At 43.9% G+C, this 525,175-nt stretch overlaps 11 protein-coding genes, 3 long non-coding RNA genes and 2 pseudogenes across 35 annotated transcripts; 5 read left to right on the top strand and 11 right to left on the bottom strand.

Moving 5' to 3' along the window:
* Window positions 1–120,192: 120,192 nt before the first annotated feature.
* Window positions 120,193–121,360, bottom strand: LOC146573345 (general transcription factor II-I repeat domain-containing protein 2A-like; annotated as a pseudogene).
* A 21,009-nt stretch (window positions 121,361–142,369) lies between these two features.
* Window positions 142,370–143,442, top strand: LOC146573346 (uncharacterized). Of its 2 annotated transcripts, none has more exons than XR_014892942.1 (3): window positions 142,370–142,389; window positions 142,763–142,873; window positions 143,323–143,442. It is a non-coding gene; the product is annotated as an uncharacterized LOC146573346 (long non-coding RNA). The 2 variants fall into 2 exon arrangements; XR_014892943.1 differs by lacking the exon at window positions 142,370–142,389 and adding an exon at window positions 142,398–142,656.
* A 9,911-nt stretch (window positions 143,443–153,353) lies between these two features.
* LOC146573347 (uncharacterized) lies at window positions 153,354–159,752 on the top strand. The gene is made up of 3 exons (XR_014892944.1): window positions 153,354–153,772; window positions 157,668–157,849; window positions 158,965–159,752. It is a non-coding gene; the product is annotated as an uncharacterized LOC146573347 (long non-coding RNA).
* A 50,859-nt stretch (window positions 159,753–210,611) lies between these two features.
* LOC146573348 (uncharacterized) lies at window positions 210,612–216,217 on the bottom strand. 2 transcript variants are annotated; one of them, XR_014892812.1, is made up of 3 exons: window positions 213,018–216,217; window positions 212,827–212,927; window positions 210,612–212,708 (listed from the first exon to the last, which is right to left on the bottom strand). It is a non-coding gene; the product is annotated as an uncharacterized LOC146573348 (long non-coding RNA). The 2 variants fall into 2 exon arrangements; XR_014892811.1 differs by having other exon boundaries at window positions 212,818–212,927.
* Window positions 216,218–216,253: 36 nt separating this feature from the next.
* neurl1aa (neuralized E3 ubiquitin protein ligase 1Aa) lies at window positions 216,254–284,357 on the top strand. Of its 3 annotated transcripts, none has more exons than XM_085278121.1 (6): window positions 216,254–216,388; window positions 254,312–254,562; window positions 254,822–255,143; window positions 268,265–268,993; window positions 279,940–280,089; window positions 281,025–284,357. In XM_085278121.1, exons 1-6 carry the CDS (start codon window positions 216,307–216,309, stop codon window positions 281,264–281,266), a joined length of 1,776 nt encoding a protein of 591 aa, XP_085134247.1. In that variant the 5' UTR covers window positions 216,254–216,306; the 3' UTR covers window positions 281,267–284,357. The 3 variants fall into 3 exon arrangements, with proteins under 3 accessions (XP_085134247.1, XP_085134248.1, XP_085134246.1); XM_085278122.1 differs by lacking the exon at window positions 216,254–216,388 and adding an exon at window positions 243,034–243,354; XM_085278120.1 differs by lacking the exon at window positions 216,254–216,388 and adding an exon at window positions 253,733–254,000.
* A 5,113-nt stretch (window positions 284,358–289,470) lies between these two features.
* sh3pxd2aa (SH3 and PX domains 2Aa) lies at window positions 289,471–388,381 on the bottom strand. Of its 6 annotated transcripts, XM_085278123.1 has the most exons (16): window positions 387,515–388,380; window positions 374,253–374,333; window positions 356,099–356,174; window positions 354,183–354,259; window positions 352,428–352,519; window positions 336,820–336,845; window positions 329,434–329,478; window positions 326,216–326,344; window positions 312,633–312,746; window positions 308,996–309,079; window positions 302,176–302,293; window positions 299,910–300,307; window positions 299,809–299,823; window positions 299,361–299,410; window positions 298,818–298,937; window positions 289,471–298,437 (listed from the first exon to the last, which is right to left on the bottom strand). In XM_085278123.1, the coding sequence occupies exons 1-16, from the start codon at window positions 387,608–387,610 to the stop codon at window positions 296,302–296,304; spliced, it is 3,657 nt and encodes a 1,218-aa protein (XP_085134249.1). In that variant the 5' UTR covers window positions 387,611–388,380; the 3' UTR covers window positions 289,471–296,301. The 6 variants fall into 6 exon arrangements, with proteins under 6 accessions (XP_085134249.1, XP_085134253.1, XP_085134251.1 ...); XM_085278127.1 differs by lacking the exon at window positions 308,996–309,079 and having other exon boundaries at window positions 387,515–388,381; XM_085278125.1 differs by lacking the exon at window positions 329,434–329,478.
* Window positions 388,382–388,704: 323 nt separating this feature from the next.
* On the bottom strand, window positions 388,705–397,378 carry stn1 (STN1 subunit of CST complex). 4 transcript variants are annotated; one of them, XM_085278130.1, is made up of 10 exons: window positions 397,152–397,378; window positions 394,301–394,396; window positions 394,101–394,178; window positions 393,761–393,931; window positions 393,429–393,540; window positions 392,586–392,736; window positions 391,332–391,409; window positions 390,483–390,605; window positions 390,336–390,408; window positions 388,705–389,956 (listed from the first exon to the last, which is right to left on the bottom strand). In XM_085278130.1, the coding sequence occupies exons 1-10, from the start codon at window positions 397,282–397,284 to the stop codon at window positions 389,799–389,801; spliced, it is 1,173 nt and encodes a 390-aa protein (XP_085134256.1). In that variant the 5' UTR covers window positions 397,285–397,378; the 3' UTR covers window positions 388,705–389,798. The 4 variants fall into 4 exon arrangements, with proteins under 4 accessions (XP_085134256.1, XP_085134255.1, XP_085134257.1 ...); XM_085278129.1 differs by having other exon boundaries at window positions 393,761–393,934; XM_085278132.1 differs by having other exon boundaries at window positions 389,825–389,956; window positions 390,256–390,408; window positions 393,761–393,934.
* Window positions 397,379–399,532: 2,154 nt separating this feature from the next.
* Window positions 399,533–420,906, top strand: LOC146573352 (STE20-like serine/threonine-protein kinase). 2 transcript variants are annotated; one of them, XM_085278144.1, is made up of 19 exons: window positions 399,533–399,842; window positions 399,947–400,455; window positions 401,913–402,077; window positions 406,079–406,127; window positions 406,385–406,534; window positions 408,118–408,190; window positions 408,301–408,495; window positions 408,737–408,818; window positions 409,532–409,663; window positions 410,086–410,835; window positions 410,914–411,044; window positions 411,186–411,309; window positions 412,354–412,533; window positions 415,437–415,566; window positions 416,400–416,524; window positions 417,752–417,943; window positions 418,023–418,148; window positions 418,227–418,340; window positions 419,043–420,906. In XM_085278144.1, the coding sequence occupies exons 2-19, from the start codon at window positions 400,306–400,308 to the stop codon at window positions 419,187–419,189; spliced, it is 3,015 nt and encodes a 1,004-aa protein (XP_085134270.1). In that variant the 5' UTR covers window positions 399,533–399,842; window positions 399,947–400,305; the 3' UTR covers window positions 419,190–420,906. The 2 variants fall into 2 exon arrangements, with proteins under 2 accessions (XP_085134270.1, XP_085134269.1); XM_085278143.1 differs by having other exon boundaries at window positions 399,533–400,455.
* Window positions 420,501–442,514, bottom strand: LOC146573353 (uncharacterized). Of its 8 annotated transcripts, none has more exons than XM_085278137.1 (56): window positions 442,379–442,514; window positions 439,352–439,434; window positions 439,178–439,245; window positions 438,959–439,000; window positions 437,107–437,541; window positions 435,941–435,988; window positions 435,810–435,863; window positions 435,654–435,701; window positions 435,425–435,568; window positions 434,986–435,075; window positions 434,021–434,095; window positions 433,856–433,930; window positions 433,684–433,722; window positions 433,415–433,573; window positions 433,196–433,267; window positions 433,077–433,121; window positions 431,540–431,671; window positions 431,164–431,454; window positions 431,030–431,080; window positions 430,929–430,955; window positions 430,827–430,853; window positions 430,687–430,749; window positions 430,495–430,599; window positions 430,358–430,420; window positions 430,198–430,233; window positions 430,054–430,107; window positions 429,384–429,455; window positions 428,741–428,803; window positions 428,589–428,660; window positions 428,433–428,459; window positions 428,312–428,347; window positions 427,985–428,020; window positions 427,774–427,890; window positions 427,636–427,689; window positions 427,461–427,544; window positions 427,322–427,372; window positions 427,140–427,202; window positions 426,993–427,052; window positions 426,865–426,891; window positions 426,740–426,790; window positions 426,566–426,628; window positions 426,383–426,421; window positions 425,754–425,870; window positions 424,700–424,831; window positions 424,523–424,618; window positions 424,298–424,423; window positions 424,136–424,219; window positions 423,860–424,006; window positions 423,630–423,770; window positions 423,340–423,474; window positions 423,121–423,258; window positions 422,495–422,641; window positions 422,279–422,413; window positions 422,124–422,204; window positions 421,971–422,024; window positions 420,501–421,183 (listed from the first exon to the last, which is right to left on the bottom strand). In XM_085278137.1, the coding sequence occupies exons 3-56, from the start codon at window positions 439,233–439,235 to the stop codon at window positions 421,134–421,136; spliced, it is 4,731 nt and encodes a 1,576-aa protein (XP_085134263.1). In that variant the 5' UTR covers window positions 439,236–439,245; window positions 439,352–439,434; window positions 442,379–442,514; the 3' UTR covers window positions 420,501–421,133. The 8 variants fall into 8 exon arrangements, with proteins under 8 accessions (XP_085134263.1, XP_085134267.1, XP_085134260.1 ...); XM_085278141.1 differs by having other exon boundaries at window positions 427,461–427,541; window positions 439,178–439,248; XM_085278134.1 differs by having other exon boundaries at window positions 439,178–439,248.
* A 4,347-nt stretch (window positions 442,515–446,861) lies between these two features.
* On the bottom strand, window positions 446,862–447,605 carry LOC146573354 (E3 ubiquitin-protein ligase TRIM68-like). The gene has a single exon (XM_085278749.1). It carries the CDS (start codon window positions 447,603–447,605, stop codon window positions 446,862–446,864), a length of 744 nt encoding a protein of 247 aa, XP_085134875.1.
* Window positions 447,606–449,548: 1,943 nt separating this feature from the next.
* LOC146573355 (uncharacterized) lies at window positions 449,549–455,070 on the bottom strand. The gene is made up of 7 exons (XM_085278750.1): window positions 454,940–455,070; window positions 453,145–453,202; window positions 452,677–452,750; window positions 452,329–452,414; window positions 452,126–452,241; window positions 450,882–450,917; window positions 449,549–450,543 (listed from the first exon to the last, which is right to left on the bottom strand). Exons 5-7 carry the CDS (start codon window positions 452,239–452,241, stop codon window positions 449,814–449,816), a joined length of 882 nt encoding a protein of 293 aa, XP_085134876.1. The 5' UTR covers window positions 452,329–452,414; window positions 452,677–452,750; window positions 453,145–453,202; window positions 454,940–455,070; the 3' UTR covers window positions 449,549–449,813.
* A 3,569-nt stretch (window positions 455,071–458,639) lies between these two features.
* On the bottom strand, window positions 458,640–460,392 carry LOC146573356 (zinc-binding protein A33-like; annotated as a pseudogene).
* Window positions 460,393–465,320: 4,928 nt separating this feature from the next.
* On the bottom strand, window positions 465,321–468,043 carry LOC146573357 (uncharacterized). The gene is made up of 4 exons (XM_085278529.1): window positions 467,920–468,043; window positions 467,058–467,191; window positions 466,749–466,784; window positions 465,321–466,041 (listed from the first exon to the last, which is right to left on the bottom strand). Exons 2-4 carry the CDS (start codon window positions 467,189–467,191, stop codon window positions 465,321–465,323), a joined length of 891 nt encoding a protein of 296 aa, XP_085134655.1. The 5' UTR covers window positions 467,920–468,043.
* An 8,010-nt stretch (window positions 468,044–476,053) lies between these two features.
* Window positions 476,054–478,797, top strand: LOC146573358 (uncharacterized). Its single transcript, XM_085278751.1, has 4 exons — window positions 476,054–476,185; window positions 477,631–477,951; window positions 478,049–478,145; window positions 478,410–478,797. Exons 1-3 carry the CDS (start codon window positions 476,158–476,160, stop codon window positions 478,141–478,143), a joined length of 444 nt encoding a protein of 147 aa, XP_085134877.1. The 5' UTR covers window positions 476,054–476,157; the 3' UTR covers window positions 478,144–478,145; window positions 478,410–478,797.
* A 7,592-nt stretch (window positions 478,798–486,389) lies between these two features.
* LOC146573359 (uncharacterized) lies at window positions 486,390–493,468 on the bottom strand. The gene is made up of 4 exons (XM_085278752.1): window positions 493,401–493,468; window positions 488,328–488,642; window positions 487,883–488,017; window positions 486,390–487,655 (listed from the first exon to the last, which is right to left on the bottom strand). The coding sequence occupies exons 1-4, from the start codon at window positions 493,453–493,455 to the stop codon at window positions 487,582–487,584; spliced, it is 579 nt and encodes a 192-aa protein (XP_085134878.1). The 5' UTR covers window positions 493,456–493,468; the 3' UTR covers window positions 486,390–487,581.
* Window positions 493,469–506,662: 13,194 nt separating this feature from the next.
* LOC146573360 (uncharacterized) lies at window positions 506,663–515,734 on the bottom strand. 2 transcript variants are annotated; one of them, XM_085278145.1, is made up of 5 exons: window positions 515,674–515,734; window positions 511,062–511,376; window positions 508,505–508,570; window positions 508,118–508,234; window positions 506,663–507,617 (listed from the first exon to the last, which is right to left on the bottom strand). In XM_085278145.1, the coding sequence occupies exons 1-5, from the start codon at window positions 515,729–515,731 to the stop codon at window positions 507,526–507,528; spliced, it is 648 nt and encodes a 215-aa protein (XP_085134271.1). In that variant the 5' UTR covers window positions 515,732–515,734; the 3' UTR covers window positions 506,663–507,525. The 2 variants fall into 2 exon arrangements, with proteins under 2 accessions (XP_085134271.1, XP_085134272.1); XM_085278146.1 differs by lacking the exon at window positions 515,674–515,734 and adding an exon at window positions 514,108–514,242.
* Window positions 515,735–525,175: the final 9,441 nt, after the last annotated feature.

The raw sequence follows: 525,175 nt of genomic DNA on the forward strand, positions 1-525,175 counted from the left end.
AAGAGGCAGGTCACCTTCACTCACTGCTTGGTTAATTCGGAGCAATGACTTCAGTGGTTTTTAAATTGAGACAATATGTAAGGTACTCGCATTTTATGGCTTTCTGTGCCATTCATACTTTTCTTTTATGAAAGCTGGCTCAGCACATGAATATGTACTGGATACTGTCCTGCCATGGATGCCATCTGCTCACTGAAAATGAAAATATCTCGCTTGTACATGAATTTGAAGGATTTTTGTGTGTTTGTTTTGTTGAATTTTTGTTTTTAACTTTTTTGCATTGAGGAAAAAATGATTCTCCGTCATTCAGGGAGCGTTTTATGTCTTTAAAAACCCTCCAAAGATTAAAGCTGATAAACAAGGTCCTGGCTTGCTGTTGGAGCTGTTCTATCAGCTGTTTGAGAAATGCTCTGGAAAATTCTTTTCATATAATCTTTTCATTGCAATACCACAAAAGCCCACAGTCACATCTACAGCATGCACAAAGTCTGCAGAGAGCTGGTAAAGACACTGGAGCATTCTCAGCTAATAAGCAGGATTTATTCCCGCAGGAGTTACTTGCTGTTCTCAGTACACGTCTGTTTTATCGTATGCATTGTTCAGTATTGTTCCCTCCAAATTATCCAAAATACTTTGACAGTGTGGCATTTTTGAGCTTTATGCTTTTTTTTGCTTCCTTGCCTAGTGTCAGACTGAGCTGTCATGGTGCTCATTATTACGCTACAGATGCTATAGATATTAAGATTCGCTTAGCTTATACTTTATACTGATCCAAACAGACAGTTGGCCTTGATTTTTTGTATAGATGAAGGCAAAAATGTATGTTCAGCTACATTTTATTACCTCAGGCCACCTGAGTTGGGCCTAGTTCCCCCCTGAGTCTATATACATGCTCAGCTAACTGATTTCTCACACGAACTATATATTTATCAAACATTTAGAACTTTTATATCAATCTCCTTTTTTTTAACTCTAGGCAAGAACCTGAATTTATGTATTTGGTAAAAGATCAGAAGGTAAAGTGTGTGTGAAGCACCGCCCTCCAGGCCACGTTCTCGACTCCTGCCTTACAAGGACTTTGTTAAACCGACCATCTCCGAAGAAAAGCTCCAAGCAGCTCCGATCAACTCTGTAACGGGGACCAGTTGCCAAGACTGAATTATTTCAGAGGGACATGTAATGAGATTTTAATGAAAGTGAATGAAACTTCTCATCTCTTCTGATGCTGCCATTCATCAATTACCATGGCTTACTAATGGAGTGGAAATTATTAATCCCTTTTAACAATAAATCAAATGGAATTTTTCAAATCAATCAAACATCCAAGTAAGATGTATTTTGTATCTTGAAGGAGCAAAAAGGAGCAGCGTCCATTTTATGTCCTAGAGAAGTGTCTTTGTGAACACACCGACGGGAGACCACCCTTTATGAAAAGCAAGTGTCCTTGAGAATGACACTCACGTCCTCTCTGAACCAGGGCTGCAGATCTGTAGCCGGTCCTTCTTTTTGTCCTCCCTGCAGCCAAGCAGCTAAAAATCTTCATCATCTAATTTAAAAAGCATTGAATGTCACTTTTTTAAGCATCTTTATGTACTGTAGGAGTTTGTGGGTGTAAACTAAACAAAATCTTTGAAAAATAAGACAGAAAATAGCGACACTCAGGTGTTCGTGCACTTTGAGGTTTATCGATCACATTTCAAGACTTTGCATTGGGCTGCTATTGTTAGGATGCCTGGGTCATTGACCCAGGGTTTTGAGTTTATTGTATTATTTATCATTTCTATTCTTTGGTTTCTTCGTTAGAGTTCTGTCTTATGGTTTATGTCTCTGTGTAATCCTTAGTTGCTTTATCCCCGTGTCCAGTCAGTGTCTGTCTGCCCTGATCCCATGTCTTTGTTCCCTCTGTTGCAGTGCCTGCATGTGAGTCTGTGTCTTTAGTTCAGTCTGTGTTATGTTTCCTGTTTTATTTTGAAGGTCCATGTCTGATGTTAATGTGTCTGGTTTTGCTTCCTTTGTCTCCTTAGGCCTGATTTGCCCCAGCTGTGTTTCCCTCCTGTTATTCATTCCCTGATTGCTCCCTCTGTGTATTTAAGCCCTGTGTTTCTCTGTTTCCGTGTTGTGATCTACCCTTATCTAGCTGTGTGGTCTGTCTGTGTGAGTGTATTTTCTATTCCTAGTTTTGTTGCCCTTCTGAGTTCAGCATTGAAGCTGTTTTGAGTTCACGTCTGTCTCCAGAGTCTGCATTTTGGGTCCTTCATATCACCACTCCTGCCTGCACACAGCCGTCATATAACAGCTATGCCCATGCTACTGTGTAACATTATAAAACACTGTTCATTTACATACCATGTTGCTGTAAATCATGTGCAAATAAAAACACCATGCATATTTCATTAAATGGATAAAATATATTTTACATAACACCGACTTCCTGTCTCTAGTATCTCATGTGATTACTGTCACAGTTAGACAGACGTATAGCTGCTAACGACACAAACTGGAAATTGACAGGAAAAAGTTAACAATTACAAATTGATCATTGATACAACATTAGAAAATAACAACAAGAACTCCAAAAGACCTGTTTGTATGTCTCAGGGTGTCGAGACACAGTTAAATACATGTGGCTGAATTGTAGCACTGGGGCTACATTGTTGAAATTATGAAGCCTGTTTGCACCACCAATGTTCAAGACTCATAAAATCAATGTATATATTCAACTTTCAAACAACAATCAAATATTCAGCGCTGATGGCTTTTTATAGTCTGTTTGATTTAATTCAAGGAAGAAGGCATCGAAATATGATTGTACTGTAATGACTGTGTGCTAGACAAGCACAGCTAGCCCTACTGTTTTTGTCAGCAATGTTCCCTCTAAGCTGTGCGCGTACTGGCACAGTCTCTGTGCACAGAAAAAAAATCTAACCTGAATTGAAATTAAAATGAAAACTTTAACAATTCTGTTTTGCAGTGTTAGTCAGTGACTGGCTGCTCCAGTATGGGATTAGAACGATGCCGCCTTATCCCACAGTCCAGCCAATGATGCGATTCACATTCGTATATAAGCAGCTGATCAACGTGGTTGACAGGCTATGACAGCGTCCTTATGTGCCGACACCGGTGTTTTAGCGAGCAAAGCAGCTGATGTGGAGTGAAGCCACGTTAATGACAACGTGTACAACCACTGGAGATGTGAGCAGGACAGACGGAACAACTGACGGACAAAGTGTGGACTTTATACCAGTTTTTAAACTGTGTTGATCGGCCACGTAAAACCAGAGTTATGATAAAAATATCTGCAATGTTTGTTTTTCTTCCTGAATACTGTCGTTGTTTATATTTACTGCGGGAAGAAACGGTAAAAACAGCGTTTTATAAGGAAAACAACACCAAAGAACCCCACCCTTTCCTATTGGTGGAAAAATGCACCATGTCGACCAATAAAAAAATTATATGGCAACATGGCCTTTAGTTGTTTAGGAAAAGGGAAGTTTTAGGAGTGACGGCGTGTTTGAGATGTGAGAGATTTGAGACGTTTAGGCAAATCTTGTGTAGTTAGTGTGTAGTCAGTGTGTAGTTAGTGTGTAGTTAGTGTGTAGTCAGTGTGTAGTTAGTGTGTAGTTAGTGTGTAGTGTAGTCAGTAGTTTTGTTGTGTGTCAGAACAATGAGGCGCCTGCTGAGTGTTACAGGTGTTACAGCAGTGATACATCTGCTGCTGTCAGGCCTGCAGGTATCAGGCTGTTGTTCTCCTTCATCTCATAGTGGACAGGAATTATTTTTTGGAGTGGCACAAATAATTTGTGTGGCATCAGATTTGATGCAGAACAGCTGATTGTTCTGTAAATAGTTTGAAATGTTTAATTAAAAAACGCCTTGGCTACATTTTTAGGTAAACAGCTGCAAATAACTTTGTTTGCATAACTCAGTTACTTTTTTGAAGAAGTAACTATATCATTAATTGCCCAGCATTGGTCATTATTTACTGTATTTTGCAGACAGAGTTACAGGACTCTCTCCCAGACCACAGACTCATAATACAAGTCAGAGCTTTATAAAAAAAAGAAAGAAAAAAAAAGAAAATAAAGTTGTGTTTTCAAAATTGGAGTTCAAGTTATTTTTACTTAACATACTACACCGGTCATGAACAAGATTGTTTTTAATTTTCATTTTATGTGGGCTAAAGCAGTTAATTAAAAGTAGTCTAACATAAACGCTGTAGTTTGATTATTTTAATAAACTGTAACTTGGATGGATTCGACGCTGGCGTGACCACAGTGCACACGTCTGCTGTTGCTCACAGTGGTCCAAGGGGACGCTCAGGGAGTTTGTGTGTTCGCTCAGACACGTGAAACATTAGAGGGAACATTGGTTGTCAGTGTGAAAAAGTTGCAATAATTCTCACACCTTTTTTGTAATCATGTTTTTTTTTAAAAAATACACTAATTTTGGTCCACTTTAATAAAACGCGGTGCCAGTGTTGAACTCTGATTTATATTCAGAATCATCAGCGGTGCATGCGCCCATCTGGGGAAATCTGATACGTGTGACTCACAGTAACCCACTGCAGCTCCCTTTCTTTTAGCCGTAACAGGAAGAATTAGATGTTGCTCAAGATAATCATACAAATGATCAGAACCAGGTAGAAACAGAATAAAAAACAGACATCCTGCTGATATTACAACTGAATGGATGCGTAATGCTGTTTGGTCTCTGTGGTACTTTTTAATGACATAGGGCATAAGAATAAAAAAACAGCAGGTTTAATATACAATCAGTTATTTATGTTTAAGATGAAAGAAATGTACTCGTGCTCATGTTAAGATTGTTAATCTTGTAAATAATTTATATCTTCATGAGAGATCTGTAACAATCAAATTCAGCAGATTGTAACTCATTAAGCTAAAGTTTGAACGGCAGCTTTCACACCAGAATACAAGATCCAGAGTTCGTTTGCACGGGCTGGTGTGAAAGCACCCTTCAGCACGTCTGTGGTTTTAGTGAAACAACTGACCCGAAACAATGTGGTGAAGGATTCATCTTCAGAAAGCGATCACTTAAATAAGGGAAATTTACATCTACATGAAAACTCTCCCTCAATACATTAGAAAGTGGGGGGAAGAAGTGCTTCATGTATAACAAAGTGACATAAATCCTCATTTCTGATGAGGACGTGATCCAGAGATCATGCAGTGACAATAATATTTTTAAAAAATGTCAATGTTGAGACTCTGTTGGGGTTCAGTTATGTCCAAAAGCAGTACAAAATCAGTGGTAGTGAGAAAATTGGACCCTATATGTACTTTATGAGGCACACCTGTTCAACTGCTCCTTCATGCAGAGCTATAATCAGCCAAAGTACATGACAGCAACTCAACGAATTTGACAAAGTTCACAGTGAGCAGCACAGCAGTGAAGAAAGCTGATTTAAGTGACTGAATGTTGGGGCTAGACAGGCTGTCCTGAGGATTTCAGAAACTGCTGATCTACTGGGATTTTCCCACACAGTCGTCTCTGGGGCTTACAGAGGATGGTAAGAAAAGGAGAAAACACACAGTTCTCTGTACAAACATGCTTTGTTGATGCCAGAGGTCAGAGGAGAATGGACAGACTGCTTTGACCTGATAGGAAGGCAACAGCAAGTCGAATAACCATTTGTTAAAAAACTGATAGGTAACATTTCTACTTCCAGCAAACACTTCAAAACCCTTTTTACAACAAGCCTCAGTCTTATTGATTGGGTGCTTTTCCCTACACCTAAGCACCTTGTCTAATATTTATAACTCCACATGATAAAAATAAATAAATAAATAAACATGAGAGCAGAAAAGTGCACATTTACCCGCTATCAGTTAAGGTTCTGATTTCCCATTGTTGGATCAACAATCCAATGCTGCTGATTCAGATGTGGACAACAGAAATTTGGCCTTGCACTTCAGCTTAACAGAGCTCATCTCAGGCACTTGGCCTAGCTGTCAGATCAGTCTTAAAGTGAGCCCCCACACTGCTTCAACACCTTTACCTGCTAAGAATAGGATCAAACGTGACCATCTAGGTGAACTAAAAGCAGTGACAAGGTTACTGTGGATGAATCTCGTCTTACAGCCTGGAGTCAACGGACGGCCAAAGAAAGATCAAGGAGGACATTTACATCAAATGTGCTGGTTACAGCCCATCATGCCAGCCTCAATGATTCTGACTTAAAAATACATTATTATTTACCGATTTATTAACCGTACCTCTGTCCTGTTTAAATATTTTTGGCATGCATTGTATTTTAATTTTACAATTCCTTTGAACAATATCAGAATTTTTCTGCCAGAAAATCACCTCAAATGCATAATCTGCAGGATAATTGATGTAATTGTTGCTGCCAGTTTGTGTTTTCATTTAAATTAGTTTTCCTGGAAAACCGTCGCACCCCCCCGCAAACTTTCAGGACTAACTTGTCAGGCTAGCAGGAACGTAAAGAAACAAATCAGTGCAGTTTCCAGCAGGGTCGTCCTTTGAAAGCCAAAGATTCAATCGGCTGTGACACGAGTGCTGAATTCTGCTTTATGCCGAGTAAGTGATGCTTCGATTCCTCACAGAGCGCGGTCGTCATAAAGACGGCGAGCGTATTTAAGAGAGCCGTTTGTCATGTTGATGTTCGCTATGTTGCCCTGCCCCAAGTCTGCTGAAGACTACAGAAGAAAAAATGTGTTTTGCTTAAAGTGCATTGGCTCGGCTGCTCCAGCTTCCCAGCCAAATTAGAGAGTTTCTTCTGTTGAACGAGAAAACTTTGGCTTCTTTCATCAGGTTGTTCATTTTGATGTTCATAACACTGACTGAAACTTGCATACATTTTAAATCCTGCTTGTGTGCACCATATTACAGAAAGCAGACAAACTGCACACTCTGTCATTAGATGCATGTGTTTCTAAAACCCACTGCCACAAATTAGAAAGTAACACCAAAGTGCGTCAGTGGGAATGTGTTTAGTGTTGTGGTGAGCTGTGAGTGGGGTTTGCCAGATATAGTGAAGCTAAGCTAAAGTTTTCCACAATGTGCCTCCTCTGCTCAGAGCATATTTTCACTTCAAGTCACTTTTCAACCTCCAAGAAGATTGTGCTGTCACTTTTATTCCAAGTGTTTCTATTGGGGCCTTCTACTATTAAGATCTGATTACTTAAACGCTGCTGAGAAAAGCAATTCCAAAACATATTTGTAAGACTATTTTCTGATCTGCCACGACCGCGGCTAACGTTCAATTGAAAAGCCATTTCAAACATTTCCATTTACTGTAGATTGTAAATTATATCATTAAGTAAGCTAAAATATGAGCTTCACAAAAACACTGTGACAATAACTTTAAGTGACCCCGTGGTCGTAAGCAAAGCAACTGATGAAATCGATGTTCAAATTAACTTTAAACGTCGATTTACAGTAAAGACTGAATTACATACACATGTACCGTGGTTTTGATAAATCAAGCTATTCTTTGGAAGATAATCTCATAGCCTCACACAAAACTAAAGTGTGTGTTTGCTATTATGTTTGCATGTGCTCGGCTGTACAGTATGACGCCTATGCACTCGATGCACACGGGGGACACAGTAAATACTCCAAAAACCTGGGGAATGGAAGTGCTGTCAGGGAACATGTGACATTTGGATGAGGCTCCAGTGGGTTTTCTCGCACATCCAGCTGAAAGGTCAAGCTATGATAGGGAGTCCTTGGACACGCAACTGTAATTGACCTTTGTCTTTGATAGTAGGGCATAGACTGACATATGCTTCTATAGGGGCATCATCCGCCTCTTTTACAATATAATTAGTCAAGTTGCTCGGGGAGTCATTAAGTAGCAAGCGCCAAGTGTAGAGGACAGAGTTCGTCAGAGGTGACTGGAGTAAAACACTGTGGTGGATTTTCTAACCAATAAAATGACTCGATTAAGAACAATATTGATCAAGTGAAAATAAAATATTGGTCATCCCTATTCGTGGGATTCTCCTTTTTGTGATAAAATAGCCGCTGTCTTACTTTTGCCATTGAATGTTGGTTAGTTTTCATGATGAAACGGTGGGCTCTGATTAAAGCAAGATAAACACAAATATGCAAATCAACCACAACATGAAAACCAGTCCTGTAAAGGCACCATTTTTAACCTTAGGGCAGACCTCAAAGTGGAAGCAAAGTGAAATGACAACTCAACTAGGAAATAATAGATCACGTAAAATCAGAGAGCACTGTTAGCGGATGCCGAGTTGCATAGTGTGCAGAGGTCTCCATCACTACAGACCTCCAAACTTCAGGTGGTGTGGAGATCCAGAAATTCTTTTATTGCTGCCATATAACCTGCATCATTATAACTGCATTAATAACATTCTTTACAGCATTATTCCATTTAATAACATTTCTCACAGTATTGATACTGCATTAAAGTTGTTGATTGAAGATGTCCATTTGAGGATCCTTCCATTATGTTAACTTTTATTACAAGTGCGGTTAGAAGTATTTTATACACATTGCATATCTGTGCTTATTAGGAGTTGATGTTTGGTTCATTAAGGGTCTTAAGCTTCACTGGCGTGACTGTCCAGGTGATCCATGCTGAGGGAAACTAGAACATAGAAGGATAACTGCAATGCATGCTTACAATACATATAATCTAGGAATGTGTCAGGCCTGAGGCCTTAACTCATTTGGTGTCTCACTATATTTTACTCTACTTGGCAACAGATGATCAATAATTAGCCCCAGAGACCCTGAGGGCTTGAAGTTTATTACCTTGTATGGACGGTGCTATAGAAAAGAGAAGTTCTATGTCTGCTTTTAGCTATTAAAGATGTACAAGATGTACGATTAACTGTGACTAATGTCTGGAACCTATTTTAATCTGCTGCTTTATAAGTAGCCACAACATGTATTTTGGTCAGAGGACATATGCTGATGTTTTCTCCTGTGTGTTAATAAACTCATCGTTTGATTGCACTTTTCTGGGGCCTCCGTGGTTTGTCTCACTGCTCTACATTGATCGATTTCGCGACAGTGGCCTTCAGATTATCTCAAAAACTGTGCAAAGAGAGCTTCATGGAAAGGGTTTCCATGGCCAAGCAGCTGCACCCAAGCCTTACATCACCAAGCACAGTGCAAAGCTTCAGATGCAGTGGTAGAAAGCACGCCACCAGTTATGTGTTTGAAGGCAGATGTGCAAACACCTTTGATAATATAGTGCATTTCTACACCCTGAGGAAGGCACAAGCCAGCATATGTTGGTGTATTTTCATGTCTTTAGCCCAGCAAAACGAAGGCTTTGCTTTAATTTTCCGACCCTATCGTCAGTGGCTTCACTTGGATGTTTCATGTCACATTTTGGGATATAATCTTTCCATTTATCATTTTGTAACTGTTCCCTTCCAGGTGGTTTGAGAGATACCAGTAACGTTCCTGTCACTCAGTTTCTATACTTGTGGCTTATTCCCCTCCTCTGTGAACTGCACTGCAGTACTGGGTAGTAGGAATGTTTCAGGAAGTCCTTTGGGTCCTGTAGGCTCTGTGGTATACTCTCCATGGACAGAATAGGACAGGGTGCAGCTAGCTCGTGCACAGGCTTGGTTGATTTGGTACCGGGGGACCTTTGAGGCTGAGTCAGTAGCTTGGACTCACTGTCATGCTCCTTGTCATCATTTTTAGGAGTCTCATTTTGCTGTAGGAAACCTGCTGCTGTTTGATGGAAGTGTATTTGGTCTTCAACAATACTCAGATGGATGCGATGTCTCAAAACATCCCAACAGCAGGACTGATGGTTTTTAAGCAGCAATGATTTGTGTCACAGTCTTCACCATTAGGTGATCCTTGTATTTCTCTTAACCACCACAGTTCAGTGATGTTATTAATATAACACTGACTTACAGTCTCTCGTTGTCCCAGTATCACATGATCTAGCACTACAAGCATCACTCTGTATTATTTACCTTTTGAAACCTGTAACCTAGCAACCTTTCATCAGGAATCAGCGTGGGTACACACACCAGTGAGTATCACTGCATTTCTGCTAAGTGAAAATGAATTGTAGCAACTTTGTCACATTGTGTTAGCTTTGGATATATGAATGAGCCACAGATTAGGCGTAGACATTGATTAATAAAAGGGTTTACATCCCTGCTTTAATGCAGTGTCAGTTAGAGTCTACCAGCTGTCAGTCATGTGATCTTTGAAAGGAAGCCGCCTGACACATCTGAAGATCAGCCACAGCTCAGAGGCAAGCACTATTCAGATCCTGCCTGGTGCCACATTGGAGGCAGTGACATCACAGCTGCAAGTGAACACAGAGATGAAGCGTTTCTGCGTGTTCGAAGAAAAGCAAGTCCTTCTAGAATTTACTTTTTCCAATGGTGGACATATTTTTAAGCAGATTTTACTATATCGCTATGTCAGCATGTTTCATGAATGCCAGCGAGTAAAATTTAAATATAACTAGTCTAAAGAAAAAGGATCTCCACATTTGTTAATAAGATTGGATGTGTGGCTACAGGAACAAACATTGTCCAGAACCAAACCAGATCTCGACACAAGCCGAGGACACCAGGGTAAAATTTCGACATGTTTATCACAGCCACAGGTGGTCAGAACAGTCGGTAAAGTTTTGCTTGAGAATTGTTTCGTTTCTCTTCTCTGAGTTTGGGGCAAACAAGGCTCCAAAGGATTTTTCCAAACAGGTTTTCTCCTTTCTACGTAGGCTTCTCTCCAAAAAACCAGATCCTCTCACTAAAAGTGAAACAAAACCCCAAACCACTACACTACCAGCCTGCCAGCAACATGGGGCGATCGTGGCTCAAGAGTTGGGAGTTCGCCTTGTAATTGGAAGGTTGCCGGTTCGAGCCCCGGCTCGGACAGTCTGGTCGTTGTGTCCTTGGGCAAGACACTTCACCTACCGCCTACTGGTGTTGGCCAGAGGGGCCGATGGCGCGATATGGCAGCCTCACTTCTGTCAGTCTGCCCCAGGGCAGCTGTGGCTACAACTGTAGCCTCCACCAGTGTGTGTGAATGGGTGGATGACTGGGTGTGTAAAGCGCTTTGGTGTCCCTAGGGGGGACTAGTAAAAGCGCTATACATTTACCATTTAAGGAAAATGACGTGGATACTCCAGCAACACTTAAAGTAATAGGAAAAAACTTTATTAAGTGACTAGCGCGTTTCAGCATATGGCCTTCATCAGGGTCCCTGATTGTGGAGTGGTTGCAGAAATATGTGTTGCTAGCAACTAAGGAAAACAACTCTTCAGCCTTAAGTAACCGGTCAGGAATTAGCAGCTCACCCACAGGTGGAAAATCACCAACAGCTTCCAGGTGTGCAGATCAGGGAGGCTTGTTTTACTGGTGTTTTGGCATCTTTGAGCCCATAGTAACCATGATGTTCAGTTATTTGTCACACTTCTCAACAGCTTCACCATCAGCTACAAACAGCATTTTATTAACCTGCTCAGCTAAATGGAAACTCAAAAATGACGTGCAGAAAGCTAACCTGGTTGAGTTTTTAGCAGCTAAAGAAAGCACACCTATTGTGAACCTATTGCATCACACTATGTAATAGTTTGATAGTTTGATGTAATGTATTCTTGTAGGGTCTACCTTACAATATAAAGCACCTTGAGGCGACTGTTGTTGTGATTTGGAGCTGTATAAATAAAATTGAATTAATATTACTATTGTATAGGGCTCTGTGCCAACATTTACAGGTCGTAGACACATATTTTATACAAATCCCACAATAGTAAATATTTGTGCATTTGAGGACCAGATTTTCTGGTCTAGAATAGAAAGTCCGATCAGAGTGGTACGGTGATGAATGTGTATTCCCTGCTACTGTACATAAACATCCAACAGCGACATGACATTTTTATGTCTGATTTAAGAGCGTCATTACGTACTCCTGCACTTTAAAATCTGTAAATGTGAAAATAAAAGTGAAAGTAAATAAATCTTCCTTCTTTAAGTATGTGACCCAGCAGAATGGAGTTATCTTTTTCTATTTTCTCTTCACCTAAATGCTCCACATCGTGTCTCTCTCTAGATCACTTATCACTGGATCAGTCTACTAATTGCTTGTTGTTTCTACTATCACATCAGGCACCCTAATTACTCGTATTGCTCTTGTGTGTTATTTTTCTTCTGGAAGACTGCAGGTGATAAATCTGCCCCTGAACAGTGTTGTTTTTTTGTGACTAATTGCAGCAGCCTTGAGCCATCACTGCAGCAAATGTCATCTGTTTTTTTTTTTTTGTTTTTGTTTTTTTTTTTGTTTTTTGGCCTGTCCCGTTTGGCTCTTTTGCATCAGAATTGTTGTCTAAAGGCAAAGAAAGATGCCCAACGGATTTACTTTACCAAACTGACCATCCCAGCCTTGCCGTAATGGTCCATTTGATTCACCTTTTATTGTTTATTTTATTTTCACTTACTGAATATGGGACAGACTTGACTGGGGGAAAGAAGGGGAGAAAGAAAGAGGGAAAGAGAAACAGCTGAGAAGAGGAACGGGGGAGAAGGGCAAAAGACAAAAACCAACAGAACGGGCAGAGAAAAAAAATGCATATATCAATCACCTGGATCACCTGCTGAGAAAGAAAAAAGAAAGCAAGCAGAAGAGAACAAGAGTAATAGAATAAACAACATCACAATGATATATGGGAATATGACAGTAAATACTAAATATTAAACATTATTGTGCAGCACATAAGATCAACAGAACACAGTGTGCTTTGAGGTAGGAGCCAAAAAGGGTGTAGTTTGTGGGTGTGATCACCCGTGTGTACACCTGTGAGCATGGACGCGCTTGTTTTTTGTTTTTTTAAAAGGTTCCTTCATGTAATGATCTGCTAGAGGGTGTGGGGGGGCCACAGCCCCGTCCTCCAGGGCATGAAGCAGGTGTGGAGGAGATCAAAACTCCAGACATCCAGAGGCCCCCAGAACACAAGAGACCAAGAAAGACCAACAGAGGGGCAGCCGCGCCACTGTCCCAGAAAGAGCTGAGGAGAGTCCCAGATGAGGGCTCACTCAGCAGCCGCGGAGCAGAAGCCAGGGGGAGTTGCAGTGACGCGCCCGTGAGCTCCGCCGGCAGCCAGCTGCGCCTGAGTGACCGAGCCCCAGGCCGAGAGGCCGGGGGCACCCCACCTCCGAAGTGGCCCGAGCGAGCACCAGGCTCCAGGCCCCGATAAGCGGCCGCCAAGGAGTGAGCCGGTGTGTACCTGGATGCCCATCCCCGGACACAAAGAACCACCAACGCACCGATGTCTGAGGGAGTCCGCCACTGGCAGGGGAAGTGGTAGTAGGGGGAGATAGGCCTCCAAACCTTGGAGGGCCTGAGGTGTCCCCAGAGAGGTGGCGCCTGACACCCAACCTGACATATAGACACAGACATACAGGCACACACAGATACAAACATCCATTCCCACCCTCATGCTCTCATATGCACTTACTCCACACTCAGCCAACGTGGAGACAGACATAAAGAGACGTTGTACACACAATCACACTCCCCAAGCGTACTCTACAAACCGGGTCTAGGTGCCCCCGCCCCTGGAGGGGGGAACTGCACCCAGACCCAGGTGGTGTTTCCCTTTTCCCTGCGGTGGGGGGAGGCAGACCGCCCCGACTCCGCAGCAGCAGGAAGGTCAAATGTCATCTGTTAAAGAGAAGCATGTAAGAACATTTAAAATAAAAAGAAGAATTTCAAAACTATAAGTTCAGCTTCTTTAGATTTAAAACCTCCCATTTGGAAGCAGGCGGCATGAGAGGCAGGGTGAATGGCTGCTCTATTGATTGCTGCTTTAATTCTAAATAGAGACTGACGGTTAAGGCAGCTACTGGATCCTCCGATGGCTGAGTCAGTGCCTTGTCGCTGTCACAGCTGTGCTTGCCTGTGGCAGGTTTGTTCCCCTATCAGTGGATAAGGATATCAATCTTCGCACCTCAGGGTCTTCAACAGGCAGCCGCTCTCCCAAACAAACAACTTTGCTGAATATAAACAGGGCATTTCAGGTAACTACCCTCCTACTTTAGGACCACTTTTGGTGCTGGAACAGGAGGGCAGTTCTTCGAACTTCAACAAAGCGATGTGTTCTGGCTGATTCATTTTAGAAGTTAGCCAGCATTTCTAGAATTATGATTCAGGAAGAAAGAAAAAATAAAACATGTTATGGCCTGTAACAGTTCTCTGTCATCCACGTCACTGTAGTCTAAGGAGCAGAAACTCCTAAACACAAAGTTAAAAACGTAGTGTATGCTGTGCTGTGCAGCGAGGAATGCCCAGACCTCTACATTGGAGAGACTTCATAAACGCATGGCACAACATAGAAGAGCCACTACCACGAGACAAGACTCAGCTGCACATTTGCATCTAAAGGTCAAAAGGTCAGTGTTTTGAGGATGCCAGTGTCCACCTTTTGGAAAGAGAAGACAGATGGTTTGAAACAGGAGTGAAAGCAGCATCTACGTCCACTGTTGAAAAAAAACAAAACAAAAAAAAAAAACTCAGTTTTGAGATCCTCCCCAGACGCCTTAACGTCCACTCACATCCTGGGCCCTTTAACCTCAGTGAATCACATGATAGGGAGGGGCTAGCTTTCACAGTGGGTCCACCCGGAACCTTGGCTGATTGTGACCCACACCTGTTTTCACACCATTATGTTGCCCTAAAAGGGGTCCAGGCAATGAGGGGGAAGTAACAAAATGTGTCCATCAGAAAAAGGAGACAGAGGCAAAATGGTTAAATTAAAGAGTTTTATTAAAGTTTCTATTAATAGCTCAACTATAAGAGAAGGGCAAGCCGCTATCACCATTTAAGGAAACAAACAAAAACTCAGGCATCAGTAAGTCAACTGAAAAGCAAAGAAGAGTTTAGTGACCAAACACACTCCTCTCCACCGAGCAGAAGCAAGCAATCACAAAATACAACTCACTAGCTGCAAACACCAACCATAGCTGCAACCACTCACATGGCACTCTGGCCCAGAGCTCACCTTTCTCTGGGCTTAAATACCTTTAATTGCTGATGGGAGTCAGCTGTACAATAGAAAGAGGTGGCACCTAAGGCAGGAGAGCTGGTAGGACACGCCCACATGGGCAACTTCAGGAGGCGGCCCTGCTAGGGCCGTAACAACACCTCGGCTCGTGTGATTAGGCAGAGGATTCTTCTCAGAAGCTTCTCGGATAAAACGTCTTCAAGAAGATAAAAGAAGTCGAGACGCTTTTCTCTCCAAGCTCCTTAGACTATGTTATGACAGAGGTACCCTCGCTGTGTTTCAGCAGGAAAGAAGAGCACTGATGTCCGGACCACTTTGGCTGTGTTGCATACTTTATTTAATAACCAGTTTAATAATCACAGGTTGAAGACCCAAATGCAGACTCCAGCAGAAAACATCAACAAAATCACAAGCCATTTATTGTAGTTCCAATCCAAACAGAAACACAGATAGCTCACAGAGATGGGTCAGCAGGAAGACAGCATGACTCAGCAGTGAACTGAGTGAGAGGGAAACACGAGAGACAGGATATTTACAAAATCAAACAGGAAGTAACATCACGTGGAAACAGAACACAATGTATGAGATAACTAAGGGGCAGTTAGAGAAACAGAAATGAAGGAAAATAATGAAATAAATTTTGATGAATAAGAAACATAACATAAACAATTCTAAACATAAATGGAAACCAGATTATAAAGCATGAACTAAGCTAAACATGGTCTTCAAAATAAAACAGAAACTAAGAAGCTCGAAGAAACACAACAGTGACAACCTTTACGGTGATCACAGAAAATAAAGACAACCTTAAAAATATAAGAAATTCTAACAGAGGAATGACAAAAGTGTCCTTTAGTGAGACTTTCCTCATATTTAAGGGAAGAAACAAAAAACTTACATCATTGTTTGTACAGGAGAACTTGATGATGATGACAATGATTTCTTGTACTGATTTACCAACTCAGACGTCCAATGATTTGCAGGAAAAGGAGTTCAGGTTTGAAGAAAACTTTTAATGTTAATGTGCTTTAATAACAGTTAATCAGGAGGACATCGTTAGTCATTTTCAGTGTTTTACTCATTACTGGCGCTGCACGGCCGTACCTCGTGGCCTCTGCCTCCACGCTTCAGTGCTTCTTAGTATAAAAACTATTAACTTTTTTCTACCAAAGTTTAGCTGGAACTAATGTCCAGTAGGAACCAATAACAAGCATTTTCATTTCAAAGACTGGTGCAAACTTACTATGTTTGGTTCTCAAATGTATTGAAATGCAGGCTGATTTTTATAAGAGACAGACGTCAAAGAGGCATCTTCATCCTGTTTGCCTTTTCACAGCAAGACATTAACGATCCTCTCACTTAGGTGTCGACGACCAAGACGTTTTAAAATTAACATACAGATAGATGTAGCTTGATAATGGCAGCCTCTTCCCTCTGTGTCATATCTATAAGCATGTTTTCAAGTTTGAATAACTGCAACTGTAAAAAATCCAGCAGATGCAACAGTTTGATTTTGCAATGGCAACCCTTCATATTTCTAAATTTATGCAGCACTAAATATTTCACAATACAATAAATACATGTACACATTTCATCACATCGCTGCATAAATAATCCACGGTACAATAAATTATAAAAAGTGACTGAAAATCTCAGTAATGAAGGACTGAGATGTGTTTTTCTGCATATTTTTATAAATGTTTGTGTGTACTTCCAAACCCAGGTCCCTGTAGACAAAGTGAGAGGAAAATGAGGACACACTGAGAAAACATGAAGATTCCATTAAAAGCCCAAATCATTTAACACTTTGAAACACTTCACACTTTAATACCAGAATTAGTCTGGCTACAATCTGCTGAATCTCAGCCACTGTGTTCCCCAAATTCAGTGCTCACTGACAACAATGGATCTTTTATGCCACTCAGTGTGGGGGGAAAGTATTGTTATATTTCACTATAAAAATAACATCCTGTATATCTGCATATACTTTAGTAATTATGACATTATATTCGCCTAATATTAGTTTTAGTTCTTCTTGTTACACTGAAACAGCTCTGATGTGTTCATGAATAGAATCTACAAGACCTTTGAAGCAGTGCTGCAGTATCAGGCACCGAACTGTAGTGTGTTAAGGTTCAAAATTGAGGAAGGAGAGTACACACCACCCATGGTCCAGAGGATCTTGGTCCAACAATGATTTTAATGAACACACGTGTGGGAAGACACTCTGTACGCAGACAGCCAGTAGTCCTCGACTTAATCAAAGCATGAACAGATATTTTATAGCATCAGGGTTTGATTTACTGACGCCCCTTCATGCGTCACAGATACATTTTATACATAGATCAGACTTTTAACCCAGAAGATCATCTTCTATTTTCATGGCTAGCCCTTCCTGTCTACCTTTCAGTTCTTGTCTTGTTCCTCTTTCTTGCCGAGACAACAAGGAACGGTTCCTCTTTTACCGAGACACTTTTGCAGTTACAACCAGACATGAGTAATCTCTCCTCTAAATAAATTTAACTCTATGTGTGTGTGTGTCACGACCTCACATGCTCTTTGTGTCACCTCTTCACCTACTGTCTGTGTCTCGTCCTCAAATGCTCTTTCTCAATTCACCTGTTGCACTTCTGACCTTTTACCAGACCAGAAGCTCACTGAGACTATGTGTATGTCTTCTACTAAATAAATGTTTTAACCAAGAACCTCTACTAAAACCTTAATATAAAATGATCTGATATATAAGTGTTTTGTAAGCATGTATTGCAATTCCTTCTATGTTCTAGTTTTCCCTCAGCATGGATCATCTAGACACTCTCACTAGATGAAGCTTAAGACCTTTAAAGAACCTGAACATCAACTCAAATAAGCACAGATATGCAATATGTATAAAATAGTTATAACTGCACCTGGAATACAAAGTTAATTTAATACCTGTATGCATAAAACCTTAAAGCCTTCTTAAAGCTATCTGTTACATTGTTAAAGCCTCGTCTTAGCCTGCTGCTCAAAATAACTTCCTGCTTTCACTTCTGCATACAACTTCCTGTCAGCCTGCAACTCAGTCTTTCTGAAAGAGACACTGTTTAACCCCTGAATGCAATATAAACTCCAGATTATATTATTAATGCAATGGTAATGATGACAATTATTTAACAATAGCAGTAAAATAATTTCCCTGCTCCACAAGTGCTATGAATAAAACGATTGAATAAAGCTGTATGCTCGTTAAAGAGTTGGCACTCCATGTGATAAGGGTCAAACGCTGTGCTATGACTGAATTGAATTATCGTGATTGACACATAGAAGTGCAGAGGGATTTGCAAACATGCTTGCACAAGTCAGGGTGATGTTTTCTGGGCCAAGGGAGTCCGAACAGAATGTCCCAAACTTAGATAATAAGTAGCTTCAGTAGGCTAACAATCAAGGCTAGACGAGGAAGGTGTTTTTCTGTCTTTTTCAGAAAGAGGAGCAGATACGAGACAAGGTCGGACATGAACGGAGAGAGGAGAAGATGCACATTAAATCTTTTAAATGATAGAAGTTCTCTTGTAGTTCCTTAAGGGGGAAAAAACGAACACGTCAGTAACAGCAGGTCCTTTAAATCTAGTCAGTTTTCTGGGTGGGTCCTCCTTGGATCTGAGAAATTGCAGCACATTGGATTGAGAGCCAAGTTTGAAGACAATACTTTGAAGTCTTAGTTGCCGACCAAGCACATACCTTGAAAGATCGTGTTTAGGTAGGTGTTATGTGTCAAAGTTGCATCTATACCACTGTTAAAAGCCTTCACTGTCATGTCTCCCCTTAGGAAATGATGCACACCTGCCCACATTATGTAAACGAAAACCTGATTCATTAGGTTCACCAGGCCACCTTCTTCTTTGGTGGTCCAGTTCAACTGTTCACATGTTCAGTTCCCAGTTTGCATCTATGCAGCCTAAGGCTGTGATGCTTTGTACTCTCACACCCATCACAGCATCAAAGCATTATGATGCCAGACAACTTGCATTAACGGGAGCCCACACAGTAGTTTTGTTTCCTTAGACTATTTCTGGTCTGAACCACCGCACACCAGGAACATGGCGTAAGAGGGTTAGGGTTAGAGACGCTCTGACCCAGCCACTTTGGCCATTGGGATTTTGGTCACTCGGTTTCTTGTGCCGTCCCATTTTTCCTTCATTTTTACGAACTGACGGTTCATTTAGTGCGTAATATATCCCAACACCCGAAACTAGCTGCTGAAATGACATAATCAATGTTTTTCTCTTCTCCTGTCAGTGATTTTAATGCTTGGCTGACTGGTTTAAAGCTTCACAGGCACACAAAGAGGCTCTCATTACTGTTTTATTATCACCTCCCGAAACATTCTCCACAGTACTGAATCAGTATTATGAAGCAAATCCAGAACAAACAGGAACAACTGAATATTCAAACTAATTCATAAACCTGAACAAACTGAATTTAGAGGTCAAGTTTCATAAAAAATGTTTGCAAAAATGTATCCATTTTCTAAATGAAAACAGAAAAACTGATAAATTCAAACAAAACAAAAACAACATTGTGTACAGAGTCAGCTACTGTGTGGCTGCACATGTTTCGTATAACCAACGTGTTCATTTTGTTCCACTGAAGCAAAAACACGGCTGTATAAGTGATTTTTTAGAAATTCTTCATGAAAAGTGACCTGATCAGACAAAAAATGTTACACTTGCTCCCAATTTATAAGAAAGGTTTCACGTCCGTAGATTTCTAAAGGACTGACGATGGCCACGATCAATACAGGGACACAAATGTGCCAGATGTTAGTCCTCACTACAAGCCAAACTCCAAAAGAGCCTGGTTGTATTTCTGTCTAATAATGCACCTCTAAAGTGCCCTTCCAGTGTCGAATCACACATAATCTCTGTAAAAGAAATACAAAGTACAAGAAGCCTCATTCGGCTGCTCTTATCTCTTCAAAAGGCACACCTGCTTCAATGCAGGGGCTTCAATAAAGTGAAGAAATAAGCGTGCACATTCTCACTGTTTGTAATTGGAAAGCAGTCTATATCATCGATTGCTGAGAGTTACAATAAGCACATTGTGGTTGAATCAAGAAAACAGAGGGAAAAAAAAAAAAAGAAAACAGAGGAAAGAGACCTGTTTTGTTCTGGAGTGCACACCGACTGCCAATCTCTCCATTATCTGACAAAAGATTTTTTAAAAGGCAGACACCTCACAAATATGAATCTATTCTGTTTTGTCAGTGAAGTTATAAAGGGCATCATTTCAGGTTACCCAGCACTCGTGGTACTGTATTGATCTCTTCATCTTTTCAAGTAATATGTTTTTGCTTGTTTTTTAAATCTGTTGACTTACTAATTACTTACACTAATTACTATTCTTTTGATATTGATTAAAAGGTGAAATAAATGACTGGTTGAACAATTCTTCAGTTTCTCTCGGCTTTAATTGTATCCAATTTGAACTCATTGTTTTCATGCACCAAGTTACAAACAGCCCCATCTGATACGTTAAATCATAGTTTGTAAGACGCTGCAAGGTAAAATATACTAAAGATCAAGGTAATATAATCCAGCTGCTGAGTGAACAGTCTATTGAAGCTCTATGAGAAATTTTAACAGTAATTTAGGAACTTATTGAAAAGAACTGACCCGACTCCAGGACTCTTTTTAATATAATTAATGATCTCACAGAGTGTCAATATGAACCTCTTCCAGGAGCTTTTTCATTGATAAAATTATTAACACCAGAACATCTCTTCTCTTGCCCAAGATACAAGAGAACTTCCCAGTCTACTATTCAACACAGTATCTATGGAGAGTCTCACTCTGGTGATTAATAAAACGAAGCCCTCTTCATGTGCAGTGTGAGATTCCTACACATTCAACTTGTAATTAATTCTTCCCTTTTGTCTGATGTTGAATCTGTTTATTTTTAAAAGGAAATTGTCCTTTTTGTTCGTCTTTCAACCCTTTAAGAGCAACCTTTTTAATTGCACGACCGTTGGAACAGTCAACACTTCTGTGCCTTTTCATTTCCAATTCTCCCTTTCCTTCTTAAGAGATTGAAGAGGCAAACTGCTTTATTTCAGGGCCTCTGAATAATTGATGTGTAATGCTGTTGTGAAGTGGAAAGCACCTCATAGTGGCTGCTTCAGCGAGCAGAGGAGACAGTGCACCGTTTCAAGCTTTCTCCTGTCTTAAAGAACATGGGGAAGGGGAGGGGAAGGAGAGGCGCAGGGAGAGGAAGGGGCAGACAAAAGAGAAAGACACCAAAATAAAAGGTAACAGAAATTCTCCCTCCATGGCCAGTGATTTCACTGACATGCCTGACAGTATCCTTCTGCAAGTTAGACATGAGTTGTGACAGAGAACAGAAAAAAATAGCAAAACAACTCCTTTCTTTCCACCCGAGTTCCTCTCGTGTTGTTGCCCCCTTCCCTTGACTAGATGTTCCCGGTGTGTAGATCTTGTTTAAATGCTTGGAGCAGTTTTAACTAGTAGGAAGCCCGAGTCAAAGAGCGAGATTCAAGCAGCAATCACTGCTGAGCTGAGGAGCCAAGGAACGAGAATTTCTATTTTTCCCTTTCTCATCATCCAATATTTTTCACAGGCCTGTTCGAGTGAAAGTCCCTGCCCTTTTTGACGAAAGGACAAAAACACTGGGTTCGTGGCAGCTGGTAAGACAGGCCTGCGTGTCTGCATGCGTGTGGGTGTGTGTGTATGAATGTGCAAAGAGTGTGCGACTCACTGATAATTGAAAGAAGCAGCCAATAGTGCTCTGAAATATTTTCCTCCTGTTCATACGCAAGTATAAATATTAATGGAAATATGGTGCCAACAAGCTTTTAAGGAAATGTACACTAAAGTGTGGCAGAGACCCCACTGAAATCTGGCAGACGATTCTTCATGTTTTTAGCCGATTCGAACAGATGATGACAGAAATGTGACACCGAGGACCTTCAAACAAACACATCTGATTGGACGTAACTGTCCTGCTAATGTAGTAACAATAACTAGCAATGCAGCGTTAGAACTGTTATCACTATAAATTAATATTGTTGTATATAATTACCTTTAAACGCACAAAGCAAAGAGTCAAGTATGATAAAAATATGTTCCAAGTGTCATGAATATCTAAGTATTTCTGGAGTATTGTTTTAGTCAACACTGGAAAAGGACTTTTCTGTATCCAGACACCAGTTGGTTGAAACGTTGCCGGGGGCTGGCTCCAAGGACTTAGTACCAGTGAGTACTAGTATCAGTTCCACTAGCCAGGGTCTAAACTGCTCCCTCTGTGATATGAGATGCGTCTTGCTACGTTTTCATACAGCTACACAGCAGGGGATAGTCACGCCAAGCTGAGGCGAGCCGCACCACTCTCAACCTACTGAGAAACAGCAACAGCCATGATCTCCTAATGACACCGACCGACGTTTAAACTGTGCTGGAGCCCAAAGAGAACTCTTATTCAAAGTCCATCTCATTTCCATGGCAAATATCACCAAATCTTTGGGTTGGGTTTGAGTTGGTCCTCAAAAATATTTTTATTTCAGCAAAATGACACAATTTGTCTGTCACAGAGTCAGCAAGCCAGAGGGGCTGGGCTAATTGCAGCTTTGTATGGCTCAACTGACTTACCACAGTGCAGAAGCATAGTATTATTCCATAGCAAATGATAATGTAGGCACAAAGCACAAAATGACATAAAATTGGACTTCATGCAAAATGACATAAAATTGGCCTCCTTGCAAAAGTGTATAGAGGTCTTCATTTTCATTATCACTGCCATTCATCCTTCCCATCAGAAGCTAGTAGCATGTAAAAAGGATGGGGAAAGATAGTAAAGCATAATTTAACAAAGTAACCTGGAAGCATATCTTCAACTTATTCCTCAAGACCCTCTCTCCCCCTTTTTAATGTGCTTCCTATCATCTGCACTACTATAGTGACACAAACACCCAACGTGCTAGTGATCAATAGAACATTTAGACAACCGATCACGTGTAGTGACAGGGTTGAAGGACTTGGTTGTTTTTGTTTTGTTTTTTGTTTTTTTCCTGTCCCATTTGGTTCTTTAGCCGTCAGAATTGTTGTCTGAAGACCAACAAGGAGACCCAACAGATTTACTTTGCCAAATGGATCATCATGGCCTTGCCGTATTGGTCCATTTGATCGACCTTTGTTGTTATTATTTATTTTATTTTCAGTTGTTACAGACGGGACAGACATGACTGAGGGACAGGAAAGGGAGAAAGAAAGATGAAGGAAAAGAAAAACAGGAGGGAAGAGGGACAGTGAGAAAGGAAACTTAAAAAGAGAAAGAAGGGAAATAAAATCTCCTGGATCAGCTGTAGAGAGAAAAAGAAAAGAAAACAAGCAAAACAACAGAGCAACATACTAAACACAACACCATCACGCTAATCTAGCTAAGTGTAAACAGCAGTAAATGCTAAATATTGAATGTTGTTTTGTAGCAAGCAGGACCGGCAGCGCACAATGTGCTGGGAAATAGCAGCCAATAGAGGTGTAGTTTATGTTTATGGACAGTGAACACCCGTGTGCACACCTGTGTGGATCAGCGCGCTTGTATTCAAAAGGTTTCCCCATGTAATGGTCTGCTAGAGGATGGAGAGAGCCATAGCCCCGTCCCCCAGGACATGAAGCAGGCATGGAGGAGATCCAGCCTCCAGACATCCAGAGGCCCCAGAGTGCGAATGCCCAAGGTGGACCACCGGAGGGGCATCCATGCCACCATCCTGGGAAGAGCTGAGGATCCCCAGACGAGGGGTCACCCAGTAGCCACGAAGCAGAAGCCAGAGGGGGCTGCGGTGGCGTGCCCGCTGGCTCTGCCGGCAGCCAGCTGTGCCAGAGTGAACCGAGCCCCCTTTGCCCCGAAAGAGGTCTGACCGAGCAACAGGCACCAGGCCCCACAAAGTAGTCACTGGGAGTGAGCTGGTACATACCTGAGTGCCCAGCCCCAAACACCAAGAACCACCAACGCACCGACCTCTGAGGGCATCAGTCACTGGCAGGGAGTGTGGTGGGGGGAGATAGGCCTTGGAGGGCCTGGGAGTTCCCAGAGAGGTGGAGTCTAAGACCCGACCTGACATATAGACACAGACAAACAGGCACACACAGACACAAACATGCATTCCCACCCTCATGCACACATATACAAATACTCAGCACTCGCCCAACGTAGGAATTGACATACATGGACACTGTACACACAATCACACTCCCCAAACAAACTCTATACCCCAGGTCCAGGTACCCTCGCCCCCAGAGGGGGAAATGCCACCTAGACCCAGGAGATGTTACCCTTTCCCCCGGGGTGGAGGCAAGCAGACCGCCCCAGGCTCCGCAGCAGCAGGGAAGCCCCACATCCCAGATCCCAATCAGACGGCCAATACCTCCTCCCAGCCCCCCCGCCCCGATGGCCAGCAGAGAACAGAGGTGTGTGAAGACCCCAAACCTCCCTCCTCCCGCTCATGTGTAGTGTTTCTGCGTGTTGTTCTAAGGTGCATTTAAAACACAGGAGAGCATGGTGCTGCTGCCAGAGAGCAGCAGGTGTTAGCACGGCCCCTCCCGAGAATCCTCAATGTCTACATGGATTTAAAATTGAGAGGTGGGCACCGGTGCCAGAGGAGGGGTTGAATACACAGACCGTCCACTGGACGCCGTTAACGTGCCCACCCTCAAGGCCCTATATGTATGTGTGTGTGTAATGGAGACCAGGGGTTCCATTACCTGGTTGGTATTGTTAATAATAAATTGTTGGATTGGGAATTTAAAAAGCGGTAATAAAGAAAACACATTAGTTCTTATGGAGTCTTTTATTAGGTTATTTGACATACGATTAAATTGACAGCTTGTAACAGAAAAGAGACAGTGGGACTGGCCGTCCTACCTGTGTCGGAGAAGAGCCAAAGTTAGAGCTGCTTGCAGTTAATCATTTATCAATAACCTAAACATATGTGAAATGAGAACTTGTAAAGGTACTCACCTGTCCTGGTTGCTTCTTGCAGGATGTGGAGCAAAAGAGTGAAAGCGGCTCAATCACCTGTTTAAGAGCTCTTGGAGCAGACCAGTGTGCCGGGTTAGGGAGTATGGATAAAGAGGGTTTTAATTTAGATAGAAATGAGTGAAGCTTATGTTATTGGTTTGTTTATAGTATGTGTTGGAAATATGTATATGTTTGTGATGTGCTTTAATGTTATGGTATGTTTGTTTGGGTGGAGGGTTATGTTTCATGTTGATTAGTTAAACCCCATACTTGGGCTATTCCGGATACTCACCTGAAAAGGTAGAGTATAAAAGGAAGCCATTTTGTTTAGTTGTGGTTAGTGTTTTGTGCTGTTATCATGCTCCTTCTTTAATAAAGTGCCAATCCATGGATGTCTTTTACTCCAGTCTCGCGTCATATTATTGGACAGAACCTATGACCGCCGGCCAAAACTGACAAGTGGTGTCAGGAGTGCTGCCTCTAATGAATGAGGTAAATATGATGACGAGAAGTGGAAAGAAGAATGACAGTAATGAAGTGGCAGAGGATGGTGAAGGTGCTACAGCTGATCCAGTGGCTAAAGCAGGAGCTAAACCTGGCGATAGACTGGATGAACTGACAGCTCTGGTGAAATCATTGATGCAGTCTCAAGCAACAAGAGACCAGAGAATGGACAGAGAATCAGCCCGACAAGAACAAAGATGGAAAAGTATGCAACATCAGTTTCAGCAAATGCAAGTTCAAGTAAAAGAAATGACAGAACAGCAGCAGGAACAAGAGGACAACCAAATCGAGGAGGGAAGTGAACCTGATGAGGGGCCTAGTCTGACTGGTCAGCAGATGTGGTCTCTGCCAAGACAGGAACCATTTCACCAGAGAGATCCCAAGTTGTTGCCACTCACTCCAGATGATGATATTGAGCATTTTCTCACTACTTTTGAGAGAATGGCTCAAGTTTGCCGTTGGCCGAGAGAAGAATGGGCTGTTCGACTCGTACCTCTGCTCACTGGAAAAGCACGTAGTGCTTATGTGCATATGGACATTGCTGATTCAGAACTCTATGATAAAGTAAAAGATGCCATTCTTGCTAAATACGAAATAACTGCTGACACATACAGAAGAAGGTTTCGAGCCCTGGATATGCACCCAGGTGAAACTCCAAGAGAACTTTATGTGCGATTAAAAGATATGTTTTACAAATGGGCGAAACCTGAAAAATTTACAGTGAAAGACATTTCGGAACTGATGATCTTGGAGCAGTTTCTGAGGATGGTCCACCCAGATCTGGAGGTGTGGATCAGGGAACGTGCCCCCAAATCTGCAGAGGAGGCTTCACAGCTAGCGGAAATCTTCATCTCTGCCAGAACAGGATCGAGAGGAACCACTTTGGCCAGGACAGCTTCATGACTGGACAAAGTAAGTCTGATGGGGGTGTAAGGAGTGGTGGTATAGGCCAGAGTAGAAGTTATCCTGGAAGCAGACATTTTGTTTCTGGTAAAAGTAACAACACTAAAAAGTCACATTCAGGTTCAAAATCAGATGTTAGATGTTATCACTGTAACCAGATAGGCCACACTCAGTATACCTGCCCAGCAACAACACAAAGTAGGCCATCCCTTTTGTGCTCAGCCCCCAGACCCACATTGCCAGGTCCTGATCATGAAGCAGTAAGAACAACACCTGTACTTGTTAATGGTCAGCGTGAAGAAGCACTCTTAGATACCGGGAGCTTTCAGTCAGTGGTTTTGGCTAGTTTAGTACCAAGAGAGCTATGGAGTGACACAAGGACTAAAATAAGCTGTGTACATGGTGATGAGAAGGATTATCCCATGGCTGAGGTGTATTTGACTGTAGGTGGCCAGACATTTCTCCTGCCAGTGGCTTTAGCACCCAGACTACCATATGCAGTGATATTGGGCTTAGATATACCTACACTGCTAGATTTGGTGTCTAATGAAGTTCCGGGACATTTGCATACAGTTCATGTAGATCAGGACCACAACGTACAGAAGCAAGACATTATTCTCCAGGCACAACCAGAAAGTGCAATCCCCAGTTTGATCACCACAAGAGCTCAGAGTGCAAATGACCCGTTAAAAGAGCTACCTTTCTATGATGAAGAATTAGAAGTAAGCCAGCAAAACCAGCTAAATCTCGAGTGCAAAGACGAAGAGAAAAATTTAGGGGTTCATCCAGGTTAGAGGGTGTAGACCAGAGCCCCAACCTCCCTCTGGAACTTGATATCCCACCAGATATCTCTTCACTTCAACGGGCAGACCCATCATTAAAATCCTGGTTTGATAAGGTGTCGGAGGTTGATGGACAGGTGCGAGGGACAGTAGATGTGTTGAGAAATGGTGTCCTTTATGAGTGTAAAGGCAAGACTGAAGCCATAGCATTACCACAGGCACTAAGAAACAAAGTCATGGAACTTGGTCATTCTGTACCTTGGGCAGGCCATCTTGGTTTTCAGAAATCTCTACATAGGATTGCAAGCCGTTTTGTCTGGCCTGGCATGTACACTCAACTACAGCAGTTTTGTAAGTCGTGTCAGATATGTCAGCTCACCCTAAATAAAGGAGTGGCCCGTGCCCATCTTCAGCCATTGCCTGTCATAGATACACCTTTCGAAAGAATAGGAATGGATGTAGTGGGGCCCCTTGAAAGAAGCTCATCAGGTAATCGTTACATCTTGGTCATTTGTGATTATGCCACTCGTTATCCTGAGGCTTTCCCCCTAAGATCAGTGAAAGCGAGACAGGTTGCCAATTGTCTCCTGCAGTTGTTTTCTAGAGTAGGTATAGCTAAAGAGGTCCTGACAGACTGTGGCACAAATTTCCAGTCTAAATTCCTACAGCAGGTATATAGATTACTTGGCATAAAAGGTATTAAAACCACCCCTTACCACCCCCAGTCAGATGGACTAGTAGAGCGTTTTAACCAGACACTAAAGAACATGCTGCGCAAATTTGTAACAGAGACTGGCTCAGACTGGGATCAGTGGCTGCCTTACTTGTTGTTTGCCTATCGCGAAGTGCCACAGGCCTCTACAGGATTTTCACCATTTGAACTGCTTTATGGCCGTCAAGTGAGAGGTCCACTCGACCTGCTGAAAGAACAATGGGAGAATCCAGAGCCTGATGGAGATAATGTAATAGCTTATGTGCTGAAAATGAGAGAGTGACTAGAACAAATGACAATACTGGCACAGCAAAACATGAAAGTGGCTCAAAACAAGCAGAAAACCTGGTATGATAGGAAGGCCAGGGAAAGGACGTTCCAACCAGGACAGCATGTGTTGCTGTTGCTTCCTACGACAGACAGCAAACTGCTAGCCAGGTGGCAAGGCCCCTACAAAATTACAAAACGTCTTGGCAATGTTAACTATGAGCTGTACATGCCTGACAGGAGGAAGAAACATCAGGTCTTCCATATTAACCTGTTAAAAGAATTCACGCAGCAGCAGCAGCAACCCATCTCGCAGCAGCAGCAAGTGCCAATGCAGTCCACGCAGCAGGTAAAACAGCATTGTCTTGTTCGGGTAGTCAAGGATGAAGAGGAGGGAGAACAGTTTTTTCCCACAGGCAAATCAGGGCCAAGTTTAGTGTCACTGACCCATCTTAAGCCCTCCCAGCAGGGAGATTTAAGGGCTCTTCTGGATCCGAATTTGTTCCAGGAAAAACCTGGTTTTACAAAACTGGTACAACACAAAGTTCACTTGAGGGATAATGCTCCACCCCGTAGAAAATTCTATAGGATTCCTGAACGCCTGGTTTCACAGCTGAAGAAAGAAATCGACCTAATGTTGTCACTTGGGATAATTGAAACATCAGCGAGTGAATGGTGCAGCCCAATTGTTCTGGTCCCAAAAAAGGATGGAACATTGAGGTTTTGCATTGACTTGAGATATCTCAACTCTGTCTCAAAGTTTGACCCCTATCCAATGCCTCGTATTGATGAGCTCTTGGAAAGGGTGGGGAGAAGTAAGTTCATTACCACTCTTGACCTAAGCAAGGGCTACTGGCAGGTGGCCCTAGCTCCAGAGGCAAAGGAACTGACAGCCTTCAAAACCCCGTTTGGGCTGTTTCAGTTCAGGGTGATGCCGTTTGGTCTCCAAGGGGCACCAGCAACGTTTCAGCGGCTGATGGACCAGGTCTTGAGGGATGTGTCAGACTTTGCTGCAGCATACCTAGATGATGTTGTGATATTTAGTCAGACCTGGGAGCAGCATGTGGCTCACCTGCGACGCGTTCTAAAGTTAATCAAATCTGCTGGTCTTACTATCAATCCTCACAAGTGTAAGATCGCACAGAGGCAGGTGGAGTACCTTGGATATGTGGTTGGACATGGACAGGTGAAGCCTCAGGTGGGGAAAATGGAGGCAATCCATGCATATCCAGTTCCTACAACCAAGAAGAAGGTGCGGGCATTTATAGGCTTAGTGGGCTGGTACAGTAAATTCATCCCCCACTTTGCAGAGAGGGCAGCACCTCTCACGGATTTGACAAAAGCGTCGGCGCCGAATAAGGTCAAGTGGACAAAAGACTGTGACAGAGCTTTCATTGACCTTAAGTCAGCCATCACAAGTGATTCTGTTCTACACAGCCCGGATTTTGCTCAGCCTTTCACACTGCAGACAGATGCTTCTGGAGTAGGCTTGGGGGCCGTGCTGCTGCAGGAGGTGGAGGGAGTGAGGCGCCCGGTTGTTTTCCTCAGCAGAAAGCTTCAGGACAGAGAGTCTAGATACACCGTGGAAAAGGAGTGTCTTGCTATGAAGTGGGCGGTGGAGTCACTGAGGTACTATCTTCTAGGCAGACATTTCACCCTGGAGACAGACCACCGTATGGAACGCCAGGACTGCCATAATGAATTAATTAAATACACCATTAAATAATTAATTAAATGTGTCAATAATTAATTAAAATTGGAATTAATTAATTAAATAAATAGTTATGACACATGTAATTAATTAATTATTGACACATTTAATTAATTATTTATGTATTTCACATTTTAATTAATTATTGACACATTTAATTAATTAATTATTGACACATTTAATTAATTATTTATGTATTTCACATTTTAATTAATTATTGACACATTTAATTAATTATTTAATGATATATTTATTTATTTCATTTTGGCAGTCCTGACGCCTGGCTCTCGTCATGAAATAATTTTATCTGTCAGCCTCACCCATCAAACTCAGGGGGCGGGGTTAACGCTGCCCATGCAGCTTCTCTAACATTTGATTGGTTGCCGTGCAAAGTAAGTCAAAACAGGTCGATCCTAGATAATCGATTGCTTGTGTAGACTTGGGGCAGCCAGTTATCCCAGAATGCAGATCAAATCACAGGCCGTTTTTCTGTCACCAGCTACACTTTTAACAGTGTTTTAGCCGCGAATGTCGCGACGTATGTCTGGTCAGGTTGTCAACATAGAACATGTTTGCAAAAGTGCTCAGATGTTTTCAGAGATTTCACTAGCTCTGCTAACAGTTAGCATGCAGAGCACACCGAGGGGGTACATTAACCGGTTTGTTTACATATTCCACTCTCCGTGTTCCACATGTTGCATTCGCAGATTCTCATTTTCACCGAACGATCGTCTCTTTCCGCCTGGTCTTGTGTCTCTGTGCTTCTGTAACATAAAGAACGAGCTGACATTTTTCTCACGAAACCAGCGATCAGCTCAACAGACCCTCAGTTTACCTGCATGCATCCTCCTCCTCATCTGTCAGCTGTTTAACACCTGCTGCTAATTCAAGAAACACGCCTACGTTACCTGGTGATAGTCACAGTTTAACTGCACAAGATAAGTAAATATAGTGTTTTCCCCGAGCGCAGAGCTGCTGGAGCTTGTTTCCTTACAGAGCACTTTATAGGCGAACAGCTTCATCAGCGGCTGATGTCCAATCACCGGCACACAGCTTTCAAACCTCAGCTGAGTTTTAGCTCTCAGTGGTTAAACGCTGGACTTCATTCACTCAGGTTCTGTCTGTCGGGTCACGTTTACTTCGCTGTTTTATTTACAACTGAGCAAATCGGTTTGGCTGAGGTTAAAGTTACGTTTCATAACTGCATAGTTTCACAGACGTTTAATGAACCACTGGCACATGTGTTAGACTGAACTATCATCTAAATATCATCTGTTTTTTAATAGTTATTCAACTGTATTCTAAGCACCAGCTGTCTGTTAGAATGTGATTTTTTTTCTCTCTCTGTTGGCAGAGGTATAAAAATGCGCAGGAAAATCTGACGTGCATGGCGAACTTCACCGACGATATTTAGGGAGGAATAAACACACATCAAACATAAATGAACCATTTGCCTGTCTCCATAATTGAGAGCATTTTCTCTTCTTATGTCAACACTCTCTCTCTCTCTCTCTCTCTCTCTCTCTCTCTCTTTTTTTTTTTTTTTTTTTTTCGGTCATGTTATGTTTACCTGTCAAAGGCTTGTTACAAACTATGAAACACATTGTGCAGACTTCTGGATGTTAGAAGAAAACGAATACTGCTCATGAATGAGACTAAAGGCAGGAAGGTGTCCTTTAAAACTAAACATGTTAATAGGACCTCCCTGTTTATATCATAGTTTATGATATAGCACGTGTATTTCAGTAATAGCCTGCTGAGGCCACTATACGTGCTGGCCTCATATCAAATGTGAAGGCAGACTGAGTCTATGTTTGACGTTTGTTTATATCTAATCTTCCTTTTCAAACATTTAAACAGCAGCGAGTCTGCAGCTGAGGGAATACAAATTCAAATTGTCGGAACAGGTTTGCTCGTTTCTTGGATTCATTTGGTGATTTATTAAATGTATAACTGTGTGGTGGGGCGTGGTCTGCGGTGCCGTGCAGGGAGGGCGGACGCACCTGCACGGCATCCTTAATCACGCCCGCCTAGTTAAAAACACGGGGACTGAAGGGTTTGGGGGTGTTGTGGTGTGGTGAGATGTAAATAAAGATGACTCTGAACGTTGCTCCGTGGTCCCGCCGTGTCTTATTCACGCCACATTGGTGCCGAAACCCAGGAGGCAGCACGGCGGGTCCATATCGGAGCCAGGGAATGGAGGAGCTGGCCCAGAGGGTGGCCGAAATGGCGGCCGCCCAGCGGGAGCAGGCGGCGGAGGTGCGTCGCCAGCAGGAAGAGCTGCAGGACCAGTCCGAGCGGCACCTGGAAAGGATTGGGGAGCTGGCGGCGCTGCTCTGGGCGCCACCCCCACAGGTGTGTCCCGAGGACAGTGAAGCGGTGGAGGAGCCGCGTGAGGCACCTCAGCAGCCGGAGGTGGCAGACGAGGCGCGCGGGGATCTGCGCCTGCCGGAGGAGGGGGAACAGCCAGGTGAAGGGCTGCTCCTGCCGGGAGTGGTGGATGAGCCGCTCAACCGGAGGCGGCAGACGAGGTGCGCGAGGGTCTGCGCCGGTTGGAGAAAGAGGAGCTGCACGAGGGGCTGCTCGAGCCGGGAGTGGCGGCGGAGGGAGCAGTAGTGACGGAGGAGTCGCGCTATGGGCTGCTCCAGCAGGGAGCGACAGCGGTGACGGAGGGGCCGCGCAAGGAGCTGGAGGTCCCAGTGCCAGGGGAGCTTGCTCGAGTGGAACTGGCGAGCGAGGCGGGCGCCACGCTTGAGATCGCCGTGCTCGCCAGAACGGCCTCACCACCACCAGAGGCCTGTACACGCCACACCTCTGCCCAGCCACCTGTGAGCTGGGGCTCACGCTTGTGCCGGCCGCGCCGGGTGCACCTGTCACGTGTCCGACTTCCGAACCAGCTTTGCCTGCGCCGCTGGATTCGCGGGCGGCCGCCTGAACTCGCACCTCCCCGTCGCTTGGCTGGGGCCTGGGGGTGCCAGCTGTCCGGGCTGATTCCCTCTCCCACTGGCGGTGGGGGAGTAGGTTCGGCCGGATGGCTCCCCGGCCTCAATCGGGCGATGGGGGTATGTGGTGGGGCGTGGTCTGCGGTGCCGTGCAGGGAGGGCGGACGCACCTGCACGGCATCCTTAATCACGCCCGCCTAGTTAAAAACACGGGGACTGAGGGGTTTGGGGGTGTTGTGGTGTGGTGAGATGTAAATAAAGATGACTCTGAACGTTGCTCCGTGGTCCCGCCGTGTCTTATTCACGCCACAAACTGTTATTCTAATCTGCTGCTGAGTCTCTTACACTTTTCTTTATGCTGTATATTTTCACGTCTCTGGAATAGTTGGCAGTTAGACAGCTGGGAAACTTTGTGTTAACTCATGGAGCTGAGGATATCGTGGATATGCTGACCTCGCTGCGTGGTGTACAGAGCGAGGTCAGCATGATTAATATTCACAATAAAAATATTAGCCGAACATCATGAAGTCTGTATGTGTTTCATAGTGTCGAACAACCTTTGTACAGTTAAAGCCAGCAGTTACTACATGACGGAAACACCAACGTTATCTCTTTTATGTGTTTATACACAGGTCACGCTGATTACTGAACAAAAACCCAAAGATCAGATGTTAAACAGATTTATTTGCTCTCTCTCCTCCTTAAACATGTTTTTAATGTTAGTTATAATTCAGAATTGGCGACTGAAACACGTAGGACACATAAGAACATCAGGAAATAAAACACCGATAAATATAACCTCAGTAAAAGAAGTCAGCGGGGGTTACTACAGCTGTGTACCGGGGCCTGCGCTTTGTGGTGGGATTGCTTGTGAGGCGAGCGGGTCTATCCCACGCTTTGCCGTGAGACTGGGACACATCTCCGAAATCATCGAAACACTTTTGCAAAGAGGCTGTATCTTGACAAACCGACCAGACACATGAAGATTAAACCACTACATTCTCGGCTAAAAAAATATTAAAACTGTATTTGGTAACACACAAACAGGGTTTTTCAAAGCTCAGTTCTGTTAGCTTCCACATGCCGGTTGTTGTGTGCTAGAAACAATGGCCACCAGGCCAAAGCAATGGTTTTGACTCGATCAGCGTTAACCCCGCCCCCTGAGTTTGATGGGTGAGGCTGACAGATAAAATTATTTCATGATGAGAGCCAGGCGTCAGGACTGCCAAAATGAAATAAATAAATATATCATTAAATAATTAATTAAATGCGTCAATAATTAATTAAATGTGTCAATAATTAATTAAAATGTGAAATACATAAATAATTAATTAAATATGTCAATAATTAATTAATTAAATGTGTCAATAATTAATTAAAACGTGAAATACATAAATAATTAATTAAATGTGTCAATAATTAATTAATTACATATATCATAACTATTTATTTAATTAATTAATTCCAATTTTAATTAATTATTGCCACATTTAATTAATTATTTAATGGTGTATTTAATTAATTCATTATGGCAGTCCTGGCGTTCCATACCACCGTGCCCTTCAGTGGCTGCACAAGATGAAGGAGACCAACATGCGTGTTGCGAGATGGTATTTGTCATTGCAACCCTATGATTTCACAGTGCGGTATCGTCCAGGCAAATCTAACTGTGTTGCAGACTGTCTTTCACGTATGTATGAAGATTGAAGTACAGTAGTCTAAGGAGAAGGGGGGAGGAAATGTAATGGAGACCAGGGGTTCCATTACCTGGTTGGTATTGTTAATAATAAATTGTTGGATTGGGAATTTAAAATGCGGTAATAAAGAAAACACATTAGTTCTTATGGAGTCTTTTATTAGGTTATTTGACATACGATTAAATTGACAGCTTGTAACAGAAAAGAGACAGTGGGACTGGCCGTCCTACCTGTGTCGGAGAAGAGCCAAAGTTAGAGCTGCTTGCAGTTAATCATTTATCAATAACCTAAACATATGTGAAATGAGAACTTGTAAAGGTACTCACCTGTCCTGGTTGCTTCTTGCAGGATGTGGAGCAAAAGAGTGAAAGCGGCTCAATCACCTGTTTAAGAGCTCTTGGAGCAGACCAGTGTGCCAGGTTAGGGAGTGTGGTTAAAGAGGGTTTTAATTTAGATAGAAATGAGTGAAGCTTATGTTATTGGTTTGTTTATAGTATGTGTTGGAAATATGTATATGTTTGTGATGTGCTTTAATGTTATGGTATGTTTGTTTGGGTGGAGGGTTATGTTTCATGTTGATTAGTTAACCCCCATACTTGGGCTATTCCGGATACTCACCTGAAAAGGTAGAGTATAAAAGGAAGCCATTTTGTTTAGTTGTGGTTAGTGTTTTGTGCTGTTGTCATGCTCCTTCTTTAATAAAGTGCCAATCCATGGATGTCTTTTACTCCAGTCTCGCGTCATATTATTGGACAGAACCTATGACCGCCGGCCAAAACTGACAGTGTGTTATGAAAGTGTAAGTAATGTGGATGTCTAAGTTGTGGAATAAAATTGAGGCACAGGTGGCCAGAAGGGGACAGAGGGGGGGGATGCCTCCCCTGCACCCTGGTGACACACCCGCACCCCAAGGCCCTACTTGTGTGGGTGGGTGTGTTGGAGCGGGAAGAGGGAGGCAGCCGGGGATGGGGAGGAAAAGAAGGGAGGAGCAAGATGCCCCTCCCTGGGGCCAGCTTCCCTGCTGACCCCAGTAGGCACCCCCATCCTTCGGCACCCACCAAGGCAAGGGAGCCCAGGCCCATCCAGGCCGGGGCCTACGGCAGCAGCACTGCCAAGCCCCAGAGGACCCGGGGCAGCCCACCTGACCCCACCGCAGAGGAAACTGTACCTACCCTAACATTCAATCATCTCCCAGACTACACAAGACAGTAGACACCCAGCTTAAGTTTATTCTCCACCTCTCCTATGACTCTCCCCCACCTGCAGAGTGGACTCCTGCAAGGATGGAATAAACTCCCTGTCAGTTGAAGAGCCCCCTAGTTAGGCCGATGCACCACAGGCCCCCTGTGCCAGGGCTGAGCCCCCGTGCACCCACCCGCCCACAACCTTGGCGACACACCAACAAGGACCTAAGCCCCCAAGGCCCAGCCAGAGCCCTAGCACGGAGGCGAAGCACCCCCAAATCCCAAGACCCCACGGCTGCCCCGGCCAGTAACCTACATCCAGCACAGACCCTCCCCCAGCCCTGCTGCACGCAGCCACAAGGAGAACACCCTCTAAGAGCAACCAGAGCCACTAACCAGGTTATGACCACAACCCCTGGGTTAAGCCCTCCAGGGATAACATCCCTAGGGATTCTCCAGACGCCCTAAACCCGTCCCAACCTCCACATCAACCACAATGGCGAAGGAGGGACCAAACCACGAAAATTTCTTTTTTACTATGGATTTAATTTATATATATTCTAAAAATCTTTTCTTGTTGATCCCATATTGCATAACTAGTCTGTGAAATGGAATAAAGTCTGTTCCTTCTAATATATGTTCTAAGTATTTAATTCCTTTACAGCTCCATTCTGGAGTTGAAGGACTTGTTACCATGAAGATTATTAAGAGAACATTAAAATTTAGTCTAAACTCTGCAGTTTAGTATATAAAGTTCGATGACTTTTAAGTGGGATGGACTCACTCCAGAGATTAACTTCAGAGGATCACATCTAAATTTGTCAGTAGCTCCACTCCTGACCAACCAGGTCATGAAGTCATTCAAATAAGATCCTGACAGACGCACAGGGCTTTAGATTAAAGTGGGAAAAAATAAAGACTGAAAGATACTTTTATTGATCAGCTGAATGATTCCACCAGTCGAGACTTTCCGTGCGTCACACTGAAACAGTGCAAACACAGCCAGAGTTGAGCACACTAACTACATAATGACATTTTAATTGCACAACAACTCTTTCATTTTCAAAATGATTTCTGGCTGTTGATGCGTCTTCATTCATATTTCATCGCTCCAGTTCAGAAAAACATGATGCAAGTTTGTGTTTATAATTAAAATTAAAATCTCTGTTGTCTTCTGTGATGGGTATAATCAAAAGTGTCAAAAAGTCTACACGACTATAAATACAACATTGCAATTGGGAAGACTTTTCTGGTGTTACCTACATTATGTCTTTCTTATCCTCTCCTCTTTGTTTCATTGTTTATTATTATTATTACTTTTATTGGGGGTGAGGTGCATCTGCATCACCTATTTATAACTATTATACCCTTGGTCTTCTATCCATCAATCCATCTAGTTTTTTTCCACTTTTCTGGGGCCGAGTTGCAGCAGCAATAGCCTAAACTGAAAAGCCCAGACCTCCTCCAACATATCCGGGGTCCAGCTGAGAGATGTAATCTCTTCAGCGTGTCCTGGGGCTGCACCGGGGCCTCCTTCTGGTGGAACATGCCCTAAACATGCGTGTCTCACCTCGACCAGTCAGATGGCCATCCCTTCCTGATCCTGGGTCTACCAGAGGTCTCTTCCTGTTAAAAGGGAGTTTTTCCTGGATCAACTGAAGGCTGTCATGGTCCTCGGTCAGTTGACCCATTGTTTTGGGTTTTTTAGACTTTCTACTATTGTTTATTTATTATTAGAGCCTACGGTTCTTTAATGTTCACATTACTCCTCTAACTGTATTTAGCTTTGTTTTCTGATCTAAACTGTGTCACAGTTTATTCCTGTGTTAAGTCTCTTGTATTAAGTTCGTTCATGTGTCTGTGTATTGCCTGTTTAGTTATCCCTTCCTGTTTTACTTTGATAGTTTATCTTCCTTGCCCTTCGTCTTTAGTTTTGCTTCCTTTGTCTTATCTCCTGTGATTTAGTTCACCTGTGTCTTGCTCGCCCCAGCTGTCTCCACTTCCCCTAATCACCCAGCTGTGCATATATTGTCTCAGTCTCACTTTCCAGCACACAATAGGCTCTGGTGGCCCTAGTATTCATTCATTCATTCATGTATGTTTGAGTAGGTTTCATTTTTCAGTTCTCCTTTGTATTTTGTGTTTCACTTGGCCTTCAGCCTGAATAAAAGGCTCACTTATAGTTCACCACCATCATGCATTTGTGTGTCTGCTTTTGGGTCCTCACTCTCCTCTCAATAATCTAGAAACCTGGAAGTAATAAATGCATGAACTAGTTTTTCACTGTAACTCTGAGACAGGATGTTTCTAATTTTAGAGTAATTGCGCACGTGCAAGAAAGCAGCACTATATATTTCTTTAATATACACACTGAAAGACAGAACCTTCTCACATTTTTTCATATTGGAAAAACATGTGAGAAGTTTAAATGTGGCTGAAGCGATGTGCAGTTATCATATAAAATATAAAAAGGTACCATCTCCTTGATTGTTGCAGCGTTATTTCTAATTACAAACCCCACCACTCTGCTGGTAAAGCCAGAATGAGCAGATGCAGCAGATGACCAGCCCTGGGATGTGTTTGGCTGATTTTAGGCTCAGTGAGGGGGCACAATGACAAGAAAGCCAGTTGCGATTGCTTTGTGACAGTGTTGGTCACACCATTGCAGTCTCTGCTGGTTACTTTTCAGCTAATCTTAGGTAAACATTACTGTAACAGTAACAAATGGAAGTGGAGCTGATTAGAATACTTCTCCTTATTTTACAGTAGGCCCTTGTTGTAAGGTTACTGACACTCAACAGAGAGAAAAAAATATTTTCCATCGAAGATTTTTTTTTCTTTTTACAGTTTGGAAAATAAACAGACAAAGCTGTCACTACATAGCAGCTACTTTTTTTTTTTTGCTTCAGCAGAAACTTGCATAATAGACTCATGTGGGATAATGACTAGATGTTAAATATTAGTCACTGCTGGTACAAATGTAGGAGGAGTAAGTGAACAGTTTCAGTGTTGACTTCCTTCCTGATATTGTTTTTCTTTAATAATACAGTTTAAGCGCCTAACTAGACGTCACAAGCCTGACATAATTAAGGATTTTCAGGAAGACAAAGACGGTAACTGATGTCAATGTTTTGCTTTTTCAAACTGTAACAGAGCACCGTGAGATACTGCAAACTGCTTTCCATCCAATCTGTAGCAAAAGCACAGCATCCAAAACAAATGTTTGACTGTGGCATTCATAGACCGAGGATGTGAAAATGTAATGAGCAACTGCTCATCCTTGGTGCTTTACAGACAATCTGCAGTGACAGAAAGTAAAGGAGCTCAAATTCTTTGAACAAATGTTGTGCGTCTGCCAGAAAAAGCTTTTTGTTCCTCTAGCATTTCCCTATTTTCATAGTGCACCGGCTCCTCTCTACTCCGTGTGTCGCTAAGCAGCTCTGGCTAATTATTGTGGTTAGGTAGGTGTCAAGTAGCACAGAAGATCGGCACGGCAGCATCTGCCTCACCTTCTTCAAGCAGTTTATGTAATTAGCTGTTTTGAATTGCACCTCTGATCTTCCTTTAATTTAGTTCACCTGGCTGTTTCCAGCAGGTCACTTTATAGTGGGACGACACCGAGTGACACCGAGTGGGTTCGGATACATTCCAAGTGAGTGCTGTAGATATTCCATCACATAAAAATATACTAGATCTCTATTATTCTTTTGTATGCAAATTTATTCTGGACTGGGAGCAACGTATTAACCAGTTTGCACAACTTTCCTTTCAATTTCCCCTCGAATTACTGATTTTATAATGGTCTTTGATAACAAACCTTGGTGAGAGTACACAGCAGGGATTTCATTGTGGTGGAAAAATTATGGATTCATTTTCATAGGCAGTTGAGGGATCACTCTTAATTATTTCAGCTTCTGCCCTTTGATCTGATTTCCACCCAGATCTCTCGGTGCCTCCGGTGTCTTTACACATCCAATGTATTTCATGTGTGTTTTTGGGCTTGTGTCTTTGTGAGGATAGGGTGTCCTAGTTAAATTGGAAAAAAGAAAAACTCTGAAACTGGTTGTTGGTAGTGAATTCAAGGACTACAGGTAAGGTCTTTCACTTCTTGTATTCTGGGCAAAGGTCAGGATTTCTCTTAATATTAAGGAAAGGCAAAGATTTGGTGTAATTTTAGAATTTAGATTCTCTACAACAGAAAATAAAAGTCTTTACAGTTTGTAAAACAGCTGTAACAGAACGGTGAACACAGGGGGTAAAAGAATCATTAGCGCCATGTTATCAATGCATATTTTTTTCTTTCAACACTATAAGGTGTAGCTGTTGTGTGGTTAGCACATTCTTTTGTTTGGGTTTTTTTTTTTATTGCAAAAATGCACACAAAAGTACTTTCATACTGATGTAGAAATATATGAGAATGGTCTGTGAGGCAACTGAGAGAAGGTGGTGTTATGTTCACCATTTTCCTTTCCCATTTGTTAAGAAAAGCCATAAATCAGTGGCTAATGACTGAGCTCTTACAGGACGTTGCTGTTTCTGCAATCAGCCTCAACTAAACACAATACCTGTTCTCTCTGACTACGACTCAAATCTAAGTCTGTGTTAGCTTCCAGCTAAAGTCCAGGCCATTCGTTTGGTTCATTCCAATCATGTTTAAACAATGTCCACGACTTTATAATGAAGTATGATGAAGCCTAAGTAATGAGGTGGCAGTGAAAGGCCCTTGTATAGCTTTTCCCAAGCCCTTTAACACAGAGCCTTGACCTTTTTAACTAGCAGAATTAATTGGGCTGGGCTAACCTTTTAGAGCCTAGCTGTGAAATAAAACCAGTGTTCCCGGGTCGCCTCATTATACCGTTCTAGCTTTAGAGTGTGAGTGCTCCTTTTCCCCTATAGTTTGAGGACACACAGCAGCCGGTCAGCAGCTCAGATGGGGAATAAATTTCAGGTCAGTCCAATGAAGTCCGACACCTTTAAGCCTGTTTCCTTTAGACTCTCCAGTTGAAGACTGGTCCTGTTCACTCTGTGAGAGGGAGTCATCAGTATGGTGCATGTAAATCATTTGCTGCAGTACAGTAAGTTTTTCCTTTTCAGAAAACATTAAATACAAGTCATGTTTTCCGTGTGCTTTCAGTTAAATAATTAAAGCATCATTAATTTATCCTGAATCTTCTGAAAGCACGAGGTGAGGTACATACTGCTCAGAGGTCAAAAGGGGAAGAGAATAATAAATCGCTTCAGGAATTTCTGAAATCTCATTTCAAACAGTCTCATGCTGGATGCAAACAGGCATCCTACACATAGACGGGAGTTCCTACCGTTACCATCAAACTTAAAACTACTTACACATTGCTGGAGGTAATTCTCTTGCATTCTCAGAGAGTGTTTCAGGCTCAAAACACATACTTTTTGTAATTAGTGATTTTTATGTACTGATGCTGTAAAACAGTCGACCAATAAGGGAACAGATTCTGTAGTAATTGTAACAGACTGTTACGGTGTAACGTCAGCCCCCGTCCAACAGGAACTCCCAAAGTGGATTCTTTCAGCTGTGTCGATATGATCAGTTATTCAGTTTTGTCAATAACTTGAGAATAGACCAGTATGACCCGAGCGCATGCACTCTGCTTAATCAGATGTCTGTAGCATTATAGTTAAAATGGTAGCTATAGAAACGGTTCCACATGTTCTGCCACCAGCTGGTGCCGACATGGTTTGAGACAAAGTGTATCCATGGTCGTGACTGCAGCTACGACATGACAAAGTTACACTTCTGTTGCTGTACTTTGGTAGATTATGTCTATAAAATAATAGTTTGGTGTAACATTAGGTGTGTATGAGTGTGAAGCCTTGACATTGTTGTGCTGAATGAGTGCTGTGTTGAAGCAAAGTATTTCTTCACTCCTGTGGTTCACTGGTAACACATTTGTCATGTTTCATAAAAGAACTGCAGGTCCTAACTGTGCTTGGCACTGTAAGACTTTCATGGGTAATGTTGAAGGGAACAGCGGAGAGCAGTTACAGTATGGAGCGACACAGCACCACAGATTCAACTACAAATGCAGCTGAGTCACAGCACTAACGCATCCACAGCTTTAGCAGTCTGGCCCGGAAGAGCAACTGCAGCTGTGCTCGCATACAGTCGCTGTGCACGGTTGCAGACTTCTGAAAGGAGTAATGAACGTGAAATGTGTCATGCAAAGTGCTGCATTCCCACTCATTCCTCTATCTGCATAGCCGTTCCCTATACCAGAGTTGGCTGCTTTAACTAGACTAAATCAACTCTGAAAAAAACATATAAGGGAATGAAAAATGTAGTGGAGGAGTGTGCAAACTAAAATGGTAGTAATGCAAAAGTATTTGCTTATTGTTACACGAGGCTCTGTCGTGCTGTTTGTGCTATAAAGATGTGTTATGAGCCAATAGCGTATGTCAGACACGGCTGTACATTTACAAGAGATTGTCTCCATCTTATTGACCGTTTTTGGAGCTGCAATCATTCAAATAGACTTCATATAAAGCTTGGTGAGTTTCATAGCTGATTACTTGAAAAACAGAAAGCTTGTATAGTAAGGTGCATGTACTGAAATATGTCAGCCAAAATATTTAAGTACAGTAATATAAATTTGTATTGAATTAGCAAAGCATGGAACATTAGAAAACTGTGCTGCAAATAATATGACTGTAAAAAATGAAGACGCCCTGAACAAGTCAGAGAAAATAAATTTGGGTTTTCCAGAAGTTAAGCTGGTTACACTTTGAAAGTGTTGGCTCATAGCGATTCCTTTTCATTCGGGAAACTATCGAAACTTTTCCAAAACCGTCGGCAGCAAACATTGTTGAGACTTCAATAAAATCCTCATTGAAAGTCTCAGGGGGAAAAAAAGAGTGATAAAATGAGGCCTGAAGAGACATTGTTTCTTTGGCCACTCAACATATCACACAGAGTAAAAGAAGTAAAATGTGTGCCTTGCCACCTGTCTAACACTTTGAATTGCATTAGATTGCTTTGCTCAGACAAAAGTGTAAAATATAATTTTAAATCAGCTTCCTGACGCTTTTGATTTCAGCGTCTCTGCAGGAAATTAGCCCACAGAGACATTTGAAGCACTGTATGCACATTTTCTCTAAATCCAGATTTCTGCAAAATTCAAATGACCCACTGTTAACAGCACCATGGTGTTAAACATGGGTTTGCAGGAATGCATTAGAAGAAAAGTGCACAAACAAGTGTGGAAGGAGCACCAGTCCCAGAAGTTTGGATGATATCAGGAGAATGTAACATAGATTTCATCAAACCCCACGTTTATATATGTCAATTAATCTTTTTTTTATGCTCATTAATAAGCCTAAATCAATTAAAAGGAACCCCACATTAAACATAACATAAAGTGGCAGTATTTTACATGATATACAAGGTATACAAGATGGTAATAACTTAGGATAGTTAACTGATATTTGTTTTTCCTTACATGTGTTCAGTCCTTTCTAACTCAAGTAATAATTAGTAAGAGCAAAACAGCTGAGCAACTGAGCAGAAAGGCAGGAGAAAGTTGCTCTGACTCGTTCGCATGAAAATGTGCCTCTCCAGCCAATAACCAAGAGGGTTGAACCATCAAGAGAAAGAGCAAGGATGAGAGAAGAAAAATCAGAAAGTAAATCTGGTTTTTAGCACCAGTTCACAGTGATCGTTGTCTCAAGGCTCAATTACAAGGCTCCACAACAGAAAAGAGAAAATGTGGCAGGATGCTTGTTTACATGAGTATGTGTTGTCCTGGAAGATGTTTAAACTACACAGTTAGTCCTTAAAGGTTCCTTTGGCATTAAAACATGCATTTAAAAAAAAAAAAAATATGAAATATGTGTTTTGCATCATCAAGGTGATATGTCACAGACACCGGTCTGATTCCATTTAGAGTCTTTGTATTCTGACTCTCGAGTCCTACTGCTTCACAAACAAATCATGTTATTCAAGAGTACAGAGTGGTTCCACCTCTCTGCTTTAAGATTGGGCTGAAAATTGTCCATTTTGATCAAATGTCTAGTTAGGGCTGGATCAGGTGACCCTGAGCTGTCCTGTAGTTATGCTGCTACAGGCTCAGCCTCACATATCACTCTACATTTAAACATCAGTAAATAATTCTAAACTCTGGCTCTCTCCAAATCAAATCAAATCAAATTCAAATTTTATTTGTCACGTACACAGTCATACACAGTCATACACAGTACGATATGCAGTGAAATGCTTAGACTATGAAGGCTATGAATAAGATAGGAAATAAATATGAAAAATTAAAAAGTGTAAATTTAACTAGGAAGGAATAAAATATAAAAAATTAAGGCTAAAAATGAAATAACTGTACAACACAAATTAGAATGAAGGGTACATTTAACTGGGAAAGAATAAGATAAAATATATAAATTAAAGTTGAAAATAAAATAACTGTACAACACAATACACAGTATAGAACTATATAAGAATGTATGAAGAAATATAAATAAATATATATTTAAACACACAATAACAGCAGCTGTACAAATATTAACTGGAAATGAAGAATATAGTGACCAGTGTTGTGCAATCCACATTATGTCTTGTGCCGATTTAGAAACGCTGAAAACTAACTTAAAAAACAAAGACAAAGAAAAAGTGGTCGGAGCAGTCGTGACGGCAGCCGACCTCACCGGCGCCATCTCCAGCGCATATCTTTGTCATATCTCCCCCCGTCACTCCATCCAAGTTTGGAAGATGGATGTCTTTTCCTGAGCCTGGTTCTGTCTGAGGTTTCTTCCTGTTGAAAGGGAGTCCCCGTGTTTTCGCACATGCTAAATCCCCCTTTAGCTCCTGGTCTGCACTGATTCAGTGACTGCATGGAAACCCAAACAGACCAAGCATTTTGTCCACTGAACATCTATTTTTATTTTTCACATGTCATTAAGTGCTAATCCACCAATGAATGGTTTGGTTTTGACTGGTTTTGGTTTTGGTGTGTACCGTCACGAATGTACAGTCAACACGTGAAAAATCGATCAAGTCATGAAGAATTCTAACCTAAAACGCACTTGGTTCAATTAAGATTCCAATTAATAAATCAATTACAAATGAATCCATTTGATCTATTTAACAAATTGTACTCTTGGTTTCAGATGTTTTTCGTTGGTTTATTTGCAGCTGCACTGACTCATAGTCTGGTTTATTTCAAGGTATCCATTACGGTAGTGGAAATTCAGAGTGGGTGGTACCTTTGAATTCTTGTTGGCATTTTATCTTTTCATCCAAGTTCATTTCCAGCCTGGGTTACAGAACCTGATTCACAAAGAGGAGCTGAAATCACAAACAACATGTTGAGGGCTTGTGTTGAAAATATTCTTGTTACTGTCAGTCAGAGTGTGTGTCTCTTAGCAAATTGCAGAACTATTAGCTTTTCTGTGTGACATCTTAAAAGGACAAATGCAACAACATCTTCTCAGTTCTTATTTTACAAGATATTTTCCCCCTAAGGCTTTTAGAAAGAAGTTTATTCCAGTGGCACAAAGTGTTAGCCACAAAGTTACCATTTGAAATATTTTCTCACAACTACCTTATGAACAGAAAAGACTGTTACACTTGACAAGAAGCAGTGAGGCAAAGAATAGATAAAACTATGTCAACTATGGAGTGAGTATTTCTTAAGAATTGTCAACTTTTGGTTTCCCTTTAAGTTTGTTGCTTATATAATACAATTGGAGGTTTTTGTTTTGTTGTTGCAGTTTGTCTTTATTCTAATCACCCACAGTCTGTAGCCACATGAACCCCATAACCTCTTTTTTACCTTTGTTTGTTCTTATGGCCCAGAACCATTAGGTTCCTGTAGACCACCACTCAGATCAGCAGACTTGCATGGCCCTTCTTCCACACTAAGTATTATTGAAGTAGAGTGATTATAAAAAACAAGTGCTAACCTCCCCAACTGAAGCAACAAAATCTGCAGTTCCTTTAACATTCACTGGAGGCTGGTTCCAAAACTCTGTCCAAGTCTTCAGAAGTTTATATGCATGGAAACAGTGTTACTTTAATTGAAAGGAAGGTTGTGTATAGGAAACGAATTACTGTGTGAAACAAAATAAAAAATGAAATGAAGTCAACATGCTTCCAGCCTGTTGCATGAATCATTTTTGTTTCCAGGGCCAATTAGACTGCAGCTGTGAGATATGTGGACAGTAACATCAGGAAGAAGGAGAACAGCAAAATAGAAAAGTCTGATCAACTGGAGAATGACGACTTTGAGTGAGGTGTCCGGAGGTGACACCGGACGAGTGTGTGCTCTGGGTTTGATGAAGGAAAAATCACGTTTGCAACTCTGTGTTTTAAAAGCCCAGAAACATGCAAAGTTCCTACAGTTTGAAATAAAAAGTGTATGTTCCAACATACAGGCACATAATCAACCATTCGATTCACTCCAGTATACACAATTCCATACATGCAAATAGATACTGTGTTTTAAAAATTAACCTATAAAAAATAAATCACTCTGCTGACCTGATAGGCTGAGGAAGGCTGTTCCAAAGTTTGGGTGCTACAAACTCAAAAGCACAATCGCCTCTGATTTGAAAGTAAGGTCTGAGGATTCTGCATGAGTGATAAGGTCTCAGGAGCTCTGATATATATGAAGTCTGTCCATGTAGGGCTTTATATGTTACTCATAAGTTTTTCAAGTGGATTCTGATATTAGCAGGAGTCGGTATTTGTGTGTTTCCACAGTTTAAGGGCTCAACTCGCTAATTAGGCTTTCTGATGATAGCTGATAACCACCCACTCCATGCTCTCAGTCACTTCTGACTCACAAGAATGAAGACTGAGAAGCGCAAAAAGTCACAAAACACCAAGTAAAAGTCAACAAACCAGTAGGTGATGCTATGTTTGCATTTTATCTATAGACAGCATGCACATGCAAAAACAATGTGGTTATAAATTATTTCTTATTCTGAATGATTACATCCGATTCCAAAAACCTTTCCTTTTCTGTTGTCTGTTTCTTGAATATTCCTACACTTTACACTTCCAGTCTGAAACTGTCAAAATAACAATCCCACAGTCGATCAAATCCCGAGTGAAATAAAATGCACACCGTTCATGACTTTCACCTGCTTCTGAATTATAGATGTCTGTGTAGCACCTGCCACTTAAGGTGACTCATCCAAATCACGCATGACTAATTGCTGATGAGTTTTAAGCCATGTGTAACCAGGCGCCGTACAGCAAGCACAGCACTTGCAGTATAAAATGACTGTGACCTTTTTAATCGTATTTAACGTTCACGGGTGAAAACTGACTTGTCACTTTAGCATCCTGATAATAGCATCGTTGTATTTTATGAATTGCAATAATTTACACATAAAGAAAAAAAACTTAAAGCATACTTTATTGGAGTTTTAACAGTTCTTTTGAAATTGTTCAACTGCATGCTTTTTTTTGACAGTTTCACTTGGGTGGCAATTTCCTCGTCCCTGGCAGCCGATGAAATGGCAGCCTGCATTAACAGTGTGATATTTAGTTCACAGGGTCTTAGCCAGGCTTATCCCTGCAGTGTCTGATGAGCTTCTTATTCCTACCAACCCACCCGGTAATATATATATTTATATGTTTGAGAGCAATTCCTGCTTCAAGAAGAGGACCGGTGAACGAGCTAAACCAGCAGCAACAGTATTAAACACAAACACGCATCAAGCTAAATATATCAGCTGAAAGTGGAACTTTAAGCTCCCAGAAAGTGGTTAATATTTGGTCGCTCAAGTTTTTCCACTGCGTATTACTTCATTGGCTGATTCATGCATGATTCATCCCAGAGCAGCAGTATTTATGGGCTGAATTAAACCTGACTGGGTAATTGCACAGTAGATATTATCTTGCTAAACAGAGAAAATACTCGCTATTTGCATTTTTTTTTAGGCATAATGAGTATTTGTCATTTGTAATTACATTGTCAAGTGGCACACTGATGCTCATGCTTTTGCTAAATTCCAAACGCTACACAAACTTTCGAATCAATCCACCTTCAAATTGTATGCCAGCTTTTGTCAGTACAATTCAGCTTGAAGAAAGAAAAAAAAGCCACACAATCCTACTTTATATGCTAAAGATTTACTCTAGGTAAGAATGCCTTATCTATATGCAAATTATAAGTTATCAACTTCAATAACTGTTGAACAAGGTGTCTCCAAACATGCCACTGCCTTCATTTGTCAGGCTGCCAGGGTGGCCCAGTTTTTAATGCAAAGCATTCAATCTTGAGGGAGATGGCAGCAAACACAGACAAATAGTCCACAGAAGGAGGAGCGGATAGTTAAGAGCACAGAACGCCAGTGATGATAATGAGTCTTGTTTGTGTTGCCCACTTCATCTTTATAGCAAATGATAAAACTAAGCTAGTCAAAAGCAAATGAAAAACACCTCTGTAATGCTAATTGAAACAATTTCCCTTTTAAGCAAAGGGAACTGTGCCGTTTTAGAGAAACAGAGAAAAGATGTCCTTGAGAGTTTCACGACACACAAAACTGTCCAACAAAGAGAAAAAAAGTGGCATCATTTCAAAATAATGTCTGACATTTTACATATTGGTGGTCTGCTTAATATCATACAGAAGTTACTTCCTGTGGCCTCGAGATGGCTCCTTTCATAAGGCTTATTACAGGCACACAAACACACAGGAAACAATATCACTGAGCTTGGATTCAGATATGGAAATCGTACTGATCTATTGGGCGGGCGCTGATACCGAACAGCGAGCGGGTGAGGGAGGAGGGGGGCAGGACAGCCAAGCAAACAGCCATCATTTACACACATTTCTTCCACACATCTATTTTCTTACTAACAATATAACTTTTCTGGACTTTTCAATTCATATCAAATCTGTTTAGTGTCTGTGTCTGTAGTGTGTGTTGTGGTTTCGCACCCCTGTTTAATTGATTTCACATTACTCTTAAGGCTTTGTGTGAGAACGTGTTTGTGCGCATGTCACGTCCGACTCGATGACCATCTGAGTGTTCCAGGCTGTTACGGCTGCCTCCAGAGCACACATGCTAAACTCGTTAATATTGCGTACTTTCACCTTTCCTGTTTTGTCCTTCAGTCCTAAAGATGATTCCCATTTTCATTTTAAGACATTTCAAACTTTTTGTCCAGGCCTTACACCCTATGCATATTCTCCTTAGTAATAGTAAAAGTTTAAAAATAAGTCTTTTATGAAAACTGACTAACACACAAACTTTTCATATTTGTTCAATTAGGCTAAACTAGAAGGTTTCAAACGAAGAGCTATTTGGGAGCCGAATCTCTGAAAAGAGCTCCAATCACTAGTTTGAAGCGGGTTGCAAAGGGGCTTGCAGAAGCAGCAGAACCTGCTGGCAGGCTAAAGCAAACTAATGTGACTTCTATGAGTTTGACATTTGGATGTGCAGATAAGTAAAATCCTGATTCCACTGAAGCTGTTTGATGAGGTCTTGTGTTGATAAGTCTGTTTGATTTAAGTACATTTCTTGCACGAGGTCCCAACTTGTTGGGTCGCCAGGGTTGTTTTTATTAATTGTCCTTTTATTCATATTTGGGGTCGATGGAATCCTTTGCAGCATCATTATTGCAGGATTTTTAGTGATGCTGCTATATTGTACTTTTAATATTTCAACTTAAAGTGCCGACACTTTCCCTTATTCAGATAAGAAAAGCTGGTTAAACATTTTAAATATGGAATAATAATGATTATTAAATCAAATATTTAAGTTATATTGTACACCCTGTGGGCATTACACCGCTTGCATTTGGTTTATTTCATGTGAAATGCTTCCTGCAGGTAGGGCACTGGGCAATCAGAGAGCTGCACACCAGACACAATTAGGACTCCTCTGAACCACGCCTTAATTCCATGCCCCGCCTCCCTGAACAGCCTGTTAATTGACCAGCAGTGAAGTCATTTTATTAGCACATAGAAAACAAATGTTAATCAAAGTGCTGCACAACGTCAGACATGTTAAAACTAATTAAGTCATTAAGAACCAATTAAACTGAAAAAAAAAAAACAATATAATTGTTTAAAACAATTACTAACAAATTAAATCATTAGAAGAAATTACAAAACAATTAAGCCAGCACATCGTTTGTTGATCATCAGGGCTGATTAATACTGTACACGTAAAATATGTGACGCAACCTGGAGTGGAACCGCTGTTTCCTGTTGGTGCTGCCACCAAAACTGTGTTCTGTACACCAACATAGGACTGTTCCCCAGTGTGAGGCACCAACATTTACTACACAGTACGTCTGATGCACCTTTCAAATAGCTTTTCTATCATTAACACTTGTGACAGTAGACTTTGTAGTCTGACAAAGCCACGTGAAGTTTCAGCAATAACATTAAGAAGTACTGCTTTCGACGAACAACCCGGTTTTAAAAAGATGGGCTCTATCTGTGAATAATGACAGTAACCCATAGGTGTGCGGCAAAAACTTTACCTGCTGAAGGTGGAAACCACCAACACACCAAGACCAGGAAACAAAGGAAGAAATCAGGAGCAGCTGGTGACACGTGACCTAAATATGAGCAAATGTCTCTGCTGAGCGTCGCTGGAACGCTCGCCGTGACAGGAAGAGCAAACAGCAAATTTTATCTGCTGAAGAGTTAAATGGTTTCACTGGTTACTGGTGTGGCTCCAACGTAGAAAAGCAGGGCTCTAAGCAATTGATTTAAAAACCTGAGCCTAAGACACAACACCTCTACGTCATGTTTAGATGTAGAAAGTCTCATCTGCTGAAGGCTTACATGCTTCAGATTCACTGGCTGATATTAAAAGTCGTGGAGTTCATTTTCAGATGCTGAACACCTCAGACTAACACACTTTAATCAGTTATTTCAAACATATGTAACTAATGTTACCAGTTTAAACTAACCGGTTTTAACTAACCAGTTGAAAATGACAATAAATATATAGCAGGCTGCTGTTGTAAATACAGAAAGACTCTTTTACTGCATTTGGTGGACTTGGAAATATTCAAAGTATTTGGGAAGAGATTAAATTAATGTGAGCAAATTCCACTGAATCTAAATCTGTTTCTTTTTTGTATCCAGATAATAATTATATAATAATCATAAAAAACGATTACAATTATTAAAATAATGAATAATAATGGAGGTTAATTAATTATAACCCAAATCAAGAAACATTACTAAACCTAATGGTTTTTTTAATGCTAAAATACTAAAATCATTGTTTTGGAAAGAAAATCTGAGTAAATGCTTCACCGTGGAACCAAATGAGGTTGAACATTTCCCTTGAAAGAAAAAATTAACATTTAGAGACAGAGAAACATCTGCAGTGATGTCAGGGCCCTATTTTAAAATCGGATCTTGTCGTAAACTTGGTGTAGAAAAGGTGTTTGCACTATTTAAATGTACAAAGGTTTTGTTTGCTGAGATGTTAAGCGCCTTGAAGAGCGGTTTTCTGAAAATTGGCATGCCACTATATTTGTAGGGACCAACGGCCACTTATGGGAACAAAGTGTCCGTCCCCACGAGTTTGAGGCATTTTTGAGGCTCAAAATGTGGTTTGAGTGTCAGGGTTACAGTTAGTTATGGTTAATTAACCCTAACCATCAAAGATGAAAGCCTGTTAGGTTTATATTGTTGATTGTCATTTATGGTTAGAAATATGTACTCATATATGATTAGAGTTCTATGGTTTTATAATCGATTGCATATTGATAGGATGTCTGATCCTTAGCAGTGTGCAAACACTCTGTGTGCCTCCCAGAGCACTCTGGCATGCACACACATCTTAAGGTCATGAGAGAGGTCGTACCTTCTCTTACTGATTTATGGTGTAGGAGGACACCTACTCTGTTTAAGTATAAGAGCCCTTGTTTAGGTGGACCGCTGGGCTCCTAGCACGCGCACCCACGCGCGCGCGCACACACACACACACACACACACACACACACACACACACACACACACACATTTTTTGCTGTTGTAGTAGAAATGTCTAGTTCCAGCGTTGGGTCTGTGCTACTAAGTCTGTGCTACACAGACCCAACAAGCATTATTTCATTAGATGTAAATGGTAAATGGCCTGTATTTGTATAGCGCTTTACTTAGATGTCCTCATTACGATACGAAAACGAGCATGTGTGTAAAAAAAAAAAAGAAGAAAGAAATCAAACAACAGCCTTACTGTTGGGTCTTTACCTTGTCATCTGGCCCTATATAAATAAATGAGAATTGCAGAGATTTCTTTAATGATGGTCGGATTGTAAACCTACAGTATCAGCATCCATTTGATTCATCGGTGTTGTCCTTTCTGCTGAAATATTAAAGCAATTTTCGGCTGCCTGTTATTAATCTAGTAAACACAAAAACAAAAGCATGATTGAATGGTGAGAAAATAGTGATCATGGAAATACTGTTTAATGTTTTAGCCCATATGCATTTGTGCCACTGTTGCGTTTCTGGATGCGTATATTCTCAGAGTCTCTGCTTTCCCTCGTCTTCTGAAGCCTCCCTTTTTAAAATCCTTTCACCTCGTCTTGGACATCCAGGTTCAGTGAGAAGCTGTAGCGACTGGGGCGCCAGCATACACCTGCTGAGAAGAGCCTGGCTCCCTATTCTTCCATCTGTCTGCCTGCAGAAATTCAATCCATAAAGGCAAATTGTCACAGAAATCCGAAAGGGAAGAGAGTCTCTTTTTTTCCAGCTGCTTTGAATTTCAGGGAGTTGCACATATCTAATTCACTTGGAGGCAAAATTGTTGAGATCCAACGAGTCTGAGGCAGATGATTTGAGCCTTAGAAGCCCTAAGAGCTCTAGTCCTTATCTGGTCCTCCTTCCCTCAGCAGACAGCAACTGTATGAACGTCTCCTCCAATCGTCTGTGCTGCAAACACTCTTATCGCTGCTCCGCCGCATACCTTCTCCCTCTGCTCTCAAAATTGAGCCACAATTCATTTAACTGCATGTTAACGGTTTCATCCCGAAATGTGATACGTGACATATCCATTTAGAAGAAAAGCTACTTGATATTTTTCCTATTAACACACAAGATCTCGTCCTCTAAATGTGTTTTTTTTCTACGTAAAGGTCACAGGATTGATGACGACATAAGCAAATGTTGCAAAACTAGCTATTCTCACCATAACCATAATTTGTAAGAGAACATCAACCACACAGTGTCACCATATCTGTTTACATCCCTTAAGATAATTATTGATACAGACGGACTTTTGCCATTACCTGGCTCTTCACAAATGTTGTAAGAGCCCATTTTCACAACAACAAAATCAATAACACTGGGAAGATAAATGCTTCAGAGCACTACAGCAGCTTAAACAATAATTGTGTTACAGTTGGCTTAAATTCCCTGCTTGCCTTCCACAAGGTTTATTAACAAAGGTAGAGTTTATCATGGTGTAGCACCCTGCAACAAATAAAACAAAGAGAGAAATGTGCTTGTGTGGCAGCACAGCACACTTTATCACCTTAATTGAGTGTATGCAGGCAGCTCGGGGCAACATTTCAAACACACACCTACACACATAGCTCAACACCGTTAAATGATATGAACTCAAACTGTAACTGCACATTTCTTGTTGCATGGAGGAATAATAGAAGAAATCTTGCATAAAATGTAGTTTAATGTTAAAACACCAATAATTAAATATTTCTCCGCCTGTGTATTTTGCTTCTCGTTTCTGCATTATGTGTGAAATAAATGCTACACTGTTCTAAATTACCCTCTTACTATAGTCTGCAGAAGACTGAGTGAAATGTTACAGTCAGCCGCGTGTCAGCCCTTCATAGAGTTCCATCCAGTTTTTAGCAGCTTATCAAATTTGGGATGGGTGTGTGGGTGGGCGGGGTTTGTGTCTTCACCTTTGGACCTAACCTAGTATGTGCCGCCAAACACCAGAGGATTAATGGCTTAATGTGGTTGAACAGTCATGAGCTTTAAAACTTTGTCACATTTATATCCAAATTTGACTGGTGAAAAGTTCTGTTTTACAGGATGCTGGAAAGATGACAAAGTTCAGGTGGAAGGTTTAGTCCTGCGCATGAACATGAAACATGAGGCAAACTCCCATTTCCTGGTTAAAGCAGAGAAGCTTTTGAACTTGTCTCTGCACCTGTGTGCTCGCTTCAGTGTGTTTTTCTGCAGTAATGTGGGTACCGATCTGGACTGATGACCTTCGCACACGCACATTTCCCTCAGCCATGTTTTCCCAGATCAGAAGGAGGAAGACAGGCTAAAATAGCTCGTAGTGTTTTAGAGCTTCTTTGAAAAAGTACAAGAACACAGCTCTGTTGTCAAGCTCCTATGATTTTAACAGCTAATAACTCCAAATAACATCTGACTCAACAAATGTAAGGAAATACCTTGATTCTGTCACAGCAAAGACGCAGAACAACCTAGTAGATTGCAGTGTTGTCACAATAATAAAAACAAATTTGAAAAACTTTTTATATTCAGAAGTGTGATCAAATAAGAGGAGAGGGAATTTCCAGTTTCCAATTTGTCAAAAAGGGAAACTAAATGAAGTTTTTTCCAGACAATACAGAGAAAAACTTGTTTCGTGATAAATAGGTGGTAACCTGCTATTGTCATGTGATGTGACAATGTAAAGAAAGAGGACCTAAATGCAGACCTGCGGAGAATTTGTTATGAAAACAGGGTGAACAGAAGAAGACAGAGTGAACTGAACTAGACTGAACTGAGAACACGAGAGGGATCGACAATGAACACACAACAAAGTGTGGGAAACTAAGGCCCCAAATACAGAGGATGATGATAATGATGATGATGTTTAGAAACAGGTGAGTACACGGCTGAACCAAATCTAACTAATGACACAGGAAGTGAAGCAGAACATAATGCAGGTAGGAAACACATGGAAAATAAACAGTGATGAACTGAAAACACGGAAAACGACCCAGGAACCCAAAAAACTATACAATATATTTTTCTTCTGGGAAATTATTGATGAGTGATGATTCTGATATTTCTTTTCATTTTCTATAGCATTCACCCTTTACCATCACCGCCAGTGTAACATCTGTGGCTCTCTATAGTGGATCAGCCTTGAGGGTCAAATGGCCACTTTCAGTTAAATGGATAAAAAAGGTCTAATGTGCTAACATAAAAGTGTTAGCTAAAACGAAATACAATAGGAAAGACAACGAGAAAGTGATGAACCCTCTCAGACTTAGAAAAAACGCAACTAAAAGCCAAGTACACATGAAGCCTCTCCATTCTCCAGTTCAGTCTACTGGGATTTCAACATGATTTCTCAGCAATAATCATAGAGCACTTAGCTTTAGCATTTTATTTCAGAAGTTTAACAATTACAGCTCCTTCTTGACAAAAGCTCTCAAACTGTAGATGGGATAAGAAGTGTGGCTTTGGCTGGGCTACTTACCACTCCACTTCTGTTGGCTTTTAGCTGTTTAAACATTATTATGGCGATCGTGGCTCAAGAGTTGGCAGTTCGTCTTGTAATCGGAAGGTTGCCAGTTAGAGCCCCGGCTTGGACAGTCTCGGTCGTTGAGTCCTTGGGCAAGACACTTCACCTACCGCCTACTGGTGGTGGCCAGAGGGGCCGATGGCGCGATATGGCAGCCTCGCTTCTGTCAGTCTGCCCCAGGGCAGCTGTGGCTACAACCGTAGCTTGCCTCCACCAGTGTATGAATGTGAGAGTGAATGAATAGTGGTATTGTAAAGCGCTTTGAGTGCCCCGAAAAGTGCTATATAAATGCAATCCATTATTATTATTATTATTATTATTATTATTATTATTATTATTATTATTATTATTATGTTTAAAGATGACCTCAGCTTACAGCTAAATACGGCTTGTGACAGTTCCACCAAAAACATGTAATGATGAACAGTATCTCCTGTTCGACAAGTTTAGTTCACTCTGGGTCCTTCCTGCAACACATACTGATCTTAGCATGATGCCAGTTACTAGGAACAGTTCAAAGTGATCCAAGCTTAGCTCTGTTTCATATTATTGTGTGACAGTGCTTCTGTTAACTCAGAAGTTTGCTGCTTTTATTTTTTAATTATTTCATTTACTAGTTCATTATTCAACTTTAAATTTAAAAAAAATTTTATGTGTACACTTTCACAGAACACTTTTTAAAAATCCCCCATTAATTAAACAAAATTTAATTAGTAATCAAATATTCAATTTAAGTTCAAACCAGTTTGGCTCAATTCAGTGTAATTGAGTTAAATTCAGTTCTAGATATAAAGCACCAATCCACAACAGTCACCCCAAGGCTCATTATACTCTACAGTAAAGACCCTCCAATGTTAGAAAGAAACAATCATACAACCCCCTATAAAGAAGTATTTGGCAAAAGTAGGAAGGAAAACCTCCAGCGAAACCGGATTCATTGAAGAGAGGTCATGTGAGTCCGGATTTCAAATGAATCAGAACTCTCTCTGAGTTTTTGATTGGTTAACAAGCTGGAGAGAAAGATTGCTGCCATCCCTCCTCCTCAGCCTGTGCTTTGAGGAATCTGACAATTAAGATGATTCTGGCTGAAATTCTGATAAATGATTAAATAGTTTAGTAATAGGAACTTGTTTAATAGTTCACATGTAATTGGAGTATTAATCGATTAAAGATTAAAAATGTAAACTACTCTTGGGTAGAGTTAAGAATGTTGTTATTCCAGCTTTGTGAATTTTTATATTTAACTTGTTTTTTGTTGTTTTTCGGTTCATGCTTGATGCTTATGGAGACCAGACAGTAGGGCTGCTCAATTAATCGAATTTTAATCACGATTACGATCTGGGCTTTCAACGATCAAAATGACTGAGCCGATTATTAGCCCCTCCCTCGTGCTTTAGTCTCACGCTGCTCCGTGTGGCAAATCGAGCGCACCTCTCTGCATTTCAAACACGTGTCACAACAATTAAGACATTTTCTTTTTTTCAGTACAGGTACTAGTTTTATTTTGTTGTATTTATCCGCGACGTGTTTTGGGGGTTTGGGGACATCACTCGGGCAGCTGACGATTTAAGAAGAACATGCAACTAACTACTAGTCCAACTGGAGGGGGAGGGGACATTGTTTTAGCAAAATTACATTCACCCCAACCTTTTTTGCGCCACGGACTGCCCAACAATGTTTTCATGGACCGGCCTTTAAGGTGTCGCGGATAAATACAACAAAATAAAACTAGTACCTGTACCGAAAAAAAGAAAATTTATTCATAACACATGTGAAAAGACCCAGGAAAACAGAGTAAACGATAAAAACGATAACAAAATAATGCTGAAAACCGATAAAAACCCTGAAAACTGTACATTTCACACCTGAGCCTCAACTCTCGTGGCCCGGTGCCAAACGACTCACGGACCGGTACCGGTCCGAGGCCCGGGGGTTGGGGACCGCTGATTAAGAGGACCCAAGGGAAGCTCGGAAAGCTAAGCAGAAGTTATTTGGAGAGGAGAGTGACTGCTGTTGGTTGAAGAGAGGTAAAAAAAACTTCAGTGATGTGGAAACATTATGGGTTTGCGGAGTCAGACGTGGATCAAGTAGACACAGTGTGTAAACTTTGCTACAGTGTCGAGGTTCAAGGTTCAAGGTTCTTTCAAGGTTCTTTATTATTTGTCACATGCATAGTTATACAAGTATAACACACAGTGAAATGTAGCCTGACACGCTCCTCGACATGTGCAAAAATTGGGGGGGGTGTAGAGGAAGAACATTATATATATATTTAAATATATATATATATATATATATATACAGGGCTCTAGAATGCGACCAAATTTTTCAGTGGTGCGACTAAAAATAAATATTTGGTCGCACAGGTGCGACCAACTGTTCCGGTAACAAAAAAAAAATCTCTGTAACTCTCCGTGTGGTCAACAACAGACACACATTATGCCCCTATCGTGGACTAAACCAATCAGAGATAGTCAGGGGCGGGACCTCTCTGATTGGCCGTGGTCCAGTTGAAAGTGCAGGTGGAAGAGAGAGGTGAGTAGCTTGAATAAAGCGATATCAATTCATTAACGGATTCCACACAAAGACCTAAACACGGAGCGGACCCAACACATCAGAATCAGCTTCGTCTTTCTCGGCTTTCTCACCCGACGGCCTGAACACGGACACGCTGTCGGAGCTTAGCGATTCTTCGGGTCCGCGCTGTGTTTACGTCTTTTTGCGCTGATTCTGAGCTGCAGGTTTTGTCTCTCCAACCAAAATTCACCGAGCCTGCAGCAAAAGAAGCAGCAAACTGCGCTTCACATTTGATCAATGTCGTCATGAATTCCCTCTGACTTTTGCTGTTTTGCTTCCACCACGATAAAAATCACACTTCCTGCACAGCTCTCTCTCTCTCTGTACTTCAGGAACAGTTTCCCGTCTCAAATCTGTTTTCTGCATTATTCATTCGCTTATTACCCACCAGTCTAGCGTTGTTTACAGCGCTTTTTCTTTTTTCACTTAAATGACCTCGGACAAGAAAGCCTAATTTCTGCTGTTCAATACTGAAGAAATTTTAATTTCTTAAAATTATGCAAAATTGCAGAATATTTTTAAGGTTATCTGCTATAAAAAGCCAGACCAGGAAAATCTCCTTCATGTTTTCCTGTGTTTTATTCTCAGTTACTTTCACACAAAGGCATCTGCTGTGATTTTCACAATTCTGATGAAGTCTCATGTGTATCAGTACTGATACATGATCAGAATTATAATATTTCTGACTGTCTGAGGCTAAATTGAATCAAATCAGGACTTTGAGAACCGGAATTGAATGGATTATAGAAATCAGTGATGATACTCAGCCCTAGTGAGCAGCCTAGGCCTGAGAGAAGTGGATGTACTGTAGCTGTGGGTAATAAGAAAAGATGAAAAGAACTATTGATAACTTTTTTGTTAAGTTAAGGCCTGATCTGTCTGAAATTCATAGCCAGTGCTCTGACACGGTGCCATCAATATTTGAATGCTGAAAAAGCACATTATATGCTGCAGTAAATGCACTGCCCAAGTGTCCCCTCTCCCCACGGCCTTTCAGCAGCAGACAGGTCGTCAGAGGAGGCCAAGATGATGATTAAGTTTTTAACATTTTCTACAATATTGACAAAGCACTTTAAGCACAAGTTTGTTAGTTAATAATTTAGAAATTAATATTGTCTGTATGGACTTCCCCCCCCAAAGAAAGTGCACATGTAAAACTGCGGTGTTAAGCGATGCGGTTGAAAAATTTGAGTGCGCCTAACTTTTGTGCCGGTACGCCTAAATTTTTAAAGTTAGGCGTACCGGTGCGCCCATGTCAAAAAGTTAGTCTAGAGCCCTGATATATATATATATATATATATATATCAAGCTCCCAGGCCTCTGGTAGAGGACCCGAGCTTGAAGGATAAACTGCCCACAGGGGCGTGCTGGGTGTTTTTTATATATATATATATATATATATATATATATATATATATATATCTACACACACACATATAGTATATACACACACATATAGTATATACACACACATATAGTATATACACTGGGTGAATGTGCAGTAGTAGCAGCAAGCAGGTGAATTCTGTACATTAATATGAATAGAGTGGTGTCGTAGCTGCACCACAGAGCAACACTGCAAAGTTCACTACACATAGATGTTTACATTTTTGTGATGGATTCCATCTCTGAATAAAACCAGATTTTCTCCCAAAAGTTTTCCTATTATCGATGAAGCACGTGTTTTGGGGGTTTGGGGACATCACTCGGGCAGCCGACGATTTAAGAAGAACATGCAACTAACTACTAGTCCAACTGGAGGGGGAGGGGACATTGTTTTAGCAAAACTACATTCAGCATTAATTTCAGTGATCGTGTTAAAGAGAGGACCATCAACCTATGAGCAAATACTAGGCAACCGTGAGGAGAAAGAACTCCCCTTTAACAGGAAAAGACCGAAATAGTTTCAGAAAGCGGCAGGAGAGAAAAGAAGGGCGGAGAGATGAACAAGAATGATTGGACAGTGATCACACACACGTGTGTGCGCCGCACAAGTCCATCTGAACTACACAAAGTAATCAAACTGAGTCCATGCCTCTAAGAGCTAAGTGTTCTGTCAGGAAAATACCGTGATGACTCTAAGATATCTATAAAAACGAATAATAGTAAAAGTATTTGATCGATATCTCTGAATACAACGTTAAACCGAAGGCCAATTGCGTTGTGAAGGGCTTTAAACGTAGTACATGTCTGAATGTGGTTTTCTGGTCTTGTTTTGTATTCCAGTCCCTGCCTTTAATTTAAGACAAGAAATCTTTACACCACCTGAGGTCATATGAGGACAGGTCATCAAGGAAAAGCTAGTATTGTCCATTAATAAAGCGATAAGAGCCTATTATTGTGTTTTCTCTTAATCTCTGTCAAACACACACACACACACAGTGATGCAAACAGGCACCTATTCATCAACAATCAAGGGCACGAAATCAATCTCAGTGTATAGCTCGAATGAGCTCACTACTCAGAGTAAAACGTTCATCCTGAGATGCTCACATGACAATGATTGTAGCGTAGGCAAAAAAACTCATTTCACCAGACATGTCTTCTTCATCGTGCGGAGAAAAGCCCTGCGGGACTCAAGGTTACCCTCAATCACTGGAAGAAATCATTAAGGCGGGACAGGGTGACAAATCTGCAGAGCCGGGTACCGTTTCCTCAGCATCACGGCCAATCTGTTTATCGGTATCCTAACGTTTTGCAGTGAACGGATGTTGTCATGGCGAGGCCAGCTTTTCCAGCCCTTTTCTCCTTGCACAATTGGCTGTTCAGCACATTTAGAACACATTAAAATATGCTCGGCAGCTCCCCTGATGTTGCCCTATTCTGCACCATGCGCACTGCTGTGTGGCATATCATAATAAGCTGATGTCCATCAAAGCTCTGAGCTCATATCTCTCAGTGCATTTGCAATATTCACAGTAAAAAAAAATTCACATCACGTTTAATAGTATGTAAATGCTAGATTGGGGGAAATTGGAAACTATTCTGTGAAAGACCTGAGTCAGTCTCCGCAGGTCTCAGGTGAGCATACTGGTCTGAACTGTGCAGCCTCTTCACTGAGCAGCTCTACTTAGCAATGCACAAGGAAAAAAAAAAAGAGTTAATTTTCAGACGTTTATTACATTCTTTAACTTGATCTTCTCTCTGGCATGAAATCTTTTGCAATTAACAAGTTATTTGTATTCCTTTATTGCCAACTTGACAGCTCCCTGAAGTCCATTTTCTCCAGAGAGCTGCAGCTACACTCTCTGCGATGCCTCCATTGATTACAGAGGCTGATAGGACTGTGCCTTTCGGGATAACAGCGGCGCGCTCGTCGTCCCCCCGGGTGCTGTCCACACTCTGCTCTCTGTCAAGTGGAAGGTTGCATGTAGCGTTTAAGGTGCGTGTATGTTTTTAAACAGCAAGTCTGACAGTATGAGGTTGAATAACCTGCACAAGGATAACCTGAGGTGGGAGAACGACTGCAGGACAGAGAAATAAGCGTGCAGCAGCCATCAACGTTGCTTGTGTCAGCGTCTCAAACAAATGCTTCCTTTCTCCTACTGCTTCATCTTTCTTCTCTTTCGCCACCCCCTTTCTTCCTTTGTGTCCACATTTTGTTTCTCTTTTATTCTATTTTACTCGTTGGCCCTCCCATGCTATTTTACCAGCTACATTAATGTCAAATGTGTAAATGTTGTGTGTCTTGTTGTGTAATTGCATGGTTCTGCACTGTTTGGTAACAAGGAGCAGCTCGTGCTTATTAAAGTAAAGTAAAACTTGGCAGATTCAGGTCAGCTTATGTGTTTATGATGAATCTGGGAAAGAACTCGTGCTGTTGGATGTCCAAATATACGAAGCACAACCTTGTATGTTCCAGTTAGTGATCTGTGCACACAAATGAAAGTTTCGGAATTTCTAAATTAATGACATCAGGTCACAATTGATTAATTTTTTTGGTGGTGAAATGCTGAATAGAGCTGTTATTGTTGTCAGCAAATTTTATTAGCTGGTTTGATTTGCTGCAGAACAGGAACGCAAGAATTTTGCATCATTTGTTGATTCCCACATCAAGAATATCAGCAAACTATGAAATTCTGAAAAGCTAGAGAACAGCTAATGATGGACCAAGGCTGAAATCAAAGTGCGTCTGTCCAAGATGAAACAAAAGTGCTTTAAACTCGAGATGAGATAAGTCAAAAATGTCCTTTTTGATTTGACTGCATTAAAGTAAATTCAGGTTGATTTTTGATCCGTTTTGCTTTCAGTCCTGCTGGAGTCGGAGCTCGTTTCTACTTTAAGTGTATTGGTAGTTGGTGATGGATCATATAAAAAAAAAAGGATAATTATGAATCCCACAGAGGGAAAATTTCACCACAATGTAGTACTTCCTTCAAAGTAATTGGACTAGCAGTAGCGAGCCACTGGTTTATATATTTTGTGTCTGGATAAATAGACCAAAAATTGACCATAGTGAAACACAAACAGTGCTTCCTGATTGTCTGATTTTTGTCCGATTCTTTAATCCAAACTTGAAAATGACCAAAGGCTGTTTTTCTCAAATGTTTTATGCAGGCACAGTGATTTCTAAAGGGGCGCCTATAGCCCTACGGTGCGTCTACTGCATGCAAACATGAGGCTTATATCATAGTGAAAGAATACTGGAGTATCGTGCTGCTGATATTTAGCACTGTGAGAAAGTTTCCACATTTCTTCTGTGACCACAAGCTTTTTCCGACACTATAAATGCAGCACTCGGCAATCAGTGGACTTCAAGGCCAGTTGAAACGACCCAAGTTAAAGCCGGATGTCCTGCACTTAGAATGTCCAAATGGCTCTGGTGGAACTAGTCAGCAACAGAAACCGATATTTTTTGTACATGTCTTGTCATGCTCAGAACTTACACTTCAAATATAACAAACGCTTGGATCTGTGTTCATTTATTACCTGCATCACAAATGAAAGCTGTTTGGGACAAAGTCAGACAAACAAGATAAAACTGAAGCACAGACACAGGATGAGAAACGCTACAGGTTACAAGCATATCTTCAGTTTTTATAGCTGTCTGGCACCTCTGCTTATCTGTTGGGTTGCCTCTTTATGCATTCCTCTCTCTCTGAGATTTCCTATAAATATTCCCGGAGTTTCCTTTCACTGTTGTGAGGCTGTAGACAGTTTAACCAGAATTTCACCAGTTACTTTAGCAATACAAGTAAAATATTAGCGTACATGAGATTATGATAAATGCCACAGTGACACATGTATGCATTAAAAATCTAAATGTAAGTCAGCAACCAGTCTTGGGTTCAGTATTAGAGAAAGGGAGGCCTCCTTACTTCCTCCCTTGCTGAAGGGATTTAGCAGCGCTTCAGTTGTTCTTCTCCGTAGTTGGTCCACTGCACAGCTCCATTTGTAGCATCAACTGTCTGAATGCACAGCTTGTTAGCGGCTCCAGGCCAGCGAGCTTGCTGCGGTGCAACGGAAACACAAGCAGGAAAGCAGCAGGCCCACCGGCACCACTGGCCCTGCCTTAATGGTCATCATAGCAGACAGGTCGGATGCTGGATGTGGGGAGAGAGAGAAAGAGGGAGAGATGAAATTGGGAGAGACGGGGAGACAAGAGATGAACACAGAAAGCAGAGATGGCAACAGCATGACGCATCTTTGATGATATTAAAAACAAAAATGAAAAAACAGACTTCCCGGGGCCCTCTGTCTATCAAAATACTCCCTTTGACAGAAAAGGCCAGGAGAACTGTCAAATTAATGTGGGCTCTGGGCTAAAGGGTGCTAAAGAAGAATGGGTAGTGTGAATTGTGAGGGTGAGGATTTTCTGCATAGAGCCAAAGTTGCTGTACCTGACTATCTCTAAGAAAAGTAAGACGGAGCATGACCCTGAGGTGCAAATATGAAATTGAAGTTCTGAAAGACACATGGGATTATGGGTTTAAAGAAGAGCAATTTAAGCCTCTATATGAAAAAGTTACTGAGTTGATCCAGCGAAGGTCACCCATTTTGGTCGTGCATTGTGCTGAATTCTTTCTAGCTACTCTAGCAGCATTGCTGCAGGTATTGCAGTATCAGTCGGATACGTACCAAAGTGAAGTATCAGCTAAGTCTGATGGACAGATTGCTTCCTCACTATGGCTAACTGCATGGGACCCTGCCAAAGGCTGCAGTAACACATTGTTACCATACCTCAGTGAGACCGAGGAGGTCCAGGAAGACAGAGCATCATACACAGAGAGGCAGTAGAGCATGACCTCACCTGGTCCCTGAACACTTCACACCTGGTGAAGAAAGCCCAACAAAGGCTCTTCTGGCCACTTGTGAACACTTACAGAAATCATCCTCTGTCTTAGTATGACAGCACGGTACAGCAGCTACACAGCACAAGACGGAAAGAACTTGTCCCGGGTGGTGAAAACAGCACAAGGGATTGTGGGAAGTCCACGTCCACAGCTGGACTCGTCTTATGCTGGATGGATCCAAAAAAGGGTCAGACGTATTGCTGCAGACCCCACCCACCCTGGCAGTGGACTGTTTATACTGCTCTGTTTTGAACAGCAGTACAGGAGACAGCTTCTTCCCCAGAGCTGTGAAATCATATCAATTCTGTGAGTTTTGCACATATTTATTCTGCACATCTGCACACAGAGATAGTGAGCACTCAGAGTGTCTCTCTCTTTTGTGTGTATGTATGTAGATAGATGTATGTGGTGTGTGTGTGTACAGTATATATATGTATGTAACAGGGTGAGCTGAGTGGCCCTTCTCTTCTACCAAACAACATTTTGTTGTGTGAACACATAATGACAAAAAGGATTCTTCTTCTTCTCAGGACTACTTGGGTGGATGTTAAACTGAGCAGATGGAAGAAATATAAATGGTTTTCACTAGTTTTCATCGCAGTCACATGTCCAGGTTTCTACCAAAGGAAGATTTCTCGGGTTTGGATATTGTACTGTTGGATTGCGTCCGTCTTATTCACTGAGAGACGGCAGTTCCTGTTTGAATCATTTGAATAAACACATAGTTTGGATTCCTCCTTTAGCTGATGCAGAGGTCATTTAAATGACTATGGTAAGTGGCTACGGATAATTAATGGATCCTGACCACCCTTTGCACAACTTACTGGACAAGCAGGTGAACATTTTCTCCGACATCAGCTTCATCTCTGTAGCCACAAGGACAGATAAAGAAAATCAAAGCATAATAACTAACTGTAAATGTGGTCATGCTAGTAATTGCAGTATCCAGACAGAAAAAGTTATTAAACACAAAACAATGTACTCCTGTGTAGAGCTGTCACAAAAGGAGAAACTAAGCAAAGAGGTGAAACACATTTTTGTACAGGCTGTTAAATTGCTTGTTTATTGTAGAGAGTATTTTCTTTTAACTTTAAAAAGAAAAAATGTTTGATTTCTTCTTGCACGTCTACAAAGGTGATATAGATGATTCTAAATAGACGACAAAGCTCCACAGCCCTTCTTTACTGTCTTTATGAGTCTGCAACAATGAATCGTTCACAATCTTCCACTGTGTTCGGTCTGGGAAGAGACCAAAAAACAAAAAATAAATAAATAAATCAAAATAGCATGTTCATAATGTTGTAATTAGCATAAAGTTACTCAGCCATGTAGAAGTCTAAACAGCGTGGCAGGAGAGAAGACACGCTGGGCACCAGTGTTTGTTTTCTGAGGAAGAGCGAGACAAAGACTAAAACAAACAGCATCTGTTAACAAAGGCAAACTGTATGACCCACTTAGAGCAGTGTTCCAAAGACAGAGGTCCGCTCCTCTATGTTCTGCTCACTTTGCACTTCAAAGTTGCTCTCTCATTACTCCTTTTTGAACCGGGCCGACTAGACGCTCCAATGACTCTCCCCTTTAGCCGCCATCCCCATCACGCCATCCGAGTCCAGATAGAACTAAATGCAGAGCGGGCATTTGCACTTTCTGCAGGGTTTTGGACATCTGCGTCAGGCTTTGAGTCCACTTTGAGCACGCTTTCTGGCTTAAGAAAGCTTTGATATCGCAAACAGCAGGCAAAGAGCCACAAGTAGCAGTTGTGTGCAGAGCAAGTCCACTGCTAAAGCTTTAAAATCACCAATTAGGATGGAAATGGAACCAGGACAGTTGCCACTGTGGTGCTAAACAGAAAATTGATAAACAACCCACCTGGAGATACTAGCAGCATTCAGGTGGGACTAACAACCAGAGAAACCTCAAACAAATTAGGTCCTATTTAAAGAGCGGTGACATGGCTGAGGTGTTGCTTTGTTGCTGCCTTTGTTGCTGAGATGAGAGAGAAACCTGAGGAGTCAGAGCAGGGGAGAGAGTGAGAAATGTAAAATGGAACAACTCCCTGGGGCATGAACATTCATATTAGCAAGAAACCTAAAAGGGATTGAAGAAATATAACAGCCATTAGCTGTGCAGAAAGTGGCTGACAATGAGAAAACCATTTTCCTTTAGTGTACGACCGTCCCTCAGAGTGGAAGGAGTCCTGTGGAGGAAAACAGTCCAGGGTCGTGGAGGCGTGTGTGTGTGTGTGCGGGTGTCATGGCGAGGTTACTAAATAAGCAGTCTTCGACACTGGTTAGCTTATTAAACACACTAAAATAGCCATGAAGCACAAGGCAGAAGGAGAAACAGTAATGGGCGGTTAGTTCCCCCGTAAATTATTGACTGCAGGGATTTTCAAGTACAGCTGACCTTCAAATTACATGTTTCGTTGCATGAGTATTGTGATTACTGCACATGCCCGACTACCTAAGCTGAGGATGGACACAGGTAATTATGAACAACCGAGTTTAGAATATACCAGCAAAATTATATGCAATTTACCAAGTGGAGATGGAGGAGTGGTTCTCAGTATGTGTCAAGCTAAACAAGACTGCAGAGCAGAACAAGAACTACTTTCACTGGCAGCAGTCAATAAAAATGAAGTTCAAGTCCTTCTGCCAGACAAGAAAGTCACCGGTGAGGCAGCTTAATGACCAAACAATGACCTGGCAAGGCTGCAAGAAAGGGAACCATGAGATGGGACAGCAAGATCAGGCTAGCATCGACCGAACCTCTGCTCTGCTTTGTGAATCCCTGGCCTGATTCAGATGATGGATTGGGGTTTTTTCCAAGTCATCTGGAATTGATTCCTCTTGGTGTCACAGTTAAAGGGGAAGAAGAATAAGTCTTAATGCCAGTACAAAATAAAAAGCACTGCAACACTGAGAGGATGTAAACTACAGGTAAGCAGTGCCTCCTGGGGAAACTAAAAGTCCTTGTTTTCTGTTTTCCTCTCCTACAGTCGGATCACATATTCCTGTTAAACTGAAAATGATGCTGTTATGACTTTAACTCAAAAATGACTCCATCCCTCATTCAGACAAATGTAAAATGGCATCAGATTTACATAATGAGATCCTGGAAGCTTGATTAATAATTAAAAGCCATAAAAGTCCAATCTTATGAAGTGCATGGTAACAGCTAAAAGTGCTACAACAGTCGCACTTTAGTTAACGGAGGGACTGAGGAACGATGCAAGCAACTCAAGGAATAAGCAGCATCCATGATGAAAGTTTGCTGTCTCCTGTCTGCATTTCAGTGCTCGTCAGAACATAAATAAAGTTTGATGATTTTCACCTTAAATAAAATTTAAAAGCTTTTTTGTCCCCCACACATTTTTTTTCACGTTGCACTTGCAGGGTTTGAAGACATTACAAATCTTGTTCTCCCACCAGAGCACTGATGCTCCCCTACAGCTGGACTGTGAAGAAGGACAAAGGTCTGGCACCACATCATTTAAATAGTAAATGGACTGATTGTTATACAGCGCTCTATACAGTTCATTCACCCATTCACACACTTTCTTCTATCCTTTGTAAGTGCTTTCTGTCTAACATCCACACACATTCATACTCGGATGGACGCATCGGAGATCAACTTGGGGTTAGTATCTTGCTCAAGGATATTTTGGCATGCAGACTGGGGGAGGCAGGGATCGAACCACCAACCTTCCGATCAGTAGATGACCTGCTCTACCTCCTTTTGCTTGGCCTGCTTTAAACTAACACATAAATTAATCTCCCCCGTAGGTGTGTTCCTGTTGGAATAAAGTTCGTCCTCTTCACTTCGACTCTGTGTTAAATGTGACCGTAAAATATCGACATAAGGAATATTACATATGGTAGTGACGTGTCTATTGTCTAGTGACTTTTGTCTCCCACGCTTAGGGATATTTTACTGTTGTTTTTGACTCCACTGGAGACAGGCATTTACAAAAACACCTGAAATTAGCGAATGAGGCCAGAAACTCATGAGCAGGCTCTTACTGAGGTCAGGGAAGCCAAGACAAGTTTGTTACAACTGCTTTATAATAATACCAGCTATCTGCACTGTAAAGTATTTTAGTAGTGTGTGTGTGTTAGCTAAATAACTGCTAGCAACAGCTACTTGGGGCCAGTCGACAACTCGCTGACCAGCTTGTTGTCTTTACCAGAAACACACTACTTACTAATGTCCAGAACAGACAGACAAACTTAGCCTCTAGTTTGTGATTATGCAGGAGCATGTAGAGCCAAACCATTTTCTGCAGGCATGGCAAAGGCCAAGCAAAGGTAAATCACTGAAGGGCAAGACAACATGACTCCAAGTCAATGCAAATGCTGCTCCATCTGTGCTGAATGTGTAAATAGGGAACTGAATGCTAACACCTTAGCTAAAACAATTTGAAAAGGTCATAATAGTTTTACATTTTTGGATGAACACACAAAAAATACATAAATATATAAAACACTAAATGTCAGGAAATCATACTTTATTTTGTTTTCTTCATAAGCAGTAGAAAGTGAGCCGCAGTACCAGCATGACCTCTGGCTGAGGAGTTGGTGTCTTTGACCTTTAGAGCTTCGGTGTCAGTCATCAGTAGGTTTCCATTTTAAACGGTAGGTTCTCACCATAGTAACGTGTGGAAGGGGCGAGGACAGTCTCTTCTTGTCTCTCTCTTGATCTCCAGATTGTGAGCAGCCAGGCAATTCCTTTGTGCTGACAGGCAACAGCAGTTCCTCAGAAGAGGAAGAATCACATTTTGTAATGAGCTATCGTCCCCAAATAGGCTCGGGAGCATGGAGAGAAGAGGTAGCAGCGTGGGAGCTGACGCATGGGATATAATGGGAATTAAAATACCCATCGTGCAAGGAGAACATCACAAGTATGATAATGCTTTGTTGCTTCTTTGATAATGCTTCTTTGCTTCAGCGTAGAGTAGAAACTGCAGACCTTTTTGCCTCATATTCAGTCAGTGCATTGTGAAAGAGTCGAGAATAATTAATTTCACACCTCTGACAAACGTCCTCCTAGACTCCCACATCTGAAATCTGATGTCAGGTCCTGCTTTGTCATTGCAACTGCGTTTTGTACTTAAATAACCCAGTTTACAAAAGCTTCGTAGCAAATAAAGCAGCCGAGTCAATTCAGAGGTAAGTAAAAAAACGAAAGCTTTAAATTAAGCATCCCAAATTCCCCCGGGGCGGTTTCTTATTCCGTTAGAAAAATGTCTGTTTATATAAATAAATAAATAAATAAGAGCCCACATGGGAACTGTTAAAATTCACTAATTAATTATTGGCAAATACTATGAGGACCACTGAAGTGGCATAATAATTTGTTGACGCTTCATATTATTTATTTGTTTTCACAAAAAACCCTGACTTGACTTGAAAATAGAAACTGTTTGCTGTGGCACACTTAACACGGAAAACTTCCCATAGTTTGATTGGAGGTTAGACTCGTTCCTGAGGGACTGTCAACTTAAATACTGCAAACTTAATGAAATAGATCTTTTTTATTTACAAGTTCACAGGGATGAACATGGAAACATGTCCAGCTACGGTATGACACCAGCTGGACAAGTGGCAGATTTTCTTTTAAACAAAAAATTTTCTTTTTTCATGAGTGTTCATGTTGAAGCCCGTAGAAGATGCAGCACAGGCACCTTACGGGTTAAGGACACAACGCAGGATTCGATTTGATGATAAAACCCTCTCGATAGGCACATTTGAAAGATTTCATTGACAGAGAAAACACAGAGAAAGTAGGTTCTTCCATCAACAATTTATTTTCGATCTGCAGGTCCTGACTGTTAATTATGACAATCTGAATTCATCCTTTCTCTCTAGTCAGGCAACAATTAATGTCTTTACAGAACGAGCAGAGTGAGTGCTTCGCTAAATACTGTAAATTATACAGAGTCTCCTTTCACCCCTCTTTAAAGTTGCTATTTTTGGCTCTACAAATAATGGATAGTGTGAGCTTGTGATGGCGGGGGCTGAGTGGCAAGGAGACCCAAGTTTTCTGCAATTTAGTTATTTAATATAAAAAAACAGCAAGTTACTATAAACATGTGGAACAAACAAAACTAGGGAAGAAAAAAAGGTAATAACCACGACCGAGATGACGGTAAATACAATCTAATTTTGGCTATGGATTAATCTTCAGCCAAAATGACATTGTTTGACTCCAGACACTGTTTGCGATGTCTACCACCACCTCCCAGCCTGGCAGGAAAAAGAAAAGTAGCAGAAACTCTTTCTTTACCCAATCGTGTATTTTTTCTTGCCTCCCACGATTGCTGACTGACAGTTCTCTCATTCCCCCTTTTTCCATCTGCTCTCTGTTCACCCTCCTCATCAGCCTCTCCATTACCCTTCTAGTCTCATCTCTTGTCCCTCAGGCTTGAGCTTTGATGTGCTGCTGGTGACAGTGTCAAGGTGGAGGATGTTAAGGTAGCTTTGAGTGCACCTCTATGTGTTTTCACCTGTTCCTGATGCCACAGGAAACTTCTCTGGTTTATTTCCATGTCTGAAAATCTCAATCCTTAAAAGAGAAGCGCCACAAAAAGCGAGATGAAACTCCTCTGTGTATCTGAGTGAACACAGCAGTGCTAATTTTCATCCCATGCCTCCCCCAGAGTCTCAGGGACATTTGTGTCTGTTCAGTGCCTTTTTATAGAGTCTGGAGTCAATTGTGACACAAATGGGCGCAGAGTGCTACAGGACTCGAGTCCTTAGGGTCACTTGAGGTATAGATCAAATGTAGATAAAGGTCTCTTTTGAGTAAATTGACTGGAAGGTATTATGACACATCAGTCTCCTTTAGTGAAGTCGCACCTCTCTTAAATTAGTCATACGGTTCAGAGGGAGACCTTTGACATCATTACAGCCCCAGCATCTGAATACTAATGTTCACACACAAACCTCAACAAGAAACTTAGAGGAAGACTTCAAACTCATCCTCTGTGGATGTGACAATTCCTCTTTAACATAATGCAAGTCTGGATTTTTTAAGTTCTCTTCCTGTCGCTATTATCTTCACTTTCTAGCAAGTCTAAGCATCAGTGTGTTTCAGGGTGAAGGTCGTCCATTTTCGCAGCTCATGCACATCAATCTGCTAATGACAGTTAGGAAATCAACTAAATCAAACGCAAATATTCAAACATCATTTGGCCGATCCGAGCAGGTAGCCTACAATGAAATCTGTTCAGATAGGGATCTGGCGTTGTCCGTGAAATCCACACTGATAAGACCATGAAATTAAATCATTTAACGATGTTGCACACTCCCTCTGTTTATCTTGATAATGGGTGCAAATTGACATTTCAAACTACATCAACTGTGTAAATCATAGCTCAAGATTGCATCTTACTCGCAGTGGAGCATTTATTGTGAGCAGAGGACAGAGCCCAGGAACGGGGGGAAAAAGACCATTAGGACAGTAATGCATTTGGTGGTGAAGGCAGTTCAATGGCAAGTTCACTTCTGCCTCATTTATTCTTTGGTTCTCACTCCGTCTACAAGTGTGTTCATATGTTTTGGTATTTCCTGTGATTCTGATGATGCTCGATGAGCGATCGCAGTTTGACACCCACTCTCGTTTAAAGGAGGCCAGGCGGGAGGCGTCGGGCAGAAGGCTGACAAGTCGGCAATAAAGTGCATGCAAATGAAGCCACAGGTTATTACATCTGCTGGTGTGTGCGTTAAGGTGTGGGCGTGTGTGTGATCCTGCCTCTTCGGTCATGTTTATGAGCCCGCTGTGCAAGCACAGCTGTAATGAGACTTGATCAAGCATGGCACGCGCAGTGTGGCGCCTCTGCATGGTCGCTCTGTCTGCCTGTCTTATCTCTCCAGGATCTCCACACTCACCCTGTCTGTCCCCCCTGACATCCTCACACATACAAACACAAAGCTGCAAAGGGAGTGACGCGCTACGGGAGATAGTGCCTACAAATCACACGCATGTTTTTGTAGCTCTTTCACTCCTTTTTTTCTTGCAAGGGTTTACTAGTACTGCTCAGACATCCAGATTATCGAGACTGATAAATACAAGACACTATTTGGATATCCTGTAAAATCTGTATGATAAATGTGCCAATTTGTGTAATAATGAGTGCATTTCTGTGCATCTGCAGCCATCTGTATGTATGAAAGTGTGATCTGGACTTCAAATGGTGACAAATATCAGTGTTTTTAGTATAACATGCAGGTGCTCTAAACAGGTTCCCTCAGTAACTTCAATTACCAGCATCCCCACTGACTCTCTTAGGCTTTACATAACTAACGTGAGCTGAAGCAAAATGAAGTGAACAACAGAGGGAAGCAAGTGGAAAAGCTCACAAAATGAAGCAACTCCCCAGTTTAATTGTATGGAAGTACACTTACACGCACACACGTGCACGTGCAGATGCCACAGTGCATCGAACCACTGGATCATTTCCCTCTCAGCTTGCTGTGGTCCAGCCATGACGTTTAAACAGTAGTAATCAAGCTGGCTCATCACATGAATGTCTTACTGCAGGGCTTTTACCCTACAAAATAAAGCGCCTCGAGGCAACTGTTGTTCTGATTTGGTGCCATATAAATAAAATCGCATCGAATCAAACTGAATGATGGATGAAAACAGGAAGTACGAGATCATTTACAGGGCAGAAAACACTTCTTAGGATAAATATTACACAGTCTTTGGAAATTAAACAACTGACCTGTGAATGTGTATCTGCACGTGTGTTTTATAACATAGATATAACATGTTGCTGTAAGTTTTGACATTTTAGGCATTGCTGTGAACAAAACTGGATCCATGAGAGACAGCCAGTGTTATGATTACCGTTACTGTGGTCACAGAGCAGTGTGAGAGCACCAGATACCAGAAGTCATATTTACATTAAAACTTTTAGACATTTTCCAGAAAAAATTTCATTCAAATTTAGAAGTAATTTAGTTCTTGAGTGATTTGCTGAAGGTGTTGTTGAAGGTAAACTCGCCTCTGTATGAAATCAGAACAACTCAAAGGGAAAAATAGCTTCTCAGTGACAAACATGTGAATCCAATTTAAATTATTTCAGCGATTAAAAGTAATAAATAAAGATAATTTCAGCTGAAAACCATTATTGGCCTTTTGCGCCTACATTGGTAAATAAAATGAGATTCATTGATTATTATATAATTGCATTTAATGACAGTAAATATTTTGTAACATCACTTTTGTTCTGGTTAATAAACAAACATAAAACAACAAACAAACAAACAAATACCCCCCCCCCACACACATACTCACGTCAGCAGCTACGATCCAAATCATGTTGAAGTGCACTCCATCACTGTATGAATATGATTGTGAAAAACAATAGAAAATTAGCACCTCTGAAATAATAAAGAAGTGAAATTAAAGAAACATTTATGATAACATGTTGAATTGTTTCAATGTGTGTAAAACTGTAAATAATCCACAGAATCCGGCTTCTTTTTCAAAACAGCAACCTAATGGATTCAAATGCTTTGAAGAGTTAAACACTATAAAAGATACATTACCAACTTAACCATCTGACGATCCTTTAAGGGGAAAATCTCATATGTTTTTTTATTGCTCTACAGGCCTTTGACACATCTATTTAATATAAAACCAAAACCCCACAATGAGTGAGACTCTCAACAAGCCCGGCTGCAAACATCAGGCAACAGCCACCCCGAGGCTTGAAGCTTAGATACTTTTTTTCCAATAAACATGTCAAAAACATTTTGGTAATGAAAAATATTCACAGCTGGTGTATCTTTAAAGTGAAAGAAAAAATAGTTCAACTTTAAATCTTTGTTTCTTCTTTTTTCTTTGCAAATATCCACAAAAAACTTTTTGGCCCAGTGCAGAAAAGAGCCTCCAGTGCAAAATCATGTTGACACTGTTGCTTTCGTCCAAGAAGGGGAAAAGTGAGATGGTGTAAATGGAGCATGTAAGGGTAAAGAGACAAATGGTCTCAGCAGAAACTGAGAGAAAAGCACTGCGAGAAAGCAGACGCACAAACGAGCGTGCCACAGGGGCACGGTGTGCGCATACGGCCAGCAGATATATAGTTCTTCACTCAAACAATGCCAGCCGGGTTATTTCTCACATTTACAGCCGCTGACGTAGTGTCCCAGTTTAGCACTAGATTACAGTATGGCCATATTTCTTCTATTGCTATGCAATTAGAGTTAGTTATATTAGAGTTTTGATATGACATTGGTGGTCCAGATGGCACACAGAGGTTCTTCTTAGGCGCGTGGCTTTGGATAAGGAACTCTGAGGAGGTAAAAGAGGCTGGATCATTGCATAGATGAGATTACAGAGGAGAAAGGGACTCATTTTCAACAGGAAAATGAAAAGTTATTGGATCCTCTGCTCACTGCCAGTGTGCTCTGGAGGAGTGTGGAGGTTCCTTTATTCCACAGACAGCGTGTCAATTTATCCAGATAGCTACACACAGTTCAGCAGTTTTACAGCCTAATAGTGACTGTGGATTATATTATCAGATTATTTACCTGGATGCTTTTACTTGTTGGAACGTGTTTATTAATCATGACCAACAAATTTTATTTATTCATTTAAAAATCACCTCAGTCTGTTTACATGGAAATTGTATGTGGACACATTTTCAAGAAAGTTAATTTACAAAATAAAATAATATGACCATGAATACTTCATATTATATCATATCTTATAAAACATTGCACATCATAATGACAGCAACACATATTTTTAATGATCATTATTATAAGTAATATTTCTTATCACCATCAAAGCTAACAGTCCTCAGAGATAAACAGAAGGTGGACTGATGAGTCTGATGTCACTTACAACTTGTCATTTACAGATTTTTGGGCAGCACCTCATCTAAAAGCAAACCCATGAAGGTCAGTGAGCGTGCTGAGCTGATAATCACAATCCATTCCCAAACTGCTTAAACCAAACTACAGAAGAGTGCAAACAGGAAAAGAACCCGGACAACTGTTCAGTTCAGAACTTTCAATTTCTAGTTTTTTAGTGATTATTATTGAAAAGTTGTAGCTGTCGTCTTTACTGTTAAGGCCTGTTGTATCATACACCAACACACCAAAGTGACGTCTGAATCCTGCTGCTTTTTCAATAGAAGTTTAAATTGCAGTGACCTCCTGAAATTGTCCCTTGCAGAAGAAGAAGAATGGAAATATTGGACACAGTTTGCATGAGAAAACCGTGCAGTTCTCATAGTCCTTACTCTTTACCATCAAAGCTTTCCACAGCTAAGCTGTAAAATGGTAAAGTTTCCCATCTGAACTGCGTCTCCACTTAAACCCAAACTCTATCATCCTGCGCTGTAACAATGTTACAGATAAACATTTGATTGCTACGTTGTTCCGAGGCTTGTGATGTTAACCTGCTATCAGCCCAGGAAACACTAATGTTGCTCCAGATGGCAGCTTATTGTATTCATTTGCAATAGATTGAATAATATTTTTTAAATGAGACCATCAGCTGTAGTCTAAAGTTCTGCCTGCACAGTTTGCCTGCAGTTCTCTGTGTAGGTTATGTGTGGGATTTGAACAGCCGGCACTGTTCTCCTCAGCTCCTGGAGTGCGACGGGGCCTCACTCCTATCTATCAAGTGGGTAATTAATTAGAATGGATCGATTTAGAGCCTCTCTGATAATGATCTCTCTTGGACATCTCACTTATTTAACTGAAAAGGAGGTAACGTGCACGCAGGGGGTGTCAATGTGTGGGAAATGTTAATCTCTTGCTTTGACAATGAGAAACATTGTTGAAGATGATTATGCAAATACATGCAATGGAGCACGCACACAAATACACACACTCACCAAACTCAATCAAGTCACACATCATGCACAGGTAGACCCAGTCCAAACCCAATCAGGAAACATCTGCGCGCGCACACACACACACACACACACACACACACACACACACACACACACACACACACACACGGGGGAACACAAACCCACTTATCCTGACTCGGTGCCCGACTGAAAAGGCAACTCTCCTTTTATATCCCTCAGGTGCTTTTTCTCAGTAAACACCCAGAACAAAGCGCCTTTGCGAGTGAACCAACCCCAATTACAATCACAAGACACATTTGTCATACAAACTTTGTGTACCATGAAATGTACCAGTTCAGCAAGAAGCCTCCTTTTATTTATGGTGCAGGAGAAATGCAGCAGTGTTGATGTATGGTTTGGTAATGAAAGAATTTGCAGAAAGTTTAAAGTTCAGCGCGTCCAAACCCAAACTAATGCAGTGAGTATATTCTGATTTCTCTGCCTTTGTGTAAATGCACACCTGCAAAACAGGCCTTTGTACTGCAGAGGAAGCTTTGTGATAGCAACCACCTTTTAGGACCTGGCAGCAGCGGGCAGTGACGAATAATATAGGTGGCGTGAATGGCAGCAAGCCCTCCCCACTGCCACTGGAGTGGATTGGATGGATGCCCTATATTTGACAAGCTTTGGCACCTAACTATGTGCGCCGTGGCTGGTGCCACTTGGCAGCCTGGCACACAGCGCCGGTAGTGTCTTTGAGTCTTTCTCCATCTTTTTTTCTTCTCTTTCTGCTGCTATTTCTGACTTTTCCAGCTTGGACGGAGATTGTGGCGGAACACTGGCAGTGTGGAGGGGGTGTCGTGAAGGTGACGAATGGCTCCAACTTTGGTGTGTCGCTGCATAAGACCACATTCCAAGCAAACAGAGCGGTTTGCCATGTGCCAGTTTCTTCCACTCAACTCTTCATTCTCAGTCAGCAGCCTGTTTGCCCTCTTTGCTTATTATCTGTGTAGAGCGGCAGCCCTCGACTGCAGGATCGTCTGTCAGTCAGCTAGTCAGCCAGTTAGTCAGTGTTATGAGTGAGTCAGTCAGTCAAGTGAGCTGGTTGTCAGATGTGCTCTTCTGGGATGAACGGCTGAGAAGGCCTTTGCCTGTCATGTGTCAGGTGCTGTCATCACAAACCGATGCTAATGACTCAGGGATGCGGTGGAATAGTGTGACATCGAGGTATCCTCCTGCCTTGTCTTGTTGCTCCGCTTCTCCCCTGACAAACGTTGACTGACAGATCATTTTATCAGTTTTTGAGCACGACAGCTGAAGGTTGACTACATTTTGAGATGTTAATGAATAGTCTGTAAATGGCCACCGTTTTTTTTTGCCTGCTGTCAGAATGTAAGTCATTATCACAGCAACACAGCAAAACAGCTGCGGCGTGACATGATTTATGAGCCGTGACTTTATAGTCAGTTGTAAAGCCTGTGACTTTTAGTGTATGTCACTGCTAAACTGTGATTTTCAAAAGAGGTTCAAAGAGTTCCCGTGTAAACACAGCGAGCAGAGGCAGCAGTTTGTCATACACCATTTATCATGTGTTTAATTCGAGCAAAGCAACTGAACTTTGCTAATCAAAGACATGATCTTCGCCGATTATGCCGGCGTACTTTATTGGGTTAATTAACCTTGTGTGTAATGTTATTTTTATAAACCCAAAGGAGTAAACAATTAGCTTAATCTCATTTGCCGTGGCTGCTTTTCCCTGTTTAGCATCTATGTTGTTGTTTTTTCTTCTCAAACTGGTTTAAAACTGCAGCGTCAGAACAAACCTGCTCCACAAACCCTTCAATACCACAAAATCAAATATGTTTTTTTCATTGTTCAGATTAATTTTTTGCCACATTGCTCCGCTCATTAGAACAGTTAAGAGGAGCGCAGCAGATTCCGATGACAGAAAAGTATTAGCCAAAAAACACCAAAGGTTCATCGTATATGTTCAGTTTTATTTACACAGCGCCAAATCACAACAACAGTCACATCAAAGCACTTTATACTAAAACATACAGAGGAAAACCCAACAATCATATGACCCCCTATGAGCAGCACTTTGGCGACAGTGGGAAGGAAAAACTCCCCTTTAACAGGAAGAAACCTCCAGCAGAACCAGGCTCAGGAAGGGGCGGGGCCATCTGCTGTGATTGGTTGGGGTGAGAGAAGGAAGACAGGATAAAGACATGCTGTGGAAGAGAGACAGAGGTTAATAACAGATATGATTCGATGCAGAGAGGTCTGTTAACACATAGTGAGTGAGAAAGGTGACTGGAAAGGAAAAACTCAATGCATCATGGGAATCCCCGGCAACCTACGTCTATTGCAGCATAACTAAGGGAGGATTCAGGGTCACCTGGTCCAGCCCTAACTATATGCTTTAGCAAAAATGTTCTCATTGTTTACAAGATTTTAATTTCTATCGGTTCCCTCAGTGACAGTTAAGGCTGACCAAGAATCACGTAAATCCCACAACATATTTAGTGTTAACTGCCTCTGTCAGTGCGCCCCAGGGCAGCTGTGGCTACAATGTAGCTTGCCATTGCCAGTGTGTGAATGTGTGTGTGAATGGGTGAATGACTGAATGTAGTGTAAAGCGCTTTGGGGTCCTTAGGGACTAAGTAAAGCGCTATATAAATGCAGGCCATTTACCATTAATTTCTTTTTTCTTTGTTGCACAGGTTATCTTGTGTTGTGTAACTGTGAGAGGACCCACAGCTACAGTTACACAGGACGTCTCTCAGGTTTATTTGGAGTTTCTGCCTTAGCCTTAAAAAACACTGCCACTCACATGTGAAACTGAAAAGCTTTAAAACTCCAACTTTTTTTAGCAAACTTTTAGTTCAGTTTTAAAAAGTTTCCATTAGCTGTTCGGTCTGCTTCCCAGCAAACGCTCTGTTTAAAAGAAAACTTTTATAAATGTTTCTATTCTGTAACAGTTACAGGTTTCTTTTAAATGCATTAGCAGTTGTGTTATTTGTTGTAATCAGTTTATTCTAATGTGCATTTTAACAATCTATTGAATGATCTATTTTTTTTTAGTAAAACTGGTAAAAAAAAAATCTTGTGAGGAAGATTAGATGAAAGTTATCATGAAGAAATTATTTATTTGCCATTACTGCTGTTGTTGACCCCTCCCTGCGATTCTAGGGGAGGGATCAAATTACTTTCTCCAGGATGTAATTGAGTAATGTAATGCACTACTTTGTTTAAAAAGTAATGAGCAATGTGTTCTACATTACTTCCTTTTGAGTAACAATTCAAACAGTGATTACCAGCCTGTTTCACAGAAGGGATGGTGGGATGGGATATGGTGCTGTGTGAATTAGCACCAACTTCAGTCATATGAAAACGAGAAGTTTATAAATTCTACAAGTTTTCAATTTTATAATCATAATCAGTGTTGGTCAAGTTACTTGGAAAAAGTAATCAGTAACTAATTACTGATTACTTCCCCAGAAAAGTAATCACATTACTTTACTGATTACTTATTTTCAAAAGTAATTAATTACATAGTTACTTAGTTACTTGTTAAAAACACGATTTACAACCTGAATAGGTAATAAAGCGATAGATCTTTCAGCCCAATTCTACTTTTTCTACATAATCCATCATACAAAATGTAATCAAATGGAAAAGTCTCTTTTTAAAACTTGTTTTATTAGTTTTAATCTTTTAACTTTATGCATCAAACAAAAATTTAATTATATGCACCATTCTCTGACTGGAAGAAATTAGTTTAATATTTAAACCTATCTTCTGCACATTCCAGCACATAAAATAAAATAGGTTTTGTATTTACACTCACTCTTTCAAATAGATGCAAGTAAAACACAGCAGAAAATAAATAAAGTCAAAGACTCAGCGGTCCTGTTGCTCTATTTTCACCTGTAAAGCAGGAGTGGGGTAGGCGGAGGTTTACCCTGGTGCAGGTGTGATGCAGCGGTCAGTGGAAGAATCCGTGAGTTTCTCTGTGAGTTTCCCATTACGTCGTAGCTACTCGGTGCTTGTTGGAAGTTTAGGGGTTTTTTCACTGTAAAAAGAAGTTTTCTTCCCACGCACAGCGGACACTAATGTTTTTGTCACTTTTTATGGAATCAAACTCAAAGTAAGGTCAGTACTTCCACGCTTTAAACGCTGCACGCTCATACTCTCTCCTGCACTCGATATGTGATCCACTGTTGATCTGCACACAGCTGTTGTCACTAACGGCGCACTCGCTTACGTCACTGTCATGAGACACTCGCAAAAAATCACGGTTTTAGTAACACAGTAACGCAGCATTCCTACGGGAAAGTAACGGTAATCGAATTACTGTTTTTGCAATAGTAATCCCTTACTTTACTCGTTACTTGAAAAAAGTAATCAGATTACAGTAACGCATTACTGCCCATCTCTGATCATAATGTATTTTTTTAAAGCTAAATATTTTAAAAGAGCACACTTTGTCTCTGAAATGATGATTATGTATAACAACACAAAACATATGATCCATGCCAACATACATTAACCAGCAGATTTACAGAAATGAACATTGATGTTAAAGCAGCAAACTCTATTCAGTTTACATCATGCCTCAGATTAAAACATTAGTTTAATGCTCTCCTGCTAGTTACTCTTACTTATGTGTACTGTAGTTCACAGACTATGGCAGACAGAACTTTGCATATTCAGTGAGACACCATACTGCGACATCACAGCATGTTATAAATTCTTCCTAGCCTCGTGATGCCCACACTTCGTGGGAGATGGACTAACTAAATTACACCTGTGAGGGTGAATGGAGAAAACCTTTTCTTTTTCTAAACTTCTCTAACAAAATTATTGTAATTACAAAAGCATTTCATAATTTCCACCTTTACAAAACTCTTACTGTGTGAAGTACTTAAGCCTCAGTTCCATGATGAGCATTTCTCAAAAGCAGGAAAACACTGCATTGGCTGAAACATGTCGGTTTCCCAGAATAAACGGCTTTGAAAGGAAGTAATTTATTTCAAATTGGTTTTCTGAGAGTAACACGTATTCATTTCACTTTAGAGCCGAGTCCTGACTGGCAGATAAGGCAGACAAATGTGGTTTTTGATTGGTTGGTTGTTTATTGTTTATGTACTTCTACAAACAAAGACAAGACTTAATGTCAACATTAAAGAACAAACAAACAAGCCATGATAGACTCCTATCTGTATCACCCTGCTGCTATTTATGGTTATCCAAGGTTGTATAGATGAACCTGTCTTATTTTTGACTATATAGACTTTCCTCATTTTTTAAAATCTAATTTCTACAAAAATTTGCTTTATTTGTGCCGATATGATAATTGTTATTTGCGGCGACTAGTGACTTTCAGACGTGGGAGTGGGATTTTCTCTCTGTGACACAAAAGTCGAGCAAAATACTAAAACTCCAACATTTCTTCTGTTATGGAATACATTTTCAATTCAATTTAATATTATTTATACAGCGCCAAATAACAACAGCAGTCGCCTCAAGGTACTTTATATTGTACAGCAGTTCTTACAATAATAGATACAGAGAAAAACCCAACAATCATATGAACCCCTCTGAGCAAGCACTTTGGCAACAGTTGGAAGGAAAAACTCCCTTTTAACAGGAAGAAACCTCCAGCAGAACCAGGCTCAGGGAGGGGCGGGGCCATCTGCTGTGATTGGTTGGGGAGAGAGAATGAATGAGAGTGAGAAAGAGAGAATGACGACAGGATAAAGACATGTCAAATTTAAGACTTTTTGTGGATTTTGGGTAGTCTTTGGTATCCATCTTTCATCTGTAACCTAGATATGTGCGATTCCTGCCCATCAGTCCAGACTTGAAATCGAAACAGAAAACACACTAACCTCTATTAGCTTTGACTGCTGTTAGCAAATTCAGCGGGCTGTCTTTTTTGGTGTAAAACTGAATTTAGCCTAGTAAATGCTACAAAGCGTGTGCTGCAGTTTAAGCCCCTGGCACACTTGCATTACCTCCACACGAGTCCACAGCTTTGGGGATTATTGCACTACATCTAGAGATGGTCAGACTCTATGCATTAACAAATAGGGATTACACAAAGGACAGATTGACTGGATAAACATATAAAACCTTCTCCATCACCTGTAACTGAAGTATATGTCATTTTTGAAAGTTTGAATGTGATTTTAGGTCTATCAGATTTTAGCTGAGGAACAGATCAGTGCTGAAGGGCCTCACAGACTTACGCTTGAATTCTGTGTCTCTGTGGAGACGAGTTGAAAGAGCTGTCTCTCCAGCACCAGCTGCTTGCACAACAACATAGTGCATATGTGTGTGTGACTGTGGAGATGTGTTCATAGGCAGCATTGTGATACATTTGTGTTTTATGACTTACAGGTGTTTGCATAAACAAAGTGTTCCCGCTTTTTCTTTGCACATATTCATGTTTGTGTGTATTTATGTTTAATCTAAAAATGTTATCCCGTATTCAGGATGGTAATGTTTTATGGGTCCGGGGTTCTTGGGGATCTGGGGTCTGCGGCCCTGTGCTCATGCTGGGGCGGACAGCCTCTGGTGGGGACAAACGCTTGCTGTCTCCGGTCCTGCGACAACCCTGCCCTTGGCTGTTGGAGCTCCAACTGGGGCTACCCTCTTCCCTCAGCTGAGGTGGATGCATCAGGATGTGTGGTCTCAGATCTTCATCTGTCTCGGGTCGCCCTCCATCCATCTCTGGCTCTCACGGGGTCTCTTATTTACACACACTTACACAGCAAAATTGTATATTTGTCTGTGTACCCCCCATCTATTGTGTCTTTTTGGTGCTGTGTATTATTTGAGTGTGCTTTGTTACAGAAGCAGCAGTTGGCGACCCAGCGTGTCTGTTTACTTCACCCTCGACTTTTACTTCCACTCCCATTCTTTTCCTCTTTTTTTTCCAATTTCTCTTCTCTCTTATCTTCAATCTGGCCTTTACGCCCTCTCTGCTCCAGCAATAATATCCACTAGACAATAATATGAATAATAAAAGTAAATGAATAAAGCAAAAACATTAACAAGAGGAGTCTACGGTGCCCCTACTGGGAAAGCAAACATGTCTGGCAATACAAAGCATTCAGACCTTAATCCTTCTACAACTGCTGGACAAGACAGGTTTAAAAAGAAATGTTTGCGATAAATAGCAATGAGTCATATATATTGCCTTGGAAGAATTTTGGCTCACTCTTCTTTTGAGAATTCTTTTAATTCAGCCACATTGGAGGGTTTTTAAGTGTGAATGTGCTGTTTAAGGTCATGGCAGGGTTTTTATCGGTTTTCAGCGTTATTTTATTATCGTTTTTATCGTTTACTCTGTTTTCCTGGGTCTTTTCACGTGTGTTATGAATAAATTTTCTTTTTTTCGGTACCGGTACTAGTTTTATTTTGTTGTATTTATCCGCGACACCTTAAAGGCCGGTCCGTGAAAATATTGTCGGGCATAAACCGGTCCGTGGCGCAAAAAAGGTTGGAGACCGCTGTTCCAGACCACCAAATTGCCAAATATTCTTCTTCCATGGAGGTCATTATATTTAATGATGATCATTTAATCAGTCTTATTTGATTAGCAGCACCTGGCTGCTATTTACCCTTTTAATTCCTACTGAAGTACTACTTAGCACAATACTCTGTAAAAAACTAACTTTCTTTTTCACATAAGTGTATATGAAAGCTGTACATAGCCACTATAATAATAATAATAATCATAATAATAAGTTAGGTACTTTGTCTTTTGAGATTTTATTTTTTTATTTTCAAGAAAGGACTGAATTGTGCTGTACCTTTAATCCTGTACAAACATGCCTCTCATCTAATACTCTCAATGCATTTGGTCAAAGAGCTAATGTAGTCTTGACCTAACCTGTAAAAATAATTCTAAGTCCTCAGCTGCCTCTATAGTCACATAATATCTATCAAATCAAACTGTATGCCAATAAGCAGCAAACCATCAGCACCACTGAGGCTTCATGTCCTCTGTTTAAATGGAAGGCAAACAGCAGACAGGCTCATTAACAGCACACTGCAGTCCAGTTTAATAGCTATAACAATGAATTGTCTTAATTGTACCGCCTGCTTAAGAGTAGACTATAATTAATAGCTTAATAATAAAGACTAGGAGATGCCTAGGAGACCTCATGCAAAAAAAAAAAAAAATCAATTCACTGGGTTTAAGTTTTGAGAATAAAAATTACAGCTCTGCTATAAATGGGGCTGGCAATAAGGGTAGAGAAAGTGTATCTATTAAATACTAAGTCCTTCACTTGTGACTGGCAGGGACACCAACTGCGAAGAGCACAACAGTTGTTGTGATGCAGGGCATATTTTCTCTCGTGTCGAGGGTTCTTTTGAAATGTCACCTACAGCAGTCTTTTAAGCAGCCAGTATGGACTTCATAACATTTGTGTCCAACTCAGGTGGTAGATGGAGTGTATTTGTGGATAAGGGCCGTAAGCAAAAACTCATCTGAGGACTGGTGTTTTGGATGCCATTTGCCTCTCTGTGCATGGGAAGAAAGGCTGCCTTTCTTGGCCTTTCTGAGATGCAAGAAACATGCCACATGGAATTAATGTTGGTGGGGCAACACCCTTGGTTCTCTTGTCCTTGCATAACAGAGCAGTACTTCTAGTGACAAGACAGAAAATAGCTTGCAATGATGTTTCAAACAGGCTGTCTAATACATTTATTTTAAACGAGTTAGATTCCCTGAGAGGTTCAGTACTCAACGAGGTTGGCAAGTGCGAGGGCTTCAGACAGAGCAATCTTTTCGATACATACTCGTACACCTCGAGGATGTTTACGCCAACAGAGATTGTTCCCACTGCAAAGAGAATGGATGGCAATCTTCTTTGGTCCCTAAACACCAGAGAGGTTTTCCAACTCTATTTTAAATCGACATGTTCTTTCAGGACAGTCTCAGTTTGAAGTTATTATACCGTCTATAATGTGTTTGATGCTTTTCTATCATTTACATCACTATAAAAAGAATATCTTTGGGTTTTGGACAACAAGAGCATGAATTAAATTAATATGCATAGCTACTAACTTTCTACTTAAGCCTGAGGGAAATACCTGGCATTTGCTGCTAAATATTTCACTAGTTTCACCCACTCTTCGATATTTGTGTCTCTGTACTGAGCAGAGAAAGTACAGTGGGGTTTGTAAGAGCTTTCTTAAAGATGGGGTAGCTTAACATCTTTAATGGAAAAACAGTGGGATAGCAAAGATTTCTCTCTTGTGTTAATTTCCTGAACTGTTCGCATTGACATTCTTCCTCAATAGATTGTGTTGTTTTGTCATTAAACTAAAGGAGGTAGTCACCTGAATGCAGAAGTTTTGTGAAGTTTGGAAGGCGTTTAAGGAAACTGTCTCAAGAGGAAAGTCTATTTTTAAAACACGGATAAACCAAAAGGAGCAATTTGTAGATCTTATATGTTCCTGCTGAATCTGATGTTCGACTGATGGACGGGCTTCTACAACATTCAGAGCCTTCAGGAGCTGAGGGTGATCATCCACCCCAGGGGCCAAGTCGTCCCCCTCTTCCCCAGACCCTGCTTCCATCCTGGAAGGCGTGACAGTGGCATTGAGGAGATCCTCAAAGTGTCCGCCTGACTGTATCCTCAGTTGAGTTCCCATCCCATCACCACTGTAAACACTGTAGAATGTCGCTTTGACCTCCTGAGTCGTTTGATATTTGCTGGAACCACTTTGAGGCAGACTGAAAGTCTTGTTCCATGGCGTCACCAAACTCCTCCCACATCCGAGGTTTTTGCATCAGCCACTGACAGAGCTGCACTCTGCTTGACCTTCTGCCACCTGTCAGCTGTTTATGGAGTCCCACAGGCTAACTACACTCAGGAAAATCCTTCGTAAACCTGAAGGTCTGAGGTGGGAATTGATGATCTTGAGGACTGGGCCTCTGCCAATTGTCCCCAGTGCATCCTCAGTATACGTTTAATGTGTCTGATGATCGTCTTCCTTCTCTCTTTACCCAGGTATCCAACAGAGAGCCTACATGGGCATATCTGGACTTTTAGGAGGACTTCCCGTCAATTGTTGGAGAAGTATGAAAGGTTATCAAGGAAGTTAGCAGACTACAGGAACACCTACGCTTCAATCTAAGAAGCGTACATATAGTGATTGGAATGAATGACTTTTTCATACATCTCATGCACCAGACTATCTTCACGACATGCATGTGCTTGGTTTGACTGAACTGGGCACACAGACACGGTTCTACTCATTCAGCTACGCTTGCCAAACATTAATTTGGCAAGAACAAGTTCTTTAGCTATAAGCCATGTCAGGCTGCGATACAGTGAAATTATATCCTAGGTGTTAAAAAAATTCTGGATGAAAAAATGGGATTCTGCCAGTTTATTTTTGAGAAGTAATTTGATAGCCAACTATTTTGTATTATGTAAGCATGATTATGGTAATCATGTAATTATTTTTCTAATACGACTGTTCATTGAATGTTACAATTTCAGTCCAAAAATGTCCATAACATCTCAAGTCCAAACTTTTATTTTTGTATTTGTTAAAGACAGACATGTTATTCATTAAAAAAAAAAAAATCGTTAAGAGGCACACCTACACATTTATGTGACACAAAGGTCAGCCAGGTGCTTATACTTGGACTAAATATATTTAATAAATGTAATTATATTTATTGTAAAAATAAACTCAAGGAAAAATGATGCAGTCTGGTTGAAGGTCAAAAATCTGAAACTATCTCTTTTTGGATCTGGTTACTGCAGGATTCGTTTATTGGAATTTTGCCCGTACTTGATCAGGTTTATCCAACTATAGTACACCATCACTTTCAAATATAGTGTCATCTGGTTTTGTTCAAGAGATCCTGGCATTTGTGTTGCAGAGCACCAACAACATATTGCCCAAGCAGGATTATTCCAATACATTCCAAATAAAAGTACTCACAAACAGCTCGAGGAACAGAACAACAGAACGAGCTGGTATATTAAGACTTATATTCAATTTATTTATACTCACTTCAGTTAAATGTTATTTATTCAGCACCAAATCACAACTACAGTCGCCTCAAGGAGCTTTATAATGTAAGGTAGACCCTACAATAATATATACAGAGAAAAACCCAACAATCATATGACCTCCTATGAGCACTTTGGCAACAGTGGGAAGGAAAAACTCCCTTTTAACAGGAAGAAACCTCCACCAGAACCAGGCTCAGGGAGGGGCGGGGCCATCTGCTGCGACCGGTTGGGGTGAGAGAAGGAAGACAGGATAAAGACATGCTGTGGAAGAGAGACAGAGATTAACAACAATCTACAACAACTTGGATATAAGCACAGACTCTTATTTTGAAGGCTTTGGGTTAGTGCATCTGTTTGTCAGGTACTAAGGTTTTCACACCTTGCTGATATATCACCTTCAAAGTGCTGTGAGCCTTTGCTTTACTTTTCCTACTCTTTTGATTTTCCCGGTGAAGGTGCTCTTTCACTCTGCTCGCTGTACTTTTGCCATTTGGTTGTAAATGTGTCATCAGGTTATTTAAGAGCACATTAAATGGTGTTGCAACAAATGTAGCAATGTTGTAACATTGCTACATTTTAAATAAGCTCTTTTACTTCTTTTCATGCACAGACTTGAAAATTAGGAGTGAAACATATGAACATTGTGCGTGACACAGAGCTGCTCATCTGCTCAAGTGTACTATTGAGGCTATGTTTGCTAGTGTGACATTATTCATGTTGTTACAGGCATGGGGAGTATACACAAGAGAAACTCTCTGAATGTGTTATGTCACCAATATTGAAAGTACCGTGTAGTTATGGGGGGAGCTAGTTTGTTGTTACTTTCCTCATAAAAAATACAAAATGTTTAACTAGTCTGTTTATATATTTGGTATTTTGTTTATTCTTTTTGTAATGTTACTTTATATAGTTTGCTTTCCTTTGTTTTGGAACTTTTCCCCTGGAAGCTGCTGAGAGCATACACATGAGACCTGCGCTGTGAATGTTTTATTCCTCCATCGCTGCGGATGCTGAGCGAATGTACAGCTGAAAAATTCGATGAATACCTCATTTCTCCAAAGTTGGTGTTTATGCAGATGGTAGAGACACTGATCGTAGACATTGTGAGTTTGTTTTTATCTTTTTAAAAAGAAAATGTGTTGTACTGTTCGGTAACAAACCCCCAACAATCACATGACCCTCTGTGAGCAAGCACACAGCAACAGTGGGAAGGAAAAACTCCTTTTTAACAGGAAGAAACCTCAGCAGAACCAGGCTCAGGGAGGGGCGGGGCCATCTGCTGCGAACAGTCGGGATTGAGGGGAGGGAGACTGGAGGAGAGCCAGAGATTAATAATAACTAATAATTGAATAACACGTGGTGTAGAGATGCTGCCAGTTATTTTACAATGATTTTCCATTTTTGATAATACATAACAGCTTGTGTTTTATGTTTGTGTATTTGGTGGCGTGCCTGCAGCCCATTGCAGCAGAACAATCTTCAAAGTCAACTTTGACATCATTTTGTCCACTGAAGTCACTTTAGTTACTGTGCTGACACAAAGTTACACATTTGCAGATCCATCAGGCACAGAGCAACACCAGCACTCGCTTGGAGTGATGTTTCGGTTCACGTGCCAGCGAGCGCCATGTTGGCTTTAACCAGTTCCTGTTTCTAAGGTCATTTAACATGGGTGTGTTTTTGTTTATGTAATGTTTAAAGACCAAAGCTTGTTTTTCTGCTGTTTGTTTGGTTGTTTGTTTTTTGCAAAACAAGTGGAGGAAATATTTCTCACGTCTCAAACCAAATCATGAGCTTTCTCCAAAAACAGTCTGGCTGGAAGCAAAACAGGAACTGAAAAATATGACATTTAGTTTGAGTTTCATATGTACAAATAAAGCAAAATAACATGAAAATTTGTAGTGTTCATCACTGTTACCATGGAGACTGCTTTTATCTCATTATGGCTCACATTGTCAAAGGTAACCCAGCCTGCAGTGTCACTCACTCTCTGATGTTAGATGGCAGTCATTGCAGACAGAGGGCAACATTCATCTTTATTCACTTCCTCGACTTCTTGCGCCGATGAACTGTTGCCAATCCATCACCTGCACATAGAAATCGTCCTCACAGCGAGTAAGATATTTCGTGGAGGGAACAGCTCAGCAGCATGTTGAGGGGCACAGGTTAAGGTCATATTATGTTTATTGTAAATCTAATCCCATGCCTCACAGCTCCCTGGGCATCAATGGAGATGAACAAGAAGAGCAAGAATAAGGGAAAATGCTGTTCCTTCACTGATGGACCCGGCGATGCGCTTCATGAGCACAGCCGACACAGAGGGAATGAAGCAGGAGAAAACAATGAGTCACCGTGTGGGGCCTAAATGAAAACCATCTGATCTTTAAAACAATACTGAGCTCAAGGTATGAAAACAAACAACTGTTTGTGTGACTGATTGCTGTGCTTTTGGTCTGGTTATAGTTTATTGTTTGAAGTTTAAATAGAATACAGCACCATGAAAAAGTCTTTTTCTTTATATTTTACAAAGAAATTTGCAGTGATTTACTGAAAAGTGCAAACATACATGCAACACACAGGGCAAAAACAGATTGTGTACAGTTCCTGAAATCAGCCTGAAGGCAGATGTTTAGTTTGATCAGCTCCAGCACCGCTGGCTGAAGTAGAGCCTCCAATATGTTTGTTTTTTACTGATGGCTGTAGTCACTCTCCTCTCTCCCGGCCTCCACCATACATACTGACAAACACTTGAACCTAAATGCAGCTATCCCTCCATCAGACCTGTTGCCACAGGTGTGCGCACACCTCAGCTCTTTCTTCATGTTTTCCTTCCTTAAGGATTGCTTCTCGACAGCCACCCTTCCACACTGAAGGCTCAGGTGTGTCCCTCAGGTGCTGTGTCATTCTTTACTGGATTTTTCCCTCTTTCTCAAGGACGTGACTTTCAGATACTGTCCATCTGCGGGAGATGTTTCCTATCGTTTTTACTTTTATTTCTTTAGTCATGCCACTTCTTCTTTTCTCTTCCATCTTTTTAGTTTCATCATTTTGAAGGACACACTTTACAGCACGCTGAGATATCGAAACATCCCCTGAACATGATCAGATAGACGCACTGGACTGAAAGTGAGTGAAAACGCAGCCGATGTCCAACAACAACACTTTGAAAGACCTCCTGAACCCAGAAAACTGTTGCTCATTCTAAAAGTGACAAGAAAGTCATCAAAATATAAAGAAATAAGACATGGATAAAGAGTTTAGAGGGGTTTTTTTAAGTAATAATTAAATAAAAATAAAATGGCTTTGAGCAGTGATAAACTACTTGAGGGAACAGGATGGTCCATCCTTAAATTTGTCTTAAAGAAGTTGAAATGGTGACAGGAATGTATTATTCAGTGGGGGACACGGAGGCACAAGAATGTGCTCAGGTTGACTCCAGTTTTACTTTAGTTTCCAGTAGAGATGGACTGATCCGATATTACGTATCGGTATCGGTCCGATACTGACCTAAATGACTGGATCGGATATCGGAGAAAAATAAAAAATGTAATCCGATCCATTAAATATCACGAAAGCACCTCACAAAACTTGCAACACGCCGTAACTCACCTCAGAACGTTAGCAGTCGGAGCAGTATGCATCATGTGATAGAGCGGCTGTGGCATGCGGGACCTGTGGTGGTCTGGATAGCATTTGGAGCTTCGCTAGCAACCTGGCATTTCATCTCCGACAAAGTTATCCCCGAGAGAAGTAAAGCAAGTGTGTAAGTCCATCTCTGAATGTTTGTAAAGCATTCCTGCGTTAAGCTTAACGAGCGACTGCCTCTCGCTCTCCGGCTGCTACTTCAATCGTGAAACTGCTTAATGATCAGCTGATCGGCTTTTCTGTCGCGAGTCCGTGTCTCTTGTTTGTTTTTGGCCCACTTTGCACCAGAAAGAGGAAACCAGCGGCTGAACAACAGCAGCACGTTTAAGCTTGATCAGCTGTTGTTAGAATTTATTTAATATTTCTTTCTACACCAGGATCTTTTTCTATGTAGCTGACGCTGGTAACTGTGCAGGGGCGGATCTAGCAAAGTTTAGCCAGCGGGGCTGATAGGGCATTAACAGGGAAAAGGGGGCACAAAGACATACTTTTCTTTCTTATTCTCATTTAAAATGTTGAGCTTTTAATAAATAATTATCTGACACACAAAGTTTTAATTTGATGTAAAATGAATAGAAGTCAATTACTGTATATAGTAACTATTAAGTCTAATATATATACCCTAGTAAGCTATAGTACTTTTTCCTTTGGGAAGGTACCATCTGTGCAGTCTGCAATTTTGTTGAAGAAAGATGTTGAATCTATTTAATATTTCTTGAAAAATAATTGATTTCTGTGCATTTTTTTCACACTGCATCAAATTAAGGTTGATTACGTCGATTAAGCATCATGAGGTGGAGTGTGAGGGGTGGTTCCCTATTTTTTATTTATTTATTTTTGTTGTTGCTGGGAGTTGGAACCCTATTAGTTAGGTTGCTTAATATTTCTGCTAAGTACTCTTTAAAATACCAGAATAGGGAGGATGGTGTAGGTTTAAGTTTATTAGATTGATCAGTATTGCTGAACTATGAAATATTTTTTTTGTATACAGGTATAACAGAATAGCTTTAGTGTAGTTGTTGTTTTAAACTTGAGTATGAACTTGCAGACTTGCAAAATGCAGCAAGATATTTAAAAAACAGTTTTGTTGATTAAAAAACACTATATCGGATTCATATCGGTATCGGCAGATATCCAAATTTATGATATCGGTATCGGTATCGGACATAAAAAAGTGGTATCGTGCCATCTCTAGTTTCCAGTAAAGGCTTATTTTTAGGTACATAACTGCCTGTTTCGGGACAGAAAAAGACCACGACTTCAGTCATGTAAAGACGTCCACATAAGATCAGTGACACACAGGAATAAAGATTTCGATTCATATGTAGCAGCCAGGTTAAGAAACTCGTTTGGGTAAACCCAAGTTTCATCTGTTGGGAGTCTTCTTCAGCCATGCCGAGGGAGCACTCTGTGGAAGAGACACCACAAAGGCCAGCTGGGATGAGCAGACTGACATAAGCCCGGCTGAATCTGATGCTTCAGACCTCTGTGGTGCAGTAATGGAGACAGTGCCCTGGTCTGGCGTAGTGTCCAGAAAGGAAGCGCTCTGAAATGGAAGCGTTGGCTTTTGGATACCATTAATTTGCAGTGACAGCTTGGCTTTCATCAGCCACAGTGCTGCATAAAAGAGGTCGACCTTAATGCTGCGCTCTTATTCTTCTTTTATGTTCCTGAAAAAAGCAGGGGAGGTAGCTGTCTCTCTTTACATATATTTGGTTAAACAGCAGCTGGCAGTCAGCTGTAATTATACACCTAAGCCGGTGCATTATTTATGTCACCTTTTAAAATCCATTAAAAGTCATTTGGTCTCCTCTAAAACCTGTCATTATCGATTGACTTTACTGTAATTGCTGCTTTAAGCCCTGAAAGATTTTCTGCCGGGTGATTAAGGAGGTAGCTATGGCTGCGTGCAGCGAACACACGCTAATCGAGCTACTGTAAAACTCGCTAGCCCGTGTAGTATTTCACCTGGTGGTCAGCGGCTGACGCAGAGGACTGGGTTCAGCCTGACTCGAGGTTTTACAACTTTGATAGATCAGACACACTGCAGTGTTACTCCTCAGTGGATGATTTACACTCTTAACAACATATCTGTTTCCATGGTAGCAGCTGCTAAACTTTAACTCTTTCTCGCACTTACAAGAAAAAAAAGGCCGATGTTTGAGTTGACTGTGCAGCACAAATTTGACCTTTATTGTCCGATAAGCACATGCTGGTGGTCCAACATGATTCTTTAATTCAGAAATACAATTAACAGCCTCTCTCTTACTCTCTTTATTTAAACACCCACAAACAGGCTTGAATGTGGAGAATAATCAATATTGGCCTTGCCAGAGATTCTGTCTCGATGATATGTCCAACATTTAATGTCATGAGCCATTAAAATGTTTCTCGGGAGCTTATTAATTTGAAGCCAAGTCCAGTGAGAGCCCACCCAGCAGTTCAGTGATCGAAAGCTAAGTGGCTTCTCAATTGCTTCAGTTTGAGTTTAAACTGCAAAATTATTGAGCCTGGATGAAATGCTGTGACTTCTGAGCATGAGTGAGGATGGTGATGGTAACAGAGCATCAGACTACAGAATGGTGTCTGCATGTGCAGATGGAATAAAAGCATGGCTGTTCACATCCACTGAAGACCAAAACAAAGAAATAGTTAAGAACTGAGCTTCTAGCCGTGGTTCCCCTGTGGCTTAATGTCAAAGCCAGCAGATATTTACTCTAAACTACAAATGTCAACCTCATAGTGGTGCTGGATGACAAGTTAGAGGACTACCGAGTAAATATGTCTAAAAACCCAGTGAGATTCACGAGGTGAGGTCATGAGAGTCACTGTGGACTGAAATGTTTGACTGAATGAACCTTGGCATCCTCAGTGGCCTGATGGTCTTAAAGGTTTCTGACTCGGTTTAAGCTCTTAATAGTCACCAGCTCACCTGCAACCTGACTAGAGTTATGTGTAGGACAGTTTTTTCTTATGGCCAGGTGCCAAAAAGGCCATTTTTTAAAAACAACTTTCGGTCATTGTGCAATATAAATAATTCTGTTTATAAATGTTTTCAGCCGACAGACACTATCTCTACTTTTAGGATTAGGCTTAAAACTTTCCTTTTTGCTGAAGCACATAGTTAGGGCTGGATTAGTTCTGTCGGAGGTTTCTTCCTGTTAAAAGGGAGTTTTTCCTTCCCACTGTCTCCAAAGTGCTTGCTCATAGGGGCTCATATGATTGTTGGGTTTTTCTCTGTATCTATTATTGTAGGGTCGACCTTACAATATAAAGGCACCTTGAGGCGACTGTTGTTGTGATTTGGTGCTGTATAAATAAATTTGAGTTCAATAGTTTTATTTGGGCGTTTATAAAACACGCACATTTAGGAAAAGGGGTGAAGGTTAACCTAACTCTAACCCTAAATAAGTTTCCAATGACCTGCTGGTTGTGGAAGTATCCAGAGGAAATAAATTCCTATCTTAACCTAGTTTATGGTCACCATGTTGGTCGTGTCACATGTTAACTATAATATCATCACAACCCCTTTGCCATTCATATCAACACTTGATGGTAAACCACACATGCTGATAGGTGCTGTCATTCATTTAAAAAACAAAAAGTACAGGTATTATAGTAGGAGCTGAAACACAATGTAAAGAAATCAAGATTTTTTTTTCCCGAGATCGTCATCTCCGTGTTTTGCAGCATCACCTTCTGTATAATCTAAGAATGTCCTGCACAGACATAATGCTGAACATCCCTTTAAAGACTGATACAGTTGTATTGTTGCGTCTTTAATCCGGCCTTTCCCACTTCTAAAAATCGAGAGGTGCACGACAGACAAAACAGCACCGACGCATGGCACACTCTGACAGTCCTAATGTGAGTTTTGGCGCGCATCAGCGAGCATAAACCAGGTGTTACCCAGAGCAGTAAAACGGATCCAAAACTCCATCATTTTAAACTCTGATTAAAACAGCGTTAAAAGAATAAACACTGAATAAAAACTGATACTGGGGCTTCTCATTTTACTTTGTATATGAACATTGCATCTGCTGTCCAGAGTATACTTCTTAAATTATCTTCCAGGTTTTGCGCTTTAGTGTATTTATCCAGCACTGATTTTGTGTTTTGCTCCCTGATGCCTGTGAGACTGATGCAGGCGTCCTCTCAACCATACAAAGTCACGGCACCCTGGTCAATAGCCAACAGAGGCTTTCAAGAAAAACTGCACACCACCACCACGTTCTTTATGATGCTCTTAAAGACATGAAGTCACACGCCTGCAGTCCTGGGAGCTGTTATCCATAAAGTCAGGTTCATTTATTGTAACATGATTAAATATTCAGGCCTGGCTGCACCATTCTTGTGATTGGTGTATTGAATATAAGACAATTTTGAGTGAAGCATTTCCCACCATCGATCCATGCATGTTTCTTGTTACTTTTAGCAGTAGCATAATAAACATAATACAATAAAATATAAAAATACTTCACACGTCCAAAAATGAATCGGAGAGAGAAACCTGAGACCAGGCTGGAAGTGGTGGCCATTGCTTTGCAAGCCAAAAATCTATGCACGGAAATGTGAAACCCCCACCTTAAACCACACCAGCACACACCCAGTCCACATCTAAATCTCACATAATCTATATTAGCATGCTTTCCCCATCATCCCTCACTCTCAGTTTGCCTTCGTACCGCTGCTCCAGTCCAAACAGCACAGCTCCACAACTGAGAATCAAACTGTGCTTTGTTTTAGGCAGTAAACACATTAGATGAAGTGTAATTGGGCACCAGTTCAGAGATGACAGCATATGTAGCAGCCACCTGAACAGAGGCCAGGCCAAGCCTGCGCTGGGGCTGGTCCAGTAGGGGTCTATACACCAGACTCCCATGGTAGCGGCAGATGGCTCAGAGGCTGACCAAGTATGGCGATTCAATCTGCTGCTATTATCCAAGGTGGGCCAACTTCCTCCCGCCAGCAGGTTTTCACTTTCATCCAAAACGAACGTCTCCTGTGTGTATCAGCTGTGATGTTGTACGGCACTGCTGTGGGTGGAGAGATATGAGGAATTGTGAGTCATGGTCCAAACTTGGGAATAACATCATGATTGCAAATGAGAATGGCACAAAGTAAATCTTGAAGTGATGAATGATGAAGAGCAGTTGGGAGCCTCGGGGACGAGATGAGATTTGTAATTCCTCCAGAAGATTTCTATATCTCTGTTTGAAAGGAACAAAGGAAATGGTATTATGATTAAATTATGTGTGAATATATGGTTTGTTGTGACGTGTGTTTTTGTGGGACGGCGAGTTTGTCTGTGAGTGTGCAGAGGCAATTATATGGCAAACAATTACTTTCCACAGGTTGAATAGTGGGCATCGTGGTAGTGCTAAAACAGAGACATAAATCAATATTTGGGCAAACAAGTAACACACAGCTCAGGCAAAGGTCAGGAAACACAGGGCGGAGGAGGTAAGCCTTTAATTTCAGAGCTTAAAATCTGATTAGTGTGGGCATTCTGAGGAGCCACCGATGATTCACGCTCTACACTGTAAAAACGATAACTAGCAATTGTTGATTTCACTAAAGTTTTTAAATTAAACTGACTTAGAAATAAAACTTTCCATTTACAACCTAAAAAAGCTTGTCTACCCAACAAATTTCTTTCATTGTTGTCCTAACTAAGATTTTCTAGACAGCATAACAAAGATTATCAACTTTTGAGCAGAGTTTCTGAGTCAAGTTGGGAACCAGTGGGAAACCCCGTAGATGACTGGCACATGTGGTCTGAACAAGTTTGAACTAAACCAAACGGACTTTCAACTGAGCCTGAGCAGACCTGAGCTGTGTGATAGTGGTTTACCATGTGTTCTAGACTAAAAACCTCCTAAGAAAATTTGAACCATCGTGGCTAGATTTGGATGTAAAATGCAATTTTTCGACCATTGAGGATTTTCACTTCTGCAGTTGGAGTGTATAATTCTTTTGGACAGGTGCTGGAGCTCCGACCATTTACCCTAGGAGGTAAGCTAACTACATGTGTTATTAAGATTTTCTACAAGCGCCTAGGCTGCATCCTCCTGAGGACCCGGGAGGATTGAACTAGTAAAACACTGAAAAAGGCCAACAATAGCATTTTTAAGTTATCTAAGTGACTTAATTGACCCCCCCCCCCCCCCCCCCCCTCCCCCTTGGCTAGCTATCGAGCTGGTGGGTAACAGACGTCTCCGAAAGCGTCGGAGCGCTTTTGCAAGTATATGTTGTCTTAATAAACTGAACAGATATTAGCAATTTACACAGCTACATTAACGCCTGAAAATATCTTAAAAGTTTATTTTGTGACCCAGAAAGAGTAATATTAAAACTAATTCCACAGGTAGAATTTGCACATGCGCAATAAGGATCGGGGAGTCCGATCCGTAACTTTTTTCTCTCGTTTTTTTTCTACATTATATTGAAATGTTTCAATATTGCAAACATTTTAAGAGATGCTTATTATAAGGAGGACTTATTTCTCGGACACATTTAGAGGAGTCCACTATGAATTTGGGCAGCCTTCGTCGCGCCGCTGTGTCGTAATCGGGCTACAAGCAGCCTCTGAAGGTTTTAGCTCAGAGTAGTGGCCAGCGCAAAAAGTAATGTTTAATGTTAAACACTCTGATATTTAGACAGACATCACTAAATGACGGTATCTCACGCTGGCTTTTTACAGCACTTCTGCCATGGTAAAACTTATTAGCTTATTACCCGTTTTGTAACCAGTTTCAATGTTATCTTTGCATGAAAACGTTATGTTAACCTTGACAACAAACTGGGCCAAGCACGCGTTGTCATGGAGACGCTTTCATGGGTCGGTGTAGGATATGTGCGCCAATTATATGACAGTGATATAAGTAACTTGCATATTGTCTAATATTGTTTTTTCACTTTTTCAATAGTCACCGTTTATCCGGTGCAGCACTGTTACTTTAAAGTAATGTTTAAAGCTGACTTGACAGTTTGTCAGCTGGTGTAAGATTGCCTAATGTACTGTAAGTTAATGTCACACGCAAATTAAAGTTGTACTTCATGCTCTGTATTATAAGATTGCTACATTTTCAGAGCTTTTTACATAATGGGAAAGGAGACAATATTTAAGGAATGATTGTGTGTTGTTGATGTATACTGTGTTACAGATAGTATTATTTTTTCTATAGTTATTGCATTTTTTTATCATAGTAACAAAAAATGTTTGAATTCAAGCTTGCATTTATGTTACATGTCATGTATGTTATCAATCATATACTTGATATAGTAGACAAGTGGTCATATGTAAGTTAATATGATTCCACATTTCAGTGTGAACATAATATGTATTTGCATATTGATACTGTTTTTTGTGGAGGGTGTTTCTATTCCTGTGCAAAATGTGTATTCATGAGAGATTTTTGAAGTAGGTTTTGCGGTTGATAACACAGTCAGGCATATAACATGGTGCAGACTGTACAAGGCAGCTACCCAGAAATTTTCTGTGCTGAATAAATGGCAATATTTTGGTTATTGTCTTGTTTAGATATCTGAAGAATTTCATCGGATCACAAGCAAAGACCTCCTGGGGACGTTCAATGCATCCCTCGACAAATTTGTGCCTGGCCTGCTGAAACTATACCGGTCTAAGAAGGGAGGTCTTGGTGAGGAGATGGAAGACCTTTTGGATAAACTTGATGAACAGGTAAGTGCTCCTTTACCTGACATTTTTAGAAGAGAGTATACCTTTGTCATAACAGAAAAAAATGTTGGCTTCAGCCAAAACACATCAATGGAAATGAATGTCATCAGTCATTACTTTGTTTTTATTTGGCGGTATTTTATTTAATTTGTAAAAAGAAAGTAAAATTGTTAAAATGGTGTTTTGTTTTTTTAAGTTTTACATGTTGCTGGGCCTGATCGTATTTTATTTTTACTATAAGAGTTCTAATTGCTATGAGATGTTTTTAAAAGATGATTTAATCCAAAATGGAAATGTCCACGTCCTCAGTGCAGTCCAGATGATTTTATGGTGAGGATTGCAGTTGTCATAACTCTTGCTGCTTTTTTTTCTGCTGAGGAGCACCTGGGCATTGTTAGTGGGTGTTCAACAGCAGAAAATATTTTTGTACAAAACTCATCACAAGGTTGGTTGGTGAAAGATATTGTGCCGGTAATTAAAGGAAAGTAAGCTTTTTCTTTTTAAAACCTCCATGAGTCAAATGAGCATCATGGTATAGAGGTTAAAGTTAAGATTTTTAGAAATGTATTTTGTCTTTAATTTTTCTTAGCTTTCAATAATTCATATTTTACTTTTCTTCTCTTCAGGACACTGACATTTTGGAACCAGTGTTGAACGGTGCATCAGTTGCCATCCTCACCATCCTGCAAGATGACGATGCCAATACTTCTATGCGAGAACATGCTGTTGTGTTGGAAGCCCATATGGAAAAGATATATATAAATCGTATAAAGTTTGTATCTGTCTTGTGTGAAACTTGTATGAAAAGCATATAAGTGTGAAAACAGATATAAGATCCCTTGAAAAATTATATAATGAAACTTGTATGTTATGGATACTTACTAAAACAATGTATGAAAGTAATGCGAAAGTGGCCACTTTCATGAGTAAATCATATAAGGCTTACATGATTTACTCATGAAAGTGGCCACTTTCATGAGTAAATCACATATAAGTTTTTACTATTTCTTTTCCATATGGGAGGGGACATCGTGCTACATAACATTCCAGACCTCTCTACTGCCTTGGCATACCTCTTTGGCCTTCTGTATGCCCTCAACATTGATTATCCAAAGCAGATGAGTTTACCTTTGAAGCAATTCAGGGCATCCTTTTTGAACTCGGTGGCTCTCGATGCTCACAGCGCATAAGGTCTCTAAAAACAAAGCTTTTGCTGTGACTGTTAATGGGGAAGCCAGACATGAGTTTAACTTGTTCTTAAACATGTTCAAGTGCATTGTAGAGTCATGTAAAAAAAAAAAAAAAACAGTAGTTCAACCCCTTTCCCTCTATATAATCGTTCACCTGTTACAAAGAGTCGCATATTTAGTGTTTGAACTGTTAAAATTAATTAGGAATAAGTGAAGGAAAGAGGGAGGAAAGGAAGAAGGGAGAAAGGAAGGAACAGTCAAAACAGAATGGTTCATTTTGACCTGGTCGGTCAATATGAAGTTGAAGTGGATAAGGGATTATTTGAAATGTAAATATTAGTCAGATGAATCTGTATTATTGAGAATCTATGGTGAAATTTTGTCTTGTAGGATTTTAAAAGATTTGTTATAGTGTTTTTCACTCCACCTGAAGCATGGAACTGGTATTTTACCTAATAGTTCGCTGTTCATTGATGGTAACATTTCTAATAACTTTTGACTTCTGTAGTTCATCATAGTAAGCCCATGTAAAATGTCAATGTCTGGGTACAAAGGCAATTGTTTGTTGCACTACCCTATTTAGTGTGCAATAGTTAAGTTAAGCTTTTACAGGACAGTCAGGGTGTGAACGTGAATGACTAAGCTGCTGGACACTTTTCTTTTTTCTGGACTCTGGAATTTTAATGTCTCTGCTGGGGTGCTCAAAGCACCCTAAAGAAACTAGCAACACATTTTTTTCTGTTTGTTTGCTTTTTTACAGAAATTCACCCCACTGCCCATGACCTTCTGAAATATGCTGAAAGCACTGTTGAAAAAAATAAATACGTTTTTACATAACATTCAGTTGTGCTTTGTTTTATTCTATATCTGTTTGAGTGTTTTTTCAAGTACGATAACAGCATACATTTTTCTTTATTAATATTGGTAAATTTTCAACTCACTGGAGTAAGAATTGTATGATTATTCAACAAGAATATCTGTGTTTGGTGAATTTAGGAATAAATGGCCTTGGAGGGAATAATTGTATGTTAATTCAACAGGAATATCTTTGTTTGGTGAAGGCAGAAATACATGGCATTGAAACCAGAATTTCTTTGTTAGACTTACAGGATTATCCTAATTAGGTGAACAAGTAGATCCAAGTTGGCAGAACATGAAAATATTAGTTAAGTCAACTACAGTTGGCAGAAGTTGAGAAAACTCAAAAATCTCTTGCATCATGTTGCCTTGAAATTTTAAGTTTTCTCAACTTTTTCTTTTTTACAGTGTAGCACGGCTCAACTGGACATCTTCAGCAGCACGTTTGCCTCAATACAGCTCATAATGACGGCCGGCCACATATCACTGTTTAATCTTCCATGGCACAGTTTCTATTAGCAGGCAGACAAATGATGGTAGGTTAGGAAAAAGAAGGTCAGGTGATACTCTGCTTCATTTATTGTCTGATTTTCTACCCGAGTCGCCCGTGTGACCGCTCATCAGATTTTATGATCTTCAGTATCGCCTGCCACATGTCAGGAACCTACTGTGGCAGCTGCTGATTGCCTGTAGTGAAGGTCACATGCAGCTCCAAATGCCAAAATGACGAACATGCACAGATCAGGAACACACGTCATTAGAGACGCAACACAACTGATACACACTGCATTTGGCGCAGTCCTTCCATCGTCTCAGTTTCTTGCATAGTTCAAGATCCTTTCCAGGGGGATGGATCACTTACCCAACTGAGCAACCACATTTTTTTCCTCGTTTTCACTTCCATTTCTTTTTTGTGTTCTCTTGGATAACCGTTCACTTTCTTCACCAACACAGGTTGCAAATTTCACATCTGCTGTTTCTCTGCCTGCAGGAAAAAATAAGGCAGACAAGGTGCACAAATGTTGTCAAGTATGTTTGGGTCCATTTAGTCCTGATTGCCTGTGGCCACTTATGTTAGCATACATGTTAGCTACATTCAGTCAGCTAATTAGCATCGTTGAACATGTTATCCTGCCTAAAAATATTTTTGTACAAACATTGAGACATTGGATCTTGATGGAAGGTCTTTTGTAAATAAAAATACTTACTTCATATTTGGATTGTATGAATCTGAGTGTACTTAAAAGGTGCAGCTATTACCTATTAGCAGATAGCATTAGTATTTGTCAGGCTGCAACACATGCGGCCAAGATACAATCAGAAATAAAAGCTGGGTGCATGCATATGCTAAAGAAGGGCGACCCCTGTTTTCTTAGGTACATTAGCAAAACATACAAAATATTGTGACTGTAAATACTTAAGCACGTATCAACTGTCTGATTATATATGAAGCTGTCACTCCCAATCGTTTCCACTTTGTTATAATACCACTAACAGCTGATTGCAGAATATTTAGTAACATGGAAGTGATTAAAATAGCTGAATTAAATTTTTTGGATGGGTGAGGGAATTCTCTTGGGCACGTACGTATATCAAATCAAATCAAATCACTTTTATTGTCACATCACATGTGCAGGCACACTGGCACAGCACATGCGAGTGAAATTCTTGTGTGCGAGCCCCACAAGCAACAGAGATGTGCAAACACAACAGCACAAACGAGCAAAATACAAGAATGGCCAACCTGAAACTAATAAATATATGTACAATATATAATAGTGTATGCATTTCTGGATGTGTATACTAAATATTTTCCTACGTGTGTGTGTGTGTGTGTGTGTGTGTGTGTGTGTGTATACACATTTTTACAAATTAAATAGTAAAAAAAAAATAAATAAATAATAATAATAATAATAATAATAATAATAATAAAATATATAAAATATACAGAGTTGAATATGTGCAAAACAAGTGGCATTTATATACAGTGTGGAGTGCATAATGTTGAAGTTCCAGTAGTGAAGCTGAGGTGTCTATGACGTGTTCAGCAGTCTGATGGCCTGGTGGAAGAAGCTGTCTCTCAGTCTGCTGGTACGGGACCGGATGCTGCAGAACCTCCTTCCTGATGGAAGCAGTCTGAACAGTTTATGGCTGGGGTGACTGGAGTCCTTGATGATCCTCCCCGCTTTCCTCAGGCAGCGCTTCCTGTAGATGTCTTGGAGGGAGGGAAGCTCACCTCCAATTATCCGTTCAGAGCACCGCACTACTCGCTGGAGAGCTTTGCAGTTGTAGGCGGTGCTGTTGCCATACCAGGTGGTGATGCATCCAGTGAGGATGCTCTCAATGGCACAGTGATAGAAGGTCCTGAGGATGCGGGGGCTCATGCCGAATCTTTTCAGTCTCCTGAGAAAGAAGAGGCGCTGCTGCGCCTTCTTCACTGTTTTGTTTGTGTGTACTGACCACGTAAGATCCTCAGCCAGATGTACTCCAAGGAACCGGAAGCTGCTCACTCTCCACAGCAGCGCCGTTGATGGTGATGGGGGTGTGTACTTCTCTGCACCTCCGGAAGTCCACTATCAACTCCTTTGTCTTTGCGACGTTGAGGGTGAGATGGTTGTCTTGACACCAGTGGGTCAGGGCGCTGACCTCCTCCCTGTAAGCCGTCTCATCACCGTTGGTGATAAGACCCACCACTGTAGTGTCGTCCGCAAACTTCACAATGATGTTGGAGCTGTTAGTGGCTGTGCAGTCGTAGGTGTAGAGTGAGTACAGGAGAGGGCTCAGTACACACCCCTGTGGAGCACCAGTGTTCAGTGTGATGGGGGATGAGGTGATGCTGCCCAGTCTGACCACTTGGCGTCTGTCAGACAGGAAGCTAAGGATCCAGCTGCAGAGGGAGCTGCTCAGTCCTAGATCCTGCAGTTTCCTGTCCAGCTTCGAGGGAACGATGGTATTGAATGCTGAGCTGTAATCTACAAACAGCATCCTCACATACGTGTCTCTCTTCTCCAGGTGTGACAGGGCAGTGTGTAGTGTCAGGGCTATGGCATCATCAGTGGACCTGTTGTGGCGGTATGCAAACTGTAGAGGGTCCAGTGAGTCGGGTAGTGCAGAGCAGATGAAGTCCCTGACCAGCTTCTCGAAGCATTTGCTTACGATGGGGGTCAGGGCTACAGGTCGCCAGTCGTTCAATGAGGAGATGGTGGAGGATTTGGGTACAGGGACGATGGTGGCCATTTTGAAGCAGGCTGGGACTACAGACAGAGAGAGGGAAAGGTTGAAGATGTGCGTGAACACTCCAGCCAGCTGAGCCGCGCATGACCTGAGGACGCGGCCGGGAATCCCGTCCGGACCAGTAGCTTTGCGTGCGTTCACCTTCCTGAAGCACTTCCGCACATCGTCCTCAGACACAGTGTGCGCACTGACGTCATCCGCGGTGCGCACACTGTCCGGTCTCATGGTGTTCGCTGTGTCGAATCTAGCGTAGAATACGTTTAGATCCTCACACAGAGAGGCCGTGGTCTGCGGTGTGCTGGTTTTCCCTCTAAAGTCTGTGATCGTGTTTAGTCCCTGCCACATACTCCGAGGGTTGTCAAACTGTTGCTCCACCCTGTCCCTGTACTCACGTTTGGCTGCTTTGATCGTCTTCCGGAGTTGGTAATGTGCGTGTTTGTAGTCCGATGTGTTCGCGGAGGCAAAGGCGGTGTTCCGTGCCGCGCGAACATCTCCGTTAATCCAGGGTTTTTGATTTGGGAAGGATTTGACTGTTCTGGATGGGACGACATCTTCCACGCATTTCCTGATAAATCCACAGACTGAGTCTGTGTATTCATCAATGTCTCTGGCGGCCACGTGAAACATTTCCCAGTCCGCGTGATCAAAACAGTCCCGCAGCGCAGACTCCGATTGGTCCGTCCAACAGTGCACCGCCCTCCGGGTTGGAGCTTCCTGTTTCAGCTTCTGCCTGTAGGCGGGCAGGAGCAGGATGGAGCAGTGATCTGATTGGCCGAATGGGGCGCGGGGGAGGGCTTTGTACGCATCCCGGAAAGAGGTGTAGCAGTGGTCGAGTAGCCGGTTTCCACGTGTTTTGAAAAGGATGTGTTGATGGAGTTTTGGTGAGACTTTCTTCAGGTTTCCCTTATTAAAGTCTCCGGCTGTGATAAACGCTGCCTCTGGGTGTGCGGTTTCCTCGCTGCTGATCGCGCTGTACAGTTCCCTGAGTGCACGGTCAGTGTCGGCTTGTGGGGGAATGTAAACAGCCGTAATAATCACTGCTGTAAATTCCCTCGGTAGCCAGAATGGCCGGCACTTAATCATCAGGTACTCCAGGTCCGGTGAGCAGAAGGATTTGACCGGGTGCACGTTCGCATAATCACACCAGCTGTTGTTGATCATGAAACACACACCACCGCCTCTGCTTTTCCCAGTAAGATCCTGTGACCTGTCGCGCGGTGCACAGAGAACCCCGGCAGTTGTATTGCGGAGTCCGGTACTTTGTCCGATAGCCAGGTTTCTGTGAGGCAGATCACGCAGCAGTCCCGCATCTCTCGCTGGAATGAGATCCGTGCCCGAAGCTCGCACAGCTTGTTCTCCAGAGACTGCATATTAGCCAGTAATAAACTGGGTAACGGTGGTCTGTAAGTGCGCCGTCTCAGTCGAACCAGAACGCCAGATCTTCTCCCTCTGAGTCGGCGTTTGCGGCCTCCAGGGCCAGAGAACAAAGGCGTCTCAGGTGAGATGAATGGGGGGTCTGCAAACGGAGCGTCCGTGTTGCAAAACTTGAACTCCGGAAAGTTATAAGAAAGACCGTCTTTTATGTCCAGTAAGGTTTGTCGGTCGTACACAAGGAGACAAGTGCTGCTCGTGAAAAAATAAAGGAAAAGTAAAATTAAACACAGAAGAAAGCCGTTGCTTGGGGGAGCTCGCGACGAGGCTGCCATACTCGGCGCCATCTTGAAAATCTAGCACAGATACATGATATATGATGATATATGATGATATATGAGCACAGATACAGACAAACCCCAGGTTGTGCTCAAGCCCCTCCTCTTTGGCCTTTTGTTCCATGACCAACATGATTTTGGCTTATGGCATCACTTTCCAAATGAAAAGCTGGTAATGCCCAGTTGTTAGGCCCCTCCTTCCCGTTTGTCACAGCTAGCTTTGCATGCTATTCAAGCACCCTGGGGAGCTGCTTTAACCAATAACAGCCAGATAAGTTGTTTCCACTGTGCTTGTCACCATCATGAAATTAAAATACCATCACATGTACTTTTTCATCATTTTCATTGCTTTAGGTAAAGTCTAAAATCTTTTGGATTATTATAAACTCACAAACACACACTGTGTCCGATAGAAACATACTAGTGAACCAGGTATCTGGCCCTGTGGGCACTCAGGGAGGAGCTTTCTCTGTGACTGGACTGTTCAGCGACACAAGACAGATTAAAGAATACGTTAGAGAGGGAGACATGAGCACCACGTAAGTCTGACCTCCTCAGTTTGCATGATGCCCTGACTACTCTGGAGAACTGCGCGCTAAATGAGCCGTGTTCATATTTTATGAATAAATGTTCCTCGTTCAGTTTTAGCTCCAAATTTGTGATGATATTAACCATCTGGACCAGACATTTCATTCTGCGACTGCAACATAAGAAACCGTTTTTGACATTCTCATATCCCTTATATGGATATTAAAAATAACATTTAGTTATGTCTCTATACTGATGTACAGTAATCGTCTCCCCTTCGGTCAGAGTACTGCAGATGCTGTCCTGGAACCCTTTATTATAGAAAACATTGTTAAAGGGAGAGTTTGACTGTAATGATGTGATTCTCTGTTCAATAATGGCAGCCTAGTCTATTAAAATTATAACCCCAGTGGTAACATCTGTATTAATGGAAAATTGTCACTGTCTTGCAGAAATAGCCCCACAGTGAGTTCCTGTGGACTGTGTGGATCTCTGTGGTCACCTTTGCTTTAACTGCGTTCAGCCTGTTTTAATTCTGCTAACTCGCACAAAGTTTCCTGCATGATTAACTACTCAGTGAACCTCTGTGTTTATGATTTATATGCACTTTCATGACAGTTTCTGGTCACTTTGCCAGTGTCAGTAGGCCTTGGTGTTTGTATGGACCTCAACCATCTGCAGGTATCTGTGGAACTACTTGGCCTGTTTTGATCAATGCTTTGATTCTTTTGCATTTTGTGCCTGGTGCACCATCACCTTTAGGTTCAGGGTTGATGTTATAGCGACATTATTTCTGGACAGGATGTAAAATGTTGCTCTTCACCTCCTTGGCTGATGCTGCAATCTGTTGCATATGCAGTTCATGTACAAATGGACCTCAAAACATTATACAAATCTTTCAGGAGTTAAAGTTTTAAAAAAGCCACACCAAAATATGACCCATATGTGTGTCTGTATAATTGTGCTTTTTTTTTTCCTATTCTCTGCCAACTAGATGGAAAAAACTGCTGCAAATCTTTCAATTAAAAGAAAAAAAAAAGACAATAACATTATTAGGGTGTTGTGTCAGAAACGTATTTTATCTATTGATCACATGTTTTAGTAATATTTCGTTTTAGTAATAATTTGGTAACTTTGTGTCAGTTAATTAATAAAATTCAGTTTCAACTTTATTGCGCACACAGTTGGGCGTTGTGAGACAGTTGGAGACCCCCAGTGGGGAATTCAACTGGTGGTGAACTCTTTTGTTCTTATATCTCTCAGGAATGGAGGAAGAGGCAGGGAGCAATCTTTAGGTGACACTGTTAGAGCAGCTGTACATTTAGCTAGGTGACACATTTTGTGACAAACTGCACAGACACAGAACACAATGTGTTTAGTCAGAAGCTGGAGCTTCTTAAAAAGTCACTCACTACACGCTACTTTAAAAAAAATGATGATAATAATGATAACAAATTAATTAAAAATGCTACTTTTCTCGTGTTCTGCTCTCCTGCAGCTACACAATGAAGGAGAATACTACTACCACAACTTTACATCTGCCTCATGAACACACCACACAGATGAGAAGGAAAGAAGGATGTTTGAAGGTGTAAGCAGGTTATGGGATTGTTTTCTTATTACTGAGAAAATAACTTCACTGAAAACAACAACCGGCTGCAGCACATGAAAAATGGCCCAGTTGACAGTAATATCTATGAACTAATAATCAGAATTAACTGCACATCTCCTGGACCCCAGCACACCTGATACTAGGGGCAAAAGGGGGAAGACCCCGTCTAATCGGCTGCAACAAGAATCTAAGTCCTGGCATGTGTGGTATCAACAGAAACCTCTGAATCTCAGGTAAAAGCTTATATAAACCATTTTTACAACTACAACAAACAGTTAACAGTTAATAGAGTAGTTACGTCATTTTATGAAATGTTGGTAAACAAACACAAAGGAGCCTCGTTAGCACGGCTAACCAAACAAACAATACACGGATTAAAAGCTGAGAGCTCACAGATTCCAGAACGGCACGTTTCGTCACACTCTGACCAAAATTCACCAAACCAGCTGCGAAACAAACCACAATATTTTGGATGATTGTAAACATTAATGTAAAATCGGGTTAGCATTTTCGTTCCTTCCATAACAAAGACATGTCCCACAATGCTTCAGAGCCGTTTCCCATTACAAATCACTATTTTCTTTCTGGTTAAGAACATTTGATTTGACCAGGGTGAGTGATTGGTGAAACTGACGTGAATGTGAGTCTATTTGCTCTAATGATTAAAAAGAGATGTCAATCATGCAAATTGGCCAATAGAAGCTGAAGTTACAGCCCCTCAGAGTTTAAAGGGAAAAGGCTTGAATTACACACAGGAAAAAAAGATCCAGTGTGCCTGAGAATTCCTCAAAACATTAAAAAAACAAAAAAAACAAAACGAGCATTTTTAGGCATATAAATAAAGTTTGATCATTTCTGCTCTTCAGTACTTAAGGAATTTCAAATCACGTATGGTGCCAAAAATGTGCCAAATGGCAAAACGCCAAGATATCTATTCAATAAAAGTGCTGTAATTTTTCACTGTTTCACTTCAGAAGCATAAATCTTTGCGCAGATAATGTTCATATGTTGATTACTAGTTTTCTGGAGTTAAATGTGAATGTGAATATTTTCAAAGTGGTTATATGCAAAAAAATATCAAAAAATAAATTGGGCAAGGAAAAAAATCTACTTCTGTGTTCCAGCCTCAGTAACATTGACACAGTAACATCAGCTGTAATATTTGTATATTGTATGTAATATATAAACCCAGGTACTGGAGGGGTCGGGTGCATTTTTGTCCCCTTGTGGGACAATAAAGAAATTGAATTGAATTGAATTGAATTGTGTGCCGGGTGGCGGCCAGGAGCGGAGGCCCTGGTGGACTGACCCCCGGCTGCCAAGACTGGCAATAGGGACATGGAATGTCACCTCTCTGGTGGGGAAGGAGCCTGAGTTAGTGCGTGAGGTTGAGAGGTACCGGCTAGATATAGTTGGGCTCACCTCTACACATGGCTTGGGCTCTGGAACCAGTCTCCTGGAGAGGGGCTGGACTCTGTCTCAGTCTGGAGTTGCCCCTGGTGAGAGGCGGCGGGCTGGGGTGGGTATTCTAATATCCCCTCGGCTTGCTACCGGTACGTTGGGGTTTTTCCCGGTGGACGAGAGGGTTTGTTCCCTGCGCCTTAGGGTCGGGGAACGGGTCCTGACTGTCATCTGCGCTTATGCGCCGAGTGGCAGTTAAGAGTACCCAGCCTTCTTAGAGTCCCTGGGGGGGGGGGGGGGGGGGGGGGGGTGCTGGAAGGTGCTCCACCTGGAGACTCTGTTGTCCTGCCGGGAGACTTCAATGCTCACGTGGGTAATGACAGCGAGACCTGTAGGGGCGTGATTGGGAGGAACGGCCTCCCTGATCTGAACCCGAGCGGTGCTTTGTTATTGGACTTCTGTGCTAATCACAGGTTGGCCATAACGAACACCTTGTTCGAACATAAGAGTGTCCATAAGTGCACGTGGCACCAGGACGCTCTAGGCCGTAGGTCGATGATCGATTTTGTAATCATATCAGCAGACCTGCGACCATATGTTCTGGACACTCGGGTAAAGAGAGGGGCTGAGCTGTCAACTGATCACCACCTGGTGGTGAGTTGGATCAGGTGGCGGGGGAGGACGCTGGACAGACCTGGTGCACCTAAACGCGTAGTGAGGGTGTGCTGGGAATGTCTAGCAGAGGCCCCAGTCCGCGAGATCTTCAACGCACACCTCTGGCAGAGCTTCAACAGCATTCCGAGGGAGACTGGGGACATTGAGTCCGAATGGACAATGTTCAGCGTCTCCATTGCCGAAGCTGCTGCATTGAGCTGTGGCCGCAAGGTGGTTGGTGCCTGCCGTGGTGGTAATCCCCGAACCAAATGGTGGACACCAGAGGTGAAGGGAGCCACCAGGCTGAAGAAGGAGTCCTATCGGGCTTGGTTAGCCTGTGGGACTCCGGCGGCAGCCGACAGGTATCGACAGGCCAAACGGAATGCGGCTCGGGCAGTGGCTGAAGCAAAAACTCGGGTGTGGGAGGAGTTTGGAGAGGCCATGGAAAAAGACTTTCGTACTGCCTCGAAGAGATTCTGGGAAACCGTCAGGCGTCTCAGGAGGGGAAAGCAGTGCTCTACCTGCACTGTGTATAGTGCTGGCGGAGCGCTGCTGACGTCGACTGAGAGAATTGTTAGGCGGTGGAAGGAATACTTCGAGGACCTCCTTAATCCCATTGACACGTCTTCCGAGGAGGAAGGAGAGTCTGGGGATGAGGGGAATGACCCGCCAATTTCCGGGGGCGAGGTCACTGAGGCAGTTAAACAACTCCTTGGTGGCAGAGCCCCTGGTGTTGATGAGGTCCGCCCCGAGTTCCTGAAGGCTCTGGACGTTGTAGGGCTGTCCTGCTTGACACGCCTCTGCAATGTTGCGTGGAGATCAGGGGCAGTACCTGTGGACTGGCAGACCGGGGTGGTGGTCACCATCTTTAAGAAGGGGGACCGGAGGGTGTGTTCCAACTACAGGGGGATCACACTCCCCAGCCTCCCTGGGAAAGTCTATGCCAGGGTGCTGGAAAGGAGAGTTCGTCCGTTAGTCGAACCTCGGATACAGGAGGAACAATGCGGTTTTCGTCCTGGTCGCGGAACACTGGACCAGCTCTTTATCCTCTCGAGGATACTTGAGGGTGCATGGGAGTTTGCCCAACCAGTCTACATGTGTTTTGTGGACTTGGAGAAGGCATTCGACCGTGTCCCTCGGGGTGTCCTGTGGGAGGTGTTGCGGGAATATGGGGTGTCTGGCCCATTGCTACGGGCCATTCGATCCCTATACAACCGTTGCAAGAGCTTGGTTCGCATTGCCGGCAATAAGTCGGACTCGTTCCTGGTGGGTGATGGGCTCCGCCAGGGCTGCCCTTTGTCTCCGGTTCTGTTCATAATTTTTATGGACAGGATTTCTAGGCGCAGCCAAGTGGCGGAGGGCTTTCGCTTTGGTGGCCTCAGAATCTCATCTCTGATTTTTGCGGATGATGTGGTTCTGTTGGCCTCATCGGGTGAGGGCCTCCAGCTCACACTGGAACGGTTCACAGCCGAGTGTGAAGCAGCAGGAATGAGGATCAGCACCTCCAAATCTGAGGCCATGGTTCTCAGCCGGAAAAGGGTGGAGTGCCCACTCTGGGTCGGGGATGAGTTCCTGCCCCAAGTGGAGGAGTTCAAGTATCTCAGGGTCTTGTTCGCGAGTGATGGGAGAAGGGAGCCGGAGATCGACAGACGGATTGGGGCTGCAGCTGCAGTAATGCGGACGCTGCACCGGTCCATCGTGGTGAAGAGGGAGCTGAGTGTAAAAGCCAAGCTCTCAATTTACCGGTCGATCTACGTCCCTAGATAAAGCGGATGAAGATGGATGGCTGGATGGATGGAGGCACTGGAGGGTGCTCCTCCTGGGGACTGGGAGACTTCAACGCTCACGTGGGCAATGACAGTGAGACCTGGAAGGGCGTGATTGGGAGGAACGGCCTGCAAACCACAGTTTGGCCATAACGAACACCATGTTCGAACATAAGAGTGTCCGTAAGTGCACATAGCACCAGGACGCTCTAGGCCGCAGGTCGATGATCGATTTTGTAATCGTATCACCAGACCTGAGGCCATATGTTTTGGACACTCGGGTAAAGAGAGGGGCTGAGCTGTCAACTGATCACCACCTGGTGGTGAGTTGGATCAGGTGGCGAGGGAGAACGCTGGACAGACCTGGTGCACCCAAACGTACAGTGAAGGTATGCTGGGAACGTCTAGCAGAGGCCTCGGTCCACGAGATCTTTAACGCACACCTCCGGCAGAGCTTCAACAGCATTCCGAGGGAGACTGGGGACATTGAGTCCGAATGGACCATGTTCAGCACCTCCATTGCCAAAGCCGCTGCACAGAGCTGCGGCCGCAAGGTAGTTGGTGGCTGCCGTGGTGGTAACCCCCGAACCAAATGGTTGACACCAGAGGTGAAGGGAGCCACCAAGCTGAAGGAGGAGTCCCACCGGTCTTGGTTAGCCTCAGGCCAAGCAGAATGCTGTGTGGGTGGTGGCGGAAGCAAAAGCTCTGGTGTGGGAGGAGTTCGGAGAGGCCATGGAAAAAGACTTTTGTACTGCCTCGAAGAGATTCTGGCAAACCATCAGGCGATTCAGGAGGGGAAAGCGGTGCTCTACCTGCACTGTGTTTAGTGCGGTGGAGCGCTGCTGACTTCAACTGAGAAAATCGTCAATTATTTACAAGTCAGTAATCAGAATTTGACATTATATAGTCCATACATATTTAACTATCTACAAGTTTACACTCATTTACAATATACACATAAAACAATTTAAGCTCATAAACCAAAACAACCACAAACTACAGTTTTACATAAACTAAGCACCCTGTGGTTAACACCCACTAAATCTCTGAGCTCTGTGGAAATAATCTCACAAAGCTCCGGTATGTCTGATGCCATTTGAGATGAAAAATAATAATTTTACAATCTTCTGGAAGTTTTACCACCACACATTACTTGAGTGACTGCAGGTGATCATGGAGGCAGATGTAGTTCAGAGGACAAAGCATGACAACTCTGGTGCTGTGGTCACAGGTGCAGGTAATTAAAGAAACTTTACAGTGTAAAGTTTACACTGTCTAAAGTTTACAGCTGCTGGGCTGTGCCAACACAGGCAGCCTTACACAGGCCCTTGATGGTATACGCTGGCACATGTTGCTGCAGACATGTCAGGCTAAAGACGCCACAAATGATCCTGTGATAACCAAAGCAGTTAGTTACAAAGCAAAACAGATTTATTTTATCCCAAAAAGTTGATTCTGTTCATCTGGACGTTTTCAGTGGGAGAAATGTTTCGTCACTCATCCAAGTGACTTCTTCAGTCTCAGCTGACTGCAGGTTTCCAGTCTTATAAACAGGACATTTGCACAATGACTGAAACCAGCCCACTGAATGAACAATGGGCTGTGAGTTCAGTTCCTTGGTCATTAATATGCAAATTGATTTATTTTATGTTCAGTTTTGGGGGAAAAGTTTCAATACACATTTTCTGGCGCTTTCTTCAAACTGGCATCAGCACCACAGTCTGACTAAATAAAGCGACGGTGAAACTCACTGCAGCTCAGTAGAATGGTTTTGGTTGGCACAAATGGACAGGCCCTACCTGTCAGCTCCCAGCGGGGCCGTGCTGGGCAGAATGGGAGCCAGTGCTGTACTGATTATCAGTTGCTGTTTAATTTAAAAATATTCTCTTTCATGAAGCCGAAAACAAAGACGTGAAAAGAGAAGGAGATTCCCAGTCCACCATGGAGCTGTTAGACACATATATGAAAACAGCGTCCTGTATTTAGGTCATTTTCCCTGCAATAACTCACTCAGAAATATTAAAATTAAAAGAAAAAAATAGGTAAGCCTTTAATGACAGATGGCAAATGTCCAGAAAGGTTGAGTACAAACAAGAACTAAACTAGACAAAAATAAAAGGAGAGCAACAAAACTCTGCACCCAGTGCTGATTGGATACAGGTGAAACCAGTTCCACGCAGGGGAAACTAATAAGGGTGCGGTAGGTGATCAAACAGGAGGGAAACTGAGAGAAGCCAAAACACCAGTGTATTAAGGGTGTATTAAGGCATGAAGTTATTTCTCTTATTATTATTCCTCCTGTCTGTGACCCTGGAGTCACTCTCAGTACATCACATTGAAGGACGCATCAATTCCTGAAATACACCTGAGGCGTGGAGATGAGGAGGACGCACAGGTGTACCCTTTGCAGAAGTGTTTTTAACTTTTTAAAACGAAGCTGTGGCACACAGCTGGAATATAAATATTATATATTATATAATATTTGTTTAGGTATTTAAGATGAAAAGCTGTGTGCTGAAACTTTCTGGCCTTCAGTGTTTCCATGCGCGTGCCGCTTACTGTGAAAACAATTAAAAATAGCCATGAGTCATGGAAACACCTAAAATCACAGAGCAGTAGTTGGGCCATAACACAACAATTTATGATGCAAGTGTGTCATACAGAGTATTTAATTTAATTGTTTTAAAATGCGCTCCAGAATGAGGATGGGTCATTTACTTAAAACTCGTCGGTTCACATCTCCACAATGACCAAAAATGAGGTGAGGCTCAGTCATTAGGCAAGGAGTATAAGACAACATTTATTTAAAGATCCTAAAATCATCTTTAAATAACTGAATTTGAAAAAGTCAAGGACGTAGAGAGTGAAAACGAAAGTATTACTTAGGAGCTTGGAAAGAAAAGCGTCTGGACTTCTTTAAGTTGCTTGAAGATGTTTCACCTCTCATCCAAGAAGCTGAGGTGAAATGCTTTTCTTTCCAAGTTCCTTAGACTACGATGACCTGGATGACTGAGAACCTTCACAGACGAGAGTATTACTTATTAGCAAAAACCCCATTTAAAAAAAACCCCACTAATTTTTAGGTCAACATTTATGCACCTCTTTGTTTTCCAACACAAAGCACAGAGACGTTGACCTGTATTTGAATGTGATCTAACAGTTCCTTCACACTCTAATAACTCATCTGTAGTTCGTTGTAATGGAAAAGGAAATCGACTGGAATTTAAATAGTGAACTGTTTGAACTTACCATTCAGACTACAAGCCACATTAAAACACACATTTATACACTGAGTCTGTACACGTGAAGCACTCACATCCACGGCCAATTTACAGCTACCTGTGGGTGACAGATGGAGACCCTGGAAGAAACCAACAGTCACAGGAACAACATGGAAACTCCCCACACAGGCACCAGCCAACCAGAAAATTTGAGCCAAAGGATTTGTAGTTGTAGATGCGTTGAACTCCCTAAATGCTTTGTGTTTAAGTATCGTAACATGTGTTTTGTCTCTTAGTTATATCAGTGACCACCAGAAAAATGAAGAAGAACCAAAAGTAGATTTAAATTGGAGAATAATGTTTGATGAGTTTGATGGTGAAGTGGAGCGTGAGAAGTTCTTGCATATTGCTGTGGGATCAGCACTAACCTGGGCATCATATGGACAACCCTCAGCTAACTTATAACCTTTGGGTGTAAAAGGATGCATGCCTACTGGAAGCCTTATGAAAACGTTCCTTTGGAGTTGGTATGCTGAGCTACAAGGAGACCCTGGGATACAGATGGAATTTAGTGGAGCAGGTAGACTCCCTTTCATTCTTTGGAATACCCTTCTTATCCTGCTACCACCATGACCTTGCAGACTCTCTGGACAAGCAGAAGACAATTGATGTTGATGAGGCAGCTGCCGCCCATAAAAGTCCACCTACTCACATTTCAGTGATCTGTTCATAGCTCGAATCTTGATGTCCACAAAGTACACGTTTGCATAACAGCACTGAGCTGTAGTCACTGTGCCACACTCACTAAATTAGTATGCATGTGGTGGTGTGAGCTAAGACTCAAAGGGATGCTAGCGACTGGTAAATAAAACACGAAAAGCTATCATAACAACGTGTGAAGGGTGTTGATGAAAATATTCAGACTTTGATGAATACATTTTTGGAAAGTCATTACAATGTTGAGTTCATTAAATCAGTTGTAAAACCTGTTTGTCTAACTTTATAGCACAACAAATTGGTTTTCAACATGTTTTTCTTTGGTTTTTTGGGGTTTTTTTCCAGTTATTGTGGAAATTAGTGTCACGGCTGTCACTAGCGTCCCCTGTTACACAATAGAACAGTGGAGCTGGGACGCAACGAGAAGGTCTTTAATCTAATTCTTTCTTTGACCATGACAGCCGTTTATTTACCTCAGTCAGAATACCAATGCTGTTTGTCACCAACGGCAGATAAAGGCTCAAATCATTGACAAACATCAGGAGAAGCATCTTGGATTTGACACCATATAACTAAAGGGACCGATGACGTGTTTGGCTTTTTCTTAAGGAAGTACCGGAGAAAGGCTGTCGTTTAAATGATTTCATTTACTTCAGCTGTTGAAATTACAAGTTTACAGCACCGGACCTCCATGTAAAATCAGCCGTCTGCTTTCACACAAATGATGACCCTCAGAGCAGGCCGTCCAGTTTTATACCCCAACAGTCACAATAAAACGTGTTTTTATCTCCTTCCGGAAGTGTCGTGGCGGTCCTGCTGTCTCCCTGCTGGATCTTCTCCTCTCTCCGTTCATGTCCAACCTCGCCTCGTATCTGCTCCTTTCCTGGTGTAACAGATGACACACCTCCCTGCCTAGCCTTGATTATTAATATTATCTCACTGATTCTATTTACTATCTAAGTTTGGGACTTTCAGTTCGGACTCCGCTGGCCCAGAAAGTATCCTCCTGACTGTTAACCAGTTATGTAAGCATGTTGCAAACCCTCTGCTTTCTACATGTCAGTCAATAATTCAATTCAGTCATAGAAGCTTGTCAATGAAGCTTTGACCCTCAAAACACGGAGCTCCAACTCTTTGATGAGCACATCGCAATGTTTATATAAAACTCATAAAAAAACAGCTATTTATAATCATTTTATTCCTAACACCAGCAAAGCTAATGATGGGGTATTAATTAGCTGCACTGTAAATGAAGATGCTGCCTCTTTAAATTTCAGAAATGCAGACTTGGCTTACTGGAGGCCTAAATGGTGCTTACTCCATATTAGCATTGCAACAGCCTGAATACAAGCTTGTTTAGTTAAAACATTACCAACAGTGCCGGAGGTCCACATTTAATTAAGCCCGGTAATAAATTATCAAAGCTTTCATCTGTGAATGTCTCCACCTCTGGGGATGGGGAGGATTTCTGCTCGACGCACCTTTAAAGTTATGTGCCGCATAGCGCTTCTCAACCTTTTCTGCACACCTGCAGTATTTTGTAATCACTCCACACTAAGCTAGCTCACACTAAGCTTTCGCCTGAGATGCTGCAGAGATGGAGAAAGTGCTCAAATGTTTTCATTGTTGGCCATTGTTCATCTGAATGTTTTCATGGCGTTTGAATGTTAAGCTTTAAAAAAAAGAAGAAGAGAGAGACTGAAGGGGGCATTTTTAGAAGCCAAATCTGGGCTGCAAGCATATCCAGTGTAATTCTTTATGGTCGAGCTCTTAATTGAGTAGAGAAGATGGTTGGGGCCAGATTACTCATTTAAGTGAACTGGCCCGAATTCTCAACTAGCCTGAAAAGCCCTCTCTGGGTTGGGCAATGGAGGCAAGCGGAGAGGCAGCGCTGCTGGACGTGGTAGCAGCGCTACTGTGAGGGTAACAGAAGGCAAGGACCAACACAGTGGGGGGGCATGCACTCCGGGGCTGATGGGAAATACTGCTGCCTTAATATGCAATGCAGGACTAGATCCACCCTGGGCTTGCTGATCCTCGAGTGCCATTTTTGTGCCAGTGGTCAGACACACTAGAATAACAAAGCATACAAAGCAAAAGAGCAAAAGACAGAAAGTGAGGCACAGGCATGGAAGGCTGGAGTGAGGTGGGGACAGAAAGAGGTAGAGAAAAAGGCAGGTAGTAACAAAAGTGGAAAACACAGCAGACTACCAGTGAGATAAAGGTCAAAGAGACAGAAAACAAGAATAAAAACTTATAAAAGTACGTGTCTGTGTGACAGTGTGAGAGGGCTGTTTTGACTCGGGGGAAGAAGTAAGGCGGAGGGAATGATAAAACAGACGGCAGACACAGGGAGAGATGAAAGCCGGTGCAGACCTTGAGCTTTCATTCGTCTCTCTGATGGTACTCTGGCGCTGTTGGAGCCTCTGGATGTCGCACAAAAATGTGCTTCAGCTTTGCACAGCCTTTCTTCTGCTTGGAGTGGAAGGCCCTCAAAACGAGACATAGTTAAAATGAGCTGGTGAGTCAGCACAACTGAGCAGTCTCTTCAAAACATGCTGCACCACCACCTGCAGAAACAAACTTTTCCTCTGTCTTTTTAAGGTTGAACCGGGGAGTGTGAAGCAGCAGACTACAAAAGATGTCGTTTTTATTCTTAATCTGAAAGAGTGCTCGGATTTTAGGCAGAAGAAGATAGAATCTGCTTTATTTCTGGAGATCATCCCTTTTAAAGTGGCAAGTGTTTCCAAAGAAGATTTCACCAGATCTTGGTCTAATACATGAAAACAACAGATACAACTAAAGACTTACTATTGTTGCAGATACATATTTGAAACAGCAATAGAGATCATTTCAAAACTCCCTGAAAAGCCTTCAGTTAATCCAAAATGCTGCAGCAAGAGAACTGACAGGGACTAGAAAGAGAGAGCGGATTCTCTTCATTGGTCCTTCTGCTTACATATAAGGTGTTGAATATTTAAGGAATATTAAGTGTCTTGCCCAAGGACACAACGACCAGGACAGAGAGCCCGGGGATCGAACCGGCAACCTTCCGGTTACAGATGAGCTTCCCAACCCCCTGAGCCACGATCGCCCCCTGATACATATTTCAAATAACTGTGGTTATTTGAAATATGATTTCCTTTTCACTTGTAAACAATTGAGCCCAAACCCAAGATTTCAACCCTCTGAGGTGTAACTTATCCTTATTTAGAGTATATTTTGGAGAAGGACATAAGTGATTTTTTTGGGGGGGGAAATGTGAACAGTTTTTGATCTCATCCAAATTGTCTGATTATTTTCTTTTTTCTGTAATTGCAAAGACTTTGGAATACAATGCACTAAATACAAAAATGATTATTCTGATTGCTTTTGGGTTAAACTTAGTGGGGCTGTGGAATTCGGGTCGTCATCATCAATACTACTTAAACCTTCGAGGGTTAAAGGGTCCTGAACCAAAGTCCATAAAGGTTTCTCACTTTAACTTCAAACTTCCACTACAGGTTTCCGCACTACACAGTGGGTGTTCTATTCATAACGAAAGCTCTTTTATAACTGCAGCTACATTTGAATGCACTCCCGGAACCATTTGCATCTACGATTTGAGTTTATACAAAGCAATTAAGAAGACGCCGTTGTCTAAACTCTTTGTATACGAATGCCAGATCAGCTTGTATATAGCTTGACAGGTCTGGAGCGCCTATAATTACAGTTGCTGAGCTGTGATTGGAGATGTGATGTTTGTGTGGTTTAGAGCGGAGTCAATTAACTGGTATCACCTGCGTGCTTACAAAGCCAGATGCCCTCCTTTAAAGTCTCGCTAACAATTAAAACATATCTCTGCATGTGATACATAGTGAGGACAGCCTACTAAATCAAAGCCACAGTATATTAAAAGTGTAATCAGGCACAGCATGGTGGGACTGCAGGCCTAGTTTGACCCCATCAAGACTTAATGAGGTCCGCCGAGTCGTTAACCTGCACATTTAAATAACATGCATCAATATTAATAGGTTATTAATGACTGAAAGCAATTATGTATACAGCGGACTGGGCAGAGAGCTGAGCAGAGACAGTAAGAGCAGAAGAGAGAGAGACAGTGATACTTTTAAGAGCATTGGGACGTGTGTGTGTGTGTGTGTGTGTGTGTGTGTGTGTGCGATGTTATGTGTGGTTATCAGTGGTGATGTATTGTAAACTCTCAAATAAAAGCCAGTGTTCAAATATTGGAGTTTCGAAATCATTGAGTCAGCAGGAAAGACCACAAAGGTTTTTATTAGAATGCACGTATGCTCTGGGTCCTACAACACCACTGCTTCTGTTGGCCTGCCTCTCTCACTGGGTCCTAGTTCTTGGTTGCTTCTGCCTCATCAATGGGTTGCCCTTCCCTTGCTTGGGCATTTAGTTTATCCCAAGAAGTCTTGCTTGGCCACATTGAAGGCGCCTGATTCTCCGACCTGCGAAATGTTTTCGTCAGGTTTAGTTTTAACATGTTCACTTTATTGTTTTGGGGGTTTTGGAGGTGGAGGGTGTTGTTTCAGGTATTTCTGCTTGTTCGTTACCACAGTTAGATTTCGGCTAGGACAGGGGTGGGCAAACTTTTTGATTCGTGGGCCACACTGAGTTCTAACATTTGACAAAGGGGCCGGAACAGGAGCAGATAGATGGCATGCTTTGAAAACATCACCTCATTGGGGGAAAAATACACATCTTGGGATTTGGAGAAAACATGTGCTTTAATTTCCAAATGAAGAAAAGTATTACAATAAAATCTCTGACTTCGAAATGAGTCTTTAAGCACTGAAAATCAAATAAATGACCATTTTATTTTAGAGCACTGAAAGTTCTGTTATCCTTCAGCATATCACCATCACTCTCCTGATGCAGATGTACTTGTCCTGTTCCTTTTATTCAGTTTGTTTCCCCGGTGCCAAAAGTCAACAACGACAAGTGCAAGGACGAAACGGTTGCAGCAAGTCAGTCTGTGAAGCGTTATCTGCGCGCACTGTTTATTTTAACAACTTGCCTATCACGTAGACACACACATTTTAATGGGAGCAGTGTTGTTGTTCTCCTTTTTTAGCCAGCGCATCAAAGTCTGGAGTTTTGTTGTGGAGGTTCTCAGGATGGGTCTGAGGTGTAGGTCTGTTAACTTGGATCTGTGGCTGGCTTTGTTGATGTTCATGACGCTGAAGGTCTGTTCACACACGAAGGTAGAGCCGAACAAAGCCAACATCATCTGCGCTCTTCGCCTTAGATTTGGAAACGCGGCATCATTGAGTGAAGCATAGAAGTCATTTAGTTTCAGAGAGCTGAACTTCTCTTTTAAGGCAGGGTCGGACTGAAGGTCGATGAGTTCGAGCTGAAGCTCCTCTGGAGCTGTTTCGGGGTCTTGTGACAGAGGAAAGGCCACCAATTGAAGTGACTTTTCAATTTTATCGAAATCCAAAAACCGACGGCAGAATTCTCCGTGCAGTGCATCCAGTGACTCACTGTATTTCTTTACTTTTGCTCCGGCCTCTTTCAGCGTGGCTAGTGTAGGAAAATGAGTGAATGACTTGTTCAAAATCTGCCTGGAGAATAAAGCCAGCTTGGATTTGAAGGCTTTCACATTTGTGTACATGTCATGCACAAGCTGCTCCTTCCCCTGCAGTTTCACGTTGAGCTCATTCAAGTGTGAAAATACGTCCGTAGCAAACGCAAAGTCACACATCCAGCTCTTGTTGCTCAGCTCAGGAAATTCATCTTCCCCTGCCGCTCCAAAAACACGCCAATCTCCTCTTTGAGCTCCCACACTCGTTGAAACACTTTGCCCAAACTCAACCAGCGGACATGTTAGTGATAAAGCAGGTCCTGGTGATCCGCATCAGTTTCCTCCAGGAACGCAATGAATTGAAGGTTCTGGAGTTGACGAGTTTCACCACAGGATTCACAACATGATTCAGCTGTAACACTGATTTACATAGAGATTCCTGGTGGAGGATGCAGTGGAGGAAAATGACATTCTGGTCAGGGTTTTCATTTTTCACTTTATTCTGGATTCTCCTCAGCAGGCCAACGTTTTTTCCCGTTAAATTCGGAGATCCATCTGTGGTGACGTTAACAAGCTTACTCCAGGGAAGCTTCATGTTTTCGATGGCAGCAGACACCCGTTCAAACAAGTCCTCTCCCCGTGTTTGTCCTTTCAGAGACTCCATTGTCAAAAACTCCTCCGTTATTTCAAAAGTTTCGTTGATTCCTCGGATAAAAATGAGGAGCTGAGCAGTGTCTTTGACATCGTTGCTTTCATCCAGTGCTAAAGAATAAAAACTTCGCCTTTTTGTTTAATCTGCTGGTGATGTCTTCATCTATTAGTTCTACACGGCGAGTCACTGTCCGCCGTGATAAACTGATTTTCTCAAATTTGTCTCCGGGCACAAAATACCTGCTGTCTCTACCATACATTCTTTTAAAAATGGTAAATGGCCTGCATTTGTATAGCGCTTCAGAAACATCAGAATTGCAGGGAAAATAAAACATTAACACGGTTAATTTATTAAATTTTTTCAAGTTTGGCGGGCCGAATCAAAACGTTTAACCGTGGCCGTAGTTTGCCCATGCCTGCACAACAGTATTGACATTATTGCACGCAGCCAGATCAATTCCTTTCTCTTATTTCACAGCTATAGCTTGATTCTTTATCTTCACTTTTCATATTACCACAGTAATATATTACATGCATGTTTTGAAAATCTCCTCGGTTGTACATGAAATTATTTTTAACCATGTAAAACAAATAAATGAATTTCTTTTTCCTTTCAACTCTCTTATCCATGAAATTGTGATTTATATTTATAACCAACAAGATAATAGATTTTTGAATTATCCTTCAAGTTTTGTTTTTTTTTTTAGATCATTTCGAACCAAAATCCAAGTTTGCTAAAAACAAATTCTAACTATCTAAATTCTATGTTTCTTTTCAAAATAAAAGAGTGGAAATACATTTATACAGATATAAAGAAAGCGAGAAAGAATAACAACAAAAGCAGTTTTCTCTACTGGGTTACAACTGTGATGGGATGCTACCTATGCAAGTCTGGCCCTGAAATTTCCTCCCTACTAAATATATAACACTCAACCGTTAGTCGTATTGTAACAAAATTGGAAATGAGGCAACTTACCCATGAAGTTGTAGGCCACGTATAATCGCATAGCTCAGGCCCTTTAGTGCCAGTGGGGAAAAAAAACTCTTCATGCTTCAGCATTCCAAGACATTATGATTAATTTCATGTTTCCATCTTTGTGGGAAGAGTTTGGGGATGGCTCCTTCCTGCTCCAACAAGACTGTGCAGCGCTGTACAAAATGTGGAAGAACTTGACTGGCCTGCACAGAGTCCTGACCTCAGGAGACAGCACCTTCTCGTACAACACCAGACTTCACAAATGCGCTTCTGGAAGAATTGTCAAAAATTTTCATAAACCCTGTGGAAAGCCTTCCCAGAAGAGTTGAAGCTGTTATAGCTGCATATTGTGGGCCGGTATCATATCAAATACTATGGATTTAGAATGTGATGGTATCATATCAAATACACTCAACAAAAATATAAACGCAACACCTTTGTTACTGCTCCCATTCCCCATGGGATGGACGTAGAGACCTAAAATTCATTCCAGATACACAATATAACCATCCCTCCCAAACAGTGGTCACAAATCAGTCCAAATGTGTGGTAGTGGGCACATCTGCTATATTGAGATAATCCATCCCACCTCACAGGTGTGCCACATCAGGATGCTGATCTGACATCATGAGTAGTGCACAGGTGTACCTCAGACTGCCCACAACAAAAGGCCACCCTGGAATGTGCAGTTTTTTGCGCTATTGGGGGTCTGGGGACCCAGAACCGGTCAGTATCTGGTGTGACCACCATTTGCCTCATGCAGTGCAACACATCGTCGCATGGAGTCTATCAGATTGTCAGTTGTGGCCTGTGGAATGTTGGTCCACTCCACTTCAATGGCTGTGCGAGGTTGTTGGATATTCGTGGGAACTGGTACACGCTGTCGTATACGCCGGTCAAGCACATCCCGAACATGCTCAATGGGTGACATGTCCGGTGAGTATGCTGGCCATGCAAGAACTGGGACATTCTCAGCTGCCATCTGCCCTGAACAATGTGAACCATGATTCATCCGTGAAGCGCACACCTCTCCAACGTGCCAGACGCCATCGAATGTGAGCATTTGCCCACACAAGTCTGTTACGGCGACGAGCTGGAGTCAGGTCAAGACCCCGATGAGGACGACGGGCATGCAGTTGAGCGTCCCTGAGACGGTTTCTGACAGTTTGTGCAGAAATTGTTTGGTTGTGCAAACCAATTGTTCCAGCAGCTGTCTGGGTGGCTGGTCTCAGACGATCTTGGAGGTGAACCTGCTGGATGTGGAGGTCCTGGGCTGGTGTGGTTACACGAGGTCTGCGGTTGTGAGGCCGGTTGGATGTGCTGCCATATTCTCTGAAACGCCTGTGGAGACGGCTTATGGTTGAGAAATGAACATTCAATGCACGGGCGACAGATCTGGTTGACATTCCTGCTGTCAGCATGCCAATTGCACGCTCCCTCATTGCTTGTGGCATCTGTGGCATTTTGCTGTGAGACAAAACTGCACATTCCAGGGTGGCCTTTTGTTGTGGGCAGTCTGAGGTACACCTGTGCACTACTCATGATGTCAGATCAGCATCCTGATGTGGCACACCTGTGAGGTGGGATGGATTATCTCAATATAGCAGATGTGCCCACTACCACACATTTGGACTGATTTGTGACCACTGTTTGGGAGGGATGGTTATATTGTGTATCTGGAATGAATTTTAGGTCTCTACGTCCATCCCATGGGGAATGGGAGCAGTAACAAAGGTGTTGCGCTTATATTTTTGTTGAGTGTACTAAGAATGTGATGGGACAGACGAGCGAATACTCTTGGTAATATAGTGTATTTTATGTTATTCGTAGTGAACTATTCACTTAATTTAAATGTAACTGTGTTACTTTTCCTTCTCTACTATGACCACAAATTCACAAAATATAATAACTGTGACACACCACTGCCACACTTCCTGTCTCCTGCACCCCACTCGAATGCTGTGACTGCTTCTCATCCCTTTGACAGCTGCCAGACTGTGGCAGGCTTCACTCCAGTTTACTCTTTCTAACTCTCCTTTGCCCACACATTTCAGATATTTTAATGTCTATGAAAGACGTTCCATTCCCCCCAGAATGACCAAACTCTAGTTAGATGTGCTACTTCAGTTAATACCACGGCTTTTCATGATTAGCCTTTATTTCCTGGCTAAAGATGAAAGCAGTCAGAGTGACTTCAGTGACTTTTTAATGAAAACCACATCAGTGACTCAGATGTGTTAACTGCAGATTTAGATTACTTCAGGAACTCTCGGGTGTACAGGTGCAGTCATTCCAAACTCAATAATAACCACGTTCTGCTTTATTGCACTTTATGTCAGGAGACGTATTGGTTACTTATTAACTTCATGATCTTCTATTTCCTCTAAACATCTCTACATGCTTTGAAACTGTAAACTTTTAGTATCATACCATTCCACAGATTTAACCTATAACTGTACTTAACCCGTTTAGCACTCACGTCTCAACATCCCCAGAGCCACTCAGTAAAAGCTCAACCACTCAACAAGACGTGGGCTTTTTAAATACAAGGTATATTTAAAAAAAAAAAAAAAGAAGAGGAAAATAAACTTTTGAAATCTCTGATTGTTTGGGTTCAGGAGAAAATGTTTGTTATGATGACAAAATCTGGTATTTCCATTTGTGAGTGTATTTTATTAGGATTCAACACATGAGCATCATCCGTCAATACCTATTAAGCAATTTTCTAATCCAACAAACATTATTTATAAAATAATAGCTCCCCCACTATAAGACAAACCCCCAATCTTGGACACTAAGTACAAGTGACGTTTAAGAGAATTTTTAACTGCAGCTGACTTGGTTTTTATCGACAGTGAGATTGAAAATCTCCAGTAAAAGTGTTTTGCTGACGGAAACTGTAATTTTGAGAATAAATGACAGCCTTTTGGCAGCATCTTAGCGAGCACAGTTGTTATTGAACCTGTTATAAGGATTCTCAGCTGCTGTTCCAACACAAATTTCGTACTGCAATACCAAATTTGCTCCAACAGAAATGAAGCAGAACAACTATCAGTCACGCCTTTCAGTCACAGTTGTACACGGCAGCCTCTTCATTGAACGTGCCACACTCTGCAGCTTTCAAGCTGAAACTTGAATCAACAAATATGTAGTCTATGAAAACTGTGGAGGTTGTAATCAGTCTTTACCAGCATAAACTTTCTTCTAAAATAAAGGACGTAGTGGACGTAAACACGGTTTTTCAAACTTAAAACCAAACTTTTCTGGTGTTACTTCATTACCTTTTCTCTGGTCTGTTTGAGAGTTGCCATATTTCTGAAAATCTATAACACAGCACGCATTGAGCGGAGCTTACTGATGTGCTTTAGGAGTTCCTGGACAGCAGCGGAGCTCTGTAGCTCAGACCAATACCCTAAATTGGTAGTAGATTGTATTTTGCTCTTCGTGGAATTGGTTTGCCACAGTGAAAATACAGAACGCCGAACAAAAAGGCAAACGCAGAGGAAATGTTGAGCCGTCATTAAATGAAATGGTGTTGAGTGAAAACAGCTGGGGGATCAGCGAGCGTCTATAAAAGGCTCGTCTCTTATAGCAGGTGTGGTTCTGTCTGCAGCTACTGTTTCAGAATTTGCTGATTCTGACGGCATCGCTGGATACACTGAGTGGTGTAGTTATATACACACATGAGTGGGGGGCAAACAGCAGTCAGCCCATTCACACGCAGGCCTTTCTCAGAAATGTTTATGCTAGCAGCAGTGAAAGCAGCCCATCTACTGGTCGTGTGCGTGCAGAGGTGAGTGACAGGGTTCAGATTAGCCTCACCCCACGAGGATCACGGCAGGGTGACACTTTTCACACGAGGTAGAAAGCAGCACAAAAATCCCAAAAGCTGGTTCTAAGAGAAGACTTAATCCTTTTATGTGAGCCCTCTTTTCATGTTGCGGGGGACAGATGTGTGCGCGAACACTCACTGTAAGCAAATGTTTATTTACAGGTTGCAAATCTGCAGCATCAAAGCTTAAAGATCTGAAAGTCCAAGAGAATAAATGTGAGTGTTACTTTATTTATATTACAGCACAGCTTCAAGCTGGAGTTACAAAGTGCTTCATAAACTAAAGGAACAACAGCAATATAATGTAAGACAGACAATAAAATTGGACACGTGCATAAAACCAATACCAACAAGTCTGACAGCAAAAGCAGCAGAGGGCTGACATACAAGGAGGAGACACTGTTTAATCAACTGTGTTTGTGATTCCACTCAGAGAGAGAGGCTGCACCAGAGGATGAAACAACAGCAAACACCTCCAGACTGACACACCGAGCCAAAACCCTGCGCTATGTGCTCCAAACAGATACTGGGCCCGTTCTTCGTACCTCGCTAAGTAAGTTAGCCGGATTTGACTGTTGACGATTTCGCGTGATCCTGGATCGTTCGGTTCTTCGAAGCCCATCCGGGACTTGCTGTCATAGCAACAGAGCCGTAAGCGTAAACCTGCTCGGGAGCAGGCTTACTTTATGTAAACAGGATTAGATCGCGGCCACGCAGGTATGTCCGCTTCATTTATACGAAAGCAACAGCGATATTTTACCACTGTTTCACCATAAATAAATAACATCAATGTAACTAAAGATAATGCAGCACCTGATCCTTTTATTGATGTCACACAGATACATACAGGTCATTTCCTAAAAAAGGGAAATGTACTATTAACATTCTATTACATGTATGTGATTATTACAGATGTAATTCATATTTCAGAGTAGTAATTGGAAATCACTTCATGTAATCAAGATGAGAGACCACGGCTATAAAAGCGAAGGTGGATTTGGGAAGCCTGTCGCAGCCATGTCCTGTCCGTATACGCGACCAACCCATTGAGGAAGGTGCAAGATTGATAAGGAGAGTCCTCAGAATTCAGCGTATATTGCGGGACAGACAGGATCCTTTAGCTCAGCGCGACAGTGTGCTCATAGAGAGATATCGATATTCCCGTGAGGGTATTATTCACTTAACCAACTTGTTGACGAGGGGGTGCAGGACCACCACCTGTCTTTTTTTGCGCTGCCCCTTTTCTTGGTTGCTGTTATAAACAAACAAACAGATTATTTCAGGGTCTCTTTCCAAGAGACGACAAGCAATATAAGTGATCAATATTACCATTCTGTAGAATATTCTTATATTTCACTTTCACTTGTTCCCATGTTCTAGTGGGTCCTGTTGTGGCTCTAATGTGAAAGAGGATATAATATAACATAATGTAATATAATATAATGTAATATAATATTGGATAATATAGTGTGATATGATAAATCTACCCTACCACCTACTGGTGTTGGCCAGAGGGGCCGATGGCGCGATATGGCAGCCTGGCTTCTGTCAGTCTGCCCCAGGGCAGCTGTGACAGCTACCAGTGTGTGAATGTGAGAGTGACTGAATAGTGGCATTGTAAAACGCTTTGGGTGCCTTGAAAAGCGCTATATAAACCCACTCCATTATTATTGTTATTATTAAATTACTTACGAGTTTAATTTGTCAGCAACTTTCTGCCAGCCCTCTCTCCTTGCTTTTGCAGCCTTTGCAGTGTTCCCTTGCGTTTTAATTAGACTCTGAAACTCCTAAAATCCCTCACTCAAGAGTTCTTGCTCTGCTGCCGAAAAATACCGAGCGCGCTCCTTCGACATTTTCGCCGACCAATCAAAGGGTTGCCGATCAATGTTTCTACTATCGATGCGTAGCCCCTGTTGGGCCACCCAGTGATCTCACATTACTTCATCCAGCTATACTAATCGTCAACAACAGGTGTGTTCGGGGAACCGGAATAGCGAGCTCAGAGTTAGCGCGATGATTTGATCTTGGATGTGTCATTTGATCTTGGATGTAGTAAGCGACGTACGAAGAACGGCCCCACTGTGTCTTTGTGACGAGGTCGACGACGTGATGGGGAAAGGCACTCAAATAAAATAAGCACTTATAAAGTCTGGAGTTTTAAATCATTACTTCAGATGATTTATCACTAAACAAGAAATGACCGACAGTGGGCAAAATGAAGATAAAACCAGGGCAACGCACGAAAAATAAAAGAAACAGCAGCACAATCTGGGGTCACAGTGCCATGTTGTGATTATGAAGTACGTCATCAGCTGCTCTCACAAAGACAACAAGCCTTTGACTGAAGGAACAAGATACAGGTGGAAGTTTCATGTCAATGCTGTGGCAGGCAGGATGAGGAGCCAAGTGCTGGACTCAAAAACAAAGGAATGAACTAAGAGAGGCAGCTTTATTTTGCTGTTCAAAAACTCAAATGCTAAATGCCAGAAAACTAAACTAGAAACAAGCAACTAAAATTAGGAACCTGGGAAAGTAGAACTAGGTATTACAAGGCACACGGCAGAAACAAGACGGAGGACTTAAATACACAGAGGATGGGAAACGGGAGGGAACACGGCTGGAAGTAATCAGACAAAGTGAGACAGGGAGGAAGCAAAACTGAATACGCTGAACACAGGATACCGAACTATCAAAATAAAACAGGAAATACACAGGCGGACTCAAGACACGTGAGCTTAACACAGTGACCGGGGTCAACGTGAATAACCACGGAGACGGAACTTGGCGTGCACGAGAGACGAGACAGGCTCCACATGGAGGCACAAAGAGGGAAACAGACTAAAAGAAACAAGAAAGTCAAACTAGAAATAAAAATGACTAAACTAAGAAAAACAAGGAAACTAAAACCATGAATAAGATGAAATCACGGTGTAATTTAAACCTGAACATGAGCCATGACAGAAAGTATCTGGATCTGTGCTCAATGATCCAGGTAAGGAAAGCTCAGAAAAGGCACAAGTAATACATCAGGGAACTCAAACAACCACACGGAAGAGACATGGAAAGCTGACCAGGACTCTGTAGGCCACTCCTTCAGTGATGATGTGCATCCTGGCTGGTTTGAGCAGGAAGTCAAGGAGGAAATTTACGTGAAAAGGGAGCATCTACTGCTGAATCGAGGAGGAGGTCTAAGGGTGCATCTGTCACCATCTTACAATGCTGTGATTGCAGCCGTTCCCCAACTCTCTGTGAATGTTACTCATGGCCATTGATCAACGGACATGACAGTTTGCATATCAATGATCATGAAACTAACATCTTGGCTTTTTTTAGGCAGTGAAACTAGTTTCATCATTATGGAGCTGTGCTCTTTATGAGGAAACCTGCAGTCCGCTGAGACTGTTTCCTCCACTGAAAACACTGCATCAGTGAACAGAAGCAACTTTCCTGGGCAGGTGAAACTAACTACAAACAGGTGAGGCAGTCACAAAGGACAAAGTAAAACAGTCGTGAAAAAAAAAAAAATGAAACAAACACTAACACAGAAATCACAGAAGACGTGATATCAGAGAGAGTGGAAGCGGCCCTGACAGAAAGATGAGAGCGGGAGGAACAGACACCAGGACTATCGTGGTCCCGGCACTCCCTCGTCCTCTTCCCCTCCTCCCCTGTTTCTCTTATTCTCCACTTTCTTTTCTCTCAGAAGATGAAGGCTGAGTCAAAATAACAAGAGGACCTGAGTCCCAACTTCTCTTTAAATGTAACTTGTTTTCTGTGTACTGCTGTGCCAATAAATATGCTCCACGATAAAACTAAAAATCACCTCGACTGACCTCGTAAAGATCAACAGTGTAATCTATCATTTCATTTGCTGTTGAGCCTCCAGAGTTTGAGCCTGCTGCAGGGAGCTTCCACCTTTTGACAGAATATAGACTGTTCACATGCTTCAACTCTACAACGAGGGTGGACAGTGCAGGATAGTCACACTACTGGGAAATACAGTATAACAAGTAGAAACAAGTCCTCCAAGGTGGTACTTATTAGTGCTGTGTTTTTCTACAGTCCTCCAGGTCACACGATGCAAGCGAGCATCTAAACTGACACAAACTCTCTGGCACAGAAAGTACTACACTCTGTTTGTCTTTTTTACTACTGTGGGAGAAGCGGTGCTCTGGAAACCACGTCGCTAACCAGGTTTCATTTACAGAAATCTGACCAGAACGGTTCTTTGCAAGTATTTGAAAATGCAATGCTTGTCTGAGGAAATGTATATGAAACAGCATCTGTGCATTTAATGCAGCATCTAAGAAACTCACAGCTGGCTCCTCTGTACAGCAGAACATTTCACAGAAACACCCTCCTGTGGGCATGCGAGCCAAAGATAGTAACAGAAAAATATATGTGCTATAAACAAAAGGAATCCTTAGCCTAATGTGACCATATTCTATCTTTTATAGTGTTCTCAGTCAGTGATTAAAAAATACTGATATAATATGCATGTTTTAGACTAGAACAAACACATCTAAAGAGAAATGAAGTTCAGGGAAATCCCACTTATTAACCTGGATTCTTAGATCCAGAGAGGAGAGTCCGTCCTTAGTGGAATCTTAGATTCAGGAGGAGATCTTAGTCACGGGACATTGGACCAGCTCTTTAAACTTTCAAGGATTTGTCTGCTCAACATGTTCTGGGCACATGAAGGCATCGGGGTACGTTGGATTATACAGTACTGGTCCAATTGCATTGCATTAGGTCAGAGTATTCCCTTTATCACTGATTTGGTCCAAACATTTACTGATCACATTCAGTGACATTCACAACACAGAGTTTGTAGCAGGCTCTAAGGATGGGTTGGTTTTATTGGGCACTGGTCTCCAACATATGATGACATGGTTTGCAGCAACATTAGTGGGACGAGAATTACCACCCCTGTCTGAGGCCGTAGTGCTCAATTATAAAAGGGTAGATTTCCCACCCAGAAGTGAGGATGAGTTGCTGTCTTAAGGATAAGATCTCTAATGTTTTGATTTTACTCCATTATGGACACGGACACCTGGAAACTAGTCCACGTGAACTGAGATGGATGTGTCGTTGGTGCCCAGAAAGTCCAAAATGCCACAGAGGGATGAAGACACCCAAGTGGACCCTCACACTCACCATCTGATCACAAAACTTACATCAGTCAGACCCAAGTGGGCTGTGGAAAGAGACTTCATGTTACCACTGGTAATGACTCTAAGCCAAACAATATAACATCAGAATGTTTTTTGTTTTTATTTCTCCCAGATCCTGACATTCAAAAACTGTTTTATCTATAAAAAGTGTCTTCTGCTCCTCTATCAAACAAAAGGGTTGGGATGAGGTTATCACTGAGTATCAGGTGAAAAAGACTCTAAAATACCTCTAAATGAGACTAACAAACAGACTGATGCAATTAAAGAGTAAGCCGAATGCAACGGCACAGCTTCACTGTATTGTCCACAATCTGTTGGCTGTGACTGAAAGAATTAAATCACAAATTTAAGCAGTGGAAATTTCTGGGCTCATCCTTGGAGACAATGTGAGGATGTCAGACATCGGCGAGGAGCTCGCAGCAGGGCAGAGCTCCTCGGCATCAAAGGGAGTAGGCAGAGGTGGTGCCTCCTGGAGGCCTCCTAGGTGCGGCGTTTCAGGCAGCCAGAACAGAGAGGACACCTGGAGGCGGACCCTGTGGAAGAGCTGGAGGCGGTGGCTGGGGAGAGGGAAGTTTGGCCATGTCTGCTTAGGCAGCTGCTCCTGCCCACTGGACCTGGATAAGTGGTAAAAAATGGATGATGGATGGCGTTTTTGTAGAATGTAACCGACACTCCCCTAATGCTGGTACATGCCTGGGTTTCTGCATGGGTTATTCGGGGTTCGTTATTCCATTTTTGTCTTGGGCCAAGTAGCACTGCCAACGACTATTTAATTGATCAAATGAATAAAATCAGTGGTTTGCCCTTGGCAGGTTCAATAAGTAATTAAAATTAAGCTAATGTAGGACTTTATTAGTAGCCTGTCAAGTAGTAATGTGAATTCTTTCTGAGCGGCATACCGCTGGCATTTTAGACCTGTTGAGTGCAGAGAATCACAATTATAAAAGATCGGATACATTTTGAAGAGACCACACTTTAACAAAGGCAGTGCATTTAATTTAATGGTCACAAGATGGTCTATAGCAGTCTGGTGTTGAGAAGAAGAGGACAGAGAGTCTTTGAAAATGCCATGAAAGCATAAATTTGTGCCTCCGTGTGGCGTTCTAGCTCCGTTGTGTCCAGATGCTAATTGTCACAATTACAACAATCAAAGCCGACGTGTTGTAACAGCTTTTTCCTGCACACATGAAAACAGTCAGTTTGTTTTTCACCTCAGAAGCAACCGTGTGGATGCTGAGCACAGAAAAAAGGACATATGGTCCTTGTAGATTTAGTGTCAGTTTTCCGAATGCACGCTTGTTTCTGGAACAGGGAGCAGAGAAAGCAGAGGCCTACTGGAATCCTTGCTATCATCATTTCCCCCCCCTGCTCTTGCCATCTTGATTGAGTCCACATAGTGCATAGAAACAAATGACTCTGACTCACTGGCTGCATACAGAGCCACTGCAGGAAAATGTTTTCAGAATCTGCTCATTTATCTCAGCCCACGGCACCACTGCCTCCTGGACATGAATTGAGAGGTTGTTTTAAAGTGAAAATCACCACACAAGTTAACAAAGATTTCAAAAACAGGAAGGCACGGAAGAGATTTGAGTACTGCTCCCAGACAGCATGTTATAGCTCCACGGTCACACAGCATTAATATGAACATATAGACCAAAGAGCCACACTGTGTGAGCGATTTGTCTATATTGGGGCGCTGAGGCAATTGCCAGATAAGTGACAGTGATCAATAAGTATGTTATCAAGTCAAGGATCCACCGTATGAATGGCATTGTTATCTGCCAGGAAAGAACAATATTCTCACTGGGTTATTCTGGGAACAATGACTTGCTCTTTATTGGAAGCTCATGAAAATCTAAGCTGTCAAACTGTCAAAAGCGAGCCAGCTTTCACTAATGTATTTCAAAACTGGCTAACTGCAGTGTACTGCTGCAAGAGAGAGACGGAGGGGAAAAAAGAGCAACTGAGAAAATTAAACCACTGCCAGGATATCGACTGGCACTTAGCAGGAGAAGAAAGCGAGCAAATGAAAAAATTTTATTGCTGCATTGTAAATGAGAGGGAAGCAAACAAATGCATTTTCAATATGAGAGAGGTAAATACAACGGGCAGACCATGATACCCTGAAGGACCTGATGGCAAACCAAAGCAATCACAATTATGGCTGTTTGTAATCAGCATAATGCATCTGGATGCCCCCACGCATCCAGCAGGGGGTGAGCGACACCTACAGGCTTCCGTTTTGATTGATAAGGCCGGACTCACAGTAACTGTGGCAACAGTTGCATTTCATGCATGATGACCAGGTCGATCTTTGTCCTTTAATAGTGTGCTAATGAGCGGACCCAGAGTCGGAGATGACAGACATGGATGAAGAAGAAGAAGAAGAATCATTAAGAATCGCTGGTGGACAGAAAATGACCATTCCTGCCGACTGAAATCATATTAATTCCACAAAGTGCTCACCCTTAGTGCATGTTGGTAGCCGAGGCCATCCGTCACACAGCTCCATTAACATTTTCCTGCTTAAAAATTTCCGCCACAGCTGTAGCAGCCCAAACCGCTGGAACACAGAGTTGGCCGGGCACCAGCCTGTGTGTGAGAAGCACAGAAGTAATATCACAGAAGCGATACCCGAGCTTTTAAAGAAGGGAGGAGCAGAGCAAATTAATTAGAGAAAGAAAGAAGAAACTACTTTGAATGCTACCATGACACACACATGCACACACACTATAGATTTTAATCCAAATTAAAGGCAAAAAGCAGCGTAATGTAGTGGCAGAAATCCTTGTCTATTCCCTTTGTAATTATCCTGTTCTATCCTGCATTAGTGTTGTAAATAATTATATACGGTGACTCCAATTTGGTTCAGTTTGTTATACAAAACACAAATATTCCGCAGCCATTAAACACACATTAAACTAGAGCCAGGTAATTACAGAGGTCTTCTCTGTGATCTTGAAGGAAAACAATGGCTTGTGTATCTGAATCTGCTGAAATATTTATTTGATTATGATATTTTCAGTCTGTCCAGCCTTCAGCATCTCAACAACGACATAACTTAGCATAAAAAGTATGAACATTTGTTCAATGGTCGATTATTTCTTTGTTGTAACAGAAAAAAAGAACAAGTTTCAGAATACATGTATCAACCAACAGCAGCTACGTAGTTGTAAGTGAATATGCTGTTGGAATTTCAATGATATTGAGGTTGTGGCTGACTGCAGCATTAGAAGCATTAGCCTTCTGGGGACAGACACTGCCACCCTCCCTCCACATCAAGTGACATCCAGCTGGGACATGATGCCTCTCAAACGGCAGCCTCGGATGCCGGTGGATACGGGAAGCATGAGGGACGATTCGCCACCAGGCTACATTGTCAAGTAGCTTAAATCATAAGCCACACGTGTTAAAGCCGCGGTGCTTCTTCAAGCTGTCATATTTTACTGGCGTGATTATTCAGACATGTATTGCATGTGTAATGTCAAATACTCCAGGGAGCTTGGCCACAGCTTGGATGCGAGTAGCTAGAAGAAATAGGTTGTACCAACCCTCTCTCCCACAAACTGTTTCTAGGAGACAAGAATTATTTTTCCAGCGATGTTCAGGTCCAGTATAATCAACGACCTTCTTTCTGAAATGAAGTACCGCATTCATGATCTGTATCTGAGTCCATTTGTAGTGCTCGAGTTAGTTTGATGTTGAGTAACCGCTCCTCATTTGTAAGGATGAAATGAACAACCTTGAGCTCTGTGCATGAGAGACACTTACGAGCTGAAAGTCACAGAAAGTCTTTGCCCATCACGAAACCAGAGAGAGGTAAAACAAAAATGGGTCGGCCAGTTTTCCATGAAACGAGTTTTTCTGTTTTAATATAGTCGCTTAGAAGCAAAATAATTTTGCCCAACATGCTGCAAAACTCTTGTTTGAAGAGTTCTACAAAGTGCTCCACCCATAAACATTAAAAATAGTACCTGATTTAAATTTTGGGCGGTGTCCCCTTTGTCTGTTGGCTTCGGACTTCCAGCTGTTATAAGATTACTGTGACGTCCCGTTCAGTGCACTTGGGCTTGAGACGATCCGCTGCACATTTTAGATGCCCGAGTGCGTCAAAACTTCACTTTGGAGTGGAGGACTTGGTGGCAACTGTCATATAAATGCTGCCTTCTTGTTATTTATGAGCCATATAGTTGTGCAATTTATCTTGGATGTGATTGGTCAAAGTCTACAGTGAAGGAAACCTCCATTTCTCTTCAGATCCCTTTGTTTCCCAGGTGATGTTTGCAGCCACGGTCCAAGATCTACAGAATAAATGTGTCAGAGGAATCTTACATCTTCTAGATTGATCTGGTTCTGTGACTTTTCCCATCTGAAGTTTGAATCAGTTATCTGATATGTTGTGATACCTCTTAAAGCCACATGAGAATGCCCCTATAGCAACACAGTCCAGTGCAGTTATTATGCAAAACGTTAAATAATTAAAGTCTGCCATCGTCTGCTCAGCAGGTAGTGTACAGAGTTAATGAATAGCTGCTGAATGTAATGAAGCATTTAGTGGCTGAATTGGCAGAAATAGTAGACAGAAACACACACACACACACACACACACACCTAAACAGCAGGTGTCCAGAAACTTGATTCAAACTAAATGACAGAGAGAAAGTCCAGTTATTGCATTAATCTGCAGTGCAGTGAAGTCCACTGCACATCTTAAAAATGTCGATATGGAGTTGGCCTACGCATTACTGACTGTTCACGTCACTTGAAAGACATAGCATAAAGCATTTTAGCATTTTCTTACAGATTTGCAAAAACGAATTGGAATTCATGAGTTTATCCCCTTCATCACAGGACTGGCGCTTTGTCTGCATAAGCACCGTTTTGCAATGATGTAAAAGATTTTACATATAAATGGTGAGAGGTGTGTTTACAAATAGTTTTTCATTTTCACTGTTTCCACTGTTGTCCTTCACAGCCAAACAGGCCATTCTTAAGTTAGCGTGAAAGGAAATTTAATCCTGAAGAAAGCACCCGTCCGCCTACAGCGCTGCATGGACTAATAACCACTGATTTATTTTCCCTGTGCAGTTTTTCTGTCTCTCCTCTTGTGAATTAATGATGAACCTCAAACCATCAAATGCAAGTGATCAAAAGAGGACGCAGAACATTTAAGCCTTAAAATACTCGTGCGTGTGTTTATTAATGTGTGTATTATAGCCTCTGTTTGATGCCATGAAAGTTCATAGAGAATAAGATATGAAAACATTCAAATGCAAACAATTTTTATTTGATGTCATAATCATCATCATGTATGACAGATAGATGAAAGAAGCAATGCCACTGATGTTGATGTGTTTCTAATGCGTAACCACTGCATCAGCTGCTGTACTGACAGACTCAAGGTGCCTGTTTTTTTACTACAACATTAACAACACTCACTATTCACTTAATGTACAGAACTCACCTGCTTGCTGCTTCTACTGCACATTCACCTAATGTATATACTATATATATAATGTTCTTCCTCTACCCCCCCCCCATTTTTGCACATGTCGAGGAGCGTGTCAGGTTATACTTGTATAACTATGCATGTGACAAATAAAGAACCTTGAATGCACTGTGCACATGATCAGCACGATTTGAATTTATTGAGTTGATGTTGAAGGTTGTTTACAAAACTCTTCATAATGTTAGAACTGGATGACAATGCCTGGTGTAACCTGTGTGTTCATGATGTACGTGGTGTAAGTGCTATTGTTTTTTTTATATTTATGATTTTCATCCATGTCTCCTGAAGTATTACGTGTGGACAAGATAAAACCTGATCTCATTAGCTATGCCAGGTCAGAAATGAACATGGAGCAGTGTCTTTTTTTAAACGCCACATTTGTGCTCCAGTTTTCTATTTTCAGCCAGATCACAACAACAGTTGCCTCAAGGTGCTTACTCTCAGTTCTTTTAGCATGCACATATGGGATTTTGGGACAGGGATATACCATCATCTGTGAACAGATCAGTATCCTTCACTGCCTTCTAATCTACACTGGAGCAAATGTAAAAGGTAAAGTTCAAAGTGGTCCCACAAAGGAGCATGAGGAGCTGTAACCTCCAAGCTGGAAGGAGTGGCACAACATAAAAGGCATGTCTCCAGAATATTGCAGTCCTAGGAACAGCTAGGATACTGTGCAGAACCCTCAAACTCTCCGAAGCCTCCGAATTTGAGTACCCAGCTTGAGGGACAAACAGATACAAACCCCTGGGCACCATGAGGCTCAGTGAGGAAGAGGGAGGGCATCCATACTGTATCAAGTTCTTTGTCTTCAGCTGCCTGAAGATTCTTGGAGTATCCATGGAGTATCACGACGATGCCCCCCTGAGATGAGCTACTCCAAGAATCTCCAGGCAGCTGAAGACAAAGAGCAGCAGGAGGATGAACTATAATGAACTACCATGTAAGAACAAGCCCCTGTGTGGTATGTATGTAGTGGCTGACATGAAGAATTCCTACCTGTGGCTAGAAAAGGACAGCACAGCGGCTCTGATCACGATAGTACAAGAACACGCTCTGAGCACCAGATCCACGGACGATCTGATTTCCTCGTGTCAGCGTTGTTCCCACATCATCATAATTAATGTTGTTCCAGGTTCAACATTGCAAGTGACCAATCACCTTCTTGTGACGTCATTCCTTTGCGACTTCGAAATACCCGCCTTCGAGTATTTCGAAATACAAGTGAAGAAGCGAGAAACCGCCGCCTGTCCGCCGAATTTGAAGTCAATTTAGGATACTTTTCTTTAATAAACGGTAAGCATTATACATATGTTCCTCACTTGGCTTGCTGTTTGTTTGCTAGCGATAGGCTACTTGACGACAGCATTAGCTAACCAGTGTTCTCTAGACCAGCGTTCCCCAACTTTTTGGGTGTTTCGTGGCCCGGGGGTTGGGTCAGGCAAAATTGCAGTAGCTTCCCTGATCATTTTACAAACATAAGTGAAGAGAATCTGGACTAAAAGGCCTAGACTTATGGTTGTGTGCTGAATCTATGACTCAAACTGGAAACATAATTAACTGGTCCATAGCTGTGAAACTGGACATGAGTTCTTGATTCTATGGAGATTAACAGTAATCCAGAAATTTACAAATTTGTCCTGGTACATCGCGTAAATGTTGTCCCTGGGACATCGCGTAAATGTTGTCCCTGAGACATCGCGTAAATGTTGTCCCTGAGACATCGCGTAGATGTTGTCCCTGGGACATCGTGTAGATGTTGTCCCTGGGACATCATGTTAAAGTTGCCAGAGACATACCATATGAAAGTTTAGCTTCTTTTAGCCCCTGTTTGTTTTATATTATTTTATATATATTTTTTTTTAATATTATATTTAATATTTACATTGTATTGCAAAAAACCCCAAAACAAGTTAAAATGAATTAATGAATATTGACTAATTAAACCTTCGTTATTTTTCCACCAGAAATGGACGACATAATTAGAAGAAGTGTTCTGAATGACGAAAAAAAAAGAACTGGAAAAGACACACAACTTTGTGTGCATGTGTCACAATGCCAGGAGGACCCATTCAGTGTTGTGTTAGAAAAATTGAACTCATTAACCCTTCATGGACATTATAAATGTTTAAATGTTGCCTCAGGTAAAGACAGGAAAAGAGACTATTACAATTTCAACTGCATCAGAGCTGGGAAAAAAAGTTGAAACAGCTACAGAGCAGTGGGCTGTAAGGCCTATGTTTCATTTAAAGTACTCAAATGTTGGAAAGACCACACAGTCATCGTGCAGCGTACATATGATAAGCATGATGGGCATGATCCTTCGGACCCAAAAGACGCACATTTCAACAATATTTCCAGTGATTTGAGGAGGAAGATTGAGGAACTGCTTTCCCTTGGAACTAAGCCAGCCATCATACTAACCGAATGTCATAAATGGGCCAAAGAACATGGACACAGAGATCTTCACAACAGAGAGCATTTTGTCACACCACGTGACATTGACAGTGTTAGAACCTGCATGATGAGGAAGAAGCACTTTAACTGTGGAGACAGTCAATGTGTACATACCTTACTTAATGGAAAACATCAAGAACATGTTCTCTTCTATCAACCATACACATCTGACCAAGAACTAATGATTGTTTTGCAGACACCTGTAATGAAATCAAACATGGAGAACTATGCAAAACAGTTAGTATTTGTTGACACCACGCACTGCGTTAACCAGTATTCATTTCCCTTATTCACACTTGTTGTAAGAGATGATCATGGGCATGGAGTCCCTGTGGCCTATGCTATTGTCAGCAACGAAAGTCAGAAAACCCTGGAAACTGTTCTTGGAATAGTTTGTGAGCATTTCCCAACTTCCCCGAGGTAAATAATACATTGACAGCTATTAATTTTGAAATAATTCCTTTTCAAAAAAGTTATAACATGCCAGAATCTAATGCTATAGCTGCAGCATGGGCTGCAAAAAACTTTCCTTTCCAGTTGTTAAAGTTATTCCTATAGGCTGTATGCAGTATTTTATACATCTACTTGTGAGTTGAAATGTTTAATTTGGCATTGAAGTGGTGCTTTGAGATAGCAAAAACATTTTCATACTGTTTAATCTCATTTAGTGTTTTCTTTTTTTCTGTAGAGCATTTATGGTTGACAAAGACTTTGCAGAAATAAATGCTTTGCAGAAGGTTTTTCCAGAGTCAGCTATCCTTCTATGCTGGTTAGAGATGGCACGATACCACTTTTTTATGTCCGATACCGATACCGATATCATAAATTTGAATATCTGCCGATACCGATATGAATCCGATATAGTGTTTTTTAATCAACAAAACTGTTTTTTAAATATCTTGCTGCATTTTGTATAAGTTCATACTCAAGTTTAAAACAACAACTACACTAAAGCTATTCTGTTATACCTGTATGCAAAAAAAAAATATTTCATAGTTCAGCAATACTGATCAATCTAATAAACTTTTTTTTTTTTTTTTAAATGACATCAGAAACAGCAGTATGCGACATTACGTGATGGCAGAGCTTCAGTTCATCCTTTGTCATTTTTTTTTTTTTTTTTTTTAATAAATAGGACAGGGGGAATGAATGAGAGAAAGAGGGGGAGAGAAAGAAAGAAAACCAAAGGGGAGAAGAGACGGTGAGAAGGGGGGGGAAGAGAGAGGAAAAAAAAAAAAAAAAAAAAAAAAAAAAAAAGAACTCCTGGGTCACCTGTATGGAGAAAAAAAAAAAAAAAAAAAAAAAACAAACAGAGGAGACAGCAAACAACAAAGAGCAACATAATAATAGAGAAAACAAAGCACCATCACAATAAACTAGCTAGCCATAGATATCAATATTTACTAAATAATAAACGATATTGTGCAGCACGCAAGATAGACAGCGCACAGTGTGCTTCGAGGTAGCAGCCAAGAAAGCTTTAGTCCGCGTCTGTGAATACCCATGTGTGCATACCTGTGTGGATCAGCATGCTTGCATTCCAAAGGTTTCTCCATGTAATGATCTGCTAGGGAGTGTGGGGGGGCCACAGCCCCGTCCTCCAGGGTGTGAAGCGGGTATGGAGGAGATCAAAACTCCAGACATCCAGAGGCCCCCAGAACACAAGAGACCATGGAAGACCAACAGAGGGGCAGCCGCGCCACTGTTCCAGTAAGAGCTGAGGAGAGTCCCAGATGAGGGCTCGCCCAGCAGCCGCGGAGCAGAAGTCAGGGGGAGTTGCAGTGACGCGCCCGTGAGCTCCGCCGGCCCCCAGCTGCGCCTGAGTGACCGAGCCCCAGGCCGAGAGGCCGGGGGCACCCCACCTCCAAAGGGGCCCGAGCGAGCCCCAGGCCCCAGGCCCCGACAAGCGGCCGCCAATCTAATAAACTTAAACCTACACCATCCTCCCTATTCTGGTATTTTAAAGAGTACTTAGCATAAATATTAAGCAACCTAACTAATAGGGCTCCAACTCCCAGCAACAACAAAAATAAATAAATAAAAAATAGGGAACCACCCCTCACGCGCCACCTCATGATGCTTAATCGACAATCAACCTTAATTTGATGCAGTGTGAAAAAAAATGCACAGAAATCAATTATTTTTCAAGAAATATTAAATAGATTCAACATCTTTCTTCAACAAAATTGCAGACTGCACAGATGGTACCTTCCCAAAGGAAAAAGTACTATAGCTTACTAGGGTATATACAGTATATATATATTAGACTTAATAGTTACTATATACAATAATGGACTTCTATTCATTTTGCATCAAATTAAAACTTTGGGTGTCAGATAATTATTTATTAAAAGCTAGACATTTTAAATGAGAATAAGAAAGAAAAGTATGTCTTTGTGCCCCCTTTTCCCTGTTCATGCCCTATCGGCCCCCCTGGCTAAACTTTGCTAGATCCGCCCCTGCACAGTTACCAGCGTCAGCTACATAGAAAAAGATCCTCGAGTAGAAAGTAATATTAAATAAATTCTAACAACAGCTGATCAAGCTTAAACGTGCTGCTGTTGTTCAGCCGCTGGTTTCCTCTTTCTGGTGCAAAGTGGGCCAAAAGCAAACTAGAGACACGACTGGCGACAGAAAAGCCGATCAGCTGATCGTTAAGCAGTTTCATGATTGAAGTAGCAGCAAGAAGAGGCAGTCGCTCCATATATCGTTTGTTAAGCTTAACGCAGGAATGCTTTACAAACATTCAGAGATGGACTTACACACTTGCTTTACTTCTCTCGGGATAACTTTGTCGGAGATGAAATGCCGGGTTGCTAGCGAAGCTCCACATGCTATCCAGACCACCGACAGGTCCTGCATGCCACAGCCGCTCTATCACGTGATGCATACTGCTCCAACATGCTAACGTTCTGAGGCGAGTTATGGCGTGTTGCAAGTTTTGTGAGGTGCTTTCGTGATATTTAATGGATCGGATTACATTTTTTATTTTTCTCCGATATCCGATCCAGTAATTTAGGTCAGTATCGGACCGATACCGATACGTAATATCGGATCGGTCCATCTCTAATGCTGGTACCATGTCTTGCAGGTAAACCACATTGTTTTCTTTTCACGTTGTCTAAGATGCACCTGAAACACATTTTTACAACAGGGTCCTGTTGTTATGATTTGCCTCATTGTGATATTCACCTACTCAGGTTAATGAATATAAAGGGATAAAATGTTGAGTGACTATGTCCATCCATTTAAGACCACAGTGCACTCATCTTCTGGTGGCTGCTTCCCAAAGCTCTTTTTGACATTTAAAAATATGTTTGCCTGGTTGATTTCTGTAATGCACAGGTCCTCTTGTCCAGTGAGTGACAAAGTTATTTTTGGACGTCAGCTTTCTTTTATGCTTTTTGTACAGTTGCTCCTCTGTCTCTCTCTCCAGATTAACTTTTTTTCTCTTACATTCACAGGCTGTTAATCGATGGCTTTCAAAATCAGAGTCCGGGGTCCATGGGCTTTCTAACACCCAAAAGAGAAATGAAATCATTTCTTTCTTTTGTAAGCTGAAAGCTTGCACATCTGTAAGTGTAATTTGTCTATTTCACATTTTGATTTCTTGATTACACTAAGAGCATAATAACTTTCAGTTGCTAAAAAAAAGTTACAGAGAGATACAAAATAGATTTTTGAAACAATTTCTAAAACTGGCTTCTTATCTTGCTTATCAAAACAAGTACTTAAGCTGTGCAGACCATCATTGTGTCACCCACTGTGCAGTAGAACTTGTGAGTGGGATTCTTTCACAGACAGATGCTGAAACCAAATATGCTTATAGGTTTAGTGTTCCTTCATAGCCATTGTAAGGGAAGAAATAATTGCTTCTTAATACAAAAACACGACATATTATTAATAACTTAAAATTCTTAATGTTATTCAATAAAAGGAAAAGGGCTTCAATACATAATATTAAAGATTTCAATAGGTCTGTTAAATGGATTGAAATATATTCTGTTGCATCCAATTCTCTTAGGAGGACGACTTTAAAGCCACATCAGCAGAGTTCTGCCAGACATTTAAGCAATACCCTTTGGTGTGCCAGTATTTTCAGAAGCACTGGGAAGGCATTGGCCACATGTGGTGTGACTACGGCTGTCGCTTCAGTCACGCTCGTTCTGAAACAAACAATGTGATTGAAAGGTATGATTTATTATTTTGACCTCATTCGATTGTATTGCTGAAAAAAAGATATTATGCTTTAATCCAAGAGGCTAAACTAAGTAGGTTCTTCATGTCATTGCCAGAACAGGTTTTAGGCAAATCCTTTAAATTCTAGCAGCGTTTTTTATGTTATCACAACAAAAAACAGAGTAGGTGGATTTGCCTAAATCAGCTAAACCGGCACAGAGCATTCCTTTATAAAAGACGTGTGCAATAGGTATTCCAATTTTTTAAAAAATAATACAGTCTTGATTAAAACTTTAAATTCCTTCAATTACAGTTACTAATCATTTCAAATAACTGTTTTTCAGATTTTTCCACCGCCTGAAATGCCAGTTTTTATCTGGCTACAAGAATAGGCATCTGGATGATCTGATTGAAGTGCTCCTAGGGAAGGCCGACGACTACTTCTCAGTCATAAAAACCCTGCAAGATGTGGGCCGCATGAAAAACAGGTTTGCTGACACCTTGTCTCAAGTTTCAGACTCTGCTTCAAGACTGATGGAAAGTGGTTGGGCTCTTAAAATTACAGTCAAGAACAGCCATGGAGTTAATGCATATCAAGTCCCATCTGAGTCAAGAGAAGACATGGTGTATGATGTCTGCCCTGTTGAGTCCTACTGCAACTGTACATATGGCTTACGAGGACTTCTTTGCAAGCATCTAGTGTTACTTGCAAAATTAGCAGAGGCTGACAATGACATCTATCCAAACATGGAAACAGACATTTCTACCTTGGCAAGAATTGCAGTGAAAGAAAAGCATTACTTTGTACACTGTGAGGACTTGAAAGTGATAAAAATGCCAAGTTTGTTTGGAAATCTGTGTTTTTTTGCATCGGCTGAAACACTTCAGTGCACTTGTTGTACGTTCTCTCACTATAACACATGTGCTTGCCTGAAGGTGGCTTGTAGCCATTTTAAACAAATGAAAAACTCTCTGAAAAGTCCTCTATCAACTTTGAATGATACTCCTGTAGTTGAAAGCACAGACAAAAAATGCACAGAAGATGCAGTTGGAAAACTAAATGCTGTTTTAGACACAGTTAAACAGTGGGCATTCATTCCAGAGGGTATTACTGCAATGATAGATGAACTGCATACAAATGTCTTAAAAACAAAACAAGTAGGCAAAAGTATATGCCAGTACGAAATAAAGACGACAGATAATGCACGCAAAATTAGGCCATTGTATTCTAGCAAGAAACGTTCGGCCAGCATCGACATTCCAACAGTCTGAAAATGAATGTGAACAGTCGATAACCACTGAAAGAGAGACATCCTCTGGAGAAAATGAAAACCTTTTGGAATACAAAACAAAAAAGAGAAGAGTTAAAGCTAAGTATATGCACAAGTAGACTTTTGTGTGACATTTCAAAGGGACTGCATCCATTACTTCTGTTTATTGAAACCTAAAGCTGAATAGCTGTCTTAACTTTCTGCCAAGGAACAGATGAAAAGAAATTGTTTGGTCTCTCAAGCAGTTATTTATGTGTGTTATTCATTACTTTGGCTTGGTTGCTGTTTTTGATACAAATTCATCTGTGCCCATTGTAATATTTTCACATGTTACTATTTTTATATTGCTATGCATTATAAATAAAGGATTACTTATTACTATTAAAGGTCTGCATTTGTAATTGTTGGTATTATTTATAAAATATGCGCTCTTAAGTTTTTTGCTCCATAAAACGATACCTGTCACTTTTTGGACATGGTAAATGACCTGCATTTGTATAGCGCTTTTCTAGTCCATAGGACCCCAAAGCGCTTTACACTACATTCAGTCATTCACCCATTCACACACACATTCACACACTGGCGATAGCAAGCTACACTGTAGCCACAGCTGCCCTGGGGCGCACTGACAGAGGCGAGGCTGCCGGACACAGGCGCCACCGGGCCCTCTGACCACCACCAGCTGATACAGACAGAGTATCAGCTGTTGAGAATCCTGGCTCATACAAAATAGAAGTAAACGGTTTCAACATCCAGCCTTTTTATGATTAAATACAAAGTGTAATAACAGAGTTATTGGGGTGTGATTTTGTTAATAGTTTTAAGTATAAGTTTAATAGTAATGAGTAAGAAAATATAGCCAGAATAATGGAATGAGACTAACACCTGACCTCACACTGAGATTTGGTATGAAGTGGCATGTTTGTGCTAATGCTGACATTGGGGCTCAGAGTTCCTCTGTGTGTATATATTTGTGAACGTTAACTTGGCTAATGTCCAAGGGTTTGACTGCTTTCCTGTTGGATTGTATCACAAAGAACAGGGATAAGAGCACCAGTGGCCGTGCACACCCTCATCTCTCTCCTTCACCCGATCATTAGTGTTGGAAACCGGCATTAGCTCAGAGTAGATTAGACTTCAGTATAGTGCAAGTGATTTGATTTTATGATTATTTGATTCAGTTTTTTCTGTGTTCAAGCTCAATTACTTTAATAAAATATGTTGAATTAAAACAAATAAACAAACAAATAAACTGTGGACATTACCCTTTTAAACCTTTCTGAAACAAGACAGGTAAAAACCAGTGTATAAAAGTTTACATAGGTATAAAAAGCTCTAACACTTTACTCCAGCCTGGCGTCCACACATGTGGACATCACATTTTGGGTTATTTAGACCAAAATACTAAATCTTGATCAACAAGTGCCTGATATACAGTTATGAGGACATTATACTGCAACTGTTCTATCGAAATTTCAAATTAATGTCCTCATATGTGGCTCTCGGGGCGATCGTGGCTCAAGAGTTGGGAGTTCACCTTGTAATCGGAAGGTTGCCGGTTCGAGCCCCAGCTTGGACAGCCTCGGTCGTTGTGTCCTTGGGCAAGACACTTCACCCGTTGCCTACTGGTGGTGGTCAGAGGGCCTGGTGGCGCCAGTGTCCGGCAGCCTCGCCTCTGTCAGTGCGCCCCAGGGTGGCTGTGGCTACAATGTAGCTTACCATCACCAGTGTGTGAATGTGTGCGTGAATGGGTGGATGACTGGATATGTAAAGCGCTTTGGGGTCCTTAGGGACTAGAAAAGCGCTATATAAATACAGGCCATTTACCATTTACCATTTGTCTCAGAAACAAAAATTAGGTAAAAAAACAAAACCTGGTAATTCTTTCTTTTTACATTCATCGGGTTCCAATCGGCCCAAATATCAAAGAGAAATTAAAAATGCATGCCATGGAAGATTTCGGGTCTTAGGGGGTTAAAATGACCAGACCCCTCCGGCATGTTTTCCAGGCCACTAAATTAAACCCAGTCAATTACCAATTGAACAGAATAAAAACCTACGAGGTCCACTAATAGTCCAAATCTTTAATAGAAAAGACAGGCAGAACTCAAACAAACAATAATCCAAACGAGGAGCATATATACACACTGGAAAGTAAATAATTATAAGTTATTAAATCAGACTAATTAAATACAGTAAAACTAATAAGGGAAGACGAACACACGGGAAATAAAAATAACAGTGTAAACATACCAAAACTCAAAATAAAACAGGAAAGCTACTACAAACCGAGTGTGACACAATTACATTCATATTGAAACATATGTGATAATTTTCTTTCTTTGTAGCATTTTTAAGATGTGTGTTAGAACAGTCATTATGCTGTTTGGATTAGGAACCAATCATTTTTGCCAAATAGTTAACACAAACTTAGAACAACAATGAACAATTTTCAAGATTCTGATTTACAGAACAAACAAAAGGTTTCATTATTTAAGAAACAAGATCAAGTTTTTCACACAGCAATGAAATGACAGAATCCAGTGCAGCGGGGCCAAAGGTGTGTGTCAGCAAACTGAAGGTTGAGGAATCAGTCAGCTCATGTTTAAGGTTGTGTTGGATTTTGAGAAGAGTCTGTCTGTTATTAGAAAGTAAGATTAACAATGTTACACCAATACGGGGAAATGACAAATAATACCAAAAAAGATACAACTTTCATATTGTTTTACTAACTTACTTTGTCATATCAGCACTTGAATGGTCGATGCCTTTACAGACCATGTCTGTTGTGACATCGCAGGCCAATCTTCCGGCAAACCCGAGGGCTAGCTCCCCAGCCTCCTCTTCACTCAGAACACTAAACACTGTTACTTTAGTTTTGGCCTTCTTAGGCCTGTCAAGAATCATTGCAGGCAGTTTGGCTTTACGGCCCTAAAAAAGAAAAAGTGCAAACACCAAAAGAGCAGAGAGAGACACACACACACGCGCACAAAGTTAAATGCTTTTGTTTACATGGTGTAATTGTGTATATGTTGCAGCAAATGCACAATTTCCAGCCACATTGTCACTTCATTGATACGAGTAACCCGGATTTATTTCAGGTGACATCAAAATCACGAAATGTATACCTACCCCAATCAAACCTCTGAAAACATGAACTGACATGTTCTCTGCGTTGATTCTGCGCTTGATCTCGTCTTCTGTTATTGTGTAGGTTTTCTTTTTTGAGCTTGGTACAGATAAGCGACCATGCACTCTGTAAACTGTACTAGTTCCTTCTGAATCAGTTTGGAATTCTGTATCTGCATCGATCCTGTCAACATCAGCAGCAGCAGCATTATCTGTACTCAGACTTGTGCCGTATACTTCTGCTTCTTTTTCGTTGTCTTCAGTCTGTGTACCTTCATTGCTGCCTTCTCTTTCCTTCTCTGTCTGCATGATCACTCTGCTCCAATAATATTGAAGTCCGAGCTCTGTGGAGGCCAATCCATTACTGATGCTGTTCCACTGTGTGCATTTTTACCCAAATATCCTTTCACCACGCTGGCAGTATCATTGGGATCATTGTTATGCTGAAAGATGAAACCGCTGCGATGCTTTACAAACGGCATTAGATGGTCAATTAAAAGATGAAGGTACTTTCCTGTGTTCACAGGCTGAAATGCAACTCTTAACCATGAAACAGCCTCCGCCATCAAACCTCACAAGCTTCTAGTTAGAGGTTAGGATTGGGGTACTAAGGAGGACTGATGATAACTATATTGCGCTGCTGCGTATTTCTTATACGATTTAACATCTTCTTTGCACATCTTTTCCACGCAGGTGTAATTCTGGCATCCTTTCCATTGCTAATTGTATTCATTGGGTACCTGTGCGCTGCCGGACCCCCGAATTACCCCAAAGGTATGAATAACGTATCCATCTATTATAAATTGGAAAGCACACCTAGCAGGAATTCAATTTCAAATCTTTACTCTGTACTGTGGGAGAAAACTTTACCCCAGCAGCACGCATGCATCATATTTCTTCCACAGAGCTGCAGCAATAAACAGCACTGCGTTGAGAATCTGGAGAGTAGCTCGGGCTGTTTAACTTAATGGGATTTGGTGGCAATAGGAATGTCTGCTCAGCAGCTCTGACTGATGGTGTCATCTCAGACGAGCCAGTCAGTTAAGTCAGTGCTGGGCTAAAAATAAGTAACTATTCAAAACCAGTCATAAACTGCACAGCACAGCAGTATAGTGCAGTACTGAATCAGTTACATCACTTAAACTGCAGTTTGTTGTGTTGATTTCCTACTTTGGTCGTAATAAAACTGCACAAAGGCATCCTCGACCATTCATACCAAGTGTAATCCAGCGTGCTGAGAGAGGATCGAGTGAGATGGAGTTTGTGTCCTTTGCATCCAGGCTCAATAAAGAGAAACATGATGAAGGACAGCACAGTGTGTGTGTGTGTGTGTGTGTGTGTGTGTGTGTGTGTGTGTGTGTGTGTGTGTGTTTGGCGGAATAAGGGGATGATAGGGCATCGTGTTCAATTTCTGCTATCTTTCTCTTTATTATTTTTCAAGAGGTAGCCAGAATAAGGCTCCACTCCGACACCTATTGCAACCGGCAAACTGTCAACTGGTTCGTGTCGATACAGGGATTTCATATTCTACTTTCCACCCACACTTGCATGCTCACTCACAAACTAGCAGTCGGCCTTGTGTCCTTATGTGCAACTGCTTTTTCTTCTAACGTTCTCACTGTGTATCCCACGTTTTCTGATCCTCGTTGACTGCATCAGCTCAGCAGTTCTCCCCGCACAGCCAAAAGTATCGTGGCAACAAATCTTGTGGCCTAATCTCACCTGGGCTCATATTAGAGCGGTCGCCGCTTATGTTTTCCAATCCCATCACCAAACACTCGTATGATTAAATTACTGAAGCAAATCGGCCAAGGCGGCGAGGATGGGTGGGCCCTCATTTCGGTTGCATTGTGCACCTAACTCCAGGGAGCTGGATTACTAGACAAAATTTGTCAATATCAATGTGCTTTGGATGGTGGGCAGAGGAAAATAAAAACTGACAAACAGAACAATAATTTTGGCAAAAGTAGATATAGTGGCATTGATGCAATCTGCTGCAAGTCTGGCAACGGCGTGTGCAAAGCTCTGAGCAAAGCTGGGCAAAGCTGCACGGGCTATATCAAGCTGTGCATGTGAAATGATAGTGGAGAAGGGTTCAGACCTGGACGAACACAGACATGACATTATAGGGATAAGATGGAAAAAATAGTTGTTGTACAATGAAAGTCGCAGCTTAAAGCCTGACTTTCCAAACAAAGTTAGGTTGCCATGTAAATCCCAACGGGACACTGACCCCGCCTCACCTTCTAGGAGCAGCTTCAGGGAAAAAACTATCGATTCCTGTTTTAAGGCCAGCGCCTCAGTCAAGGCCAAATGACAAAATCATTTCTTATATATTTTCCTTATTGATTACTCTGTGGCTGTGAAGCTGATCTAATCAATATTTTTATATTTAAAATTGATCAAATAACAATGTGTGATGCCAGACGGCTCACTTGCAGTGTCAAAACTACAGCATTGGCCACCAAACTGTTTCCCTCGGCTCCAACAAGAAGAGCACAAAGTAAAAGGAAAATGAACACAAACTGACGCAAAACTCAAAACTAACAGGAAGAGAGAGAAGAAGCACAGAAAGCAGAGATTTGTATAATAGCTGCACAAAAGTGGCTCCAAATGGAAGAAAAGATCAAATAAGATTAAAAATAAATACAAACTGGGGCAAAATAAGTAACAGAAACGTAAACATATCACAAAATGAACTGGGAAAAGAAAGAAAAGAAGTGAAACAAATTAACAAGAACTCGCGTGGCATCCTTTGATTTCAGTCTGTCACATCCTGCCTCGCTCGTCAAGTCGGGCTTGAAGTTTCACAAAAGGACATCACTAATCAATGGGTGGCATCACGGTGGCTACATCCATCCTCTACATGCAGACCTGGCTGAACCCATCGTAAACACTAAACTGAACATCTACCTAAAGAGAAATGCAAGTCACACACAAACAAACCAAAGGAGCAACAGCAAGACAAAGGACATGGAGCACAGAAATGTAAAAAAAAAAAGGTGCAAACGGACTACAGGAAGGAAATTTAGATCTTATTCCGAGACACAAAAATTCCATCCTGAGGAGCAAAACAACTAAACGGAACGCAGAGATTAATTTCTACTGTATCTCTAATGTGAAATGACACCCAAAAATGTCGTGATCCTGGGCCATGTTGGCCGAGCAGTCTTAGTTTTCATGTATTTTTGTATTTTGTTCTGTATTTAGGCCGCGGTTCCTGGGTTGCTCTGTTAAGTTGTTCCTTATTTGATTTGCCCTTGTGACCTTTACCCCCTGTGTGCCCCTCTGTGCATCTGTGAGCCCCCGTCTCCCCTCCTTGTGTTTTGTTCAATGTTTTCCCCAGCCCGTTACGTTTGTGCTCTCTCTCTCTCCTCCTGTCTGAAGCTCTGTGTACTTCCTGTTTTACTTTGACAGTCTGCCGTCAGTATGCGTCATGTTGTGTTACCAGTGTTGGGGAGTAACGGAATACATGTACCGCCGTTACGTATTTAAAATACAAAATATGAGTAACTGTATTCCGTTACAGTTACCGTTTAAAAAGGTGGTATTCAGAATACAGTTACTTTGTTGAAATAAATGGATTACACTGCGGTACTTTCCTGTTTCATATTGTCGCGGGTCAGGACTGTTTGGTTTTGTTTGACAGCTACGTGCTGTTGTTCCAGGCGGCAGCGTTACGGTTGCCATGGTTACAGGGCGACGCTCTCTCTCTCTCTGCGACTGTGTGTTTCCTGGGTGAGAGAGCGCCTTTTCGTTGTTGTTGTTGTTGTGCTAAGCTAACAGGCAGAATGCTACAAGCATAGCTCTAAAGAATGTAGCATCATGTTCAGTGTAGTCCGTGCTGCAGGGAGAATGCACTGCCATACACGTTATGTGTCTGTGAGCGAGGAGGGAGAAAAAGGCGAGTGGAAAGGTACGAGTTGTCATCGAGCAAAAACGGGAGCTGGAAGCATGTAAATATAATAATAACCACTGCAGCCAAGAAGAGAGCCTGACGAGCCCAGTTGTAAGTAAGCTATTAAGACTCGACTGTACACCGTGTTCGTGTTTTCCTCCGAAAACAACAAGTTCTGTTAGAGCAGTCTTTCAACGCCTCTCTCTGTCTCTCGCAAGAAAAGTTAACCCACACAACAAAGTAAAGCTATTTTTCGGCTACGAGCCGACAGGGACCCCGTATTAGTCAGAGGTCCCTTTACTACAGTTTGGAGTCGCGGACCTTCAGTAATAGTAATAAATCACACAGCAATAGGACATTCACGTAGTTGTAAAAAGCATGATAATATATTAAGTAATCCAAAGTATTCAGAATACGTTACTGTCACTGAGTAACGTAACGGAATACGTTACAGAATACATTTTGGGGCATGTATTCTGTAATGGAATACATTTTAACTCATTCACTGCCAGCCATTTTCAAATCAGGTAACTCCCCACTGCCAGGGTTTTTGAGCATTTTTACTCATTGTTGAAGAGCCACAGAAAACTGTGTGTTATGATCATATAAACGCTGAACCTACCAAAATGAAGAACAGACTCTCTTCTTTCATCCAAAAAAAAAAGCTTGTTTCTACCATTTTCCATTCTTTAGTAATCAGCTGTAGAAGAGAGGTGGGTTCCACCAAAAATGCCTGTTTTGACCAAAAAAAGGGAGAAAACGAGCTTTTCGTGAAAAATACATTTCAAGCAGAAAAGTGCCTTTGACACTAATATTTCTTGCTTTGTGACACCTCTAACATATAAAATAGTTTTTCACTTCTATAAAACAGAAATAACACTGAGAAAGGTTATGTTTTATCAAAACAATTTATTTACAAATATATCAAAAAATAAAATGTACATAGTGAAACATTTATTCACAATGAATAATTCACTTTTGTGTGGTAATCATTATAACACTTTCCGGGATGCAAGGGCACACAACAAGACTTGCACCACATTTTTGTCTCACTGCGCAATCCCTTACGTGCGCAAACCCCGCACCTCCTTGCAGGTCTACTTTTACTGCTGGTGGGCTTCAGTTTTTCAAGTTGCCCGAGGTTGTATTCTAGCCCCTCCCATTGAAAAACGTAATTGACGTCTATAGACGTCAATGGCAGTCAACGTAAGTTTTTCAATTGACGTCTATAGACGTCAATGGCAGTGAATGAGTTAAAAGTAACCTTCCCAACACTGTGGTCGTGTCCAAATTCATGGGCTGCATTCTCCTGAGGACCCGGCCTTCGCGGTCTACGTGGGCCGGGTCCTCAGAAGATCGGGTAGGCCGGAAGTAAACGGCCGTGAAATTGGACGGTCTAGCCTTCTGATTAGCGTCACCGCTGTCTCGGTGGAGTTTAATAAACTCGGCCGTCTGCTCCTTGCTGTCTAAAATATAACAGGACACTGGAGTAAACTCTCGGCCATCTCACACTTCTGTTTAATCAGTTTTCTGTTTGACGTTTAGTCAGCTGTTTAAAAACCAAGGAGGAACCCACCCGGGGGATTAATAAAGTTTTATTTTATCTAATCTAATAACTTTAATCTCAGCCAAACCGATTTACTCACGAACAAACAAAACACTGAAAAAAGCCCAACAATAACATTTTTAGGTTGTCTAAGTGACTTATATATTACGTTTGTCACGGCCGGGCGGGTTACACACAGTAATTCGGCGTGCCCGTGTGGCGTGCTGGCTAGACCCAAGCGCGGCGAAGGCTAGCGGTGGGTTTGGAGCAGGCACGCAGTTATTCTAGTAACGATCAGTGCACGAAGCGTGGCTTCGGAACGGTCGTTACCGACAGAGAGCGAGCGGAGCCGGGAAGAGAAAAAAGATTGAAGGGATAATCACTCACGGTTGCTGAATCAGGCGGAGACTGACGTCGGCAGAGAAGATAATGATGTCTGAGCGGCGAACAGGTGGGTGGCGTCTCTCTTTTAACCCCGGCCCCGTGATCAGCTGATCACAGCTGATCACCGGCTGACAACGTTTAACCCGAGCAGCGAAACTCCGCGGTGATCTGAAAATGATGTGCCGGGAGTTGTGCCATTCTCGGCCGCATCAGTAACCCTCGAGCTCCCGGCTAGCTATCGAGCTGGTGGGTAGCAGACGCCTCCGAAAACGTCGAAGCACTTTAGCAAAGATGCGATATCTTGATAAACCGAGCAGATATTTGAAGTTTACACAGCTACTTTCTCGCCTGAAAATATGTTAAAAGTTTATTTCGTGACCCAGAAAGATTAATAAGAGTAATTTTTAAAACTTAGTAGCGGCCGCCATTAGCCGGAAACTGGAGCTTGGCTGGGCCGCGCTATGAATTCTGGGATATGGTGGGCCACGAAGGACACACCCGACCCATCCTTCAAATTCGGAAAAAGGAGCACGCATTTGTCGGCTGCATTCGGAGGGGTCTACGAATTTGGACAGCCTTCGGCGCGTCGCTGTGACGTAATCGGTCTACAAATGCGGCCTCAGGAGAATGCAGCCCATGAATTTGGACACGACATGTGTGTTACTCCTGCCTGTCTCGTTACGAGTATCTGTGTCAGCTGTGTTCCCTGTGTGCTCCCACTTCCCTCGTTAACCCTCTGTGCATTTAGGTCCACGTCTCCCTCATCCTGTGTGTGAGTCTCCCTGTGGTTTCTGGTGAGCGGTACGTTTAGTTTTTTATAACTTGTTATCTGTTTTTCCAGCAATAAAGCTGTGCTTTTTGAGTTTATCCCCCGTGTCCCCGTGAGTTTGCGTTTGGGTCAGTTTCCTGCCTGCCACACAGCCGAATCATGACACAAAAAGGTGTAAAATACTCAGAAATAATCCAGTTAGTAAAAAGGAGAGAAACACTGTAAAGAGAACTCCACTAAATTGAAGAGTTTCATCCCCGCATCCATCCATTTTCTTAACTGTTTATGCAGTGGATGGGCTGGAACCTGTCCCAGCTGTCCTGAAGCAAAAGGCGACACACCCTCATCAGATCATCGGGTCATCACAAGGTTGATTTTCCAAAGGGTGGCTGGCCTCTCCCTTAGAGATGAGGTGAGGAGTTCGGCCATCCAGGAGGGGCTCAGAGATGGATGAGTGGGTGGGTAAGTTTACTTGAACTAAACTGGCAGAACAGGTTAAGAACATCGGGGTGAGACTGTGATGTTATAAAACTTACAACACATTTCTGTGCTGCATCTGAGGTTTCTACAAGCCTACTGCAGTGGCTTCACTAGTTCAATAGAATGAGTCAAATTTTAAACTATAACTATATATATGACAGAGTGCATCACTGTTTGTGAGATGGGTGAGTGTGCTCAGTGGCGTCTGAACCAGCATGGAGCCCTTACGCTCAGAAAAAAGCTCTTTGTAAGCCTGTTCTCAGATCTGAAGAATCAAGTTTGTCAGTAGTGAATCTTCAAAATCAACCAATCCCAAATCTGCGGGGGCTGCGAACGATGTTTAAAGCTGTTACCGACACGCACATAACCTTTTCCTTTTTACAGAGCACCTGTGTATTCTGCTGAGTCTGTGTGAGGGTCAGGAATCTTTTTTGGAGCTGTAGCTTTGAGTGTAGGTGAGCAAGTCCAAATGCTGGGCTTCCTATTGATTTTTTTTAGAACCATTTTTGCTCTAAAAGGAATTCACTGTAAAAGAAATGATTAGGACTCACCAAGTTCAGTCAGTTTCATTAATGTAGGCCACAATGCAAGGCACGAGGGGCTTTAGAATCTGCACAGCACACCGTGTGCCTTGAAACAGGTGAGAAGAATATTCAAATTAAACCATTTAATAGCAGAGCAGGACGTGGTGTGAATATGTCTATGGCTACTCTATTCTTTTAACAGCTACATAAACATATAGATAAAAAGTAATTTTGAGTATTTATCCATTTTCTTCCACTAATGCAAACCAGAGGTGAGCTCATCCCAACTGACAAGGGGCAGGTTACACCCCGGACAAGTCGGCAGTCCATCACAGTGCCGACCAACGGTGCATTTTCCAGAAGAGACACCTGAGAAATTGGGACAATAGAGCGCAACCATTTTTCTCATAACATGTTGCAGGCACAATTAAGTGGGGACATAAATCATGTACTTTTGAATCATGACGCTTCATTGTTCTTTTTGGTCCATTACTACACTGCTCCCGTCCTTTCATTATTTTAAGTTTGTGAGTGAATAGGATGCTGTGACTGATGTGTTTTGAAGAAGATCTTTTTTTGGTTCCTACCATCTCCCGAGGGAAGTGTTTGGCTCTTTAGCTGCTCAATGCTTCACCACATTCACCAGCTAGTTTCTGACCGTGTCTGTCTGCTGTTTCATGCTGAGCAGGTACAGTAATGAGGGTTCATGGAAGTTTTCTGTTGCCTGCAGCAGTCAAAAACAATGCTATTAGAGTGAATGGCAGTAAACCAAAAGAGTGAAGTTACAGACCAGACACCTAAACGGCGAGCCAATAATCTCTAGCCAGAGGGGAGTCTGAGATTTTGGTGATACATCTTTGCAGATTCATGCAAGTGATACCTTGTTTTTGCACTGTCAGTGATAGATCGTTACTATAAAAGTATTAAATATATCTTCTTTAAAGATCCTAGCAAACTGTTCGGGTGGTTTTTAATTCATTATTTCTTAAATAATGGAGGAAATCTGATGGAATTTCTAAATTCAGAGTTGAAGACAGATGTAAATGGAACTGTTTAAAATGAGAGAGGTGAGGCCGGGTAATGCGTTCGGGAGCTTACCACTCTGTAACTGTTCCCACTCTTCATCATTGTGCCTTCGGCTGAAACAGGGGTAAATGGATGAAATTGCAATTCAGACAGCAGTGGGTGCCCAATCAATTGCTTTTCAGATGCTTGTGTTACTGCCCAGGCATTTTAAACACTTGTCTGCGCCTCTGAGCTTTTTTCTTATGCAAGATGCTTCCACCAGACCAGCTCATCCTTTCAAATGATGCATTGATGTTGTCAAGACACCCATATGCTAACCAACTAAGTGGTAAACCAGGGATGTATATTCTTGCATTTAAAGTTAAAGGCAGCAGAGACTTTACAGTTGTATTCTGGAGAGAACAAATGGTGATAATTAGTAGGACGCTGGGGAAATACAGACAGAGGATCGAGCTATTGTCTGTCTTTCTATCATCTCAGAGTAATCAAGTTATACATCGCATTTGATCCTCTGTATCTGAGTATGTGCTCAATGCACCAAAAGCCTTACAAGACTTCACTGTGAAACAAAGTCCCCAGTCACTTCCTTCAACTAAATGATGACAAAGCAGAAGTTATTTCGTTTGGCTCCATTAAGATTGTAACAAGACACTTGGTCTTTATCCACATATGTTTAAACTGTAGTTAAAAATCTTGATGGTAAATGGTCTGTATTTGTATAGCGCTTTTACTAGTCCCCCCTAGGGACCCCAAAGCGCTTTACACACCCAGTCATCCACACATTCACACACTGGTGGAGGCTACAGTTGTAGCCACGGCTGCCCTGGGGCAGACTGACAGAAGCCAGGCTGCCATATCGCACCATCAGCCCTTCTGGCCAACACCAGTAGGCGGTGGGTGAAGTGTCTTGCCCAAGGACACAACGACCGAGACTGAACGAGCCGGGGCTCGAACCGGCAACCTTCCGATTACAAGGCGAACTCCCAACTCTTGAGCCACGATCGCCCCATTAACTATCAAATCAGTAATCCTTTAAAGGGCGGGATTTAGCATTGTTACATTAACGATGGTTTTGTCAACTTGAAAACAGTTTCCCTGCTTTTTATCAGCTTTTGGCTCCCTGCATGTTCAGACTGTTCAACTCCACTGTCTCTGATTTGCAGATGGCTTAAAATGCAGATCCTACACCTCGCGTACAAAGGAAAAGACAGCCCATCGCTCCTGCCTTAACTGAGCTGTGCTGACGACCTGTGAAATACCAAACCGTATCATGTGTTTTTAAAGCCCTCCGTGGATCAACTTCACGATATGTCACAGATCTCATAACTCCATAGTTTGCCTGCAGGTAACAACTTCTTTTTGTCCTCCTGTCTCAGGCTTTGTCTGCTCTTCCTCACAGTAAATGGACTGACTCTTATGTAGCCTTTCTTTAGTCTACCTGAGCACTCGCAGGGCTAGATACAACATGCCTCATTCACACAAGCACATTTCTCAGCTTTTTCTGTCCAAGTGCTTTCTATCTAACATTCACTCGCATCACATTCATACTCCGGCTGATGCATCAGAGAGCAACATGGGCTTAGTATCTTACACAAGGATGTTTGGCATGCAGACTGGAGCAGCCAGGGATCGAACCACTAACCTTCCGATTAGTAGTAGATGACCTGCTCCACATCCTGAGTATTATCATTGTAATTATTTGGCTTGTGTTTCTTTTGTTTTGGAGACTTGTGATTTTAAGCTGTGCTCTAACTATAAAGCACTTTGCTTCATCTCCTGGAGTGACTTGACTAAAGCTCAGTCATAATGGAGAGGGAGCTCCTCTAAGAATTTACACATGTAAGTGTAAGAGACATTTTAGCTAATCTCAGGTTGGATAATCTAAGAGTTAGTCTCTGTTAAGGTTAACATGGTTGCTATAATGCTGGCAGCCTTCTGCCTCAGAGATTATGCAATACACTACACTGAAAGCCAGAAGCTGGATTTGTTTTGTGCAGACGGCTCTCATAAAATTGTGTGGCAGGGGCATGCTGTGAATATGGCACCAAGCATGACAGGAGAAGAAAACTGCTCGCGATTGAACATTTCATTAGGTCAGACGGAAAGAAACAGGAGAAAGAAGTTATTTTGGCTGTGTGTGTGTGTGTGTGTGTGTGTGTGTGTGTGTGTGTGTGTGTGTGTGTGTGTGTGTGTGTGTGTGTGTGTGTGTTGCAAACTGATCTTATAATTTTTACTCTTTTTTTTCTGGTTTCTAAAAGTTCCTAAACTAAAAATAAATTTACCTTGACAGAAATTAAAATCACAGGTAGTTTAACACTTCTGGCTGATATCGATCTGTTCATTGCCGTTACTGAATGCTTTAATTAAAATAATTATATAATCCCCTTTTCAAAAAATGCTAGCCTATTTTATGTTTTGAATAAAAATGTTGCTTCACTCACGTGTTGTGCGGTTTCCCAGCCAGTTCATTCTGAGACCGCAGCATCATCGCCTGCGACTTCCACATCGTCGCCTGCAGCGTCTGGTCCTGCCGCTGTCTGGTCCCACCGCCGCTACATTGTCATCAGATCCTGTTCCACCTCGCCTCTGCCGGCTGCTTTCCAGGCCTCTAGTTGGCCGTCGAGGCTGGTCTCCTGAGAAAGTTCGTCGCCGCCGCTGGCTTCGGGGTCGGCCTCCGGACCTGCTCTGTTGCCGCTGCCGCCTTCCGCGTGGCCGGCCTCCTGATTTGTTTTGCCTGTGTCACCGCCACCGTTGCTATCAGCACGGCCGCCCCCTGAACTGTTTTGGCTCTTGTGTTGTTGACCTCCGGGTCGACCCCCTGAACTTTTCATGGACTCCTGTTGATCTAGTTTGGTTTTTAATCTGTTTTCCTGGGTTCTTGAACTTTGTGCTCCTTGTTTTTTGGTTGCTTCTGTTTGTTTTCATGGTTTGGTTTCTGTTTTTGTGCCAGCAATAAAGCTGAGGTTTTCAGTTACATTTCCATCTCAGAGTCCTGCATTTGGATCCACATCTCCACCTGCCCGCACACACAGAGCCCTGACTAATTCAATATCATTAGAATCATTTAAACCCTATATTTATCTGAAGGGTACTACAAAGATAATATTTTAAATGTGTAAATTAACAAACACTGTGATAGGACAAATGTAACTCTTGAATTTCTAAGCTTTTTGCCACATTGTGATCAGTGCGTCTGACATGTTTGCTGTTTTATTACTAAGTGTTGATACTAATTAACCTCAGTGATTAACTTTTATTATTTGTATTATTTACGCTAAATTAATTAATTAAAAATGAGCTTTTGAAAAATGAAACTTTTTTGATATGTTTGTGCTTCTTTTAGTTTGTTTTTTCTAAAAAAGAAAAGAGTCAGATGGACACTGAGACGTGATTCATGCTTAGTGCTCGCATCACTGTACTTACAAGTATCTACGTGCACACGCGTGCAGCTTGTGTTTCTGCATGTGTGACTGTGTTTATGTTTGCACATGTTTGTTTGCACATGCAAAAGCGTACAGGCTGCATCTGGCTGTCTACGTTTCACATTTCCATTCAGGCTGAGTGTAAGCAGGCTGGCTCCTAATGAGCCGATTACAGGGAGCAACATATGGTGTGTTCTGTATGGTTCTCCTGGCTCAGCCATTAGTGTTGATGAGAGCTGAGAGAGATGTGGAAATTGGGCGGGTCAGCTTAGTGAGAAGATTCAAATATGCGTCTGCATAGATGCACAAAGACGTTTCACAATGACACGATCTCTCTTGATGGAATGAACAAAGAAAAGAGATCTAGAAAGGTCCGCAGGGCTTTGAAACTTTTTCCATTTCATGTCATTATAAAATTCTAACAAGTCCACTTCAGATGGTGGCCAAATGCGCCACAACATTTAAAGAAACTGTTTTTAATTGATGAGAAAAAGCTTCTGGCAGATCAGACCGATGCATATTTAGGATGGAATAAAAGTACAAAAACACTCCAACTGAAAGACCCTGCTCATTAAGATTGACTCTTTCATACTGTTCTATAGAATAGATGCCTGTAACTGCATAATTAAAAAGTATGTCTGCTGTTGTATCAAGTTATCAAAGAAAAGCACCCTTTAGTTACTGGCCCCTGTTAACCAATCACACACTAAAATTATTTGTTAGTCTGTGAAACTTGCTTTGCTTTTCTGATGGTTAATTTACAATATTTTTATTAATACAAAAACAACAAACCCAATCCAAAAAAACAAAATTATGAAACATTGTGAAACATATAAATAAAAACAGAGTACATTTATGTGCAAATCTCATAAACCCATATTTTATTCACAATAGAATTCAAATAGTCCAGCAGCTGGTGCCTTCAGTTCCCAGACTTTTATAGACTGCTGTAAACAAAGAGGGATGCTACACAGTGGGACGCATGGCGCTAACACAACTGCTTTGAAATGTATTGCTGCCATTCAAGTTCATACATTTCCTCAGCTTAAACTGAGTTTGTTTTCTATTGTGAATTAAACATTTTTGCATTTTATTTTATTTACATGTTATACAGCATTGCAACTTTTTTTCAGAGTTGGTGTTGTACATCAGGTTCATCATGTGACAAAACCTCAGAGATCACTATGACACAGCACCTGCGGAGCATTTGTCATGAAATGCAGGATTTGGCAGATGGAATTCAAAACTTTAGCTTTATCAGCAGGGACAAAACGGTAAAAGGCAAAAAAAAAAAAAAAGGGAAGTTGTGCAGGAACAATCTGCAGGGAGACTAGACTGACAGAGACCTCACCATGCGGTAGATCCATGAGGGAGATACGGCAGAGTGGACACACCTGGGAATCTAACTAACGAGACAGAAGAAGCAAAACTAAACCTGACACACAAAAGATGAGGGACTATCAAAATAAAACAGGAAGTAACAAACATGGACACCTGACTGATTTCAGGGGGACATAAAAGGATGAAACACTGAGAGACGACTACAGCAACAGGAAGGGCAACAACCTTACCATATCACCCAAAAACTGTGTGAAAGCGACCGGATCAGAAACAAACTGCAGCATAAACAACAGGAAGAAGTCAGGCCTCCAAACTGCCCTACTACAGCCAATCACACAGTGCCCAAGATTTACAGTAAATTAAATCCATAAACCATTTTTTAAATTCTGAATCTGGATGTACCAAGCGTGAACATAACATCTCCCTTGAGCACCCAGTAAAACTTTGAAATATCTGAACTTTAATAATAAAATAATCCAAAATGAGAAGCCTTTTTATTAGTGCATAATTCAGGCTCATTGATTATTTATCGAAGTGACTGGGGACTGACTGCAGTCTGAAAGGTTATATAGCAAAAGCCTCCTGAAACATAATAAGCCAAAGTAGGAGGGACCATAAAGGGTTTTGATTTAAATGAAACTGCGACGGGTTTGAGCTGGATTTTCAAAAGAAGGGACTCTCTGTGTTTCTGTCGTGTCACCTTAGTGACAGTTCACACTCCTTTGTTCTTTCTGTGCTTTCTCCCATTACTAATCTTTTTTGTATTTCACCTCTTAAGTCTGTCTCTCTCTGCCTCTCAGCATCTGTCTTCCTTTAAATCATTTTTACTGCTCTGCCACCCCCATTATCCTATTTTGTCTGTGTCATTTGTATGAGAAGTGGAGCTCAGATTAATGGTCGTGTCTTGATGAATTTGTGGTAAAAAATTTAGATGTAAAAGTGAACTTGCAAAAGTTGCATAGCTTCCTGATTTGATTTAAAAGTGTTTCATTTTGATCATCTTATATTTCTTTATAATTTTCAAACGCTTTACAATTTTCACAAGCTGTGAACTAATTATAGGAGCAGAAAACCTGAACAGAGAAGAGAGACAGCTCCGATACTATATCTCTATCAATTTTAGGGGAGTATATATTTCATTTGCTGTCATTTATTTTGTTATTTGTTCATATATGTGTTCACTGAAAAAGTTATGCTTGTTCATTTAACTGAAGTTAAATTATTGGAAATGTCTCATCTCACCTCATCTGAATGTGACAGAAATATACTGAGGAAACAATTTCCATACATTTTACTTTGAAAACAGTACTGATGAATAAACATAGACCCAGAACTCATAGACACAGCAATGTAGGTCCTTATCTCGACTGTATCCCACTCCACTGAAATGAAAACATGCCATCCACACAGCAGGGATTCAGATTAAGGATCACTGGCAGTTCTCCCATAATGCATCACGTGAAACAAAAGACACAAAAAGCCCTCAGTCAGCTCCGTCCCACAGAACACCCGTCAGCTGCCTTTGACCCAACATGATTTTGATCATATTTGTCCCAGCGGTGTCGCTCTTCTGTAAACACAACAACCCCCAGTATAAAAAAGTATGAGTGGTGACAGTGGATACGATACATCCAGATACCAGACTGTGCAAGTCTCGTTCCTGTTGTGTAGAAAATTAATTATCTTAGAAGTTGTGAATTTATTTTCCATTAATACTTAATAACTATTCAATCACATGTTTTATATTTTTACAACAGAACGTGGTTAACACTGCTCCCCTATATCAGATCAAAGCTGCCTGGCTCAATGCGAGAGAACGTACGGTTACGTTGTAACCTTGGTTCTCTTAGTGAGAGACTATCTCTCCACCGTGAGGCCACTCGGAGACGCGTTCCGATCAAACGATCACCGGTGTCACATCTGCACAGCTGTTTTATACGTAAGCTGTGGGGCGTAGCCGGGCGTGCCGGAGTGTCTTAAAGAAATATCCACACGCCACGACCAAGGGGGTGGTACCCCGTACATATGGAATATGTAACCGTGTGGAGAGATAGTCTCGATATGCTAGAGAACCTCCTACCATCAACAGTACAGATACTGTCGTGTTCATAGGTGTTTGAAAAGTGATACAATTTTGGTAATTTTGCCTCTCTCTGCATGACTACTGTGGATTTTAATCAGTGTTTTGAAGTGATTCATGATTGAAGTGTCGATTTCAGCTTTGATTTGATGGGCTTAACAAGTAATGTATGAACTGGAATCACAGCCATTTTTGCACTTTTTAGTTTTCCATATTCAAAGTTTAAAAGTAATTGGACAAATCGTTGAGAAGCAGTTTCATGGCCTGGCTGATGCCTGCTCCCTGGTTCTTCTGTGACAAATTCAACTGATAAAAGGTGGAGTTTGTTTGTAGGACTTGCATTTGATAGCTTTTCAGTGGAATGGAATCAATATGAGGTCCAAAGAGGAAAAGTGTTAAAATGTAGCAGCTTGTTGATTTAGCCAAAGAACAATTGCAGTGACCAGCTCACCAACCAAAGGGCCTGAAAGACGACAGAAGACTTCTTCTTTCTTTTCTCTTCTTTTTGTCAGGAATCAAGTACAAAAACATTCAAATAATGAAAAGATGCACTGTGCAAGATTTAGCTTTTTTCTTCTTTTTCCTTTTTCTAGCTGCTTCCACCTGTGCTTGAACAATTCAACCAACAAATAGAAAACATGAAAAACACATCACGAATGAACAAATTATACTAATATACATGGAGCTGAAAATTCAACATAAGAGACCAAACAACCAGCTAAAATTATTTCAAAACCACAGACAGTATCTAAATCCAATATATAATTTACATATAATATAATTTATAAATATCAAATATATCTCAATTATATGTAAATTCTTTCACTGGTGGAGAAAAGCTTGTTCACATTATTGAGCCAAGTAAAGAAGACTACATGATGCAGGTGTATTACTCTCTACGATGAAGACACATCTTCATCAGTGGAACTGTGGAGGGTGCAAACCGCTGGTTACACTCAGGAATAGGAAAGATTGATTAGACTTTCACAGAACATTTAAAAATGCACAAATCTGAAAAGAAAATCTTTGGAAAGATGAAACAAAGATGAACTCGTGCCAGAACGATGGGAAGAGAAAAGTAGACTGAATAAGAGAAACAGCTCATGAGCCAAAGCACATCACATTATCCGTCTAACATGGTCACGTACAGCTGCCAGTTGAACAGGATCACTTGTGTTTACCGATGATGCTGGCAGAAGTGGCAACATGAATTGTGCAGAGCTATATTCTCTGATTCTCAGATTCAGCCGAATGCTGTAAAAGTAATTGAACAGCGTTTTGCCGTCATAATGAAAAATGACCCAAAGCATCCTGCAAAAGTAACCCAAGAGTTTCTCGAGGCAAAGCAAAGGGGTATTCTTCAATGGCCAGTCAGTCACCTGATCTCAACCCAGCAGAGCACTCCAGTTACTGAAGAAAAACGGCACAAATAAACAGAAGCTGAATACAGCTATGGTGAGGCCAGGACTGTGCTTTAGCAGCAATGGATAGTTGTTTACTGTCATGGTCTTGCACCTTGGTGCAATTAAAAATAAAAATTGTGGTTATTTCTCCTCACCTCAAGTACTAGAACTCTGGTGTTTTAACACACACAAACAGAAATCAGCTGATTGTAGCAAGTAGTTTAAAGAAATTTCAGAAACCACCTATGCAGCCCATTACCCTCCACACTGGAGAGAAATCACTGGAAAATGTTTGATGTCTTTGTTTCCCGTTTTGCAGGACTCTGAGAAAGAGTGCAGCCATTTCAACCTGATTATTGCTTATTGCATCAATCACGTTCAAAGGCTTAAAGAGATTTCCTGACAGTACAGCTTAGCATCTCTCCAGGAAAACAATGTCCAAGCTTGATGTCAGCCACCAAACCCCCATCATCTGCTGTCAGTGTTTCAAGTCAGGAGTCATTACTCTGTTAAACAGTGATCCACCCCCTGTAGAAAAGAGGGGAAACGAATAGCCTCATCAACACAATTATTTTTGTCTCTATTTTTTTAAAGCACCATGACAGCTGGGGATCAGTTGATGGAAATATTTTCGTCCGTTGCCAGCTTCAAAGAGGAAATCCCCAGTCAGTCTCGCTGCTGCAGAGACGAGTGCTGTCCGGACTGTTGGCACACAGCTGCAAACGTAGACGTCCCCTGAAGAAAGTCTATTAGTGAAATTAAACATCAAAATCAACAATTTTTTAATCACTAAGCTAAACCTATTGCACCTGTTTGTTCAGGGTCTGTTTGGTCACCTGTTGAACTCAGCATTCAGCGAGGCAAATGCTCCTTCCAGTGTCTCACAACAGGGGAAATTGAAAGCTGCATTCAGACAGCTGCATTTCACTTGATGCTGGGTTAGTAAGGTCGCAGAGGCCTTTAGGCTTCAGTGGGAGAGGCTGGCTCTGGGTTTAATGAGCTTGGAGCAGACCCAGACTTTTGGTGTCTTTCATCCTTGTAGCAGCCAGTGTAGCCAGTTAGCTCTCCAAAGCACCAACCCCACCTCACCCCCAGCAGCTGTCTTCTCCTTCTTCACATCTCTTTCTCTCCAAGCCGTACTGTCTCTGTACCTCTCTCGGTTTGTTTCTCTACCTGGTCGAGTTGTTTCTTCTGTCGGATCGGCTCAGCATCAGCTATGATTGTGTGCAGCTTTGCTCTCCTGCCTTCTGGCTGTCAATGCGCTGCCTTGTTTCCTCCTGCTTCTGCTTCATTAGCTCCAGTTGCCTTTGGTATCGGGACACAGAGGGAAAGAATAGTATAGCTGTTCACACGCAAATCCTGAATTTACACTACAGTTTTGTAAAAGTGCCAAACATAGAACAGAGGTTACCTCAAGGTTAGGAATGCATAATGGAGTAAGGTTAGAATCACCAGACCAAATGATCTGTTTGTAAATAATAATAAAAAAATCTATGTATTGACGAGACCTCGCAAAAGGCACAGATGTTGACAGATGTGGTAGTTGGTACAAAGAGTCAATATGCACAATTGTGATTTTGATTTTGCTGGTTTGTTTGATTCATAAATAAATTCCTGTAACATAAGTTAGACTATAAAGAACAAATCTGAAAGAAGTGAAGTAAGACTGAAAAATATGAGATTGATGATGTGGGATCAAAGAGCAGGAGAGAAAAGTGAGGTAATTTTCCTCAGTCTAATAAGCCCCAACCCCTGTCTCTTCATTCATCTTAAGGGGGCAGTGAGGGCAGCCTGGTGGGGAGACAATGCCGTACTGATGTAGTTGAAAGAGCTAAAGATCTTTGTTAGTGCCCAGATCAGGTGTCCCGGAGGCTGGCTTTGCTCCCAGAGTGGGTTCTCCCTTGTACTCTGACCCGCTTACAATGGGTGGTTAGTGGGATGTGCAGCGACTCAAAGTCAAACACATTTTCTTTCCTTATCTCTTTACATGGTTTTCTTCTGTATCTGTTTATTGGCACCTGACTGGAGAATTAGAGGCAACAGCTGTTTATGAAAATCAACCAACTCCTACTATAAAACAACAATATTGAAAAGAATTCCCATGATGCACTGAGTGTGTTTATACACCTCTCTGCATTTAATTATTACTTGTTATTAATCTCTGTCTCTCCTCCACAGCGTGTCTTTATCCTGTCTTCCTTCTCTCACCAATCACAGCAGATGGCCCCGCCCCTCCCTGAGCCTGGTTGTGCTGGAGGTTTCTTCCTGTTAAAAGGGAGTTTTTCCTTCCCACTGTCGCCAGTGGGGGTTTTTTCTCTGTATGTATTATTGTAGGGTCTACCTTATAATATAAAGCACCTCGAGGTGACTGTTGTTGTGATTTGGAGCTGTGTAAATAAAATTAAATTGAATATTGAAGATTTTCTATCAGTTCAATTAAGACGTCCTACACTTGAACGTAAACCAGAACACTGCATGCATTTATGGCATGACTTGGTATTTTTAAAAGCAGTGATGTTTGTATGAGTCCAACATTTTGTTTTGTTTGTTTGCTTTTTGTATGGAGCCCAGTGAAGTTAGTTTAAAAAGCATGTGAGGCAATCCAGATTTATTCTGCAGAATAACATACATCCAAAGTCACAACGAACTGGCAAATGCCACAGGAAGAACAAGAAGAACAGATGGTCTGTGCCCCTACAGCCCTGATCTCAACATCATGGACTCAGTATGAAATCACATAAAGAGAGAAGACGCTGAGAAAGACTAAATCTAAAACTGCGGCATATTCTCCATCCTGCCAGACAAATACCAGGGATTGTTTTCGTCTTAGCAAAAAAAAAAAAGATTAGACTTGCCTGAAACTTTTGTAGAGTACATTCTCATCCAAGGATATCAAATACTGCCCTGCCCCTTCAAGAGAAAGCAGCAGTGACTCTACTTCCAGCTCCCTCCAGAGCTCCATCTGTAGGGCTGAGCTCAGCCAGCAGATGGAGGATTCTCCAGCAACTTGTAGTCACAACTTCTTTTTTTCTCCATGTCCAGAAGTGACTGTTTGAATGTAGATCAAATGATAAATTGAATGTTTGGCCTTAGCTCTGTCTGTGGAAAAACAGCCCAGCACAATCCCTGCATTGATTGCGATGCTACAACAAACCAGCTTCATTGGAGCAACAACTATGCTGACCCAGAGGGAAAGTACAAAGATACAGAAGAAAAAGACGAATTGGGAACCAACCACCACCTCTGATAGTCACTTAATCAACTGTATAATGTTGACATAATGGAATTAGCTTGGCTGTAGCCATGTAGTCCTGACTTATCATTTTCTTATGATGCTGGGGAAATTTAATGGGGATGAAGAGGGAAACGAAACACAGCTTATGGCCTCGTGACTGGTGGAGGGCTTTATGATTAGCACCTCATAACAACTGAAACATATGCAGCTTCTACACTTTAGCCAAAGAACACCGTGATCTTCTGTAGATAATGAAAGCAGAGAGCAGGAAAGGAAAAGCCTTTTCCTCTCATATCTCCAGCGGAAAGGTTTGGCAAAGAGCAGCCTCACACTTCAAAGAGCTAGAGTTGAATCCTTCATTGAGATGGACTAACCAAAACATCTTTGGAGCCGAGCATCTATAGTGCATTCACTGTGTGTTGGTTGACAACACAGCGTGCACACTAAAAAGAATAGCAGGTGGCCACTGAGAGATAGAGACGTCTAATTATGTGTAACTGAACACATGGCTTTAAGGAATAGTAAAGGAGCACACGCTGCAACAACCAACAAAAACATCATTATTCTGTTGTTAAATTAAGCAAGACGGTGAGGAATTTAATTGTGTCTATGCACCTAATATCACACGAATATGTATCATAATTTAAAATCAGTAAATATAAAAAGCATTTCAGAGGGTTTGATGAGTTTTTTGGATTTATTCATAACAAACTCAGAGAAAAGCAGAGTCCTTTCAGCCTCTTTCATACAGGTTATCAAGCGAACAGAGAAAATCAAAATAACAAGACTGACTACAAAAAGGAAGACAGATGAAAGAGGGCATAAAGTCAAGCATGTAAGATCTATTCTAGCTGCATACATTAGAATGAGAGACGGTGTGAAAAGAATGAAATAGCACAAATCCTTTTTAGGGCAGCAAAATGTCAAAGTTTACAGTCTGGTTTATCAGAGCACAGTAAATATACTCCAAAGTGACAGGGTGGTACACGGGTGCTGGGAAGCTTTGGAGACCACACACGTGAAACCTGTGGGAAAATGAACTCGGCACAGTGGTGAGGAAACGACCAGTTTTCACAAGGAAAACCTGCTGATGGTGATGCTTTTTGACAGGATGAAAAGTCAGAGCGTGCTGGAAATTCAGCAGCGCTGGTTAAAGAGAGTAAAGAGGGTAGGAAGGGAATATGACAGGATTTTTTCCCCCATTTCCGCTGGGTGTGGAAGAATGAGACAGAATTTGTTAGCGTCTTCAGAAAGACCTATTGACATCCTGTCACAGGACTGGTAGAAGGGTAATTGTTAAATTGAGAGTAAATGTGAGAGGCTGACAAGAGCAGGAGCTGACACCTGACAAATTGGTAGAGAGGATCTGAGAAGACAGATCATCCGTCTTTAATGGTAAGTCAGGAAGACGGTGGTCTTTTTGTAGAGGGCCTTTTATAAAACATGCAGATGCTTGTGCAATTCAAATAGTAACACGTGCACTTCTTTTAACTCTCCAACACATGTTTCGTAAAGTGCCACCTCACTCCCAGCCAAACGTAAAGCTGATGACAGGAGATAACGGTGTGTTTGCTCTTGTAGAACAATACAGGAAAAGAGGGGAAATAGCGAGTCAGTGGAGCACAAAACTCTTCCTTTGCGATCAGCTCTTGTGATAAGCCATTTCTTTTATTCTCTTTCCTGCTTCTTTCCTTCCCTCCATGTCAAACCAAGTCAGCCAACCTTGTCTCACCAATCTCAGCTAAGAAACGAAAAAATGTCTTTAAGTTGAGAGCAAGGTGAGAAATGTGAAAAATGATTCAGGGTTATCTGTCAGGAGGTAAAAGCCTTTTAGAGGAATTCTAATGTGCTTTATAGAAATCAAGTGAAATTATGGCTAACGATTATCATTTATATATGTGATTATTTAATTATTATTTCATATTTAATATTATCTGTCTTTATATCCTAACCTTGATTAATCAGCTTTAGTTATACTAACAATTAATTAATATTTGGTCAATTTCATGTTCATTGTTTTTAGCAGCTTTACTTTCACTGGATTATGGCAGCTTTCAGTAAAAGGAAAAAGATAAAAACATACTGCAAACAGCAGAAAGACAAACCAAGCAGGTCACTATTAAACAAAGTCACTCATCCACCCACCCATCCACCCATCCTTCCATCCATCCTCTACGACTAAAACATTTCCCTAAGCAGCCAGTGGAGACCAAAAATAGCCAAAAGAGCTGGATATCTCACGGGGCGACCGTGGCGCAGGAGGTTGGGAAGCGCATCTGTAACCGGAAGGTCGCTGGTTTGATCCCCGGGCTCTCTGTCCTGGTCGTTGTGTCCTTGGGCAAGACGCTTTACCCTACCGCCTACTGGTGTTGGCGCGATATGGCAGCCTCGCTTCTGTCAGTCTGCCCCAGGGCAGCTGTGGCTACAACTGTAGCTGCCTCCACCAGTGTGTGAGAGTGAATGAATAGTGGCATTGTAAAGCGCTTTGGGTGCCTTGAAAAGCGCTATATAAATCCAATCCATTATTATTATATCATATCCATCCTATGGCAGTCGTGGTCAGAGATGGGCAGTAACGCGTTACTTGTAACGCGTTACTGTAATCTGATTACTTTTTTCAAGTAACGAGTAAAGTAAGGGATTACTATTGCAAAATCGGTAATTAGATTACCGTTACTTTCCCGTAGGAACGCTGCGTTACTGCGTTACTAAAACCGTGATTTTTTTTGCGAGAATGTCTCATGACAGTGACGTAAGCAAGTGCGACGTTGGTGACAGCAGCTGTGTGCAGATCAACAATGGATAATATATCGAGTGCGGGAGAGAGTATGAGCGTGCAGCGTTTAAAGTGTGGAAGTACTGACCTTACTTTGAGTTTGATTCCATAAAAAGTGACAAAAACATTAGTGTCCGCTGTGCGTGGGAAGAAAACTTCTTTTTACAGCGAAAAAAACCCCTAAACTTCCGAGCAAGCACCGAGTAGCTACGACGTAATGGGAAACTCACAGAGACACTCGCGCGGATTCTTCAACTGACCTCAGCACACCTGCACCAGGGTAACCCTCCGCCTACCCTGCTCCTGCTTTACAGGTGAAAATAGAGCAAAAGGACCGCTGAGTCTTTGACTTTATTTATTTTCTGCTGTGTTTTACTTGCATCTGTTTGAAAGAGTGAGTGAAAACACAAAAAATATTTTATTTTATGTGCTGGAATGTGCAGAAAATAGGTTTAAATGTTAAACTAATTTCTTCCAGTCAGAGAATGTTGCATATAATTAAATGTTTTGCTTGATGCATAAAGTTAAAAGATTAAAACTGATAAAACAAGTTAAAAAAAGAGACTTTTCCATTTGATTACATTTTGTATGATGGATTATGTAGAAAAAGTAGAATTGGGCTGAAAGATCTATCACTTTATCACCTCTTCAGGTTGTAAATCGTGTTTTTAAAAAGTAACTAAGTAACTAAGTAACTAAGTAATTAATTACTTTTGAAAATAAGTAATCAGTAAAGTAACGGGATTACTTTTTGGGGGGAGTAATCAGTAATTAGTTACTGATTACTTTTTTCAAGTAACTTGACCAACACTGGTCGTGGTTGTGATTGTATCGTGTCTTGCACCTGGACTGTGTATTTCTCAGAAGGACACAAACAGGTCTCAGAGTACTGCTGCTGCATTTCTGCAGCAGTCACAGTGAATGCAAACATAACTCAGCAGCACACCTTTTATTGATTTCCAAGTCTCACTAATCAATACTTTCCTCCATAAACAATAAGATGATTATATGTCATGCGAGAGTTCTCTCACAGATCATGTTTATCTCAGCTTTTCATGCTCATTCAGTTTTCTAAATCTTTTGAGGTCACTTGGACTAAAACATCTTGTTGACATTAAGAAGAGTTCATGGTTGACTCAATGACTGCAAGGTTCTCAAGTCCTGTAGCTGCAAAGCAAGCCCAAATCACCACCCGTCAGAAACGGTGCAGTCGCTGTGCTGCAACCATTTTCTCCAAACGCGTCGCTGTGTTTTACAGCCAGACGTCTCCTCCTCTTTGGTTTCATCAAAGGACATTGTTCCAGGAGTCTCGCAACATTGCAAATTTAAGCCATGCTGTTATTTTTAGAGGCTTTCTCCATACTTGTTCAATCTTTTTCTAAGTTCACTGTTGTGAACATAACTTCACAGGCTGACTGAGGCCAGAGTCTGAGACAGAGCTCTTGTTTTTCTGTTGGGGTTTTTTAACAGTTTCTGAGCAGTGCACAGTGAGACCTTGAGGTGGATTTAGTGGGATGTCCACGCCTGTAAATACTGCCAACTGTCTTTAATGTTTTTCAATGTGATTATTGTGAATAATCTTTCTGACTGTAGAACGATGGACTATCTGGAGTCCTCCCCTCCGAGTTCCTCTCTGATTTCTTTCCTGCTCCATGCGCTCATGAATACTCCAGACCAGCAAACTAACCAAACTTCTGCTTTTGTAGAGGTGCTCACACTGGTGATCACTTAATCGAGTTGGTTAGCAGCACCTGCCTTTAACTCATTTAATTCCCATTAATTCCTAAGGTGCACTCAATGTTTCACACACAGAAAATAAGATGAACAAAGATGAAACCGTGTGATGTGTCATATCTTGCTCTGCATCTGATGTTGCACTTATAATTCTAAGACACATATTTGTGGTTGGGTAACTGATTTTTTTAAAAGCTCCGCAGACCTTTAAAATAGCAAGATGACACAAACATGTCCCTAATGGTCAACATTTCAGTCATGTTAACAAGCCTGGAGAATATATCGAAGAGAAGGCTCCCGCACAACAGCTACTGCTTTTTCACCGCTGCTCTCAGACCCTAATCAGGCAAATGGTTTTTACCCTTTTGATCTTGTATTTTACACTACTAAAAAACCATTGAGTGACCAGATGTATTGAAGCATTAAGTCAGCAGACAATATCTTGATGGAGCCAAATTTCATTACAGTTGTGCATTAAAGTGAAGCACTGCTGAGAACGGCCTAAGTGGCTTCATGGGAAGGTGTTCTGAGCAAAGACAGGCAAGTAAATGTGAAATCATTTAAGTGAGAATGAGAAATGGAGAGAAAAAAGCAGATATTAAAGTGAGCGTGTCAGTTTAAAGCCTGATTAGCTCGGCTTGTGTGTAAAAGGTTCAAGAAATACACATGAGACAAAACGCCAGGTTGATAATACCAAGAGAACACAGCTGTAAGATGATGTGATGGGAATGTTTTTATTCTGAGTTTTCTGGACATTTGAAGGCTTTGATCTCTGATCATCCTCCTCTTCCTGGTGAATCAGCATTGGACCAACGTTCACACCGTCTGAACGGAGTCCCAGATCCACACGCACCCATTAGCAGGACCATAAATTACACGTAAATGTGCTGCGATCATCTCGTTGTGGTTTGAACTTTCTTTACGTTTGGTTTGGGCCAAACATATTTCGGTCTCTGTCAACATGGTAAACCAGCTCTGATTTTCCAGCTCTGATCTAGCAGTGCTACGTTCTCCCCACTCGTACACCACCCAAGAAAGAGCCAAAACTAAATGCTATGCAGCCATTTATTGACTTTGGCAGTGAGCAATGACACCATAACAAACAAACATCTAAAGGTCCCTAAGCTTCCCTATCAAAAACAATTTGCTTACCTAACGTTTAAAAAACAGAAGAAAAGCGAGTTCAACAGAAAAGGTTTCTCACAACTACAAGGCTGCAGTGGACAATGTATACAGTGAAAGGGTGACTACTTTACAAAGGTAATGTTAAAACCAACTTTTCTGATTTGATGAATTTCTCTGTGTTTCATTTTTTATCCACTTTGCTGTAGCAGTCGCCTTATCCCAACTATCCCAACTATTGAAAGTGCTGCTACATACAGATCTGAGGTCACTGCTGCTAAAGGAGGTTAATTAATAAAACTTTGTCTATTAGTTCAGTGAGACTGTGTTTGTCCATAATTGTGACTTTGATTGAAGTCAAAGTAGAAGTGGAATGATAGATTTATTTTTCTTCATGTACATTTGCTGAACAAAAATCTATTTTAAAATTTTCTGCACGTCCCTGTAACTGATGATAAAAAATAACAGTGTGTGTTTGTTAACTGTTAGAACATTTCTGTGATAATCGTTTTTCAGCACATTGGACAAATACTGATCCTGTTCCTCAACACATAACACGTTTAGACAGAGCTATGCTAAGAACATAGAATCAAATCAAGCAACAGCACATCTAAAATATACACTTCATTCGCTAAAAATCTGAAATCATATCAAATCAATGACGCGCACCAACATGTTCAACTTAAATAATAGAAACAAGTTCAGTGTGTAACAGTATTTGAGCCAGGTGATCGCTTTAAACCAAACGATTCTCAGCTCTTGAAAAGACAAAATTAAATCGATTCTCCAAGGCTGAGCCTCGGGGACTTACCAAAAAGTGCATTGTAATAGATAATGCTGCTACTGAGAATTTCTCAATTATAAATACTTGGCAAAATACTTACGTAGCCTTGTCAAAAAAACTTGACAAGAAGCTTGTCTGCTTGTATAGAAGCAAGAAATCTTTTCTCATGAGGCGCTGATGGCTTCATTTCATTCAGGTGTGCTATTAAGGTGTGCAAAGAGCTCGTATTCACAGTGACATGCTGCTGGCATTAGAACACTAATTGTCATGCAGCCGTTATTAATGTCAAAATGTCTGCTCTGTCAAAGGTCTATTGTGTGAATATTACATCAGACTTTCTCTCGGTTCCTGATAATTGAGTTACATTTTATTTCTATCAGCCACATGACTAAAATATGCTGATTCTTATAATCCCCAAGGTACAAATTCTTTTGTTGTTGTTGTTGTTGTTGTTTTAATTACCCCTAAAGTTAGTGCAGTAATAGTCTTACTCTGCTGATTGCACTGTTGTTTCTAAATAACGTCATTGTAAGAACACTCATAAAGGTTTCCTGTAATCTCTGTTGATGTAATCCTCTTTGACTCTGTCAGAAACACACTTAAGTGACTTGAATCACTGCCTGCTTGTCATGTTTAATGAACCTGACATCATTATTTAGGCTGTCGTGTAAATGTCTGCTTATGAATGGAATAATAAAACCCAATCTTCTACAGGGCCACCAACCGGTCGTCACACATCGCGCTGCACACTTAATTCAGAAAGCCCAGTGTGTGGTGGGTTTGATGGTGCTGGCTCTTCAGAGGCTGATGGTTAGTGAGTAAAATGCCTGAGGCGAGCCTAACTGAACACTTTATCCCTACTCTTCCTGAGAGGCAGGAGAGATAACAGTACAGCAGGAAGCTACCATGCTTATCAGTTCCTGAGGGCACAGTAGTCCATGGGGTTGAAGGCTAGCTGCTGACCTCCCGTGGTTCACGCTGCTGATGTGTGTGAGTAGGACTCTGCTCTAAAGCCTGCTGGGTTAACCCTGAAGGGTGGACATAAGTATGCCAGGGAAGTCAAAATCACAGAGAACATGTTGAAGAGGTCCTTGTGTGGTAGCTGAGAAGGTACCGGCAACTTCAGGACTTAGTGCATATTAGCAAGACTCAGTTGTCAGATGTTTAGATGTGTTCAGTGTCAGTGCTTTACATTATAGTAACGTGATCTGCTACAAGAACCTAAAGCCAAAAGATCCAAAACACAAACCACATCTTCATGTTTCAGACTTTAAGTAAACAACAGACTTGAACCCACATAAATGGCAACAGACAAATACAATTTGGCATCATAGCCCAACAGCAGAAGGCAACATCGTGGCTCAAGAGTTGGGAGTTCGCCTTGTAATCGGAAGGTTGCCGGTTCGAGCCCCGGCTTGGACGGTCTCGGTCGTTGTGTCCTTGGGCAAGACACTTCACCCGTTGCCTACTGGTGGTGGTCAGAGGGCCTGGTGGCGCCAGTGTCCGGCAGCCTCGCCTCTGTCAGTGCGCCCCAGGGTGGCTGTGGCTACAATGTAGCTGCCATCACCAGTGTGTGAATGTGTGGATGACTGGTTGTGTAAAGTGCTTTGGGGTCCTTAGGGACTAGAAAAGCGCTATAAAAATACAGGCCATTTACCATTCACTTTACTTGGTAATAAGCCACAGATTTGGTGGCTAAACACAAACAGTAGTCAGTCACCAGCATATAATAACCACCTGTCAGCCTCGTCAGTTAGCTTAGCAGCTTCACTTTTTCCATGATAAAAATCTGTCGTCCATTTGATACTCAGAAGATTAACTCGTCCACATATTGTTTGACGTCGCCTCATTTACATCTAATTAAATGACTGAAATCTCCGCCGTATCCACAATAGTGTTGCGTTACATGGGGAGATATTAAAAGTAACTGACTCCTGCCTGCCTGCTGGGTGTAAAGCTCTTATGTCCTGACAGTAAAGATCTACACGCTTATTTGATTGTTGCATTTAAAGCGTCTTTAAATCCAACTTTATATAAAACAACACTCAGACACATTAACCACTGCAAGAACACGCTAGGTTTGGGTTGTTTAGCAGAACTCAGGAGACTGTAGAATGTGAACATCGAGCCACAGTTAGTGTTCCTCACCACTGGGAAAACAAAGATAAAGAAAGTCTTCAAACTGATCTTGAGCGTTGACTTAGTACAAGCTGGATGAAATCATAGAGCTCAGTCAGTGCTCTCTGTACTTAGATGGTAGCACAGCAGGTTTGTTATTGATCACTTTATCTTTCAGCTCTGACTCTGAACGCAGACAGTTTGAAATCAAAGTTCTCCAAGTTTAGTAAGAAGTTCAGAAGGAGTCCCGAGAAACACTGCTGTGTTGCCGATTTCCAAAACCACAACCATGCTCTACCAGCACGCGTTGCATACTGTGAGTGGTCAGCCACCCGCAGCTCCAATGCTGCATGCAGGTCTTTAACAGATCTCTGTAGACATCTGCAGGAAACAGAAACACACATGCAGCCTATTCACTGGTCAGCACAGAGATTCAATCAGTCGCGCCAAAGGAAGCGCAAATTAGTGTTGAGCTGTAAACAAGCAAACCCAACAATGCAAAGCTTGTTTCTTGAAATCTGATAAACACAGGAGAGGCAGCTGAAGGAGAATTAAAGTTTTCTATGGTCAAATTGGAGGAAAAGTGTAATAAATACACCAGCGTATGTCAAAATTACAGTTTTCAAACCTCACGGAAAAAAAGAGAATCTGGTTTAGCATTGAGGAAAAAGGTACCACTGTAGCCAGGAAGTGATGAAGGAGGGGAAAAGAAGGCAGAATTTAAGGAGACGGGATGAAGAAAATGACCTTGACCCTGTTAGAAGTACAAAGACAAAGTCGCTCACATGAGAGTGACAGAGTCGGTTCATTGACACTCATGTTTCTGAGGAGGTAAATGATAAGGCCAGGTGAAGGGAATTGTAGCATGGATTAAAATGAATGGCAGCAATGCCCATAATAACCTAATTACACTTTACTGTTCCCCAGGTCTGGGATATACTTCCTAATCTAAGGAACTACCCCTCTGTGACATGGACTATCAATTACTTGCAGAACTGCATATGCAAACACTGCAGTAAAAGAAGCAGTGCACTCTCACTGCATATTTCAGCTCTTACCTTACATGCAGACTTTTATTCGATGCTCTAGGATAGTTTTTTTTATTTAAGCTAAATTTAGTACATTGCTTTAATTCCTTAAATGAAGTCACATTAGTAAACCTACTGCACACCATATCTGTCTAATCTGAACAGTCTGCACTCATTGCTGGTCAAATATCACTGCTAGTCTACTTTACATATTTTTTAATGAATATGTGGAATCTAGCACATAGTTACAGTCATGCATGTATTTCTGTTAAAAAACAAGATTTTTGGCTTAAATGTAAAGAAATGATTCCTTCTTTGTTATGGTCCTCAGTGCTGTGTGCCACAATGCAGAAAAGCTACCAAAGTTGATTAATAGTGTCACATTTCATGGTGTTACTGAGAGATACACCTGCACCGTCACTTGACCTATCGATCCATGTTCACCAAAGCTTCGTCAGAAATGGTCTTGGTGGAAGCGTGGCCGTCGACAAAACATTCTTAAGGAAAGGAAACGTCTATATTGCCCAGGCAACTTCTTGCAGCTGTGTGAAATAAAAACTCTGTTGTCGAACTGGTGTGTAAAACAGCCATCAGTCTACAAGGTTTCATGTCAGTGGGATGTGTAAAACCCATTTTCAGGTATTTTTTTCAGCTTTTCCTCAACCTGTTGAGTAATTTTGGTGCTTGTTCGGATGTTGTTCCTGGGATCTGCTGGAGCCACGCACCCAGTTTGGGGCTCAATGAACTGAGTGCTCTGATTATCACGGGGACCACTTTACCTTCACCATCTACATCTTCTCGAGCTCCTCTCTCAGCCCTTCTTATTCTCGACCTTCTCGTGTTTCTTCTTCCTGATGTTCCTGTCATTTGGTAGAGCTACTTCTGTCGCTACAGTTGTCCTCTGCTTGTCCACCACTACTATCTCCAGTTGGTTAGTCATCACCAGTTTGTCTCACTTTGTCTGTCCATATTTGGAAGTGCCACAGATCTTAGCTCGGTCATCCTCTACCACCTTAGGGACTGTGTCCCGCTTTGTCCCATTTAGCTATTCACTAAGCACACGTGTCCACACGGCTTGTCTCATCCTGGATAGTGGTTCTGACACTCACCAGTGCCCGGCTTTCTTCCTTCCATTTAGCACACAGTCTAGACTTGGGGTGAAACCCTCCAAGCGTGGTGAGGAGCTTCCTCATTTTGAGGTCGGTGACTTCTTTCTCCTCCTTTGGCCAGCTTATTATCCCAGCAGGGTTCCTGATTACTGGCATGGAATAGGTGCTGATTGCCCAGATCTTGTTCTTCCAATTCAGCTGACTCCTCAGGACTTACCTTACTTTGCAGGTATTTGCTGGTTGGGGCTTTCCTAGCAGCCTCTTGATGGTTCCCATTTGCTTTTGGGATTCCAGTGTACTTGTAGCTGTCTTCGTTATCTCCAGTGTTGAATTTTTGTGGGTTTGTTGTTTGTTTGTTTGTTTCAAAAAAGCCAACATGAGATACATAATCCGATTACTTTTTTCAAGTAACGAGTAAAGTAAAGGATTACTATTGCAAAAACAGTAATTAGATTACCGTTACTTTCCCGTAGGAACGCTGCGTTACTGCGTTACTAAAACCGTGATTTTTTTTGCGAGAATGTCTCATGACAGTGACGTAAGCGAGTGCGACGTTCGTGACAACAGCTGTGTGCAGATCAACAATGGATCATATATCGAGGGTGTGGGAGAGAGTATGAGCGTGCAGCGTTTAAAGCGTGGAAGTACTGACCTTACTTTGAGTTTGATTCCATAAAAAGTGACAAAAACATTAGTGTCCGCTGTGCGTGGGAAGAAAACTTCTTTTTACAGCGAAAAAAACCCCTGCGCAACAACGTAATGGGAAACTCACAGAGAAACTTACGGATCCTTCCACTGACCGTGGCACACCTGCACCAGGGTAACCCTCCGCCTACCCCACTCCTGCTTTACAAGTGAAAATAGAGCAACAGCACCGCTGAGTCTTTGACTTTATTTATTTTCTGCTGTGTTTTACTTGCATCTATTTGAAAGACTGAGTGTAAACACAAAAAATATTTTATTTTATGAGCTGGAATGTGCAGAAAATAGGTTTAAATGTTAAACTAATTTCTTCCAGTCAGAGAATGTTGCAGATAATTAAATTTTTCCTTGATGCATAAAGTTAAAAGATTAAAACTAATAAAACAAGTTTTAAAAAGAGACTTTTCCATTTGATTACATTCTGTATGATGGATTATGTAGAAAAAGTAGAATTGGGCTGAAAGATCTATCGCTTTATCACCTATTCAGGTGTTTTTAAAAAGTAACTAAGTAATTAGTTACTTTTGAAAATAAGTAATCAGTAAAGTAACGGGATTACCTTTTTGGGGGAAGTAATCAGTAATTAGTTACTGATTACTTCCCCCAAGTAACTTGGCCAACACTGCATACCACAGTCTCCTGAGTCACCACCAAGGTGACTCATCCCACCACACCTCCATGTGAAGAATGCAAACATCTGTATTTCAGTAACCGCAGGATATAAGCCACCACTGCCATTTAATGAGGTGATAACAGCCTAGTGCTTCTACCAGACAGCTCGATGGGCTGATAACACCTCATAATCATCATTTAATGGGCTGATGGCATCCAAGCAGGTGGAAATTTTGCAACAATGTTTGCAGTAAAAAAAGAAAAAAATGGATGAAAGTTGATACAACAAGCTTGCAGCACAGTTTAACATTAACAGTTTTAACATTGTCTGTCGAGTTCCTCTAACACGTTTTTAAAAGTTTACCATCTATCGTGTGTTATACAAACTGAACACAAAAAAGTCTTTTCTTTGTTGCTAATTTTATTATGTTGTCAGTTTTAACTGCTTTTGAACTTTAGTCTGTTATTTTATCCTTGTTCTTCAATGATGCTTTAAAAAGTCTAAAATAATTACACACAAATAATTGTGGCTTTTATTCATCATGTTAGCAAGTACTTTCAATTAGGGCTCAATGAGCAATAAAGCTCTCCCATGCCCTTTGTTTCTCATGAATGTACAATTGCTTCTAGCAGAGAAAATCTTTTTTTTGCTCTGTTTTGTTTTTTTCACATAACAGCACCGAGTAACAATAAGTGATAAGCTCCAAAAACATCCTTTCCTACACAGGAAGTGCGCTTCTAAGTGTCAGTTAATTTCTTAATGTGACTGGTGTTTTGAAGCTAATCCATCTGTAAATTATGGATGCACATGATTAAGCCTTAAGATGTGGTACGGCAAATTACTTGGCTCTCCTCTTTAAATTCTAATAATCTAAATTCTATTCTGCTGGTTGTTTAGATGCCTGTTTAGAGAGCGTCACAGCACAGCGTTGTGTATATGTAGGTTTGTGTCACGTTCGTGTCGTCCAACCCTTATGATTACTTTTGATGCCGAAACATTGGTTTATTGATACTGTAGCCTATATGTTGGATGTCTGTAAAAGAAAAGGCGTAATGGGCAGGAAGAGCTCAACAATTTAATCTGATTCAATTGAATGGCGCTTTATATTTTAAGGCAAAGATACGGTGGCCCTGAGAGGCCAAACGGACTGCAACTTCAGAAAACACCTGCAAAAAGAAAAACGCTGCAAAAAGAAAAACACTGCAAAAGCACACAAACACAATGGAAATGTTTCTGGGGAGACAATAACCCGACGGACCAGTTGCACGAACCAAAACATGTATGTATATTCCAGATATCTGTAGTATTATTAGAATCCTATTATAACAGCACATTTACCTCTCCTTCACTTCTTTGAAGTGTCGCCCAGTCCCAGCGCACTTGTTAGCATGTTTTGGTTCGTGCAACTGGTCCGTCGGGTTATTGTCTCCCCAGAAACATTTCCATTGTGTTTTTTTCCTATTTCCGTTGTGTTTTGTGTACTTTTTCAGCGTTTTTATTTTTTCTTTTTGCAGCGTTTTTCTTTTGGCAGCGTTTTTCTTTTGGCAGCGTTTTTCTTTTGGCAGCGTTTTTCTTTTTGCAGCGTTTTTCTTTTTGCAGGTGTTTTCTGAAGTTGCAGTCCGTTTGGCCTCCCAGGGCCACCGTACAAAGACCCTGCAGTAATGCTAAGAAAACAGAGAAGATATAAGCTGTCCTGTAACACAGTTCCTTGATCATAACCACTCTTCTTAACCTGTGGCACGGCTACTCAGCTTTATCACGGTAAATGTGGCAATCTGGCGATAAATATTCTGGAGATTTCCTGCAATGAGCCAACATTGGCAAACCTACCCTGACATTTTCAAGCGGCTTATTTCCCACAAATCTGCTGCAAACATTTTGCTTTAAATGTGTCCACACGGGATACTGTTTGGTTATGAATTGAGAGTATCAGTCTAATTAACTTCTCGGGCACTGTGCTGCTTATCAAAGAGGTTTTGATTAGAGTTTTAATGTGTTAAAACTGCAACTGTGACAACTGTGTGCTAATGAGTTTGACTGTACAGCACTGGGCCCGCTCTCCTCACAGGGAATACCGGGCTCGGACAGAGCACAAGCCCCAGCCAAGGAATGGCGTTACTAATTAATTTATACTGTAACTGCCTACGCTTCTGCGAGCCTTTTGATGGAGAGCATGGTTATTCCTTTTGCACTTTCTCTTTCAGTGGTCTCAGTTGCAGCACCCCTCTATCACTAAATGAATGACATTAAACACTGAATTCACAGAACACCTCTTGATACTGTGACTGGTGCTGTGTCACTTCTTCCATTTGGACGGGAACTCATTTTGTTGGTTGGAGACACTCAGTAATATGCTCAGTCAGACACATCATAATTGCATTTTTATGATCGTGGCCTGCTGTTTGACACCAAAACAGAGCAAACAAGAAACAAAATATAGCAGAAACAGACAAAGACAAACAAACGTGCACACAAACAAACACGCTTTTGTGATTTTGTTTTGTTTGTTTTTCATGTCTCATTCTGTCTCTCTGGTAAGCCTGAGAGAGGTGGAGTCAGCTAGCCATGAACATCAGGACTACACTCACCCCGAAAACCTTCCGGTGCACCCCACTACATCCATCTGTTCAGACCTCTGGTGCTGGCCAGGCCCACAAAGTCTCCCCTCATCCGTTGGAACAGTTGGAAACACACACCTTCCTGTCTGGCTGTGTGGTTGCTATGTCTCTCCTGTTCTCGCTCACGCACACACCCACACACACGCAAACATGCACCAACACACACACACTCATTTAGGGCCATACTATGAATATTTATGGTGCTGTGTTTTAGAAAAGAAGGCACTGGATTGACACGTGTGAATGTGCACATATCATGATTAATATGAAGGATGAACACCATCCCAGACATTTTTGAAATTATGGAAAGCTGCTCCCATAGAGGCCAAGTGTTACAGTGTTATATGGTTCATCTGCAGCAAATGAGCACTAAACCATAATTATTTCGGAATCCATAATACACAACACACCCACACTGTAGCCCATTTATTCGTACATTATAATGGCCAGAGGGACTAGAATGACTGGTCTGCTTTTACAACCCCAAAAACCACTATTCATTCAAGCCAAGAGATACGCCTGTAATGAGGTATTTTAAAGAAATAGCTCAATTGCAATATAAATACAGTTGTTAAATAAAGTAATAGTTTTAAAGTTCAATACCAAACTGTACGTGAACTGCATAATCATTGGCAACAGGTCTGGTATAGTGATGAATCCTAAGAGAGCTCAGGCTGTGTTGAAGCATAAAGGTGGTCATAACAAATATTGAATTTCAAGTTAATAAAAAATATATAAATTCTGTTTCTGCCTTTATTCTGTATTTCCATGTATGTTTGCTTGTTTCAATGCTGCACCTAGTTCCTATTTTCCTTAAAAAAATATACATATATATAAAATGATGGAAGACTCAAGACTTTTGCACATTACTTGAATCTTTGAGTCCTTTTGACCAGATTTACTGGTCCAAATGATGTGTGAGGGTGCATAGGAGTTTGCTCAACCAGTCTACATGTGTTTTGTGGACTTGGAGAAGGTTTCCAACTGTGTCCATTGGAGTGTCCTGTCGGAGGTGCTTCGGGAGCATGGAGTGTCTGGCCTGTTGCCATAAGCCATTCGATCCTTTACAATACAACCATTGCAAGGAATTGGTCCACATAGTGGTGGAAGGCTTCCACTTGGGAGGTCTCAGAATCTCGTCTTTGCTTTTTGCAGGTGATGTGGTTCTGTTAGCTTCATCAGGTGGTGGCCTCCAGCTCGCACTGGAGCGGTTCGCAGCCGAGTGTGAAGCACCAGGAATGAGAATCAGCACCTCCACATCTGAGCCCATGGTCCTCAACAAGAAAAGATGGAGTGCCCACTCTGTGTCACAGTTACTGCCCTCACCTATGGTCAAGAGCTTTGCGTAATGACCAAAAGAACAGATAGCTGATACAAGCACCGGAAATGAGCTTTCTCTGAAGGATGGCTGGCCTCTCTCTTAGAAAGGGTGAGGCTTTTGCCCATCCAGGAGTGGCTCAGAGTAGAGCCGCTATTCTTCCACATCAAAACAGGACATGGTGGAGAGGTTATACCTCTCAGCTGGCCTTGGAACGTCTTGGGGTTCCCTCGGATAAGCTGAAGGACGTGGCTAGGGAGAGGGAGGTCTGGTCTTCTCTGCTTAGGCTGCTGCCCTTGTGATCCGGCTCCAGATAAGCAGAAGGAGATGGATGGATGGAATCTAGTCTGTCTTCTCCTTAAAGTGTAACACATTTAAGGTGAGCCAAAGTGATGCATCAGAGTTTAAAGTCCTGCCTCACTGTGGTTTTACAAAATAGCCCCCCCCCCCCCCCTCCCCCAAAAGAGAATCTTACATAGGCCTCAAAAAAGGCAGAAACGGCCCTGTGGACTTTTGTATTATACACTGAACTCTCGGATGTTGCTGCTCGTATTGCTCGCATTGACTGTTCACAAACTCAAACAACAACAAGTGCAGTTCATTTATCAGCAGCAGGTGTCATTAACAACATGGGTTTCGTATTTTTCATAAACCTTACCAAAAAACAACACAGAGAACTTTTTATATGAGAAACACAAGCTTACACCAACAAGGCAGTGCCGTCTGAGAAGGCTGATCCAATATAAAGCCCAGAAACAGCTGGGTGCTGAAGTTGTCTTTGTATGGAAAACGGGATTGACGAGGCAAGAACAAGTGAACTGACCTGAAAGGTTAAAGTGATTCTTCTCTGCAAACGCACTGATTCATATAGATGGTTTTAAACTCCTCAACTTCTCCTAATTGCTTTCCTCCCCACTAGGCACACATAAATTTTGCAGCATTTTAAGAAAACAAAACAGCCTCCAGCCCTGTTCGCAATTCTCAGAGGCTGTTTGCTCCTCAACACGACTGTCTTTTGAGCTACTCTCAGAGCAATCAAGTTTACTGTGTTCACTTCATTTTGGAGGATTTGCATCGTAGCGTCTTCATCATTCATCAGTTCCACCTGCTCTTGTGTCTACCGTGATAATATTTCACATGTGAAAATCTTTAGTTTCTTGCAGCACTGACAGAAAATACAAGGGATTGCTCAAATGCTTCTTCCAGACACTAAACCAAGGCACAATGTACATTTCAAATTCCTTTAATTTTAAATATGTTTATATTGTCTATCCTGTAAAATAGTCAGATGTCTATTCATATTAATGTACAGACTTCACCTGCTTGCTGCTACTGCTGCACATTCACCCAATGTATACACTATATATATATATATATATATATATATATATATATATATATATATATATATATATATATAATGTTCTTCCTCTACCCCCCCCCCCCCCTCCCAATTTTTGCACATGTCGAGGAGCGTGTCAGACTACATTTCACTGTGTGTTATACTTGTATAACTATGCATGTGACAAATAAAGAACCTTGAACCTTGAAATGCGGTGGCTAGGCTCAGGTGTTAGAGCAGGTTGTCGGTGGACTGATCCCCTGCTCCTCCAGTCTGTATGTCAAAGTATCATTGTGCAAGGTGCTGTGTGTGTGTGTGTGTGTGTGTGTGTGTGTGTGTGTGTGTGTGAGACTGGCTGAATGGGACTTATAGCAGAAAGTGCTCAACTTAAGTACAAAGGCGCTATATAATTACCAACCCATTTAGCATAAAGTCCAGATCCATCCTCTGAAACATGAATCTCAGACAGTGGAAATCCAGCTCGTTCTTCAGACATTGCTCTCCGTCTCATTTGCTGCTTCAGACTGTGAAGAGTACATATATTATCAACCAGGAGCTGTAACTATCACCTACTCAGATTATACACAGAACAGGTCCTTGGTACTATTTGTTCTTACTTGATGCCTGTCTTCAGACTTCAAATTAAAAAAAACAGCATCTCAAATATCATCTGAAATTCCTGACGTGTTCTGTAAACAGGGATCAAACTTGATCTTAGATCTGGATCAGTTCCAGAATCCTAATATTTTTCCAATGATCGAATCGAAGACTGAGTTTAAACTCAGATCCAATGAATAGACATCCTGTTAGCATTGAGACTGAGTCAGGCAGGTGCTCAGACGGTGTTGTGTCTGCAGATGCATCATCATCGTCATCACTCTCCAATATAATGTTTGGCCCTTGATGACAGATGCACTTTTTATTTAAAGGTTATTTATGAACAGTGTTGGTCAAGTTACTTGAAAAAAGTAATCAGTAACTAATTACTGATTACTTCCCCAAAACACTAATCCCATTACTTTACTGATTACATATTTTCAAAAGTAATTAATTACTTAGTTACTTAGTTACTTTTTAAAAACACGATTTACAACCTGAAGAGGTGATAAAGTGATAGATCTTTCAGCCCAATTCTACTTTTTCTACATAATCCATCATACAAAATGTAATCAAATGGAAAAGTCTCTTTTTAAAACTTGTTTTATTAGTTTTAATCTTTTAACTTTATGCATCAAGCAAATATTTAATTATATGCAACATTCTCTGAGTTGAATAAATTAGTTTAACATTTAAACCTATTTTCTGCACATTCCAGCTCATAAAATAAAATATTTTTTGTGTTTACACTCAGTCTTTCAAATAGATGCAAGTAAAACACAGCAGAAAATAAATAAAGTCAAAGACTCAGCGGTCCTGTTGCTCTATTTTCACCTGTAAAGCAGGAGTGGGGTAGGCGGAGGTTTACCCTGGTGCAGGTGTGCAGCGGTCAGTGGAAGAATCCGCGAGTTTCTCTGTGAGTTTCCCATTACGTCGTAGCTACTCGGTGCTTGTTGGAAGTTTAGGGGTTTTTTCGCTGTAAAAAGAAGTTTTCTTCCCACGCACAGCGGACACTAATGTTTTTGTCACTTTTTATGGAATCAAACTCAAAGTAAGGTCAGTACTTCCACGCTTTAAACGCTGCACGCTCATACTCTCTCTGCACTCGATATATGATCCATTGTTGATCTGCACACAGCTGTTGTCACAAACGTCGCACTCGCTTACGTCACTGTCATGAGACATTCGCAAAAACATCATGGTTTTAGTAACGCAGTAACGCAGCGTTCCTACGGGAAGGTAACGGTAATCTAATTACCGTTTTTGCAATAGTAATCCCTTACTTTACTCATTACTTGAAAAAAGTAATCAGATTACAGCAACGCGTTACTGCCCATCTCTGTTTATGAAACCATTCTCCGTTCAGATTAAGTACTTGTACTGCCCTTTGTATTTTTAATTTTCTGTATCTTAAAAGTGTTGCACAGCACTTTCCATGTGTAGTGGATTTCACAGCTGACTGTGTGGCTCCAACATTATTTCCTGAGTCCATCAGCTGCTTTTCTTAAATATCTTTTTTTATTTTCAGGAATTTCTTTAAAATCAAAACAGATCTTTTTGACAGCTTCTGCCAATAAAAGTGGACACAGGTGCTGCACTTTAAGCACAGTTGGTGTAAATTCTGACTAAAACACTGAATACACTTCAATCCACAGCAAGCAGGATATTTCTCAACAAATGTCTTATTCACTGCAGTCTCAGTAAATGCTTACTCAAAGCAGCAGCGCCCATCATAACCTCCACACGCCCCAAATCTTTCCAGAATCAGAGTGCGTGAGTCAGTCATTGCCATGAAGTTACAGTTTTTATTATGCAGAAGTAAAAATGGCCGAGTTCTGTAAATCTCCTCTGCTGAGGATACACATTTTGTCTAAAAGCCTCTTACCTGTAGGTCTTACAGTTATGGAGCTGCTGAGCTGTTTTTCTCTCAAGGTGTAAATTAAAAAGAAAAACTAGATATTTAGCAAATAAGCTGCAGATCGTTTATGGAAAAACTCTCATCATTTTTCATAAAGCACTCCCTGACAGGAGCCACCATAAGATCAGGGCTGACTGACAAGATTTCCTCGGTGCTTCATTTCATGTTGAGTTGCATCTTTCAAAACAAGCTTCAACTCGTGGACCTCAAAACAATCTATCCTCACAGATTTACTCATGGCCTGTTTCGGGGCAGGAAAATGGAGTGCCATAAGCACCTGAGACACTCTGGAAAGGTTCAACTTCTCTCAGTGTGTCAAACATAAATGCAGTGAGTTTCATGCTCACGTGTCATATTTCGCAGCTTTTAGACTATTGAGCTTAGTAACTTTGACTTGTGTGTATTGTCCAAGTCACAAAGAGAAGGAGCTCTTGTAAACTGTGTAAGCATCAGTATGTTTGGGCTTGGTGTCACAGTCTGACGCTGCAGACCGAGTTAAATAGTGGTGTGGACCAACATGCCAGTGCACGAGAGGCAGGACTGAGCTTAACAAAAGCAAGCCTTTATAAACGATGACATAACCAGGGAGAGAGCTCGCCAGTAAGCCTGCACTGGGAGAACTAAATGCATTAAAACTGAAAGAACCGAGAAACACAGGAGAGGTTAGCAGACAATCCCACAATGATCAGAGGGAGACAAAGGACGAAAACACACGGAAGGATAAGGAGGGAAGTGGAAACACACGGGGAACACAGGCGACACAAAGCAAAACTAAACACACCAAACATGGAACACAAGACTGTCACAATAAAACAGGAAACATGGAATGAAACACAAGGAGAGGAACACGGGGGCAGAAAAGGCAAACAGGACACAAGGACACAGATATACAGCAAACACACAGAGAGGGACAAAGCAGACAAAGACTCAAGGAGAACCTAATAAACAAATAGCTGAACTGATCATAAGTAAACTCACACACTCAGTAAACTAAATGAAATTAAGAATACATAAGACACAAAAACACAAAAAACTCAAAGAGCTGGGTCAGAAGACCCAGAACCATGATGCTTAGTGTGTAATTCCAGCAGCAAAGATGCTCCGCTGAGTCACAGAGTTACATTTGTTCTACTCAATGGCTCAAAAAGCCACTCGAGAAACTGCAGTTTGTGATATTTCTGCAATGGTGGCATTTAGGATCAGCCATACTGGAGTCAGTATGTCATACAAGGCGTTAAAGCACCGTGAAAGACAGTGAACAAGAGAGGACTCAAGCTGAGAGAAGCGTGGGGTGGGGTCAGGCCAGGGTACACTGGCACTCTCATGAAATAATTACAGCCTGTGGTCTAAAAGCTGTGAAAAAATGTGACAAGGTCGCCACACTTGTCAGTTGAGGACACTCAAAAAATTGGAAGTTGAGCATCAGCCGTCTTTGCAAAGTATCAAAGAAACATAAAAAGATGATGAAACCAAAAAGGGAATCAAAAAAGAAGCTGAAATAGATTCTGTATCAGAACTCTTCCTGTGATATCGCATTTTGTGACATGAAAGCCTCTCACAATCAAACCTTCCTGGGGTTTTTTCCTCAACAGTCGGTGCAGTGCATTAATATTGGCAGCTCACAAAGGTCCATTTGGACTACAACAGCGCTTTAATGGGGATCAAATGGAACAAGCTCAAACAAACAAACATTAGGAGTTAATGAGCTTGGCTGCACAATATAAACGACCTGCATGAGGCTGCCATGTCCTTCGTCGTGCACGTGCTGGCTGCAGCGACAAACTGAGCTTGTAAACTAGAAACAACGTGTGCGGGTGAAAGCGTGAAGGAGTGAGCAGGTGAGCTTTTGAGAATCGCGTGAGTCATCTGTATCACGGTATTCAAACAGGTGAAGGCTGTGTTAGGCAGAGCTGCAACACCCATGCAATACTACTGCACACAAGACGCAAAACGAGTCCTGGAACAGAAACGTTCTGAATGCATTATCGATGGATGATGTGTCTATTATTTTGTGGTTTAAGTCTTAATTACTGCCCACCATGAGCACCAGGGACGCCCGCTCTGAATCCACTACTGTATCTAAAAGCAGTTTCTCATCAGTTTCATCATTTATTCGAATAACGAATTATGTTTCCTTATTTAAATGTTCCAAGAGAGTCCGAGCTTCTGAGCACTGTTAACATGAATAAAAGCCGATTTTTTTCTTTGCAGGAAATAAAATTCCCTGAAAACATTTTTTCCTCTCAACTTAAAGCTGGCTGAGTCAGTGTTTTTGTGTATTTGCATTCATATGGGATGACACTCTTGTTATTAGACGTCTGTAGCCTGTTCCTCATCCGTGCTGCAGGCGTAACACAAATTAAGATCAAAAGATGTGATACAAAGGGTAATGTGTTTCTTTGAAACTGTGTCTCACTCTAATCATGTTATCCATCAGACAAAGATGACATTATTTAGTTAAGGCCATGGGGCTCAAACCATATCGACTTGTGGATAAATATTCTGTAGGACGATCCTGCAGAGAGTCTGGCCAAAATTCTCCCTGCTGTTGTCATAATACTGTTCAGCCAATGCATTGCCAGTCTTCCATCTTTTTATCCAGTGGTTCTTTCCTGAAAACATGTTTGAAATAGGAGAGTCATAGCTCCGTCATTTGTCCTTCCTGCGTCTTTGTTGACTTATTTCTTCTTGTTGCTCATCATGGTTGATAAGATGCATCTGCAGCACCACATTTCTTATTGTCCAACTACAGCTGACCATGGGGAACGTTAAACTATGTGTAAGCCTTCGATTGGTTGGCCTAGAAATGGACTTAGATTTGAAGACCTCATCACTGCATTACCCGTTCTCCTTTTCATTTCCACCTGCCCTCATTATTAATCCCAGCAGATTCTTCACTGTTTCCATCCCCATCTATGTGAAACATGGTGCCTCTGCATTTTTCACTTTTCAGGATTTTGGTTTTAGACATTTTAAGTAGCAGTCCCGTGTTATGGCTTTCTCGTTTAACAGTCCTCAGCAGGATCTTCATGCCTTTGGAGATGCTTGTTGCCAAAGTGGTGTTGTCAGCACGACATACTTTTTGTTTTTTTATTTGCTTTAACTGAGTAACTTGGGTCACCATGCTGACCTGGGTAGCAAGGTTTGGTAAACATGTTTTCCTTTATTTGTCACTGAAATATTCAAACTATTTTAAGAAAGTATTGTTTAAAAATGCAAGGAGAATTCTTGGTCTAACAGGAAAGGTCCGGAAAGGCTTCTGTGATCTCACAATGAAGAATCATTTTATTAAGCCTTAATTTGCCTCCTACAGAATAAGCTTGCCTGATTCTACATACAGGAACTAAGACGTAAGACCAGCTATTACCGACGTATGTGTGTGCCATAGTGGAAAAAACATACATGAACCCCTTCAGAGGAGATTCCTGATGGGCACAAATAACCAATGATGTTCTATGAACTTAAAAGTTCACATACAAGGTCTTAAATAATCAGGCCCCATCTTATCTTAATGACCTTGTAGTACCATATCACCCTATTAGAGCACTTTGCTCTCGCTCTGCAGGCCTACTTGTTGTTCCTAGAGTATTTAAAAGTAGAATGGGAGGCAGAGCCTTCAGTTTTCAGGCCCCTCTTCTGTGGAACCAGCTTCCAGTTTGGATTCAGGAGACAGACACCATCTCTACTTTTAAGATTAGGCTTCAAACTTTCCTGTTTGCTAAAGCATATAGTTAGGGCTGGACCAGGTGACCCTGAATCCTCCCTTAGTTATGCTGCAATAGACGTAGGCTGCCGGGGATTCCCATGATGCATTGAGTTTTTCCTTTCCAGTCACGTTTCTCACTCACTATGTGTTAACAGACCTCTCTGCATTGAATCATATCTGTTATTAATCTCTGTCTCTCTTCCACAGCATGTCTTTATCCTGTCTTCCTTCTCTCACCCCCAACCGGTCGCAGCAGATGGCCCCGCCCCTCCCTGAGCCTGGTTCTGTCAGAGGTTTCTTCCTGTTAAAAGGAAGAAAGTGCTTGCTCATAGGGGGTCATATGATTGATGGGTTTTTCTCTGTATCTATGAAGCGCCTTGAGGTGACGTTTGTTGTGATTTGGCGATATATAAATAAAATTGAATTGAATTGAATTGAAAAGAATTTTTATTCACCAAGAAAAATCGGACCCGATTAAAGCATGTCTGATATTGTTTTATATGCACTGAAAGCCTCCTGCAGCTTGCTGCACTCTGCACGTCTCCTTTCTGCACTTCTTTCTGGCTGTGGAATTAAAAAATATTATTACTTCTATAATGATCAGTTACATTTACCACTGGCTAAAAATGATGAAGCATGCTACTTTTAGTAAGAGGAGCAATAAAACCTTATGAAAACATCTCACTGAAAATAAAACTGTGTTATTAGTAAATTCCACATAAAGTATCAAAAGTACTTACACTGCCAAAAAATGTTCCCCATCACCATTATATGGAATAATATTACTGCTGCAGATGTGGGCGGAGGTCGTTTTCAATGCTTTCTATTCTCTGTAATCTACAGCAAAGCATCATGTGAAGTCATATGATTGTAGTGTCTGTGCTGTGAGGACAACACATTTCTAAACAGCTGTTAATGAGCAAAGAAACAAAGGTTTTTTTAAAAAGTATAACAAATACAGCACTGAATTTAAAACTAGAAAGCTGAACAGCTGAATTAAAAACCATGAGTTCTGTGTGACATCGTTCAATCCAATTCAGTTTTATTTATATGCCGCCAAATCACAGCAATAGTTGTGTCAAGGTGCTTTATATTGCAAAACAGGAAAAACAAAGAAAACCCCACCAATCAGCTCATCTCCTAGGATCAAGCGCTTCGGCCACAGTGAGAAGGAAAAACTCCCTTTTAACAGGAAGAAACCTTCAGCGGAGCCAGGCTCAGGGAGCAATGGCCATCTGCCATGACTGGTTGGGGGTGAAGGGTGGGAAACAGGACAAAAAACATGCTGTGGAAGAGAGCCAGAGATTAACAGTGACCAATGATTAAATGCAGAGAGGCATATAAACACACAGAGTGATTGAAAAAGTGACTGAAATAAACAAAAAGGAAAAAAAAACTTCCCATAGCCATATATACTTTCTGTATTCTAGGATGCAGCAAGGTACTATAGATGTGCAAAGGTCTGTACGGGCTAGCAACTAGCAATGAAATGAATGTATTCATTCTGCATGTTCTCCAGTAGACCAGAAGACGGATCCTGGATTTTTCTTGGTGTGAAAACAAATCCAATCACAGGAAAAAACTACAACTTCATTTACTCTGGTCTGAATCAGGTGATGAGGTGATGAAGTAGGTATGAAAACATTGATGGGGCCTGATTATTCAAGATCTTGCAGGATTTTGAATTCAATTCTGGATTTAACAGGAAGCCAATGAAGGGAAGTCAACACAGGAGAAATCTGCTCTCTTTCTAGTCCCTGTCAGGACTCTTGCTGCAGCATTTTGGATTAGCTGAAGGCTTTTCAGGGAGTTTTTTGGACATCCTGATAATAATGAATTACAGTCGTCCAGCCTGGAAGTAATAAATGCATGAACTAGTTTTTCAGCATCACTCTGAGACAGGATATTTCTAACTTTAGAGATGTTGCACAAATGGAAGAACGCAGTCTTACATATTTGTTTAATATGTGCGTTGAAGGACATGTCCTGGTCAAAAATGACTCCAAGGTTCCTCACAGTGTTACTGGAGGCCAAGGTAATGCCATCTGCTTAGCAGTGAAAATGTATGTTAATACTATTACTATTGTAATGAAACAGCCGGGGAAGCATGTATAATGTAAATAGGACTGGTCCTAGCACAGAACTCTGTGGAACTCCATAATTAATAATTACATGAACAAATTGGAGTCTAAGGAGTCTGAACTGTCAACAGGGGGATTGAAATGAATTAGATTAATTAAGATGAAAAATGAAGGTGGTGTCTGGTTAATATTAAAATGCAGTTGGAGTCTTCACCTGAAAGCAGACATTGTAGGAGCTGACATCTCGTCTTCATATTTAAACCTTTCTTTACTAACATGCTAAATTAGTTATTAAAATATTCTTCATACTACATATGAACTCATCTGCATCATGCTGGCCAAGAGAAAAGTCATTTCTGACGATGATAAGTCACAGAGGGCTCAGTCATTTGCTCCTGCTAGCTCTGTTTTTACAGAAACAAAGACCCGCAGCTTATCTACAACACAAACAACCTGAAAAAGCTGTTGGTATCTCACCTTTATAAACTCAAGCCAAAGATAATGGCTTATAGAAGTGCCGTCCAAACAGTGGCCCTGTACAGGTTTCAACATGTCGTAGTCAGTGTATAATGGAGACGTAGCTTTTAGGTTGAAAAAATGAAGCTGAAAGCGGATAAAACCCTGTATTCTATTTAAAGGCCACCAGAGGGCGATAGCTTTGGTTGCAGAAACACCTCCAAGTCTATAGAAGTCTGTGGAACTTTGTGACTTTGCATTTGTAAAGTGCACTGCTGGGTTTTTGGGCTTGGGGATTTGTTTTGCGTCTTATCAAATTAAAGTAGCTGATTCTGAATTTTGACCAATCTGCAGCCTCAGCAGGAAAACAGACAAAGTCAAATTGACTGACATCAAATTCCCCCTATCCTACTGTTCCATGTGAATAATGCTTGTTGTGCCAGATGCACAGGTGTCTCTAATTATATCCTCACTCAGTTCTGGCTTTTGGCAGAATTCTTCAAGCGGCTACCATCAGTCCAACAACACACAATTAGCTCAGCTAGCTCTAAATAAATAAACATAGAAAGCATCAGTTTACATGTGTAGCAACATCAGTAAAAACTGCCGACGTGTACATTTGAGCAATCACCCAAACCTAAAGTGGTTTTATGCTCAAATGATCCTCTGTGAGAATCAGACACGTGTTACTGCAAAGATATTCAGTAGAAAACAGTGGGACTGTCACGCCTCATTACAAACAGATTCTTTTAACCAAACTTTTTAAAATTCATAATTCTCTTTTTCTCTCAATAAATCTGGAGGGAAGCTACAACTTGAAAATCATGCAACCGTGCTACACCAGTGTCAACGTCACAGCTCCTCTCCCCACTGCACGAGCGAAAGGTGTGAATAAAGGCCACGTTAGCATCCATGGCCAGTTTCAATTTGTACCAGATCAATACAGGCTTCACACCAGCTATCTCGTTCTGGGGTTTTTTTTTTCATTTAATGCCTTTCTTTCTGTCCAGCACAATGCAAGATAAGAAACATCAAATTACATTCCTCCATCCTCTCCAAATCAGTTGTATTATACTGCTGGCTGTGTGTAGGTCTGCTAATCCAATCACAGAGTGTCAAAGCTCCTTTCACCCCGCTCCAAGATAAAATGTACAAGTCAAATGATTTTATACACGGCAGATTTATGAATGAAGCAATCGTGGAACAGTTCCTTATTGTTAGCAAGAAACACTCCCGAGCAACGTTGAGTGCAGTGGACAAGTTGTGAGAGTCTTTTCTATCGTGAGCTGTGACTTGATACCAAAGTGTGCACTTAAATCCAAGGACATTTCTGTAAAAGCAGCTGCTGTGGATACCAAGTGAGATGAAAAATCAATTTTTAATATTTTCTCGGGCTCAGCTCGGGCGCACGGCTTGTCTGCAAACTGAATAAGGTTAGTTTTCATTCAAAGAAGATCAATCTTCTTTATGAAATAGTTGTTATTGTTCAGCAGCTTCGGCAAAAAGAAGGAGGCTGAACAGCCATTTCCGTTTCACCTCACAGGTGACCGCTTCAAGCTATAAAGAAACAGGAATTAATGCTGCTGAGAGGTGATTGATTAAAGGAGGAACATGGGATTAAAATCAATAGCTGCACTGCAATGCTCAAGTAGATTTTTATTGTTTTAACTATTTTGACTGATTTATCGAGCAGAGTTTTGTGCACCAAAGGCAGATTTTGGGGAAACAGAAGGAAATATACATGAATGTTTGAGTGTTTCAGTGGCGCCGGGAGCAAGGCGCATTCAGAAAACCATTACTCGGAGGCTGGTTTCTAAATCCTGTGCAGATCTTTATGACAGCATTTATTGTGGCAGCTTAGGGTCGTAGATGTGATTCACCATCCTCAGCAAGACACCGCTTTAATGGCCGACGTGGGAAAACATCCATCCAGTTTAAAAGTTCAAATTAAAATGTAGTGTTGAGATTTTTGGGTGTTTTTAACACGAGACAAAAGTGACAGCTTGAAACCGAACAGAGGTTTGCAGTGTAATGCACAGTGACATAAGCAGAAGGCAGAGTATGAAGAAGAGACAGTGAACAAAATCAAAGTGGAAGTTTGACAGGAAGCCGAGGAGAAAATCGACTTCTGATACCACATTTGGAGAACTGGTGCGAAAAGGAGAAAAAAATTACAGCATTGAAATGAATTTCCGTACAAAGAAAATGGAAATGCTGAAACCCAGAGTGTGAGTAATACTGTGTTAAAAATAGGGAAAGCATACTTTGAGCCTTTTTCCTCGTCTCCACAGAGATGAGATCGGCTTTAGAAAGAGTAACTGCTGGCGTGTTTTTTGTTTTGCTCCACACTGACAAGAAGCAGTAGAAGAGGATAATAAGGTGCGGCAACGCTCCTCCTAATATAATAATTAATCAGTGTACTTTAACAAGAGTACAGTCCCCATTAGCGCCTCCTGAGCGGCACTGCGTCACGAGAGATTAATGTACACGCTTAGGGTGGTAAAGCTGCCTGACACGAGTGCACCGCTACAAAGCTTTTCTGCAGGCGGCTGCTTTGAAGAGCGCTGCTTCAAAAATGTTTTCCACTGTTTCAGAGAGACCGAGATGTCCTCCAGTGGAAGGTGGTGATGGTGTGGGGGGGGTGACAACTGGAAATGCATCCAGGGTCTGTACTGTACGGCCACTACAGCTCCTCTAGTGTCTGTTTGCAGACGTAGCTGCGTGTCAACCGATAATCTCGACAAAATGCCAACAAACAGCCACGAGTCCCTGATGATAAATCGCCGTATTTAAATCTAGTTGCTTCCTCGCTCGTTTTTTTTCTGCCTCATCAACAACACGTGTAAGTGTTTTATGTTCGACGCCCTACATGTTGCAATTTATGGAGCACATCATTAGAGCGTATGTCTGTGAGTGCATTGAATTCTAATGTGTGTGTGTGTGTGTGTGTGTGTGTGTGTGTGTGTGTGTGTGTGTGTGTGTGTGTGCGCGTGCGTCCGTCTGGGCGCTGAATTGTAAACTAAATTCATAAATCCTAAAAACCATTCCTTACAGCTGCTGAATGTGATAAATAACACATCTAATAAAAACTCTTTCTAATAAAAATCCTCTCATAAAATGAAAATTAATGTGTGCAGCAGGCTCACGCACACATTCAGAAAAGCATTTAAACTTGCACAGGTACAGCTCGTGTACAGTTTCTGACAGCAGCAGTGATTTAAAGTGAAACTGTCCTTTGCCTTTCTTCTGCTACTTTAGTGCCAGATGGAGGGTTTCAGACATATGGATCAATATTCAGAAGTACAGGCAAAAACAGAGACACATATACAAAACAATCTGGTGTGCTTCTTTAATTGACACAGTGTTCCTGTAACTGAGTCCCATTTCATCCAACAAATGTCGTAACTTATTTACTTTTTCACATGAGTTTGCTGTGAACTATCTTTAGCTCTAAGATTGTATGATTCCTCGGGTGCATGATGGTTTCCCAGCTGCTGACCTGCAAACGACGCACATCCACTGCTCGACTTTCTATTTTTCCTCCTTCTGCAGCATGACGTGTCTGCTGATGTCCTGAAGCTTTGCTCTGAACTTATGCATGCATAAAACCTCTGAAGTCCCAAAAAAGAAACAAAACAACATCAACTGCAGAAACCTAATGTCATATAGCGGTTAATGCTAATGTTAATTTATTTACCCCCTACTCTTTATGTCCTTTCACGACCAGCCCTGTAGCACAGTTGCAAACGACTGTCTATTAGTTTATGAATGTTGGTAATGTTGCTGTGGTTGTAATTTGTGTTTCAGTATCTAGATAGATAAAGACAGCTTGAGAGGACTGCGCTCTTCAGGACAGACGTCTCAGATGTTGTTCCTGGGATGTTGTTTGAGGGTCACTGCACCTGCTCCCATTACTACCTGGACCACCGTTACCTTCACCCTCCACATCTTCTCCAGCTCCTCTCTCAGTTCTTGGTATTTCTCGAGCTTCTTGTGTTCTGTCTTCCTGATGTTGCTATCACTTGGCATAAGTGCGTCTATCACTATGTCTTCCTCTGCTTGTCCTATCATGGCCTCGGGACTTCCAGGCCATACTCGGCACAGATGTTTCTGTATACTATGGCAGCCACTTGGTTATGGCTCCATTCCTGGGGCCCGTTCTTCGTACCTCGCTAAGTGAGTTAGCTGGATTAGATTGTTGACGATTTCGCGTGATCCTGGATCGTTCGGTTCCCCGAAGCCCATCCGGGACTTGCTGTCATAGCAACAGAGCCGTAAGCGTAAACCTGCTGGGGAGCAGGTTTACTTTATGTAAACAGGATTAGATCGCGGCCACGCAGGTATGCCCGCGTCATTCATACGAAAGCAACAGCGATATTCCACCACTGTTTCACCATAAATAAATAACATCAATGTAACTAAAGATAATGCAGCACCTGATCCTTTTATTGATTTCACACAGGTCATTTCCTAAAAAAGGGAAATGTACTATTAACATTCTATTACATGTATGTGATTATTACAGATGTAATTCATATTTCAGAGTAGTAATTGTAAATTACTTCGTGTAATCAAGATGAGAGACCACGGCTATAAAAGCGAAGGTGGATTTGGGAAGCCTGTCGCAGTCATATCCTGTCCGTTTACGCGAGCCACCCATTGAGGAAGGTGCAAGATTGATAAGGAGAGTCCTCAGAATTCAGCGTATATTGCGGGACAGACAGGATCCTTTATCTCAGCGCGACAGTGTGCTCATAGAGAGATATCGATATTCCCGTGAGGGTATTATTCACTTAACCAACTTGTTGACGAGGGGGTGCAGGACCACCACCTGTCTTTTTTTGCTCTGCCCTTTTCTTGGTTGCTGTTATGAACAAACAAACAGATTATTCCAGGGTCTCTTTCCAAGAGACGACAAGCAATATAAGTGATCAATATTACCATTCTGTAGAATATTCTTATATTTCACTTTTACTTGTTCCCATGTTCTAGTGGGTCCTGTTGTGGCTCTAATGTGAAAGAGGATATAATGTAATATAATATAATATAATATGATGTAATATAATATTGGATAATATGGTGTGATATGATAAATCTACCCTACCGCCTACTGGTGTTGGCCAGAGGGGCCGATGGCGCGATATGGCAGCCTGGCTTCTGTCAGTCTGCCCCAGGGCAGCTGTGGCTACAACCGTAGCTGCTTCCACCAGTGTGTGAATGTGAGAGTGACTGAATAGTGGCATTGTAAAGCGCTTTGGGTGCCTTGAAAAGCGCTATATAAATCCACTCCATTATTATTGTTATTATTAAATCACTTACGAGTTTAATTTGTCAGCAACTTCCTGCCAGCCCTCTCTCCTTGCTTTTGCAGCCTTTGCAGTGTTCCCTTGCGTTTTAATTAAACTCTGAAACTCCTGAAATCCCTCACTCAAGAGTTCTTGCTCTGCTGCCAAAAAATACCGAGCGCGCTCCTTCGACATTTTCGCCGACCAATCAAAGGGTTGCCGATCAATGTTTCTACTATCGATGCGTAGCCCCTGTTGGGCCACCCAGTGATCTCACATTACTTCATCCAGCTATACTAATCGTCAACAACAGGTGTGTTCGGGGAACCGGAATAGCGAGCTCAGAGTTAGCGCGATGATTTGGTCTTGGATGTTTCATTTGATCTTGGATGTAGTAAGCGACGTACGAAGCACAGGGCCCTGGTCTGTATCCGTAGCCAGTCTTATCAGTGATCTCACTGAGGGAGTTCAGGCCTATCCAGAACAGCAGTGGGGACTCCCTGGTAAATCCTGCCCTTGATGCTGTGTTATTGGCTTGAAGTTGACTTCCAGTGTTGAGTTCCTGATAAAGGCTCTTAGGGTCCTGTTGATCTTGTACAGTTCTAGGCACTCGAGGATCCATGTGTGGGCCATCGAGTCATAGGCCTTCTTGTAGTCAATCCAGGCAGTGCACAGGTTGGTCAGTCTGGTCTTGGAATCTGCTCCGAACTGCTCTGTCTGTCAGTAGCTGGTGTTGAGCTTCTCTGGTATTCCTGCCAATTCCTTTCTGTGTCGCACTCGTGGTTCATGTATTGAGCCACGTGCCTGTTCATCTTAGCTGCTATGATGCCTGACAGGAGCTTCCATGTGGTACAGAGAAAGGTTATTGGCTGGTAGTTGGATGGGAAGGTCGCTGCTGGGGATCATTAGGAGCCTTCAGTTAGCCATTCCAGGTGCGTCTCTATAGCTGCTGGTTCATATTATATATGGAATAAGTAACCACTGAGGAGATTACATCCAGCCACATCCTTTTTAAGTCTTTTTCCCTCCTGCCTGCAGACAGCAGTTGGTAATACAACATCACTTCTTCTTTAAGTCTTTTATAGATTTTTCAGCACCTGAAAGATTGTCGGCAATCTTTCAGTCAGTTTATCTTTTCTAAATTGTGGCGCTGTTACAATGTGATGAATCAAAATTTGTGCTTTTCAAGTGTCTTGGCTGTTGCATATAACTTAATGAAGCCTGGACTTCACAATGCTTCTGCATTTACATTAATGACCACTTGGCATACATTTAACCCCTGACACAGAAAATAAGACCATGTGGATCACATTCAACGCTGAAACCAAACACTGATGTATAGTGACCCACGATGCTAATCCAACAATATAGTAACTTTATTACCAAGAATTTAGGGCTCAGGACAGGTGTCGTGGTTTGTGAGATGGTCTTTAATCATTTTTATTAGTAGTAGTTTCAGTTCATTATTCTATTTGGTGTCATTTGCTAGTGGTATTCCAGTAGTGATGGACAGCTTTTATGGAGCTGAGTAATTTGTTAATAGATGTTTTTTTTCCTTTTCCTTTATATTTTGTTTCTTTGATGGCGTGTACTGAAAGCTCCTTTCATACCTTATATCTGCATATTTCTCTTTTAGCTCTTTTAGAAGTTATGTAAAGGAATCTGTATGCTATCTGTTAGTGGATTCTTTAACCACCTGAACTTTGAGCTCCAGTACATCTTATATTTATACAGTTTTAGTTACTCAAAGTACGCCCAAATGAAGGCAATTTAAAAACATCTTGTCTTTAAAGAAAATATAAGATGAGCTTTAACAAGACAAGTTGATGAGTCCCTGTCAGACATGATAGCTCATGCTCCAAAATAAATAATACCCAGTAACAGCATCCAAATATCGATATTAGTTCCTTTTAAACTTCATCAAAGGCCAAATTTGTTTGAGAAGAGAAGTCAGGCTCTCATTGGCTCAGCACTTTTCTACAGGATAACGCTCTTCCTCGCTGCACCTCTTAGTAAGCCAGAGTGTGGCGCAATGGTGCCCAAGTCAATTAAATATGAATGGGCACTCATCTCCTTATACACAACAACGATACAATATTTAGCGCACGATGATTTGTGTCAGGAGTACTCTCCTTTCCCTTGCATCTTACATCGAGAGCCTTGAAGAGCAATTAGGACCCTTTTTCACAAAGAGAAGAGATGGCTGGGACTTTAAAGAGCGGTGATTTAGAAGTAGCAATACTCCAGATCAAAGCCAGCCCGTCAGAGCCTCTTAGAAACCATTTTTGGGGCTCCAGCTTGTGTCTTGTCAATGAAACGTAGGCCACTGGTCCGTACTTATGTAGCAGCTGTACATCTCTATATTTGTTGCTCTATTAGTGGAAATCAAGGAGCTGCAAAGTTGAGGAACAGAAAGACGCTCTGCTTTATTAGGGTGAAAATTAAAGGGATAAATATGCAGAGCCTTGCATTCAATTAAAACAGATTTTGTAAGGTAGAGGGATAGCACTTAAAAAATCCAGGGTGGAAATCAGTGAAAGTATTCTGAAACATCGAAGCGAACTAGACTTGACGAACTGCAGAGAGAGCTTTACTGATTGGCTCTTTCCTGGTCCGTAGCCAAACCAGTTGCTGCTGCACTCTGTGTGCACATTAGAGATTTTCAGTGTTTCAACTTCTTGGTGGTGAGCATATGTATGTGTTATTGCAGAAAAGCATTAGGTAGATGTTGGCTTACTGTATCCAACAATTAATACATCATAATAACTATAATGAGCTTCCTCCAAAGGGTGGCTGGCCTCTTTCTTAGAGATAGGGTGAGAAGCTCGACCATCCGGGTGGGGGCTCAGAGTAGAGCCGCTGCTCCTCCACATCAAAAGGAGTCAGTTGAGTTGGTTCAAGCATCTGACAAGGATGCCTCCTGGGTGAGGTGTTCTAGGCATGTCCCACCGGGAGGAGGCCCCGGGGCAGACCCAGGACACGCTGGAGGGATTATATCTCTCGGCTGGCCTGGGAACGCCTTGGTGTTCCCCTGGATAAGCTGGAGAAGAGAGGGAGGCCTGGGCCCCAGATAAGCAGAAGAAGATGATGGGTGGATGGATGGATGGAAGGATGGATGCATGGATGGATGAATGCATGGATGGATGGATGAATGCATGGATGGATGGATGGATTATTACTATAATTACCCAGTCTTCCATCACTGTGGGCAGATGACCAATTGATGCCGATCATGTTGTAGAGTTTTTGATGTCACACACTGGGTTTGGACTCCATTTGTGAAGACTTTTCAATACTATGTTGGATTTTGGAACCAGTAGTAACCGTGCTTGGATGAGACGGTGGAGCTCTAAGTTAACATGTTGCTAGCATGTTCAGCTAGCAACATGTAAGACTGTTATCAGAGCTGCAGGTTTTGTCATTTCAGCAAAGACTTCATTTTTAGCCTCAGCGGGTCGGTCGTTACTCTTAATTGAGTCGTTAATGAAGCCACAGCAACAGAAACTGAATATGCAGAAGTGTTTGGGTTTTTCATGAAGATAAAAAAAAAATTTATAAACATTATTTTGTGGCAAAGTCACCAAATGTTTTCAACAGTGTTTATGAGACTGGACTGATGACTACAAATGCCGTTTTTATCTTTTTGGTGATCTTTGGAATTAAAAATATGATCTCCTCTCTTATTTCATTGGATAGGGCCGCATCATTATTCAGCCTGCCATTGTGTTCATGTTTACCATTTGGATGGATTTGGATGAGAAAGTACTTGCTGTCCCATCAGCATTAGCATTAGCATAACTGTGTTTTTGTCAGACTGTTTAAAAAGGAAAAACTTATTGAATTGCTTTCTGTGGTTTTGGAGAGAAGCCTGAATCTGATGACTCATGTCACCCGTGGACTGAGGGAAGGTGAAGGAGGCCATCTATGGTCACTGTGCACAACCAACATCCCAGGAGAAAACTTCACTATGGGGAACACGCCTGGGGCAAATTTTTTCTGAAAGGAGTCACCTAAAAGAAGTTTAATTTATTGTGGCAACCAAAAAATGCAGGTTGATATTACAGACTGTATGACTTTTCTTTTTGCTAAAGGTTTCCAGTTATATCAAAGTCTCAAAAAGTGGCCTTTGGATCCTTTACTCCTTTAGTCTTGACAACTGTATTGGCTCAGTCACTGGTTTTTGAACATATTGAGTTTGTTTTGGTAAATCATAGTAATAAATTAAGAAAGGAGGATCATCATTCACTCATGACTTATGATTGACATATGATTAGCCTTAGAGCCTGAGGTGTCCTCTGGTTCTCAGCCAAATCCTCCTCCCGCTGTCTGTGCAGGTTCTCGGTCATCCAGGTCATAGTAGTCTAAGGAGGTTGGACAGAAAGAGACCGGACTCGACCAAATGCTGGACAGTCTCAGGTATTTAAACCCTAGTGGGAGTGTCCCTCAACGAGGGTTGTCGACCCACTGTTGGTCATCTGCCTGATCACATGAGCCAAGGTGTGAAAAAGGGATGGGTCATCATCACCAGAGGCTTCAGGTGAAACCATTGTGAGACCTGTCTTCTCTGTCCAAAATGCGAACACTTGCATCCTCAAAGAGTGACCTTTGACCCTTAGGTGCACCTGTTCTGTCGAGGTGGCTCTTCTATGCTGTGCCATGCATTTATGGAGCGGCTGTTTGGTTTCTCCAATGCAGAGGACTGAGCACTCCTTGCTGCATTATGTTGTGTTGCTTAGTAAGATAGTGAACGCTCCCCTCAGTGGTCACATCCAGTTTCAAAACACAAAGACGGCAAAAACGCTTCGCGACTGGCCTTCACTGAGTAATGGGCGAGGTCTTTGTGCACATGTCCACCTTTTATACTGTCCATACTTGATGTTATACTCTTCCAGCAGCATTTGCTCTAATCTGGTGTCTCTATAGTGAATGCTTTCACAGGAACGTGAAGCCACTAGCAAAGTTCAAATTTGCTCAGAAATTCTAAGCATAGAAACGGCTATCAGCGAGCAACAACACGACACAACGTGCAGCGTACAGCACTGGTGCAGATGTGTGTAGCAGTCACAGCAGCGCTGGTTATGGAAAAATATGCTGTCACTGCCATTGCTTGTATTGTTGTGGAGGCAGAAATCTCTGGAGGGGAGGAGGAGAGGGAGGAGCAGGGGGAGGAGCGGGGGTCAAACAAGTGACCCTTCATTAAAAACTGTTATGTGGAACTCTTTGAGCATTGTGCAGCGCATGCACTGACACAGAATAAGCCCATTTACAGAGGCTTTGCTGGATAATTAAATTCTATAGGTGTTCCACAGCGAGCTGCTGGACAATATGAAATCTGACGCATGACGTTGTGCGTGAAATAACATGCCAGGTATGTGCTATTGCAGTGCATCGCTTACATCACAGAGCTGCGGGACTCGTGACCTTTACGATGAAACGAGAACGGTCTTCATACGAGTTCAAACCGGAGGAGATAAATAGAAGTGACAGGCTTATATACCTCACACCACTAACTTCAGCAGCCTGCGGAGGGGCTCGTAGCTTATTCAAAATGTCTTCCGGGCCAGTTTCTCCGTGAGCCTCGGCTTTCGCTTCAGGGAGTTCTCCGGCTCTCCACGGAGACGGTGACAGGGAATATGTATTGTAGCCAAAACAATTTCCCATGTGACATTTTGATAACTGCTATTTTTCATGCACGACGAGGAGCCTGCCGTTTAATTTAGTAGCGGGATGCGGGCTACCAAGTCTAAAAGTAAGCTAACCGAGCCTGTTATTTCTGTGTCTAACAGAAACCGATGAGCATGTGTAAGAGAAGCAATACCGAGGGGGGAGAAGTGACAGAGCGCTCTTTAAAAAGTAAACAGTCGGGAGCAAAAGCAAAGCAGGACAAAAACAAAGCGATCTGAAATATGACAGCTAGATAGATCAACATTAGGGGACAGAGGGGAGGCGAGAAACAGGAAAACACGAGCGAGCCGTCACGTCGTCAAAAGCAACAGAGACCGGTGAACATTGCTAAGTGCATACAGTGTCAGAAAGCATGAGCATCCGGGCTGTCATCAGAAATGGGCATTTCGTGTTCTCCCTTTGGTCTCTGTGCAGCGGCTTGTGGCTGTTGACCTCCCCGTCAGATCCTGGGCTCTCATCCATCACCTCAGGCGGACATATTAATGTGGCAGCATGTTTTAGCCCGTCCGTACAACATCAGATGGGCTGAATCCTACTTAAAAACTTAAAAACATTAAAATGTTGCCAAATGGATTTAAAGACCTCTTCCATGTTTCTTCTGGAGCTACCTGACGTACAGTGTGATAGAAGAGATGAAAATGATAAATAATATTAATAATATTAATATTAATATTAATATATTAATAATATTAATGATAAATAATGAACGGAATAAGCTCGCAGTCGCTCTCCTGCATTACAGTTATGCAACTTTGAACACAAAAATAAACAGCTGGGCTCCCACACTACGACTGGATTTCAGCTGAGAGTCATGTAAACAGAATCCGATGTCCGTGTAAAAACACCCACTGCTTTTTATGCTCTCACTTAATGATGTATTTTAATCTTGATTTTTGATGTTTTTTTGTCAAGGCTCCTCCAGATGATGTCATCGAGGGGCTGATGATGTGACCTTTTCAAGCACTACTGCCACATCTGTCTCCCGAGTATCCTCCCGGTGTATAAGCCGTCCGTATCATCACTTTGTTGGATTCATTTTTCTTTGTTCAGAGTTTCATGTTGTGAGAAGCTTAGAGTCGTGTCAGCGAGGGATGAACAAGGAACACAGAGGTGTGTGTGTGTGTGTGTGTGTGTGTGTGTGTGTGTGTGTGTGTGTGTGTGTGTGTGTGTGTGTGTGTGTGTGTGTGTGTGTGTGTGTGTGTGTGTGTGTGTGTTGCACCTCTTCACCTCTATTTCTTCAGTCTGGTGATGTGGGTCTGTGCATGTCCTCCAGCTGCACCTCCATGCGTGCCTGCATGTCTCTTTCTTTGGATGGTTCTTGTCTTTGTCAGCTTGGTATTCACTTCTAACCGACACCTGTATGAGGGACAGAGGCGTCACAGAAAGCAGTGGATTACAGATTTTACTCGTGTTCGGGTTGTTGCCCTATTTTCTTTGCCCATTTTCAGGAGGAAGCTGGAGGAAGACGCGGATCACAACGGTCTGAGAAATGTAATAGCCTTTTTTTTGGTTTCTGTGTATCGCCCCCTCTGCTCACCTCCCCTACCTCCTCGTATACGCTCCCTCATCTTCCTCATCCTCCCTTTTTAATAAATTACTACCTCGACTTCACAGGAAATGACAACTATCCTGCAGCAGCTTGAGCGAAATCAGGATGCACATCATGTGCGAGCACATCAAAAGCACACTACGCCGGCATCCTGCTCCTCCGCCACACAACAGACATTAAGGGCGCTCGGTTGTGGAGCTTTCCGATGGCTGATGTATCCAAATCAAATTTAAGCTAAATGGCAGATTTTCAGGCTCAAGATTAGAAATGATCTCTCATCTCCAAGCAGTGGCATACATGTGTTTGAGCAGATGTTGCTGTGTTGTCTGGCTTCTTTGCATGATGAAACGTGTCCAAGCAGTGCCCCCTTGTGGTCGCATGTGACAGCATCGTCCTCTGAGAAATTATTAAAAAGCTTTAGATGTGTTTCTTTTTAAAAGGAGGGGAAAGAAATGTGATTTGGAAACCTTTAAATATCTCTATTTAAAATAGAGGGCAGATTTGCAGAGGTCTGCCTTTTGTCATTTTGTCTTTTCTAAACTGATTAATACTTTTGAGTGAAAAAAGTGAAATCACTGAATGTGGGGGTGTTTTGGGGGGTGAGGGCAGGGGTCACTTCCACTTCAGCTAAGCATGAATCATGCTCTACGGAGCAGTTATTTTAGAGCTGTCTGTGTTGCAGGTGCACAGTGTGGATTCAGTCAGGGCTCTGAATGCCAAAGCAAACGTCTTTCCTTTCACCATCCCATCGCCTCAGGCTCCAGGAGGCTTTTTTCGATTGAGGTGAGTCTAGATTTTCCCAAAGAGAAATAACGCTATCGGCCACCTTTCTAAAAAGGTCAAATATGATTCAGTTCCTGCCTAGCTGAGGGCTAAAGAAGAGGCAGCACCTGAAAAAGCAATACTGGACTCTGAGGACTGCTTAGTTCTTTCTGCTGGCAGAACCCCCGTGCACACCGAGGAGCACTTTCAGATGAGAGCTCTGTGTGCATCTTTTATCTGCACAGTGTGAACCCACTATTAGATCTGTTACCCGTGCTCCTCTTTCTCTCGCACACAAACACACACATGTCCACGCACACACACACACATGCACTCAGAGAGAGTACCGGATGCCCAGGGGAGACACTCTGCTGCTCAGGTGTGTAAGTGTGTTGGCGGTGGAGAGTTTACCTTCAGGTCATTTCCTGACATTCCAGAGAGTTGCTCATTGGTCGATGCCAGCCGCATGCTCTGGCGTTCTCATTTGTTGGATTTTTTTGGGGTGGGTGTTAATTCAAGTTCTGTCAGATGTAGGGGAGGGCCGAGGTGCGGTGGAGGAACTAAACAAAACCAGAGGAGGTGTCTAAATGGCAGATTTGTACAACTGGTGAAGCACTGGAGAAAGAACAGGGCCAAACAAGACGTGAATTCAATTAGGTTTGTTTAACCGTTCAAGTGCGAGCTCAGCAACGGTCGCTTGCAAAATGTCACTACTTCAAGCTATGGCAAACCACAAATGTCAACAAAAACAATCGACTGTGGCAGCCAAAGGATAGAGGCAGCAGCTGAGCGTTTATCACTCTGTAAGCCAGCGACACATCCGATTGGCACGGTGGGTAAACTTGGCTCTGCTGCACCTCGACACAACGATGGGGAACAGCCGGGGAAGAAGCAATCAGTGGCAAAATGGAGAAGACTGGGCAAGATTGGGAGACAGATGGAGAGCAGCGTATACGTCTGGTCGCAGTCTGATCAGAGTTTTATCTCTAGTTAGCTTGAGGTGCAGCTTCCTGCAGTCATGATTTCACTTTTTATGTCGACATGTTACCAAAAGAAACATTTCAAAATAAATTAAATATTTAAAAGCATCTGAAATATGACTGCAGTACAAAACCTGTTGATTGCAGGTAGACTGTATATAAACATGAACACATTTGCCATGTTGACACACATTTGTGAGGTCATTGCCATCTTGGTTTTGGAGCCACTGATGACTATTTGTGTTCTATCATCAAGTCATCAACTAACGCCAACGTTTGGTTAGTAACCAGTGCAGTTCATCAGTGGTTACATATAAATACAAAAGCAGAATTTCTCTCACCAAAACTGAAACTGCTCACACAGTAGCAGTTTCTCGTCTACAACATGGGCCTGTCCTAAACCACATCCTGCTTTATCCTCTTTGACTCCTAATTGGACCACAGTTCCCAAAAATGAATGTCATGACATATTTACTCAAATTTGAGTCTTGACTTGTGTCCCAGCCCGAGAGAGTCCTGGGCTCTTTTCCGTTCTTCTCTCTAACCAGGTCGCCCCCTGCTGGCCGTTAGAAAGCATGGCTTCGGCTTTCTTACCCAGAATGCCCACACATCCTTTTTTTTGTACAGTCTGTGTGCACTTTTAGTTGTTGTGAAGAGGCGAATGAGCAATGGAGACCAAACCATTTCTTTTTCTTTGCTTTTTTTTGCACCAGCAGGCTGTAAACATGTTTATTTCTGCTCTCGAGTTGGTCCTTTTAAAATGAGAGTCAGTGGCGAATAACTGGCTTTTGGAGCCAGCCTCAAGCTGAAAGTTTGCAACATGTAGTTTTGGCACGTTGGTGTTGGCTTCGTCTTTCTGAGGAGGTCCTGACGTATCCAGGAGCTGCATTTCCAGACACTCGGGGCATATGTCCGTTATTCTGTCTCTGGCTCAAGTTACTGTCATTCCTGCCAGAGAACATTGTTCCCAAATGTCCACCGCTGAGATGATGAGTAAAGTGTTATCATGACTGAAGGACGAGCAATGATGCGCAGGCTTCACATTTTAGGGTCATTTAAGGTAAAGTTTGAGATTTCCTGCTTTGGGCTGTAAATGAAATGAATTCAGCTTGAATCAGATCCCCATTGAACAACATTATAATAACAGAAAAGTCCCTTTAAAGGAGGATCCTGAGAGTCCAGCTGTGACCTTTTGTGTCTGACAGAGTTCAGCAGCCTGTTTCCCTCCAGAGCAAACTGCCATGTTACTGTGTGCGTGGTGAAATAAGCTTCCCTGTGATTGCACGTCAGACCTCCTGGGTCACTGTGTTTGTGAGTGGACACTTGTAAGCTTGTGGCCTCTCGTCCCTCTTCTTTGTTCACCTTTAGCTCCATCTCTGTCCGCTCCAGCCTCCTGTAGTCCTCCCAGGCCCTCTCGTGCTTACAACGACTGCCAGCAGGGCCTCCACGCCAACTTTGCGGCTGCCTCACCTCCTTCTCCGGCTGCTCCTTTAACTCGGTGTGTCTGGAGATTGAACAGACATGGAGGTCCAGCAAAAGCTGAATTTGGAAACACTAGAACGGGAAAAGATGAAAAGCCAGCGTGCTTCACGTCAGCTGTCTGTTATGTATGCTGTGATGGCCGGTACAGCACCATCCTGCTGGGACTCTTTACCTGACGGCAATTTCTCTAAAGCAAAGTTCGGTTTATTTGTGCCGGCGTTCAGAAGTTAGTCATGTCCAAAGCAACATTTCCCGTATTGATTTTCGGCTTTTGTTTTGCAGAAAGCCCCGTGGCCCCTTTCTTTTATCTCCTTCCTCGAAAAACACAATGAAAGTCAGGTAAAAGGGTTTTTTAGCTAGAGGTGAAAATATGAGCAGAAAATGTGACTGCATGTCTGATTCACTGTATCTAACATGTAGTTGTGAAGTCAGGCTTCTGCCAGTGCGCAGTGATGATAAAAGGCCCAGAGACGAAAGCTTTGAAGCTTTTTCCTCCACAAACTTGCAGAGTCTGTGAAAATGCACAGCGTCGCTCTTATTCTCACCTCGCTCTTTAGGTTTTCTGACTTTTGAATAAAGGGGAACTCTTGCCTCAAGGGATGCGACTCAAGTTGATGTCAGCTGGTTCTGGGTGTCAAAAATGAGCGACTAAGCAACATTAGCAGCATTTAAGAACACACAGAGCCATCCTGGATGTGAAGCATAGGCAACGCTTGATAAAGGTGAGGGGACGGTGACTAAACCAGGTGTGACGTCTGGCTCTGTTGCGTCACGAGTCCAAACATGCAGCAGTGCAAATTCATTCAATCTCAGCCTCAATAATGTGAAACTGCAGCTGAAGTAGAGCACTAACATCGTGGATTATGGAAACATCATTTCATTTATTTATTTATTTATTTCACACTTGGTACAACAGTTCAAACAAACCAACCACACTTTCTATCAAAAAGCACTACAACCATGTGTGAAAAGGAGCAGGAAGAAGAAAATGTTCTCATTAAACCCCGCCCCCTATCTACAATCCAACTTATATTACAAGTGGGCACCAAAAATCAGGGAACAAACTAACATTAACATTTCTCTCCGGTCCTAACCCAAACCAAACAACAAATTTACAATCAGAATATACCACTCCACATAGTAACAAGGAGAAAATACAATTAAAAAACAAATAAAACAAAAAATTATAATGGATCCATTTTCAATGAACTCCAATTTCATTCACATTCTTCATATTGAGTTATCGTTTTAAGCATGTAACACTTTTTAAAACAATGTAAATTTATACAACTCTTTAAATTATAATGAAGAGACTTCCACAGTCGTATACTCCTAACCGTTGGACTCATTAATCTCTGTGTAGTTCTAGCTAACTGATGCTTAAAATAAAATTTCCTTCTGCTATCTTCTCCCCTGAACACAATAAAATACTCTTTGTAACTTAAAGGGCAAAATATTATTTTTAGCCTTAAACATAATTAATAGTGTGCGTAGTTTCACTAAATCTCCTAATTTTAATAATTTTGATTTTATAAATAATTTATTTGTATGTTCTCTATATTTAACATTATAAATCATTGGTATCACTTTCTTCTGTAATAAGTTTAGAGGTTTTATAGTATTCTCATATGTATTCCCCCAGACTTCAACACAGTAACTAAAATATGAGAAAAACAATGAAAAATATACAATGCACATTGTTTTATAGTCTAATAAATCTCTTACATTTCCCAAAATATAAATGTTTTTAACCATCTTCTTTCTAATATACTCAATATGTGATTTCCATGTCAAATTTTCATCTACTATTACAGATGATCAAAAGCTTTTGTTAAACACAGACTTTATTTAAAAAATCTTAGAAGTAAGAACTAGACGTGCAAACATCTCTTTTGTCGTCTGGTGCCACTTTATTGCCTTTTTGTAAAGGTTCTCAAGTGTGACGCGAACCTTAGCTAGAGTCAGTGCTAACAGGGTGGTCTCAGTGCCAACGTGCTCGGTCAGCATCTGTTAGCGCCACATTTGAACCTGCTGGGAGACCTTTTAGCATATTTGTTAGTCCAGTGGGTGATTAGACGAACTTCAAACAGACCATCAGAAACACATCAGCGTGTTCTCTGTTCTCTCATCCAGTCAGAAATCAAACTTTTCCTTCTGAAATCCAACCCCTGATCCTCGCTTCAAGTTTCATTCCCAAAGCAAAATTAGGCCAAAATTAAGTCTGAAACCACCAGTGGACAAATTCCTGTGTGAAAGTCGAACCATCATGAAACCATCCAGTCTTTCGTCCACACCATCTTTCTTCCGCCAAGCTTTCCTCTTTACAGGAAATGGTAGAACTGTTTAACAGGAACAACATCGAGCTTAAAGCAATATTTAAACTGAAATCAGAAGCAGTTTTTTAGTATTTAGTCAACTTAAAAATTAAGCGATTCATCCATTTTCCTAACTGCTTATCCAACTCAAGGACGTAGGGCTGCTGGAGTCTGACGTCTGTGATTCCTCACTGCTGCTGAATGAGCTGCCCTATCAGACCACAGCACAGAAAATGGCACAGGCTCATAAAATATCCACAGCATGGTGTCACACTCATACAGACCCAGAGCTTCGGCTGAGCTGACCGTGGATCTTCAAGCAGAGTTTTTCGTCCTGTAGCAGTTTTACTGCCCGGTGTTTAAATCCCTGTTTGGTTTCCACTCTGGTGGAAAGAGAAATATTCGGGATGTGAATCTTCTGAAGGTCACCAAAAAGTCTTGTTTGATTGATTCTTGTTGAGCTGAACGTGGTTCTTTTTACATTCATCCACAACATTGTCCTTCCAGTTAGTAGATAAACAGCTGATCCACAGCGACACACAGTGTGGACGGTAGCGTTAACGCGTGACAGGACGGTCAGCTGGTGCTTTGATGTTGCTCGCCATGATCATCGTCTTCCTCAGCTGAGTGGTGCAGTCCAGTTCTGTAAGATTCAGACTGTTTTTACAACCCAGTAATTGCAAAAGCAGATGTATTGGAGTGTCACAATGACTGAGTGATTACAACCATCATGATTTAGAATGAGCTGCTACTTTTTGTACTTGTGCCAGGGTCTTTTTGGAGGCAGCAGCTGGTGGCATTGCACTTCCTCCTCAGCTTCAGGGCGAGGTAGTTGCGCCAGCAGGTGGTTCTTCTTCTTTGCCTGTAATCAACAGGACCAACAAAAGCACCTGTAGTAACGAATACTTTGTGTAAACTGTGTTATAACAGTAAGGGAGCAATAAGCACTTACGCAGGTCATCTCAGGCCACACAGAATGGACGTCTGTGGCTGTCTTATCCTTATGCAGGGAGAATGATTCACTGGCACTGGATCTGCATAGAATCACAAACTGTCACAGACACAAATCTCAGGCTTCCTGAAAGTGAAACCTTGCACAACTGAAATTACGATGTACAGGCAAGTGGCTGCTCCATCCTTGTACGGTCAAGTACAGCACTTTTCCTCTCCTCTCAAACAAAACCCTTAAAGGACAACTATTTAGCAAGTTTCAGGCTCCGCCAGTAAAAACACCTTCAGAGGCGTTCGCCAATTAGGCCTGCAGCAACTGTCACCTCCAGGCTCTATAGAGTAAAAACCTCAAGATATTAAAGAGAAGTCAAGTTTATTTATTTATAGAGCACATTTCCAAACAGTCCATGCTGCACAAAGTGCTTAACAATGTAAAATGCAACTAAAATAAATGTAATGCACAACAATGACGCAGTAAAATATAGAAAAACAAATAAGTCAATAAAAAAAACAAATCAACAACTAAGGCTGTTAAAACCAAAATGTTTACATCAATGTGTGTTAAAAACGTGTCTCATCGTGAGAGAAGCACGATGGGCAAACACTTAGCAACTGTGGGGAGGAAGAGCTGCCTTTTCAACAGGAAGAAGTCTCTGGCAGAACCGGGTTCATGAAGGGGAGACGTCTAATATGATTTGCTGAGGTTGAGGGGAAAGAGAAGAGAAAACAGAAAGACTGTGAATATTAAACAACAAACTACAGAAGAGACGTTAACATCATGCAGCAGTCAGGCCTAACTGTAAACTTTGGTAAAGAAGGAAAGTTTCCTTTTCTACTTTTAGAAAGTTCATGAACCACACGCCTGCAGTCTGTGTTAGGATGCCTGGGTCGTTGACCCAGGGTTTTTGAGTTTATTATATTATTTATCATTTCTAATCTTTGGTTTCTTAGAGTTCTGTCTTATGGTTTATGTCTCTGTGTTCTCTAGTTGCTCTGTTTCCCCTGTCAGCTGTAGCCCCTTGTCAAGTTCGCGTCTCTGTGTTATGTTTCCTGTTTTACTTTGAAAGTCTGTCTCATGTAAATGTATCTGGTTTTGCTTCCTTTGTCTCGTTAGGCCTGATTTGCCCCAGCTGTGTTTCCCTCCTGTTATTCATTCCCTGATTGCTCACTCTGTGTATTTAAGCCCTGTGTTTCTCTGTGTCCGTGTTGTGATCTACGCTCATCTTGCTGTGTGGGCTGTACGGTTGCCAGTTCAGGTTATTTGTTGTCTTCAGTTTATCCTAGTTTTGCTAGTTCTCTGTTTGCCATCTAGCAATAAATCTGAGTTTAAGTTCACCTTTTGTCTAAGACTGTCTGCACTTTGGGTCCTCCTACTACCACTCCTGCATGCACACAGCCCTCACACGACAGTCTGAGAGCCATCAGACACGATGGAGCCTCATCCACAGAGGTCCAAAAGTGCACCGTTGACTTCAGCAAAAACAGAAATGCAGTCATGTAAAAATACTACAAACTCCTGTTTAGATTTCAGTGAAGATCTTTATATCGGAGGGTCTTTACCTTACAGTATGAGGCGCCTCGAGCCAAATGTTTTTGGGGATTTGGCTCTTTATAAATGAAACGGATGTGATGTGAAGGTACAGAGCTGCAAAATGTACTTTAAGCATATCAGTGCTAACAGCTGACCTGACCTGGCGACCTCCCTGGACAATTATTATTTTATTTATTTATCTATTAAGTCATTCCTTCTTTTGCTAATACCTTTCTTGCACTTTAAAAAAAAAGCCACTTTAAAGTTGTGTTGTGCTTGGTGCCGACATGGCAGTTTCAATGTACTATTGTACTAGATATGACTGTGCAATGACAACAGAGAGTTATCTTATTACAAATAAAATGCCCCCTGATACAATATGATACATTAATGTTAAAGCAATGCTGCTGTGGCTAACCGGGATGCTGAACTGCAGGCAATTTAATCTTCGGGGGTTCATTTAACATGAAAGTGAAAAAATGTGAAATGTTTGCTTTTGGGGAAAGGAAGCAGTCATTAAAACTAAAGCATGTGAGACATTTACAGGAGAAACTTCTCTTTGCTGGACCCGCTAACGACTCAGTAAACTCTAACAAGCAACTGACAACTGCACTGGCTTTTTTAATGCGCAGGGGTTTACACAGTTATTCAATTCTGATTTTAAAAAGCTGCAGTGGAGTCAGATTGCACTCTGAAAGAGAGGAATATTGTACAAAATGGAAAACCTGAGGAGCAGCGTGTTCCCCAAGCAGATGAATATGTACTAAAAACTCTGTGGATAAAAGCAGTTTGCAGTTTTAACTTTAAAAGTTAAAAAAAGACACGTCTCAAAAAATTGGTAAAGGTCAAATAATTTATCGGAGGGCGGCGCTGGGTGTCAGTCTAATGAATCATTCCGCGTTTCTTTTTACTGTGAAGTTCTTCCACTAATCAGCCGAGCCAAACTGAAATTACTGACTCCCTCTGACCTCACACTCCCTTGAATTCTTCTCTAATGATAATTAATGACACCGATCGGTTGTTTGATTGGGGCCAAAACACGTGAGCTCCTGTCGGGGCTTTGGATCAAATCTGGAAGAGGATTGGAAAGCAAAGCCAGGCTGTCATTGGCTCCTTTTGTTTTTTGCTGTTTGTTGTTGGTTTACACTAGAGGGCAGCTTGATACTGTCCATGCGCCGTAATAAGGCGCTCGCTGTGCACATGTGGTTTGCACTTAGTCCATATTTTAGACGGACAGCAGAGGAGACTGTCAGATTCTAGCTAGGCCCACACACCTGCTCTTTTATTATTTTTCTATCATTTTCTTTCTTTTGTCGTCGCGCAAAATCCCCCTTTTTATATAAGAACACTGACAGAATCGTGGCAAATCCGATTTTACTGAGAACCACAGCGCGTATAGCATTTTAAATGCTCTACATGACAGCTTTTTCTTTTTTTATTATTATTAAAAACAAAGTCATAAAATGATCTGAGCACTGGTGGGGGTGGGGGGGAGTTTGAGCTCGCTGAAGAGGATTATTCAGCCGCTGATGACAAGCCAAAAGCTCCATTCAGGATTCAGATCATCTCCTCCTCCTCACCATCATCATCATCATCATCCTCACCGCTGCCCCGCCGGCTCCACACACCTGTGCTCCTGCCGCCTCTTCCGCTTTGGTCGCCGGTGATGACCGGAGGACGTCGTTTAAACAATAAAAAATCGCTTCTGTGCTCAACAAGCTGCCAGCATCAGTCCAACCGGCCGCGGTGAATTCCTGTCATGGGCAATAATGTTTCGGGCATCTCGACGCTGCACAGAGGTCAACAGCAGGGCTTCCACAGACTCCGGAACTCTCAGAAAGGTGAGTTACCTGAACACGCTTCATAGTTGACGAGTTTACGTCACTGCACTGAAACTGTTGGTAAAGCTGATGGGACGCGTGCAGAGTTTCTCCTGCTGCTCCGGGATCAGCTGAGTGGTGGTGCTGAAGAACAGCTCCCGGCTGCAGGAGGCGGGCCTGCTGTCTGGTCGTGCTGGTTGATGCCGGGAGGTGCATGTGCACATTTGTGGGGGCAGACACGTCAGCACTAAAAACATGAAGCTCGAGGAATTCTTAATACTTCTGTAACATTGCCCAGCCAGGGATGCCTCAGTGTGCTTGCTTTTTCCCTTCTTCTGTAACGACAGCTGTAGCTATGTGAACCACGAGGCCAAGCAAACACTCGGGATGTTCGGATCTCAGCCGTGCAAAAGTCCGATATTAGGAGTTGTTCCGCGTTTGATCTTAACATAATGGGACATGTTCTGATGTCACCTCGAAATTATAAAAACATCTGGTAAAGAAAAGTAAAGTCGGGATGAATTTATCAGTGATGGATCGAGAGGTTACTTCCCCAAATAAAACACACAGAGGTGTCCTGGTCTGAGACAGAACAGCCCTCGTGCTGCTCTCACCACAGAAAAAGGAACTAAATAAAGAACTGAAACGTTGGCTGCTGTAAATTTCTCAAAGGTGAGAGCACTGTTACCAAAATGCAGACAAAGAAGTCATAAATCGTGAGGGTGAATAATTTACAGCAGTCTAAAGGTTTGCAAACATTTAGTGTATTTAAGCTGAAATACAAAAGGCTTCATCTCCTGTACGGGTTTTTATTACTGTGCAATCCTGTAGTGAAGTGAAACAAACCGCACAAACATCAGGATGTTTTTTCTGTTAGTGTCATTTCTTGTCATTTTAGCTATGTAAATGTTATACATATTATATTTTATAGTATTTAAAGTAACAAAAATGAAATACTCTGTCATTCAGTTTCAGCTGCAGCATTTTAATTCTACTGTTTTCTAGTTTCATGTATTTGGTTTTACAGCATTACATTAAAATTAAAATATTTTTTGCATGGCACGTTAGTAATATTTTTTAGGAAAGTTCACTTAAAGATTTGAGAACGCTCACCTGTAGTATGAAGCCTTCTGCAGTGAAGGCTGAATATGTACGTAAACATGCAGTCGTACGGTTGCGTGTGATTTTCTGAAGCCTCTGCTCTCTCAGTGGCTCCATGTCTCTGCTGGTGTCTGGATTCAAACATCTCTTTAGATTTGGTAAAGTATTCCACTCAGCGTCCCATCTCCGCTGAAACTTCTTTGCTTGCAGACCGTGTTAGCTAGCTTGTTAACTTGCAGGTGCGGCTGTCTGTTTAGTTTGGGCTGCACGTTGGTGTGCAGACCACAGCTTCAACCAGATTCAACAAAGTTTACTAGAAGCTGAAGCGATGTGTGGGCTGGGTTACACGTTTAAAAGGCCCAGATTTGGCTCAGGAGCTTGAATGTTGTCACATGCAGACAAGAAGCGTAATTATTTTTCAAGTTATCTTTATAGTTTCCTTTGTTGTGTTGAGTAAAGAGAGAAAATTGTATTTTTCGGTATATATTGTATGGTAACTGGTTTGCTTTGCATGTTTTATTCACAGTATTTATAAGAACAGACCTTATAAACTAAGCTAAAGAATAAGCTGTGTTTGGTGCAACCAAAATGATATTCCCTGCAGACTGCCTCCTTTTTCCAGGGCCCACTGGACTGCGTCCCACGTGTCCAATCATGCAAATTACAAAACGGCCCACCTCCACGCTGCTACATCTGGATTACAGAGGGGGAAGTGGTGGGCCTGGGGGAGCGGTTTAAAATGAAGCTGTCTGCAGGATAATCACCATAAGTACACACTTTGCCCTTCCACGTTCTCCCTCTATCCGCAGCACGCGTTCCGAGCGGTTATTCTCACATCACAGGAACGAGTGAGTCAGGCGAGGGGAGGCGAGGCGGCGCATCAGAGAAGAACAGGGACAATTATTCAGCCAGGTTGCCTTGACAACCACCCATAACATGTGCAATAGTTCCCATGGTGATGGATTCCAGAGTGCGTTATCAGCGGGAGTTGATGGCTGATTGGGATAAGAACCAGACGACGTCACCGGCAGCCGCTCGGTGATGAAAGGATGTGTTTGTGCTCTGCGTCCCGGTTTATTAGGCTGCTGCTGGGACGGCGCGCAGTGATTAGTTGGATGTGGAACAGAGATATTCGCAGATCAGAGTGGGGCTGAGACGGTGTGTAGCCTGTTATGTTGGCTATTACCCACAGCCTGCACAACTCAAACACACACTCGCTTCTTCAGCAGAGACGTAAAATCATTGGTTTTAACTGATAGAGAGACCTCTCAGAGAACTGCTGACTCAGCTTTGGAGCAGTGACCCATTTCTCTGTCAAATGAATTAAAGTACTACAGAAGTACTTCATATCAAAATACTTGTTTAAATTTAATTATTTGGCAGGTTTTTGGCCTATTTACAGCCTGACACAAACATAATGTTAGAAAGTAGGAATGGCTGCATATTCACAGTCATAGCACACAAACAGCAAAGAAATCTGCAAACAAATGTAGCTGCAGAAGACAAGCAGTGCCATAATGTGTGCGTCTTTCTAGAAATCTAGTTCTGCTACACAAAGACAGAAGCAGATGTGGGGAAATCGCATGCGCCACAACAAGACGTAGAGTTCTTTCTCGTAGTTAAACAACCGTTTAGTTCCAACCCTTTCTCTCTTTCTCATCTTTTTTTAGAGCCAAACTCCACATCACTCAGAACGTCATGCCCGGTGAAGTCAACAGTGTCTAATACACACAAACTTTCAATTCAGTGTTATTTACACAGCGCCAAACCACAGGAACAGTCGCCTCAAGGTCCTTTATATTGTAAGGTAGACCCTACAATTATACATACAGAGAAAAACCCAAATGACCCCCTATGAGCAGCACTTTGGTGACAGTGAGAAGGAAAAACTCCCTTTTAACAGGAAGAAAGCTCCAGCAGAACCAGGCTCAGGGAGGGGCGGGATGACTGGTTGGGGTGACAACCAGTGCAACTAACTGAATTTGCTTTCACAAGAGTAAATTATTTTGTGTCCTTTTTACTCCGTAAGGACTCGTTATCAGTGAAAGAAGGCAGCAGAGCAAATCATCCACTTTCAGTGTTATTAAATGGCAGCTACACAGTAAGATGTACAGAGCCCAGAGACCAAACACAGCTAAGATATATGTGACAAAGTTATACTTTGCACTGCGTGTGCAAACAAGATACTGCAGCATTTGCTAATATTAAATAAGACATAATGTTGACTTTGATAACTCTAAGGTATGCAAACTGACAAATGAGCGTGCAGCTTCACAGTCACATCTCCCCCCACCTCTCACATCCAGTTTCAAAACACCAAAATGATGATTCCTCATCGTAGGGCTTCGTATGCTTTTGGGTGGCTGTAGCTGAAGAGGTAAGGCAGGTTGCCCTAGCATTGGGCAACAGCCTAACCCCAACTTGCTCTCCCGTGCATCAATAGAGCGTGAATATTAGATAGAAAGCCCATAAGCACAGAAAAAAGTGAATGAGGCCTGTATAAACCACTATAAGTGCTCGAGTAGAGTAGAAACGCTTTATAAAAACCAGTCTCTCATATCAGTGATGATCCTCTACATCAGAGTTTGACAAAGAAGTTGATGTTTACACCCTCAGGAAGTTGGAGGTCCAAGGCGAAATCACAGAACTACAGAAACAAGTAGTTTAGGTTTCACATTTTTATGCACAAAGTCACAAAAATGTATCCTTCTCTTGTGCACACAGATGAGCAGTTTGTAAGCTCAGCGTGATGAAATGTGTCCTCTTTATAGATTTTTCTTCTTTGGCTTCTGCAGAAAGTTCAGAGTGCTGCAGGTGCTTTTCACTTAGAACTTTGGGGCAACAATAACGGGACACAAAATGCGTTTGCAGACAGAGTTTTATTGGCTGTCGTGTTTACTGGGTTGTGACACGGCCCATGTAGAGACAGGAGGGAGGAGCTAAACAGTCTGAGCTGTACATCATCACTTTTTCATTAGCACAGGCTGATTTAGTTTCCACCACATGATATTACTGCGAGGGCACCACAAGGGCATGTTGTTACCTCACACACACACTGACCAACACAAACACACAGATGACTGGTTCACATAGTACTTTTCTGTTTTTATAGCGTGTACTGCTGATAGCGGACGTTGTGTTTATCTCAAACCTAAACTGAAGTCTGGGCTGTTGTATAATTTTTATCTGTGCAGCATGCGACACATTGCATCCTCAGCATCTCTGCCTGGTCAGGAGTGGAAACTTATTCAGGGATCTAGTGGAGCCCGTGGCTCGATGGGTTAGGGCTGTTTGGGCCATGAAAGGGGTCAGGTGGTTTTAATGTTATGCCTGATCAGCATCAGTTCAGTTAGAGTGTTTCTGTGGAACTCCATGATGGTTACCAGACCAGGAAGACTGTTTTACCTGAAGTCTTTTGAGCAATATTTATTTTAGCAACAACATGTGTGTCAAGAATCAAGAATTGAGCTACTTGAGTCATACATTAGTGTTAACATAGTAAAACAGCAAAAACTACACAGAAATTTAACTAAGATACTACTTTTGCACGTAGGTCACGGCACCTGAAGGTCAAATTCTGTTTTTTTTGCAGCACAAGATCAATAACCGAGTAACCAAAGCAGATGATCCACTAACTTGTTAACAGTTATCCTCCATAATGTTGGCAGGCCTGTTTTGAAATAGAACGAGCAGCAAACTGCCCTCCAGCTGGAATCTTTCATACCCACTGGAGACCATAAAGCATCATCATGTGATGTTTTTATGGCTTTTATAACTGCTCTGGGTTTTTCTCTTGCTATTCTCTGGCTTTAGTTGTTTTGTGCCTGATTGTGGGCTTGATTTTCTGAAAAGGAATGCTTTGTGGTCTGAAGGCTCTCCGGGGAAAAGAAACCCTTTTACTGTCTAAATGAAAGTGCCTGATTAAATAAAACGTATAATTAGCTTTGTGCTAAATACCCTCTGTTTGCTGATATGTGCTACAGGTGCTACAGAAGTAGAACATGTTGTAACTCCTAGTTTGGTGGTATTTTTTTTGACATATTGGAAATTAATGAGCTCCAGAGTTCGTGTGTAATAGGAAACTGTTAGTCATCTGAACTTAGGACAAAGCCTAATCAGAATTAAGTGCACTTGGTCTCTGGGGAGTGGTCATTAAATGAAATGATCCTGTGTGAGTTTTGAAATTAGTGAACCATATTTCACACGGGGCACAGTTGAGTGGAGTCAGAAGACACTAATAATATAGCCAAGGAAATATTCAGGAAACAGTTTTCTCTGTTTCTTTTTGCAGCCGTGACCTCTCTGCTGCCTTTTTGGTGATGTTTGACCTTTCTTATGCAACGTGGCGTCTTGCCTGGAGTGTTTCTGAACATCCTTAACACCTGCCTAAATAAGAAGCGCCGCTACGGAGAGGTGATACAGGCGCTTGACTCCTGGGAGGACTGGAGCTCCTCGGGCACTGTAATGCAGCTTTCACACTTAGTAAATAAAACAACAACAAAAACCGACAGCCAACCCAGACAGTTGCTGTGCTGGATGAGCTCATCAGGTTAGACCATGTGTCATACTTATATAAGACAAGGAGCTATTTCAAGATAGTTATTAATGCATTTGGTAATGGTGATGCATCGGTTTACTCTTGAAAAATGCAACAATCTGTTATGTTAAATGCGCCCGTGTCACAAATATGAGGTGAAATTGATAAAATGCTCAATTTTTTATTTCTAGCACAGTGAATCTGTGATGAATGTATTCGTCTAATGGCTTTGTGGTTACTTTATTTTGCAAACAGGACCGAATATCAGAGTTCTCTGTTAATCACAGATACCGGAAATGTGTCGAAAGCGTGCAAATGCATCATTTTGTCCCCTGTTATGATGGGAATACTTCCTGCTTGTGAGCACAGTAACAGATTTATGTTTTAATGGATCTTTACGGTGGAGAAGAGCAGCTCGCCGAGCTCCGCAGACTCCAAATGGAATAATTAAGCCTGCTTCATCTGTGCTCGTGTACATGTACAGTGTGTTCTCTGAGAGCCTGTTAAATCATGTAGCGTTCAGAATAGTGTGTTTTTCTGATGCAGGAAACAGTATGTTAAATTTAGGTCAGTGATTCATACTTTAGTGTTAGTTAACCCTTTCCAAGCACAAAAGATCCTGCAGCCGGACCAGACTGTGGGCGAGCGCAGCTCACTCAGTGAAGAGCTCGTCTGTTTTGTTTAAAACTGATGCAGAGCTGCTGAGATTTAATTCTGATGCATCAGAGATGCAGTCGAAAGCTTTCAGAACAGCATAAATAAACGCCGAGCTACCCAGTTATGTCTGAGGAGCTATTAATTCTTATACATGCAGTTCTGATTAGAGGGAAATATAAACGGATTTCATTTCATATTGTGGCCTGATCAGGAGGAGAGCGGCACCTTCAGCAGAGTTCTGACAAAAACCAAACCAAGAAGTCACTGCGACGATGTTTACTATAATAATAGTCAGCACTAGCTGGGTAGCCAAATGTATTTCTTAGACTTAGATGTGGAATGCTGTTGTTAAAGATAATCACGATTTTCCATCAGTGTAAGAAAAGAAGCAGAGAGAGTGAGCGATGTAACAAACCAAAGTAGATCTTTGATTAGCATCTTCAGCACTAACAGCCCAGAGACTGTGTATAAAAGATGGACAGAACCACCATGACTTTGATTATGGTTTCTGTAATCCATCAGGTTGGTTAGCATTCATAAACTGAATGTGTGCATCACACAGACACCTGTCTACTAAAGCAACAGATTTGGATAGCACAGACTTTGACAGTCTGCAGCTCAGAGCGCTCTAAAATGGGCCAACACTGCAAACCAAAGTGATCCAAGAGGGTTAGCAAAGTGAATTAGCAGGGAGCTGCTACAGCTCATGCACAGCACTGCTAATTTTAGGCCTTGTCCTCCTCCTGTTACTACTGCATTTCAAACGAATCCGTTCTCAGAAGCCTAAATAATAATTTTCTCCCACACATGAGTGCTTTATTAAGACTTGTGTCTTCCAGCACTAACTTTCATGTGCCACCTTTCTTCTTGCTTTGTTGTAGCTCCTCCATGAAACCAACACTTACTGCACTGACTCTCTTTCACGACACATTACAATAGCCAATCAGATGTGTCCCCATAATAGAGTATAAACTGTTTAAACTAGTGCTTTCCTAGCAGCACCCCTACGTTACATCTGTCCTTTTTACTACAAGTAAATGTTTACTTTTTAGTCCCTCATTCAATGTCATTGAGTGAAATAAATCACACTGTGATTTTCCCCAGTCAGTCCTGTAACATACAGGACACTGGTCACGTCAAAGTGTCCCTATAGTGGTCCATGTGGTGAAATAGATCCAGTGCAGCTTCTTTAATGGTATTGATGTTTATCTTTGTGCTCCTGGCATCAATTATAAAAACCATCTGACTCCAGTCCAGCGGTTCTTCCACTGCCTGGCTAACATAGTTGGCTTCGTCACTTCCCCATAAGGTCTCATGTGCATCGTGTCCCCGCAGAAAACACAGCTTTCTACATTTCTGCTTCTAGTTCCACCAGTTTATTGATTTGCATGTATCATAGAAGTTTATGATAGCCAGCTTTTCCACAACCACCTCCCACCCCACCTTCCCTGTCCCGTCTCATTGCCACATACCCACTCATGATTAAATTTAAACAGGGTGTTAGCCGTGACTCCTGCATACATATTAAATGAACCACTTGAAGTACCGACCAATGACAATCAAGTGTGTTGTGTTCCAGTGTAGGATTAACAATATTGTTAATACAATTAACACCTTCTTTGAATTCCCCTCACCTCACCCGTCTGCTAAGAAGGGTCAGGTAGGTAGAAGTCATGGATTTGTATGCTTTCCGTCTTGGACTTGAAATTAGCATTCATGTCTCCTGCTATGAAGGTCACTATCCTTCTTTTCTCTTTCAGCAGCTTAAAGCAGCTTTCATGGCACTGGCAGTTGCAGTTGTTTGTCCTTCCCCACACCCCTTTCTCCTGTCCAGCCATCCAGACAACCTCAGCACAGCCTTGCTGCACTGAATCCTGGCAGCCAACATTGTGCTGACCTCCAGAGTTACAGGATTTGGGTTTGTGTTCGTGTCATCCAGCACATCTTGTTCATATTCTCTTGCCTTTCACGAGCTAGCAGTGTGCACAAATGCCCTGCAACTAAAGCACCTTTGTGGTGAACAGATTTCGTCACAATGAACCTTTTAAATCTCTCAAAAAGGTTATTTTGGAGTTTTCTCCCTCAGCACTGTTTCTGTATATTTCTTTCTTGGGCCTTTTTGTTATTCCTTTTGCACCCTTGCCAGTTTTCACAGCCTCTGGTTTTCAACCAGCTCCATCATGCTAATGCTAACGGGCACTCCTGTAACCACCCCTTTACTGCCACTGGGTCTCTGTACTCTAGCTTTCACAGCTCTTCAGATTTTGTCTTTTTACACACTTGTAATATTTCCTGCCTTTTCCACCTGGGTATCTGTGTTACACCCAATCAGCAGGTTTCCATCCACTAACACACTAGCATGCTTGTGTTGTGAGTCGTTTTCTTTATTCCACCATCACTCTCAAATATCACCACCACGTGAAGGGAATTCATCGTAGACCTCGTTACCTCACCCTCACAGTCTTGCTCTCTGATCCTTCCATGTGAGCCTCTGTCCTCCTCCTCTCACCAGGCCTAAGACCTCCTTTCACCATCTGCTGCCTTTCATTTCCTTCCCCCTCTTCCTCAATCAGATCTGTGTTTTTGCATCCATCCTCATCAACATCTCTCTCCACCACGTAGCATATTACTACCAGACTGTTCGCCGACACTTCCACGTTAAACTCCTTACTCAGCTCACCGAATGCCAAGTTCACACTTCACAATCCAAAGTCTGTTAATCCTTTCAAACAAACTCTCACAAAAATCTCTCTTTTATACTTTACCCTTAGCAGTATGATCATCCTTGTATCAGTTAACATGGGAATCTATGGGGCCTTAGGTGTGAAGCCAGCCCCAAGAGGCCATTAGAGGAACTGCATGTTTTGGCTCTTGACACATGGCTGCAGCTTTGGTACAACATGATCGACAGCTGTGAGCATGACCAAGAAAAAAATGAAAAAGGAAGGATTAAGCTTTTAATGAAACAAACAAGAATCAGATGGAAACAAAAGTAAATGGCCAATAAAATAAAAGGTAAAGACTCTATTATTGCAGGGGCTTTATCCTACAATATAATTAAGTGGTTTTTGCAATAAAAATAACATTTTAGGATAATTGTGCATTCTCATGCATCACTGATAATGGTGTGTTGGATCAAATATTGTCATTGAAACAGAACACAAATTAATTCTGTGATGAGGCTCTGCAGTGTGGAGCCACATTAGGCCAACACTCCTCTCCGAGACCACCAAGCCAATTCCAAATTACTTTCCTCCATGGCCATGGATCAAAAAGAAGCATATCAGCTACACAAATAGTTTTGATTGCACAATTTAAAAGAAGAAGAAGAAGAAGTTGGGATGGAAGTCATAAATGTGGAAGTAAATGCCAGCAAAATGCCAAGTCAATCAGCATGTGAAGTGATGCTTTGCTTTTTCTTGCATGCTAGCAGTGAGAACATTGTGACAGGAAGGTGATTATTTTCAAATTAAAACGGGCGAACAACATCTCATTTAAAATTCATTTCACACATTGTAGCATGCAGGGAAACACCAATATGCATCTACAGTCTGATCACTGTAATAAGAAAAATGAGTGCAATTCCGTAAAAATAACATCTGACTCAATGTTTGCAGCCACTTTTTATAGTGTGTATGCAATTAAGATACAATTACCTTGAGGTATTTGTTTAACTGAAACGACCTCGTCGTTTTTCTGAGAAGCCGTTGATACGACTTAGTGCACTTTAACTTAGCATCAAAGTCCTGTTAGCATAAATGTGATTAGTCTGTACCATTAAAACTTCATCCAGATAACATGATGACAAAGTTCAGCTTGTGATGAACGGCTGTTCTGGTAACGCGCTCTAGAAATCTTTGGAAAAGGAAAAATGCCCAGGACAATTTGATTTCTTCTTTTTACACATAAAAAATGTGAAAACTACATTTGTGTGCTTTCTGTTGGGTCTTTTTTTATTCGTAGGTGTTTAAACTTCAGCTTACTACCTGCATTTAGAAAAATAACCATTTATCTGTCAATATCAAATTTATTTCTATAGCACACAAAAGCACACAGGGAGGTAATAACTTATTCAAAGTTAGGGGCATGACTTCCAAAAATAATAACTTTGTTATGGTGAGAATATTCAGTGTTAACAGCCTTTAACATCGTGTAGACAGTCAAACAGAGGCTGCAGTGAGACAGGGAGATCCCGTTTCAAGGGGAAGTAAATTTGGATGTCATCAGCATAACAATGAAAGGGGATGTTGTATTCCCTGAAAATAGATCCCAAAGGCAGCATGTTTAAGGAGAACAGAGTTGGACCCAAAACAGCCCCCTGTGGAACACCACAACAGGAAGAGTATTTCTCATTAGCTACAGAGAAAGACCTCTCTGATAAATATGATTTAAACCATGATAAAACTGAGCCTTTAAGACCAACAATGTGTTCAAGTCTCAATAAAAGTATTTTATGATCAACTGTGTCAAAGGCTGCAGTCAAATCTAAAAGGACTAAAACAACCGAACAACCTGAGTCGACGGTTAAAGAAGATCATTAGAAACTCTTAAAAGTGCCGTCTCAGCACAGTGACGAGATTTAAAACCAGACTGGAAAACCTCACAGACGTGGGTCTAAAAAGGCGTGAAGGTGCTTGAAAGCAACTTTTTCCAAAATGTTAGACATAAACCATGTTTATTGATAAACACGCTTCAAACCTCATATATTCATATAATAATTGTAACATATTTGTGGCTTTTACTCAGCTTCCCCTTCTATAAACTCTGTGGAGTTGCTGAACACGCACAGTGGACTGTTTGTTCCCATATCACAGAACGATGCCATTAAAACGCATCTGCTGGTGTGTGTAAAAGCAGGCAATGTTCCTGTATTTATGGAGACGACTCATATTTTGTGCCTGGACAATAGTTACAAGCCATGTGACTATAAACGTAATTGTGTCCCGCTTGTAATTCACGTGGGAAAATTCAGGTGCTTTCTTGCTTTCGGTGCCAAAAGGACGTCTCTAAATCTACTGTAAATAACTGAAATGAATACATCTTTAATGTTATTGCTGTGCGAATGGCGAGATGGGAGCACTTTATTCCACTGATGGTGGCGATATAAGTAAGTACTCATATGTGAATACATTTCATTCAAGTCTGAAGTGGCGCACGCGACTTCATTTGCCGTTCATCGCCTCTTTAACGGCGTGCGCTGCTATTAAAACACACACACACAGATGCTGCGTTCCAATCATTTTATATGCGTGCACAAAGAGGGATCTCCCCACGGCCTGCTGCTCTGCAGAGCTGCTCTAGTGTATCTGATGGGATAATCTGCGTGTTGTGCTGCGGCCCATGTGAGGGAGGGATTACATATTTATTTGGGGAGTTTTCATCCCGCCTTTACCATCTGTCACCAGTAGTGTGGCCGTGGGACATTTACCACAGCTTTATAGTGGAATGATAGGATAAGAGTGGGTGAGTGGGAGAGATTGTGCACGGGTGGTTGTGTGTGACTCAGAGAGAAAGGGAGGAAGTAACCACCTGCACATTCAGAAGCACCAAAATCCCCCGTGTCATCTAAAAAAAGCAAAAGTTGGGGGCTTTTCAGTGAAGTCCAGCAGCAGCACTGGGACTTTTTCCCATGCTCTGAAGGGCGGTCTCCTCATAGTTCCTCTTTTAGTCCCAGGGTGATTAAGAGCCAACTCAGTGCTGATGTCATAATCCACGTCCTGTCACATACATTACAGCTGCAACCTGATGGGTGGTCAGTTCACTTGGCCAGTGTGTGTGTGTGTGTGTTACACTGCATTTGATTCATGAGTTGAGATCCTGAAATAGTCAGCTTATAGTTCAGTAATCAACCTGAGACTGACCTCAGGAGGATCAGCACAGACCTGCCCCCCTCTACATCAACAGTGACCGTGTGCAGAGGGTCCCAGCCTGCAGACTCCTGAGCACTTTCACCTCTCGTGACCAATCCTGGACTGCAAACACCTCAGTGGTCACCAAGCAGGCGTAGTAGCAGCTTCACTTCCTGGGAGAATAACCTGGGTCAAAAGCTGCAGGTGACCTTTTACCGCTCCTCCACAGAGAGCGTGCTGACACATCGTATCACGGTTTGGTGCAGGAGCTGCACTGAAGCAGAGAGGAGGAGGCAGCAGGTCATCGGCACGGCTCAGGCGATCGTCGGCTTCTCTCCGGCCTCCCTGCAGGACTCAGTCGCCTCACATTTCCTCACTATAAAGGACCCATCACGTCCTGCCTCTGACAGGGATGTGCACAAAAAGACTCACAAACACTCGCACTACCACCTCCTCTTCCTCTGCCCGCACGGCCAAGTGCATGTATTTAGCAGTTTTTAAATATAGTACTTTTTAAAAGCTCTGCATACTTTCACATAGGAAATATTTTTCTGACCGTTTCCTTATTTGCATATCTGACGGTACAAAATCAACATTTACTTCAGCTTTTACAACCAAAAACTGCAGCACACAAATACTGGATTTGCTCTCCTCAAGTATTTTTATTTGTTTTGGTCATTTGTTTGATGCACTTGCCTTTTTCTTGTGTTCCTGATGTTCATGTTCTCCTGATGTGTGTCTTTGTCTCTGTCTGCTCCGTTTTTTGTTTTGCTGTATCTGCAAGAAATTTATTTATTTATAAATCCAAAACAATGAGCTGAAAAATCCTAAAATGCTCTGCATGCCAATATGTCTGATATTTTAATGTTAACATATTAAGCTGCAGATTGATTCATAGTCATTCTTGTCTGTAAGTCTGAAGCTGGGGACATAACTGTTTCCCACCTGAGGACATGATGCCTGCAGTTCCTCTCACACAGCATCTCTCTGTACGTGTCTCCGCTCATATTCAGTCCTGACCAACAGCTTCCCCGTGGGTCCAATGTGCAGCTTGGTTTCCTGTAAGGACGAGCTGCAGGAAAGCAATAAATAAATAAATACCATAAGACTGCTGGAACAGCCAAAAACCAAGTGCATCGCTCAGGGATTTGTACTGGTGTATCAACACTTTGTCTTAATGAGACAACAACAACAGCAAAGTTCTTCCTGGTTTTCAGAGTTTCTCTGATTTCAGACTTAATGAAATGTGTCTGTATTTCATTAACTACTCTTTCACATGTTGTGTGTAATTACCTGCTGAATGGTGATTACATTAATCAGTTGTTGATTAATTTCATTAATTTTTCTATTATCACTTTAAAGAAACAGTTTTTTTCCTGCTACAAATGTGCAGTGTCTTTGTTCTCCACACGGCCTCCTTCTGTTAACCCCTGGAGGATCTTAGAAAAATGCATACACTATTGGTCTTAGAGCCACAAATCGACCCAAGGCCCTCCAGGGGTTAATATTAAGCAGGAACTTTATGTCTCTGCTGCACATTTTCAAGATGGCTTGAATCAAAATGTGTTAATTCTCTGGCTTGTTTTTGTCTTAGAGAAGGAAATCGTTGGATTCAGGACACAGAAACTTTTTTTAAGATTCAAACTTTCCTTTGACAGAGCTTATCATCAGGGTTGGATCAGGTGACCCTGAAGCATCCTTTAGTTATGCTGCTAAAAGCTCAGGCTCCTCTGGGACTTCTTCTTCTCTGCTCACCTCTTTTCACTGCTTCACTGCTGCATGACATTAAATTGTATCTTCTCAGCTTCATAGTCTGAATTTCGTCTTGTCTCCCTGTGCTCTCCTTGCACTCCTCTCTCTCCCATCACCCCGAGGCTGTCCCTTCCCGAGTCGGCTTCTGCGAAAGTTTCTTCCTGTTAAAAGAGAGTTCCTTCCTTGTCATGGTGCCTTGGTTTGGGGCCAGGGTTTCTCTAGTTTGGATAAGTCTTTCTATCCTATATTGTTTGCTTGTAGTCTTGCCTTTAGTTCTTAGTTTAGCTCTTTGACTATGTTAGTTGTTAGGTTGTGTATTTTCTGCTTCCTGGTGTTTCTCTGTCTGTTTCACTTTGATAGCCCTTCATCCCGTGTGTGTTTTGTTCACTTTTGCTTCCCCTGTCTCCTGTCACCCGTGTGCATATATTGTCTTTGTCCCCGTGTGTTCCATCGTCCTGTGTTTCAGCCTAGTTCATGAGTTCCTGGTTGAGTTCTGTCTATGTGAGTTTTCAGTCCTGCACTTGGGTCGTGACACCTACGCCTTCCTACCATTGCCTGGCTCTTTGCAGTCGTCTGCATCGTATGTTACACTAAAAGCCCCTCCAGGTGACTGTTGCTTGATTTGGTGTAAATCAAAATAAGCTGAACTGATCTGCATGCTGAACATTGCAGTGGTTTTTCATTTCCACCTTTTATTGTTTTCTGTGACTAAAGATAATTCACAGGTAGAATCATGTAACTGGTTATTTGGTTGTGTAATGATAATAATAATAATTTTTAAATAAATGTCTCTTCTTCTTCCTTGTTTGTAATCACAGAGATGCTCTTTGATTAGGACTGGCATGTAATTTAAGTCACGCTCAGACCTCACCGGCGAGGGCTGGCCCGTTGCGTGGCCCCTTCAGAAGAAACAGGCCCCCAGATTGTGTTTTTAATGACTCGGGTGTATGTTTGGAGCTTCAGCTTTAAAACTAAATGCCGTAATAATACCTCTGGTTTGCAGCTGTTACTGAAGCTCGATTTATCTAAATGATAAAAAAAATAAAGTATTCTGGTTTATTTCCAGTATTATGCAGAGAGTTTTGCTTTTGCTTTTTTGCCTTGCATACTCGTCTTGCTTGTACTGTGACAACAGGGAAACAGAAAGGCGCTCATGACCCAGCTGTTCTGGGAAAATTTGTATAATAGCAAAGAGAAAGCTGCAGTAAAGTTCTTAACCAGCCTGCAGGGTTTCTTTACTCATTTATCTTTATTGTAATGCAGTTGAATGACTCATGAAATTGTTAATATTAAAAACCACACAGTGAAGAATCTTTAAAAGAATTCTGGCTTTCATTTTTGTTATTGCAGAAATTTTCTATAATTATTGGTTTTGTCGCCGGGCTAAAGACTTCCAGCTGCTCAAATTTAACGTCTAGAGGAATATCAGATCATAAATTCAGTTCTGAGAACTCAAGCGCTGACTCAGTACCCAGGCTGGGCTCGGTCCATGTTTTAGTTTGTTCTCTGTAAATTCTGTGTATTCATTGGCCGTAGCATCTCGTTTCATTACCACAGGTCCAAACACAGAGTGCGCGCTGGTATCGTTTGCTCGCAACATTAACAGCCTGTAAATTGGTCTCATTTGTTTTAAATAATCTTACTTTACATTTGTTTCAAATCATTTTTACAGCAATACTATTAGTGTTATTACTAGCAATAATATGAGCGCAAACAAAATTCAGTGAGAATCCGTATGATTCGCTGCACCTGTCATAATGTTATACCTGCTCAGTGATTGTAATCATAATTGTTATTAATATTAATACTGTGAATTATTAAGTATTTTTTTAAATGCTGTCATTATTGAATCTTGTTGTAAACCTGTGGTGCTCACACAGGCGGCAGCTGCAATATGCTAACAAATTAGCATGTCAGCATCGATGCTAGCTCTTGGCTTGATTGTTCTGGTGAGGCTGTCAACACTGTGCATACTCAGAATTATAAAAGGAGAAGTTGAGCAATGCTTTTATTAAAACAGGAACTCCTTGAAACAAATTGTAGCTTTATGCATATTTTTAATAAGTTCACAAATAATCACAGCTATGATTTGCAGCTTATTATCGCTCACACTGCTGCTACATATATACTGCAGCTGTGTTCAGAAACCCACCCAAGCACATTTTAATATGACTAAATTATCAGTGCATAGCTATAACCTCCAAATCTCCCTCTCATCTTCAGCATGTATGTTTTCAGCATTGCTTACTTTCTAAAAAGGATTGTTTTTCATGTGCTGTTAATTAAATCTTCTTTCCCACTCCCTGTGAATCCTCCACAGGTCATATTTGAAACCTGAGCATGTTTTCCTCAGACTCACTGTAGCACATCCACTTTCGTTTTTCCATGACTTTGAGATTCTTCTCTACCCTCAAGCTTCCAAATCTTGCCTGGATCCTGTGACTCCTCTTTCCATCCAGGCTCAGGCAAAGCGAGATATCTTCATGCGTTTTTCTTTCTTCCTGGAAAGAAAGTGATACTCAGGTCTGAGCTGTGGGAACAAGAAGAAAACATGGCCTTAAAAAAAGGAGCTCAATCTGCTTATCTCTGTTATGGTCCCACATGAGAAGAGGAACAGATTAGCCCCAGGTAATATCTTTGGTGGCCTCTCCAGTGTCTAATTAAAAGGCTATCATTTTAGTGAGTACATATAAAGCAGTGATTGAGGTGATTTTCCCTCAGAGCTGTGTCTGCTCTGTGGGACGGTCACAACACTTTCAACAACTCTGTCTTCTTTTGATCTGATTTCTGCTCAGCCCAGCTGCTGGAGGATCTAAAGAGCAGGAGAAAAGCCTAGAGAGAGCATACTTACGCAGGTTATAAATGTGGCAAATGAGAGGAATGATAAAGCGGGAGCAACGTAAATGGATAAAAGAAAGCCCCCGTAATCTGTCTCAGTGTCAGGAAGTATAATTTTCCAAACATGACATGAGCCAGCGAATGCCAAGAGGGATACACTGTGCTGATTCACAAAGGGTATGGTTTGGGAAACCACAAAACCAGCAGGCGCACTGATTGATGGCGCCGAAAATCCATGCAAACGGATTCATATGTTTCCTTATGCGGCAGCTGCCCCGTATTAATCTAATGTAATTAACAATAAACACCCCGTCATGATCGGAATTGCAATTTAAAAGTCTCGGGGATCTGCTCTGCGAGGAATTACAACCACATGTCCTCCTGCCTGTGAGCGAGCTGCAGGGAACACAGAGATTGCTCATGAAGTCTTATCATCTTGTTTTTCAGGGGAGGAGCTTTAGCCTTAGTAGAGAAATGAGATAGACTGGTGCATCACATGTTGCCTTTCCGTTTTTTACTTTCATGCAGAATATCTGGCTACTGGGAGAAAGGGCAACCCTCACATCGGGAAATTCCAGCTTTCTCTATGTCACTCAGTCCAGGAAGTCAAATATGAAGCGTGCGATCTGCACAGATGTTCTGAAAGACTCAGTTTTAGCACGGAATAAGGAGGCATTCCAGCGTTCCAGCGTTACCGATCTTCCTGACTCCAGCAGTCAAGCCTTTTTCCTTTAATTTGTCAGATGTCCATAAGTAGTACTGTACAAAACAAGTTATATTGTATTAAATTAAATTACCGGATTATTAATAATTCAGCTCTTTTGACAGCTTCAGCAATGCCCCACTGAAATCCATCACTCCTCACCAGCACATTCTGGGGCAGCGTTATCAGGCAAAGTATTTTCAGATCCTCGGCACCTGAGACAATAAGGCATTTCTCTGCAACCATCCAGCCCAAGGCCGAGCAGCTCTGAGATATTAAAGCAGAGTGACAGATCTAATTATCACCTCCCCACTTCTTCTGCTCCAACTCTGATGAAAAGTACTACATTACAGCAGACACCCTATGCCCTCAAACTAACTTTCACCTTTGTTAATAACTAAGAGTGTAGTTATCTGGAATACCTGCTGAGGGCATGTCTCAGAATAGAGAGAAAGAGATTTGCAACAAGGCTGAATTTATGAAAGGAAGACTGTCATTATTCCAGCTCTTGCTGCAGTGACTGTGCAAATGCCCCCTATCTCTCACCTTTCCCCCCCGTCTGCTTTCGCATTTCTCATTTTGTCTTTTCACAGAGATCTAGACGGTGTCACAGCTCTGTGAAGTTTCCACTCCTCTCTTTTATCGTATCCTGTTCCTGAACGCTCTAAGGGCTCCGCTGATATCCCATATGAGACTGCGCTGAATGGGAGGTTTTGTTTGCACACACGTGCTGTGCAGCAGACAATGCCGGCTGCAGGAGAGCCACTCTGCTGACCTCTCTGCTTCTTGGCATCTGCTGCCAGATTCCCTTTCAGTCCTGTACAAATCACTTAGAAAGAGGCAGCGAGCTCTGTTTTGCTGGCAGGATGTTATGGTGCACAGCTCGCACCACTAAACTGCTGTTTTGTTTTGTTGTCTCCCCACACCGCTACTGTTGATGGAAACTGTGTCGAGCTGGGCTAATGGGCTGTGGGTGTGTTTGTGTGTGTCCCCGTGCACTTACATATGCATTCCCGGTAAGAAATGCGCAATTCCTTTCGAGTAGTGGTTGCCGTGGAAACCTTGGTCAGGTCTGGTCTCCAGCTGCCATTAAACAGTGAAGCGTGCTGGGACATGTGGCAATGGGGGCTGGTTAATCATCAGCCACTATATCAGATCTGTGGCCACGTTAGTGCTGATGGTTGCACCACGAACACTTTATTAAAAAAAAGAAATACATTTGCTTCAGATGTCAGAATTAAAATGGTGCCCAGTGCAAATGTACTGTAGTTGGCGTGCAGGGTGCCACACACCATCACCTAAATGCTTAACTAAATAAGAAACTATTAATGATTTTAACAATGATTTAAAAAACCCTGTTATGAATAGTCAAAATTTACTCCTATAACAAAAAGTTTCTTCTAAACCGGCAGTTTTCAAGTGACCACGTGAAGTCACTGGATAGTTGATGGATGGATGGATGGATGGATGGATGGATGGATGGATGGATGGATGATATATGGATAGCTGATGGATGGATGGATGGACAGTGTTGGGGAGTAACGGAATACATGTACCGCCGTTACGTATTTAAAATACAAAATATGAGTAACTGTATTCCGTTACAGTTACCGTTTAAAAAGGTGGTATTCAGAATACAGTTACTTTGTTGAAATAAATGGATTACACTGCGGTACTTTCCTGTTTCATTTTGTCGCAGGTCAGGACTGTTTGGGTTTGTTTGACAGCTACGTGCTGTTGTTCCAGGCGGCAGCGTTGCGGTTGCCATGGTTACAGGGTAATGCTCTCGCTCTGCGTGTTTCCTGGGTGAGAGAGCGCCTTTTTGTTGTTGCTGTTGTGCTAAGCTAATAGGCAGAATGCAGAATGTAGCATCATGGGCAGTGTAGTCCGTGTTGCAGGGAGAATGGACTGCCATACTCGTTATGGGTCTGTGAGCAAGGAGGGAGAAAAAGGGGAGTGGAAAGGTACGAGTTGTCATCGAGCAGAAACAGGAGCTGGAAGCATGTAAATATAATAATAACCACTGCAGCCAAGAAGAGAGCCTGACGAGCCCAGTTGTAAGTAAGCTATTAAGACTCGACTGTACACCGTGTTCCTGTTTTCCTCCGAAACAATAAGTTCCGTTGGAGCAGCCTTTCAACGCCTCTCTCTGTCTCTCCCAAGAAAAGTTGACCCACACAACAAAGTAAAGCTAGTTTTCGGCTACGAGCCGACACGGAACCAACGTATTAGTCAGAGGTCCCTTTACTACGGTTCGGAGTCGCGGACCTTCAGTAATAGTAATAAATCACACAGCAATAGGACATTCATGTTGTTGTAAACAGCATGATAATATGTTAAGTAATCCAAAGTATTCAGAATACGTTACTGTCATTGAGTAACGTAACGGAATACGTTACAGAATACATTTTGGGGCATGTATTCTGTAATCTGTAATGGAATACATTTTAAAAGTAACCTTCCCAACACTGTGGATAGTTGATGGATGGATGATGGATGGATGATGGATGGATGGATTTTGGTGAAGGTTAAAGTTAGCTCACGCTCTGCTTGGCCTCACTTCTGCTGTAAAAATCAGTTATTAAACTAAAAGGTTTTGTGGTCTTTGTGCCTTTTGGAGCATTTTTAATGAAACTATTGAGAAATAATGTCTCCTGCTGTGTGCTGCTGCCTGTGCTTCAGGAAAAGTTCTGGTATTTTAATAGACTAATAAGTACATTTGTGTGTTTGCATGGTATCCCTACACTTTATGGATCTTTAAAACAGCACCAGTCCCCGGTGCACTTACACACAGTTAATCTAACTACAGCAGGTAGCTTGAGCCAACTATGCTGAAGAACGTGAATACATGCAGAGCTTGTGCATGTATTCGTGCTATCTCTTCATGTCAGTTTGACTGCACGAGGTTCAGATCAGGGGCTGTATTCACAAACATTCAGGGAGCTCTTGCAGAGTTCTCCTAATGTAGACATATAAACTATAAACATTTATAGAAAGGAGTCCTCACTTAAGAGTGATTTAGGAAGCTCTCAGAGTAACTCTGAGCAAGAAGTGAACAAAACCTTTTACCTCAGCGAGGCGATGCGGCTGACCCGATTAACAAGAATACATTTTTGCCAGTTTTCAAGTAATTCAGCCTCGTAATCACATTCATTTCTGGCATCATTGCATTGGATGGGAGATGTAAGCGTATCTTTAATGAGATCGGCTACAAACATTATCCCCGCACCATCTAATCTGCTGTTTCATTAACTCACTGTCATTCGGAGGTATTTCCTCTACCTTTTGTCTCTCCACTATTTTCTCCTGCTTAATAAAGCAAAGGAAACTCTTAAGCCTCTAAAAAGGCACTCCTTCCTACTGATAGCAGTTTTTCCACAATCTAGTATAAACTTCAAATGTTAATTCTTATAAAACATCATAAATCTAAAGCTGCATACACAACACAAATAGTTTGCTTTGACGTGGCAACCAGAGACCACGCAAAGTTGATAGCATTCTGCAGTTTCAAGCAACTACACCTGAAATATCCACCAGCAACAGGAAGTGGGCGGGGCCCAAGATAAACTTTTCTCAACTTCCAGGTGAGCGACTGAAGCAGTTACCCATGCGACTGAAAAGTACAAGTGATAGACATTTGACCTGGTAGTAAATACATTAAAAAGTTACCTAGGCCGGACCGGAGCAAACGACCAGCCGTCAGCTTTGACCAGTGAATCATTTCCAGTCTGCTTAAGACTTTTTTCCAGATTCTGCCCCAAGCAGCAGCTCTTTGTAATGGGAAGCTTTAAGAATGTGGCCCCAGGGCTCTGAGCGGGCCACACCATCTGTCACAGGACTCCTCGTTCTTTGTAACTCGGGCTGTATGTTTGAATTTGATACAACCTCCAAACAAATGAACACCCACAAACAACGTCTATATGCATGCCAGTCTGTTAATAACAGACACAGCAGTACAATCAATGAAGCCCTTTGTTGGGGAGCTATGACCTTTCCACAGCTGTCCTTGAATTTCACATGTGAGGCTTCCACAATGTATTCAATATCATATGTAGATTTTATACAGGCATTGGTAGATACCTGTCAAATAGCTCTCAGCAGGTTGTAGTTCTCCCGACTCTTTTTGGCTAGAACTTGGACGTTGGAGTCCTTCCTGTATTTATTGTAAGGAAGTCCTTAGTACATTAACCAGAAATCCTTTAATTTCTGGTTAATGTACGCAGAAAGAAGGCGAAAAGCAAGAAACTAGAGAAAGAGACCTTAATTCGGGTCCATCCTGCTCTTGATTATCTCAGCAGTGTGTTTCGGTGTAGCTAAAGTCATAATGATGCTGCTCTTTACATATTTTTCTGTTTTTGTTATGAGAGAAACAAACAAATTCAATCGAGGCTTTTTTTCACTCCATTTAATCCTGTTGAGGTGCAGAGTAAAAAATAACAAACCTTTATTTTATATCTACCATTTCTTCAAGAAACAATAACCAAAAAGCATATTAGTCAGTGTGGACATCTTACATTTAAAAGGGGTGATCATCTGAACATTTGAAGCAACAAACATAATGCCACAAAGCAGCTGTTACGCATCCAAAGCTGAAATATGGGCATCACCATATGTTGTATCCCATTCTGAAATCTCAAGTTTTGGTAGCCATAAAACATCTAGGATTATTACACCAAACCTGATGAGATCTGGATCTGGTTTAGAAATGAAGGGTGTTGGTTTCTGGTCTTTTGTCCTCTAAATGGGACCAGAATTAACCAGTTCAGTATCTTGTTATATTAAATAAAACCTGAAACTAGCAAGAGAGAGCATAAACATATGTGATAAGTGTTTACTGAGGCGTCAAATCAAGTGAGAGATTGGGTTGTTTTCTCATGAATTTACATCTAATTGTACTTTTTTTGGCAACCAGAGGAGCTGCCCCCTGCTGGTCATAAGACAGAATGCAGGTTTAAAACGCTTTAATTTTAAACCATCTGTGGTATTAATGTTCATAAACAATGTCATTGGTGGCTTCTGAAGATGCTGACTCTGCACTTCTAAAAGTGAAAACATCCAGCACAGAATCAGGAACACATGAAGACGAGTAATCCATCCAAGTACCCGTTTTCTTGTTTCACTTTAGAATCATCCTGTTTCTGAGTTATTTAAAAAACAGACCAAACCTAAACAGAACAGAAGTGTTAATAAGGCCCGAAGAATTCATGAGGTTCACATGAAACATGCCTCTCATCAGATAGGCCGTAAATATCAGCTGTAGCTGTACGCACACACCCATCTGATGCCGACTAAAGTGCAGCGAACCGTGAATCGCCACATAGTCCAAGTTATGTAATGCAAGTTTATGTACAGACTCTCAAAGATGCACCTCGACCCTGTTGCAGACAGGACTGTGGGCCAAAGGAGGCTTTCTTTCTAAAGGTTAAGGCTGACAGAGCAGTGACTGCAGGAAGAAAGAGTTACTGTACAAAGGAAGGATGTTCTAGCAATGCATTCGTGTACAGCAGCGGTGTCAAACAAGGTGAGGAAGTGCACTTTTCTGCAGGCCTTTCCTCTGGTGTGTATCTGCGAGGTTACACGAAGCGCTGGTCTGACGTTTCTTCCTAAAACTCATCTGGCCAACTTCCAGTCGCCGCTCTTTTCACAGCCATGTCCCTTGCGTGACAAATAGCTGTTATACCTTAGCGCGATGATGTCATCCCTTGGGACTTTTAAAACTCAGCAGACTTGTGGGTGTTACTTTTATTGCTGGGTTTGCAGGGATATTTGTAAGATAGAGGAAATGTGTTTTCTCTTAACTTGCTGTCCTGAGCCACAGACACCACTTATCTGAGTGAAATACAGTCATTTTCTGTCCCCTGATCTGTTTTATAACTATCGATTTAGCTCAGAGATTTTTTTTTCTCTCTGTTGAAAGAAGTCTTTCTTTAGCTGAGTTCTTCTTTAAAATCCAGATTTTTGCAATTGTCAGCAGAGGTGATACTTGAAACCAAATGTGGTTGGCCTCTCATTGTGCTGCGAATACTCTCCAGCAACTGTCTTTACCTCAAATGTGCACACCATGTGTGCGTCTCCAGCATCTCATTTAGAAAACTAAACCTTGAGGTTGAGGTCCTGATTTTATTTTGATGAACCGCCCAGGCAGGCCTTAGTATTTGTTATGGTTACGTGGTGGTAATCATTAAAAATGATGGGGAAACGGGGACATGTAAATATTATTACCTGCGTGATTTAGAGAGTAATCTTTAAACATAAACAACAACGTACAGCATTTTGCTGACAGTTGTTTAATGCTCAGCGAGCCAAAAGGATCATCTGTGTCATGTCTTTGCAACTTACTGGGAAAAAGTTGGTTTAAAAGTTGTTGTTTTTTTCTTGATAAAATTATAGATTTCTCACAAAGAACAGTGTCAAATAAATGCTGCTTACAAACTCCAGCGATGTTTTAACACAGTTCATTTACATATAAACTGTTATGTGTTTAAAAAGTGTTTCTTCTAACTCAGGCTGGAAATGAGTTTTCCTCCACTGTCCTTAATTCTGACATCGAGCTTGAGCATTTAAAAGGAGAATAAATCTTTATATTTAATTAAACTGCAAATCCACAATGATAATTGTGACATTAAGCATAGCGAGTGCTTAATATTTCACTCGTGCTATACAGCTAGTAGGCTACCTGAATGCATCACTTAATGTAATTTAATATTTCACAGAGAAATAAAATGTTTTAATTAATGTTTAACATGATGGAAATTCACTGATTCTGTACTGGTGTAAAGGAAGTAAACACTCTTCTGGTTCTTTTGATTAATACCAAACTTCACCGTTCTGAGGAAGCTTGTTTCCTCTGAACGGTTTCTGAGCTCAGCCTCTGAGAGGGTGAAAAAGAGCAGACCAACGACTCCCCCAAATCAAAGGGGACCAGTTAAGGTGGTCTGGGCTTCTGACTAGAGTGCCTCCTGGATATCTGAGTGAGGGGTTTTGGACATGTCACACCCAGGACAGGAGAGATTACAACTCTCGACTGACCTGCAAACACCTTGTTGTTCCTCCAGAAGAGCAGGCAGAAGAGGCTGGGAGCGGGAAGGTCTAAGCATCTCTCCCTACACTGCCTCCCGTGTGACCCAGGCATAGACATGCAATAGAAAATGGATTGACAGGCAGCGTGTTTGAGTTAATCAGGGCCAAATGATTTTGATGAAGAATGCAAACAGCTGATACCGGTGGTCTGTGTACTAAAGGTGTTGTTGGAGCTTGGACCGTGGTTATTTCCACCTCAGAAGCTTCCTCGATTTCAGTCTGTAACAGCTCTGCAAATACGAGGCCAAACTGAGCAGCCTCGAGCTCTGTGGATCAGAAGGCTGGCTGAAGTCTTCACTGCCGTGCTAAAAATGGCAAATGGTTGTCTTTTAATTACAGATACAGCCGCCTCCGGGGTGGAAAGTGTTAATGAACAAAATCCAAGATACCCTTGAATGATGAATTCCTGGCATTCACCCATTAGACTCCGGTTCATATATCTCATTTCTCTCACCCTGTCCTGCCATTATCTAAACGCCTGCAGCTTCAGGCCCAGAGTAAACACTGAGTCTGGGACTGAGGGCTGCGAGGTCACCGTGGATAGGTGATGACAGCTGAAGTCAGAGGACTGACTCTTGAGGGGTCACCCAGTCTGTCTGCCAGGGGCCTGAGGCACATAAGGAAGCATGGAAGGTGAAAGACTGAGTGCTGAGAGTAAAGAATGTGGCCACTTGCTCTGTGAGCCTCTGGACCCAAACTTAGCCTCAGACGTGTATCGCTTTCTTATTTTTAAACTATGAAATGTGGAACGATAGGCCATAGGCTACTCCTCTTATCTAGTTCATTTATTTAATTACTAAACCTGTCAGACAGTAACATCTTGCAGTGCATGGCCTAATATGGTGAATTAAGAGTGGAGATTATATCATTTAATAGGAAGGCACGGCACACCCTCTTAGAGGTTGGGACTGCAAACTTTATCACAGATTTAGCCAAAGAACATATGCTGCATAACTTACTACACACCAATCAGGCATAACATTGTGACCACCTGCCTAGTACTGTGTTGGCCCCCGTTTTGTTGCCATAACAGTCCTGACCCATCAAAGCATGGACGAGACCCCTGAAGGTGTGCCGTGGTATCTGCAACAAGATGTTACCAACGGATCCTTCAAGTCCCCTAAATTGTGAGGTGAGGCCAGCACATCCCAGCACATCCCACAGATGCTCGATTGGACTGAACTCATTGCTGTGCTCCTCAAACCATTCCTGAACCATTATCCTGCTGAACGAGGCCACAGCCATCAGGGAGTACCGTTTCCATGAAGGAGCCTACATGGTCTGGAACAATGCCTAGGTAGATGGTACGTGTCATTGTAACGCCCACATGTGTGGCAGGACCCAAGGTTTCCCAGCAGAACATTGCGTAACACAACTTCCCCAATCATCGTTAGAAATCCAGACTTCCTGCACTTCTGCTAAACATCGTTACTCAATGTATTGAAGTCTCTCCAAAATTCCTAAACATGAATAGAAACTTCTGTTCTTTAGTCTCACATTAACTCTCTTACTGGTAGCTGAGGACAATCGTGGCACACCTGAGTGGAGACTACATTCACCATCTGGGAAGTGACCCAGTCTGATGTGTAGTATCTCCAGGTGTGTGGGTTTGGTGGATCGTGGGTCAAAGAGGGTTAGGATTACTGATATGTTACTCATACAGCACATGAAGACTTTGTAGCTGATTAGACATCTGCACACATAAGCAGGAGCGGGTGCTGGACCCAAACAGTCCAAAAACGAGCTTTTCCCAGAGGTGAACACGTGGTCTGACATCATTAACGGTTTATGCAAAATATTACCTGACATTTTTTAACCTTATCACATACACAATAGCTCAGCCTGTGTTTGTCAGGGTCTACTTCCTGTTTAATCCTTGCCCCACCCACACTTTCCTCGTCACACCAATGGGGATGTGTAAATGTCATTATGCGGTTAAGATGGATTTCTTTTCATTGTTTGTTTGTTTGTTTTTAAAGGAAACTTTTCTCCTTCATCAGCTGAGGAAATAAACCCTGTGTGGTCACACTGTGCCCTCGCGCCTTACCTCCCGCTCACCCTTATATCCCCCCATGTTTTATTCCAGCCTCGTGGCCCATCAATGGCAGCTCCGTGCGGCAGTGACAGCGTTAAAACCGCTCATGTCCGAGTCTCCACCTTCTATGTAAATGACAGCGTGAGTGAGTGGGACCCGAGGCGGAGAGCTCTTACTGAATGAGGCTGACGGGGACGGGGGGAGTTGCCTTCACGGACGTGTGTGTGTGCGCTCACAATAATAAGGAGGTGTGGGTCCGCTCTCTGCTGTTTGCATGTACCCGGAGCAGAGCAGCGATAGGCTACCTTTTGGATGCAATCATGTCACGAGCGCTGGGCTGTGCCACGAGAGCATCTGAATAATCCACACCGGCCATACGCGCACGGCAGAAGACTGAAGCGATGGGTGGCCAGATAACGCGAAATGCCTTTTACGGTAAGGAGCAAACATTTGTCATATCTGAGATGTTTCGGCGCCTTTGTTCAGGTCTTTGGCTGTGAGCTGCTCACGCTCTGTTATCAGGTACCAGCCTATTCTTTGCTCACAGTTACGTCACTCCTGTAATTAGAATAGGGGTCTCGAGACGCGCAGCTGTGTCTTCTGATTACGACGTAACAACCAGGATGTCCCCGGCTCCTCGCGCATTGACCTGCGCCCTGTATAGCAGTAAATTGCAGGGAGGTGTTTGCACTGGGAGCAGCTTAGCTGGAGGAGAGGAAAGTTGTGGGGTTTCCCCTCATTACTAAACAGAGCGTGCAGCTGTGCCTGAGAAATCAATGAATTGATTTTTTTTTCTTTTGTATTGTCCTGTATGCCATCACTAAGGTCCCACCAGGGGCGTGTCCAAAGGATGGGGCATGGGGTGGCACCAGGCCCCATAGATGGTATCTCTATGGGGGGGCAAATTTGGCAAATATTGTAGCTTGTGCTCCATACTGTCCACTTAAAGCTTTACTTCTTAGCTTCCAGATTGTAAAACATAATTCTGCATTATTTTGAATTCTGTGTACTGTTACCAGTGCCTGAAGTACTTTAGTAATAGTACAAACGTATCCAAATACACTCGAAGCAGGTGTGCAAATACTTGTTTTCTACACACTGTTTGTATCTGATCAGATATTTGGGTTTCTCGTGCTCCACGTGCCACACTATTCCAAATATCCTGCACAGACCCCCCGGGGGCAAAGCATCCATCTGACAGGGCGGTTGCTGGCTATAAGCAAAACGCACAGGCCGGCTGAATTTCAAAGATGTGTTTTGGTGGTGTAGTGTTCTCTCCACGAGACCCCAGGGACCTTTTGTTCTGTTAATAAACAGTGGAGCTTCTGTATAGGTTCATACTCTGAATGTAGGCCAGCTTCAGTGCTTGTGTGGTGTCAGGCAGAGTTTTTAACAACAATAAGATGACAGTAACCCACCCATCCACGTCCCCACACCCCCTCCTTTCTACAACAGCAAGAAATGAGGAAGTGAGCCGTGCCAGCAGTGTGATGAGGAATTCGTTCCTCGTCTTTGCACAATTATTATTAGCATGGTGTGTCGTGTTTGGGTGTGTGTGTGTATATATACCTATGTGTTACTATGGGGGTTAAGCTGTGTCCCTGATCCTGCAGCCTCTTCTGGTTTTGACCACCTGATCGTTCTAATTAAAGCCCTGAGATTAATCCAATTACTTAAAGAGGGACAAGCTAAGACAGCAGGAAGAGCTCCTTTTCTCTGGGATCAAGGTCAAACGCCTCCGAAAATTAGAACACGGCGTTTTTCTTGTTGTGCGATCAGAATGCAGTCTTACCTGGTATTGGTGTTAGTCTCTAGCAAGGCTGTCATCAGGACTCACAAAGAGGCCCAACTTATTATTTTTACTAACACAGCCTGTTAAAGGAAAACACGTCATTATATTTGTCCATAAAATTCAGTTTTGTGAATTTTAAATCACTTATTGAAAAGTTTTGTGTATTTCTTCAGTGTGAAGTTTGAATGCAAAATTAAATCTCTCGACATGTTTTACTAATAAAACGGACTCAGAGCATGGCTGCTCTTTTGTGCATTACAACATTGTTCTGTGTGTTGATGGCAACAAAATATACAAAATGGTAATCAACTGTAAATTAGAAACAACTCGAATAAAACAGCATGTCAGTTTTCATATGGGAGAGGTTTGTTTTGATAGGGTGGCTTTTGTTTGCTTTAGGCTTTACATGCACCAGGTTTGCATAACATTTTGGTAAAAACCACGTCTAACCCAAATTTACAGATATAGTCGTGGAATTTGGAATCTGAATATAGTTATTATCAAATATGTAAGTCGAACAAATGTTCTGCTGTAAACATAAGGCTGTTTCGTGGCTCACGTGTGTGATGTTCTTGCAGAAATGTGAGCTAAGTCACGTCTTATAAAGCTCGCAGTCTCCTCTTCATGGTTGATGTTAGAAAACTCTCCAACAGAACTTTTCCCTAGCAAACGTTTGGACCCATGGAAAGCGTTCGTGTGATTTCATGTGCCAGGGCTCTGGGACTATTCAGTGTTTGAACTTTACTCAGAACTCGTTTGACATTACGTCTAGTTTTCTTTTGTTCAAAGATGCCTGTACAGATTAAAACTGTTCTTAACAATAAATACTGAATTCTCTGATGTTTTAAGAAGGATACTGAGTGATTTTATTCCTGGATCTCATCACTTTAAACGACCATGGAGCAGTTCTGACAGTTGTGCAGAGTCCTGCACACAAACTGCTTTCACAGTGCATCTGAAATAATTTAACTGTAATAATGACCAAAGCTGTTACTCGGTATTTTATGGTCTTACCTTCAACTGCAGACTTTAGTTTTGTCATCTTTTTTCACTGTAACTGCTTTTTCTCGTCTGCAGTCACGCCTGCCTTTGTTTTGCCAACAGCGACGATGTTTGCTGTCCTCGATGTTCCTCATAGTTGAGTTAAAACTGCAAATTGCTTGCTAGTAAGAACCTGCAGGTACAGCAGTGTTTGAGTGAGTACAGGAGGCAAGCATATGATAACTGGGAGTGATTCATAACCTCAGCTTTAATCACAGACTGTACAGAAAAAGGTTGCCATCATAGCCACTGCGACATCCTGTTTCGAGACCTCCATTTCAGCTGTTTTGCCACCACCATCTTGGTTTTTGGAGGTAGAAGTCTCCACGTGTGAAGGAGCAGCTGATGCTAGCTTTCATCCACACAAACACAGGTTACACCTTACAAATAACAATAAAAAATAGAGTTTTAGTCACCAGAACCACATCGAAAGCCATCATTTTGTCTGATAACTCAGTTAAAATGCTGTAAAATTCACAAACGTGGTCCTGAAGTGCATGGCAGTGAGTTTTTGAAGTGTCTGTGAGGCCCAACAGAGCTCGCAGCTACAGCTGTGTGTGTGTGTCAGCGTTCCTCTAATGGTGGAACTGTTGAGAGGGGGGGAAATTAGCTAAAGTTAGAATTTTAATGTGGGAGTCTTTGTGGTGGCTTCATCTTTCAGCCTCAGAGGCCGACACTTAGTCATGACAGGCAAGTTAAGGCCGGTCCAAAGCATTATGGGTACCCCCCCCCCCCCCAATCAAAGTATAACTGTTTCCATGACAACCCACAGCCATTGATAGAAAGTGCTTCTTTCTAAATTTGAAAAAGCAGGCATTAATTTCTGAACCTTTGCTGTGATGTTTTCTTCTGCATGTGAGCCTTTTTGGAAAATGTGCCTGTTTAAAAAAGAAAGTTAAAATCGTTGCTCTGCGTCTCTCACTGTTTACGTGTTTGCACGAGCACAGCGAGAGCTGCTGGGGAACAGATTATGCTTTCTAAAATTGAATCTCTGCAGGCTGCTGTTCTCAGGTGTGAAGCACCAGAGCACATCCAAACAGCGTTTGCTGAGTCGGTTGCGTAATTGAGTCTGCCGAGTGTGTGGGAGCTCCACTTCTGTGCTCCCGATTGACTGAAAGTGGGCCACTGTCTGCGGCTGATTCGACGCAGCGTCTGGTTGCATTCGAGCTGAATTGGATTCTGTATCCGAATGCAAAGAGAAGCTATATCACAAAGTAAAGATTCGTAACTTTGTCGAATTGGACTGGGGCTCGGTAATGTCACGGGATCTGCCTCAGGTTATTGAACGCACCAGCAGCCTCTGTTTTGTTTTTTTCTTTTTGTGTGTAGGAGAGTATAGTGACAGGAACGTATGTCTCTGGGTCAGGTGGCATTGTTGAGAGCGTGCATCAGTGTCGCACACATAGCTGTTGCTTCCTCTAACTTAAAGCATCAGCTCTCGTGACAGGTCACCTTCAAGGCAGCGCCCACACGATGACTTCCAGTCAGTACTGAATAGCATCTCGCATGCTTCAGTCAATACACGCTGCATGTCATTACGCCTCTCCACCAGCCTGCTCTCTTTCTCTAACAGAGAGGCATCGTGGGACAGCATTGTGCTCCGCTGTGCGCAGCCTTGTGATATTATTATTTATTGATTACTGTTGTGTAATCCCTTCCGTGAAGAGAATGTGGTAAGACTAGTGGGCCGTAGTGGATGACGTCAGTCAGACTTCATCCTATCCACGTCTCACCTTTCACTACCAGGCCGTCCCAGTGTGAATTATTTAGGCGTCGCTCTGCAGCAGGTTAAGCTCTGAGCTGTTGAGCACATTTCATTTGGTAGTTATGTTATGATCATTTGTAGCTTCTCATTTGCAGGTGACTTTATTCCGTTTAATGTAATTTCAAATTTAATCCGTTTTGTTTCTGTCCAATCTGCTGGCCATTATAAAGACATGACTGTGGACTCGGTGGGGAATGAATATTTCATATAGTTTTTGTTCACTCGCTCTTTTTTTATTTTTTTTATTTTATGAAACCTGTCCTGTCAATTCAGTTCAGTTTTTTTATACATTTATACAAATCACAAGGGGTCCAGTAGTTGCACTTTCTATTTCCTTCAGTGGAAACCAGTTTGGATGCACATTTTCTTGTTTAAAAACATCGTTATTTGCTTCAGGTTGGCTTTCTAAGTGGACCAGTTGTAAACTGTTTCAGTGGTGGTTTTAAATAATGAGATAAGAGTCTGAACTGTAGAAGTAATCCCTGTGGCCCAAGAGCTCAAAACTCACTGATTTCAGGCCTTTTTTAAAACATGCGGTCGTCTAAAGCACCAACTGCTGGCTATGAGAGCAGAAGACCTGGCTGTGTGCCGTTTCTGTTACTTCTGTTTGCAAGGGGGAGCTAATCAGAAGAAAGTTAGCTTAAAGCCAGGGGGAAGGTCTTCTTTCAGAGAGTGTAACATGTGAAGGGGTCATGGAAAGCTACCTTTGCACAAGGTTGAAAACATGGAGTTCCTCTGTAGCATAAAAATCTGCCAAACTGATACTGAAGCCAATCAGTATTTCAGTTAAAAAGGAGAACTGGTGGTGAGTTACATTATTGTATTACAGTTTGTTGAGCCGCTTGGAAAGCAAGTAAGCTGTTAGAAATGTGCTTGGACTTTTGAGTGACCAACATTTTTTGATTGGTGCTATAAAACTCAGGCAATATTTGACAGGATTAGTATTATGGGGCTTTCAGACATAATGCAGCAAGCTCTCAGAAAGGCATTCTTTCCAAACTCCTTCGAATGAGGTCTCTCTCCCACTTTGTCCTGAACATTCGTCAGGAACCCTCGACGTTACATTTTAACCCTCTGTGCGTCTCTTGGACGTCGTCAATGTCAAAGGTAGGCTGGTGGACTCAGTGGACGTCCCTCAGAGAAAGACCCTGGGAGCAAAGTCAAAGTCATCATCTTTGCAGGAGTTGTTGATGAAAATGAAGAAGGAGCTCTTAGATGGAAGAAGTTAAACTTCTAGCATGTGGTTTGTGTCGGGAAAGGGTGCATTTCACCCAAACCTAGATCGTTTTTTCTTGTAATCTAGCAGTGTTTGTGCCTAAACCTTATAAAACATCAGCTAAAAAAAAGAGACGTGGAAAAATAGCAGTCCAGCCTGGTGTGGTGTGTGTGCCGTGGAAACTGAACTTGTTGTTTTATCAGCTTCTTCTGATACTTGTTTCTTAATTTGATAAGAATCAATCAAGTTGTTATTAGTAGACTTCATTAAGATAAAAGGTTTTTTTCTCTAACAAAAGTGAAAATACGATTGCCACTGATGGTAATCGTTGCTCAGTGTTTAGCGGTCAGTAGTATAGCTAAAGGAGGGAAAAAAGCCTACCTGAGCTAATCCAAAGTAAATTGTTTTTTGGACGGGATCACCTGACACTGATCTGAGCAGTCACAGACCAACAGATCTCTCACGATGTTCCTTAACAACATTTCTGATCTTTTGGTCGCCACCAGCGATGCAGTGACTTCCTGGTACCTGCCCTCAGGTAGAGTAGCAGCCACAGCTACCGTAGCAGTCGGTGCCTGTTGAGTTTTATATGATCTGACTGCATCTGTCACACATGTGTGCAACTTTGGAGATGAGTAATAAGAGGAAACGTAACACTTTGGGTGACTCTGTAAGAGGCACAGCATGTTGTTCTTGTACCTGTACTGTAACGCGTAAAGCCTTCTTGCCGAAATGATAATGCATGTGATTAATTGTCGCCGTTATCGTGTGATTCATTTCACTGTTGCAGTTACATTAGACTGAAATGGCATTTTGTCATGAGTCAGTGCGATTAAATGCATCATCCAGACACTGCTATGTAAACATCATTAAGAAGTTGTTTGTCATTGCCCTCCAGGCTTGTTGGCAGTGTTTTAAATGACGCTGTCAGCTGATCTACAGAGAGAAACATCTGAAAAAGAAGCAAAGGAGAAGCGTTTTCCACCTGTGAAGTTTTGGTAAAGATGAAATGGATTTTATTTATCCGCCCTGTGTTGGTAATGTTTGCAGTTATCCCGAGAGAACGAGCTGAAGCTAAACAGTCCGCTTTGTGTTTTCTTAACAAATGATTCTGGTGAGTGATCCAAAGTACACCAGTATATTAATGCTCATTTACTTCTAATAGGTGCATAAATAAACTGTGATAAGCTTGAGTGGAAATGTAAACCTGTAAGGATCTGGTGTTTGACGTTACACCCTACACCAGTCTGCATGTTTGTTATTCCCATGTTCCCACATTGCTTAAAGGCTTGATGGGCTATCGTAAAGTCACAAAAGTAACTCTGTGTGCGAGGTTGTGTTTTCTCTAATGTTTCCCAGGATGAGCTTCAAGCTGGACTTCACATGGCAACAAGTGCAGAGAGTGGGTTGGTATGTGGGCTACCTGTGCTTTGAATGATACAGCCTCATCGTGTTTCCATGGTGCTAAAATTGGGCGTATCAGTGGAGATCTGGGTCAATGACATGTGCAAACACCGGTCAGGGTTTGTTTTAGTCCCCCTTGGAGATGGGTCTGAGGCTTTGGACACAAAGTGTGTATCACAGCAGAAAAGTGATTCTGCACACACTGCTAATGCAATATGTTGCCTTTGTATATGAAGCAGTATAGCCTGGATATTAGTCTTCATCATTTTATGCAGTGCATGGTTCAAAATCTCTGCACAGCTGAATGAACGGCCGAGGTTCCAGCGAGTGGCGGGTTATATGGCACAATACAGCTCAGCTGTTACCTCACAGGAACATTTCATTTGAAGAACAGCTTTTGCGGGTGTTCCACAGAACAAGGAAGTGATGTACCCACTAGACACGGAGCAAATATTTGAATAGTGTTCTGGACACATAAAATTCGATTAGCATGGGAAACTGCTTGAGTTGAACAAAAAACCTCTCGTCATCCACCTGAATGAAATGATGAGACCGCAGAGATGTTCATTGCAGTATGACGGTATTATCTGTCTGTGTACTGTGACGAGCGATCGGACCTGTCACACATGTGCTGTCATTAGTGGGATAAACAACCCTCTGCACTCCTGGGCAGAGGAATACAAGCTTTTCACCCTGTTTGTTCATAATAAGACATCCTTGACCTTTGGCAAAATGGCTCCTATGAGGCTTTTAAAACAACCTCTTCACTGATAACAAAAGTATAAAGCTGTGTGCACAAGAACGGGTTTAGCGGAGGCAGCTGTTAGACTGTAGTCAACAAGAGTTATTTACATTGAGGGGTCACATCTCGGGCTCTGAGGACATGAGCATACTCCAGGATTTGTGTTCCTGAGGTAATTGGACGACTGAGACGGGCTGCTCGAGGCAGCTTTGTTTTTCTGATAGCTTCAACAAACAGCAAGCCTTAAACAAAGCCCACTAAGTGGGGAAATAGTCGATATTTGGTCAAAAGTAAATTCAAAGCTTAAGCCATATAGTCTGAGTGCAGTGGCCAATGTTGGGGGGGGGGGGCTTCTGCAAAGAAGCTATCTGAACAGCAGGCGACTGGTATCCAAATCAAGTAGGACTAGCAGTAAGTTATCATGCATTTCAGCATTTTTAAGTGGAGCTGGTACAAGAAACATTTTTTTAGCCAGCTGCAACCTTAAGACTTTCTATAGTGAAGGCAATATTTATGCTGCTGCTGTGTTTAAAGCAGTGCCATCACTGTGTTTCATGAACTATCTAAGAATTGCATTAAAGTACATATCCTGAGTATGTTGATAGGTTACCCACACACGCATCCATCCATGCTTCATTCATTTCAGGATTACAGGGGAGGATATACCCTGGACAGGTTATCAGTGTCTTGCAGGGCTAGCACTCAGAGACAGACAACCATTTGCACTCACATTCACACCTATGGGCAGTTTAGGGTCACCAGTTAACCTTGCCGTACCGACTGCATGTCTTTGGGCTGTGGGAGGAAGCCAGAGTACCTGCAGAGAACCCACAAACATGGGTGTGCAAGCTCCACACAGAAATACTCTGGCCAGGTGGTGGATTTAAACCCAGGACCTTCTTGCTGTGAACCAACAGTGTTAACCACCGCAACACTCCGGCCTACCTGAGTTTGCTCTTCTGCAGCAGCAGCAGAAGCAGCTTAAATACTATGGCCTGTATGGGATTTGCCAATTGGATGTATAGACGTTTATCAGCTGAGACATCAGCCGATGTGGGCTGGCACTGAGATGAGCTGATCTGCCAGGATTACAGCTGAGCTTGACTTCATGATGCTGCCTAAACGAGTGCTGCGCATGTTACCTTGGAGAGGAAGAAGTACCACGAAGAGGAGAGATACTTGGATACCGTGTAGTCTTGATATTCGCTCAGAAGTTAAACCAGCTGTGAATTCAGCGTTTCCAAAACGTAACCGTTGACCCACAGATACCTGAAATGGATGCTTTTTTTCTGTGTTCACTAGTACTCCTGTTTGTTTGACTGGAAAAACACAACCAAGCAAGACTATAAATATAACTTTATTGTGTCTCAATAAACAAAAGGCATCTGTTGTAAGCTCACTGATGGCTGCCGAGTGAGCCGATCAAGACCTTTAGATACCACGGGTTGCTAAGGAACATGAATTCACACGTAGCCCCTTCTCTCTGCAGCAGCTGTGCCTCTTTAGAGCCCGCTAATTCATTCAGCTCAAACTGCCCAGGACCACGTGAACCACATTCAACAGCCGCTCCTCTGTAGCACTGCCTAAGACAAAAGGCCTCAGCCGTCTTAAGTTCGGGGCCAGATAGAATAGCAGACATGCTGTGTAAAACTGTAGTATTATTACAAGATAAACACAGACAAACACAAAGACGGACTACAAAGCGTGCTGTTGTCTTTGACTAAATATGTGGACTTATCAGGACTCTGCAGGACATCTGCTGCTGCCCTTGAGTTGGCTTTCATTGTTTCAGGGTCTGGTCAAATCAGGCAGGCCTCTGTAAAACTGAATGTTAATCATATAATTCTGGCAATTTTTGTAATGAGGCACCTGCCACAGTTTCTTTTCATATTCAAACGCTGTAATAGAGGCAGAATCACACTGTACATTTAATGTAGTGGACTGATGGACGACAGTTTCTTTCTCCTATCAATATGTACGTAGCCAGGCATTTCTGTGTTGAAACATTTTCAGCACAGCTGACTGGAGTTTGGTGGGGAAAAACTGAAACATTCAGCATAAACATCAGGATTTGCTGATGTTTATTGTGATGTATCAATCGCTCAGACCTGAGGAGATGGAATTTCTTTCTAGATGGCAAATCATACCCGGAGAAATCTATGAAAGAAGAGACAGCCAGACCAATTTCTCTGCTGACAGTAGCTCGAGTAGTCCATAATGCAACACAGCTATGAAACATGTAGTGCTTTGAGTCTGCAATAGGACTCTCAATAGATCTCTTATCTTACAATCACAGTTGGTATTGCTTTGAATTATTGCTGTGAGAGGATACAAGTGCAGTCTTTGTAGATACAGCTGGTCAGGTGAGGAAAACGCTAATCGCTAACTGATGTAAGCGGGGGCCTGACAAGCCGAGGGAAAGCGGGTACATCAGGAAGATGGATTATACCCCATAACCACAAAATACTGGAATGTTTAAACACAAATACAGAAACTTCTGGAAGGCATTTAGCATCTCAGAATGGTAACGTATTGAATATCAGATCAGTCGAATTTTGAGGATTCTCTCCTTCAAAGCTAAAAACTTCCTCTCAGCTCAGCTGCAGAATACTAATTTAGTCATTCTAACCTGGCGGTTAGTGGCCGTGGAAAATCTGTGAAAATTGCTCAAGTGCATGTTTCTAGTAGCTGCTCAAGTGCTGCGGTCACACTCCTCTCACTCGGACTCCATTCAGGCACTTCTGCTGCCCATGCATTTAATTATCAAGTCAGTCATGCCTTCCTCTGCGAGTCTTCTTCACCACCGGAAAGCAGCCATCGAACTGCCGGGTTTTGGGTTGAAGTGCATGACCAAGCGCGATATGTGATATTTAGTCTTGCTAGAAACTTGCAATTGACCTGTTTGGTTGGTTATTGGACTGCAAGAATTATACCATAACGTCAGTGTTAATTGGGTCAAATAATGTATATGCAATATGTTCAAACAGCATCATACTTCACACGGCTTCTACTGAGAATTTGTGGTCACAGATGTCCAACAGAGCGTCTCACGGCCAACGCGGACCATGTAATGCAGCCATTAGATTTCAGAATGGCTGTTTGTCTGGGAACAGCTCATTTTGTGAGTAACTAAAGAGCATCATTTGTCTTGGACATGTGTTTTTGAAAGTTTTCAGCCTGCAGGCCCAGTGTGATTATTGCTGATTAGCTTATTACTCTTCTACTCACAGATAATCAACAAAGAACCAAATCCTAGATGATATTTCCTTATCTGATGTCATTTTGTGTGATAACATTTTGAATTACAAACATCAGATGCTAACTGCATTGCTGGAACCTAACCTCCTGCTCCTAATTAGGACGTTTATTTGGTTTGTTTTCAATGAAATTCATGGCTTTGTTCTGCTCTTTTGTCTCTCGTTGCCTTATTAGACTCCCTTGGTGGCCCATTCCCGTCCACGTCACATCGATGTCACCACAAACCCAAGAGGTGCCTGCCTATCCACTGTGGCAGTGTCGGTGGGCCTCTCCCCATCAGCCCACTTCTATTCCATCCAAACGCCAAGGGGTCCCAAATTGTCATGGACCTTGCCCAGAAGACAGCAAAGAGGCAGGCCAGTTTCTGCAATGCCATCACCTTCAGCAACCGGCCCATCACGCTCTATGAGCAAGTCCGCCTCAAGGTACATTTTTCACAGAGTGGAGCACTTTTCCTCTCGAGTGTCTGAGAGCTTTTAAACTGTCAAAACTGTTGTCTTAGTTTTATCTTAGCTTGACAGTTAAAAGGTTTTGTCCCCCAGTGTAAACTCAAATTCGCTGTCTGTGTTGGATAGACGTGATGCAGTTATTGATTTAAAGCCTCAAAAAGCAGACGTTTCTATTCATGGAAACATTTTTATAATTTGATATTTTTCACGTACCAACAAGTTTTCTTCTTTGCAGATTACCAAAAAGCAGTGCTGCTGGAGTGGGGCTCTGCGTCTGGGCTTCACCGCTAAAGACCCCTCCAGAATAAACCCAGACAACCTTCCCAAGTACGCTTGTCCTGACCTGGTGTCTCAGAGTGGCTTCTGGGCCAAGGCGCTGCCCGAGGAATTTGCCAACGAGGGCAACGTCATCGCCTTTTGGGTGGACAAGAAAGGGAGAGTCTTCTACCGCATTAACGAGTCTAGTCCCATGCTGTTCTTCAGCGGGGTCCGCACGGCCGAGCCCCTCTGGGCCCTCATTGATGTTTACGGCCTGACCCGCGGCGTGCAGCTGCTAGGTAAGAACATGGTGGAGGGAATGAGGCGTGTCTTGATGGGCTTGGTGTGCATATCATCCAATAACAAAGTAAATAACTGTTTATAAAAGATCAAACCACCCTGCCATGTAGAAGGGCTCTGTGTCAGAATATTTAAATATAGTTAATAGAATTCAAACATGGCGCTTTTACCTTAGTCCGTCTTTATTTAGTCAAGATTTACCAAACTAATTGGAAAATGGTGGGTGTTCAATAAGAGCGCCCAGCTGCCTTTGTCCACCGGTCCCCACAGGCAGCTTAATCCAGCCCCAGTGCTGCGTTTCATGAGTAATTAGCTTTTGTCCTTCTAGAATAACCTTGAAGAAAAGTTCTTTCACAGCTGATCACCAAAAATCTTCAATTCAGAGTCTTTAATTTGTACATCTTAGCCCTGCATGCATCAACATCCAAGATAAGGATTGGAGAATGGTACCAATACATATTGCTTTAGATGTCATACACAGTCAGGTGAATGTGTTGGGAGCAATACGGAGACCCACCAACCTTCTGATTGGTGGATGACACACCTGTATCTACCTTAGCCACGGTCACCTTCTTTTCTCGTCACTTTGAAAAACCTCTAAAGTGATAAGAAAGTAACCGGGTGTAAAGACAACCTTTCATGTTGGTGTTTTTACTTTTAACATCACTGCTGTTGAAAAAGTGAGTTCTCCTTTTGTTTACTGTATGTCTACAGGTTACTCACCCCGCTGCTGTGTGCAGTAAAGCCTTCGGCCAGCCTCAGAAATATTTGGCCCACATGTTTACACCAGAGCAGCGGAGGCACACTGTTGTGCATTATCCAGCTATGCTACGTAGCTTAGCATGCATACCCTGCGTACATAGCACAGGATAGTATGGCCGTGGCTTTGATGTGGGAACTTGTGTGCTCGTTCTTGTTTTCCCCTTCAGAGCGGATGCTGTTGTAAAAATACACCAGGGGTCACATGTCCCATGTTTGATTGTATTTGTGCTGGTTGACAATATCTCCTCCAGGCTGGCAGCGGCGGATGTGTAGTGTCCCGAGCATGAGGGGAATCCATATTCTTTGTTTTCTCTGTTTTTACACCATAATTGCTAAAAGTCTCGTTGCCGTTTGCAACATTTTTCCTACTCAGTCGGTGTTTGCAGGGAGGAAAAATGGTTATTAATGGTTGTTTCATTTTAAAGGAACATTCAAAAAAGGGTTCATGCACATCAAATGCACAAGCTGAGCTTAGCACCCGGAGCTTTAGGGTGATTAAACTCTCTGTCGAACATCTTTCTGAGATGCCTGACCCTCGAAGACACTGCTTCAAGCACCGTTTTAATCAGAAACTGGTCCTCTCCCCTTAAGCCTTCTGCTTAAGTCATCCTTACTGTCTTTTTACTGTCAGGCCATGTGCAGGGCTGCCTACAGAGTGAGTCTCAGGGGGCCTACAGACTGACATCTGCCCTCATAAACGGGGGCCTGTTCAGAGGGGGGGGCACTACCAAAGGCTGAGAGAGAGAAATGCATCACCCAGACCAGACACCATCTTTGTGATGGTGAAAGGCCAATTGTGTCAGCTCTGTGCATCACGTTTCTGTGCGTTTCAGGAACCTTTTTACTGCACAGGCCACATCCGAGGCTTTATTTATGGAGCAGCTACAGTAGTAGCTGTAGTCCTCGCCACTCTAATCGCTGTCTTGGATCAATTTGGTCTGGCAGTTGTGTACATTTTATCTTTAAGCCCCTTTTTTTATTTTAATTTGTGATGTTCACAGTTGTAACCAAGCTACAGCGCACCTGCCAGAGTCCCCTCTCAGATCAATAACATTTATTTTCTCTCCACGTCCGTCTCTAACAGCACTGCGTGAGATTATTCACTGTGCCTGCTTGGAAATGCTGTAATCCTCGCTACATAAAGAATGAATTAAAATTCTGTGGTGGATTAACTGTACAGCTTGTTTATGCAGCGCAACAGTTTCATAACGTACAGCAGCCTGTGGTCGTGTGTTCATTCAGTGGGGACAGTGATTCAAACGCACTGAAAAGCCTCCAGTATCTCTCCAAATCACCCATTCTGCCTGTCTTCATAGCACTTTACATGCTTCTTCTTCCAGCTGTTTCATTACGCTGCACAGTTACTGGCACCCAGTTTATTTAATGACTCTGATGCATTTACTGACTGTCAGTTCATATTTGGAGGGCTGTTTTCCTTTATTGAACGCTTACCTTAGGCAGGTGCTTTGCTTTATTGTGACTAATGGTAAAACAAGTGCAAGGCTGGTCTTGTCTCAGGTGCTCCCAGGTTGTTGCTCTGCAGCTCAGTGCTCTCACCTGCCGTTCTTACAGCCCACAGACAATTAATATTAGCTGCTCCGTTTAATAAGTGGCTACATGCGTGCCTGACATCATCAGGGATCTGGGACAGTATCCCAGATCTGCTCCAGGGCATCACTGGCTCTTGGACAGTCTGAGGTGCTACCTGGTGGTGATGGATGGACTGAAACATCCCAGAGGAGTTCTGTTGGATTTAGGTCAGGTGTGAGGACCAGTCAATGGTATCAGTTCCTTCATCCTCCAGGAGCTGCCTGCATACTCTCGTCATGTGGGGCTGCGCATTGTGGAGCACCGAGGGAAACCCAGGGCCCCCTGCGTAGGGCCTGACGATGAGTCTAAAAATGTCGTCCCTGCCCGTAGGTTAACATTGTATGCCTCCACAGACCATGGGCATGCTGAATGATGTTACAGGCAGGCTTATGCAGACTCTTTCCCGTTGGCCACATGTTCTTAGGGTGAACCTGCTCTCACCTGTGAAAAGCACAGGGCTGCCAATTCTGGTATTTTATCGTAAATGACAATTCAGGATGCCAGGTGTTGAACACAGCGTCCACTAATGGACTTCGGCCCCTCGGCCGCCTTCATGAGGTCTTTTTCTGATGATGTGGTCAGAGCCATTCACACCAGCAGCCTGCTGGAGGTCATTTTGTAGCTCTGGCAGTGCTCATAATGTTCCTCTTTGCACAAAGGAGCAGATGCTGTGTCTGCTGATGGGTTAAGGGCCTGTCTCCATGCTCCTGAGACTCTACTGGGGGGCACAGCAAGCCTGCTGCTGATGTGCCATCCCGGAGGAGCTGTAGGGTCCTGGTATCACCACATGGACTCTAGGCAAATGCAAAACTAGTGATAAGAGAGTCAGGAAAGATGAGAAGGGGAAAAGTGCCCGTGAAATCCACCTGGAAAATCATCCTGTGTCATTGTTGCCCCTCTAGGGAACCTGACTGAACTTCAGCTCAAACTGATTTACAGCCCGTGCTGCTACTTCATAAAATACCAGATCAATAGCTTGATGCTCTGATGAAAGTGTTGCTTTAATTATTGGAGCAGAGTGTGCGTATCGTCCTGTTTCCTCTGTCACGCAGACACTTCTCTGTCCTGAGACCGCTGTGCTTCTCTTTGGGAGCAGTTCAGTAACATAAGTGTAAAACTCTGACTTTATGTTCAATCTGGCAAAACACTGCGATGTGAGTTTGTTATTAAAATTAAACGAGGTCATCTGACCTAATGTTAATACAAAACATCTTTTCTCTATTTTCAGTCAGTGAGATTTTAGAGAAGCTTAATCGTCATAATTTGATCCCACTGTTAGAAAAACGTTTCTTTTACCACGTCCAGGCCAGCGTGTCGAGCAGCCTCAGTGGGCTGCGAGTTGTCGTTTGTTCACCACCTCGAGGCTGTTCTGAGGTCGGCTCAGGATCGGAGGATGACCTCAGGTGACATTTAGGATGACTTTGATGTAGAACGATTGAAATGGGAACCGTGTCATACGATAGTCTGCCCCGCAGTAATCACCACGAGGGCGACACCACACACGAAGAGTCCGGGGGGGGCGATTTAGTGCTTTCACGCCTCCACGAGCGCGACGAGAGCAATTTTAAGATTTTCACCTGTCACCTTCCATGAAGCTGGGCCATAAAAATGATGGAGCGACTCCACTACGTGTACACACACGCAGCTTTGTTATACACGTGATTTCTTTTCACGTCAGTCTGCTTTGCCAGGAAAGTTTGGAGCCTTCGCAGCATACAAACATCTCTGTATTTTAGGCTCCTGCTGCAGAGAAAGGTGTCAGATATAGTTACTTCTCCGCTTAGAAGCCTGGGGTAGCGAGTGATTGACTGCACCTGGCTCGAACGGGGCAAACACAATATTGTGGAGGTTTTCCAGGATAATCTTTTGGGCAGACCGAAGCCGTCCCCACAGGCTTGAAATCCAACGAGCCACAAAGGCAGTTTAATATACACTGATTTCCCGGTTCCTAGGGTTAGCCGTCACTCTCGTACGCACGCACACACACACAGCAGGACTTTACTTGACATCGGGAAGGAGGTTGAGTATCTGAGTAATTCCAGCTGTTGTGAAGCCAGCAGGACTCAGATTGTATGAGTCAGTCACTGTGGAGCTTTAATCAAGACGGGCCCTCTGTGGGACTTCCCTGAAGGACGAGAGAGAATAAAGTCTGATTGCAAAGCCTCAAGGCCGCTAACACCTCTCGACCGGGCTGACTCAGAGTAGGTGTTGGCCAATCTAGCTGTCACCCCAAAGAAGCACAGCAGTTAATTTAGTTCATACAAAACATGGGAGAGAGGAATGGAGGAAAGCTGTAGTTACACTCTCCAAAGAGCCTCTGATATCTGCAGTGTTTTCAGCTTTCCTCAAGTGATGGATTGAATTACGGGGTAGCTTTGGACTGGAGAATGAGGTCCCACTGAGCCAACAGGAAGCAAAAACACTTGCTGTCACTCAAAACACTTGCAGTTATGAAGGTGGCGCCGATTTTAAACTCTAAACCATGAAACGTGGGGCAGTGGCGTGCTGAAAGCCGCACGCTCCTCTCGCTTACGTAACCTCGTGTTATTCTGCAGGACGACTCCGCAGAGACCGCAGAGCTGTGCTTTTGTACAAAGATGACAGATGTGCACGAGGTGTAAAGAAGTGCAGCGAGAGTAAAACAATGTGCGAAGCTTTGACGGATGAAGGCGCAGCAGGAGCGGCTCTTTGTTTACGTCTTTCACGAGATGTGTCAGAGCTAGCTTATCTCTGACAGCGTGTCGGCGTGCGAGGCGGGGTCGTCCCGTTCTGAACCGTTCGCAACACGACAGCCTCGGTGAGGCTAAAGTGAGCGATGCCACCTCTGATAGAAACTGCATCGCTCATGTGCTCCCGGGTAGCTTTGCAGCAGGTTTGCTTCGGAAAGCAGGTGGAAGAAGGTTTCCCTTGACTGATGTTAAAAATGTTGGAAATGGTGATAAGGCACAATATTTGTCTTTTTTCTTTGGAGCTGTCAAAATAAAATGCAGCTCGCATCTGGCAGCGTTTAACACTGACGTCCGACACCTGATTAGTCACTGCAAAACACGGATAAACTTCAGACGCTGTCGTCAACTTTACTCAAGACTTCTGAGAAGTAATGTGACATTAAAGAGTTTCCCTGCAAACTGGCGTAATGAACATGCTGGTAGTTTTACTGTTTCAGTCTGTTTGATATCAGTGGGCTAAAAACAGCTTTCACCACTTTCCAGATATCTCGTGTTGTGATCTCTGCTGTTTTAGCTCTATTGCATTGCTCTAATGATATCATCTGACAACATTACCCTGTGCCGTCAAATCTCTAATGTTTCATTAACTTGCTGTCATTCAGCAGTAGAAGAATATTTCTTGTTTTTTCTTCGGAAACTCTCGAGCCTTTTACCAGAAACCTCCCTGCTCCTCGTCCTGGTCGTCTTCTTAGAATTTGGTCCCTAGAAGAAGTTTATGAAAGCGGGGCTAGATTCTTGGCTTTGCATGAGGGTCTGTTTGTCACAGTGGGAAGAAAGTGGGACTCACCGAGTGAGTCTATAAAGAAGACAGTCTGGTTTCTTTTGCCAAAGCCACACACACTATCTGCAGTGAAAAACGTTCTATACATCGAATGACGAGATGAGACCGCCGCGTGATGAGACGTGACAAATCTTAATTATTAAAGTCCAAAAGTGTGTTCAGAGAATAATAAACACTCTTTTCTTTCGGACACAGCGACCGAGTCTGATCTCCTCTGTCTCCCTCCGTACTGTACTCTGGCACCGACGCAGGAACTCCGCCAACTTCTGGAGTGACAGGAGTCTATTAGCTGTGTTTGAGTTCTGCGGCGCGGGTTCCCCTACTTCTGGGAGAAACCGACTGCTTTCAGTGAAATGATGATTTGATTGCTGCGAGCACTTGACTGGCGCTGGTGTTTGACTTGGCAGGATTCAGCCTCCCAGTTAATAGCGGCACTTACAAATCCTGACGCTTCACACAGGCCCTCCAATAAAAATACACAAAGCAGAAAAGATGGTGTAAATCTGCTCTTTTTCTCTTCTCATTTAGGAAATGTAGTGGGTTCAGTGTTGTAAAGACCTCAAGACACCAAGCAAAGCAAATTTAGCAACGCTGTGTTTCTTGGCTAAACCGAGCTGCGTATAATTCATGATGGCTGTTGGTGAGAGAGTTCAAAGGCTAAGAAGAGTAAACAGGATTTGTATGATTTGGCATTTACGATTCGTTTCAAATGAGCGTGCTTTGGCTGAGTCGGGCTCTCTGTAAGCGCTGAGCGGTCCAGCAGAGAACTTTTAACAGGGGTAAAGTAGCGGTGACTCATCGAGATTCATGTCGACTGATTCTTCTCAACTCTGGGTAAAATCGGACCAAACAAAGTTCAGATCGCGATGCTCAGTGGAGACGCTGCCAGAGTCTCAGTCGCCCTCCGAGTCTTTTGGGGAATCGGTATCTTAATCGAGCGTAGTGTTACTTTGGGCTCGGCTCGCTCTTCCACACATCTCACAGTGGGTGTACTGTTTAAGCAGTTACGGCACATCTGCAAGCCACCTTGGAGCCCACCACTCCCCCACTTCCTTTTCCTGCAGCTGCTGTTTAGCTTCTCTTTCACCTCCAGGTTTGGTTTGAAAAGCACAGTTTCCAACAGTAAACAGGAGTTTAAACCCTGTAACGATCCCCCAGAGGAGGCTTTAATGCTTGAACGGTAACCCTGTGAGGTAAACTAGGATCGCTTGGATAGTTTTCACACTGTTATGTCAAATTTGTCTCTATTTTAAGTTCACTGACTTCATCAGTGTCACAGGTGTTGTCAGTGATATCTTTTCTTTGCTACTGCTTTTCCATATATTTACCATTTAGTTAATTAGCAATGAAAATCATTGTTATTCCAAAATAACTGATATAAGTCACTGTTTTTTATCTGAGTGCTGATGTTTCTCGTTTTGTTCTCCATGTTTAGATGTTCCTACATTTCCTTTAATGTTGTCATTGTAACAAAATGAGTCGGAATAATCTATACATATATTTAAAAGTAGGATTTGTGTATTTGGTCTGTGAAAAGGTGTTTTAAGCCCTGACCAAACAGTTTGGGTGCCTAAATCTAAATGGAGAGTAAAAATGACAGTAAGTTGAAATATAATCCAAAAATAATGGTGACTGAAAATGAACCTTAAACATTTTTAAATATGCATTTTAAAAGGAAAGAGAACACTACAAACAGCCGACGACGGGAACCCGAGTTTCCTCTCAGAATGGATGTGAACAAATTTAGGACAAAGTGGAAAAACTCAAAGGACAAATGTCCCAGCATTTAGACAGAGCCTGGACTGTCAGCTGATTTAAAGTGTTAGATTTTTAAACATGCCAAAAGAAGGAAATGCACCAATAAAACAAAAAACAGGTCTAAGAATAGACAACCCGTAAATTTTAAGAGCTGTGGACCTCGTCAGGGTTTCACAGAATACAAGAAGCATAAAGTAAACCTTTAAACTCATAGAGGAAGTGACCCCGACAGACATTTATGTTTTGTGTGGCTGGAAACGACGTGTGAACGAGTTGTGAGTCTAAACATTAGCTGAAAGACACTAAAAGTAAGCAGAGCTATGCATGAATCCTGTGAGCTGGTCTGAAAGAAGCACCTTTCACATTAGACGGTTCATTTTCCAACAGTGATGAATGCACTCTCCTCCATATGTGTGCAAGCAGAGTGCTGGATGTTTGTGGAGGGGCTGTCGGTCTCCTCGCAGTAATAATTAGCCTTTCTCCGTGTGCGAGCACGGGAATAAAACTGGGGGGCTTTATTATAAGAACCTTATGATGGAGGTTATTAGCGCCGAGGTCTTGGCATGCCGATTGGCAGAGACACGGCGGCACATGCTGAATTCTGCCGATGACCTAAGGGACGGGGCTTTTGTGACTTACCGGGCATTTTGCCCGGCTCTTTGTTATGGCCATGTGTTGCCCTGAGAGCATGCTGCTCTTTCGAAAAGCCCCGGGTTCAAAGCCTCCCAGCCCGATTGGGGACTGGGGATTGGGCCAGTGCCAGGGAATAAAGAACTCCCAAACATCTAGCACAAAGACCCCTCTGACTCCATCCCTCCCTTCTACTGTCCCTCTCTTGCTCTTGTTTTATATTCTGCTCGCTCTCTCGCTTGGCCAGTCGGTCTGCGTTGTTTTAATCCCCAGGTCGGTCACTGCCGAGCTCCACGCTGCCTCTTTCTGTGTTGTCTCCCTCACTCCGCTTTATCTATTCATAACAAAAGCTTCCCGGATATCCAGCTATACCTTCCAGCCCTCTTAGCTGATCCCAGCTGGACAGTTCCCTTCACATCTGCAGACACCCTCCCCGAGTCCTCTTCTCTCGCTTTCAAATCTCTTCAGGATCCTTCTTTTCATTGTCTTTCCGAGTTCCAGCTCTCCCTCTCAGTCTCTCCATCTCTGCTGACATCAGATGAAACCCTCCACAGACTGTGGATAAAGATAAGCCCTGTGAGATAGACTGTGTGCGTGAGAGAGAGTAAATCCTCCACCTCCAGCCCCCCACACCCTCTCTCCAACACCGGCTCAAACCCCTGGCACGTTCCTTCTGCTCAGGCTAGCAAAGCCGCTAAGCCAGCCTCTCCCTCTATCCGCCTCCCCATGCGCAGCATTAGCTAACCTGCTTTGTGGCTATTCGCTAATTAAAAACATTTACGGTGCTAGCCTGCGCGGGCCAAAACGGGCACGCTGCCATTCTCCACTGACCCGCCCACCCCGCCGATTCCCGTCTATGCACTCGCGATAGATCAGCCCAACAGGTGCTACGTTTGGTTTGCAGCTCACTCAGAAGTGAAGAATCAGGTGATTCTGCTTCATTTCTCCAGCTCCTCCAGGCTCACAGTCAGCAGCTGCAGTGTTAGAGAGACGTGAGCGCACACACTCACACAAATGCAGTGTTTAATGCAAAGTGAAGAAAATGTGGCATCGGCCAATAGGAGAGCATCTGTGAGTGGCGGCTTTGAAAGGGACCAATAGGACAAAAGGCCTGTATCGACTAAAAACGCAGGTGCACCATGATTAGCGGGCAGCAGCTGGTGAGGTCGCAAACGGACACGGGCACACAAACGCATGCTGGGCACACACACACACACACACACACACACACACACACACACACACACACACACAGTAAATGTTCTGCAGTCCTTTCAGAGCTCTCTCTGTCCTCCCAAGCTAACAACGAGCATTAGGAGCACATGCGGTACGGCGTTGCTCCGTCTCTCCGGCCTTTGATGAATAAAAAAGCAGAGAGAAGAATACACTGTGCCCAATCTGGTATGAGTTTGAAATGACTGCTCTTTGAAAAGTGAGGGAGGAAGGGGAAGAGAGTGAGACGTAAAAGGGAACATAAACCTTGAGAGGAGCTTCACAGGGGAAAAGCTGATAAAAGATGAGTTTTTTAGAGAAATAAATTTCCCGTGTATATGGGTTAATGTTCACACATTCTGCATTTGCATCAGCGCGACACTGAAGGTGCGAGAGAGGGAGATGATGTGCGGCTCTTTGGAAGCCTCCATCAATTCCTTTCTACACAAATCCAGCACCGTCACGGGCAGCACCACCCCCTCCTTTGCCGGCTTTGCTCCTCTCGCTGTTATCCTCCCTCGAGGCATGCCATCATCAGCTCCAGTCCCGGAAGTCTTGCAACAAAGTCTGTCCCATCGTAATCCAATTTGCGACAGATTGATGGGCAGCAGATAACTGCAAGAGGCACGCAATTTGGTTTGGTGATGTCATTCACATCCCCCACTGAGTCAGAGCGACCGGGCGGCATGCCTAAAAGGAGAGGCTTTCCCTCATCATCAGTGAGTGAAATGTAAGGCTTCATCAAGGAGTCTTTGCTTCATTAAAGGTCTCCCTTCAGCAAATGAAGCTCCAAGGAAACTGCATAAAATCCAGAAATGGACTACGTGGCTGATTGAGCTGTTCAATTAAAACCCAACATCCCAACATCCACACGTCGTCAGGCCGTTCATTTGCACAGAATCTCCTCTAAGCCCTGGTTTTCATGGAGGCTGAGAGTCCATCAGTGTGGGATTGATAGCTGAGAAAGTAGATGAAATTCAAGCTAGTCATCTACAGCTAGCCTCGGGGACTCTGGGGAAACTGCTGCACGCTTCTGAGCAGAGGTGTTTAATGGTTGATTAGCAGTCTTTGGGAGTCGCCCTGTGCACCAAAGGCACTGTCCTCTCCGTTTTATCCCTCGCTGAGAAATCAATTAGCACGATTACAAGGCCTTAGTCCCATTAAACATTAATCACAGGGCGTCACGGTCTGAGTTAGCAGCTAGCTTTAATCGACGACTGACACGACGGTCTCGGCTTTACAGCGCACGATCTCATCAGACGGCATTTCAGCGATGATGCAGAAAATCAGACGTGTAACTCTCAGAGGATGGAGCGCCGAGCAGACTGCTGTCATCTCCACTTCACTCCAACATATCACAGACTGATATTTGATGCCAGTCAGCGTCTCTGTAGATGAGTGAGATATCCTCTTAGGTGATCGTTTTATTAAGGTGTGACGGTGGAGCTTGGATCAGGGAATGAGGAAAACTCTGAAATGTGTCAGTGATTATCCAAAACAACAGATTCAAATGAAAGTCAAAGGAGGTAGAAGACGGACGAATTCTGCTTCCACCTTTTTATTTGGACAATATCCAGAGTATGCAATGATGCCGTGATCCAGTCGTCTGAATCTTGGTCGCTGACCTGAAAACTGATCTGAAAATCTCATCTGTGCCAGCAGCAGTAGAGTTTAAAGGTCAGTGACTGATGGGGATGAGTCGGTTTACTCCAGCAGCATCGGCTGTATGAAACAGAGGCGCGCAGCCTGAACAGTGGAGCCAATGCGATGGTTTCACCCTGTCAGCAGAGGGCAGGTTTTCTGGGTGTGGAGGCACAAAAATGATCTCTTACTTCATTCATGACCTCATTAAACACTTTTCTGATCTCTGCTCTCTGTTGTGAATCTGATGTGTTTTTAACATTTAGAATGAAATAGACCTTCAAATGGAGCGAGACTGTGGAGGGTAACCTCAATGCTCCAGTTTCCAGTAGGAAAAACCAACTGGTGATGTCCATCTTCCATGTACACTGGGCCTGATCAACCTGAAGGATAGATCTGCTTTTTAGACTTGTTTACATCCAGTTTCCATTTTTATTGGGACAAAATTCCAGTAAAGTGGAGGACAAGGATGAGACCAGCTTTGAGACTGAGAGGTTTTGTGCTGGCACTTTCACACAGAGTCCGCTGTAGGACGTAAAGGACATAAAGACACCGTTTCTATCCTTGACAGCATGTTGAGTCTCATCCCTAGTTCTGTGTGTTGTATGTCACGGTACCTTAGACTGCTTTTAACTGCCGGTGTTACGCTTCTGTATGAACAGTTGTAAATCTGAAACCTGATTCAATCAGTTAAATTAATTCCACAATTTGAAGCTAATCTCAAATTTACTCGGTCCTGATGATGGAGGCTTCCTGCTTCGGGCGGCCCTGTCAATGGGACTGTCCTGACTCTGTCTCCTTTTTGGCTTGTGTCCCTGTCAGCTGTGGGATCATAAGAAGCTTGGCTGTTCTGGTTTCCCCGCTGCAGCTCACAGTTAGCAGCCCGTCCTGCGGCCCTGGTAATTAGGGCTAAGAGGTTTATCTGAAGTCAGAGCTCTCAGGTCCTGGACAGATAGAGCTGACCAGGACTCGAGACTCTCCAGAGACCGTCGGTGGCTGTTTCTCATCCTTGGACCTCCTGCACCTCCCCAGCCCACTGTTTTAATAAGTGCCTCTTGTTTTGACTGAGGGTCTCTCAGTATCATCTAAGAGGAACAGGAGGTCATTTTCTTTTTTTCTTTTTTCGTCTTGGTCTCGTTTGGCGTTCAGCTCTGCAAATACATCTCACACAAACCCAAGCTTGAGGAGCTGGGCGCTGTCAGCGTGTTGGGCTAATTTTACCCCTACCACCAGGCCAGGAGGGGCGAGGTGGGAGGGCGAGGTGGGAGGGCACATTAAGGATGTTATTTTAAGCAGCTGAGTCAGCGCATAGGATGGGAAGCAACCTGAGAGTTTATCAGAGGTGTGCGTTTGTCTGTATGTGGCCACTACACTGCTATTAAAGACATGTATTGGTATATATTAATAGATGTCTGTGGAGTGATACTGTACTATGGAGTGCAAGGAATGCAGCCAGCACACACCCCAACACACACACACTTGTTTTCATATCTTAGTGAGGGCATCTCATTGACATAATGCTTTCCCGAACCCCCTAACCATAACCATAACCCTGACAAGAAAACCACATTTTGAGCCTTAATAATTTTGGGGGGGATTTTGGTCCCCACATAGATATGTAAACATGCTGACTGACACACACACACACACACACACACACACACACACACACACACACACACACACACACACACAGCCTCCTTGCTCTCTGACACCGTGCAGATGCAGGAGCGACCCACTACTGTCTTTAATTCCTTTAAACACACTTCCCGACACTCTGCCTCAGCACCGAGTAATCACCCCTACCTTGCTACCAGCTCATGCTAGTGAAATGAAATTGCTCTTTTATTATCGTTATCATGTTGTCAGACCAGCTGCAGATTCAGCCCTTCTCTTAGTGCTGTTCAGACTTGGTGAGCTGCAAACTTCATTCCCGCAGGCTTTAGGAAAATTGCTAATCAGAGCAAAACTCAGCAGTGCTGATTTAAACCGCTGTCCTCTCCTCCTCCTCTTCCAGACAGCGAGATTGTTCCTGCAGACTGCCTGCGTCCACGCTCCTTCACCACGGTGCGCTCCTCCTCTCTGCGGCGTGAAGCGGACGACTCGCGCCTGTCCGTCAGCCTGTGCGACCTCAACCTGCAGCAGGAGGACGGTGGCCCAGCCCACAGCCGCTCCCACCGCCACACCCTCCACCTGGCCTCCACCTCCTCCTCCTCCAGCTGCCCCATCCCGCAGAACTCCCTCAATTCCCAGCAGTCCTCCCTCCTACCGTCCACCCTGGAGAGCGACCTCCACTTCCACCAGCTGCGCGGCGCCCACATTAAGACGCTGGACGAGCAGACGGTGGCGCGATCCGAGCACGCGCGTGAAGAGCGCACGCTGGTCTTCACGAACCGGCCACTGCGCATCGGCGAGACAGTGTTCATCAAAGTCACCAAGTCGAGCCCGGCGCGCTCGGGCTCTCTGTCTTACGGTGTGACGTCCTGCGACCCGGCGGTGCTGCGCCCCAGCGACTTACCCTACAATCCCGAGGCCCTGGTGGACAGGAAGGAGTTCTGGGCGGTGTGCCGTGTGCCGACGCCTCTACAGAGCAGTGACATCCTGGGCTTCTTGGTCAACCAGGAGGGGGAGGTCATCCTCAGCCACAACGGCGCCAACGTGGGCATGCAGGTGTGCGTGGACAACTCCCGCCCGCTGTGGATGTTCTTCGGCTTGCATGGTGCAGTGACACAGCTGAGGATTCTGGGTAGGTTACCATAATAACAAAGGTTAAACTACTTTTAGGCCCCTGGCATTTTGTGTGATTGTAGGTCTTTATCTTATAATGTAAAGCAAATGAAAGTTACACATCAGAGGAACAAACTGCTCCATTATAACAGATATTATTGGACTTCTCCAAAGGACTGAACAGCTCTAAGACGGTGATGCTGAACTGTGAGCCTTTAGTTGCCACCCGGCTTGTGACCAGTTTCACTAAAAGAGGCAGAGGCCCAGGTTTGAGCGCCTCGGGCTGTTTTCCGAGTGTTGTTCCCCAGATGTTGTCTCCACCCTCTCCTGATCAAAGTAAAGCTGAATTATTTATCACGCAGGTTTGCTGTCAGTCCTTGTCCTGGTTTCATTGAACATAGCATTTGTTCAGGTGAGAAATCAAGCTCAGCCACGGTCCCACATCAGCTGATGGCTCAGCTGATTATCCTTCTACACATCCAGTTAGCGAGACTTCAGCTGCCTACATTTGCAGCACATCTGTGAGGTGCTTTGTACTGAAGCCCACCTCACGTGTTCCCTCACGTTTGTAGCTGCTGCTGCTTCCCCACCTTTGGGTTGCCACCCAGCGAATGAACATCAAGACAAATAACATTCTCAGAAAGTATTTAAGAGGGTCCAGAACTCTTAGAAAGGCTCCTCAGTTCAGGTCTTGCATAAGGACTGCTTCACAACACTGGTCCCTGCATCTGAAAAAGGTGACCAAGCGTCTGTTTGCTGGTCCTTTTGTTTTTTTCAGACCCTCTGACGTGTGAACATACGTGTTTGCTGTGACAGGAAACAGAGTCCGTAAGAAACTACGTCACAGAGCACTAACAGGTAATCTCACTGATCACCTGTCCCAAAAAACCTTTAAACTCTGGCCTGCGTTCAGAACCACAGTAGCACAACATCGGTGAAAGGTGTGCTGCCAGCAGAGCAGTCGAACACTGAACACGAATCAACCTTCGATGTAGGAATCAGTCAAATATATGGAAGCTCCTGTCTGCGTTTCCTCTGCCAAATGAGAGGTTCGGCTGATTGTTGGTACTTTAACTGTGGATTTTCTGCTCTGGATTACATTTTCTTACTGGCGCTCGTAGCAGAACGCTTTAAAACGAAGCTAATATATTGTGAACGCAGCATCAAGAGCTTTGATACGAAACTCAGATATTTAGGACGTGTACACTCCTAATGATCTCACCATGTTCTCTTTGGAGTTTCTTTGAGTTTTTATTATTTAACAGGGGACAGTGTTGTTAATGAGGAGATGAGAACGGGCCAGATTTTAGCAACACAACAAACGTGCAACACAACAAAAGAAAAAGTTACAATGCTCCAAGATTTATTCCTCCATTATACGTCAGGATGTCCAAATGTGGCGAGGCACCCCACGGTCCCCCCCTAGTGGTGGCCCTGGTGCCAATCGGTCAGTTTTTATTTTTTAATTTATTATTTTAAGACATATCTGCAAGTGTCACTAGTGCTCCGCCTCCTGTATGTGGAGCAACGAGCACCTTTTGTCTTTGACTGTACGCTCTATTCTCCGTGGAAGAGTAATTGATGGTGAGAATAGCCATCCATTTAGCTCAGCGATGTGTCCGGAGGTCAAGAACTTACAGATCAGTGTATTGATCTTAATTTGTCTCGGCTCCCCACTTCCTCCCTGGGGTCCAAATCTATTTGTGTTAAGTGTTGAACGCTCTGACAGTGAGGCGGCTGAGGAAAACAACTTCTCAGTCACGGTCATGACTCTTTATTCACCAGAGGGTCAAGAGTTAGCGAGAGCGCTCTATTACTCTTGTTTGTCACAATATTTATAGCAGACGTCCCATAAAGCAGGAAGACTCTAAACACAGTCATAGGATTAGCGAGAGGAGTAGACTCTCAGAGGAGACGAAAAACAGGAAGAGAGCGAGCAAAGGTGGAAAAGTGGCCACGAGAGGCTTCGGTGTGACCGAGACGACGTGAGGTCTCAGCAGGCCGGACACTTCGCCTGTGCGTCAGGGCACCGGAGGTTTGTTTATGGGTTGATAATGACAGGAAAGTGTGTGCACTTCACTTTGCCCTGCCAAACATATACTGCCTGTCCTACAGGTGCGTGTGCGTGTGAACGCCGTCTGCTATTAATGCAGCGGTTAAGAGGCGTGGCAGCCCAAACAGCTACGACCTTTCAGAGGTGTCACGAGTGTTTGTGTGGAGGAAGAGCATCTATAAATACCTGCTGCTTTTCTTCACCAGCAGCGGAAGAGGAAGCCGAGGTTAAAAGAAGTTAGAGGGGAATAACCTGCACTTTAACCAGCTCATCATCAAAAGCCTCTTTGAAATCTCAGTTCTGCATGTTCGCTAATGTGGCCCTCTGTTAGCCTGACCCAGAGTAACGGTGACAGCTACGTCGATACGAATCACAGCGAGCTTCAGTGAAGCTCTGTGTAGAAAGCCCCTTTCCTTCCAGCTGATTGGCTGTTAGGCTCTTGTTTTTCATTCCAAACACATCTAAATGTCTCCTTTGTATCGGCTCTTATTACACCAGGAGGTCACAGATTTTACTGTTAAATTACATTTTGACTACGACTATCTGCACCGCAGGCCATCTGGTTGGTCTGTGTGGACTTCCAATAATCGTTTACTGAAAACGGAAAGCCTTGGCAGCGCATCAAAACAGGAAGCTCAGAACAATGAAAGCGGTCCAAGGCGCGTTTTCTTATCGAGGCCCATCTCGGAAGTCCCGCCGAGGTGCGAATCATCTTTACTTTCCAGCTGCTTTGAATTAGGAAATGCCTCTTATCTCAAAGTTGTAACGGCCTGATTTATTGCTCTGTGTTTACTGGAGAGCAATTTAGCTCTCAGTTGAAGCTGAATTCAAACCACGCCTGCTAGAGGGAGAGACGTGTCCCAGCGGGCTCCTCGTCTTCGGGACGGCGGGATCAAACAGTCGTCGCTTCAAACAAAGCGTGAAGTAAAGGACCTTTTGTGAAAGCGACAGCTGTAGTCAAACAGGCACACGAGTATATGTGAGGTGAGCTGAGAGAGCTCAGACGGGGTAATGACACCGAGGATGAAATCTATACTGAATCAGTTCTGTTAGCCTTAACGACAGGAGGCTTTTAGAAGTTTCTCATTACAGTTTGAAGAACGCCGTGTTTAACTGTATATGTGCATCAGTGTGTGTCTCTCTCTGTCAGAAGATTTCCATATCAGTCTTGATATTTAAAGGTGCTCTGTGGAATTTCCTCAGAAACGAGGCTGTGTACATTCAGCACTGTTCACAGAAGCCCACAGTGGACATTCTCATCGTCTTGAATGCACACTTCCTCACGGTTCCTCGTGCGTTGAGCAGAGGTTGAATCATGCTCGAGGATTTTAAATCATGCACGTGTGCTAGCTAGTAGTTTAGGTGTGCTAGTAGTTTAGCTAGCACATCTGGGGCGATCGTGGCTCAAGAGTTGGGAGGGCCCCTTGTAATCGGAAGGTTGCCAGTTCGAGCCCCAGCTTGGACAGTGTTGGTCGTTGTGTCCTTGGGCAAGACACTTCACCCGTTGCCTACTGGTGGTAGTCAGAGGGCCCAGTGGCGCCAGTGTCCGGAAGCCTCGCCTCTGTCAGTGCGCCCCAGGGTGGCTGTGGCTACAATGTAGCTGCCATCACCAGTGTGTGAATGCGTGTCTGAATGGGTGGATGACTGGATGTGTAAAGCGCTTTGGGGTCCTTAGGGACTAAGTAAAGCGCTATACAAATACAGACCATTTATCATTTACGTTTCCTGACATGGCTAAATCTATGTCAGAAATCTTTATTCTATCAAAGGTATATTTGTGCAAATGTGCATGAATCAGTGAGCCACTTAATGACAACCTCTGCTCATGCGTTGACCAGAGGCTGAGTCATCCGCAAGGATTTTAAATCATGCACATTTGCTAGCTAGCAGTTTAGCTAGCACACGTTTCGTGACATGGCTAAATCTATGTCAGAATTCTGCCAAAGGTAAATGTGTGCAAATGTGCATGAATCAGTGAGCCACTTGATGAAACATTTGCTTATAGTCCTGCTAGCGGTCTTTAATAATGTGCCTTGCTATTTTGAGAACCAAAGTGTCAAGTCTGGGCACATGCAGTGCGTTATAGGTGTCTAAATGGTGTACGGAAGCAAATTTTTTTTTTTTACTATTGAAATTTATGCACTACACAAGTATGCTAGTGTCGACATGCTAGTGCCAGCACTGAGACACAATCTTGGAATGCTGAATTAAAACAAAGTTAAGTCGATTTTGTCAGGCTCACAGGCTCAAATTCAATTCAATTTTATTTATATGGCGCCAATTCACAGCAACAGTCACCTCTAGGTTTTTTATATTGAAAGGTAAAGACCATATAGAAAGACAGAGAAAACCCCACAATCAGAGCAAGCAGTTGGTGACAGCGGGACAAAAAAACTCCCTTTTAACAGGAAGAAACCTTGGGCAGAACCAGGCTCAGGGTTGGGCTGATGGGAGGAAATGAGTCTCGTGTTCCACCTACACTAATGTGTGCACACACAAACATGATTGTTGTGTTAGAACAATTTACACATTAGTGTTTCCAGATTGTTCCAGAATCTTCATCCTGTTTTGACTGAACACGAACATCTGACCGAATTATTATTTCACGGTTGAAGTGTCGTCTCATGAAATAAACACGAGTTCTGTTTAATGACCACAGCTGTGATGTAATTAGATATGAACGCTTATGTGCGGAGTCATGGAAAAACATATTACCCGCAGTCAGGCGCTGTTTCGGTTCCAGCTAATTGACGAGAAAATGGTTATCACAAATTCATCTTAATCAGTCTCAACATTATTTTGATCCATGCTAGCGTTTAACATTGTTGACCTCAGAGAACTTTACCTGCACGCAGAACCTGACGCTACCTGGTTTCCTCATGTTTTGCAAAAACTACTTGGAGGATTTAGCCGTGCAGCTGATTTTGAAAACCCCGTGTTTGTCATTTTCCGGTGAGAAAAATGTGGTTTTGCTCTGAATCGAGGGCTGACAGGGAGAGAAACGCCTGTCGAGACATTAAACACTAAATCAAAGCAGTTCACTGAGTGATGGCCGAATTCCACGTTGGTGCTTTACTCTCTACTTAACCGTCTGGGTTTGCAAAGACACACCATCTGCAGGTTGACTTGATACTCAGTATTTTTCTGTCCAATCACTTATTAGTGTGTTTCCACAGAAAAGAGCTGAAAACTTGAGCAGCTGAACTTGGAGAGAGAGACGGGCGGCGAGGGGACCTTGTGCCTCGTGGCGTGGAAATGGGACACCCATCCAGTGACCCACTTCGCATGTATTATAGATTCCATTAAAATGTCAACGCGCTCGCGCTCAACTGAAGCGTCTCACCGCCCACATCCTCGCAGCTGCCACGCTCCCCTTCTCCTCCTCTTCTCATCTTCTGTCGGCCCAGCTGCTCCTTCCCTGACTTTCAGATCTTTGTTTTTTGTTTCCTCATCGTCGCTTCTTCTCCTCACTTTTTAAAGTGGGCAGAGTGTGACCCTAACACAGAAAGAGTGATATGCTCATTATGTTATAGATAAATACCCCTTTGTTTGTGTCTTTATTAACATAGAGACTTCAAATAAAAATGTTCTTTAAAGGAAACCGGGCAGAGGAGTTTCCTGCAGTGGGCTCAGACGGGCTCTTCTCAGGCTGCAGGTACGATTACCCATCAGCCAAAGGTTAAGCAGCCCGTTAGACTCGAATCCTCCCTGTAAAGCACGTTCACTGAGAATGCAGCGCACATGCATACTTAAAGATGAACATTTCTGTCAGCTCCTCTGGATTTTGACAGCTGGACAGTCTGAAGATTGTGTTTACAGAGATTTCAGCGATAAGATGGAGCTATGAGAGGGAGGCGGACAGACTTTTAACAAGATTTGATTTATTTCACACTCCTGGAAAACTGCAGCGGCCGTTCTTCACACCTCGGCGTCTCACTTTTGTTCCTAATGTTCTTTGTTTTTATTATTCATTCGTGCTGCTCTGACAGAACTTTTGCAGAGAAATTCAAACTCCTAACCAAGCTGCTCCTAATGATCACTTTTAATACCTGGAGTGTTTTCTAAAATTTATTTTAGACCTGCATCTAATCATGCACACAGATACATGCATTCATACATATGCATGGGTGCTCACACACTCCGCTCTGTGCTTGATGTGGAGATAAACAACTCCGGGATGTACGACTGTGTCGTCCCTCCAAAATAGCTCCTTTGTCTCTTAAGATAATATCTCCTCCACAGATAGAAAGAGACTATTAACATTTCATGCAGCGGGGTAAGCCGTGACCTTAAACTGGTATCTACCGAGCTGCTCTCCTCTCATCTGATCCAAACACACGCACTAAAAAACATCCGAGCCTAAGTGAGCATTTGTCCCGATAGCAGCTCAGAACAAGAGCTTCTCTGCAATTAAATGAAGGCCCACCCATTTTGAAGTGCTTTAGCAGAGGAAACGTTCGTGTAAACTGTTTCTCTCTGTTCCGCTCTTTCTCTTGATTGCTTTTTTTCTGTCTATAAACATGCCTGCAGAGTTTAACTCCTTCCCTCCCTTCAGAGGGAACTTAAGCCCTAAACCTTCGCCCTCCTCTGCAGGCCTCATCCCTCCCCTCGCACGCCCTGCGTGCCTTCCGTGCTTTGACAGCGAGAGGATCTGTCCACAGATGCTCCGATATGAGCTAAAGACGGACGGTTGATTGATTGGATGTAGACTACAGCAGAGACGTGGCCACAGAAAGCCGCCCCGCCTCTCACAGCTGTTCGCGCCGGACGCTTTAATCTATCGGCGAGCATGCAGGATCAGGGCTGGGCACCGCAGATCCTGCCTCAGCTACCCTGGGTGGGAGTTGCCCGCCTGCCAGAGGGATTAACAGGGAGAGAGGGAGGATTCGGCCCCGCGGAGGAACCGCTCATGCCGCAGGGTGATCAGGCTCAAATAATCTGATGAAGGGTGGAACCTGACGAGTGCAGGAGCACCTCATAGGCCGAGCGGCACTCGCAGCGTGAGGGTTTGATTCTGAGGTCTGGACACATTTTACATTTTAGCTGCTCATCCTGTCACAGAGGATGTTCATGTGAAGGTCAAACAGCGCCTGGCTGCGTGTGTGCACGTCTCATGCTTCTTGAAATGATTTTCATCATAACATGCATAACCTTCTCCCCCATGTTGGACCGAGTATAACCACCATAAACAGCTCAGATGAAGCCTGTATAACAGCCCATGAAGCAGCAGGAAGGCTTGACCTGCATTTTTAAACATTAGAAGAAGCCTTTAATAAAGATTTGTCCCACTGACTAAAGACAGATGAACGTTGCTACCTTGAGGTCACCCAGTTTGGCACTGGGCTGTCACCAATTGTTTTGTTTTCTAAAGAATAGAAGTGACTCAGACGGCGCTGAATAGGCTCAGCGACATCCACCCGTGCTAACGTGCCGTAACAGTCAGGCTCCTAACGCTTGTTTTATGGTACCATGGTTGTGTTTGCATGCGTATTAGCCTGCACAGAGCGGTTTTCAATCTATGCAAACATCCTGTGCAAACCTCCAAATATCTGATAGTGGGTAGCTCGAATACACACAGGTGAAACGGCTGGAAAACGTAGTGACAAAGTTCACCAGGAACGGAAGAAGCACTAAAAAATCTCAATAAATACGCTACGGAGAGCTCTGCAGGTGGCTGCAGGGGACACTTTCACTGTTTTCAGCTCTTGGTTTCTAGCAGAGGCTCAGATCAGCTGTACCGCATACTTTGAACACGGCCTCCATCTGGTGGCACATGCTCTCTGCAGGTAATCGGGCTGTCCACCGCTCCCTACACTCAATACATTTGTCATTTAACAAAAAAATAAGGAGTGGACGAGTGTCTCAGGCTGTAAATGTGTTTATTTCTGCTGCAGAGTTGGATAGTTTAACTCACTGCTGGAGCCTCAAGTGGCAAAGCTTAAGAACTGCAGTTTTTGGTCCCAGAGAAGTGAAGGAGGAATCTGCACAATGTCTTGTGCAGCTTTTGTGTTGATCCTGTACACGAATCGAGCATTCTGCTAAGATAAGGAGTGTGACCACTGCCCGAGGCCTCCCCTTAGAAACAAATGTGTTCACTCAAGCTGCTAAATATGGTCTGCTACAGCGTGTTACGCACTGTACATACAGTGCAAAAACACTCGTGCAAATTCCACAGGAGCACCGGGGCAGCGGCTGCTATGCAAACAGAAGAGAGTCCTTGTGTAAACCCAACCCTGCCAACGTCACCTCAGACAGATCGTCCTGCAGACACGTGCAGCACAGTCATTCCTTTTACCTGATGCAGAAGGAACCACGGCTGCAAGACGGGCGTGGTGTGGAAATGAGACGGTTCATATGCTACAGCTAGTTTGGACCAGCTGCACGTCAGAAAACGCTTGATTATCAGAGAACGATCAAACATATCAAACACTGGGTTTCAGGATGACACATCTCATGATATTTGAGCTAAAAAGCTTTTCTTGTAGCTTGTAAAATATTCTTGCTATGAAGGTTAAATTTAGCATAGCTTCATTAAATACGCTAAAATGATTGTACATAAGCAGCTGGTTGTTGGGGGGCGACATTCTGATGATTGGACTGGCTCCAAAGTGAAGTAGGTCTGCGTGTGGCGGCGTGTCGGGGCATTGGTTGGATTGATCAGGCCGCCGGTGCAGATGGCAGCAGAGCGATGCCCGCTGGGACGTGCGTTAGTGGCGGGCTGTCATCGTGATGTTTGCTCAGCGCTGACGGCGCAACAGATGACTCTGGTTTCACTTTTTTCTGTCCGCTGTCCAGGAGAACACCGTGAACCGTTCCCCACTGAGACTCACTGCAGTGGAGTGATGCTTAAAACAAAGACGTGCTGAAATGCTATCGTTACATATCTTTGCACACAGCAGCTGACTTGTGATGCAGTTGTTAGTATGCTATATTCTGACAGTAAGCTTCAGACGAGGTAATTAAAGTAATCTGCATTGACGTTGAAGCAGCAAAGCATTTGATGGGAATTCTTTGAGGGCGATTACTTGCTTGCTCTGCGAGAATGCTCATTTGCATCATAATTTGCACTCTTTAGTGTCATTGCATTTATTGTGACGCTGCACTATTAGTTATTTTAAACGACAAAGGAACCCACATGAATTCTCTTCCAAGACAAATGACTCTGTTTCCTGTCCAAGGAAACAGCGCTGCGGTGCTTTGTCTCTTGTTGTTTTTGAACAGATGCCCAAAGACCCCAAAAGCGTTTCAGTGGTCGTTCTCAGGTCTCGCCAACTTTTTATTAGTTTAAGTTCTTGAAAAACTCCCAGTGCACTCAGAAAGGAATCAGGTCGACTCAGATCTCAGTTTGGACGTTGAGCTCAGGATCAAGAAAGTAATGCAAACCATACAGCAACATATTAATGACGAACCTTGATTTGCGGATGAATCATTCCGAACTTTGGTCCGTTTTCAGGATATTCACAGCTTCACATGCTCTATATTTAGTTGCCTGTTTGCCCTGAAGGACTCTCACACAATGAGAAACAAAATCCTCCAGTCTGATGAAATAAAGATTGAACTCTTTATCCTGAATGCCAAGCATCAGGAAACTAAGCACCGCTTATGACCAGGCCAATGCCGTCCCTAAAGTGAAGCATGGCGGTGGCAGCATCATGCTGTGGGGATGTTTCTCAGTAGCTGGGACAGCAGTCGGGCGCAAAGGAAAGATGAATGCAGAGACATCCTTGATGATAACCTGCTTCAGGGTACTCCGGACCTCAGACCAGGGCAAAGGTTCCAACACGACAACGACCCTGATGAACAACCTTTAATTTGCCCAGACTTGTACCCGACTGAATATCTGTGCAGGGATCTGAAAACAGCTGCGCAGAGATGCTCAACATCCAACCTGATGGAGCTGACAGGTTCTACAATGAAGCCGCCCCAAAATTGGTTAGCCTAGCTCGTAGCATCATACTCACCTGAGGCTGTAATTTTGGAAAAATGCAGTAACGTGGAAAGAGTGAAGTGCTGTGAATATTTATGAATGCACTGAATTTACTGCAGAGTAAAATAACGATCAGACCATCAGGCTGCTGTGGCTAAGAGGCTGGAGTCTGGTCTCCTTAGCTAGCTGCTAATATCACCTGTGCTCTTTTTTTGAATGAAAGTAACGTCTAAAGAGCCAAAATAAGGAGCTAAAATCAGTTTAAAGAGACAGGCCGGTGTCTGGAAGTGGTTTTCTGTGGATGTAAGAGTCATTCCACACAGATTTTACTGGAACATGTAGCACAGCTTCAAGCACACCTGCACCTCATCTGTCCATCCGTGAGTCACCAGCATTCCGAAATGTGTTCCCTAACCTTGCACTAGGAATTTCCACTTGTTTCCTTCAGCCAGGATGCAGATACAGGAAGATGCCTACTATTTTTTTCAAACCTCTTTTTCTCAAGAGGAAACGACGGAGCATCTCTTTTCTCCGATGTTGAATATGTTTGTACTTTTAAAATGCAAATTGGAGTCGTCTCTCTGTGCGTTCGAGCGCTGCCCGTTTAGTGGGAAAGAAGCTCATCCTGCTCTCATTGTCTGTACTCCTGTACATGAAGATGAAACAAAAGCAAAACACAGAAAGGTAGAAATGAAGCGCAGTCGTGCATGAGAAGATAATTTGATGTAGTGTCTTTGGTTCTTTTATCTCTGGTGCAAAAATCTGCTTTTGTTTGAGTTATTTGATGTGCAGTGTACTAATCCAGTCTTTCTGACGTCTGGGCTGCTTTTTCTTCCTGTGTTTACATCACTGCTGGTGTCACTCTGTCGTCTGATGATCACGACAGACAGCAGCATCGTGTTGAAAAGACAAATTCTAGTGTTTTTGCTGTAACTGGCTGCTAAATTCACTCATCCAACACCCTGGCTGTATTTTCTCCGACCAGGCTCCACGCATCTCGGGGATCCGCGGGCCACGTCGAATCCCAGCTCGCCCTCCTCCTCTCCGCACACCCCCAGCGCCCTGGGAAGTGGCATCTCTGATCCGGTCCTGAACGGAGGTCTGTGCTCAGCCGCTTACTGCAGCTCAGCAGGGGGTACGTATACCCAGACAGGAAACTGCAACTGTAGAAGTAGACAATCAATCACCCCTCAGGGGACTCTGGGGAAGCCATTATAGGGTAGTGAGCAGATGTCATCCTGTAGTAGTTTGGAACAATGGCCAGCACTTCATGGTTCTGCTGCTGCAGCTGGAAGTAGGCAAATGTTTTCGGCACGTGTTCTTATGTCACGTAACTCCGTTTATGTAAATGGGACAGATGCAATGTGTTCCTGTACCCACGGGGGGGGGGGGGTCGTTTTTAAAAATCTTTTAGCTTCATACTCAAAGTCAGAAGCTGCAAAGATTTTTATGTAGAGCATCTTTAGGAAGTGATGACTGGCACACCACTGGGGAGGATTTTGAGACAGCAATTTAGCCTCTGTGATCCATAAATCTTAGACCAACCAAAATTCAGCAAATGTTCTTTTCTTCAGCAAGAAAAGCAAACGTTTTGGAAGTTAAGGTCAAAAGCCAGGAGGTTAAAGCACTAACTAAAGTAAAGCCAGCACACAGCAGTGAATGAGTCTGGCATAAAGACAGAACTGCAAAGTTCATCGTAGGCTTGAACAACCGCGCATCTCTAGCTGCTAATCCCAACATAACCAGCAGCTTCTCTGTTTCACCCCGTGTGGATCTGCCCATTAATTCAGTTCGATTATAGGTTCATATTGTGAGCCAACAATCATACGACTGCCTGTGAGTAATTGCTTTGGCGCCAGTAGGAAGGTAGGAAAACTGAGACAGGACCACGCTCGGGGAGGGGCGGGGCCATCTGCTGCGACCGGTTGCTCGAGGGGATGAAGATGAGATAAAAGACATGCTGTGATTGTGTATAAACACACAGTGTAGTTTCCCTGTATGACATCAGGTTATTTGATGCATTGGGGTATCGAACACCTGTTTAGCATCGTCTTTGTGTCTTTGCAACAGGAACAACTCCGAATTCTCCGGCCAGCCTCCCCAAGTCCCCCACGTTCCCGTCCGGCCGCGGGCCGTGGTCCGACGAGTGCTCCATCTGCTACGAGAACACCGTGGACACGGTCATCTACGCCTGTGGGCACATGTGCTTGTGCTACACCTGCGGCCTCAAACTCAAGAAGATGTCCAACGCCTGCTGCCCCATCTGCAGGAGGCAGATTAAAGACATTATCAAGACCTATCGCAGCACGTAAGGGAACGGGCGACAGGACGACCTCAGCAAAACCCAGGGTTACAAAAAGAAAGGTTTAGGTTCAGGGAACATGAACTCTGGTACTCTGATTTGGTATTTTCATACAAATATTGGTGGCTGGTTTTCTCACGTGACCTTTTCCAGAGTTAATGCCACTTCAGTGGGGAGGTCTCTCTGTCTTTAGAGTCACAGCCTTCGACAGGAAGTTCGTCCAAACTCTATTCTTGCCAGAAGTGTTTGCTTTCTCCGGGGCTCGTGGAAGACTTTGAAAGAAGAGGGGAAAAAACCAAACCGGCTTCAAAATTCTTTGATTTGTTGAACCGTGTCGTAAGATTTAGGAACTATCGCCCATTTGCGCCAAAGCAGATGAGTCCCTCTGGGTCTGAATGCTCAATAGATCTTTTCGAGGATGACCGAAGCTCCGAAATATGCCGTCAACGCGATTTACGACTTAAATGGTCTCAGAAAACGCACACCCGCTGCAGGTAATCATCTCAGTATGTCACAACTTGTGTCTGTGTGTTACTGAGAACTGGAAGCTCAGTCTGCATCACAGTGCTGAAGTGATGGACGTCTGTTAGTGTTGTGGTGATTATCAGTGAGTGACGTGTCTAGCGACGCAAGCCGGTGCTGAGTATTTTAAGTAGGATTGTAAGACCTCTTGTACTCGTATAATCTAATGTACCTTTCTGGTAGTTTTACTGCAAACGTTGGTGGTAGCTATATTGTTGTTCTAGCTAGCTGCTTGCTCTGCAATGTGGTTTGTTGCACTGAAATCTGCATCATCCTCTCAGAAAAGCCCCAAAACTGACCGAGAGGACCAAGACCCTCATTGGCTGAAACAATCTACAAGCCATAGACTGTATATAAAAGAGGGACGTAGCCAGGTTACTGTGTGAAATTCAGTTTTGAAGCCTCGGCGTCAGCGTTTTCAGCTTTGTTTTTAACTTTAAAAATTGAGCAGAGTGGGGGAAACCAGAGTACACGCGCTCATTCACTGATGATTTGTCAATCGTGAACTGGACCCGCCCTCATGTATAGTATGCTGTTTTGTTTTAGCCCATATGGTGCCTTTTGCACTGACATAAAACTACTGAGAACATAAATTCATCAGGATTTTAATCTGCCGCCCCTGTTGTGCCAGGTTTAAGTCGCTTCTGCAGTGGCTTTACTTTAACACCTGCACGCTACATGCATCTTTTTATATACAGTCTATGCTGCCAACCTGCCTCCAGCAGACTCGGCAGCTCTGAATTCTTGAAAGGAAACAGGAAGTGGGAAATAAACAGCAATTTGGATACTCCTCAGGGCCTGCTATCTTTTTAAGAACCATCCTCCCAAACTGTACCTATATAACCCTGCCTAATACACTGTGAGTGCTCACGACAAATTGACAAGTCCTCACAAACAGCTCCCATAACACCACGTAAAAAAAAAAATCAAAGGATTGTTGCCATGGTTTCCTGCCTTATCTCACAGAAGGTTCGCTCGTAGATGGACCGCGTTCTGTGCTTCCCCCAAACCCCCGATGATTTACCAAATAATGCTGTTGTGTGGCACAGACTGTCACAAAATGTTCACTCAGAGGAGAAAAAGCACACATTCAAACTATTTTTCTAATAGAAATGCACAACATTTCCAGTATTTGATTATTAAAATGTATACTACGCTTTGTGACACCAGCAGCAGAGACATTCTACAGAAATCTCTTCAGGGGAAAAGAAAAAGCTCCGATTTTAAGTATTTGTATCATTTCTGTCCCCTAACTTGAGTATAAAACGTCTTCGTCCCCTTCAGATTTCACAGATGAGCTTTGTCCTCGCAGGAAGCTGAGAGGCTGTTTTTAGATTTTGTAGATAATCATCAAACGGGGATCAGACCTATGCTGCTACGGTGTTTGCCAGCCGACGGTGACGCTGCACACGTCCTTCCTCCCACGTCAGTTTGATTACGCTACTGCTTGAAGTGTTAATTCACATTTGAATGTTAACTTATGTATTTAGAGAGATTTTTATTGATGTGCTTGAATTGGGGTAAAAACCAACAAAAAAACTTTTGTGTTCTTTTAAAGTTTGTTTGGATCGATAATCACGCGTTTTCTTTTTTCTTCACCTCGTTTATCCAAAACTGCGAGAATCTAAATTTGTGTCCGGCAGCGAGCAGGTCGAGTTAGTCGCACCTCGCAGCAGAGACGTCGCAGTACACAATCAAACCCCGACCGCCGTGAGGTGCGACGCGCCAGCTCCTGCTTTTATTGCGCTCCCTGATCGTCACGTGTTCTTTTGAGTGATTTCTCTTCCTGTGCGCGCGCCCGTGTCCACGACCCAACAGCCCGTCTGTATCTTTAGCTCGTTCGGGCTGTGTGGTCTCAAAGCCATCGCTGTGGTGATGATGATGATGTCACTTTATAAAGCTACTGATTGTAATCTTGTACGTCTGAGATTCAGCCGTGACATTTTTTTCTTTGTGCAGAGACTTTGACCAAATCCAGAAATGATCACTGATCTATTTTTTTAAGATATAAGTCTATAGATGCAACCCCCCCCCCCCCCCAATTAAATTCATTGATTTGTATTTGATTTTTGGACCACATTGATAAATGCCACAAAAGATTTTCTTCTATAAATAGTTTTTTGAGCACCTTTAATTTAATATTTCGTTGTTGTTGTTTTTCCACACGCCCCACAGGATGTCCCTGATCCTCTAATGTATTATTTATTGGTCCAGCACCGACGCGTGGACGTTTCCTGCTTTCTCTCGTGTTTGCTGCCTCCTCTGGCTCCTCTGTGTCCGCAGCGCATTTACTTTCTGTAAATCTTTTTATCATGCATGAGTTTTCCGTTCACCCAGCGTGAACATCGGGACCAACAGCGGATGAGCATCGGAGTGGAACGCTGTCAGTGCTCGTGTAGACTGGAACCAGTGGCTAGAAAAACGCAGTTTGGCTGTTGTTGTGACAGCAGCTGAAAGTGCAAACCTGTGTTTTCTTTTTTCCTTTTGATTTGAAGCTACAAGTGTTCATTTGTGAGCTCTGTCCAGTGTGAGTCGGACGATTGTGGTTAATAAACTTTCCAGATGTGTTTGAGCAGAAATTCGTCTCATCTTTATTTAATCATGTGACGTGATTTTTCTTACACGAAGAGACAAAATCAGTGTGTGTGTGAGGTCCTTCGACTTAAAGCTGAAACCATTTAGCATTTCAAGCTCTTTACACACAGCTGAGCAAACCAGAGCGTTAATAAAGATGCAATGGATAAGAAGCTTGCAAACAATGACACGTGTAATCGTGAAGCTTTTAAAGCAGGATTAAAATGCTATAGAAAAAGTGTTCCGGTTTACAAAGCCAGCAAGAAGCATCAGCTGGTTCTTGGCTGCCAAATGCTTCTCTCAGCACAAGTCAGAATATTGGAAACGATTAATTCTGCATATACAGGGCTCTAGACTAACTTTTTGCCATGGGCGTACCGGTACGCCTAACTTTAAAAAGTTGGGCGCACACAAATTTTATAATAATTGATATAATATAATGTGTTTTTCTGGATACACTGTGCTTTTTCAGCATTCAAAGATTGATGACACTGTGTCAGAGCACTGGCTATGAATTTCAGAAGGATCAGGCCTTAACAGAAAAGTTAGCAATAGTTCTTTTCCTATTACAGCTACATCCACTTCTGTCCTGCCTAGGCTGCTCACTAGGGCTGCGTATCATCACTGATTTCTATAATCCATTCGATTCCGGTTTTCAAAGTCCCGATTCGACTCAACTTGGCCTCAGACAGTCAGAAATATTATAATTCTGATCATTTATCAGCACTGACTTCATCAGAATTGTGAACATCACAGCAGATGCCTTTGTGTGAAGGTAACTGAGAATAAAACACAGAAAAACATGAAGGAGATTTTCCTGGTCTGGCTTTTTATAGCAGAAAACCTTAAAAATATTCTACAATGTTCTGCATATAAAGTTTAAATTTCTTCAGTATTGAACAACAGAAAAAATAGGCTTTCTTGTCCGAGGTCATTTAAGTGAAAAAGAAAAAGCGCTGTAAACAACGGTAGACTGGTGGGTAATAAGCCAATGAATAATACAGAAAACAGAGATTGGAGACGGAAACTGTTCTTGAACTACAGAGAGAGAGAGAGAGAGAGCTAGCTGTGCATGAAGTGTGATTTTAATAGTCGTGGAAGCAAAACAGCAAAATTCATGACGACATTGATCAAATGTGAAGCGCAGTTTGCTGCTTCTTTTGCTGCTGGCTCGGTGAATTTTGGTTGGAGAGACAAAACCTGCAGCTCAGAATCAGCGCAAAAAGACGTAATCACAGCGCGGACCGGACGCATCAGGATCGCTGAGCTCCGACAGCGTGTCCGTCTGCGGGCCGTCGGGTGAGAAAGCCGAGAAAGACAAAGCTGATTCTGATGCGTCGGTCTGTGTTTACGTCTTTGTGTGGAGTCCGTGTACCTGCTCTCATCTGCTGTTTGGTTGTTGTTGAAATGGTTTTGTGAGCTTTAATCTGAGAATCTGGCGTTTCTGGCAAAACACAGTAATATTTAAAAGTCAGGATTTAATGAATTGATATCGCTTTATTCAAGCTACTCACCTCCCACTTCCACCTGCACTTTCAACTGGACCACGGCCAATCAGAGAGGTCCCGCCCCTGACTATCTCTGATTGGTTTAGTCCACGATAGGGGCAAAATGTGTCTGTTGTTGACCACAGGGAAGGTTGCAGATTTTTTTTTTTTTTTTTGCTACCCGAACATTTGGTCGCACAGGTGCAACCAAATATATATATATATATTTTTTTAGTCGCACCACTGAAAAATTTGGTCGCATTTGCGACCAAATTGGTGGCACTCTAGAGCCCTGTTATATATTAAAAATGTTTTGGTGTTGAAACTGAAATGGTCCTTTATGGAACTGAAAAATAAGAACATATTTTTGGAGGTAACTAATAAGTTATGTGTGCTAAAGCTAAACTGATCTTTGGCTAACGTGCTAGCAAACAGTAAAACTTGGCCAGTTAAATTTTATTTATACAGAGGAAGCATTTTGGCGACAGTGGGAAGGAAAAACTCCCTTTTAATAGGAAGAAATGTCCGGCTGAACCAGGCTCAGGGAGGGGCGGGGCCATCTGCTGCGACCAGTGCAGAGCGGTCATAGTGAGTGAAGAAGAGAGGGGCCTGAAAACTGAAGGCTCTGCCTCCCATTCTACTTTTAAATACTCTAGGAACAACAAGTAGGCCTGCAGAGCGAGAGCGAAGTGCTCTAATAGGGTGATATGGTACTACAAGGTCATTAAGATAAGATGGGGCCTGATTATTCAATACTGTGATTATTTTGCCAAATCAGGTGGATTTTGCATGCTGAGCATTAAAAGTGGCGTTGAAATGAAAAGCAATGCAACGTGGAGATGATCTGGTTTACTTTAGCCAACAGCCTCAGCAGTTTTCATTAACATCTGGGGATAAAACCTGTGTCAACATGCCGAGGCTACAGATTAAAAGCACGCTCGTGCTCCGTGAGCATTTCCCTTCTCAGATGGGAAAATAAAAGACTGATTTCCCTGCATTACTACAGCACCGATGACAACTCTGTTTGGGCCCTTTTAATCATCTTTTAGCCAGCAGTCCTTTCCTTGTAGTTCTTTTGCAGTCAAATAATAACAAGAAAGTAGGAATAAGGAAACTCAAGTATTACTACAGCTCTATATGTGCCGGAGGATGCTGTGGGATGAGGTCCAAAGCTCCAGAGAAAGTTGGAGGTAACACCGGACTTTCTAAGTGGAGTTTTAGTAGTGTTTGTGAACACTTGACCTTTGACACATCCTGCCTCATGGCTTGGCCTCGGGCACAGATGTTGGTGCCGTGTTCCCCTCGGCTCTCGGAGGGCTAAGCCGGTTACCGGCCCAGCGCTCTGTGGATTCGTGTTCCTTGGCCTCTGCCTCGGGCCCAGCTGCTGGGGAGCTTCACGGCGACAGGCTGGGGATTCAGCAAATCTACTTTAAAACTCGAGTTGTTCCACCAAAACGACTGCACTATAAATTCATGAAGCACCTCATCCAGATGTATTGCTCAGAGCTGCCAGATAGCATCTGTCTGCATCCGATTCACAGACATCTCCGCATAATAGAAGCGAGTCGGGAATATAAAGAAGATGAGTGATAATGTCATGAAAAGAATAAACCAGACGAGCACTTTTAATACTGATCGTTGTTCAATGGAGCATTCATAACTCCGTCAGAGATCATCGTCTGTCGATGTTAACATCCAGCATTATTAGGTTTAATGTAGAGAATGGCTAAAAAGGCCTGATCATAATAGAACTTCATTTCAAGACTCAATCTCAGCATAAATACTGAGTTTGAATCTGCAGCTTTATTCATATGAAAATGTCTGAGGCGAGGCCGGACCAACAGAGCCATCTAGTGGAGATGTTTGGGAAGTGTGTTCAGCAAACGTGGGCTATTCTAGAACAGGGGTGGGGAACTCCAGGCCTCCAGGGCCGGTGTCCTGCAGGTTTTAGAGCTCACCCTGGGTCAACACACCTGAATCACATGATTAGTTCGTTTCCAGGCCTCTGGAGAACTTTAAATCAGCTGTGTTGGATCTAAAACCTGCAGGACACCGGCCCTCGAGCTCCCCACCTCTGGACTAGAAGAATCACTTCAGGTAAAAACTGTGACAAGTTGCATCACCTTGACAAATTAGGTCAAGTGATAACATCTGCTGAAGACGACAATGGAGTCTATAAAAGGTGAGTAAATAGATCCTAACATCTAGATTTATACATTTAAATGTTTTAATGAAAGTGTCCACGAAGGATTTTAGTTTAAGCGTACAAAAGATGATTTTTACATGACTAATAAACTGAATTATCACCCGACTGCAGTACCTCTTAAATTTAAGGCCTCTAGACTTTCCAGATGTCAGCGCTGATGCGTCTCTGGGTAACTTCCTGGAGGATCTGTCGGAGCATTTTGATGTTTTTCTGGCTTTTGGCGAGTTTGTGGCCACAATCAGGCTACGCGGCTTTGTTTGGTACTGTTTGTACTTTGGTGAAACACAGTCTGTGCTGCCCAGGAATGCGATTCTTTACAGAACAATGGAAACTCCAAGTTTTGTTTTTTTTTACCATCCAGTTTTATGAAATATGTGCACGAAGCAGTGGAAACAGGTCCAATTAAAGCATGGCGAGACATAACAGAGGAGGCTGGATCCCAGGTGTGTAATTTAAAAACCAACCAGCTGGATTATTTTTCTAAATGATACACCTCTCTGCAGCACTGAGACTTTTTCCACATTAGCTCAGCTGCAAATTTACAACTGGAACAAATCAAGAGTGTGGAGGTCACGGGTTCCCAAATATGTAGCATACATGTTCATACATGCACATGTATGTATGTATGTTTATGTAAATATTTGAACTCATATCTCCAGCTTGCTGCTCTGCAAAGTGTCAAAAAAAACCCCAAAATACATAAATCAGCACAGCTTTTTATGCAATTTGTCTTTTACCCAGAATGCATTGAGGGGTGGATCCGAAACCCCCCGGGGACCCTGCTAAGACGCTACTATATGTGAGTAACACGAGCCTGGTGGGCATGAGAAAGACCGCAGGGTTAAGGCTTGACTTGTCAGGAGGAAGGTTCCCCTATTAAAAACGGCGCGTGGTGTAGCCAGCGTGAGGAAGCTCGCTTATTACAATGTAACAGCTGACAGTGAGCAGTAACGTATGAGGGGAGAGATCTGAACTTTCTATTTCATGTTCCTGAGTGACGGCCTGACCTGCACTTCCTGCTGAACACCTGTGTTCTCCTATAAGAGGTGCAGATTTGCGACACAGAGGTGTGAGCATATATTTCACATTCCCTTGGACAGAAGTGATAAATCTCTCCGAGCACACGTTTGGATGCAGGAGAACAAAAATTTGTGTCTCCGCTCTTTAGCGAGGAACTGAGGCTGCGAGCGCTCGTTCGTCTTCATTCGCCGCTCTCAGCCTCCTCACAACTCTCGCTATATATAACCAGCTGCATCGTTCTGCTCCTGCACATCTAAACTCACTTAATCTGGCCTGCACAATAAGGCGAATGGAGATAAATGTCTCAATCAGTAATATTGCTGTCACAAACTCTGTAGAGGGGAGGGGGGGGGGTCTGCTGCTGCTTATCTGTGGAAACACGTGAGACAAATGAACAGGAGGCGGTTTAAAACAACAAAGATTATACATTTAATATTGTTTCTCTTTTGGGCAATGCGAGATACAATGTAAACATGTACAAGATACAAAAAAAGGAACAAGACTCGTCAAAATGAGACCGTAGATAAGAAAATGTCCTGTTTTCACAAGTAATGCACATGTGCAGAAGGTCTCCAATCAGGAAGGGATCTGGACTGTGTTTGCTCTCATTAGTGTGTGTGTGTGTGTGTGTGTGTGTGTGTGTGTGTGTGTGTGTGTGGGGGGGGGTCTTGAATAAAGCTGCATTTGGCTCTTCATGGCATATCTTTTGAAAACAAGGACTCTGCAGGGCTTAAAGCTGCAGTGCACGACTTTGTTATAAATCCAAGACGTCACAGCGCACTCATTAAAGGTACTTGTTGTAAATTCCTGCGAGTAAATACAATTTAAAACCTTCCAAAATTAACCACAATGAAATGTGGGGAAAACGAGGGCGGCGTGTCCCTCCACGGGGTGGTGCAGCGTATGGAACACAATGGTGGTCTAGTGGGAGGCCAACAGCAGCAATGAAACAGCAGCAAACATCTGGAAACATCTCAACTCGCGCGCTGTTAAATGCTGCCCCCTGGTGGTGACACATTTAGTTACAGTTGAAGAGAGCAGTTACAAAAAGGACCTTTAAGCCTTTACGCACAAAGTAAAATCTTTGTCGTTTGCAACTTTTCCTTCTGTCAGTGTGCAGTTACTCTCACTGCCAGAAGGGGGCGACTAAAGTCATGCGCTACAGTTTGAACCTGCTTAAAAACATGGCAATAAAAGCAGAAAGAAAAGAGAGAGTGAAAGAGTAGCACCTCCTTTGGTCCAACTCGAGGCCTGTAGTTGTTACTGACGTGCTGGTAACGAACTGTTTTTGTCAGAATCAAGAGATCGCGAGATCGCGAGCTCCACGGGCGCTTTGTTTTGGCACACTGCTTTCCACAGCAGGGTGGGGACAGATTCTACTCTACAAATGCACCGGTGAGTTAAAGAAAAACAGGCACCGCCTTTGCCATTAAAATACTACTTCAGCTGTCACTCAGCATCAGTCACTTGTGACAGCTCGCCTCGGCCACAGCGCTGGGCGCCGTCTCCCACGCAGGAAGCCACGGCGTTCTTTATTGGGAAGCCATTAGTGCTGAAATACTATCAGACTGGCTGAGGTTAATTAAGACACACTGTTGTGCTAACTGGAAACGGGGATTCAAACGGAGACAAAGAAAGCGCCGCCGAGGCACAGCGGCGCGCCTCCTTCCTCGACACAGCCTCCTCCTCTGGAGCTCCTGCTGATGCCTGCTGGCATCTCAAACGGCTGCGACTGCATGAGGAAGTTTTCAGAGTGACATAAATAATCTGCATCGCCTGATTTTCTGCACTTCTGTTTTACCTGCTTGAGAATGAGCCCTCAGCATCCGCGGCTCATCTCTGCTCTCATGCTCTAACAAGCAACCAGACGTTAATTAAAAACCTACAAAGCCCCCCTTACATGCACCTCACCTGCTCCCACACACTTACTGAAACTTTCCTATCCAACCTGCCTTCATCCCCTCCACCATCGCTCTGCCTGCCGCCGACTTCTGAAACTTTTTTATGTCTTTCGTTTACAGCTTGAAGGCATTTCATTAGAAGCCAGCGAGCCCTTCAAATCCCGCCTCACCCTTTTTACAACATTCAATTATTTTCTCAACAAAAACACGAGAGAATAAAGCAAAACATGAAGCCTTTGTCTTATTCTGAAAACTGTTTTCCACCAGCCGGCTCAGCTCTCACCCTCGGGGCTGCGTGAGATGTGAGCAGCAGGAGCTCATATCAGAGGTGGGACCAGTTCTGAAGTTCACCTGGAGACGGGCGGGGAGGCCGAGAGAAGCTGCTGCACCATCAAGTCGTTTCTCACAGACTTTGGAAACTTCAAGCGGCTCAATTAAAACTGTGTTTGACGTAATGAGACTTCACAGCTCGGCTCAGGAGAGGAGCTCATTAGGTGTGAGGTTTCTAGAAAGGTTAGAAGGAGTTTGATAAAACGGGCTTCCTGTTGAAGACATCATTGTTCATCTCCCTCCAATCAAAGCAGAGCTCCTCTCACCTCCCAGCCGCCTCGTCTCCTCGGATCCGCTATCTGATCCGTCGTCTGTCTGCCTGCATCCTACAAACCCCTCCTTGACCTCCGACTTCTCTTTTCTCCAACACACCTGCAAACGATCCATCTCATCACGCACATACACACACTCCACCCTGTCGGGCATCTTTGTGATCTCAGCGGCTCGGCTGTGTCGAGGAAGGAGACGGAGGTGAATCAAAAACACAAAACTGGAAAGGCGCCCGGGAGGCGCTGTCCGTTTGTTAGAATAAAAAGAGAGAGCGAGGAATCAGACGGCCAAGCGGAGCCGTCTCGCTCCGCTGACCTCCGGGAAGATGATGGAAAACTCGAGCGTTTCCTGTAAGACTCCCGGAAACCGTGTTGGCGTGGACACGCCTGCTGAGCTCTGCAGGTGAAAGGCATAAAGTAGCGGACGGTAACCGAGCTGTTATTAAAGAGCGAAACTCCAACGTATTATACTCTGACTATTTTCACTTTGCTGCTGAGAGTGAAAGCAGACTGACAGCACTGATGAAACGCTGGAAAAGCAGGAAGTGAGGGACAGGGCTGGGCCACATCATCCCGTTCACGGTAATACCGGTATAACGTTGGGCAACGATAAGAAAATATGGCGATAGAACGTGGGTAACACGCGCATGCGCAGTGCCTGTTTTCATACGCACATGGCGGAAAAAGCACGGCGGCGACGGAGAGAGGAGGGCGAAAGCGGATCGTTGAATGAAACAGTTGAACCAGAACTGGTTTATAAAAATGCTGCAACTCCAGTGGTGGAACTGGTTTAGCACAGTACTGCGCTTCAACATAATGTTACCGTGTCGTGTGTATAACCTCTTTTTAAGTTCTGTGGATGTTATACATGGTTGTGCTGAGGATCTGTCGGCCAGTTTCCACTGGAAACGCCTTTTGGTTAAACTGTCAGCGAGGAGTTTGCACTGTGACATGTTTATGTAGCTTTAATGCAGATGAAAAACAGCTGCTTGTTTAAGTGAAAACACATTATTAGTGCAAAAAACCATCAAAGTTGTGGAGTTGTGAAGTATTTTGTCTCGCGTCAATTATATCGCCAGTTATCGTTATTGCAAATTTTCAAATATATATCGTGATAAATATTTTTGGCGATTTAGCCCTGATGAGGGATTTAAAGGGACTATTTCTTGTCCAGTGACCTGCTGAGAAATTTCATCTTCAGCAAACAAATGCTGATCTGGGAGTTTCGGAGCTGTCAGCTTTGAGCTCTTTCAGTTTTTGTGTTTCTTCGTCTAAAAGTCAGAAACCCAACGTGAGCGGAGGCAACGGGCTGAAAACAGACGGCTCACAGACGGGCGTGTCTGTTCGGCGGTCAGCAGTGACAGTAAGAAGGTTTCAGAACTGGCTTCCAGCTTTGACTGAAAACGAGTTTCAGAAATCTGCGAATTTAAACGTGGAGTTAAACACAAAGTCAGCCGACCCCCAAAAAGGACCGGGCTCTGCGCGTCGGCCTCTGCGAACAGCACGATCTCTCTGCAAAGACAGCGTGGGGGGAAAAACAGGATTTTCTCTTTTTGGTGTTTATCCTGGAAGTTGATGGATTGAACTGAAACGGCCTGAAGGAGCGTTCGTCTCCCCGGTGTTTTGTTTACCGCCGAGACGCTGGCGTCGACGTCACTTTGCCAGCCGGCGGTCCCAAAGGTCAACATCGCCGCAGTGATCGCTGACGAAAAGGCCCGACTTGGTCTGACAGCCGTGGGGGTAAATGTCAAAAGAGGCATCCAAGCAGGTGGGCAGAGGACACAGTCCAGAGGGAGAGGAGGAAGAAAACAACAACACAGAAACAATCAAAGAATTCCATTCAGGCACAAACGTGACAGCTGAGGGCCCCCGACGATGACGATGATGATGGTGGGCCAGCGACTCTACGTCTGTGACGAAGATCCCAGATGGCTGTAATGTCACTACAGAATGGGTCAGCTGACGGAGGTCGCGGGAGCAGACATCCTCGTGTTAGTTCATCACGTCGCTGCTCTGACGTCAGGACCTCGCACACCTGCTCTCTGAAAACAGACTTAAACATGACACACTGGAAAAGACGGCAAAAGCCTCGTGACCGGCAGCCTGACCGGGAACATCTACTCCCGGCCCACTATGACCTTCCTCCTTTCGCTGAAGCGTTTTTGTCTTTTTTCTTCTTCTTTTTTTTAATCTATTGCACATTTCCTCGTGGGTTCAGAACGAAAGAAAAAAAGAGGAAATAAGAAAAACGAAGTAAAAGCATGAATAAAGATGCTACACAGCTAAACGCAGGCTCGACACAGAACGATTCCCTTACAAGTAAGTTCAGCTCAATCAAACAAAGCGATATGCAATAATAATAATAATAATAATAATGAATGTGCTGGAGCGAAATGTTCAGAGTGATTCGACACATTTACATAATGCCTTCGTCTCAAAGGATGGGGCCTGTCAGCACCCAGACGGTTACTGGTTTTATTTATAGGTCCATACATCAGTGATTTTATTACCATCACAGGACACGCTGATGGTTTCTGTTTGAATGAGGGGAACTGTGGAAATAATAATACTATTCATTATAAATATGCTTTTATCAGGCATTATGTAAAGCACAATAAAGATGAAGGAAGTGCCCATGATTTGCTAAAGCTGCAGCAAACAGCATCGAGAAAAAAAAAAAAATCACTTTTCAGAAACTAAATTCTTGCCCAATGCGAAACAAAATGTGCAATAAAACAGTTTTAGCTGCACTAAGATTAAAAACAAAACAGTTTTTGTGGAGACTCACTGACCAGCAGCGCATTTCTTATTGCACTGAGGTAGGACTGCAGGAAAGCCTCAAAGTCACGTTGTAGTACCTTTCAATTACCACAAGAGGTCTCCAATTTGACCAAATCTCCTGCCACTGAGAGCAGAACTCATCCTCCTGTTTGGAAAATATGAAATAATTACAAAAAAACATTCAATAAATAACATGCTGAGTTTTTACTGCATCTTTACATTAATGCACCATAAAAGCAGTTTTTAAAGTGCACTAACTCACAAAACAGAACCACTTCGTTCCTCGTTATTGTCGGCGTGCGATCACAGAGAGACCACAAAAACACAAATATGGTTTTGTTAAAATAGATAACTGCGATCTAGCAGGTACTGCACTTTGTTTAGTACTATGATACTGTCCAGCAGGAACATAATGAGAAGTTTGTGTTCGTTAGAAAATGTATTTCAGCAGTCTTGAACATCAGCCATCAGAATTTTGAACTTTGACTCCTTTTGGAAGAATTATTTCTACCGTCACATTTCAAACAGTCGCTAATAACAATAAAATAGCTACTCTAGTCTCTGTTTAAATCCCAATACTGCACAGCAATATCTGATATTACAATTAACTGTTCACTTCCTTCAAGTGCTTCCAGATACTGATAGAAACCTCGTTTTAGGCAGTTTGGTGAAAGTGTGTTACCATTTGTACCGTAAGTAAACGGTAAAATCCCCAAAACTGCCAATGAAGTGATATCTCTCTTTGGTTCGATCACATTTTGGCCTCTAATCTATTCAAATAAATCCCTGGATTAAAGTTATTTCACTACGTTTCCAGTATGCTTGCAATTCATCACCTCGATAGCTGCATTATGACAACACAATATACACAAAATCATTAGTTCCTGGAGCTAAAAGCTGTGCAATGAGGTTATCCTTACGCTTGTATGAGGTCTCATTGTTCCGTTGCTTGTTCTGTATTTTTCAAGTTTCACAGGTTTGTTGGTTTTTTTAAATAAATGTGTTCTCCCAGATGACTACATCCAGGAAAAATGACACTAAGATATTTCTGTGGTATCTTTGATAGAAACAGTTTACAGAAACCGAGCGTCAGCCGTCTATTCTGCCAGAGTCGAGCTTTGGCTCGTCCAATTCAAGGCTGTCGGTGGAAAACAGATGTCACAAGAAAGCAGAAATAATTCTCTAAGGAAGACTTGCATCAGCACGAGACACGTTAACAGAAACAAACTAAAGAGAAGTTGTGATGATGAGATTCAACTATCGTCTTTGTTTGATGACTTTGTGGCTTAAAACAAATAAATCTTCTGGGAACTTGAGTCCCTTCACTCGTGCTTTTCTTTCTTTATCGAACTGAAGACGTCTAAATCCAAACTTTGCGCTTCGAACTCGTAACTTTGTATAGAAACGCTCTCGGTGGTGTTCATAGGACTATGGCACTCTGTAAAGATTTGGTTGATTTACTGGTTTGCCATCCACCATTTAGAACCTTCGTTCAGGTGACCAAATACAAAAGGCACTTATTGGCCATCGTAGTCAGTGATGGGCAGGATGAGCGTAGCCACTACTCTTCTCCGCTTCTGTGTTACATGACACAAACCTCTTTAAGAGGTCATCGCTCCCAGTTAGACCAGTTTACGTGTCAGACACAGCATCCACCTTGAACTTCCTCAACCAGTGTGGCCAATTCCATGTTTCTGTCTCTGCTTCCAGGTAAAATATTGAAAATCTTCCCACTCCTTTCGTATAAATTTTAGTAAACCAGCACTAAAAGTGTCCTTTTTTATCAGATTAAAACATCTTTCTCCTTACACAGTCTGACCGTATGTCAATTTTCAAGGACATATTGCTTAAGGGAGATTGCGGGTAACATTCTCAAGGAGTGATGCCGCCGCCCATGGGCCTAGAGCGGGGAATGGGGGCTGGGGGTGGGCGTGGCTACGGATGTAGGCTTGCCTTTATTTTTTCCGCTCAAGGTAGTTAGAGGGGACCCAGCCTTTGCGGGGAACCAGGCTGTCCTGCACCTGGCAGTACCACCACCCATTGGGGTTTCTCTCCAACACCTCCAGACAGGTTCCCTCTGTGAACCCCATGGTCTCCTCGTCGCCACGGTAATCGGCAATGGACACATACACATCCCTGCCAAGGTTGTTGTGGATCAGCTGGCTCTTCTCCAAGGGCTTGGGTCTGACCGTGGACACGGGGATACCGTTGCGTTGGTTAACTCTGCTCAGGGCGTCTTGGACATTGCTTGTGCTGAACGCGCTCCCCGAAGACAGACTGGAGCGTTCGGCAGGCCTCGTTTGGCTTTCAACAACTACGTGTGGCCGCACGGTGCTGAATGAGGCATTTCGGCGAACTCCAAGAGTGGCAGAACCAGAACCATAGTGATCGCTCCTGCCCAGCGACTCGTTCCTTCTCAAGGACCCTGTTGTGTAGTGCGTGTCCTTGGCTGGCTGCGTAGTGGTGACAAATACAGACTGAGGCCTCACCGCCACCTGGCGTACCCCGTTCCTCATCCTCACCCCTCCATTAACCATCCCAGATGGCTTCGAGAAGCCGCCGGGAGGCTTGGAAGGAATCGGTGGGGAGTTCCTCCTCAAGCCTTGATGCTGCTGCGTCAGGCCCTGAATATTAATGTTATTGAGGGCCAAAACATGCTGCTCATTCTTCTCCAGGCTGTTGGACTTACTCCCACCACTCCCGTGTCCGTCTAAGCCACCACCGTCGCCCATTTGTCTGACAGGTTCCAGGTAGTATGAGGGAGCCCAGCCTTCTTCGGAGCTCCAACGGATGTACCACCAACCACTCTCCTGTTTCTCCAAAACCTCGACCTCAGCCCCAGCTGGAAAACTGATCTCAGAGTCCTGGACTTTCTTATAGGCGTCCACGGAGCGGTAGAGATTGGGGCCCTCCACATCGGAGTCACCACGGCTTCCTTTGGAGTAAACAGAGGAGAGATCTGAGGTACTGCGTGAACACACCGAGTCCTCTGATGATATAACAGAAGCTGTTTCAGAGTCCTCCCCGCGAGAAGGTTTGAGGCTATGTCTAAACTGACTCGTAGGCCTCAGCTGTCGTCTCAGAGAGGTGATGTCCATCCTCTCTGGACTCTGGGGCTCTGATTTGGTCAAAAGGGGCTTAGGTCTGACGGAAGGCTTGGGCCTGGTGGAGGGGCTCTGGCCTATTCTCTGCTCCACCTCCCGGTTGAAGACAGGGCCTTTCTTGGAGCCTCTGCTCAATTCATCTGATGACGAGTGAGGGCTGTTATCCTGGGATCTGAAGCTGATATCTATGTGTCTGCCCAGGGTCTGGCTTCTCCGACTCATCTCTGGTGTCATGGTTTTCATGGGCCTGCCAGGTAGAGGCGAAGATCCGGAGGGTTTTCTTGGGACTGTGGAGGAATGGTAGCTCCGTGGGGAGTTAGGCTCACTGGAACCTTTAGTCAGGGTTCTTTCAACACCGCCGCTCGGCCTGAAGCCATCATTCTCATAGATACACTCCTCCTTAGCAACCTCCTCTACAGACCTGAAGGAGGTTCTTCGATGGGCGAAAACTGGAGACGCCTTGCAGACAGGAAGGGACGCCTTGCAGGAAGGAGGGGAGGCCTTGCAAACGGGAGGGGAGGCTTTGCAAACGGGAGGGGAGGCTTTGCAGGAAGGAGGGGAGGCCTTGCAGGAAGGAGGGGAGGCCTTGCAAACGGGAGGGGAGGCCTTGCAGGATGGAGGGGAGCTGCTGTACTTGTCGCTGACCACACTGTTGATCTTCACATCGCGGGAACGCTCGTCCTTCAGGGGATCCGGTTCAGGCTCACCTTCGCATCCGACTGCAGGAATATCATATTCAGGTTCTTCGTACACAGCCCTGCTAGGCACCTCTGTGGTTTTGGAGGAAGAGTTAGCAGAAGGCGGAGCCTCCTCAGATTCTTGTTTTTTGACAGGTGGAGCTGGAGGAGGGACTTTGGGGCGGGTCAGTGTGCTGGACCTACGACTGAGGTTGGGCTTTTTGCGCTTGTCGATGTAGGAGCAGGGGGCCCAGCCCTCCATCTCCCCAATCTGCACGTACCACCAGCCTCCAGGATTCTTCTCTATTACCTGCACAACAAGGAGTAAAGAGTTACTGGAACAAATACTCACTTATATATATATATATATGTATTTGCTACATACTAGTGATTAAAGACTGAGTAATACTGTAATAAGATCAATGATGCATCTGTTACTGCAGTCGTTAAAAGAATCACCTCAGTATAACTTAATAAAAAAACCCTGAAGGAATCTCTGTCATTATCTCCACCCTCATCCTGAATCCTGCACAGTGAATTCTGTCTACGTCATCACTTTCACACACAGTATCCAAGGTCGTCTCCTTTGTGCCTCAGCTTTCCTGCCTATCGGGGGAGCACTCAGTCTGCATACGTATTCAACAGGCCCCGTCTCATCTGAGCGACAGCACTGTAGATCTGGCCTCTTACATCAGCCTTTTGTCCTCCACGGAAACTGATGCCATCAGAGATCGAGGACTGGAAATCTGCTATAGTGTAATACTCTGCTTCCACAGCAGGGGGCTCTGGTGGCTTGGGTAACTGGAAGCCCTGTACAGCAAAGAGAGAGAGAAGTGAGCCGCTCACGTTGAGCCATCCTGTATCTGACACACATAAAACATAAGATGTGATTTATGACTGCATGCAATCATGATATATAAATATGAGGGTAAATGTAAGGTGTGCACGTGCGATACCGGGACAATCGCAGACATGCTGAAAATGTGTAAATGTGCCTCAATGGTTGCTATGCAACTCCTGCAGTAGTCTGAGAGCCAATTAGATTTTTTCTCTTTTTATATTATTTATTGGTATTTATCCTTGCACTGAAAGATTTTGCAGCTGTCTTCTTAAACACAAGAAGAGTCTCGACTGTGATCACGTGTACTTCAGCAGAAGCATGGCAACATCAGTGAGCACGCAGGAAAGGCGCTCTGGGTTTGTCAGTAAGCAGAAGCCAAACTGGAGTCTTACCAAGTTGGCGTCTCTTCTGGGGGGAGGTTTTTGCCGCAGATTAGGAGACCCTGATTAAAAATAATAAGATTTTATTAAGAATAATTCAGAAAAACGACCAAAGTAAAAGGTTGACACTCGCTGTAACAAACAAACACCAAACATTTAGTTCTAAGATGAATTATGTCACACTGGAAAGGACAACATATTTAAAGACAAGCAAAAGTAAGATTTGAAAGACTAATTTTGTCCTGGCTTTGGACGCCATGTGTGGAGCATCGGCTTGTTAAAAAATGGGCTCGTCCCAAAGGATGGATGGGTGGAGCCGAGCGATGTCTTAGTAACCACAAACTGACCACAGGTTCTTAGTTTGTGAGTGAAACCGAGGCCGAAACACACACCGAGCATGTTATCACATCAAAGGTTAGTGTGACAGAGCGCGGTTAGATGCAGCAGCCGTGTAGCTTACCTACGGCGCCGAATCCTGCACAAATGGAAAGGGGCACGTCTTAATGTTGCATTCAAGCTTTAGGCTGAACTTTAACCTTTACACACAACACGTTCTCTCACCGATTTCCACTCTGTGCGGTGCCACTCTTGCAACAGCCGGGGAGCCCGGCTCGCCTCTCGCTTTATTCTCATTCAGGGCGGCGCTCGCCGCTATTCCGAGACACGGGCTGTTGGTGTCCCGGCCCGCGCTCAGCCTGCGGCCTGTCGCGGCGTTGATTTCGGAGGGCATCGGCAGGCTGATCTCGCTCTTGGAGAAGTGGCGTTCCGGCGTGGTTCCGCCCTCTCCGTCTGTCTGGATGTCCTTCTCGCTAACAGACTTCTTTTGCAGCAGGTTGCTGATCTCCATGATGTTTCCGATGATCTCCACGGGGCCCGTCAGCGTCTTCTTCCGTGGGGAGAAATCCTCTTTAATCTTCTTCAAGTAGGAGGCCGGGGCCCAGCCCTCTTTCCCTAAATACCTGCAGCCCAAACACATAAAGACAGAACGTTTAATATGACATCGAGTTTATGTTCCCTTCATTATTATGATTGAACTCAGGATCAGGTAAAGCTGCCCTTTCCATACAGCACAGAGCAGGAAGTAGACTGTGCCAGGAGTGACCTGCTGTCCCACTGCAAAATCTCAGGTTTCACTCTTATTAGTTTCCCCTGACCCTCCCTGATCCTGGTTCTCTTCCTGCTAAAAGGGAGTTCTTTCTTCCTGCTATTGCCAGGTTCTTGCTCACAGGTGGAGGGAGCGCTCTCTTTATTTAATATTGCAATTTTCCAACATAAAGCACTTTGAGCCTGCATTCGGGAGTGAATTCCACAGCATGTCTTTATCCTGTCTTCCTTCTCTCACCCCAACCAATCACAGCAGATGGCCCCGCCCCTCCCTGAGCCTGGTTCTGCCGGAGGTTTCTTCCTGTTAAAAGGGAGTTCTTCCTTCCCACTGTCGCCAAAGTGCTGCTCATATGATTGTTGGGTTCTTCTCTGTATGTATTATTGTAGGGTCTACCTTACAATATAAAGCAGCTTGAGGTGACTGCTGTTGTGATTTGGCGCTGTGTAAATAAAACTGAAATTAATTGAATTCATTTAGACTTTAGATCATGATGTTATTTTTTAACACTGATTGAATCTCTCGCTGAAGCCATTTTTTAAAACTCCAGCTGACATCCAGGTCTTCCCTCTCCATCACTGCTCTGCTCCCAACAATGAGCCAGCATTCAGTACACCTTGGTACATACATGTGTGTGTGTGTGTGTGCTACTGTTTCCTACTGCAGCTGTGTAGTAACAGTAGTGTAATGAGCTCAGCATGGGAGCTTCATTTAGCGCATTTTAATACACTCAGAAAAAAACGTGTGATTTGAGTAATGACTGAATGTATCGCAGCAGAGCTTTAATGCACTCGAGTACCATCCTAACTTAGTGCATGATGCCACTATGAGCTATACGTACAGTTAATAAATAACTGAAAAATTCCACAATTTCGAGTGTTTAAAAATGCATGAAATCACACCGAGTCAGATCCTGTGTGTTGCAATAAAGGCACAATTTTAATTCTGGTGATGTGAGTAGCCAAAGGCAAGTAAAGAGAATGCATAATAGATGCAAAGAGATGCTGCTTCCCCACATTTAAGCAGACATTGTTATGCTAAACGAGTAATTTCAGAGTGCTTAGTGAAACAATAAGTAATGCTCCAAATGAAACTCCGAGTCATTTCCCCGGCACAGAAGAGACGCGACTGTTCCCTGTTTTCCGTTTCACGACTCCCAACTGCGACCACAAGGAGTCCCCGTAACTAAAAAAGCTTCATGCATGGACTTTGCTGTTTAAAGAAGGGCCCACTGAGAGCAGCGTGACTCAGACATGCATCTGCAGGATTATTTTCTGTTGGACACGGTGCTCAGAAATGACTCTGTGTGCACTGCAGGGAGTGCCAAAGAGCGAACAAGCTGTTAGGAAAGCAGTCAGTGTACATGACAAGTGCACACACGGCAGCTCGCGTACGCGCCTCAAACAGGAGCTCTGGATCCATGTTTGTGTACGCGTTGGTATGTGAGGCTCCACAAGGCGTCATGTGATAGTAATCAGCTGTGCAGCGGAGCGCCCGGGGACTCGAGGAACTGAACAACTGTGAGGAAATACACACCGGCTGAGTAAACGACACACACACGTGCAAACACGCAGGCGGCCCTGACGCCACCATATGTTAACGCTTTCTTCTCGGCGCCATTATGCAAATGAGAGCTCCAGGAAATTGTTGCTCTGATCGCCGAGACAACGACGAGCAACAGCCTCGCGGTGAAATGTGCGGGTTCGGCGTGCACCGTTTACCCACCTGATGTACCACCAGCCCTCCAGGTTCTTTTGGATGACCTCCACGGTGACCCCTTTCTCAAAGCTCACCTCGTCTTTTCCTTGGCTGGTGTACGGCTGGATCGTCACATATTTCTCCTCTGCGGGGGTAAAGGAGAGAGGAAACAAGATCATTGAAAAGTCTCACACTGCTGTAGATTACACCATCTCAGAGGGAGAAAACGGTCAGTGTGACCCACTTTAGACACCATTTGCACACCAACAGAAACACGAACCTCTCGTCTTTGACCTGCACATAAATAGCAAACGGCGCCCTCTACAGGCGGAACCTTTAGGCCTCGCTCAGGCTACATGAACCCAGATTCAGAATCATTACCACGCAGCTCTCAAAGAGAGAAGATCCAGAAGCAGCAGCTGGTGCTGATGGTGGTCACGAGGCTGCTGCACGTCTGATGCATGAATACAAATGGCAGCTGTTGTAACGCAGATCACGGTTTCCTAATAATTACAGAATTACAGTATTTTACTACAATTAAAACCCTGTTAGGATAAACCTAAGTAAACCTACGTCACAGCCTTTCCTGTTTCACCCAGCACGAGCGCTCCCTTTAAAGCTCACGTCTTTGGTCCACTAATGTGCAGCAGAGTGGAATTACTGACCCAGAACCTGCACTCAAAAACACACTGGGTGTGGAGGTGAGCACTTGTTATTCTCTGTCCATCTGCAAGAGTCAGATCTGAGGCATCTGATAAATGTTGTTATGGTCGTCTCGAGCCGAGCGTGTGCATCAGTTTGTTGTCTCTAATTCTTTCATCTGGAAGAAAAGATGAAAGATTCAATTAATCTCATCTGTGTTTGTTTTTTCGTGAGCTGTACACGTGCGTCCGTCTCCGAATTCACGCGTTGCTGGCGTCACAGAGCCGCGAGCCGAGTGGGCGGGACTGTAAATCAGTGCTGCAAACAACAGCGCGGTGATAAACCTCAGGGACGCCCCACCCCTGCCGTCAGCAGCTGATCCACCACCACCGACAGGTCGAGACACCCTGACCTGGCTTTGTGTCAGGATGAATCAACGTGAGGAGATGTGCTGTAATTGAATTTGAGTCAAGGTCTCCAGTGAAGCTGTGTCAGCAGGGTGTGAGAGCGACTGTTCTCCCATTAGCAAATTGCATCCTGAGAGAACATAAATCTCCTGTGATCAGTCTTTGTTTTTGTCCTTTGCTAAATCAAACTACATCTGAAGCGTCTGCATGGAGCTCTAGCTCAGGAACGCATTAGCAGCCGGGGACGGGGGGGTGGGGGCTCCATTCGGTGGAATAACCCAAGTTTTCCACACTTTTCTCTGCTTCACTCAGCTTTCTGCAGCTCCTGGTAGCAGACCCAAACCATCTGGTTGCCAGGCAGCATAAAGCGCCTAGGACGTTGGGCCGCAGTCGAGAGCGGCGGTGGACGAAAAAGCCACGAGAGCTGAAGTCTGACATGACTACAGTGAGCACTGCTCCAGCTTTAATGCTGAGACTGTTTCTGATGGTGGAAAAAAGGCGACCGGTCCAGGAGTCTTTAGCCTGTTTGCAGCCAGGAGCACTCGCTGCCGTGAAACTCGTCTGTGACCTCACGTCATCGGGACGACTTTTTCAGCCAGTAAACCTCAGCAGGCTCGTTCTCTGCCTCCGTTACTAAATATGTTGCAGGACAGATCAAAAACATCTTTGTAGCGGATCGATGTTGATTCAATTCTCATATTTTTGGGCCGTATGCTGGGAACAGGTCGTGTGCCTCTCATATAAAACCTGCTGTTCCCATCGCTCTGATGTTTTTGTGGTTACTCCAGTTCATGTAGGGTGACAGACGGGGTTTACGGGGTCAACTGTGTTGACCACAGGTCGCCCCGTCATGTCAAATTAGCAATGCTAATGCCCTGTAAACACCTGAAAGCTCGGGATTCACTGATAACACAGATCTTCACAGTCGCTGACAAACTGACTTCTGGAGTCCTGTTACACCACAAAAGCTGCTTCCATCAGGGCCCTTGATTAACAGCTGAACGGAGGCTACGTCCACACTAATGCGCCTGATGGTGGTTGGGAAAGCCCGCCCCTGAAGGTAAACGCAGCGTTTCACAGCAGTAGAGCTCCAACATGCCCTGCTCGCACACTATCCTCCACAGTTCAAGCAACAACTTTCTAACCAGCGTCGCACCAGCAGCCTCACTGTGTGTCTGGGACTTTCACATTTTACTTTCACCACCCAGAAACGTTTTAATGGAGGCACGGTGTGTACCAACATCACAAAATTGGAACGACACCACCGAGCAATAAAAGCTAAAAAGCTAAGGTGTCTTAAACAGCAGGAATTAGAGAGCAGCTTGGTTCTCTGGTGGCGACAGCTAGTCGAGTGACTCATCCACGCTGCAGAGGTCTGTGTGATTAAAAGCAGGCTACAGATTGGGCCGCTGCCCCACTTTCACACTTTCCATTGGATCGTTGGGTCGTTCTGGGAGACGCAGCTGTAGTCAGGCGACATTCCCGCGGACATGGCCGACCCGTATGGTCACATTCCATGAACGAAGTGGTAAACCTTTAATATTTCTACATTAGCCACTACGGCTGGTGACAAAGAGGTCCCCACTCTGAATTCATAACCAGCTGAGTGGGAGATGTGAATGAGTAATGCCCCCCTGCTTCTCAACCACATTTCAGATAAGATAAAACTTTATTAATCCCTCAGGTGGGTTCCTCTGTTTCCAAGAGCACAGCAAGTTACAGAACATGAGCAGAATATTATATATACACATATATATAAATACAGAGACGTGTGTAAATAAAATATACGAAAGGGATAAATAGAATAAATAGGAACAAGAATACAAGGGAACTGCACGTTTCAAGTATTGAAGTCTATTGCACTGTTGGATATTAACAAAAAGTATTGCACAGTGAAGTGAAGAGGCACTACAGCTTAGTTGTTCCCCCCTCCTCTGTCCTCCTGTCTCCCCTCCCTCTCCCCTCCAGAGAGGAGTTATGGCCGTGTGCAGAGGATGCCCAGCATTGTTCATAATGTCCATCAGTTTCTTTAATGTCCTTTTCTCTGCCACTGTCACCAGAGTGTCCAGCTTCATGCCGACCACAGAGCTAGCCCTCCTGATCAGTTTCTCCAGCCTGGATGAGTCCTTCTTTGCTGTGCTGCTCCCCCAGCACACCACAGCATAGAAAAGTACTCCAGCAACCACCGACTGGTAAAACATCCTCAGGAGCTTCCTGCAGATGTTAAAAGACCTCAGCCTCCTGAGGAAGTACAGTCGGCTTTGGGCTTTTTTATACAGGTGCTCTGTGTTGCATGACCAGTCCAGGTTGTTGTCCACCCACAGCCCGAGGTACTTGTACGTGTTGACCACCTCCACCTTTCTCTAACGTGGCCGTGACGTACAACTCCATCTCCATCATACTGCTCTCATTTACAGCCCGCTTTAGGTCAACTTCAACACTTCCATCAGGAGCCCACTCTGTAGATCAGCCGGGTCGGATTAACCATTAATCAGTGCTCTGCTGCCTGCTGGTCCAGGACTGAGTGGACGCAGCGCTTCAGTCGGGGAATGTAAAGAGAAACAAAGATGGTTCTTAGAGGTTTTCCCTTGTTTTCTGGGCTCGGGACGAGCTTCCGTAAACACGGCACAGCTACAAGGCGACAAACCGACAGTCTGGATTAGAAAGCGCCGGCTCGCTCCTCAGCAAAGAGACGCTTGTTTGTTTCTCTCACGTTTCAGCATTTACGCAAAAATGACTCGACAAAACCACAAGTATCCAAAAATTCAAACTGAAATGTGAAAGTCATAAACAGCCTTTCAAAGCTAATGAAGCAACAACACTGTTACGCAACCATTTACATGACGGGGCTCGGCGGCCGTCGAGGTCGCGGCGCTCGTGCTGCGGGTGCCGAGCGCTTCATTATCTAAATCTGTTTAATGCGGTCCAATTATTTTGCTTCTCAGCGAGAGCCGGGGAGCGTTCCACGTCTGAGGGAGCAAGATTTGAGATTTTACTGTCAGAGCTGACTCATGGCCACCCAATATGCTGCAGATACTGGGCCACTTGTTGTTTTTGTGTTAGTTGTTCACCGATGCAGATTACGTGAAAGGAGAGCTGCAGCTACAGCTGTGTGATTAAAAACACTGTATTAGTGTATCGAGCAGCAGACCGAGCCTGACAAAAGGACTCGTGTTAGAACAGCCTGAGCTTCTAACTCACAGGGATTACAAACACCGAGCGCCCTACTTGACTTAATCGTTCACTTTGGCCACGTTTAACACAAACATCCACATCCAGGAAATAAAGAAGAACACAACAGCTCCCACTTAATGCTGCTGAGACAGGACCACACATCAAAGAGTCATTTTATCTTAAACAGTCTCCAAATTATTAACCTCTAACATCTCATTTACCCTGAACTGTTGCACAGATCTTTGTGGCCACACAGAAATGATAAATGGCCTGTATTTGTATAGCTTTACTAGTCCCTAAGGACCCCAAAGCGCTTTACACACCCAGTCATCCACCCATTCACACACACATTCACACACTGGTGATGGCAGCTACATTGTAGCCACAGCCACCCTGGGGCGCACGGACAGAGGCGAGGCTGCCGGACACTGGCGCCACCGGGCCCTCTGACCACCACCAGTAGGCAACGGGTGAAGTGTCTTGCCCAAGGACACAACGACCGAGACTGTCCAAGCCGGGGCTCAAACCGGCAACCTTCCGATTACAAGGCGAACTCCCAACTCTTGAGCCACGATCGCCCCTACAGAGACACACAGGGACACACAGAGACACACAGGGACACACAGGGACACACAGAGACACACAGGGACACACAGAGACACACAGGGACACACAGGGTCACACAGAGACACACAGGGTCACACAGGGTCACACAGAGACACACAGGGTCACACAGGGTCACACAGGGACACACAGGGACACACAGGGTCACACAGGGTCACACAGAGACACACAGAGACACACAGGGGCACACAGGGTCACACAGAGACACACAGGGACACACAGGGTCACACACAGGGTCACACAGAGACACACAGGGACACACAGAGACACACAGAGACACACAGGGACACACAGGGACACACAGAGACACACAGAGACACACAGGGTCACACAGAGACACACAGAGACACACAGGGTCACACAGAGACACACAGGGACACACAGGGACACACAGAGACACACAGGGTCACACAGGGTCACACAGAGACACACAGGGTCACACAGAGACACACAGGGTCACACAGGGTCACACAGGGTCACACAGAGACACACAGGGACACACAGGGTCACACAGAGACACACAGGGTCACACAGAGACACACAGGGTCACACAGGGTCACACAGAGACACACAGGGTCACACAGAGACACACAGGGACACACAGAGACACACAGGGTCACACAGGGTCACACACAGGGTCACACAGGGTCACACAGAGACACACAGGGACACACAGGGACACACAGGGACACACAGAGACACACAGGGTCACACAGAGACACACAGAGACACACAGAGACACACAGGGTCACACAGAGACACACAGGGACACACAGAGACACACAGGGACACACAGGGTCACACAGAGACACACAGGGTCACACAGGGTCACACACAGGGTCACACAGGGTCACACAGAGTCACACAGAGACACACAGGGTCACACAGGGACACACAGAGACACACAGGGTCACACAGAGACACACAGAGACACACAGGGACACACAGGGTCACACAGAGACACACAGGGACACACAGAGACACACAGGGTCACACAGGGTCACACAGAGACACACAGAGACACACAGAGACACACAGGGTCACACAGAGACACACAGGGACACACAGAGACACACAGGGTCACACAGGGTCACACAGAGACACACAGAGACACACAGGGACACACAGGGTCACACAGGGTCACACAGGGACACACAGGGACACACAGAGACACACAGGGTCACACAGAGACACACAGAGACACACAGGGACACACAGAGACACACAGGGTCACACAGGGTCACACAGAGACACACAGAGACACACAGGGTCACACAGGGACACACAGAGACACACAGGGACACACAGGGACACACAGAGACACACAGGGAGACACAGGGACACACAGGGACACACAGGGTCACACAGAGACACACAGAGACACACAGAGACACACAGGGTCACACAGAGACACACAGGGACACACAGGGACACACAGGGTCACACAGGGACACACAGGGACACACAGGGAGACACAGAGACACACAGGGAGACACAGGGTCACACAGGGACACACACAGGGTCACACAGAGACACACAGGGAGACACAGAGACACACAGGGACACACAGGGACACACAGGGTCACACAGGGTCACACAGAGACACACAGGGACACACAGAGACACACAGGGACACACAGGGTCACACAGAGACACACAGGGAGACACAGGGTCACACAGAGACACACAGGGACACACAGAGACACACAGGGACACACAGGGAGACACAGGGACACACAGGGAGACACAGGGACACACAGAGACACACAGGGTCACACAGGGACACACAGGGTCATACAGGGACACACAAGATCAGATGGGGTCACCAGAGAAACATGCATCTGATGACAAAAACTGCAAAATGTAAAAGTCCTGTGTGTGTGTCTCTGTTTGTGTGTGTCTTTCTGTGTGTGTGTGTCTCTGTGTGTGTGTCTGTCTGTGCGTGTGTGTGTGTCTCTGTGTGTCTGTCTCTGTGTGTGTTTGTGTGTTTTCATGTTCACCTCTGCTCTGCTGGCGGTTAACTATACCGCCGAGGGTCCAGCGGCGGTCCAGCCTCTTCAGGTGGGCTTTGCGTCTCTTAGTAACTGATGAGGGGGAGGGGGGGCGGAGCAGCAACCAAAAGACAAAACAGACGAGTTAGTGTAAGAAGCACGTTTTAGCAAAATGAGCTGTTAGTCATCATGAACACGTTCAAACTGCTTCTCTTACAGGAAGTGTGTCTGTGAGTTTTAAAGACTGGGTGAGAAACGAAGCGGGACGAGTCATTTCAGCCATCAAATCCTCTGCAGTACCACGGAAACGAAATGAGGGGAGCAGGTGGACTGCTTGGTGCAAACTGACTGTGTTGGACTTAAGAGGACAGTAATTGTATTTTGCCTGGAACAGCAGACCATGGCATGGCTGGAGGAACCAGCGTGTAAGCTACAAACCCCACCACACTGATTATCAGGGACCAGTGTGACCAGCACGCTACATGCTGTTTGTTAGCACCAGCTGATAATTTAGCACTCTTCCAAATGTGGACACGTCCGCCTTAACAAATCAGCAAAGCCGGGAACACAGCGGTGTCGCGTTCAGGCTCCGATGTCATCGTCAGAGCTAATAAGCTCCTGCTTGCTGTTCCAACAAACACAATGCAGCTTATTTTAGGAGCATCCCAGAAGCTCTGCTCCACATCGCTTAAAATAGCACCGGCTCGATTTCCTGCAGGATCCATACCAAGCTACACGGCGCAGCTATCAGAGGCTCAAATCTGAAACAAGTTCACTGAAGTGCTTCTGACGTCCAGTGTGACCTGCGGCGGTGCAGATGCACACCACGTTTAATCCTGCTAACACTGACGCTTCAAAAGCCGATAAGGACGTCACCGTGGTTACGTTCATGGTTATTATGCCGTCTGCGGTTATCGCACACACGAGAACACCAATCACAGACACAGCTCCAGGATCTCCGAGGGCCTCGACACATTATGCGGCTGCCGTGTGTTGAACTCTTAACCTCGAAGCTTGTACGACGAAGCAGCGATCAAACATCGTGAGCCAGTTTCCTGTTCTGCTGCCTCCTGAGGGAAAAATATTAATGACGGGAAGGATGGAGGGAAACAGCAGTTGTCCTCCGTCTTTCTTTTGCCTGCAGTAATTTCATTTCTTCTCCGTCTTCTGTCCTCGCTCATCTCTCCATCGCTCCTCTGACTCTGCTCCTTGTCACTCGCTGTCCCTTTTGATTCCTCTCCGGCGCTCCTTCCATCCCACCGAGCGCCATCCCGCTCCCGTTGACCTCTTAATTGATATATTGGCTTAAAGGAAGGGACACAGGGAAATGTTATTTGGAGGTAATTTCAGCAGGGCTGGGCGCGCCTGTCGGTTCCTCCCTAGCGAGCTGAGCTGTCAGTGGAATTAGGTTACCGACCACGCGGAGATAATGAGACGTAAGAGACGATGGGAAGCAGGAAGGGAGAGATCAGGAATGAGAAGTGACAATGTGTGCAAACACAAAGACACCAGGCCTAATGGGAAAATGGGACTGACGGAGGATGAGGGGGAAGAGAGTGCATGTGTAGCTGTGAGCTTTGTGCAGTTAATGTCAGCCTCAGATGCCAGCTGATGCCAACTCTGGTTTATTTGAGGCTTTTTAACAGAGTATTCTTACGCAATGTTGCTCCTGTAATCCGGTTCCTCTACCTGGTGTTCAGTCACTTACTCTGGAACCACAAAAGGCTTTAAACAACTTTCTACATGCCTGAGATACGTGGCTGTATTGATAGATCTGCTCTGACTGGCATCATATCGAGGCACAAGTAAAGGAAAGAACTGCAGCCTGAAGATTGGGGCTCACAGTGTTGCACCTCTAAAATAATCGAATGAGATTAAAAGACAGAAAAGAAACATAAAATGAGAAATAACGCAAATAAAATTAGTCTGAACTGATTCTGGTTTAAAAATAGAATAAAATTGGGTTTTCAAATGTTGTGGAGGGGAGGTTCCCGGTTTAGGATCAGTCACAGCAAAGGACCTCGGGACAGCTCGGACAGCGAACTCGTGCAATGCCGGACAAAAGCCAGTTCAAAAAGTGACAGTAACGATGCTAGTATGGAAATATGTGGTCTCGCTTTCGAGTGCTGGTTAGTAACAGTGCTGCAGCGCTTTGGACCTGCTGCAGTCGGCTCACTGATAACAGACTGACACCAGAGTAAAGATGAAACGAAGGCATGGACAGCTCTCTCAAGGAATAGCTTCACTTTTGTGAGCAGCTGGAAATGAAAGAAACGAGCTGTGATGACATCATTGATCTGTTTGTCAAAGTACGCTGTATATGACAGAAAATGTAACACACACACACACACACACACACACACACACACACACACACACACACACACACACACACACACACACACACAGGCCTCCTCTAAGGGCTTTTAGAGGCTTACCAACCAACACCTGCTGCTGTCCGACATCCAAGGAAGCCAATCGAGGTGTTTCAGAGGTCACATTAAAACCAAAAGAAATAAAAATGACCAACGATAAAAACAATAATGATGATGATGGTCGAGCTACCGTGAATGTGAGCGGAGCTGTTTCTAGCTGAGGTTCCAGCAGATGAACAGGTGACCAGATCATTCAGATGCTTCGCCCTCTCTTCCTGTTTTTGTTAAAATTCTAGCTCCACTTTTCTCAACTGAAAGTGTCCAGTAGTAAATTTAGCGAGGCCAATGAAAAGAGCGCAGCGGTCAACCTGCACGAAGTCAGAGCACGAGCCTCGTGCGTGCCGTTTCATTCAGTGATGTAACATCCATTCAGTTCAGCTGAATAAATCAGACGTCAGAATCAACGGGCAAAGCTACAAAGATATAATAAGCCTAACGTATTCCCGAGAGCTGGGTGTTGGTGTTCGGGAATCTGCAGCAGATGTCAAACAAGTTCTGAGCACAACTCAAAAACAAACAGAAACACCATTAACAACACATGCATCCAATCAACAGGCAGCAAACACTCCGGCACGTCACAATGTAACAAAACAACACTAAATCTTTGTTACGGGCGCTGCCACCTCCTCAAAAGGAGCAGCGAGTAACAGCAACTGAGCTGTTTGTGTTTGTTTGCCCACTGAAGCATGGAGCCCAGCATGTGTCGCAACAGAGACGGAAAAGTGTTTGCAGGAGGATCCAGCGGGATTCTACATCCCATAAACTGCTACATGCGTCTGCAAATAAACTGCACGCATGCGTCTGTGCGTTTGCACGCTCCAGATCTCAGAGGGGGGGGGGATGACACAGTGAGGAAATGCTCCGTCCCAGCAGGCAGACTAAACATTCAGGAGGAAAGGGTCGCAACAAAACGAGAGCCGTGGCGTCCCGGGGGAGCTGGAAGGAATTTTCTGTGGTGCCAAAATATTGCAACCCCGTTGGCTGCAGTCTGGTACCATTTCACCGTGCTGCTGCCGCCACTGTGGTCTCCAAGGTTCCCAATGTGTGACTGGAAATGTGTTTGTGTGTTCAGCACTAACTTGTGGATGATGTGATGAGAATGAACACAGAAGGAAACTAGAAAGGATGGGCTGCCCCCTGCACACGCAGACTGACGTTTATGTCTTTAAGTTTTATGAATGTAACAACGCCGTGTTTGTGTCAGCACTAACCTTCGACAGTCCTGGATGTTCCCAGATCCAAATCGTCTCTGGTTCCATTTTGCGAGTCGAGGTATGTGGCCGGGACCCAGCCCTGCTCCTCCGCTGTGCTGACGAACCACCAACCTGAGGAGAACACATTAGTGCTGTCAGTTAAGCCTGACGGATGTCGGTGAGCACACCAGCTCGGGGGCAATTTGCACCAAAAAAGAGACGTTACTGGATACAGCCCACGTAGGGGTGGGAGAACAGCACGTCTAATAGGCTGCTCCTGTCTGTGTGAGTGTCAAAGGGACATTTAAAGGGAGCTCGTGGCAGCTCAGAGTTTCACCTTCCTGGAAAGTGGTGTTCATTACTAAACCAGACACTGAAAGACACAGAAGTGCTGGGAGTGCTGGGAGTGCTGGGGCGAGGAGGAACTCATCACCGGTGGTTTAAAACAGCACTCGGTGACGCTGCTGAAGATCAACCTGCTAGGACGTGTTGGGCTTTTAAAGACACTGCTACCCTTCACTGACTCACAGTCAAACATGCTGTGCTGCTGTTGTTTTGCAGTCGCCTGTAGTCCATGTTTGGTCCATGCTGGTTCCTCCAACTGATGATTCAACCACACAAACAATGACAAACATCTTGAGGTCTTACATAATGTTTCATACTGTACAGCACAGTCAGAGTTCCTGGGTTATGAGCTAGGACACCGCGGTGTGCACCTCCCGAGTTCCCCTTTGTTCCTGCAGCTGCTGTTTAGCTTCTCTTTCACCTCCAGGTTTGGTTTGAAAAGCAGGATTTCCAACAGTAAACAGGAGTTTAAACCCGGTGACCATCCCCCAGAGGAGGCTTTAACCCTGTGAGGTAAACTTGGATCACAGGTTCACTGTGTGATAGAAAAGTCAAGCTTCGTATGAGATGAGCTGTTACTTTCGTGTTGCGCACCGGTGCCAGAGGAACTTTACTTTCTTCGTGGCTTGTTAGCGTCTACGATGCCGCTCGAGCTGACTGCCACGAGCTAGCTTGTAGCCTTCGCTCCGTTTTGGTGTTTACAAACAAACGCTGGACAGGATTTCACTGGGAAAGTTTTTGGGGGTTTTCCAATTTATATTTGGAAGACTTTGTGAAATATTTCAGGTGAAACAAAAAGCTGCTTTTGGTCCTGATAAATCAGGAGTTACTGGATTCAGCGTTTGTGAACTGGGAACATTGGTGCCAAATTTTGTGCCAATCAGGCCTTTGTGGGCGTGTACATATGTGGTAAACAACAAAAGCCAACACAATTCATCACCAATGCCTCCGTGAAGTTCACCACATTTACCCAACTTCACTTAAAGCCACAGCAGAAACGTCACAAACTTACAGACCCTGGTTGGTCCATCTGCACAGGAGGACAGCCTCCTCCAAGAACGAGGTCAGAAACTTGATTATCTACGTTTAACTCGCTTTCCTTCTGAGGCTTGAAAGGCTTCCACTCACAAATGGTCTAAATCATGGCGTAACATCACCCGTGGCGTTCCCCTCTTCACCCACACCCTGTGGCTGCACAGCAGAGATCACGTCTTGATTGCTACTGGCAAAGGAGAAGTTTGTGGTCACATCTACGTTACGCTGCTACAGCGCTCGCTGAGCTGACTTGACACAATTGCAGAAACACATGACACATTGGGTGGCGACCAAAACCAAAAGAACCCAATCCATTTACATAGATCACAGTCTGACAGCTAGCATGCGTCTGTAAGCAAAGGCTGTCGTCAGGCTGTAGTGACGACATCGACAGCACCAAAGCCCCGTTAGCCATAAAAAGCGAGGAGACGTGGCTTCGTTAGTGTGCTGCATGGCTGCAACCCAACGTGTGACACATTCTTCCAGCCTATACAGGGATGATATGACGGCAAGAGTGAGGTCATACGTGACAGCATTTCACTCCTTACTGTGGAAAGTACAACAATAGTGTGGATGTCCTGGGTCTGTCTGGTCTAATGTGAGTGTGCGCATGCAGTGGAAGTGATAATGTAAAAGCAGTGGTTAGCAGTGGTTATAAAGGAGCTAATAGCAACAAACTGTTTTTCTTTTCCCAAACGAGTCCAGCAATTAAGTCATCGCTGCTCCGCTGTATTTACAGCCATATGGCTCAGCTCTCTAATGCGGTTGGAGAAGCCTGGGTGAATCAATTCATCACGCCCTTTTTTTTATTACCCGGCACGATACCAATCACAATAATACGTGTTATGAATGATGCGGAAAATATGAACGCAACATAGAGCTGTATCATAGGGAAAGTAGCAGTAATGGCAATGAGAGGTAGGTGGTAGAAGTGAAGAAGTGTGTTCGCAGCAACAGAGAGTGAGCATTGGTTTCAACTTCACAGCTCTGATAGGAAGTAATAGTCACAGCTAGAATTCAAATCATTTCAACGATTAAACTGAGCCTACAGTCACATCATTTGGACTAATGGAAAAACACGTCGCCACTGCCGGGAAAATCCACTCTTAGTTGTAGAGTTATGACAAAAATAATGCATTTTCCTCCACTTCAGGCTAAATGGGATTAAGTCATGATAAAGATACAGTCTTCTGGAAATTACTGGGTTACCTTATGTCATATTTTAGCAGTAAAATAAATTAATATTAGACCACATTATACTCACAGCTTTTCTTTTATGCAGACAACAGGAAGCACGGTGACAGAATCAATACCCAGTGCAGCACTTTGAATTTAAATGATCGTCTCACGTAACAGAGCAGACATGATGCTGTTTAAGTCAGAACAGCATGAATGGATGGAGGAGCAGCAGAAGCTAATGGGGGTTGCAAAGCGACTTGCAGGAAATGAGTCCAGGTTAAAGGTCAACCTGCTCGATTTTGATAAATATACACCAGCGGTGCCCAACCCCCGGGCCACGGACCTGTACCGGGCCGCGAGAGTTGAGGCTCGGGTGTGAAGTTTATGGTAGCTCCAGTGTAGCTCATCCAGCCGGAGCTTCCTCGCAGTCACACTGGCTGTTTGTTGATGCTCTGACTCCTGCAAACACACAGCAGTGCAGTGTGACTTTGGGAGAGGTCGGAGTTGACAGGGCTTGATATGAGGAGCAATCGCTTTCATATGTAATCCTATTAAATAAATCTGATACCATATATGGTCAGTGTTGCAAAACCTTGGGATGATTAAGATTTAAAATTTGAATTTAAATATGACTTTCTTTGTTTGATGTATTCAAACAAAGAAAGTCCATTTTAGTGTCATGTTGTGCGTTTTATTTTCTCTTTCGCTGTAGTGTGAAAGGTCCACCTAGCAGAAAGAATAGCTTGGGCCATATGAAACGCATTAGGCCTTTCATAGGCTGATTCATTGCGACTTTTAAAAAGCTGAAGAAGAATTGGAGCCACCTGTACCTGCTGGAAAAACAGAATCATAAATCTCCCACGCCAGCAGAAGAGACCGAGGTGACTGTTTGCCATCAACGGTGGCATGTGTGAGCGCCCCAGCTGACGCATATCACATCCTACCTCCAGTAACTGAAGCCAACAGAAGCAGGAGTTTGAACAGAGACAGAAAAAGCAGGCGGCTGAACACTAAAACTAATCAAACACCTGCCAGATAAGACGCAAGAGCTTTGCAACATGAACATCTCTGCAGCACATCTCAGTCCGCAGAGACGATGGAAGGCTCGACTGATGCCAGAACCACGAGGACTGCAGGAGCCAAATGTGGGGAATTAAAAGCATGAAAAGTTTCCTCCAGACCGCTAAATAATAAAAACTGGCCCAGTGAAGAAAGCCAGACGCCACCACTCTTTAGCAGCACCGCTGATCAAAGCTGATGTTAGAACGTTTATTCGAGGTTTTAAAGAGAAAACAAAGAAAAATGAAAACTACAGCGTAGATATGAACAGGCTGGGAGAGTTCTGGGGTTCTTCAGCCCGTCTCACACATGCACATCAATACAAAACATCTCAAAGGGCAGAAACACACGCGGCAGGCCCGGCCTCCATCGTGTGCACACATGCTATCATAAGGCAAGCTTTTGACAGGGCCCAGTTCGCTAATAAATCCAGCTCAGGAGAAAGTGGGCACAGTAAAAACAGATAAATGAGGACCAGAAACACTGCTGCCCGCCCACACACACACACACACACACACACTCTGCAATCACAAAGTGCTGAACAGCCTGCAGACAGAGCACGGGAAACAACACAGAGACACAGATGTGACTATAAGACACCAAATGAGAGAGACTGGGACAAAAACAGACAGTTGGCATCGCGGTAAACCTGAGCGCGTGAGAGCCGCCTGTGGACAGATTAGTTTTCACTGAAAATCTGTCTCGTAGGAGGAGATCTGGACCAGAGATCAGCAGCCAGACGGAGAAACTGTTCTCAGAGTCAGTTAAAGCAAACTAGAACTTGTCCCAGCATATGTGTGGACTAAACTGTCCACGTCTGTGTGTGGAGGGCCGAAACACTCGAGAAGGGCTAAATGCTCCTGGATCCTCCAAGCATCCCACCCTCTGTGACACCTAAAGAGTAAAGTACTGGCAGCTACTTTAGAATGGAAATACTTCAAAGTAGGGCTAAAGTGGATTCAGGTGAGGATGCACACTGTGGAAAATTATCTCCTGAAAGTCGTTCCTGATGCTGCACAGAGCTGTACAAAGAAAGCTTTCAGGAAAAGTCGAGTTAAATATTCAGAGAGGTCAGCGGTGCAGGATGCAGAGTCTAAGTGGTCAGAACACGATTTCTTCCAGTTTGGAGACAAAGTCATGGATGTTCATGCCAACGCACAAGACCAGCCACTGAAAATGATCCCCAGACATCTACTTGTGGAAGCGATAATGCAAAATTTGTTCGTCTTCTCTAGCATTAATCCAACGTTTATTGTGACACGTGCTTTCTGCTTGTCCGTCACTGCGTGAAGGATGCAGGTGGTGACATTTTAACTTGAATTTAACCTTGGAGAAGAGGATGAAGCCACGGCTGCAACAGTGTTGGCGTGAGCTATGAGTGCTGTGAGTTCAGAATAAACACGGCTGAGGTCGGCATGTCGGACTCTTCGGGATGCTTCAGTCGAACTCTGTGTGACAGTCTGACCCTCCGACTCGATGACTAATCATGTCCTGGTTGTGCTCCTGACCTGACGCGCTGCCTTTGGGCTCGGACACGGCACAGGTTCTTTCATTAAAGACTTTCATGAACAGGGATGATCTTCAGCAGAAATGTGGGTCAGGTTTACCCACGAACACTGAGCGAGTGTGAAGTCCAGAGTTAAACTGCTGAAATGCACGAGCAAGCGCTCAGAGCAGGAAACCCAGGCCTAGCAGGTGGTTATTATTCTTTCTATGCGTCAGAACTTTTGTTTGCACCTTCAATAAATAGATTCATTTCTCGTTTCTGGAGAGACACGGAGCTGTCGCCCTCTTCTTAAATCTGCCTACTGTACAGGGATTCAGGGATTGTGTCACCAATGAGCAGAGCAATCCCAGAGCTCCCCGAGTCCTCTCGACAGCTGTAGCGTGTGCCGTCTCTTTACCCGAACAGTAAAATAGAACCCGTGCAGCAGCCGCGCTCTCGTTTCTGCGCCCACTTACACGCTCCTGAGCGTCTGTCTGACAAACTACACCCAACTGTTCTGGGGATTTATGAAGCGTTCAGAAACTAATGACTAATATTCACATAGATAGATTGTGCTGCCACATTTATACACAGACACAGCACAAAGCATAAATATGGAGACAGCAGAGGGGCAGTAATTGGCGTCTCTTACAGCGCTGGGCTCTAATTGGAGCTTCTAACTACACCAAACCTTGGCAGGCAATAATTGCCTTTTTTCCCCACAGAGGGAAAGTGGAGGTCACAGTGAACATAGTGGAACAGTAACCAGGACGAGCCGGCTTATCAGTGACTGAAACAGGCCTGGGGGGGGGGGGGGGGTGCTTTGGAGGAACAGGAGATACACAAAGTTCTTAAGAGCAAACGCGATAAAAAGAAGACAGAGGTGAGGAACAGAGCCAGAGCGGGAGGAGGAAAGTGAGATTAAAAGGGTGGTGTGGGCAAAGACTGACCGAGGGAAGACAAAGGAGGGGAGCAGATGTTTGGCTGGAGCTTCAAAGCTCGAGTGTTTCATGCTAATTCCCCTCCAAAAACAGCACCTCACACTTTCCTCTCACGTTCTCATTTTCTGGACCGCTGAACGCTCATCAGCTTCTACAGGGAGGTCTTTTATTAATGTGATATGCAGGGGTTACCTACGAGATGACTGTCATTTTTGTTCGTTCCCTTCAGCTTCTAATTGGGAACAGATCCCCTGGAGAGCGGCGAGGACTGGAACGCAGTGCTGCTTTTCAGCACTGAACTACTTGCTTATCTTTCTGCAGAGTTAGCAGGAGGAGAGATTCAAAGAATAGGAGAACAACAATTCTCGCTGCCTCAAACCAGCTGCACAATTAGCCACAGTGTTATCTTTACCGTGAACTGCAGCAGCTTCATAAATGAGATTAGCCTGAAGCAGTGCTTTTCTACCAGAGATTTTCATCATCATCATCCAAAAATATCCTTTTGATCCGGTCGACATGCTAAATGTTGGTGACTGAATGTTTCCAACTGAAACCCAGACCGTCCTCAGTTAAACCTGTGTACCTACACAAAGCTGGGATTCCACAGACTGAACTTTGTGAAGCTATAAAAGTCGTTAAAGAGAGAAGAAGAGTGAAGAGAAGAGCAGTGCCAAGAATCATCAGTGTTAATACCTGCTGCTTTATCCAAAAACTCTGAAATGCAGCACGAAACATTTCTGTAACAAGCGTCTGATCAGTATCCTTAAAACTTCCTTTAGTTCAAGCGCCAACAGTGAGCTCAAGCTACACACAGCATTTAGCATTCAGCACATAAAATACATTTGATTTTGGTTTTAGGGTCATTTTTTTGTGGTTTGTTACTGATTGGGATAATAAAGCGTTCTGAAAGTGTAACAGCTCTAATTTGGCTCCTTCATTCGGCCCCTTTATAAACTGCCAAGATGCGACTCAACATCGAACAGCTCAATAGACTTGACCAAAATCACTGCCTGCTGGAAACATGCAGCTACTTCTACCTCTGCTGCTTGGTGGCAAAACTACTGCAGTAAGTACTGCCTGTAAAACTAGAGCTTCTGAAAGCCCAGCCACACAGGCAGAGAGCCCCTTCATCGACAGCTAACTGTTTCTAGTTTTTTATGTATAATTTTAGCTAGCTAATTTAACTGTTTATCCAGCATGTTTAGGCCAAAAATGTCATGTTTGTCCATCCTGCTAGCTAGCAACCCAACTGCTACACATAGGGTTAGGGTTTGGTTAGCTAAAAAACAAAAACATACCTTGTTGAAAGCTATAGCTAGCTTTCAACTGGGACCGAAGGCTATAGCTAGCTTTCAACTGATTAGCCATACTTTTAACATGCTATTTTTAATTATCTATGCTTTTGTCTAGCCTGGTTAAGCCACCCTGTCATTATACAACCTGCAGAAGTGTCCCAGCATTCAGTAGGCCAGTGTTTCCTCACTCGCCAGCTTCTTATTTAATTCTGTATGAAAGGTTTTTTTAACCTGAAACGTTTTTCCTTGTTTCACGGAGTTACTTGATTACTCGGCCTACTATTGTCTGTTCCAAGAACAACATTAAGGTTATCATGATAACTTTTGAAAGTCAGCTTACACTGGAGTAAAATCCTTCCAGAAACTTCCCCTCCACCCATCTCACTAATGACTTAGCACAGTACATTTAATAGACTGAAACTTTGCTATGGAAATAACTACAACCTACTTTCCCAATCTACAGGCTTACATCATTCATCCAGCTCTCAAACCTTCACGGGATTAATGTTTCATATTCAAAGCATAGATTTCACATGGTGTGTCACTTTAAAGCACTTCAAAGCTAGTCTCAAAAAGAGTTTATAAAAGGGCACCCAATCCTCTTAGTGACAAATGTCAAGGTTCTGGTCTTTACTGATGAGCAACGGTGGAAGCATTACATCCCAGTTTGAGGCTCATGTTACCTCCTGGAAGTTTTCATAAAACTTGGGGGTCTTGTGACTGAGCCGACTTGTTACAAGTGAAAGGGGATAGCTGGCAGCAGGAACTTCAATAACCATTTTTGGTCAAACATCACGATCAGTGGAGTGAGGCTAAACCTCTGCACTGATCATGTGTGTTAGCATGTGTTCACCTCCACCCCCTGAAGGTGGCCAGCTTCAAGTACAGCAGCTCCTCTCAGCTTCCAGTATCCCCAGCCTCTCTGAGCTCGACTCTAAGAAGTGACTGAAGCACTTTAGCGCCTTTTTACTGCCTGAGGGTGAAGCTAGCTAATGCAGCCAAGCTAGGGTGTAGTGAGATGATAGCACACCATCTTCTGGATAAACCACCTTGTTTAATGCTGGCTGTCAGTATTAATGCTCGCCCGCAGCGTGCTGTCCGAAACAGCCTTTTTCTGATCCAGAACATCCTCCGAGTTAGCCTTGGCACATCTTAATGAACAACATAATCTACAACTGAAGGCCTAAAGCAACGGACATGTCAAGCTAGGTTAAATACAGAATGTTTAAGAGGCTTTCATAAAGTTTTTATTTCACAATGGTACATTCAATATTTCCAGCGTAACATTATTGGATATATTTACTGTGTCTTTCCTGTACTTTCAGTGGGGTTATTGATGCAGCTCTGAAAGCTGCGTTTCTTTTATAATTGCTCATAAATCTAAACCACAGTTGTGAGTAAACATACAGTATCCTTATTCAAGGAGCAGAGCCTTCAGGGGCAGGTGGAGCGCCATTCTGGCAACTGCAGGAGAAGAAGAAATTAAATCCATTCAGAGACATTTTTCATCCAGCAGTCCGGTGCAAATTAATAAATTATTGCACAGCCGAAAGTTAAGACTTGCCCCGAGTTAACAGGAGCGTTTAATGTAAATGATCTAATGCTGAGGTTTCACTCAGTGTGTTAGCTCATGGCTCTCTCTTTATGAACCTCACTGAGGACAGGGCTTTGGAAAGGCGTCATGGGCTAGTCTAAGTGCTGCCATTCTTACCAGCTCCCCTGGGTACACGGAAAGGTGTGGTGGGAAAATGGTGCCAAAACTTCTGGCGTTGACTCTCCGTCCAACAGAATTTTAGCAGCTGACAATAATTCAACATAACTAAGATGTGGCATCAGTATTTCCATGTAGACTTCAGCTTTATGACAGAAACTGCTGTAACTTTCTTAAACGGAGGATTAGTATTATCTGGGAACACAGCAGGACGTCATACTCTATGAGGTGCTGAGTCAAGACCAGAGAAAAAGAAGCAAAGCTGTCTAATCTCTTAAAATCAACTGTGACAAAATGTTCTTGAACCCTGGCAGTAAGCAAGGCCAAGATATTTGGGCAAATGGCTTCTCCGGCTGGTGGGGCTTGGGCGGCACACTAACCCAAAGAATCCTGTTTGCAGTTTAGAGTCAAGGTCCTGCTGGTACATCCATTAGTCTCGGATGATGAAACAGGGGGAAGAGGGGTGTTTTTCTCCATATACTCTCTGTCTGCCCACAGAGAGGAAGGCTAGTCGCTGCGATTCAGAATTCACTGTCAAAGATCTCAGAAGGTGACGAATTAATCTTCTGAACACTCTTTATCTTTATTCTGTACAATTTTCACATCATTTCTGAACTTGTTGGACATTAGACCTTAAAGAAATTAGAAAATGAAAGAAGAATGGGAGGGATTACACGAAGCAACGGTCATGTTTAAGACCCTACGCCAACATGTAGCTGGATTTGGGTAAAAAAAATGTGAATCCATCATTGAAATCAAGTCCATGATCTAGAACAGCCTGATGCAGAAACCTGGTATTTAGAAGACATAAAGTCAGCCCTGAAACCAACAGATCCAAGCATAATTTAACCAGAAACAATTAACCTGTGGAGTCATAAAAAGTCTGCCAAGCAGGGACTCGTTTTGTAGAGGTGCCTGGAGGAAAGCTGTTTGTTGGTCTACCATTACGGACCAGACTGAACTGTGGTCTCCTCAAAATGGACCATAATGACTGCTGTGTTCTCATTAGCCTCCTCCTGTGGTTTTAAATGAAACTCGTTGACTCTTTGTATCTGCTGGACTGACGGAGTCTGCTACAGACGTCCACAGCACCAGTGGACGGATCCTCAGTTCTTTAGCAATGCTTTGAACTGTTGTCACGGGCAACAATAAATGTCCAAACTCCAACTCTGCTGTGAAATGTCTCAGCGTCGTGATGAAATGTAATCAATTCCATGTTGTTTCCCTAGTTTCATATAAAATGCAGATAAACAGACTGCAGGGATGTTTGTCACTAGATCTGGCAAATCTAGGCAATCCTCGACTTCTCTTCTAGCCCCATGACGCAAGATCGACACATCTATGACTTACAAGTTGTGACATTCACAAGGTTTTTACGTCGGTTTACGCTGACGTTGAGGTCAAAGTCACTGAGATTCAAACTCGTTTGAGAATTTTAGTAGATACACTTTGGCATCAGTTTGAAGCTCCTGTGTCTCCTCGTTCTTGAGTTATCACATTGACAAACTTAGGTGCCCACACCATCCATGCTGGGAGACAGCATACCCCGTCAGCCTTTTGGTGGCAGCAGGTGGCTAAAACACTGCCACAGCGAGCATGTCAATATGCTCGCTGAGTAAAAACTACATTTTTGCATTACAAGGTCTTTTTGAGATAAGAAGATACCTGCTTAATCTCCATGGCAAAGTCCAGGAGAGTGGAACAGGATGCCAGAGGCACTTGAGTACACCATGACAGTGACTCTCTGGGACTGCTGTGGCAGGACGAGCTGGTGTTTCGATCATCCTCATCAAATTCCCTGAGATCCCTCCAGGCCACACATGCTTCATCATAACCAACAGGGACCAGGAGAGTGGGCCAGGGACCAGGAGAGTGGGCCAGGGACCAGGAGAGTGGGCCAGGGACCAGGAGAGTGGGTCAGGGACCAGGAGAGTGGAACAGGGACCACTTTTTTTGATCAAGCACCAGCTATAACGCAGGTCTGTGACTAATTAAAAACACCAGCCTTCCCTCTCTGTCCCTTCACATCACTGCCTCCTCTTACTCCGACACATCATATAATTTAACTCGTCACATATGCAGATTTATTTTCTCCAGCTGGAACATTGCCTCTCCAGACACTGAATGGTTCCCATGTCCAGACCAGAGGGAGAGATCCCGGATGGTGGCCCAGACCGATTCTGGTTCGCCCCATCCCCCTGATGCTTCATAAATCTATTTTTACTAGATTAGCAGCTCCTAAATTGTAAGATACTTGTTCAGTGATACACAAAGCGAGCTGCATGCACACCACCTCACAGAGCTCATGACTTAACCAGTTTCCAGTCTGATGACGGAGCTTGTCGACACTGCAGTGAAACAGCTGGGTCTTGACTTGTAAGGCCAATAGCTTCTCATAGAGGCAAAAATAAACGACATCCGGCTCCACGGTTGAACCCGTAATTATGTCAGGTCAAGCCTGCAGACACTTGAAAAACCCGACTGAACTCTTCTCTGCTGGAATAAATAAAAGCAAATGCATAACAACATGTGTGTCGAGTGTGCAGAGAAAAGAAAATGTGCATGTGAATGAAAAAGATCAGGCACACAAAAGGATTTCAACATTTCCTGGAGAGGATCAGAGGATAAAATACCACTCCACTCCACGCATTAAAAGAAAATAAGCTGTAACTAACAGCCCCAGTGTCAGTGTCTTTGCATTGAAGACAGAACATAGCACATCGGACCAGGAGGCTGCAGGAAAGCCTTGAAAAGCAGGAAGGGGGTTGTGGGATATTATTCGAGCTCTCAGATGTGTTTGCCTTGGCATAGTCTCCAAGTGATGTCACCATCATCATCATCACCGTTGCTCCACTTCCTTGGCTCAGCAGATGACGACAGCGCACACATCCAGCTCTGAGACGAGAGTTCCCGAGAGCTCAGAAGCCGCTCCTATCGCTCCGAGTTCTGCATCCACGCTGCTTTTAAACACGCCTGGTGAGCAGCTGCTGTCAGGCCTCATGCACAGAAACAGGATCACAGGGAGAAACTACTGTGCAACTTGAGCCAACATGAATATTCATGACATAAAACGTTCAGCGATGCGTGCGCCTAACACCAAACGGTGCCTGCGATCAAAGTTATATCAGAAGAGTCGAGAGTTTCTAAGAACACTTGACATTAATAACTGGTTTTTATTCTTGTTACAGTTTCAGCTTTGAACGATTATGAAAACAAAAACAAACTATATGAGTCCTTTTTTCTTTCATATGCATCAAGTGAGCGAGGAGTCAAGGAGCCATTGGTGATAAAAAGGAACGACCATCGCTGACCTACAAGTCTGCGGTGCGCTCGTTATGCAAATGAGCTCTTTGGAAGGTTGGAGGAACCTGAAGAAGTCATTTGGATGATGATGAAATGTTTCACCCACCTCTAAACTCTAAACCGTTCATTTACTCAAAAACTTTTAGAAAAAGTCATAAAAAGTTTGATCAGGTGAGATTTTCACCGCACGCCACCCACGTATGGACCAGCTGTACGACCTGGAAACATCGAGTCGCTGCAGGGGTTGTACAGTCAGCTGAGCCCGTGTCCCACCACACGCTCACCTTTTCCAGCATTACTTGCTTTCATGTATTTACATTATCTTTCAAGTTCAAAGGAATGTCATGTTTTCAAAAAGTAAAACTGTTTTCGTCCTACACGATATTTCATAACATCATAAACAAAGCTGCAGTTCTCTCGTCTTCCTCATCGAGACAGGACCAGCTTCCCATGCGACGCCTTCGCTCTCTCTAAACTTCCCATAAAAAATCGTCTCATTTATGCTGATGTGTTCAAACTGCAAACAAACAAAACGCCAAATAAACAAAGATGTGAAAAATGTTGAGCTGCAGCCTAAACGGACTCAATAGTGCACGTAATCACAGATGTGCGAGCTCCGGATATCTCGAAGAGTATGGACTCATGTGTAATCAGAGTACAGATAAGAGCTGAGAGACGCAGCGACGTGCTGTGTCTGTGCCAGAGTTTCTGCTGTGAGTTGTGCAAGCTGCTGGCTGTCAGTGGCTGTTAGCACGGAAAATCAGATCCAGCTCCGAGGTCGCTAAACAGAATTCCAACGGGGGAAAGGCAAGGTAGAGCGTGGAGCGTCTGCTGATGAAGCAAACTCTGTCGAGGTGGTGTGTGTGCACACATATGATTACTGGACATTCCTGTCCACAAACCCGACTTCTCAGAGCCAAACAGCACCTCCAGGTGGTGCCAAGCCCAGCCAGGAGACGCAGGAGGCAGCCGTGTGTACATGACGGGGTTTTAAAAGGAGGAAACATAATCAAGAGGACAGGAGACAGCATCCAGAGAGGCGCTGAGTGAGCGTGGTTTTGTGTGTTTATGCCACTGTACAAACAGGAAGAATCAAACTACATGTCAAGCAGTTCAAAGCGTGTGCAGAAAACGCACTTTTCCTTTGTTTTCAACACAACACCTGTGAGCTACGATGTTTGGTTGTAGATCTAAGTCAGCACTTGATGCTCGGCATGTAAACTGAGAGCAAAAAAACATCCACTCACCGCTTTCGCTCTTCTCGATCACGTCCACCGTCTCGCCGGCCTTCAGGCTGATCTCAGAGTTCTCCTGCCGCTCGTAGTTGGCCACGGCTACGTACTGCTCCAGCACCATGGGCTCCGAGCTGTCAATCCCTGAGGGGAAGAAACAGGCCGTCAGCCACCTGCCCGCCGTGGCACCCCGCGAACGCCCGCCGCAACCAACCGCGCTGCCGCCGCGCGCCCGGTACGTCTCCATCGGCCGAACCCCGCTCCCCGCCGCTGTGCGTCCCTGCCCAATCAGAATGCGACCACACGACTTGGCTGCATAGTCCCAAACGTCTGGCCATACAGCTGAGTCGACCCTTGGCCCGCAGCGAACGACCGAGGAGCATCGGAAGGAGTCAAAACACAAGCGAAGAAGCGAAGGGAGAAGTTTGTAGGCGCTCCATCTGACATCTACAGAGGATCCATGACCTGAGGCAAACTCCCAAATCCAAAAAGGAAAGAGAGAGAAAAAAGGGGGGAAAGAAAAAGGAGAAACAGCAGAGCTGCTAACGGTCTGAAGGGAAGACTGGGGAACGAATGAGTGGAGGAATGGTGAAGTTTCCCTGTGGAAAATCAACAGTGCGGTTGAGAGGAAAGGCCTCCCCTCCGCCGCCTCTGGGAGCCAGCCGTTGGACGGGGGAGTCTGAGGGGGGGGTGAGCACACCAATCATAGCAGTCGGCACTGCTGGCCTTAAATAGAAACATATGAGGCGACTAGAGAGAGAGAAACAGAGGAGGAGGCTGGGTCCATGTTTACGTGAAACAAAAGAAGAAAGAGTTGCAGTTGGGTTAACCCGCTCTGTTTTCTCCCTCCGCTCCAGTGTTTAACCTCTTAGACGCCAGCGCTTTGCTGAAGTCACATGCTGCCTATCAGAAACGCTTATTTGCCTGTTTGGCCACAGGGAGGTGACCCCATGCAGACTCAGATGAACTTGACTAGCAATTACTCCACATCCTGTTGTTCACAGAGACGCTTTAGCGAGAGTTTCAGGAACCGAACGTTAATGCAGGAAGTAAAAATAAACAGTTGCTGTGGGGCCAAAACGCTATAAAACACACACTTTCCAAACTGGTCCAATAACCGGACCCTTTGAGGTCATTACTGGTGATCGGGGGCGATCGTGGCTCAAGAGTTGGGAGTTCGCCTTGTAATCGGAAGGTTGCCGGTTCGAGCCCCGGCTCGGACAGTCTCGGTCGTTGTGTCCTTGGGCAAGACACTTCACCCGTTGCCTACTGGTGGTGGTCAGAGGGCCCGGTGGCGCCAGTGTCCGGCAGCCTCGCCTCTGTCAGTGCGCCCCAGGGTGGCTGTGGCTACAATGTAGCTGCCATCACCAGTGTGTGAATGGGTGGATGACTGGGTGTGTAAAGCGCTTTGGGGTCCTTAGGGACTAGAAAAGCGCTATATAAATACAGGCCTGAACTCCAAAACCCTCGATTTCACTAGATTTTAGCGAACAAAATGAAAAATTCGTCCATTTCTGCCACATGTGTGATTTGTGGTTCAGCAGCTCCTCTGGGAGGAGATGAGACACGAGCCAGTCGAGAGACGTCATCGGGGTCTGTCCCGGGGTCTCTGGACACCGCTTCTACATCTCAAAGGTGACATCAATGTGGAACAGACTCAAACTCCTCTTCTTTATAATGACCACCAGGGGGCGATACCATTGATCTGCTGAGCCTATGGTCACGTATTTGGGATCATATTGAATAAAAAACTTAATTAATCCTGACATTGGCAAACAGCTTGTGATTGAAACCGGATGTGCTGAGTGCCCCCCCCCTCACGTCTGGTTTTAAAACCCCACGATGACGATTCTGAAAAGACTCACGTTGAGTCTTCAAACCGAGACTTCAGAAACCAGTGGATGGTATCACACCAGCTAGATCCACCTATAATCCGTCTATAGCAGGAGTGGGACCTCCAGGCCTCGAGGGCCGGTGTCCTGCAGGTTTTAGATATCACCCTGAATCAAATGATTAGTTCCTTAGCAGGCCTCTGAAGAACTTCAGGACATGTTGAGGAGGTCATTTAGCGATTTAAATCAGCTGTGTTGGATCAAGGACACATCTAAACCTGCAGGACACCGGCCCTCGAGGCCTGGAGGTCCCCACCCCTGGTTTATGTGTCCTCCCAGGAGTCCAGGAGGCAGTCAGATGATGGAGTAGCGACGCTGCTCGCTGCCTGTCCTGAACAGCCGAACTCCTCACCCTATCTCTGGGGGAGAGTCTGGACACCCCACTGTTAAGGTTAACTGTCTTTAGTCCTGCAGTACACAGAATGCAGCTAGCATTGAAGCATCTTGGAAAATGTTAGGCATTTAGTGCTTTAGTACGCCTCAAACACAGTTAAGCATCTTCGCATGTGAAGCAGGACTGGCATCGAACACCTTGGAATGCTCATAAATTTACTTCACCACTGGGTGAGGGCGGGAATTCCACTTTAGCATCTCCTCCAGCAGGATTAATGTGTGAGTGAGTAAGCAGCGTACGTGGAGGACGCAGTCAAAGCCAGCCTGAAGTAATAAAGCAGCACAGATCCAGCTATTTGAAAGCTTTACGCTGCGGTAATGGCAACCACGCCTTGCTGAGCAATAAAGACCGCTTTCCTTCTTCTTTGATATTCCAGAACCGATTGCAAAACATTCCTTGTCTAAGTTAATAATGTTTGAGAAAGTTTTACAATTACTTTTTGTCCCAAAGCAGCACTTTGACAGTTTTAAGGAACAACTTTTGATATCTGAGCCTCGGATACGTGAAGCTACACGAAGCTACGCGCTTGTATACTGTCAGGAGAAATGCTCTCAGCTGGAACATCAGCTGTTCTTCTTTGGTCGCCCTCACTCATCATTCCTGCACTCCCACAGTTAACGGAGCTCAGCGGCAGCGATCAAAACAAATGTGAAAGATCAGACTTGACACCTTATTTCACACCAATGCACTTCATGCACCACATGCAGGCCTGAAGTCCACATTCTGCAGCCAGCTGCTTTATGGCTCCAGCAGCTCTATCCACCCGGAGATGGATGAGAACGCTGCAGACAGAGAAGCTGAATTTAAGCGGATGGGTTGGGGGAAAGAGGGGGGAGCATGCAAAGCAGATGTTGAGAGAAAGCTGAAGTGCGAAAAGAAATAAACCGAAAACCTAAAAGGGATGCAGCTAGCATGTCGCGCGAGCACAGCAGCGCATGCATATCTACCTGAGGCCTCTTTCCTCGGGCTGTCTGTAAAGCCGTACATCCACACTGCAGACGAGGAGAAGGAAGGAAAGAAGCAGAGAGAGATTATTCAGTTTGACGGCATGCAGAAGCAAAACTATGTTGCAGCACGCCGCTCTCACACCCACTGAACACGAAATAAAACGTGGCACAGATAAGATCCTTTCACATTTAGCACCGGATCCAGGAATGACACACCAGCTCCACTTCTCGCTACACCCATCCCACCCCCGTTTCATCTTTCTCCATTTCTTCCATCGCTGTGTGAGGAATGTCTGAGGGGCGTGAGCCACTTCTAAAGACGCTCCCGTCTCCACACCGAAAACACCAGCAGCCCCAAACCAGGAAATTAAACGCAATGCATCAGAGGAGACGGGGAGGTGCGAGCATGACACAGCGACTACACTGTGATGACTTAAAGCGTCGTCTCGAACCAGACCAAACTCAAAGAAGCACGTCAAAGTCATAGCAAGGATCAAAGCGTGGAGGCGCCTCCACAACACTAGAAATGACGCAGCTTATTTAACCCAACGGCAGAGGCCTAAATGCATCTACAGCACCTCATCTGAAGCGTCTCGTAGTTCTGGAAACAGCGACTGTGCGGCTGAGACGCAGCCCTAACCCGACCCCAGCGGATCGCTGGTGACCCGGCCGGTGGCAGTCTTCTGTTTCGGGGCCAAATCGGTGAAAATGTTTCATTTGAACACTAAAGAATAAACACGAGGATAAACTTATGTATGTGGAGCGTTGCAGTATAAATAAGCTGAATATCAAACAGGGTAAACGAGTCTGACGAAACAGTGTTTCTATCAAAGCTGTGGAAACGAGCATCAAACGAGCATTTCTGACAGGTTTACACTCCAATAAAACGGCAGACAGTGAGTGTGGAGCGCACTACAGGGAGTCGTTCAGGACACCAGCACACATACGAGAAGTGAATACTCCAACCACATCATCTGTTTTCTGCAGCACACAATGCTGACGGCAGCAGGCGGCTGAGCAGGTTCTCAGACTTCTGTAAGATGGGAAAAGCTTAAAGCCAGAAGTGTTAAATATCTAAACTGGAACAAAAACGAAGCCAAACAGAAAAAAGGTTTGTGCGCATGTTTTCTGAGCGAACAGCAGTTCAAAGATGATCAGAAGCAGGTCTTTATCAAATAAAGCACAGCAGAGTCCACATTCAAATTCAGCACTGAGGTAAACGGACGCTCTGATTCGCGGCTGTACTGGGCGCCGTCCCTGTCGTGAGGCCGCGGCTCTCCTCCGTGGACTCACGTGAGATAATAAAAGCTAAATCCCCTCTCGTCGTCCTCCTGAGCCTCGGGAGCTCCGGTGGATTGAAGTTAGCCCCACAGGGTGGGATACGGCTGGTCCCAGGTCAGCCAGGGTCAAACCCTACACACTGACAGTCTACCGTTATTATTCCCCACCCGCCGCTCTCAGAGCCGCTCGCAACATCTGAATGATATTAGCTCTGCTCTCCACCCTAACCCTCTCCCCCTTCAAACAAACACGCACACGGACACTTAATTCTTTTCAGGCTTGGAAGATGATGCCACACACCAGCCGACCCGGCAGCGTTTCCTCTGTAATTTTCCTGCATTTCTGACCCCAAACGTCTACATTACCCAGCAATTAAGCGTCAGAAGTGACGTCTCTGAGGTACTTTTCTCTGTGCTTGGACTGGAGGGGCCTATCAGCTGTGTCCAGTTTTTCTGTCAACAAGTTGATGATAAGTACAAAAGTTGATTTTGCTGACAGTACAGCACATCCTGACAAATCAGTCCATCAACAAGATGAACGCGTTGCCTGAGGACTGTAAGGACTACGACATCCAGCATGAGTGCATATCTGTACGACTTTTCTGAAGCACCACAGGAAGCAAGAACGCTTTGATTTGAAATCTCAATATGATGCATTTAAATTCCCCCAAAATCAGCGTCTGATTTGCTGCTGATGTTTGTAGTGTCCATGAAACTATCAGAGAGATTTTCAACCAATTTATAAGAAAATGGACTGAAAACATGATCTGCCACAAGAGTAAAAACAGGAAATAATCTTATAATGAATGGTGAAGTTCATCTGGACGTAGTGTTTTCGCTGCTGTGCTGTGATCGCCGTCGTGTAGCTGACAGACAGACGGCTTCACATCTGTGTCATACTTTGGTAAACAGAAGTGTTCAGCATCTACTGAGCGACTGCTCGGTGCCCAAACCATCATCCCTCCACCACCGTGCCACTGACAGCTGGTGTGAGGAGTTTCTCTGACCTTGGACCTGAATGCTTCAGACCAGCAAACTACCAAAACCGCCGCGATCGTCACGCTTCTTCACCATCAGTCAACCAAACACGTCTGAGTAGCAGCACCTGCTGAAAGCTGCACGTGGCGTCAACACCGACGCTAGCTCTGAGAGTCTGCACAGTGGTACCTTGTGCTAAGTGCTAATGTCAGTTAGCCATTGATGTGACAATGCTAGCAGCTACAATGGTTGGCATGCGCACCGCTGCAGTTTAGCATGCTAACGTTTGCATTTCAACATCAGAAGAAAGCACAAGGAAAGCTACAGCTACATTCCCACACAGCACAACTGAATACAAGAATGTGTAAGCGATTAATGTCTCAGTCAGTCATTATCTAATCAGGAGGTCCAAGCTTTGGGGTCAGACACAGAGCATGAACCTAACTGCACACAGCTGGGACCCACTGGTGCTGAACTGGTGCTGAACAGAGTGGGGAGCAGGCTGAGCCTGTCGGGGGGAGACGGAGCCAAAGACACTTATAATAGAATATTTAATTTGGGTGGAGTACGCGAGCATTTTCTCTGCACTTTTAAATATTTATCAGATAAGCAAAGTCCATTAATCCCCATTAAAAATGTCAAAGTGAAGCTCCAGCCTTACCTCTGAAAGGTCATTACACAGCCAGCCAACACTGCGCTACCACAGAAGGATACACCATCACCCCGTCACCAAGACAAAAGGGACCAGTAACAAATCACAGAAACCAGCATCGATTCAGCGCTCGTGAAAAAGCACAGCGGCCGACGGGGACACTAACAATGTCAAACCGCGGGCAAAACCTAACTCGCATTGATGCCACGTTTAGCGAGGAGAGACGCCGAGTCTGACTGCGACGCAAACATCAGAGACAAACGACATTTGTGTGCAAACAACACGAGGAGGAGACGCGTGAAGGTCAAACTCCAGTGAAACCCCCCCGATCTCAGCGAGGAGCTCAAATCACATCTGCCCACAAAGGACGCCGTCGCTTCAGTCCAACCTCTCCCCAATCCAGCCCGGCTCGCCTCCATCTCAAACATCACCTCCTCCAATTTTAAATGAGCGCTCCTCTGGGACGAACTCGCGCCGCTCCGTATTACTGCAAAGCCTCGTGGATGCAGCTCGAGAAGACAATGATCATTTTCAGCTGAAGTCGACCCAGCACTGCTGACATCATGCTTCAAACAGGTGCTCAGAGTGACGTTAGAGGAGGAGTCAGCAAAAACAAGAGTTTTATCGTTACAAAGTGGCAGCTGATGGAGCATGAAAGTGTGTGTGTGTGTGTGTGTGTGTGTGTGTGTGTGTGTGTGTGTGTGTGTGTGTGTGTGTGTGCGCGCTGACAGAGGAGCTCCTGATGTGCAAACAGCAGCCTGAGGTGGACAGCTTACATGCAAACTGCTCAACACTGACTGTAAAACTGCTAAATGACTTTGTACAGCTTGTAACACACACACACACACACACACACACACACACACACACACACACACACACACACACACACACGTCTGAAATCTTATCTGTTGCGCCACGTAAACAAACACGCTCCTGCCGCACAGCTGCGCCTCCCTCCTCCGCCCGCTCCTCTCACACGGAGGAGTACGAGCCGCGCTCCCCTCAAACTGACGATGTTTAACTCACACGTGTCCGCCTGACGTCCGAGAGACCTGCAAACGACCGCGTCAGCGACAAACGCTGACTGTTCATCACGTCTATGGCGTCTGGCCTTCATCGTGGGGGATTACGTGCGCTAAACAAGCGACACAACTTCCATCTCATCTGTTGTGAATTTGTGTAGTTACACAATCAGTTTACGTCTGTTGTGAGAAACATCTTGTGTTTTTGCGAAAAGTGTTTTGATTCGGGGGAAGTGACGGATGCACCGCCACCAACGGTTTGTTTCAAATTAACAGGACGGCTGTTGGCAGATGCAACCAACATCATCTCTGCGCACAGCAAACAAAGGAAGGCCAAACACAATAATGTGGCAACAGACTAAACCTGCCTATGATTTCACAATGTGAAGGCCAGAGAATAATAACCAGCACTCAGACTGGTTTCCTGTAAGCCTCACGACGCACAAACCCTCCATCACAGATGAGCATCTGCAGCTGTCACCAGTGATCAGCTGTTCTCTTTCCATTATGTTCTTTCATCTTATAAACGATTAAACAACAATGATAAGAAACCAATTTTTACTTTTGCCAACACAAAGCTGTGCTTTATGTCTCGTTTGTGGAATAAATGAAGGACTAGTTCTTCATTTTTATGTCCTGTGTTGTTGGAAGAGGAAAACTGAAAGCATCAGCAGATCGTCCGTGTCGTCTGCGCAGCACAGCGACAGCCAGGGTCTCCTAATCAGGCTAATTAGTGCAGACGACAGAAAACAGGAGTTACTGCAGACGCCTGGTGTTGGTGGAGAACTGTCAGGTCAGAGATTTGTTCAATATGACATTTAGTGAGCCGAACAGCCCTGCAGGAGTCAGACATGAAAAACCAGGGAAGAAAAAACTGAGCTGAACACGTCTGAGCCGGAGTTTGATTAATGACTTGATTAATAATAATAATAATAAAATAAGCAACCGTTCAAAAAGTAAAGTGTTAAATTAGCCAAAGGTATCGACTAATACTATAGGCATGAATATATTGTTAGCTAATAATCAACAAAATGTGTTAAGCTGAAGGTATAGCTAGCTGTTAAACTGTTAGCCAGCAGTCGGGAGTACAATGCTAACAGTAAGCTAACATTAGCAGTGTCCCAATTCCTAGGCCGCATCCTCCTGTGGCCCCGGCCTCCGCAGTCTACGTGGGCCGTGAAACTGGACGGTCTAGCCTTCTTGTCCCTCTACTCAGGAACAAATGAAACACTGAAAAAAGCCAAACAATAACATTTTTAAATTATCTAAGTGACTCATATGTTACGCTAAACCTGAGTAGGGAAAGAGCGCGGGGCGGGGGGGGGGGCTGTTATCGTCGGCTCGAGTGACTCTTGACCTCCCGGTCAGCTATCGAGCGGGTGGGTAACAGGCGTCTCCGAAAACATTGGACCAATCTTGCAAGTATGTGATGTCTTGACAAACAGAAGTTTGCACAGCTACAGTCTCGCCTGAAAATATCTTAAAAGTTTATTTTGTGACCCAGAAAGATTAATAAGAGTAATATTTAAACTGAGTAGCTGCCATTGTTGGAAACTGGAGTTGGCTGGGCCACGCTATGAATTCTGGGATATGGTGGGCCACGAAGGACACACCCGACCCATCCTTCAAATCTTCGTCGCGTCGTAATCGGCCTCAGGAGGACGCAGCCTACGTTTTGGCACAGAGCTGTTGATGGACGCTAAAACAGTTAGCTGACCATAATTCATTATTAAATCAATAATGTGAAATTATTTCAAAGGACATGTGAGTCACAAAGACGCTGTTCTGCAGTGTGGATGTGAAAGGTTAAAGGTCATGCTGGATGTTAGCTGTGATGAGCTTTAATGGTCACGTTTAAACCAAACTGGACCGTCCCTTCAAACTTCAACAAGGAAGTACGGAGAAGACGATGATGACTTGCAGTATGAAGAAGAATGAACAGTGAGACTAACAGCTGTGACTGTAAATGTTGGTAAATGAACAGGAGCAACCAGGATGGATTGTGGGGGTTTCTCTGTGCGTACAGCAGATAGTGAACGGTTTGAACGCTCGACAGCTAAACGGTTTAATCAGCTTTGCGTAACTCACCACCTCTGCGTGTAAACTCTGACATGTTTGGTATATAAGGACTCGAACTGGTTCTGCCATTTCCAGGTCTCTGCCAGAACCAAACCACAGAAGAAGTGTGTTGCCTTTCCTTCGTTAACAGATACTGTTCCTTTACTTTGCACTTACTGAAATGTTTCAGACGTTTTGTAATCTCTCTGAAATTTAAAGTAGAAGTTCAGACACCCTGTTGCAACACTGACTGACTTCATGATACTTGAGGTCGTGCTGCAGCAGAGACGAGTGGGTCAGTGGGCTGCCGTCCAACCGGGCAGCATCCCAAAGACTACATCGGCAGACGCAGATGTTACAGGAGCCGCCTGCCTCAGAGCCTGCAGTGAAAAATCACAAGCTGCTTTTCCGCAGAAGCAATCAGCCTCCGAGAAATCAAATCACTGCGAGGTACGTGGACGTAACTGAATAATAACCCGTCTCTCGCAGCTCTGTGCTTTCAGGCCAAAAATAAACTCACGATCATTTGCCAGAGTGTTCTTCTCAGAGGAAATCACCTATCACAACCTTCAAGCTGCTTGGAAATCAAGACATCAAGTAGGCCAAGAGAACCATAGTCTCCGATATCCACAGCCTACTTCCTGCATTTTCCCTTCAATAATTCATAAGGAGGCATTTCTACAGCCTTAAACATGCAGGGTTCCCATAGATGAGGGACTCACATGTACCAGTCTTTTGTTAAGCAGCTATTCTGTAGCTAATACCTTCTTAATGAGGCTAAAGCTCGTTCACAGTCACGGTTTTACAGTCAGATGGTTGTTTTCTGCTTATTAGCCCAGCCATGACATTTATTACTGAATGCTATTAACCTTATTCTGTTACAACCATGTGTGACAGCCAATGATCAGGTTGATCTCCGTACCTTCAGACGCACCTGTGCTGACAAAGACACATCCCTTCATCTTCATGTTGAATTATTAAGGAAACTAGACGTGTGTCACCCAGAATGCTTTGCCTGCCACTTCGACTGAAGACTCGGGGAAACAATCCAGTCGTTCTGATCGCATCAGATCTCTAACGACTTTATTCTGACGTGCCAAAAAGCTACTAGATATTTCTGAACCCCACCCTGGGCTGTGAGGCAAATCTGCAGCCAGAAGGAAACAGCCTGACAGCTGTTTGAACCCAGCCCAAAGCACAGAGCGGGGCTAGTTTACAAACCACACACTGACATCACATGAGCGGCAGACAATCCGCAGTCCTGTTTAAGACTCGTACGTGACACAACCCCCCCCACCCCCCTGGATGTGGATCTCAAGGAGCAACAAGTGGAAAGAGAAGGAAGGTTAAAGTCAACTTTAGGAAGAGCTATGAAGAAAAACGTTGGACTTACCCGACTTGCGCTTGGAGCCATAGTCCCTGAGAGAGAAGCAACACAAGAGGGACATGGTTAGTGATCGGGCAGCTCGGGCCACAGCACGGCACACGGTCACCACATGTGTATCTGCAGAAGCTGGCGGCAGCACTCATGCACGGACGCACACATGCAATCTGCTGTAGCGCGCTAACGAACGCGTGTGTTCGAGGGCGAGAGAGCGCGAGACAGAGCGAAGGATGGAGAGAGAGGGAGGGACGACTTTGGCCAGCTGCCTGCACTCCCCGCAACAGACACAAATCAGTCATGTGACTCCAAAGCGGCACCACCATCCTCCTCCTCCTCATCCTCCTCCTCGTCCTCCCTGTCAGAGAAGGAGGAGACCTCTCCCCACTTTTCAAAGCAGGAGGATCAGTTGAAGATGCCTTGCTTAAAGGACTCTAATGGGATTATGCGACAAGCCTAAGCTATAAATCGGCAGTCACAGATTTGTATGCGAGGTTCGCCGAGCAGAGCGCGTCTGCTTCTGTCCTTAATCAATAGCGACTTTTGGACTGAGGCAGCGTGGTGATTGGGTGAAAACAGACAGATGAAGGCAGAATGAGCTATTTATAGAAACACAGGCCTGATCAAAACCTGTCCATCCACGCTTCCCATCACCCCTCCTTTCCTTCCTTCCTTCCTCCCAGGCTTCTTTTTCTTTTTTGTTAGAATTCCAACTTTTGCTGAGGACAAATAAAACCCTCATCTACTCTCAAATTCAGCCACGTCATCCCTGCTACAGTTCAGCTGGAAATCAAAGACAGGCAGTAGAACTACTGCATGGTGCTGCAGCAAAGAGACGAATCCCACTAAAACCTGCGCTGAAGTATCAGCTGACAGAAAACCACAAAGCTGACTTATACCTGCGCCTGGTCTAACCACGTTCAGGGTTATTAAAGTAAAAAGCATTTTAAGAAATAAATAAATGAAAAGTAGGACTGAACAAAGACAAACTTATGCACTGCATTCATTATTTCATAAACAAGTAACTCAGCAGTGCCTGCAGCAGACAGGAGCCAAAGCTTTGAGTGTTTTTGGAGCGTTGGTAAGTAAGTAGAATTTATTTATTAAGCGCTTTTCACAGACAGTCACAAAGTGCTTTACTTTGAGTTTCCTTGAAACTCTTCAAGGAATTTTAAGAAGTTTCATCAATTTGTGTTGCATGTTTAATCATGCAGCCCAGCGCTCCCCAACCTTTGTTGCTCCACCGACGGTTTAATGTCAGACAATATTTTCATGGACCGGCCTTTAAGGTGTCGCGGATAAATACAACAAAATAAAATGATACGACCGAGACAGAAACTGTGGTATTCTGTAAATATAATATAAACATGAAATCAATGTGTAACTGTGTAACTTTATTAGCAGCGTCCTCCTGAAATGCACCAACAACACTGAGAGTAACATCCTCCTCTCTGGCTCTCTGATCGCTATGGTAACGCATAAACATTTCTTTCAAAATAAGACACACAACTACAACACGGGAAAAGACCCGGGGAAACAGAGTTAACAATAAAAACCCTGAAAACCATAAATTGCACACCTGAGCATCAGCTCTGGCGGACCGGAACCAAACCACTCACGGCCCGGGCCATGAGTCGCTTGGTTCCGGGCCGTGAGTCGTTTGGTTCCGGGCCGTGAGTCGCTTGGTTCCGGGCCGTGAGCCGTTTGGTTCCGGGCCATGGTTGGTTTGGTTCCGGGCCGTGAGCCGTTTGGTTCCGGGCCATGGTTGGTTTGGTTCCGGGCCGTGAGTCGCTTGGTTCCGGTCCGTGAGCCGTTTGGTTCCGGGCCATGGTTGGTTTGGTTCCGGGCCGTGAGTCGTTTGGTTCCGGGCCGTGAGTCACTTGGTTCCGGGCCGTGAGCCGGTTTGGTTCCGGGCCGTGAGTCGCTTGGTTCCGGGCCGTGAGTCGTTTGGTTCCGGGCCATGGTTGGTTTGGTTCCGGGCCGTGAGCCGTTTGGTTCCGGGCCGTGAGCCGTTTGGTTCCGGGCCATGGTTGGTTTGGTTCCGGGCCGTGAGTCGTTTGGTTCCGGGCCGTGAGTCGTTTGGTTCCGGGCCATGGTTGGTTTGGTTCCGGGCCGTGAGTCGTTTGGTTCCGGGCCGTGAGTCGTTTGGTTCCGGGCCATGGTTGGTTTGGTTCCGGGCCGTGAGTCGTTTGGTTCCGGTCCGTGAGCCGTTTGGTTCCGGGCCATGGTTGGTTTGGTTCCGGGCCGTGAGTCGTTTGGTTCCGGGCCGTGAGTCGTTTGGTTCCGGGCCATGGTTGGTTTGGTTCCGGGCCGTGAGTCGTTTGGTTCCGGGCCGTGAGTCGTTTGGTTCCGGGCCATGGTTGGTTTGGTTCCGGGCCGTGAGTCACTTGGTTCCGGGCCGTGAGTCACTTGGTTCCGGGCCGTGAGCAGTTTGGTTCCGGGCTGTGGTTCGGGGCTTGGGGACGGCTGATTTAGGCACCTCGTGTGAGGCTCTTTAGTAAGCAGCTAATGTCCAGCAGATTTCTTCTGTCCATAAAAACTCTTCGGCACCTACAAACCAAGTCTCACCAAGTTTTGGCCAACTTGGCTCAAGAGCTGGTGTTTACCCCACTGGTGCCAAACCAGTGACTCAAAGCAGCGTTTTCACTCATCAGGTGAGACGACGTTTGCTTATGTTACAACACGTTGTGTTCACAGACACACAGCTCAACTGAACCTTGATTACAGCTCAAGAAGTCTTGAAGTCATAACCGTCACTGCACTGGACCATCTTCCAGTATTGACCAGTATACGGCGCTCAGCTGGTGCAGATTTTGGTCCCAGTATGTTGTGCATAAGTGCATGTGGGCACATGTGTGGTCTTTACATGTATGCACACACAAATGAACGACTCTCAGGTTCAGCTGCAGCTCTGAGATGTCCTTTACTTGGACAGGTGGCGTGGGCGGTCCCTGTGACACTTCATTAATGAGGGGCTTCATCTGGTCATGTAGCACGGCTGATTACACTGACGAGGGCAGAAGCAGCCCGGGGCAGGGGGGCCGGTGTGGCCGGCAGTGGAGGCGATGCCCGTCACTGCACGAGGTTAATGAGCACCTTCTCTCGGCTGCACTCGGGTCCCGGCTGGACACATCAGGCACAAACGCCTGGTTGAAGAAGCAGCTCCTGATTCGTCGTGTCACTGCGCTCTCTTCTCTCCATCCCTTCCTCCAGTCCCCTGTGATCTGATGAGCTGTATCTGCCTCTTTGTGACCGCCCGCAGCACATGAATAAAGCCTTTATCTCCACCAAGATCGCTGCGTGCTAGCAACCAGAATATGCTTCATTGTCACCAAAGTGGGACACAGAGTGAGCAAGGACTTGACCCCTCATCTCATCCCATCCATCTCGGGCTACACGGGACACACGACCTCTAAAACACGGGGAGCGGATATCGTTTCTGCCAGTGGCCAACCAGTTAGAGTGTCTGGATGGGTCTAAGTGGAAAGTATGCCTCGGAATGACCGAGCCTCAGTGCGGGCAGGATATCTGCCAAGATGTTTGCCCTTTTCACTCAGGATTTTCCGTCGTGGCTTTGAAAGATGCCGATATCCTCTGTTGGGGTGCGAGGGAATGTTTTACATTTCCAGGGAATGTTAAGTGCCGTGTTCATATTTCCATATGCACGGTGCTCTTCTTTTAGCCACCTAATCTGCAGCGGTTTAAAATAACCTTTATTTTTATTCCCAAGTCTTACATCATTCTCACACATGCCCTGCGGCCCTGCAGCCATGCAGCCATGCACTTCTCTGGACGTTACTCAACAGAGGTGCACGTGAGAACGTAAATGTCTGATGCAGGGTTGGACGTTAAATGTTTTTAAGCCAGGGTGAGGTTAACAGGTCTCCCTTTGTACTGAAAGGCCAAACTCACACAGGAACTGTGTGGCAAAATCCAAACGGCCCAGTATGTAAAAGGATCACCTTTCCATCAGCCACAAGCTTCATACACATGCTGGATGCCTGCTGGGTTAATTGAACAAGCTAACGGTAAACGATCTCCACCGAGTGGCAGCACAATAGCTGCAAGTGTGAGACCTGGAAATGGCTGGTTGTAACTTATGGAGGAGGTGAGGACAGGGCCAGTGAATGAGGGTTTTTCCTCGAGGAAAACAGCAGCAGAATGAAAAGTACTTTGCTTTAGCGAGCTCCCTGGGAGCCTGTTAAGCTATTCACGCTGTGCACAGTTCGAAAGGCAAATACAACCTTGAAACGCTCTAAACAACAAGTTCCAATCAGGAGAGAAGCTGCGACGTGAGCGAGTCCTGGTCCAGCTGTAGACGTTCGCACAGGCCTCTTAAACCATCAGATCCTAACAGAGTAACTGCTGACAGCATGTCTGTTCACAGCCGTCAAAATAAAGGTGAGCTGGTATCATGTGTGAGCTTTCAGACCTGCATGAAACAGCTCAACAGGCACATTACTCCAAATACAAACTGATTAGCACTACTGACACAGAGCAGTTAATTACAGCAGCAGAACATCAACTACTGTGAAGAGAGAGAGTCTGCAGCAGAATCAGAGAAAGAGTCTTTTTGGCTGAACAGCTAACATTTAACACTAAACCAGGACGTGCCAGCGGGAGTGCTGCTGGCTAGTTTTGCTTTATTTATCGAGGTATGGATCTGGAGGCATCTGTAAAGTGTTAGGCCACAAACGAGGGGAAGAGCACCAAGAGACGCTGGGAGAACAGAAACACAGGCTCCAGAGCTTAGCCAGTGACCAGAGTCCCGGGGCTGAAATCAAACACTTCCTGGAGCAGCCAGCTCTCTACTCACATCTACTGGAGGTGAGAAGAGGAGGAAGCAGGAGGTGAGAGGTCATGTGTACAAGCAGTGCTGGGAGAAAATGCTCATCTGGTCCCTGTGACAGAGTTCACAGAGGTTGTTGATGAGCTTTCAGAGATTCTGTAACAAACTATCTGTGATGACAGATCATTGAGCGCACAGATGTTCACGGCGATCAGTCATGCATCATTAAAAATGGATGTTGTTTTGATAGCAGCGGTGTTTTCGCGACAGTCAAAATAAATGACGGCGTTCAGTGTGAAAGGTAAGCAGAGAGAGAACAGAAACATCAGCACACTGCCCAGAAGTCACAGGACAGCGCGAGCACTTCAGGGAACTTCTTATCATTTCCAGAGCTTTGAGCGCTCAGCATCGACTGTCGAAACAAAACAGACGTGTAAAAAACGCCGCGAGCCGTGTGGCACGCGGTCAGCTGACTGAGAGGTTCAGTCCAGGGTGAAAGATTTGCTGAATATTCGATTTTTTCCGCTCGAATTCTCAACAACAGGCTGGTTTCAGGGCGTTAAAGAAAACCATCATGACTAAAGGAGCTAAACAAATACTACGTCTTTAGCACCGCGACCTCGTGTTATGAAAGGAATTACACGTACGAGCAGCTCCAGCGCAGTGAGGTCAGAGGTCACAGGTGCCTGGTATCTGCTTGTAAGTCTTGTCCTAAAGCTGCTGTTTGATTTTCAGCGGCTTCAGTTTACAAAAGAAACTTTTTAGTGGATGAGAAACGATGGATTTCCTAATTAGAGCGTATGAGTGGGGCTGGCAGATAGAGGGCTAATCGATGTGTTTACCACTATTAGCATAATGGATGCGACTTAATGATTCTCATTGGCCTCCTGCTAGGCTGCCCTGCACCACCAGTAAATAAACACTTCCCCAGATTATCGCCTCAGCCCCTCGCTGCTTCCCTCCCCGCCGAGGTCATCGCTAAGCCTCGTCAAATCCAGACCTCAGCTCCAACCTCCCGCCCGTGAGCCCGCCTACTCTAAGCCCCCCGAGGACCCCCTCATTACTCTCGGGGCCACAACAAGACTGAGGCTCACTCTGGGCATTAGCTGTCCAGATGGGTTTGGAGGAATCAATTAACCGCTTTGTACGCGGGAGCGCCGTCACACTTGGCGAGCACAGAAGAGATGCACGTAGTGGCATGGAGCAGGCAGCTGAAGGCTCAAGCACTCAGTTTGGTTCCTCCTGATCCTCTCCACCGCACGCGTCTCAGTGACTTATCGGGAAAACAGAAAAATCATTTACTCAAAAGTGTTTCCTTTATTATCCGTCGATGAATTTTCCATCATTTTTTCCAAGTTGACACCATCTCATGTTTGATTTTGTCCTGTAACGTTACCATGTAATAATATGGTAAAAGCAGCAGACAGGTGAGGACTGCACATGGAAGAAAAATGAACGAGTGAATGAAATATGAGACTCGAGGTCAGTGTTTCAGCCTGAGGTTCACATGTTGGATCTTAAAAACCCCTCAACACGCTCTGCAGAGCGATTCAGCGCTCAGCCTCAGCAGCAAGCTCAGAAATCATGACCTGGATCATGAGGGTCAGAGGTCAGGGGTCGTCACAGGAACATCGAGCTGCTCGGACACGGCCTCGTCGCCTTCACCTTTAACATTTCTGTGTCCATCTCCTGAGACGGCACACACCTGTGATGCTAAGGACACGCCCACTTTATCATCGACTTGTGTTTAACATTTTCTGTGCGCCATCATTTCTGCTCAGGCTGCTTTCATTATTTATTTTATGATTCTGATGAATCACGATTCATAAGCAACGCCTGAAGTTCACCAGCAGCACATTTTTACTTTTTGCTCACTTTCCCATATTTCAGTGACCACTGTGGGTTTGTGTGTCCACCCAGGGCTTCACAGAATTCAGTTATTGAATGAAGTTTAAATGGAAACCTGTACCAACAGCTCTTTGTGATTCAGGCTGGACTGCAGAATCATTTTAATCTGGAGATGAGCTCAGCCTGTGACTCCGGACGTTCCTCTGAGGGAACAGAGACCGACCTTTTAACCCCGCTGACCTCAATAAAAGAAGAATGTCATGAACATGGTGTGAACCAGCATGTTGGATGTGAGGCCGTCTCCTGTCGGTGATAGAGCCGACCTTCTGCGTTACACCAACATGTCATCGCCCACAACTATTCCCAACGAGCCCCATCACCAGGGGTAACGCTGCCGCTTAAGCAGCCCCCTGTTGGGAGCCCGAAAACTGACCAATCACACGAGTTCATGCCTTATCCAGCAATAATCTGATAATCTTGCAGCATCTCTTCCCCGCCAGACACAAGCCAAGGTCAAAGCCTATTGGTATTCACAGAGAGGGCTGCGAGGGGCACGATGATCGATGACAGCATCACCACGGCCTATAGGAGGGCGGCGGGCGATGCCTTCACCGTGGCTCAAATACAGCATGCGCATAATAACAGAGTGATTTGTCAACGTTATGGTCCGCAGAGGACGGATTCTCCATTTAAGCTGATAGTTATACGATTACCAACCGTGAGCCCCGACAGATAAAACAAATCGCTGCCCGCGGCCATGCAAATTGACTCGATAAAAATGCAAGATCTGCGAGAAAAACGCCAAGTAAGAGAAGAGGAAATAAAATATGTCTCAGAAAAAAGGGGAAAACAGACGGAGAGGAGGGCAGGAAGCTTTGGCCGGCCGAGAAATTCCACACGGTGGAAATATATCTCACACAGAGAGAGGCTCGGCTACGAGGCCAGACGCTTGATACGTTTATACATGAAGCCCGGGGAGGCGTGGGCTCCACCGGGTGGGTTTGTGATGCAGAGTACGCCACCGTGTGGCCAGTTTTTAGGGAGTAGTGAACGACTCTGAGATTACTGTCCTAAAGGCCGCTCACACATTTAAACACTAAACCAAAAGTGACGTCAGCCCTGCCGGCGCTCAAACCGCCACGATCTACAGCATCAGGGCTCCTCAGGTGGACTCTTCTGTTCTTCGTGACTCTGAGCTGAGCTGTAGTGCAAAAACTTTCCTGTCACATGAAGAAAAATCTGATTTTCTACCTCAGTAATCATCATTTAGCATCGTTAGCACACAGACTGGAAACCAGAGCAGAGGCGTCAGTCTGATGTTCGGAGGAGTTAAGCCGTTGCCTGTGTGTGAAAAACGTGTAGTTGTAAAAATGATGTGTTGGAGACATAAAAGCTCCAAAGACAAAGCCTTTGCTTTGATATCGGGCTTTTGCATCACAGGAGAGAAACATGTTTGCGGTTTTCCCTTTCAGGGCATTTCGACGCATCAAAAAGCAAACAAAAAAGAAGAGCGGCGATCCAACTAAAGCTCCATTAAAACTTCAAAAAGGAGCAGCTGATGATTGCAGGAGAGTGACATCAGCTCAGAGTGACCGCGCTGCAGTACGCTCCTCTGCAGGCAGGGGTCGACGTTGCTTAGACGCTCACACGCGGAGAGCGTGACGGCGGGCTTCGCTCGGGGTCTCCGCTCTTTTTGGAGCTTTGATTGATGGCGCTGGTTCCTGCGCCGCCCTGCCAGGCATGCGGCTCCTTTTCTAATCAGATCACAGGATTCCATCTTTCATAGCAGAAGCACAACGACTACAGTTAAGGCAATGAGCTTTTATGAAGGACCAATAAAGAATAAGACGTCACGAGCGGATCCATAACGTCCCTCCTTCCTCCTTTCTGACCTGCTCTCCTCCTCCCCCCGAGGGACATCCCCCTTTCCTTTCCTGCTCTCCTTCCTCATTTTCCAGGAAATGATAAAGTGCACACATTTCATCACCAGGGTAGCTTCAGCTGCCGCGGCCCGCTCTATTCATCACACTCTCGTGCAGTCAGGCCCTCCCAAAGCTATTACGGTAGGAAGCTCCCTCCCCCGGCTGACAGCGCCCAGCGAGTAAGTGTGCGAGTGCTCGTGAGTCAGACGCTGCATCTGGGTGAACGAGTGCATCCGTGAAGGGTGACGGCGGGAAAGAAACCGAGCCGAGAGCAGACGAGAGGCGCGCTGACGTAGCTGCAAACGTGCAGGAAATTCAGCCGTGGAGAAGAAAACCCTCTCTGATGATGCTGCGTGTCTTTTTGTGTGAGGTGCACGAGGTCACCGTTTCTGGCACGGATCAATAAATACGCACGCTCAGCTGACCGCTCCTCGCCACTCTGACACACTTTAACCCCCGTCAACCCTGATACTGAAGCAGCTTATCCATCACGGGTGAGTGAGCACATCGCCTGCCTGCTGCTCACAGCAGACGGGACACTGGGAGGACGAGAGGACGGAGACGCATGCTTCCTGGATGGCAGAAAGACTGCAGGACGAGGACACAGCTCTGCTTAAACATAAACATGGTTTCGGATCCATCCATTAATCTGCTTTCTGCTACCCACCCAGGACATGGGAGCAGAGATGTCCACACCTCGCTCTCCCCAGTCACCTCCTCCAGGTCTGAGATTCATGTCCTGGATCTGTCCTCTGGTCTCCTTCCAGTAAACTGACAGCTCCGCCTCTCTGGTTACTGCAACAGGCCAGCGTGGCATCCATCTCTGCCGTCACTTGAGAACAAGACCTGAACATACTACACCTCCATCACTCCACCCTGCACCCAGCTGAGATTCCTTCTCATCTGCGTCGCTTCAAACAGACCAGTGAACGACCTCGACGCAAGCTAACGAACCAACACGATCCACAAGACCGCCGACACTCTGGACCCTCGGCCACGTCTAGAGATATCGTCCAAACTTCTTCAAAGCCCCTCACAGGATGCTGTCACTCAGTATCTGAGCAGTTTTCATCATGATGCTCCAAACCTGTCGGCCCATATGTGATCGAAAACCTGACAAACTCGCTCAGATACACAGTGTCTACCAAACAGGTCCAGCAGCACAGAAGTCTAATAATCAGCTCCAAGCTCAGTCTGATCAAAAGTATTCTGATGATGAGCGAAACATCAGGTCCTTTCATCAGTGTTGGGGAACAGTTCCCCACAGCGGGGCCCGTGCACCCGTCAGCTTCCCTCCTCGTTCTTTTCTCTGCGGCTGGAAGCTGATGAGAAACTGTCGTCATTCACTTTCTTTCCAATTAGCACTCGGGTACCAAATTATGTCGACTCATCAAAACGCCGCCTCGTTACGCGGGGTGAGAGGAAAAGTGGGGAAGGAGATAAACACACGTGCGGGCGTTCAGAGTGTTCAGAGATTAGTGGCGCCTTCTGGCAGCGTGTCGAGCATTTTAAGAAGCACCAGGCAGCGAGGACGTCTGCACGCCAACCGTATTTCACAGCTTGGATAAAAGCAGAGAGCAGCATCTACAACCAAGAGAGAGCGCCGTTATACAGTTTCCTGTGACATCACAGAATTAGTCACCGCACTCACCTCCACAGCGAGGACATTTATAGCTACACTGACACATCTATATAACATGAAGTGCACTTATATTTGAATTTTATAGAAAATAAACTTTAGATCTCCAGTTCCATGGATGCTTCGCTTGTTTAGGTCAACATTTTCAGTAGTTATCCTATCACGCGCAAATTCTTGACAAAAGGCTAAAATAACTCTCGGCTGTAACGCTAACGCTCTCGTCAGCAGCCGGGGAAGCAGCGGTGCTGATGCTGCTCAGTGGAGAATCCTCCGCTTAATCCACATCAATATTTTAGGCCTATTAACAAACAGTTCAAGACCTCTCATATTTGGATTAAATAGGTCATGAAAAATGAAGCATCAAAGCTGGCTGGTCCAGTGATTTGAAACATTTAACATTTTTTGGCTACAATTTCTGAAATATTATAAAACTGCTCAAAAATTCTGCTTTAAAGAAATAAATGTGTGAAAGTGACAGGAAGTAGACGAGCAGACTAAAGTCTGGACAAACTCAAAGCCTTTTCGGTCCTGTTGTTGTTTTTGTGTGAGTGATCAGAGGAAAGCCGAACTGAGCAATAACACAACAAACAGATGATTCAGATTCCTCCGAGCAGCCATCGTTGACCTTCACCGCAGGTTTGCAGTGTCTGAAATCTGACCATCACCACAGGAGCCAATAGTTACCGTGGGCTTTCCTGCACTCTCTGCTGTAATGAGCTGGTTTTGCAAACTGCTCAGGTACTGCTGGAATCCATTTCATAGCGAGAAGCAACAGCCCATCTTTAACTTAAGACATGAAGGTCCCAAAAAACTCAACGACTTTAAACGTTTCTTCAAGTTCAGCTGCAAAAAGCATCAAACCCTTCATTACATCGTCTCAGCTGCTGCTAGGAAACCACTACTGTACACACCTGTAGGACCTGCTCAGGTATCACACCTGAACCTTCGACTCCTAAGAGCCCCAGTGTGAGAGTTTTAGTTGAGAGTGTTGGTGGTTTATTCCTGCTGCTTGTTATTTAATACTCGATAGTCTGCAGAGGTGCTACCATATAAAAATGGATGAGGCCACCTTGCTCCACCAGGCAGCCTCGCCTTCGATCAGCTGAGGATGTTTGGGTCCTGCTGGACTACAGATTGGCAGAAAAGTTGCCAACAGGTGCCCAGAAGTCCCAATTTTAAACGTATGTGTTTAAATTAGTTTGAAAACCTTTAAAATGTGACTTTATGTCCCAGAGTCTGTGACTCCTGTTGAACAGATCTGAAATAACCAGACGGTACTTTTGTGTCATGCAGTGAGTCACTGTATCCCTACACATTCGTATTTACAGGCAGGCAGGGGGCAGGTACAAAGAAATATCCACTAGTAAAGCGCTGCCCCCTGCTGGTGAGGTTTCCGTTTAATTCTGCAGATGCTTCCTTGGAAAACGGCTGGAAAAGCTCCGGGCGACGACAGAGTGAAGCAGGCAGTGAAAACAAAGAGTGTCCAAAGCTGATCTAAAAACCTGACTCGTGAAAGTGCACACACACACACACACACACACGCACACACACACACACACACGCACACACACACGCACACACACGCACACACACACGCACACACACGCACACACACGCACACACACGCACGCGCACGCGCACACGCGCACGCGCGCGCGCGCACACACACACGCACAGCAGGGTGTGTTCACACGGCTGCTCGGCCGCCTTTCTTCTTCTTCCACAGCACTCACTGTGGCACACAAACACACACATCCAATCATGGCTTGGAATCAATGGCCGCTCTGGTTGCCAAACACCCCCTCCCCCCATGGTTTATTTTCATTTAGCAGATGCATTATGGGTAGGGAATGAAAGGAGCCCATCCAATTTAGCCGAGACACAAGTCGAGTGGTCTGGATCACGACGTCTAACTAACCGAGCAGAGCTATTTGTTAAAGCAGACGGCGGGCGCTTCACCCTCCTGAGTATTTCCTCCTGTTATTAAGGCGGCGCGAGCGCCTGCAGGGACACCGAGCAGCCAGGAGAGGTTGGAGCTCCATTTGATCCAAATCTACCCGAAGTGCAGCGCTTCCTCACATCCTGCGAGCTCCGTCGTTCCACAGCCACATTCAAGAAATTTCATGCATAAACCTTAAATGAGCGTGTGTTTCCATTTAGATTCACTGATTTATAGCTGGTTTCAATCTGAGCGTGATCAATGAATATAAATGAGACTTTGCTTTTTTCACTGGAAAATGAGTTCAAATGTGGGTTTCGTTGCCCTGACGCTGGGCACATTGATTGTTTTTAAATATTAATGTATTGATTTGGCTTTCTTCTTATGAAATACCCAAATTAAATGGTTACTTATAAATAAATGGTAAATGGCCTGTATTTATATAGCGCTTTACTAGTCCCTAAGGACCCCAAAGCGCTTTACATATCCAGTCATCCACCCATCCACACACACATTCACACACTGGTGATGGCAGCTACATTGTAGCCACAGCCACCCTGGGGCGCACTGACAGAGGCGAGGCTGCCGGACACTGGCGCCACCGGGCCCTCTGACCACCACCAGTAGGCAACGGGTGAAGTGTCTTGCCCAAGGACACAACGACCGAGACTGTCCAAGCCGGGGCTCGAACCGGCAACCTTCCAATTACAAGGCAAACTCCCAACTCTTGAGCCACGATCGCCCCGAATTGGTAAAAGGCAGGGAGATTAGAAAGAGAGCCCTCTGTAAGGATGAACAGCTGGTTGTTACAATTAAATTCCCCTTTAACTTCATCTTGTGATGAAATAAAAGGGAAACTGTGCTGTGATGTTCTTCTCTGATGGGAAATGCATTTCCTTTTAATTTACAGCTGTGAAAGCAGGAAAGAAAAGTGCTTTTCAGATTTTTGTCCTAGCTACGCTTCCTGTAAACACAGAGCTGCCATAAAAATCACATTTTCATTTTAAAGTCCAACCGAATCTCCATGCAGAGCAACAAAGCAGGTGTTTCTTTCTTTTATCCTCAGCTCTAACAGCCATGTGGCTTTTTTAAAAGACATCACTGACCATGTTGGAGGAGGCTGGACTGCTATGCTATTAGCTAGCTCCAATAATAATAACAAATCCTGTTAATTAGTGTTCTGTAACATCCAATTCAAATCCTTGAATTTCACTCACCAATACTGAAGCACAGGTTTCTGTAAAGGTCTGTCACTATAGTAACCTCGCAGCAGCCATATTATTGGTCACATGGTGTTATTAAAATGCTCCAAAAGGCTCCAACAGCACAAACACGTGAACTGGTCCAGTTCAGGGACCCAGTTAGCTGAGGTGTAGCTTAGCAGAGAGCTAGCAGCTACACCTGTCACTCAGTGGGACTACAACAACTTTAAGTCTTAACAAAATACAGACAAGTTAGTCAAAATAATAAACATAATCATCTATATGGTTGCTATGAAGGGGGAAATCTATACATGGAGTCTATGAAGACTGACTCACTTTTAGAGCTGACCTCCAAGTGGCCACTGGAGGAACTGCAGCTGTTCACCCCTGCTGCTCGTCTGACTGTAGCTCTGCTCAGTGGCAGCAGTAGGTTTGAAATGCACGCTACGTAAGCAAAGGTTTGCAGCACGCCTGTGCTCCCCTTAACCATGGCGTTCCTCAGGGGTCAACCTTTGTACCCCCGTTCATTCTGTGTGCACAGACTTTGCCTGGTGCTCTTTGTTAGTCGGTGTTTCGCACATCCTTGAAAGTCCTTTAACAACTTTCATGCGCTGCTTCTTGTTTTGGCATCCGTTCAGTTTCAGACGAGCTAAATTAAGTATTCAAAGTAATTCTGCATACCGCTGTGTGTAACAGATGGAGGATAACAGGCTGCGTGTGATGAGGCCAGTGCTTGCACACATTATTGATGCTCCACATGTATGACTTCATCTCCCACATACTCTGGCAACAAGATTAATGGGATTTCTTAATGCACTGGGCATACAGGAGAGAGGAGGAGGAGCAGAAGTCAAATGAGAAAAACGGGAGAGATGAGAACGCAGGTGTGACAGAGTGTGGACGGCGAGGGGACCAAAGCTGAGCGAAGAACGACTGTGTCGGCGCCGTTGTTTGTAACCTTGAGCCGTCTCGTCAATTAAGCACACTTGAATTTACGAGGGTGAGTTAGACACAAAGAGTTAGAGGAGGAGGAGGAAAATGAGCGAGGAGAGACGCTCCGTTACTGGCAAACACAGGAAAGCAAGAGGTCAGTGAGCAAGGCGTGCAGAGAAGAGGAGCCTGGATGGAGCAGGAGCGGCACACAGGAGCACATTACCAGTGAATACTGTGATACTGACATTTGAGGTTTGGAGAGGAGAGTGTTCTCTAATTAACAACTACCCAAAGGGGCCATCTCCTGCTATGAAACCAGTCATTCTCCTCCTCCCACACTCACATCCATCAACTGCTCTCCCTACAACAGCCCTCCCTCCCTCTCCGCCTGGCCTGCTAGGAGGTTTTAACGAACTCAGTGAGAAAGAGCCGAACTGGGAATAGACTAGAAAGCGAGAACAGAGAGAGGCAATGAGCTGAGCCAGTGAGTGCTGGGAGTACTGGAACATCTGAGCTGAACATTATCAATCAACACACGAGATTTAGCATCATGTTTGCATGCAATGCAATTAGTGCCAGCAATTTACAGTGTCTGCATGCACGTGTGTGTGCGTGTGTGTGTACTGCATAGACTAATCCAGGCTGGAGGCAGAGCAAACAAGCTGCTTTTCCTGTGGCGGCATCTCGGCTGTAAACCTGTGCAATCTAATCAACATGCTACGCTCAACTTCCTGTGTGGATTTGTAGTTTATTTGACCAAGAAACAGTAAAAACTTCCTGTTTCACACGAGTGTTTCTACGACAAACTACACGCTAATTAGCATGACCATCTAAATGATTTTAGCTTCCTTTGCCATGAAGTGTGTACAGTTAGCTACATGCTAATGCAGCGGATGGTTATCAAAATGTTGCTAATTAAACGACACATTTTCACTTTGCCAACAAAGTTAGTTATTCAGCTGCTTTAATAACACATTTAGCTTAGTGACAAACAATGGAATTGTCATACAGTAAAGCTAGCAAACAGTAGCTGATGTTAGCTACGCTCAGCTAACAGTGGCGCCACACATGACACCAGCTGGTCATGTGATTAAACCCCTGAAACATGGAGCAGCTGTGGATTTAAATGCTTTTACATTCGACTCTTCACCTTTGAGAGGAAGAGCGACACTTCAAGTTTCTATAATGCTGATGTCATAGCCCTCCTTTAAAAGTGATGCCAATCTAAGCCACACCCACTTTCACCTGGAAGGGTGTGTCAAGCTGATTCAGCTACAGAAATTAGCCAGCGGATTAGCCTATACAGAACCTGTGTGTGCGGTGTTTGTCCACAGTGTGCTTCACTCACTCCACGGGGGGGTTGACGTCCTCAGCCTTCGTCTCGAAGAAGCGCAGCACCTCTTCGCTCTGAGAAATCTGAGGAGGGAGTCGCACCAGCGCCTGCAGAGAGAGTGACAGTGAGCGCCTCTCTGAAGATGCTCCACAGTTTCATCCTCAGACTCTACCTGAGCTTGAAAATAAGTTTATTATATTAAACCATGACCTGTATAGAAACGATTAATGAAGAATCATACAGGAGAGACTTCAAAGCAAACCCTGATTCCTCCTTTCTCAGCTCTAAACGGGACAATAAATTACAAAACGCACATTATGTTGTATTCAGCAAGACTTGAAAACAGTGCTCGAGCTAATAAACTCATCAGAATAATGAGTAGAGTTAGAATCATCGGCATTCAGAGCCAGCGCCCCCTGCTGGTCAGTAGAGACACTGCAGGTCTAAGGCACCAGCTCTCAGACATACAGCAGATTGTTGGACTTCAATCTCTATAAAGCGGAAATATAGCAGAGTTATGTGCAGCTTGTATTTCTCCCACTGAGTGCTATAAATAAAAATAACATCAGTTTAAATTTAGATCTCTGTTTCTGGAGCAACTGTTTTATATTTACTCAATATAAGCTGAATGATGCAGACTACTGCATGTGTGTGCTTGGCTACACATCTGCAGAACACAAACACACAATCAATCACTGTTCATACACAGAAGCAGCCCGCAGTCAGAGACAGGATCACATGTCAGTCTAAATATCTATATTTAATGATGGGACTGGCTCCAGCTGCAGGAGTGACTCTCGTACAGCTCGGCGTGCTGGACCGTGAAATATACACAACATATGTACGGCGTAGGCTTTTTATTTAAATTGCCACAGTCTGAGCTGCCTTCATGTTTCATTCATCCGATCCTATATTATCCACAGTAGAGGCCACGTGCACCCGCAGCCGGCCGGGTTTCCACCCTGCAGGCTCCGGGGAGCCCATCCTTGGAGAATAATTTCTCTTCCTCTGTGTTTGCCTCATAAACAGGATGCAGGAAGTAAACAGTTCGGCGTGCTGGCTGAAAAACACCAGCTCGCTGTAGCAACTGTAAACACTGGAGCGCTTTAGGTTATTTGGATAATGAAAAGGCTTTTGTGTGAACCTTCGCCTGTGCTGAGCTGAGGACCAGCTTCACTTCACATGTGTGGAACTGCTTCTTAAACTAGTCCCAATTACTGAGCTAATGCTGTGGGTAACCCTGCCTGACACAGGCGAGGAATACTGCTGCATAATTATGCGTGAGACAAACATCAGAGCCTGAATCTCCCTTCTGCTCGTGCAGCTTTGAGCCAAGAGGAAGGAAGGAAGGAAGAGGGGGAGGGCACGATGGAGGATTAAAAAAACTAATAAGAGTGGGAACAGGAAGTGATAAGGAAAGTCACTCTGGAGCTGCAGGACTACAAACGCTCGTCGCTTTTATGTTGATTTTGTTGCTGGAAACAAAACCAGCAAACAAGGGGAGGAGGTCGTTAGCGAGATGGACTTTAAAATAATTGAGGTCAGTTTAACCCTGGAGAACCCACGGGGTCAAATTTAACCCCGTGGGTTGCCTAGAAAACCAATGGGGTCGGCTCTGACCCAGTGGGTTCTCCAGGGTTAAGGTGTGCAAGTTTTATGCACCCCCCCCCCCGAACAGCGTGTGAAAGACAGCACGGATCGTGACCCTTGACCCCTGACAGGCTCGGGGATGCCCCCCCACAGACAGACGAGAAGCTGAGGGACGTTTACCCTGCAGTAGTCATCGATGAAACGCAGCCGCTTCATGGCCACGTCTCGCACATGACTCCTCCGGAACAGGATTTTGCCTGGAAGGGGAGGAAAGGGGACAAAAAATAATAAGGATGGAGGTGACGGCCAACAGACGAAAGGAGAGTAAATACTGGAGACATGCACAGCATCCCTAAAAATACACATTTAGCTGATTCTGCAGAGCAGCCAAAGCTTCCTGTAATACTCAGACCTGTCAGGAGATGTCAGTAATGAATGACATCTCAGGCCCACACTCCAGCTGTGTCACCCCCCCACCCCGGCAGGCCCGGGGTCGTGCACTCTGTTGTGTGAGGAACCCTGGAATTACTGTTTAAAGGGGAATCCTCCAGCACAGACTTTAGTCCCATTTTCCCCGTGAGTTACAAAAACAGTGCAACGTTGGAGCTGGAGCAGCACTAATGTGATGTTACAGCAACAACAGCAACGAGGCTTCAGTCAACACTGTGACGCACACACACACACACACACACACACACACACACACACACACACACACACACACACACACACACACACACACACACACAGTAAAGAGAAGCAGACATTTTCAAATGCTAAATGCTGCATGAAGACATGCAGTGATACCAGAATATAAATGCAAAGATCATACAGTAACTTTCACTCAGTCGCACTTTTGTAAAGGATCCTTTTCAGTTGATCCCAGACAAATGAGCCAGAGGCCACAACAACATGACTGTTTCACTGCAGCCTGAAAAGTTTGACCTTAAACACCATCTAACTGCACATATTCTCTCTACAGAACCTGAAGCCTCCATGTTACCGTCTCTGGTCCTGTGCAGGTGTTTGAGCTTGAGCTGCCTCTGAGCCAACGAGGAGCTCAGCACACATTAAACAGCCGCTCACTGACCAATCGGCTCAGGGAAACAGCGTGATCATTAGAGAAGATCTCAGAGCTCAGTGTGGCGACAGGAGAATGGTTTGAAGCTAAGTGGACCTTATATGTTGAACGTATCCACAGTCCCTGCTGTGGGGCCGTGAGCCTCCTCTTGAATATAAACTAATTTAAACCCACTCACCGTGTGGGCTCCCAAACACTCTTGTTTTTACATTTATTTAATAATCTAATCTTTTTTGGCGCTTTTTGGCTTCCATACACAAAACAGTAGAAAAACTGCACGCCTGGTGATTTTTTTTTTTTTTATTGCTGAGCTCTGAAACTTAAACGTTGTCCTGCAACTTCAGACTGAAAGAGTCCATTAAGAGTCCGAGCTGAGCGTGCATCCGCAGACAGTCGGTTATGTTTGCATGTGGCGCCACTGGCTTTCTAGCAAAGTGGGAGGTTTGTGTTTGGTGGGTTTCTAGATTGGTTTTGTTTGTGAGTGTGAGGATGAGGAGGGTTGGGGGGGGGCTATAAAGCTGATGCTGGGACCACGTGTTGGCCGCGGAGCTTAAACAGAGCGGTTACCAAAATAAACTGCTGTGAACACACAGAAGCCTTTTACTGCCTGAGCACACACAGAGCTGGAGAATCTACATGGAGGACACACACAGGCGGACACACACAGGCAGCATCGTGCCCACCGCTGCAGGTCACCATCAACCTGAATGTGACGGGTGTGTGTGTGTGTGCGTGTTGTCGATCTCTCACACACAGACACGCGAGCACAGCATAATCCAGTGATCACATTCATGCACGATCATAATGTGACTCAGACACTCTCCACATCCAAAAATGAACATCACACAGACGCACAGGCACGAAAACACAGCTGAGATTTGAAAGTCACAGATAATGCCTCATCAGCAGTAACACACACACACACAGACACACACAGACGCCCTGCGAGTGCCAGTCATACATTATTAATATGGGAGCCTGTTCAGATAACGAGAGCTCAGGAGCAGGCTATCACCTGGGAGAAATGGGATGATCCTCTTCTTCGGGTCTTTTTGCCCTCCCTCAATTGGGAACTTGTCGAGTATCTGCATCTGTGGAAACACGAGGAGAGGAAACGGCTTTAGTTTTATGTTCGGCTCAGCTTCACGTTTTAGGAATCATCTGCGTCTCTCCTGGGCGCGAGATAAGAAAGATCGATATCAATCTCGTGTGTCATGTCGAGTATAAACCTGAAGCCGGGAGGCAATTAGCTTAGCATAAACACAGCTAGCCAAGCTCTTTAGCTCAAATATATTCCTGAGAGCAGCTTCAGAGATCATTTTCACCGACACTGAGAAAAACCAAAGATAAACGACCCTGCATGAAATCATTCCAGGATGGCATTCCTTAAAAGCAAAACGTCTTAGACGTCAGCTTGTGTGCACGTTACTTTTTTGGCTCTAGTTATAGAGACATAAACTGTTTCCTTATTTGTGAGCAACATTCAAAAATGTTTGACTGTCATTAATTATTTATATAGAAAAATGGGTTAGGCTCAGCCTCAGGCCTCTGCAGCAGTAAATCTTTAGCCGTGTGTTCATACAAGTAGAAATGCACATGATCTGCTGTGCATGTGTGGATGTAAAGACAAAACACCATGCAGGAGGAACACTGGGGGATAAAGAGTAACGCAAAACTGAACTTAAAGATTTAGATCAGTTATCCAAGACAATGACACACGATCAGAAAGAAAGTGGAGAGGCAGCTGATTTATTGTCACAAAGTTAATATTTATTAATCAAAGAAATCAACGAGGTGCTCACTCCTGTGTGCACACTCAGTCTCTCAAACACCATACAGTTGGGAAATGATGCAATGCTGTCACAGCAGCCACAAAAAGGTAAACGCTATAAACCAACCCTGGACATGAATTCAATTCACTTTTATTTATAATAAATGTATTTATTTGTATTCCAACAGCAGTTGCTTCAAGGTGCTTTTTGTTGTAAGGTGAAGACCCTCCAATCATATTACAGCAACATACAAGCAAGCAGTTGGCAACAGTGGTGAGAAAAAACTCCTTTTTAAAAGGAAGATATGAAGGTGAGCTAAAGTGCAGATGTAGGTTAAGACCTGACGCTGCCAAGTTTCTGTTTTGTTTCTATGCTATGCTAACCTAAGCTAACATAAACACCCACAGCACAGGGTGGAGCCTATCCCAGCTACCACAGGGCTGGTAACCAATCAGGTTTAAGAAAAGAAAAAGACCAGCAGCAGTTAGCTTAGCATCACCACAGTAGTGTCTGTTCAACACATTAAGCATCTCTTTGTATCTGGTTAGCTGCTGGAACATGTTAGCAGCAAACTTATTGCTGATACCAAACTTCCTCCTCTGAGTCTCCCAAACAAAAAGAATGAAGGTAACTCTTAAATATGAAGTAAGAGAGTCTCAGTCAAAACAGTAACTACCTTTTAATCTACTAAAAACGCTTCTTTACCATCACAAAACGGTTTTTCTGCTCAGGGGTGATTGTGCATCATATCGAGCGTCACACCTCAGTCCCAAAGCTGCACGCTGGTATCAATAAAAAAAACAAGTCCAGTGAGCCGGGGGTTCACGGGGGTCAAACCAGCATGAACGACATGAAGACGGCGAGAGAAGTGCTGACACCAGAGCAGGAGGTGCAGAGAGAGGGAGCGTGCAGAGCGAAGCATTAAGACAAAGAAAAAACAAAAACAGGAGAAAGCCAAGAGAAAGAGGAGAACACAGCAGATTCCTGCTCTTTTCCACTCTTCAAATAGATCAATCAAGATTAGAGAGAAAGCAAAAACAGCAGAGGGCAGATGCAGAGGGTGAGGAGGCTGCACAGCACTGCAGCAAACATCCTACAGAATCAGAGACGGAAGGAGCATGTGTGCACGTGTGTGTGTGCATGTGTGTGTGTGCACGGAGCATGTGTGCACATGTGTGTGTGCATGTGTGTGTGCACGGAGCATGTGTGCACGTGTGTGTGCACGGAGCATGTGTGCACATGTGTGTGTGCATGTGTGTGTGTGCACGGAGCATGTGTGCACGTGTGTGTAGGGGGCTGAAGTCCATAAAGACGTATAACAGGCGATGGGAGCTGTCGGCCGTGTCTGTGTGTGATGGCTGAAAGCTGTAAGAGACCTCGGGGAACCGAGCGAGCAAACAGCCGGGTGGGTCTGGATGCAAGAAGATACCCAGAAAACACTCGCACTAATCCCCAGCGCCCACTCCGGAAACATCCGTCGCCTGATCCCATTTCCCCCGTCCATCTGTCAGTCTGCCTCCACCTTTTCATTGAATTCCTGTCTTATTTTTCCCACTCATCCAATGACCATACCCAACTCTTTTCCTGTAACGCTGCCACGGCACTAAACGGTTTGGATCCTGCTCACAGGATCTGTGTCCGTGACACACGGATGGATGATGGACGGCCCCCAAACATTTCACCGATGCTGAACTCGCAGGTTTGAAGTGTGACTGTGCCACCGTTTCCACTTTCTTAATGAAGGCAAAGTTGTAAGGTGCTCACCTGCGTGCAGGTGCGACACACTGAGAGGACAGACGTAACCGTAAGGCTCGTCATGTCAGCTTTCCTTCTCAGTTCAACAAACTAATTACACCCCCACCCTCCTTTTCAAACTCTGCCGGTGCAGCCTGAACTGATCCACTCGGATCAAGGTCAGCTCATTACTCGAGACACTCTCCGGCTGGTCGAAGCTTGTCCTGAAATACACGTTTTCCTGTCGCCGCTGACAGATTCCTGGCAGGAGAGAGCGTGCTCACGACCTGCCGGGAGTTACAGGATCACCGAGGGAGAGAGAATGGTGAGAACAGGTGGGACGGCGGGGATCAGGTGACACAGCCACGGGCGCAACTGCTCTTTTACATGGATGCATGCACACAGGCTGCACGTGCACGGCCTGCGAGCGTGCACGTTTGCAGCACGATAGCAGACGATCAGGAGTCCAGGTGGTAAAATTCCACTCTGAGGATGCCAAAAGAGAAAGGAAAGAAAGAAACACATCCACGCCAAACCATCGCTCCACTTCTCAGACTCCACTGTCTCCTTGGTAACCAGCAGAGAGAGAGTGTGAAGAAGAGTTGTGAAGAGATGTGATTGGATGATGCGGTGCAGCTCTGGACCACTGGTGTAAATGTTGGGAGTCAGGTAAAAAAAAAAAAAAGATTCTTCTTCGTCTCCCCTCAGAGTGAATCCAGGATGCGATGATGTAATGCTTACTGTCCGGCTCGCGCTGACGCTCGTCTTATTTCCACATTACCACATGAGCTAAAAGCATAAACGTGATCAGAGTGTAGGTACTGAGAGGAAGGTGGTCTGTAGTCCTGAGACGGCCTCGGGACTACGATTCAGCAGCTCTGGGTTTAGAGTCCAAAACAAAACCTTGAAAATGAAGCAGCACAAAAATAGCAGCCGAGCTCCTTCAGCGACGACATGATGACAACAACAACAACAACAACAACAACAATCTTTATTTATAGAGCACATTTAAAAGCCTTGGGCATACCAAAGTGCTTTACATAAAACAATAAAAAATAAAACAGTTCACACATTAACATCAAATACATAAAGGTAACGAATTATGTTCACAGATAAAGCCACCAATAAGAGTAAACTGCAGCACATAGGTTATAGCAAGGTAAGACTGTACCACCATGATAAAAGACACCAATAATGGAAAGAAAGCAGAGAATTTAATACAATAGGTCAATAGGTCACTGCAAGCAAGCCAGCATTTAACTGGTAGAAAAGGCAAGTTTAAAAAGATATGTTTTTAGCCGTGATTTAAAAGAATGAATAGAATCAGACGCTCAGATGCCAATCGGGAGATTGTTCCACAGCTCCGGTGCAACTAGAGCAAACGATCGATCACCTCTAGATTTCAGTCGAGATCTGGGCTGAACCAGCAGCAACTGTGAGGATGACCTTAAAGCCCTAGCAGGAGCATATGGGTTTAAAAGTTCCTTAAGATAGCTGGTGCAGTGTTATTGGTAATTTTAAAAGTAAACAACAAAATTTTAAATTGAATACGATATTTGACAGGCAACCAGTGCAGATCAGCGAGGACAGGAGTAATGTGGGCAAACTTCTTGGTTTTAGTTAGAATGCGTGCTGCAGCATTCTGAACTGTCTGTAATCTCTGTAAAAGGGAAGAGTGGAGACCACAATAAAGTGAATTACAGTAATCAAGCCTTGACGTTACAAAGGCGTGGATGAGCTTTTCTAGGTCTTTATACGGGATATAGCGCCTGGCCTTAGAAATAAGGCGAAGCTGGTAAAAACTGGATCTGACAACAGCAGACACTTGTTTATCAAGTGTAAATGACATGAGTGGGGTCAGCCCCACTTTATACAGAAAGCCTTTATCAATGACTCTGCTTGTGTTTCCCATCATGACTTTAACGTCAGGCGTTCTAAAAGACATTTCATACATCTATGTGAAAAGACAGACTCCTGCCTTCCAAACCCAACAATGCTGAACGGCTTTACCAATGTTTGTGTGTGTGAGGGTGTGGCTACTTCTCATACCACGACGAGCATGTAGGCCATGGAGGAAGACTCTGTACTGACACAGGAAAACACTGGACAAAGCACATCGGCTGGAGCAGGGGTGGGGACCTCCAGGCCTCGAGGGCCGGTGTCCTGCAGGTTTAGATGCGTCCTTGATCCAACACAGCTGATTTAAACGGCTAAATGACCTCCTCAGCATGTCTTGAAGTTCTCCAGAGGTCTGGTAATGAACTAATCATGTGAGTCAGGTGTGTTGACCCAGGGTGAGATCTAAAACCTAATCACTGATGGTCACAGCCACAATATTAGACATGTTTAACTAACACACGTGAACGCTGACGGCTCATGCTGTGCGTGAGTGAAAGTAAACCGTCCACCATTAATGACACCGGACTACACCTGTGGGTAAGTGAAATATCCACTGAGTTATTTTGCCTCTTTTTAGGATGACGGCAAACAGAACGCATATAGAAAACTAACATTTATCATCAACAGTCTCTAATAATCAGGAGAGTCTGTGTGCGCTGATTGCACGAGAATTTCCACCAATCAGGGACCCACAGGGCTGACACGTGCAATGGCTGAATTCATAAAAACATGAAGGCAGTTTGAATTTTGTAGAGCCGCAAACATCGCTGTCCATCTTTGATTTCCACACAGTCACTGAGGAAGTGTAGCTTATTAAACTTTGCCTATAAAAGGAGAATTCAGTCCTCTTCCCCCAATTCTGTTCTACAGCTAACAAACAGAGTCAGAAAATCGAGATATTTAGAAACATATTTGGATGCACTTCAGCCTCTGTGGCTGGCATAGAGACGCAGGACTGGACTCTTCTCGAAAATGAACTGGGCAGTGATGAAAAGGCTCCAGTAATACATTTGTTTCACCATGATTCAACTGTTTATTCATTCATGTAGCCGACTAAAGAAAAAAATCATATAATGTGCTCCATCATTTTGTGACTAAAACAGAGACAAAGCAGGAAGATGTAACTGTAACCAGCAGAGGTCGCTCATCTTATCCACATGAAACCTGAAGATGTCTGTCTCTGAAAACATGGAAACATCCACCTTCAAGAGAACGTTCCAGCTCAGCGTTTGGTCCACGTAGCTTTAGCAGCGACACAGTTATTATAAGAGCGCTTTAGTCTCAGTTCAGCTTCACTGAGGAACGACGGGGCTCAGAGACTAACAGCAGCTCTGCTTCATGCACATGTGCTAAGAATAGAGCCGCTCTGTAAGGAGCTGTGAGAGTCACTTGGCACAAACTTGGGGGATGCCACAGCGCCATTACAGCCAACTGATGCCTCACTTCCTGTTGTGGGTTTACCCCGAGCTCTGCAGGAGTGGAACAGAGTGGAATGGAAACACACACGAACTTCTGGAACAACTCATGACTGTCCTGACAAAGCAACCATGTGATCTGCTGAGTGAGGCCGCAGGCTCGAGCATGCTTCTCCTCACTGGCGAGCGCACGATAAGGTCGCTGCTCTCGCTGTCGTGTCAGTATGCAAACATCCCGTCACAGACAAAGTCAACATGCCGGCGCTCGCTTTTACACCCCGGAGCTGTCAGATTCCTTCTGCTCATTCCCAGATTTTATAACTCGGACGCTACCAGAGAAGCTCGCCATGACTCACAGTTCAAAATAATCCTTATGTACATGAATGCAACACTTTGTTTGTTTAACTGTTTGAAACAAGCTCCTCCTTCTTCAAGCCAACCCTCTTCTGATTGGCTGCCCCTCCCAAACAGAAGCGAGCAGTGTGTAACCTGAGCTTTTGGGTCAAATGTCGACCTCATTAATTGAAAATCTGGACGTGTTTAATAAAAAGATTCACCATTATGACAGAAAACAAGGAGAAACCTGGCGGGTCTCCATTAGAGAGCCTCCTGAAATCTTTATTTCATCACAGCTCGAATCCAACGAGCAGAAACTAATGGAGCACATGAATCAAGCATGAGCATGCATTAGCACCCAGCAGTGTTCAGTTTCAGAGAGGCAGATGTCTCCGATTGTGGAGGGAAGGCGTTCCTTTCCAACCACAATCACTCACAGTTGTGTCTCTAAACTTAGACCGGCACCCTGGCAGCAGATCCGGACAGATCGCTGCCCGCAGTGGGCGCATTAGATCAGGTCGGAACATGATATGCTGGATTCCTGAACGCTTTAAGCAGCGAATGCATGCGTGGGAGTAAGGCGGGGGGCTTGGATTTGTCTCAGAGTTGAGGCTCTGTTCATGAATATGTCGACGCCGCAGGGTGTTTAACCCCACGTGGCGAGCCGGGCTCCCCTCGCTTTCAGTACGACAACAGGTGCAGGCGTGTGTTGATGTTCGTCCATCTGCAGTCGCTCTGTCATCACTGCCCAACCCCGGGCTGCAGGGCCCGCTGTGAGCTTTGGAACAAGGCTCGAGAAATGGACTCTGACCGGGAAACTCCCTCACTGGAATGAGATCCTGTTTTCTCTAGAGGATGAACCGGAATTCCAGCTTATCTCAACTCCTTGTGGCATCTGCAGTCACACAAATACTCACAATCAGACCAACAGGAAGACCTCTAATCTTTGCAACATTAAAGGGCTTCAGACAGCATCTTTCTGCCTCTTCTGTAGTCTCACATGAGCACCAAGCATCGTGTCTCTAATAACGCTGATATAAAAATGTTAGCTTTGAGTCATATTCCTGCACGCTGCGCTGAAGCATGTTTGCAGTTTTAGGAAGCTGTGCGAGGTGTAACGTCTGCAGGTCCCTCACCAAGCTTAGGTAGCATACAGACTAAGTTTCTATGAGTTTTTAGCAATTAATCAACATCAGCTCAATTCAGTTTTATCTTATTAGCACCCAGCGCTGAGAGACACGCCAACAATCAGCGTTTGGCGACAGAGTCACTCTGAGAGCAGATGTTTCTAATTTTAGCATCATCCTGTCGATGATTGGAAGCGGTCCTACATTTGTTTAATGCACGTGTTGAAGGACATATCCCAGTCGCCGAGGTTCCTCCCAGTGTTCCTGGAAGCCGGGGTAAAGCCACCCAGAGTCGGGATGTAGGGCCAAATATAATCAGCTGTCAGCTTTGTCAGAATCCAGAGGAAGAGGACAGCCCACTGAGGTTTAAAGCTTTCATCTCTGCAGTTTTAATCAGCCAGGAGTTTGTCTGGTCATGTGACCTCCGAGCTGTGGAGACGTCGTGTAACTGGTTCATATATCAGTGCTTCCCTTTTTAAAATCACTGAATGCCGGTATCGGCCTAAAAACATCGGCTATCCGTCAGACTCCAGTAGTTACTGGTTTAGCTGGTTTTAAAGATCAGCAGGTGAACGTGCGGCCACAAATTCCGACTGAAACTTTTATTCGGCGCACTTTACTCTGAAGATGAAGTGGGTAATATCATCCGAGCACTCGTGAGCTGGACTGCCAGTTGTGTCAACTCTGTGCTGGAGGAGAAGCTTGGCAGAAAAATGCGGTTTGTGAGGCACTCGAACAATCCGCACGCCTCTCCGTGTCGAACTCAAGAGTTCGGCACGAGTAGCGGTGTTAAGGTTCAGAGAAGTGGGTGCTTCGCTCACAAACGGCCATTAAAAATACATTAATCACAGACATAAAACAGCATTTGCTGTGAAAACCTCTGAAGACCGAGTCGGTGCGCCGAGTGCGAAGGAGAATGAAAAGAAGCTGTTTGCTTTCCCCCTCACAGGGTTTATTTTACCGGCGTTTGAGCTGCGACGACTTGACGTTTAATCCATAATAAAAAGCAGTTTTGAAGGGCAAAATTAATCAGAGTGACTATTTTATCCTGCGAGCTCTGCCCTTTATTTGCACCCAGCAGTTTAACCTCCTTTCACATTTAATAGAGGCACCGGCTAAATGCTCCAGTGGCATTTTCAGGCCAGTCATCGCTTCAGCAGCCTGGCTGAGTCCTGCGGAGTAAACCAACAATATCTTTGCTCTTTAGAGCAGCTGCAGCCTCGGTCCAGGGCGAAGAACATGGGCGTGTTTAGTTTGGGTTAAGAAAGTAGGCCAGCCAGCTTACAGTTACACTACAGGCAGAGAGGAGAGGCCCTCACCTGAGCCAGAGTTCAGCGCTAATAAAGCAGCTGAGGACCTAATTTAGCCGTGCTGGCGGTCTCCAGAGTTTCCGTGCTGACAGCCAGGACCGACCTCGGGCGGCGTGGCTAAACCTCATTCTCCTCCCTACGGGGTGAATCGGTGTGTGTTGGTTCTCAGTGCACTCCATGGCTGAGGGTGGGGATGGTATATGAGACGTGAGGTTTGGAATACAACCACGAGTGGGCTGAGAGAAGCAGGAGGCAGAAAATACTGGAAACCAAGTGGGAGAAACCAGAAAAATGTGGATTCGAATTAGCCGTCCCTGATTGGTGCCAAGTTATTTATACACAAGGAACTCGTGGAGAGGATAAAAGAGTTTTATGTGAAATCAAACTTTGTGTTTTACACATTCGTGGACTTGGTGCCGTGAACTAATACCAACCCTGCTGCTAATGTCCACCAGTGGTCACGCACAGCACGCCAACGGAAAACAAATCTCACTGAGACCAGGATTATAACTGTGCTTGTAAAACCAGTTGCTCCCATTCATGAGAACTGGGCAAGGTTTCATATCGTTTGCATAATTTTTGTGGTGTTGAGTAATAGTTGGAGGTTTTTTGAAGGTCTGTCACGGTTTTCTCTGGACTTTGGCTGCTTTTTCACTCAGTGAGTCCTCGAACCATAAAAAGGCTCCAACTCAGAAGATCAACCAACGAGTCTACACACAAAGCTGGCAAAGGTTTAATTCTATCTTTAGGCTCTTTGTTACGAGAAGCCAAAAACACATCATTCATTTCCATTTCTTTAGCTGAAACTATGAAAAATGCCAAAGATAACACAGTCTGACAGGCATAAAATAGCATTTCTGCAGAAGCACGGTGACTGCAGAAGTGCTATTAGCTGCAAACTTGGTCTCAGCACGGTGTGCAGCGTGTCCATACAGAACAGAACAAGTGACAGAGCTACAAAAAACTACAGCACATGAATAATATCTAAAAATCACATCATAAAGAAAACAGAGACCTGACGACTGATCTGTTCCTTCAGCTGATCCATCTACTGCTCACTGAAGCCTCAACAGAAATGTCTGCGTGGCTTGGACACAGAGAGCAAAGGCTGAAGTATGAAACTTACACAAGAACTGAGGGAGCAATCAACATGTAAGGAGGGTCGTGAGCGAGGTACAGCAGCAGCTGCCTGCAGACATCGCTGAAACACGGTGGAGGCTCGGACACGGTGCAGGGCTGCACTTCAGCCAGAGGTGCTGGAGAGCTCGTTAAAGTTGAAGGAATCATGAACCTGAGAAAATACCATCAGATTCTGATCCAGCATAAAATTCATCACGATGATCCCAAACACACATACTAGTCACGGATCAGCTTCGTCAGAGCCCAGACTTCAGCATCATGAAGCAGTGACGGATCATCGTGACAGAGAACAGAACAAGAAGGCAGAAACATCCAAAGAACGTCAGTCCAAAACTGTTCCTGAACTACTCCTAACTATTCCTTCCACGGCGTCCTCAGAAACTTCCAGCTGTGCTGCAGAATAAAGGCGTTCAAACCAAATATCGACTTCCAAGCATGTTAGAGTTGGACAAACTCTGTTTTTGCCTCTAACAGTGGATTTTCATATATATTTCAAACTGACGAGACGTGCGCCGAGTTGGCGAAAGCGCTCGACCCCGAGAGTTTGGAAGCTGCGCTGGATCGGCTGGGGAGGAGATAGGAGGGTGCACAGGTGGTGAAGGTTGAAGCCAGGGAGGCGTTTTTGCAGAGAGCCAGAGACGGGTGAAGAAAACAGATGTGCAGGCAGAGACGCAGATCGACAAGTCGCAGGAAGTTGATGTGAACGAGGAGTGTGAGGCAAACGAAAAAGGGAGACGACGGCGTGAGAGATTTTCTGTTATCTCTGTGCTCCTCTACCTCCACCTCTCCCACGTGTCCTATCCTGCCTGCTGTTTACTCAGTCCTTGTTTATTAAGCTACAGGCAGCGAGATAAAGCTGTGCTGGGACCGGCCACCGATACTGCAGATAAGGAGCACTGTGAGAACTTCAGTCCTGGATTCAGCACAAGTTTGTGTTTGGAATGACTGATGGGAGACGTTCCAGGCGCTAGCAGAGCGTAGATGGCGTCAGATTAAGGAAGCACGCTCGATTTACTTTCAAATACACAGGATTGGGCTGAGGTTTCCTTTAGCACCTCTGTCAGTGCGCCCCAGGGCAGCTGTGGCTACAATGTAGCTGCCATCACCAGTGTGTGAATGTGTGTGTGACTGAATGTAGTGTAAAGCGCTTTGGGGTCCTTAGGGACTAGAAAAGCGCTATATAAATACAGGCCATTTACCATTTTTACCATTTAGCACGTTTATAGCATTAAAGGGCAAACAGCAGACTGTGTCGGGCATATTTGAGCCCACATTTTAAAACTAAAAAGAGCGAATCTTAGTAACAACTGAGGAGGCCTGATGTCACTAATTTGCAGGACACACTGTGTGGCACATGGATGCACATTCCTGCTATGAGCTCCTGAGTAAATGAGAGACTGAGCACAGTCCTCGGTTAATGAGTCGTGAGTGATAAATCGTTAGCGTATGAATCCTGAATAATCTCCTTTCTGACTCTTGGAATTATCATAATTTACAAATGTGCTTAATGTTTTATTCAGTGCGACTTTAAACGGGCGCATAAACTCCACTGCTCTGTGACGCCGCAGGACCGCAGGTACTGCCCCCTGGTGGCCATTAAGAAGAACGTGATGTTAAGTCATGCTAACGGCATCTCCAGGCTGCAAAGTGTTATTAGTGACGTTTTGACCACGAGTGGTGCATCGTTTTTATGCGTGGGCCTAGTTTATCACAAAGAGCAGTCCTGCGCCAGCCTTGCTGGGCCTCGTGCTCACTGGTTCAACCTTAAATAAGATCTCAGTCTCTTAGTTTGGCTCACAGTTCCACTCATATCTCTTCTGGGGAATCGTCCACTATCACAGCGATTTGAAGTGTAGATGTTATCGTGCCGTCCTTTGGCCCCGGTGACGCTACTGCCAGTCGCTCCGCTTCCTCGCTGCATTTATTACTGATTGGACGGGAGCCGAGTCCAACCCACCAATCAGTGGGTCCTCCTAGTTGCTGCCCTATTTAAGCCCAACAGGGCTGTGACTCAGGGTGGGCTGTGATTTAATGTGAGCAGTGCACCTTCTGCCTGTGATTCAGTTCATAAATGCTACAGGCAGACACTGGGAGGATGTGTTCTGCTAACAGGCAGATACTGGGAGCAGTTACTCGCTGCTGCCTGAGGCTGGGCCGGGTTTAGACACACACTGCACACACACCAGGAGCAAAGGCAGTGGTGCTTTCTTCCTGGCGAGGAGTCAGCAGGTTGTAGTTTAGTCATCCTGTGAGCTGGTTGCTTTACTTCCTGTCTTTGATTTAGCAGCACTCTCAGGCCCTTCAGTTTGTCCCCTTCTTGCTTGTGGACATTAAACATCGCCACCAAAACCAACAACATCTGGTTGCACGTCGGTTCTCTCTCCCCCAACTCAGCTGGGACCCGTTCCTGCAAACATTCCCACCATCTGGTTCCTGAAGCGAAGCGGCTTCCCGGCAGCGCGTGAAAGATGCATCTATCCATCTTCTAGATGATCTCTCTGGGATGCATCTTCAGTGATCTGCGGTGGTGGGGTCACGGGGGGGTTAGTGTCTTTAAACATTAGACCCAGCCGGGATTAATCAAGCCCCGGCTTGCATCCCACCAGCAACCAACCACAGATCAAGTCGCCTCACAGACTGAGGCCCTGATTGGCTCAGTCGTTGGAGGATTTTGCAGAATGGCGTTCCTGCAAAGCCTCTCTGAGCACTTTCCAGTCTCCTTCCACCAGCTCCTGGTTCTTCTTGCTTGGGCACCAAGTCCCAGATTGTTTGAACACACTCGTTGCTTCAGATGGGCCAAACCGTCTTCCTCCACGTCTCAGTCTCACCAGTAGCCGGAGTCATGTTTTATACTTCATGTGTTTATTTTTCACCCCACTGCTGATAACATGTTGTTCAGTCACTGAACAGTGAAAGCTGCTCTGTGCTCAACAATATCCGGACATACAGAGAACGCCACCCGCCCTCTCTGAACAACAGACGCCGCAGGAGTGTAAAATAAATACTGTGTGATTCACCAAACGGTGAACAGAGGCTCGTCATTCTTGGGCAGAAATGTAATGAAATAGCAAAAAGAACCTTGAGCAACTTCTTTGTTCAAAGCTCAGCGTGAAGCTGCCGGAGCTCTCCCGAGTTCTCATCGAGTCTCCTTCCGAGCTCAGCGGCAGAGAAGAAACACAAACCTGACCAGCTGAGCGTGGAGGAGAGAGAGGAAAGAAAAGCAGAGTGAGACAGCCGACTGTCAGCTACCACATACATCGCAGGTAACAGGCAGCAAAGGAAACAGAGGAAGCACACTGTGGGAACGTGCAGAGGCCTTTATCTGCAGGCTGCCTGCGTATCTAATCAAATATTGCAAACCGCTGCACAGAAACACAAAACTACTGTAAAAACAGAGCTTTACGTCTGCACTGACCCCTGAGTCGAACCACAAAATGGCATGAAAACAGAATAAGTGACAGACGTGCAGCCATCAACTCCCAGCATGCACTTCATGCTGCCAGTGTCTGGGAGCGAGAGCAATCAGAAGCGAGTGAGGACACAGAAACAGTTAACCGGCTGTTTGCTGGTGACGACACACAGACGCTGGCGTTGGGAGGATTTGTGCTCATTATAAAGGCTACTTCACGTTGCCTTCAGCTTAACCACGCGGAGCATTTCTGCTCAGCACGGACGCTTCGTGTTTCAGGTCGACTGTCGCGCTTCCTTCTGCCGCCTCTCTCGCTCCTTGAAACACTTCCAGTCACACTGCTGACTTTTTCAAGCCACGGAAACGTCCCACAAACAAATGAACTGTGCTCATTCATCCTAAATTTAGCCCCTCTCCCGACCGCTTCGCTGTGACTGTGGGAAACGCTGCATACTCCCCCCCTCTGCTCTGGGTCCAGTGAGGACCCGGCCTGTAGCCGTCTTCTCAACTGCTTGATTGTAACTCAGAGGGACACGTCCAGTGTTTGGCGTGTAGGTGTCCTTCCTTTGCCTCTCTCTTTTCTCTCAGGCGCACACGCCCATAAATAAAATAAAGCAGCCTCGACCTGAAACAATGGGCTGAGTTACAGTTCGTCCACAAAGCACCTCAAGGACAACGAGGCTGAGCTAGCGCTCTGTCCATTCAGCAGTTTGTCCTCGAGGATGGCATACCGATAACGCCTCGCGGTCTAGACACACGTTTCCATCAAACGGCCCACATAGAGGTTAGAGATTCACGAGTCAGTGACCTTCTTTGTAAGCGATTTGACCACAGCGACTGTGTAATTTGCTGTGCTGAATATATACGCGCTGCCGTTTTACCAGAAACCTGCTGCTAGCATCTGTTAAGCTGCTTCCAGCCTTGAGACTCAGCAACTAATAAAAGGGATTTTTGGAAAGCCGTAGCATGAAAACCTCCCTGAGCCGCACATTCAGTAGCTGTAGGGAAGCTCGTGCGAGTGCGGACTCGGACGAAGAAGAAAAAGAGTGCTTGTGAAGGCGCGTGCCGACAGAGTACAAATGAAGAGCCTCGTAAAGGCGTGAGTCAGAGGCCTCCTTTCACATGGAGAGCCACGCCACAGCTTTAAATAGACAAACTTCAGCAGAGGCCCAAGGACACCCGGAGCGCCATCACCCGCTCCTCACGGCTTCCTGGAATACAAAAGGCCGCTTTGTAAAAAGTGACCTCGAAGAAACGCAGATGATCAGAATACTCATGTCTTCCGTCTGCATCACTGCGTCAGTACCGTCACTTACCGTTAAAGCTTTTGTTCCAGCTCTCCACTGCTTCATCACCTCGTCATCATCATTCCACCTTTCCTCCCGGGACCGCTGGCTGACCCGGGCTGCTCCCTGTCCCGGTTTCCTGATGATTAACTCGGGCACTTCTGCCAGAGCTGCTCACGAGTCAGGTCTGAGTCAAAACCACATCCGTGCAGCCAGCAAGAGCCAGTCAGTGAGGAGGACTGGTGCACATGTATGTGCTTATGCTTCAGGTATGTGTGCTGGAGGCTTCAAAGTGAACGCATGTGGCATCACAGCCCTGCGCCCGACCAGGACGAGTGGAAACACTGTCAATGACTCTGCCACCAAGCAGAGCCCAGCGAGCTGTGAAACACAAAGTTTAGCCCAACTATTTATGACGACTTGGGGTTTTAGTCGTCCTGATGAATGTGAGCTGGTCGAAGCTGAGGCGTCGGCGTCTGCAACAGCAACAAGCTTCACCGGGACATCGAGCAATCATACTGAAGGAGATGCGAGCTGCTACTTTCAAGATGACGGAGCTTCTCCATCTCTGAGAGTCGGCCCAGACACCACTGGGAGGATGCTGGTTTGACAGCCCACATCAGCCCTGCTCTTTTACTGGTTGGACACCAATCACAGCATTAATCAGTTTGGCAAACTGGTTCCAGATAGTGAGGGCAGCTAGATTAAAATGCTATGGCAAATCAATAGTGACGTCTGTGACTTCCATCAGCAGCAGTTTATCTTTGACTCTTTTCATTATTTAAACATAAACGCCATCGAGTGAAATGTTGGGAAACGCCAAGCTCCAGCCAGAAGAAAAACACCATCCAATAAAGTGACACTGGATGGACGAGGTGGCAGACGGAGGTAAAACCTTTTCTCTAAAGAGTGTGGGATCCAACACACTCCTAACAGAGTGCAGAAAAAATGGTTCCCTCCAGGGCAATTCTGGCAACACTTTGCACTAATATATTCGTTCTATTATCCGTAAATGACTTCCTTTTTCACAGAGGGACACAAAATAGCACGAATATGGCTCCTATTATTTTTACCTTAACACATTCTCTGCACTGTGCAGACAGAAGCGCTTTGAAACCGAAGGATTTGTGAACTTCAGATTCAGTTTTCTCAGAGTTTTTGGCTACATTCAAACCACTCTCCATGTGTCTAATATCAAAGCAGGTGAGCTTCACTGCCCGTGCATTCAGCACAACATAAAGAGCCTGTTTCCGTGACTCATCCTATACAAAGTCAGTCAAAGCAACATCTGTGGTCCCTCTCATTTGGATGGCAGCCTGGAAGCGGGGCCAGTGTTTCCAGGAACACAGCCCGGTCTGGTTATTACTAGGAAACTGTCTTGGAATCCCAGCGGTGTTTGCCAAGGATTTGGTTAAACTGCTCTCCGGCAGTTTTCAGAGCTCCAGTCTGTGTTTTTCTCCCTTACGGTTACAGCAAGGCGGCTTAAAAGCAGCGGGGACCCCGCAGCAGATAAATGTTTGGACAGGAGAGGCTCCAGGTCTCACTGGAAACAATGAGATCAAAAAAGCTCCATCAAAGCCACCGAGAGAGATCAAAGTCCGGCAGGGAGAACTTCACTCTGAGTGCAAACACCGACAGAGACGAGGATTAGAAAGCTGGCCTGTCACTGCTGCCAGCGGTGGTTTTATTCATGAATGTCACCGTGGAAATGGAAACATCAGGAGGGGAGCCGTGCTGGAGCTGATGCACTGCAGTGTGATTTAAAGACGGCATCTGGTAAATGTTTGAAATATTTACCAGAAGATTCTTCACAACAGAGCTGACTGAGAAGCAGCCAAACTCTGTTGACACGACTTTATTTGACTCAATGAAGGAACCGAGTTAGACGACCTTTGCCCCCGTGACATCTCACATACCTAACAAAATCAATCGTGCTGCTGCTGACGGAGTCATTTTGTACAAAGCTATCCAGGAACCATTAAGGCTCATTAGTTTCCTCCCAGGCAATTTGAGGACCTCGCTGTTGTAGAAGGCGAGGTGAATATTAGAGGCATGAATCACCAAACACCACATCAGTACAAAATGATTATCACTAATAACTGTTTTAGAAAATAGGAAAACTTCTCTCACTGTCACTAAGACCTGATATAAATGCTGCCATAAGAAGGAGCCAGTCTGCCATCAGTCTGCCATCAGTCTGCCATCAGTCTGCCATCAGTCTGCCATCAGTCTGCCATCAGTCTGCCATCAGTCTGCCATCAGTCTGCATTCAGTCTGCATTCAGTCTGCATTCAGTCTGCATTCAGTCTGCCAATCTACTGCTGAATGACGCCAAGTTAGAAATTAATGCAATCTGTTTCTGATATTTCAGCAATTAGCTGTGATAAATCCACAGTCCACTCACATCCCCACAGGTACAATCGCCACAAATGTGCCGTCTGAGGCTACTTATGGCATTTGTGGACATTTAAGAACCAGAAAGGACCACGTTTTTAAAAAGGTGCGTATTTGCACCACATCTTGCACAATCTGTGATCTCTGTGTTTGGCAAAATACACAAAGACATTGGATAAATATTATTTTCACTGTTAGAGTTGCAGGTTTAATCACAGACTGTAACTAGTTTTGCCACCAAACCAAAAAAACTGTCACCAGAGGTTCGAGTACAAACCACAAAGGTGTGAATAAGTCCACCTACACAAAGTAGTGCCTCAGAGGGCCGCTGTTCAACCACTACAATGAGGAACTTTGTTCTTTCTGAGTGTATGAAGCATTCATACTGTTCTGTGTTTATTACTCTACCTCTCTCTTTATTCCAGTTTGGGACTAATCAGCTGCAGTAGGGGTGAGGGTCCATTTTTCACTGGTCATCAATGGGACCTTTCAGAAAGGACTTTTCCTCTGCTGATTGAAACATCGTTCCCTGCTGGACGAGCACACTGGAGCTATTGAGATGTGCTCCCTGTAACTCTCACACTGTGGCTCTGTTATATTTACTAGTTATTGGTAGACCCCTGGTGCACTCTACATATGGTATCAGCTTGCAGTAGGGCAAAGGTGCGAGGGGGCTGAAGGAGTGCACATAAACATTCTCCCAGTATGGAAGAGTCCATGTGAAAGATACAGGAAAGGTTTTCATTCCCACTCCTGCCTCATTCCAAAATAAATAGTCCCAAAGAGACACCGCAACAACATTTTAAACAAGGGAGTAAAGCGTCTGAGCCAAGACAGCAAAGCAGAAAAAAGCCTCCTCCGTACGAGGCTCTATTTAAAGAAGCCACCAATCAGAGCAGCGCGTAGCATCTAACGACAAGCCACTGCAAAGCCTGGTACATTAAATTTGACTTCCATGTGGCTTTCTTGCTTGTACCATAAAAAAGGCCTGTCAGCTCCCTGACGTTTTGAGGCCAAGCCAGCGACGAGACGAGAAAGGAAGAAGAGCGGGAGGAGAGAGAGGTGCAGGCTGAGGCATACAAGCCACGTCTCCCCCGCTCCCCCGCCAATTACTAACTCACACATCGATTCATTGAGGCGGCGAGGTGTGGCGAACACGGCCAGAGACACGGCAGCAGCAGCAAACGGGTGCCAGGTTTACACATTAATCTATACAAAACAATGCTGCAAGTTCACACGCTCGACCTGCTGAAGAATACACCAGCGAGCGGCGGCAGCGTCGGGGACTTCAATCCAAGCACGGCCCACACAGGGCAGCAGAGCGGGGCGAGGCTGATGGGGGATTACCTGTAGGTCAAAGAATTTGCTGTATCTTCTGTAGATGATGTGGGAGGTGTTGTCCGAGTAGGTGACATTGATGAGATACACCTGCAAAGACAAAGAAGGCAAAGTTAAAACTGCAGCTTGGTTTAATCTTTTAAATCCAGAAGACTTGTTCAACACTTCCACCTGAAACAAAAGCGCACAAGCTTGGACTGCGAAAGTCACAAACGCAGCACATGTGACAGAAACGAAGCACCACATAGATGCACACATAGATGCACACATAGATGCACACACAGATGCACACACAGATGCACACAGATGCACCTACGGTGGTAGGTTCTTTCTCGAGTTGCACAAGGTTGGGTTTCAATGCAACAACAACAGCCCGGCTGAGGGCTGATAGAGGGACACTTGGTAATGGTGATGGTTTCTGTCTGTCCAGCTGCTCTGCTGGAAACAAACTCGCAATCGTTCGCCTAAAGCACTGATGCATCACAGTAGCTGACGGTCATAAAACCGCCATCCAGCCACAGGATGGACGGTGACATCATCCCTCTTTTCCCCGCACACTGACCTGGCGGCCTTTACCCTGCCAGATGAAGCCACGCTGCAGCCCTGAGAGGCCTGATAAGTTTGAGATAGAGTCCATTTATCTGTCAAGAGGAGCTAAGTGATGCTGCCATCATCTCTAATCTAATGAAACATAGATAACCAAGGTAACGGATCCAGAGGCCAGGAAATTTTCATCAGAGACGTTAAGAGCAGGTGGGATCTCTCAATTGCTGTTATAAAGGCGCTCAGAGAAGACCTGGATGTGAAATTACTCGAGTGGATAAGCTGTTACGTAACAGACTGCAAGCTCGAGCTGCCGTGGGCACAATCGAAGATGGTCAATAAAACAACGTTTTTTCCCGCATAAAGGAGTTTTTGGCGCAGCCCAAAGAGGTTTTAGTCGGCCCCGAGAAAAAAGGTTAAAACAACGCCACCGCCAAAATGACAGGAAGTGAGAATAAATATTAAAATTATCTCTGAATGTTTTTATTAGCAATTTATGTGAAACAGCTGTTCACCAAGCAACACGCAAGGCTGCACAAAGTGCTTCCTGTTCTGTGTAGGCCGAATATGAAACACGCTAAATGCAAATACAGAAATGCTGAGGACACATATTCAGGATGGATGGAAATACAGTGGACAGCAAGTCAGACACAAACCTTCATTACAAATGTTTCCTTAACAGAAAAAAGGCTCATTTTTACATAAAAGTTCACCTTCGTGGTTAAAAGTGACTTTGATTCTTCAAAACTGAAAGTCTTCCACAGCTTGTAGATGCACAGTCTGATTCTCAAAGATGCTCTTTTTGTACCCGATCGTGTGACATGTTACCAGTTAACTTGATTTGTTTCTTTTTAGTTCAGGTTCAGTTTCCAGTCGTCGCCCCATCACGACGTTTTTGAGACATCAAATTAAAAATGTGCTCTTTTTTTCCATGAAACATTAAAACGTCTCAGTTCAAACGTGCGTTTAGACGTTGACATGTTTTCTGTGTCGTAGTGGGAAAAAAGTATTGGTTTTATTTAAGGTTTGTAACTTTTTTTGGAATTTCAGTTTGTAGTTCTTGTTACGTTTAGACACTTAAAGTATTTTGGCTGTGGGAGGAACCCCCGGTCATCCTCGTGGTCGTCATCTCTGGACTTTAGTTCTTGCAGGTTTGAGGCAACTAAAGCTGCTGAAGTCAAGGTAACGATGGTAACTATGATGAAGAGACACTGACGTTTATCGTGGTTTCAAATCTAGGATGAAGGTTTTTCCCTCTGCTGTTGCCAGAGACGATCCAAACTTCACTTGTGGTGCTGCTGCTGTACTTATAAGCTACATACAAGTAAAACAGCACTGTCACCCAGCCAAAGCATTTCAGTAAAGTGGCCTAGACGCAGCGCAAACAACTGCCTTTGCCTCACGTATAGCATCAAACAGGCGGTGTGCGTTTCCCCGGTGAGCCATTGCTGCTCTTTGTTTCAGCAGATGCCATCTTTTGGGACTGATCTTACGCCGTCACTCCAACCCTCCGTACCTGCCAAGAGTCTCAAGAGCAGCGGCGAGATGAATGAGGTTGAGTCAAAAGCCTCAACGTTGACGCAGGAAGGGCAACAGCCCGAACAAAGGAACTTCCACAACAAAGGCGGAGGGTTAAAAGGCCTCGCCGCTGCGGTACGTTCACTCTCGTGCAAACACGGCTGCTGGCATGCAGAAGCTGCAACTGTCACACGACAAACGTGCACGGTGGGGTGTCGCCACAGTGATTAGCTCTGGCATTTACTGCTATGAAAATGTGCTCCCGGGGTCACGCTGAGTCCCAAAAATGGCTCCAGCCACCGTCAGCAACATCCAAGTGTCTGTGTGACTTCTGTAGCGTAACAAGCATTTGTGAGAAGAAGCAAAGAGCTCGTTTTACTGCTCCTTAATATCAAAGAAAAGAGTTTCTGAAACTAAATCAGCTGCTGGTTGAGGTGTCCTCGGGTAACACGAGGCCTCGTCCCTTCAAAGCTTCATGTAATCATAAATAAGGAAGCAGAAACACAAACGTGCTCTTGGCAGCTCACATCAGACTTGGCCTGAGGGAGGATGGAGGTTCTGCCCCCGGCTCTTCTCACAGCTTATTTTTGCTGAATGACGATTATTTTTAAGCAGTTTATAACAGCAGTGCCATCACTGTGTTTAAGCCGGTGCGATTCAAATATCTGTACCACTGTTAGATTCATCAGAGTCACTGTGCTCAGTAACAGCTGAGCAGCACGATGAAGACGACGAGACGTCTAAATAACTACGGCATCGCTGTCTATGCGATTACCTACAGAGTGACGCGATGCTGAACCTGGATGACGGGGTCACCAAAGAAGATCGCTTCATTCCCGTGGCTCAGATTCAGCCATGATAAAGACCATAAAAACAACATTCAGACTTCTGACCCTCCCGTCTTTAAACTTTGAGACTCATCAGACCAGGCAAAGGTTTCTGATTTAGAGGAGTCTGCGTGAAGCTTGGTCTCAGTTTCCTGTTCTTATCTGCTGTGCTGTTCAGAGATACCGTAGCTGTAACTAGCAGTCATTTGAGTTGCTGATCGTCGTTTTTTTCTCCATCCTGACTTTCTGTTTGATCTTCAGCAGGTCAGCTCGACCTACACGCCTAAAGACATGAAGTCGTTGCCATTAATGAAGTTTCTACGAACTCAAATCTGATTCCAGGCGTACTGAAAGGTTTAAGTTTAATTAAGATGAAATGCGATTCCTCCACGACCTTTTCTAACTCAAATTACTTTGAAACTTCCAGGGAAAAAAAAAGAGTTCCACGTTCCTCTAGGCTACAAAAGACATTTTTCCCATGAACTTTGCATAATTTGGGGATGTTTTCCACAACTGTCTAATATGTAGGACACAGCTGGACACGGTCTGCTGTGGACGCATTCCCACTGTTGAGTGGGTTAAGTAAGGGAGCTGCCCTGTCCTCCATCAGTGCAGGTCGATGTCACGCCGACGGGCTTGTCAGGCTGTAGTGTGGAGGTTAAAGATGGGCTGACATCAGTCAGGTAAGTCCTAGAAAAACAGCTCATGATAGAGTTTGGACTTTTCTCTGTTTCCAGAGTTGAAAACTGCAGCGCTGGCATGCTGATGTCATGCTGATGTCATGCTGATGTCATGCTGATGTCATGCTGATGTCATGCTGACGTCAGACAGAACCATGTGACGAGGATCAGCCTGGATGATCGAGTGTGGGAGCAAACTGTGTGCGTAAAGCGAGTCTTTGTCATGTCTCTGCAGCAGTACTTCGACATGAAGCAGCCAACACAGACTTGGATCTAACAGCACGCAGCAGTGCAATTTTACCAAGTGGCTGTGTGTATATGAGTGCTCTATAAACTCCTCTGACCTTAATGGCATGCCAGACTATCATCCTCCCATCATGCATCTGGACCACTTAATTCGACTCGGATGAAAATCCGTGCTGAGCTTAAGTGTAAGACGTGAGCCAGGCGGGAGGACGTGGACTCAGTGAAAGGATCCAAACCCCAGAAGCAGATGGGCATGTGATGGCAACCGCAGTGAAAAACACAACCGACGAGGTCCCGGGTCTGCTCGAGCCCAAAATATCACGCTTTAACCGAACGCCCTCCCACTCCCTGGAATAAACTGCACACGCTCGGCCCCGCCGCTGCCGCCTCTCAGGATAAATCTAGCAGCAAACATCGTCTGATTGGCTGCTAATTACATTTGTATCATTTCTGTTTGCATTTTACATGGTAGCTGCATTTTCCAGACACTCATGCAACTAAAATAAGGCGAGCTGAGATGACTCAGAGCTCGAGTCCGCCCAGTCGTGAGAGCATAAATGCCCCGAATCAACTGTTTGATTGACTCACTCAAATGTCAGTTAGGAAATAATCTGTCTGCCTGTTAAATAAATGCAAATCTGCAAATTAACTCGCATACATTTTTCATCACCACAGACAGGGAGCTAAAAAAGCTGCGATTGCTGCACAGCAGCAGGACCAGGCATTGCTGCAAGGCCAAAACCGAGGCTGAGATTTGTGTGAGGAGGCCACATTAAAACATCTGCGTGATCTCGGGGTTTCTGACAGTGAGCTGAGAATAACCAGGCCTGCATCTGGAAACAGGAAGGAGTTTGACGCTAAAACCACGAGATTAGGAAACAATGAGATGAGACTGACGTGAGAAACAGCCCACAGCTGCTACAGAATAGGAGAAATACATAGGATATATATGTAAGAATAGAAGCTTCTCATCAGGCGCCACAGCACTGACGTGTTCGTCCTTCAAACCAGTCAGAAAAAAAGATTCACAAAGAGCGTGAACAACAACGCGGGGAAAAAAACTCCCAAAAAACAAGGCCTGGGAGGGAAGCACGTCCCAGATAGGAAGAAAAGCACTCACACATCTGCTAATCCCACAGAGGGAGAGCTGCTTGAAAACAAAAGTTTTATTCATGCTCTGAAGCAACGACAGAAACACGAGTTCTTACGACTGAACAAATTGGACCTCTGATTATTTCATCGTGTTCGTCTGAACCGGTTATGAATATTCACGCCGAGCTTACAGCTCGCTTTATTTCCCCCCGCCTCGCCTCTGTAGAGCGCTCCTCTAATTACCAGGACGTTAAAATAATTCATCGACAATCGCAGATCACGGAGAACGTATAAAAACACAAAAACAAAACTTACAGCGTCGGAGAAGAGCCAGGACCCAGCCTCGCCGTTTCCAGGACAAGAAGGCAAAGGAGCCGAGCTCTTGGTGGGGCCCTGAATGTGGGCCCAGCCACTAAATGCGCTGAACCCCGCCTAAACTATATTTAAAGGAACTTATAAAACAGACGGGCGGCATGCTTTCAGACCATCAAAGAAAAAAATCGAGCTGGAAAAAGTCAAGTCTTTCCACATGGAGCTGGTCTAAATATACTCGAGTCTAATAGGGTCACTTAGTCGAGAGGTTAGCAACTGACGGTAAAGCTTTAAAGCTGTTTGCTGACAAAAATGTCAAAGCAGCGACGCGAACTGTAGGACAGGCTCATTCTCGAGCCTCTGGAAACCCCTCCACAGATGCAGCCAAAGCTGTGGCCTTTAGCAGCCATGCAGCAGGACGCCGCAGCGATGCTTCGAAACTGTCAGCGAGCCGCTTTGAAGGGGCCCGGTCACGCCTCGCGTGCCCGAGCTGCGGCCGCAGGGAGTGTCTGCTCAGCAGGTAAAGTCCTGTGCAGCTTTGAAGCCTCCTTCATACAATTGCACAATACACAAGAACAATTCTCAAGTTATTCCATATTAGATTCCAGCGAAGTGAAAAAGCAGACAAGGTCGTGCGCTCAAATAAATCACTCTGCCAACGCCGCTTCAAAGGCGGGCTCTGCCCGGCGGATTCCCGGCTATTGAATTTTAGCTGGTCTGAGTCTGAACATCGGCGCTCGTGTGAGAAACCCAGAGCAACGTTAGACGGCTGACAGCACCACAACACAAGTTGCAGACTTCACAACCTGTGCAGCCTGACGGGCAGAGACACGTGAGGTCAAACTAAAAGCAGGGACAGCACGGAGCGAGCCGCTGTTTCCACGGAAGATCACCGAGCCTTCATTTGAGGCCTGAAGAGATTCAGCACATCAACAGGAAACCGTAAGACGAAGAACAGACAGAGCAGCACGAGTCCAATCATGTTCCTCCTCTCCCTGCTTTGGGCTTCCTGAGACGCCAGTGGCACAGGGCTGTAGAGCGTCTGCAGGCGCTGGAGGTAACCTGTGAGGAGCACGTCTCTGCAGAGCCCACGTAAGAGGCCGCCATCACTGCTCAGCTTTATGCTTGTGCAGACGCAGTACTGTCACGTCCTGGTGTTTTATATCATATATATGTGTTTTATATTACAACTATTCTTCCTCATACTGACGATTGTTATTTGCTTCCTGATAAATTCAAAAACAGCAGAGAAATAGGAGCAGGAAACACACAGCATGTCTTTATCCTGTCTTCCTTCTCTCACCCCAACCAATCACAGCAGATGGCCCCGCCCCTCCCTCAGCCTGGTTCTGCTGGAGGTTTCTTCCTGTTAAAAGGGAGTTTTTCCTTCCCACTGTCGCCAGAGTGCTGCTCATAGGGGGTCATATGATTGTTGGGTGATATTGTAGGCTCTACTGTACAATATAAAGCTCCTTGAGGCGACTGCTGTTGTGATTTGAAGCTGTATAAATAAAACTGAATTGAGGAGGAGCCAAACGTTACTGAACAGGCCAATCACAGTAGTGATTCCCAGGGATGTGCACGTCAGACTACCAGCACACCTGCGCTTTAATCTGACAGGTGATGTCTGTTGGCTTTGTCTGCAGCTTCCTGCTGATAGCTGCTAACCGCTGCCTCTGGAAACCAAACTGATGGGAGTTTATCTTCCAACTGCCGGCTACAGCAACAGTCTAAGTCACTGGATTAACTGTTTAAACTGACGTATTCGTGTGACTGAGTCTAACTGCTGCTGTACTGTAGCTGATTGCGCTCAAATATTCCTCGTAAATCATCCTTGTGCTTTGGGAGAGAAGCAGCATCTAATTCTAATAATGTTTTAACCAGTTTCCCTGACTATCTGTTAATCTCATGAAAAGAGCTGCAAGCCAACTCCATCTCCCTCCATCACTCCGCCTGCTCGCTCACATAAGATGCAACCGTTTCCCAAACAACAAAACCAAAGCCAGCACCGTGCAGGCCACACATGATGTCCACACGCACGCCATCTCTTATCAGCTCCAGTTATGACGTCATCGCCAGGAGGTGTTCACACACGTGCCTTCACCAAAAACACAGTCGTCGTTCTTTCCTCGATCATCAAACGCACGAAAACGACCTGAGGTCCTGGTGATATCAGCACGGCATGACGGCGCCCGCCTCAAACGCGCTGACACCAGCCGCCGCCCGCTGCTCATCAACCTCTCCCGAAACAAAAAGCAGGCGGCCTCGTAAACCGTCGTCTTCCCAGTTAGAGGCGAGTCTGGAAAAAGGCGCTCTTTTTACTGAGATATCAGCCTGTGTTTGATAGGCCAATAAACATGCGAGTGTGGACGGCCCTCTGAAGAGATGTTTTACGGCGCCAAATAACAGCGTCTTCCAGCCTGGGCCTCGGCGCAGCGCAGGAGTCTCTGGAAAATGAAACGTTATGGGACTGGGACTTGTAGGGAAACAGAAGCTTAAAGTAAACATGGCCGTGCCCGGCCTGCTTTCTCTTTTATCACCTCCTCCTGCTGCAAGTACACAAACCCTTTAAAAAAAGTGTGTGTTTGATTCGTGTTTGCGACTCAGCGGTCCAGTTTCCCCTCTGACAAAAGCCAGGCTGTAATCCCCCCCTCCCCTCCCACAGGATAAGCATTTCCAGCTGGTTTCACAAACATTACAAATGGGATTCAGTGTTTGCCACAGATTGTGTCTTCCTCTCGTCTTCTCCGCTTCCCTCTCGCCCCGCCTCCCACTTTTCTCTCCTCACAGTGACTCGCCTCGTCCCTTGAGACCGGGTAGCTAGGGAAACTAGGCCACAGACTAACCGGCTGAGACCGTGGAGCTCCAAACACAGTACGGCTCTGAGAAGAAGCTCCTCTTACGCCTTCACTGCACACACGAGTGGCCTGGATCGCGCTCAGCAAGCCTTCCTATAGAGCAGGACCGATTTGGGAAGCTCGTGTTACACGACTAATCCACTCTAAGGGAGAAAGAGCCCGCGCTGCACTGAAACCGTGTCTATATTATCAACAGTAGACCATTAATTCAGTGTCTCCGAGCACCTGCCTGTGGGTGTATTTTCAATTAGCCTGCTAAGAATAATTATTTGCTTTCCGTGTGTGTTTTTGAGGAATAATTTGACGTTCTGAGGAGTGCATTTATTCGCTTTCCTGCCGAGAGCGAGCTTAGAAGACTGATCTCCTGTCTGTGTATTAAGTATGGAGCTGGAGGCGCACAGAGATCAGCTTAGCTCCAGTTATTTTCATGCTAATGAGCACAAACACTGCAGACAGGAGCAACCGGCCAGCCGAGCTCCGTCCAAAAGCAGCGGGACGCAGGAGACGGTGACTTTTACCATCCTAATATCTTAAACTAAGCTAAGATAGTGGTTTCCATCCCTGCTTCTTAATCTGTCACTTCTATGTTTAATGTATTAGTGGATAAGGCAGGACAGGGCAAAGATCTGGTGCAGTGACAGCTGGCTACATCTGCACCACCTGGTTTTCCTGCCTTTATCCTAGAGCTGGGCGATAGAACGATAACGATATGTATCGCGATATAACTTTTACTCGATAGAGAAATTAAGCTATCGCGATAGACCTCGCCGCTCAGCCAATCCAAATTAAGTAGCGCAGAGCCGAACCAATCACAGCCGCAGCGTCACGTCGCGTGACTTGTTACGTGCAGCACAAGTGCCAAGCCACACGTGTGTTTGTTTGGGAAGCAGCCAGCGGGTAATGGAGGAAATGAGTGTGCCGACTAGAAAAATCAACCGAGCGTGACCGAAGAGAAAACAGATGATGGTTCCAACGCCGGAGAGATTGTCGAACGGAAGAGCCATAGAAGCTCCGTAGTGTGAAGGTATTTCGGCTATTTCAAGTCTGACAAAAAACAGAGTAGCTGCACTGTAAATGTGCCGAAAGCAAGTCTGGAAATACAATAAACTGGTGCATGCGTCACACTGTGCGCCACGTTATTGTTTCGGTGAAATGAATTTCTACAATACTGTTAATTCTACTCTCTGCAGTGTTTAAATGCTTACATATACACACAGTTACTGTCCCTCCACACATACGACTCGGTTCTGCTTCTATGTCCCAGCTTTGTTTACTTTTTCCCACCGAGGCTTCTAGACTTCTGATTGGCCAACATTTCTGCACGGTTAGGAATCTAGCGCCACCTGCTGCTTTGGCATGTTCATAGCAGCGTTTTCCTTCATTTCTGCCTTTATGTGTGGACGAGATTATTTTTTAAAACGAAAACGGAAAATCTCCGTTTTCAAAAATACCCGTGTACGTGTGGACGTAGCCTCAGTCTCTGACTGGAAGCGCTAATTCGTCATTCGGCTTTTGTCAGACTAAAGTAACTGTTAAAACTGTTTGAAAAGCTCAGCTATACAACAAGGAGAGATTGAGAATTTCCTTTTAGTTCTCAGTTTATTTGATATTGACAAAAGTTAGTCAGTTTTGTCTGTTCTTCTGTAAAACAAACTAAGATTTATTTTTAGAATTAATATTTTGTTTCTAAGTGGAATTGACAATTTAGTCTGTTTCGTTTGTTCTATTTTGAAACTTAAACGCTTTAGCGGCTGCCTTTTGTGTAGTTTGCAATATTTGCCTTTATCTATCTGAAAAAGTCTCATGTTCCTTAAGTACATCTACCCTGTTGAACTTATTATGGGAAATAAATATTTAAAAACAAGCTGCTGATTATTTCACATTTTACTTGTGAGCAACGGCACATTTAAATCTTACAAATATAGTTATTTGGCTTATATCGTGATAGATATCGTTATCGCCTGAAATGAAAAAAACATATCGTGATATGAAAAAATCTCATATCGCCCAGCTCTACTTTATCCCAACAGAACAGAAGTAAAGGAATATTTTGTGTGTTTTTGAAACTCATCCATATGAGGAGATGTGGCTGCTTTGACTGAAGTGTCACTGCAGGTAAAAGCAACCAAAACGCTCCAATCAGGTCCAACGGATGGCTCCACACAGGGTGGTCGTCTTCTTTTGGGTCACCACAGCAGAGCCGTCGCTCGTCCCTCCATCCCTACTGTCCTCCTCAGTCAGTCCAGCCCACGAATCTCCTCTGAGGTCTTCCTCTTTTCCTCCTGCCTGGCAGCTCCTTCTTCATCGTCCTCTGTCCAGTATATCCACTCATAGTCACTCTGACGGACTGATCTCTAACCCTGTCCATGCTGCTCACTCCCAGTAAACATCTGAATATCTTCCATCGTCTCCAAACCATCACTGCAGCTCTCTGCACCGTGCTAACCCTAGCTAGCCCTAGCTTAGCTAGCATTAGTACTAACTTAGCATTCCAGCCCCATCTCCAAACATGCTCACTCCTGGTTTTCAGAAAGCTAAGACGGTGGCAGCCAACTGGTGACATTGAGGCAGTTGCATCTTTTATTTACAGTCTGTGTGCACTGCAGAACTGTGCTGCGACGCTGGACGTGTCACGTGCTCCTAAACAGGCCTTAAATGATTGAAAACAAGGTTTTTTATCTTCCTTCGTTTTCTGCAGCAGGTTCGTTGTGTCCCGGCACACTGAGGAGAATAAGTGCGCTAATTGTGTCCACATATCACTGAGCCTAAGGGCCTGCAGGAATGTAATTGCATATGAGCAAGATCGTGTTCCTTTCATGGTGGTCATTTATTTTGACTTGTTTATGAGCTCGAAATAGGATCTGAAGCGGGGATGTGAGGTGCAGAGCTCCGGCACAAACTCTCGCTGTCACGCTTATAACAAGTGTGGTATTGATGAGCGAGGCCACAGGAGGTGAGCTTCAGGAAAGTAATAATAACCACTGGAGCCTGTCACGAGGGTTCGCTTGGTCCAGAAAGTGGAGAATAAAGTGACCGAGATTCCTACAGGAAAGAGGTTTGATGCAACGAGGCCTTTAAGAGATTAAATACAACATTAACAGCAACTGGCTTTTTTTCAGCCATGACTGCAAAAAGGATTATTACAGGTTATCGAGGATGAACCGATCTGGCTTTCAAAGGAATAAAATCAAGCCACTGTGCACAAACCTGCTCTGCACATGCTCAGTGCGGAGCAGGGTCATCTCACCTTGGCACGAGCTTTCAAACAAAGAGGTTTAATGTACAGAATTTATCCTCTCATGATTTGACATCAACTTAAACTTCAGCTTCCTGGTTAAAAAAGAGCTTCTTCTCCAGACGGAGCTGATAGTGACGGCCGTACGAGATTTTATCACGGCTGCGATGTCCGACACGTCGAATGGCCTGTCAGCGAGGACGCGCTCTGCTCTTTACACTTGAGATTACAGACAATAACAGCTCACCGAACATCACCTTAAACTCATTCGGTCACTCGGTGAGAGCACACTCCTACAAACTCAGGGGGAGCTTTGGGGACAGCAGCCGGAGTCCTGGGACGGGCGAAATAACCTCCTGCACTTTTCTGATGAGTGCAAGTCAGAAGGTAAAGCGAGAAGATCCTTTTAAATAAGAAGGAACCGCTCTGTGAGTCCACGACAGGCCATCCGACCCCTGGATCCAACGCACAACGATGTAGAACAGCTTTAAGGTTTGCAGCACAAACGCAGCAGAGCGAGCAGCAACTTTATCGCCGTCCTCTTGCATTAAACAGAATCTGGTTTTGTTCTAGTAGCAGCTGCTCGAACACAGCCGTGAGACACATGGAGCGAGCAGATTATCATGTTTACCCTGTGCTGAAAGTCTCCTGCTGCTCCTGCCTGGACATCATCTCACAATACATCCACCCAACATCCACCCATCCATCTACCATCATCCTCCACTGATTCATTGAGCTGTTACAGGCTGAGAGGCAGAGACCCTCTGTACAGGTCACTCTACAGTAACTTCTAATAAATACTGACAGCTGTTTGTGTGACAAAACCCAGAGTTACAAAGTGCTTCACAAACACAAATATATGCGTTAAAAAGAGATTCAGAAACAGGCAAAGGACACATTGTAGAAACAGTCAGATTCAGTAAAAGGACTAGATGTTACACCCTGCATTGCTTTAAGTGGAGAAAATCTCCATCAAGAACCAACAGCAGCCTAACCCCACACGATGAGGACACATTACTGTAGTGTTATTAGTATTGTCTTCACTGTTGCAGCGTTTAGGCGCTGCTCGCCTTTCCTTGTGTGTTTGAAGGCATCTGTGAGTTCTGAAGGAAAATGCTGCTTCAAACGGAGCACCAGGGTTTGGGGCTTCCACCACAGGGAAGTCATCAGGCTGACACATGAACATCTGCAGGAAACTTCTTTTAACTGGAGCATCGTTTCCTCAAGAATGAAACAGAATCTTGACAGAAGTAAGAGGAAACGCTCAGCTGTCTGTAAAGGACGGTAACACGGACTCGTTACCGTGAATGTGTCATGCTCGTGAGCACAGCTCCCCCCTGAAGGTAAACTGTGGGTACAGTGTCTCCACAGTGATGCCCGTGTGTCCACACTGCACCAAAGCATGTCAGGAGCTCAGAACAACAATGAAGCTGATGAGCAGAGGCAGCAGGCTGGCTGTGTGACAGCTCACCTGTGCTCGTGCTCTCTGTGCTGAAGCGCTGCCCGAGCTCCGGCGCCTCCTTCGCTGATAGCCGCAACTCGAGCCGAGCTTAGCGGCTGTTCTCCCCCAGCAGCCAGGCCGCACGGAGAGACGGCTAAACGCTGCGTTTAGGAGTCACACTGTGACTGTGAACAGGCCGGACACACACACAGGGACACAGACACACACACACAGACAGAGACACACAGGGACACAGACACACACACACACACATAGACAGACACACACACACAGACAGAGACACACAGGGACACACACACACACACATAGACAGACACACACACAGGGACACACACAGGGACAGACACACAGGGACACAGACACACACACACGGACACACACAGAGACAGACACACAGGGACACACACACACACACACACACACACACACACACACACACACACACACACACACACACACTCGTGAGCGGGACCAGGTGCGGGGGTGCAGGTGACTCACGTAGTGCTTGGACGGACTGCGCCTCTTCTCCACGTCCACCACCTTGACGTCCAGCACGGTGCGCAGCTGCATCTTCACCCTGCAAAGGCTCTGCATGGAGGCGCGTGCGTGCGGCCGCGGGGCTCCGGTCAGCTGACTCTTATCGCGGCAGAGAAATCACCGCGCGCATCGCCGGTGTCGGCTAACGGTTCGGCGCTCCGTACTCGTGACGCAACCAGCATCCGATCCGACCCCAAACTTATCGACGGTCCATCTGAGCGCGTGCCCGTGAGCGGGTTCGCCTGCAGCCTCCACAGGCTGAGCCGGCGGCGGGCGGTCACCTCACAAACGGAAACGACGTGCGGCGGCTGCCTTTGTGTCTGCGGTCTGCATACCTGGAGCTGCCGGCGGAGGGGGGCGGGGCTTCACGCGCGTCCTCACGGCTGAAGACTAGAACGAGCCGGTACCGGCTGCGCCTCCATCCCGCTGCCCTGACACGGAAACCGGAATCTGTACCGCCACCCCCGAGCGTCCCCCTCTCAGAGAACCGGGAATGCTGTGGACATCTGGCAGCACGTGCGGCTGGGAACGTCACAGGCTAAACACCACAACCACCACTGTCCCACGCAGCGGCAGCTTTCTGGCCAGAGACACGCGCAAGTGGAAGTATGGATACAGATGTTTCACTGGCGACCAATCAGCGGCCGCCCCTCTGCTCCACATGAAGGAGCCAATTAGTGACTAAACACTGCCCCCCTGCGCACGCAGCAGCACCTTTAAAGATGCTTTTTGTGATCCCGCTCTGCAAACTGCAGCTGCAACTCCCAGCAGCAGGGGGCGGTGTGGTGCCGCTCCACGTGTCTTATGAGTGCGCTGTTTAACCTTTGATGTTACAAAAGTTACATCCTACATCTCCTCAAAGCTCTTCCCCAGTCCGCGCGTGTAAATAAGACTGACCTGGTTAAATAAGTTACTGACTCACTGTGTGCGCCACCCTGTGGTACAAAGTGGTATTACACCACAGCGCTGCAAGGTCCTAGTTTGCTTTCCGGAGAAGTTTTCCGTCGACAAACTCAAAGCGATTTTTTTTTCACAATCTGATGATAGTTTCAGTGTATTTAGAAATAAATAAATTACTTTTAAAGATAATAATTTCCCTTGAAAACACTCAAGTACCTCAAAATGTTTGAAATCACTTTAAAAAAACACCCTCTCATCTCTGAGGCTTTGCCGTAAGCAGGAGCACATCTGGGCAGCTGCCTGGAAGCTGCAGGTTTCCTGCTGCAGGGTCATCTGCTCCGTGGTAATCTAATTACATTTATAAGGCTAGATTACCAAGCAGGCAAAATGCACAAATCTGCCCCAGGTGTTTGAATCCTCGGAGGCTTCAGGACCTGTGTGTCTGTGGGAAAGAAACACGCATCTCTGCTGAAAGCAGCGCTTCACCAGTTTCACATGATGAACTGGAGCCGTGACAATGAGGCCGTTGTGTGTTTTTGCTGTTTTGGCGCCACAGGGATGTTTCCAGGGTTTCAGAAAAACTGAAACTCTGAGCTGCTGTGGAAGTTAGTGAAGAATGTAGGAGACAACCTTCAGTCAGGCGTGTTTCTAGGGAGGTGGCACAGGGAGGGGGTGGGGTGCAGGAAACACTGATTCTCTGGCTCACGCGCAGGAGGTCCGCCTGTCCGTCCATCCTTCTCATCTCCGTCCTGGTTGCGCACACAGCGGTCGCAGTAGAGACGCCCACACCTCCACCTGACACGATGCTGCAAAGGCCTAAACATCTCTTTGTGTTGCATCTGAAGGCCTGAAGCAGCAGGTGACTAATCATGGTCATCACGTGTTTCCAGCCTCCTTCTAGCGACAATAAAGCCACGAGTTTTGCTTTAAACACCATCTTCTCCGTGTTTATCTTCCATGGATGGAACGTTTATGACTAATGAAGCTTGTGGGGGGAGCCGGGCTGATAAGGAGGTAATGGACTGATGTTATGAGGAGGCCACGGGGGAAATGGTCTGTGGGGTTTCTTCTTATCTGATGATGTTCTTGAGCAGACGTGCTGAGTGGAGCCCGGGAGACTTGGCCGGGGAACCTCCCCCAGGCTACTTCAGCCAGCTCGAGGCCCATCTTTGTTTCTTATTTATTTAAAAACATATTTATAACAGTGATGGTTTGTTTACATGTGGTTGTCATGGTTTTTAGAAACTTTAATAACTTAATATTTAACATTTGTGCGCTCATACAGCAGCTGGATAAAAGCTAAACATGATTTATGCACCGAGCGCTGATGCTCGGCAGCGGCTCCTCAGATGGCGGTGTAGTGGCTGTCGCTGGTGCTGATGATGTCACTGTTGCACTCGAGCGTCTTGAGGACGAGCTCCAGAGCGGCGCGGCTCACGTTGAGGCTGTACCGCTGCCTGACTGCTGACAGGATGTGCAGGACGTGGCAGCCCTTCTCCACATCTGCAGGCGCAGGAGGAGGAAATGAATGCACACACACACACACACACACACACACACACACACACACACACACACACACACACACACACACACACACACACACACACACACACACACACACACACACACACACACACACACACAGACGTGAGATCTAAAAGTACGATAAGGGTTTGTGCCACAGTGAAAACGGAGCTGTGATCAGAGAGCAACAGGTGTAATTGTTGTGCTCATTTGATTTCTGACAAGCAGGTAAAAGCTTTCTTTCTTAATTACATCCTCTGAAAAATAATTCGTGCCTCTGAGGAGGGTCAGAAAAGCTGTGAGGGCATCGCTAATCAAAACTTGTGTCTGTACTGCACTGAGCGTGTCCACGCACACTTCTCCCTCCTCGAGTCCTCCCTGATGACGTCTTTGACGGCCACGAGCAGATCCTTGTCCTGCACGGTCACCTGACGAGGAGCAACAGCGTCACGCATGGCACAGCAAAAAGCTCCCAGAGATGAATGTGTCTGCAGTTTCTTACGAGATAGACTTCGTCCTGGGACTTGACCTTGCGGTACACGGCACCCTCGTCCTGTAGGATCTGCAGGGCCTCCTTCAGGAGCTGACGGAGCTGCTGGCACGCAGACGGACCCGCGACAGGCTCCTAATCAGCATCAGAGGAGCACGAGACAGAAAAACCCAATGAAACGAAGAAAGAAGGAATTTTGCTTCAGATCTGAACACATTTGTCACTCAGCTTACAGGCCGGCTGCACCTCCACGTGAGTTAGACCTTTCAATGCTACGAGGAACTCGTGTTAAAATCACTGCTGGAGGTTTAGTGTAGGCCAGGGGTCGTAACCCTGGGCACGCGTGCCACCGCTGGCACGTGGAGGGTTAACTGGTGACCATAGCTGGACTGGCCACTGGGCATACTGGGCTCAATGGTGATTTTTCATTTTTATGGGCAGATGGGTTTTTGAAGATGAAACCAGGAGATGTCCTTACTGAACCATCAGAGCTGTGATGGAGAAACAGGTTTACCTTTTAGGTGACATGGATGAGTTGAAGTTATGAACAGTTTCTGAGAGACAAATAACACCAGGATCCTTTTCTACAGCTGACAGCTGGTAACTGTGCAGGGGCGGGTCTAGCAAAGTGTTGCCAGGGGGGCAGGTAGGGCATTAACAGGGAGAGGGGGGCACAAAGAAATACTTTTCTTTCTTATTCTCATTTAAAATCTCTCGCTTTTGATAAATAATTATCTGAATCTTACAACCAAAGTTTTTATCTGATGTGAAATGTATAGAAATCACACATATACCAACAAGACTGTACATCACTGTCACAGCAGCGTCTGTTTTCAGTCAAAGGCTTCATGGCTTTAATACCTGGGGGGCCGGTCTCTCGTCAAAATGCCCGATTTTTTGTCCCAGTCCAGCCCTGGACACGACACGCAGTGAATCAATCTGAGAAGATGCATTAAAAAAAATAAATGGCCGGGCCAGTGCTGCACATCGCAAATCAGCTCACATAGACACATTAGCTGTGCTGCTTCTTAATGACGGTATCTTAGCTAACAACCCAACTACCAGACTAAAAATAACTTAGCCTACCGGTGACAGGGACGTTGCTAGCTGACAGTTTTTTCAAGCGATGTTGAAATTTCCACGTCCCGACACTTCAAAAGCTTCAGCAGCTGTCGGCTCAGCGCAGCATCAGCACCGCGGAAATACACGGATACATCCATAGACTCGAGACAGAATTCACAATGTGCTTTCAGGACTTTCAGGTGTTTGGACCAATGTTTTCTTTTCTAATCAACCAGAAGCTTTAATGAGCAGCTGGATTGTCTCGCATTAACTGGCTGGACACAGAGGACATCGACATGCAGCTGATTGAACTGAAAAGCTCGACTCTGTGGGGGTCAAAGTTTGCAGAACTACGAACGCAGCTGGAATCCACAGCTGTGTGTGTTCATGGAGCTGCATGTTCACCTGCTGGACGTCACTACCTGACAAGTTTAACTGTCTTCAGAACATTGCAGAGGCCTTATTGACAGTGTTTGGCTCGACATGTCTGTGTGAGCAGACTTTCTCTCACACGAGTCCTCAGGTAGCCGTCTGAATGCTGGACACTCTGAGACCAGAGATCACATTAACACGTGTGTCTCTGTATTAATATAATTCTATAAAGTTGTTCTATATAGTGTGTAACTGTTAATATAGAGCATTACTAAATGTATTGCTAATGCAACCATATGGCACACTGACTTCTGAGGGAATTTTAGATGCACTCATCCTCAGAAAGGTTGCCGACGCCTGCTCGAGGCTTTAACACTAACCAGTGCTAACATGTCAGGCTCCAGCTTCCTTCTGTGCCAGATCAGAAACACTCTCTGGGGAAAATATCAAACATGCACGCGCCGTTTGATGGCGTGCTTTCACATCTTCACACCTTTGCTAGCTAGCATGCTAACACTGGTATTAGCATGCAGCACGCCATGTTCTGAGATCTTAAAATGTGATGTCAGAAGAATCCGTTTTACTTTGCTGCAAAGTATCAAATCCTGGTGTTTATTTCAGTTTTTCAAAAGGAGGCTTCGAGGTGTGACGACTGGTCCCACGTCCCCTCCCAGTTCATACCTGGTCAGCGGATGCTGCCTGAGGCGGGCTGGAGATCAGAGGCTGCAGGAGGTCCTGGACATCGTAGGGTCTGAACCTGCTCACAGACTTCTGCTTTAAAAAGTCTTTCAAGATCTTTGTTGCCCTGCTGAGGGAGCTGACAGCCGAGTCTCTGAAAGACAGATGTTCGTCGTGACCCTTCGAGCTGCTCTAATAAAAAAAATAACAGCTGATCAAACGTGTAAGCAGCCTGCGACCTCTTTCACCTTCTGTCCTGCCAACAAATCTGAGAACGCCACTGAAAACTTAGTCAGGTTCACTGTAAGCCTGAAATAACCACAGCCCGAGGATTTCAAGGCACAACAAGATGTGGGAATAAGAAACATCTGCATCTATTTTAGCTTCTCCTCTTTTTCCGAGGACGTTCAGAGGTTCTCTGCAGCGAATCGTCAGAAAGCAGACCAACTGAACTCCTGTGACACTGATCTCTGAACAGATTTGGGCTTTAGACTGTGACACTTGGAGTTTAGACTGCAGCTTCAAACAGAGCCTGAGAATGTGATGATGAAATCTCCTGTAATTATGGAGAAAAAAATAACTGTGAAACGTTGACCCACCCGTGTGTACTCTGGCCCACAGCTGTGAAATCACTCAGAGAGTGAGGATAAAACTTTTAATGACTTCATTAAATATACTGAAGTTCTTGTTTTTAAAAGAGCTGATCCTGGGTCAGACGTGGTTTATTGATGTGGACTCAGCTACTGGGTGTGTGTGTGTGTGTGTGTGTGTGTGTGTGTGTGTGTGTGTGTGTGTGTGTGTAGGGTTGAATGTTGACTCTCTGGTGTGTTGGGTGGATGCTCGTACCCCGCCGCGTCGGGCTCCAGCTGAGGCGCTTTGTCGTAACACTGTCTGTAGAGCTGAGGAGCCTCCATCATCCAGGAAATCTGCACCGCCATCACCGAGTCGCTCACTTTATCTGAGGACGCACAAGCATACGGGTGAGGACGGAGGCGGAGCCTGCCCACATCCACATATTCACTGTGAGTGTGTTTCTGTGCGTGTGTCGCTCTGTTTGTGGTTCTTTGTGTTATTTGTGGAGGACTGTGGGCTAACTGTGGAATAAACAGCTGCAGACAGTCGGTGTTGCAGTGATAGTGGTTATGAGAGCGTGTGCGGATGAAGCCGTCTCCGCTCACAGTAGGTGGAGGCCTTGATTTCCCTCTGCTGCCTCGACGTCTTCACCGGTCCCCTGACTCGGAGCAGCTCTCCGATCTCCAGGCGGCAGCGCGTCCGCTGGGCTCGTCTCAGCTTCTGCAGCTCCGCCACCGGGTCGAAGCCTCCCTGAGCCGCGGCGCCGAGTTGTGCCCCTGCTGGAGATCACACGAGGACACTCGCTCTGTATTGATTCTGCATCTGAAGCATCACCAGGCTGACAAAGGAGGACAAGGACATGTCTGCAGGCGGCAGAGCGCTTCATTTTACTGAACAAACTGAAAGCAACGCCACGCTAACACTGAGATACAAACATGAACTCACACTTGCTCGGCTCCCGCTCCTCTTTCAGGACGTCACTTTTCCAGCACAGGCAGTTTATAACGCCCGTACCATCATCCACTGTGAGCACGCAGCAGCGGAGACAAAAACAGAGCACATGTGACCAGAATACAATCGTGAGGTCTCACGACTACAGCAGTGATGAGCACAACTCCACAATGGGAGTGAGTGAGGACGAGCACCTCCATAGCAGAAGAAGTCTTCCCTCTCCCTCTTGTAGACCACCGTTCCCAGCACGTCGACTTTGGAGATCGGGTGCAGGTTGTAGAAGTAAATCCCTTTGAGTGGAAAACAACAGATAATTAAAGGTGAAGGTGTGTCTCCAGTGAGAGAGCAGCGTGTCCTCCTCTCCATGTGCTGAAGTGTCTCTGAGCAAGACACTGAAGCAAAGCTGCTCCTGATCGTCCAGTCTAGCTAGACTTCACCTGAGCTAACTGGAGTCCCTGAACTGGTCCTCTGGACCAGGATTGTACTGTTGGTAGGGCTGGGACAACGCGTCGACGTAATCGATTACGTCGACGCAAAAAATACGTCGACGTAAAAAAAATCTGCGTCGATGCGTCGTCACTTTCAAAAAAAGACATGGCGGCAGCGAGTAGCGAAATCATGAGTGAGGCAGTTGCAGTCAACTTAAATCACTCCACCCGAACACGCAGTTCTACAGTATGGGGATATTTTAACAGAAAAGGAAGTGATTCAGTCGTTTGCCGGCTTTGTGAGGTGGAAATGGCCTATCATAAAAGCACGACGGCTATGCACCAGCACCTCAAACGACTGCATCCAGGAGCAGCTTCTGCAAAGGACAAACCACCGTAAGTTTAACTTTTTTACTAACGCTAGTTTTTACCCGTTAATTCATCCAGACCCCCCGCCCCACGTAGACGTACACTCACTCATAGACACAGATAAACACCCAACCTCCGTAAATACAAAACTAATTTAAGCTGCTGAGCAGTAACATACAGCAGCTGCTGTTTAGTTGTTGTTGTTGTTGTTGTTTTGTTTGTGGCCCATGCTGGCAAAATGAGTCTGAATGCACGCAGGCTGATTATCAGAATCGGCGAAAGACAAAAATGTGAGACAGCGAATTGGCCGCAGGAGAAATGTTAACAAGGATAATGCACCACCTGCTAAACGTAGCCGTCGTGGACACTATTACAACATTGTTAAAGTGCTTGCAAAAGCAAAATGACAATGAACTCTTGATTTGTCAAATTTAATGTGTTTCATCCTATTTGAACGCTGTTTTTACACATAATGCTTCTCCAGCTTGATCTTATAGGTCAAAGTTATGCCATCTAATGACTAGAAAGCAGTGCACCAGTAAAGGTGCCATCAGCCCTGGCTGTTTAAACGTTATCTTTTCCAGCCATCATGATTACTGCATATCATATGTTCAACATTGGGGATTATCATTAACCTCTTACTGTTATGCTATGAAAGCACATGGCATAACAGTATGTGTGTATCTATCTATCTATCTCAACCAGATCCTTATCAAATTATTTTGATATTATGCTTTCCATATAATTATTTAGTAATTATTCGAATTCATTTGTGTGCTGTGTGTGATTTATGATTTCAGGAATAAACAGAAAAGTCTGGAGGACTACTGTCAGAGAAGTAGTACACCATGCACCCCCCAGGAGGTGGCTGTACTTACTGAGAGCATCTTATCTATGATTTTAAAAGACAAGAGACCACTTGCTGTGGGTGAGGGATTCAAAGAAATGCTGACCACTTTCCAACCAGGTTACACTCTGCCGTCTAAGCGTCATTTTACAAGCATGATGGAGAGAAAGTATGAAACTTCAGTGGAGAAACTAAGGAATGAACTAAAAAAAGCCTCCAAAACATCCAAAATCTCCCTTACCACTGATGCTTGGACAAGTCTGGTCACAGAGTCCTACTTAGGGGTAACTTGTCATTTCATTATTTGTTCAAAGACGCCATTGCTGCTGTTTGTATATTATTAATTTTTTGCTATGATTTCCTTTATATTTGTTTTGCAAAACATTTAATTTTTTGTTAAAAACAGCAGATTGTAGTACAATGTTATTGTGGATTTTGTTTTGTGAATGAAGAGCACTTTTTGGCAGAAAGCAAAGTGAATGTTACATTTTGTTTGTTTAAAGACACCATTGTTGCTATTTATTTGAAATGTTTTGTTAACTTTTCCTTAATTTTATATATGTTTGCACATTTCATTTCTTGTTAAATGCTATCTCTATTGTATTGATTGTATGACCTCTACAACTTTATTTTGCAATTTTTTTTTATTAAAAGGTCTTCAAGTGAATAAATTTGTGTTTTTCATTTATATACATAAATTAGTAAATGTGAAATTGCTATACAAGTCAAATAATGGGGGGAAAAATCATTAATCGAATCGAATCGAAATCGAATCGGATTGAAAAATGAATCGTTAGATTAATCGATGCATCGAAAAATTAATCGCTAGATTCATTGATTAGGAAAATAATCGTTTTGCCCAGCCCTAACTGTTGGACTATTTTTAATGCAATTACATGACCAGTAATATGGCTGCTGTGTTTAATGGTTCATGTCCTTCTTTGATTTACAGACTATGGTTTCTAAAATACATCCAGACAGTAAAAACTTTGTGATAGTCTGGATATCACAGATTTATTTGGCACAACTTTGCAAATGTTTGTGTTTCTTTGTTGTCTTTTTGCACGTCATCACATGGGGCCTGACCCCGTGGACCTCTGAGCTGGGGTACCTGGTCCACTCCATCACCCCTGCAGGGTTTACATTTATGCGCTGACAGGAACTACAACACATCACACCTGGCACCATCAGGTGGTGTAGTTGAAATGAAATAACGGAGGATTTAAAACGGTATAAATAAGTACAATAAATGCTAAAATTAAAATAAAGGAGCTCAATAAATGTAAAATTCTGCACAATGCGTGGTGCAGGCTAACAGGCGCTTTAACAAAATCTAATTTAAAATTAGAGCTTCAGGAGTGACGACCAAGTAAAAGGTGAGGTACAGGTCCAGTTTGTTACCTGGTACCTGGGTGGACTCCGTCATCTCCAGGATGTCTCTGATATACAGCCGAGCGAAGGCGGAAAACACCGGATCCAGTCCCCACAACATCGACGGAGGCTCTTCCGCTGGATCCATCGCAGCTGTCTGCATTTCATCCTGGGATCAAACACTGATGGTTTACCTGCTTTCACTGGTTTCCCGCCAGCCACACAAACCGTCTCCAGGACAAAGTTAGCTAGTTTCAGTGGCGTCACTTCCTGTTAATTCCACGGTAGATGAACCTGTAGTTCGTCCGGAAGCGCAGCAGAGGGCGCTCACGATGAATAAAAGTGGACCGAACTTAACCCTTGTATGGTGTTCGGGTCTGTGAGACCCGTGTTGTTTTTTTCAAAAGAAAAATTAAACAATTAATTATTTTTTCACGTGTAAATGTGTTGTGTCTTTCCACTCACTCCACTTGATTATAACTGATTTATTTATAACATTTTATATAAAAGAAAAACGAGAAGCACATTAATTCATAAATGTGATCTAACAAAGGTAAAGGGAAAAAATTAACCATGTTTGCTGTTCATATGTCTTGTAATTGGGATGAAGTAAACATCTGTTGAGTAATTTAACATAAAATTGTTTGATAGTGTTAATTTGGAAAGCCAAAACTCTAGCGGGTCCACCAGACCCATGAACACTGGCTGAGTAACAAAAATACGAACACCACACAAGGGTTAATGTGCAGTTTCAGCCAGAAGATAAAATCTAGGTTTCACAAATTTTATTTCCCAATGCATTCAAAATACAGTAAAACAACACGTGTTTCCCCTTTTCTTACAAAGAAGAAAATTTTTTGCCCACAAAGTCAGGATTTACGACAGGACACACTACCTTGATGGCAGCCAAATTAAAAAAACAATCAGGCGTTATCAGTGAAGTTCAACCACAACAGACACGATCATGTGTCCGTTAACAGTTATCTGGTGGTGGTGGGTGAACTCGACTGTTTCAGGCGTACGCTGTTACTGATTTTCCGCGGCTGTTCGCTTCATGCCTGAAAGCAAAATGGCGAGTGCCGTAAAGTGGAACAAGGTGCTGAAAAGTCCCTAATATAAATATTATTTTCATTTCTTTTTTAAACTGTACGAGAATATATAAACACAATCTAAAAACAAAATAAAATGTCCAAACTCCTCATATAAAACAACGCTAACAGAAAAAAGTGCTAACCCTACGAAATTCATCCAATCCGTAGAGTGTTATTCATTTTCGATTATCCCCCGGATGTGTTACATTCTTCTCTTGGCAATGTTTGCTTTTCCTCTCATAAGTCTATAAATACCAAAATAAGATCTCTCTTTCAGGATGCAATGGTCTCTGTTCCATCAGCCATATTTTATTGGGCCAATTTTGTAACAGATATTGAATGGAAAAAAGTTTGGACTTTACCACAAAGGTTTTTCTTGACAAACAAAATTAAAGAGATTTCCTTTAAGTTGATTCATAGGTTTTACCCTACCAAACAATATTTGTCCAAATTTATGGCTGAAATAAATGTAAATTGTACCTTCTGTCAAGAGCAACCTGAAACAGTTTCTCATCTGTTTTGGTCATGTAAACGTGTAAATTCTGGAAGGATTTCCACAAGTTTATTACTGACTTTGTTCTTCCTAATCTCCAACTGTACTATAAGGATGTTATCTTTGGCTATTATAATTTTAAAGACAAGGACAATGATGCTTTCTTTTTTATAAATTTGGTTTTATTTTTGGCAAAATTTCATATACACAAAAGCAAAGTCCTCGGCAGAAAGCCTGAACTTCTTGTATTAAAAATGGAACTTGCACAATATATAAGGACAATCTCCTCATCAAAAAACACGAAGGCTCTCAAGACTGTTAACATCTGTAACCGATTGAAACTGCTAACTTGATTTTGGCTCTTGCAAACTTTTGTTTATTTATGTTCCCCTTAATTTATTTTATTTTTTGTACTCACTTTTGTCTCACTGTCCTTGTCACTCTTTCTGTTCCTCATTGTACTACCACAATGTTATCTTTTATGTGATCCCTGTTTTACTTCACTGTATGTCTATAATGTGATAAATAAAGTTTTAAAAAAAAAATTCATTTTTGATTATTTCGCGACTAGAATCCTGGAAATAGCGGTTTTTCGGTCACGTGACCTTTAATCAACTTTTTCACTTTTCTTAAGTGCTAGAAGGCTTTCGTGTTTGTACAAAGTATTAAAAAGGTACGTTAGCAGCATTTCTGTGTGTGAAACTAAATATTTCAAGGCATATTTTGTCTCGCCAATTCGGCGCGTCTACGTTTGCAGTGGCTGATGGGAAATGTAGTTCCACGAACACAAAGAACCCCGACCGTTCTGTTTATAGAAATGACAGAGACCGTTGAACGCAATAACACCACAACGACTGAGTAAAGCTGGGTGTGTCGGCTGTTTTCCTGGTGGGAATGCAGCACGGGAACCGTTTAACCGTCAGCTGTGATCGGTCTCTGGGACAGACGGGGGCAGCAGGAGACCGGAATCCGCGCGCCAACCTTCAGGCACGAGGAGCTGGGAAAGAAAAGACCACCGGCACGCGCACTCGTGGACGCGCACCGACACTAAATCCGCTAGAATACTAAAGCCGTCCCACACCAGGGAAAGATGACTGTTTTTAACCGTTTTAGCGAATAATAATACACGGACCAACCGTACGTGTTTTTTATACCCTGAAGCAAACTAATGAATTACTCCGTGGAAAGCGACTCGGTCATTTTGAAGGACTCTTATCCCGTGTTTTTTTGTCTTTTGGCAGAAGAAAGAGCTCCGCAGGGCTGTCGGGCCAGTGGGTCGCCAGGAGTTGGAACAACGACGAGCCTCCAGTAACACTTTTATTACTTTACAGCAACAGAAAATATTTTTTGGACGAATTTTAAATACTAGAAGACGTCTAAGTGATCCGTTGGTGTTTTCAGGCGTTAACAATGACCCGTGATGTGAGAAAGCGCGTTCAGTGGACCGTCCAGAACAGTGTCAAAGGCTAAGCTAGGTCTGAGAAAAGCCTTCATAGTCGTTATAACTAATGACACACATGGTCAGCCAAAGACCGACGCTGAATCCATACTTCTGTTAAAGTTGAATTCCTTCAGGAACTTTCCAGCAGAATAAACCACGATGTCGTTTTTTAATTTTCGTAAAATATTCAAATTGGGAGCGGAGAAGAAGAAGAAACAGTACGAGCACGTCCGCAGGGATGAAAACCCGGAGGAGATCTGGGAGATCATCGGTGAGCTGGGAGATGGAGCCTTTGGAAAAGTCTTCAAGGTAGGCATTTTGTGCTCCACCACCCATTCGTTGCTCTGTGCCACACGTCTCTTGCTCGGGTTTAATGATAATGTTTCCTTTGGAGTGTCTCGTGTTTTTCCCACTCGCATGAACTTTTGGTTCTGGGGGCACCCTGCCAGCAGCAGGGCCACCTCAGTCATTTCCACCCCCTACACCTGCTCTGTAACAGCCAGAGATGGTGTCAGGTAGAGTGCTGCTTTGATGCTCTTGTGCTGACAGGTTTCGGTTTGGATGTTTAGGTCCGTGGTTTGATTTGATCCTAGCTGGAGCCTCATTACCATGACAGACAGTAAATATTATCACACAGGAGTTCAACGCCAGGAAGTCTGCATGTTCTGTTTGCCCCCTTTGTTGCCGGATGCTATATTTGGAGACTTTTAAATAGTTGGATTTACCCAAGACTTCAGGCCAGTGTATCATACTTACGTTAAGCCTAATCTTCCTCCACATTCAGCCTCAGGGTTGCTAGTTTCCCAGCATTTCACCCGCAAGCCTTTCATCACTTATTTTGTCCTCCTCTATATATTTCTATATGCTGTTGTGATATTTTAACTGTAAACTTCCAAACTTCCTTTTACAGGAGTTTGCAGGGATAATGGAAATTTGACCGTGCCAAGTAATCCCCCACCTTTTTTCCATCAGTCTGTTCTCACATGTATTGCACATTTAATATTATACACCTTTAAAGGGTATAAAGTCGCCACCCCTCCATAATCCAGGTTCTGTTGGAGGTCTTTTTCTGTCAGACACATCACCGTGGTCTCTAATACTGTAGGGTCCTGAGATATGACTAAAGCTGTGTCTTTTTTGATGGATTAAAGTCCTAAATGATCAGATTAGTTACGTTTGTTTTCTGTTGAAAGACAAACCAAAGAACTGTTGCATGTTTGTGCTGCACTTCAGAGTCGAGCTGCAGGAGATCCACAAATAGTAAACTGCAGTTTTATGTTTATACGTCTGGGCTTTGGGCCATCGCGGTTATGCATTACATCACCAGGGCAGTACCCACACTCTGATTCATAGAGCGATACGAGTTCTCCATTCTGAAGAATGGATTAGTATTAGTATATTGTAGGGGGTGCATCAGTGTTTGGCACTCAGGTCACCAGGAAGTGGCTGAATCCCATATCGCAACAGCGACTTCATCGAGAGCTTCCTGTCTGCAGAGAAGCCAAAACAAACAGGAGAATTTTCCACTTTGGCGAGACGTGTCACATCTTCTGCTGACACTTTCAGACCTGCAGCACAGCCCAGTGTTTGTTTGTTGGTTGTTGAGCCATTGATCTCAGTTTGAGGTATTTCTCTGAGGTCTGGGGTCAACAGCACTTCAGATCTAATATAAACCACCTCTGGCCTCCTGAGTCTTTAGGACAAGTGTCTAGAGGAGTGGAAAGTTACTTGTTCTCATAATTTCCAAAAATATTTTAATCTTACAGGCTCAGAACAAGCAGACGGGCGTCCTCGCTGCAGCCAAAGTTATTGACACAAAGACCGAGGAGGAGCTGGAGGACTACATGGTGGAGATTGACATCCTCGCCTCCTGCGAGCACCAAAACATTGTCAAACTGCTCGATGCTTTCTATTACGAGAGCAAACTGTGGGTGAGTAGAAGGATGTGCTGTGTGATCACTGTGTGACTGCCTGATGAGGGGGATTATGGGTCCAATACAAAGCTTGCAGAATCACAAATTAGAGACGGCTAGATGTCAGTGCAGCTTTCGGGACACACTGCTGCGTGCTGTCGGTGCGAGGCTCTTCCAGTATTCGCTGCTGTAGTTTTCTTATCAAAATGTGTGGCCAAAGTTCACACGAGCTGCCGAAACTAAGAGCCTAAAGTGCTGTTAATCATCATACTGGTTTATAATCCATCCGCTTATGATATGAGCTCATATTTAATGCCTTTGTTTTCTCCCCAGCTATTTATGTAACACAGATGAGTGTGTTTTGATGACATTTATAATTCAAGTGAAAAAAACCCATTTAGGTATTTTCACATCATAGAAGCTGATTTATGCATCGCTGTAAACACTGATGAGCTTTTCAGACGTGCTGGCAGCACACGTGACTGTAGCCTGAGGACTGAGGCCATGTTCCTGGATAAATGTGCTGCTTGTGAGGGGGACTCATAGCTTTCAGTCACATGACTGATGCAGAGTACTGGAGGGGGAAAATGTGCATTAGTATGACACTGGGAATCATCTGATTATCAGAGCCGATATTGTCTCTAGTTGTTTTAAGATTTCCTACGTCATTGGTGATGGCTGGATTGATGCTCAAATCGTTACTTTGAAGGAAGCCTAGACTCACTGTTGGCTATCTGAAGTGATTAAAGTCAGGCAAACGTTAATAATCAGCAGTAGCTGATGGGTGTGCTTCTCTAACAGGTCTGCGTAGGTTCTCAGTCATCCAGGTCCTGGTAGTAAACTGGACTTCTTTACATTTCTTGAAAGAAGTCCTGTCGCTTTCTTTCCCAGCTTCTTAGACTCTCTGGCAGAGACAAAGACTGAACAAGAAATCCTCAGCATTAATAAGGGAACAACGATGGCATTGGCTACAAAGATACACTAGTAATGACAAATGAACAGCCAAGTTATCAGACAGCCTCAGACGAGCAGAGAACATTCAGGAAAAGGATGAAGAGAAACCCTCACTGCTAACTAAACTAGCATTCCAGTGGCTTTCAAATTGCAGAGCAAAGCAGGCGCACCACAAGTATAAACGCTGGAAGCTCTTACCTAGACTGCATCACAGGAACTGCACAAAGTCAGCACCGAAGTTTAAGTTAAGCTGCGTGTGTGCACGAGCGCAATAACCAATGCAAATTGGGTTACACTAAACAACGCTCTTTATTTATAGCACATAAGGCAACAACTTCACCAGAGCCACTGAAACACTGCAGCCTGCTGATGATGAACTCAGTCACTTGTCAGTTATTATGATTGTGTGTTTCCATTAACAGATGGTAGCTGTACTACAAGCACCTTTCCTCAGTATTGGTTCGGCCATGCTGCAGCTATTGTGGCTGCAGGCTCACCTCAGTCATTTGGGAGCTTTTCAAATCCAAATAAAATATTCAGACACGTCCCTGAGCTGCTGGAGCTTATATAGCCATACTCTAACAAACGTTTTTTGCACAAATCAAACAGACGTATGGGAAAAGGTAGCCTGCCACTTGCACCAAGCCTGAAATGTATAAGTTCATACTGAAACAGCTCAAGCACGTCTGATTTAAATCAGGAAATGTGAGTCTGCACTAACATTTCAAAGGAAGATTGGGCCTTCATGAGCGTTCGCGCTCACCTGTACATGTGAGCGTTCTGCCCTTTTCTTCCTTTTGTCCTGTGAACAAGAAGTGCCGCCTGATGGAGGCTGATGTCTGTCAGGTGCTGAACAGGTGCCACATTCATGCACAGAGGAGGTGCATGAATCATCCCACATTAACCCAGGAGGAGCTGGCAGGTGACGTTCTTGATAACTGCCTCGTGAATCGATGCCACCTGCTGACCTTTGTTTCTCTTTCACTGCGCTGTCTAAACTGAACACTTCCGAGGCTCTGCTTTGATTTCTGTGCCGCTTCCCGGCCTTGAACTTGCAGGTGAGATCACATCCTTCCTCTCTGTGCCACATGAATGGATTAGAAAGTATGCGGGTGCGCAGTTCTCCATGCATTCATGTATGTGTCAAATAAACAAATAGGAGAGGAAGCCACAGCCCTGGCCCACGATTCCTCTCCGCGCCGCCGCGACTGTGAGGACCATTGTGTGATAGCGGAGCCACTAAAACAACAACACGCCTACAGAGAAACACGAGAACCGTGTGTGTGCGCGCACAAGACCGCTCTGATACTGGAGGCATTGTGTGTCCTGTGAGGGCTTTGTTTTGGGAAGTGGAGCAGTCTTGAAAAGCTCAGCTGTCTTGGAGGGCTATTCAAACTTTACGTTACAACCCGTCTTTTTTCCCCCTTCCTCTGTACTTCCTGAAAGATTTTCCATTTTTAACCTCGAGCTGAGCCTGTGTGAAAAGTTTGGGCCATAACCAACGGATCAACCACAAGTCGTTTCTCAATGGTTTCCAAAATTGCAGAAGTGCAGCATTACTTCCTCTTCTGTGGGTGTGGCGTTCAGCCAAATGTTCCCCAAATCTCCGCAGGTGTGTGAGTGAACGTCACACCACATGGCTGAGCTAAGCTCACAAAAGATGCTCCAGATGCTTTGTCTTACCTCCTGCACATCATCCTCATTGCTACCTGAGCCTCTGTGCCCAGAGATAATCCTGTTAGCAGAATAAGGTCTGGAAAGATAGCGATTAAGCAGGCTAGGTAGCAGCTGTGTGAAGCCTTTCCACAATGTGGCCCCAACTGGGCCAATCCTCTTACATCAGCAGCCATACTCAAAGCTCCTAAATGCCTTTAAGAGCTCAGAGTGTTTCATTCATGCAGGAGGCGGCGTTCATTCTCACAGTGGTTTCATCAGGGTACATGATGATGATGATGATGAGGAGGAGTAGGAGCTCTGCTGAGTGTTTTTAATGTGTACAGTGGATGTTCCAGTAATATTTCTCTGAGCCAGCGTCTGTTGGGCCATGAAGGTGTTCCTCAAAGTCATTTACAGTAAATGTAAAACTTTCAGTTTTATATGTAAGAATAAAATTGCTGTGACGTCTTCATATTTAAAAAAGAAGCCGCGTCCTGGGATTTAATAATGTTATAACTGTTAGTGTGCAATCCACCTTAACCAATAAACTATCTGAACGTCAAAGTGAATCAGTGAGGACGCAGAAGGAAATCTCATCTTCATCCTGTGTGAAGCTCAGAGATGATTAAGTGTGACCACCGCCCCGTTTAACCCGGGAGAGTGGCGAGGGCGTGGAAGTCTGAACCAGAACCAGGCTGGACCTGTTTCAGCACTGCTGGGAGCTGTTGGCATGAAGTTGATCACACAGAGGTGATCGTTGCCTCTTCACTTCACTTCAAACTCCTCACAACGGAGGAGGAAACTGTGAGGAGTGTGACATAAAGCAGAAATGCAGACTCCTCTTGGGATTGTTCACCTTTTACTTTAGAGGTGAACATTCTCTGCTCACACTTTTTCAAGTTTCATTGCAGCTTATCGTTAGTTTGCGATTATCAATGTGTTCCATGCAAACTCCAGACACCTGCTGGTAACCGGTGCAGTCACAGGGAGGTTTTTAGTGTAGCAGCCTCTTTGCAACAGCCAGCAAACCTTCTCCAACCAGTCACAGTGTTCCCAGACAGGCTTCGTTACAGTGACCGAGTCCTTCACCCTGACTACAGCTCCACCTCAGCTTCACAGGCGAACGTAGCTGTGAGTTGTGGAAATCCAGTCAAACTGCCCACCATACTTTTTGCTGGCCCTGGGCCATCGGCTCAATGTTTATTATGTGGACCCCTGATGAGAAGCTTCCAGAGCCTCACAGCAGATTTCAGAGGTGACCGGGTTCGACCGGAGCCCGCCGCCTCGTCAATGACCTGCACTCTGTTGGAGATGTTCTGCAGCACTGTCCTCGCTGCACATACTGGTACACCGTGTGCTTTACATAAACAAATGCATGTGTTCACACTTCTCTTTCCTCGTGTTGGCAGATACTCATCGAGTTCTGTGCAGGAGGGGCCGTGGATGCTGTTATGCTCGGTGAGTCAGCATTCCCACGTTGCACACGGGTTATAACATTAAAGAAAGCTACTCTCATGGCAGCGCTAACCAGCTAAGGGAAAAGAGCCAGTTTTAAACTTGAGACATTTCTCAGCAGGCCACCCACATGTTACAGCGTTCTTCTCCAAGACACTAAATGCAACTTTAGCCCTCATTACCACCTATGATTAGGTTGCATTAGTATGTGAGGAATTGTAACCGTGCTTTCATGTGACTCCCTCACCCTTTCCCCGCAGAGCTGGAGAGACCCCTGACAGAGCCTCAGATCAGGGTGGTGTGTAGGCAGACTCTGCAGGCGCTCGTCTACCTCCACGAAAACAAAATCATCCACAGAGACCTGAAAGCCGGCAACATCCTCCTCACGCTGGACGGTGACGTCAAGCTGGGTAAGGGCCAAGTGACACCCAGCTGTTAACAACAACAGTCCAGGATCGAGACTCTGACTCAGACCCTCAGTTCACGGATGTTTAAAATGGAGAGGGAGAAACCTAAGAACTGAATTTGTGCTTGTTTCTCATGAGAAATCATCAGTTCAGTCTGACATAGATGAACCAGCATGAAAACTGTTGTTTTTTATGGCATCATCTAGATTTTTCCTCTTTTTAATCTTTCTAATACAAGAATCTTGGATGATCACGTGACTTGTCTCATGACTCTGTGCAGCTTGTTCTAACAGTTTTTCCAGAAACACAAATATTTGCTAGAAATTTGACCTGATTTTTTTTCTGCTGGTAACGACATGATGACCTTGTGTCTCTGGAGGGAGGAGAGATGGTCACAACTAAAGGGAGATTTGTTTAAACTCCTTCGATCCTGCTGGTGCTTTGAGCTTCATTGCTAATGTGGTTTTATCTTTATGATTCAGAGAGAGGCACAGCTCCATCCAGATGTTTCGTTGAATATCTTCTGGCTTTTAGTATCTTCTTGTATTGTCGATGATGATGATGGAGGGAGTAATGATGTTGGTCGACTCCCACGTCAGGAAGGTGTATTTGGGCCGTTCCCATCAGCGTTACGCTGACATCAGTAATATGATCAATGCAATGACAGGCTGATGGTTACTCACCATGCTGTGGGAATATTCTTCAAACGCTTTGATTTGTTCTCATGCCGAGTCAGATTAACTTGTCAGGGACTGTTTTAAGCCTCATTGACTTCTCATTTTAACTGTCAGCTGTAGTTTGGCTGCACAGCAAAGGTCAGCTAGTAAACACCCATACACACCACTCACAACACACCACATACACACTAACAGAAGAGTGTGTGCAAAAGTTGTTAGTCTGCGATAAAGACTGTGCCTGGTTCAGTTCTTTCACACTCCTGTCCAAGCTCAGACTCTTCAACATGTTATATAACAGTTTCACAGGTGTGTGTGTGTGTGTGTGTGTGTGTGTGTGTGTGTGTGTGTGTGTGTGTGTGTGTGTGTGTGTGTGTGTGTGTGTGTGTGTGTGTGTGTGTGTGTGTGTGTGTGTGTGTGTGTGTGTGTGTGTGTGTGTGTGTGTGTGAGCGTGTGTGTTTTTAAGCGTGTATTCATATCTTTGTGGGGACCAAAAATTGGAAAGCCTTTGTAACAGCAGAGGCTGTTCGCTGGAGCTGCTCAGCGTCTGGGCCGACATCCTCAGCAGATGCAGCGCTGACACTTACTTACACGGGGATGAGTCACTGGGGAAATGACACACAGCAAGCATTTTGTCCAGTGACATAACACACACAGAGGTGCCTGTTAATCTGCCTGCTGGGACGCGGATGAGCGTGACTCACTCATGATACAAAGAATGATGCCTTCATGCACGTGTAGCTGCAGGATGAGGTTTTATGTCGTGTATGCCCAGAAATCTGTGATTGAACCTCTCAGGACCCGTTTTCCGTTTTGAACATTTGGCTTTTGAGGCTGCATTTGGAAAATAAGTGATGACAGTGACATTCCTCTGGCTAATTTCTGGTTTTGCTTGAATCACATGACTTCCAGCGGACTTCGGTGTGTCTGCCAAGAACACCAAAACACTCCAGAGAAGAGACTCTTTCATTGGAACGCCGTACTGGTGAGTCAAATGTAAAACAAAAAAGCTTTTGCTTATAAAAACTGAAACACACGCATCAGCGCTAAAAAGAGGGGAGCTCAGATTTCTTTTCTTCTTGTGTCTAACTCCAGGATGGCTCCAGAGGTGGTGATGTGCGAGACATCCAAGGACCGTCCGTACGACTACAAGGCTGACATCTGGTCCCTCGGGGTCACCCTGATCGAGATGGCACAGGTTGAGCCGCCAAACCATGAGATGAACCCCATGAGAGTTCTGCTGAAAATAGCCAAGGCCGATCCTCCGACGCTGATGCAGCCGTCACGCTGGTAAAACACAACTTTGCTTCTTACTTCCTGCACATCTTCTTTATTTATGTTGTTGGATTTTTTTTACTGCTACCACAAAACCATAACCATATTATTTCTTAAAGTACACACACACACACACACACACTTAAATAAATAAATTCACAACTGTAGAAACCAAAATTATTTTTGCGTCAGGCTGTAAATGTGAACTTCTGCTGTAAATCTGGAGTCTGCATCATTTTATGACTTCCACCTTTAGGTCTCCAGAATTTAGCGATTTCCTGAAGCGCTGCCTGGACAAGAACATCGACAACAGATGGAGTGCGATGCAGCTTCTGCAGGTACCTTTGTTTCAAACATCTCTCCAGCTAAACCCCTGAGCACTTGTTTTCTTTTCCTTAAGCCCCACACCTGGACACTCCCCAACCCCTACCCACGGCCCACCTGCCGTTAGAGCGTAAGCTGGCCGGCATCTGTTTACCTGCTCGGCGTCGGACTGACTGTCCCAGCGAGGCTCATCCCCGTGTGCTTGAGCTGACGTCAGCAGAGCGGGCTTTTCTTTTTCCAAAGGGTTTAAGGTGCTCGGCCACGTCTGAGCCACTTACTCACAGAGAGGACACGTCGGTACACACCGGAGCACGCCGAGGCTAACGGATTGTTCTGTGCGGACGAAGAGCTCAATGGGCTTAAAAATAGAAAATAGCGGTCTGCCGCCGATGAAGGTTTTGATATCAAAGAAGTTACATATTCTCAGGCCGGCGATCGAATATGTGCAGCAGGTTTCTAAGCCGAAGAAGGTGAGCTGTAGCGTTTCTCTCTGAACAGCGTGCTGATGTGTTTGTTGGTTTTTGCGCTCGGACCGCAAGAAAGAAGAAGGGTGAAGAGTAAAAGCTGAAATGGTTATTTCAGGTTGTTTTGATGTACTGTGAAGAGTTTGCATCTCGGTCGGCAGTTAAAATGGAGAGTTTACCACAACATGTTCCCCACACTGGGTGCTTCTTTTTTAAATAGTCTTCATTTCCTGTTGTGGTGTTTTTCTTTCTCTTACGAGCAGCATTCATTCGTGTCCAGTGTGGCGGACAGTAGGCCACTGAGGGAGCTGATCGCTGAGGCGAAGGCTGAGGTCACCGAGGAGATAGAAGAGCACAAAGAAGAAGAGGAGGAGGAAGAGACAGAGGCACGTCTGGTGAGTGGATATGGAACCTGTGCTGCACTACTGTGAATCTGTGTGTTTGTAGGTGTGACAAATACGTGAAGCTTAATGCCAGAAAAGAGCTTCCTGCTGTTTCATTTCTTAACTTACAGCTGCACCTGCAGCTTATTTCAGTTATAAACCAGTGATTGATCTACAGCTTGAATGAAGTGCCTTACTTGGAAATGCATTTAAAGGATAAGAGGTGCATGCAAGTTTTAATGTCCTGCTGTTGCAGTGAAACACAGTGAGCATCCTTCTTTTTAGTGTTAGTCTGTCTGCACAATCACACCGACTGTGGAGGAGAATCTGCAACGTTGTCTAATGCAGCCAGGATTTTAGTTTATAAGGAGAACGGTCACAGTGAGTTCCAACACAGTAATTTGTCTCCATTTCCTCCTCCTCCTCTTCTTTAGGGTCATAAACGCGCTCCTTCTGATGTCAGCGTCGGCAGTTCTGAGGATGAGAAGCTCCCCCTCTCTCCCTCCAGCTTGGAATCAGTCCCTGAGAAGGCAGAGCCAATTCTTCCTTTGCCCATACCTGCTGATCTCCCTGTGGCCAACCACGTGGTGAGCACCAGCTTCGTAGAGGAACCTGCTGCTCCTGCTCCTACTCCCACTGCAGCAGAGCTTGCAGAGGAGGCATTAAACACTCCAGTTAAGGATGAAGAGGCAGAAAAGAAGCCGGTAGAGGAAGAAGTTCCAGAAGTTCCTCTGGCTGATATCTCCCCACCAGAGTCTGAGCCGGAGACACCTGCTAAGGAACTACAGCAGCTGGAACTAGCTGTGGAGGATGAGAAAGAGGTGGACACAGCTGAGGATGAGGAGCGCTCAAAGGTCACTGAGGCTTCTCAGGAGGAAAAGACGCCCATCACAGAGGAAGCAAACACTCCAGCAGAGAAGGAAGAGGAGGAGGAAGATCGGTACAAGCATCTAAAAGTGACTCTGACACTACCAGATCAAGATAACGCTGTCCTGAAGGAGGAGGATGGAGAGAAGCCCACAGAGAAGGATGAGAAGACGGTGCCAGACAGAGCGAAGGACAACAAAGAGAGAGATTCTGATTCTGGAAACAGCTCAGCTGCAGATAACAGCAGCGTAGACCTGAATCTGTCCATCTCAAGCTTCCTGTCCAAAGCAAAAGAGGCTGGATCTGTTTCCATACAGGTAACGCACACAGTCCACACACTCGCAACGACAAAATGTCACAGAGGCATCTAAAAACTCTCCTCTGGGGTCTTTCAGGACACCAAGCGGCAGAAGAAGACGCTGAAGAAGACTCGCAAATTCATTGTGGATGGAGTGGAAGTTAGCGTCACGACATCAAAGATCATCACAGACAATGACACCAAGAACGAGGAGATGAGATTCCTCAGGTAGTCCCTGCTTTTGCATAAACGGCAGGCGCCACTTCAATGCAAATATTATGAAAATGAGTCATACAGGCAGCTTAGAGCACAACCCGACTGTGTCACGCTAAAAAATGACACGTGATTAACATCCTCCCTCCTCCTCAGGCGACAGGAGCTGAGGGAGCTGCGTCTCCTGCAGAAGGAGGAGCAGAGGGCCCAGCAGCAGCTCAGCAACAAGCTGCAGCAGCAGAAGGAGCAGATCTACCGACGCTTCGAGCAGGAGACCACGGTCAGTCTCTCGTAGGCCGATTGTTATTCATCCCTGTCTCTCTTCCACAGCATGTCTTTATCCCGTCTTCCTTCTCTCACCACAACCAGCAGATGGCCCCGCCCCTCCCTGAGCCTGGTTCTGCTGCAGGTTTCTTCCTGTTAAAAGGGAGTTTTTCCTTCCCACTGTCGCCAAAGTGCTGCTCATAGGGGGTCATATGATTGTTGGGTTTTCTCTGCATGTATTATTGTAGGGGCTGCCTTACAGTATAAAGCACTTTGAGGCGACTGTTGCGATTTGGTGCTGTAGAAATAAAATAACTGAATCTAATTTGCCTTTAAACGTGATAGAACTATAAGAAAAGCCGTTAAAGTTTAGGCCTCATCTGACCAAGCACGCTGATGAGTTCTCCATAAAGAGGAAGGATTTCCTGCATCAGTGTTTCAGAAACTGTCTTTACTGTTTGAACGCTCACATTTTACAGCCTCACACCTGCAGTCGTGCTTGGACGTCGGTTTGCCTGATAACCTGCATACGCTCGCTTTATGCGCCGAACAGCTCAGTGATGATTAATGTTTTAAGGTCCAGAGTTTTGAATGAAAAGGTGAAATATGTGGTGTGTGAGCAGAACAGATACTCCTCACGCTCTGCAGAGGAATCTGGATCTTTTTGCAGAGCTCTCCTTGCATCTCATCACCGTTTCTCCTGTATGTTTAAAATCCAGCTCATTGTGTGGTGAAGTCAAATTTAGCTTTTTTTATAGTCAGCATAGAAAATATTCAAATGAGTCACGATTTGTCGCACACTATTGGCCTGTGTTAGACCTGTGTTCCTCTGTGAAGGCCACCCGGCCTGTTTATGGGGCAATAACACAGAACCTGCAAAGCTTGTTTCCCTTCCTGTGAAGGTGCTGCAGGAAAAGCTCAGTTCACTGCTGGAAGTGTTGCACCTGATAGTCTTTTGTTTTTTTATCTGATGCAGATACTATTGCAGGTTTAGTAAGTAATATATGCGCTCACGTTTGGATTCTCCATCTGAGGTGACTGGTTCCCGTCTGTCCTCCAGAGTAAGAAGCGACAGTACGACCAGGAGGTGGAGAACCTGGAGCGGCAGCAGAAGCAGACGATTGAGAGGCTGGAGCAGGAGCACACCAGCCGGCTCAGAGACGAGGCCAAACGCATCAAAGGCGAGCAGGAGAAGGAACTCGCCAAGTACCAGAACGTGCTGAAGAACCGCAAGAAAGAGGTTAGACGCGTCTGCGTGCCTTTCACCTCCACACGTAGCCCTCAGAAGGACGGGATAGCTTTCTATTTATAGTAGCTTGTTTTGACATTTGCAACCCACCCCATCCCCCACCCGCACACACACCCACTTCTCTGATCTGTCTTATAACAGCTTGCGTAACCTGCGTTTATCTTGGTGAGGGTTAACTCGGTCTACGCTGCCACCTCTCATTTACTTTCTCATCGAGTCCTAAACTACCCGCAGCTTTTTCTAATTTTATTTCCATGTGCTCCTCGCAGCTGGAGTTTCTCCAAAGGGTTGTGAAACAGCTTAAAGACGATATTATCCAACCCCGTCTGTGGAGTTTGAAATCTTAAAAGCTGTTTTGAACTTGAACTTGTTCTTCAAAGTAAAAAAAGTAACAGGAAGTTGATATCTGACTTTCGTCTTTGAAATCCTGAGCCTGCTGTACCTGACACGGGTTCAGAGTGCTGCGATCCACAGGGAGCGGCTCACGGTGTGATTCAGTCCTTTCAGATGTCCTCGTGTACGTTGTGCAGGATGTGAACATTGCTCTGTGTCACTGAGGCCTCCTCAGATCATTTCTGGACTTTCATCTTATAATATTTAAATAAAACTCGACTGAAACTGTTTGGAAAAGCAAATCAGGCAAAGATACTTGTTGTAAATTCCTGTATTTAAAGAACGTTTTAAATCTTCTAAAATGACTCCAATCATCTGAACGTGATGAAACGACGGCTATGACTCAAAGTCCAAAGTTCAGCTGCGGCTGGACTGGACTTTAGTCTGTGCTAACGCTTCCATCACAGGGCGGTGCACCAAGTCACGTACTGCAGACAACATACAGAACTGATGTCATGCAAGACGCTGGCCATGTTTTTAGCTAACCTGAGCGTAACAGGCGTGCAGTCACTTAATGATTAGTGATAAGTAACACAGTAATAATGTGTTAAAAAAATGTAATTCAGTTAAAAATGAACCAGGAGGCATCAGCACGGTGGAAAGTAGGGCTGGGTGTCGTCACTGATTTCTAGAATCGATTCGATTTGAATCTGGGAAATTTTGCCTCACACAGTCAGAAATATTATAATTCAGATCATGCATCAGTACATTTCCATATTTTTATATTTATAAAAAGAAAACTGACACTCGTGAAACTTTGTCAAAGGTGTGAGCATCACAGCGAGGCCTTTGTGTCAAAGCAGCTGCGGATAAAACACAGAAAAACATGAAGGAGATTTTCCTGGTCTGGGATTTATACAAATATTCTGCAGTAGATCAGAAACGAAAGAAAACCATGAATCAACACATGAACATTACCTGATGCTGCTGAAGTGAAGCAGAGCAAAGTTACAGACGTTTGATTAGAGACAGTGTTTTGCAATTTTGGATAATTTTAAAAAGGAAAAGGAAAAAACGTCGGCCGACAGCCTGTAAACAGGTAGACTTGTGCGTAACAAGCAAGCGAATAATGAAGAAAACAGATTTTTAGACTGGAAACTTTTGTTGAAGTACAGAGAGCGAGCGAGCTGTGCATGAGTGTGATTTTTATCATGGTGGAACTAAAAACCTGCAGCTCAGCGCAAAAAGGGCGTGAACACAAAGCGCGGAGCCGCCGAAACATCAGAATCAGCGAGCTGTCGGCTTTCAGCCCCGAGCGTGTCCGTGCCGTTGGGTGAGGAAGTCACATCTCACTGATTCTGATCCGTCGGCGGCTCCGCATTTTGTGCAGAATCCGTGTTCCTGCTCTCATTTACTGTTTTAGCTGTTTGGTGAAATTTTGTGAGGTTTAACCTGAGATTCTGGCGTTTCAGGCAAAATTATTTATATTGAAAAATCGATTCAGGATTTTAATGAATCGATTTCACGTTATCCAAGCTAGAATCGATTTAATCGATAATCAAAACCACCCCTAGTGGAAAGGTCCAGTTTAGTGACTCCAGTTAGCAAAGCAGACAATCGTCAGCACCAGCCAGACGTCGCAGCTCTGTGTCTTTCAGAGCAGGACGAAGAAGAGCTACTCGAAGTTGTGTAACAGCAGAGAAACGAACTCTAACTGGAAACACGAAAAACTAGACTTCAGGGGAAAAAACAGCTGGAACCGATTATGTGATGTGCATGTAAAAGTGTCATACACAGGAAACGGCACTAACAAGCCCTTCTTTCATCTCGATCAGAATTAAAACTTCACATAATTATTTTATTCGTTTAGAGCGAGCAAACTGGAACAAACACATGAAATAAAATCACTCTGGTGTCATTGCTCAAAATGAAATGCAGTCCACTGTATGGATAAAGACATAAATATGTCTGCTCTGTTTTCTTTAAGAGCAGCTCATTTTCAAACGTTTGTATGTCACCGTGCTGGAGTCAAAGATCATCTCCTCTCTGTTCACCGGGCCAAGTAGGTCAGATTAATGTGACAGGCAGGTGAAATGTCCTCTAAGGACAGCTGCAAGTGTCTAGTTCATCGGTTCAAACCACACTTAGCCTGTGACAGAGACACACACGTGCGGTGTATTTATATCCTTGTGGGGACATCTCATTGACATAATGCTTTCCCTGGCCGCTGACCCTAACCATTAAAAATGAATGCCCGACCCCGACCCTGACCCTGACCCTACACCTAACCATAACCTCATTGTAACCCTGACACTAAAAGGCCTTCAAACTTGTGAGGCTCGAGGGCTGTTTGTCCCCACAAGTATAGTAAAATACCAATTTTTGGTCCCAATGAAGATGTTAATACCCGTCCACACACACACACACACACACACACACACACACACACACTCACTGTCATGTGTGAATGTGAAGTTCCCTATTTAAGTCGTCCAGGGCGTTTGGATGATGATCACATGCTCTGTGATTTGCTGACATCATTTCTAATCTGGCTCATCCAGGAACAGGAGTTTCTGCAGAAGCAGCAGCAGGACCTGGACAGCGCCCTGAAGAAGATCATCCAGCAGCACAAACACGAGCTCGCCACCATCGAGAGAGACTGCCTCAACCACAAGCAGCAGCTGCTCCGAGGTAAACGTTCGGAGACAGATCACCATCTAAGGATGGACTTTAAAACGGAAAAACAGTTTTAGTCTTTTCCAACGCGGTCTGCTTGTCTGAGTCATGTGCACAGTGTTAAATTCGTCCCACCCGCAACAAATACTTCCTGTTTTATGATGATAAGCACAACTAAACGTAGTACTTAAACTTAACTAAGCCGATTACGTCTGGGTTTGAGTTCCCAGATGGTTTGGATTTCTGTGATAACGGCAGAAATCACTCGTATGGCTGAGCCTTGAAGGTCTCACTGCGACCATAAGCTGCACCCCCCCCCCCAACAGTGTTTTTCTAGTTTTTATGACTGTTTATAAAATAAACCCGACTCAAGAAAGATGAATGTTAGTATTATATAACAAAGAGCATTCCTCCCCTGAGATGGTTCCTGCTGTGCCGACACTGTAAACCGCACTCAGACTGATGTTAGCAGCTGTTTTCACCTCAGAACATAAAAACTGAGGTTTCTGACCGTCACCCCTTCCAGTCGGAGCGAGGTGGACGGCTGCCCGTTGGCACAGACTGGGACTTAATCCCATGATTAATATTCCAGGAGCGGCACAAATAACACTTCTCAGAAATGCAGGTCACGGGAGGCTGCAGCTGTGCTTCAGGAGCTCAGGACGAGCTCCGGCTGGCAGCAGAGGTCAAATGTGAACCGTCATTAGTAAAGTTAACGCTGAGGTCTGGAGCCTTTTTCTCTAAGAAGGACAGATCTGGAGCTGCTTATGTAGTGAAGACGTTCAGCCTGTGAACGCTTCCTCTGTGCACTGCTTCAGCTTTGTCTTTTGATCTGTGTCTGCGTACAGCACGGGAGGCCGCCATGTGGGAGCTGGAAGAGCGCCATCTGCAGGAGAAACACCAGCTGCTCAAACAGCAGCTCAAAGACCAGTACTTCATGCAGAGGCATCAGCTGCTGAAGAGACACGAGAAGGTACGGCGTGGATGCTGCTGCTGGTTCAGTTTGTTAGGTGACCTCAGACGTGCACGGAGAAACATCGTCCACCTTAAAAGGACGAAAATCTGTCAGGTTCTCCTGATTGAGTCACTTTTTAGTTATTTGATGTTTTTTCATTTAGGTCGAGAAGCTAAAGTGTTTGACTCGAGCTCTGTGTAAGAAAAACTGATGATTTAACACCGTTATTAGGAAAAAGGAATAAAGGAGGACAGATGCTTCCTGGGGCTAGTCAGGCTCGTCTTGTGGGGGTAACCTCCGCCTTCACTGGACGTTTGCATCAAACCCACACGACAGATTTACTAACCAAAGTCATCCATGCATTCTCTTCCGCTTATCTTGTCAGGGTCACGGAGGGGTGGAGCCTGTCCAGCTGTCTTAGTGCGAGAGGCAGGGTCACCAGTCTGTCACAGGGCTCACGCACACAGACAAACATTTGTACTTATGGGCAATTTAGAGTCACCAGTTAACCTAACCCCACTAACTCCACACACAAAGACCTCAGTCTGATGGTGGGATTGAAGGACCCTCGTGCTAACCACTGTGCCACTGTAACCACAGCCGGTCCTTCAGCTTGTTCTCGAACCCCGAGACTTTTACTTCTACTCGGATCCCGTTGATTCTCTTTTAGTCGATACGAGCTGCATCTAAGGTCAAGGTCCAATTTGTTTATATAGCACATTTCAAACAGCCGATGCTGCACAAAGTGCTTAACAATATGAAAATGGCATTAACGTGTGAGGCTCTATCACCACGAGATTTGAGAGTAGTCCGTGGGATGGACAGGATGAAGAGCGAGTCAGTTTAACACTGCGCTCCCTTAGAGACTAAATGTCCAGCTTCTGAAATTCTGCTGAAGGTCACAACAAAACTTCACAGACACCGAGTGGCTCTTCCCACTAAATCCAGTGATTTCTAAACTCTGGCCTTTTGAACACATCAAATCCTCTGAACATCCTGTTCAGCTCTGTTAGAAGCTGAGTCGCTGGAGTGAGTGTAGGATTGTTCTTGAGCCAACTGCTGACGTCCTGCTGAACCCGTCGTGACTTTATCCAGCCTGTTCCTCTCTTCTCTTTGTGCTTCCTCTCAAACTTTTCCAGCCAACTTTACTGAAAGATGCACAAAACTCTGTCGTCTTTCTTGTTGCTACGTTTTATTCTATCTGAATGAAAACCCTCATGAATGTGTTTCACGTCGACCGTACAGGAGATGGAGCAGATGCAGCGCTACAACCAGCGTCTGATCGAGGAGATGAAGAACAAGCAGACGCAGGAGAAAGCCCGACTGCCCAAGATCCAGCGCAGCGAAGCCAAAACCCGCATGGCCATGTTCAAGAAGAGCCTCCGCATCACCGGAGCCATCATCAGCCCCGAGCAGGAGAGGGAGAAGGTCAAACAGGTGAGCCGCCGCCTTCAGCTCGGAGAGTGAAACGTTCCCTCAAAGAATTCCAGCCTTTAGTCAATAATCGCGTCTCCAGTTCGCAGCTCAGGAAGAGAAGAGGCAGAAGAACGAGCGGCTGCACCAACAGCAGAAGCACGAAAACCAGATGAGAGACCTGCAGCTCCAGTGTGACGCCAACATCCGCGAGCTGCAGCAGCTGCAGGTCGGCTCCGGTAACCACGCCAAAGTCCCGTTTGACAAAAGACTGCAGTAAAATAACGTAACTCTGTTTTTGCTTCAGAACGAGAAGTGCCACCTGCTGATCGAACACGAGACCCAGAAGCTGAAGGAGCTGGACGAGGAGCACAGCCTGGAGCTGAAGGAGTGGAGGGAGAAACTGCGACCCAGGAAGAAGGTAACAAAACAAAACTGAAACAAAAGGTTTTCTGGTGAACCGTTTGAACCTTCTGGGGTGGCGACATCACGGGCGATACGAGGAAAATCTAATATCGCAGTATTTTATTTGGCTATATCCTGATCCATGATATATATCATGAGCTGCTGCAGCTCGTATCACAGCTGGTTTACTCAAAGGTTTCTTTGGTGTGACGTTCACGTGCTGAGTTTAAAACACTCTTCATGTTGCAGTGCATGACTTTTCAGCCTCTGGAATAAATACTTGGCTCTGCTGCCTTTTGTGGCAACAGTTTTACGGCATGCTTTTCAAATGATTGCATTTTGTTCGACATCTGAAATCCAAACGACTCCTGATGTCGCCATGTTTGTCCCTGTGTGGAAGGATAAACACTGGGTAGAGCATTTTCCGGTCGGGAGAAACAAAACTCAGTGAATTCTGTGCAGACAGCTTAATATTTGCATGGCAACCTATTCTCAATATTTACAATGACGTCATTTTAACCATCGTTCGTGGAAAAACTCGCGATACATCGATTCGATATATCGCCCAGCCCTACACGTAGCGTCTAACAATGTGTTTAGGAAAGATTTAAAGGTGTGGACTGTGCGTCGTATCACCTCAGTCAGGTGACCCCACAGTTTACCTGAGGCTCATTACACGAAGGAAACTGAAGCATTTCCATGTGTGTGTGCTCTGCAGGCGCTGGAGGAGGAGTTCGCCAGGAAGCTGCAGGAACAGGAAGTGTTCTTCAAGATGAGCGGCGAGTCGGAGTGCCTTAATCCCTCCACCCAGACCCGCATCTCCAAGTTCTATCCGATCCCCAGCGTCCAGTCCACCGGCTTCTAGAGGACACGACGTCTGCACACACACGGACAAACGAACAGACGCACCGACGGAGACGGTGAAGACGGAGCCGTGCTGCCTTTGACCTTTGACCTCTGTTTTCTATCAGGATCCATTTGAAGGAGAGTTCGTGTGAAGTGCTCAGTCCAACCTTCCTGAAGTATTTTTCTAAACAGTGCAGTGCCTGCAGAGTCTCTGCATTTAAATTCAATTAGTTCCCAATTTTATTTGCTGCTCGACGTTTTTCCCATTTAGATTTTTGCACAAAGGAAATGATGAAAACTAGTTTCACCACTAAATCTGAATAAATAAGATCAGTAAGCATCACTTTTAAGTGATGATGAAGGAGAATGTATTGCAGATAAAAGAGGAGCCTCCTGTCGAAGGGCTGATGACGTTTGATGAACTCGTACATATCTGTGTGCTAGAACCTTAGCTCGTGATCTGATGCATGACTTTAATGCAGCGTTTAGGAACTTTTACTGCAGGTTTTTCTTCAGAATGCCTTCAGTCTTGAGCTCAAGACTATTAGTTGTTTAGGAACAAACCCTGTGAGGAGGGTGGAGACTGTTAGGAAGTCACTGTGGTGACAGGTGGAAAGCATTTACGTCAGCCGGGTCATTTTCCTTGTTGTTGTTTGTAGGAATGATATTCAGGGATAAAGAAGGAATACAAGCTGCAGTTTTTAAGACAAATAACCGGACGATGATGTGACAGGGCGATCTGATTTTAGGGTTAGAGCGAGCTTCCCTTCAGAGTCATCTCCTCGTGTTGCTCTGGATTATTTCTGCTCGTTTTAAAACGTTGATGGAAATCCCGTTTCCCCACAAACACTTCTGCTTCACACAGATTTGACTTTCACGTTCTCGCCTGTTTCTCAAATTATTTTCTTCCACATTCAGTGTTCGTCTCTCCTCCGCTATTGAGTTATTGAAGGATGCTTTCACAGAGCTCACCACCTGTCGTCCTCGGCAGGTTTGTTGATGGAGGCGCTTCACACTGGCACAGTGATACAAAGTGACTGCCACTGCTGTAGAAAATAGTCCCGAGGTGCACGAGGAGATGATCTCAACTGAGAGATCGGTCAAACCAAGTCACATGACTCCTTCACACCTCATATTTGCCTCGTCTGTATTTTTGCTGCCACACGCAGCTGAGCAGGTTCGGACTGTAACACTGTTTTAGCGACTAGCCTTAATGCTACAGACGTGGAGACCCTGCATACCTGTTGCGACTGCCTTTGAAGGAATTCTGAAGCTTATTAACAGTTATTGAGGAGGTGGGACGGCTCTTTATTAAAAAATGCACAACATGAGCTTTTTGCAGTTTTTTTATTATTATTATTATTAAATCTGATGTAATGTTATAAAAAAATTGGACCTGACTGGTTTAGGCCATCTCCTCCTCTGATTGGTTCATTTGATCATCTCATCTTCTTTGATTGGCTGTTATTAGTTAGTCAAAGGTGTTTCATATCATATGTACAAAAAAACTAAACTCGGTGAAGGAGTGCTGTGCACCTTTTACAAAACGGCCTCAGCAGTTATTTATGTACGAAAGCTGATCGTCCACCACAAACAGTTACAAAATTCTGGTTCTTAACTTCTGAATGTTGACTATAAAACAAACAAAAAAAACATCACATTTTATAACATGTATAGTTTTTAGAAGGCCTGTAGTGCTGATTTTCATTTTCATGTAAATAAACTTTTCTCTCTAACATTGTGCTGTTTCGTTCTTTATATGGATCCCAAGACTTGAACCACAAACTCCAAAAAACATAAAATACTCGTTGGTCTGATGAGTAAAAAATGAAATGGTAAAGTTACCACTGAACACCGTCACAGATGACATGATTCAATACGACGTCCCTGATTTCATGTGTTTCATGTTCAAAACACATTTACAGTTAAAACACCAGCGAAACTACTTTCAGCAGCTCAGGCGTCAAACACCAGCATTCCTCTTCCTCCTTTTACTCGTCACTGCGAATTCTCCTGAAACAGCAGAAAACCTTCAGTTAAGTCACTGACAGAAAATCGTTCCCACAAAAACATTTCAGTCAAAATTCTGCGTTTTTCACAGACTGTGGAAAGAAAAACAAACAGTTCTGGGTGTAGAGGTTTAGACATCTGCTTGTCTAGCAAAAGGTCGCTGGCGTTATTCCAGCAGGAGACACAAATGCCTTCGAGGTTGAGTCAGGAAAGTCTGCTGACTCAAACATGAAGCGTGTTGAGCCTGCATTCTCTCAAACGACCAGCAGGGGCCGACTCGTCTAGCTGCAAACAATCAGCCTCCAGAGAAGAAAAGTTCAGCTACCACTGAAATGCCAAATAAGCTGCATTAAAAAGCATGTTTGTGGCTTTTTGTTATGTTAGAGTACCAACCAGTGGCTGATGAAGGCTATGCTGAACATTTACACAGCTTATTGCTGCAGAAGCAAAGGTTCGCAGTAACGACTGCATTCAGTGAACATTGTTACCAGTTTGACAGTTTGTTACCCCGAGGGCGTGTCGAGTCCCGCCCTTTCTCAGACTCCTCCCTCACTGACAGCCGTCAGCTCGAGGCTTCATATCAGGGCTTTACTGCATTACCATGCTGCCTACGTCCTGTTTGCTCACTTTGCTGTTTAGTTGCGTTTAAGAGAAGTGAGCACTTTGCCAGTTTTGGTGAAGTAGCTACAGAAATGTCAACAACATCAGAAGAGTCTGGATGGATGAACAGCACAACAGGCCAGAGGAAAACCTTTAACTGTTCTTTTAAACTCCCACGAGCAACACTGACCTCTGTCCCCTTTTGGGCCTCTGTAAACGTCATGTCCAGGAAGGCCTCGCTCACCTGTGTCCACACACACAAAAAACACATCTTAAGATTATAAACCGATGCGTTAAATGTTCTGACACTACCAATGAAGTCCACGATTTCCTTTTACTGCACCTCTCTCTCCTTTCAATCCTGGAAATCCCCTCTCCCCCTTCTGGCCTGGTCTCCCAGGTGGTCCCACGATGGCTCCATGACCTGTGGAGAACACACTCGGTGGTTAAAACACATCCACATTCTGCTGTACCATGCTGCTGCTATATGTTCTTTACTTTTTATATATTCCACTAAATCAGAAACGTTGGTGTCAGAACCAAACAGTCTGCTGTAACCTGGTGGACCCGGAGGTCCCGGTGGCCCCGGGGGTCCCTGGATGACACGTTCAGTGTCACGGAGGAGACCACGAGCTGCAAACAGACCGAGAAGAAGTGTTAACCAGCAGTCCTTTCAGACGTGCTTTACTTTGGCCCGATAGGACAGTCACTCACATTTGATGTATTCCACCAGATCTGTGGCGTTTCCATGGGAATGAAGCCAGTGGCTGTATCCTGGATGACCTGGGGGTCCTGGGGGTCCTGGAGGGCCTTGAAAGACATGTCTGTACTCCCTCATAATGTCCCGCACTACACCATGAGCTGCAGATCAAAGGAAACAGGGTGATACAAATGTCACGATTTAAGAGTGTTTAACATTGTTTATTTAAAAAACTTCCAGCAGGGGGCAGCACCTCTGGATACAAAACAAAGCCTCACACATTAAACTAGCATTTTAAAGCTTCAACACAAGAGTCCACAAATCCGCCAGTAGTATCACAGTGGACACACCATTGTTTATGGGCTGTCTGTATCTCCCGAGGTAGAGCAGCTCATCTACTAATCAAGTTGGTGGTTTGATCCCAGTCTGCATGCCAAATATCCGTGGGAATGATATTAACCCCATGTTGCTCTCTGATGCATCCATTAGAGTGTGAATGTTAGATATAAGTGTTGTATTAAGTACTTTGAGTGATCAGAGTAGAAAAAAGTATATAAGAACAGTCCATTTACCATTTTATATACATAACCGTGCACTTCAGTGTCAGTTATAAAGGAAACCAAAGGTCAGGTTGACTTACATTTTAAGTATTCCACCACATCCATGACATTTTGTTGGGAACTAACCAATCGGGCCTCTCCAGGCATTCCTGGAGGTCCTGGAGGTCCTTGAACCACGCGCTCAGAGTGGCTCATGGCATCATGGAGCAGACCGTGGGCTGCATGATTTAAGAAAATGTGTTTAAACAGATTCAGTCTGAAGTCAATCATATTTTTTATAAAGCGTGGCGGCCACCTACATTTGATGTAATCAGTTACTTTGAGAGCCATACTGGAGTAGTCGTCAGGCAAACCTGGCTCTCCCTTGTGTCCTGGGGGTCCAGGAGGACCTGGTGGACCAGGAATTCCAAACATGGCGGCACTCGCATCATCACCTGGAGGAAAACACAGCACAGTCTAAGTTCATTAAACTGTAGCCTCTTCTCTACCCACGAGTCTCTGTAACAGCTGTCACCATCTATTCCCCACAAAGACGTAGAACCAAAGAATATCTGGATTTTAAATGGGCGAAGCATTGCTTTAAACTCACTCTTGGTATATTCTTGTAGTTCAGCTTTGAGTGTGTCTCTGTTGAGATGGTCAGCAAAAGTAACCAACCCACTGATTGGTCCAGGGGGTCCCTCAGGTCCAGGGGGTCCGGGTGGGCCTGGAGGACCTTTGAAAGCAACATCTGTAGGAGGGCAGTGGAGAAGAGGACCAACAGTGAGACGCAGTTTCTCTCTTTGAGAAGGTGGAGTGAAAGATTTCTGTCAAACTCACTTTGCAGGTAGTCACGAATGTCTGAGCTGATGTATTTAAAAAATCCAGGTGGACCAGGTGGACCTTCCGGGCCAGGTGGACCTTGTGAGCCAGGGATACCCGGGGGACCAGGAGGCCCCTGAGGGCCAACTAAAGTCTGATACCCATCTAGTTGGATAATATATTTATTGGATTAATAATGGTACTAAATCACGGTGAACTTGAGGTATCTTAAAATCTTGTTTCACCCAGACCAAACCATCTGGTCTAACTGCAGAGATTTGTGATGCTTCTTACCTGGTAAAAAGTTTCCAGGAAAACCAGGAGCTCCAGGTGGTCCGGGAGGTCCAGGAGGTCCAGGGACAGCAAGCGCCTCCCTCTCTGCAGAGAGACCAGGATTATAGTCAGACACAACAGAGGACCTTTTTGGTAGGTCGCCTGTAAGACTGTCACACCTACCAGACATCAAACTCAGGACACGTTCAGCCACCTCCTGTGTGTTAAAGCTGTAGCTGCCATAGCCTGGAGCTCCTGGAGGTCCCTGTGGACCCGGAGGACCAGCAATGTATCGCCTCACGTCCTCTCCTGGAAACAAATGATAGAATTCATCACTTTTAGATTCTCATGAAACAATTTTGAATTTCTTTCATTGTAGCAGATGTTGCCTGTGTAGCAGAGACTTACTCTGTAAGAGGCTGATCATGTCACTGAGAGAGACGGAGCCAGGAGGACCCGGAGGACCAGGAGGGCCTGGGGTCCCATCATAACCTCTGCCTGAACCTGAAACAGCAACAGTTACGGACCTTCACTCACACGTCTTGTGTACCATCCTGTGGAGCATTATCATGTGATTGACCATACTGTGGATGTAGGCCATGACTCTGCTGGCGACATCATGAACCAGCCCGTCCACTGCATGTCCAGGTGTGCCTGGTGCCCCCGGAGGCCCAGGAGGCCCAGGAGGTCCAACGAAGTACTCTCTGATGCCACCACCTGATGTCAAAGCACATTTATTCAACATTTTTATCCATGTGTAGATACCAAGTTGAAATACCAGGTTCAAACATAGTTGCAAGCAGCGACAAAGTAGAATGAAAGCTACAAGCAGCCATACAGTTCAGCAGGGCGCCATGTCCAAAGCGAGGCTGAAAGCACCTTTTGCTTTTCGCAGCACCTCCCAGTGTTCAGGTGATGCTCATGAGGGGGCGACAAGTCCAAGATCGTGGATTGGAAAATATTTAAACTCAAAGAATAACAAAGTGGACACATGACAACTGACAGCTGATGGTACAACTTTTCATGTCTTGGTCTTTAAAGAATTATTTTTTAATTATTGCTGCATCCTTTTTAGTTGCACGATGTTTTGTGCCATCTTAAAATGTGATTCAAGTATATGTACCAAATTGGAATTTGACAAATACTTCCAATTTTCCCAACTTTGTGGCTGATTTATGTTAGCTGTGATGGATGAGGACATTAAAAAAAGGAAAAATCTAAACCCTAACATCTGCGAGGCTTGGCCCGAAGATCATCTATCCCAGTTTTATCCCAACTGTGACCTTTGAATTTTTCTTTAATCCCGAATTTCATTTCATTGGATGCTTTAAAATCAACACGATCCAAGGATTCCAAGTTTCGTCATTTGTATAAAGCAGTTCAAAATTACATGCATAAACACAAGTCCAATTCTAGTCCATAGGTGGCGCTGGAGTGCTTGAGGCGCAGATGTGAAGCTTGGTGGAAAAAAAAAACCACACACAAAAAAACAAAATCAGGAACTTTTTGCCAAATTTGTTAATGTTTTAGTGTCTGCCATGGACTCCAGAGGGAGCTTCAAAGAAGAAGAATTTGATGGAGATGTATAAGAAAAGGGAGAAGCAGCGTGCCTGCGCAGCTTTGCCAGTGCACAGCTTACTCTTAAGGAATTCTGCAATGCACGGGGTCAAACCAAGTGATCCCGATCCAGGACAATCTCTTCCAGGTGGACCGGGCGGTCCAGGTAGGCCTGGGGGGCAAGGATTGAGCAAGCTACCTGGTGCGATAACACGAATTCCCAGAATGTCATTTACATGCAGACAATAAGCTCAAATATCAGTTTAAAAATATTTGCTAATGACAAGAACATCCACATCTTCAAACGCTGGCCGCGCAGTGACACCGACTTCTATACAGCCACAAGTTGTATAGTGTGCTGAACACTTTACAACCACAGGAGTCGCCCCCTGTTGGTTGTTCAAAGGAAAGCATGTTTGAAACAGTTTAAGTAACATTTCTAATAATCTAACACTGTCAAACTCACACTGGGAAGGCTTTAAAGAAAGAAAAAGGATCAAACTAGATACAGAGCAACTAATGCCCGAGGGTTCGGAAAATTTGGGTTTGGTGTGCTAGCAGCAGCTAATCAGGCAGAGACGAATAGGCTGTAAATGAAGGCTTTCCTTTAATTATTCTACACCACCCTGGGACAAATTACTTCCAATAATGTAAAACTGTGAGACTTTGAAGATACATCACAGATATAGCATATGTGAGGGATGACTTTACCTGCGGAGACTCCTGGAGGTCCTGGATCTCCCGTAACACCTGTGAAAGGAAACATAAATCAAATTAAAGTAAATTAGAGCCTTTTCTGAGTTGGAAGCACACGGACAGAAAGAAGAACCAATGTGCAAACATGAAAAGATAATGTCGGAAAGCTCAATAAGCTCAGAAATGATTTGAATTTACCTTTAGGTCCCGGTGGCCCGTCTGGACCTGGTGGGCCTTGAGTTCCAGGCTGACCTGGGAAACCTGCAATGAAAACCATTCATATCCAATCATAGCTCGACTGTTTGTTACTGACCCCAGAAATACCTCAGGGGCACCTGAACACATTGAGACAGTAAAAGGTTCCTGACATACCAACACCTGGGTCTCCAGGGCTTCCTGGAAGGCCTGGTTGTCCTGGTTCACCTGGAAGAGCCACCATTACATTTAGACTGTCTGTGAAAACCTGGAGTTTCTAAAGTACGACGCAGTTTCCTCACCTTGGTACCCTTGTGGTCCTGGGTCACCTAAGACGAAAGAATTATAGAAAACATTCAAACTTCAACACTGGCCAGTTAATTTTCAAAAATATTCAATCGTCAATATTCATCTGGTCCTCTGCACCTACCCTGTGACCCTTTCTGCCCCGGGGGTCCTGGAGGTCCGGGTGGTCCAGCAAAGAAGGTTTCTGAGATACAAAGTAAAGTGCACCAAATGCCATGCAAAGACACCAGAGGACAGTGTGTTTGTGTGAAATTAGTTTTCTTTTACCAACCTGATGTCGGCACAAAGCTCCCAGGTGCTCCTTTCTCGCCAGGAGGTCCAGGTTCGCCGATACCTGTGAGGACACAGATCGGTTTAAGATGGAGAAAAATATTCTGATGCTGCCAAAATCATCTTTTATGCTGATCATCTATTTATTTATCTTTGTGTCCGTGGAGAAGAATACTTATTTACCTGGCTCTCCAGGAGGACCTCTGGGTCCTGGGGGACCCTCTTTAGACTCACCTGAATGAAAGTAACATTTGCATAATCGCGAGTTTAATTTAAGCCACAATGTTTGACATATTTGTGTTACATATAGCTCTAAACGTACCAGGAGGACCCTGAGGACCAGGTACTCCAGGAGGTCCTGGAGGTCCTTGTGGACCACGAGATCCAACCACTGAGGAAGTGTCTGCTAGGTAAGAAAACACCGAGGACGTGTTAATATAATATGTTTTTGCTGAAACCAGTAGTGGATTTGGTGAAACTAAAGCTGTACCGCTCACCTGGCTCCCCCTTCTGCCCCCTCTCTCCCTTTTCTCCTCGCTCTCCCTTAGATCCTAAATGATTTTATCACAGGAAAAAATCAGTCCACATTTTTATTCCATCCAGATGCTTTGCATTGGACAAGATGGCAGATTTACCTGGTTGTCCTGGGATACCAGCAGGGCCAATTGGACCCGACAGACCAGGTGATCCAGCAGGACCTGGAGGTCCAGCTGGTCCTGGAGGTCCAGGGATGGCCACAGTATCAGAGCCAACTATACACAAAAAGATAAACCAAAACCAAGTAAAGCTTTTCAAGCCCAAAAATGAACGACATGTAGCGAGTGTAACAAATCCTGCTGTTCTTACCTGGAGAAACGACTTTACCAGGTGTTCCTGGTTCACCTGAAACACAGCGTTAGGCTTCATCAAGCACCTATGCAGTCTAGACATATATCAACGCCTCCACCAGCTTTTGAGAAAACCACTCTTTAGTGTTTCATACATTTTAATAAGTAAACAGTATTTATTAATGTCTTTGAGTTTTTTAGGGGAACTTTGGCTCCAGTTTTGTTCATCAGCGTAGCCTCACATGCTTTAAGGTTAAGAGCTCCAGATCTTCTGCCCTGTTGGTCCAAACTTTTTTCATTTTCATAGGAAATAAATAAACTGACTAGAAAGAAAAGACGACCTCACCTTTACCACCAGGCTGGCCTGGGATTCCTGCAATACCTGAACAACAGATGACAAAAGCAAAACATGATCATTTAAATATGTACATTTGAATCTGTACCTTAGTTTTTGTATATTATCATACCTGGGGGTCCCTGCAGCCCAGGGGGGCCTGAGGAAAAAAGTGTTATTGTAAGGCGTGAGAGAGATTGAGGTTTTTATCTCAGGTTAGTCAGATAACATTAAACCGAACATGTAACCAGTAGCAGCAGAGGACTTTTGGTGGACAGGCATTTGATACCTGGGGGACCGGCATCTCCAGGAACTCCAGGTGGTCCTCTGGCACCAGGAAGTCCTACTGAACCTGGGTCACCTACAGTTTATACACAGATGTTTTATACCATTTACAACACTGTGTTCTGTAGTTATTCAGTGTTTGTCCAAACTTCTCACCTGCAATTCCTTTAGATCCCTTTAATCCTGGAGGTCCTTGAGGTCCAGGCTGTCCGGGTTCACCTAAAAATAAAGGGTTGAGGTTTGAAGATGACATTTTTAAGTCTCACTAGTTATTTCTTGCTTCGTCTTGTAATAGAATAACCTCAACCCAACATACATATGTACTGCTAGCCTGCATTGGCTGACAACGTGGCGCGTCCTTACACACTTTTGGTAACTTTTATCTCTACAAGCCAAACATGGCGAAATATCAGCATTCAAAATGACTGTATTTCAGTTATTGTTAAAGATGCAGAGTGAATCTGGGAGGGGCTAAAATCTAAAACTGAACTGCCCCCTTCTGCCGACAGAGTCTTTTTACCCTTTAGCTGTAAAAGGTTGATGGGATTGTCAGCCTGCCAGCAGGCGGGCATTGTGGAGACCAGAGTTTGTGAAAACGATAACTAGAGAGGTCTGAATCCTGGTGACCTTGACCTCAAGGTCAGAGGTCAATGTGCCTGATAATCTCGTAGGATTTTCAAATATTTAATATTAGTTATGTGCTGGTGGCCACAGCAGAGAGGCCATGTGAGTGAACTCTTCATGTGCAACAGAAGGACTGCGTGGCCTTTGTGGATCACAGACGTGTGCTGAGACACACCTGCCAGTCCACGTGGTCCCCTCTCTCCGTGGTCTCCTTTGGTTCCCGGCAGCCCAGGTGTTCCTCGCTCCCCTGCGTCACAGACAGTGGAAGAAGGTGGGGTGATCAGAGAGTTGTACAAAGTGGATAAAAGCTTATCCGTTCAGCAACTCAGTGCATTCAGGTACATGGACATGAGCTGCTGAAGATCAAACGGAGCACCAGAAGTGAGGAAAAAAGGGGATTCGAGTGATTTGGATCATGCCAGGGCTGATTGATAGGAAGGCACCAACTCAGAGAACTGCTCGTTAAAACTGAGCTATGCATGAACGCACAACAATCGGATCAAAGCTTCAGGCTGCTGGTGGTGATGTAGCCGTGTGGGGATATTTTCTGGGCACCTTAGTACCAGCTGAGCTCGCCACAGTGTAGCTGAGTATTGTTACTGAGCCTTTATGACCATAGCACCTGCATGGTGCTATCATCTTAACATGGACCAATATGTTAGTGAGACAAAGGATTTAAGCAGCAAAAAGGAGTCCAGCCAGGTATGAGCAAGGTGTATCTAATAAAGTGGCCACTGAATGTACACACGGTCTATGGATTTTGGGTAATATTGTCACAACACACTTAGAAGTGTCAGCATCCCAGTTTATACACAAGTCTAAAAAACCGAAGAGAAAGCGTCTACCTTTGGTTCCTGGAAGCCCCGCCTCCCCCTGGAATCCCTTTGATCCAGGAGCACCTGGATACATTTTGACAGATTTAATGAAGAAAAGGCCGTTGGTCGACACAAATCAACACTTTTAATATAGATGTGAAACTGAGTCTTTACCAGGACTTCCTGCGGCACCCGGCTCTCCTGTGGCACCTAAAGCAGACAAGAAAAACATGCTTGTAGCTGCTAATTAGCATTTAACCTAAAACCTGCTAAATAACATTTTGATTCTTTGAATCTAAACTATCTGGTCTGATCATCACAAGCTTAACTTTACCTTTTGGACCTGCAGGTCCAGCAATACCAGCGGGACCCGGTCGTCCTGGCTCACCCTGGAATCCTTTCAAAGCCAAAATACAATCAGTAAATCCTCTCATGTATTTAGCTCGCTGACTTACTTGTATAGTTTCAAACCTCTGTCTCCTTTGGCTCCAAAGCCAGGTGATCCAGGTTCTCCTCGAGGGCCCACCGGTCCTTCCCGACCCCTCTGACCTTGTGGTCCCTCAGCACCTGGTTCACCTGAGCAAAGAAGAGGAGGAGTCAGGGCTTTTTTTCCTTTTAGTGTTGTCTTTACAAAAGTTATTAAATATTAATTATTAAATATACCTGCACTTCCCTTTGGTCCCCTTGGTCCTTCCAAACCTGGGTGCCCGATCTGCCCAGGAAGACCTAAAGCAGACAGACATCAAAGAAGAGGTTTGTCGGCTCACCGGGGAGGAAACAAACACATTAGTTCTGAGGCTTACCTGGAGGGCCAGACGTTCCTATATCACCTGCAACAAAACAAGTGTCAGCAGCTAGTTGCACATATTACACCGTTATTATGTGTAGCTAGAAGTACTCCTCACCTTTTTGTCCTAATGGCCCTGGGTCACCTGTAATGCAGAAGCCGAGACGATAAATACAAACAAAACATGAATTTCTAAACGATTTTTAAATGATTTCAAACCTTTAGGTCCCGGCTCTCCTCTCTCTCCTTTCAGTGAGTATGCCAGAGTTTCTAAACCCAAATAAAGTTTTCAGTATTTGTTAAATGTCCAGAAATGGTTGAAGACAGCTGATCGGTGCGTTACATTTTCACACCTCTTACAGATCCTGAGCGGAGCTCATCCCTGACCAGCTGCTGTATGAGTCTTTCCAGGGTGGCCCTGTCCTGGACCAGGCTGTTTCCCGTGCCTCCGCCTTTGCCAGCACCATCCAGGTTGAGCCCGTTGTCGGAGTCGATGAGGGTTGAAGCGGCGTTCTTCTCGATGTATGTGGATTCCACCCGCTCGGAGATTTTGTTGCCAGAAGACGTCAAGTGACTGACTGACGCGGATCTGGTGATGGCTTCCAGAACGTCCACGCGGCCTTTCAGGCGTCTGACTTCTTCACCTGTGAGACAAGACGCAGGCTGGCAGGTAAACCTGTGCAGATCACTCTCACAGACCCCTGTGATGGTGAAGTCTTTCCATCTTACCCAAAGCAATAAGTCCAAAAAGGACACTGAAGAGGAGCAACAGGCTGAGCAGGAGGCCCAGGAGCCACTGCCACCAGCTGCAGCAGGAGCACAAGCCAAAACTGGACTGTTTCATGTCTTTTATATGGATGTCTGAGAAATAAACAGATTCATGTTGTTTAGTCATATTGGATCTATTTTTACATACAAGATAAAAATAAACCTGCATTCTTCTTTAACGGCCAGCAGGGGGCGACTGTTGCAAAAATGAGCCAGATTTTTACAAAAGTCCGGTTTCGTGATTTCAATTCAAATCAGTTTTATTTATACAGAAAGAAATCACAACAACAGTTGCCTCAAGGTGCTTTTATTGTAAGGCAGACCCTACAATCATACCATCATGCAGCCCCGATCAAAAGTTTAAGATCGTAACAAGGTTCCAAGTAGAGCTTCAACGTGCAACAAGAGGAAATGAGAGCAAGAAAAAACTTTTTTTCTAGCCATTTATTGAAAACAGCGTTTAAACTGAAACAGGCTGTTTTACACCTGTAAAACCTGTAAACCCCCCAAAACAGAAATCAAACATGAACTCAGTCATGAGCAGCTCCACTGTTATTGATGATCACTTCAAACATTCGTTGTGGCTTCTTGATTCAAGCGTTTCCATGAGGTGAGGGGGAACAGACGGCTGCACAAACACATCTACTGTCTGGAACTGTTGTCCATTTCTGTAAACCTCCCCTGCCATCCATCCTGAAAGTTCTCAGTTGGATTTAGATCAGAGGAACACGCAGGATGGTCCAAGAGAGTGATGTTATTCTCCTGTGGGCACCGTGACCCTGCTGCTGCAGTTCAACAACCCGACCATGTTCTAAAAGCTAACGTTTGTTTGGCTTTGCCACCAGAACGTCACGGCAGTGTGACTACCTGACCGAAAATGACAATGAATCCACATTTTGCAACAGCCTGTTTCAGTTTAAGCGTTATTTTCAATAAATCGCTCAGAAAATGTTTTGCGTCACTCCCATTTCTTCTTGTTGGATGTTGAAGCTCTACCTGCAACCTTGTTAAGATCCAACCGTGCAAAATATGATTTTTCTCATTTTCCAAGTGGTCCCCGCTGGCGACAGCGGGAAGGAAAAACTCCCTTTTAAGAGGAAGAAACCTCACCCAGGCTCAGGGAGGGGCGGGGCCATCTGCTACGACCATTTGAGGTGAGGGGATGAAGACAGGACAAAGGTTTGCTCACATGTGAGCGTGATTCCTGAGAGTCTGAGAGCCTGCAGGCTTCACTGTTCAGCTCAAGAGGCTGCTGCTCACGACGTTAAAGCTGCTGTTTAGTTGATACGATTTTTCCTTTTGGCTTATTTATTAAAACATAATTAATCAACTTCAGATGGCCTAGGAGACCTCCACACAGACCCAGGCTAGCAGTTCCCAGTGCACATGTAAAGTGTTTCGCTTTGTAGCTAACAGCTGACGATGTGTGGGCAACATCACACCCTAAATATGTCAGAATATCTAAATCTGCAGGAGTTTATTAAGACTGTTAACATACCTGCATAGGTGGCTTTGTCTTTAGTCCCAGCTTTCAGGGTCGAAGCTACGGCAGAAACAGAGATGACATTAATAAGTGCAAACCTGGCGTGTAACCTGTGTGACAGTTATCCGGCCTACATTCTGTTGCTCTGTCCACTGTGCTGAAGGATTTCAGTTTCTCAGTCTTCAGGGTGTCATCAGAGAACAAAGCTGCAACACATCAATGACCCCTGATCAAGAAGCAGATCTTCAGGACCATTAAAGTAATAATATATCTACAAGAGCCAAACACAGCTGTGCTCTAGACCTTCAAATTTAACTCCAAATAATAAAGCTCAGATTTTCAGTTTGTGTTACCGGGTAAACTGGCAGGTGCAGCAGACATGAACTGCTTCCCGGTGTCTTTGGCCACGACGAGCCGCTCTGTCGGCTTGATTGGAGCGTTCTCCTTCTCCGTGAGCACAAACTTAAAGTCTTTCCCCGAGGCCTCGTCACCGGTGGGGCTGCTGGGTCTCACTGTCAGACACAGACAGCGGGACATTCGTGTCAGTGATGACCTGTGCCTAATTAAACATCTTAAATCTTTTTCACAGCCAGCAGCTGGAGCGTTATCTTCATGTCCTCACCTGTGCTCGTTCCAGACACGTTCTTCTGCACGCCGTAAACTGTGAGGAGACAGGAACACGTCCTCATTAAACAGGGAGAGGGCAAAGCTGTGAGCTAATGTGTGCGGGTGCTTTTTAGTGTCACGTCTAGGAGGTGAAGTGGGACAGACTGGATAAAGGATCAGTGCTTCACCTATGTGTGTGTTGGCTGCAGTGGGAGAAAAGGCAGTGGGAGTGGTCAGGTTATTCTGCACGCCGTACACTGGAGCTGAAACAGAGTCAAACAGCGTCGTTATCCGGTGACAGCGTGAAGCTCAGCATTGAACGCTGCGCTGTGACACGGCAGGAAAAGGCTCACCGGAGCTGCCGTTCTGCGCCGGAGACGGGCCGCCGCTCACAGACGGAGAGCCGAGTGTCAGGTTGTTCTGAGCTCCTGTACGTGACAGAACAGCCGCATTAGTCTTATCATCATTATCTGCCACCGACGGCAAAGAAAAGGCTTCAGAGGCCTGCACGGGTCTACAGCAGAAACATGCAGTGCAGGGCGAACTGAGGGAGAACATCACAGGACTCTGTTACTGCCAGAGGAAACGATGATACCTCCGTTCATCTATAACAGGGACACGCATGCAGCATGTAATATATGCAGTGTTTTAATGCCCAGCAGCTTTATCTATCCATGTCTTCAGTAAACAAAGGTTTACAAAGGGTTGCTGTGGCTTATTTTTCCCTTTGTTGTCTTTGTTTCCTTGCATCACAGTATTGTGGTTAAAATCATCTTCATCATCTTCCTTTATAGGTTTGTAAAGTCTTCAGCGTTTTCTTTTTGTTTGAGGTGAATTTAAAATGACGTCTCTGAATATGTTCAATATTTAAGACGATTTTATATTAAAACATTTATAAAATAAAAACAAGCTTTTATAGATTTTTCTTTTCAGAAACTGCCCCACGGTTTGTTTATAAACAGTGTTTACACAAACATTGTTTTTTATTAAAGGAAACAAAGTCTTCTGTTTGAATGGTGAAACTTTTCGTCTTTCTTCACCAAAGTAAACGAACCTTTTCTCTATGCTGCTGTGCTACAAACACAGATCAGATCTGAAGCTTAAGTTGAACCTTGCGACCTGTCTGCATCACCACGGTAACGAGCTGATCTGGAGCAGGATTTTGAAATTGTGCGGATTCATGTTTATTTTTATTTACTGTTGCTGAAGGAAAACAGCAGAGGATCCATACAGAGCGTGAAGCAGAAAGTTTGGCTAACAAACAAAGTTCGCGACCTCCATCCTCTCTGAGGCAAACACAAACCCTCCTGTCACCGACCTGGCTGGTAGAGGCTGCTCAGGTTGCTGTGGTTGGGGTTGCACATGTAGCTGCTCACAGACGAGCCACTCCACAGGCTGCCGTACTGATCTAAGAGGGAAGAAAGAGGAGATATTCATCCACTCACCTCCTCCTCACATGGCAGACATGTTTGGGCCTAACTGGGCCTCCTTTCAGCCCTCATTGCTCAGTCGCAGCTCTGACAAAGGTTGCATGGACTCGATGTGATCTCGATGTCACACCTGACAAATATAAGCTGGACCTGTTGGTTGAGTCCAGCAGTTAGATGCATCCTGGATCGATCCTCTCAATCCAGGATGGTTGTTGCCCGTCTACAGCTTGTGTGTAGAGGTGGGCAACTCCTGAGGTCCACCTCTGCATCATCTCAGAGTTTAAATTGCTACACGAGTGACATGTGAGGCCTTTAAAGTGACCGAACCTGCACCGGAGCTGTCAGGCAGGGTCCTCGGGTCCACGCTGGCCTTCTTGGGGATGGGCAGCGTGTTGTTAGGGGACTGGGTGGGGCTGATGCCAGTGGAGCGGTTTCCTCTCAGCAGGCGCTTCACGTCGTCCAGCTCCGTCCCTGAAGCACAGGAACCGGTGCATTTGGATCAAACTGATGAATGAATGCTTTACGGTCTGGATGTGTGATGGAGGGCGATACTCACAGCTTCCTGTAGGAGAAGCGCTCTGCAGCCGGACTCTGATCTCACTCTCTGAAAGCAACCCGAACTAATCAGTTGACCTTTAACCTGATACCTTTAGATTAAAACAAAACAGTGCCGTGCTTCATTTTTATTGATCATGTGGTTTCAGCGTGTCACCTCGGCTCTGAGCTCTCCCTCTAGTGACAGAAGTGGATGGTGCGCTTGAACTGCCTGTAAAAACACAACGTCCAAAAATCTGTTATAGTGCACGTGTAAACTTTTAATCTGAAATTCAAGCATAAACTCACCATAATCCTTCCTGTTGTACTCTGGAGAGGAGTTTGGACTCGAGCTCTCTGAAACATAAAATTAAAGAACTAATTATTAGAAAGCTGGACATCCTGTTCCACAGGGGGTGCTATCGAGACGTCCAGCATGAACGAGAACCTGAAGAGTCCAAACATAGATATTTTATATTCTTTTGTTTTCCTGGAAATGTCCATCATGGTTCAGTAGACGTGTTTTAGACAATAGTTGAAGCTCAGTTTCTTCTTTACAGTTTGAGCTGATGTAAACTCGTTTCTGTGAGTGAAGGTCATCGCAGCAGCCCGAGCAGCAGAGGGAGCTGCATCACCACAACCAGCCGTGGAAGCTTCTGCTGGGCTTTAACTACAACTATGAATACAGAAACACCGACACTGCAGTTCCTCAAATGGCCACTTGAGGCCTCCGGTCTCGATGGAGGTTCCAGGTTTCCGAACAAGCTTAGAGGTTCAGTTTTTTTACCTCTAACATCTGGATACTGACGTGCTAATCGTTTTCCGGTTGACTTCAGCTGCATATTTTTAATCTAACTGATGCAATAGCATCTAAATATACTCACTTCATGCTTGCAGTGAACAAAATGCTCTGCCAATGACTTATTTCAGCTGGACAAACAATTAATATGTTCACGAAGATAAAATAAAAAGTCTTCGGAGCTTAAAGAGAAAGTGACCGGACGTCTTTGAGTTTGTTGAAGATGTTTCACCTCTAACCCGAGAAGCTCGTTCGGTTAGAATAAATGTGATAGTTTGATTCTTTCTAGTAGATGATGTAAACAATTATTTTAGCTGTTTAGCTTCATTGACTCGAGGATTAGCCTGCCAGCGCCCCCTGCTGCAACTCAGACCAAACTGCAGCCAGTTAATGTGTGAAGGTTGAACCTTCGATGATTCAGGCTGTTTATGACTTTAGCTGATTTCTGTGATTTTTTATTAAAAACATTAATTTCATTAAAGTGATTTAACATGTTTACTACGACTCGTCATGTTTTCTACAGGAACTGGTCGATTCCTGAAAAATGTCTGCTTTTACTTTTTTGGCGCTGATTGTAATTTGCTGGTTCTGATTCCATAATTAAGCATCTTATTTTTTCACGTCTCTCAGTAACATAAAGCTGGCTTATTACTGCTTATTGACCTTTGACCCTCACCGTCAAAGGCCTCTGACAGCGCTGCAGCCATGGTGGTGATGCTCTTCCTCTCCTTTGAAGCAGGTGAAGAAGTGAACACGGAGGAGGAGGAGGAGCCCCTCTTCGCCTCCCCTGATCTTCCTGAGCTGTAGCCGGGTTTGTTCACGGTGGAAACTGTCACAGCGCCCAAACCTCCGTCCCTTTTCGCCCCCTCTCTGCCACCGCTTCCTGCACTGTAGGACATGTTTGAGGAGCCGGCAGCAGCCCTGAACTCTTCACCCGACGCCTCCCAAGCCTCTGAAACCAGAGACCCTCCGCCTGAAGATGCAGCAGAGGAAGCTCCTACAGAGGTGGTGCTGATTCCCTCGCTGGATGTGGTCGCTCCAGAGCCTCCTGGTGCAGCTCCACCACCTGACCCACTGACACCCAGTGATGGACCACCTGAAGGCAAAGAGACTGCAGACAAACAGCTTAGTTAAAACCAAATGAATATTTTTCCTTCTTTAATCTTTGTTTTTCTTGTCATCGGTTCAGTAATTTATCAAACTGTCTGCCTGCCGCGACCGAGCCAGGCGAGGACTGCAAGACCGAACTGGCAGAGTTCATATTTGACCTTTAATTTAAAAAAGAAGAAAAGTAACAACATTCCTCAGATGATCCTCCGCTTGCCTCTCTGTGTCTCAGCATGCTTTATGACTGTGAGCCCTGCAGCCTCAGGTGTGACTTATGCCAGGCACACAGCAGGTGCTGCCCACAGTCGTCTCCATTTCTATTATCAATGATAAGCTGTCAGCTGCCAGCCTGTGCCAGGAACCACACGAGACAGAAACACAGCGGCATCACTCTCAGTACAGAGCAGGTGCCAGTTATGAAGACCTGTCATCTGAACACCTTTCAGGTCTTTCTTTAGTTTCACAGCTCGCAGTCGTGCTGCTGTGGTTCAGCTTCATGTTCTTCATTTCAACGCATCGCCAGAAAACACAGTAGAGAGCAAAGTGAAGCGTTTAGCTTCAGCAGCACAACACTGACGTGGCAGCAGCTACACAGGCTCTGTTCTGCAGGTACGACTCCAAGAACAAACATGATGATTCCCGAGGCTCAGGTTTGGATTTGGATGAGTCGAGAGCTTCTGTGTTGGCAGCTGTGGTGCAATGAGAGGATCCAACCTTGCCAGACGTTCAGGTTTATCCTTCAGCTGGTTGATCTTTGAATGTTAAACAACGTTAAAGATGTGGTTGTAAATTTCTGTCTCCTAAATCTTCAGTCTGGTTCAGTTCCAGCCGGAGACGCGAGCCTCCTGTGGGCTTCTGTCACAGGGCTCCGGTTTAAAACCCACGTGAGCCGCGCTCACTTGTTCACTGAAAGTCTGAAAAGTTGATTTTGGTGAACCGAACAAACTTTCTGTGGTTTCCTGGATGACTGATCATCGACACACTGACCGAGAGCTGACTCTCCTTTGTCATGGATTTCTGCAAACCTGGTTTTGTTGATTTGTGGCCACTTGGACATAAACGAGACAACAAACAACATTTAGTTTCTTCATAGGAAGTTTTTGATTTAACACTTTTACATGTTCAAGTTTCCACTGCAAAAATAAAGGAAAACGATGATGAATGTGCTGAAGCAAAGAGTGGATACAGACTCAAAACCAATAAAAACATGTAATGATGATAAATGTGTGATAACTACAGGATACAAATGTTTTTCTTACTCGTTTGTCTCCAAGTGGAGAGAAAAATGATTCAGAAAACAACTTTATTCCTGTAACCTAATGATGATTAATGTGTTTGATGTGATTTGTTTCGTCTCCACGAATAATGTCTCTGGAGTTATTGATTGATATCCACATGAAAGTAAAAACATCTAAACTTACTTGGCGACGTCAGCCGAACAGTCTTTGGTGGTTTTCTGAAGACTGTGAAGAAATATTTAGTCGTTAATACGTCGTCTCTGATGCTCTCACAGGATTTTCCACCATGTTTCCCAAACTCCTGACAGCCTTTAACGTGCATTCACATTCAGTCCAAACATGATTTATTCTCAGCTGTGATTCTTTTAACCAACATTTCAGAACAAACCTCTCTGGTCTTACCTTTGTTTACGACGCCTCCGCCTGAGCCGACCGTCCTCTCCGTCGTCGACCTGTCCATCCAACGCTAACTGCTGCAACAACACACATGCTGCTGCAGTCAGTCCACAACAAAGCAGCTCTCGTATTGTGTGAGAGATGAAAGAGCGCGACTCGTAAAAAGCCTGATTTTCTTACAGTGAAGTGGACTTTGCTGCACGCCCGAGGCCGTGTTTGCACACCGATATGTCTCTGAGCTCGTGTTTCTCTCCTTTGTGTCTCTGGTGGAAAAAGCTCTTTAGAATGATTGAAAGCTCTGCAGAAAGGACGCAGCTCTTTGTTCTCCTGATAAATGTGGCTTTGCTTTTAACAGATGGGACGAATGTAGAAAAACAATCCTCAGCAAAACTGAAGCAGGTCTGAGGTTTTACTGGTGAACTGGGAGGTGGCATCAAAGGTTTTCCAACAGTCCAACAAATGGACTGAAAACACCTGAATTCTCCTCAACTGAAATTATTTAAAGGCTTCCAGCATCAATGCTGAAAACAAACCACTGTGGCCCATCCGTCATCTGATGGAGGGAGAAGAACCGAGGACTGAGGCAAAAGTTTAAAGTCTACAGAAACCACAAAGGAAGGCACAGGGATGAGACTCTTCATACAGAGAAAAGAAGGGAGGGAGCTCGGAGAAGAGCCGTGAGACAAACAGTCAGGGAACCAAAGACAGGAAGTTGACTCGAGGAAGAGCGACTACTAAGACAGGAAGTGAAACCTGGAGGACACAATCCCTGACAGCATCATCAAAACTAAAGCATAACCTCACTGAGGACCAGAGACGCGTTACTGTAATCCGATTACTTTTTTCAAGTAACTTGACCAACAGTGCTGAGGTCTCAGGACTGCGAGTCAGTGTGTCGTGTTTAAGAGATGTTCACTGAAGTTAAAGACGGGTCGGGCTGTACTTTTACACGACGGCGCCCTGAGTCAGCGTAACCTTGGAGACGAGTGCAGAGAGCCTTTAACCTCCTAAGACCCGAACTCTCCATGCATGCATTTTTAATTTCTCTTCATCAGACTGGGACCTGATGAAGAGAATTCAGGCCCTTGTAGAGCAAAATGTAGTATTTGATGTGATGTCCACATATGTGGACGCCAGGTCCTAGGACGGGACGCCACCTCACGTGACACGGAGGCACACATACAGCCCACTGTGACCTTCAGTGGGTCAGACTGGGGAAAATCCACTTCCTGTCAGTGTAAAGTAGGTTATCTGCACATTTAGTCCCCAAGATATCACAATACAAGAAAAGGAAGGGCCAACAGTACGTCTCAGTTTTTATTCTGCTTCGCGAACAAGTCCAGAATTCCTTCTTTACGTGTCTTGATGCTGCTCAGACATCCAGGTGAGGAAACGCCAGAAAGTCGATTCTGTTCATCTCAACGTAACCAAGTCAAAGCTGAAGGAGTGACTGAGCTGAGTGAACAAATGTCTCTCTCAGTGAAAACGTCCAGATGAACAGAGTCGCCTTCCTGGCCGTCGTCCTGCATGTTTCCAAAGCCAACTTTGTGACAGTTTAAATAAAGGTTACACGGAGCTGCTGCGCCCTGCTGTGGAACAAAGTGGTATTACAGAAAAGTCCAGCCTTTGTTTATCTCTTCCACAGGCCAACATAAAGTCATTGTTTCTTCAGGTTTTTAAAACACAAGAATTACAAACAGCTTTAAAGACATAAAAATACTACCTCGAGGCTTTGGTGTAAAAACGTTTTTAAAGCACCTCATATTCATCCTGTGAGTTTCCAAACATTTAAAAATACTCCGACTGTGACGGGACGTTCACAGGATCACACGTAGGAAACTCTGGGTCATTTGAAGAGAAGCAGAATCAACATGTACGACCTTTATATACCTTTTAAAATAATCCACTTTGGTTGCTTCCTTGTTCTTCTGAACCCACATTTTTAAAATCTCCAGGTTCATTAAACCCTAAACTGAATTATGAAGCACCGCTGATAGTTTTTTCTTCCCAATCTTGAAATGTAAACATTGAAGGTTTTATTAGAATAAAACATATTTAGAGACGGTCTATTAGGAACACCTGGACTGATTAACTCCTCACTGCTGCGATTTTTTTATCATCAACTCAAAAACATCTTTAAATTCAGACCCAAAACAAACAGCCTCTGTGGGTCAGAGATGCTCAGAGAACTTTGAGTTTTAGAGCTTTTAAAGGACATTTTAACTTCTGCCTATCTGAAAATAACATCCTTAGCAGCCTCGTCACTGAGATCGCGCTGTCAGCTTTCATTCTCTGGTTGTGTCTGAGCATTAAAACTTATTTGGCTTCATTTAGGAAACGACAGAGTTCAGGATGAAACAAACGCTTTCACAGCAGTCACCCTGCAAAGACAACATCTGATACCCTCATGGCGCCGACACCTCACTTCCTCGTAGGCCTTAAAGAAGGAAAAGTTAAAAAATGGTGCCCTCAAGTGTTTTTGTCACTAATGCCAAAACCTGGTGCCTCCAGCTCAGCTGATGTGTGAAGCTGATTGGAAAACAATGTTTCAGTGATGCCAGAGAAAGTGACGGGCTGGTCCGAACAGGAGCTTCTGTAAACGGCTGCTGGATATCTGAGTGCTGCTCAGCCCTCTCAGCACCAGCCTTCTGCAAACCCAGACCAACACATGATGCTAAACCGCTGGACCGGAGGGAGATGTTTCCACTGCTTCAGATGACTGGGCATCTTTTTGGAAATAAATGATCCTGATATAACAGGAGAATCTATTAACGGGGCAGAGTGTAACTCACACTCCCCCCAAAACCTCCTGCAAAGGCTGCACATGTGTCCCTGCACAGTTTAACAGCTCAGTGCTGGCAAACACACGAGATTCAAATCTGCTCATAACAAGAACCTGATCACACTTGGACAGTGATGCCACAGTGATGCCACATGAACACATGAAACTCTTCAAACACTACATGTATTTAAACATTGTGATTCTTCTTGTTTTTGTAGTACACAGAGGGTCTGAGCTTCCCTCAAACATTCACTAAAGTTTAAAAAGTTATTTTTCACTTTCTAACAAACCTTACAGCTTAAAAAGAATATTTTCGCCACAGGCTGGTACTCTGATCAGGAACACACGGGTCAACCAGCAGCTTTACTCACACCAGCCTCAGTCTCACCTGAAATGAAGCAGATGAAGATGAAGCTTTACTTTACCTCTCAGCTCGTTTGCGCTAAACCAGTGCGTCTCATCCTCCTCAGCACAAATAAAGAAGACGTGGAGTCCAGGTGCTGAAGGGGAGCGATGTGCATGCATGCGTGTGTCTGGAGAGTTTATGTATTAGCTTTGTGTGACTCACAGCTTCATCCGACAAGTTCCAACAAAGTCAAACGTGCTTTCATTTCAGCGCCTGACAGCCCGCCGGGGGCGACGGGAATCAAAGTTTTACACACTCGCATGAATGCAGCGAGAGCCGCTCAACAACATGCTGCACAAATACACTACGAACGCACTGACTTACAGCTGTGATTAAACCTGTTTGTGGCGAACAGACTGAAAGTTTTTATGTTGGATTAAATAAAACAAATATTCTTCTCCGTATAAGTGCTCGTGCACGTGTTTACGTGCTCGTGCACGTGCAGCGGGCCTTACAGCTGCAGTGAAGCCTCCCGACTCTTTTTACTCTCAGTGAAGCAGAGAAACGCAGCTCACAACATGATCTCCACCAGTTCACACCAGGAATTATGAGAAACTTTCACGCACTTTTCATTTTTGTGTATATGCTTGTAGGCCACTTTATTAGGTACACCTTGCTGGTACCAGGTTGGACCCTCCTTGAAAAGCCTCTTCAGTCCTTCGTGGCACAAACTCACTGAGTGCTGCAAACATTCCTCTGACACGCTGATCCGTGTTGACATGATACCATCACACAGATATACATGATGTGAAGCTGTCGTTCCACCTCTGTGGACTGTGGAGGCCGTCTGAGCACAGCAAACTCATCGTGAGGTTCCAGAAACCGTCTGAGGTGCTGTGAGATGCGTGCGCCGTCCTGGAAGCAGCCAGCAGAGGATGCTACATTGTGGCCACGGTCAGCAACAACACTCGGGTAGGTCGTGCTGTTAAAACGATGCTCAGGAGGTGCTGAAGGGCCCAAAGTGTCTCTCACAGGAGAGATGAAGACTCCTCCCACCAGGTGGTTTTCAAATCTCTTGTTTCTGTTGTCAGACCCAAAAGCACCGAGTGGCCGGAAACTACATCATTCACATAAATGACTCCAGACTCGCTCTCCTCAGACACGAGTCTGAGTCGAAACCAGTAAACGTCCTGCAGTAAATCTAATCGGCCACTAGATGGAGGAATAAACACCAGACTGGGTAAAATATTTTGGACGCCTCCTCCATGAGTTCAGCCTTTTTGACTAAATAAACAACCAGCTGTTCTGTGAACACAAGAAAAACGGGTTTGTGTGTGAAGAGAAAGTGTGGATGTCCGTGGCTGCGTCACGTTGCTATAAGGTGCTCTGTGTAAAAGCTCTAAATGTTTGCCTTTACCTGTGAGGATCCTCCCCCATTGACTAACAGAAAACCAGTTTACATTACTGGAAGTACCGGTTTCCCCGTGCAGTGATGCGAGCTGCTCTGCAGGTGTATTATCAGTGAGGGGCTCCTTCTAACTCACCTGCTTATGGAAAAGTTCCTCTTCTATCACAGGACATTTCCACTTGCTGTGACAGTCCACACTGAGGGGGAATACCTGGGAGTTTATTTCACGATGGAGGGTGAGTGTGCTGACTCTCTCTGAGTCTGACGTGGAAATGCTGATGAACCTTTCAGTCGGCTCCAAACTGCAGCATCCATCAGTGACTTCATTCTAATAAGCAGATCACAGGATGCAGCAAACAGCAGCCCGAGCTCTCGGCTCACAGCGATGACTTTAACAAAGACACATTTCAAACTTTGTGAACTTCCACCGCTGTAGCGTTTCAGAGCTGACAGAGATGAAAACAAGGCAGAACAGACGAGCTTTAACATGACAGGAATCAGATGTTTGGAAGGCTTCCTGTCATATTTTGGCTCATCTGCTGCAATCTTTCGATTTTACTTCTGTTGCTTGAACAAGTCTGAAACTGAATGAAACTGGAGTGAGGAATGAATTCTTCACTGACGGGAATCTTCTGCTATGATAAATGCTCGTTAATAAAGTTAAATAAAATCTCAGGTCACTGGTTCTGTCTTAGCTGAGTCAGCTGCTCTTCAGACTAGAAAGGCTGTAGGCTTCTAACACCAGCCGTGCTGATGAGGTTAAAGTGTCATTCCCACAGCTCAGGTATTAAAAATATATGAGTTATTGGCCTCTGTTAACAAATGTGCCGTTCAGGGGAAAATGAATCTGTGGCATTTAAACCTCCCAGAGGTTAAATGCTATCAGTCAGGTGTGTGTTATTCCTGGCAGTAGCATGACCTGCGTGGGTGGAAACATGAATAATGAAATAACATCTCTAAATAAAATCAGTGACATAAACAGGAAGAGTCGGATTATTGATTTAATGTGAAGAAGAAGACAAAAAGAAGTTAGTTGGTTTGACCCAATCAGCTCCGCATTTCTAGAGTAGCGTTACATAACTCACAAATAATCTTTGCTTATCTTTCACTCGGCCTGAGCCTATGGCAGTGAAACTAAAGGCTGGCTCAGTCACCTGATCCAGTCCCAACTGTTTTGGAAAGAGAGAAGTTTGAAGCTGAGTCTTAAGTAGAGAGGGGGTCTGTCCCCTGACGCCAAACTGGGAGAGACCGGTGACCAGCATCGCGGAGCATGACGTCCGAGCGGCACTGAGGAGAGTGAACACAAGGAAAGCGGCGGGGCCAGACGGCATCACCGGCCGTCTGCTGCGCTGCTGTGCTGACCAGCTAGCAGGTGTGTTCACTTACATCTTCAACGAGTCCCTGGCGAAGTCTGTGGTCCCCACATGCTTCAAAAGATCCACCATCATCCCTGTGCCCAAGAACAGCAAACCCTCATCCCTGAACGATTACCGGCCAGTTGCACTGACCTCGGTAGTAATGAAGGTGTTTGAGAGGCTGCTGAAGAACATCATCTCCTCCTCCATCCCAGACACCACAGATCCGCTGCAGTTCGCCTACAGATCCAACAGATCCACAGAGGATGCCATCGCCCACGTCCTACACACCACTCTCAGCCACGTGGACAAGAAACAGGGTAACTATGTGCGAATGCTGTTTGTTGATTACAGTTCAGCGTTTAACACAATAGTGCCCTGCAGACTGTTCACAAAGCTGAGGGATCTGGGACTTAACAGCCGTCTGTGTGCATGGGTGTTGGACTTCCTCACTGGCAGAACTCAGGTGGTGAGGGTGGGCAGGTGCTTCTCCAACAGCATCACCATCAACACAGGAGCACCTCAGGGATGTGTCCTCTCGCCACTGCTCTACTCCCTCTACACTTCAGACTGTGTGGCCACCCACGGCTCCAACACCATTGTGAAGTTTGCTGACGACACAGTGGTGTTGGGTGCCATCTCCAACAATGATGAGGCGGCCTACATGGATGAAGTGAAGAATCTGGCATCGTGGTGCCAGGACAACCACCTCCAGCTGAACGTCAGCAAGACCAAGGAGCTGGTGGTGGACTTCAGAAGGGGTCAGCACAGAGACTACAAGCCCATTATCATCAATGGAGCTCCAGTGGAGAGGGTGCAGTCCTTCAAGTATCTTGGTGTCCACATCTCCTCAGACCTGACATGGGCTGCCCACATTCAGGTCCAGACCAAAAAGGCTAGGCAGCGCCTGTATCACCTACGACAACTGAGGAAGTTCAGGGTCTCTCCAAAGATCCTCAGGACTTTCTATACAGGCGCTGTGGAGAGCATCCTCACACAGAACATGACATCATGGTTTGGGAACAGCTGTGTGAAGGACCAAAAAGCTCTCCAGAGAGTGATCCGTACAGCAGAACGCTGCTGCAGGATTGCTCTCCCCCCGCTTCAGGACACCTACACCAGGAGATGCCGGACTAGAGCAGATACTGAAGGACCCGTCCCATCCTGGCAACAAACTGTTCCAACTTCTGCAATCTGGTAGAAGGTTCAGCATCTTCCGGGCAAGGACAGAGAGACTCAAGAGGAGCTTCTATCCCCAAGCCATCCGTGCCCTAAACACACACACCCGCCCTCTCACATCATCTATAATTGACTGAGACAGGACTCTTCCAGACACTAAACCAAGGCACAATGTACATTTCAATTCCTTTAATTTTAAATATGTTTATATTGTTTATCCTGTAAAATAGTCAGATGTCTATTCATATTAATGTACAGAATTCACCTGCTTGCTGCTACTACTGCACATTCACCCAGTGTATATACTATATATATATATATATATAATGTTCTTCCTCTACACCCCCCCCCAAATTTTTGCACATGTCGAGGAGCGTGTCAGGCCACATTTCACTGTGTGTTATACTTGTATAACTATGCATGTGACAAATAAAGAACCTTGAACCTTGAACCTTGCCTCCCATTCTACTTATAGAAACTCGAGGAAACACAAGTAATCCAAGTATTCTTTTACTGGAATACCAGAGGATGCACCGAGCAACAGGAGCTTCAAGTTCACAGTGTGGTTTGGGATAAGGCCGGGAAACCTGACCTTATTACTCTGGTGCTGTGGGGCCGGTCTAAGCCTTAGCTTTGTACTCGTATCCGTCTCTCAGCCTCACAGTCCAGAAACCGTCCCCAGGACTCAGTGTGATTTGAGCCTTCCTGTTGCTCGACTCTGTGGCCACTCCCACAGTCCACTCGGTCTTTCCTTTAACCTGAACCTCAAAGTAAAATCTGCCAGAAGAAAAACTCTGCTCTCCTAAAACATTGATGCAGTAAGAAAATCTCTCTGGGTTGTCTGGAAGCTTCTGCCTCACGTCACTATCGTGAACTTGTTTCCCATCATCAGACAGGACGAGGTAAGGATTTGCTGTGTCTGGATCAAACGTCACGTCCACTGCGTAGCTCTGGACCCGCCTCAGCTCGAACCTGGCGAGCATCTTGGGTACTTTCTCCTTCATCTCCTCAGAGAGTGGCTCCTCCAGCTGAAGCACAGAGAGCAGCTCCACCTCCGTCTTCCTCTTCTTCAGCTCACGGATGTCCTGCTCCATCTTTCTGATGAAGCCTTCAGCCTGCAGCTCTGTTTGTCTCTGCTTCTCTCTGATGGCCTCCGTGAACTTCTCGACATACTCCTTCAGAGCAGCAAAGACCTGAACGCCATCTGTCATCTCTCTGTCTGCGTCCTCTTTACCGAGCTCCACTGAGCGTTTGAGCTCCTCAATCTTCATTCGCATCTCCTCGATCGTCTGCAGGATTTCAGCCTCCATCTTCACCAGTTTCTCTCCTTTACTCATTTCCTCCAGAGGATGATTGAATTTCATGCAGGCTGAAATTTGTTCCAGCCTCCAGTTTTCTAACAATAAACCACATTACTGCCATCATACATCCAACAAACCAGAGAAACAGTGAAGTAGTTACTACCAGATGAACCTCATTCATCAACTTTAGTATTTTATATCCTCCAGCACCATAGATACACAAATACATGTCATGAGCTTGTTAGCATCAGTAAGAAAGACGAGCCCAAACTCTGACACGGACAAACAGCTGCATGAACACATGCTAAAGCTACTTGGACATGGAGTCGCTATTTCACTGTGGTGGAGAGGCTTGTGTGGCTAATAAGCAACGTTGTGTTTTATTTTGAATCAGAAAAGTGAGAAAAATATTTAATCATGTAATCAATGCAGATGAAGCTAGTTGTTACCATGAAAAGTGTGAGATTTATAAGAAGGGAACAATTTAAGCAGGTTTTGTTGTGGATTTTTTTGATGACCTGGAAGCTCCCGACCATGAATGGAGGGTTTCACCCCAAGTCCAGCATCTTGAGGCTGTACGCTAAGCGGAAGGAAGGAGGCCGGGGACTGGTGAGTGTCAGCACCACAGACCAGGATGAGACAACAAACATCCACGAATGCATCAGTAAGATGGCCACGACCGTCCGTGTGCTCAGTGAATACCTCAGGAAGCAGAAACCCAAGAAAGAGGAGGAAGAAGAGGCACCAACATGGCAGGACAGGAACAAGCTCTGAGCACAAGATCCATAGAGGCTGGGGTCTATCACACCAGGCAAGACCCCAGGTGCAGGCTGTGTAAAGATGCCCCAGAGACAATCCAGCACATAACAGCAGGGTGCAAGATGCTAGCAGGCAAGGCATACATGGAACGCCATAACCAAGTGGCCGGCATAGTGTACAGGAACATCTGTGCCGAGTATAACCTGGAAGTCCCGAGGTCAAAATGGGAGATGCCCCCAAGGGTGGTGGAGAATGACCGAGCTAAGATCCTGTGGGACTTCCGGATACAGACGGACAAAATGGTGGTGGCTAACCAACCGGACATAGTGGTGGTAGACAAACATGAGAAGACGGCCGTAGTGATCGATGTAGCGGTTCCGAATGACAGCAATATCAGGAAGAAGGAACACGAGAAGCTGGAGAAATACCAAGGGCTCAGAGAAGAGCTCGAGAGGATGTGGAGGGTGAAGGTGACGGTGGTAATCGGAGCACTAGGTGCGGTGACTCCCAAGCTAGGCGAGTGGCTCCAGCAGATCCCGGGAACAACAGCGGAGATCTCTGTCCAGAAGAGCGCAGTGCTGGGAACAGCTATCAAACGGTTTGTGTCATGACCCATAAACTTTGATCAAGTATTATTCACATGTATATGATAAGTTTATGCCACCTTTTGATTTGCACTGCTTGTAGTGAGATTTAATAATTAGAACTGATGTGTAACTTCATGTTATGGCCGACTGTGACAAAGCAAAGCTGGCCCATCTGAAGATGGTGGCCGGCCTGACCCCTGACCTGCATCTGTTGTTTTTGTCTGGATGAGAAGGAGGGGAAGTTACCCATCAGCAGCTGCAGGAGTTATGGAGGGTCAGAGGTGACATGGGGCTCTTTTCTGTCTGTGCTGACGGCTCTACACCCGGGCTTTGCTCAGCTTGCTGCTCTGTGTGTTGTAATGTTTCAGTGTTCATGTGATTCTGTTTCAATAACTCTGCTGTTTCCAGAGGATCCTTTTGAGTGATTTGATTGTAATTGGCTGGATCTCCACACCGCTGGCTGGAGGAGGTTACCATGTTGGCTTTAAAATCTGGGAGCCGACAGTTTGTATGACAGAGTTTCTGTGGAGTGACCCATGAATAGAAAATCTGCAGCATCTTTACCTCAAACTTCATATTTAATCATAGAAACAGAAAATACAACATCGAGCTTTAAAAGAAGGACAGACCAGATCCAAGCTGTGACATGTTTTGATGCAGCTTATTAAGCTTTAATCAGAGACAGTATCAGAGGCTATAAATGGATTACACTCTACACACACTGTTTGTGTTTCAGTTCACACAATCAGAGGCGCCGACAGTATCGTGGACCAGAATGACCAGAGTGCACGATGCAGCTGTGATTTCAGGAGCACATGTTAATCTTGCTGTGACGAACACACACATTTAAAGTTAGACATGGATGGATCTTCCTCTCTGCATGTTACTCTTCTTCTTGGTCTTATTCTCTTTCTCCCCTTGGTTGCTAAACATTTGTAATACATTTATGTGCAACAGCACCATTGGTATTGCAGATAAGACACTTCATTTCATCCATTTCTTGCTGCCTGTAGCATCGGAATATATGCTTTAGACCATTTGACTTTTTTTCTTCCTCCTTTGTCCCTTCTTCTGCGATTGCATACCCAAGCCTCTCAAGTGATCCACGCAGTTCATTCACACGATTATTATTATTATTATCAGGTCTAAATACATCTGAAAACACAACAACATAATTCTTCCAGTTCCTTATCGCTGGTATTTTACTGAGAATATTCCGAGTATTCCCTGGGTTGGTACATGTGTCATCACATGGGGAGGCACGGACGTAGAAAACCATCAGATCATCTTTGGAGTTTTTCCTAATTTTGTCCGAATCTTTGAAATAGTCCAGGGTTCGGGACTCAGCATGAGCAGCCTGAGCAAACAGGATTTCATTTTCACAATTAAATTTTTTAATATCAGCCCATGTGTTTATCTTTTCACGGCATCTTGCATCCAAGACATTCTTCCACTGTACACGTCCATTAGGACACTGATATTGAACATTAGGCCATCTCAGCACTGTGGCTGCCACCACTCTGTTACCTATGTATACGTCACAGTTTAGAATCTTCGTCCTCACAGCTTCACCATCATCATCAGTGACTTTGTTCATATCAAACTTGTCTTTATTGCGTGGGACGCTCACGGCCACACTGAACATGGGAAACTGTCTGTCGAAGTAAACAGAGAATATTCACCTGTAAAACATTTTCTTTATAAAGTGCAGATTAAAGTATCCAGAGTATTAAACCAGACAAAGTGAGTTCAGTCTCATTTTGCTGAGGAAACCAGTCTATTTCTTTTTTTGGATTTTTTTTATTTTTTTAAGCCCTGAAATTGAGAACAACTTAAACATCCAGTTACAAATAACAGTGAGTATGTAATGCTGCATTTGTTCTTTCAGTCTCTGCTTCTACATGTAGTTCTAAATATCTCTGTTTCTGCCACGTTACTATAAAGCACACTGTAAGTACTGTGCTGCAGATTAAAGTAAACCTTTGTTACTGACCTGTTGCCATCTGCACCAATGTAGCTAGGTGTGTACCTGCCAAAAGACACACACACAGGTTCTGATGTTGATTTCACTTGGAAAGATTTACATGAAACCACAACAATGTTGGTTTGTTTCCCTGAGAGTTTGGACAGAGTTAAACAGAGGCTGATCTGTGTTACAGTCCAGTGTGTTGAGATATTCGATTTGTGTACTCAGGTTTTGAAACGTGTTGGAGTGCATTATTGTTGTTGTTATTTAACTGGGACGCAGTATGTTAGTCGTCACCACAAGGGGGCACAGTTCCACTGTGAATGAACGTATGCTGTGACATCACACCACTGATCAAGTAAGCGAGCGGTCACAGGAATGGTAGCCTTGAAAGAAAGGATGTGTTAAGAAGTCCCCCTGCCCGGTCAGGCGTTACCTGCACGGAAGGAGCATGACGGTAGAAACAATCCATCAGCCAATCAGAGTGTGCACCCGTAACCATAGCAGCATTTGAGTGAGCAATTGTGTCCACTAGAGGGTGATGTTGACCCACAAATGAGAAATTTAAACTAAATTGGCTATAATTCTGTTTATGCCATCCTGTAATGTTGTTATGATAATCCTTTCATGGTATCTGTTTCTGCTCATGCTTAATCTTGTTTGGTGTTCTCTTTATTATTTAACGTGAGAGATGCTGTAACATCCTATAACAGGATCTCTCTGAAACGTGATTCTGCACTGTTCCCTGGTAATAAGGCCCGGTCAGAGACAAGGAACGATGTCACAGTATTAAAGAACTTTATTTATAACTGGCACACACTGAACACACACTCTAGCTGGTGTGTAGGGATGTGCTTCTGAAATTAGTACAAATAAGAAATAAAATAAACATCTCTTTCACTGATTATGCATCCATAACTTGTCTGCAGCAGCGTTACTCTCCGACTACGCTCTCAACTGATAGTTTCTATCGTCAACTGCTGGGATGATGCTCCTCCCATGCAGGTAACGCATGACCGGACAGGAGGACTTTCTAACAGGATGTATTGTGTATGGATGTGTTTCCAGAGAAGTAAACAATATTTTCCCTTCGAGTTGACACTGCACTGCTCAACACAGTGTGATACAGCTTTTATTAGCATATTAGCCACATGTTACTCTGTATTCTTTTTCACACCTTGCTAGTTTCTTTGTTAAAAACAGCTGCTGTAAACATCATCATCATCATCATGTTCAGTTTTTCTTCTGTATTTCACAGAACGTTCACTCACCTGTTCAGAATGTCATCTACAATTGGTGCGAGCTGGTTTGGGTCAATAACAGTCTCACCGTTTCTAACGGTCATCAAAACAAGGACGGCTACAGAAACCCAGTAAGGAGCAGCCATCTGAGTGGGTTTAACAAGGATGGAAAAATTAGATGAGTGAATATATAACAGTGTCCAAATATCTGCAGACTATTCTCCAAAACTCACCGTATTTCACCAGCTTATCAGCTCCTCTCTTTCAGGAGATGTTTGTCTAAAAATTCAAGTGTCTGTAACAAAAAACATTTCACAGTCTACAGGATGTCAGGACTAAATGAGAGTTTTAGGCTCAGTTTCACAGACATGAGTTTGGTCTTAGTCTAAACATTTTTTCAGTGCAGATTTTCACTGAACTTTTGTTTTACTCTAGAATGACTCTGAAAAAAAACTGTCTGCCTGTTTGCTATGTTTACTGTTGTTAAATTTACTCATCACTTTGAGATGATGAAAAAAAAAATTTCTCTGTGGTTTATTCTGAATTCTAATCAATATTGTGCCAGTTTAAACCTTTGTTACCTGCAGTGGTGGAGAAAGGTCTGAGTGATGCTGGAGGCTCTGTTCAGGACGAGATGCTGCTGCAGTGGATGCAGCTACAAGGAGAAGACACCTTTATAGAGGGCAGGCTGATGATGGCCAAACCCTCTGAATGGCTTCATGCCCTTATTTGAACATGTCTTTAAGCCATGGCTGTGGGAGGAAGACACACCCACACCCACACGCACACACATACAGAGACTTGTGTTTCAGGATAACTTTTAGCAGTGGGAGCTGCTGACAGCCTCATGTCACTCAAAGCAGCACAGCTTTAAAGCTTAACACACTTTAACACTCTCACCCCAACAGTCACCCTGCTCTCGGTTATTTGTCTCAAATGAAAGCAGAGGTTTCTGAAAACAAGCAGGAAGCAGATGAGCGGAGACGTTGTGATCATAAATCTGTTGCGACAGCCTCAGTTGTGCGAGCTGTAACCTGCTTAGTCATTACCAGATAAAGATGAAGACTTCTGCTTGGTGGATGACTAGTTCTTCTGGTCATCATGCATCTTGAAATAAAGAAAAACAACAAATTGTGACTGGGGCACAAGCTTATGTATTACTTTTTCATAAAACTGTCATGATGCTGTTACAGACTCAATCTTATAAACCAGGCCATCCTAAAGACCAAAACAGGGTCAGAATAATCATCGTTATGGAGTGAAAAACGTTTGAGTCTTGATGATGACAAAAGCATCCAATAAAGAGTCATTTGTGTGCAGCTGGTGACACAGTAAAAATCCTGACTGCCTACACATAACCCAAAAGTTGATTCTGTTCATCTGGATGTTTTCAGTGGGAGAAACGTTTCATCACTCACCCACTCCTTCAGTCTCAGCTGACTGCAGGTTTCCAACCTTATAAACAGCACATTTGACTGGAACCAGCCCAGTGATGGAACAATGGCTGGGAGGTCAGGTTATGATCATTAATATGCAAATTGTCATGACCACTGATCAATGGCCATGAGTACCAGTCACACAGAGAGTTGGGGAATGGCTGCAATCATAGCACTGTAAGATGGTGACAGATGTATCCTTAATGATAATGATAATAATAATATTTTAAGTAATAATATTTTTTTCTCTTTGTAAGGTGACCTTGGGTTTTAGAAAGGCACCCTATTATGATGATGATTATTATCAAATGATAGAATAATTAGAACAGGCCTCACCCACCCTTGAAACTGCTTGTCAGATACTTTTGAACCTCTCAAATAGAGGGGACTGTCCTAAACAGGTAATGTAGTATTTTTGAATAAAGCTGAAAGTCCACACCTCACATCTTTACTGTGTGGTGAAAACACGGAGTAATTCTGGGCCACATAAACTACACGGGTAGTGAGTCTGAGAGCTTTAATGATATGAAAATCCAACAACATGTAACATTTACCCCAAACCAGTACCACCCAGTAAAAATCCACTCAGGTCTGTCCTTTGTTGAACTTGGTCTATTGGAAATGTCCCTGCAGTGTGTAAACTCAGTTGTTCTAAATCTTGCTCACATTTTCAACAAACTAGTAAAACTTAAATTATTAAACTCATCATTGTGACGCGAGTAATGACCGTAGACATTTGACCATAAAGCAGAAACAACAGTTCAACTCAAAAGAAGAAGTTTGAAGTGTTACCTTGAAAAACTTAAGAAGTGCACTAAAGAAACTCACCAACACTAACACAACACATAGTTTATCATCTTCCTGTTTCCAGGTGACAATGAGCGACAGCACACGAGTAACACTAACGAGTAAGTGTGTAACACTCAGTGTTGGTCAAGTTACTTAAAAATAGTAAATAGTTACTAATTACTGATTACTTCTCCAAGAAAGCAATCCAATTACTTTACTGATTACTTATTTTCAAAAGTAATTAGTTGCTTCATTACTTTGTATTTTTTTTTAAATATGATACACAACCTGAATATGTAATGAAGCAACAGACCTTTCAGCCCCATTCTATTTTTTCTGCTTAATCATCAAATGAAATGTAATCAAATGAAAAAATCTCTTTTTAAAATTGTTTTATTAGCTTTAATCTTTTAACTTACTGCACATTGCATTAGGCAACAATTATATTATATGCAACAGTCTTTGACTTGAAGAAATGTGTTTAACATTTAAACCTATTTCCTGCATAATCCAGCATATAAAATAAAATCATGTTTTGTGTTTACACTCTTTCAAATAGATGCAAATACAACACAGCAGAAAAGAATTAAAATCATAGATCTGTCTAATCTATTGTCACCTGTTTAGCAGGAGTGGGGCGGGTGGAGGTTTGCCCACAGCGGTCATGTCAGTGGGAGGATCCGGGGTTTCTCTGTCACATTCCCGTGGCAGCGTGCTCGCTGCTTGGTCAGAAGTTTAGGATTTTTTTCGCTGTAAAAAGAAGTTTCAGACACTTTTTACAGAATCAAACTCAAAGTAATGTGAGTACTTCCACACTTTAAACGATGCATGGTCGTACTCTCTCCATCACGCCATGTTATCCATTGTTGATCTGCACACGTCTGTTGCTGCCATGGACACGACCCACGCGGAACTGCAGTCGAACGAATCACTTAACAAGTATGTTAAGCAAATAGTGCTGATTTGTTCACTGGACGGGATGGACATGTGTCGATATATGGCACTAGTGACTTGCTATACATGAGCAGTGCACGCTGAGATGGTGGGGTCTCCTCACCAATCAGGAGCCACAGCATCACAGCTGCTCCTGCACACAGTGCATGCACTCTTCTTCCTCCATATTCTCCTATTGACAGCAGACATAAAGAAAGGATGACTGCAAAGCCACTGGAGGCAAAGCACCTCTGAAGCAGCGACCCGAAAGAGTACCAGAAGCCTCACTGCTACAGGCCCTGGCCCGTGGTTCTCTGAGAGGTCTGCTGTTAGCAGAAATCCTCCAAGCTGCTCATATGCAAACTGCTCCTAATGGGCCTGGTGTAAGAGATTACTCAGGACTTCAAGACCGACCAGCGCTTCCAGTGCTCCACCATCATGGCTCTGCAGGAGGCCAGCAAGACCAGGAGGCCTGGTCAGCCTCTTCGACAACACCAGCCACGCCAAGAGGGTCACCATTAGGGATGGGTATCGAAACCCGGTTCTTGTTGAGAACCGGTTCCCACGGTTTCAATTCCTTGGAATCGTTTGCCATTTTTGCAAACGATTCCAACTAGGGCTGGGTATCGTCACTGATTTCTAGAATCGATTCAATTCCGATTCACAAGGTCCCGAATCGATTCGATCCACGATTCGATTTAATTCGATTCGATTCGATTCGATTTGATTTAAATCTGGGAAATTTTGACAGTCAGAAATATTATAATTCAGATCAGCACATTTACATATTTTTGTATCAATAAAAAGGAAGCTGACACACGCAAGACTTTATCACAGGTGTGAGCGTCACAGCAGATGCCTTTGTGTCAAAGTAGCTGAAGATAAAACAGAAAAACATGAAGGTGGTTTTCCTGGCCTGGGATTTTATAAAAATATTCTGCAGTACATCAAAAACGAAAGAAAACCATTAATCAACATATGAACATCACCTCTGAAGTTACAGCGGTTTTATTAGAGACACGGTTAAGCGTTTTGCATTTTGAATAATTTTAAAAAGTTTAAATTTGTTCAGTATTGAACAGCAGAAATGAGGTTTTCTTTTCGGAAGAATATAAAAGGGAAAAAAACAGCGGCCGACAGCCTGTAAGCAACAGTAGACTGGTGCGTAACAAGCAAGCGAATAATGAAGAAAGCGAAACTGTTCTTGAAGTACAGAGAGAGAGAGAGAGAGAGGGGGGGGGGGGGGGGGAGAGAGAGAGAGAGAGAGCTGCGCATCGCGATGGAAGCAAAACAGTAAAAGTCAGAGTGAATTCATGACGATGTTTATGTGAAGCGTTTGGATCTTCTTTTGCTGCTGGTTCGGTCAATATTGTTTGGAGAGAGATCAAACTAACAGCTTTAGAATCGGCTCATAAAGGGCGTGAACACAAAGCGCGGACCCGCCGACAGATCAGAATCAGCGAGCTGTCGGCTTTCAGCCCCGACCGTGAGAAAGGCGACATCTAACTGATTCTGATCCGCGGGTCGCGCTGTGTGTTTAAGTCTATGTGCAGAAGCCGTGTTCCTGCTCTCATTTACTGTCTTAACTGTTTGGTGGTTCTTGAAATTTTGTGAGATGTCACCAGAGATTCTGGCATTTCGGGCAAAATAAATTTATATTAAAAAAATCGATTCAGGATTTTAATGAATCGATTTTACGTTATCCAAGCCAGAATCGATTTTAATCGATGAATCGATTATAAAAACCCACCCCTAATTCCAACGTCACCACGTTGCAGAGCGTCATTTACCTGACAGGAAACACGGCGGCTCAAACGCTCAAAAGTTTGGTTATACTTTACGAGAACGGATGACAACAGGACAACTTGCAATACTGGCAAAGTAGATATTTCATTTAAGGAAACACTACGAATATGCAAAAGCATTTGCTCACAAAACACACGATGACCTTAAATGAATGTCGTGTTTTTAATTCCGCTCCGGACTCGTGAATCTCAACCCAGCAGCAGCGGTAACGTTTGCACGTCCTCTCCCGTTAATGCGGCAGGTAAATAATCAACTAACAGTGCATATTATGTTAGCGCGATCTGCCTTATTACAAACCTGCCATTACTGTGCATTTAGTGACCATGATGAGACAGAGTCTGGCTCAGATGCTGGCAGTTCTCGCTGCAGTCTACCGGTAGCGTCTCCTTTCAGGCAGGATAGACGAATGTCACCGAGCAGTGACTCAGTTTGTGGTCAAAGGCTTGCACCCATTGGCCACAGCAGATGTAAGTGAATGTGTTTAATTGTAGGCAGGGACATTACTGTATATTCTTGTGTAATTGCTACAGAATAATTTATGTTATACTTTGTTATTGCTACAGAAGAATATTTATTTTATTATTTTACATTTACAATTTTTTTTCCTGGGGTCCCTGTGACACCCCATTGAAGAGCCGCAGGCTGGATCTCTTAAGATCTCACTGCTGGGTTTGTAAGGCCATGTTACTCCTAAATTTCTATCTTGTTCAAAGAGAAGATATAAAACAAAGTTCTAAGCTAATCGACCTTAGTGTTCTCCTTTTTTAAAAAGAATCGATAAAGAATCGAATCATTAAATAGAATCGAAAATGGAATCGGAATCGTGAAAATCTTATCAATACCCATCCCTACACTTCACACACTAATGCTGCCAGCACAGTACTCTCTCTACTGTAGCCATTAGCTTAGCGGCTAGCTGACGCTTTTCTGCTAACAAGATGTCCGACTTTCCTGACTTCCGGCTGAGCAGGATGAATTCTGTGCATGCGGATTAAGGTCACATGATCAAGGTCAACAGCAAGTGTCTCTGGAAGTCCACTGCTGATTGGCCAAGTTACATGATAACAGTCTGCCTAAGAAAACACATGATTAAATTATTTACATCACAAAACATCCAAAAATACTTTACCCTGCTTTGTGGGTGGGACTACTTCTTAGCTTTAAACAGCTCCGGCTGAGCGGTTTGTACAAAGAAAAATAAAATCCAGCTGTAAAACAGTTCATCGTCATAATGTTTGTTTATCTGTTGTAGCAGACAAAGATTCAAATACATGATGTTTACTGGATTATCTGCTGAGTTTTTTCCAGGCTGAACTAGAACTTTAGTTTAAGCTTCAACAATGACGCCCTCTAGTGGCACAACTAGGAAATTATAGGTAGTTCAGTTTGACTTCAAATAGTTCTGATAAGTATAATTGTATCCATATACACAAAACTACATGCTTTCAGAGTTAGGATTAATAAATAAATAAATAAATAAAAAGGAAATGATTTCTTTATGATCCAGATGAGTTAAAGATCTCAACTGTACATAACGCCATCCTGTGCAGTTATGCTGCAAGCTTCAAACCCATAAACTGTTAGTTATCTGTTAGCACCAGATTTAACACCAACGGTAACTTTTGGTTACTGCTGGTGTTACCAAAAATCAACCTGTGGTTGTACTCGTATCCATCTCTCAGCCTCACAGTCCAGAAACCGTCCCCAGGACTCAGTGTGATTTGAGCCTTCCTGTTGGTCGACTCTGTGGCCACTCCCACAGTCCACTCGGTCTTTCCTTTAACCTGAACCTCAAAGTAAAATCTGCCAGAAGAAAAACTCTGCTCTCCTAAAACATTGATGCAGTAAGAAAATCTCTCTGGGTTGTCTGGAAGCTTCTGCCTCACGTCACTATCGTGAACTTGTTTCCCATCGTCAGACAGGACGAGGTAAGGATTTGCTGTGTCTGGATCAAACGTCACGTCCACTGCGTAGCTCTGGACCCGCCTCAGCTCGAACCTGGTGAGCATCTTGGGTACTTTCTCCTTCATCTCCTCAGAGAGTGGCTCCTCCAGCTGAAGCACAGAGAGCAGCTCCACCTCCGTCTTCCTCTTCTTCAGCTCACGGATGTCCTGCTCCATCTTTCTGATGAAGCCTGCAGCCTGCAGCTCTGTTTGTCTCTGCTTCTCTCTGATGGCCTCCGTGAGCTTGGCCTCACCTTTCTCGACATACTCTTTCAGAGCAGCAAAGACCTGAACACCATCTGCCACATCTCTGTCTGCGTCCTCTTTACCGAGCTCCACTGAGCGTTTGAAGTCCTCAGTCTTCAGTCGCATCTCCTCGATCGTCTGCTGGATTTCAGCCTCCATCTTCACCAGTTTCTCTCCTTTACTCATTTCCTCCAGAGGATGATTGAATTTCATGCAGTCCCAAAGTAATGAAAGGCAGACCATGTCATGGTCCTGGGTCGAGTGACCCAGTGTGGGAGTTTTGTCTCTTTGGTATTCAATTGTGCCCTAGTTTAGTTCATCTAGTTTATTTTGATATCGCTGTTGAGTCCTTTGTTTCTTAGTGTTTATGTCATCTCCTCCTGTGCGCAGTCTCCCTGGTTCGTGCATCTACCTGTCATGCGTCATGTCTGTGTGGTTATGTTTAGTTCATGTCATGTCTAGTCTCCATGTTTCCTGTTTTACTTTGAAAGTCTGTGTCTATTGTCAGTATATGTAGTTTCACTTTCCCAGTCCTGTCATTAGGTTCATGTGTATCAGCTGTTCCCCCTCATGTGTTCCCACCTCCATGTCCTCACGGCCAGTCTGTACAATCATCGTCATGGTTTTCTGAGTCTCCTTAGTTTATCAGTATCTGTTTCCCAGTTTAGTTTAGGTTCAGTTTAGTCACGGTGTTTCTGCTTTGTTTTGAGACCTGTCATCAGCCACAATAAAGGCTCGCTTTCAGTTTAAGTTTATTCCGGTCTACTGTCTTATGTTCGCACCTGGGTCCACCACACACAGCACCGCACGGTCTGTCCCCTCAGATCGTGACAGACCATGCACACAATCGCCATCAGTTTGAAGCCTTCCCCATGGTGAACCTCCACCCGTCTACCTGGCCGTTGCTCTGAGCGTCTGAAGGCCTCGACCATCTCAGAGATCAGAGTGTTGACCTGCAGCTCGGGCTTTGGGTAGAGCATCTTCATGCAGACGGGACACTGGAACGGGACGTCAGGATCTGCGTATTTACACATGCAGGCTTTGCAGAAGTTGTGTCCACACGGCGTGCTGACCAGATCGGTGAACACATCCAGACCGAAGACAGAAGCTGATCTTCAGTCAGCAGACGGGCGGCAGCAGCCATGTTTGGAGACTGAGACGGGAAAGTTGTCAGGAATATTAAAAAGTGTCTAAGATGTTTACACAGCTGTTTGCATGTTTGTGTTTATTTGTTTGTCACTGCTGGAAGCGTCTTCATGGATCTGAGTGAACGATGAGTTTACACAACAGCAACAGTCTGGGTCAGTTGTAACAATAATGCAGATGTTACCACACTATTACTCTAACTTATATTAAACAAGTTGGGGCAACGACATCAGCAGAGAGAGGTTCACTGGTCACATTTGTATATGCGGTTAATGCCATTGGCAACACAATTCCTCCACTGTTTGTGTTCCCACACATACATTATGCAGACCTCTGTGTCAGAGATGGACCAGTAGGAAGTACTGGTAGTGGAAATAAATCAGGATGGGTGCAAGAAACAGATTTCCTCATCTTTCTGAAGCACTTTGCAAACCACACCAAGGTAAGCCAGGATAATGTGACAGACTTCATAACAACTTTGTACTTGAAAGTTGTCACAGCTCATTCGTTAAACATTTCTGAATGAATTTCAATCAATGATAAACCTTTTTTATTGTAAACAAATTAAATGATGGGGTTGAGTTTTGAAATTTACATTTATGTATGTGGAATTTTCCTAATAAGATGGAGCGGCCGAAGAGTGAACTGTCAAAAGTACTGAATATGACGTCACTTATTTATGTGCGAATGTTTAATAATTAACGTCAGTCATATATCCACAAACACAACAAGCTGAAAGTCAGTGAAATATGTGTGTGTATATATATATATATATATATATATATATATATATATTAGGGGTGCAACGATATTCGTATCGATATTGAACCATTCGATACAGTGCTTTCGGTTCGGTACGCATATGTATCGAACAATACAACATTTGTAATTTATTTTATCAACTTTCCTTCTGACGATGCTGTCTGTGTTGAGCGCTCAGTGAATCTGCGTTCGACTACTCCGCCTAGGCTGCACTGTCGAGCGCAGATCCACTGAGCGCTCAACACAGACAGCATAGTCAGGAGGAAGAGCACAGGGCAAGCTAGCGAGACAGAAGTTAAGCTCTCCTTTTAACATGGACCTCCCACACCCTCATTCAGATCTGGCGTTTGGAATTATTTTGGTTTTCATGTGACGTATGACCCTGAAGGTAAGCGAGTCATGGACTAAAGTAAAACAGTATGTTGGATGTGCCACGCAATGCTCAATTACATGGGTGTGAACTAGTGTGTTAGCGCAGTTAGCTCGTTAACGTGTTGGCCGTCTAGCCCCATGCACGGGGCGATCGGCGGTAGCTCGTTAACGGAGATTTGCCGTGTTGTGGCGTTAAGGTCATTTCAACGAGATTAACCTGAAAGCACTAGTGGGAACACAACGAATATGACTGCACATTTACGCCGACATCATCCTAGTGCAAAGACAAAAACAACAAGCATGCTACTAACTTTAGCCGAGTCATTTAGACAGCTGTTTAATATGCTGCTGAGAATATAGCCCAGAAGAAGCGTATAGTATAGCTTTTATTTTGGAAAGAGACATTTCTCTGTAATAAACTCTCTTTTCCAAAGATGAGTGATTCCTCAATCAGATACAGGGCTTGCAAAATCGCTAGCCCGACGTCCCGGAGCTAGCGATCTTTCCAGTCGGGCTACAAAAATCTCTCTGCCCTGCCCGTCGGGCTATTGTAGGAAAAATATATGTCAATGCTTTTGCATTCTTTCAGAAATGTAGCTGGGTAATTATGTCATTGGCATCGGTGAGCCACTGTCAATATGTGACATATTGAAATCGCGTTTGAATTTGCGCTTGTTTTTTTGCTTTCACTTTGCAATCGTGCGAACTGTGTATAGAGAGCGACAGCACTGATCTGTGAGTGATGATAATTTGCGCACCAATTCCTCTGACATCGTCTTATTAATCGTTAGCTTACTATGCAAACATGACAAGTGAAATCTCCCGCAGCTTAAACATGTGAGAGGTTGATCGCGCAGAGAATCGCTGAGCTTATGTGAGTGAGTGTGTAAAAGCATTTCAGTTCTGCTGAGCCAAATAAGACAGGTCAGGGTGAAGAAGTGACAGCCAAAGAAAAGCTTACCACAAAACGGAGAAGTTATGACAAATCAGACTATAAGGCAAAAAGAAAGTGCAGCTTTATGGTTTCATGGACAAAAGAATTTCTGTGGCTGCAATATGACGAGCTAAATAACCAGGGCTGCACATAAGTGGTCCACAGGTGCGCATTCGCTGTCAAAATAAAAAACGCGCACAAGGGTTAGGGTTAAATTTAAAAACTGTACTTTTGAGTTAAAATATATATTTATAATTTTAATAAATGACAAATTAAAAAGGCATGAACATTTTTTTGTATCGAAAAAATATCGAACCGTGACACCAAAGTATCGAACCGAACCGAACCCCTAATATATATATATATATATATATATATATATATATATATATATATATATATATATATATATATACATACATACCTGCAGAGGGTCAGGCAAGTCCTGAGGAGTCAGCTGAATGGTAAGAACAATCAGAATCAGAAAGGGTTTTATTGCCAAATGTTGAGCAGGTTTACAACATTAGGAAATTTCTGCGGTGCTTCAGTGCAAACATACTGTCATAAATTACGCTTAAATAGACATGAAAAAATAAAAGTAGGAATAAGAATTAAAAGTGCTACGTAGAAAGATATATACATGAGTGCAGGTGGTGATCAGTGCCAAACATGGAATGATGCAGTGAACACAGCGTAGGGTCATGTGTTAGTGGTGGGAACAGTCGTACGTTTATTGTTCATGAGTCCAAAAGCAGAGGGGAAGAAACTGTTCTTATGGCGAGAGGTTCTGGTGCGAATGGACCGGAGCCTCCTGCCTGAGGGGAGCAGGTCAAACAGACTGTGTCCAGGGTGAGAAGGGTCAGCTGAGATCCGAGCTCCACGCCCCAGTGTCCTGGAGGTGTACAGGTCCTGCAGAGATGGGAGTCTGCAGCCAATCACCTTCTCAGCAGAGCGCACAACACGCTGCAGTCTCTGTTTGTCCCTGATAGTGGCTCCAGCGTACCACACGGTGATGGAGGAGGTGAGGATGGACTCGATGATTGCAGTGTAGAACTGCATCATCGTCCGTGTTGGCAGGTTGAATTTCTTCAGCTGCCTCAGGAAGTACATCCTCTGCTGGGCTTTCTTGATGACGGAGGTGATGGTGGGCTCCCACTTCAGGTCCTGGGTGATGGTGGTACCCAGGAAGCGGAACGAGTCCACAGAGGTGATGGGGGTGTCAGACAGGATGATGGGGGGGAGTGGGGCTGTGTGCTTCCTGAAGTCCACAATAATCTCCACTGTCTTCTGGGCATTCAGCACCAGGTTGTTGTGGCTGCACCAGGACACCAGACGTTCAACCCAAGATCCGGGCTATCAACACCTACGCCCTACCCGTGATCAGGTACCCTGCTGGGGTAATAGGCTGGCCAAAGGAGGAGATAGAAGCCACTGACATCAAGACAAGAAAGCTCCTTACCATGCATGGAGGGTTGCACCCCAAGTCCAGCACCCTGAGGCTGTACGCTAAGCGGAAGGAAGGGGGCCAGGGACTGGTGAGTGTCAGCACCACAGTCCAGGATGAGACAACAAACATCCACGAATGCATCAGTAAGATGGCCACAACCGACCGTGTGCTCAGTGAATACCTCAGGCATACATGGAACGCCATAACCAAGTGGCCGGCATAGTGTACAGGAACATCTGTGCCGAGTATAACCTGGAAGTCCCGAGGTCAAAATGGGAGACGCCCCCAAGGGTGGTGGAGAATGACCGAGCTAAGATCCTGTGGGACTTCCAGATACAGACGGACAAAATGGTGGTGGCTAACCAACCGGACATAGTGGTGGTAGACAAACAGAAGCAGACGGCCGTAGTGATCGATGTAGCGGTTCCGAATGACAGCAATATCAGGAAGAAGGAACACGAGAAGCTGGAGAAATACCAAGGGCTCAGAGAAGAGCTCGAGAGGATGTGGAGGGTGAAGGTAACGGTGGTCCCCGTGGTAATCGGAGCACTAGGTGCGGTGACTCCCAAGCTAGGCGAGTGGCTCCAGCAGATCCCGGGAACAACATCGGAGATCTCTGTCCAGAAGAGCGCAGTCCTGGGAACAGCAAATGGTTTGTGTCATGACCCATAAACTTTGGTCAAGTATTATTCACATGTATATGATAAGTTTATGCCACCTTTTGATTTGCACTGCTTGTAGTGAGATTTAATAATTAGGACTGATGTGTAACTTCATGTTATGGTCGACTGTGACAAAGCAAAGCTGGCCCACCTGAAGATGGCGCCCGGCCCGACCCCTGACCTGCATCTGTTGTTTTTGTCTGGATGACGAGGGGAAGTTACCCATCAGCAGCTGCAGGAGGTATGGAGGGTCAGAGGTGACATCGGGGCTCTAGACCCGGGCTTTGCTCAGCTTGCTTTGCTTTGTGTTGTAATGTTTCAGTGTTCATGTGATTCTGTTGTGATTCTGTGTGATTCTGTTTATTCTTAGCTTATTAAGCTTTAATCAGAGACAGTATCAGAGGCTATAAATGGATTACACTCGCTCCACACACTGTTTGTGTTTCAGTTCACACAATCAGAGGCGCCGACAGTATTGTGGACCAGAATGACCAGAGTGCACGATGCAGCTGTGATTTCAGGAGCACATGTTAATCTTGCTGTGACCAACACACACATTTAAAAGTTAGACATGGATGCAGGAAAACGATGCAAAGCACGGGTTACATTTTCTGTTTTTCTTTTTCCCTCTTCTGGTTAATTCTGATGATTTTCTCTCATCACTCCTCTCTGGATGTTACCCTTCTGCTTCTTCTTGTCCTTACTCTTTCTCCCCCCTGACTTCTCCCAACATCAGATAGGTTACCAACCTAAAAAAGCAAATCTAAAATACATTCAAATGCAACATCACCATTGTTATTGCAGCTAAAGCACTTCATTTCATTTCCATTCATTTCTTGCTGCCTGAGGCATCGGAATATGTTCTGAAGACCATTTGACCCTGGCTGTGCGATTGCCTTCCCAAGCCACTTAAGTGATTCACCCAGGTTATTCATAAGTAGGTGCCCACTATCACGAGGTCTAAATACATCTGAAAACACAACAACATATTTCCTCCAGCTTGTTATTTCTTGTATCCTAGCGAGAATATGCTGATCGTCCTTGAGTTTCTTGTTGGTACATCTCTGATCACATGGGGAGTCACGGACGTAGAAAACCATCAGATCATCTGTGGATTGTGTTGCGAGTAAAGGTTGAAAATTCTCCAGGGTTCGAAACTCTGCATGATCAGCTCTGCCATACTTGATTGTATCAGCACCACACAACCTTTCAACTTCAGCCCATGTCATCTGCTTTTTACGACATTTCTGCAAAACATCGGTCCACTGTACACGAGCATCAGGACACTGATCGCGAACACTGGGCCATCTCAGCACTGTGGCTGCCATCACTCTGTCACCTTGGTATACATCACAGTCTAGAATCGTCTCCCTCACAACTTCACCACCATCAGTGACTCCATTCATATCAAACGTGTTTGTTTGTTCATTGTACGGGACGCTCACGGCCACACTGAACATGGGAAACTTTCTGTCAAAGCAAACAGAGAATATTCACCTGTAAAACATTTTCTTTATAACGTGAAGACAAAAGTATCCAGAGTGTTAAACCAGCCAAAGTGAGTTTAGTCTCCTTTTGCTCAGGAAATCAGTCTTTTTCTGACTTTTGGAAAATTGATTAAAATCTTTTGGTTGTTTTGAAAGTGTAACAGCAACACATCTTCATGCAGCTCAAGCATCAGGTAAGGAAATCCACAAAAAGTTGATTCTGTTCATCTGGATGTTTATAAGGTTGGAAACCTGCAGTCAGCTGACACTGAAGAAGTCAGCTGGATGATGATGAAACGTTTCTACCAGATGAACAGAATCGACGTTTGGGATAAAGTGTTCTACCACCTGCACCTCACCATTACACACAAACTGCTTTTGGCTGTGTTTGTGTGTTTATGCTCCTGCTTCAATAATCAACACTTGTTTTATTGATCTATAAAGTCTGCATGTTACATTGGCAGGTTGTGGTTAACGACAGTTTCATGTTCGTCTCACCAACACCCAGCGTGTCAGAGCTAAAGAACATAACAGAGACTATTATTGTCAATGACAGTGAGTTTGTAAAGATGCATTTGTTCTGTCAGTCTCTGCTTCTACGTGCAGCTCTGATGATCTCAGCTTGCTTCTGTTACTATAAAGCACACTGTAAGTACTGTGCTGCAGATTAAAGTGACCTTTGTTACTGACCTTTTGTTGTTTGCACCAATGTAGCTAGGTGTGTACCTGCCAAAAGATACAAACACAGTTTTGATGTTGATTTCACTTGGAAAGATTTACATGAAACCACAACAGTGTTGGTTTGTTTCCCTGAGAGTTTGGACAGAGTTAAACAGAGGCTGATCTGTGTTAGAGTCCAGTGTGATACAGTTTTAATAGCATATTAGCCACATGTTACTCTGTATGCTCACAGTTTGTTTGTTAAAAACAGCTGCTGTAAACATCATCATCATCATCATGTTCAGTTTTTCTTCTGTATTTCACAGAACGTTCACTCACCTGTTCAGAATGTCTTGTACAATTGGTGCGAGCTGGTTTGGGTCAATAGTAGTCTCATCATTTGTAACGGTCGCACCGTTTGTAACAGTCATCAAAAGAACGACCGCTACAAAAACCCAGTAAGAAGGAGCCATCTGAGTGGGTTTAGCAAACAGAGACACAAATACCAATAAGAAGACTGAATATATCACAGCTTCACATGTAATCTGTTCAACAAAACTGTCTCTAATTCTCTCAGATTATCAATTTATTTACAGAATAAACAGTAAATAACCCCAAACCCTAAGTACCAACTTATAACTGAATAAAGTCAATGTTAGAGAGGAGCAAGGGTCTTCAAAGTCACTGTACGCGGCTTAGTCAGCACGTTAAAGGTTAACGTTGAAATGTAAAAATTTCCATGTAATCTTAATTAAGAAAAATTGATTTTGTTGACAGTTATTGACCAAACACCAAAGCAAAGACTCGTGCCTACGGTGGCAGCAGTTCTTTAAGGGAAATTCTTTGTGTCATCGTGCTGCAGTTATCACCGTCAGGCAGAGTTTATTTAAAAAAGTCTATAAAGTATTTAAAAAAAGAAAGAAATGTTTTGCAGGACATCAGGACTAAACAAGACTCACAGAGATGGATTAAGTCTAGTCTTACAATAACATTTTTTAAATGGAGATTCTCACTGAAGTTTTCTTTTAGTCCAGATGTAAGCTTAACAAAACTGTCTGATTTTACTTTTATTGTATTTAAAGACAGATCATTTAATTTCCAACTCATCATTATTTTCACCATCTGTGAGATACTGAAAACGATTCCTCCGCCTGACTTAATAATCTAAACTATAATCTTCACCCGATAAAAGCTTTGTTACCTGCTGTGATGGAGAACGACTGCCTGATGCTGGAAGCTCTGTTTCCTTCTCTGGACGAGATGCTGCTGCAGCCGATTCAGTTACAAGGAGAAGACATCTTTATAGAGGCCAGGCTGATGATGGCCAAACCCTCTGCATGGCTTCATGTCCTTATTTGAACATGTCTTGAAGCCATGGGTGTAAGAGGAGAAGCTGCTTCAAACCTGTGTCAGAGCTCAACACAGGTGTTTACTTAGACTGAGCTCTAGTGGCGACATTTGATTCGTATCATCTTCATGTGATGGCAGGAAATCGAAGCATCAGAATCATCATTTTTAACTTGGGCCACAGTTGAGTGGACAAATTTTCAACAGGTCACCAGCCTATCATCAACACACACACACACACACACACACACACACACACACACACACACACACACACACACACACACACACACACATACACACACACACACACACACACACACACACGCCTGAGGTGGCAGCTGGACTACCAGCAGCTTAACATAAACCTTCATGCAGCTTAACGCCTCCGCCCTGCTCCGAGTTATTTGTCTCAAACAGCAGCAACGTTACTGCAAGCAAAAATAAAGCAGCTGAACAACGGAAACAACAACAAAGCAGAAGTGACTGATACAGAGCTGTGTGTTTAGAGGAAACAAACTGTAGATGCGATCCCACCATCAGTTGTGTTAGCTATGACTCGTTTAGTTGTTAACAGATGAAGTTGAAGATAAGATGAAGATTTCTGATTTGTGGTCGACTTATTCCTCTTTCCATTTTGCCTCTTTGTCACTTCATGAAATAAAGAAAAACACAGAAGTATGACTGGCCAACAAGCTTCTTTGTTGATGTAGGAGACGTGTTGGCTCACTGTGTCACTTCCTGTTAGAATACATGCTGATCTTTTGCGTTGCTTAAACTATGTGGATCAATTAATTACAAACTTTTCCACAGAGACTTATTTCATACATCACCAGCAAACTCTTATCCAGTGTTAGTTTATTGTGTTACTGGTAATATGGCCTTCAGCCATAAGGTGGAATGAGGAGACCATACACGAGCTCTACGACGTGCCTGTCGTCGAGCAGAGAGGGCACGGAAAAAAGGCCCAGTGTGTCCTTAGACACATGATGAAGTCGTGCAGCATATCAGGAATCTGTTAAGATGGCTAGAGCTGATCATTGCTGCACTGAACCTCTGGAACAGACTTCCAGCTGATATTTGCGCGTCAGAACCTATTCAAACTTTTAAAACACAGGCTTTTAATTTCCACAATCAACAGTTAACAAACACACCTTTCAGGTTTTCATGTGTTCTGAAACTGTTGTTGTCATTTGGCGCTATGTAAATAGAACTGAATAGAATAGAATAGGCCACATTTTCTCTGTTACAGTTTTTTCTGATTGCTTAAGCACATTTATTGTAACTATTGGCTAATTTTGCAAAACTCTTCACACAAATAAGAAAACCTGTCACCCAATCATCAAAACATTGTAGTTCTCTTGCAAAAGCAAACACAGCTAGATTAACTCTCCACACCTTCGTAAAAATGGTGTTTCCGTATCAAACAGTACACACAAGCCATCATCTACTAAGCACACAATGCGCCAACTGCACACTGATGGTATGAATATAAAACACATCTGGCTTTTGCTTTCTCTGTGCACAAGGTAGGCTATGTCAGTTTGAGCTCATACTTCTGTCATAGATCCATAAGCATAGAGGGATCCAAACTTCAAGTACTGCTGTTTATTCAAACACATCAAAACAAACACAAGTGTTCATTTCCAAGTATAGGATTATTTGCAATCGCCATAATGACTCTATGGGTTACTTGGTCTGCAGTGAACATGCTTCCTCTGCCCCAGCATCTGGTCATCTAGCAATTCTGTAAAGTAACAACTTCAGTATTTTTACATCAATGGTATTGGTGTGTTTCTCATTGGCATATGGCAGTGCTACAAATCTTTGTGCGAAGTGACTGTACTCACCGATTCTTATTTCAAGATGTCCTCATGATGCTTGCTACAGTGTAGCGGCTCGAGTTAGGCTGGACCCGTTGGCCAGCTACCCTCAGGGTCATTCCACGGTTGATTACATGGTCCACTATTGTAGCTCTGATGTCATCAGCAATTCTATTTCTTACTCTTCCTACCCTTCCTCTCCCCCCTCCTCGTCCTCCTCTCCCCCCTCCTCATCTTCCTCTCCCCCCTCCTCGTCTTCCTCTCCCCCCTCCTCGTCTTCCTCTTGCTCCTCCTTGTCCTTGTCGTCCTCTTCATCCTACTTCTTCACCTCCACGTCCTCTTCCTCGTCCTCCTCTCCCCCCTCCTCATCTTCCTCTCCCCCCTCCTCGTCTTCCTCTCCCCCCTCCTCGTCTTCCTCTTGCTCCTCCTTGTCCTTGTCGTCCTCTTCATCCTACTTCGTCACCTCCACGTCCTCTCCCCCCTCCTCGTCCTCCTCTCCCCCCTCCTCGTCTTCCTCTCCCCCCTCCTCGTCTTCCTCTTGCTCCTCCTTGTCCTTGTCGTCCTCTTCATCCTACTTCTTCACCTCCACGTCCTCTTCCTCGGCCTCCTCTACTTCTCACTCTTTCTGCTCCCTCCATTGTACTCCGCACACACAGCTTACCTGTATTATAGTGCTTAGGCTGATTGCAAAGTGAACTAATTATCTAAAACAGTTTTCACATGTGAAAGTGTGCCAGACAGTTGGCAAGTTAGTGTTAATGATAGCCATACATGTGTATACTTTTGCTAGGAGTTTTGCAAAGTGTGTGTTACAAAATTGCAAACTGAGTGCAAAGCAGTTTTTGTGCTTTTAGTTTTGCAAACTCAGTGAGTGGTTTTGCTATAAGTCTGAATAGTTTTAGAGATTGTGCTACAGGAATCACAGTTAGGGTTTAAGCATTCAGAAAAAACTGTAAACTCCATATTGAGCTCTATTGACAACTTCAGGGTTTTGCCGCCACCTTGTGGTGACACAGCTACAGGAGGCCTTAAAGTAGATCATGCGCTGAGGTCAGAGGTCACAGAACATCCAGCAGAACAGATGGACTAATGAGCTAAAAGTGTAACATGTTCCAGCTCTCTGAAATCAGACTGTCATCAGTGTTTGAGTTTCTCTTAAAGTCTTAAACCATCAGCTTGTTTTTCATCATCATGATTATTAATATTATTATTATGTAAATGTAAACACAGTCATATATATATATATATATAGATAGTCATTATAAATATGTTATATGTTACTTACAAAGCCAAACAACACAGGATATTCACGACGGTGTCTCTGGGAAACTGCATCCTTTAAACTGTGAGCTGCTCCCAGCAGGAATATGTCCGTGCAGGCTGAGCAGCAGCCTGTAGCTGTCAGAGCACTGAATGACACGCACTCACCTCCAGTTCAGCCTGATGAGGACAGTGCAAAGGACGACTGTGCTATTCCTCATTTTTTAAATATAATTCTTTTGTAATCATAGTTAAACGTTTTCACTTGACGACTGCACCTAATTCCTTTGTACTTGTTACAGTGACGATAAAGATGTTCTGATCCTGATGTCTCTCCAACCAAAACTGTTTATTCTTCCTTCACTCGCTCCCACAAATCATCAAACATCTTTGTTATTGTTGAATTACTTTTGTCGAGTCCCTTCAGGTTTATCCAGTAGTTTGCTGTGACTTGCCTCCGAAGCCATAGTGACATTTCCCCAACCTTCTCCTGGTGTTGTCTTCTAGACAATTTTAAAGACCTACATATCCACAAACAGGGATTTTCCTGTCTGGTCCCAGAGGTTTGACGTGTTCAGTGAATTTGAATCTTAAGGGTTCAGTTTGTTGTTCTTTTTATCAGTTAAGAAATATCAGCAAATTCTTTCCTGCTGTGTCAGAATCTGAGACGTGATGGCTGTTCAGCCCACTGGACTACTGCGACTCTTCACAGCATGTAAAACGCTTTCCATGTGGAAAACCACAGCAGAGAGAGTTTTCCTTATTAAGCTTTTGTTTCTTCAGACAAAGAAGAAAGTCTGTCTCTTCTGAACCCACTTTCATACTCAGCTCTCAGACCTATCAGGCCAATCAGTGACAGCTTTATAACTTTATAATTTTAATCATAACTTCAACTACAGTACAGTAACTCTGCCATTACTTCCTTCCTGTTTTGCCCTCTTTAATTCACCATGGTAAAGGGGACGTGTACGTCATTTTCACTGCTCTCCTTTTCCTCCTGCCTTGCTTTCATTCTTCTATTTAGAACCAAATCTCCATAAAAGTTGTGACTTTCTTTAAATTGGAACAAAATGAAAACTAAAAGACTGAAATCACATGAGACAACATTTCTTATACAACAGAACATAAATAGCACAACATGTTTAAACTGAGAAATTATACAACTTCATCCACTAAATGAGCTCATTTCAAATTTGATTTCTGCTACATTTCCCAAAAAAGTTGGAACAGGTGAAAGTTCAAAAGGATTCAGCTGGGAGATTTTCTAGCAAGTAATTAAATTACCTGACATCAAGTCTGTAACATGATTGGCTGAAACAAAAAAGATGGCTTACAGAGGAAGATAAGTAAGAAGATTGTTTTTGAAGTGTTGTCCTCAAAGACAAATTGCAACTCTTCGCATCTATACAGGGGCGATCGTGGCTCAAGAGTTTGCCTTGTAATCGGAAGGTTGCCGGTTCGAGCCCCGGCTTGGACAGTCTCGGTCGTTGTGTCCTTGGGCAAGACACTTCACCCGTTGCCCACCTACTGGTGGTGGTCAGAGGGCCCGGTGGCGCCAGTGTCCGGCAGCCTCGCCTCTGTCAGTGCGCCCCAGGGTGGCTGTGGCTATACAATGTAGCTGCCATCACCAGTGTGTGAATGTGTGTGTGAATGGGTGTGTAAAGTGCTTTGGGGTCCTTAGGGACTAGTAAAGCGCTATATAAATACAGGCCATTTACCATTACACTGTACACCTGCATCAAAAGATTCAGAGAAACTCAAGATGTCTGTGTCGAACAGCTCAGACAACGCTGCATCAAAGTTTCTAGCGCATTACTAAATCTGCCCAGGAATACTCCCACTTCCACGACGGCCACTGTCTCAGTTCAACCTGTTTACCACAGACGGGCCATCAGATAGTTTGGGTTTAAACGCATTTCTAATGCTCGATGCTGCTGCAGACTGGTGCAGCCTCCCACAGTGCTGATGTGTATGCTCACAGAACTGGTTCTGTATTTCCACTAAGAAGATGTTCGTTTCTTGCTACAGGCAGTTAGGGGCTCGATATTTTATATTTGTGAAGTTTCTAAAAGTCAAGTACAATACAGAAACAAACAGAACTAATTCAAACCCTAAATTCATTTCAATATAGCTCATTATCTTTACTTACAGAGCTTTGGCACTTTTTAAACAAGTCTTCACTTTTTCTATGGATAACTTTTTAAAAAGGAGGGAAAAAGATTCATGTTTCATTCCTTTTTAAAATCTTTTGCTGCCCTTTGCAGGACAAGTTTAGGAAGCCAGGAAGTGCCAGGAAGCGTGATCATGTTCTGCCAGGCTTGTCGCTCTTCGTCGATTAAGTGAACTTCAAGAAGAAAAAGGAGTGTTTTACACCGAGTACAATAAAAGGGTGACTCAGCTGTGGTCAGGCAACAAATCTCTGGTTTCTGGTTTCTGGTGTTTGGTATCACACGACTGTTTCAGCATCCACACTAGCACAGTTCTTTAGATTACAAGGCAAGTTTATTTATTTAGTTTTTAGAGGTTCTGGAAACACAGCTGACATTAAAGAAACGTTGATGATCTGTAACAGGTCTGACTCCAAAGTCTTTGAAACAGCAGGAGGAGGAGTTCAGTTGACCTAAGATGTCCTCCAGGTCTTTGCTGTTAATCGGGTGAAACTGTTTCATGGTGTTTAAACAGTTTTTTGGTGGACACAGTACATATCCTGGATCTGCTGTTGATGTACCAACTGCTTGTCTAATCTTTTGGATTTTTTCTGTGAACAATTTGGCAAAGTCATTGCAGGCCATGGTCGAATGAAGTTCAGCTGCCACTGACACAGGAGGGTTTGTTAGCCTGTCAACTGTAGAAAATAAGACCCGAGCATTATGGCTGTTTTTAGTGATGATGTCAGAGAAGTAGGACCTCCTTGCACTCCTCAGTTGTAAATTATAATTGTGAAGTTTCTCTTTATAAATGTCATAATGATCCTGGAGGTTTGTTTTTCTCCATCTGCGCTCAGCTTTCCTACACTCTCTTTTTTCATTTTTCACCAGTGTGGAGTTTCTCCATGGAGACGTCTTCCTTCCAGAGATAACCTTCACCTTAATGGGAGCAATAGTGTCCATTACATTTAACATGTTAGCATTGAAGCTATTGACGAGCTCATTGACTGACCCTCTGGACAGGTCAGGTGTTAATGGGAAGACCTGGTTAAAGATCTGTATTCAGTTATGCACCGTCTTGTGATCATGTTTTGCCCCAAAGACATTAAGAAAAAACGAGAGTAAGCCTCAAGCCTGTGTTTAGTCTGTTCCTTCCCATTCCATGCAAGGCCACCTGGGTTGGCTGGAAGACTGTTTAGTTAGCCTGGCGGGGCAAAGGACACTGTCTCAGCTGAACTCTGGACACACACACACACATACACTGATGTGCACACACTGATCCCCCCTCCCTTTCCAAACGCCTTCAATGCTTGTGCCCTACCGGGGAAGATGGGAGTCGACTGGACCAGCGCAGACATGCTGCAGGACCGGATGCGCTGTCTACACCGGCTCTCTCTCACCCTTTACCCGCCCCTGTTGCTTGTCTTGTGTTTCTATGGTGTGTTGATAGTCATGTGCTTTTGTGCTGAGGTGTTTTTTCTGTTATCAAACTGTTCTCCCACTAGGAGCTCAGTCTGAGTGGAGTTTTTTCCCCCTCCTCTTCCCATATGGAAAAGATATTTATAAATCTTATAAAGTTTGTATCTGTCTTGTGTGAAACTTGTATGAAAAGCATATAAGAGTGAAAACAGATATAAGATCCCTTGAAAAATTATATAATGAAACTTGTATGTTTTGGATACTTACTAAAACAATGTATGAAAGTAATGAGAAAGTGGCCACTTTCATGAGTAATTACATATAAGTTTTTACTATTTCTTTTCCATATGGGTTACCTCATGTTATGTATTTTCGTGTTTTTTCCTATCAGCCGACCTTTCTGACATGTCTCCCCAATGTGATGTTTGTGTAAAGTTGGTCAGAAGGTTCCTTTGTAAGTGCGCATGCGCCATTAGCGTGCTGCCTGCTGTAACCCTGATTTCCTTCGGGATTAATAAAGTATTCTGATTCTGATTCAGGAGGACGCTGCCAATAAAGTTACACAATTCACGTTTATCATTATATTTACAAAACACCGCAGTTTTTGTCTCGGTCGTATCATTTTATTTTGTTGTATTTATCGAAACCTCAAAGGCCGGTCCGTGAAATAAACCGGTCGGTGGCGCAAAAACGTTTGGGGACCACATCTGTGTCAGAACGGTTACAATCTCATACTAACTGTATTAACTTAGCATGCTAATCAAAATTTCCACTCGAGAATTAAGTTACTGTTTGTCCACCGAGATGGCTGTAACTTCCAGGTGCACTTACGAAACAAGCTTTATTGGTCACACAATCATACAGAGGACAACATGCAGTGAAAGGTGGTGGTATCCAGCTTCATTATAAGCATTTTCAGTGCTTATAATGAAAATACATAAACATTACCATCGAGGGAATGTTTTTACTATGAAGCATACAGAGATTCACGTCGTTCACGCGCACCCACCTCCTGTCCTGTGCAGCGATGTGGAACCTTGACAGTGCAGTTGCGTTATTTATCCACCAGGTGGCTCCAACTATTCGTGTTACAAAGCACATGAAGTTTGAGGAAAAATTATAATGAAAGTCTTTGCTCGTGTCTGTTTGTCGCATTTCTTTTGCTTTAATTGGAGGAAACAACGATCACATGTGGTCCCTTTTATAAAACGTCTTAAATGCAGAGTTTCACTCAGTGACAGAAGTTGCAGTGATGCTCTTTTGGTTTGAGCTCCGCTTAATCAGCGATTTGTTGTAATATCAGGTCACTGACACCAGGTGGGATCCATTGAATCCTGCACGCTGATAAGAGGCGTGACCTCTTCATTATGTTTTGTCATATGTGCCAGCCATTTCATTCAGAGCTCACTCGTGTGCAGACACTCAGCTGCGATCAGCCAGGGAATGTCCATGTGGGTGGCAGCCCTCGCATGTAAGTAGTTTATTGATTTTTCTACGGTATTAATGAGCGGATCATCTTTCTTATTGTGTCGTTTAGTTTGATTAGAGATGAAGTGATTCCACAGAGATCCTTGTTACTCTTTGCACATTGCTCCAGTCTGATCCTCCTGCTCGCTTTATGCTGATATAAGTGAGAGAAGGGCAGAGCGATGCGCACAACACGGAGATAAGATAAGAAGTATTTAAGAATATTTATCCCGAGGGAAGTTCTTTTGTCATACACATGCTCAATGCAGCAAGAGAGATAGATGACTAAGATATGCAATATGTACAATAGAATAGAATAGGTTCTATTCAAAAGTTCCAACAGGACTCGAACTACCAGGTCCTGGCTGTTAACCCGGGCACTGATGTGGGAAACCTCCTGTTACACTGATGTTATAGAAAGGTGAGGATGTTAGATAAACGATGTGATAGAGTGGTGAGGAGGGAGCATCATATCAAAGGATCAAGTGCGACGTGCCATTCATGTTAAGAGTATTTCATCCGCGCACAAGTGGGACTTTCCTCGCTGTCAAGCAAAAACCACAAAAGCTCTTCTGTGGTTTTTGTCTCTAACTCTGAGATTTAGAGACAAAGAGTTAGAGCTTCTGGCTGTTCTGGCCAACACATCCTTTTTTTCTTTTCTTTTCTTTTGTCTGTCTGGAGAAACCAGAATTATTGTCTTAAACCCAAGAAGATGCCCAGCAGATTTATTTTCCCATGTGGACTATTGCAGCATTTGCTATACTGGTCCACTTTATTGTCATATTTTATTCAACCTTTATTATTTTTTTATTTATTCAGGGCTGAGAAACAGGAAAGAGAAAGAGAGGTTGGGAGGAGAGTTAACAGAAGGCGAGGGGCAGAAAAATAGAGCAGAAGAGGACTTAGAGAGAAAAGACAGAAAGTCTGCAGAGAAAACAAGCAAAATGAAGACAACACAGCAGGGAAACCACAGCAATAACCAACCTCAGCATTAGTAAATAAATATTCAAATGAATCCTGAATGTTACTGAGCAGCATACAGAACTAATAATGCATGATAGAGGCAGCAGCCTGTGTGTCTGTGAGTACCTGTGTGCACACGTGTGGGTGGGAGCCCTCCACACCCTGGAAGGGCCCAACAGAGCCAGGGGCCCAGGCCCTGCCAAATAGCCTCCGGGAGTGAGTAATGTGAGGGTGTAATGAGTGACCCAGTACACACTGGGTGCTCGGGTGTGTACTGAGAACCACTGGCTGCTGCCAGTGGCAGCGAGTGTGGTGGGAAAATTCCACAAACACAAACACGCTCTACTTTCAACTGTCTTTAAAACCAAGGCTGCAGGCGGTCACACCTAACGCTGTCTTTACAAAAGTCTGCTTGCACCATGCGAGTAATTAGTTTCCTCTTTATTTATGACCCCCCATCATCTCCTCCTTGCTCTTTCCTTTCAGTTCTCACTTTTCTGGGAGAGGCAATGAATCAGGAAATCCAGAATCTGACGGTGAGGCCTGGAGGCTCGGTCACTCTACAGACGGGACTCAGCGGGCTGAATGGTGAGCATATCCTCTGGATGTATGGCTCCAACAAAATGCTTCTCTTCTGTGATGAGAGAGACATCAGTGGGCCTCCAGAGGAATATGCTGGACGTCTCCAGCTTAACCAGTCGTCTGGCTGCCTTACTATTTCCAACATCAGGAAGAGCGCCGTTTACAGAGGGGAGATGTTAAAAGAAAACAAAAAGCTCGTGTTTGATTATAACGTGACTGTTGTGGGTGAGTGTTAGAATACGCTGTGTTACGCCACATACGGCTCTTTGTGCGCTCCTCGATGTGCCAGCTGCTAACTTTGCCTCCTGCTCTGTTGTTTCAGAGGCTGGAGCTCCCTTTAACTCTGCTGCTGACCCCGGGAGCCTCTGGGGGCTCGTCGTAGCTGCTGCTGTCTGCTGTGTGCTGGTCGGCAGCTGAAGGTCAGTAGGAGGAAGTCACCTGCTGGAGCTGTGACGCATATAATGAAGCTCAGTGGGATATTTAGTCTGGTTTAAGCAGCTAAATATAAGCAGACACAATTCTTCACATTCGAATCAAAGCCGAGTCGGCACTTTTTAACAGCTTCTTTTTAAACCCAGTGCAGTGGTGTAAAAAGGCAACAGGAGCAAACCTACAGTTACAGCTGACTGAGCGTGGCACAGATCTCTCTGTGAAATCAAAATGTTTTCTTTTTGTTCCCACAGTGACCTCTGATGTCTGCAAACCTCTGGGCCAAAGATCACCTCAGCCTCCCTCACATCTCACCAAAGTCCTGCTGAGGCCAGATGAAGGAGCCAATAAGGAGAAATGTGTTTGTACTCCGCAGTTCAAACCATTCCCACGTTTGACTGACGGTGCTGATATGCTACTGACCATGACACTAGCAAATGAACTTATGTGATATTATTGGATTTATTAAAAAAAACATTTCTCACTGAATGCAGTGAGTTTGTGAAGAGTTTGTGAAATGTGCCCTGATCTGAGCTTTAAACTCATCAGCTTTCATATGGAGTGTGCACACCTGTCTGAAGGTACACAGGTGGAGAAATGTTGTCTTCTTCAATCCAGTCACAATGGTAGCAATAAATTTTATGCAATCTTTCATGAACCTGTCTGTGATTATTATTTGTTGGTCTGCGGCTGTGAAACAGTTCACCTACTGAACCCCAAACAGGACAGAAATCCAGTTCTCACACATAATAAATGGTCAGCTTAGTTATAGGGATAAATCAATTCTGTTAGAGAAAAGAAATATATATAAAGTAGTTAAATAAATACCATCATAGAACGCAGGCACAATAGAATCCATATACTTAAACTTAGGCCTCTTACTTGAACATAAGATAAGAAAAAATAAAATATGATAGAGTCTGAGCTGGCTAATTGGGAGCATTGCGAGACTGCAAAGTCTGAACATGATCAAAAAAGGGTTGCCAGGTCTTAAAAAATTTGGCCGTAGACCCGCGCAGGGTGAATTTAATCTTTTCGAGTTTGCTAAAATGCAGAACGTCTCTGATCCAGATTTCCCAGGATGGGGCAGAAGGGGACTTCCAACATAACAATATTCTGCGTCTTGCCAATAAGGTGAGAAATGCGACCAGATCCGCTTGAGGCGTCGGCAAGGCAACTGAATCAGGAAGAACCCCAAACAAAGCAGTTAAGGGCACAGGTTGGAGGTGTAGGAGCCATAATTGAATGTATTGAATTTTGATGATCACTGGGTTTTTATTTGTTTGGTTGTTATGGGAGTCACGTGGGTGCTAGCGGTGACATAGATGGGCGTTGTCAGTCTGTCATTCACGGGTTTTGATTTTGACAGAGAGGAGGGCTGGGTAGCCGTAGTTTTTGTTGACCGCTGCACTACATGTTCGCTTCGTTATATTAGAGCCTGTGATGTTGTAAGAGTTTGAATCAGGAGCCGATGATACTACTCTGTAAAAATCGCAAAGCACTTTAATAAACAAGCAAACAATTCCACCTCTCGCATTATTGCGTAAAGTTGACAGCGCGTCAGGCAAATAGGCAGGCTCCATCCCCGGCCTCTAGCGACTGTGGAAGTCGCTACAGGAGGGTTAGCTGGATGATCTTAGATAAAATCAAGAAAATATTAATCCAGTATTGTTTAAGGGATGAACATGACCAAAACATATGCATTAAAGAGGCAGGTGTTTGATGACAACGATCGCAGTCAGGGCTAAGATTGGGGTATATTTGAGCTAGTCTGGCCTTAGTCCAATGTACACGATACAGAATCTTACATTGAATCAGCCCATGTTTGGCACAGAATGAGGAGCCATGGACCCGGTAAAGAATTTTATCCCAAGAGTCATCCTGAATCACACACCCCAGATCCTGCTCCCATGCCAATTTAATAGCCGAGATTGAAGGCCAAAGGAACATATTCTCCCATACAAACAGGAGATCAGGCCCTGTAATGAGGGCGGAGGCAATAGAAGGTTATCAAAGTCATGATAAGAAGGTCTAGATGGGAACTGAGAGGATTTCTCCTTAACAAAACTCCGGATTTGTAAATAGCGAAAAAAGTGACTTTTTGGAAGGCCAAATTTCAATGAGAGCTGTTCAAAGGAGGCAAATGTATTCTGAATGTACAGATCAGAAAAAGACCTGATACCCAAAGAGGCCCACAAATAAAAAGCACCATCAGCTAACGAAGGCTGAAAAGAGGGATTTTTCAAGATGGGTGATTGAAGGGGAAAAAAGGTCAACTTAAAATAACGACGAAATTGATACCATATTTTCAAGGTAACTTTGACAATAGAGTTATTATAAGAGCCTGTACTCGAAGGCTGCTTTTGGGCATAGATCAGGGCTGGTAAAGAGGCTGAGACACAGGAAGAAGTCTCCAAACTGAGCCAGGCCGGGGCATTATTCGTGTCTTCCCCCTGTAGCCAATACCTGAGAATACGAATATTACATGCCCAATAATAGAACATAAAGTTTGGTAAAGCCATCCCCCCCATCTTTTTCGGTCTTTGAAGATATGTCTTGCGTATTCTGGGTGTTTTTTTGTTCCAGATAAACCCAGACAGAATCTTGTCTAATTTAACAAAAAAGGAAATTGGAATAAATACAGGGACACACTGAAAAAGAAAAGAAAATCTGGGGAGGATATTCATTTTAATTGTATTTATGCGCCCTGCGCATATGTGTGGGTTTTTTTTTTTTTTTTTTTTTTTTTTTTTTTGTTTGTGTGTTTTGGTTTTTATGTGTCTGTGTGGAGGTGGGGGTTTTGGATACTCTCCACATCTCCCTTGTACATTCAGGAACTGTTGTCGTGTACCCTAGGGTTTGTTACTAGTATTATTAGATTGGATTTTTTCCTTTTTCTGTTTGTACACCCACTGGTACTGCTATAATTATGAGGTGGGAGTGTATGTCTTATATTGCTTTATGTTCTTTAAAAAGAAAACGACATATTGTTCAATCTGTCTTTTGTAAAAGTCGATGCAAAAATTTTAATAAAAATATTGGGTGCAAGAAATCCAGTTCTCCCAGCAGACCCATTAACAGAAGATCAGTAGTGTTTAAGGATGTTTAAGGATGAGAGCAGGAGAGTGACAGGAAGGCGGGGCTAAAAGAGACCCTGTTGGTGGAAGACGTGAGTCAGACCAGCATCAGTGTCAGAGGAACAAAGGGGCCCATTCCCCCTCGCAGTTTCCTGTGTGTGTGTTTGTGTAAATGCATCTCAGACTCTTTGTTATCACAATTTTTCGACTTCACTTCAGATCCACAGCTCTAACAGGACAATGATCCCAAATACACAACGATCTCCACACCCCTTGAAAGTTTGTGGGCTGTACATAAAAGCCACATCTGTGCGACACCACCAGACTCCACCCAGACCGTGACACTGGCAGTTTCAGGGGAAGGATGAGGAATGTGGGTCCTTGGTCAGGAAAAGCTCTCCGTGTTTTTATGGTCGCAGCTCGTTTTTGATGCTAAATGGATCTCGTTCTTCTTTGAGGTGTTCCAGCCAATCACACACTGACAGCACTGCACCTGGTGATATCAGGGTTCACACTGTAATGCTGCTGGGCCCGAATGAGCACATTTAGGTGCACATTCAAACAGCATTCCAGCGAGTCGTCACTCGCATGAGCCAAATATTGCAAATAACCACCAAATACAGAAAAACAGGAAGCACATCACAGGCTCGCCCTCAGCCCCAGGTGTGTGTTGTGTGATCCAGGCTGAAATTTGGCTGCAGATTCCCTGATAAAGACGCTTTGCAGGAAATATTAAAGATGGAAATATAACACAAGCATGCAGCTGAACTGGGTCAGGTGATATATGGACCCACAAAGCATTTTGACCCATTACTGATCTCACTGAAGCCTCATGTTTGCCATTGTAATCTAAAAACTTGACCATCCTCCTCTTCCTGTTATCTACGTTTCAAGGCAACAAAAGACACAGATCAACAACTACAACTGACCTGTTCTCTCTTGTGAGCTGAGCCGTGTTTCAGGAAGAAAAAAGATAATGAAGGTCAGCTTGCTAACATGCTTGTGGTGTTAATATGCCAGTGTGTACAGGTGTAATAACATAACATGTAATGTAATAACAGTGTTGTTGCACACACACAGAGGAAGTGCCTCCTCAGTCATGGCCTCTGCTAACCACCACATGTTATTCTGAGGATATGTAAATGGTGAATAATGGTTTAAAGTAACTTTCAGTGTTTGTGTAAATGCGGGCAGGTCGCTCCTTTTTATTTGTTTGTGGTGTGATAAACAGTTCACGTGCTGGTGCCACGCCCACACACACATTTTTAAACATTACCATGGAGATGAATAGCTGTGCTGTAGCATGGACAAAGCTGCACCTTCACTCATCACATTTGCACCCAGCTTAAAACAAGAGCTCAGAGCAGGGAGGCTGAACACCTGCAGACACACCTGCATTTGTCTCAATGTTAATAAAACATATTTAAAAATCCCTCATTCACAAACATCAGAATAAAAAGACTCACATGTGCTGATGATGATCAGAGAGAAAACGATGAAGAACCATCGTGTTCACCTGAAAGTCTCAGTTGTGATTTTTCCAGCTGCTGCCACGACTAAAGCTCAGACATCAGCAGGCCACGGCTTCATGCAGACGTCTCTCTGGGTGTCTGTACTTCCTAAATCTGCTGTGTAAGCATTTCACACGACGCTCTGATCAAAGTCGACATCTGCAATGTCTCAGCTGAACTCACTGAAACACTCAGGTCTTTAACAGGAGTAAGATTAGCTGCATTCCCAAAGGTCAGTCCTGATCTGTGTATTTTCACAGATGACTTCATGGTAATCTTTGCCATCTGCTGTAATTAGCTAAATGTGAGCCATGAAAATGGTGCATGGGGACATTAATCAGCCCTTTAGTTGAGCGATGCTGCTCCTGGGAGCATACTGCTGCAGGGCGCGGCTGCTCCCGCTGTGTTTGTTTTCCCCCTGATGAGGCCACAGTGGTGTCGGGAGGGTGTAGTGGAGTGCTTGTCCTTGTGTTTGCACGTGTGTTAGTGGGTGAGACATAGAAAAGTATTTCATTACTGCATCAGGACATAGCCATGTCCACAAATGGAGATTGCTGGGTCATTTCTGGTGCATTTCCGGAGCATTCCCCCAGAAAGGCTGGAGGATTTGGCCGGGCAGAGGGAGGTCTGGGCTTCTCTGCTGAGGCTGCTGCCGCTGTGACCCGGCCCCAGATAAGTGGAAGATAATGGGTGGGTGGAACCTCATGCTTTATCGGGAATCAAACGCAGGTCTAACAGTTTGGGGATGACAGACAAAGGAAGGAGATGAAGTAATTAAACTACAAGTAAAATCACACTTTGTATGAATTTCAGTCTTTTTAATTTTGCAAACAAATGCACATTTTACTCAGTTGTTTTTGGGAATGTTGATTAAAGAATAATACTCTGGTGTTTTTACTGTACCTGTAATATGGACTCTTACCAGGAGCAGTTCAGAAAGAGATCAAATGAATACTAGAGTAATTAAATGAGCTCAGCTTATTGAACAGTCCCAGTTTCTGCTGATAGACCATTAAATGAGCCCTGAGGAGTAAACAGCTGCTCCTTGTTCTCTGAATCACTCACACAGCTCACAGAGCTCCTGCTACAACAATAACAGACACAGCACTCTTTCACTACTTCCTGCTTTCCAGTTCAGTTTCCTTCCACGCAGACAGAAACTGCACGTGGCGCTCGAGTTCCCCACACCCCCCTCACACACTCTTCACCCTGCTGCAGGTACCAGAACATTCGGGCCCTCACTGCCAGACGGGGGAACAGTTTCTTCCCCAAACTGTCAGACTCCTGAACACTGTTGCACTTTTCCATTGCACAGTTGTGTGTCTGTGTCGTTCTGTCTGGTGTTGCACTGTCTTTGTTTTTTTGTGCACATTTTGCAGTTCTTGCACCACCGTATGTGGTTCTGTGTTGATCGTCTGTTACATGTCTAATAATAATACATCTAATAATGCTGGATCACAGTGTGTGTCAGGGAAGAAGGAAACGTACAACACGTCCACTTTATGCTGTCACACATTCTTGTGTTTTGCATTTACCTTCTGTTTGAAATAGATTCAGACACAGAGATGCAGAACAAGAACACAGAGAGTGAGAGCCTGTGGCTGCCTGCAGACATGAGGTAGCCTCATAATAAAGAGCCTGGAAACAACAGTCCATGCTTCTATTCAGACAGCATGTTACTGTCGTTTAAACTCTATTCACTCAATCACATTCATGCAATGACTGCATGCAGCTTTTATTTAAAGGCCAAACATGAAGGCAGACTGCTAACCTCACTGCAGAAAAGCTACAGTTCCCTCTACCAGAGCAGCCCTGCATGAACACATATTACATGCTGGAATGTGCATTAGCCTGACCTGCAGTAGATTATTTCTGAGGAATCATAGAAAAAGAAAAAAGCTTTAACGTAGAACCAAATATTTGCAAGAGCCATCCTGCTGTTCGCTAAAAGTATTCAGTTGGTCTGATACTGCCCTGCTCAAAGGCACTGACTCGTTTCGGCTCAAAGTTATTCACTGTGAGAAAAACTCTGTAAGCTCTTCAGCTTCACCTTCTGAGATGTTTGCAGCACAAATTCAGCAAAAACAAAGGTTAGACACAACTTTCAGCTGAAAATGATGAAAAAGATGAAAAAGATGAAAAAGATGAAAGGCTGTTTGAAACAGACAACAGGGGAAACAAGCTGCAGTGACAGACAGACAGTAGCAGTAAGAGGTACTGTGCAGTGTGGTGGTAACAATCTTGTATGATGTCAAATCCTCTGACTCCAGCAGTTCTTTCTCAGTGATTTTCTTCATCAGTCTTTACTTTGGATTATTGGGATTATGGAGAATGACTTTTGGAAGACTCCCTGATGCTTGTTTCTTATGTTGAGCTGGTAGAAAATAGAAAACATGTGGAAGTTTGATTCTTTGAGTCTTGTGCTCAGCTTGGCTGTGTTCATATGTGACTCTCTGCTGCTGCTGTGGGTGATGAGGAGGGAACTTAAAGCTCCCTGCAGCGGCCCACCGGTCTGTGAGTGCTTCGTTAGGATTTCCTTTATCAAGCTTTGTTTCAGGATCTGCGTTTGACTGCCTGCTGCTGGAGCTGTGACATCAGTCAAAGGAAATCACTCGAGCACATTACCCTGGATCAGGTTTGGAGGAAATACTTATGGACTGAGTGTTATTTGTTGATGTATTTTTGGCCTTTGGCTTTGAAACAGTTCTCCAACTGAAGCCCCGAAACAGGGCAGTAGCACATAAACCCATTTCTATTAAAAGTGTTCAAGGAGTGTGTGAGAGCAGCAGCGTGACAGGAGGGCGGGGCTAAAAGACAGAGAAAGGAAGAAGTGAGTCAGACCTCGCAGTCTCCTGTGTGTGTGTGTGTGTGTGTGTGTGTAAAAATGCATCTGGTGGACTCATTGTTACCAATGATAACATTATTATCACGTACCCCTGTGAGGGGCCCCGGTGACTCCGATAAGGCCCATCACCGTCATGAGACAACAAAACAATTCTGCTCATTCAGATCTGAGAGTAGCAAAAAACAAACTGAGTTGAGAGCAGTCTGAGGCCCGAGTGTTTGGCTCAATATTAGAAACGATCTAATAATGCTGGAACACAGTATGTGTCAGGGAACAAGGAAAAGTAGAACACGTCCACTTTGTGGTTTGCCCGGTGCCACAGCGTCATGACAGTGTCCGGGATTCTGGGGTTTCTCTGTGAATGTCACTTTCCCGTGGCAGCGTGCTCGCTGCTTGCTCAGAAGTTTTTTTTCACTGTAAAAATAAGTTTTCTTCCTGCGCAGTGAACAGCAGACGCTAATGTTTTTGTGACTTTTTACAGAATCAAACAAGGTCAGTACTTCCACGCTTCATCTTCTGAGCTTAATCGTATAACAGTAGATATGCTGGTGACTTCAAAATATTAACAACAAATTTTAAAGTCGGTTCTCATACCATATGAGGTTCCATCTTCAGTCTGTGAAGCTGTGCCAGCACAAACTGCTGCAACATGTTTTATAGCATTTGAAAGTTTGAATCAGTGAACTGCAGCAAGAGAAAGACCACAGTGTGAACAGTGTCTTTATTTAATCTGTCCAACTCTTAATTTTAACAAACTAAAATATGAAAACAAAGGAAACAGATCAAAAGAATGGATATAATTTATTTCAGTTTAAAACACACTGAGATTTATCAGTTTTTGGTTAAATGTTTGAAATGAATTACTGTTTGGTTTGGGTGAGCTTCTAGATGGCATACAGCTGGCTAATGCTGCTAATGCTAACCTAAGGAGAAAGCGTCTGGACTTTGAGTCTGGACTCCAGTTTCTTGAAGACGTTTCATCAGTTTCTTCACTTCTAAGAGCAACTGGTGGAAAGTCCCAGATTTGAACCCCTATGGGAGTGTCCTCAAGAGGGTCAGTGACCTCCTATTGATCCTCTACCTAATCACAAGAGCCAAGCTGTGAAAACAGGGGATTGTGGGTCACAACCAGCCAAGGTTTCAGGTGAACCCGCTGTGAAACCTCGCCCCACCATATCATGTGATTTCCTGAGGTCAAAAGGCCCAGGATGTGCTCTCAGAGCTCCTTAGACTACGGCGACCTGGATGACTGAGAACCTTCACAGATATATTGCTAATGCTAACGTATTCCAAGCTATCCTACATAGCAGCTAACTTCCTAAGCTTAAGCTTATCTAGCTTTGCCTCCGACATCACAAAATACTATTTACACAACATGACATCATCAAGGTGGATCCATGTCGAGCTTATATCACTGAACAGAACGTGTCAGTATGATAAAGCCTCCCATTAGCAGTACTGCTGCAGTAACTCTAAGCACAGCTAACCACAGAGGAAGTGAGTGATGCTAACTTCCAGGCTGATCTACAGACGTTCGTCCTATTTATTAAAATAAATGGATTAATCAACTAAAACATGCCAAATGTAAAACTTATTTAACCCAAACATGTTAGTCAAAGGTGTGAAAGGTAGCAGGGCAGAGGTCATGAACTCAAGTCATTTTCCTTTGAGTTAGCCATCACAGCCTGTTTCAGTGCTTTGAATTATGTCTGTGACCTCAGATGACCTTTAGTTTGTATATGTTTGTGTTATCAGACTGATTTCCAAAATCTGTGTCCTGATGAAGAAAACATTAAAAACCAGCCGCTGCTTGTTAGATGAGGAGATCCTCTGAGATTTCCACAAGTATCTATTAAAGGGGCAAAGTCAAAGTCTCTCCCATAATTTACACAAAGGTCACAAATAATGCCTCTGAATGGAGCTCAGCATCTGTGTGTCTTTAACAGGGCAGCGTGCTGGACCTCCTCATTAAAGCTTTCCACCTCCATTGTAATTAAACTCGTGTTTCCTCTTCAGGAATCTTCCTCTTCCAGATCTTCCAGGACTGAGTGACAGTCTGACACTTTCCTGTGAAGAAGAGAAGACATGAAATGCTGCTGGTGACTCAGGATCATGTGTTAAAGAGCTTAATGACAGTTAGGTGCTACTAATGTGAGTCAATACCAGTGTTAATCAGTGTAATCAGAGTACTTCAGCATGTATGTGACTCATAATTTCTTCTATCGTGTGATGTCATCTATAGCTGCTCTTACGAGAACACCACAGTGTAAAACACATTTGCTGTTCATACTGACGTATGATTGGTTCCCAGTTTTTAACCGCCAGCACGGTGCAGAGAAGAGCAGCCAATCCAAAGAGTCCACAGGGTATCCCGTGGTTCCTGACCTGTGGAGGTGCAGCAGTCGGTGTGTTGGGATCCGGCTCTGTCCCTGAGACAGTAAGAAGTTTTGAGGAACAGCAGAGACGTGACTGAGACCAGCCTCTACTTTTATTATGTGCAGAATTACAGTGTGAGCTGTAATGAAACACACATGTACGTGTGTCCGACACACGCGTGTTAACTTCCTGCTGCTCAGATTTCCTCTCACTGTTATGGTCTGAAACATCCAAGCATTACACGTCTCTGTATTTATGTGTTGAATGATTTATATGATATATTATTTCATTAAAAGCCTCTGAGCATCACAGATTGGTATGATTTAATATTGCATGGGGTTATTCTCTGCTTGCTATACTCACCCACAACAGTCAGGTTAAAGCTTTGAGATGACCCATTTTTACTGATGATCTGACCCATGTAGAGTTCGCTGTCGTTGGCAGTGAGGGATCGAATCGTCAGAGATCCGTTTGCATCCAGCTGGAACTTTTCTGGTAGTTTAGTCTCAGATGTTCCATTATCATAGCTGATGATGACTTTGTTCTCCGGACCATAAGACCAGACAATGTGAGCGTCTCTGTCTACCTCGGTGGCTCCAATGTGCAGGCGTACATCCCCTCCAACCTTCCCCACCACTGGTTTAACATCACTCTGTCCACGAGCTCGAGACACGGCCACTGTGAGAGACAGAGCAGGACACAGAGTGGTGGTGTTATGACTCAGCCCCGCCTGTGTGAGTGAACTCGAACCAGAGTTTGGAAGATACTCCACCGAAAATCCTGCTGTGCTATTTAGACAACACGGTTTCTATGGAAACCACAAGGTTATTTTTCCAACATCACTTTGTTGACAGACTTTAATTTTCATTTAGTCTCGACTATGAATCAGGACTCATCATGGTGGAGTCTAATTACTCCATCACCTCTCCCCCACCCTGCAGAGGTGGCACTTCACTGTGCACTAAAAAGTGTGTGTGTGTGTGTGTGTGTGTGCACACAGGCCCCTCACTGGTAACTTTGCAGATACAGATTGTGTGGAAAACGTCTCTTATGGAGGGAAAAATGAAATAAATGAAACAACTACACCAGAAATCAGTCACAGCACGTGCTGCAGACAAAGAAAGAGCTGACAAGTTTACACAAATGTTTTTTGTTAACGTCTGGTTACAGATACAAAGAAAAAACTACGTATAAAACTCTGCACTTCCCTGGCTGTGTGTGAGTTTCAACTTGCAAGTACAGATACTGACCCCATGTTTTCCTTTTAGCTGATTGATCAACGTCACATCAATCACAAATTTAACAATCCAGTCAGAGGTGTGAAGGTTCTCAGTCATCAGGTCATCGTAGTCTAAGGAGCTTGGACAGAAACGCGTCTGGGCGTTTACGTGCTCACACAGGGACCTCCAGAGCTTTTTCAGCGGCTCTGTGGACCTCGGGGGGAAATGCGGTGTTGTTGTAACCCCCAAAACAATGTGTAAACCTGTGTAAACAATTTGAGTGCATAACAAGCTCTGAGGCAGACTCATCATAACCCTCCCAAAGCTCTCTGCACCCAAAGAACCAATAAAAGAGATTTTTTCTTATCTACAGCTGTTCTTATTATTTCTGAAGGAGCTAATTTAAACATTTCAGCATGCAGGACACTTTCACAGTGAGCCATGGATAATGGAGATGGATCCATTCAGTCCTTTTGGTTCCTGTCGGTTCAAACACAAACCAAAAGAGTCCAAAGACAAATCAGGATCATGTTTAAGTAAAGTTTTACAAATTTAGAAGGACACTAAAGCATAGATCTTAAAACACTTTGAGGTGTTCAACAGGAAACATGACTGAGCAACAGTACGCCATCTTTGAGTGGAATAAGGCGCTCAGTACCCTCTCTGCTATCTCTGCTTTGTGCAAGCGCACATTTGTGAAGTTGTGCCCCTGATCTGCAAAATATCCACACTTCTGAAAGGCCAGCAAAGGGCACCATGATGAGGCCCATCAACCAGGCCAGCACAACGCAGTGTGGAAAAGATCACGGGAAAGAAAGGGGAAGGGAGCTAGAAGAGTCAGAGCAGCTTTAGGTTCTTCCTGAACAAGTTAGCAGTGTTGAAGGACCCGTGGGTTTGTGAAAAGATTGCAATAATTAAGAGGATGTGATGGTTTCTAAATATAAAACTCTCCTCAGTCAGGCCACACCAACCCAGCCAAAACAAATAAATTACTGTGTGAAAACTACCACATATGTAAAAAAACAGAGTTACATGTAAAGCTATGAACAGATGTTAGCACCTGTGTTCAGAGACAGTGTCCTCTCCGAGATCTTATCACTGTGTAAACAGACTGTTGAGAAAAGGACTGTTGGTGGTTCAGTTGTGAACATTTAATTGTTTGTAGAGCACACAGTGACCGAGGAGACACCAGAGAGCAAAACATCCAAAATATGCAGCTGAATGAATCATACGGTGGTTTGTTAGCATGTTTCCTCTTTATGATGAAAAATGAACAATAACTAAACAAACAGCTGAATACATTCCTCCGTCTGATCTCTCTGCTCTGCTGCAAAATCATCTTCTACAGAGACTCCAGCGTCGTTGTTGATCAGTGTTTCACATTAGAAATGAAGAACAGAGGTCGTGGCTGCCCTCACTTGTCTCTGTGGAGGGGCATGTTTGTCCGTCTGTGGAAGTCTTTTACTGAGGACTCCACACCATCACTGCTACATCAGCTTCCTGTCAGCGACTGGTTTGATGAAAGGTGCTGTTGTTGCATCTCAGCAGTTTATCTGGGACATTCCTCTGGTCCCAGTGGTCCCAGTGGCTCACTTGGCATGATTGTTATGCTTCACATCACAGTTTGCTATGTTTAATGACTCGGACAGATTATAAGAGTCCCATTGTTTGTTTAAGTCACGGTCCTGTTAGAGTCTGCATTTCTCTGTGTGAGCTGAATTTTAGCTGGAAATGTTTCTGCCTTTACTACAAAACAGCAGCAGGGCATGCTGGGAAATATACTACTGCTACTTCTGCTCCTTTCTGTCGTTTGTACAAAAACCCACAAACCTGTTGAAATAAACTATATACAATATTTTGAACATACAATACAAATCACAACCAGAAGAAAAATCTTCTCCAGTAAAACCTGCCTGACTACATAACAGCGCCGCCCTGCTCACTGATCCACTCATCTGTTAACACACTTACTCAGGCTTATCTGATGGCTGTGATTATGCACTCCTATTGTGTCAATTTATATTAATATTTACACAGAAATTTAATTACACAAATTTTACATATACTGTAAATATCACACACACACACACACACACACACACACACACACACACACACACACACACACACACACACACACACACACGAAACCTGAATAGTGACCAAGAGCATGTGAGAGCACACAGAGCTGCACTGAATGAGTCGCATTGACCTGCTTGTCAAACTGTTCATAAGAACGTGAGCTTGTTTAACCACGAGTGATGAAAAGAGCAGCTCTGTGTCATCAAACACATTTCACCTTTAAGGAGTTTCACCGGCTGTTAACTGTGCTGATGATCTCCAGGAGAAATGTGATGAAGAGAGTGTGTGTGTGTGTGTGTGTGTGTGTGTGTGTGTGTGTGTGTGTGTGTGTGTCACGATCAGACAAACATGGCTGCACACTCAGGAGGGGGGCAGGCGGTGGCTGTATGTAATAATTGAGAGTTTATTAAAACTCAACTCTCAGAAGCATAAACTCTCTTTCATTTGCTTTTGTTTCTTTAGAATTTATTATTTAAACTCTGTGAAACGTCTCAGTCACACAGTCTGGTTACAAAACGCTTTGCGGGTGGCGTCTGCCGTGATTCACAGTCTAAACTCAGGACTGTGCTTACTGCAGAGATGGAGCCTCACTGCTGTACTGCTGCAGTGTTGCTCTGACAGTCTGAAATACCCCGAGCATGTTTTGCGTAACACAGAGATTCATGCACTTATTCCTGAACAGCAGCAGGAACAAGAAACCACCTGGAGACAAACAAAGTATTTGCACTGTTCAGATAAACAATCAGGCACAAAAGAAAGTGTGCTGTGACTCAGACATGCAGCACACGCAGCACGCACAGTGTTACTCAGTCACAGCTGAACTTCCTGTCTGCAGTATTTGGGTAGGTGACCTTTTGCTTTTAGGCAGGTTAAAAGCTGGAAATGACCCTGAGGATTTCCTACCTGCTGCACATGTTTGACATATCCAGATATTCACAGTGAGTCACCATGAAGACTCACAGCTCACTGTGTTTGGAGAAGCTCCGTTATTTAAACGACTTGCCTGCTGCTGTTCCTGAGTGTTACTGTGATAAAGAGGCTCAGCATTACATCATCACTCCAGCAGCTCACCGGTTTACTCAGCGGTGCTCAGTGATCAGTTTCCACAGGTCACAACTTTAGCAGTTACTGGTTGGTGTTCAGTGACAGCCTGATTCCACACTGCAAACAATTACACATTTAATGCAGCCCAGCCCTCCTGTCTTTAGACTGTCTGTGTGTGTAAACAGGGGAATTTCCTGTTAAACTTCTTGAATCAGGGTGCACATGTAAGCACTGATCTGGTGTGGCGCACAGGAAAACCTGTTTATCAGGGTGTGTTCTGGGTCTTACAGGTGTTCTCAAACAGGGGTACATTTTTTCCAAGGACCTCTTTATAATCCTCATGCTGATAAAACAGTTTGTTTTACGATCAGATGCTTCATTTGTTAGCACTTAAAGACTCCCAACATGTTTGGGTCTTCCATCATTATTCCAATAAAGTCAAACTCAAAGTATAATTTTAGCTGGGGTGGACAGACTTAAACATTTTACTAGCATGCAAATTAGCTCAGTCCCAGATGAGGCACGTGCAGACCCCCTGCACTCAGCCCAACAGCCCAGTGAGAAACACATCACTTAATACTTCAGATGAAACAGCTGAAGCAGAGAGAAGAGATGCTGATCAAAACTACGTCTCAAAGACAAACAGAAGAACTCAGCGTAGAGAAAATAAAAAGTCCCTTTCATAGCTATCAACAACACCATGACCTCAATGACAGACACACTCCTGACTGTAGGACCAGGTCTTATAATGACACTTAGTTTTACTCATTACACAAATAACACACAGTTACAGGCTGTCATCTAAAATCACTGAGTTATGTGTAGTTTGGGACAGGTTTTCTGTGTTGAACAGCTTTGTGATTCAGCCAGAAGCTCCTGTTTAAAAGCTTCAGGAATCAAACTTACATAAAGCATAACCACACACGTTACTGTTACACACATGTTACTGTTACACACACATTAGTCCTCTGCACTAACATCCAAGCTGATGCAATGAACTCTAACATGACCTGTTTGCTGTGTCAAAGTTTGACAAATACAGGTTTGCCTTTAAAAAGGCAAACAATGATGAAAAAGGAGAATTACTCACACAGAGGGACAAACACGAGGAAGATGAGGCAGCGCATTGACGGAGAGCAGTTCATTCCTCACAGCAGCAGCAGAATGAGAGTGTGTGAGACACCTGCTGCGTATTTATACACAAGACCCGCCCTCCAATGTGATGATGTGATGGTCTGAGTGTGTGGCTGTAAAATTCCACTGAAGGGCTGGACCTCCCTGGTATCCACCCATGGGCAGGGCCTACAGCCTCCCTCATCTGAAGCTGATTGAGGCAATCAGGTTGGAGATTTAAGCTGCTTGCTGACACTGCTTCCTCGCCATGAAAAGAGCGCTGAGCAAAACTAGGAACAGTGCTCCAGGGAAGGATGAGCTATGCTATGCTATGCTATGCTATGCTAAAAGATCTAAGTGATGCAGCGTTAAATATATTGCTAATGTTGTTTAATAAGGTATGGACAGTAGGGCGTCTCCCACGTTGATGGAAAGAAGCGCTAATTGTACCAATAAAGAAACCAGGGAAAGACCATAGCGATCCTGGAAACTATAGGCCCATTGCTCTGACTTCCAATATGTGTAAACTAATGGAAAGGATGGTGAATGTGAGATTGGTTCACTTTTTGGAGTCAAGAAATGTCTTAGCACCCTATCAGAGTGGTTTTCGTAGAGGAAGAGGGCCAATGGATCCTGTCTTATGTTTGGAAGATGATATCAGGAAAGCGCAAGTTAATAAAGAGGTGGTGGTTGCTGTCTTCTTTGATGTAGAAAAGGCATATGATATGCTTTGGAGAGACGGTCTACTGATTAAGCTGCATGCAGCTGGGGTAGGGGGATGTATGTTTAATTGGGTGTTAGACTTTTTATGTGACAGAACAATTCAAGTTAAAATAGGGTCGCATGTTTCTGAGCCGTGTGTGATAGAAAATGGAACTCCTCAGGGAAGTGTAGTTAGTCCAACGGTTTTCTCACTTATGATCAATGATATTTTTAAAGATGTGTCTGGTAGTTATGGTAAATCACTTTTTGCTGACGATGGAGCATTATGGGTGAGGGGGAGGAATGTTGACCATCTCGTCCGGAAACTTCAAGAGGGGATTGGAAAAGTGGAGTGTAGACTGGGGTTTTAAATTTTCTGTTGAGAAAACTAAAGTAATGTTTTTCACAAATAAGAAAATTGGGGGTAATGAACTGTTGTACTTGTATGAGAAAGAGTTAGAAAGGGTGGATTGTTTTCGTTTTTTGGGTGTGGTTTTTGACAAGAGATTGACTTGGAAACATCAGCACGTTGTGGGGAATAGTAAAAAGGTTCTTAATATTTTGAGGTCTTTAGCGGGACTGTCATGGGGTGCTAATTTTGCTGCACTTAAGAGTATTTATGTCGCGTTGATTCGATCACGATTGGATTATGGGTGTGTGGTATATGGATCAGCGGCTAAGACTTCCTTGAAGAAGCTGGATGTAATTCAAGCACGAGCACTGAGACTCTGCTTAGGGGCAGTTAAAACAACGCTAATATGTGCTCTACAGGTGGAATCGGGAGAAATGCCGCTGTGTATTAGAAGGCAACAGCTGTTGATTAATTATTGGATAAATTTGAAAGGTCATGCCGAAACCCATCCTGTTAAGAAAGTGTTAGGGGCTTGTTGGGAAAGAGGGAAGGTTTTTAAAAATAGTTTTGGGTGGGTTGGAGATGATAGTGCAAGAACTTTTAAAGTGTCTGACAAAGTCTTTAATCAGACGGTGTTGTGTCCTTTACGTCCCATATGGACATAGAAGTGTCTTGTCGTGGACAGCTCTTTAACGGACACTGGAAAGCGGAAAGTGACCACAGATATTTGTCAAAAATTCTATGACAGATTGGACAGCAAATACTGTGACTTTTTACAGGTGTATACAGATGGGTCAAAATATCCTAAGACAGAAGCAACTGGTGTAGCAGTGGTAATTCCGGTGTTGAATATCAAGATTGCGAAAAGGACATCGACCCGTCTGGGTGTATATGCAGTTGAACTGTTTGCCATACTGTTGGCTCTAGAATGGGTGGAGGACAGCAGGGTCTCAAAAGTACTGATATGCAGTGATTCATTGTCCGCATTATTAAGTATTGAACAGGGTTACACAACTACCCATCAGCAAATTCTGTATGACATTCTTTTTGCTCATCATAGACTGCCTGACCAAAATAAACATGTAGTAATAATGCGGACTCCGGCTCATGTGGGTATCTTGGGTAATGAAAGAGCGGATAGGTTGGCCAAAGCAGCTGTTAAAAGAGTCGACATAGATGTACAGTTACCATTGTCAAAGTCTGAAGGGAAAAGTGTAGTTTGGGCAGAAAGTCGGAACTTGTGGCAAATGACATGGGATAATGAAACAAAAGGGAGACATTTATATAGGGTGCAAAACACAATAGAAGCTAAGAGGAGTAGCGGATTGCAGAGACGTGAGGAGGTTGTTATCAGTTGAATACGAACGGGCCACTGCTTTTTAAATGGTACTCTTTTTAGGATAGGGAAACATCCGACTGGGTTGTGTGATGGGTGCACTGATATGGAGACGGTTGAGCATGTACTCCTTAGTTGTAGGAAGTAAGTCACAGGAGGGTGATGTGGGGTGAAATGAGTGGTGGAAGGGAAATGTGTGACACACACTCCGTTCCTTTCTTATCTGCACCACTGCTTCCTGCTGACTCTAAAGTTTATGATAATCAGTATTAGTGATGTAAAAGCGTAACTTGTGTAATTAAACAGACTTTTAAACTCACAGAATTCACAGTTTCTGTGGTTCAGGCTGTACAACAAACCCACACGTGTACTCAGTGGTTTTCATTAGCAAAGAAAGCTGGTGCAAAGAACGAGGAGAAGAAGCAAAAGCAAGAAAGTGGCCTCATGAGACCAAACACTCTATCTGCTGATACAGAGTGGCTGTCATCACACTCACCAGCATAGCTGGACTGGCCATCGGGCGTACTGGGCATTTGCCCGGTGGGCCGCTGGCGATTTTTTGTTTTTATGGGCCGATGGATTTATTTATTTATTTTTTAGGAAGGGTATATATAATGAAAGGTGTTGGATTGGCCAATTGGTCATGATCGACTCTGGGCTGGACCAATTACAGCCGAGGAGGCCGGATGCACCCTCCCCCTTGTTTAGCAATCACGTGATTTTCGCGCATTGCATGCCGGGAACTAGTGGCAAAACAATCCAAGTCCTGCATCAAATGCAAGCGTTTGCAGCACCGCAAAACGTTCATTCTCCGGTTCCAATACATTCTTGTTTTTCTTTGCCGCACAAAAAAGGAATGTACAAAACAAAAGGAGAACAATGCCGGTCCGTACAAAGACAGACTCGACGAAAAGACAAAGAAAAGATACGAGGAAAAAATCAAAGGAGTGAAAGGGTCAGACCCTTACGAGCACACAGAGGGAGAAAAGACGTCAGCGTGCTGCCCAACTTCACCACGCTCAGATTTATAATTACACGGTTCTTGGAGTGAGTGCATACACTCATGAAGTTTAGTAACTTCAGGTCACTGCAACAAACCCAGGTACAGTTTACCGACGGATGGGTGCAGGACCTTGAAATGCACCGTGTAGAACGAAAGACCATCGTACGAACAAAGGTAAGTTTACCAGTCTCACAAATCGTCGTCATAGATACACATTCGTTAACCGTTTATTAATGTAACCTTTGAGCTCAACGGTAATTAATTAGTAGTGGAAATAATTTCTGGTTCATTACAGAAATGTAGCAGTGACAATAATACTGTATGCTGTAATCGCACTGGACAATTAGTGATACAAAGCAACTGTTTTACCCTGTGAGTAAAAGTATATGTTTTTGTCTACGTTCACACTGCAGGTCTTGATGCTCAATTCCGAATTTTTGATCAAATCCGATTGTTTTGTCTGCTCGTTCACACTACAAATAAAATGCGACAGCAAACGCGCTCTAGTGTGAACGCTCAAAGCGGCCCGCATGCGCAACGCGCTCTGTTTAGACCCAGAGCCAACAATATGTTTGACTGATGGCCCTTAATATAAAGACTTCGGACTTCACGTTTCCCAATTTTTGCTTTAAGTTATTTTGTTATTTACACAATAATGTAAATAACCTAATATTGATCCTTATTGCTGTTTTAGAGGAGCGCTGCTTCAAAGGATAGTTGCAGATTTCTGTCAGAATCTGGAGATTATACAGTACAAATACAATGTTCACGTTTCTCCAACGTTGTCTTCCCAACAGTTTCACCGGATGGCCAGGAAGCGTTCACGATGTCTTCTCCGGCGCTGATAATTGGCGTCTGTCTTGTGTCAGTGAATTAAAAGACGGGTTTAATGCGACATGACCATCAAACAGCAGTCGCTTTCTGAAACATCGGATATGTATCGGATTCAGGACCACATACGAAAGTGACCCAGATCGGATTTGAAAATATCGGATTTGTGCCGTTCACACTGTCACACCATGATCGGATATGGGTCGCAGAGGGTCAAAAAAATCGGATTTAATGCGCTTTCGCCTGCAGTGTGAACGTAGCCTTTGTCAATGTACCATGGTAATAACAGAAGCGAAACGCAATATTGTGACAGGACAATTCACTATTTATGCACAATAAATAAAGGAGCATAGCGCGACAATTTCTGTTCAGCGCCAGACTTGCTTGTAACCTATATCACCAATTATGTTAAGAAAAATGACGTATTAACTACTACAAAACTCTGACCTTTGTGGGAATGCCTGGAGCAGACTAACATGTGAGCTGGAGTGTTCTGAGACGTGTCGGCTCTTACTTCGGAAACATGGCTTAAAAAATTTCTCTTCAACGACGTAATCCGATTAAAAAAACGATCTCTTTAACCGTCGGCTCCCCGTGGCTGTCATGCGACCGGCTATTGCAGTTAATAATACAACAGCTTCTTGACATTTTTTGGGTTTCTTTTTATCGCTGTGTAACTGAGTTCAATTGAACGCCTGCGTGCGCTAGTACCTCTTGCCACAAGTTCCCAGAATCCTTTGCGGTTTTACCCCTGAATGACGTCACATTTTCAATCTTTATCCTGGTGGGCCGGTCTCTAGTCAAAATGCCCGGGCCGATTTTTTGTCCCAGTCCAGCCCTGCTCACCAGTGTGTGAATGTGTGTGTGACTGGGTGGATGACTGGATATGTAAAGCGCTTTGGGGTCGTTAAGGACTAGTAAAGCGCTATATAAATACAGGCCATTTACCATTTACTCTGACTGAAACAGATGAACCCGTAACCAAGAGTCAACAGTCAGATATTCTTTATTCATTGCTGACTTATAGAAACCACAAACAGATTTCAGGTTACAGTTTTTCTCAGTCACTTTGGTGCTTTTCTCACACCACTATTAACATTTGCAAAGCAGTTAGTGTATTTCTCAAAACAATTGGTGCAAACTGCAAAACCTAGTGGATAACCTGCCAAAGTAGGTCACTTGCTCCCTCTGACCAGCCTCATCCATTGTGATGCCGTGATTGACAACATGGCCAACAAGTGTTGCCCTAATTTCATTAGGAATCTGACTGTATATTTGGCGTCTTCTCCCTCTTCCCCTGTTTTGTGCCCCCCCCCCCCCCCCCGCATCCTCACCCCTCTTTCACGATGCTGACCTTCCATTTCTGTGTCACAGAATTCTAGAAATGGTACACACCATGTCCTGCTCAGTTCATACATGCTTGCCAATTGAGGGTTCATGGGATTGATCAATGAGTGGCTGTGAACAAGTGGCTTGTCATTAGTTACAACTAATACTTCACACACCTCCTCGTCAGTGAAAGCTGAAGTTCACCTGACAGAAATTGTTCAATTTCGGGGACATTTCCAGGGAAAAAAAAATTAAAAAGGTATAAAATTTGCTTGACAAAATTTGAAAACGAATTCACCAATTTTGTATGTAATGACTCAAACAATGAAATGAAGACTATTAGTTTTACTGGCAATGACTATTCAGCATCCAAAAGTAGAGGCCAGGTTTCACAATGAGCTCACCTGAAACTCTGGCTGATTGGGACCCACACCCAGTTTCACACCTTGGCTCAGGCGATTAGAGGATCATCAGGGGGTCCTTTTGTCCCTCTGTGGGGGGAAACTCCCACTAGGTTTATATCTGGGACTCTCCACCATTTGACCTTAGAACTGAAGAAGCTTCTCAGATGAGAGGTGAAACGTCTTCAAGCAACTTAAAGAAGTCCAGACGCTTTTCTTTGCAAGCTCCTTTGACTACGATGACCTGGATGACTGAGAACCTTCACAGGCATCCAAAAGTAGAGTTCATTTTGACTGACATGACATAAGCAAATGATAATGTTTTCGACGGCAGAGAATTGTATGAAAGCTACTGATCCATGTCCAAGAGCATTTGCAATTTGTTCTGAGGAAGAAGAAATTGCTACTATGATGTGCACAAATCACTAAATTTTGTGGAGGTTGCACTAATGGCTTTGAGAATTTTCATTCTGGGAAAAGCACCAAAACAACTGAGAAAAACTGTAAAATAGAATAAAAGGTTTAGTTCATTTGAAGCTCACCACAAAAGGGGCCAAAGGTCAATCACAAAGATGCGTGCATCCAGATGCAAATCTAGTCATTCACAAAGATGCGTGCATCCTGATGCAAATCTAGTCAACCACAAGGATGCGTGCATCCTGATGCAAATCTAGTCAACCACAAGGATGCGTGCATCCTGATGCAAATCTAGTCAACCACAAGGATGCGTGCATCCTGATGCAAATCTAGTCAACCACAAGGATGCGTGCATCCTGATGCAAATCTAGTCAACCACAAGGATGCGTGCATCCTGATGCCAATCTAGTCATTCAAAAAGATGCGTGCATCCAGATGCAAATCTAGTCAACCACCAAGATGCGTGCATCCTGATGCAAATCTAGTCAACCACAAGGATGCGTGCATCCTGATGCAAATCTAGTCAACCACAAGGATGCGTGCATCCTGATGCAAATCTACTCATTCACAAAGATGTGTGCATCCAGATGCAAATCTAGTCATTCACAAAGATGCGTGCATCCTGATGCAAATCTAGTCATTCACAAAGATGCGTGCATCCTGATGCAAATCAAGTCAATCACAAAGATGCGTGCATCCTGATGCAAATTTAGTCATTCACAAGGATGCGTGCATCCTGATGCAAATCTAGTCATTCACAAGGATGCGTGCATCCTGATGCAAATCTAGTCAACCACAAGGATGCGTGCATCCTGATGCAAATCTAGTCATTCACAAGGATGCGTGCATCCTGATGTAAATCTAGTCAATCACATGGATGTGTGCATCCTGATGCAAATCTAGTCAACCACAAAGATGCGTGCATCCTGATGCAAATCAAGTCAATCACAAGGATGCGTGCATCCTGATGCCAATCCAGTCAATCACAAAGATGCGTGCATCCAGATGCAAATCTAGTCATTCACAAAGATGCGTGCATCCAGATGCAAATCTAGTCAACCACAAGGATGCGTGCATCCTGATGCCAATCTAGTCAATCACAAAGATGCGTGCATCCAGATGCAAATCTAGTCATTCAAAAAGATGCGTGCATCCAGATGCAAATCTAGTCAACCACCAAGATGCGTGCATCCTGATGCAAATCTAGTCAACCACAAGGATGCGTGCATCCAGATGCAAATCTAGTCAACCACAAGGATGCGTGCATCCAGATGCAAATCTAGTCATTCACAAAGATGCGTGCATCCAGATGCAAATCTAGTCATTCACAAAGATGCGTGCATCCTGATGCAAATCTAGTCATTCACAAAGATGCGTGCATCCTGATGCAAATCAAGTCAATCACAAAGATGCGTGCATCCTGATGCAAATTTAGTCATTCACAAGGATGCGTGCATCCTGATGCAAATCTAGTCAACCACAAGGATGCGTGCATCCTGATGCAAATCTAGTCATTCACAAGGATGCGTGCATCCTGATGTAAATCTAGTCAATCACATGGATGTGTGCATCCTGATGCAAATCTAGTCAACCACAAAGATGCGTGCATCCTGATGCAAATCAAGTCAATCACAAGGATGCGTGCATCCTGATGCCAATCCAGTCAATCACAAAGATGCGTGCATCCTGATGCAAATCAAGTCAATCACAAAGATGCGTGCATCCTGATGCAAATTTAGTCATTCACAAGGATGCGTGCATCCTGATGCAAATCTAGTCAACCACAAAGATGCGTGCATCCTGATGCAAATTTAGTCATTCACAAGGATGCGTGCATCCTGATGCAAATCTAGTCAACCACAAAGATGCGTGCATCCTGATGCAAATCAAGTCAATCACAAGGATGCGTGCATCCTGATGCCAATCCAGTCAATCACAAAGATGCGTGCATCCAGATGCAAATCTAGTCATTCACAAAGATGCGTGCATCCAGATGCAAATCTAGTCAACCACAAGGATGCGTGCATCCTGATGCCAATCTAGTCAATCACAAAGATGCGTGCATCCAGATGCAAATCTAGTCATTCAAAAAGATGCGTGCATCCAGATGCAAATCTAGTCATTCAAAAAGATGCGTGCATCCAGATGCAAATCTAGTCAACCACCAAGATGCGTGCATCCTGATGCAAATCTAGTCAACCACAAGGATGCGTGCATCCTGATGCAAATCTAGTCAACCACAAGGATGCGTGCATCCAGATGCAAATCTAGTCAACCACCAAGATGCGTGCATCCTGATGCAAATCTAGTCAACCACAAGGATGCGTGCATCCTGATGCAAATCTAGTCAACCACAAGGATGCGTGCATCCAGATGCAAATCTAGTCAACCACAAGGATGCGTGCATCCAGATGCAAATCTAGTCATTCACAAAGATGCGTGCATCCAGATGCAAATCTAGTCATTCACAAAGATGCGTGCATCCTGATGCAAATCTAGTCAACCACAAGGATGCGTGCATCCAGATGCAAATCTAGTCATTCACAAAGATGCGTGCATCCTGATGCAAATCAAGTCAATCACAAAGATGCGTGCATCCTGATGCAAATTTAGTCATTCACAAGGATGCGTGCATCCTGATGCAAATCTAGTCAACCACAAAGATGCGTGCATCCTGATGCAAATTTAGTCATTCACAAGGATGCGTGCATCCTGATGCAAATCTAGTCAACCACAAAGATGCGTGCATCCTGATGCAAATCAAGTCAATCACAAGGATGCGTGCATCCTGATGCCAATCCAGTCAATCACAAAGATGCGTGCATCCAGATGCAAATCTAGTCATTCACAAAGATGCGTGCATCCAGATGCAAATCTAGTCAACCACAAGGATGCGTGCATCCTGATGCAAATCTAGTCAACCACAAGGATGCGTGCATCCTGATGCAAATCTAGTCATTCACAAAGATGCGTGCATCCTGATGCAAATCTAGTCAACCACAAGGATGCGTGCATCCAGATGCAAATCTAGTCATTCAAAAAGATGCGTGCATCCAGATGCAAATCTAGTCAACCACAAGGATGCGTGCATCCTGATGCAAATCTAGTCAACCACAAGGATGCGTGCATCCTGATGCAAATCAAGTCAATCACAAAGATGCGTGCATCCTGATGCAAATCTAGTCATTCACAAGGATGCGTGCATCCTGATGTAAATCTAGTCAACCACAAGGATGCGTGCATCCTGATGCAAATCTAGTCAACCACAAAGATGGGTGCATCCAGATGCAAATCTACACTTGCACTAGATGGGTGTACTAGATTTGCATCTGGATGCTGGCATCTAGTACATGTGCACTAGAAGGGTGTACAAGATACACAAAACGTGTACCAGTAAGGCGTGCATCTAGATGCAAATCTAGTACACTTATCTAGTGTACGTGTACTAGATATGCATCTAGATGCACGCATCTAGTGCGTATGTACTAGATGTGTGAATCCAGATGCAAACTTAGTACACCCATCAAGGGCTACGTCCACACTAATGTGTTTTCGTTTGAAAACGCATCGTTTTCCCTCTGTTTTGGCCTCCCGTCCACACTGAGACGGTGTTTTTTGCTGAAGGAAAATACTACGTTTCGAAAACGCTCTCTAAAATGCATACATTTGAAAATAGTGATTTTGCATCGCAGTGTGGACAGCAAAAACTGAGACTTTTTGAAAATGATGACACATTTTAGGCATGTTATGCAGTCAAGTGACCAATTAAATTAAGATACCGGAGGGCATTATACAGCAGTTGTTTTGACAGCCCTATTAAAGATTAATATCACTTTGTACATGCTTCAGATAGCTTTTCTTCAAATTATTTAATTCTCAATTGCCTTCGCAATTTTGTGTTACTTGCAGCAACAACTCCACCTCATTGTTAGTCCATTTAAAAAACTCTGTGCTTTTCCTTGACATTTTGCCGCGACATTTCAAAGACCTGGAAAGTAAATAAGCGGCAGACAGAAATGAGGCAGGTTGAATGGTCTGTGTTACTGTGTTACTCACATAGCACAGCACACACGAACATGAAGCAGCACATCACAGTACGAGCTGTTCACGCCTCAGAGTCTTCAGAGCAGCAGCACCAACGACATTGACCTGAGGCATGCCTTTTAAGGTACACCCCACCCTACCTTTCCTTTTCTCTGGGGAGGGGTATATTTGTCCTTGTGTGTGTCCTGTATTGTTACATCAGCTTGATGTCAGCAGGCTTGGTTTGATGAAAGGCGCTGTAGTTACATCTCAGCAGCTTATCTTGGAAATTACTCCGGTCCCAGTGGCTCACTTGGCATGATTATTAGAAGGATCTCTCTAATTGTTCTGATAAACAATCAGGCACATCTGACTCTGCGTGTTCAGTGTGTGATTCCCAAAGAAAGTGTGCTGTGACTCAGACATGTAGCACACTCAGCATGCACAAAGTTCTTTGTTACTCAGTCACAGCTGAACTTCCTGTCTGCAGTATTTGGGTAGGTGACCTTTTGCTTTTAGGCAGGTTAAAAGCTGGAAATGACCCTGAGGATTTCCTACCTGCTGCACATGTTTGACATATCCAGATATTCACAGTGAGTCACCATGAAGACTCACAGCTCACTGTGTTTGGAGAAGCAACTTTCCTGCTGCTGTTCCTGAGTGTTACTGTGATAAAGAGGCTCAGCATACAGCATTACATCATCACACCAGCAGCTCACCAGTTTACTCAGCGGCGCTCAGTGATCAGTTTCCACAGGTCACAACTTTAGCAGTTACTGGTTGGTGTTCAGTGACAGCCTGATTCCACACTGCAAACATCCAGGTTTAAGAAAGAAGGAAAAGAGGCCGATTCCTAAGCAGCAGTGTCTCCGGGAATAATGCGCTCTTATATTTGAATCTTTGTCCTGTTACAAACCGAGCGGCTGAGCCATAAAGTCAGACTCTTTTTGATGGCTGTCATTCACTGACACACAGCATGTCAGCGTGCTGCACACAGTAATCGTCTGAAGCTGACTCAGCCTTTATGATCCAGCAGCTTTCACTCTCAGGAAGCTTTTAAGACTTCCTAAGTCTTCCTCGTTTCCTCGTGCCAATCGGAAATCTACCCCAGATACAAGAAGCCGACAGAGAACAGAGAAAACAGCGTCACATCTACAATCATCTTCAGGCACTCCTTCACAGACAAACTTGTAACGCGTGCTCAAAGCTGTCAGACAGGCGTTTGACTCTAACTGTTTCTCACTTTATACAGCCGTTAGGATCAGCACATATATCAGGTAAACACCAAAGGAATTTACACCTGGGTCTGCTTCAGCCAAGCTGTGCCTCTCGACGTCACTCAGATTCAGGTAAAACAGGTCAGTGTGCTTATACCTGCACTGTAGTGTATGATAGGAAATCTATTACATGCAGTCGTGTAAATGTGCAGACTTAAAAAAGTCATCATCTCTGATTCATGTGTTACAACACACAAGCTGGTTAAAACACTTTTATCCACACTGAGTGACCCACTGACAGAGGCTGTGTCACACAGAGGGAGCTGTGCTCTGTCTGGTTAAACCAACTTCAATCTGGACTCAGCAGCTCGTGTGTGGCTCATTATCCAGCTGATAATCTCCTGTATCTGATATGAACTTGGCTCCTAATGACACATTTATCATCTACACTTTGTGTGACCTGATCAGATCAGTCACGGCTGCTCTGTAAACTCTGTTTATGAAAGTAAGCAGCTGATTGAAACCAGTGCTTTATAAACTGGAGCGGACATCATGGGGGATGTGACAGCTCCTCAGTCATGTCATTATGTGCACCAGCCGGGCTCGCCGTCACACCCAGACTGAAGGCATCCATTGTTCCTGCAGCAGTGTGTGCGCCTCAGGTCACAACAGGCACAGAGCTGGTATGAAAAGCATGAAGATTACACACAAGTTAATGTTTAAACAATCAGCTGCTGAAAGCAGTGTTTGGATTGATGCTGCCTGAAGCTAGTTTAATTGTACACATCGTATTTAAATGTTTAAGACCAGCAGTGAGACAGGAGACGACATGAAGCCATGGAGTGTGACCACAGCAGGGAAATGAGTTACCATCAGTGTGTGAGATAAAACTGTAACGTTTCCTGTTAACCCGTCTCACAGCTGAACCAGAATCAGGTCTGGCAACAGAACTATGAAAGAGTTCGGACTTTCTTTTTACCAGGACTTTATAAAAGGAATTAGGATTTTCCTGCTTTGTGAGGGTAAACATGTCATTGCCAACCTGAGGAATATCAGGGAGGTGTCCAAAAACCCGTCCACGCTCAGTCTCACTGATCTCCAGAGAGACGCCCACTTCAAACTTGTGAGCGAGTCACTCATCCATGAACTGGAGCCAAATGTTGGACACTTGTTCCTCACTATCATTCACACTTCATGCAAAGGTCCCTTCATAGAAATCAAACGTACACTCTAACAGTCAGGAAGTTCTTTCCTGGTGATGGCTCATCTGTAAAAATGCTCCGTGTTTATAATGACAGTAGACTTTGTGTCCACAGCTGATACAGAGTGTAGCTGTACGTATGTGACCACCAACCAGTGCACGGTTACATGTCCTGAATGTTGTCAGAGCAGAAGCCCTAATTACTCCTGGCGTCAAATTCAGTCAGGATTACAGATTACTGACACAGATTACTGATTACATCTGCAGTCCGTGACAACAGTGAGCCCCGCGGCTTCAAACCACAGACTGTATATAAAAGATCAACAACATGACAGCTGACAAACTACCAACAGAAATCCTGATGTTCAAGGATCAACTTGATCAAACAAAACAAATGAAGTAAAAGTGAATTGATTCTAATCACAGTCTTTATTTCAATGGATGCAAATGTAAGTTTATAACCAGAATTTTATCCACCAGCCGTACAAACACGTGAAATTCTCAGTAAATCAGCATCATTCAGTCTCACTGTGGTTTTTACGTACAGATAACAACGTCAAAGGAAAGGAAAAACTGCCAAAGATCAATCATGTAAAGTCTGTCACACACACTTCACAGGGAGTCTGTACTCTTTGGAAATGTCTTTTATTGCAATATTATTACAACAGTAAACACCAAACAGCCCGGTCTGTCAGAGCTTTTCAAGTTTCCTCAAAATCAGTTTTGGTTTGTTTGGAAAGACGTCGTTCCTGTTTGGTTTAAACCAGGAATATCCAGGAATCGTTTGACATCCAGGGCCACTTACAGCTCACGTTGATCTTAAGTGAGCGAGACAAGTGAAGCTAACTACACATTTAATCCCTGAGATATTTTAACATGACAGAAGAAGAAGAAGTGCCAGTACAGGAGAACATCTCAGCGTTTCTACAGGATTAATGCGTAAAATTACAGGAATATTGTGGCTCTTTGGTGTTATCAGAGACTGACATCCAGAATCAGTGCAACATGTAGATATTCAGTACCTGATGAAGAAAATGTAAAAGCAGCACTGCATATCAGAAAGAGCAGGTCCACTGAGATACATGTGCCAGACTTTAAAAACCTACGACTCTCTCCATGGATGTTACAGGTTCACAGTGCAGCAGCTGCTCTTTGGATCTTTTATAGACAAATGTCTTAAAGAGACAGACAGTAAAGACAGAGGCCATATTTACTGCTATTTACTGCTTGCTGTCAGGTCCGCAGCATTAAACAGGACCTTTGTAACGCTGGACGTCTGTGGGAGGTCCGTTACACATCTGTATCCTGTGTTACATTCTCCTGTCCGGAGGGTCCTCCAGGATCTTCTTGATCACACTCTTCATACCGAACCCGAAACCTTTCTGTGAACAAAAGAAAACACGAAATACGACTGATGACAGTGGATCACGTGTTAAAGACGTCACAGCTGCTCTCTGAAAGAAGAAGAGCAGCTCTGCAGATGCAACAACACTGAACATCTCACTGAGGTTTAGTCGAGCTCTTTTTACAGATCCAGACTGAAAACAACGGACACAAGAGATGCTGACTGTGACTCCTAATGTCTCTCAGTGTGGTGGACACTTCATTAAGTTCATATTAACAACCAGCTGCAGCTGATGCCTGCAGGCTGCTGACCACAGCGTGTGATGGTATTTGTTGTAATATCTGGATAAAAGCTAGAAATGATCAAACCTTCAAAGGATTTTGAAATCTGACTTCCTGGTTTTGCTTTCAGTGACACAGACTGAGAATCTGTCAGCTCATCGTGTCTCATAGTGAGAAAGTTCATTCATCACAGGTGAAGGTAACCCCACAGGAAACTAACCCTAACCCACACTCTTACTTTTATGCTCAAACTGACCTTTGATTTGCTCACGATATTTCCACACAGCACAGAGAAGAACGACCAACACAATCAGTACAGCAACACCAACGATCCAGGGTATCCAGTTCTTTGGAGGCGTAGTTGGTTTTGGACCTGGAACAGACAAAAAGGAGACAACAAGTAGTTTCACTAAAATCAGTGATGTTTATTTCAATGATGAAATTCATGTGAAATATTAAATATTATAACTAAAAACTTCAATAGGAAATCCAAGTACATCACAAAAAATAGACACTGTGAATTAAGAAAGGCGCTCGTCTCTGCCAGAGCAATATAGAAATATAAAAACTGCCCATGTCTGCAGTAATAAATGCTGATGTTTCCATACTGATATATGGAAACGAGCCCTCGCTGAAAACTCACCAGCGGTGCTGTGATCAACTGACGTTTGTGTTGGTGTTGCCGGTGTTGAAGAATAACTGGACAGTTCTGGGGAAACAGGAGGAGTTCATTTAGAGCAAACTCAAATATCTCAGATCAAACAATAACCTCAGCAGCTGAAACACTCAGCGAGCTGAGGTGTGACGGTGGTGGGAAATCACACTCTGAACATGTGCACAAATGAATGTGTGAAACAGACGTTCAGTGTCAGAAAGAATCGATGTGACATCTGTTAAACAGCCGCCCGCCTCATGAGCTCACGTGTGTAATTAAATTAGACAAATTTGGCTGATCGTGAGTGTTCAAATATGGCTTTGTGCATGATATAATATTATAACTATTGAAAATATTAACCTCCTAAGACCTGAAGTCTTTCATGGCGTGTATTTAAAAATTTTCGTTGCTATTTGGTTTGATTGGGACTAGAGCTGGGCGATATGAGATTTTTTCATATCACGATATGTTTTTTTCATTTCAGGCGATAACGATATCTATCACGATATAAGCCAAATAACTATATTTGTAAGATTTAAATGTGCCGTTGCTCACAAGTAAAATGTGAAATAATCAGCAGCTTGTTTTTAAATATTTATTTCCCATAATAAGTTCAACAGGGTAGATGTACTTAAGGAACATGAGACTTTTTCAGATAAATAAAGGCAAATATTGCAAACTACACAAAAGGCAGCCGCTAAAGCGTTTAAGTTTCAAAATAGGACAAACGAAACAGACTAAATTGTCAATTCCACTTAGAAACAAAATATTAATTCTAAAACTAAATCTTAGTTTGTTTTACAGAAGAACAGACAAAACTGACTAACTTTTGTCAATATCAAATAAACTGAGAACTAAAAGGAAATTCTCAATCTCTCCTTGTTGTATAGCTGAGCTTTTCAAACAGTTTTAACAGTTACTTTAGTCTGACAAAAGCCGAATGACGAATTAGCGCTTCCAGTCAGAGACTGAGGCTACGTCCACACGTACACGGGTATTTTTGAAAACGGAGATTTTCCGTTTTCGTTTTAAAAAATAATCCCGTCCACACATAAAGGCAGAAATGAAGGAAAACGCTGCTATGAACATGCCAAAGCAGCAGGTGGCGCTAGATTCCTAACCGTGCAGAAATGTTGGCCAATCAGAAGTCTAGAAGCCTCGGTGGGAAAAAGTAAACAAAGCTGGGGCATAGAAGCAGAACCGAGTCGTATGTGTGGAGGGACAGTAACTGTGTGTATATGTAAGCATTTAAACACTGCAGAGAGTAGAATTAACAGTAACAGTATTGTAGAAATTCATTTCACCGAAACAATAACGTGGCGCACAGTGTGACGCATGCACCAGTTTATTGTATTTCCAGACTTGCTTTCGGCACAATTTACAGTGCAGCTACTCTGTTTTTTGTCAGACTTGAAATAGCCGAAATACCTTCACACTACGGAACTTCTATGGCTCTTCCGTTCGACAATCTCTCCGGCGTTGGAACCATCATCTGTTTTCTCTTCGGTCACGCTCGGTTGATTTTTCTAGTCGGCACACTCATTTCCTCCATTACCCGCTGGCTGCTTCCCAAACAAACACACGTGCGGCTTGGCACTTGTGCTGCACGTAACAAGTCACGCGACGTGACGCTGCGGCTGTGATTGGTTCGGCTCTGCGCTACTTAATTTGGATTGGCTGACCTTTTTTTTTTTTTTTTTTTTAAGAGGACAAGAGCGGCGAGGTCTATCGTGATAGCTTAATTTCTCTATCGAGTAAAAGTTATATCGCGATACATATCGTTATCGTTCTATCGCCCAGCTCTAATTGGGACCCAATGAATGTAAAAACAAATAATTACCAGATTTTTTTTCACTTGATTTTTGTTTCTGACAAGAATGAGAGCCACATATGAGGACATTTGTTTAAAATTTCGATAGAACAGTGGCAGTGTAATGTCCTCGTAAGTGGATATCAGGCCCTTGTAGAGAAATATGAAGTATTTTGGTCTAGACATCAAAAAATGTGATGTCCACATATGTGGACGCCAGGTCCTAGGAGGCCAAAGGAAAATTTTAAAAATTTTAAATGAAACTCAATTTCCCATCAGCCTCTGACTTTCCCAGGGTCACTGTCACATCTGATAATGAGTTAATGATGCTGATGCTTTTATTGTGAAGGATCCATGCTGAATGGGTTTTTAATGTGACTTCATGATTTAACCTAAGGAGCTTGGAAAGAAAAGCATATGGACTTCTGTAACTTAAAGAAGTCCATATGCTTTTCTTTCCAAGCTCCTTAGTTTCTCGTAAGGCCCTGAGTTATGCACATTCAGTAGCTTCTAAATTAACATGTCACTAATAAAAGTCCTATTATCGAATAATGTATTTTCCACACTCCTTAAATTTAAATTTAAAACACTCCTTAGACTACGATGACCTGGATGACTGAGAACCTTCACAGAAATATTCATGATGTAACATTTCTCATAATAAGAAGAAATAATGGTAAATAATGTGACGCTAACTAAAGTGTGTTTGTGTTATGTGACTATACTACTACTCACCCACAACAGTCAGGTTAAAGCTTTGAGATGACCCATTTTTACTGAAGATCTCACAGTTGTAGAGTCCGCTGTCGTTGGCAGTGAGGGATCGAATCGTCAGAGATCCGTTTGCATCCAGCTGGAACTTTTCTGATAGTTTAGTCTCAGATGTTCCATCATCATAGCTGATGATGACTTTGTACTTCGGACCATAAGACCAGACAATGTCAGCGTCTCTGTCTACCTCGGTGGCTCCAATGTGCAGGCATACATCCCCTCCAACCTTCCCCACCACTGGTTTAACATCCCTCTGTCCACGAGCTCGACACACGGCCACTGTGAGAGACAGAGCGGGACACAGAAGAGTGGTGGTGTTATGACTCAGCCCCGCCTGTGTGAGTGAACTCGAACCAGAGTTTGGAAGATACTCCACCGAAAATCCTGCTGTGCTAGTTAAACAACACAGTTTCTATGGAAACCACAAGGTTATTTTTCCAACATCAATTTGTTGACAGACTTTAATTTTCATTTAATCTCGACTATGAATCAGGACTCAAACATCATGGTGGAGTCTAATTACTCCATCACCTCTCCCCCACCCTGCAGAGGTGGCACTTCCCTGTGCACTAAAAGACAAAACAAGAAAGGCAAGATGTGTGTACATGTGTGTGTGTGTGTAAACGGGAATTTCCTGCTACATGGCTTTAATACATAAAAGAAGAAAACCACCTCTCTGCTGTTGTATGCAGGACAACTTGAATAATTTTAGCTTTTCTGACTGTTGCATTATTTGATGAAGTGAACAGACTTAAATATTTTACCAGTGTGCTACTTAGCTCAGTCCCAGATGAGGCACGTGCACTCAGAACAACTGATGGTTTTTAAAGAAAAAGAAGAAAAGAAGAAAAAGAAGAGACACACACACACACACACACACGTGAGGTTGCATCATTATAAACACATCCTTTAAAGTTCAGCCTGCTGAGGCTTCGACACCAAACATGCAGGCATGGTGAGCACGCTGGAGGAGTAGTGTGGGAGCTTGTTCTGTGAGAACATCTCCACCTCCATCAAGGTCACAAACACCAGAACAGCAGCGTACTGCACCGGTGTCCAGAGCTCCCACGGAAATTTAAGTCAGCACATCCTGGCTCCACAGACGTGCTAAGGGCCAGTGGCGGTGCTAGCCTGTTTGGCGCTCTGGGAGAACACTCCCTCTGGCGCCCCTCTATGCTGTTGCATGCTGGGGCAGCAGGTTGAGGGTCACAGATGCCAACAGACTAAACGAATCCGTAAGGCCAGTAATGCTGTGAGGATGGAGCTGGACTCTGTTGGGTGGTGTCTGAGAGGCAGATGTTGTCCAAGATAAAGACAATGTTGGATAACACCTCCCACCCACTCCATGACATGCTGGCTACTCACAGGAGCACGTTTAGTAAGAGACTGAGAGTACCCACAATGCACCACTGACCGACACAGGAATCATTCCTGCCTGTGACCATCTCCCTGTACAACTCCTCCATCTAACACACTGTAATCACTGCAGTAGTTACAGCCTTTTTACACACTCTTTATTACTCTGTAATATTCTTATCAATTTTCTTGATATTTATTTATAATCACCTCTGTTAATCCTTCATATTTATAATTGACTGATCTGTATATATTACTGCTATTTCCTAAATGTGTAAAAGCTGTAACATAAGGTATTGTTTGGAGTTTAGTCTGTTACTATTTTTACCATTTCTTCTTGGAGCAACTGTAACCCACATAATTTCCTTAAAGATTAATAAAGTATTCTGATTCTGATTGTTCCAGGATGACCTGCTATTATCCAATCACACGTCTGCTTACCTGCATCTGTTGCTGGTTTCTCCTCCTCTTCTTTTCTCTTTTTTTCTAAACTGATCTTTTGAACTTTTCTTGTCCATCTTCCATCGGTTTAATTTTGCCCTCCAGTATGAACACCCATCCCCTACAACCTACACCTTAGTTCACAGATTCACTTTGTCTGAGGTTTATTTCTGGGCTTTCACACAACCCAGGATTCAAATCATGAATACACAATGGGCTTGGATTTACAACATTATGAATGAAATGTCCCGTTGGAAGCAGCGGGTCTCCCTCCCCTGTCGACGGGTTGTGTGAGACTTTAAATCATTAAACTGTAAAATATAAATTTAAATTGTTATTGATCCTTTACCCCGAGTCCTAAAGTGTATATTTATTTTCTTACTCTTCTTATATTTATTGTTTGTTTACTTGCACTGCTGTAACTGCAGCCTCGTCGTCTCGTCTCTCTATGTGCTGGACTGTCTGTAGCGGAGATGACAATAAAGTTTACTTTGACTTTGACCGGCTCCAGCCGGTCAGAGAATCCCCCGCCGCCCCGCCCTCTCCTCCAAGCAGCAGGCGTACCTGGCGTGTCGGCAGCATGAGGGCTGGCACCATTTTTTTTTTCCCGATGCCCGTGATGCCGCCCTGGGCAACATGTCGCCCGTATCAAAAACCGCTACTGCTAAGGGCAGGCAGAGAGAAGGACTCAGAACACCGAAGCCCAAGCAGGGTACCGGGCGGCACGACCCAGCCCCAAACGAGCGAGACAGCAGACCCCAAACGGCACCCACCCGATCCCCACACTCCCTGACCCTCACCAGTTTTTCAAGTATCTTTATAACTGTGATATTGTACCTACATTTTTACCAATCCGGTTCTTTTTGGCCTCTTAAAATATGGGTACAGAACTACTGTAACATTCCTCTGGGCCAAATCTGTCTTAGAGAGACATTTATAATGTCAGCGACAATTTTAACTGGAGTTTTAACTAAACAAAGTCAAAAGCTGATCGCGCCTTCAACCTTCTGACTGGATCTCATTCGGCACAGGCCGGTCACCGGCACTCCCGCCCCTCCAGGAGCTACACACACCTTGCTGTCATCTGCACTAATATCCAAAATGTAATAACCTCTAACGCCACCTGTTTGTTGTGCGAAAGTTTGACAAACGCAGATTTGTCTTCAAAAAAGGAAAAGGAGGCAATTTATAATTAAAAAGGAGAGTTACTCACACAGAGCGGACACGAGGAAGACCAAGCAGCTCATCCTCACGCACGAGCAGCCACAGAATGGGCGCGTGTGAGGAATTGGACCGCTTTTTAATCTGTTACTTTCTTGCCTCACTGCTTCCTGCTGTGTGTGACGCCACGCCCTGCGCCCTGCGCCCTGCGGATACTGTTTGTGCCCAGTAAAAGTTTCGCGCTGCCGTGATTAAAGTTCCAACCAGACACTGACAGACACACTTCACCATCAGTCGGGATAGTTGCAAAGCTTTCTTCTGTATTACCGTGTGTCAGTAATCTGACAGCACTGACTACATCTGCGGTCTGTGACAACAGTTAACCCCCCGGCTTCAAACCACAGACTGTATATAAAGATCAACAACGTGACAGCTGACAAATTACCAACAGAAATCCTGATCTTCAAGGATCAATTTGATCACAAAAAATAAATACAGTAAAAGTGAATTGATTCTAATCACAATGTTTATTTAAACGGATGTAAATGTAAGTTTATAACCAGAACTTTATCCACCATCTGTACAAATACATGAAATTCCAGCAGCATTCTCAGTAAATCAGCATCATTCAGTCTCACTGTGGTTTTTACGTACAGATAACAACGTCAAAGGAAAGGAAAAACTACCAAAGTGAAGCTGATTACACATTTAATGCAGCCCAGCCCTCCTGTCTTTAGACTGTCTGTGTGTGTAAACAGGGGAATTTCCTGTTAAACTTCTTGAATCAGGGTGCACATGTAAGCACTGATCTGGTGTGGCGCACAGGAAAACCTGTTTATCAGGGTGTGTTCTGGGTCTTACAGGTGTTCTCAAACAGGGGTACATTTTTTCCAAGGACCTCTTTATAATCCTCATGCTGATAAAACAGTTTGTTTTACGATCAGATGCTTCATTTGTTAGCACTTAAAGACTCCCAACATGTTTGGGTCTTCCATCATTATTCCAATAAAGTCAAACTCAAAGTATAATTTTAGCTGGGGTGGACAGACTTAAACATTTTACTAGCATGCAAATTAGCTCAGTCCCAGATGAGGCACGTGCAGACCCCCTGCACTCAGCCCAACAGCCCAGTGAGAAACACATCACTTAATACTTCAGATGAAACAGCTGAAGCAGAGAGAAGAGATGCTGATCAAAACTACGTCTCAAAGACAAACAGAAGAACTCAGCGTAGAGAAAATAAAAAGTCCCTTTCATAGTTATCAACAACACCATCACCTCAATGACAGACACACTCCTGACTGTAGGACCAGGTCTTATAATGACACTTCACAAAGCAGTCAACACAGAAAACCAGCACAGGTTTCCTGTGTTGACTGCTTTGTGATTCAGCCAGAAGCTCCTGTTTAAAAGCTTCAGGAATCAAACACACACAGAGCATAACCACACACACGTTACTGTTACACACATGTTACTGTTACACACACATTAGTCCTCTGCACTAACATCCAAGCTGATGCAATGAACTCTAACATGACCTGTTTGCTGTGTGGAAGTTTGACAAACACAGATTTGTATTTAAAAAGGCAAACGATGATGAAAAAGGAGAATTACTCACACAGAGGGACAAACACGAGGAAGAAGAAGCAGCGGTGCATTGAAGGAGAGCAGCTCATTCCTCAGCAGCAGCAGCAGAATGAGAGTGTGACAGACCTTCAGGCTAAGTATAAACAAGACCCGCCCTCCAATGTGACCACCCACTCTCTCTTACATCTGCGTCCCTGCTTCCTGCTGAGTGTGAACTCTTTCAGACTATTCAGACCCGTTCACAGAAATACCGCTCGCTTTTGACTCGACCACGACTACAAGACATGTGAGGACCAACCAGGGGAAAAGTTCCAAAACTTTTAGTTCACAAGTGATTGAACCTGATTGGAGTTTAATGATTAATAATACCGTGGAACTGGTTCGTTCACTTAGACTAAGCTGCCTGCTGTCGGCTGCAGTTACAGCATGTTAGAAATGACTTGGCAGAAAATGAGAAACAATAATGTTGAGTGTTTTCTCCATCAGCACCCTCATACATGCTCACAGGGTCAAAGGTAAAAGCCACACAGGCTTTACTATAGTTATTACAGTTATGAACAATCAGCCAAATGATTGAACGTGATGTGAACGTTTGACAGAGGGAAGGATGACAGCAGAACAGCGTGCAGCGGCTGCAGCTGAGGCACAGACTGGCCTCATGTTTCCAGGTTCATCAGGTTCTTGGTTGCTTTGTTCACGACTCACAGGAAATCTGACAGAGCCACACTTGGACGCTGTCTCTGTCCTGTCTTATATATCGTTGTCCCCACCTTCAGCTGAGTAACAGCCACGTCCACCTGCTGTGGGGGAAGGTGGATGGTGACTAATGAATTGGGACTAACTAAAGCTAAACCTGCTCACATAAGCACATAAACTTCACGATAACCATGTTGCATTTGACACGTTTGTCTGTGCCGACATCAACACTTAGAAAGGACGGAGAAACTGACAGAACATGCAGATACTTTTAATAGGTCGTGTTGTTTTACAGTCACGTGTCTGAGCTGAAGCTTCAAACAGCTCCAATAAAAGCTTCATATGACAGAAACTACTGCAGTACATACAGATCATCATGGAGGAAGGAGAAAGCGTGTGGCTCTGAGGCACAGTCGGGTCGTAAACAAACAGTCATGTGAGGCTTTTGTTTCAGCACCAAAGATTTCACACACGTTACCTGCAGGAACATGAAACAGCTTGTTGTGATGAGAGCTGTGAGGCAGTCAATAACCAGCTGAACGAGAACGAAGCTGGACGTTAATGAAATCATGTTGTGGCCATTTTATTGAATTCTTACAAATCATTATTGTTTTTTATTTAAAACAGTAAGAAATAAAAATTTCTCACTCGTGGAACTAATAAAGGACATTGTTGCACAAATCTTGTGCTTCGTCCAGATGCAACTTTGTGAAGCGAAGCTGTGATGTTATCTTCTTTTTAGAGACAAGAGAGACGAGGTACAGTCTTTCTCCAGTGGTGCTGTCATGAACTTTAACCTTTTGGGGGTTTTTTTTCTTTGCACATGTTATAAATGTGAGTCAGCTGGAGGCTCCTTGTTTCCCCTCTGCCTGCTCAGTCCAGGCTGAGTCCTGTGAGCATTTCCCTTCCAGACAGCTGCCAACCACAAACTGTTTCCATTTCTCCCTGAAGCCACCGTTGTGCACTTGTTTCTTCCTCTCTGGTATGAAGGGTGTGTGTGCAGCCAGCTAAGTCTCTCTCAAAGACAGTGCATTAAACACAGATGGGCAACGACTGAAAACATACGGCCAAAGTGACCCAGGCTCAGGGACAAGTTTGTCAAACTGAAACACAAAACTGTCTTAAACAACAGAGGAGGAGCACAGTGGAGAGGACTTATGTATGACTCCCCTTTTTGAAGGAGGAAGCACTTTCTATCTGCACTGACTGTTGTGTGTCTGTGAGCAGCTGTTGTATGGTCATTAAAAGGGTAAGTTCAGAGCAGTCAGGTGGCATCGATTACATGTATTAACCTGTCTCACAGTATTGTGTGAGCTCACTGTGTGATCAGAGTCAGCAACAGTCAGTTTACTGTCCACACATTCACAATTAGTGGCTATAAAACACAAATGAATTTAAACATGCTGAAGCGCTTTGAAGTTTTCAGTTTGTGGCTGTAATTTGTCCTGATGTTCTCCAGCCTGCAGCTCTCACACTGCTGAAGCACAGAGACGCATGTCCGACTGATCTGGTCAAGACTGGTGTATACTCAGAGGATTTCCTCTCCTGCCTGTCAGATGTGTTTTATTCTGACCTTCAGTCATTTACAGTCAACCATTTAGAGACTTTTTATTAACTCAAAATGATTGAAAGCATTTGAATTCTTTGTGAGTAACTGTGAATGATCTCTGTCTCTCACTTAGATCCAGGCCTCAGTGTCCGCGGGACGTTTACAGCCTTGATTCTAGAAACACTTTTAATCATTAATGATGAGGCCTTGTTTAAACCTCGCCTGTTTAAACGCTACAGGTCTGACACTTTAGTTTGTGGGCAGATCAAAGTGAAATTAATCGAACTGGTTTTATATTCTCAGTGACCAACAGCTGATTGATGATGTGAGACAGGACAGAAGCAGCAGGAGGAACTCTGAGGTGTTCAGAGACAGACTGTCTGCTCACATCCAGATAATCAGGCGGCGTTTCATCACACAGATGGACATTGACTCAAAACATACGGCCAAAGCGACCCAGGAGTTTATTAAAGCAAAGGAGAGGAATATTCTTGATGCAGAGTCACCTGATCGTATCCCAGTTGAGCATTTCACTTGTTGAAGACTAAACTTTGGACAGAGTCCCACAAACAAACAGCGACTGAGAGCTGCTGCAGTACAGATCCAACATGAGAAAAAGTGCACACTCTGAAACACAAAGCTGTTTTAAGAAACGGAGGAAGAGCGCAGCGGAGCAGCACTTATGTATGAATTTGCTTTCTTGGAGGAGGAAGCACTTTCTCTCTGCACTGACTGTTGTGTGTCTGTGAGCAGCTGCAGGAACAAAGACGATGGAGCCAGTTTGAAGTGCGACTGTAGGGTTAGGGTTTGCTCCACCCGACTGAAATATTATACTTCATACTTTATGTACTTTAAGTATACTTTATTGAGCCTCGTCAGTAAATTCCCTCAGTGAAGCAGTGGGCAGCCATTGGGGGGGGAGCAGTGTGTAGGGACGGTAACTTGCTCAGGGGTACCTCAGGGTAGCCGTTCAGTGCATTCGTACCCCCAACCTTCCGATCATGGGGCCACCACTCTACGCACTGAGCTATCCCTGCAGCGACAGTGTAAAAAGTCCAAAATCTAAGCACGCACTCAAAGTATCAGTCACACAGTTATTTGTTTTTTTAACTTGAATATGAAACATTATTTTATTACAGATTAACGTTGCTGCTTTAACTGCACTCTGCCTGGTGTAAAAATCCCCTGAGTGGAGGCCCCGTCTCAGTGACTCATCCTCCGAGCAGCAGCAGCTCTGGGACCAGTTTGCAGATGTAATATTAGACTTGCATGTTTGCACTGTAATATAACAGCGAGCACAAAGTCCTGCTGCAGTTAATTCAAACTTCCTAGAAAATACAAATGAGACAAATCCTGATCTGATTTCCAAACATGGTTAAAAGTTTGAATAAGATAAACTAAAAAAAGCAGTAATTACTGAAATAAAATGTTAATGTAAGTAGTAAATACATCCCAGTACTGCAGTTTATGATTTCAGTGGTTTCAATAAACAGTGAAAATTTCAAAATAAAAGTGAGAAAGGAAACAAAACGCAGAAGCACGTTTCAGAAATACTGTGGACGAAGTTAAAGGTGTCCTCAGACCGCACCACGATCATGTGACACAATGACATGCTTGGTCTGTCCAGTATCACCCAGGCGTGTACGTGAACTGAAACCAGAGCTGACTGAAGATGAAAGTTTCCTGTTTCATAATGTTGTTCGTCGACTTGAATTCCAGTCTGTGGTTTTCTTTCGTGCCGGCACGCTCTCTGTTTGACAGATGAGTAAACAGTTTTATTTCAATATGTTCACTTTCTATCAGGAAACGATGTCTGTGCTTCCATTAGCCCAGCTTCAGGCCTGCAGGTTTTTCTCACCCTGGGTCAGCACACCTGAATCACATGATTAGTTCATTATCAGGCCTCTGGAGAACTGAAGACATGTCGAGGAGGTCATTTATCCATTTAAATCAGCTGTGTTGGATCAAGGACACATCTAAACCTGCAGGACACCGGCCCTCGAGGCCTGGAGCTCCCCAAACCTGCTTCAGGCTGTGTGGCTCTGACCTTGCAGTAACAGCAGCTCGTGGTCCTTTTTTAACAGAAAACATGAAGTTGCTGTCTGTCATATAGAATAGAATAGCTCTTTATAGTCACTCTTACAAGAACAATGAAAGGCAGTTTGGCATCTCTGCATGTTGGATGTTGGTTGCATTAAAATATAAATACAAATACGTTATAATTAAGGTGTAATGTCCATGAGTTTTGGCAGCGCACTTATCCTCCAATCAGGGTGGAGGAAGGGCATGTTTGACAGCCTGTGGGTAAAAACTTCTATTGAGTCTGTTTGTCTTCGACCTGATGGACCTGCAGGTTTTATAATGGTGTTACTGGTGTGGATTAAGGAACAGTCATGGGTGAAAAGTGAGTATAAGAGGACTGAGCTGTTCAAAACATTTGGTAATTATGGGTATTATGGACGATAGTCATTCAAGCAGCTCACTTTGGCACTGGAACGATGGTGGCTGACTTAAAGAAGGATGGTTCTACAGACTGTAGCAGTGAAAACCTCTGCTGGTTGGTCTGCACATGCTTTAAGCACTCTACCGGCTACATCGCCAGGTCCAGCTGCTTTCCTCGCGTTGACTCTGCACAGTGTGGCTCCAACCTGATGCTGCTCCAGCTGGATGGGGGCGTCGTCCCTCTCTGTAACGGCAGGATGGGTGATGGTGTCCCTGTTTTCTTGGTCAAAGCAGGTAAAGAAATGGTTTAGGGTGTCAGATGATGTCTGGGAGGTTTGTGTGCGACTGTCTTTGTAGCCAGTGAGTGTCTTGATCGCCTGCCACATGTTTCTGGAGTTGTTTGTGTTAAAGTGTTCCTCGATACGCTGTTTATATTTGCACTTGGCATGTTTTATGCCTTTAAGCAGAGATTGGTGTGCCTCTTTGCAGACTTGTTGGTCTCCTGATTTCAAGGCGCTGTCACGTGCTCTTAGTAGGGCTCTCACCTCACTGTTGAGCCATGGCTTCTGGTTTGGGATATAAAAACCAAACAGAAAACACAGCCAGCAGCCACAAACCTGACTCCAAACTCCTGGAGATTTTCTCTCCACTCACTCACCTACTGCTAAACTGAGCCTCTGAGAGAATCTAGCTGCTGCTTATCAACCTGAGAAGGATTAAAAGGCCAAAACACTGAGAGGTCCAAATTCACGACTGACCTGATTATCCCGTCTGCACTGTGACAGGAACTGTGGAAGTCTGCGGCGTGCATTTAAAGTGCCGTGCAGACAACCAGCTCTCACTGGGAGGTCGGCCACAATCCTCAACTCATTCAACAAGCCACTGTGGAAATGTGCACAGTGGGTCACTGAGGCAGGAAACACTCGGGTATCACGGTTTCCTCGGACGAGTGATGCAACACAAAAAAGAAAAACTGTTTCATTACGCAGATGTTAAAGTGCACAAAGTGGTGTTTGATGTTTCTGATGAACAGCCCTTAGTCCCTCTGAGCCTGGAAGAGCTTTTTCAGGGTAAACCAGATTAATACCACCTCATGTGTTTTAACACAAACTAGACCAAACTGTAAAACTCACCATGACGCCATGACATGTGACACCAAAGGGAAAGTGAACCCTAAAGACAAACTCCGTTTCCCAAGAAAATGATCATTTTTGTCATCACAAAGGGAAAATTCACATGTGTGCATTGCTTTAACATGTGATGGGGGGTCAACAGTCACTCACATATATCAGCTAGCTAGTTTTAGCTAGCTGATATATGTGGCCTTTCTGTTTAGTTAGCATGTGTACTGGTTGCAGGTCACCATCCAGACCACAGCTGCACCAAGCTGGGATAACATTTATGAACAATTTTGACAGACATGCAGATTGAATATATATGAATGAAATTTGGTCCATGGGCCTTGATTTTGAGGAAGTCCAGTCTGAATCAAAACGCCTAAAGAGGAAGTACTGTCAGTGAGGACATATTTTGCTGTTTCCCTCGCAGGGAGTCCATGCTTTACATGTTTGAGCACGTTCAGCAGTGCGAGAACAGGTTGAAAGGCTGGAGCCGAGGTTCAGGTGAGGCTTCGGGTCACCTGTCAGACAGACGTGCAACTGAAACCTCAGACTACATAATCCAAATTGCAAAGAATCAGAAATACAGATGATAAACTTAGCTCATCAAAACAGGACAAACCAAACGTTAAACCACTTCAAACCTGGGCTGTTACATCTTTGTAAAGTTCATGCTACACACAGATCAGACGAGGGCTGGTTTAAGGTCTAAAGAAAGAAAACAAAACTGCAACATTAAAACCCCAAAGTAAACATCATATATAAAGAATGCAGTCAGAAGTGCGCTCTGAAACAAACCACCCGATGCTCCCACGCCCTTTTATCACATTATTTTTGTTTGGAACTCAAAAGGCCGTGACCAGTCACATCCCCGTGTTTCTTAAACCACTCTGTAACTAAGTGTGTGTTTAAACACACCTAGTGACCCTCAGTGACATCAGTCCCTCCTCTCACCCCACCCACCCGTGATAGAAGGCTGCCCCTCAGTTTAGAGACAAGAGAAACAAGGTACAGTCTTTCTCCAACGGTGCTGTCATGAACTTTAACCTTTAACGTGTTAACTGTGGCCTGTACACTCTAAGATGCAGTACTTGATCTTTTTTTTCTTTATGTGTTTTACAAAGCAGAGTCGCCTGGAAACTCCTCATTTCCCCCTCTGCCTGCTCAGCCCTGATCCTCTGGGAGTCTGGTGAGCAATTACCCTCCACGGAGTTTCCATTTCTCACTTTGTGAAAACTTTCTTCTTCCTCTCTGGTATGAAGTGTGTGTGTGTGTGTGTGTGTGTGTGTGTGTGTGTGTGTGTGTGGTTAAAGGCTGACTTCCCTCCAGCTCCTGCTGCCTTGGCTCTTGCGCTGTGCGCAGTATGAATGGATGTCTTACCACATATTGAGCAGCCATGTGTGGCATGTTTGATCAGTTTGGCTTTTTCTCCTTTATATTCTGGATGTGTGTGTGTGTGTGTGTGTGTGTGTGTGTGTGTGTGTGTGTGTGTGTGTGTGTGTGTGTGTGTGTGTGTGTGCAGCCTGCTAAGTCTCTCTCATGGACAGTGCACTCTTTATGTTACGCTGTTTATATTTATCTGTTGTTTTCCTTCTATATAGTTACAGTTGAATGTGTGAATGTGTGAATGTGTGTGTGGATGACTGGATGTGTGAAGTGCTTTTGGGTCCTTAAGGACTAGTAAAAGTGCGATACAAATACAGGCCATTTACCATATATATTTGGACACTCACACACATTTTTACCCGTTTACTGAAACATAGTCTGATTATAGTTATATAATGGACATGGACATAACGTGTAGACTCAGCTTTCATTTCAGGGTGTCCACACTAACTGCAGGCTTTAGGAGTGCCAGTGGTGCTGGGACACTAGTGTTTATTGATGATGTGAGACAGGACAGAAGCAGCAGGATGAGCTCTGAGGTGTTCAGAGACAGACTGTCTGCTCACATCCAGATAATCAGGCGGCGTTTCATAACACGGATGGACATTGACTCAAAACATACGGCCAAAGCGACCCAGCCTCAGGGACAGGTTTGTCAAACTGAAACACAAAGCTGTCTTAAACAACAGAGGAAGAGCACAGTGGAGCAGGACTTATGTATGACTTCGCTTTTTGAAGGAGGAAGCACTTTCTCTCTGCACTGACTGTTGTGTGTCTGTGAGCAGCGGCAGGAACAAAGACGATGGAGCCAGTTTGAAGTCTGACTGTAGGGTTAGGGTTTGCTCCAGTCGACTGAAATATTAGCAGCATTCACAGAGGCAGTGTAAAAAGTCAAATATCACCCACACAGCTGCCTGAACTGAAACCAAAGCTGACTGAAGACGAAGAGTTTGCTGTTTCTCATGATGCTGATCATCAGCTCGCTTGGATGCCACAGTTTGTGGTTTTCCTTTGTGTCGGGCTACACAATCCACTCATGTGTGACAGTAACTCAATTCAAACATGGTTTACATGAGTTTGACAGATGAGCTGACATATTAGAATAAACAGCTTTAGCCTGTGTGGCTCTGACCTTGCAGCCGTTCAGTTTGCTGGTCATCAGTAATAATCAGAGAGAATCTAGCTGCTGTTTATCAACCTGAGAAGGATTAAAAGGTCAAAACACTGAAAGGTCCAAATTCACGACCACTCTGGGACTGACACGATTATCCCGTCTGCACTGTGACAGGAACTGTGGAAGTCTGTGTAGTGCAGACAAACAGCTCTCACTGTGAGGTCGGCCACAAGCCTCAACTCTTTCAACAAGCCACTGTGGAAATGTGCACAGTGGGTCACGCCCAGAGTGCTTCAGTGATGAAACTCAAAAAAGTAAAACAGTTTTGTTATGCAGATGTTAAAGTGCACATTCTCATGTTTGTGTTTAAATGTTTAAATGGTCTTGCCCCAACTTACCTCTCTGAGCTTCTGCATCCTTACTCACCCCCAGGTCTCTCAGGTCAGCTGACAAGCTGCTCCTGGAGGTACCCAGGTCCAAGAGAAAGCTCAGAGGGGATAGGGCCTTCTCTATTGTTGCTCCTAATCTGTGGAACAATCTTTCCCAGCACATTAGAGAGGCCCCTTCACTGTCCACTTTTAAAACACGTCTTAAAACCCATTTTTACTTTTTGGCTTATGACACAGTCTGACCCTGATTTTATTGTTTTAAATGTGTTTTTTTTTTAATATACATATATTTTACTTATCTTATATTATTATTACTATTTTTCTCTCTCTTGTTTTTTTTAATTTTTTTTTTAACATGCTCAATGTATCATGTTTGGCATGTCAAGTGTACAGCACTTTGTGTTCAGCTGGTGGCTGATCTGAAAGCGCTATATAAATAAATTGCTTGCTTGCACAAACCGGTATTTCATGATTTTGATTTATACCCCTTACTTCATCTTAACCTGGAAGGTTTTTTCAGGCTGAAGCTCAACAGGTCTTAAAATCAGGTTAAAACCACCAAAGTTTCTCTGAGCTGGTTTTAACCTGATTCGCAAGAAAATGTTCTGGTTTGTCATCATAAAGGGAAAATTCACATGTGTGCATTGCTTTAACATGTGAAGGCTGATCAACAGTCACTCACAGATATCAGCTAGCTAGTTTTAGCTATCAGCTAGCTAGTTTTAGCTATCGCTAGCTATCAGCTAGCTAGTTTTAGCTAGCTGATACCTGTGGCCTTTCTGTTTATTTAGCATGTGCACTGGTTGCAGGTCACCATCCAGACCACAGCAACAGTATTC

This window comes from Mchenga conophoros, linkage group LG6, assembly GCF_057382185.1.
Source record: "Mchenga conophoros isolate Kocher_MC1m ecotype Shallow Benthic linkage group LG6, M_conophoros_male_GT1.1, whole genome shotgun sequence".
Lineage (NCBI taxonomy): Eukaryota > Metazoa > Chordata > Actinopteri > Cichliformes > Cichlidae > Mchenga > Mchenga conophoros.

Coding starts and splice junctions, on each gene's coding strand:
- neurl1aa (XM_085278120.1), top strand. CDS start 253,910: ATGTCCAACAGAGCGTCTCACGGCCAACGCGGACCATGTAATGCAGCC. Junction 268,994..279,939: donor GACACAGCTGAGGATTCTGG/GTAGGTTACCAT, acceptor TTCTCCGACCAG/GCTCCACGCATCTCGGGGAT. Junction 280,090..281,024: donor TTACTGCAGCTCAGCAGGGG/GTACGTATACCC, acceptor TCTTTGCAACAG/GAACAACTCCGAATTCTCCG.
- sh3pxd2aa (XM_085278123.1), bottom strand. CDS start 387,610: ATGCAGAGCCTTTGCAGGGTGAAGATGCAGCTGCGCACCGTGCTGGAC. Junction 326,345..329,433: donor CCCGAGGAAAGAGGCCTCAG/GTAGATATGCAT, acceptor TCTTCCCCTCAG/GGATTGACAGCTCGGAGCCC. Junction 298,938..299,360: donor CCAGAAGAGACGCCAACTTG/GTAAGACTCCAG, acceptor TTTGCTGTACAG/GGCTTCCAGTTACCCAAGCC.
- stn1 (XM_085278129.1), bottom strand. CDS start 397,284: ATGCAGACAGCTGCGATGGATCCAGCGGAAGAGCCTCCGTCGATGTTG. Junction 394,397..397,151: donor GGAGTCCACCCAGGTACCAG/GTAACAAACTGG, acceptor TTCCACTCAAAG/GGATTTACTTCTACAACCTG. Junction 393,935..394,100: donor GGAGCGGGAGCCGAGCAAGT/GTGAGTTCATGT, acceptor TGTGATCTCCAG/CAGGGGCACAACTCGGCGCC.
- LOC146573352 (XM_085278143.1), top strand. CDS start 400,306: ATGTCGTTTTTTAATTTTCGTAAAATATTCAAATTGGGAGCGGAGAAG. Junction 408,191..408,300: donor TTCATTGGAACGCCGTACTG/GTGAGTCAAATG, acceptor GTCTAACTCCAG/GATGGCTCCAGAGGTGGTGA. Junction 415,567..416,399: donor CAAGCAGCAGCTGCTCCGAG/GTAAACGTTCGG, acceptor GTCTGCGTACAG/CACGGGAGGCCGCCATGTGG.
- LOC146573353 (XM_085278137.1), bottom strand. CDS start 439,235: ATGGACAGGTCGACGACGGAGAGGACGGTCGGCTCAGGCGGAGGCGTC. Junction 439,001..439,177: donor CGGAGGCGTCGTAAACAAAG/GTAAGACCAGAG, acceptor ATTTCTTCACAG/TCTTCAGAAAACCACCAAAG. Junction 433,931..434,020: donor GGCGCAGAACGGCAGCTCCG/GTGAGCCTTTTC, acceptor ACTCTGTTTCAG/CTCCAGTGTACGGCGTGCAG.
- LOC146573354 (XM_085278749.1), bottom strand. CDS start 447,605: ATGAAATTCAATCATCCTCTGGAGGAAATGAGTAAAGGAGAGAAACTG.
- LOC146573355 (XM_085278750.1), bottom strand. CDS start 452,241: ATGGCTGCTCCTTACTGGGTTTCTGTAGCCGTCCTTGTTTTGATGACC. Junction 450,918..452,125: donor GTAGATGACATTCTGAACAG/GTGAGTGAACGT, acceptor GTCTTTTGGCAG/GTACACACCTAGCTACATTG. Junction 450,544..450,881: donor ATTGGTGCAGATGGCAACAG/GTCAGTAACAAA, acceptor TTACTTCGACAG/ACAGTTTCCCATGTTCAGTG.
- LOC146573357 (XM_085278529.1), bottom strand. CDS start 467,191: ATGGCTCCTTCTTACTGGGTTTTTGTAGCGGTCGTTCTTTTGATGACT. Junction 466,785..467,057: donor GTACAAGACATTCTGAACAG/GTGAGTGAACGT, acceptor ATCTTTTGGCAG/GTACACACCTAGCTACATTG. Junction 466,042..466,748: donor ATTGGTGCAAACAACAAAAG/GTCAGTAACAAA, acceptor TTGCTTTGACAG/AAAGTTTCCCATGTTCAGTG.
- LOC146573358 (XM_085278751.1), top strand. CDS start 476,158: ATGTCCATGTGGGTGGCAGCCCTCGCAT. Junction 476,186..477,630: donor GTGGGTGGCAGCCCTCGCAT/GTAAGTAGTTTA, acceptor CTTTCCTTTCAG/TTCTCACTTTTCTGGGAGAG. Junction 477,952..478,048: donor TTATAACGTGACTGTTGTGG/GTGAGTGTTAGA, acceptor CTGTTGTTTCAG/AGGCTGGAGCTCCCTTTAAC.
- LOC146573359 (XM_085278752.1), bottom strand. CDS start 493,455: ATGAACTGCTCTCCGTCAATGCGCTGCCTCATCTTCCTCGTGTTTGTC. Junction 488,018..488,327: donor CTTTAACCTGACTGTTGTGG/GTGAGTATAGCA, acceptor TTACTGTCTCAG/GGACAGAGCCGGATCCCAAC. Junction 487,656..487,882: donor AAACTGGGAACCAATCATAC/GTCAGTATGAAC, acceptor TCTTCTTCACAG/GAAAGTGTCAGACTGTCACT.
- LOC146573360 (XM_085278145.1), bottom strand. CDS start 515,731: ATGAGCTGCTCTCCTTCAATGCACCGCTGCTTCTTCTTCCTCGTGTTT. Junction 511,377..515,673: donor CCTCGTGTTTGTCCCTCTGT/GTGAGTAATTCT, acceptor TGTCTCTCACAG/TGGCCGTGTGTCGAGCTCGT. Junction 508,571..511,061: donor CTTTAACCTGACTGTTGTGG/GTGAGTAGTAGT, acceptor CTGTTTCCCCAG/AACTGTCCAGTTATTCTTCA.